The 569,612-nt window shown below is 52.7% G+C and overlaps 4 protein-coding genes and 2 long non-coding RNA genes across 12 annotated transcripts; 3 read left to right on the top strand and 3 right to left on the bottom strand.

Moving 5' to 3' along the window:
- Positions 1-59,161: 59,161 nt before the first annotated feature.
- LURAP1 (leucine rich adaptor protein 1) lies at positions 59,162-71,460 on the bottom strand. Its single transcript, XM_005303039.4, has 2 exons — positions 71,117-71,460; positions 59,162-60,040 (listed from the first exon to the last, which is right to left on the bottom strand). Exons 1-2 carry the CDS (start codon positions 71,309-71,311, stop codon positions 59,303-59,305), a joined length of 933 nt encoding a protein of 310 aa, XP_005303096.2. The 5' UTR covers positions 71,312-71,460; the 3' UTR covers positions 59,162-59,302.
- Positions 71,461-84,589: 13,129 nt separating this feature from the next.
- Positions 84,590-115,417, top strand: POMGNT1 (protein O-linked mannose N-acetylglucosaminyltransferase 1 (beta 1,2-)). 4 transcript variants are annotated; one of them, XM_008166743.4, is made up of 22 exons: positions 84,590-84,747; positions 85,865-86,103; positions 91,902-92,010; positions 94,412-94,527; positions 95,040-95,105; positions 96,571-96,684; positions 97,952-98,069; positions 98,495-98,593; positions 99,744-99,871; positions 100,754-100,824; positions 101,443-101,518; positions 105,563-105,646; positions 106,257-106,298; positions 106,972-107,030; positions 108,016-108,088; positions 109,184-109,312; positions 109,829-109,954; positions 110,202-110,266; positions 110,736-110,780; positions 111,119-111,254; positions 111,648-111,757; positions 112,184-115,417. In XM_008166743.4, exons 2-22 carry the CDS (start codon positions 85,984-85,986, stop codon positions 112,275-112,277), a joined length of 1,980 nt encoding a protein of 659 aa, XP_008164965.2. In that variant the 5' UTR covers positions 84,590-84,747; positions 85,865-85,983; the 3' UTR covers positions 112,278-115,417. The 4 variants fall into 4 exon arrangements, with proteins under 4 accessions (XP_008164965.2, XP_023959690.2, XP_023959691.2 ...); XM_024103922.3 differs by having other exon boundaries at positions 84,607-84,747; positions 85,892-86,103; XM_024103923.3 differs by having other exon boundaries at positions 84,608-84,747; positions 85,895-86,103.
- A 35,746-nt stretch (positions 115,418-151,163) lies between these two features.
- LOC135972961 (uncharacterized) lies at positions 151,164-169,811 on the top strand. Its single transcript, XR_010589580.1, has 3 exons — positions 151,164-152,251; positions 158,300-158,575; positions 169,140-169,811. It is a non-coding gene; the product is annotated as an uncharacterized LOC135972961 (long non-coding RNA).
- Positions 156,674-167,389, bottom strand: TSPAN1 (tetraspanin 1). The gene is made up of 8 exons (XM_005302994.5): positions 167,214-167,389; positions 166,701-166,765; positions 162,000-162,200; positions 161,579-161,653; positions 160,659-160,757; positions 159,744-159,887; positions 158,324-158,407; positions 156,674-157,768 (listed from the first exon to the last, which is right to left on the bottom strand). Exons 2-8 carry the CDS (start codon positions 166,755-166,757, stop codon positions 157,715-157,717), a joined length of 714 nt encoding a protein of 237 aa, XP_005303051.1. The 5' UTR covers positions 166,758-166,765; positions 167,214-167,389; the 3' UTR covers positions 156,674-157,714.
- A 66,612-nt stretch (positions 169,812-236,423) lies between the features above and the next one.
- On the top strand, positions 236,424-550,234 carry PIK3R3 (phosphoinositide-3-kinase regulatory subunit 3). Of its 4 annotated transcripts, none has more exons than XM_042845026.2 (16): positions 236,424-236,720; positions 237,344-238,119; positions 312,617-312,709; positions 313,678-313,755; positions 365,765-365,896; positions 393,547-393,748; positions 398,002-398,087; positions 528,701-528,812; positions 531,516-531,614; positions 533,033-533,213; positions 534,184-534,309; positions 535,289-535,431; positions 538,081-538,257; positions 539,150-539,224; positions 539,609-539,779; positions 540,946-550,234. In XM_042845026.2, exons 2-16 carry the CDS (start codon positions 237,810-237,812, stop codon positions 541,145-541,147), a joined length of 2,187 nt encoding a protein of 728 aa, XP_042700960.1. In that variant the 5' UTR covers positions 236,424-236,720; positions 237,344-237,809; the 3' UTR covers positions 541,148-550,234. The 4 variants fall into 4 exon arrangements, with proteins under 4 accessions (XP_042700960.1, XP_005303052.1, XP_065409829.1 ...); XM_005302995.5 differs by having other exon boundaries at positions 236,444-236,641; XM_065553757.1 differs by having other exon boundaries at positions 236,444-236,968.
- On the bottom strand, positions 504,177-508,499 carry LOC135972962 (uncharacterized). Its single transcript, XR_010589581.1, has 2 exons — positions 508,006-508,499; positions 504,177-505,039 (listed from the first exon to the last, which is right to left on the bottom strand). It is a non-coding gene; the product is annotated as an uncharacterized LOC135972962 (long non-coding RNA).
- Positions 550,235-569,612: the final 19,378 nt, after the last annotated feature.

The raw sequence follows: 569,612 nt of genomic DNA, 5'->3' as shown, positions 1-569,612 counted from the left end.
AAGGGGGTCAGGTGTCTGCTCTACGGGGCTGACAGCTCGGCTGGGGGAGCTGCAAGAGGCAGACTTGTCCCCCCAAGAGGGCCTGGCCCTGGAGCAGAGGGAGAGGTGCAGAGCAAAAACGCCTGCGTTGGCCAGGAAAACAGCTTTGTTTCGGGTCACTTTGCCAGGTGTGATTTACTCAACCCGGCCCCGAGGGAAGGGCCTGAACGAGATCTGGGGGTGGTGTTCGTCCTTCCCGGGCTGGGGAAACAGCCCGCCGGCCAACTTGCGGCTGGATTTCCGAAGGCTCGGCGCTCATGGCCAGGTGTCCGAGAGAGCTCATCGCATTTTGATACCTACATAAATAAAGGCCAGATTTTCCCCAGCACAGGGCCAGATCTTCAACAGAGCCCCACACCCAGCGCGCTGAGCTCCTTGCAAAAGCTGGCCCAGATTTTGATCCGTTTTCAATGGGTCGGCAATGGCCATTATCCGTGGGGGGGGGAGGGGGGGGCGACTTGCCTGCTTTGGAGCTACCCTTGGAAAGAATCCTGGCAAGAACTGACAGATTCTGCCGTGCGTTTTTGAGAAGATCTTTATTTACCGCGAAGTTCTGGACCCTCGCAGAGCTTCCTAGCCTCCTATTTATTCTTCTTCCCCCTGCCTCCCTCGAACCCGGCAGGCAGATAAATGGCTGGAAAGGTCGTTTCATTGCGTTGCCACTTCTGTAAGAACTTCTGGCTCCTCTGGAGTGCAGGGCCATTTTAGTAACTTCCCAAGGTGATGTCCTCAGTCAATTATCCCTGGTGCCCCCAGGGCCTTCTATGGCAAAAGAACAGAGGGGAAATATTCTTCCATTGTGTCCATTATTGGTATTGCAGTCCGGCCTCGGGACCCCAACCTAGATGCGGGTCCCATTGTACTAGGCACTGTGTGGACGCAGAATGAGAGAGGCTCTGTCCCAAAGAACGTATGATCAAGACAAAAGAAGGATTGTTATCCGGGTTTCACTAGGGAACGAAGCACAGAGAGGTGTTTAAACATCTGTGGGCTGTAGGGAGCGGGGTTGGTTGGGTGCGTGCACCCTACCGGCCCCCAATTTCTCATTCAGAAGGCCATGCTCTGCCGCTTCGCTCCGACTCTCCTTTGCTGTCCAACTTCGTTCCAAGAGAAGTAGCCGACTTCGGGGTGACATCGCCAGTCAGAACAACTTCCAGCAGAGGAGCCTGAATGGCTGCCAGGCGGCTACGGGGCTTGATGCATCTGGGCAGCTCCCTCTCGGTTTGTCAGGAGCCTGAACCCTGGTGGTTGAGGTCAATGAATCAGAAATCCTGCAGGGCTCGCCGCGTGGCCGTCAGTGGTTCAGATGCACATGTGCATCCTTCGGGGGATGTTCTCCCCTGTCATGTTCGGTGCTTCCACCTTTTAACGGCTACGGAGGGGACATCTAGCCGCACTTCACGTTTTGGAGCTGAGCTCAGAGGCTGCACTTTCTTTAGCGGGCAGACTGGCTTTCTCCAACACGTTCCTCTGATGCCGACTCCAGCATCCCGGTGTTATCTGTGAGCATCACGGGTCCAGGTACTAACACAATATGGACCAGCTGGTCACCTCTTGCATTGGGTTAAGTCATCTGTCTTCATGGCACCACGGAGTTGAGAGTTACCGGTGGTAAAGGCAGAAGGGGCACTTGGCTGGAGCGGGAGAACATGCCTAGAATATTGGGGAGTCAAGGGCAGATCGGGGGGGAAAGCTGGCAGCTGGCCCAGATGGAGAAGGAATGAGTCTGGGGCATTTACAGCTCTGGGGATGGAAACGGGAGGGAAAAATTGCCACATGTGGATAATTTGGGGCTGTGTGGTGACCTTTTGGGCTTATCTGAGTCTTTGAGGGCCTTGGCACGCATGGTGTTCCCGCCAGCTCCCGACTAAGGACAGAGAGTTCGAGACCGAGGCCTAGAACAGCAGGGCGGGTGCGAGATGCGATAGGTGAGCTTTCTGGAATAAGGGGAAGTATCCCGTGCAAGCTTTGCCTTCCCTCTGCCCACACAACTGACGCACTGCCAGCAGCACAAAATCCCCCCCTTCCCGCATTTAGACTGGAAAATAAATCACTGAGGGAGGTGTGATGGCCTATTGCCGGTCAGGGACAGGGCTGAGGCCCTGCCATGTTGCGGGGGAATCATCACCAGCCCTAATGTTTGTTTGCGCCATGACCGCGTTGCTGATGGCAACTTATTCCACTTCACGCTCGCATCCCTGAGAAACCGGGCTGGGGATCCAGGTGCGCCCTTGGCACGAGGGGGTGTGTGTGTGTCTACGTGCCTTAATGCCTATAACTGTGTGTTTGTTGGTCCGCAAACCTCTGTGAGTGTCCGTGTGACGGAGTGAAAGGCGGCGGTGTGTGTTTGTATGTCAGAACGTGTGAGTGACGCATCATTTAAAACCTATTACTGCAGCTAATGCCTGCCTCTCGGGAGCGGTTTCCAAATTTACTCCTTATCTGCAGGGCACAGATCCAGCTTAGCTCCCTGTGGCTCTCTCCTCAGCCGCATTTCGAACATCGGGGGCGGGGGGGCGATTCTCCTGGCTGGCTGCACCTGCTGCTTTCACTGGCTTTCCCTCTTCTCCCCACCTGTCTAGTGCCTGGGGCTCTCCCCTTCCAGGGCAGAGAAATTAGGTGGCTTGTCCGGCCCGTCGAGGGGAGTGGGATTTAGGAGTTCCTGGGCCGGGCCTGAGTCACTGCTCTCATGCTGGGAGCTGAGACATGCGACCCCTGACAAACAAGGGCTGGATTGTAACTCTGCCAGGGGAGGTATGCACCTGCACTGCCGCGGCAGCAGACCACCGATTCGGAGAACCAGCTCTGCCCCTGCTCCCGGCTGGCTCTGGAGGAGGCGTCAGGCCCAGATTCTCCAAGGAAAGGGAGTTAGGCGCCTAAGTGACTTTACCCCTTTCCACGCAGCCGCTCACTCCCCAAGAGCTCCGTCCTCTCCGGCTTACCGAGCGGCATCCTAGATCTCCCCAAAGCACAACGGTGATGAGAGCCATATGGTTTTACTGAGCATCAGAAAGAGCAGGGGCAGAGCCCTCCGGGAACGTGGGGAACAGCCCAGGGTGGGACCACACATGGCAGAATAAAGGAGGCTGAGCAAATTAGCTAAAAAAAAAAAACCCATGGAAGGAAACAGTCACCTTATTCTGAAATTTTGCCATTGAACCTAAGAGCGGCCATACTGGGTCAGACCAATGGTCCATCTAGCCCAGTGTCCTGACTTCCGACAGCGGCTGTTGCCACATGTCCCAGAGGGAATGAGCAGATCAGGGCAATTCCTCACTGATCCATCCCATGTCGTCCAGTCCTAGCTTCTCTCAGTCAGAGGCTTAGGGACACCCAGAGCATGGACTTGTATCCCTGACCAACTTGGCTAATAGCCATTGAGGGACCTATTCTCCATGACCTTATGTAGTTCTTTTTTGAACCCAGTTAGACTTTTGGCCTTCACCACATCCCCCCTCCTCCGGTTGACTGTGCATTGTGTGAAGAAATACTTCCTTTTGTTTGTTTTAAACCTGCTGCCTATTAATTTCAGTGGCTGACCCCTGGTTCTTGTGTTATGTGAAGGGATAAATAACACTTCCCTATTCACATTCTCCACACCAGTCATGACTTTATAGAGCTCTATCATATCCCTCCTTAGTCGTCTCTTTTCTAAGATGAACAGTCCCAGTCTTTTAATCTCTCCTCATTTGGAAGCTGTTCCATTCCCCTAATCATTTTTGTTGCCGTTCTCTGCACCTTTTCTAATTCTAATATACATTTTTTGAGCTGGGGCAACCAGAACCTCACACAGTATTCAAGGTGTGGGTGTACCATGGGCTTATATAGTGGCATTATGATATTTTCTCTCTTATTATTTATCCCTTCCATAATAGTTCCTAACATTGTTCGCTTTTTTGACCGCCATTGCACACTGAGCGGATGTTTTCAGAGAACTATCCACAATTACTCCAAAATCTCTTTCTTGAGTGGTAGCTGATTTAGGCCCCGTAATTTGGTATGTATAGTGGGGATTATGTTTTCTACTGTACATTACTTTGCATTTATCAACACTGAATTTCATCTGCCATTTTGTTGCCCAGTTTTGTGAGATCCATTTGTAACTCTTCGTGGTCAGCTCTGGACTGAACCATTTTAAATAATTTTGTATGATCTACAAATGTTGCCACCTCATCGTTCGCCCCTTTTCCAGATCATTTATGAACATGTTGAACAGCACTGGTCCCAGTACCAACCCTTGGGGGATCCCACTATTTACCCTGCTCCATTGTGAAAACTGACCATTTATTCCTACCCTTTGTTCCCTATTTTTTAACTAGTCACTGATCGAAAAGAGGACCTTCCCTCTTATCCCATGACTGCTTAATTTGCTTAAGAGCCTTTGGTGAGGGACCTTGTCAAAGGCTTTCTGAAAATTCAGGTACTCTATATCCCCTGGCTCACCCTTATCCACATGTTTGTTGTCCCCCCTCAAAGAATTCTAGTAGATTGGCGAGGCATGATTTCCCTTTACAAAAGCCGTGTTGACTCTTCCTCAACAAATCATGTACATCTACCTGTCTGATTATTCTATTCTTTCAACCAGTTTGCCTGGTACTGAAGTTAGGCTTACCAGCCTGTGATTGCCAGGATCACCTCTAGAGCCTTTTTAAAAAATCAGTGTTATAATAGCTATCTGCTGCAGAAGCTGATTTAAGTGATGTGTTACGCACTGCAGTTGTAGTTCTGCTGTTTCATATCTGAGTTCCTTCAGAACTCCTGGGTGAACACCATCTGGTCCTGGTGATGTATTACTGTTTAATTTATCAATTTGGCTAGATTTTTTTTTTAAAAAGAGCTGGATAACTTTATGGCCAATACTAACATTTGGAGCGATGACTATTAGGTACAGAATAATCACCACGCATGCTTCAAGTCACAAACTGGTTGCGAACAAGGGTCAGGAGGGAATATTGCCCTCACATATAACCTTGCAAAATTGGCCAGGTGCATTGTGGGTTGTTTTTCTCCCAGCTTCCTTGGAAGCATCATGTGCTGGTTACCTGCCGGGGGAGGGATAACAGAGTAGAGGGACCAGTAACCTAATAAAGGATGGCACGTCCCATGTACCTATCACCTTGCGGAAGCCAACACAGCCCAGGGCTGCCATCCTGCCTGAGACGCTACTCTGTCACCTTGCATAATTCATGGTAAACCCAGGCTATCGCTTTGCATATTTCATCGCTGCCCAGGTTGGCCAGCAGGCCTGGGGAAACGCTACCATGCACCGACGCTTGACCCACACTCGTCCTCTGCGGCTCTGACAAAGGAGGAAGGCTGGCAATATTAGTGCTTGGCTGGAGGGGGAAATAGCGGATGGATGGTTAGTCTGCTTTTCCCTGGGGACATTAATTCACATGGCGGCAGGGAGCTCTGGGCGCCGCGTTCACACGGCTTTTGTATGATTCCATAGGCTTTGGTCTGATTTAGTGAATCCAGCACTGCCCAATGAGGCCAGTCTCTCTGATCACCTGGAGAGAGGCCTAAAGGGCTCCTTCCATACAGATGGCATTGGTCCAGCCCTTAAAAATGGGGACGGGCCAAAAAAGGAACGGGGATCAAACTGATTACACGGGAAAAAAACAACACGGGCAGGGATGGAGCGGGGTCAAAGGTCAGACTGAAGCTGCTTGGCCCCGATTGCACTCATAGCCCCTAAGAATGCATTGAAATCCTTAGGGGCAGGACCCCGCCTAACCACCGCCGGTAAGGAGCACCCCGGAGTTGTTGGGCTCCGGGCAGGCGTTAGTGGGCGAGGTCCTGTGGCCTGAATTAAGCAGCAGGTCGGACGAGATGATCATAAGTCTTCTAATCTATGAACAGGTGCAAGAAAGGAAGATCCACCTTCCAGATCAAAATCAGGAGAGCAGCTCTTCAGAGTCAAACCAATTCACACCTCCCTGGGAATCCCATCCCCGTCCCAGGAACCCCGGAGAGCCACTGCAGTGCAGCAGAGGTTTTCCTCTAGACTAGCTCTGATCTTGGGGTACGTGGGCGCTGAAGGATTGCTCCCTGCGCACCTGGGAATGGTTCCTTAGGAGGCGGGAGGCTGTTTGCTGCCCTCTTAGATGGGATGCGCCAAAGGCGCATTGATGAGACACTGAGCTTCAGGGGTCCCAGGTTCAATCCCCTCCACTGATGACAGGGGTCTGTCGGTGTTACGCTAACAGGGTGTGAACTAGGCTGACCCCCCCCCCCCCCGCTCTTTTCAAACAGGACACTATGCAGCTAGTAAATGACTTCGGGTCACACTAGTGCGGGGCCAGCAACTTCAGAGGTTGAAAGCTCCACTGGTCCCTTGGGCCACCCCATCCTCACCTGCTTTTCTGATTGAAATAAAGCAGGGTGCTTTATGATGAGCTACATCCGACCACCATCGCGTGGTATTTCCAGAGCACACGCGTCTCTGCAGCGACATCTCACACCACCACATGAAATGGTAGTCACCTGCTCTTGAAGCACATTGCATGAGTTGTGCTGAAAACTGCCAATTGACTAGGATTCTTTCTGGCTTCTGATCAAGAACCATATTCCACACCTGGGCACTTTCACCCTGCGGAACCTGAAACGCTTCTCAAAGAGCTGCATATAAAGGAATCGGGCCTCGTGCCATTAAGCTGCAGCTGCCTCTGGCGTGGAGCACGGCAGCTGTTTAACGGCACTCAGCAACGACACACGAAGGGACACAACCGATAGTCAAAAAACGGTAATGGCTGACCTTTAGGATTCTTACTTCTAGGTGCCAGATTACGTCAACCCAGTCATCCATCTAGTTCAGTAGCCCGTCTGCAACAGTAACCAGTACTAGATGCTTCAGAGGAAAGACTCAAGGAACCCAGCATCCGGCATGAATGAGGGTTTTAGGATTAGGCCCTTTACTCCAGTTATATAGCTACAGAGTTATCACATGGCTATTGGCAACCTATAAAACGTAACACTGACTCTCTCAGCCCAGGCTATCAGGATGATACATGTTTGTTTATTTAGCAGAGGCACCATTTGAATCCTGCTTGGCATCATATCGTGCTTTGGATTTAAACACTCAAAAGGCCTTTTTAAGTGCTAGTAAAATATTGGCCGGTGCTCAGTAAAGGATATTCAGAGATGCACACTTTCTTCTGAGCTGCTTAATTTGCTTTATTTTTCCCTCCGGGATTAGCGGTGCAGTTTAATTTGCAGTTTGCAGTCCTTTGAACGTTTCAGAGTGGCTTTAACGTCCCTTGGCAAAGCTGGGAAGTTTCCGAGCGCTGACAGGCTGAATTGTAATCCCGAGCTGGCCAGGGGCACCAGAACGGGGGGACAAAGGGGGCACGGTCCCATCACTTATTACTGGCTGTAAGGGCATTGATAGGGGGAGGGAGGTGTAGAGGAGCAAGTGGGGGACAGGGGCTTGGGGAAAGGTTGGGGGCAGGGTCACGGTTTGGGCACCAGTGGCTCCCCATCACTTTTAAGGAGCTCCTGATCCCAGCTACCTGGAGATAATTCACAAGCTCCTGCTAAAGTCCTAGCTGGGGAGTGCGAAGCAGTCATCAGCTAGTCACGGGGTGGTAGGGAGGATGGGCACTGACGAGCTCATTTTCTCCAGGGTAGTAGCTGCCAGAGGCGCGGGGGCGGGGGGCAATCTAAGATTGTCACGCTGCTGTGTGGGGAGAAGGGGTCATTCTGGGGTGGGGGAATCATAGAACCAGAATCCCTCCAGCTCTTTATCGGGACTCGGCCTCCCATCCACTTCCCTCCCTGGTACTAGGCAATCAGGAGAGCTGGATTTCTAGTCCTGCCATTAACTAGCTGTGTGGCCTGAAGCTGGTAGCACTTGCGGGTTCATAAGCCCCTGCTGTGGACTAGCCCCCAGAGGGAGTCAAAAAGCCCCCTTTCCCCCCCCATGAGTTCCCGGAGCAATGGGATGGAACTATCCGTGTCTGGGCCCGGGGGTAGCCCACACGTCTGAGCACTTGGGCTGGATCTCGGCAAAGTTCCCCACGGAGTTGGCAGGTTCACTTTGGAGTACTGTTCCCCCGGAGAAGCATCATTCCTTGGGAGTTTAAATCTGGTCCGGACAAAGCGCTGGAAATATTCCGTAGGGAACCATCCCTGGCCTAGGCCAGCCATGTAGGCCTTTGTCCGCCGCGGCCCGTTCTAAGAATGCGTGTCTCACTCTTTTGTTCTTTCCGTTTGGTCCCCAGACTGGATATTAGGCCCCAGCCCGGACGACGACAGTAACAAGAGCGACGTCAACTGCATCAGCAGCGGCGGGAATGAAATGAGCGAGATCCACGTGCCGCACCCGAGAGAGCACCAGCCCCAGGACGTGGTCATCTCCATCAATGAGACTTGCCATCTCCCCCAGCAGACGTGATGAGCTGTCACCGCAAAGAATGCAAAGCATGCTGGGAGGCAGGCGGCGGCCAGGGGCCGGGGGTGGAGGGAAAGGGTCTCCTTTTTAATCTTTTGTTACAAGTCACCTTAATGCCCCTGCTGTGTGTCTCATCCTGGGATCCCTGAACTAACATTCAGTGAAGGCTAACAAGGAAGGAGCAGCTGGCTGAGAATGCATGGCATTAACTCATCGCTCCCTAAGGTCTTGTCTAAAGCCAGGGGAAGGCGGGTGGGCAGCAGGGTCTGCTTCAGTGGTTGCTTGGTTCCTGGAGAGAACAAGACCAGGAGCGGGGCCGAGACATGGAAGGCAGCATTCTAATCCCTCCTGCTCAGTCCTGAGTGTCATTCCAGCTGCCATGATACAAAGCCACAGGAAAAGACCGAAAAGAATTGCATGCAAGGGACTAGAAAAGAGCCAAGGACCCAGGGAGAAAACAATCCACACCTACGTGTTGCCAAATTTCTAATAAAATGTAACTTACGCTGCTAGAGTCCGAGGAGTGACTCTGTGCTCCAAGCTCCTCATTTCTGCTGGGCTGCCTTCCTCCAATTGGTTTACAACCTTTCATTCCTTCTACAGTGAATAGCAAAAACCAGATCAGGAGCTAGGTGAGAGGGGTGATCCTTTGCCTCTGTTTGACGAGATTGAATTGTGCGCATAGGGTGAAGACACTTAGAAAGCCTTCTCATTTGGAGCCTCTGTTTTTATTTCTGCTCCTCTCCGCTGTGCTTGGATGTCTGCGCTTTCTGAAACGTGAGCCGGAAAGCAAGAGGTGTCAGAAAGAAAGGGAGCTAGGGGGATCTGTCTTTGCAAGCCAGTTTCACTGGACTTACCTGCTCAGCCCTGCAGAAGGAGATGAGGCCCAGATCTTCTGTCTGAAAAAGGGCAGGGTTGGCCTGGTTTCTCTAGGATGACCTCCTCTCAACCTCCTGCAAGGAGATGATTGCCGTGCTGCTAACCTCCCTTGTTTCTCCTGCAGGTAGCTTGACATAACCTCTTAATGACTTGCCCATGTGTCTGCTGGGTTCGGTCAGCGCCACCACAGGCCATGCCAGGAAGGGTCCATGTGGGACCATGCATCACTTAGAACATCGGGAGGAAACATCTCCCATGGCTCTGTGATCCAGAACACACACTGGTTGCGTGAATTTGCTGAAAGGTTCTGGGTTCTCCCCTTCTACCCAACTGACCACCACCACCAAAAGGGAATTCATAAAATCTAAACAGTCCACAAAATAAACCCTACCCCAAAGAGGGAGCAGAGACAGACTCCAGGAAGTCCACTGAGAACTTGGCTATTGCTATTGATTTTGTGTAGAAAGAGCTCAGATACTGGGATGATGGATGGCAGGATAAAACAGGTAGAGGGTGTGTATGGGGATGGATGGAGAGCTGTGGATGGAGATGGAAAGGGGCATGGATGGATGGATAGATAGCCAGCTCTGGTGATCAAAGGGCCTCTCTCGATCCACAGAACTGGCACAGCACAGGCAGTCTCGGTGCATGCTTTCTCCAGGCAGGACTTCTTAACCCATGTGCCTCAGCTCTTGACCTCCAAGCATGAGAGGATTGTTCAGTTTCACTGGTGCAGTGTCTGGCCTTTCTGCTGAGTTGACCACCAAGCCTGCCAAGTGTGGTGGGGTACTTTGGGCTTGGGACACCTGTTCCCTAAAACTGAACCGAAACCCCCAACTTTTTTCCCCTAGTCCTATCGTGCAGCCATCAAATTTAAGGAAGTTTGGTCTCTATTCAGCTGGGTCAGGTTCTAACTATCACCCTAGCTATGAAATACTCCATATATCCCGTCACGCTGAGCAATCCAGTCCCTGCACTGTGGGTAGTCATAGAAATGTGGGTAGTCATAGGACTGGAAGATGCCTTGATAGGTCAATTAATCCAGTCCCCTGCACTAAGGCAGGACTAAGTATTATCTAGACCATCCCTGTCTAACCTGCTCTTAAAAACCCAGTGATGGAGATTCCACAACCTCCCTGGATAATTTGTCCTGGAGCTTAACTGCCCTGACAGTTAGGAAGTTTTTCTAATGTCTAATCTAACTCTCCCTTCCTGCAATTTAATCCCATTACTTTTTGTCCTGTCAGTGGAAAAGGAGAACAATTTGTCACCCTCTTCTTTATAACAACCTTTTATGTAGTTGAAGACTGTTATCTCTCCATTCCGTCTTCTCTTCTCCAGACTAGACAAACCCAGTTTTTTCAGTCTTTCCTTGTAGGTCATGTTTTCTAGACCTTTAATCATTTTGGTTGCTCTGCTCTGGACTTTCTCCAGTTTCTCCATGTCTTTTCTGAAATCTAGTGCCCAGAACTGGACACAATACTCCAGTTGAGGCCTAATCAGCACGGAGTAGAGCGGAAGAATTACTTCTTGCGTCCTGCTTACAACGCTCCCGCTAACACATCCCAAAATGATGTTTGCTTTTTTTTTTTTTTGCAACAGCGTTACACTGTTGACTCATATCTAGCTTGTGATCCACTATGACCCCCAGATCCCTTTCCGCAGTACTCCTTCCTAGGCAGTCATTTCCCATTCTGTATGTGTGCAACTGATTGTTCCTTCCTAAGTGGGGTACTTTGCATTTGTCCTTATTGAATGTCATCCTATTTACTTCGCACCGTTTCTCCAGTTTGTCAAGAAGATTTTGAATTCTAATCCTGTCCTCCAAAGCGCTTGCAACCCCTCCCAGCTTAGTATCGTCCACAATCTTTATAATGGACACATTCCAGCTGGTACGTTATCAGTTTCACGCCCTAGTTAAACAAATGCTTCTAAAATAGTCCCATTAGAAAACAGATTGTCGCTTCCGAGCCATTGAAAAATGAGGAGCTGGTGCAGTGGGGAGGGACCTGGCCTTACAGTGGTTCTGAAACCAGGTCTACTTTACAAACCTACCCACCACCTGGCATGATAGGCCGTCTCTGCTCAGGCCTGGAAGAGCAGGGACGGCTGCAGAGCGGATGGTGTACAGGGAGGGTGTGACAGTGTCCCAGGACTCTGTGCCTAGAAGATTGGGGCTGAGCGGAGCTGGTGGTTTGGAGGGGAAGCGTCCCAGGTCTGGGATGACAGGAGCGCTGCAGGTCAGAACCGAGGGACATTGGTGCCTCATCGGAAGGAAATGTACAGACCTCCTTTCGTGCCATAGACCAAGCCCTCCTTGCCAGCAGGACGCCGCTGCAGAGGCTGCCTGCACTCTGTCCCGGGGAGTACCGCGGGTGTCGGAATGACGGCAGACTATGCGACAGAGATACAGCATCAGCAAAGGGGGCGGGCAGCGTTTTGCCCCGGTCATGACTCAGGCCAGTGATATTCATCCCTCCTCCCTTTTCATGAGCATTAAATTCACACTCACGATTGCGCCAGCCATCCCAGCAGACAATGTGGGAGCGTTTGAGGACGATACGCGATGGCTTCAGCCTTTATCTCCCACGTTATCTGCCCTCGCAGGTCTTTCCCGGCGCGGATTTCAATGAGTCTGTGATTCAGCCGAGCTCCATGACAAAACGGATGTGCTTTTCCTCCTTGGTTAGCCAGACGTGGGCTTGTATCTGACGTAATGGGCCAAAGCCACCCATGCTGCAATGGGAGGAATTGTGCCCTGCTTGTTTGACTTTAGTTGTATGTTTCCCGATGAGACACAAGAGCCTTGGGGCTGCTCTAAATTGCACACAGCTGCAGTGGCCCCCTAGGGGCCATTCTGGCATCTGGGGATCAGCAGAGCACGGCAGCATGCTGGTCACGCCCCTTAAACCCAGAAGGGGTGTATGAAGAAAGCCAGCTATGCCAGCCCCAGCTATGCCAGCGAGTCCTCCCGGTTCGGGGAAATCCAGCTAAACTGGCTTTGCAGCGCAGGGGCAAGGATCTGACGATTTAGGCCTGTGGCAGGGGAGGGGCTCAGGCCCCCGCTGTGTTTCCAGAGAGAAAGCTCTTCCTCCGCGCTAAAGCTGGGGCAGGTGGCTGAGGAGAAGGAACGGCAAGCAGACTCTATCCCAGTGACCCGGCTATCTCCGTCCAGGGGGCCCTCCTGCCTGGGAGGGTCTGTGGGTGTGGGTTGCTTCCCATCCGATGCACACCGCCTGTGATCAGCCTGCCCTTGTGTTGCTGTAACTGACTTGCCTTGGAAGTACCTGTTTATTAAACAGAACCTGTAGAAATCATCTTAGAGAAGTGTTATTTCCGTAGAGCTCCCCTAGCACCTAGGCCAATTCCTTCCTCCTGTAAAGAGCAGATGCCCCCTACTTGGTGAGAATTCCCACAGGGCCAGAGAGCTGTTTGCCACGATGCTCGCTTGGCCCCATGCCCCTCTGGCTAGCCAGGTTCTGAGCGTTTAAGCAACGGCGCGTGAATGAGTAGCCCGGTTACTTTGGGCAATACACTGATAAATTAACTGGCCTTGCCAATCAGAACCCCTTGGAAAAGCAAGAGGCAGCAAGGAGCATATGCATATGATCTGAAATAGCCCCACACAAAGCCTGCTCTAGGTCTCCTCCCTCTACCGCCTGCGGCACATGGGCTGCAGGGGGCACGTGCAGCCAGCCCCATGTGTTGTCTCTGTGCCCCACTGAACTGTATTCCCGGCTCTTCCCGATGCCTGGCCAGAAGTCCCTGTTCGCTGCAGTCCATCACATATTCCACAGCTGTGAGCACAGGAGCTGGATCTACGGCTTCTCGGGGGGCGGCCGCACCCCCTGGCTGGAAGTGGTTTCCATCCTAGACAGGGTTTACAGTTTGGTTCAACGGCTCTCAGCGCCCCCACTATACAAAATTGTTCCAGCCCCCCGGTTGTGAGGTTACTGGGAATGCTGTTAATATGCTGTCCCTCTAGCTAATGATGATTTATGAAGGGCGAATGCAACCCACTGATCAGTGATGTCGTCCAGAGCATCTGAGTCTGTTACAGCCTTGCTCTTTAGCTCAAACGATAGCAGCTCGTGCGTTTGATTCTGGAAGTCCCCAGTCCAATCCCCAGTGTTAGCCAAGATTGGGTCATCTCACACACACAAACAGGTCCAGACCAGAGATGAAACCAAACCAGAACTTCACCCAAAACTTCCACCCCCATCCAAGCTTCTTTGAGGTTTGAAATGGCGTCATTATTATTTTTTTCTCTGCATGCAAACAGTCACGCACCACTGAATTCCCTGGTTCCACATGGAAATACAGCAGCACCAGCTAAACATGGGGCTGCATGGGGCCACATCGATGCTGGAACCGCAGTTTGAGACGCTCTCATTAGAGATTCTCTGTAGGACTCAATATCTTCGTGGAATTTGTGCTCATTTTCCATCGCTCCCGTAGCGCATGAGACAGTTTAATCAATCTCATATTATGTCTAGCCCAGCAAAACCCAAACAATAAAAATCATCCGGCCTTGGGAAGTTTCCAGCCCAGTCTTCAAACCGATGAGGCGTGGCCCAGGGGAACCCAGCTCGCACAGCTCACACAGTGAAAGCTGTGTTTAAGTCCACAGGAATTTGGAGAACTAGTGAAACAGTATCCATCAAAAAAAAAATGCCTCCAATTTAGGCCTGTATTTGGTTCATGAATCGCCCCCCCGGCCGTACGTGTTTGCTGCCAAGACAGCATGTTTCCTGCTTTGATGGTGAGGGTGATCAAGCATTGGAACAAACAACCCAGCGGAGTGGTGGGTTCTCTGTCTCTGGATGTCTTCAGATCAAGACTGGATGCCTTTCTGGAAGAGATGCTGGTACAGAACAGGCTGGTTCCCCCTAATGGATGGTCGCCAGCCTGTTGTAATTAGATCCAACCTTTAGATCCCACGTGTCTCCAAGCCAGTTGGGTCTGGCCAGCGTCCAGTCACTGTTTATAGCTCTGGGCCCTTGATGAGGCTCCCTTCTGGATGCAAACCCTTAGTCCGACCTCCTCCTTTCAGGTGTGGGACAGGGCCCAACTGCCCTAGGCCCTGAATCCAATGCTGAGACACCCCACCCCCCAAAAAAAAACCCTCCCCAGTCATGTATGCACACTCCCTCCAGCCCCACCTCTGTGGTTTTCAGTTTTACTCTTCGGGGACGTGAGGTAGGTAAAACCAAGCACACCAGCTTTGCACAGGGGTTTCTAAAGATCCTAGTCACTTTCACTCTCAAAACTCCCAGCAGAGTTACAGACCTTCGGCAGGACAACAAACGCAGGTACGCTCTCCCCCCAAGCCAATGCTTCGTGTCACCTGTCTCCCCTGAGAAACGAAACCAAGAGCAGATCTTGCCCTTAAATAAGGTTTCAGTCCCCTCTGTCATGTGACCCACTGAGCAGCTTCGGGGCCTCAGTCCGATGGTGAAAGTCCCAAACTGGGAGAACCCGTTCCCTTTAGCCTGGCCACTCTCATTAGCCAACCCATTGTTCTGACAAGCAACACGGATGACTTTGACAATAGCTGCTCCAAAGAGGCGTCTGCTGTTCCAATAGGCTGCCTTGGTCTGTCCTTGGCATCTCCAGGCAGTCACAGGTGCCTGCCCACTCCAAACGCAAATCCTGTTGTTACCCGCACACTCTAGGGCACCCACCGTTACCCTTCCATGGGCTCAAGGCGTAACCCGGTTAATATAGGCACCCACCCATACCCCGTTTCCAGAGCTCAGGGTGTAACCTTCTGTGGGTTTGCAGGACCTTTTACCAGTGAAAGAGCCTTACACAGTAATGCCCTTAACCTCTGTCTATTAACAGTTACCAACACAGAATGCACATGCTAAGCTCCCCATTCCCAATAAGGCAGACAAACTTTTCCTGGTGACCATTCGGGATCAGGTCATCCGGGGACTCCAGCATCTGCATGGTGTGGTTGGCAGGGTGTTGAGGTCTGGCAGCTCTGATCTTGGGGCTGTGTCCTGGAGTTGGTTCCAAAGAACTTCCTTTTGGACCCCAGGTTATATTGTGAAACTTGAGTCTGCTTAGCTACACCTTAACCGATCATTTTACTAAAGTATTACAAAATAATTCTTGGACGAATCCTGACATATTGTGAAATAATTCTTCACCCAGTCATATCCCACAATGTTAAGTTGCTTTAAAACTTGCAAAATGTGTTATGCAACAGACAGAAACAATCAAAGAACCAGGCAGAAACTATGCAGATAAACAATGGAGAAGTGGGGACCATAAAGACAAAACAATACAGAAGTGTTGATAAGTGATTCGGTGCCCGACAGAATTCTATCAAACGTTTTCTTTACACACCTTAAGACGTGTTTCTTTACCTGGTGGTGGTGGGGACTGTTAGGACAGGATCGGCTCCTTAACAGCCCGAGATGACGTTTTAATATCGTTTAGATCAATGGAATGGGAGGATGGGACTTTCTGCTTCTTGGCTCATGGCTGTTGCTCTCCTAATGTGACTGCAGAAAAAGGCCTCACACTGTTCTTAAAACCAGTGCTAATGATGGCCAGGGAACTTGTGATGGGGTGAAAACCCCCCGCTGGAGGGTCAGGAGCAACTCTGGGTCTGGGAAGCCCTGCCCCGGCAGACCGGCGGGGCATGTTCCAGGCGGAGGAAGGACTTAGTTTCTTCAGCACAGCCGGGCGGTGGGCAGAGAGAGGCAGACCTGCGTGCACTGCTGCAGAGGGACTATGCCAGGAAGGCATTCCAAGAAGGAGATTTGCTGCCCGGGGCCGGGACTCCCTACCCCTCTGAGACTCATGCACCAGGTCTCCGGGGTCAACCACCCGCCATGATACACCCCAAGGAGAGGGGCGGAGCAGTAGGAAAAAGCCGAGGGGAGAGCATTAGCCAAGCTGCGGGTAGCCGACTCCTGCGCTCAAGAAGGCCCCTCAGTCAGAACCTGGTGGGGTGGGAGCGCCTGGATTCCCCTATCTATAACTGGTAGATGGGGCTACCACCAGGCTGCTGGGGGGGGGGGGGGGGGGGGGGGAGGTAATATCACCCCTGCTCACAGAAGGTCACGATTTGATACAGATCATATATCAGTCCATCACAGATGCTTTAGTCAAACACAAGTTACTGGCCTTAACAGAGGGGTGGCTGGGTGAAAGTCTCTTATACAAGAGATCAGACTAGTAGTAGTAGTATGGTAGCATCAAAGAGCCCCTGTTATGGACCAGACCCCATGCTGCTAGTGAGCTAACGATCCTTTCTGGGCTTAAAATGTATAACGCTAATATAGTTGGAATTTGGACAACTGTCAGACTGGAGATGGCGGAAGAACTGTTCACACCCACTATCTTCTAATCAAGATTTCCGGCTCCCTGCGTGTGATTGGTCCTAGGTGCCTAATTATTTGTATCTCTAACTATTCTTAGTCATAAACATTTCTATGGCAGTAGCAGTTAAAGGCCCCAAAAAATTAAAGTCACTTCCAAGAGGCACAGGACCGAATTTCACCCATCATTCGCCCAATACCAGATGTGTTCCTCAGGGTCGCAGACATGAATTGTTGGTCAAACGTAGAAGAATCCAGGCTCACAGCAGCCAAAGAGTCTCCTTCCTCTCGGGAGTTGATATTATTATTGCATTGTGTCTAGGAAATCATCAGCTTGGCCCGTTTCCTCTTAGCATGGGCCATCTGGGATCAGACCACCCGAGCAATAGGCAGCAGATGGCAAGGGAGACTGGTGCTTTCCTTTGTGCTGACGGTCTCACGTGAAATAAACTCTGGTCCTCCCGCCAAACGGTGATGCCGCGACTTACGGAGCTGTGCTGACATGACTGCGCATGAGTTCAGCAAGAGGATCTGTCACGTTACCCTTGAAAAAAGAGAGACTTCAAAGAGACACGGTCAAAGAAACTGGTTGTTTTTTTAAATGCCGGGGTGGGAAGGGGTCATCAAACCTAATAAGAAGAGAAATGTTTTAATGATTTTTTTTTTAAAGCATCAATAAGAACAGGTGGCTTTTTAAACATTTTGACTTTCCCCGGCAGCACTCGGCCCGCGGCTGCTCGGTCATTGTTTCTCTGGGCTAAACACCTGTAAGCCAGAAAGTGACATCAACGAGGAGCAACGTGAAACTGACCCTTCCGGTTTTGCTACATGGAAAATGTACGTCAACTCTTTTGAAAATTATTTCGGCTTTATTAACTTAAAATGCTGTTTATTACTGTGTCTCTCTCTCTTTTCAGTGCCTAGTTACTGTGGTGATGGTGCCTGCGGACAGACATAGGGCATGTCTAGACTGCAGTCACTAGGTGGGATTGCCGCTTGAGCTTAATCTGGCTAGCTCGGGTCCAGGAGCAATGAAAGACGTGGCAGCGTAAACTCCACCGCTGCCTGGCCAAACCCACCCAGAACTGGCAGACCTAGCCGGTGCTGAAGCTCACGCTGCTGTATCGTCCCTGCTCCAGGCCCTGAGCTAGCCCAGGTATTAGAGAGACAAGGGGGGGTGAGATAATAGCTTTTATTGGGGAGAGAGACAAGCCCTTATCTCCCCCACCTTGTCACTTTAATATCCCAACCCGGCCAGGACCACGCTGCCTGCTAGCTCAGCTATGTTAGCTCACGCGGCAGTCACACCCGGTGATTGCTGTGTAGACACACCCATCGTCACACAGACATTTCGAATGCACCCAGCTCCGTAGCATGCCAGCTGTCAAACTCGGGGGTCTTTTCCGTGAACACAACAAGATAATATGTCGGCCAATCAGTGTTAGCAAATGCAGACCACACCCCCACCAAAATCCCAGATCCTCTGAACTCCCTCGCAGCCTTCCCCTTCTGAAAAAAAAAAGGGTGGGTCACAACAGGCCTTGCAATGTACTTGCAGGTGAGCAGGCTGGGGTCTTCTCAGAACAAGGATGGCGAGGGGAGGCTACGGCCTCTGTTCGGAAACTCTGCCCTCCCCCAACCGCCACATGCAAATCGAGGGCCTGCTCACTCAAGCAACTCAACTGGCAGAGGAATATTGAATATTAATATTTTAAATCCACGTTTTGTGTGTGCGTAGCTATTGTTCCCTTTAAATATATCCCTGTTGGCTTATAAGTGAAATACAGTCTGTCTACGGTACTTCTGTAGCCCCCCCCCCCCCCCCATTACTCTAGACCAGGGGTTTTCAACCTTTTTTCATTTGCCAACCCCTAAAACATTTCGAATGGAGGTGCGGACCCCTTTGGAAATCTTAAACACCGTCTGGGGACCCCCGTGAGGGCCACGGACCCCAGGTCGAAAACCAGTGTTCAGGTCGATTGGAGGTGCGGACCCCAGTGGACCCCTTAGGCATAGTCTGGGGACCCCCAGGGGTCTGGGGACCCCAGCCTGAAAACCACCGCTCCACCGTCCAAGCCTTGCAATTTTCATAAGGCAGAACAGTGCTATTATCCCCATTGTACAAGTGGGGAAATGAGGCCCCGAGCAGGTAAGAGCCAACTTTTTAAAGGTATTTAGGCACCTAACAATGCAGGTAGACACCCTGGCAGGTTTTCAAAGCACCTTGTAGCCCTCACTGCCAGGGCATGCCAAGGTTTTGAACACCGGCCTTCTAGTGTCACCAGACCCAGGGCCATAACCCTAGGCCACCAGGCCATTTGCCACAGGGCAAGAATGAGCAGGGACTTCTTCGACACTGCGTTCTTGCTTAGTATGCCGGCTCTTCAGGGCAAGCACCGTCTTTCCATGCTGTCTCTATACGGTACTTAGCGCAGCGGGCTTCAATCCCTGACTGACTAAGTGCTGTGTATAGAATCATAGAATGTCAGGGTTGGAAGGGACCTCAGGAGGTATCTAGTCCAACCCCCTGCTCAAAGCAGGACCAATCCCCAACTAAATCATCTTAAAAACCTCTAAGGATGGAGATTCCACCACCTTCCTAGGTAACCCATTCCAGTGCTTCACCACCCTCCTAGTGAAATAGTGTTTCCTAATATCCAACCTACACCTCCCCCACTGCAACTTAAGACCATTGCTCCTTGTTCTGTCATCTGCCACCACTGAGAACAGCCGAGCTCCATCCTCTTTGAAACCTCCCTTCAAGTAGTTGAAAGCAGCTATCAAATCCCCCCTCACTCTTCTCTTCTGCAGACTAAATAACCCCAGTTCCCTCAGACTCTCCTCGTAAGTCATGTGCCCCAGCCCCCTAATCATTTTCATTGACCTCCGCTGGACTCTCTCCAATTTGTCTACATCCCTTCTGTAATGGGGGGCCCAAAACTGGACACAATATATCAGAGGTGGCCTCACCAGTGCCGAATGGAGGGGAATAATCACTTCCCTTACACGAATGCAATATAACAATGATCAATGCCCCCCAACGAAGGAGGCGTGCTAAGACGCTAGCTGCAAGATTTCACCGCTCTCTGGTCCGCTGGGTTCTAATCTTATGGCAGGAGGCGCCGTGGATGGAAAGCTTTTTCTGAACACAGGTTAATGCAGTTACCCCGGATTTGTTTACACGCCAGCTACAAGACACCAAAAAAACAGCCACACGCTTATCATCGTCTCTTCCAGAAACAATCCGTTCTTCTGACAGGAGCCTGGTCACCTTTTTTCCATCCCTTGTGCAAAACGAGTCTCAGACCTGGGGATCAGCTCCTTGGTTTCCTTGGATCTGCATGGGGCAGCATCGCTTTCATCTGGGAAGAGACAAGACAGATCCTTCTGGGTTCCTAGCAGCAAGGAGGCGCCTGGTGCTTGTTATCCCTCATTAGCATGAAAATTAGATCTCCCATTCACTCCTCCTTGTCATTACTGCCTCCCTAATTGCAGGGGCCAGAGCACCCTCTTCCCCCTTTAAAAGCAGTTATGAAAAATGGAGGAGTCCTTAACCTGCGATATGAGTTTGATGGGGCTTAATGAGGCCCATTAGAAACGGGCACTTGCAGACCCCCACGCTCTGGTAGTGTAATTGCGACAAGCTCTGTTCACTGATTCCCACTGATAATTAGCAGTGGTTCCTCTAATAGGTTAACCCCACATGCAGCTTTTTCCTGGTGCTGGCTCATAGGAGCGCAGGCTGTCTAATCGCAATGTGCGGATAGCTGCGCTGCTTTCTCGAGGAGTTCAAAAGGGAATTCCCCACTGGGGAATAAAGAGGCAATTTGCTTTAATGCTCCTCTTCTGTTGGAGCAATTTTCCTAGGGACGGGTGGCTGCTCCATCGTTTGGAGTCTTTGAACCGGCACTGGACGTCTGTCTAAGAGAGATGCTGTTGCTCGCACACAAGTTATGGGCTGGACGAGGAAATCACAAGTCGGGGTTACACAGAATCCTCCCTTTGGGCTTTGAAATGCATGAAGCTGTGAAATCCTGCTCTATTTTGCCATTGAGTCCAGCAAGAGCAGGAGCTGGACCGCAGGATCCAGGTTCCCAAGAGCTCAACCTGAGGATCCCAGGGAGGGAAGAGCTCCCAGCCCCCTCCCGCCCCCCATCTTTGCGGGCTGCTGAGCAGGAGGTCCCCACGGAGCTGTGCACAGGGGATTCAGCCTCCCCAAATCCTTCCCCTTTGCTCAGGGGGATCCAACCAAGTTCCACTGCCAACACTGACCCACACAAACTCCGTCTCCTCCTAAATGCAACTAACCAAAGGGCTAAGAGTTAAGACAAATCAGACCCGAGGAACTGGGTTTCTCTTTCATTTAAGTAGGTTTTCTCCTGCAACTCTTCATGGGAAGCTGTGAGATTGATCATATGTATATCGGTCAGTTTCCAAAAGTGTCTCCCTGTTGTTATTTACAAATGCAGAGCTTTCATCTCTTTCAACAGATCCTATTCAAACCTACCCACCAAAGAAGGCAGCACAGGCCAGTGGATAGGGTAGTAGCCTGGGAATGAAGATCACTATTCTAGTCCCATCCCTTCCACTGGCTTGTGACCTAGGAGGCAACTCATTTCCGCTCTGGCTGTCCTGTCTCTTTAGACTGTGAGCAATTTAGGATAAGCATTGTCTCCAACTGTGTGTTTGTACAGGGCCTCGCTCACTGACGTTCAAGCTGATTGGGGTTTCTAGGCACTGCGGTGAGACTGATACATCTGCATTTCACCTGTTAGAAAAGGGGAACTGAAGTCAGGATCTGTGTTTGGTTCTGGCATGGAAGTCACTTAACCTCTCTCTGTTCTCCATAGCTCTACCAGCAGGGTGTAGCAGCAGCTGGCTCAAGAACAAGGAGACATCCAATGAAATTGAAAAGTAGCAAATTTGTCAAGGGAAAAAAATGTCACTCAATGCAAAAGCAGACTGTGGAACTCACTGCCACAGGATGTGGCCTAGGGTGAGAACTTAGAAAGATTTAAGGAGATATGGGATGTTTTATATGTATAATTGGCCAAGTTAATGAGGCCCTTACATTCAAACCTGATGCCATTTCTCTGTCTGTAATGTCAGTGCCACATCAGTTGGGCCCCCACATCAATTCTCCCCTCCCCAAACCCCTTCAACAATTCTATCCTCTCCAGCTCACCAGCACCACCATCCGTTCTAGATGGACCCGGCGTCTGATCCGGTCCGGTGATGCTTATGTTCTCATCATCGTGATGCCCAGGAATAAAGCACAAATATTCCGAGACCTACCCAGGGCCTGATTTGAAAGAAACCAAGTCAATTGTCTGAAAAATACAAGCTGATCCCAAAGAGTGTCATGTGGTCCTTTATTCTGGCAGAGGGAGCCGTACAGTTTCCCTGGGCTCATCCCCTCTTCACTGAATCAATCTGGCCCCTGAAAAAAACCAAAACCAACTTGACAGACGTACTTGGTAGGTAAAGCAGGCCTTGGGCACCCTCTTGTGGCCAGTTGCTACATGTTACTACTCTGCTGGCAGTCCTTCAATGAGCCCTGGGACTCAGTTTGCTGTGAAATTGAACACACACCCATTTAATTAATTCTCGCTCGGCTCATGTGGGGCACTGGGCTTTGCTTTGTGCGGGGGGGGGGGGTCTCGGGAAATGTATATGAGGCACTCTCTATTCCAAGCACATGGTTTGCTAATTTAATTCCCCCCAGGGCCGGAGGAACCTGGGAAGCGGTGAGTCATTTCATAATTGGGAGTCGGTGGCTGAAGGTTCCCATTTGAAATGCAAAGCCACAAGGGGAGAGAAATCCCAGGGATGAGTCACTGGAGGAGCTGGGGAGGGAAGAGACCCAGTGCGTTATCCAGTCCACCCGCTGCTTCTCTGTGGAAGGCTCCAGGCCGGGACAAAAGGTGGGTGAAGTTGAGATTTCCCCTTTGGAAGTCGATTCCATCCCCTTGTTGACATCACCATTACAACGGAGAGCTGGTGGGAAAGCTTTCGCCAGACTGGTTTTCCGGTGGGAAAATGCGGTTTCATCAACATCAAAACACTGGGCGGGACCGTGGCTGTTTCAACAGACTTTTGCATGGCAAAACGTCGACATGGTTCGGTTTGACCACGTTGAAACATTTCGACCCTTTTCGGTTTTGCTTTGAGATTATTTTTAATATCTCTGCAATCAGATTCCAGGGGTTTCACTCTGTCTGGAGACAGCTGCAAGGGCAGCTGAGAGCCTGGGTTTCACAGGCAGGGACTGTCCCCTTTTTAAGCTCTCAGACATTTTGACTTGATGAAGGACCCCCGTGAGCGCCAGGTGGTTAAACATCCCTGTTATCAACTGTGCTCTGCTGCGGCAAGGAGGACAGAGCCACAGACCTTTGGCTCCAAACCGCTACCACTTACGGTGAAGGAGGAGCTGTCAGCAGCAGTCAGGCATTTCTGTGCTGTAGGCCTCCTGCCACTAGAGGGGGAGATAATACTTACACAGGTTTTTCCCCAGCCGGCAGGGAGCAGAGGTATGCACTCATGCATTTGCACATACACGCCAATCAGCTTACCAAAGTATGGGGATGAGGAACCTATGTCAGTGCGTGGGATGAGTGCTGCTCCCTATCTTTTTTGCAGTACATTATCTAGCTACTAGGTGTGTCTGGGAGCTAAGTAGCATTCCAGGCAGGGTGTGAAGCCTGGTAAACAAGGGAGACAAAGCTGGGACTCAAGCCGCGTGGAGGCTTATTCATTGGTTCCTTCAATAAACACCTACAAGCCGAGTGGAGGCTTATTCATTGGTTCCTTCAATCAACACCTACATGGATCAGTGTCACCACCATAGAAGCAGCAGGAGGCCACAGCTGAGAAGGAACAAATGCCACTTTTTCTTGTGTGACCCCAATCCATTCGTTCCTAGCTGTATTCTTGCAAACCCTTCCTCTCACCACATTCCTTCACGTCTAGCAATCCCCAACATATTATCCCTCTCCAGGCAGCCGATATAATTCCCTTAATCTGCCCTTGAACACATCAGCGGAAGTCACAATGCTGAGCACTTAGAGCTTTGCAGCTTCAAAGGGCCTTGCAAAGCCATTAAGCCAGTTGGCCTAGAGACATTTGAAGTAATGCGGCTCTTTCTGCGAACTACAATAGCAGTATCCATATTCCCCGTATTACTGGCACTATAAGACACACGAAGCCTTCCACCCAGGTCTTCCTAGTCCTCCTTAAGGTTGTTCTTTAGCTTGTTTCAGGTGGAATAAGTTTGAACAATATATAAATAACTGAATCAATGTCTCTCTGGCCATCAGTGTCTGAACCTTACTGGCCGGTTCCATGACTCATCCTATCCACTACTTCCATCTAATTTGTAATGCTTCGTATTCATGCTGCACCTTCCATTTGAGGATCTCAAAGCTCTTTGGCAAGATCGCGAAGTGGTAGCATCCCTGTTTAGTTGGGGAAACTGAGGCACGGAGAAAGGCAGCGACCATTCTAAGGGCCATACTGGATACTGTTCCAGTTGCCTCATCCCAAAAAAGATATATTAGGATTGGAAAAGATTCAGAGAAGGGCAACAAAAATGATGTGGGGTACGGAACAGCTTCCATATAAGGGGAGATTAAAAAGACTGAGATGGCTCAATATAGAAAAGAGCTGACTAAGGTATGATAGAGGTCTGTAAATTCATGACTGGTGTGGAGAACGTGAATAGGGAAGTGTTATTTACCCCTTCACAGAACACAAGAACTAGGGGTCACCCAATGAAATTAATGGGCAGCCGATAAACATAAGGCAGTAGTTCTTCACACAACACATGGCCAACCTGTGGAACTCATCGCCAGGGAATGTCGTGAAGGCCAAAAATATAACTGGGTTCAAAAAAGAACTACGGTAGACAAGTTCCTGGAGGATACAGCCATCCATGGCTATTGGTCGAGATAGTCAGGGATACAATCCCATGCGCTGGGTGTCCCGAACCCTCTGACTGCCAGAGGCTGGGACTTGATGACAGGGGATGGATCACATGATGATTACCTGTTCTGGTCATTCCCTCTGGGGCAACTGGCACTAGCCACTGGCAGAAGACAGGATACTGGCTAGATGGACCTTGGTCTGACCTAGTATGGCCGTTCTTCTGTTCTTACATAGCTAGTCAGTGGCAGCGTCAGGAATAAGACCCAGGTGTCCTGGTTCCCAGTCCTCTGCTTTAACCACTAGTGGCTTCCATCGCTGTTGCATCCTTATGCAGCACCGACTTAGCAGGGAGCCTGTCTGACTGGGGGTGGGGCCTGCCTAGGGGAAGCCAAGTATATCATCCCCTTAACCCGGGGTCTGATCCTTCCTGGGATTTGGCTGCACTCTGGGGCCTGCGAAAAGCCAGAAGGTTCAGAAGCATCATTTGACACCAGGGACAACCCCCCACCCTCCCCAGCAGGGGTGGTATAAAGATACCTAGAGGAGCGGTTCCAGCCAAAGCCCTGTCACAGCAGTGCGGACCCTGCCGGGCAAAGCGCTCGCCTTCCTTGTATCTCAGGGCAGTGCCTGCAGCCTTCTGGGGTGAGGAGCTCAGAACTAGACCCAACACCAACTTGACCCTCCACTTGGTGCCACCTAAGAATCCTGCCTCTCCTCCTCCCTGCGGGTGTGGCTTTGTCAATGACCCCGAAGCAAGAATACATCAACCTCCACCTGAGTTTCACTGCCCCTAGACGGGTGTCTCAGCTGGATCTCCCGGTCCTAAGTCCCTACTTCCCTCTTCCTAAGGAGCCACTCCAGTCTCCCGTTAGATCCCTGGGGGAGTTAATAAGAAAGAAGAACATAAGAGCAGCCAGACTGGGTCAGACCAAAGGTCCATCTAGCCCAGTCTCCTGTCTTCTGACAGTGGCCAGAGCCAGGTGCCCCAGAGGGAATGAACAGAACAGAGAATCATCAAGTGATCCATCCCCTGTCGCTCATTCCCAGCTTCTAGCCTTCAAAGGCTAGGGACAGCCAGAGCATGGGGTTGCATCCCTGACCATCTTGGCTAATAGCCACTGATGGACCCAGCCTTCTGGAGTGTCTAGCAGCGGGTGAGCGGAAGGCCCTCCCTGGTACACCGGTGCTGTGTCTGTGGGACCAAGCTGAAGGAGAAGGAGGCCAAGACAAAAGGTGCTTCTCTAGGATGGAATAATCTTTGCCACTAGGGGGCAGGCCAGCACCGAGACGCCTTCCTCTGCCTCTGCTGCGGATTCACATCCCTCCCCGTGGTGCTGTCACTTCAGAGAGGGAGCCCCAGGTAGCCAGCCCAGTGCATGGTGTGAGCTGGCCTGTGGCAGGCTAGCGGTGCTCAGAAGGGTTGGTGGGTGCAATGTACCTGGATTTCCACCCCAGTTACTGCACCCTCCACAAATCACCCACGCCTTGTTCCTCCAGCAAGCCCCGAAACAAGCCCTCTGGCTGAGACTCCTTCCAGGAAGGGCTCCCGGCACTGACATGGGCTTGGTGCTGGCCGGGCTCTGGCTAGACAGCGCTGGAGGCAGAAGCGCTGTCACAGGGACAGTGCGGGCGGGGCCTGGGCCTCCTTTCACCACAATGCACCTCTCCACTGGAGGCACCGGCTGTCGGGGGGAGAGAGAAGAGGGATCTTTAACTTCGTCTACAGAGACAACCTTGTCTAGAGATTGAAGAGCCTCTCGGGGTAGGCTGGCCACCTCTGAGGTGCAAAACTCCGGGACATCCACCTGCCCCATACACCCCCAGATACCACCTGCCTCCCCCGGGTACTGTCTCCCCATTGCACCCCGGGAGAGGGCACCAGCCCCTGGGGATGCCCCAGGCACCGACCTCGCCAAGCATCACACAGCGTCAGCCGGATCCACCCCACTCCCCCCAGCAGTGACCCTCCTGCAGCTGGTACCTGTGTGGCAGTGACTGGGCACTGCCCCCCTGAGCTCCCCCTGCCCTGCTCACTGCTCCCGAGCTGCCCCATGGCGGCACTCCAGAGCCAGAGCTCCCTGTTTGCAGGCACACCGCTCTGCAGCCATTAGGAGCTGGGGGAGCCCGTGGGGGTGACTGGCAAAACCTGAGGCTTTTCATGTCCCAGGACATGGAGATTTCCCAGGGCAGCTCCCTCAATCAAGGGCCAAGCCTGGGAAAACCTGGGCAGGTGGCAACCTTATCTAGCAGCATCTCAACCTGTAAGAGCAGTGTGGTCTCATGGGAAGGATGCAGGGGTCTGGGTTCCAGTCCCCACTGGGTGACTTCAGGCATGTCACTTCCCCTTTCCATGCCTCAGTTTCCCCAGTACCACCCTTTGTCTGCCTTGGCTATTTGGAGTGTCAGTTCTTTGGGCAGGCACTGGCTCTTACTGTCTGTGCAGCACCTGGCACAAGGGGGTCATGATCTTGGGTGAGGCCTCTGGGGGCTACCATGATAATAATCATTGTATTGTAGCTACAACCAGGCTCTGTCGGAGATCAGTGCGCTCGTTAGAAGAAGGTACCCTGAGCAAATCGAGCAGCAAGGCTACTGACGTGCACTCAGGGCCTGGCCCGTCCTCTTCCCCCCGCCAAGGTGCCCAGATAATAAATAAAATGGAAATAAACCCTCTCCAGGCGACCTCGGCAGCATGGCTGAAGCTCAGCTGAGTCAGGGCTCGGCCAGATGGAGAGAAGAACTCTGGCTGGGAGTAACCAGTGGAGTTACGTGGCCTGTCTTTCACTGGGAGTCAGGTGCTTGGCTCCCACAAGGGCCCTTTGAAAAGACAGCAGGCAACGGACTGATGCTGGGGCTGCTGCAATCCCTGCAAGCCCTGTGCATCGCCCAGCAGTGGGTCCTGTCCCTGCCGCCGAGGCACCGCCCATGCCCTTCATGGTGGGTCCCTCCCAGCAGAACTCCATACACCGCTTACTAACCACGAGAGGAGATTTCTTTGTAAGTCCCCCTTTCCTCCCCTAAGCGCCTTAGAGGAGCCTCCGGGGAGAGACGCGGGGGCTTTTTTTAGCAACCTTAATCCAGATTGGCTGCTCTGTTTGCCATCTTCTTCCTGGAGGGCTCTCCACTAAGCCACACACTGCGGATAAACAGGCAGCCGTTTAGGGGGCTGGGCAGGGTGCCGGATTGGAGCTCCCTTCCCATATCCACGGCCTGCAGCCCCACGCTGAGGTGGACTCTAGCTGGGGGTTTATCTCCGGCACCAATGCGGAGCTTTTCAGAGGCCTCAGCTCTCACTCAGCTCCAGTGCTCACCAGCCTTGGTGTGGGCCCGGGAAGATAAATGGTCTCCACGCCATGGTGGTGCTGGGGTGTTACCAGGCTGTGTTCATTGAGAATGAAAGAAAGCCCCCTTCCTCAGTGGGAGATGGGTCCTGTCTTCCCACGCAGCTTGTTAAAGGAGGCTGATTGATGAGCGGAGAGAGCTGAAGGCGTTTGCCAATGCCACCCACACGTTCCGGTGGTGAGACTTATCCTGCTGACCCAGGAGGGCACAGAATCCCCCGGTCAGTCAGTGCATATCGCCGCAGTGAGGTGGTGTCGCAACTCTTTTGCCCCGCTGGGTCGGTGCCCATTCAGTGTGCCAGGCTGCCTTCATGGAAACGCCAGCTGCAGTCTCAGCAAATGCAGAGCCAGATCCAGACGGGCACTCAACACCTGCAAACTCCCTCCCACCCCCCGACATCACTGGCCGTTTGCAGCACCATTCAAGATCGAGCCCACAGAAAGTTCCAATCAACAAGGACAGGAAACTCTCACTGTTAGCGGGGATCGAAGCGAGATGAAGGGGAGCAGGGTGTCTAGTCCTTCATGTTCTATAGGGAACCTCCCCAAATTGTGGGAGCTGCCACTTTTGCCTCCCCCAAACTTCTGGCCACCGTTGTCTCACTTCAGAATGATAAGTGGAACTGCTTTTCCATACAGCACCTGTGGAACTCATTGCCACATGATATCATTGAGGTTCAGCGCTTAGCAGGATTAACACCAAGTTTGGATAGTTATAGGGATAGCCAGGGGAAAAAATAGAAGGATTAAAACCATCTTCAGAGTTCAGGCGGTGATATCAACCTTCATGCTTCAGGGCACCAACCAACCTTTAACCATTGGAGGTCAGGAAGAAACTTCTCCTGGGGGCACGTTAGCTCATCACTGCCTCTGCAGAGTTCTTACACCTTCCTCTGAAGCAGCTGCTGCAGGCTTCTGTTGGAGACTGGACCCTGCACAAGATAGACCACGGATCTGTCCCTGTCTAGCATTTCCTATGTTTCTAATCTGCCCATCACTGTAGTATCTGTGCATCAAACACTCCCAACAAGATTCAGAGCCCGTTCTCCACCCTCTGAAGCAAAGTGGTTCTTGAGTCACCGCTGCCACCACTCCCCCTCTCCCCTCCCCCCCAAGGCCCTATGGAGGGGAGCCGCTGCTCAAGATGCCAGGAGCCAGCTAACGAGCCAGTTAAAGCGCCCTCCCTTGGGGGGGGATGATCTGGGATTACTGCTACAGGCCTCTTTGGGCAACCCGCCAAGATGTGGTCTGGATCGAACCTCTGCCATGCTCCAGAGAGCTCGTGCCCCCCAGAGCAGGGTATAAGAGGCAGTGGACCCTATACAGTTCTGCCCTATGCCACCTCCACAGCAGCCCTGGGCACTGGGGGCATTCCAGGACAGAGATGGGGCAGGAGAGGGGGTGGCCAGGGCAGACCTGCACTCACAGGGGGTCAGTTTAGAGCAGCCCTCAGAGGGCCGGGCCGCCCCTGGACTGGAGAGACGCAGGGATGAATCGCTCCCAGTGTCTTGGCCGCATACCCCTGGGACAACAGCCTAAAATCCCCCCTGGCCCTCGCTTGTGGTCCTGCCCCACTGCCCTCCGTGGGCCGTGGCCAGGGTGCAGACGGGCCGCAGGCAAAAAGCGCCCTCCCAGCCATGCCCCCGTTTTGGGGCCCGTAAACCTGTCCCATCCTCAGAGCTGCAGCTGGTGACGGGGAGGGGGATGGCAGACAAGCCGATCAGAGGACCAAAATGCCTTCCCCATCAGACTGGGAGGCTGGTGGGAGGGTGAAGGGACGCGTCTCGGCCCTGCCCTGCCCTGCCCAGCCCCCTCCCAGCCTGTGTCTCTCCAACATCCCTCCCCGTTCCCCCAGCCCCTCCTCCGCCCAGTCAGCTCATGACTCCAAGCCAGTTGACCCATCCCCAGGTGGGCGTATCCCATTGCACAGGGCTCAGGCGGGTGGGTTCTAGGTGATGTGCCAGGCTAGTGCACGGGGGCCCTGACCCTTCCCCGCCTGGTACTTGGGGAGACATTGGCACCTGTTCCAAGTGCCACAGATCGGCTGTTTCCATGCCCACCCGGGGAGGCACTTCACTCCCACGTAGCACTGCAGTAAATGACACGGGCTGCCCCAGGCTTAGAAAAGGGGGAGCCAGATCCGAATTTTGCAGCTCTAACATTTAGTCAAGACTGAGATACAGCAGCAAAGTTGTGAAAGTGGCAGAAATGGGCGGGGGTGGGGGAGGCTGTGGGTCAGGATTGAGGGGTGTCGGCTGAGCTGGGTGGGGAGCCCAGGGCTGGGCTAGCAGGGGGCCGTGGGGCAGGACTGAGTGCTAATAATACGAACAAAAGCCCTGCACCCCCACTGCTTGGCTCCGTCCCGCACTCTCCGGAGCACTGCACACTCTCCTGAAGTCTTCTCCAAACCACAGGCGCCTCTCCTCTCGCCCTCCGAGTGGCAAGTGTTAACCCAATGGGTGGGCTCCCAGAGATCTCCTGTGAACACCAGGAGGAAAACCAATCCCCTTTGGCAGCTGAGGAAGGCTGGCTCCGCAACTTCTGCTGTGAATCTGGCCAGACGCCTGGAGAGGACTTGACCCCGCCAGTACAATTTACTGCCAGAAATGCTGGGAGGCCACGGCACAAGGCCCCGTGGAAATCTCATCATTCGATTCACGTTTGGAAATCCCCAGCCTTCCAGGGGACCAGCAACGCTCCCCTCCCCCATTTTTGTTTCTGGGTCAGATCCAGCCCAGGTTGATGGGGAAAGCCGGCAGAGCGAGAGGCTTTGGGAATCTCTCACACTGCCCTTTGGGTGCAGGGAGCTTTGCCTCTCGTCATAACTGGAGTTGGTGGCGGGCCCTTCGTCCTGGAATTAAAATCTCTGGCTTCAGTGTGGGTCCAAACCTGGACATGTGCTCTGGCTGAAGGGCAGCCTGCACTGTGTGTTAGGCAGAGAACCCCTGAAATCTGCCCTGGATACAACAAGGGAGAGATGCCCCACTGGTGTGAACTGGGGTAGCTGCATCGGTGTCAGTGGGCCAGATCCCCCACTGGTGTAGATTGGTGGAGCTCTATGGACTGTCACAGCAGCGGAGGAGCGGGCTTTTTTCACTCAAATCTCTCTCTCTCGTCTTCGCTGCTGCACCTTCCATCCTGTATCTTCACAGGGGTCAGTTCCTAGCTCAGCCATAGCTGGTGTGCCAGTCCCGTAGCCTCTGTGCCTCAGTTTCCCCAGCTGTGCAATGGGGAGAATCGTCCAGCCTGGCAGTGGGGCGGCGGGTGAATACAGTAAGACGTGTACTGCGGTAATGCGGGCGAGGTGGGGGGGGCAGATAAGTACCTAGATCGAGTGGAATTGGGGCCGTTTGCTTTCTGTGTTTTTAAACCTTAGGGAATAGGTGGGAGCCCCCCTCCCCTCCCCGCCGCCTCTGCCCCCGGACATCACGAACTCATAGAAAACCAGAGACTAGGGTGGAAACAGTCCCCTTCTCCTCTCCCGGCCCCCAGCAGTTCAATCAGTCCCAGCCCTGGGAGCCCACCTCAGGCAGGGTTTGCCTCTCAATGATCCCCCCATTTCAGCAAACACAATAACGGGTGCAAATTGCACACGGGGCCGGTGTCCCGCGACCTCAGACTGAGTGACTTGAGCACCCCGCCCCCGGGGGGGAAGGGCAACAAAACGGACCGGGCCGGCTCTGCCCCGCTCAGCACATTCTGCATGTCTATTGCTCCTCCTGGGCAAGGGTCTCAAAGCACTTCCCGAGCTCTCATTGACTGAGCCAGCGCATGGGGCGTAGGCAGCGTAACACATCTGTGGCCACCTAGAACTGCAGGGGTGTCGCTCTGCAGTGTAGAACGACAGCAGGGTTAGAGCTCATAGCCGCCAGCACCAAAAGCAACCCTTGAGTTAAAAAGAAGCTGTACAGGGCCTATGACACACAGCCAGGTTGTTCTGATACCGTCCAGTAGAGGGCAGGTCGGCACAGATAGACACAACCACCAGTTCATTGCACCATTGTTGTTATGCTGGGGGCTGGGTGAAACCTCGTTGAATCGAGTGGGTGTAACAGCTGGCCTTCATGGGGGATAAATGGAAGAAGCCGTTAAGCTCCGCTGTTGGAGTAAGATCGCAAAAACACAGGCCACATGCAGGGCCAGTCCAGAGCCGAGCTATGTGGGCGCAGAGGGTTTCACTGGTGGGGGGGCGGGAGGTGAATGCAAACGCAGAGGGCTGAGTATGGCTTTGATGGGGTTGTGCGTGGGTGAGCAGACACAGCACAGACAACATTGGAGCACACAGAGAGAGGGCGGCAGGAAGCCAAGGACAGTCATAGAAGCACTGGGAGTGAGACCCTGGGAGAGAGCACTTGTTGGGCAGAGTGCTGGCTGAAAGAGGCTTGGGGATGGGGGCACAGAAATGTCTTGCTGTGTTCAGGGAAATGGGACTTTTTTGTACATTCTTGGCAAATAAACAGGATTGCATCAAAGGAATACCTGCCTCCATCATCACTTTCTCCTCCTTCTAATGGAAACAAACCCACAAGACCCCAGATACTGGCTAACCACGTGGGCCAAAAGGGGGGAAATTATTATCTCCATTTTAACAATATGGAAACTTAGGCATAGAGGAAGCTGGGACTGATTCCCAGAGCCACACACAAGCCACCAGCCCACCCTTCTGTATGGACACCATAGTCCCCTCTGGGACTGGCACGGCAAAGCTGTCCCTCTCTGGAACGTTTCACAAGCAGAGGCGTATTTTAGAGCCCAGCGAGGGCGGACGTGCAGACAGCGGCTATCTCAGCCTGGGATCATAATCTCTGAGGCCTGCAGTTTGCGTCTGATAAATTGCCAGATGTTTCTTGGAGCAGCCGAAGAGGGAACGAATCGTGTCCAAATAGCCGTCGGGCGCTAATTGCCCCAATTAGATTTCATCGATGGCTAACGAACACGGCTACACGGCTATCCGTCTCCACCGGGGCGAGGAAAGCGCCGAGCAGAGCAAGGCAAAGACCCCTACTGTGTTTTCTGCACCTCCGACTATGTGCCGAGGCTAACAGAGGCTGGCATTGAATCTATACTATGAGCTCTCAGTGAGAAGCTGGTTCTGTGTCTATTGATTGGTGCCTAAACCCCCCGCCCCCAGGCCTCCTCACTCCAGTGGCGCAGAGGGGGAAAGCAAAATGGGGAGCTTAGATGAGGAGATTGCTTAATGAGCTATCCGCCCCCTCCTCCAGCTGCTCTTGGCCCACACCAGAAGTGGACATGCACCCATTTCGCATATGCAAATGAGACACTGCTCCCTAATTTGCACATGCAAATACAGGGGGGTGCTGGATTCCAAATGACCTGGTGTGCATTGGCCTGGACAGAAATGAGAGAGGGGGGAAGTGCCATACCCAGGGTACAATCCAGACTAGTGAGTAGCTGTGTCACCCCTCTAGTTGTGCCCTTACACCACTTCCTGCTGTCGCCTCCAGTCCGGGCTGCTCACAAACGGCCTCCGGCGTGCAGGTCACTCCCAGCTGCGTCTGCCTGTGAGCTGCAGCCTGACAGCTTTCACCAATGGAGCTTCCCAGACAGATCCATTCAAACGTGCGGGATTAGATCCATCAGTAAAACGAGTTTCTTAACTACAGACAGATCAACATAGCGCTGGCTACACCCAGAGGTAAAAGTCAGTATAAATACATCGCGCCGGGGGGTGGATTTTTCACACCCCTGAGTGACGTAGTTAGACCGATATAAGCCTGTAGTGTAGACGGGGCCATAGTCCTCTCCCCCTCTCTAGCTGGGAGCACAGCCACAGGCAGGCTGTGTGGACAGGAACCCCAGGCTGTTTCTTTGCTCAGATGTAGATGTTCTGCCCAGGCCTCTTTTCCTGCCAATGAACAGCCACTTAGCAGGGGATGGCCCATTTGACCTTGCTTATACCTGACTGAGGGGCCGCTTGCCCTTTGTCTCTGAACAGGGTGACGGATTCTTCCTAAAAGTGGGGAGGAGGGTCATGAGGCCCCGCCCCCTCCATGGCCCCGCCCCTCCTTTTCTCCCTGAGGCCCGCCCCCCGGCCAAGCTGGAAGCCTTAGGTGGGCCAGGGAGCCCAGGCCCCTTCATGTGCCCGGGATGGGGCGGCTTGAAAGCAGCCGCCCCGGCCCATGTCCCGCCCCCTGGATGCCCCGCCCAGGGCAGGTGAAACATCCACAGCTCCCCACAGCTGCCCAGGCTCCCCAGGCCTCTCTTACCCGGGCCAGGCTTCCAGCCTGGCCTGGGGGCGGGGGGGGAGCAGAGGACAGAAGAGGAGGCGCAGGGGGCAGGGCCCGTGGCGAAAAGAGGACAGGACAGGCCCTTCCACTTTCAAACAAACAATCTGTCAATTGCAACTTTTTGTAAAAAATAAAATCAAATCCCAAAATATTTCAATTTGGAAATACCACAACGGTGTCTCATGGGAGTTGTAGTTCCGATGCCTCATGTTCCCATTCTCCTCTGTAGGCTGGAGTCCCTGGTCAGACTACATCTCCCATGATGCACCCTTTTGGTGAGGGGAGGCAATGTCTTATGGGAGTGCCATGGCCATAGTGCATCATGGGAGATGAAGTCTGGCTGGGCAGCCAGGTTTATGGAGGAGAAGAGGGACACGAGGCACCCAAACTACACTTCCCATGAGGCACCGTGGTGGCATTTCCAAATTGAAATATTTTGGTTTTCCGACAGTTTAATTAACCGCCCCAATTAATCGGGGGTAGCGCCCTTGTGAAATCTCTTTGCTTAGATAGAGAACCCAGCCCAGATCAGGGCCCCATGGCGCTAGGTGCTGTACAAACACAGAGCCCGCACCCCAAAGAGTTTATATTCTAGTAGACAAAGGGCAAACAGGCACAGCGAGGGTAAATGACTTACCCAAGCTCCTGCAGCAGAGCTGGGGAAAGAACACAGGTCCCGTGACTTCCCGGTCCAGCAACCTACCCACTAGACCACACTCCCTCTCAACCAGCAGGTGCCTGTTTCTTGAAGAGGGCATTATGAGAGACACATGCTCTTCCCTGTTTCCCTCCCCTGCACGTTTTCTTCCACCGAATGCAGTGAAATCCCAGCTCTGGCATAGTCCCAGGGCGCCGGATATTGCAAATGAACGGGACCTCTTAGGCTAATTAGTTGGTTTTGAACGCTCCGCATTGCTCACCAGCTGTCCCTTTGCCAAGGGAACGACTCAGAGGCTTGGCTGGCGCTTCTAAGCTGGGCATTCACTTTGCCAACCACATCACAAAAAAGGACTATGCTGGACGAGGCCCAGAATTCCCCTCCCCCGTCCCCTTAATGAGCCCCAAATGTCCATTTCCCATATTGTCTTTACTGCCATCTTTGGTATTGCCTGTTTGTTGGCTTTGCCGAATGATCCCTATGTGGGTGTTAATAAATCTCTTGTTCGTGGGGAGCTCTGCAAGGAGGAAATGCGGGCACTGGATGGCAGGGGAGTGGGATTAGCTCCGCTAGTGCCTCTGGGCTGATCCAACTGATTCTCATTATTTATTTATTTTAGAGGTGGATCCTAGCCATTTCGGGCAACCGTACCTGTCAGCCAGGTGTTTGCTGCCGATCTCCATCCAAGGCAGCATGCAGTAAAGGCAAGCCCAACTGGGAGATCCCAAAATCGTGAGATTGGCTTAGAAATCATGAGATATTTGGAGGGGGTTATTTTTCTTTGCCTTCTGGTTCCTGAGCCTGGAGGGGCATACCTAGGTCACGTCGTCAACCTTTACCTCAGACCAACGAAGACTCGAAACTCCCTTCTCTTAAAGAAACGGAAGCTGAGATTCTCATGGAAGCACATGACTCCGGGAGCTGGGGCTTTAAGAAAAGTACCAAAGTGTCACTGAGAACTGGCAGCTCTGAGCAGGTGTGAGTGCAGGGCGGGGTTTTCTCTGGGAAACCCCATCAGCCGAGGGGCAGGTGATAAAGCAGGTGAAGTTTGCTTTGCTTTGCACCTTCTTTCTCTGCAGATGGGTTCTGCGCTATGATCCCCACCCTCCTGCTCCAACACTGCATGTGTGTGACACCCGCATACCAGCTGTGATCGCTTGGGATCTGGCTCCTGGTTTTCCAGCCGGTTCTCACTGATGCTCTTCACGGCCGCTTTTCACCGCCCTTCGGCCTATTTTTAACCAGCCCGCTGGAAGGATGGCTGAGAGTTCATTCAAACATTCCAATGCGTCCCAGGAATGCATGCTGCTAATGGTCCCCAGCTGTGACTCCCCCCCACACTCTCAGTCCTTCCTCAGCCAGAGATTCGCATCGCACTGGGCCACCAGAACTCAGCAAACGCTCATTCCCTGCTGGGCGTTCGTTGGCTGTTCCTATATACCCAGCCTGATCCTTCTGTCTGAACCCACCTGAATGTCTGCCGGGCAAACGTGATCTGAAGGGGCCATGGCAACACACAGATTTGAGTAAAGCAAATGCCGGAGATGTTAAATCAACGAGGGTAAAGAAAATCCCAGCTAGGAAAAGAGGAGCATTCTTTTGGCCAGCAACGCAGGGCTCAATTGCAGTATACACCGCAACCTCTCACCCCGGGTGCGGTAGCCCTCTGCTGAAATACCGTGACCCCTGCCTCTGTGCTGCCAATGGAAGTCATCTGTGATAAGCCTGTTGATGAGACACAGGGCAGAATTGATACCAGCTCGCTCTCCTATTGCTGTGGAGTCCTGTGGAGTCAACAGGAGTGAAACCTTTGTTTGTGTCACTAAAGGGAGCAGATAAGAAGAATCCTTTGCTAGCCAGCTCCCGTCTCACCAATGTTATGTTCATGGCATACACAGAAGTTAGATAAAATACATAAAATACTCTTGCTGGAATGTTTCACCATGATACAACTTTATTTCTGAGCAGCCAAAACAATAACACACAAGCACCCAAAAACAGAGAGAGAGAAAACAGGCTGCTCAATTACACAGTGAGGCACATCTCACCCCACTTTACTCTGGGCTGGCTGGCTGCAGACTGACTGCTGCTTGGCCCAGATTGCATGCTTTCCTACAGAACCCCCTAGCCTGCAAGCAAGATCAGGAAAACCCCTGAGAATTTAAAAACAGAGTTTACAATTTGAACAGCGTTTTCAATACACCACAGCCAAGATCACGAGGTAGGCCCCACCTCCAAACCATGAAATTGACTTTAAAATCTTGAAGATTTAAAAAAAATAGATACATTTGGGGATCTTTTTATTTCCTTTTGCATTTTGAGCCGTTAGGGTGGACTCAGGTCACATTTTCTCTGTGGCTATGTGGGCTGGTTGTCACAATGGAAGCTGAGAGTCTCACATAATCACATGCCTCCAGGAGCTGGATCTTTAAGTAAATCACCCAGTATTGTGAGTCTTTCAATCCCATGGTGAGAGTGGACAGCGCTGGAGGCCCCAGACTGGTGTCAATCTACAGACCTCCATTGAAGTCTATGGAACTAGCTCAGTTTACACAGTTGAGGATCTGGCCTGTGTGTCTCTGATTTCCAGCCTAGGTTCTCAAGTCCTCTCCCAGCTCCCCCTGGGAGGCAGGGAAGTTTTATAACTCTTTCTTACAGATGGGGAAACTGAGGCACGTGGCACGTGAATGACCTGCCCAACGTCACCCAAGAATTCTGCAGCAAGGTTTGGAATGGAGCCCTGTCCCAGTCCCATAACTCAAGTCGAACCCAGTCCTAGCTGCTCCCTCGGGGCCTGCTCTATCACCCCTTGAAGTTCAGGGGCTCTGCGTTTTGAATTCCTACAGCTATGGCGAGTAGGAGAATGCCCTTTTCATGGGGCACTTACCAGACCTGTAGTGGTCACATCTGAAGCTACTCTTTGTCAGTCGTTGTCATTTTCCTTTGACGGCTGGAAAAGCCCAGTTTCAGCTCAGGATGTGGTTCTGCACAGCGACAGTGAAAGGGATCAAACAGGAGCTTGTAGAGAGGGTGGGTGGGCTTGTGGTTAAGGCAGCAGTTTGAGATACAGGTGATCTCGGTGTGCCTCAGTTTTCCCATCTGCAAAATGGGGATAATATTATCGCCTTCACTACTTCACACTGGTGTTGTGGGGCTGAATTAATTGCGAATCAGGATGGAAGGTTCTATATAAGGATAATTCCATCCGGGAACAGTGTGGAGGAGACCCAAGCAACGCTAATTAAAACCCTGTGCAGTGAGTTAATGAGCTTTACTGCTTTCTTTAAGGTTCCTGTGCATTAAAAATAGCTGCAGACTTGTGAGCTTGGAAGGGTGCGGAACTGAGTCACCATTCATTACAGATCACCGGGGAACACTCGGCGGCGCTTAGCAATCAGTCAAATGCAGCCTCCTCCCTTTTAATTCAGTCGCTTCGTTCCTGGAACTGCCAGACCAGTGGACTTTAACTGATGGTCATGCCACTGGGGGCAGGCGGGCGGGGGGGAATTCATGCAAGGGATATTTCTGGCTACTCGGCCTTTGTCTTTCCAGGGGTAACAGACAGAAATAGATCAGGCTGACCTTGTTTGTTGCAATTAAATAACCAGTTTAATAACAGAAGATGCTCTCCACCAATAACCAGCTCTCTCCTCTTCCCGTCATCTAATGATGACCAATGGAATGGGCTACAAGAGCCAGATGAATTATGGGATAGAGCAGGAGGAATCCTGGGAGTTTGACCCTCAGTCCCATAGTTCCCCTTGCTCACGTCGACTGTTCCTGGCTTTCAGGAGCCGTCCCACAATGCCCCACACTGACAGTACAAGTGACACAAGCGCTCCTGGTGAGGACGCACAGTGCTGACACAAGGAGCAAAGTGTAGACGTGCACAAGCGAGGTAATTACTGGGTGCCAACCTAAGTTAGGTCGCCTTGATTTTGTAGCGTAGACACGTCCTTAACTCCTAGATCTTAAGAATGCTATTTTCAGTAGAGCTACAGAACTCCTTCACTATTATCCATCCTGACCATTTCACAAGAACTGACGACCAGTGGGCGACGGGCTCTTGGTAGGGAACTCACATGCCACCCGTTGGTGAATTATTGTGCAAATATCCAGCCCGGGGGATCCCTGGAAAACCCTGGGCACCCCCTGTGCCCACAGCCAGTTGGCACCTGGGTCACAGCTTGCCACCCACCTGGGCTGGATTTGAACTGGCGGCCTAGAAGTAACGTTAGCTTCCACCCAAGTCACTCAGCCCCTACCATGGCCTGTCTAACACGACAGCATGGGACTGGCCTCTTGCAAGTGCGCTACACCCGGGTCACGCGAGCCCTCTCGCTGGGAACGTGGCGTGGAGACAGGCGCAGCGGGAGGACGCTCAGACTATGACTATGATGCCCTGATTTCCCATAAAGGCCGTGCTGCTGCGTTCACTGGTTGTATGGTCTTTTGCAAGCGCCCAGGCGCTTTGCAGGACAACAAAACCAGCATTCAGCCGGGGGCTCTGGGACTCTGCGGTTGGAGGGTGTGGGCCAACCGTCGGACCCAGAGGAGCTGGGACCAGCTGTGCAGTATGCCATGCTCCGGGTTAGTCTTCCCTACTGCCACTCAGAATGGAAAGCGGCCTCCCTTGCTCTGCATCTACTTAGCTGTTAGCGTCAATCGGGGTTGGGTGTATTTAACACCCAGTGGCTCTTGTGTGACTAGGGTTGACAACTTTCTAATGGCTGGAAACTGGACCTCCAAGGCCCCGCCCCTGCTCCGCCTCTTTTCCAAAGGCCCCCCCCATTCTCTGCCTTGTACCCAAAGCCCCGCCCCTATTCTGCCTTTCCCCCAAGGCCCCGCTCCTGCTCCGCCTCTTTTCCCAAGGCCCCGCCCATTCTCTGCCTTGTCCCCAAAGCCCCGCCCCTACCCTGCCTTTCCCCCAAGGCCACGCCCCTGCTCCACCTCTTTCTCCCCTCCCCGATCAAAAAACCTGGACATCAGGGATTGTCTAATGGCGCCCCAACACACAAGCCGAAACCTGGACTGTCCAGGTGAAAACCAGATGGGTGGCGACCTTACCTGTGACATTTGCACAACTGCCTCCTTAGTGTTGCTTTAGTGTCACACCTACATGTCCCAAAGAGGGTTAAACTAGGCTCAGTGCAAATGCACAGCGAGAGCCAATCACTGCCCTGAAGAGCCCAAGTGGGCAAAGGAAGCATTCGTATTGCCATTTGACGGGGGGGAGGGGGAAACTGAGGCAGGGAGTGCTGGAATGACTCTCCTGCCTCTCGTTAGGGTCAGGAATTGAACCGACATTTCCTGAAGCCCCCTCCAGCTCCTTAGCAAGGCCACCTTCCCTTTCTTCAGTGGGTCTCTCACTCCAACCCCCAGAGCCCTCTCTGGGAGGAAACTGCGTAGCCCGTATCCTCCCACCTCCATTCTCTGGTTCCTGCACATCTCCGGGAGCGGCTGTCCACCCCAGGAGCCAGCAAGCAGGCTGGACAGATTGTATTTCACTTGCAGTTCAATGCCTGGATCCAACAGCAGCATCTTCATTAGCCGCACCTGCACATCCTGTGTCCCAGGCAGGGCTTTGTGCTGACCTGCCAGGAGTTGTTCTGCACCTGGTGAAGGAGTCGCTAAAGCCCGGCGTGGCATTTTGGAGCTAGAAGGGATGTCCGTGGACCAGCGGCTGCTCAAGCCCCTGGTGGGGAGGGGTGAAGGGGCCCAGGAAGGAAGTGAGCAGCCAGCCTCTCGCGAAGCAATGGGCACAGGGACCCAGCACATGCAGTGAGCAGGGATGAAAGCGCTGGGGCGAGATTGGGTGCTACCATCACACCTGCGGGTCCCAAACGGCGCTGCGCTAGGCGCTGTACAAACATATGGCGAGAGCCAGGCCATGCCCTCGCTCAGGATCGGCAGACTGGGATCAGTCTCTCTCTGGCTATTTTCGCCTGGCCGAGGCCCCAGCCAGTCGGCGCTTCTTGCCACTTTAGAATTAAAAAGGAAACAAAAGAGCAAAACCCCTTGGAGCTCAGCTGATGAAGGGCCAGATCCTGCCAGCTCGACTCGCTCGGCACAGCCCCTGACTTGCCTAAATGTCTGTGCAGCATGGAGCACACTGGGGCCAGGATCTCACTTGTGCCACAACATTAATAATAGTGGCAACGCCTGGGCATGCCGAGGGCCCGGACACTTGCCTTCTCTGCTGTCTATTGAGTGTGGACAAGGAGACCCACGAAGTTATGCTGACACAGCCCCCGAGGGACCACTGATCGGGCCAGGGAGGAGATGCAGCTCGTGTTCTTGTGGCTGGTGTCTTTGGGGCGGTCGAGGGAGAGGGGGTTCAGGCGAGTGGCTTGGGCCAGTCCCATGCAGGGGGGAGGAGGGGCTTGGATGAGAAGCTTGGGCCAGTCCCACGCCAGGAGGGGGCGTGCAGAGGGGAGGCTCAGGCTAGCCCCACATTGTGTCCTGTTTTCCCTATGGCCACCCTAGCCCTGTTGGGAATACGCCAGCGCTACCATCACGCAGTGTCGGCTCTGCATTGCTCTCCTTGCAAAGGCCAGGGCCTTCGGCACGCCCGATCTTCCGGATCATAGCACTGAGGAGGAGGAGGAGGATGGTACAGGCGCTTTTGTCCCCCTTACGAACACGCTACCAGGGAAGGATGCCCCGAGCTGGGGGCACGTGTGGGCAGGGGCAACACAATTCAAAGTCAAACTGGGCAGGTGCCGCCACTTTACGGGCCTCTCCTCTGATTGCTCCCCCCTTCCCTCCCCGCCAGTTGAGCAACACCCCAGGTGTTCTCCCTTTTCTTCCCCAGCTGGTGTTCGCCCTCGGAATGGCTCATCAGGGAGGTAGCTTCCAAGTGCCCGCTAGAGAGGTACCAGATCAGACTAGCTGGCAGCAATCTGGGCAGCAGAAACCAACAAGTACGAGTTAGCGCAGATGGGGCAGCAGTTTTAAGAGCAGGAAAACTGCTTGTTTGATTAATGCAAAGGAACTGGCGTCAGCAGATACGGGTTCTACTCTCATCTCTGCCAGAGAGAATTCCTGTAGGACTTCAGGCTAAGCATTGATTTCAAGGGGAACAAGGTGCCTCACTACCTTTGAGGAGCCAGGGGGTCTGTGACTCAGTTTTCGCATCTGGGAAATGGGGAAAATACCTATCAGAGGGGGCCTGAGGTGCGATTTATGAAAGTTTCAGGCACTTTGAGCTACTCAGGTGACAGCTTCTGTAGGAGGACTGTGTGTTCCGAGGATTTCCAAAGACGGATGGAAACGGGCACTTGAAAAAAGAGTGAAAAGATGTGAAATCTTTCACCCGTGTGTCAGGCCTGATCATGCACGCGCCTCAGCCCCACTGAATTTCAAGTGACTGGAAATCATTTGCAAGGAAGCACATGAGCAACTGAAAAGCCACAATGGGGATATTCCAACAGGAATGGGCTGGGGACATCTCCAAAAATGTCTACTGGCCTCTGCACAAGAACTGGGGCCAGTTGGTCCTGAGTTCTAATCCCACCCCTGGCGCTAACTGCTGTTAATAATACTTTTCACTTGAGCAACACTTGTCTAAAGCAGGTGACTAGAATTATTTTACAAATGGTGGGCTAAAGAGTTTAAGTGACTTGGCATAGGTCACACAGTAACTCGGTGTCAGAGAGAGGATTGGCGCTTACATCTCCTAAGCCTTTACAATAAGCGTCGTTTGCCAGGGGCCCAGTAGGGTCTCAGATCTACTGTCCACATGACTGTGGGAAACATTAATTATGTCTATTTCCATGGCCCTTGTTTTACACATGGAAAAACTAAGAGAGAGATGAAGGGACTTGACTGGGAAGCAGCGTGGTCTAGTGGATTGAGGGTCATACTTTACATTTATAAAGGGTTAACAGACATTACAAGCATGTTACAAACTGGAATAACATGTGGTACGGATTATTATAATCCCACCAGAAGAAAGACTGGAGATGCTTATAGACCATAGTTATAAATTACCTGTTGACCTGCTGGACTCTATAACCATTGATTAACCATTTCTTAAAACACCGGCTAATCATTTATAACTGGAACCTTGCTATCACATGTGACCATTTCAGGCATAACTGGGATTCCGAAGGGTTGGCAGGGTTTGGTTCTGCCACTGAGAAGCTCTGATACCGCTGAGATGGGCCCAGTGCAAGAACCTGGAGGGAACAGAAATATAACGCTTGTTACCTGCTATAGCAGACGCTACTTAGCCAAATCCCTGGCTTTTCATCAGTAGAGCTCAAAGGGCTTAACAAAAGGAAGATGGGGAAACTGAGGCACAGAGCAGGGAAGCAATTTGCCCAAGATCCTCCAGCAAGCCAGGGGCAGAGTTTGGAATAGACTCTGTCTCCCGAGTGCTAGTCCAATGCACGATCCACTAGGTTACACTGCTTCTATTAATACCAGAGAGCGTGGGACCAGCCCCAGAGGAGTTAACAGCCCGCGGTGCGATGGGCATGCCCTCTGGAGTCAGGGATCACCATCTCAGCTCTGTGGAGTTTGCAAAATAGAGTCGTGCAAAAGTGTGTGTGTGTGGGGGGGGGGAAATGTCAGACTGCACATGTGACTCACGGGGTCTTTCCAGCCCTCAGCCTAGCAGCTGGGATGAAGAGCCATGCAGATAAAAGGCATGAGAATAACAGCGTTATGGCCCCCAGACATCTGCTCCTCTCTTCTTGACACAGCCCAGGTCCCGACCGGACTCTCTCCCCGAGAGCAGAGAGAGCAATGGGATGATGCCGACAACTCTGGCTTGTTTTTCGTTTCCGCGGCGCACGTAGAAAGGTTTTGAACAGAGCCAGAGCCCAGCAATTATTGTCCAGAGCGAAGGTCTGGCCAGCAGCCAGCAAGGGCTTCCAGAGAATGTAATCACACAAAGGTGTTCCACTTGGCTGAGCCAGGCCACTGCAGGCTCTGTGCGTGGGGAAGCAAACAGGAACAAAAACAACTTCCACTCAGCCAGTAGAGCCAGGGGGGCAGCGCTGCTGCTTCAGGGACTACTAATGCACCCTGGTCCTGGAGGGGTCCCACAAAAATGCTTTCACTGGCACCCGGAGAAAAGGTGATAGCTGCAGCAGGGGGCTCCACTATCCAGAATCACCGTTCTTCTGAAATAAGAGGTGTTTATTACAAGAAACAGCTACAGCTACAAACAGAGAGGCTTGCCCCCAGCTTGAGTTCCAACTTTGTCTCCCTTGTTTACCAGCACCCACAGTCTGCCTGGAACTCTATACTGCACACAGGGACATCTAGTGGCTGAACACTATACGGCAAGTAAACACGGCCTTGTAGTGGCGTCCCCTTTCTCTGCAGGATGATGTGGGAAATTAGGGACTGAGCTTGTTTCATAGAGGGGGTGATTGAAAGAGGCACATTCCCATTGATGCTAATAGAAGTGAGCGCTCAGTGCCACTGAGAATCAAGCCTGCAGAGATAGTCAAGTGTCTGAGAGCCAGGTAAAAAGACCCCGAAGCAGGCCCCTTAATCAGGGGCACCGTGCCAGGTGTGGGAGGAAGAAATACCCAAGGCTGGGGTGGTTTTTCCACGAGCATGGACAGATCAGCCCAGAGTGGCAACACAGAGTTTATTCAAGGCAAGGAATACAGAGGGGCTCCCGGGGGAGAGGGAGCTGGCCGGGGAGATAGTGAGAAGGGAAGGAGATAAGTTAGAGACTGGAGGAGGGAGAAATTATAATTAATTATCCTTCTGAGCGCTTATTATTAAGTAATTGTTATTAGGCAGGTGAGGGGGCTGGAGACTTTGCTCACAACCAACAGCCCCTTTGTGCCATATGCCCTGTGCTGCCCCCTAATGGGCACCTTGACTCATTGCTGATAACCTGGGGGAGGCCCCCAGGAATGGGTGAGCATTTCCTATGCCAGGAGCCAGGCCAGCCCACAGTCACGCGCCCCCCCCCCCGCATCTGCTGCTGCTGGACGGGCAGCCGGGGAGCCGGGCACTTTGGCATGGGCCACCCGGGCATCGCATCGCCATATGCACAGTGCACACCGTTGGTGGGGGCACCCAGGGCTCAGGCTGCTAGAAGTGGGGCAAGGCCAGGCAGCCCCCCCAGGGGTGAGCCATGGGGCAGGAGCCGGCCCCACGCCAGCAGCAAGGCAGAGCAGCGCTGGCCACCCCACTGCCCACTCAGGTTTGACGGCCCCTCCTTCTCCACTTGTAACACCGTGTTACTCTCCACACCGGGAGTCTGCACAAACCACTCGGCTCAGAGCAGGAGAAGCAGCATCTCCGTTGGCAGTAAATAGCTGCCTCCTGGTAGCCCCATCAGACCCAGAGCCCCATTGCGCTAGGTGCTGGAAAAACTCCGCCCCCGGTGCTGCCCTTGCCGTGGAGAGCAAGTTGGTTCAGATCATTGTAGTGTATCCAAGCCTGGAGTCCTTCCACAAGACCCCGGCAGGTTTGCCGGAGTAATGGGGTTTGGTAAGAGATCTGGCGGAGAAGGTCTGAGACAGGGGTTGTGTAGCTTCTACCGTGTGGCTAATTCCCCTGCATTTATCCTGGTTTTCACCGTTTGGGGAGTTTTTCTGAAAGCCCCACTTCCCGGAGTCCTGGGATAATCTGTGACTCTCCGTTTACATTCCAAATAATACCACCACCATACACAGCTGTCTCTAGTGTCTCGCATCAATAGCGCTCAAAGTGCTTTACAAACGAGGTCAGTGGCATTATCCCCATTTTACAGGTGGGGAAACTGAGGCACAGGGCGGGGACGTGACATCCCAAGGTCACCCGGCAGCCCAGTGCTGAGCCGGGAATGGAACCCAGGTCTCCCCTATGAAAACAAATAGCACATCTCTAGCCTTAGTAGTTGTGGAAGAGAGCGTGACCCCTAAATGCCCGAAACCCAGAAAGCAACTCAGAGAACCTCACACCCGTTATTTTTTAAACTCTAATTATTTTGGGGGCCTGACTCCAGATTTTTTAGACCTGCGGTGCTGGCTGGACAGTGGATCCAGAGAGAGCCTCGCATTCCGGCGGTTGGTCTGGATTTGACATTCCACAGCACTACAGAAGCAGTTTCTCCTCCCTTGGTGTTCACACCTCAACTGCTGGCAGAGCACCTCACCCTCCCTGATTGAACTAACCTCCTTATCGCCAGACTGATTTATACCTGCCTCTGGAGATTTCCATTACTTGCATCTGAAGAAGTGAGGTTCTTACCCACGAAAGCTTATGCTCCCAATACTTCTGTTAGTCTCAAAGGTGCCACAGGACCCTCTGTTGCTTTTCACACAGGCAAGGCGCTTTCTACCATCACTGCACACCACTAAGCTATAAAAAGCTTTATATAAACAGAGAGCGGTGGGGAGGTCAGAGAGTACACGGAACGAGCAATTGCGAGCTCATTGAGAGGGAATCCAATCTGCTCTTTACAAATATCACACTGAGCAATGTCTCATGCACATGCTTCAGCTACCAGTGACAGATGTTGCACCGGCCTGCATGGATCTATCATAGGAATCATAGATGGAAAAGATCTTAGGGTATCAAGTCTGGGCTGGGCCTCTTTAAATCGGTCTCTTAGTAAAGGGGCAGTTTAGTTTTACAAGCATGGAGTCTGATGGAGTGAGTATCAGCTATGAAACTGACGCTGCATTGGCGCTTAGCCAAAGGGCGGCCCATCTGCTCTCACAGCAGCAGCAATCTGGAGAAACGCCACTGACTTCCCTGGAATTACTCCGATTTACCCTACGTTTCATGTACCGCCTGCTGGGTAATACCATGAGCGGACTCCATGCTTGTAAAACTAAACTGCCCCTTTACTAAGAGACCGATTTAAAGAGGCGCTGAGCTTGTAGCTGACATTCCAGCCATGTGCACACAGACCGACTGACTTCCTGGTGTCTCCGCCAGACTTTTCCCTCCTGCAACTTGTGGGATTCAATCCCCACTTGACGCTCTGTATGGGCTTTAGGTCTGGGCATGCTGGAGGAAGGGGAACTATATTCCCACTGGCTCCCCACCCCCAACCCGGATCAGGCCTGCAGGGAGGGAGGGGAGAGGAGAGTGAGCGGAGCCCAATATGCCAGCCAGCAGAGCCGATCCCATGCAGGTGTCAGCATGCCCTCATTTGCTTCTGGAGTACCCAGCCCAAGTCACTACGTCCTCGAGTAAGGGGGAGCAGGGAGGGAATTGGGGCTCCCTGGGTTGTCCTGTGGCAGTTGACTGATGTGCCGTTAGGCTGCTAAATTTGTAATGCAGAAACTAGACTTAAGGCGGAGCTCGGGCAGCTAGCGTCAGGTGATCCTGGGGGTGCTCCTAGGCAGTTGGCGCCAGAAGATTTCCCTAGGGTTGGTTTTGCTCTCACTGTTCTTGAGGATAAACACACATGCCCCCCTGCCCTACTGCGTGCACAGAGCTGTCGTCCGAGCTCACGGCTCCATACACCCATAGACACACCCCTACAGTCATAGGCACGGGGTGGGAAGGAAGATAGAATGGATGGGTCACTGGGCTGCAAGCGACGTTGGTTCCATTCCTCATGGAGCCACCGGCTTCCTGTGTGATTTTAGGCAAGGCCTTGGATTGATCCCGTGCCTCAGTTTCCCCATCTGTAAAATGAGCTAATGCTTCCAGGGCTAAAATCGACTCGCGATTTCAAGAGCCAATAGGGATGACGGCTGACTAAGCACCCATGTCTAGATCAGATGCCTTTGCAAAGATTCTCACTTGGCTTTCCTGTCTGTCTAACTCTTGGCATGCTGGCGTTTTCCACGCTGTCGGGCAGTAAGGCCCAGCACTCAAGGGCCCCTTACTACTTGTGAGGCTCTGTGAGTGCGGCTGCATAGGGGTGTGTGTGTGCCATCCCTAGCACCTGTCTGTCTTGGTGTGCAGACCCGGGAGCTCCCGGCCGCGTTCACCCTGAGCACCAAGGAGGGGCTAGGCCCCTGGTCAGGCCTAGTCAGCACCAGGGTGGGGGCACCAGGACGTTGTTCCCATTTGCACCCATGCCCCCCCCCCGGCACCACACCAGCTAGCACGGCTTCCTCTACCCCGACGCCCCGGCCTCTGTTGGCTGGGCGCATCTGGGTATGTGTGTTGGCGGGGTGGGCACGTGGAATGCAGAGCGCGGGGGGCTGGCCAGGCCCAGCCGGTCCGTGGTGGGAGGCCGGCCTGTGTGGACTTAGCATTCCAGCCTCTGCCTTTCTCCTGCTCACTGGCAATTCCTGTTCATCCAATTAGCCAGAGACAAGGCCGGGTCTGTGCCGCGGCTGGGCCCCGGCTAATGACCCCCATGCACCCCCCAGCCCATCTCTTCAGGGAGAGACCCGCTTGCAAATATGCCTCTCCGCTAAGAACCCCAGACAATAGCCCCTTGTACACACACACCCCCGGCAGCCACCGAGCCCCAGTGATTTGCCTAATCAACATATTTATGCAAATTAGTCCTCGTTAGGCCCCATGGGAAGGGAGAGGTTTTTAAGGGCGAAAAGGCCCGGCAAGCCGGGCATGGCACCTCTGCTCTGCCTGCATCCTGGGGTTGACAGCAAACCCATCTGCGGAGGCGGGTACCGGTTTTCAAGCGCCACCTTTTTCTGTTTCCATGGCGATGCCCAGCGTTCTCCTGGGAGGCTGGCACTGATGTCACTGCTGGGGGGGCACTGGGGATTTTGCAGATAAGTTACGTTAATGTGTGAATTCACGGCAAGATGGCAAAGTGCCCCTTGCAAGGGATAGTTTGGACTCCCGGAACCGGATTATGCTGGTTCTGAGCCCCCAGGCAGCTCTGCCAATGAATCTCAGTCCTGACCCACAGCTCCCCTTCTAGCCCAGCCCTGGGCTCCCCACACAGCTCAGCTGACACCCCTCAATCCTGACCCACAGCCCCCCTTCTATCCCAGCCCTGGGCTCCCCACACAGCTCAGCTGACACCCCTCAGTCCTGACCCACAGCCCCCCTTCTATCCCAGCCCTGGGCTCCCCACACAGCTCGGCTGACACCCCTCAATCCTGACCCACAGCCCCCCCCTTCTATCCCAGCCCTGGGCTCCCCACACAGCTCGGCTGACACCCCTCAATCCTGACCCACAGCCCCCCCTCCTCCTTCTATCCCAGCCCTGAGCTCCTCACACTCATCTCTGCCAATGCACCTTGGTCCTGACTTGCAGCATCTGTCACAAATCTAGATCTGCTCCCCCCGCCCCCCGCCTGTGCCCATCACAGCCCTGCCAATGACCCTCAGCCCTGACCTCCAGCAGCACCCGGCTAGCCCAGCCCTCCCCGCCCTCCTCCCCCAGCGCTGCCCATAGCCTGCCTTTGGCCAATGCCAGTGGCCCGCAGGCACCTGTTCAGTGCCAGGGGGCTGGTTCAGGCCCAGCTCTACAAGAGCTAACGGGAGACGTGCTGACCCGCGCGGTGGGAAAGCGCCCCCGGCTCACACCTCTCGGGGGGGGGGGGGAGTTCTACCACGTCCCGCAGCCTCCCAGCTCCTCCTGCCATCAGCTCCCGCCTGCGTTTCCCTTGGGGCCCCCATGCCGGGCACGCAGCGAGCGCTGCACGTTTGCCAGGGCCTCGCCGGGAGCGATTTCAACCACGCCAGGTATGTTGGGGGAGCCCCGCTGCGCCACATCCTTGGCGCAGCGGAACGTTTACACAACGCTCCAGCTGTGATTCGGGAGCCGGGGCCGGGGCCGACGGAAGGAGGGGGCTTCACCCCGTCATCTGCTGCGTCAGCAGCCCGCGTGGCACCCGTACACCCCCCCGGGGGATGTGCCCGCTCCCTCCCAGCGAGGTCATGAGAACGCTCTCCAGGCGAGGCGAGGGACTGCCGCAGCTGTTAGAGAGAGGGGCCGGATCCCTGTGCGGGGGCCGGTCTCCCCATCCAGGCTTTGGCCTGGTTCCTTGTTACTGGGCTGGGATTCTGTTTCACGCTGGCCCCCTCCCAGTGCCGCGTGGGCGGAAACAAGGCAAAGCGCTCCAAGCAAGTAGCCGATCCGCGAAGGAATTGCTTAAACGGCTGCGCGATAGAGGTGACACATCTTTTTACAAGGCTGGGAAGTGACATGCACAAGGGGAATATAAGGAGAGATTCCCCAGCGGGGTTTAGTGGCTCGTTAAATTGAAGGCTTTATCACTGTTTGATTAGCCTGGGATTATTACGATCATCACACCGTGGAGGAGAGCGATCGAGCTAAAGGCCAAATCCTGTCCGGATATTCACACTGAGTGGGATCTGGCTCTGTTTGGACAGACAGCACAGTGATGGACCAAGGAAGACAGGGACAAAGGGAAAACAGCTATTTTGAGAGTATTTAGAGCAGTGCTTACTTTGAGCCCCGGCACCTCTGGGCTTGGCAGTTCATAGCCCTGACACCTCTGGGCTTGGCAGTTCATAGCCCTGACACCTCTGGGCTTGGCAGTTCATAGCCCGGCATCTCTGGGCTTGGCAGTTCATAGCCCTGACACCTCTGGGCTTGGCAGTTCATAGCCCGGCATCTCTGGGCTTGGCAGTTCATAGCCCTGACACCTCTGGGCTTGGCAGTTCATAGCCCTGGCACCTTTAGACTTGCCATGTCAGTTATGACTGTAAAAAAAATTGCTTGAGCCCTGGCAACTAATTGCTTAAGCCCCGGCACGTCTTTCGTTACAAGTTATGCCCTGTTTTAGAGACACTATGTATAGTAAAAGTTGAAGCCAGTATCCATTATTCGCCTGATTTTGATCCCCCTGTAAATGCCCCCCAACGAACCTGCTCTGCTTGAAACGCCCCCAGGTTGCATCTCGGCCCGAATTAGCGTGTTCTTGGAAAGTTTGGGGTAGACTGAAGAATGAGTTGGGAGGAAAAGGAGTCCGGGTTTCCTCTTCCGAAATTCCTTGAGCTAAAGAGACCGTTGAGTGATTGTTCTGTTACAGGATTGAATTGGGGGGGGGGGTTAAACACCTATTTTGAATGACACTGCGGGGCAGATGAGATGGTTTCTCTGGTTAGTGGTCGGTGACACACACAAAGTGTCAAGTGCTCACCGGGGGCCTACCGTCCAAGCTAGGGAAGTTTCACCTGTTAGCTCCTTATCACCTGCTGAGAGGCTCTAGCAGGTAAAGGATCCCTGTCCCAGCAGCCTTCAGGGCATTTCAGTTAGCCACGGGTGAACCTGAGACAGTCAGAGATTCAGTGGAGACGTGCGTCCAGATGTTTCTCTCAACTAGCAGGCTTTGGGGGGGATCTGCAGATCTTATGCAGGAAGATAATTCTGGACCTTCCGGCTAGGACCAAAATAGCACGAGAAGAGCCTCTCTGGTGGGATTTCAGAGCATCTGCTCCAGCGGGAAGGGCTGAAATGTAGGAGACGAGATCAGTTATTGGGAGGGTGGGAAAGGAAATCGGAACTTTCCTGGCCTCGAGAAAAAAAAACGCTCCGGGGGAACGTCGGGTTTTATTTCATCCAAGTCGATTCCCCTCCAGGGCTGCTCTGGGCTCTGTGGGAAGGGCGCGCCCGGATTTTAAAAAAGAAAATGGACACAAATACTTAGATGAATCCAAGCGAGTAGCGCCGCCATTCTGCTTGGGTGGCACCGTGCTCCGGCAGGCGGGGCACGGGACAGCATCTAATCGGAATCCAGGCCCCAAGTGACCGCGTGGCTGTCGGCCTCCTCTAAACTAGGGAATGCTGGCAAATAAAAATGCCCTTGGGCTGCTGTTTATTTCAAATGCCTGCTGGGGGCTGCCCTTTTATTCCAAGATGAAGACAAGCTTCTAGTATTTCTCCCGTCAAATAATTTCCCACATAGCCCTGGTCTTTTCACGTTCGGCTTCCCCTGGAGGGGAATTCCTGGCCTGCAGGGTGAGCTCCCCTGAAAAACATTGAGTTCCTCTCATTCCAAAACCTCCCCTCTTTCCAGCAGCCAGGAAGCTTTTTAAAGGGGGCACCAAACAGCTGTTAGATCGTAACGACTGTCAGATCTACAACACCCTGGCAGAGGTCATAACAACGGTCTGTCGCATCATAAGTACTTCTCTGGCCCCCCACGACCACAGTCTCTGGGTGCTTTGCAATCCGGAGGCAGGGCAGTGGTGTCCACCCCATTTTACAGATGGAGAATTGAGGCAAGAGACACTAAGTGACTCACCCAAGGTCACCCAGGAAGATTGTGACACAGCAGTAAATTGAATCCATCTCTCTCACTGGCTAACGCCCTAACCACTGGACCATCCTGCCTCTCATCAGTCACCAGCCCCTTGGCCTGGTGTAGAATTAGTGAGTGTGATTAAAGGCTCCCTTGGCTGTTACCAATTTACAAACCTCCCCCCGCCCCCCCCCCCCATCCGCATTTAGTTTTTGGAGCATCTAAGGGTTTTTAATCCTGAAGGAAAATAGGAAATCCTACATAACTCCCCTAGCCTTGACTTCTGCATTGCCATCTGCAAACACTCGTATTTAAAAGCAGGGAGGCGCAATACAAGTCAAGACTGGAATGTATTCTTGGAGAATATGGTTTGCATTTTCCTTGGAACACATTGTGTTTTTATGAACAACTGCTCTTGTGACTGGAAAGAAACCCACCCCCGTCCTTTCGGACTCGAACAGAGAGTACAAGTCTGTCAGATAACCCCACAAAAAGGGGTTCTCTCGGTTAGCTATGTCCTCTGCTCTCTCCTTAGTCCAGAAATGCTCCTGGGCAGAGCAGAGGTTGGGGGGGGGGGGGGGGAATCACTGCTCTAGAGAGCCATGACCCCTGGCTCTGTTCTCAGAGCAATAAAGTTGCCGTAGGGAAACCACCAGCGTTCTGCTTTGTCCCATCTACCAAGGGCTCTACCAAGTCTTCTCCAATAGTTAGGACTCTCTTAACCAGATCCTCTTAGTATCTGAGCACTTCACAATCTTGTAATGCCTGTCAGGACACCCTTGTGGGGTAGAGGAGTGCTGTTATCCACATTTTACAGATGGGAAACTGAGGCACAGAGCGACTACGGCCCAGATCCTCAGGTCTCCCATGGAATAGTCTAGTGCTCTAACCACTGAACTGTCCTTCCCCTCTTTGCCCTTTCTCCCCACAGTCCAAAAAGCACCAGCCGTCACCACCAACTCCCCACATCGCAGGAGCAACCCAAAGGAACCCATTTTCTAAAAGCTCCCGAGGGTGCTGATTACCTAAGAGATAGCAAAATGCCAATCTGCTTGTGGGGCAAATAACACCGTTAACGTCCCTCTAGACTCTTCGATTTGCCCCCGGACAGAGGGCCAGAATTACATTCATTTTTCCAATCACCATTTCAGAGCTAGAAACAAGAGCTGCTTGGAAAAACTTTGGAGGAACGATCCTGTCGAAACAGAATCGCTTTGCGAAAGTGACACCATTTTGCTGAACGTTCAATTTGGGGGAGGAGGGGGGATTGGGGGCAAAGGTTTTGACAATGTTGAGACGTCCCGTTCTGACATTTCCGGAACAAAAATGTTTACATGTTTTCCTTTCAAAATGGCTTTTTGTTCCCAATTCTTTTATTTGGTGCTATATGTTCTACTGTAACACTTCCCAAAGTTGTAAATTGAAACAAAATGTTTTCATTGTGTCAAAAACAAAACCGTCTGACCTACCCCAAAATAGCTTTTTTCAGATGTTTCCTTTGCCAAGAATTTCCAAATGTTGGAGGTTGAACTGGAGCGAAGCCAGATTTGAAAATCTCAGCATCTTCTGCAAACTGGAATTTCCATTCACCGTTTCGACTAGAAACGGCCGGAATCCCTTCCAACTAGATCGACTCCAGTCAACGATCAGGTATGTTTCCTGGTTACTTGGGGGCAAATGGGAGTTCCCCCAAAACCAGAGGCTGCCCCGCTGTAAACTGATCCACACATTGCTACCAGTCTGGACCCAGCTAGACTTGCATGTCAGAATGCAGAGTGAAAGGAAAAGTTACGGCGAGTGGTTGCATCTGACTTGCATCTGAAGAAGTGAGGTTCTTACCCACGAAAGCTTATGCTCCCAATACTTCTGTTAGTCTCAAAGGTGCCACAGGACCCTCTGTTGCTTTTTACAGATTCAGACTAACACGGCTACCCCTCTGATACTTGGCGAGTGGTTGTTACTGTTCTACTCTGTCATTATGGTGACGAGCACGGTGCAAATACCTAGACAGTAGCATAGCTAAGGGAGGGTGCATATCGTGTCTGGATGCAGACGACAGAATGATGCAACCGCGGTCCGTCCCTGCTGCTATGCCATCTGTAACCGGGCTGCTGCGGGAGGGGACGAAGAAAAGCATGCCAGGTTTTGTGTCTGTTTTAGAAGGGTTATTGTTTATTAAGCAGGCTAGTCACATTGACAGTGGTTTTATTAACAGCATCGGCCAACCCTGCTCCAGGAGCGCATCCTGACCTGTGTTTCTTCCCTCCCCCGGGGTACCAGTTAGCTACCCAGCCTGCAGAGCAGAGTTGCCCGTGTGCTGACACGCAACATGACAAAGGAAGGGTTAGTTGGCACAACATCGATAAATAAAGCCGGGTGCCCCCTTCCCCGGTAACAGGCGGCCACTGCTTTCAGGTGCTTAGCTGGTTATACGGGACATGAAGGTAGCTGCGTGTACATGGGATGTTTGGGGACGGCAGTGAACCAGGAGAGGCTGGGAAGGGCAGAGATAGGCATCAACCTCTTGGGATGATTCATTATGGAGTCAGGCTTTTCTCTGCCACAGTGCTGGTCCCGCGCATGCGATACAGAAGGCTTCAGGACTGCCAGGTTTTCTCACTGTGGTTTCTCGAGACCAAGGCGGCCTTTTGGTCGCCCATCCCTCTCCCGTGAATTTCAGTTTTGTTCTGCTTTTGGCCAGACAACGTACGAGCTAGCCCTGGGGCTCCAGCCTTGCTGCTGTGGGGAAATAAGCGAGATGCGGATCAGCTGCATTTTTTTAACCACACACAAAAAAACCCCCAAACCACCACAACTGAAAGTCAGGGCTCGGTAGAGAATGAATGTTAAGAGCGATATCCAAGGCGCCGCCGCTAAATCCTGTAGAGCTCAATGGAAGAGGAGTGAGAATTCCCAGGCATCAGGTAGTACCATCCCGGGCTGAGCACCTTAGGAACCTGGCAGTCCGGGTGCAATACGGGCACTGCCCCTTTATCTGCTTCTGGGGCACGAGGACATCAGGCAACCATTGCTCTCACAGGTCCACGGGCTGAGCATGTGCAGGTCTCGAGTGCGTTCATCAATCCCACGGCCCTTACTCGGGCCCAGGAAGGGAAAATGCTACGTTGGAACCCGCTTCTGCTTTTGCTCCAGGTGCTGAAATGTACACTGCCGGGATTCCCCTGTCCCTTAGGCTTGCAGGGGGGGCTGGCACCATTTGTACAGTGCAGGTGCTGAGAGCCATTGAACCAAACCGTCAACCCCGTCTATCATGGACACCACTTCAAACCAGTTCCAGCACACTTGTGTTTACACTGACTCCCGTGGAAGCGCTCTGGATTTGCAGCAGCATCAGGGAAAGGGAATCAGGCCTGCGGGGTTCTTCTGGACTGCAATTCAGACCGTTGGGATGAACCTCCCCAGCCAAGCCACGCTCAGCACAGAAAGAGAAGGACAAAGAGCGGATACACCTGGGCAGAGGGTCTTTCTGCCTCGCCGATTGATTTGGTGTTCAGCGCCCGTCTGCACCAGAGGGGAGCCGCAACGGTTGGGCTGGGCTTGAAACAGTCACAAAGAGAGACCTACAGTGGCGTTAGACAAGCTCCTGTCTTCCCATTTGCCTCGCAGGTGATGGGCTGCCAGGTCCCCAACTCCTGGTTCTCCACCCCCGGGTTATGGTTGGGGCAGGTTTGCATCTCAAGATGGCATGGAAAGCTGTAGGCCAGCCAGTGTCCAGGCTCAACTTCTACCCAACACGGAGAGGCGTTTGGGAGCATAAAGAGAACGGGTTTTAAATGCAATTCCGATGGAAAGTGCCCACATAAAAAATGGTGCAAGGCAGCTCCTTGGATGGCTTCAGATTCGCCCTGATTGATTTAGGGGGTTGGACTAGATGAGGGGGTTGGACTAGATGACCTCTTGAGGTCCCTTCCAACCCTGATATTCTATGATTCTAATGACAACAAAGTTTTAATCACTTTTCTGCTTTCAGCCCTGGAATAAACCCACCCCGGCTCGGGAAGAACGAGCTGGATTCCATTCCGGCTCACACATAGATTCATAGATTCTAGGACTGGAAGGACCTCGAGAGGTCATCGAGTCCAGTCCCCTGCCCGCATGGCAGGACCAAATACTGTCTAGACCATCCCTGATAGACATTTATCTAACCTACTCTTAAATATCTCCAGAGATGGAGATTCCACAACCTCCCTAGGCAATTTATTTCAGTGTTTAACCACCCTGACAGTTAGGAACTTTTTCCTAATGTCCAACCTAGACCTCCCTTGCTGCAGTTTAAGCCCATTGCTTCTTGTTCTATCCTTAGAGGCTAAGGTGAACAAGTTTTCTCCCTCCTCCTTATGACACCCTTTTAAATACCTGAAAACTGCTATCATGTCCCCTCTCAGTCTTCTCTTTTCCAAACTAAACAAAGCCAATTCTTTCAGCCTTCCTTCATAGGTCATGTTCTCAAGACCTTTAATCATTCTTGTTGCTCTTCTCTGGACCCTTTCCAATTTCTCCACATCTTTTTTAAAATGCGGTGCCCAGAACTGGACACAATACTCCAGCTGAGGCCTAACCAGAGCAGAGTAGAGCGGAAGAATGACTTCTCGTGTCTTGCTCACAACACACCTGTTAATACATCCCAGAATCATGTTTGCTTTTTTTGCAACAGCATCACACTGTTGACTCATATTTAGCTTGTGGTCCACTATAACCCCTAGATCCCTTTCTGCCGTACTCCTTCCTCGACAGTCTCTTCCCATTCTGTATGTGTGAAACTGATTTTTTTTTCCTAAGTGGAGCACTTTGCATTGGTCTTTGTTAAACTTCATCCTGTTTAACTCAGACCATTTCTCCAATTTGTCTCACTAAGGTCCAGCTGCACAGTCTTTACCTCCAGGTGTACCAGGGCTAACACCTTAATTGCACCTGCTTACGTCTGAGCCAGCCAGACTGGAGGGGAGGGGAAGCTGGACGTACAGATCCCCGGGCAAGGCTCGGGGCTGGGCAGTTACAAATTTGATCTGACCCGATACGCACTGGGGGGAATTCTGTGCTCTGCCAAGAGGTGCTGCCCAGAACCTGCCGCTCAGAGGGGTGTTTTGGAGACTTTAGAGCAACCTTTGCACCCCTGACCATAGACTATCAGGGTTGGAAGAGGCCTTAGGAGGTCATCTAGTCCAACCCCCTGCTCAAAGCAGGACCAATCCCCAACTAAATCATCCCAGCTAGGGCTTTGTCAAGCCTGACCTTAAAAACCTCTAAGGAAGGAGATTCCACCACCTCCCTAGGGAACCCATTCCAGTGCTTCACCACCCTCCTAGTGAAATAGTGTTTCCTAATATCCAACCTAAACCTCCCCCACTGCAACTTGAGACCATTGCTCCTTGTTCTGTCATCTGGTACCACTGAGAACAGTCTAGATCCATCCTCTTTGGAACCCCCCTTCAGGTAGTTGAAGGCTGCTATCAAATCCCCCCTCACTCTTCTCTTCTGCAGACTAAATAATCCCAGTTCCCTCAGCCTCTCCTTATAAGTCATGTGCTCCAGCCCCCTAATCATTTTTGTTGCCCTTTGCTGGACTCTTTCCAATTTTTCCACATCCTTCTTGTAGTGTGGGGCCCAAAACTGGACACAGTACTCCAGATGAGGCCTCACCAATGTCAAATAGAGGGGAATGATCACGTCCCTCGATCTGCTGGCACTGCCCCTACTTATACAGCCCAAAATGCCGTTAGCCTTCTTGGCAACAAGGGCACACTGTTGACTCATATCCAGCTTCTCATCCACTGTAACCCCTAGGTCCTTTTCTGCAGAACTGCCGTTTAGCCGCTCGGTCCCTAGTCTGTAGCAGTGCATGGGATTCTTCCATCCTAAGTGCAGGACTCTGCCCTTGTCCTTGTTGAACCTCATCAGATTTCTTTTGTCCCAATCCTCCAATTTGTCTAGGTCCCTCTGTATCTTATCCCTACCCTCCAGCATATCTACCACTCCTCCCAGTTTAGTGTCATCTCCTCGTAAGTCACATGCCCCAGCCCCCCAATCATTTTCGTTGCCCTCCTCTGGACTTTCTCCAATTTGTCCACATCCCTTCTGTAGTGTGGGGACCAAAACTAGACACAATACTCCAGATGTGGCCTCACCAGTGCCGAATAGAGGGGAATAATCACGTCCCTCGATCTGCTGGCAATGCTCCTACTAATGCAGCCCCATGTGCCGGGCTGCATTAGTATCCTGGACTGGTCTAGGGCCCCTCTAACATAGGCCGCCCTGGGGGCCGGTCTAAGTTACAGCAGCCTCCCCAGGCTGTCCCATGGTCTGCAGCACTGCCTAGAATCCACCCCCAAACTCCACCCTGAGCCCCACACCCAGCCTGCCCCCTGCTCCAGGGCTCACAGCAGAGCCCTACGGTTGTTCTCCACAGCGCCTGCCCCCGGGGCAATCCCCACCTGACTGCAACTGGGGCTTTTAGGGGCCCTGGAGGCCACCCCAGCCCTCTCACCTGGTTTCGAGGGGTGGGAGTGGGGGGGTGAGGATAGGAGCGGGGTGGGGCAGCAGGCGTAGAAAAGGAAAGTGTAGAGGCTCTAGAAACAACCCGGGTGCGTTGGTGAAACAAGGGGCTGGCTCTCTACACCCACTCCGCTGTCCTGGCCCGATCCTCCAGCGACATCCCAGCCCAGCCGTGGCAAAGGCTGCGATGCCCCAAGTGCTAACACACCCCACTCCAACAGGCTCTGTTCAGTCGGGCCTCCATGCTCCCAGGGCCGGGTCTCTGTCTGCCTCCTGTGCGGCACCACTGGCACGTCAATAAGTGCCTGCTCCGGCCAGGTAGGTAGCGTATCGGCCCCATTTTGCAGAAGGGTAAACTGAGGCATGGCAAAGTTAAGGGGCTAAGCCAGGAATAGACTCATGCTCTAATCACTCCACCACCCTCCCCTCCTTGAACCCAGGGTGACGGCTGACTGCAGGATCGAACCAGCGGAGAAGTGCTCTCTATCCTGCGCTAGCATCTGCACTAATAAAAAGGGGGGTGAGCCCAAAGTGCCTTTATGGGAGGTGCAGCCTTGCTCCTCCTGTTACCTCCCTAGTGTGATCACCCCTCTCCGAGCCCTCGCTATTCAGGATAAGTCTAGCTTCCTGCTGTGCAGCGCCACTGGCCGGCATCGCGCAGGTCCCACGCCGACCCCGAGGGAAAAGTGACATTGCAAAGGGGACGGCGTGGAGCGCTCCGCAGACTGTTCCCACCGATGCTCATGGGGAATTTCAAGGAAGCCCAATGCAGCCAGTTTGGTCTCCCGCTCCGTACGCCGAGTGCTCATCGGGGCGAGGATCGGGCGGGCGATTCCATGCAGCCCCTCGCAAGCTAGGTTCCAGGAGCTACAAGAACGTCACGTCGTCCTGCGACTGCACCCAGCGCCAGTGGGCGTCGTACTCCAGGTGGAGTTTGCCGTTGAGCTTGCAGGGCTCAAAGTCGACTTGGCCGTTCCTCCAGGCCGGCCGGGCCGGGCTGCCCTTGCTCAGCCTCTCCCCCGGGGCCTCTTTACTGGCTTCCAAGGCAGGACCCTGTCTGCCCAAGAAGCCGTTGGCCACCTGGGGCTGCTGAGGGCCAGCGGGCTGCTTCGCTGCTCTGGCTGGGTCCCTGGTGCTCTGCTCCTGGGTAGGCCGGGCCGAGGAATGGTCCATCCGGAGCCACTCCTGGTCCGCTTTGCTTTTGTCCTGTGGGCTGCCTGGCTTCCTGGGCAGACCCCTGTCTGGGTCGCTCCTGGACCAGTCCTGCTCCAGCCCGGCCGGTGGGATGCCCGGTCTGCCCGGCGTGGAGGCCAGGATGGGCTCCATGGCACCATGGCAGTACTCGTCCATCTCGTCAGCCAGCGTGTCCAGGTAGCTGCCGACGGAGATGCTGTCCAGTTTCTCACTGGGGTCCTGCAGGCTGGTCCAGCTGCCCCGGCGCGAGGTCTCCTGGCTCTCCACCAAGCTGTACTGGCTGCTGGCCAAGCTGCTGCAATGGCTGGTCAGGGTCCCCTTCTCCTCCAGGAGCCACTTCACGGCCTCGATGCCCTCATTCACCACCACCAGCTGCTGCAGGATCTTGACGTCAATGGCTCGCAGGTAGGCCTGGGTGGGGAGACAAAGGGCACACAGGTCAGCCTATTCCCCGGCGTCTCCCCGAGGGCGCTCGCCGGGAGATCCACCCCCTCACTACGAAATTAGAGCAAAGCATGACAGGCCTCCGGATGCTAGGCGGGGAGGTGCCCCAGGCAGAGAACAGAAGAGACGGAGGTGCCCCCAAAGCCCCGCCCGTGGCAGGGAATGGACTGACAACGTGCCAGCCTCGTGGGGGCCCACAGACTCCCCACCTGGCCTTCTCTGCTACCGTCCACTGGGCCAGCTCCTCCTCTTGCTCACCCCGGTGTGAGCCGGGTGCCGCTTGACTGGGGCTACACGGCTGCCCAGACAGGGTGAGCACGAGGAGGGGCGGCCCTCGCATCGACCCCGTGTCCAGGGTATCCTCCGTGCCATGCAAGGCACAAGGAAAGACACTCCCTGCCCCTGAGAGCTTATCGACAGAGACGGCTCACCCAAAGCCACTTATTCCTGCTGTGCCTCAGTTTCCCATCTCTACAAAGGGGATAACAGCATGGCCCTACCTGACAGGGCTGTTGGGGGGGGTGGGGGAGGGGAACAAATCCATCACAGGCTGAGAGGCACTCAGATATGCCGGGGATGGGAGCCATAGATACACAGAGCAGCTAAACCTATCTCCACCCGCTCCTCTCGAATCCACAGGCAATTCAGCCGCTCCAGCCCTAGCAGAGCTGGCAGGACAGTGCGGAGACTGGCCCAACCTGTTGGAACTGGCAAGCCCCCAGGAGCCTTGCCAGACCCGGCAGGTTCCTACAAATCACCACCTCCTCTGGCCTCCCTGGCAGAGGTTACTGCGTGAGCCCCACCTGGACAAGTCTGCTTTGACACTGGAGGGGTCTCCCTGAAAGAGGGGGATGGGAGTGCTGTAGTGGTTCTTTTCACACCCCAGATCACAACTTAGAGCAGCTCAAAGGCTGCTCTAACCTACTCTGGCAGATCTGGGAACATTGGAAGCGCAAGGGGATCATAGAGCCACCCTTCCCCCGCCATTCCTACGCTTATGGTGGGGATGGGGGAACAGACAACCGGGCCTTTGGAGGTACTTTTGGATGGGGGCTCGGAGATCAACCAAGGTTTCTTAGCACTGACCTAGTGAGCTCAAGCCCTTTTTCCCCACAATCCCAAAGGGCAGCCGCACCCTGCCTCCTCCTGCTCATCGAATCGCCACCCCTAGCGCCAAATTCGGCTCTGTGACTCTGGTGTAACCGCACCAGGAGGAGTCACTCCAGATTTACCCTGGTGGGACTCAGGCGTATAATTCCGCTCAGACACGCTAGGCTCCTGCCTCCCCCGAACCACTCATTACATCCCACATCTCAACTGGGAGAGGGGCGTGGAGTTACGGGCCCGGGAAAGACGCAGCTTGGAGGCCCTGTGTAGCAGGGCGGGTGGGAGGGGAGTGTGGGCTCTCCCCAGCCCAGACGGTCACAGACCAGAAAATAAATGCACGGACGGTCAGCTTCCCTTTGGGCGCAGCTGGAGTTACAAGAGAGAAGCCAGGCGGCGAGGTGACCTTGCAGGTGCGGACAGATAAATAACTGTGTGCAGTGATGCTGGAGGTAGGGGGGGATTGTTTGCATCCCACCCCCACCCAGATCTGGATCAACCCCAGTGACCAGCTGGTAAGCTCTGCCATCTGGCAGGAAGGGATAGCTCAGTGGTTTGAGCATTGGCCTGCTAAACTCAGAGTTGTGAGTTCAATCCTTAAGGAGGCCAGTTAGGGATCTGGGGTAAAACTCTTTCTGGGCATTGGTTCTGCTTTGAGCAGGGGGTTGGACTAGATGACCTCCTGAAGTCCCTTCCACCCCTGATATTCTATGATTCTATCCCCGGAGCACTACGTGAAACCGCTGGCCCATCCCCCTTGTCTGACACTGCCCAGCGCCGGACTGGCTTTCCGGGAGATGCGCAGACTGGAGGGGGCGCTCAGAGACTGCAGAGATGGAGGCCGGCGTGGGAGCTAGATGGATAGAGTCAGATGGGTGGCAGACAATTGCACACAGGACCCGCTGCAGCTTTGAGACCCAGGGCTTGATTCCCCCGCTGCTCTGAGCGTGGAACACATCCAGCTGATTGAACTGGGAATGCTGGCCCAGCCCAAACCCCTCTTTGGCAGGGGGGAGGCATCTTCCACAGCGGGCCCCTTCCACTGTTTCTTTGGGCAGCACCCCCCTCCATGGGGCCAGCTAGCCGGGCACAGCATGTGGTGTGTGGACAGGAGGGGGTGGGGGCGACCCCTGGGTTAATCCTCTGGCCAAGACAAGCCCCGTCAAGTTCCCATCCGTGGGCGACCGGAGACCCCAGTCCCCTAGCAGAGGTTGGGGGGGGGGAGGGCGCTCATCACTGACGGGCGCTGGGATCACATGCACACCCCAGGCACCATCCCTCCAGGCCCAGGCCCTGGCACGATGGCATGGTGCTGCCTAGCCCCCGCCAGCTTATTAGCTTTATTTACCTCCTGTCCTCACCCGCCGCAGGAGGGTGCAACGCTTTGGTCACTTTCATGGTCTGGGCTGGGGCAACTGGGCTGTTATGTAACACCAGGAATAGCTTCCTCCAAGCAGCAGGTGGGGGGCATGGGCACGCGTGTCTGTCCCTACCGTCGCATGCTGGAGGGGACAGCCCTGCTGTGTGTGTGTGTTGGGGGGCACGTTTGTCTGTCTATCCGTCCCTACTGCTCCCTGCTAGAAAGGACAGCCTGGCTCTGTGGGGGTGGGGGGACACGTTGTCTGTCTATCCGTCCCTACTGCCCCCTGCTAGAAAGGACAGCCTAGCTCTGTGGGGAGAGGGGAGAAGAATGTCTGTCCATCCATACCAAGTCCCTTCCCCAACCCCGGAGGGGATAGCCCTGCTCTGTATGTGCATGGGGGGAATGAGGGGGGGCGGTGTCTGTCTATCTGTCCCTACTGCCCCCTGCTGGAGTGGACAGCTCTGGTCTGTAGGGGGAAAGGGGGGATGACATTTTAACTAGCTCCTTAAACTTCCAACAGCATCGGGAGGGAGGCTTGGGGAGGGGGGAGCAGAGGTACGACCCAGAGGACGTGACAAGGGCGAGGCGGGGGCTGGGGGAGCGCACGCCCTGCTATTTGAAACGGCGTGCTTTGAATCGCTGAGTCGGGCCAGGCCCGCTGCAGTATCAACCGTTGCTAAAACATCTGGTTCGCTAACAGAAATCCCGTCCTGCCAAGACATTCCTGTCCGTATGCGCCGCTCCCTGCCAAACGCGGCTCTGCTTCCCCAGCGTGGGCCGGAAACCCGCAGCCGGGCAAGGGGAGGGGAGGGGGTTAAAGCAACGCTAGGAGAGGTCTGGGGCGGGGGAGGGCTGATTTCGGAGGCCTGCTTCGAAGATCAAAGCATGCTGGGTGCGGCCGAGCACGGACCAAAGCTGGACCCGTCCCGGAGGGGCGTGAGTGCCACGGCAGGAGAGGAATTGTAGCGAAGGATGAAATCAGGCCTGGGCATATATCCTCCCACTGGGACCTAGCACCCCTAAAGCAGTGCTTCTCAACCTCTAGCACTGTGGGGTGCGTATGCAGCCCACGATATGTTACATGGGCTGCAGATTGAGAACCACAGCACCCCCCGCAAAGCCCCCCACAGTCCCCTATGCCCAGCACCCCCCGCAGAGCGGGGCCAGGAGCAGAGGCCTGGGCGTGGGGCCTGGCAGCCGGACCCCGCACCCCGGAGCCAGGCAGCCAGACCCCGAAGCCCACCACGCGGGGCCAGGCAGCCTAAAACCTGGGGGGTACTTTAGCACCCCCAAAAACCCCTGCTACCCGCTGCCCCCACCCCCTCACTGCCCAGAGCATCCCCCCTCCCCACAAACCTGCCCAGAAACCCACTGTCCCGCACTCTGCCCCCCGCTGCACTCACCCGCCCCCTGCTGGCAGGAGCGCTCCAGCAGGCCGCCAGACTCTGTCGCCCCCTCAGCCAGCCCCGCCCCCTTTCAGATCACAGTAGCAAATTTTGAATTTTTTTTTAGCTGGGCAACAGCTGTGTGCTAATTGGGCCGCCTGCGCCCCCAGGCTGAGAGCCACTGCCCTAAAGGCACGGGTGGAAACCCCACCACACAGACTAAAACTCCCCTCTCCCCTGCTGCCTACCACAAGCTAGACAACGGTGAGGCGAGCGGCGTGCTGGACTGCGGCTAGCCATCATTCCCCTGTCTCCGGATCCTTCCCACAGCTACCCGTATCCACCTGGTGGCTCTTGGCTTCTCCTTAGATTGTAAGGTCCTTGGGGCAGGGACTGGCTCCTTGGACAGCCCAGGCATAATAATGATCATCGGCGTGTTTGGAACCAGGCCGCACAGGGATTTGGTGAACTGTCTGGAAGGGACAATTCTGCGTTGGGACTGGGCCGATGAGCTAATGCAGGGCTTCCCAATGTCAGCCGTGCACTGGCACAAGATACTCTGTTCCCCTTCAAAGGGAGTGGGGCCTGGGGCCAGCTAACCCCGTTCCATGGTATGGCCCATTTAAGGACACAGGTGCTCAAGGGAGCAGCACACTAGCTGGGGAATGGGGCCAGGTGTTAATCTGGGAGTTACCTCCGGAGCAGGATAAAACCCAGCAGTTAGGGGCCTCCTAGGAGGCGAGAGAGCACACCTCGGGGTGGAGAACGACGGGCACGGGAGCACTGGGCTGGGGAAGCCTGTCTGCATCACTGCACAGCAGCACAAAGCCGGGCCGGGGAATCCCTTGGCCAAGAGGAAGGAGTTGTGAATCTGGAAACCTGTGGGAAAACCATTCCCGAGAGGCCAGGGGCTGCAGTGGGACTGCCAGGGACCCCTGGCTCCGGGAGAACGGAGAACCTACAGCCTTGGAATGAGGGGGAATTGGAGCTGAAGCTGCCTGGGGACCGGGGAAAGCACCGCCCCCTTCTAACCTAAACTCCCCACCTCTCAACCCCTCTCCTGAGCTCTCCCTGCCCCATTACACAACACACACACTCCCAGCGCCCTCTGCTCTCCAGCCAGACCCAGCCCTCATTAGATCAGGGAGAGAGGAAATGATTTTCCCCAAATCACAAAACTTTTGGGACTTCAAAAACTTTCCCGTTCTCCATCGGCACAAACCGGAGCCCCCCGCCCCGAACAGCCAGTCTCCAGGGCAGTTACTGGGCTGAGCGAGACCTGGATCGGGCTATTGGCGATTCCAGGGTAGGCCTTTCTCAATCTCGCCTGTCAAGGCCATTTCACTTGGTATGTATAAATATTCACTGTGCAGGGTCTTGAACCTGGCTCGCCCACATCCCAGCTGACTGCCACGGCTAGCAGGCTATGGTGGGGGGTTGACCAGAAACTCCACCCTGGCCCCCAGGAATCTCTCTCAATGCAAGGTTCGCGAAACTGGCACACTCCTGCAAAAAGTTTTGGTTTTGACAATTCCAAAAAAAGTGGGGTCAAAAAATTCCCAACTCGCCCTAAGCCTCACATCCTCCAACCCTCCCATCTTGCTTCTCTTCTCAGTTCCCCCAGATCCATCTCCACCAGCCCACTTCAAAACATACCGATCTAGGGGTATCCCTATGGAGGCCTAAAAGAAACAGGCACTAAAAGGAGATGTTTGCATGTTGCCCTTCAGCGATCCATTATTTCAGCAGGTGGGATGTGAGCCAATCAAGTTTGGGAACCGCTGACCTAATGCACCTTTTCCCCCCTCTCTGGGCACATCTACCCTGCAAAGAAAAATCCCATGGTGCCGCGTCTCAGACTTGGGCTCATGGAGCTGCAGGACTAAAAACAGCAGTGTAGACATGCCGGCTCAGGCTGGAGCCCGGGCTCCAAGACCCTTCCCAGGTTTCAGAGCCCAGGCCGGGATGTCTACACTGCTCCTTTTAGCCTGGTAGTTCATGTCCTGAAACTGACCTGGGCTCTGAGACTTGGCACTACAGTGGATTTTCTATCCAGTGTAGACGTACCCGCTGACTCCATGTTTACCATCCTCCTTCCTTGCTCATTCCTCACTGCCTCCCCACAAGAGCGGCCTAAGACTCAGGCCCACACCTGGGACCATAACCCCTGCCCACAAGCCAACTGTGGTCAGATCCTGGCGACAGAGTGACCCCCCTCGTCTCCTGCTGCTGAGTTTAGCCACATGGCTGCTACCCTACTCATGTCAACCTCAGCTCCAGTAAGAAGAGAATGGGGGCGAGGGGAATCCGGTAGGAAACATCCGGCTAGAGTTTCCTTTGAGCACTCAATACGACTGGCCTGGGGCTGCACGTTCCAAGCGGTGATGGAGGAGGGGGTGGAAGGACTTATCAGTGAGCTTGCGCTTGACCCACCCAGGGCCTGTCTTGACAGACCTCAGCAAGGGGAAGTAACAGATGGAGGAATCGGGGTAAGGAAACATTGTCCAGGAAGTGTTCACAGGCCTCAGGAAAACACAGAACAAATGGCCTCGCCACACGTCTCCAGCACATTGCACACGACGCCTGTTTTCTTTAAAAGACTCACAGCAGGTGTTCTTTAAAGAGCCGCTGTTGTCATATAGCAGTATTTCCAAAATGCGGGGGGCATGGAGGGCTAGCAGAGGTGGGAAGGGGCACAGCTGGACCCCTTTACTGATCCCCAGAGTCTCAGCTGGTACTTGAAACGCAAAGTCTCTAGCTGCGATGGTGGTGAAGACCACTCTTCCAGCGTGAGCCACGTGTAACCGCTGCAGTGAAGTTTGCAGATAGCCAGACACACCGGCTCCCAGAGATGTGAACTGCGCCCCGTGCTGGTCCTTTACAAAGATGCTGAAGATCTACACCAATCTTTCCCGAAGTGGAGGAGTGCAGTGGCAGGGTTAGGGACTAAATGAATCCCTGTCTTCGAACCTGCCTCTCCAGTTTTGGTTCCAGTTTGGACCAAGCACCAGATTCAATAGAGTTTGGATTAAGAGACAGCTGGGATTTTTAGCTTGAAAAGGTGCCAGGCGCTAGTTGATCTGCCAAGATGCCCAGCATTCCAGATCTATTTGCCATAGGTGCCGAACAAGAGCATGTTGATTCTTCGGCCCAGCCCCTGAATCCTCACCCTAATCCAACCCACCCCTCGGCCCAGCTTTGGTCTCTAACAACCAAGTGAAGCAAAACATCCCCCAGGGGGTTATTTCGAAGTGGGGCAGAATGCTTTTGAACATCAGCTGCCAGGTATCAATAGCTCCTTTGATGAATTCCCAAAGGGGAGGGGGATTAATCTATTGACGTTTCCATCTGTGATTTGGCTGTCACATGATCCATGCATCAAAGAAATCAAACTAAAGAGCTTGGGAAAACTGAGTATGCACAGAGCCCATGTACACAGTGGATCTCAGCAGATTTAAAAGAAGGGGAGTTGACCCTTATATGGATCTGGACAACAGCCACAGTTATATCAGGCAGAATAAAAAATTACAAGGGTCAAGACAGGGCTATAAACCAATTCCCTGCTCTACTCCAGATTCATTTCCTCTCCCTGGGTCTCAGTACTCTACCTGTAAAATGGGTATAACAATTGCCCTACCTCACAGGGGGGCTGTGAAGCGAGGTAAGATTCTAGCCCTAGATCCTGCAGCAATGGGGAGCTAGGGAAGTCCCAAAGGTAGCCAGAATCCCGCTCTGTTTATGCATGAGAAACAGGCAATGAAACTAACTGGAAATGAAACGTGAAACTGAACAGTTGGTAAACAGCAGCAATGGTGAAAAATAGATCTCCATTCTCATGCTCCAAGGCGCCATCAGCAACTCAGATGAGGAAATCGGTTTGTAAACATAGCAGGGCTTTTGTTGATGGTGCCTCTTTAAGAGGAACCAGTGGTTTGAAGCGAGCTTTCCCTGCGGTTGGAGGTACTTTGTCACTATCCCCAGCCATGCCCCCTCTGTCAGCGGCAGGGAAAGGACGCTAACCGGGCCTGCGTTTTGAGCAGACGGCTAAAAGCGGTTCCGGGCCGACGCAAGCAACCAGGACGCGAAGCCAGTCAAATAGAACAAAGGCGTGAAAGGTGAAAATATGCGGGTGTTCCCATAGCGCTTAAGGTCCCTAGTCTTGCACCAAGATCCTATCGTAGTAGGCACTGTGCAGAACCAGAGGTGTCCCTGCCCTGCCGGTGTACCTCGATCACCAGGGCGGTGGGATAGGTCAATCCATGCAGCACATTCAGTGCTGGGTCTCTCCACCAGCAAGGATGTTTAAATGACACCATAATTCCCATTACATCCTACCAAGGCAACGAGGGCTCTCCACTGCTAAGCACGTTGACACAACTGCCCCCCCCCATCCCCTCTATCTTCCTACCCCATTTCAAACTCCCCACTTTGGTTTGCAACTTTAACAAGAAGTGGAGAGCGGCGCTGATGTAGGGTGGCGGATTCTTCACAGCATCAAGGCAAGGCAAGATGTATTGACTCAGAGTTCCTGCTCTCTTCAAGCGACAGCACGTCTGTCCACCCAAACATGGCATGTGAAAGAGAATCAGTCAAGATCCAACAAACAGGCTCTAAGCAGCCCTTGGTACAGCAGGGATGAATTTGGCCCTCTACATAAAAATCCTCCCACGTTACTAATAATATCTTAGATTTTTAAAGCTGAAAGGAGATTGTAAAATTTCCCCTGGGGGTTTCCTTTTAGGTCTCGTGTGCTAGCACAGGACTGAGGAGTTTGGGTTGGAGGCCATTTGGGGGAATGTTTAATACTGATCATTAGCGCTTGGGCCATTTTAGATCCAAATCCCAAGTTTCCCCAGAGATCAATGAAGGGGAGAGGTTTCAAATTCAGGTTTCCAGTTCAAGCTCGCATCTGCTAATATACTAAACATACATCGCCTGTTATCGCAAGGCACTTCAGAAACCTGGGGCCAGAAAACTCCCCTCACATGCAGCTGCTTCTGGGGTGGAGAGCGGCAGCCAGACATCTTCCAACAGGAGTATTTCTCCCAGGCAGCACATTTTAATCCCAGGGTTAGTACTTTGGAAGGGAGACCGCTCTGGACGCTGCAGGAAGGGGCTGTGGTAGGGACTTTTTTTCCTTCTATGCGAGTGCAGAGCCGGTGCCCTTGCACGGCGGTGGGGGTCAGTGCGTTGTTGGAAATAGCGTCTAACCGATGAGATCCTAACCCCTTGTAATCATGAAAGAACTTCCACTCGAGTAAGGGGGTTGGAAATTGGCCGGTTCACGGCACCCAAAGTGGATCAGTCCCCCTCTCCCTCTCTAACCTCCCCCCACCGTGTCGACGGACTACAGTAACCACTCTCGGTCTCCGAAGTCATCCTGTAGCGATGCTGTTGCGTGCCAGCTGTTTCCTCCGCCTTTTGCAAGCCTTAGGAGTCCGTGCTCAGGACACAGCTGACGATGCGGGAGGTAGAACAGACGCCAGCTCCCCCTTCCCAGAGCTAAGTAGGGCGAGAACATCTATCGACAGCGAAAAGAAGCGACTCAGAAAAGCAGCCGATAGGTGGAAGGAGAAAGGTTATTTCCACTAGCCCCACTTCTCCGTCCCTCACGACATTTTAAAGATGATTCAGTCTTGACTGTTCTTTTGGGAAGAAAAACCTGCGCACCAAGTTTCGGCTGGATAATAATATTTTGCTCTTCTAGGCCCTCTTCTCTTCGAGGATCTCAAAGCACTTCACACTCATGAGCCATGAGGTAGGGGAATGGGACTACATCCCTATCATAGCAGGGGAAACTGAGTCACAGGCAAGGTGAGAGACTTGTGCCTGAACAATTGGCAAGTGGCGAAGCCGGCAACAGGACCCACAAATCCTCTGCTTTAACACGAGCCACGGGGTCGGAGTTGCAGGTGGGGAAACTGAGGCACGGAAAGCGATGAAGCGACTTGTCCAAGAAATTCAGTGGAAGAGCCAGGAAAAGAATCCCAGCCCTGTGGTTTATCCACAAGACTTTCCTCCTTCCCGGAGGATAGGGTTTTAAATGGCCATGGTGAGACAGACAGACAGGGAGAGCAGCATTCTCTATCTAGAGGCCCCTTTAAAATGTTTTGCTCTTGCGGCCACTCTCCCCAGCCCAATTAAAGTGTTCAGTTACCAACGTACCGATCAAATCAAACGCCATAGATTAAGCTACTGCTGTGTGCTGATCCCCTTACGAAAGGCAGCTCCTACCCGTGCTCACGTCAGTGGCTCAGCTAATCAGAGCAGTTGGTGTTTCCATCCAAACGCCAGAAGGCCCTAGTCTAGCCTGATCCTGAGAGGCGCTGAGCGCCAACAGAAATCGAGAGCGCTCCGCTCCGGTCAGGATCAGGCCCCGAGACACAACGGTCATGTGTGACCAGCACAGGCTGGGTAACAACACCCGGGAGCTGGGAACTCCGGCCTGGCTCTGGCGTCTCCTCTAACACCCCCAGGGTCCGAGCTTAGAACCAGGTTCTCCCCCACCCTAACAGACCTTCCCATTGAGCCTCTAGGGTCTAGAGAGGAGAAGGGCCCAGGCACCCCGGTGATGGGCACAGGAGAAGATCAGTGACACCCCCCCCCCCTCAGGGGGCAGACAGTGGAATGTTTGTCCCCAAACTCCCCGCAGGGCAGAAAAGAGGGGAGGGTATTGCTCTAGGGGGCTGAGAGGCAGAAGAGGAGTGGGGGTGGTTGTGGCCCCCGGGGCAGAATAAGGGGGAGGCTGTGGCCCCAGGGGCAGAGTAGGGGGAGAAGGTATCTGTGGCCCCAGGGGGAAGATGGGGGGCTGTGGCCCCAGGAGGAAGGCAGGGGGGAGAGAGATGGGAAGGGACATTTAGACCCTAGAGGGTGGGGGGAAGAGATGGGGGGACTGTAGCCCAAGGAGGCAGATGGGGGGGAATGGGGAAGGAGATTGGGGCCCCAGGGGTGGGGGGGAGATATGGGGGGGACTGTAGCCCTGGGGGCAGGAGGGGAAAATGGGAAGGAAGGTTGGCACCCCAGTGGATGGGGAGGGAGATGAGGGACAGGCAGGAGGGAGTTGGGGGCTGTGCCCCCCCCAAGGAGCAGGAGGAGGGAATGGGGAGAGAGATTGGGGCCCCAGGGAATGGGGGGGGATTTGGGGGCTGTGGCCCCCCAGCGGGCAGGCCAGGAAGGGCCAGTCACACTCACCAGTTCCAGCTTCAGTGCCTTGATCTTCCCGGCCAGCCCCCGGCGCTGCCCCCGGGCCGGGCTCTCCCGGAGCAGCGCGGCGGCCGGGTCCTCCCGGAGCCAGCGCACCAGCCCCTCGGGGGCCCGCCGCCCCACCTTGCTCTCCAGCTCCTTCAGGTCGGGGGGCAGCGGCTCGCCGCAGCCCGGCCCCTCCATCCCGTACGCGGCAGGGCCGAGCGAACCCCCAGCGGGGAGCCTCCCCGGACCCTCCCGGGCTCAGCAGGGGGGCAGCCCCCGGGCGCCCCTCATCGCACCCGGGGGGCGAGCCCAGGACCCCCGCCCTTGGGGGGCTCCACCCAGCTCCTGCCCCCCGACGGCTGGGGCGGCTTTAATGCAGCATCCGCCCCACACACACTGCGGGTGCAAAGGCAGGAGGGGGCCCTGCAGCCGGGCTCCCCGCTCCCGGGGCGCCCTCGCCCCCGGGCAGATCCAGCCCCGGCCTCGCCTCTTCCACCTGCCCGACTGCAACCAGCCCGGCCGCTGCGGAGGGCTCGCTACACGCCCGCGGCCGTAAGGCACCGTGTGCAGGCGCAGCTGCCGTATTTCTCCGAGTGGAGAGCAAGAGAAAAGAGGGGGCGGGGCGGAGCCCGCTGCTGACCAATCCTTGGCGCGGTGGGGGGAATGGGGGGAAAACTAAAGGATGGGGGCACCTCAGAGCCGGCATCTCTTCATCCCCGCTGCCGGGAAGGCTTCACAAAGATCAGGTCTGTTAGCCCCAGCGAGGGAGGGAAAAGTTTGCCGGCCTCTTGGGGTATTTGTGTGCCTTGGGACTGGAACTAGGGGGGCTGCTGCACCCCCTGGCTTGAAGTGGTTTCCATCATCTACAGGGTTTACGGTTTGGTTCAGTGGCTCTCGGCACCCCCACTATGCAAATTATCCCATTCCCCCTGTCTGCCAGCCAGAGGAAGGCTGGGCCGATGGGCAGGGCATTCGCCTAGCGCTTGGCAGACCTGGGGTCAAGTCCCTGTTCTATCACCAGCTTCCTGGGAGACCTACGCAAGCTCTGTAGGCGCAGGTCCTCGCAGGTATTGGGCTGGCAGCTGCCCGTCTCAAAAGGCAGTGGTGTGAGTGCCACTGCGCCTCCATTACCATGTCCTGTGGCAGCGTCTCCATCTTGAACAAGGCGACGGATGGTCACACCTGAACTTTCAGCACATACACCTAGGTGGGGAAAAAGAGAGACAGAGGCTCGCCTTAGGACATAAAGACCCCCCCTTGGCAGTACCAAGGGCCCCATTTGGAAGCCAGCCCAGCTGCAGGTGATGCCAGAGGGCAGAGCTTTCTCCGCAGCGGATTTGGGCCTGGGTTTTCTCCCCCGCCTTCGTTCAGCCAAGAACCAGCTGCACAGCATCAGTGCCAGCTGGAGTTACGCCTGTGTGGCTGTTGTTGTTCATTCCAGTGTCCCACACGTGGTGAGCGGTGGGGTTCCTGGTTTAGTCACGCCCCGCCTGACCCCTGGCAGATTGTGCTGGGTTACGTTTACCGGTAGCAGTCCTTACATGCCTGACCTGACCTATGGTCCAAGGTATGTAGGCTCCTAACTTCCACTGATTTGAAGAGCTGGGCCTTAGTCTCTTCTGGTTCCCCCTGTACAGTGGGGATAATCTCACTTCCCTTTGGCACAGGGGTGTTGTAAGGATAAATCCATGGTGATTTAAGTGCCTTGACCAAGGTCGCCCTGCAGACCAGTGTCAGAGCTGGGGTAGCGCTTAGAAGTCCCTGCCTTGGTGTTGGAACTCCAGGTTTGGAATGTCTCACCATAGGCGATCAGATGGTGTCCAGATCCCACATTTTGGACGAGGCTTTTCCCAGACAATGTTGTTGCCGCTCACAGGATTCCAGGAGGAGACAGAAAATAAAACCCCAAACAGAATAGAAAAGGAAAAAAAATGGCCTGGCGTGCATTGAACCCCCTGGGACATGCTTTGGTGCTTAGCAGTTGTGATAGATCCCTTCAAAAGGCAACATGGGGAAGAGATTTCTGAGAGGAGACACTCCCGCTATCTAGCAGAAAATGGCATAAGACAATCCAATGGCTGGAAACCGATGCCAGACAAAGAATTAGCAATAATTATTAACAGGGAGGGTAATTAACCATTGGAACAACTCACCTAGGGGTGTACTGGATGCTCCAGCCCTTCAGATCTTTAAATCAAGACCAGGTGTCTTGCTAAAATTCGTGCTCTAGCTCAAACAATTTGGGCTTGATGCTGCAAGTGCTGGATGAAGTTCTCGGGCCTGTCTTATACAGGAGGTCAGAGTAGATGGTCACAATGGTCCTTTCTCACCTTAAAGCCAATGAATGAATCTATGAAATAGCATAGATTGGACAGATAGGTGCTGTCTCTATCTGGCCGGTGATGCTTTTCCAAACAGTAAGGGGTGCTGTTCGCCTGTGCCAAACTTCCAGGCAGCTAATCCCATTCCAAACCCTGAAGGGTATTTCTAAGTCCCCCCTTCGCCATGCTACTTAAGCATCATATCGATTCTGCCAGGCTAATATTCCCCAATATTCACCTCTCCTGTCCTACACTGTGTTGCTCTGCGCTGATAAGCATCCTCCACAGAATAACACACTGAAATCCAGTGCCAAAGTGAACCCTGAGAAGAGATTCTCTATCTATTTGTAAAGGTGCTTTGGGATTCCGTAGTGAATATTCCAGCAGAGATTTGAAGCTGTAAAGCCCTAGGGAAGTCCCGAGCATGGTTATTTGGCCAAAAGGCCCCATACGGACGTAGGAAGGATGGTCTTGAGGTGACAGTACAGGCCTGGGTGGGAGGAGATTGTGAGCTTTAGTCCTAAATCTGTTCCAGATCTCCTGTGTGATGTTGGGCAAGCCACGCCCCTTTCTGTGACTCAGTGTCCCCATATGTTCCATGGCGAGAACAGGACTGACCTTCCTCACCGATGTCTCATGAGAACTACCTACCTGTTATTTGCAAAGCCTGCTGAGATCCTCTGACAGACGGTGCTAAATAAGTGCCAAAATCATCCATGTGGCTTTAGTGTATGGCAGCGGTCCCCAATGCGGTGCCCGCGGGCGCAATGGCGCCCGCCGAGGCGTCTAAGTGCGCCCGCTTACTGGCCGGCAGACGAGCATCCACCGAAATGCCGCCGACAAGCAGCGTCATCCAGAGGCATGTCGGATGACGCCTATTGACGTTGCCGCTTGTCGGCGGAATTTCGGCGGATGCTCGTCCACCGCCACAGTCCTCTGTTGTTCGTCGTCTGGCGCCCGCCAGACAAAAAAGGTTGGGGACCGCTGGTGTAAGGCAACCACAATCCTGGACCATTTACATCAATGGGAGTTTTGCCATAGAGTTCAGTTGGTGCAGGATTGGCCTTCAAGTTCATGGGATCAACCGATCCTTGGGCAAGGAGCCAGGAGGCCTTTGTGGCTGGCCCGTAGTCGATTGCTGTGACTTATAGCCTTCTCTTGGCCTAAGGGGTTTCATTTTGAACCTCGCCTGCAATTTGCGTCTTGATTTATATGCATTTAAAAAACCACTGGGCTGAGGCTGCCTTTGTAATATTGCCCCCGCCCTCCATGTCAGCCTGGGACACTACCAAGTCTAAAATTAGCCTCCAAGCACACCATGTGGGCTTCCGAACTTGAAACAGCTCCCTGAACCCAGAGGACGCGCACAGCAAGCGCTGCCGTGGAAGGAGACAACAGAGCAGGGGTCTGCCGCTCTGTAATCCCCAGAAAAATGATATTAAAATGAGTCTCTTTGGTAGGTAGGAATTGCCAGGCAGGAAGTGCACCAGACCCCTGGACCATCTGGTACAGCAGCCCTGCCTGTGGCAGCGTGGGCTTGAACTCAGGAGACCTGAGGACTGCTCCCCATTCACCCTCCAGACGCCTGTGTGACCTTGGGCACGTCTTTTCCCCGCTCTGTGCCTGTTTCTCCTCCCACCTTCGTCTGTCATGTCTGTTTGGAGCAGGGACTGCCTCTTGCTGTGTGTTTGTACAGCATCTAACCCCACATCTTTATCTTGGTTAGAGCCTCTAGGTGCTACCTTAATACAAGTGATAAATAATAATAAACAATGTTGGGTACTTCAGGGGTCGGGGCAAAACCGCTAAATGCAATTCAGATGATCATGTATTTGTATTTGCCTATGAGCCCCAGGCATGGACCTAGGCACTGTACAAAATATACAATATTCTAGATCTAGGGAATATTTCTTCTTGTTCCCAGATGGAGAACAGTTTATGGGACTGAAGTACATGGGAGTCTTGCTGTTGACCTTAATGGGAGTGATTGGATCAGACCTTCTATCACGAGGTTGGAGTATGGACAGCCCTTTTTATTTTGATAGTAGCTAGTGAACCTGCAGATTCTATTTCTCTCCTTAATTGCCTCTGTAATTTCATGTGGCGCTGAGTTCCACAGGTTAATTGTCCACTGTATAAAAAAAGCATTCTTTATTCTTAGCAGAATGAAAAGCAAATCGGTTTGAGGCAGGTGACAAGTGGTTAAAACTCTATACTACACCGGGCTGCAGTTGGAGTGAACTGTCAGGGCTTAGTGCTGGATATTTGGCAGGGGGCTGCTGGGAGGTCAGTGAGGCCCTGGCCTACAAGAGGAGGGAGTCTGAGTTGGCACTCTGACTGGCAGCATGAAGGGTGACATCTGCTCTTGGCACAGGCAGTGCGAGGGGTCTTGTGCTGCTGATCCCCAGGCTGGAGATACCAAATGGATCTTGGTCTCCAGGGTCTGTCACGAGTGCTGAAACAATTTGCTTCAAAACCTGACAGCCTGAATCACAATATTGAGTTTCCCAGGTGAAAAATCCCCGGCATTTCGCATCATCCCCGGCCTGGATGCAGTTACAAGATACTATCACGGCTGAAGGCGCCGGCTTAGCTGGCAGCCCTTCCCAGAACTAAGCCGGTCTACTAGCTGTGCTCCCTGGCTTCCCACTGAAGTGTTACGAGGCAGAGCCAGTGAGCAAGTTGGCTCACATCACCCACTGCAGCACCAGAACAGCGTAGCACTAAAGTCCCAGGGACGTGACGCTTCCTGAAGGAGTCAACTGCCGCCCAGTCCCAGGATTCTCTTTTGATGCGGAGGAAGTTCTGATCAGCTCATTTCTCTCTATTATTCTTCATTATTTTTTTTTTTTTATCGCTCAGCCTTAGCAGAGCAAGGAGGCCAGTCTGGCAGGTAACTGCTGATCTTGTGACTGTCTCCTTTCAAGAGGCAAAAATGTGTTCCCACATAGGAACTGGCAGGGTGGATCTGCCCACGGTTCAACTGGCCCAGTATCTTGTCTCTCTGACAGTGACCAGCACTGGATGCTTCAGAGAGAGGTTTAAGAACCCTACCATGGGCAGATATGAAAGAATTTCCCCCCCTCTCCCTTCCCACACACATTAATTATTGTCTTAATCCCTTACAGTTAACGATTGGATTAAACCCAGCCTGAAGCTTTATATCCCTTCCAAAATTTGAGAGCATTAACTGCTGTAATTCTGGATATTCTTGTTAGCCGTACAAATATCCAGTCTCTTTTCCAGTCTTCCTAAATGTTTGGCCTCAACAACATCTTGTGGCAATGAGTTCCACAGTCTAATTCCACTTTGAGTGAGAATAATAACAATATTTGCATCATAATAATTCACTAATAATTTGCATTTACACAGCACCTGGGGGGGTCTTAATGTCTAACCACTCTGGGCCTCCAGAGCATGAGCATCTACTGCTTGAGCTTAAGGAAACTCTGGTAGCAGTAGTAGACTCTTATTCTTGTTCATGGAACACTAGAGGGAGACAAATACCCACGCTCGCCAAGTGTGGGACACATAAAGACTTTACAAGCATTCATTTTAACAAAAGTCCCGGGTGGCAAAGTCAGGATCATTATCCCCATTTTATGATGGGGAAACTGAGGCACGGATGGGGAAACTGAGGCACGGATAGACTAAATGATTTAACCAAGACCACACTGCAGTTTAATGCCAAGACAAGGATTAGGACATAGGATTCCTGATTCCCAGTCCCTTGTTGTTAACATTTCCTTCCTCGACGGAGGCCTCCACGGGGAAGGGGTCGGTCTCACGGATCACTTGGTGTCATTGCTAATTCACGGGGAGTGCCATTGGGTCACGGAGGGCATGACCCTGAAGGACTGGAGTTCAACACCCACAGGAATGATGTGTGTTGTCGGCTGGCGGCCAGGCGCTAGAGAAGACTCCGATGTTTAATAGAACGCTGGCGGGTGGCTGCACACCCTGTGTGTGCACGTGTGTGGACATGTACGTGTGTTGTGTACCAAATACAGACCTCTTGTGTGGGCTCACAGGCGGCCGGCTCCCTTCCGCCCACTCACTGAGCCAGCAGGAGCCCTGCTAAGCCTGTCGCAGCTGGGAGTCCTTCTTCACTGACTCATCTCTGGGCCTCCGGCAGAACAGCTTTGCCTCTGAACCTGGCATCCCTTCCAGGCTGCTTAAATGACCCCAGGACGTTAAGTTGTCTCCAAGTTGCGAGGAATGCAGTTCTGATTATTCAGCTATCTTTCCCCTCTTGCTTAACACAGTTTCACTCCAGCCAGGGAGGAAGTTCTGGACAGCTACACAGCTTGCTTCCCATTAGCAGCTACCCCCCTTTTCTGGCTCCGTCAAACAAAAGCCAGCTCCGCTTTCCCCAGCCAACCTACGTAACCGCAACAGCTGATCTGTGTCAGCCAGGCCGACCTGCTGTCACTTATGCCCCCGTAAAGAGATTCTGATAATCATACTTTGAACTTCGGTGGCTTCTGACATGCGCAGCTCTCCGAGGGCTTTGCAACCTCATGTGAATGTAGCCTTCCAACAGGGAGGGGCAATTCAGCCAATCTTACAGATGGGGAAACTGAGGCATGGAGATTTGGAGGGAATGGGGGGGTGTTTGAGCCGGATCCTCCATGGGGCAGAGCCGCTTCACTGCTCTTTGCTTCAATGGAAGTTGAGGGCTGCACAGAATCAGCCCGTTTGGGAGCTGCCCAAGGTTGCACTGAAAGTCACTGGCAGAGCTGCGAAGCAGGGTTGTCTGCAAGCCCTGAGCTCTAACCACTATCCCCTCCTTCCTCACTCAGTGGGTAGGAGGAAATGCAGAGATCTGACAGTAACACCGCAGCCTGACAAATGGGCCGCCCACCGATGACTGAACAGCACCAGAGGATTTTCCTCCTGCGTGTGCTGTTGTATTATGATGCAATGTTCCACTCTGCTTTCCCCAATACAAGGGGCCGGGGGATCTGGACACCATCTGATCGCCTATGGTGAGACATTCCAAACCTGGAGTTCCAACACCAAGGCAGGGACTTCTACGAGGGGCCAGGCAGCCCACCACAGGGCATGGAGCAGACACGTTTGGGCTGGGGTCGGGAGGGAGGGAAGTTGTCCTTAGAGATGCCTCAGTTTCTCCCATTGACACCCACTCTCCAGCTCCTGGAGTGGGAGACAAGGTGCTGTAGGTGTCAGACTGGCCGAGTGTGCGTCCACTAGAGCAGGGCCAGCTCCAGGCACCAGCTTACCAGGCAGGTGCTTGGGGCGGCCACTTCGGAGAGGGGCGGCATGTCCAGCTGTTCGGCGGCAATTCGGCGGATGTTGCTCACTCCTGCTCGGAGCGAAGGACCTCCCGCCGAATTGCCGCCGCAGATCGCGATTGCGACTTTTGTTTGTTTGTTTGTTTTGTTTTGTTTTGTTTGGCTGCTTGGGGCGGCCCAAACCCTGGAGCCGGCCCTGACTAGAGGATAACAGCCTACCACCTACCACCAGCAGGGCTAATGGAGCTCTTCCTTTAGCTCAAGTGGCAGACGCCCGTGCTGCAGCTCCTGAGTGGAGACCCCGCAGGTGGCTCACATAGGGAGGTTGTTCTACAGGCAGCTGTAAAAACTCGCTGGCTGCAGCAGGAACCTTACGGACCTCTGCAGAAAAACCAAGGCAGACAGTGTCCCAGGCGCTCCTGACTTGCTATTTCCTTGTGCAGAATCCTAGACGTTCTCAATGGGAGAAGGCCCCTTAGCTCTGATCTAATTCAGGCCCGGCTGGTGCAGGATCCTCCCTGGCAGTGCAGTGGGCAGGGTGCTAGCATGGGACTGGGAGACTTTGATTCTGTTCCCTGCTCTGCCACAGACTTTCCTGGGTGACCCTGGGCACGACCCTCAGCCTCTCTGTGCCTCGGTTTCCCCTCTCTAACATGGGGCGAACAGCCCTACCCTCCCTCACTGGGGAGTTGTGTGAGAATAAATATCTTATGAGCGGCTCATATAAGCACATTGGGCGGGGGAGGGGGGGCTCCCTCAGGCAGACGGCTGGACCTGTACTGTTCACACAGGGCATAGAAGAGAAACTGGAGCCCACTGTGAACCCAAAGGTTACTCTGGACCCGTCCTGAGATCAGAGCATTGCTCTCCCAGCCTATGCTGTCCACAGTCCCCGTACAACCAAAAAGCATTAGCCCCCTGCAGCGCGAAGGGCCCAGTGTCTCCCACTGAAAGGGGAAATCCCGTCTCCTCGCCCCCACCCCAGCTCTGGGACAGACAGAGCAAGCACCAGCCTCCCCGGGGGACGGTCTGTGAACGAGGGAGGAGTGACTCCACCACAAATGGGTTAGAGGAGAGACTGTCAGGCTGGAAGCAATGAAAGTTTAACGCTGTCCCGTATTTAACGCCCCCCATGTCCCAGGGAGGGGGGGATTGGATACCCCAGGCTGTGCCACTGCGATCCAAACCCCAGGCAAGCGTGGGCCCCAAGTGTCCTGGCAAACCTTAGAAGCCTGTAACCTGTGCGAAAGCCTGCACTGGCCCCTAGCGGTGCGACGATGCAATCAGTCCTTCCGGCCAAGCAGCCCTCACTGCTGCTAGGGACGGGTCCCTGCTCTTCTTTCCCCGCAGGTCAGAGGTCTTGGCCATCTTGACGCAACGTGCAGCCTGGTGGAAGGGAGCTGGGTTGGAGGAGAAAGACATCCCCCCTCCAGCAGCCGCCTTAGGCTTTTCAGGGTCCCAAGCAAGGGAAACTGCTGGAAATGAGTGGCACCTCCCATCTGAGATCAGGCAGAGCCTGGATGGCTCGCAGGGTCCACTTCACATCAGCTCTGTTCCCCTCAGTGACGAGGAGAGAGCTATTGCTGCTGGACCATGCCCGGTGCCTGAGGGGTTTCCCTGCTCTGCTGATCTAGGAGTCAAGGCTGGTACGTAGCTGGATCTCTGGGTGCCGGCAGCTTCTGCCAAACAGCCTGGGGCCCTGCCACCCATCTGATAAGGTGGAGGCACATGGAAAGCATGCGAGCAGCAGGACACTGGCTGCGAATCAGCGACCATTTCGGATCCCACAGCGGAGGGGAGCAGATGTGCTGAGCAGCTCTCACGGAGAACAGTGGAGAATCCAGCGCCATCCTCTATTGAGAACAATGCCAGATTCCCCCCTCTACCTCCCATCCTTCCATCGAGAACAATGGAGGGGTCCCCCCGTCATCAGCCATCGTCCCTCTGAGCACCACTGGAGCTGAATGATTTTGCAACATCTGTGGGCCATAACTCTCCTGCTGCCAGATCTTCCCGCTGCGCCGCTGCCACGTCACAGCTCCAATGATACTGTCCATCCAGCTGTGCTCTGCCTGCTCCACTCAGCAGCCTGGCGGGTCAGCTCTATGGGGGAGGTGCAGGCTTACTCAGCACCCTGCCTGGGCCAGCTTGTTCAGGGGCCCTGGAGACATTTGATGGGGGACCATGAAGATCTGTGGTCTAGATATTAGCGCCAACGGGCCGGTCGTGGGTTCAAGTCTCAACCCAGGCACGGAGTGAATTGCATCGACAAACGGCTTAACATGCAGATTGTTGTCTAGATCTACCAGTCAGTGGCCCCTCCGAGAGACTATCTAGCCCTCTTCATCCATAGATTCCCAAGCACTTTGCAAACAAGGCCAGTAACGTTATCTCCATTTTACAGATGGGGAAACTGAGGCACAGAAAGAGGCGGCAACTTGCCCAAAGTCACACGGGCAGTCTGTGGTAGAACCCCACAGTCCCAGGGATTATCTACTAGGCCGCACTGCCTCCCTGGAACCACTGCCATCCTCTGTGATGTGATTGCAGGGGATTGGAAACCAGTGACCTCCTGCCTTCTAGGCCAGGGTGATGCCTCTCGGTCAATGCCATTTATACAGATCCCTTCCACAGGAAGGGTTTTCCTCACTCCCCCCATAGCACCACCTCTCCTTTCGAGGGGCGCTATGGAAGGCTGTCTGTGAGATCCACTGGCAGGGTTAGCAAGGACAAGATCATCCCTGCTCTGCACAGGGAATATTCAGGGAGGTTAAAAATAACCCCAGACTGGGTTAACTTTCTTGTGCAGCAGCCGCCTCCATGCTGGGGGCGGGGTGATCCCAGCCTGGGGGTGTCCCTTACAGAGAGCTACCTGGTCCAGTCTGTAGGAGGATATTGTGGAATGTCAAGTATCTGCTCCCTGGTGCGGAGCAGCCAGCCAAGGGGCTGATGAAAAGTTGCAGCAATGTTGCAGTCCTGATCAGGGCCCCGATCCTGCAAACTGCTCTCTGGGGGTCCACAGGGATCCCCCATTCAGGAGCAGGGCTCGGGATGGCTGGGAATACCAGCCCTCTCACAACGGCAGCAGGGGGTTCAGCCCCCAGCGCGCTTTCGATGCCAGCAGAGCGAGTTTTCACACACGTCTAATTTCATTTTCCTTCCTTCGTTCCCGTGCAAAGTTTGACCCTTCAGAGGAGAGCGAATTACCGGCGAGCAAAAAAAGTGAGCCTGCAAGTTGTCCTGGGCGAGACCCCCATGTATGCCCCCCAGTAGGAGGATCGGGGCCTGAGTCAGTCCCTTGAATGGAAAAGAACATGGATCCCCTAACCCTCCCCGGCCCCAGTCCCGGTTTCAAAATCTCCACCATGCCAGTGCTACCCTCCCATTAAAGGGCCGAGGGGTGGAGGAGAGGCAGTCTTTATGTTGTGACCTTCACCTTCCCAACATCTGGCTTCCCCCATGTGACTGGATACCCCGCCCCCCAGTCGCCCAAAATAAAGGTAGCAGTCGCCCTTCTAAACATAGCAGATCAGCACACCGCCCAATCTGGCATGGCTCATTAGTACAGACAGAGCACAGATCTGTACCAAAGGCTCCATGCATCTGTTATTTAAAGCACCCGCATCCAGTTGGCAGCCCTCTCTTATCACCAGGCATCTTATAATAACATCGCTAGGATCTATATCGAGCAGACACGGCCTCAGGGTATCTCTTAACCCCTGAGTAATCATCCTCTTCTCATGCAAGAACAGAGAAAGATCAGGCTGTACCGTTGCCAGTGGAAATATTCCTCCATAAACGGGCCTCTCTCTTAACCAGCCCTTTTACCGTAGCCACTTTGCTACAACAGTTTTGTTTGACCTCTAGTTGAATACTCTGCACTGTTAGGTGGCTAGTTCTTTTCCTGGTCTGTCAAGACTGGTTTAGCAAGGAAGGAGGGTTTGTGGTTAAGGCTTTGGTCTGGGGTTCAGAGGATCTAGGTACAGTTCCTAGCTCTGCAACAGACTCACTGTGTGACCTTCAGCAAATCACCGCATCTCTCTGCGCCTCAGTTTCCCCAGCTGTGCAATGGAGATAATAATTCTGTCTTGTCTGTTTAGACTGCAAGCTCTTTGGGGCAGAGACTGTCTCATAAGAGCAGCCACACTGGGTCAGGCCAGTGGTCCATCTAGCCCAGTGTCCTGTCTTCCGACAGCAGCCAGTGCCAGGTGCTTCAGAGGGAATGAACAGAACAGGGCAATTTTGGGTGAGCCATCCCATCATCCAGTCTCAGCTTTTGGCAGTTGGAGGTTTAGGGACACCCAGAGCCCGGGGGTGGGGCCCTGACCATCTTGGCTAATAGCCATTGATGGACTTATCTTCCGTGAACTTATCTAGTTAGACTTTTAGCCTTCACAACATCTCCTGGCGAGGAGTTCCACAGGTTGACTGTGCGTTGTGTGAAGAAGTGCTGCCTTTTGTTTGGTTTTTAAACATGCTGCCTCATAATTTCATCGGATAACCCCTGTTTCTTGTATTATGTGAAGGGGTAAATAACGCTTCCCTATTCACTTTCTCTGCACCACTCATGATTTTATAGACCTCTGTCATATCTCCCCCTTAGTCGTCTCTTTTCTAAAGGGAACAATCCCAGTCTTTTTAATCTCTCCTCGTATGGAAGCTGTTCCATCCTGCTAATCATTTTCATTGCCCTTCTCTGTAACTTTTCCAATATCTTTTTTGAGATGGGGTGACCAGAACTGCACAGAGTATTCAAGGCGTGGGCGTGGGCATGCCATGGATTTATATAGTGATGCTATGATATTTTCTGTTTTATTCTCTCGTGATACAAATAATTACTTGCGATCGGTTTCACTGTGCTTTGTTACCACATACATGGGCACTGTATAAAAATCTAAAATAGATTTGACTTTCCTGCTTGAGAGAGAAGAAGACAGAAGAGGACATGGGAATACTGCAAACCCCAATCATTCAAAAATCATGGGTTAGACCCTCCCCCCTCAAAAAAAATTCCTAATATTTGCTTAAAAATCATGATTTATTTAAAAGGGTGGGTACTTTTTTTTCTTGTGGTTTCCAGGCCCTTATAATGCCCTCGGTTCACATTTTCCAGCTTTATTCGGCAACCACGAGAGAGAAACTTTCTTTTCTTAAATGAAAACTGAGATTTTTCACAAACTTCCATGACTCCAGGAGCTGGGGCTTGAAGAACCCCTCCCCTCTCCCAATATCTCGAGATTCATGAAAAAAATATCACAAGAGTTAGCAACGCTGCTGGAGGCCTCCTCTGATTTGCTGGGTGAGCTTCAGCCAATTACTCACTACCTCTGCCCCTCAGTTTACCTCATCTGTTAATAAAACAATAAATAGGGTTATAAATTATATATATATAACTTATAATGCTACTTCCATATGGGCAGGGCCTTGGACGATAGCTGTGGCCAGAATGCAATGCATTCCCAAGCGACAGGAAAATCTCGGTGGGCAGTACAGGGCTCATGACACACAGCTAGATGAGGCCGAGTCCCCCCCGGGGAGCAGCCCCCAGCTCCGGCACTGTACTTTTCTTCCTGGCTCAGGGAGGTAATGCTTGCCTCTGGGCTTAGACACTGCACAGGGAGAGAGGCGAGCCACAATTGTCCTGGTCCCTCTCTGCATCTCCTGGGCAGCCTGGTTTGCCCAGGGGCCTGAGCCCCGGGGGGAGAGGGGGCTGCGATCTCCCATCAGCGCCCAGACACTCTGCCCCTGCCCAGGGGCTCTGCAAAGCCCTCCACAGTGGGGGGGACCTGGCCCCACGTGGGAAGCTGCCGCGGGCTCCGGAGTGGACCCCCCTAGGCTCCCCTGCCTGTTTCCCCTTTAAGAGCAGGCTGCGAGTGCATATCCCGCGCCGGAAGCAGACCGGCGCGTCGATTTCAGCCTTTCCCGAGCAGCTGCTGCTCCGCGAGCGGGGAAAGGGGGCGGCGGCTGCAGGAGGGGGGCAGCTCCGCGGTGCCCAGCGCCCGCCCCTGAGGAGGGGGCCCGGCCTGCAAGGTGCAGCCCCCCCCCTTCCCTACAGACCGTGAGTAGCTTCCCCGGGGCGCTGCAGAGCCGGGAGACCCCGCAACCCGCCGCGATCCCTGCAGGGGCCCCGGGGCAACAGTGTTGCAAATCCGTGTTCCGCTTCCGCTGGGACAGGTCGCTAAAGGAATGGGGGGACGGGGGGGTGATGCATGCAGGGGGAGACCCTCCCCAGTTGCTTTCCCCCACTCTCAAGCATGGGGGGCTCTGCTAGTCGATTTCCCCCAGAGCTGGTCCCACCCCCCACCCCAGTCTAACTCGCTTAGCATTTAAAACTCCCCTTCCCCCCATCTTCTCCAGCGGTCAGAGCAGCTGTTCAGAGCCCATGCCCCATAGAGATACTTCAGCCTGTCTGCCGGGCGCCCTGCCCTGGGGTGCCGTGTGGCAGCGGGGCCCCCCCTACTATGACACCGCGCGGGGGTGACCTTGCGGATGGAGCACTCCCGTTGGGCGTGCGGGGCGAGTTGTGGTAAGCGGGGCTGAGATTTGGGGGTTTCTGTGCCCCCTGATCCTGGCTGGTGTGCATGACCCCCTGGTGGGTTTAAAGACTCCCCTTGCTTGGCGTGGCTGCTTCCCTGACGTTCTCAGGGAGCCCCTGGAACAGCGCGGGACGGGCCAGCACAAGAGTATCCTCGCCCCCTAGCTAATGAGCCCGGACTAGGGTGTGGGGTGACAGCAGAGGGTTTCCTGCTGATCAGAGGGCCAGCTCCAGTGCTGCTGTCCGTGCTGCAGACACCTGTTCCATTAGGAACTGGACTGAAGCCACCCGCTCGCTCCACGCAGGTCAGTAAATGGCTCTTGGTCGCTACCAGCCTCTGCCAGACTGTAACTGGTGGCACAGGGACAAAGCTCCTTGCAACCCCTTGAGCCAAGCGTTGCTGCTTGTCGGCCGATCGCAGATGCCCTCTGCCCTGAAAGAAGGGGTGGGGACGCTTCCGCTGCTGGCAAATTATCACTCCTGATTCCGTGTGCTGGGGCCCGATTTTTGCATTGACGTGCCCTGCAGCCAAGTTCCTGCCCTAGGGCTAACTCTGATCCAGGGCGTCTGCACTTCCTCTTCTCTTCCTGACCTGCCCAGTGTGGGTGGAAGAGGTTATCCCTTCCTGCTTCAACCACAGGTCTTATTATCTGCGGTCCTGCCGCAGCAGGGACCCTCGAAGGAATGGGACCGGAGCCTACCCCATCCTGACAGCTGCCCCATGCTGCTCCCCTCACCCGTTCTCCTCGCCCCGTGATAATGGATGAGTGGAAACCCAACGCTCAAGCCAAACAGTTTGTCTTGCGGAAAAACCGGAGCTGGTACCTCGCCTGGAAGTACAAGCTGATGAATCAGAGAGCTGTCAGGCGGCTATGCCAGGTGAGTTCTCTGGAGGAATGTGAATCGTGCCTGGGGGAGGATTAGAGAAGATAAACTTGCAAAGCCCATGGATTATGGAGTCTGTTGGTGGAATCGGCTGCAGCCCCTGTGACCTAACATGGTGGAAGTGAACAAATTGTCCAATCAGAAGCCACCTGAGTTGCGTTTTACCCTTAAAATGCAGAATGGAAGGAGTCTAACCCTCCTTTAACTACCGCAAGTGCCAGCAGCCAGTTAAAGATTTTTCTTCTGCAGACAAAGGGGTTTTTATAGACTTCACCCGTGGTTAGATGTTGTTTATTACTGGGACAAGCACAGCTCAGCAGCTGTTAAATAACATTTCCAGAAGAGGAGGGTGGGCTTGCTTGGTGCCTACTTTTGAGCGCTAGCTCTGGGTTTGACTTCCAGGGGGGAAGGGAAATCCTTGCGAGGCTTCGACTAATATGGCTTCTCCGCTGTGATCTTGGCCGGGGGAACGAGAGCCTGTCAGTGTTTTGTTGTGCGATCCCTCTGCGCTATCAAGAGAGAGGCTCTCGTTCGCCGTGCGGCCGGGGGACGGGGTAGCTCTTTCGTAGCTCAGAGCGGAAAATGGTTTCGATTTATTTGTCTGTCGCTCTCAGGAGCTGCCCCGTCACCATAGTATCTGAGCATCTTGCAATTACTCTATGTATCCTCCCAACATCCTGGTAATGCACTCTGTGGCGGGGGAGGGGGATCCCAAGTGCACACCCAAAATGATGGGGTCTAAATTAGCTGTTACTGCTCAGGAAAGAGATCTTGGAGCCACTGGGGACGGTCTCGGAAAACATCCGCTCAACGTGCAGCGGCAGTCAAAAAAGGTAACCACGTTAGGAAAGGGATAGGTAATAAGGTAGTAAATATCATAATGCCACTATATAAATCCATGGTACGCCCACATCTTTAATACTGCGTGTCGTTCTAGATGCTCCCATGTCAGAAAGGAGATGTTCGAATTAGAAAAGGTACAGAGAGAGGCAACAAACATGAGTAGGGGATGGACCAGCTTCCATATGAGGGGAGATTAAAATGACTGGGACTTTTCAGCTTGGAAGAGAGATGACTCAGCAGGAGGTGGTCTGATAGAGGGCTATAAAATCATGACTGGTGTGGGGAATGTGAACAGTGAAGTGTTATGTGAGGGAGTAAATAACACAAGAACCAGAAGTCAGCCGATGAAATGAAGAGGCAGCAGGTTTAAGACAAACCAAAGGAAGTACGGCGCACATAACACAAAAGCAACCTGTGGGACTCGTTGCCCGGGATGCTGTGAAGGCCAAATGTCTAACGCGAATAATAGAATCTCAGGGGTTGGAAGGGACCTCCGGAGGTCATCTAGTCCAACCGCCTGCTCAAAGCAGGACCAACCCCAACTAGGTTTATAAAAGATAAGTTCCTGGAGCACAGATCCATCAATGGCTATTAGCCAAGATGGTCAGGGATGCAACCCCATGCTCTGGGTTGCCCTAGTCTCTGACTGCCTGATGCTGGGAATGGGCAACAGGAGATGGATCACTTGATGATTCCCTGCTCTGTTCGTTCCCTCTGAAGCACCTGGCATTGGCCGCTGTTGGAAGACAGGATACTGGGTTAGATGGACCCTTGCTCTGCACCAGTGTGGCTGCTCTTACTTTCTAAGAAAGTGCTGTGACTCCACAATGGGGATGTTGAGCGGCTAAGCCCAGGGCCACACAGGGAGTCTGTGGCAGAGCAGGGGATTGAACCCAGGGCTCCCAAGTCTTAGGCCAGGGCTGTAACCACTGGACCATCCTGCCTCTGCATGTGCAGAAGCAAATAGTTTAGAGGCCCTGTAATAAAGCACTGGCAAGCGCACGTGTGTGTGTGTGTGTGTGCGCACTCTAGAAAGCTGAAGGCCAGATTCTCAGCTGGTGTCAACTGGTGTTGCTCCATTGAAGCCAGTTTGACCCCCGCTTAGTGAATTCTGGTTGAGTCCCTTTGGAAGTGACCAGCGGATGGGGATGGGCATGCCTGAGGCATGGGGAGGCTGCTTCAGAAACAGCCGTCCAAAGCCGCACAGTTCTGCAGCGTGCTGGCCAGCCTGTGTGCGCGTCCGACCGAGACTCGGGACTTAGCCGTGGGAGAGTGATCAGCAAGGGGTGAAGGGAATGAGGCCGTGCCATGGTGGGAAAATTTAAAGGGGGTGTTAACCTATTAATAAAGAATTAATAGTCCCTTGACTTGCCTGTCAGCTTCCATGTGAAGATCTCAAAGCAAGGCTAACGCTGATGAACTAAAACTTGGTGAAGAGAAGAATTTGTTATGAGCTACGCTTTGTACATCAATGTGGCCTGTTCGGTGCTTGAATGCTGCTGTGATGGGCACCGCTGAAAACCCTACATAGAAAATTAAGCTTTGCCAGCCCCCAGTGCGGTTGGTGTGGGCCCATTTTTCAGATGGGAAAACTGAGGAACAGAGAAAAGAAGTGACTTGTCTGAGATCGCCCAGTGAGTCAGTGGTGGAGTGAGGGACAGAACCCAGATCTCCTGCGTCGATGCCTTAGCTACTCCCGCCACCACCAGCTAAGGATATTTATAGCTTATATTGATAGGCCATGGCTAATAAACAACCCAGGTACAGGGCCTGGGAGTCTAATAGTGGCTCCTCAGCATATGGCACCTGAGAAACTTTACAGCTGCTTCTGTTTGTAGATAAAGCAAATGGCCGGGTATGAACCAGTCAGATTCTAATTGTATTGGGCAAGGGTGGGACCTTTTTAAGAAGCACTTTTGTAGTGGGGTGGGTGGAAACTAGCTGGATCACTCCTCATTAATGATCTGGAGGATGGCGTGGGCTGCACCCTCAGCAAGTTTGCAGATGACACTAAACTGGGAGGAGTGGTAGATATGCTGGAGGGTAGGGATCGGGTACAGAGGGACCTAGACAAATTAGAGGATTGGGCCAAAAGAAACCTGATGAGGTTCAACAAGGACAAGTGCAGAGTCCTGCACTTAGGACGGAAGAATCCCATGCACTGATGCAGACTAGGGCCCAACTGGCTAAGTGGCAGTTTTTCAGAAAAGGACCTAGGGGTTACAGTGGACGAGAAGCTGGATATGAGTCGACAGTGTGCCCTTGTTGCCAAGAAGGCTAACAGCATTCTGGGCTGTATAAGTAGGGGCATTGCCAGCTGATCGAGGAACGTGATCATTCCCCTCTATTCGGCATTGGTGAGGCCTCATCTGCAGTATTGTGTCCAGTTTTGGGCCCCACACTACAAGAAGGATGTGGGAAAAATTCAGAGTCCAGCAGAGGGCAACAAAAATGATTAGGGGGCTGGAGCACATGACTTACGACGAGAGGCTGAGGGAACTGGGATTATTTAGTCTGCAGAAGAGAAGAATGAGGGGAGATTTGATAGCTGCTTTCAACTACCTGAAGGGGGGTTCCAAAGAGAATGGATCTAGACTGTTCTCAGTGGTGGCAGATGACAGAACAAGGAGCAATGGTCTTAAGTTGCAGTGGGGGAGGTTTAGGTTGGATATTAGGAAACACTATTTCACTAGGAGGGTGGTGAAGCACTGGAATGGGTTATCTAGGGAGGTGGTGGAATCTCCGTCCTTGGAGGTTTTTAAGGCCCGGCTTGACAAAGCCCTGGCTGGGATGATTTAGTTGGGGTTTGGCCCTGCTTTGAGCAGGGGGTTGGACTAGATGACCTCCTGAGGTCCCTTCCAACCCTGATATTCTATGTCAGAGACCCACAAAGCCTGTGCTGGCTGCTCGCTCTGCATCTCCTTCCCCATCCCATTACCTGTGCTCTGTTGACCCTAATTAGGTGGCGCAGCTCTTCTGTTAAACAAGCCCTTTACCCCTGTGTCGGGCAGTACAGATCTGCTCCTGCAGCACTGCGTTAGGCTGTCCTGATGGAGGTAATCAGCGGCCTGTAGCTGTTGAGGTCGATGTTCTAGCTCCATGGGCATTGCAACAGAAATCCAGTCATTCAGACCCTTGGATGTGCCTTCTGTCTTGCTGCATGGCCGCTAGTCTAGGTAGCCTTGCAGCCGCTCAGCAGGAGAGCGGCATCCTCCCAGCCCATGTGGCCTCCTCGGAGCGCTGTGTGTGTGTGTACGTACCTTCATGAGAAGGGAATGTCTTTCTGTCGGCGTTAATAACGAAATCTGGGCTGGTGCAGCGAGCTCCCTGGAACAAGCCTGCTCTTGTCAACTCTGGCTACCCCCAGTGAGAGGAAAAACTCTGTGCGCTTCAATGAAAAGTGGGAGCAGCAGGGGTAGCAGGGAGGGTGGCTTTCTCTTGCTGGATTGCTCCTCTCCAACAGGCTTAAGCAACTAATTGGCTCTTGGTTTTTAATCTGCTGTCTTTCCCCGTAGCCTGGCTCCTAGACACAGCTTCACTGATATAATGAGGCAGTTGCTAATAGAAGTCAAGCGGCCATAGACTAGGGGCGAGGCACTGTGGATAGGAGAGGAATGGCTGAGACAAGCTCCCCCGATCTGTAAATAGGGATCTAAAACCCAGCTATTGAAACAGAGCTTCTCCCCCCAAATATGGCAAAACTCCAGGCTGGACTGAGGCCGTGTGGACCTGCCCCCCATCTGCCGAGTGTGTGATAGACATCTTCGGTGCCCAGTGAGCAAATGGCGTTCTCCATCGGTCAGTTTCCAATCTCGCAGTCGTAAATAAGCTTGCGCCGGCTGCTTTGGTGGAAGGCTCTCTGAATATTAACTAGAGCTAACGCCGGCATGACGGGCACCAGAGTATGTAGCAGAGTGAAGGAGCCTTGTCTCTCTTGTTGCTATATTCCATTGCTGTGAGGATGAGTATATTGCTTCCACTGGGGATGTGAGCAGGAACTTTAGTGACTTCCAGCTTTGGTGACTCAAAGTATGTATATAGCCCCCATGGCATCTAAACCTGTCCCTACCCCCAATTGAGGGGTATCCTCCTCCTTTTACAGATGGGAGGGGCACTAACGTGGTGAGATTCATACTGCGACTTGTCCCAGGTCACGCAGGGAGTGTGGCAGCACCAGGATTTGAACTCAGAGCTCCAGTCTGCGTGGTTAGGGCACTGGCCCCCGTCTGTCTCAATTTCAGCCCTGAAAGGTCATTTCTATCTCTTGCTGTATCCTCAGCCCAAAGGTGACTGGGGAAGGATTGCAATTGACACAGAAAGCTCGCCCTTGAAGTTCCAATAGAGACCTCCGTCTCATAGGTCTGCCGTACGCCGGGCTCTTTCATTACAATAGCATCACAGGCAGCCGGGCCGTGTGACGTTCTCTGCAGCGTGCCATGCTCTGTAATGTCATGGAAGTAACTGCATTGCTCTCCTCAGGCAGGCTGAGGAAATAAAACCCTGCACTCCTCTCTTTCCCCCTAGAACTCTGACTGCGCTCATCTGGGTGTGTGAATCGTAAGAGATCGTAATGCAGGGGGAGTTAAGGTTCCGTCCGAGGTGTAACGCTGAATTTCCTGACATCCACATTCTTCTAATGTGGTTGTTTTTTCCCTCCTCACGCACCCCTGCGAGGCAGGGGTGTTATCCCTATTTTACAGGTGGGGAAACTGAGGCATGGCCAGGCTAAGTGACTAGTCCAAGTCACACAGGAAGTGTGTGGCAGAACTCGGAATTGAGCCTGGGTGTTTCAAGTCCTAGACAAACACCCTAGCCACTGGACCCCCCCTTTCCTCTGTGTGCTAGGGAAAACCATGGATATCTGAGATCCTCTGTGAGGATCATATTGTGGTTTATCCTAACACCTTGTCGCTCTGGGCCAGTTACATGCCACACTTTTTGCTTTGCAGATGGGTGCCGTCCTCTTTCTGCTTGTGACTGTGATTGTGAATATTAAGCTGATCTTGGACACTAGAAGAGCTGCTAGCGAAGAGGAGGAGGAGTCTGCCCAAGACTATGGTGAGTCTGAGGGGCCCGTCAAGGCGGCAGAAGTCAACACATTCCCATGCCACCCTGCCAGTGTGTGCAGCCATGCCGTACCAGAGCTGGTTAGAAAACAGGTTTTGTCAAAACTTTCCATGGGGGGGGGGAAAAATCAACTTTTTTGGCAAACAACATTTAAACCAAAAATATTTTTGGTTTAAATGTTGCCATGGTGCCTCATGGGAGTTGTATTTCAGGTGCCCTCTGCGCCCATTCTTCTAAGGGATAGGCTAGGCTCCTTGTTGGACTACATCTCCCATGGTGCACCATGGTCTCACCTCATGGTGAAGGGCAACGATTGCATCACCGGGAGTCCCCTGACCCTGGTACATCCTGGGAGATGTAGTTTCTTAGAATCATAGAATATCAGGGTTGGAAGAGGCCTTAGGAGGTCATCTAGTCCAACCCCCTACTCAAAGCAGGACCAATCCCCAACTAAATCATCCCAGCCAGGACTTTATCAAGCTGGGCCTTAAAAACCTCTAAGGATGGAGATTCCACCGCCTCCCTAGGGAACCCATTCCAGCGCTTCACCACCCTCCTAGTGAAATAGTGTTTCCTAATATCCAACCTAGACCTCCCCCACTGCAACTTGAGACCATTACTCCTTGTTCTGTCATCTGCCACCACTGAGAACAGCCGAGCTCCATCCTCTTTGGAACCCCCCTTCAGGTAGTTGAAGGCTGCTATCAAATCCCCCCTCATTCTTCTCTTCTGCAGACTAAATAACCCCAGCTCCCTCACCCTCTCCTTGTAAGTCATGTGCCCCAGCCCCCTAATCATTTTCGTTGTCCTCCGCTGGACTCTTTGAATTTTTCCACATCCTTTCTGTAGTGGGGGGGGGGCCCAAAACTGGACACAATACTCCAGGGGTGGCCTCACCAGTGCCAAATAGAGGGGAATAATCACTTCCCTTGATCTGCTGGCAGTGCTTCTACTAATGCAGCCCAATATGCCGTTAGCCTTCTTGGCAACAAGGGCACACCGCTGACTCATATCCAGCTTCTCGTCCACTGTAACCCCTAGGTCCTTTTCTGCAGAACTGCTGCTTAGCCAGTCGGTCCCCAGCCTGTAGCGGTGCATGGGATTCTTCCTTCCTAAGTGCAGGACTCTGCACTTGTCCTTGTTGAACCTCATCAGATTTCTTTTGGCCTAATCCTCCAATTTGTCCAGGTCACTCCAGACCCTATCCCTACCCTCCAGGGCATCTACCTCTCCCCCCAGCTTAGTGTCATCCGCAAACTTGCTGAGGGTGCAATCCATCCCATCATCCAGATCGTGAATGAAGATGTTGAACAAAACCGGCCCCAGGACTGACCCCTGAGGCACTCCACTTGATACCAGCTGCCAACTAGACATTGAGTTTGCTTAGGGAGCCCAGCCCATAGGAGAGAATGGGGATGTGAGGAAACAGGACTACAACTCCCATGAGGTACTAGGGCAGTATGTCAAAACTGAAATATTTCAGTTTTCAGGAATTTGGTGGTTTTGATGGAAACACTGAAATCATTTCCAGAAAGCAAGCCGGTTGTTTTTTGTTTTGTTTTTGTTTTTTTGGAGGGGGGGGCAGGGAATTGTGTAACTGAAACCCCCATTTTTCTGCTGGAAAGACAGTTTTTGATGGAAAACTTTTGGCCAACCCTAGCCATAATGTTGAATGAACCCTCTGCACACTGCTAGAGAGAGTATTTCATTCTGGGTCTGCTCCATCCTTCGGCAGCCATTCGTCCGGCTTTAGACCAGACAGCCCCCTCTTTTTGGCGGTTTGTCCCCCGTCCGGTATCGAGCCTAAACCAGACACAGGAGGGTGGAGTGGCGTGCTGTTCAAAATGGCATTCTCTGTGCAGTGTGACGTTGTACGCACCATGCGAGCAAGGTCACGCCGGCAGGGGTGGGCCCATGCTAGTCCCGGAAGTACTGGAATGTCTGGTGTTCTGGGAATGCGTGGATGGCCATCTTATCCATCCTTGACTTCTCTGTTCAGATGGCCAGCCAAGGTGATTCTGGAGACATGGACTTCTGTCCACCCAGAGCTGGACTGAGACACCAACTGAGGAAGGCCGGGTGGTGCTGGCACTGCCTGCCCCTTCTCCCTTGTCAGGTGGAATTAAAGAGCTGGAAGTCCTCAAGCTTTGCCACGGGGTCCCTCAAGCGCCAGGGGCGGTGTCAGCTGGGCTTGTCAGAAGGATGTTTTTGAACATCCCACCAGATCTGTAACGAGAGATGTTGTAGCCTGCTGGGAGTGGCAAGAGAGCACGTGTTGTGCTAATAGGTTGGGAATCTCTCCCATCCCCTGAGGGGAACCCGCTGGTGGTCCTGGCACTGAGCCCCAACTAAGCAGGTAGGGCTGAGGCTTTGGGCACCCCTCTCTCCTTAGATGAAGGTGTGCAGCATCTGGAGACCCTGCGTCGCCCCACCAGCAGCAGGAAGGTCTTGGACATCGAGGTGTACTCCAGCCGGTCGAAGGTCTACGTGGCTGTGGACGGGACGACGGTGAGTGGCTGGCACGGGAGGTTGCGGGTTACCCGTGTGAGCTGAGGGCGGGCGAACCAGCGTGGGTAGAACCAGAACAGACCTGATCTCCGTCAGCCAGACCTCGAACTGAAGCCCTTCCTGGAGTATAGAGCTCCTCTTGGGAGCAGAATGCACCCAAGGCCTTTGCCATACTCCACAATTGAATGGCTTGAGTATAAGCCTGCATCTGCTCCCATTGAAGTCAATGGCAAAGCTCCTATTGACTCACTGAGCTAGGACCAGACTAAGGCTTCGCGTCTAATTCCCCGCCCTCTCTTTCTTCTGAGGATGGCTTGTGCCGAGTACAATAGCAGCAGGGGTCCCACTGCCGCGAATTGGAGAAACCAGCGAAGGGGCTGGAATTTGAAACGTAGTGAGTTCTCCCTCGGTAGGAGCAGCTGTGTGACGAACCCACTGGGGTGGAGGAGTTCCTGGGAAAGAACTGGGGAGGCCTGGCTGATTTGCTACAATAACGTTTCCCCCTCCCGCAGGTCTTGGAAGATGAGGCTCGGGAGCAGGGAAGAGGGATCCACATCATTGTGTTAAATCAGGCTACGGTAAATTGCGCCGATGGTCCCTGTGTGTGTTCGTGCGGGGCTGTCTGGCGTTCCTGCCCGGTGACGCTGTCCCTCGTCGAGGGCTAGCGACGTGTGTGAAGCCAGTCTTGCGTTTCTCCGGGCCGAAGAGAAATCTCTGAACCCCTTCTCTTGCAATGGTCTAAAAGCACTGGCTAGCCTCTGCTAGCCCAGCTCACAGAACCGGAGCTGCCTGGGAATGTCCGGCAACAACAGGTGACCCCTTCTGTGAGCCGGATGCTTCAGCCTGGGAAAGTCACAGCCCCAAAGGAAATGCCTTGGGACAGCCCCGGTTGGAAGTAGCTGGAGGTGGGGCCATGGACTTCAGCGGGAGTCATTCCATTGACGACGTTGGGCTTTGGCTCATGTAGGGTAGACTTAACTCTAGTTTTGGCTTCCCAGAGTGCCAGGATGCCGGGGCAATGGAAGGTCCCTAAAAGTGGAGGGGGCCACCTGCACGGGAACCATAGCCCCGCCCCCCCATGCGGCCTCTTCCCCTAAGGCTCTGCCCCCCCACTCACTCCTCTTTTCCCCCCATCGCTCACTCTTATGGATGGTAAAAAGTTGGTGAATCGTAGAATCGCAGAATCATCGAACTAGAAGGGACCTCGAGAGGTCATCTAGTCCAGTCCCCTGCACTCCAGGGAGGATGACGTAATAACTAGCCCATCCCTGACAGGTGTTTGTCCAATCTGTTCCTACAAACCTCCAGTGACGGAGATTCCACAACCTCCCTGGGCAATTTCTTCCAGGGCTTAACTACCCTGACCGGAAGTTTTTCCGGGTGTCCAACCTAAACCTCCCTTGCTGCAATTTAAGCCCATTGCCTCTTTGTCCTATCCTCAGAGGTTAATGAGAACAATTTCCCTCCCTCCTCCTTGTAACAAACTTTTATTTACTTGAAAACTGTTATTTCCCCTCTCAGTCTTCTCTTCTCCAGACTAAACACACCCGATTTTTTTCAATCTTCCCTCATAGGTCATGTTTTCTAGACCTTTCATCATTTTTGTTGCTCTTCTCTGGACTTTCTCCAGTTTGTCCCCATCGTTCCTGAAATGTGGCGCCCAGAACTGGACACAATACTCCAGCCGCGGCCTAATCAGCGTGGAGTAGAGCGGAAGAATGACTTCTCGTGTCTTGCTTACAACACTCCTGCTAATACATCCCAGAATGATGTTTGCTCCTTTTTTGCAATAGTGTTACACTATTGACTCATATTTCGCTTGTGATCCATTATGACCCCCAGATCCCTTTCCATAGTACACTCCTTCCTAGGCAGTCATTTCCCATTCTGTATGTGTGCAACTGATAGTTCCTTCCGAAGTGGAGTACTTGGCATTTCTCCTTACTGAGTTTCCTCCAGTGAGAAGTTTCGGGTGGCGCTCATGCCTGGGGTTCTGGTGTACGTGCATCATGCAGGCTGTGCCGTGTGTTTGAACATCTGCAGGGTCACGTGATGGCCAAGAGGGTGTTCGACACCTACTCACCCCATGAAGACGAAGCCATGGTCCTCTTCCTCAACATGGTCGCTCGTGGTCGCATCCTGATCTTCTCCATTAAGGTAGGTGGGTCCAGCGCTGAGGGAGACTGCAGATCAAGTCACTGACGTGAGTCGAGCTCTAGCAAGGCGCAGGTTGGCTCTGCTTCCCTGCAGTTTTGTCTCATGAATGTTCTAACACATGTGCCAGACAGCGAGCCCCATTCTCCTCCTGCCCATTATTTCTATGATGGGAACGCCAAGGAATCCATACCTTATTTATTACAGTAACACCTAGTAGCCCCAGTGATGGGCCAGGACCCCACTGTACTGGGTGCTGTACAAACGCAGAACAAAAAAAAAAGTGCCTGCCCCCAAAGAGTTTACAATCTAAGTGTAAGACGAGAGGCATCAAACGAATACAGACAAATTGGGAAGCCCAAGGAAACAATGCGGCCGTATGTGGTCTCGGCACACCAGCAGCCGAACCGTTGTCAAGTTTTTTATAGGCATCCGGGCAAAGGGAAGTTTTGAAGGAGGATCGTGCGTGAGTTTTGCAGATGTTTATGGGGAGCCCCTCCCACATAGCCCTCTCCCTCCCCCACGTGGAGAAAGCACAGGGGTGCTTGTTGGTTTGAAAACACTTAAATGTAACCCCAGGGTACCTCTGAGCAGAATGGGGTTACTCCTGTCTCCCACCAGCGTGAGTGGGAAGAGCGTCTGGATGGGTGTCTTCCTCCTCCATTGTTTTCTGTCCCTCCAATGCCGTGTGCTGTTGTGGGTTTGTGCATTTTCTGTCTTGTAAAGCGTCCTTCAGCTGCAGCTTCTCTGAAACGCGCTCTGTCCAAAACTCCCTGGGGCCCTTATATTTAAACTGTTCCATTTCCTGATTTCTGACTGACACTTGTGTGCGGCGTCACCTGTCTCAGGTGGGAAATAGCTTGGAAGATACGTTCCCCAGAGGAATTCAGATTAACTTTTTTTTTTAATCCATCATGCAACTTATTATCCCTTGTGACCCAGGGGCAACGTCTGTCTTTCTGTCTGATCTTTGCAAGGGTCGGAAATGCGTGGCTGCTCTGACCCTCCCGGTGGGTCTGCTTAGCGCCCTCAATCTTCAGGGGGGTGAATCGCCCTGTAGCCGGTGCGCATCGGCGAGCTCTGCTGGGGAGTGAGTGGAAGAGGCCTTCCAACAACCAGCTCCGAAACGTGGTTCTCCTGGGCTGAGTCTCCAGTGGGATGTAGAGGGGGGCGATGGGAAGACCACCCTGCTGGCTGCAATGGGAGACAGACCCTGCTGGTTCGGAGCAGGGGAAGGTGCCGCCTCATGATGTGGTCTGTTCTGTTCCAGGACGAAGGCTCCTTCCACCTTAAAGACTCGGCAAAGAGCCTCCTGAAAAGCTTGGGAAGCCAGGTCGCCTCGTCCCTCAGCTGGAGGGACATGTGGAGCTTTGTGGGGAAGAAAGGAGGTGAGAGCCCTGCTCCGGCCGGGCCCAGGGGCCGGGCAGGAGTGGAGGCAGAAGGGATGGACTCTGGCTAAGTGGACGGAAATGGCGTCCCCTCAGCAAGTGGGGGCGGGGGGGTAATCCCACAAACACTGCAAGGTGAAGTCAACTCTGCTCAGACCTTGGCATCTCTTGGCCATGGGGGCCTGCTCCCGGGGTACAGGTTGAGTGTGGGGGGAGGGAGGCACGTCTCCTTCTCAACCGCCTGCCATTATTGGAGGGAAGGAGGTACCAGCTGGTCTCTCGGTGATGAGGTGGGTTCTGGCTGGCTCTGTACCGCGGCCAGGGGGATGGGCACCTGAGCGCCGTTCGGCAGCAGCCTGGCTCTGACTGCATGTTTTCCCCTCCCCCCCCCCCCCCCCCCCCCCCCCCCCGCACCCCCACCCCAGGCGAGGTGTACGGCGAGAAGCATTCCAAGTCCCCAGTGCTCTCCACGTGGGGGGACCCCGTCTTGCTGAAAACTGAAGTCCAGCTGACCTCCGTGGAAGGTAGGCCTCGGGGCGGGTCCTGCAGACCAGGGCAGAGAGCAGCTGGGCGGGCGGGCGCCCCTACCTATCGCAGCGCCTCGCCTGGATAAGAGGTGGGAGCTGGGGGAGAGAGACGGACGATGGGGAGAGACCCCTGATCTGCCTCGGCGTCTGCAGCTGGAGAAGCCCTCTCAAGAAGAAATCCCCCCCCTGTTCTCAGTTTGGGGGCGACAACAGGATTCTGCTGTAAACCTGGCCCCATGGAGATGAGAAATGATTTTTGGGGTGGGGGGTGCGCACGCAGTGCGGCCTAGTGGATAGGGCTCTTGGCTCAGACCTGGATTCTATTCCCGGCTCTGCCACGGATACTGTGCAAGTCCACTCACCTTTCTGTGCCCCCCACTTTGCAAGCTCTGTGGGGCAGGCGCTGTCTCTCATAGTGGCTGTACAGCGCCTAGCGCAACGGAGCTCTAAGCTCAGCTGTGTCAAGCCCCTCGGCGAGGAATTTGCACTGGAGGGTGATGGGGGCTGACTTCAGGCTGCATTGTTCTGACAGGGCCGTCTCTGGGGGCTAGGAAGCAGTGGGTTGGTTTGTTTGTTTGTTCGTTCTTGTCTTTTCTTCCCTTTGTAAAGCTGCTGACCTCATTAATACAGGACTTGGAGTTAAAATGGAGTTGGTGCTTCTATTGTAAATCCGGTGTTCACCCTCTTATTTTCTTAGCAACCCTACAATAACAAACCAGCACGCTTCTGCCAGGAGGAGGGGAGGATATAAAGGAGTGGGTTTCCTTTTCCTGCTTCCAAGGGATTGTTTATGAATGCCTAGGGGGGTCTTAAAATAGAAGTTGCAAGACCTCTCTCTGGACCATGCCGTTCAGAGCTCACATCCCTTCTGTGCTGATCCAGCTGCCAGGGCCTTCTGTGCCCATGTAGGGTTTGAGCCCGGGTGCCTACCAGTGAAGGCATCCGCTCGGCCCAGGTGGCCACTGAATTCCTGCCACTAGAGGCAATAAGCCATGGCACGACGGCTGAGGCTGCAGGTGGGGGCAGTGAAGTGGCAGGGCAGGAGGGCTGTGCTCTGGGATCCTTGCCCCGGCACAAAGGGGTGAGCTGCCTGCTTCCCTCCCCGGAGCAGTGGTCTCAACTCGGCTGGTCTCCCCTTCTCCCGCAGATGCCGAGTGCCGCTGGCCCGACACGGAGCTGAACCGCCGCCGGCGGAGGTTCTGCACCAAGGTGGAAGGTTACGGCAGCGTCTGCAGCTGCAAAGACCCCACGCCCATCGAGTTCAACCCTGATCCCGTGAGTGCGAGCGGAGGAAGGGGAGCGGGAAGCCCTTGCCTCCAGCTGAGCATGGAGCCGCGTGGGGCCCTCACCTGGCGTAACATCTGCAGGAGGCTTCAATATAGACGGCGCACGGAGGGTTCCAGCTAAAATCACGTCAGCCCGCTTCTGCGCGGCACGCCGCCTCCAGCAGGCTCCCAGAATGCACCTGGCTGCCATAATTCTAGCCCTGCCCGGGAAGGGAAGGATGCTGCAGTGTCTCGCTGCAGTGTCTCTCTGCAGCGGCCAGGGACAACTGCAGAGCAGCAGAGTGTAGCTAGGGCATGAGGGTTCGTACACACCAGTGTCTGTCTCATTGCATCCGTTCCCTGCCTGCTGGCATCTCCAGCCGCCTGGCATCCCTCTCGGGGCAGGCTGAGGCCTGGAACAGTCCCGAAGAGAGAACCTTGCCTAAATAATTACCATGTGATTGATTTTTATTTCCCTGCAGCCCCAGGATTTCTTTAGCTGTCCCCCAGCCAAGTACTGGCCGGGCCTAGCCCTGCCCGGATCCCAGCCTGCCATGGTGGGGCAGGAGGGCAACCGAAGGTGTCTAAGATAGACAGAATGAGGCCATCCTTCCACCGGGGTTCTCCTTGCAGGCAAAGGGTCTCTGCTCCGTTTCAAGGCTGGATGAGAACAGTGCTGTTCTCTCTCTTGAAATAAAGCCCTGCCCCTAAGGAGAAGAAAGCTGGATGGTGGAATGACTCCCAGGAGATCCCCTGGCTGCGGGCAGGGCCCCTAAACCTTGCAGACGTCACTGGCTCTTCTCAGGGCTGTCCCGGCCTCAGGGCCCAGGGGAGGGCGGGGTGGCCCCTAGTGGCTTCCCAAAGCCCTTATCTCAAACCTTTTCTCTTCCAGCTCAAGGACAATAAAGTCTTTAATGTGCCTGTGGCTGTCATTGCAGGGAACAGACCCAACTACCTGTACAGGTGAGTGCTGGGCGGGACGCTGCGTGGTCCGTGGAGGGATGTCCCGGGGAAAGCACTGGATCTCGGTTGCAGGGGCCTAGAAAGCCAAGCTGGGGAAGCCCCGTTAGATCACTCCACCCCCAGCTAGTGCAGATGGAGCACTGGGAACAGCTCTGCTTCTCAGTCCTGGCTCGGAATAACCCGGGCAATGGGGTGCGCCCGCTCTCCGATGTCATTAGCAGGAGGCGTCGCCTGCTAGTCTCCTTTGCTTTCCCAGAACGCTTCGAGGGCGTCTTCCCAGTGGCCAACTCAGGGGTAGCCCAACCACAAAACCCTGCGGGAGCAGGCAATGGTGGGGCTCGGAATGCCCCACGGGTGGGTGGCTTTGTCCTGGGGTCAGGTTCGTGTGGTGTGTAGTCTGGGTTTGCAAGGACCTAAACCCCAGCCCACCCCCAGCCCTGCCCCAAAGGGATCTAGGCCTCACTTGAGTGTTGAACCGTCTCCTGCTTCTGTTGCCCCCGTTCTATCACTGGCTCAGTGTGTCGCCTCTCCCCGTTACCGTGGCGTTCAGTCGTCTGTTAAAGAGACTCCAGACTTTCACACGAACTCATTCCCACTCTCTTCTCTCCTGGCCCCCAGGATGCTGCGGTCCCTGCTGTCGGCTCAAGGGGTCAACCCCCAGATGATCACAGTCTTTATTGACGGGTATTATGAGGTAAGATCTCCCCCTGCGGCGGGGAGGGGGGCTTCTCACGCTGTCTCTGAACGTGGAGGAGGGGAAGGAGTAGGCAGCTGCTGTCGTCCTTGTCCCCTTTCTCTTCCCCCCCCCCCCCCCCCCGGGCAGCTCCTGGGGCGGGCTCCTCGCTGGGTTCTGAAATCCCGCTCGGCTCGTTGGGACGGAGCAATTTCGCGGGTCTGTTTCCCGCTGGGCGTCTTCGTTTTGACGATGGTTAGGTTGCTGGTGTGCTGAGCCGGCTGCATGTCATGCTGGCCGTTGTCTCTTGTCTCAGGCGTAGATCGGAAGCTCTCTGGGGAAGGGGCCATGTACTTGTTCTGGGTTTTGTACAGCACCTAGCGCGGCAGGGTCCTAGTCCGTGATTGGGGCTCCTGATACGTTATTTTCTGCATCTTTAAAATGCCCGGAGGCTGTGGGGTTAGAACAGAGGGGGCAAGAGGTGTCAGGTGCCCTGTGGAGTCCACATTCTGATCGACCCCTGTCTGCAGCCCCCTCCCACTCTTGCTGAAATAAACTGAATGGTGCTGTCTGGCGTCAGGTGTCCAGGGCGGAGAAGGGCTGCTCAGGGGTGGACTGACGGGGCGCCCCCGATAGTGGCAGAGCTTGGGGCCGTGAAAGAGAACCCAGCGTGCCCTCTAACGGGAAGATCTTTCTCCCTGTTTCCAAGCTGTGAGAAGAGCCAGCGATTCCACTAGGGACTTCACCATGGCCAGTCTGTTTTACATGGAGAGCAGCCATGGGGCGGCTTGCACCTCTGTCCCTTTTCTGGTCCCTCTGCGAGCCACGCCCCAGGGGTTAGGCCTCGTGCCCTTTCCTGTCCTGGGGTTCTCCCACTCTTTGACCGAGACCAGGGTACGACACCCCACCTTACACGAGAGCGAAACTTTTTGGATGAATCCTTTATTCGCTGACGAACACAAGTGTCATTGGACGTGGAACTATTCCCAACTTTGGGTCGAATTTGACATGAACTCACTGAACAAGTTTCAGCCAAAACCTTGGCTCAGGTAGAGTCGCGAGGGCCTATCCATGGAGGAGAAGGAGGTGGCAGTGGGGCAGTCCTCCCCCTGTAACATTTAGCCCAGTGGGTGGGCACTCGCCTGAGAAGTGGAAGTGATCCTTGCTCTACTGTGGAGTTATTTATACGCAGCGGCAGGGTTTCATTAGAATTTAAGAGCCCTACCTCCGGGTAGCTGATCGCTTGGTGGTTTGACTGCTCACTTGGCAGAGGGGAGATCTGGGTTCAAATCCCTGTTCCGAAGGGGGAATTTGTACCTGGGTTATGTCCCCGTTAATCTAACCCTTTAAAAATGCCTGAAAACTCTTTTGTTTGATTCAAACTTATTGCCACCTCTTTTTGCTTCCCTGAAAACTCTGAAAAAGTTCAGACTCAAGTCGGCCCGAACGGACTTTTTGTTGGTTGGGTTTTGAATGGCCAGTGTCCCACAGGATCAGTTAGTCACCCAGCTCCACTTATTCCCAGGCCTGACTGTTCGTTCGTGCTCCTTCCCTCTGAAATCCGGCGCTAGGCGGTCACCAGCGGCCTTCTGAAATCAAGTGGGTTTATTTAGCAAATGGAGCGAAATGTTAGAGATACTGACTAAAACAACAGACCCGTCGGATCTTAGGGTTCACCACGAGCTCAGTTAGACAGGCTTTCTGCTGGTTAGAGGAACAGAACGAACCCAAGAGTTCTTAGGAGCCAGCCTGGTCTCCATTTGCCTTCCGGAGAGTGATTCCCTCCCCAGGGAAACCCCTTTCTCAAAATCCTCTCCTTGCATGAGCCAGACCCCACTTACCATCTGTCCAAGGTACTTCTGTGCTGCCCACTGAGCCTAGACTGACTCAGGTTTGAGCCCAAGCCCCACTTCTGTCCACACACAGGACCTGGGCCTAGAAACCTGCTGAGGGGGTGGGTCAGAGCCCCAGTCCCTCGCAGGCTTTGGTCCAAGCCCTGTCGTTTTGCAGTGTGATCGTAGCTCAAGCCACAGCCCCGCGTCAGAAGGTCGGTGTAGCGCAGTGTGGACACGTTAACGCGGCTGGGAGACCCGGGTGCAGTGATTGTAAATCCAGGGTTACAATGCAGTGAGGACACTCAAGCGTGGGCTTGGCCTCACAAGCCCAGGTCCCACAGACCCGGTTTACAATGCACAATAGACACCCCCTGAATGGCTTTCTTACAGGGCCAGGGGTGAAATCTTCCATTTATCTCCAACTATTTTCTCCCATTTGACCAGCCGGGCCAGGTAAGGCGAAGCCCCCACGATGGTTGTTTCATTGTCTGGAAATTAGAGCCATCCGGCCTTAATGGTTTTCAGTCTCGGGCCTTGTGTCTGGAGTGCTGAAACTGCTCCCCCGGATCTCGGGATTCCTATATATAGTCCATATTGTAGGGTGCAGCTCCTTGTTCCCCACCAAGCACCCCTATGTCCATCAGACCCCTTCCAATCCGGGCTTGACCTGATGCGCCACTAAGCCAAAATAAACAGCGTAACCACCCCGTGCCCTGCAAATCTGTCTCCAGACTGGAACCTGGGTTAGACTCTCACTTGCAACTGGATGTGACTTTTGAAGCCGTCACACTGCATGGTCCTGGCATTGGGGGAGAGGGGGCAGTGGTCGGACCCGCCACAGCCCCTTAAAACAACCTGCCTTCGGTTGGCCTTTCCCCGTAATCCTCATCTTCTCCCCCGGTCTGTAAGCTGAGGCCTTGCCATGGACAGAGCCGGATGCTGAATGCTCGTGGGGAACATCTCACCTCTTTAGGTCTCCAAGTGCTTTGCTGGTGACTCTGCTTTGCATTATGTCCCCGTGGTTCGGCTGGGCGGGGGGGCGCCCGAGTTCACACAATGACTGAGCCTGGAGCAGAACCCAGCTCTCCCAATTCCCAGGCTGGCACCTGGCTAGCAGTCTAAGGGGCTCAGGACATGCTGTGTCTAGTAGGCATTGATTGCAGACACCGTTATGGGGTCTGGCATGTACTGCGGGGTAGGGGTGGCTATTGTTCCCCCCACACACACCAGATCCAGTGTTTCCGTCTCTCCTGTTCATATGGTGCCTCTCGCTGTGCTATATAAAATGTCACTCCATTTCGTGCCAGGGGCTGATGGAGTGAGATGAACGGAGCTGTTTCTTTGCGAGGAAGAACATGAATTAAACCAGTAGATGGGGGGGGGGGGGTTGGGGGGGAAAGGGGGAGGAGAATCCTCTTTTAGACACTTGCCACAGTGACTAATGCTCTGTGAGAGCAGCTAATGATAGCTGCATCCCGTTGCCATGGCAGCGGAAGCAAGATCCCTGGCCTATGGGGGAGCAGCATAGACGCTGGGCCTGTTTTCGCAAGTGGCACAGGAGATGCTGAATGCGGTGCTGTCATTTTATTGGGGTGTCCGGGAGAGGATAAACCCTTGGTGCTTGATGTAATCCGAGTTCCCTTCCCTGGTTGCAATAGGGATCTGCAGGCGGGAGAAGTGGGGGGGCTGGACTCTGGATGCACAGAGCCTGGGATAACTAAGGGGCTCTCTAATGGGATTACTGCTTATCTAGGGAGGTGACCTTGTTTCATGCTGGATGATAAAGGAAGCTTCTCTCTGTTGTACATGTATAAAACACAGCTGTTGCATGTACCCATGGAATGCGCTCCCCCACCCCATTCTTTACAGTGCTGTATGCACATGAAGAAGGATTGGATGCCTGCATGAGTAAACATCTCTAATGTGCATCTTCAGTTAAACAAGCTCGGTTAACTGTTACAAGGGTTATCAATGCTCATGCTTCAGGGCACAAGCTGATTATCCACGGAGGTCAGGCAGCATGTTTCTGCAGATCACCATGGTGCAGCACTGCGCAGCTAGGCCCATTATGGGATGTTTCCCACTCTTGCCTGAAGCGTCAGATGCCGTCAGAGACTTTGCCCCATCTCCTGGCTTGCCAACCCTGTGCACTAGAGAAAGGGCTGAGCGTAGAGGTGTAGACAGACCTGGGGCCTATGCGGTGAGTAAGTCTCGTGTCTCTCTCTTCCAGGAGCCAATGGACGTGGTGGAGTTGTTTGGCCTGAAAGGGATCCAGCACACGCCCATCAGCATTAAAAATGCCCGAGTGTCTCAGGTGAGGGGTCCTTCCTACTTACCCCTCTGGCCCCACTTAGGGAAATTCTCCCCCCTCTTCCTGGTGCACCGGCTGCCCTGCACGGACCGGTGGTGGGGCTTGAATCCAGGACATGGGGGTGGGATGGGGGGGTGGCAAACTTACTGACCCTCTGAGCTGCATACAACAAACTTCAGAAGTTCGAGAGCCAGGGCGCACCTGCCGGGGCTCGGGGCTTCAGCCCTGCTCCTCTGAAGCCCCAAGACCCCCCCTCCCCACTGGGCAGAAGCCCCTACCCTACCACCCTGCTGCAAGGAAGGGGTCTCGAGCTCTTCCCCAAGTCTGGTAGGTGGAGAATGGGGCGGGTGGGGTTCTGTGAGCCGCACTTTAACGGTAACCACGGGCTCGTGAGCCACAATTTGGCCACCCCTGACCTAGAGCAATAAATGGAGGAGTTTCCACTGCTTGACTGAAAGGGTGGGTCACGGACCTGGCAGCAGTAGTAGACTCTTACGTGGACTGGATCCATGCTCCCCTAGTGGTGCCCTCCAATAGCGACCATTAATCGGTGTCTGGCGGGGATAGAAACCTCGGCGGCGGTGTTTGCTAATGCCCGTGTCTCTTCCCACAGCACTACAAGGCCAGTCTGACCGCAACCTTCAACCTGCACCCGGTGAGCAAGTCCCACCTCTCGACTGTCTCTGCTCTCAGCGCCGGCCGGTTCCGCTCCCCGTAACGAGCGCCTGGGGACCCGCTCTGGGAAGGGCTGGGCACTTGCGCATCAGGAGAGAGAAGCCCGCGGTGCCTGCTGACAGGAGCAGAAGTTCTTATCATGGTGCAGCACCCAGGAGGGTGGCGGGGGAGAAGGAGGGAAACACCCTCAGGGCAGCAGCGTGGGTGCCTTTCTGCTGGCTCTGGGAACGCCGAATTCCCTGGTGTCACTGAACCCGCTTCCCTTATGCCCGTCTCACGGGAGCGATTGCTGCGAAATGAAGCCCTCTGGGAAGCGAGATGGCTGCCTCTGAGGTAGCATCCGTGGCCAAGCACCAAGCTGGGTTTGAGTCAAGATGGGCCTGGTGCGAATAACGTTGGCGAGGCTTGTTGGGGCCGAGCGCTGAGGATCGCATAGACAAGGGGATGCCGTGAGATGTCTCTGGTCTGTCCTTAGTCATAGAATCTCAGGGTTGGAAGGGACCTCAGGAGATCCTGTAGTCCAACCCCCTGCTCAAAGCAGGACCAATCCCCAACTAAAGCATCCCAGCCAGGGCTTTGTCAAAACCAGGAGTTTCCACTGCTTGAATGAATAGTCCCCTTTGTCCTGCTGACATCTCTCGTTTCCCTCCCAGGATGCCAAGTTTGCTGTGGTGCTCGAAGAAGACTTGGACATCTCCGTCGACTTCTTCAGGTGAGGCTTGTAACGTGCTGACATCGGGCCTTGTCGCCTAGGAGACCCAGTCACTTCTGTCTGTCTTGCCAGACCAGAAACAAGAGGCTCTACACTCTACTGGTGTACCACCGTCTGCAGGACGGTCCCGGGAGACGTGGGAGCATCCCACTGACGCTGGGATGGGGGTGACCCCGTTATCCACAACCGAACTCTTGATTACAAAGAGGGCATATGTCAGAACCTCCATTCCTCCTTGGTTTTTAGCTGCTAGACAGCTTCCCGGATGCCGAGGGGTCAATGTCATTAGAACTCCTTGCTCTTCTGTTAACTTACTGGGAGTTGAGGTGGGGACATCACTGGAACTTGTCATGCCTCTGTTTTGCCCATCTGTAAAATGGGCTCGGTACTTGCAGTACTGCCTCAAAGCGGGGCCCGGCAGCTTAATACATGAGCATTTGAAGCTGGTTCTGGGAGCCGTGGAGGGCAGGTGCCGGCAGAGGAATTACTACAGGGACTAGCAATAACTTGGGCCAGATCCTCCACTGGTGTAAGCGGTGGTAGCTCCATTGGAGTCAGCAAGGCTACACTGATTTACGTCAGCGGAGGATCTGGCCCACTGTCGTTTGAGCTCCTTTGCTGAACCCTGATGGCTGGGTCAAAGTCTACTTTAAGTGACTTCCCACAGGTGGTAAAATGCTTTGAGCATCCTCTGGCCCCAGCTGATCCATATTTTGCCCTGCGCTGAGGCTGGTAACTGTCCCTCTCCTCCGTCCCCTGCCTTAATTTCTCCCCAGCATCCTCTCTGGCTGCGAGGGTGGGAGCTGCCTGCCTGGTGCCTCCAGCACGGATGGGCATTTCCTAGGCGTCACCGTTCTCTCCTCTGCCCAGCTGGAGGACGGAGGGGCTTATTTAGGATCGAGGTGTTGTGTCCCGTAGCAGTGGGTGGGAGAGCCGGGCACCCGGGGGCGCAGCCGGTCCTGTCTCTAATCTGCCTCGTTTCTAGCTTCCTGAGCCAGTCGATCTATTTACTGGAGGAGGACGACAGCCTGTACTGCATCTCGGCTTGGAACGATCAGGTAGGCTCGTGGAGCCTCGCTTCTCCCGTCTCTGTAACCCCACAGCAAGACCCGCTCCGATGCAGTCCAGCGTCCCCATGCTCCATCCCCTCTAGGCGCTGGTTCCTCCCGCCCGTCTGGTGGGGATTGCTGCCTCCGGCTCCATTCGCAGCACGCTCTTCCCTCTGCAAAGGCCGCTGTGGGGGCCCCAGAAATTCAAGTGGTACAGAGGCGTACCACGTGAGCTGGGGAGAGGCCGGGCGGCCCCGCTGCAGCCACTGGCCCCAGCACCGAGTCTGCGCCACGCTCAACCCCCGTTAGGTTGGAGCGCGAGACCATCCTGCGCCCGCCCCAGGCATTACGACCTGGCCCCTGGGGGTTTGGTCCATCCATCCATCCCTCCACACATTGAGACGGAGTTGCAGACGGGCCAAACCCGAGTGGGGCTGCGACCTACCCTCCCCTCCGCCCAGGTGCCAGGCCGCAATGCCGCTCGGTTTGGGGGCCCAGGGCCAATGTGCGTCTGGCTGCATGCACTGCTGGAGAAGACCCTCTCAGCCCACTCAGTCTGCCCCCCTCCCCTCCCCCCGATACTGAGATGCCTGGAATTGACCCTGCAGAGCTCAGTATGGAGCTGTTCTCTGCTCCAACGTTAGAACCCTTCTCCTCCCACCCCCAAAATCTGTGCTAACGTGGGAACCCACCCTGTGCACCGTTCGGTGGGGCTTGCTCCTCGCACGTTTACCATCCCGGCCCCTCTGAGTGAGGCCTTGGAGTAGCAGGAAGCGGTGCAGAACTGGGACTGGTGGGAAGGTTTCTGGGGGTGAACGGAGGAGGAGAAGGGGGGAAATAGAAAGGGAAGGAAAGGGCGGGGGAGGGGAAGCCAAATGTGATGGGCAGGAGTGGGGGAGGGGGAGTGAAGGGGTTCAGGGTGAGTGGGGCAGGCAGGTGTTGATCCCTTCCAGAGGCTGGTGAGGAAGCCCCCGCCCAAAGGAAAGGGGAAGCGCTGGCCCTTCTGCGCTGGGAATAGCACCTCCTCCTGGCGTACCTACGCTCCCGCGGCCCCCTTCGGCGTCCTGGCGAGGGCACACTGAACGCTGCCCTCTGGCTCCCCAGGGCTACGAGCACACGGCCGAGGACCCCTCGCTCCTGTACCGCGTCGAGACCATGCCCGGCCTGGGCTGGGTGCTGAGCAAAAGCCTCTACAAGGACGAACTGGAGCCGAAATGGCCAACCCCCGAGAAGGTGAGTGCCCTCTGCTCTCCCTGGTAGGAGCCCTGGCACACCTGTTGCTGCGGGTATGGGGGGAGGGGGGAGCTGTGAGGCTTGGTGGGCAGCCAGTGGAGGAACTGCCTTGAAGCATCCGGCCTGTGGGCGCCCGCAAGTGACGCATGTCCCTCTTCGCATTTTAGCTAGAGGGACGGCGTCCACATTCCGAGCCCCCGGATCTGAGGGGTTATCAACCCCGCTGGCCTCAGAGCCTGGGTAAAGCCAACGGTCTGTGCCAGCCATCTGGCTGGGGAGTGCCGCGTGGGCTCCGGCCATAACAAATGGCTGCCTGTGTGCAGCATCCCGTCTCCACGAGCAACCTGCAATAACCACCCTAACGTGCGTGCACACACTTGGAGGTCCAGGGAGGGAGGCTTTGTATTTCCATCTCCGGGGGCTAAGGGGCTCTTAAGGAACAGCGTGATCCGCGACAGGCGCCCAGTGCAGGAGCCAGATTTCCCCCTCTAAAGCAGCCTCCTCTCCCCTCTCCAGCTGTGGGACTGGGACATGTGGATGCGGATGCCGGAGCAGCGGAAAGGCCGGGAATGCATCATCCCTGACGTCTCGCGCTCGTACCACTTCGGCATCGTGGGGCTCAACATGAATGGCTACTTCCACGTGAGTGAGGCCGAGGGGGGTAGACAGGCTCCCCTCCCTGCTCCGAGGTGCAGAGGCTGCTTGCTGGGCATTGCCGTGGGCTGTTAGCTGACCTCCACGCGCACCCTGTGGCCTTGCTGGGTTTGCGAGGTGCATTGGCCGGGGAAGGGGCATGAGCCAGAGCGTTGCTGTGGCTCCAAAGGACGGACCCGGCATGCTAGATAAGCAGTGATTCTCTGACAAGTCATTTTCTGCACTTGGTTCCCAGGAAGCCTATTTCAAGAAGCACAAATTCAATACCGTCCCGAACGTGCAGCTCAAAAACGTGGAGAGGTGAGTGCCAGCCCGCTGCGAAGGAACCACTGGAGGTTGCCCAGAGCTCTGTGTCTTGTACCTCGTAATTCTAACCCACCCCTCTGCAGTTCCCCATTCCAGCTCCGAGCTCCCCCCTCCACTGCACGTTGCTGTGCCAGGGCCCCCCCCGTACTGAACGGACGTGCCCCACAGGTGTTCCAGTAGCTTTCCATCCTCCCGAGCAGAAAGCGTGATTGATTTGGGGGTGAGAGACACAAGGTGCATTGGATCAGACGCCCACTGGCATATATCACTTGCGGCTTGGGGCTGAACGCTTGGGGCGGGAACCACGCCACCGGCAGTCGCTGTTCTCCCCTGTTGTGACTTCGGGGACATTGGACCTGGCTGGGAGATGAAGTGTGTGGCCATCCGTACGTTGCGCGTGGCCCATCTCGCCGAACCTCCCTCCTCATTCGCTGGCCCTTGACGCTCTGTCTTTCCCATGCAGCCTAAAGAAGGACGCCTACGAGATTGAAATTCACCGGCTCCTGGGGTAAGTGTGTTCTGCATCCCATGGCCTGAAAGATGAGGGCTGTAACAGGGCCTGCCAGTGCTTTGGGATTCACAGGGGTATATCGAATGCCATCTTCTTGGAGAGACATTCCCTCTGAGGCACCTGGCATTGGCCACTGTCAGAAGACCGGATACTGGGCTAGATGGACCCTTAGTCTGACCCAGTAGGGCCTTTCTTATGAGGGATGGATGGTCATAAGGTGGTCCAAGCCTTTCCTCCGGCAGGCCGGCATCGGCTGGGACCCCATGTGTATCACATGCCAGGGGGTGGGTGGGCGCCCTTGGTTGCCCACTCACCAGCCCTGTGCCCCATTTCAGTGAGGCCACGGTTCTGGATCATGGCAAGAACCCGTGCGAGGACTCCTTCCTGCCCGACACCGAGGGCAAGACCTACGTGATGTACATCAGGATGGAGCAGGAAGCCGACTTCACCACCTGGACTCAACTCGCCAAGGTGACTCCCTGCCCGGTCCCCATGTGACTGCAGCCCCCTGCCCCCCCCAGATTCACTTGGGCCCGAGCCTCAAACTTGGCTCCAGCCTGCGCAGTGGGGGCCAACTGTGCACCAAAGATACCAGAGCATGTGTGGTCAGGTCCCCGGGAGGAGGCAGCTTTCTGGGCTGGCTCGTGCATTAGGAGCCGGGGTTACTTGCTGGCTGCCGAGGGGAAGGGGAGGGAGCATGCGGCTCTCCCCAAGCAGCCGTGGGAGGAGGAGTGGGATTTGCAGCGTGGTCAGCGTTTTTATCGCTCCGCCGAGCAGATCTGCAGCCCCAGAGCCGCTGGCGGAGCGTGGCAGGGTGGGCCGCGGTACGTGCCCTCAGCTCTCTGTCCGCCGCTCCCCTCCTAGTGCCTCCACGTCTGGGACCTGGACGTCCGCGGGAACCACAAAGGGTTGTGGCGTCTCTTCCGCAAGAAGAACCACGTCCTGGTGGTGGGCGTGCCCGCCTCCCCCTACTCGTGAGTATGCCCACGCCCCCTGGGGGCAGGGGAGGGGGCGCAAGATCCCTGCAGCACCCCATGAAAACGCCGGGCTAGCGGGCTCCCCTCCTGCACCCACAGCTGGGTCCTCTCGCAAAGAAAACCCTGGTGGGTCCCTGCCTGGGGAGAGGGGAAAACCCCCTCCAACCTCTTAGAGCCGAAGGCTCCATATTAACCCCATAAATACCACTCTTGAGCGGAGTCCCAACTTCTCCCTGTGGTTACAGGGATCTGCCCCTTTCCTCCCCCGGCGCGGCCCGGGCCTGTACAGCCCCCGGCGCGGCCCGGGCCTGTACAGCCCCCGGCGCGGCCCGGGCCTGTACAGCCCCCGGCGCAGGAGGGTCCCACTTAGAGCCCCTCCAGCGCTCCCGTGTCTGACCAGCTGCTCCTGGCTGGTCCCTGCAGGTCGAAGAAGCCCTCCGCGGTGACCCCGATCTACATGGAGCCCCCCGCCAAGGAGGAGGTGGCCGGGCAGGTGGCAGCGGCAGAGCAGACGTGAGCCGGAGAGGTCTCCACGGCACCACCGCACACAGAGAAGAGAGGGGGCAGCGCTTGGGAGAGGCTGGGTACTTCCAGTGCGGGTGGGGTAGGGACTCCGCTATGCCCCAGGATGGGCATGTGCTCCCCGGATGGAAAACGGGACACAGGATCCCGCCCCTGCCTGGGGACTGGCTGCCGTCGCTCTGGGACCCTGCAGCGCTGCCCTGTAGGATGTGACACCCGCCCACCCACACGGGCTCTTTTTAACACTGACTCTTTACTAACTTTGCCACTCTCCTTAGGAGGCGGCATTTTAAATGCACCGGCTCCTTTGAGGCCCTCTCTGCCCCACGGCGGGATGGCAGGGGAATTTTGTAGCCCAGGAAGTGCTGATGCCCTCGGCCTGGATTTTATTTATTAACTCTTGTGTGGCTGGCTCGGCCTGGGCTGGGCTCTTCCATCCGACGGCTCCGCCCTGGGCCGGCGGTGCCCTGGGAGCCTGAGCCAAGGTGGGTGAAACGCCTTGTCCTCTGCCTGGTTTGTGGGGCAGAGACGGGACGTGGTACGGCCCAGCTCTAGAGAGGTTTGGGGATGGCACTGGTGAAAGGCATCCGGAGGAACAAGGATCGAGGGAAATGTGGCCTGTCTCTTTAAATGGAATTCTCTCCCGCGAGGGGCCGCCCCCCCACGCATCAGTGGATGGCACCACGTGAGAGACCCGGCTTCAAGGCGTCCCCGCCCGGCCACCGATGTCGTGACTCTTCCCAGTGCAAGCTCATGCGTGGCAGCCAGTCAGCGACATGGATTAGTCTCCCGCCGGCCGTGGTGCCGGAGCAGAGAGACGGGAGCCAGCTGGGGTGGGGAGGTAGGGGGGAGAAAGAGCCTTGCAGAGCGGGCGCTGCCCTGGTGTGTGGAGAACAGCCCCTGCCCGTGCATGGGCCCATCGGTTGCTGCCCAAAGCTTAAAGGGAAGACGGCAGCAAGGGGGCTGGGAACCAGGCAACTCCACGGCAGAGAGCTGCTGCGGCAGGCTCCCGTGTGCCGGAGGGGGTCGCAGCCTGCTGTGATCGCTGCTGGTTCCCAGTGGTACTCGCCCACCCTGCCGGGCACCCTCAGGCCCCCTGTGCTGAGCGGGGTTGGGCTGGCTCTGAGGAGCGGTCACAGGACGCCGCTCGTAGGGAGGCCGGGATCTGTGCTCTCGGGGTGGGGGCGGCTGTCCCCTCCGGCCCTGAGCCCTCCCAGCCTGATTGAAGGTACGGAAAGGATGGACATTCAGGGACGAGGAGGGTTTGGGGTTCCCCTCCCCACTGCCTGTGCCTTAGCTGAGGTCCCACAGGGCGGGGTGGGATGAGTGACCCCAGCCTGTAGATTCCCCCTAGCTGTAGCCAGCGGGAGCTGGGAGCGGCCCAGCAAACAACGCCCCCTGGTGCCAGTTTGATCCGAGTCCTGTAGGTCCCCATCCTGGGGTCGGTGCCTATATAGAGATGATTTTTAATTCCCTTCCTGCCGATCAGAGTTGCAGGAGCTGGGTAACTTGTGAGCTCTGGCTCCGCTCCTCGGGAGCAGGGGAGCTGGGAAAGGCCCCACCCTGGGAACTCTGCTTTGAATTGGTTCGAGCTCTAGTTCCGTGTTGGGGACAGGCAGTGCCATGCTTGGATCAGGCACCCCCCAGCCCCTGCCTGCTATGGGATCATACCCTCAGCACTTCAGTTCCCCGGGCTGGGTTCCAGACCCATAGCTGACGCGACAGTGCACTTATTGAGGGCGGACGTGGAGGCAGATGGCTATGAGCATAGCGCCAATGCACTATAATTTGGGACGAGGGGAGCTGGGGACTCCGGAATGAGACCTGTAGGATATTGGTTTGTTGCAGCCCAGGCATGCAGGGAGAAGGGCCAAGACCAAGTGCTTAACTTCCATTGGTTTCAATGGGACATAGGCACCTCAATCTTGAGGTCTGGACCAGAGTCCTTGCCAGCTGTTTGGCCCATGCTATGCAAGTTGGCAACTAGCGGATCTGGCGTCCGCATTGCTCGCAACTGGCCGTCTTGGCTGCAAAGTCAAGGGTCAAATGGGGTAAGCCTGTGCGGCGTTCGTGCTGCCGCTGCCTGTGCTGTTTGTGGAAGATTCTGCTCTCTTCTCCAGCCTGCCGTTCGCCATGCATCTCCCTCGCCGCCACCGCGGTTTCCCAGGTCCGTTGGGACGGTCCCTGGCTGGGGCTGTCCACATTCTGTGGCACTGCTGAAGGGGGAGGAGCGTCAGAGGGGCCTGATTTTAAAGGCACGTGTGGTGAAAACGAGCAATCATTCGGAGCAGCTTGGCTGTACTGAGGATCGAAACCCACCCTGGATGAGCCGCCGATCCCCAGGCAGTCTCCTGCGCAGAACGCTACATTAACTTATTTATTTATTCGACTGGAGGGATGAGGTTTTGAAACAGGAAGGCGCCTGGGGTCCTCTTTTGGGATTGCTGTCCGAGAGGGGTTTCTCACGAAGCAGATGTTGGGGCGTTGCATTGTTCCATTCGGTTCTCCCTCGGCCAGTTGACTTTGGCAGGGTTAGGCTGGCTTGAGGTGCTTCTCTTTTCACCCTCAAGATATACAGCAGTACCTCACTGGGTTAAACGCGGAAGCCCAAGCACAGGTGATGGGGGATTTTTGCAAACTCTTAAGGAAATGCGCACACACAATTGACCCAGCGAATGTACCGGGAGTGCTGACTTTGCTGTGCCGTAGCGAATGCTCTGTAGCGTGCTTTGCCAAGACCGGAAAGGACCCCCTAGAAATGTGAGATGGCGCGACAGCGCTGTCTCTGCCGCTGGGTCTCCGAGAAGTGGTGGGGGCTACTGCGGCTCTCCTGTGCTGGTGGTATGCAGTGACCGTTCTGAACCCCGGAGTGATGCTTGAAGGCTGGGTGTGTTGTCCTCCTTTTCTTCTCTCTAAGAACCCCATGTCCCGCCCCCTCCTTCTTGCCTTTTGCAGGCAAACTTTTAAATAAAGACCCTCCCTTGTTTTACAATCGCTTGCGGGTTTTGGCGCTGAACTGCTGCTAATTCCACTCATGTTTTGTAATCGGTTTAAACCTGTGGAGCGGAGGAGCTGGGAGAAGGCAACGTAAGCTGGTTCTTTGTACACTGAAATAATGTGATTTGATTGCTGGTGTCTCCTGGTGTGTGTGGTGTTTTTTTTTTTCCTCTTGCTACCTGGTAGTGTCCGGGGGAATCCTCCTCCTAATCAATCTTTCTCTAGGCGGCTCCCCCTCTGCTCTAACCAATGGCGTTGCAATGCACAGAATGGGATGGAAGGGCCCCATTGAAGCCAATGTGCTGTGGCCTTCAGTTGTAACAAGATTTGACTCTGGAAAGGGGTCGCAATGTGTCTGGCTCTGCAGCGTCTCAATAGGGCAAACTTTTCTTCCTCTCCTTCCTTGAAAACTATCACATTTGTGCTGTCAGCCTCTTTTTTTTTTTTTTTTTTTACTCTCTCTCTCTCCCTCCCCTGACTGCCCCAGTCCATCCGGCTTGGTCTGAGGGGCTGGCCGGCCCTGGCTTGCCCAACTGCAGGGTCCTACGTGCACTGGGGTAGTGGGATGGGTTGTGTGAGGGATGGGCTGGCCGGCCCTGGCTTGCCCAGGTGCTGCGTGCACTGGGGTGGCAGGACAGGGGCTGAGTGAGGGATTGGCGCTTTCTGAATCCGATTTATCTTTTTTTCAAAATAAATACTGCAGTCCTGTTTACCCTTGTGTCTTTCGCCTCCATCTCCATGGGGGTGCTTGTCGGGTTCACTGCATGACACCGCCTGGTCTCAACCTATCGCTGATCTGGAGGCCACCAGGTGAGAGAAAAGGGGATGGGGACAGCTGCGTGCCCTTGCTGGTCAGGGTTTTCCTAGGCTCTGAGATGCTCCCTATGCAGCAGGGGGGAAGAGAAGTGGATACTGACTGACTGGTGAAGAAGATGGCTCTTTTGGATGAAACAGATGGATCAAGCCCACCAGGGTTGGCCCTGTGGGGGAGGGGTGAAAGAATATCCCAGCCAAACTTTTGTTGTTGTTTTTTGGGGGGGGGGGTATTGTTTTTTTAAGGTGATACCCTTACTCTTACTGGTCCAGGATGTGGGTACATTGAAAGAGGACAATGGGATGCTCTGGTGGGCCTGGGGCAAAGGCTAAGAGGATTCCTTATAGGAGGACACCCTCACACCCCTTTTAGGTAATCTCTTCTGTAATCACCCCACCCGCACACATGTGCAATGGGTTAGGGGGGTCCTTGTACTCTTCCATTAACTTCTCCCAGCTCCCCTGGGAAGGAGGGCAGCGTTGTCTCCGTTTTAGGGCTGGAGCGGAGATGCAGCGAGAGTCAGCAGCTTGCCGAAGGTTCACACGCAGCAGGGATCAAAGGCGGGTCGCCCAAGTCCCAGTTGAGGCACTGAACCCAAAGGCCACCCTTCCTCCTTCAGAAGCATCCTGCTTAGATCAGTAATTCCCCTGTGTGACAAAATGTATCCCGTGTATAGCTGAGTGCCCTAGGGGGAGATCCTGAATAGATCTCCAAGGTATGCCATGCTAATGTGAAGGGGTCGGCTTTCCTATATGAACAGTCTATATCCCTGCAGCTTCAGCAAACGGCATGTGATCCAGAGGAAGAAATGGGGCCTGGTCATGTTGCCCTGTATTTCCTTTGGTGGCTATTGCATGGGGGTGGGAGAAGGGGCGGGGAGGGGTACACCTGCTCTTCTACCCCAAGAGGGTGTCTTCATCTGAAGAGACCCTGCTACCGGTAGTGGTTAGCGTCTCGTGTTGGCTTGGCTCTTCTCTTTTGGCTCTCTGCAGGCCGGACACAGCCCGGCTCTGAGACTTTACAACGGTGGAATTGCTTAAGGAAGAACTTGGCAGGCCTTCCCCCAGGGAATTTCTGGGCAACTCTGAGGAACATCTTCTGCAGGGCTTCCCAGGAACCGCCATGCACAGCAGGGTCAGGATATCAGCTTCCCCAGGAGCACATGGGGGGGAGCTCAGTGGGGCAATGAGCTTCAATGGACTCTTGAGAGCCTCAGACCGCCTTCCTGGTTAATCCCCCTGAAATCTAGCACGGCAGGGACGGCGTGTAGATGGGGCCAACAATAGACTCTGCTCTTTTAAAGGCAGGAGAGTAACTCCGCTGTCAGGGTCGTTGCCTCAGTGTGGGGCTTGGCCACGGCTGGGGGCCTCTGGACTTAGGCTGTGAACCAAGAGATGCCCCATGCGTCTGACAAAGTGACTATTCACCCACGACAGCTCATGCTCCAAGACTTCTGTTAGTCTATAACAGGGGTCAGCAACCTTTCAGAAGTGGTGTGCCAAGTCTTCATTTATTCACTCTGATTTAAGGTTTCACGTGCCAGTAATACATTTTAATGTTTTTAGAAGATCTCTTCCTATAAGTCTATAATATAGAACTGAACTATTGTTGTATGTAAAGTAAAGGTTTTTAAAAAAGACTGAGAGGGGACATGATAGCAGTTTTCAGGTATTTAAAAGGGTGTCATAAGGAGGAGGGAGAAAACTTGTTCACCTTCGCCTCTAAGGATAGAACCAGAAGCAATGGGTTTAAACTGCAGCAAGTGCGGTCTAGGTTGGACATTAGGAAAAAGTTCCTAACTGTCAGGGTGGTTAAACACTGGAATAAACTGCCTAGGGAGGTTGTGGAATCTCCGTCTCTGGAGATATTTAAGAGTAGGTTAGATAAATGTCTATCAGGGATGGTCTAGACAGTATTTGGTCCTGCCATGCGGGCAGGGGACTGGACTCGATGACCTCTCGAGGTCCCTTCCAGTCCTTGAATCTATGAAAATGTTTAAGATGCTTCATTTAAAATTAAATTAAAATGCAGAGCACCCCGGCCCGGGGGCCAGGACCCAGGCACTGAGAGCGCTGCTGAAAATCAGCATGCGTGCCCCAGGTTGCCTACCCCTGGTCTATAAGGTGCCACAGGACTCTTCGTCGCTTTTTCCAGACATGTTTGTCTCTGTCCTAACCAGAGGAAGCCACCAGAGGTCCTCAGAGCCCTGTCGGGTCTGGGCGTGGCCCGCAGCCTGATTTCATGTGGGGGTGTTTTTTTCTTTTCCCACCCTACGTGGTTTGTTTTCCCTTATGGTGAAAGTGACCACTCAGCCGTACAGTCACAGGTTGGTCACAGGGCTACGGCGTGAGGTCATCTCTCCCGCCGCCCCCGGGTCCCCAGGAGCTGGAAACCACCAAGCACATGCAGGCGGCTGCCTCCGAGGCAGGGCCCGGCTCTGGCTGCAGGAGGGAGAAGCGGCAGTTGGTGCTGAACGCTGAGTTCCTCCATGGCGCAGGTCTCCGAGGGTATTGTCCTGAAGGCTGGGACGTCGCACACTGTGGTGATCAGGGTTGTGCTTGATGGGACGGAGACTCTCCGTTAGCTGCTAACAGCATCGGGTCTAGGGCTAGGGCACAGTCAAAACAGTCCTGAGCCCCTCCAGCAGGGGGCAGGTGTCCACCAACCAGCCCCCTGCCAGCACTAGGGAACCCACTGCAGTAAGAGACAGGTGCAGCCGTCTGATCCAACCCTCTCCCTTCACTTGTAACGGTGGGAGGAGTCCGCGTTGGGATTGTTTCAGGGTGAGGTTCTGCCTATAATTTGCTTTTATTTTCTTCCTTTCCGCACCTGTTTTGAGTTGAGGGGCATCCCTTCTCCCCCGCTCAAGGTTGCCCACTTTTGGGGCCAGCGCCTATGTCTTCTTCGAGGGGTTCATACAGCACCTAGCGTAACAAGGCCTTGAGCCCAGGGTGACAGGGTGCTGCACATTACCAGAGTCAGCGTGGCCAATGCCAGTGACTTTTATCACACGGCTTGTGATGGTTTGTGGTGATTGAGTTTTTCTTCCACCTGCAGCTCCTCCATGAGAATCCAAGTGCTCGTCTTTGTTGTTTGTTTCTTTTAAAAGTGTCTAGCCCTAGCCGGGGGGGAGCAAAGCTTGCAGATGAGCCAAGTCCCGCCTAAAGGGGCAGAAGCAAATAAAAAGAACCCCATTTAAGGGGGGGGGGGAAATCTCATGCCTTGGAGGTCCAGGCCCTGACTTTTGGTTTTGCTGACGGGTGCTCCTCTCTGCCCCCCCCCCCCCCCGTGTGAGCAGTGGGCAGGGCCTTGGGGGGAGGAGCCAATAGGGGCGGGGCCTCAGCAGACCAATGGCTTCGCTGCATGCTCCCTCGGGCACCCTGGCAGAGCCCCAGTCCGTGACGGCACCGGGGTACGCAGTTCTCGCAGCGGGAGAGGGAGGCCTTGTCTACACTGAAGCCTTAACCAAGTCGTGGGCAGGAGCCCAAGTTACAAGAGAATTGTCCCTGATATATTGCAATACAGCTACCCGGGGGCGGGGAGATGAGCCCAAACTGTGCCCCTGCAGCCAGGCCCTGATGGGGCTGGGCCAAAGCTTTCGCCTGGGTTTGTAAACAACCTAGATCCTGCCTCGTTGTCTACGCGTTCAATGCACAGTAACCAAGTCCCGGGGTGTGCTGGTTGCTGCCGAGCAGAGCAGACCTTAGCGTGTGAGCTCCACTGCGCCCCGTTGCGTGCGTCAGCAGCTGGGGGCCTGGTTGGCTGTGCAGTGGGTGTGTACACAGCAGGGTTAGCCGTTGGTTAGCCACCACAGTTACCCCAAAATCGAGCTGGTCAGGAGCTGCCCGTCCTGGTCCGCGGGAAGTTCCAACGTTACAGGAAACACTTAGTTCTGGAAGGGACTGAAAATAAAGGTCCCCCCTGGAATAGGAATGACCAAGTTTTGAAGGGGAACCTGGGCAGCAGGGAGCTGAGGCTTTCAAGTCCGCGGTGGCCCGCCCGGCAGGCCGCCCGGGAGCCACGCTGGTGTGAGGGCGCCAGGCAGGTTCCCATCATAAACCACCCGGGCCACCAGAGTTCCGTCGAAAACATGTCGGGTTTCCGTTGGCACGTTGTTGCAGTCGGCAGGCTCCCGCCCGAGGCTTTGATGGCAGGGACCCTCATTTTCCAACAAGAAAAACCGTTCCCGTGGGGACCTTCCAACCAACTCTGCTTATCCGGCTGCCAACTCTTAGTTTGCTGTCTGGACCGAACTCCCTGATGGAGCCCGGGTCGCTCCTAACCCCATTCCTTTGTGGTAGGCAGAGCCGTCCCGTCCATAAGATGAACCAGGGCAACCGCCCTCGCCCCTGCGCTTCAGGGGGATGTGGGGTCCAGGGCGGCCTGGGCTGGGGGGATAGTGGGGGGCCTGGTGACAATAGCAGCAAGTGCCCCTGCTCTAGCCTGCCCCAGTAAGCTCTGCCCCACCGGCTCCTGGCATCGCTCGGGGGAGGGGGCGGAAGCCGGAAAGAGGCGGGGTGGGGGTTTGGGGGGTGGGGTGGGGCAGGGGCTTGGGAGAAGGGGTAGGGCTGGAGTGGGGGCAGGGCCTGGGGCAGAGAGGGGGGTTGTCCCGGGCTTGCAACCCCCCAGGGACGGCCCTGGCAGTAGGACATCCCAGGGTGGGTTGCCCTCCGTACAACTGCTGTCCCTTGGCTGGTGTGGGCTGGGAGCGCTGTATCCTTCCGCAGACGTGCTGGGCGACAGCCGCTCTGGTTTTCCCACAGTGCACTACTGCAAATGCAGCTCGCCAATGGAGTCGGCGCGGTGACGCGTTTGCGTTGTGAAAAAGCTGCACCAGGAAGGCCCCAAGTCAGCTGTGTTTGGAACCAGAGACGTGAGCTGCTCTTTCGGTCTTGGGGGAGGAAGGGGGGAGGGACTGGCTGTCTCATTACTACAGAGCATTGTCCTCCACCCCCCACCTCTGTTCACATCCTGTTCGCTGTGTGTGCTGAGTTACCACAAAGCAAAGGTGTGAATCTCACGGGAAAATGAGTATCAGCTCCTGCTGAGGTGTGAACTCACTTTCCCATGCGACCCGGGGCTCCCCTCCAGGCCAGGGGTGAGCGCTCAGAGCCAAGCAGGGCCCCTGTTAAATGCTGACTTTAGGGAGAGACGGGACATTAAATGCAACCCCCCCCTCACCCCAAAATCTTTGTGACGCATACCACCGTGCAGACTGACGCTACACCTGGCAAAACCCAGTGGCATTTGCTCTTGACTTCAGTCGGAGCAAAAGAGGTTTGCATTGTCGAAGCGCCAATTAAACTGATTAGCAGCAGCCTTTAAACCCTTTACAACCCCATTAATTTCGCTTCGGCCCTCCTGGCCAGCAGGTGTGGTTCTATATAACAAATTGCTTCACCCAGGGCTGACATGCAACCAGCTCTGGGGAGGAGAGCGGTGGCTGCATAGCAGCTTCGTGCAGAATGATAAAGAAATGCACCAAGAGCTGAAGTGTAGATGCCTGGATCCCAGGAGCATTTCCCTCGGGCACGGAGGATTCCCGCATGTGTTTAAATGTTTCCAACACGCTCTCTCCCCCTGCTTTGAATTTTAAATCCCTCGGTCAGATCATGGGAGCCGGGGGCAGCCCTGAACCCCGTTCTCAGACTTTCAGCTGGGCCTGTCTTTCGGGACGAGCCAGGAAATACTGGCTCACTGCTCCCCTGACCTCACAGCCTTTCAAAAACCACCCACCAGCGGGGCCGCCTTCCTGTCTGGGGGACACGCTTTCGGCTCTCGGCCCCTCAGCTGCTGCTGGGCGCGCTGGCCCCAGCCCCTGGGAATGCATCAGCCCTGGCGTGGGGTACCATTCTCCCGCTAGCCTCCAGCCTGGGTCACGGCTGCTCTGACCTTGCGCTGATTCCGGCGTGCTGTTGTGCGAGTCAGCCGCTTAAGCAGGGCGGGGTGGCCCCGGCAATGAAAGGGTTAAAGGCACCAACCAGCCAGACGCGTAACCAGCGCTGGAGCCTGGTCTCTGCTGTGAGATTGTTACTGCTTTATCTGCAGGACAGTAGCAGCCAGGAACCCTAATCAAGGCTCCAGAGTGCAAGGCGCTGTACAGACAACTAACGGAGGGGGTGCTCCCTGCTCCCGAGAGCTCACCAGCTAGCTGATCGGAGAGAGGAGAATTCCCCCTCCTACCAGCGCCTGTGACGATTTGTAGCTACAAAAACAGTGCCCTTCCCTCTCCCTTCACGGATCACTGGCAATACACAACAGGGCTGGGAGCGGATCCTGGCAGATGGGAGTGGTTTCTGGCTGCCTTCGGGACCAATGTCCTTGTCCCTTTGGCTTCACCACTTGGAGTTACAAAATCCCCTCTGTTATGTACATAGGCCAAACTGGACAGTCCTTACGTAAAAGGATAAATGGACACAAGTCAGATATCAGGAATGGCAATATACAAAAACCTGTAGGAGAACACTTCAACCTCCCTGGCCACACAATAGCAGATTTAAAGGTAGCCATCTTAGAGCAAAAAAAAGCTTCAGGACCAGACTTCAAAGAGAAACTGCTGAGCTCCAGTTCATCTGCAAATCAGACACCATCAGCTCAGGATTAAACAAAGACGGTGAATGGCTAGCCAACTACAGAAGCAGTTTCTCCTCCCTAGGTGTTCACACCTCAACTGCTAGAAGAGGGCCTCATCCTTCCTGATTGAACTAACCTCGTTATCGCTAGACTGTTTCTTGCCTGCATATTTATACCTGCCTCTGGACATTTCCACCACATGCGTCTGACGAAGTGGGTATTCACCCACGAAAGCTCATGCTCCAATACGTCTGTTAGTCTATAAGGTGCCACAGGACTCTTTGCTGCTTTTAAAAATCCCCCTTGTTTTCCTTGCCCTCCACGGCAGCTCCTGGGTATGGCCAGGGATGGGATGGGGTGATCGGAGCTCTGGGACCCTGCCAGGTGCAAGGTGCTGGGTAGGGGCTTTCCCACCGTCCACCCTTCAACAAGGAAATAAAACTCCCTTGGCTGAATTTGCTCAATTGCTTTCGTGTGGGATTGAAGACGGTGAGGGCGAGCTGGTGTTTTTTCCCCCCCACGCTCAGTTATTTTCCCTTTGAAGGCAAGCGCTTATCGCGTCCGCATTAACCAGTAACTACTGCAAACAGCCATTAGGGAGAGGCGCAGTGAGGAGGGAGATAAGGGCAGAAATTCAAGGGCGGCGGTGCAGGAATCAGGGACTCCGCGCCATTTCCGAGCGAAGCTGCGATAAGATTGTGGACAGCGGGTGAAGGACGTGGCGGCTGCGTTGGGAAGCGTTCCGCACCGCGCAAATATTACCCTGCAGTTCCGGCCGCAGAGGGAACACTAGCCGTGGGCTGAGCCGCCGTTGGCGCCCACCGGGGGGCGGTGTAATGAGAATCCGTCCCCCCCCCCATGCAGACAGGCTCTCCCCAGCCCCTCCACTCCCTGCCTGTGCTAGTCTTAATGGGACGTCCACACCTGCTGCAGGCATCCCCCACTAGAGGACGAAAGTCACAAACCCGCGACGCTGACGTTCTATCCAGCAGGGGGCAGCGGTGCCCGTTCGTCATGGCATGGGGCACTGGAGGGATGCTTGTGAAGGAGCGTAGCCAAGACCGGGCGTATTTGAGAGCTGACCGCGATACTGTTGAAATGGCCGGACCCAGGCAGGTCCCTTGCATCCATTCGGTAATGGAGGAAAGCTGCTGAAAACGGGAACACTGCCCTCCTCCCCAAAACTGCCACTGTTCCTGGCTGCTACCGTCACAGCACAGGCATCCAGGGTTGGGTTGGCCATAGGGCCCTATTTATGGCCTCGCTAGAGAAGGACCAGGTTGCCCTGGAGGAGGAAGGATGCAGCCCACGTTATACTTGTTCTTGGAATAAATAGGGCTTGAGATCATAGAAACGTAGGGGCTGGAGGAGACCTTGAGAGGTCGTCAAGTCCAGCTCTCTGCACTGAGGCAGGAGCAAATAAACCTACACCAGGGGTGGCCAACCTGCGGCTCCGGAGCCACACGTGGCTCTTCAGAAGTTAACATGCGGCTCCTTGTCTAGGCACCGACTCCGGGCCTGGAGCTACAGGTACCAACTTTCCAATGTGCCGGGGGTGCTCACTGCTCAACTCCTGGCTCTGCCACAGGCCCTGCCCCCACTCCACCCCTTCCCGCCCCCTCCCCTCAGCCTGCCATGCCCTCGCTCCTCCCCCTCCATCCCAGAGCCTCCTGCACGCCACAAAACAGCTGATCGGGAGGGAGGGGGGCGCTGATCGGCCGGGTTGCCGGTGGGCAGGAGGTGCTGGGAGCTGGTGGGGGGCTGCTGATGTATTCCTGTGGCTCTTTGGCAATGTACATTGGTAAATTCTGGCTCCTTCTCAGGCTCAGGTTGGCCACCCCTGACCTAGACCATCCCTGGCAGGTGTTTGTCCAACCTGTTCCTCAATCCTCCAATGACAGGGATTCCCCGTGACCCAGTCCAGAGCTTAACTAGCCTGGAATCAGGAAGGTTTTTTCTACTATCTGACCTAAATCTCCCTTGCCACAAACTAAGCTGCCGCCTCCTTGTCCGACTCTTGGTGGACATGGCAAACAGTGGCTCACTATCCTCTTTATAACACTCGTCAGCCTGGCACTGCATTCCCTGGGAAAGAAAACGCTCGTGGCGAAGGCCCTGGAAAAGTTCCACTACCCAAAGGACGTTCGTTCTGATGGCTTGGAGCGAAAGGCACCAAGTCCTTGTGTTTTGCAGGACATGCTCTGTAACAAGGACACATGACCTGCCTCTGTGGCACCTTGTTAATCCCCTGGCATAATGTCAAGACTATGTGTCTAGATCATTGAGCGCGGGCTCCTTCAACCCAAAGCCAATGTATTTTTCTGTGACTCGTTTAACCGAAGCTTCCTGCAAGGCGGGCAGTGTTCCTGGCTCTCTTGGTTGCCGGGGTTTCCACAAAAGGGATGTGGTTTTCCATTGTATAGACTCTGCTCCTGCTAAACTACTGATCGTGCCAAACTTCTGTCTTTGGCCAAACTGGAATGCAGCAATTTCTTGCTCTTCCTATAAGGCTGTTTGTGGGAGCAATGTGATTTCTGTGGTGGCTTAAATCCCAATTAGGCTCTTGAAACCCAGATCCACAAAGGTATTTAGGCACCTAATTCCCACTGGTTTAAATGGAAATTAGGAGCCTAAGTACCTTAGGCCCGGTCAGACAGTTTTTGTACCAGTATAATTATGTTGTTAGGAGTGTGATTTTTTTTTTTTAAATGATATTGTACTGGTCATTTTGCTTTGCCGACCGGGGGGCCTTTTCAGAACATCCAGTGGCCAATTCGATGCCTTTCATTACGCACGTAGCAGGGGAGACGGCGAGCAGGCTGGGCTGTCTTCGAATAGCGACGCTGGCCCTGGTCCATTCCACAGCGGAATACTGTGCCCCAGTTGGAGCCACCGAAATTAACGCGTCATTAGCAGCACTCTCCCATCAATGTCACCTCTGTGGCTGTTGGTACCGGCTACCAGCGCACCAGGAAATATCCCGGCGAGGTGCTGCGACAGATAAAGATCCTGGAAAATACCACACTACCGTACCACAAAGGCCTCGTACGCCCTCCTCGTCACCGACTAAAATCAAGGAGCCTCATCTCATGGTAAGGGGTCCAGTGCCAGGGGGGTTGGATAAGGGGTGGGGGCAGTCAGGGGACAGGGTGGGTTGGATAGAGGGTGGTATCCCGGGGGGGGGGGTTAGGGGCGGGGGGTCTCTGGAGGGGACAGTCAGGGAGCAGGGGGGATTGGATGGGGCATGGGAGTCCCAGGGTCTCTCAGGGGGCGGGGGTTGGATAGGGGTCAGGGCAGTCAGGGGACAGGGAGAAAGGAGGGTCCTGGGGGGGCAGTTAGTGGGGGTGGTCTCTGGAGGGGGTGGTCAGGGGACAAGGAGCTGGGGGGGTTGGATGAGTCAGGAGTTCTGGGGGGCCTGTCAGGAGGCAGGGGTGTGGAGAGGGGTTGGGGGAGGCAGGGAGCAGGGGGGTTGTATGGGTTGGGAGTTCTGGGGGTCCTGTCAGGGGGTGGGGAGCAGTTGGATAGGCATGGGAGTCCCGGGGGTCTGTCTGGGGGCGGGGGTGTGGATAAGGGTCGGGGCAGTCAGGGGATAGGTAGGGGGTAGGGTCCTAGGGGGGCAGTCAGGGGACAAGGAACAGGGAGGCTTAGGTAGGGGGTGGAGTCCTGGGGGGGCAGTTAGGGGCAGGGGTCCCAGGAGGGGTAGTCAGGGGACAAGGAGCAGGGGGGGTTGGGAGTTCTGAGGGGGGAAGTCAGGGGGCGGGAAGTAGGAGGGAGTGGATAGGGGCGGGACTAGGGCAGGGGCGGGGCGGGGCTAGGGCGGGGTTCCCTGGGTGCACACCCTAATGAAATGGGTTGCACACCCTAATGAAATGGGTTGCACACGCCTATGGTCTGATGCCTGTATCTTGTGCGGCTAGGGATGGAGGCAGCATTGCTGTGTTACACCAGGCTGTTGGTTTGATGAGTTCATCATTTCCAGGAGTCCCTTATCCCCTTCTGTCTAGTCTGTTGGGTTTTCATTGTGTAATGTTACCAAGGAGCACCTGACTGGCCCAACTAGTTTTCGTGCCAAGTTCTTGGAGTTTGTTGATATCCAAACAAAGAGTGGGAGAGAAACTTTTGCTTAAAACTCTCTTCAACCTGACCATGACCTTTGCTGAGGAGAGGAAAATGTTTCACAGCCGTATTGGTTCTTTATTTGTTTGGAGGCTTCTTTTGTGGTGCCTGATTGTGGAGAAGAATGTCGATTCCTGAGGGAGAAGAGGGGCTCACTGATAAGGCACCGGGTCAGGACTCAGGAGATTTGGGTTTAATTCCTGTCTCTGCCACAAACACCTTGGGCAAGTCGCTCTATCTGCCTCGTCTGTTACGTGGGGGTCGCTGTCCTTCCTTTTTCTCTGTTGCCTATTTAGGGCTCTTTGTGGGAGGGACTGTCTTGTACGATATCTATGTACAGAGCCTAGCACAATGAGACCCCATCTCATCCGAGGACGCTAGATGCTACTGTGTTAAAAAAACTAAGGTGGGAAGGCCTCCATTGACGATCCAGTTCACCCTGCCTGTAGCCAGTTCAAGATTGTTCCCTACAACCCATTCTCTAGTGCAGTGGTTCTCAAACTGTGGGTCGGGACCCCAAAGTGGGTCGTGAGCCCATTTTAATGGGGTCGCCAGGGCTGGCTTAGATTTGCTGGGGTCCAGGGCCAAAGCCCAAGCCCGAGGGCTTCAGCCCTGGGCGGCGGGGCTCAGGTTTCAGGCCCCCTGCCTGGGGCTGCAGCCATCGGGCTTCAGCTTTGACCCCCCGGCCTGGGGCAGTGGGGCTTTGGCTCCCCCCCTCCAGAGCGGTGGGGCTTGGGCCGGCTCAGGCTTCAGTCCCCCCTCTTGGGGGCCTGTAGTAATTTTTGTTGTCAGAAGATGGTCATGGTGCACTGAAGTTTAAGAACCCCTGCTCTAGTGATTCATCCCAGGTCATTTCCAATATCCCAGATGGTACGATTTCTGCTGCTTCCTTTGGGGGGGACCATTGCATGGATTTATCCATCTCGCTGCCGAGAAGTTATAGCTGACTTTCTCGAGGACGTCTTCATTCCATCCCATTGCTCCTACCACAGGAACCGCCCTAAGTAATTCCTCTCTCCCTTAAGTGTCCACAGCTTGCAGTTTTTTGCACGACTTCCATCCTGCATAGCCCTTTTCATCCTTCTCCATCCGTCAGTGATGCTTGGCCTCCAGTCATTTTTGTTCTACGTCTCTGAGCTTGTGTAACCTCTACATACCTCCTGGGTGTGGTGCTGTGTCCCCTCTAGCAGCACCGAGGCCACTTGGAGATGAATGAGTCTGCTGCAGCCGTAGCTAAGGGCCGTGTGGCTTTTAGCTCATGCAGTAGAGGCTCATGCGTTTAGCTCCAGAGGTCCTAGGTTCGGTTCTGCCCGCCGACAACAGGGTCTGTTGGTGTTACGCTCACTCCAGTTTCTCTCTATCTTTCTGTTACAGCGGATGTGCCAGGACGCCATGGGAATGGCTGTTGTTGCCATGAAAAGTACCGGGAACCTCTCTACAAAAGTTGGCCGTCGCGGGTTTTCCAGCATGATTTTTAGCCTCAAGAGGTTCGTAGCAGATTTGCCGATTTTAAGGGACCTTTACGATCATCTCCTCTGACCTCCCTCGAACAGGTTGTACCACCTCACCCAATAACTCTCGCATCAATCCCATCACTTCTGAGTGTGCGAGAGCAGAGCTCTTCGCAAGGTATCCGATCTCAGAAACTGCACCTGATAGAGAATCTACCACCTCCCTCTGTACGTTCACACCTAGCAATGATCCTTCTTATACCCACTGTCACTACTTCGCTTTCTGAGTGCTGACCATGTGCTTGGCGCTGTACAGCAATGGAGAAGACCTGCTCCTTGATCCAAAGAGTACATCAGCTAAGAACTTTCTGTCTAAGGCTTTGCCTACATGGGAGAATTTGTTTTCAGTATATCCTAAAGTGTGAATTTAAACCACTATAGTTATATTGATAGGATCCCTGTGTGGACAGTCTTAATCCAGTATAAAGTTTTTTTTGGTTGGTTTCTGTCACTTGGGAAAAGAGTTTTAACCTAAACTGGAAAAAATCACTTTATACCAGAATAAAATTGAGGTGTGGGTGTTAACCCTCCAGGATTGGAGTCTCCAGGAAGTAAAGTTTATGTCATGTGATGAAACCTCCAGGAATACAGCCAACCAAAATTGGCAACCCTAGAGTAGGGTGTTACGCAGATCCAAATTCCAAAGCAAGAAGGATTTCTGGAGGCGTCACTTGTAAATTAACGTGGCTGTGACTGTCAACCTACAGAGAGGTCCAAGTTGAAGATCGCATGTAGATTATGGGCCTAAGCGACAGGCAGGGTGCTGGTGTTGTCTGCAGTGATCAAGAAGTGAGGTAGCGAGGAGCATTCGGGGGGACAATTAGGAGCTCTGTTTGAACCATATTTAGCTTGAGCTGCGGGCTAGGCAGCCGCAAGGAAATGTCAGAGAGACAGGCGGAGATTTTAGCTTGGGCAGAAGGAAGCAGGTCTGGAGCAGAGAGGTAGAACTGTGAGTTGTCAGCACAACGCTGGGAGTTAAACGTGTGGTTGTGGAGAGATTGCCCAGCAATCTGTCTTTTGCGAGTATTACACGAAGAAAGGACTAATTAAATGGCGTTGGGTCCATAGCTCTGCATACACAGCTTGCCTTGTTGTCATGGCATTTTGCTTTCCTGCCGCAGTAGAAGAAATGTATTTATTTGTACTCCCGTATGCAGCACGGAGCGGGCATGAATTAATGTACAATCTAGTTAGTCCAGATCTGTGGTGTTTATAGCTCTTGCACTTTGCGATTGTAATATACAACCTGGGTAGCTTTTATTAGTAACTTTCCCGGTTTAAATATAAACCTAGCATACTGAACACTACCTCATGCGGGAGGCATTTGGAACAAGAGTCGTGGGCAGGACATTACGTTATCACCACAGAAAATCACACCAGGCTTATGAAGCCCAACAGAAAGTTTTCGTGCAGTTATGTTTAATCCATTGTGGTGTAAGCTTTTCGGGGTACATGGACCTTGCAGAGCTCTGGGTTACCGATGACAGTCGTGAGTCTTAGCTAACGGGGAGCCAAGTGGAGCAATAGATGGGACGGTTAAATAACGTGTGTGATGGGCACTAGTGAAATACCTTGCGTGGATTAGATGGGCTTGGCTTTCACTTGGAGAGCTCTGAATTCATTGCTGACTTAGACCACAGGTAGAAGTGAGGCTGATCTCCACTCAGGCCCCCCGGGGGGGTTGATGGGCAGCCGGAGCAGAAGAAAGCCCTAGGGCGGAACAGCAAGAGATACTGCAGATCGGAACCGAAGTGCGTCGTGAGAACTATAGGGGGCGCTCTGTGGGAGCGGAGAGCTGAGCGGCATTGGCACAGATGTGAGGGGTCAAGAAATGGATGAAAGGGGGTGAAGCAGATCAGGATGGAGGCGCAACGTAGAAGGGTGTGGAGCTCAGGATGGGAGTAGCCCAGGGAGACGGATTGGCAGAGTTGAGAGGGGGCAGCGCCCACTGACGTCAACGGGAATCTTGCTGCTGATGTCAGTAGGCGCGGGTTGTTTACAACCTGTGATGCCAGCCCAGATCTTTCAGCAGCAGCCTCTTTCCCCCAGTCTCCCTTCCAGGAAACAAGGGCCGGGGGAAAGCACTGAGGCTTTCGCAAGCAGAACATGGGCCTTGTTGTCATTCAAGCTTAGAGCCCAGTTCTGTTTGGGTTTTCTCCCAAGCCCTGTCGTCACTTGGGCAAACCACTCATTGGAGGCAATGGGCATTTTGCCTGGGTGAAGCGAGACACCGACCAAAGGGAGCCAGATGTTTTCTTACACATACGCAGCGCACAAAACCTGAGAAATGCCCCTGGCTAATAACTGAACATTAAGGCTGGGAATTTAAGCCACCCACAGTCAGGAAGTCCCAATATATGGGTCTTACATTGAGCATCCCGTGAGTACTCATCTGTAGCATCCTGTACTTCCTGGCTAGATGGTGGTAGATGTTCGCAGCTGTAATGTAAGGGCGTAGTTAAAGGGACTGAGAGAGGAAGGATGGGGCAGGGGTTAGGGCAGTATTGCTCTGGTCCAGACTTTCTGGGGGACTTAGGTATGTCTACATGAAAAACTTAAGTCAACCTATTTTAGGCTCCCAGCCAGGAGCGGGGTCCAGCCGCCCAGCTCCCCAGAGGACTGCATGGCAGCTGGGCTCTAGCTGTCCAGCTTACTCGTCAATTTCGGAGCCATTAAATTGACCACCGAGCTAACAGCGGCTGTAAGACTGTGTCTACACAGTCACTGTGTCAGGCTAACCACACCGGCAGAAGCCTTCGGAGTTCTGTCGGTGTTGGAGGGCACTTACATCGGCGGGACAAGGCTGTAGTGTGTGCGCTGACATAATTAGGTTGATGAAAGATGCTTTACGTCGACTTGTGTAGTGTAGACCTAAGCTCCCTGGAAGGCGTGCACCTGCGCGGCCCACAGGAGGCCACCAAGGGCCGCGCACCTAAATCCCCCAGCCCCGGAGCTGCTGTGGCGGAGAGAGGCACCTCTCCCCCCGGCCCCGGCCCCGGCCCCAGCCCCAGAGCTGCTGTGGTGGAGAAAGGCGCCACTGGCCCTGGCACCAGCACCAGCCCCAGCCCCGCCACGCAGGGAGAGGCAACTCTCCCCCAGGCCAGGTGCTGCTGTGGGGAGAGAGGACTGGGAGGAGTCCTTTCTCCCCGCTGCAGCCCCAGGGCAGCCTGCATCCCAAGCCCCTCATCCCTGGCCCCACCTCAGAGCCCGCACCCCCAGCTGGAGCCCTCACCCCCCCACACACACACTCCAACCCTCTGCTACACTCTGACCCCCTCATCCCCAGCCCCACCCCAGAGTCTGCACCCCTAGCCGGAGCCCTCCCCCCCTCCGCACCCTGAACCCATCGGCCCCACCCCCGCCACACATCACCTCCATATTGGTGCACTTAACAAAATTCATTCCGCACATGGATGGGAAAAATGAGAGGGAACATTGGTGTTGACAAGGCCTTAGTCTCTCTGTGCCTGAGTTCCCCAGCTGTACAAGGGGGACAATAGCATTGCCCTCCTCCGAAGGGTGTTGTGAGGATAAATACATTAAAGACAGGGAGGTGCTCTGACACTGCATACGCGGAGGCCAGGTATGTCCCTAAGCGGGATGGATGGGAGTGGGGGAGCGAATCACACTTGGAGCTTCTTGACTTCGTTGTGGTTTTGAACTCTCTGCCGTAATGTCATTTCTTTGCATTTCATTGCCTGGCGTTATTTATACGGATGCCAACGAGATCGCTTAGCATTTATGGAGAGCTTTTCAGCTGTGGGTCTCAAGAGTGCTTTTCAAAGGGGGGGTCAAATGTTATTATCCCCAATCGCAGACGGGGCCCAAGATTTTAAAAAGTGACTAGTGAGTCTGTGTGCCTCCATTTGAGGGGTGCTTAAAACACCTTAAAGGGGCTGATTGGCAGAAAGGGCCGAGCGCCCATCCTCTGGAAGTCAGACCCTTTTAAAGGAGCTCACGTTGGGCACCCAAAATCAGTTTGGGGTTGGAAGCTCTTTGGGCAGAGGGGAGGTTTTCAAAAGCACTTGAGTCCCATTGAAAAGTGGAGGGGCTTGTGGTCTTAAACACCTGAGGTGCTTTTGAACATCTTCCCCTAAGTGTGCGTACAGCACCTGGCACAGTGGGGGCCCAGCTGGGTTGGCCTCTAAGGTGCTACTGAATTCTAAGTGTCCACTGCTCATTGAAAACCTTGGCCTGGGAAAATGAGCCGAAGCAAGACTATTAGCTTTGCAATGCACTATCCCTAGCGCGGCATCAAAGCACTCAGTAAAGGTAGGTCTCACGCCCATTTCAGAGGCCGTGAACCTGAGATCCGTAGGTGTTAAGTGACTTGTTCAAGGTCACACACCATGAGTCAGCGGAAGAGCTATAAATAGCATCTTGGTCTGCTGACGGTCCGTCCCATTGGACCCTGCTGCCGTCAATGTGAGTGTGAACTCACTACCGGAGCACCCCTGAAAACAGTCTAGAAATACCAGTGGTTTTGCCTGTTGTTGTTATGGACCCGTGTTTGTCGCAGAGCTATTAGACGGGGCTTTATCAGATTGCAAATATTTGCTAAGCCGTACCTTTCTTGGGCACGGCCCCACTCTCGCTGCTCACTTCCAGGGTAACGCTGATAAGCGCATGACCCCCGGGGCATAATAACCTCTTCAAAAGCCAGGCTTTTCTACAGAGAGTGACGCGCTGGGAGGCTAGGACTTGATCAAACAGGCCCCGTGGTCTGAAAGGGGCTGCAGAAGGGATTTAAGGTGAATGCGCCATACCCCCGAAATAGGGGTGGATAAAAGATGGGGACAAATTGGAGAGAGTCCAGAGGAGAGCCCCCAAAATGATCAAAGGGTTAGAAAACCTGAGCTAGGAGGAAAGGTTAAAAAACTGGACATGTTTAGGCTTGAGAACAGAAGACCGAGGGGGGACCTGCGAACAGTCTCCAAATACGTTCCAGGCTCTTATAAAGAGCCGGGGATGAGTTGTTCTCCAGCTCCACTGAATGTAGGACAAAGAGCAAAGGGCTTAATCTGGAGCAAGGGAGATTTAGGTTAGCTATCAGGGAAATCTTTCTAACTCTAAGGATAGTGAAGCTCTGGAACAGGCTACCAAGGGAGGTTGGAATCCCCGTCATTGGAGGTTTCTAAGAACAGGTTGGACAAACACCTGTCCGGGCTGGTCTAGATTTACTCGGTCCTGCCTTGGCACAGGGAGCTGGACGCGATGACTTCTTAAGGCCCCTTCCAGCCCTGTATTTCGTCAATTTGATTATGCTATTCCCATAGGACGGTGGTAGGATTTTCCATACTGGGACGCCCTTATTCACATCAAGGTTCTCTTCCCCAACTAGCCGGGACCTTACATAAAAATACAGGAAGGGCAGGTTGATCATGACCCCCAGGCCCTTGTTCTTAACCCCCTGTGGGTCATGACGCCCACGCTGAGAACCGCACCTTAGGTCATGTACATGGAGGATGTTGGCATGTGACTTATACTGTTTGGAAACACCAATGATATGATGTTTGTACTGGTTGGGTTGAAGGAAAAAAAGGAGCTCTAAGAATGTTAAATTTGTGAGGGCTGTTTTGACAATGAATGTTAATGGATTTGCCACCAACCCTGGGTCAGACTGGAAAGGTGCCAGTAAGAGAAAGCAGTTTGTGGGGATTTATTCTGGGGGTTGATTAATAATAATCTGAGCACTTCCGGTCCCTGCAGTGGGGTTGTGACTGCCCAGGACTTCAAGAATCAAACCCTTTTGCTAGTAAGACGTCTTCAGTGTCAAGGGGAAGTCCGTTTTCCCTCTGAGAATAGCAATTTTCATCCACAGATCTCCAAGCACCCAGCGAAGGCTGGTTGAAAAATGTGAATTCTTTTCCCTGGAAAACTTTGAAAGGTTTTCGCTTCATTGGGAATTGCCCCTTAAATCATCTGAATTTCCCTTCCCACCAAAATAATTCACAATGAAAAATTTCATTATGAACCCATTGGAAACCAAAAATGTTCCATTCCAGCTAGAGGGTGAAAGGCGGAGGGGTAACCACCCACCCCTTTGGGTCAAATCGAAATGAACATGCGGCATTTCAAATTCTTTCCCTGAACCCCGGAGAATTGTGAACAATGAAAACAGTGTTCACCAAACATTTTGTATAGCTTGAAAAGATGGGGGGGGGGGGGGTTGGTCAAACTTTTTTGAGACCAGTTTTATTATAAACACACTTCTCCCCATTTCACAGATGGATAAACTGCCTTCTTCTCCCTGCCTTCTAGTCATGAGGATGGTGTGAGGAATTCTCTCCCCTGAGGGTTTACCAAAGCATTTCCTTCCTGCATGCAGATCACAACTAGCTGCCGTATTACTCAAAGTCCACGCCGTCTTTGTTGCTAAATCGTGGAAAAGCCCCAGCGCAGCCTGGCCCCGTCTTCAAACAGCTGAGTGAAACCTGGGTTTGCCAACAGCTGCGGAAGCTCGGCTGCCTTGTTTGTACAGTAAGAGCACAAGACAGGCCTAAAGTGCAACCAGACCCTCTCGGTCGTTCTAAGGCTGTAAAGAGCATTGGAAGTGAAGCACCTGCATTGGTGTGATGGCAGGTCCAATAGAGTCATGTAGCTAATGTGAGGTGTTATGGGGGCATTGTTATAATGGGCATGTGGCAGTCAGGGCCCCGTTGTGGTAGGTGCTGTACAGACATGGTCTGAGCCAGACCCTGCCTCCAAGAATTCAGGGCTAGATCCACAAAGGGGACTTAGCCTCAGTATTGCTGTCTGGGAGTCCTGCCGCCCAGTGGAACCTGCAGCCACGAGGTAGACACCTCAGCTCCTGTATAATGCGTGGGGAGAGTCAGGGGGCCTATGAATGGGACCTACGAAAAGCCAGACCATTGAGTGGGGAGCCACCTAAGCTAGCCAGTTGAAAATGCAGAGAAGAGGGGTGTGGTCTAACCTTCCCCCTCAAAAGGGAGTTAGGCACCTGGCCTCAGAAAGGAGCTTGCAGGGGTGATTCCCAAATGGCAGGAGACGCCTCCCTCTGCCCCAGAGTCAGCTGCCAAAGGCAGGGCAGCCCTTTCTTGCCAAAAACCGGAGGCAGGGGCGGTTTTATCCCCTCTCGCCCAGTGGTTAGAGCACTCAGCTGCGACTGAGCGTGGGGTGCAGTTCCCCACGCTGCCTGATCTGCGGCAAGGACCTGAGACAGACCCACCCCAGAATACCCAGTGGCGTGGCTGCTCAGCTGGGAGAACGGGGGCTCAGGTCCCTGCTCTGAATCAGGCAAGGTGGGCATTTGAGCTGGGCTCCCGCACATCCCAGGTGAGGGCTCTACCGGAGGGGCTAGAGAGTATGAAGCCTGATATTACGTGTGAAGCCTGATCTGCTAGACAGCCGCTGAGCATGCCCACTGGCTTGGGCCCTGGAGTAGAGTGGAGCTGGGTGGGGGACCCCTGCCCTGGGCTCAGGGGACTGCGGTGGTTTTGAGCATGCCCACAGCAGCAGAAATGTAAATGCTTTGGCTGCTTCACTGCTGGAAGCTTGGGCATCAAGAGAATTTAGGTGGCAGCTGAGGAGGGAGGGTTGAGGATCTAAATTTTGAATTTAGGCACCTAATGGAGCAATTATATGGCCAAATCCCTCTGCAGATCTAGCCCTTGCAGTCTGAAGGCAGTAAAAGGTGAGAGAAGGGAAAGATTCTGAGCCCCATTTTACAGATGGGAAACTGAGGCACGGAGATTAAAATGACTTGCCCCAGTTTATGCAGGAATTTGAGAGTCTTGCATTTAAAAGGCACAGTAGGCTGTGTGTGTGTGTGTGTGTGTGTGTGTGTGTGTGTGTGTGTGTGTGTGTGTGTGTGAGAGAGAGAGAGATTTCATCTCTCTCCCTCTTCCCACTCCAACTCCATTGCTTGAATTTCTCACTAAGATGCTGGTGAAAAAAGCAAACAGGCTGAGTGGCAGAAAGAATCTGGGGACGACCAGCCCTAGCAAGTTGTTGTACCAATGCAGGGAATTTAATGAGCGCTGGGAGGACCTGCTCTGATTTCCACCTTGCTTGTGTGTGGTTTCTTCCTTGCTGTTGGAGGTAATTGGAGTTTAGAACGTTGCCTCTGATGCTTCCCTTTCTCATGAAAGGGCCAGTAACCCAATTCCTTAGCCTCACCCACCCACTGTGGTTATGAAATAAAGAGCCAGAGCATTATTGAGTTCTTTTTATGTACGTAACTCTAGCGAAGACTTGGTTAATCTCTTTCTTCTTTCAATCTCCAGGCAAGTTGATGTTTGAGTTGTATCGTGGGGGAGGGATAGCTCAGTGGTTTGAGCATTGGCCTGTTAAACCCAGCGTTGTGAGTTCAATCCTTGAGGGGGCCATTTAGGGATCGGGGGCAAAAATCTGTCTGGGGATTGGCCCTGCTTTAAGCAGGGGGTTGGACTAGATGACCTCCTGAGGTCCCTTCCAACCCTGAGATTCTATGTAACAGTAGTATTTCATTCTCACCTATTAAAGCAAAGGCAAAAGATTTATACAATTTGAAGAGAAACCAGAGTCACGCTTAATTAGGACTAAAGTAAAATATTTCTCCCCAGTCTGTTTACTCATAGAGTATGACTACACTTTGACCTTAATGCCAAGAAGCCAAGAAGCAATTAACATTAATGTTTTTGTTGGTGGTGGTATTGGCTTGGCAAGGATTTCTGTCTGCCCTTTTCAGCTTAGGGTGACTAGTTTGGTGAGTCACAAATTAGTTCAAAAATTTGATCTCTAACTGAGCTTCACTCCAGGTAATTCATTTACAAAATATTCTAATTTACAGTCATTGACGTAAACACTGGAGCAGCAATTGCTACCACAGGTATGTATCTTTTTCCTATTAAGAGGCAAAGCATCTTGTGTGTATTTGAATATACAAATATCCACAACTAGGTCAATTCTCCCATTTCACCTGTAGGTGGCACCTCTGATTTTTTTTCATTGGCTCTCTTAAGGATAAAACCTGTTGAGTGCAATGTTAGGGTTCAAATATTCCCTTACTTGGTGGGCTTATTTGCATATTAGCAACCAGCATGCTTCTGTATCATACAAATACTACAAACCAGTGCAGGTGTCCGATTTCTAGCATCCAACAGAAAAGCTTGAGAATGCAGGTCATTGTGTAGTGAGTTGTTTTGAATTTTGCAGTGTGAAGGGAAGTGTGTAAATTGGGCTAATAGTTTTAAGTTCCCTGACGGTGGGTGAAAAGTCCCTTAGACAACACTGTCAATTTAGGCAGGGTGGCATGAATATGAAATCAGGAGGGGGTTCAGCCGTTCCACCAGTCAAATCTAGATGGACTTCTGGGTTTATGTCTTCAGCCCCATTGCACGGTAAGGCAAATTTATGGTGTCTTATCAGGGTTTGCTTTGGTTGCTGCTTGGATGGGGAAATGATAGGAAGGGGTGAATATTGTGTGTCAGTGTTGAATCTACCCTTGGGGGGGGCTGTGGAGCTGGAGGAAGGAGAAGGGGTAAAACACAGGCCCTGAGCCCCAGATTGCAGTGTCCATGTGGCATTAAGTAGCCCTGTCCCATTCCCATGTTAACCTCTCTCGCCCCCGGGCAGGGAATTGCTGGACGCAGTATGATGAAACAACCAACCTTCCCCCACATCAACGGACCAGGAAATCTCTACACAAATAAGCCAGCGTTGGTTTCCTCTGCCTTTCACGCACGGCAATAAGGAAGAGATTCTGTTTGCTATCACATGCCCCAGGGCCCTTTCGCTCCCACCCCAGCGATGCACCCGTGACCCGCTCCACGTGGGCCAATACACTGCGCTTCTGAAAATAACCATCCAAGCTACTGCTGTCACTTCCTCTCACCACTTCTCCCAGTGGTGCAACCCGCAGATCTGGGGCTGCCCTCTGGCCCTGTGGCATGAGTCAGCAGCCGGCGGTTGCAGCCACATATTGGGGGGCGGGGGATGGGCTCGTGGCTCGTCAGGCCAATGAACTTGGGATTTAGCACCCCTCTTGCTGAGCTAATGGTCTCCTTTGCCAGTGCAGCCGCTGAGGAGTGTGATGGATGGCTAGGCGTAAAGAGATCACGGAGGTCATTGAAAAATTTTTGAAGAAGAAAGTAGTTAAGGACATTGAGGTCAATGGTAATTGGGACAAAATACAACATGGTTTTACAAAAGGTAGATCGTGCCAAACCAACCTGATCTCCTTCTTTGAGAAGGTAACAGATTTTTTAGACAAAGGAAACGCAGTGGATCTAATTTACCTCGATTTCAGTAAGGCATTTGATACGGTTCCACATGGGGAATTATTAGCTAAATTGGAAAAGATGGGGATCAATATGAAAATTGAAAGGTGGATAAGGAACTGGTTAAAGGGGAGACTACAACGGGTCATACTGAAAGGTGAACTGTCAGGCTGGAGGAAGATTACTAGTGGAGTTCCTCAGGGATCGGTTTTGGGACCAATCTTATTTAATCTTTTTATTACTGGCCTTGGCACAAAAAGTGGGAATGTGCTAATAAAGTTTGCAGATGACACAAAGCTGGGAGGTATTGCTAATACAGAGAAGGACCTGGATATCATCCAGGAAGATCTGGATGACCTTGTAAACTGGAGTAATAGTAATAGGATGAAATTTAATAGTGAAAAGTGTAAGATCATGCATTGAGGGATTAATAACAAAAATTTTGGTTATAAGCTGGGGACACATCAGTTGGAAGTAACAGAGGAGGAGAAGGACCTTGGAGTATTGGTTGATCAAAGGATGACTATGAGCCACCAATGTGACATGGCCGTGAAAAAAGTTAATGCGGTCTTGGGATGCATCAGGCGAGGTATTTCCAGTAGAGATAAGGAGGTGTTACTGTTATACAAGGCACTGGTGAGACTTCATCTGGAATATTGTGTGCAGTTCTGGTCTCCCATGTTTAAGAAGGATGAATTCAAACTGGAACAGGTACAGAGAAGGGCTACTAGGATGATCCGAGGAATGGAAAACCTGCCTTATGAAAGGAGACTCAAAGAGCTTGGCTTGTTTAGCCTAACCAAAAGAAGGCTGAGGAGAGAGATGATTGCTCTTTATAAATATATCAGAGGGATAAATGTCAAGGAGGGAGAGGAATTATTCAAGCTTAGTACCATGTGGACACAAGAACAAATGGATATAAACTGGACATTAGGAAGTTTAGACTTGAAATTAGATGAAGGTTTCTAACCATCAGAGGAGTGAAGTTCTGGAACAGCCTTCCAAGGGGAGTAGTGGGGGCAAAAGACATATTTGGCTTCAAGACTAAGCTTGACAAGTTTATGGAGGGGATGGTATGATGGGATAGCCTAATTTTGGCAATTACTTGGTCTTTGACTATATGCCCAATGGCCTGTGATGGGATGTTCGATGGGGTGGGATCTGAGTTACTACAGAGAATTCTTTCCCGGGTGCTGGCTGGTGAGTCTTGCCCACATGCTCAAGGTTTAGCTGATCGCCATATTTGGGGTCGGGAAGGAATTTTCCTCCAGGGCAGATTGGCAGAGGGCCTGGAGGTTTTTTGCCTTCCTCTGCAGCGTGGGGCACGGGTCACTTGCTGGAGGATTCTCCGCACCTTGAGGTCTTTAAACCATCATTTGAGGACTTCAATAGCTCAGACATAGGTTAGGGGTTTGATACAGGAGTGGGTGGGTGAGATTCTGTGGCCTGCGTTGTGCAGGAGGTCAGACTAGACGATCATAATGGTCCCTTCTGACCTTAAAGTCTATGAGTCTATGATCGGTTAGTCTGCGTCATGCAGCAGTGTGTGTGGAGGGGTGGGGGTTGAGTTGGATGCTGTGGGTCAGATGTCGGCCGCTCTGAGGTGAGGAGGGGCAGTGAGGAGGCCCTTTCTCGCCCTCCCCCCGCCATTTGCGGTCCCCGGAAAGCTGCAGCCAGCTCTGCAGGGGGGCGCTGCCCCCAAAAGCAGCACATTAAGGGGGGCTGGGGCAGGACTTGTGCGCACATGAGGGGCCAGGGCTGTTGGGAGTGGAAGCAGTGCTGTAATGTCGAGGAATCGGGTAGCATCTCTTTAAATAGCTTGTGAGCTCTCGAGTGACGCTCACCGTGTTCTGTAGTTTCGAGACCCGCCGGGTTCGCAGCGTGCCTGCAGCTAGGTCTGCACGTTGTGCGTAGTTAGCAAACAGTTATTTGCACCCTCTGTGCCCGTGTGGGTCCTTCCGCCTATTGCTGTTGTGTAACAGGCAAAAGACGCACCATGCCTTGGCTAAGGGCCGGCGGTGCCTTCTGCCCCCAGCCATTGGTACGCAGAATGCGCATCTCCCACCCACTCTGCTCATGGCACGTTGCCTTCTGTGTGTGAGCCGGCAGCCCGTTCAGTCACTTGGCGTGGGGCTAAGGTCTCTACCCCTCCACCTGGCCCACGAAGGGCCGAGCGGCTTTCCACCCGCCCTTCTGGGATGACCGTGAGCATTTTAAGGGTAGCGGCCCTGACAACAAACGTCCTTCTTTGTGCACGCTGTTGCAGCTGGCAGGGCACTGCTGGGCAAGCCGGGACGAGGGAAGGCAGGAGGGAGCAGCGTGGCACAAGGGACTCTGGCAGATTTGATCCTGAATTATAGGACGTGCTGGGGTCTCTCTCTCTGCTTCCGGTGACTGTCTGGCTGTGTAGGCTGGGATTCCTTTGTCAGTTACACCTGTGCAGCTCCAGTCCCGTCCGTGAGGGCTGACAAAAGGGGAATATGCCCCATGGAAAAGCTGGCAGGCAGAAACCCTTTCCTGGGTGGGGTTCGTGGCATCCCCACCTGGGCCGTGTCCTTCAGCAGAAGGCCAATAAAAAGCAAGAGGAGGGCTTTGCAGTCTGATCGTCTCTTGGATCCTTTATGTCACTCAGCCCCCCCTGTGTCTATCTGTTTGATCCTTCCCTGATGTGTTTCTCTCCTGCTTCTCACCGCTCCCACGTCACAGGGCCGGGCACGAAACCAGGTTTCTATTGTCTTTGTCTCGGTCTCCTTCGCTGATTATGACATCCGGCCCGAGACACTATGGGAACCACGATCCTCGTCGGCCTATTCCAAGAGACCTCGCTGGGGTGTGGCTGGGGCAGCCGCCCAAGGGTGGGGAGAGACTGCTAAAGCCAGCTGCACGCCCTGCTGAGCATTGTCTGGGGTACCTCGGCATTCACAGGGGCCACTCGCAGGTGTGTTTAACCAGCTGTGCGCCAGCCATTCCAAAGAAAAGTCACCAGGCTCTTCATATAGAGCCTGTCAGGGACTTGTTCCCACCTTTGATCTGATGCCGCTGGGGCGTGTCTGTGATGGTCATGCGGGGCGAAGAAGCAAAGCAAGGCTTCGTGTAGCGAGGAGGTGGAGACCTGGGCAGGTAGGCCCCCGCTTTAGCAAATGCACACGCAAAAGCATGCATGTGATATTGCACAGATCTGTGTTGCGTGCACAAAACACCCATGGGCACATGCAAGAGTGGGAGTTGCACAACCCCCACACACACCCCTCCTACTCCAAGGGGGGCTTATGCAAAAGTGCATATGTAATCTGGCAGGAGGGGGGCATAGATCTTCCACTATGCCTGATCTGCAGTGGATATGAGTCTCTTGCAGCCCTACCTTGCTTAAGCTGTAGCAGCTCACGCTTTTACCACTGGAGGTTCCTGGTTCAAGGTGTTGGCCACGGCAGTGGCTGTTTAGGCCTGGCATTGTTCATTTGACTTACTTACAAGCCCTTGGCACAGTAGTCAGCCGTCTCTCTTTGATGGGGTTAGGAGTGTGACGGGTTCGGTCAAAGACACCCCCTTGGGACTGTCACCTGACGGGCTGAATTCACCTCTGAGCCCGTTTTCCCTGCCAGCGTGGGACTCCAGAACCCTGCCTTGTTGAGCCAGACACGCTAGCCTGCTGCAACACAGACCCAGATCTGGACCACGCCCCCAAAGCTGCAGACCTTACCCAAAAACTGCTCAGCAAGTACCCCTTTATGGCTTCCACTTGATATGTTTACATCAGTGATACAAGTTTATATCTTATTCTCCTAACTCCAGACAGAGAAATAATACATGCAAACAAATGGGATGAACACACTCAGTAGATCATAAGCTTTGTAATGATACCTTACAAGAGACCTTTTGCATGAAGCATATTCCAGTTACATCATATTCCCACTCACAACCATATTTTTATAAAGCAGATGGAGTGCAACGTCACAAAGAGATGCTGCTTCTAGTCTTAGCTTCACCACTGACTTGCTGCCTGAGCAAGCAACTGTCCCTCCCGTGCCTCAGTTTCCCCAGCCACACAAAGGGGATAGTGATCTGACCCACCTCCCTGGGATGGTGAGGCTGTAGACATGGGGGCATCGCTAGTGACTCTCTAGTTAAAGTTTAGAGCATTTTCCCCTTTTTAAGCGAGATTTCAGTGTCTCGAAAAACTACGTTGTAAAAAGCTGCTCCTCAGAGCACGTACCGTTAGGGCAGCCTGGGTTCCTCCGGGTGGGTATCCCACAATGCCTGGCAGGAGATGATCACCGGTAGGGGAGCAGGAAAGAATTTCTTCTCTACTGCACCATTAGATTATTAACTGGGTGCTGACTCATTTATTGCCTTCCTTCCAATACTGGCCACTGGCAGAGTTGGGATATCACAACCAAACCGGGTGAACTCCTGGTCTGATCAGAGTGGCAAAGCCTATGTTTTATGTCAAGTGCTTCTGTCATCTCCCTATTAGCAGCCGGAGCCTCTTAGCTCCATGCACTTGCCCACCGCCCTTGGAAGGCTAGCTGTGTTATTCCTGTGCCGTCAGCAATCCGCTTTCCTATGGTCACCTTCGCCTCCTTTATAAGAAGCATACAATACAGGGATCCCTCAGAGCTCATGGGACTCACCTCGGTGGAAACGAATCCGCAAATAACATGTATTAGCTCCATGTTTTGTTCCAGTAGCTTAAGACTTCATGAATCTCGTGCCCCAGCCAGAACCCTCCCAAATTGTTGCAACTGAGATTCTAGCTCGCACCTGTGTCTAGTTAAATCTGAGCATAGCTGGAAGGGGGCTCATTTCTAAGCTGGTTACAGAGGCTGCCTTTCCTCTTGAAAACTCTGCTCCTTTCTATTTCGTGTTTTGTTTCTTTAATGGAAGGTGCATAAGAGAAGCAGTCAGTAAACCAAGTCTTCTCCAATGGTCAGAGCTGGAGTTCCCCTAACTGTAGCCACCAGCTGCACCAGAAATGTAATGCAGTTTGAAGCAACATAGGCTTCCAATCTGTTCGTTTTTGAAGTGGTACCAGCGGGTATAAGCAGAAATAATTTGACTAAATTAAACAAAATCAGTGAAGCAGTTTTGTTTCTGCAATGAAACCTTCCTCCGCGGTGCTGGTAACTCACACATCACAGCACTGGGCTGGCGTCTGTCAGTCAGAAAGAGAAGCTAATTACAAACCCACAACAGCCCTTGGAGAAGACTCCCCACAAAATGACAACTAAAGGAGACCTCTAGAAATTGCTCTGAAATGCTAGAGAATGTACTGGTGTGGAAGTGAAATGAATTATATTAAAGAAATAGAATGAATTAAAGGTTTCAGAGTAGCAGCCGTGTTAGTCTGTATCCGCAAAAAGAACAGGAGTACTTGTGGCACCTTAGAGACTAACAAATTTATTAGAGCATAAGCTTTCGTGGACTACAGCCCACTTCGGGTGCATATAGAAGAAGTGGGCTGTAGTCCATGAAAGCTTATGCTCTAATAAATTTGTTAGTCTCTAAGGTGCCACAAGTACTCCTGTTCTTTTTAATGAATTAAAGAATGCTGTATGTACCTTTAAGTAGAAATGAGAAATGCTGCAAGCCAGGGGGCAGGAAAGCAGACATTAACTGCTTAATAAATTGCCCCACTTAAGGGCAATGGGTGAAGCATTAGCCTTAAATCGATAAGAGTTAATAAGGAAGCAGGATATACATATTGTGCCCTATGCAAATTTTACAATTTTGCTCTCTCTGTCCCTTTGTTTAGTTTGCACCCTTTTATCTGTATAAATAAGACTGTTTGAATCTTGCAGGGGGGCTCACATTATCTGATTGTATTAGCAGAGCGCTGTGCTAATAAAACAGAGTGGTCTGACAAAGTATGAGTCCTGAGTCTAACTTTGACACTAGGTAATTATAGATCTTTTACAGCCTGGTTTAAAAAGTCACTAGACGGATGAAGAACAGGAGTACTTGTGGCACCTTAGAGACTAACAAATTTATTAGAGCATAAGCTTTCGTGGACTACAGCCACGAAGAAGATGCATCCGAAGAAGTGGGCTGTAGTCCACGAAAGCTTATGCTCTAATAAATTTGTTAGTCTCTAAGGTGCCACAAGTACTCCTGTTCTTTTTGCGGATACAGACTAACACGGCTGCTACTCTGAAACTAGACGGATGATCATTCTCTGGGAAATTCTATAAGACTTTTCTATGAAGGGAAATTAACCTGGCCAATTTCACTATCCCCAAGAGGAGTGAAGTGCAAACGGTCAGGTCAATTCTTGCCCCAAATTTAGGTTTTGTAAATAGAAGAGTTATTACAAACCCTAAGAACAACAGAAAGGTTCCCATGGTTATTTTTTTATTAACCCCAGGGGAAATACATATTTTACACAAATAAATATTCCCCAGCAATGTTTGCAACGCAAACACTGAGCTTTGGGCTGGGGCATGAGACCCAGGAAGTGAAATTGACCAGATAGAAACTTGCTGGTGTATATTCATTAACAGAGCAGAGGCTGCCTTGCCCCCACCACCCTCAGGGCACTCCAAGGAGTTACAGTCCCAGGAGCTGCTCATAAGTTGCACAAACAAGAACAACATAAACCCCAACTAAAGCTTCCATTGGCGAGAGAGATACTTCCCCCTTAGTTGCCAGCTTCCTGGGTCATGAGCCAACCCTCCCGAACAGCAGCGAAGAGGTGAATTTCGCCACCTGCCACTAACTTTGGGGAACTGTTCACCATCCCTGAGGAAGTCAAGCAGGAACTGGGTCTGGCTGCAGCCAATGGCAGGCTGAGAAAGCTCTTGGATCTTAAAATAAACCCACTGGATCGTTTATGGAGGGGATGGCATGATGGGACAGCCTAATTTTGGCAATTAATTGATCTTTGATTATTAGCAGGTAAATATGCCCAATGGTCTGTGATGGGATGTTAGATGGGGTGGGATCTGAGTTACTACAGATAATTCTTTCCCGGGTGCTGGCTGGTGAGTCTTGCCCACACGCTCAGGGTTTAGCTGATCGCCATATTTGGGGTCGGGAAGGAATTTTCCTCCAGGGCAGATTGGCAGAAGCCCTGGAGGTTTTTCGCCTTCCTCTGCAGCGCGGGGCACGGATCACTTCCTGGAGGATTCTCTGCACCTCAAGGTCTTTAAACCACAATTTGAAGACTTCAGTAACTCAGACATAGGTTAGGGGTTTGTTACAGGAGTGGGTGGGTGAGGTTCTGTGGCCTGCGTTGTGCAGGAGGTCAGACTAGATGATCGTAATGGTCCCTCCTGACCTTAAAGTATATGAGTCTCCTAGGACTCCGTGCAGCTGTCCCTGTGGACAGAACTCAGATCCTGCCGCTCCAAAAGGGTGTGGCTCCTATCACTTGACCTAATGGAGATTCTCTAGTTACGTTTGACAGTGGGGGGTCTATCACTCACAGTTGAGATGTTCTAAGCACATCCCGTAGAGGGCAGTGTTGCACAGACACCCAGGTCATTACACTCGTTATCAGCAGGTCAAAAGTGGAGGGGAAAGGGCAGTCCTGTGACATGACTAAGGTCCTGACGCAAAGACACAGGAAAGCCATGGCCTTGACATCAGAGCCTCGAGATAAGCAGGGCCCAGAAAGGAAATAAAAAATGCATTAGTGAGATCACAGTGATTTCTGTGAAACAGCAATCTACAAAGCACCAGGAAAGAACAAACTTGTTATCATGATACTGTTGGGCCTCTGGAACTGGTTTGGGTGTGGATAAGGGCACTGTATAAACAGTGTAATTGTAGCCGGATCAGCTAAGGCCTGGCCCTAGGACAGGAGCCGGTGATTGCTGCCATGTTTGTATTTCAGCTTTGTTCTCACTTCTCAGTCGCATGAACCACATTCTGCGGCATGGTGGGTTTTATTGGTGAATTGAGGGAGAAGAGGGGTGTAGTGTATTGCCACCCTTAGCGTTCAAAAATAGTGAACTGGGCCCCTAAAAATCCCGACATTGGCTTAAAAATAATGAGATTTTTTACAAGAATAGATTTTGTATTCCTTTTATTTGCCTTCCGAGCCTGTAAGGGGTGTTAGGGGCACATTTTCTCCCAAATCATGAGGGCTAGAAACTCAACTCCTTGTAAAGAGATTGAAGCTGAGAGTCCCATGTAATCTCTTGCCTCCTGAAGCTGGGGCTTTAAGAACAAAACACCGACTATCATGAGACTTGTGATAAAATCACGAGAGTTGGGCCCATCTGGGGGGGCTCCAGAAAGATCGTCCATGCTGAGCTCCCTCTTAGCAAATCTGTTTCATGCCGTCATAGATGGTAGGGTTAGGAAACCCCTGTTTGGATCCATTCTTAGATCTGTTTTTGTCTACAATCCATTTGCCAGGACCTCGGCTAGTCCCACTTTGAATGTACTGTGGTCCTTTAGGGAGGGAGAACTGAGGCAGAGCCCCAGAGCCTCAAAGCTATTTGAAATCACCGTGAGTTAGGTGCTTAAATACTAGGGTTACCATACGTCCGGTTTTTCCCGGACATGTCCGGCTTCTCGGCAATCAAACCCCCGTCCGGGGGGAATTGCCAAAAAGCCGAACATGTCCGGGAAAATGCCGGCCGGGCACTTCCCCTCCCGCGGCTGCTCTGCTCCTCCCCTGACTCTTCGGCTCTGTTTAAGAGCCGAGCTGCCCGAGCGCTATGGGCTTCAGGCAGCCCCCTTGCCTCCGGACCCCAGCCGCTGGCCGGGCACTTCCCCTCCCGGGCTCCGGCGGTGCAGGGTCCGGAGGTATGGGGGCTACCCGAAGCCGGTAGCGCTCGGGCAGCTCGGCTCTTAAACAGAGCCGAAGAGTCAGGGGAGGAGCACAGCCTCCGGCCGCGGCAGCTCTGCTCCTCCCCTGACTCTTCGGCTCTGTTTAAGAGCCGAGCGCTACCGGCTTCAGGCAGCCCCCATGCCTCCAGACCCTGCGCTGCCGAAGCCCGGGAGGGGAAGTGCCCGGCCGGGGGTGCAGGGTCCGGAGGCAAGGGGGCTGCCCGAAGCCCAAGCGCTACCGGCTTCACGGTTTGCCGGGCAGCCTCCAGACCCTGCGCCCCTGGCTGGTCGCTTCCCCTCCCGGGCTCCAGCTGTGCTGGGGAAGCGCCGGCCGGGGGCGCAGGGTCTGGGGGCTGCCCGGCAAACCGTGAAGCTGGTAGCACTCGGGCAGCCCTTTTCGCCTGGCTGGGAGTGGGAGGGAGGAGGGGGCGGAGTTAGGGTGGAGTTGGGGCGGGGACGGGGCGGAGTTGGGTGGGGCTGGGGTGGGAAATGGGTGGGGCCAGGGCCCCGTGGAGGGTCCTCTTTTTTTATTTCAGAGTAGCAGCCGTGTTAGTCTGTATCCGCAAAAAGAAGAACAGGAGTACTTGTGGCACCTTAGATATGCATCCGAAGAAGTGGGCTGTAGTCCACGAAAGCTTATGCTCTAATAAATTTGTTAGTCTCTAAGGTGCCACAAGTACTCCTGTTCTTCTTTTTTTATTTGTTCAATATGGTAACCCTATAAATACCTTTGACCACCTGGACCACAGTGAGGAAGTGGTGAGACTTGAACGCAGCTCAGCAGCTCCTTCTGAGTCAACAATGCGAAGCAGTTGTGAAAAAGGCTAATATCTCTCTGTGACGCAGTAGGGAGCGGGGCGGATTGACCTGGGAATGTCCTCTAGTTTTGCTGGGACTGTCTGCATGGGGGATGGGAGAGCAGGGGGTGACTTTATTTGAGGGACGATACCTGAGCCTGTAACCTGAGCTGGGAGGGGGGTGGACCCAGGTGACACCTTTGCCTGGGAAACTGGACAAAGGCAGGGGGAGGAGCCGGGGAGAGAAGGAGAGAGACGGCTGCAGTGGAGTTTCAGTCTTGGGCTGGCTGGGGAATCGTAGGGAACCCTGAGGTTGGGATCTAAGCTCCCTACTCCCCAGAAGGACCCGGCTGAGGGGTCCTGTTTATGCCCACGAGCTCTGGTTTGGACTGTGTTCCTGTCGGCTAATAAACCTTCGGTTCTACTGCCTGGCTGAGAGTCTCGGTGAATCGCAGGAAGCCGGGGGTGCAGGGCCTTGTCTCCCCCCCAACTCCGTGACACACTCTGTGGTGTGTTAACAGTTGTGTTGTGTGTAAAACACAGGGGGTAATTGTCCCACTCTACTCGGCACTGGCGAGGCCTTGGCCGGAGTTCTGTGTCTAATTCTGGGGGCCCCACACAGGAAAGATGCAGACAAATTGGACAGAGTCCACAGGAGAGCAACAAACATGATCAAAGGGTTAGAAAAGCTGACCTATGGGGAAAGGTTGAAAAGACTAGGCACGTGTAGTCTTGAGAAAAGAAGACGGGGGGAGGACAACCTGAAAACAGTCTTCAAATATGTTAAGGGCTGTTAGAAAGAGGACGGTGATCAATTGTTCTCCATGTCCACTGAAGATAGGACAAGAAGTAACAGGCTTCATCTACAGCAAGGGAGATTCAGGTTAGATATTAGGAAACTTTCTAACTCTAAGGGGGGTTAAGCTCTGGAACAGGCTACCAAGGGAGGTTGGACAAACACCTGTCAGGGATGGTCTAGGTTTCCTTGGTCCTGCTACAGCGCAGGGAGCTGGACTGGATGTTTTCTCAAGGTCCCTTCCAGTCCGACACTTCTATGATTCGCTCTTTTAAAATGGAGATGATGAGGCCTACATCAGAGGGGTGTTAGCGTTGGGTGCTTTGAGACCGTGGATAAAGGCGCTGGAGAACACAAGCCATTACTATTGTGTAGGCATAGCTTGAGCTCCATCCCCAGATCTGCATATTCCTGTAACATCTATAGGGTCAGATGTTCCGCCCTGAACTATCTGGCTATAAATGTCAACATCTGGCGAACGCTGCGAAAAACGGCCTGTCGCTGGTTTCCTCTTCTGCAGCTCACCAAGACCAGGAAGTGCAGAGACACAGGAGATAGGCGAAAGAACCAAAGTAATCATAAACTGGAGGTCTGGGTGGTGGATGGGGTTGGTTCTTCCTTGATTTGCCCTCAGTGGTGTGGACATTCTCAGTTAGGCATTGCACCTCTGGTGTGGAGTTTAGCTCACACCTCAAAGCAGATGTGATTTTTCTAGTTGGAAAAATGACCCTTTAACAGAGCTAACATTGCGCAAGTTGCTGCCCCACTCTGTGCCTCAGTTTCCCCTCCAACGCTTTGTCTTGGCCATGTAGCAGCTCAGCTCCTTGAAGTGGTGTGAACTAGCGGACAGCAAACTGGCTTGGGACTTGAGAGATCTAGGCTCTAGTCCCTGCTTGGGCATGTTGCTTTACTTCCCCGTGCCTCAGTTTCCCCATCTGTAATATGGGGATAATGATTCTGATCTCCTTTGTAAACTGCTTTGAGATCTGCTGATGAAAAGTGCTAGATAACAGCTAGGAATTACGATTTCAGCTGACATCAGCTGCAGGAGCAGGAATGTTCTGCCTTGCTTAAGAATCCCAGTAGCACCACTGGGATTCGGAGTGGCGACACGCTCAGCTGGTCACACGCCCGCGGCTGCTGTTTGCTGTGCTAAACAGTGCGCTCGGGGCTGTACATCAAAGGGGAAAATGCACTCCCTCCCCCACGGTTCTTCCTGCTGAACATAGCTAGAAATCATTACATCATCCACGCAAACTCTCACTGGCGGAACCCAGGGCAGGGCCCTGTCACCTGGCAACTTTCTGAGACTGGATTAACCCTTTCAGGAGTGTTGTGGGCTGTGTGTACTGCTCCAAGCGTAGGCTGGTCTCCCTGTTCTGGTTAGCAGCTCCCTGCACAGGAGGATTTATGGGCGGGCAGGTCAGTACTCGCTGTCCCACTGCAAGGATCAGTTCTCCACAGCACGGTGGACCCTGGTTTTTCCCTGGAGCTGTACGTACTGTACAGGGGCACGTTGCTAGAACAATGCAACAGGCAACGTCAGGACACACCTGGCTGCAGCCGAGCAGCAAAGGAACCCAAACCAAAGAGGTCTGAAAATAGGCTGCTAGCATTCCAACCACCCACTCTGCCACTAATGAGCAACTCGAGATCCCTGGCCTCACGCCACTCCTCGCCTTGGCCTGCCCAGCGCGCTGAGCTCGAGCTGGCTGAAATCTGGGCTTTCCGTCACGCAAGAAAAATCCTGCCATTTTAAACGCTGGTTTTGTCCCTAATCGGGATGAAAAGATGAAAGCTCAGAATTGTCAGATAAGGAAATAGTCCAGAAATGCTACAGCACTGGGCTGGGACTCAGGAGATGTGGGGTCTAGTCCCGACCTTGAGCAAGTCACCGCCCCGCCCCGTGCCTCAGTTTCCCCATCAGCAAAATGGGGGTAATGCTCCTTTGTAAAGCGCTCTGAGATCTACTGCTGAGTAGTGCCGTAGAGGAGCTAAGTACTGTAAAGTCGAAAGGCTTTCTTTCAACAGTGATATTCATTAATGATATTCCAGTACTAATATTATTGAATCAAAACGATAAAGGTGAAACAAGGCCTGTAGATCATTTCCAGCGAAAATGTTGACCAGGTTGATATGTTTTCATTTTGCCAAATCAGCATTTTTCCTTTGGGAAACTGCTTTTCTAGGACATCTTTGCCCCACTGTAGTGTAACACCGACAACCTTGTCGGCGGGCAGGATCGAACCTGGGGCCTCTGGAGTTTAGTGCGTGAGCCTCTCCTTTACCGCATGAGCAAAAAGCCGTATGGCTCTTAGTTAAGGCTGTAGAGCAGACTCATTAATCTCTCTCTCAGTGGTCTCGGCGCCACTAGATGGGACAGAACACCACCCCCACGAGGTGTGTGGGTCACATAGCGCTCGCCGGGAATTCACGGCCGACACTAGGTGCAGCAGCCCAACAGCTCCGTCGTTTCTTCGGTGGCCCGGAGGAAGCCGTTCTGATGCCCCATCCACTTCCTTTCCCAGCTCTCTGCCCTCTCTGGGCTGCGCCCGCTCTGCCCGGGGCCGTCGGTTGCAGTGAAGGAGGGTGTGACAGACTGGCAGCATCCTCGCCAAACCTTATGGAGTTCAGAGGCACTGTACTGAACTAAGTTAAACCGGATTGAATTCGGTTTAATACCTTTGGGGACCGTTGTATTCAAAATGCAGGGGTGTAGGCGTGACTGGGGAATTGTCTGTAACTCCTCTAGGAGGAGGGGGAGGCTAAATTCTCAGCCCTTTGAAGCCATCCCCTGGCAAGCTTTGCATATACCAGTTCAAATTGGAGTCTCCAGGGACCAACCGAAAGGCGAGGGTTTGGGCCAAAAAGGCTGGTTTGAAACAGGCTCAGGGCCGTCTTCCTGATCCCAGGAACAGCCAGGACCTCTGGTCCATGTGTATGGGGAGACTTTGGCAAACCAGTAAAGTGCCTGAAACCACTCTGGCTTATTGTTAAAGGCAGCCTTCCTGATAAGAATTGTGTTGAAGTTGCTGATACAGACATTTGAAAAGAGCAGGATGTGCCCCAGGAATGTCTATTGGGGTCTAAAGGCTGCAAACTCTGGAGAAACCCACACCTGGTTAATCAATAATCAGAAGGAGCCTCTTGCTTGCCCGTTGGAACTGCTTGCTTAACAAGGTTTCTTTAAGGGACATGTTATTCTATTACTAATGTATAAATAAGAGGAAAAAGCTTGAGATAGTTGGACTCGTTTGGGGACTCTTTTGGACTCTCCCTCTGGATACATCTTGCGGTCCCCACCGGCAGCCGGAAGATTTGGCCACCGGAAGCCTGCCACTGTGTCTCTCGAAAGCCACACTCAGCGTTGGTAATTATCAAGGGTTGGGGGTGTTTTATTAACCTGCTGCAGACGTGTGTAAGTGCTTGAGACTAAGGCCAGGTCTACACTACCCCCCTAATTCGAACTAAGGTACGCAACTTCAGCTACGTGAATAACGTAGCTGAAGTTCGAAGTACCTTAGTTCGAACTTACCTTGGTCCACACTCGGTAGGCAGGCTCCCCCGTCGACTCCGCGGTACTCCTCTCGCCGAGCTGGAGTACCGCAGTCGACGGCGAGCACTTCCGGGTTCGACTTATCGCGTCCAGACTAGACGCGATAAGTCGAACCCAGAAGTTCGATCGCTCGCCGCCGAACTACCGGGTAAGTGTAGCCAAGGCCTAAGTAAAGTTTAGCTTTAAGTGAAAGCACTCTTGTGTTGTCCTGTTTGTGCCAGCCATCTATCGGCCGGACGGACGTGTCTCCCCTGGTTTATTTCCTGACACCTCCTCGCACAGAGTAAAAGTTACCAAGAGCTTTGGGTTGAAAGAACCCCAGGTAACACATGGACAGGACCTCAGGGCTCCAGTCTCGGGCTGGGATATCACAGTATAGTCAGGGGACTGGACAGCCCGGAGAAGGGAGAGAGATTCTTGTGTGTCTCCACCCAAGAGGGTTAATGGCCGGGGCAGACAGAAGCCTGAGGGCAGGTGCTTGTGGTACCACCGAGGGAGATACGGGGGCACTTGACCTGAACTGAACCAGAGGGACTCAGTCATTCTCCAGTCAACAGAAAGGAAGAGACGGACAGCGGAAGGCGGAAGAAACCGATTGAGTCAGGAAATCGCAGCCACAACGCAGCGACTCTGCTGCCAGCCCAGCTAGTGTCGGTGTCACTACAGTCAGAGAGGGGCAGTTTTTTGCAGACGCATGTAGTGAATGGGCATTGTGGTCCCTCCGTAGTCTTCTCCTCCTCCAGCCTGGGAACAAATACCTGCCCAGTCCCCCTGGAATCTGCTCCCTTGTGTACTCTGAGCCATTACCTTATATGTCTTCATGAGGCACTTCTCTGAGTCCTCCCAAATGTTCAGCCGCCCTTGCCACACTCCAGGAGGTCAGTAGCCTTGTGCCCAGTTTTCAGATGGGAAAACTGAGGCACGGACTTTTCTTCCTGGCCGTATAACGGGTCAGTGGCAAAACCAGGACTAGAACCCTAGATGCTGTACTTCCCCTCCGTGGCTTTAACCAAGCTCTGCCCCTGTAGGAAAATGGGCCGGTAAGCCCGCAAGCCCCCATAATAAATCCCTCTCCCTCACGGTAAGTGTTAGGGGTGGATGTGTAGCAGATGGGCTAGCTGGTATGTGCACTGCCCCGGTCTAGTGGACCGAATCTCCCCCTTATGCCTCACCTTCTGAACAGAGGCTACGCACTACTACAGCTGGTACAGATTTTCCTTTTGCCCGGGTAGCCAATAGCTCGGTGCCCCCATCCCCACGCCCATGCCAGCTCGCAGCAATGAAATCGTGTGTTGCCACAGAAGCGTTATGTTGTGAAGGGAGGCAGATGCCCGTGCACTGCCAGGAGCTCCTGGAAGCACTGAATGCACCATCCCCATCACCTGGAAAGAGAAAGGGAACTCTCTTCTGTGAAGCATTTTGATCATTTGAAATTTGGTTTGACTCTGATTCGGAATGACCCCCCCTCCAACCCCCCAATATTTCAGACTGCTCCATGAAAGCCCTGGGGACCCTAGGGCAGTGCAGGGGGCTGGCTGCTTCAGGGATGCTGATCCTGGAAGCACCCTATGGTCCTTGGCTCCAGGCCAGTCCAGCTGGGCTGCAGACCCTGGAAGTCTGGGTCCTCCAGCAGCCTGTCAGGAAGCTGCCAAGGAGCTGGGCGGGCGAGGCAGGTTTTGAAAGCTGCCAGGCGGGCCGGGCTGCGTCAGAATCCTGCCTGGTTGCGGGAGGAACGTCATCAAAATCGAACCATCTCCTCGGGATGTTCCCGTTAGCCAAATCGGTGAATTCGGAGGAAAACCGGTTTTGTTGGGACTTTTCCAACCTGCTCCGGTTATTTGTATCCCACCTGAGATCAGGGCCCCGTTGTGCTAGGGGCTGTACACAATTCCTGCTGCCCCACCAGCAGCTGCCCCTCCCCATCCTCAGCATCACATTCTTTAGAATAAGAGCAATGAGTTTATCTGCATCGCATCGAGATAAAGGCAGTAGATGGCTTGTGTCATCTCTTTCCTGTCTATAAAGATAAAGAATAGGCCAGAATTTGCCTCTGTGTATATCAGCCATAGCTGGGTGAGTTTACTGGCGTGAGATAGAAGATTGCAGCCGGATAAGGGCAGTGCAAATGCTGGCGTTAGCTCACCCCCCTCCCTCTTCGCATGCATTGACCTTATTAACCCCCGGAATGCTGGCGTGGTCTGCTGACACGCTCGCTGGTGCCCAGACGGAGTGATTTACGTGTGGCCAAGCCTGGGAATCTCGTGCTCACAACAGACAGCAGAGCAGAGCGTTCACACCTGGGGGAGCGTAAGGTGGTGATAGCTAAACCGAAGAGGCTTGATTGTCCGGTGGTGCCGAATTCCCCGGGGTCTCATTGACCCTTCGAAGCCAGTGGAGGCTAAGAGCACTCGATAGCTCTAAAAAATCAAGTTAGTAATAACACCCAGCTCTTCGAATAGTGCTTTTCACCAGTAGATCTCAAAGCACTTTACAGAGGAGGGCAGTATCATGAGCCTCATTTTACCGATGGGAAACTGAGGCACGGGGTGGTGACGGGACTTGCCCAACTTCACGCAGCAGGCCAGTGGCCGAGCCAGGAATAGAACCCAGATCTCCTGGTTCCCAGTCCAGTGCTCCATCCCCTAAATAAACATGAATAGCTCTCGCTATCGCCATGGCATGGAGAGAGTTTACAGCAAAGTCCCTGCTAGCAGGAGCTAGGTGCTCTACACGCCAAGCAGTGCGCTTACATGCTGGGGTTTAGTAGGGGGTAGCCAGGCAAACCACCCCTCCTCCAGGACAGCTGCAGCCCCTGGACCCCAGCATCCATCTCTGGTCTATATCGGCTGCCTATTGTCTAGTAGTCATGTGCATCTAGTGGCATTTAAATCCCAGGCTGCATGAGACCCGGACTGGGCGCTTGGATGGTGACCAGTGGCACCTGAGCTCAGATCAGCTGACTGGCCATCCCCAAAGCCGCCAGGTGCTCTGGGGCAGGTGGGCAAAGCTGCCCTGTTTTCGGCCTGCATGCAGGGAAGGAGCTGGGGTGAATGGTGCGTTTGCAGGCTGATCCTTGGCGCCCCTAAAGTGCTTGGCTTCAACCCAGTATTTCAGTGGCTGGGCCAAGCATGTTCCAACCCCCAACTGTTTATATGACCCCCCTTCCCACCCCCGGTCTCCCAGCTGGCTGTAGGTGCCAGAAGGGAGGGGTGGATGGGCACTGGGGTTTCCACCGCTGCCTTAACCAAATCAGCCGGAGGGAGCACATTTGCAAGGCAAATGGGCCATTGCTTTATGGGGTAGCTGCACGCAGCCTCGCGCCCCTGCCCTGCGTCGAGCCTGGCGCAGGTGGCAGGGGCTATTGTGAAAGCAGGGTTTGTCTGCCACCCTCTTTGCTTTTAAACACGGGTGAGGCCAGGGCGGGCACCGCACGAGACTTGAACTGGTGGCCGGAGTGAAGGCGTTAAACCGCTTCTGGGAAGCCCGAGCTCTCGCCCTCCGTTGAAGGCCCTTTGCTGCTTCGCGCCCCTGGCAATCTGATCCGCCCCCTCTGATCCGACAACGCCCCCCGGCCTGCCTCTGCTTCCCCCAGCACCATCACGCTTTCACCCCTGCTGCCACCGACCCATGGCGCACCAGCCTGTCCTTCAGCTCCCACAGCAGCTGGGATCTTCCTGGGTTCCTGGGTTCTGTCTCTCTCTTCACTGGGGTGGGGGATGGTTGCCTCTACCACCCCCCTTTTCCCCATGCACCACCCCCTTCCCAAGGGCCCGCATTGGAGTGTATTGCTCTCACCATTGCACGGTGTCTGACCAGCTGGTCTACAGCCACCTGCCCCGTTTGTCCAGTATGTACCCCTTTGCATGGCTAAGTGAAAGACAGCCCCTGATTGGAGCTTAGGACGGGCTGGTACAGCGCCTAGCACAACAGGGCACCCGTAGGGGCTAATAGCAGCGGTTGTCAGGCCTGGCTTATTGGTTTGCCCCAGGCTCCTACAGACGCACAGGAAAGTGGACAGCTGGCATGCAAACAGGAAGGACGGCCAAGTCACTAGGACATTTGCCTAAGCCTTAGGAGACTGAGGTGGGAGCCCCTGCTCTGCCACAGATTTCCTCCATGAGCTTAGGCAACTCATTTAATGTCTCCGTGCCTCAGTTTCCCCAGCTGTACAAGGGGGATGGGGGCCAGCAAAGTACCGAGGCTGGCTAGTTGATGCAGCATGACAGCACCCCGTGGTTGAGTCCTTGGTTAAAGAGTTTATTGGAACATCTTGTGCGCAAACCTTCATTCCACATTCAGAAAATAATTTACACTTGAGATTATAAATTAATTGGGGGAGGGGGGTTCTTCACAGTGTAAAAATATACAGGACAGACTCAGTCTGGTGAGCTCCCAGCATTGCATTGTGCCTTCTAACCCAGCCCCACGCCGTCAAGTGGGAGGGTGCGGAAGCTGAAGAGAGGAGGGTGGCCTGGGAGAGAGTTGAAGGGAGAGAGACGGAAAGTCAAGGCCAGAGCAGCCCGAAACCTTTTCCCTTGGCCTACACGCTTCCCTCTGGCCTACACGCTTCCCTCTGGCCGACACGCATCCCTCTGGCCGACACGCATCCCTCTGGCCTACATGCTTAAAGCAAGAAGGAAGTGATGGCCCGTTTAGCTTGGCAGGATGTTCTCTCCCACCCCAGGAGGTCTAAGCCTTCTCCACTAATCTAGACTCTCATGGCAGTTGGTCCACTGTCAGTTAGCGGTAGCTTCAGCGTAGTCACTGGAAGACTCTTGGTTCACACCAGCCGATCACCAGGTTGAATCTAATCCTGCGCACTTAGACTGGGCCAGAGAATCTTGTGAACAAGGAGGGCTGGGAAAACAAGCACAAGCAGCCATCTGGGCTGGTCATCTCCTAGCAAGATCTCCCTATCTCCCCCCCCAGCTAGCTAGGATCACAGCCCACGGAGGGGACAGAGCGGCATCCGTAGCCCCATCAGTCTTTGGCACAGTAGCTCCGGCATGAAACGGAAGCTCTTTCCACTTCGGAAGTGATTGTATGTACACATTATCGATACGTCACACTAGGTAAAATATATATATATATACACACACACACACAAACACACACTCTACAGCTGTCAGCTCAGGAGATCATTTAAAAACTAATCACAGTGCATAGGATAGAGAGTGTGTTGGGCCCAAGAAATGTTTGATTCTCAAGATAGAGGCAAGAATGTATCGTTCGTCCTCTTCCGCCCAGGGGAACAGGACTCGCCGCCTTCTCCAGGCCTCACTTCTTATCCAGCTGGCAGTACAGGTACATGGATACCACCATGGCTGCGATCTAAAGAGAGGGCAGTCGGTTAAATATCTCCTGCTGCCCAGGGAGGCCTTTTCTTCTTTCTCCTCATTGGCCAGACGCAGCCTCTAGATCACGCAACTGCTACCCCATCTCCTCTTGTTTTGTGGCTCCCCCTCCGTGATCCCAACTCAAGCGCCGGGCTCCGGGGTGCCCGGGCTGGGGTTGGAGCCATTGGTGGTCACAGACGCTCTGACAGCTTGGCTGGGCGCCCCGGGAGCAGAGGAGACAAGCCTGAGCCTGCAGCCCAGGAGGAGGAGAGCTCAGAAGTGGAGTCAGTGACTCTAGACTCTCCCCTACTGGACGTGCCCCTTGTTTGGAGCAGTGGAGGGGAGACAGTGGGACGGCAGCCGAGCAGACCTACGTCCCCATCTAGGGTGACCAGATGTCCCGATTCTCTAGGGACTGTCCCGATTTTGGGGTCTTTTTCTTATATAGGCTCCTATTACCTCCCACCCCCTGTCCTGATTTTTCACATTTGCTGTCTGGTCACCCTACCCTGCCCACTTTCTACAGCCAGGAGCCAGCGTGGGGACTTACCTCTAGTGCACAGATCCCTGCCGCCACGCCCCCCACCACGCCCGCGTTCGTGCGAATGTCGCTCAGCAGCTGCTGGAAGCAACCCTAGGGGGAAATGGAAACCCGCTCGGTTAGAAAGAGCCGGAGCCAAGCAAGCGATGGAAGGTGGTTGGAGCAAGGCGGCTGATGCCCCGTCAGCGGAAGGCCGCAGTCCCCCTGCTGGGTTTGCCGGCACCGAGCGACTTGCTGAGTGCTTCTGAAGGGAGTGCCATGGTGAGCGCTGACTCTGCTGTTTGAGAAGGGCGGGAGTGCGCCCGGCGGTGCCCTGACGGTATAGACCAAGCAGGACACCCGTAGTATACGGGCACTTCAGGGATCAGTAAGGCTCAGGTCAGCTTCCCAACACCCAGGAGGACCCCAATATTAACAGGGTTCAGGAAGTCAGGCCAATTTGAGGGGTCTTGATTTGAGCACAGCCTCCCCTTCCCACCCTCCCACTCCCAAATGAAAAGCACCCAGTCTTGGTCACTTCCACTAGATGTCCAAAAATGCACCGGATGGTAATCGCCACAGGGGTTCTGTTCTGCAGCGGAGAATAACTCCAAGCAGGAACGTCAGTGCTCATGCAATGGGTTAAGCAGGATTTCTACATCCTACATGAATATAATGCATAGCGCTGGGTCAGGTACTTTTGTTACACGTGATCTATAGAGTCTAGTTACTAAGACAGTCACCAAGAGGGTCAAACAGCGATAGGTTTGAACGCCATATATTGTGTGCTTGTGATGGTTTGAAAGGGGACTCAGCTTCGGAGGAGATTTGGGCCTCGTTTCTGGACCAATGTGATAGGCACATTAAATACATTTGTACTCCCAGTGCATTCGTAATGGCCTGGACTGTTGCTTCTACACACAACTCCCTCCCACCCATCCCTGGGGAGGTCTTCCGTGACCCTATTATTTTTCGGCCAAGTGTCTAAAGAACCTTCGTATAAAGAGAATAACCTATTGGAATCTAGACAAAATCCCCTAGACCAGGCCAGAGTTATCTGCAGGGTCAGCCTTGCTCATGTGTACCACCTACAGGCCTCCAAGCCCTTCGCAAGCTGTGTCCTCATCCCCACACTTACAGGTAGGGAAGGGACGTAGAGAGGGCAAGTGACTTGGCCAAGGTTGTAGAGCAAGTCAGTTGCAGAGATGGGAACAGAAGATAAGCTCAGGCCCCCAGTGCAGTACAAACCTGCTCCTCCTCTGCCTTATGCCACACTTCTGTGATTCACAAACTAGTCCCACCTCCCTCTCCGATGGGAAGGGGACAACCCCAGACCCTTCAAGAGCAGATGTCAGAGAGGGACAGTGGCCCAGTTTCCACAGCAAACCCACGCCCTTCTAGCCGGGTGGGGTCCTGCAGCCATAAGGCAGAAGCTGCTGTCTCTCCATACCTGGACGTTGCTGTCGTGTGCAGCTGTCGCATTGCACTGGGTGCTGACGGGTTTGCAGCAGAACTCTGGGTACGTGTTGTTGTGTTTCTTGTAGTAGTAAGAGTCATTGAAGTCTGTGTAGTTCGTCAAGCCGCAGCATTTCACCTGGGAGGAGGAGGCAGAGGAGTGAGAGCAAGGAACAGAACGTGCCCAGCGCCATCACGTCCCAACCAGAGACCTCAAAAAGCTCCACGGACAGATTACAAAGCGGTTAATCTCGGGGCCTGTCTCTACCCTACGGGGGTGGATGAAGCCGTCTGGGGCGACGGTACAGCCAGTTAGAACAGGATGGGAAGCAATGAGGATAATGCATCCAGCCGAAATGGGGAGGAAGGCAGAATGTCGTTCCCCAAGCTGGAGCTGGGCCAGGATTCAGGGTCCAACCCCAACTCTCGAGAGAAGAGGGGCCTTTGACGACCACAACTTGTCAGAGGCAACTGCAGTCTTGTGCATTTTGTCCCAGTGGCCGCGACTACCTGATGGGCGGCGGTCTGTGTTGCCACAGAGGGGAGCGGGCTTGGTTCCAGACACTTGTACCCCGTGTGCATTTGAAGTTATGTTCCCCATCACCCATAGCCCAGGAGGGGACGTTCAGTGGATGGGCTCAGATGGGAACTCTTCCGTCCATCAGCAGCCAAAGAGCAGTAGACACAGGGTTTGGAGGGCGATCAGAATGAAGGGGGCTGGGGCCGGCGCGTTTGCTCCTAGCTCAGACTCGGGTGTCAACTGAGGCGTGTTGACTTTCAGCTTCTCGAACATGCAGTCGAGTGGCTCACTCGGGAGCTGTGCTCGCCGAGCGGGCAGAGAAGATCTGTCCCAGGCAGGCAACCCCGGGAGGAGCCAAATCCCAGCAGTCAGGCTCCAGGAAGCTCTTACCTTACTCATGGTGGTGTCCCAGAACTGCGTGACTTCAGGAACCTTCCCATACTGATCCTTCAGCGTCGGAGTCACTGTTGATTCCAGGATGGTCTCCGCCTAGAAGAGAGTTCAGATGCCATCACAGCGGGAATTAGCCCAACGGCCTTGCGCGCACGCGGGGAGAGGCCAAGGCTTCATGGGGTTCTTGGAGAATCCTACAGGCCAGCGTCCAGGTACACCGGCAACCTCTGCATGCGGGAGGAGGGCTGCTCCGGCTATACCAGGCAGGTGGGCACACCGGGGGAGTTTGCTGTGCTAGCCCCTTTCCCCAGGAACGGACTCACTGTGGGACAGGTCGAAGAGTTCCCCAGTTGCGTAAGACGCGTGAGGTCTGTAAGCAGGAAGTGAGAACAGGAACGACCGTCCCCGAGCGGGTCTGACACCACCCTGGCTTATGACACAGGACGTTCCCGGCAGCAGCTCAGGATTGCTGCCACACTGAGCGGGCCAGAGCTGTCATCTGCTCTGCCACCACCTGCGGCGTTCGCTTTTCCGCCTCTGTTTCGCTTCCCAGGGCTCACGCTGCAGAGTGCTGACACTGCGGGGGAATAGACTAAATCCACATCCCCTCACCCCCCATACAACACTGGGCAGCCTCGCCCCCCACCCAGACAGGGCTGCGTCGCACCAGGCCTGAGAGACTAATTGCCGAGAGAGACTAGCCCCAGGGGTAGGGCGTTCCCGCTTCCCTCCTGCCCCACTAACGCCGTGAGTGAGGCCAGACCCTCAGCACCCATCAGGGAGGACCGATCTCAGCTCCTCTGGCGTCCCCCTTAGCGCAAGGCCTAGAGTAAAGTCCTCCCAGGAACGGGCAAAGGAGACAGAGGTTGCATTAGCCGAGCCGAGCAATCTGTCCCTCCCACCCCCCTCTGACTTACGAGAGACGTGTAGACCAGCGCCACCACCGCAGCAGCGATCTCAGCAATGAAGATGATCAGCACGATCGAGAAGAACTAGAGGAGACACAACGCGGAGGTCAGAGACGGGACGGAGTCCAAGAACACTGGGGCTGGCCACAGCGCTGCCTGCTTCCTGTGGTGGTTAGCAGGGCTGGGTGCAGCCCCGGGGAGAAACCTGGGGGAGGCCAACCCGGCTTCAGCTAGTTCACAAGCGGGTGAGGAAGGGGGCGAGAGATTGTTCCCATGGGGATCTCCCATGGCTTGGGCGAGACAGACCCCACCTCCCTCCTGGAGGTACAAAGCCCACTTCTTCCACCATCCTACCCCACGTGCAGCTCGACAAGCGGGCTAGGCAGACCGAGCGAGCGCGGATTCACGCCGCCCGGAGCTGGAGATTTACCATGATCAGGAGGCATTTGCTCTCTTTCTGGGCCCCGCAGCATCCCAGGAAGCCAAGCACCACCAGGATGGCGCCGATGACGATGAGGAAGTAGCTCACGTTCACAAACAGCAAGGTGCTGGACGAGCCAAATATGTTGGAGAACGAGCTCCCGTCCACGGCGACCCAGATCCCGACACCCAGGAGCGTCCCTCCGCCAAGCTAGGAGGCAAGAGAGAGGCGCGCGTTATTTCAGAGGTGGCTTGGAAAGGACTAAGGGACGTGGTGTCTGGAGCCAGCACCTTATTGACGGGAGCTAGAAAGGCAAGACCATCTTCTCCTTTCACTTCTAGTTGTGAAGGTTCTGCTCTCACGCTAACTGCAACGTTCCTTCCCCTCTAGCTCACGGGCTAGTCTGCCCTCCCCAGCACGCACTGGTGACCCAGGGCTGGCCCTTTCGCGAAACAGAGGAAGGGCTCCTGGAGCAGATTAGAGGTCCCTTGATTTGGGGGATAATCTCGGGTGAGTTAGCAAGAGTGAAAAGCGGTGCGATCCAGCTCTCCTAGAGCAACCATAAGCTGCCCATGAAACATGGACAATCCGTAACAGGGCGCGGCCCTGACCACTGGTCTCTATAGAGACAGATCGTGTTGTCGATTCACCCAAGTGCACAGGGGAGGGGTTCACGGTAGGCAAGGGAGCCGGTGTGATTTGTTTTGGCTCAGAGGCGGGGCTAAGGGCACTGTGATTTGCACAAGAGAGATTCGGAGACCCCCTGATTAGGCTTGGAACAGCTGCTCAGTCACTGGCCGGGGCTGTTTCTGGAACGGGGAGACCCAGGAAAGCTCTGACATGGCACGTGGGTCTTGGGGAACTTCCTGATTTCTACCCCAGGGTCAGTCATTTCCTCTGATTAATGCCTGGCACTGGCTGAGGAGATTTTAACCTTCTGCTTTCCCGGACAGGTCTTTGTACTTGCATTCCAGCACGGGGTGGGGCAGATAAACCCTGATGCTGGTGAAGTGGGAAGGAGAGCCCGGCCACTGCACCAGCCTCACCCACTCCAGTCAGCTCTTTGCGTCGGCCAGGGTCATTACAGTCAACACATGGTGAAGGGCCCCTCACGCCGGAGGGACAGGGTCTGAAGTCAGTGCCTGACCCCGGAAGAGCGATCAGTACCCAAGTGTGCCACCGATGTTTGCCCCCCCCATACGCCCCATCACCATCTCGCCCCCTCCCCATCCACCTAGCTACCTCCCTCTCCTCATTTAAATTCCTTCCCGAGTCTCCAATGCCACCCTCGGGTGAGTCATTTGCCAGAAGCCCCTGCCAAGCCATTCCTCCCTCTCCTGGGCTAAGGGCAGAAGGGACCGTCACAATCATCTCATTTGATCTGCTGCACATCACAGACCACAGAACCTCACCCGCCCACTCCTGAAATAGACGCGGAACTTCTGGCTGAGTTACTGACTTCCTCAAATCATGGTTTAAAGACTAAGTTATAGGGAATCCACTATTGACAATAGTTTAAACCTGCCAGTGACCAGTGCCCCATGCTGCAGAGGAAGGCGAACCCCCCCCCCCCCAGGGATTCTGCCAATCTGACCCGGGGGAAATTCCTTCCCAACCCCAAATATGGTGATCAGTTAGACCCTGAGCATGTGGGCAAGACCCAGCAGCCAGACACCTGGGAAAGAATTCTCTGGAGTAACACAGAGCCCTCCCCATCGAGTGTCCCATCATCGGCCGCTGGAGATATTTGCTGCTAGCAGTCGCAGATTGGCTACATGCCATTGTAGGAAGTGTCATCATCCCATCCCCTCCATACACTTATCCAGCTCAGTCTTGAAGCCAGTTAGGTGTTCTACCCCCCCAGCTCCCTCTCGCCTTTCAGAACCGGGACCATCAGAGCAGAGACATCTCCACAAGAAGCACCACGCGGCAGGAGGAGCACAATGTCTCGGACCGGGAGGGCAGAATCCCTGTCCCCACATCGGTGTCCAAGTGGACGAGCGTTCTGGAGCCTCCTGTGTTTTGCAGCCATCTTAGGACCTGACTAGCCACAGGCTTCAGCAGAGGTCGGGCCCGTCTCGGCGTCAGCACAAGCCAGGAGGAGACCACCCGCATGTCCTCATTCGGAGGCGCTGCCCCTTGGGATCAGACAAGCTTCCCCCTGTGAGGGTCCGTGTAGGGAGACAAGGACCTCAGCCCGTCTCTGAGGGCCACAGCAAGAGCGGTTGGGAGAAGAAAGGAAGAATCATGCGGGCCAAAGAGCTTTCCCGGGCTGATCATTCCAGCTACACTGGGCTAGCGGGGACCCAGGCAGCCAGCCTCCCTATCCGTATCTCCTAGCCAAGCCCAGGGGGAGAAATACACTGAAGAGAACTATTTCCCTCTGGCTGGGAGAACTGCTTCTCCTGTGGGACGCCGCAGGAGCCGAGCAGTTCCGTCCTCGCCCCAGCGCCACAGAGACAGCTCTGCCTTTGAACACATGCCAGCTGAGCGAGAACAGGCGGCCTTGTCCACCGGGCGAATGAAGCCGTGTCCTTTGGGGCAGGGGAAAACAAAGTCACCGGAGAAGTCACTCGTCACCTCCATTATAACCCCCCACAGCTGAGCTTTTCTAATTGGATCCAGAGCAGAGGCGGATGGAGAAACCCTCCATCAGAGCCACCTGGGAGGAACCTGAGAGGAGCAGACGCGTCAGCCCGTCGGGGGGAAAGAGACAGAGCCATTATTATTGCATTTCCCTGCCAGTCTCAATGCTGCCTTGGTTTCGGAGCCGCTAGCCCCGCCCTCCAGGATTTCGACTTGACGCTATTCATGGTCAGGTGCCCCTGGGAACGTGGGGGGGAAACAATCAGTAATTGGAAAGACGGCAGCAGATCCCAGTAGATCCTCAGGGTCAGTGGGGGCAGAGAGCTACAAACCAGATCTGGCTGGGAAAAGAACAGGATTCCTTCCCACCCCACCCCTCTGCCGAAAATGTAGACAAAACAAAAGAGGGGGTTTTCTGATGGCTCTGCCCTGCCCCCCCAGGACAGCAGACGCTTCCCCTGGATTTTCAATTAAAGGAGAATTTTCCATTAAAAAAAAAGGTTTTGATGGAAGATTTCTGGCCGGCCCTATTACAACCCCCCACCTGGCAAAGTGAGAGAGACAGAGCATCTCTGTCTGGCCCGGGAGTCCGCCTGTTGACAAGGAGAGGCCGGAGGGGGAAAGAAGAGAGGGCAGGGCCTTCAGCCCCGCTTTCTCATCCTCCCCAAGTATAACTGAGTGCAGTTCTAATCCTGCCAGCCTCGGATGCCACCCTCGTGAATCGAGGCGATCGACGAGCCCCAAGTCGGAGGGGTCAGAACAGAGTGAAACTGCAGACAACTTTCTAGCCAGCACGGGCCTCACCAGCCCTGGTCCCTGAACAGCTGTGCTGCCCTGTATTCCTGTGGCTTTCCAGGGTACCCCACGCAGACGGCAGGGCCAGGAGCCGAGCACAGAGGCCCTGCGGGCTCGTACTGTACCGAGGGAGTGAAAGAGACAGAGAAAATAAAACACGCTTCTGCGGTGGTGGAGCTCCCGGGGACCAGATAGATTTCCATCAGCAGGGTGGCCTGGCTGGATACAGGTTGCAAAGGAGAAAAAGCTTTCGGATGGATCCTGGTGTCACTGCCCCCTCGCCCCGCTCTCCTTCCAATGCCACGGGTACGATTGTCGCCTACGGCGTGGGAGGAGAACAATCAGTGACCGTCGGAGACCGTCTCAGTCCGGAGCCATCATTGGAGTCCCCCGGCAATCCCGGCGGCCTGGCCTTATTCAGAGCGAATCCAGGTACCGGGAACAGGTGCACCATGGCGCGGGCTGCAGAATCCATCAACCGCCTGCGTTTCCTGGAACCGCTCCAGCAGGACGTCTTGTTCTGGCCAACTCTGGGGTGGGGCTCTTAGGGAAAGGGGGCTGGTTATAGCCCGCCCGCGCCCTGGAGAGGACCCTACTGGAGGAGTGGCTTACATTTCCTATGCGGCTAGCTGTCCAGTGTAGGTGATCGCCTGAGGGTCTGGTCTACTGGTTGCAGAGGGCAATACGCTCCAGCGTAGAAACAGAATGCTTACGGTCTGACACGATCTATCAGCATCACAGCCCTACAGCCACCACGAGAGCTTCGGAGCAAGCCAGTTTGCCAAGCAAGCCTAGACTGAAACGCGATCACCTTGGCTGGGACCCTTTAAAACTTAAACCCAGCGTTATACAGTATTGTCAACCCCCAGCGTTCAGAGACCACGAGCCAGGCCTACCGCCTGCACTCTAATTAACTCATTAAAACTAGCCGTGCCGATGCTACAGGGCGGGCTGCGTCCGCGCTGCGACATGCTCGCTGCTATTCTAGCCAGCTCGCTAGGGTGCGGCTGGCATGAGTGCGTCCACACGAGATGCCACTCACCGCCCTGCCCGCTGGGCAGACACACACAATTCATACATACTCCGAGAAAGGGACTCTGGAAAGCATTGCAAACCGCTGGTCCGGCAGAGTCCCAGCCCAGCCCTGCCATAGGTTTCATGAGAGGCAGTCACAGTGCTTATCCCGAAGTTCCCCGGGGCCAGCAGAGAACAAGGGCAGGTTCATTCTTTTTTTAAAATAATCAGAGCCAGGGTTTCTGGACATTTGCTGGCAGTGAAATCTAGCTCCCGCAACGAAGAGAAACAGCCTGAAACGCGGCCGGTACTTACAAATATGGCCAGGTTAAACAAGATCATCATAACCTTGAGGAAACTGAAGCAGCCCATCTTTGCTCCTGAAAAGAAAACGGAGAGATTAGCACAGCCCAAATAAATGGGTTCGTCTGTAAGGTGCCACAGGGACTCCTCGTTCCTTTTGCTGATACAGACTAACACAGCCGCCACTCTGAAACCTCGGAGCGAGAAGTTTTAGGGCAGACCAGTGCCTCACCCAGCAGGGAGCCCCAGTTACCTTCCAGGGGGGCTTTTCAACACTAGGGAAGACGCAAACGGCTCCCCTCTGCGGCAGAGAGAAAGAGGAAGCCGAGACAAATCAATTCCTCTTTGACTGTTGCTCAAAGAGTCCGAGGGAAGTTTCCCAGCCCGGCTGCAGCAGCTCTCAAAGCCCCCAGCCCCGCTCCCTTCTCAGGGCTTCCCCCTCCCTGGGGCCAAGAGCTGAACCTCGCTGTGAATGAAGTCCCCCACCTGCAGAAGGAGGGGTCACACCAGCAATGCAGGGCTCACCTTAGTGATCAAATCCAGAGGGGGGGAAATAAAATCCAAAGCAACCTCGAGACCCCAACCCAGGCGATGCTCCTGTCGCGCTGGGAGTCTGTCCTACCTGACCCAGACCCAACCCTGCTTTCCTTTCACCAGGTGCTGTGCCCAGCTTCTTAAGGGAGCCTAAGTGGCAGTTGTCTCCTCCAATCAGAAACTTCCCCCTTCCAGCCCAATCAAATCCCTTAGGGGATGGTCCACTTCTCACAAACTTTTTTTTTTAGTAGGTTACAGGGGTAGTTGAAGGATTCTCTTTAGTCCTTGCTGGCCCCTAGCGGCTGCAGGGAGGTATTGCTTCCTGCTCGTGGCACCTTAGAGACTAACAAAGTTATTTGGGCAGAAGCTTTCGTGGGCTACAACCCACTTCATCGGATGCATGGAGTGGAAGATACAGTAGGAAGAGATATATATACACAGAGAACATGAAAAAATGGGTGTTGCCATACCCACTGTAACGAGGGTAATTAATTAAGGTGAGCTATTAGGTGAGCTATTATCAGCAGGAGAAAAAAACTTTTGCAGTGATAATCAGGATGGCCCATTTCCAACCGTTGACAAGAAGGTGTGAGTAACAGCAAAGGGGGGAAATTAGCATGGGGAAAACAGTTTTACTTTGTGTAATGACCCATCCACTCCCAGTCTTTATTCAAGCCTAGTTTAATGGTGTCCAGTTTGCAAATTCATTCCAGTTCTGCAGTTTCTCGTTGGAGTTTGTTTTGAAGGTTTTTTTGTTGGGGTCTTGCGACGTTGCGATCTGTCATTGAGTGATCGGCGAGGTTGAAGTGTTTGGGCCCAGATCCTCCAGGGGGTTTTAGGTTTGATCCCTTTCAGCATCTGGGCCACAGAGCTGGGGTTAGAGGGCCTGGTTTTCTGCTGCCCACTGTAATTCCTGAAGCTTTGCTAGCGGTGGCAGGATGATGGGAGTTGTGTTGCGTTCAACCCAGGAGCCCCCAGCCGTCGTTTGATTGCAAATGTGTAAGCGTCGTTTTCAAATCGACAGTGGTTTGCAGGAGGCGTGTGTGATGCAGACTGCGTGTTGCCGTGTGCATGCCTGTGAGAGTGTGAGAGGGCATGTTTGCGCGATTGTCTGCAGGAGCTTGCATGGGTTCCCCAGGTACGCGTGTCGTGTGTGCAGGGTCATGCGTGTGCATGCGTATGTAACCCACATGCTTGCATTGCAGTGGTGTAAAGCAGCCGTTCTCAACCCCAGGACCTCCATTTTGATAAAAAAAAAAATTGCGGACCCCCCAGGTCTCCCCCCGCTCAGCCCCAGGCCCCGCCCACATTCCCCCTGCCCCTCCTTTTCCACACCTCTTTCCACCCCCTCCCCTGAGCACGCCCCCTCCCCGATCCTCCCCCTCCCTCCCAGCGCCTCCTGCACGCTGCTAAACAGCTGTTCCGCGGCGTGCAGGAGGTGCTGGGAGGGAGGGGGAGGAGTTGATCAGCGGGGCCCGTGGACCCCCTGGAGTACCCTCGCAGAGCCCACTTTGAGAAACGCTGGAGTAAAGTAAAGGAAGACCCTGTGGAGAGGACACACAAGTCATGTTTTGGGGAGTCTGGCTCAAATCCTCCAAGATATTGAGCTGCCTAAATACCGTTCACGTTCTGGGCGTGTGTCCCTTCAGGGTGGCTCTGCTGGATTCAGAGATCCTAGATTTCAAGACCAGAAGGGACCATTGTGATCAGCTAGTCTGACCCCCAGTAGAACGCAGGCCAGAGACCTGCCCCAAACAACTCCCAGAGCAGAGCTTTTAGAGAACCATCCAATTTTGATTGAAAAAATGGTCAGTGATGGAGAATCCACCACGGCCCTGGCTAAATTGTTCCAATGGCTAATTACTCTCTCCCCTGAGAATTTACACCATATTTCCATCTGAATTTGTCTCGCTTCAGCTTTCAGTCGCAGGATCGTGGATGGGCCAGTGTCATCCAGAAACTGGGGTCAGGGGGAGGCACTAGCTATACTAATTAGCTACTTGGGTGATTTCCATTGTGGGCAAGCAGGCTGGCAGGACGCACCCAGAGTCACTCCTGGAGAGTGGAGCCCATGGAAACCCAAGTTTATAAATAGGAATGGGAGCCAGACTGGATGATTCAGCCGTGGAGCAGCACAAGCCCCGGATGGCTCTGCTGTATGGGCCGTGTTCCTAGGACTTTGCCAGCTTGTTGGATCTAGCCTGCCGGCTCCCTCGGCCCACCAGAGAAGAGGCCTGGAATTGCTGCAGCCTGTGCACATTGCAGATTGTCATTGCCAGGGCAGTTTGCAGGAGACTGTGGGACTATTGCATGGATGTGCCCTGCAGAGAGGGCTGTTACCAGCTCTGCCCGTTACTTTGGGGTACGCTCATTTATTAGGGTTACTCTTCCGGGGGGAAGTCTGTACTTCTATCAATGTACTGCTTGTGTCACTTGTGTTCCCACACGGAGCTCTGCTTCTCCCTGCTGCAGGTTCCCTCCCAATGGAGCTGTCTGCAGGACCTAGGTGGGGGTGAGGATCGGGGCCAGGCACTGGGGACGAGTGTGAGGATCGGGGCCAGGCACTGGGGACGAGTGTGAGGATCAGGGCCAGGCACTGGGGGACGGGTGTGAGGATAGAGGCCAGGCACCGGGGTAGGGCAGGGGGATGAGGATCGGGGTCAGGCACCGGGGACGGCCGGGGGGATGAGGATCGGGGTCAGGCACTGGGGACGGGCGGTGGGGTGAGGATCGGGGTCAGGCACCAGGGACGGGCGTGGGGGTGAGGATCGGGGTCAGGCACCGGGGTCGGGCAGGGGGGTGAGGATCAGGGCCAGGCACCAGGGTCGGGCAGGGGGGTGAGGATCTGGGTCAGGCACCGGGGACGGGCGGGGGAGTGAGGATCGGGGTCAGGCACCGGGGTCGGGCAGGGGGGTGAGGATCAGGGCCAGGCACCAGGGTCGGGCAGGGGGGTGAGGATCGGGGTCAGGCACCAGGGTCGGGCAGGGGGGTGAGGATCGGGGTCAGGCACCAGGGTCGGGCAGGGGGGTGAGGATCTGGGTCAGGCACCGGGGACGGGCGGGGGGGTGAGGATCGGGGTCAGGCACCGGGGTCGGGCAGGGGGGTGAGGATCAGGGCCAGGCACCAGGGTCGGGCAGGGGGGTGAGGATCTGGGTCAGGCACCGGGGACGGGCGGGGGGGTGAGGATCAGGGTCAAGCACCGGGGTTGGGCAGGGGGTGAGGATCAGGGCCAGGCACCGGGGTCGGGCAGGGGGGTGAGGATCGGGGTCAGGCACCAGGGACGGGCGTGGGGGTGAGGATCGGGGTCAGGCACCAGGGACGGGCGCAGGGGTGAGGATCGGGGCCAGGCACCGGGATCGGGCAGGGGGGTGAGGATCGGGGTCAGGCACCGGGGACAGGGGTGGGGGTGAGGATCGGGGTCAGGCACCGGGGACGGGCGTGGGGGTGAGGATCAGGGTCAGGCACCGGGGTCGGGCAGGGGGTGAGGATCAGGGCCAGGCACCAGGGTCGGGCAGAGGGGTGAGGATCTGGGTCAGGCACCGGGGTCGGGCAGGGGGGTGAGGATCAGGGCCAGGCACCAGGGTCGGGCAGGGGGGTGAGGATCAGGGCCAGGCACCAGGGTCGGGCAGGGGGGTGAGGATCTGGGTCAGGCACCGGGGACGGGCGGGGGGGTGAGGATCGGGGCTGAGCAGCAAGCGTCTCTGGAAGAGTCAGGGATGGAGGTGGGGAGGGGAACGCAGCACTTTGCAGCGCTCAGCGCCGGTGATGTTGCAAGCTGACTTTGTGGCAGTCTCTGAGGGAGGCTGCTAAGGTGGATTTCCTTGGAGTTGAGTTCCCGCATCTCGTAAGCGCACGAGGCTGGGTTCCTCCAGCCCCAGAATCAGACGCACACACATTAACAGAGCGCGTCTGAGCGGACCGAGTCGAACAGCACTCCCAAGCTGACCCCTTATATGCCCCAGGTTCAGCACGTCCCTATCCCCACTGTCACGTTACAGTTGTTCTGGCAGTAACCCACTGGATGAGCGAACCCCACAGGATTTTTGGATCTTTAGCTTAGGTACGACGAGCGTTGTGCAGAGCAAATGGGGAAGCCAAAAACACAAAAGGGAGAGAGAGAGAGAGGGAGGGAAGCAACCAGCTTAACCATGAAAGTTATTTATTGCCCGGTAATAACAGTACAAGGGGAGCCAAACAAACAAAGCAGTGATAATATTCAATCTAACTTACATTTGATTATAAAAGTCAGGTTTAGAAAACTAGAACTGATCACACAAGTCAGGGTCAGAAGGCTACACTGAGAGAGAGAGATCTGGGTTCCCACCACTCCGTGAAGTGGGTCCTGGGTTCTGGGTCTGGTTCTGCTCAAGATCTTCAGCAATGATTTAGCTAATGGCACAGAGAGGACACTGATCAAGTTTGCGGACGATACCAAGCTGGGAGGGGTTGCAAGTGCTTTGGAGGATAGGATTAAAATTCAAAATGATCTGGACAAACTGGAGAAACGGTGCGAAGTAAATAGGATGAAATTCAATAAGGACAAATGGAAAGTACTCCACATAGGAAGGAATAATCAGATGCACACATACAAAATGGGAAATGACGGCCTAGGAAGGAGTACTGCGGAAAGGGATCTGGGGTCATAGTGGATCACAAGCTAAATATGAGTCAACGGTGTAACGCTGTTGCAAAAAAAGCAAATATCATTCTGGGATGTATTAGCAGGAGTGTTGTAAACAAGACACAAGAAGTAATTCTTCCGCTCTACTCCGCGCTGATTGGCTGCAGCTGGAGTATTGTGTCCAGTTCTGGGCGCCACATTTCAGGAAAGATGTGGACAAATTGGAGATAGTCCAGAGAAGAGCAACAAAAATGGATAAAAGGTCTAGAAAACATGACCTACGAGGGAAGATTGAAAAAACTGGGTTTGTTTAGTCTGGAGAAGAGAAGACTGAGAGGGGACATGATACCAGTTTTCAAGTACATAAAAGGTTGTTACAAGGAGGAGGGAGAAAAATTGTTCTTAGCCTCTGAGGCTAGGACAAGAAGCAATGGGCTTAAATTGCAGCAAGGGCAGTTTAGCTTGGCCATTAGGAAAAACTTCCTAACTGTCAGCGTGGTTAAGCACTGGAATAAATTGTCTAGGGCAGTTGTGGAATCTCCATCATTGGAGATTTTTAAAAGCAGGTTGGACAAACACCTGTCTGGGATGGTCTAGATAATACTTAGTCCTGCCTTGAGTGCAGGGAACTGGACTAGATGACCTCTCGAGGTCCCTTCCAGTTCTATGATTCTATGAAGCTTGAATCGATCGAGGGTCCCAGGTGGTGATGGTAGGTGAGGGTCCCAAGTGCTGGAGACAGGCAGAGCCCCCAGCACGATCAGTCAGGAGAAGATGAAGTCCCAGTGGAACTGATGCAGATTTTGGACCCAGGCATCAGAGCACTTACTTGAGCGTGGGTAGGGGTTTTTGTAGGGAAACAACAATGGTTCAAGGGAGAACACTAGATTTATTTATGGGTAAACTGATGGCTCAAGGGAGGATACCAAAGTTGTTTTGTTCAGGCTAGACAATGGGAGCTGCTCATTCCTGGCTATGGGCGGTGTTCCTTGGAGGGAGCTCACAATGCAATTAAGCAGCTTCAGGATTGTGGATACCAATAAAGGATTTATTACTAAAATTGGTCTGATAACTGCTGAGCTGGGTGTGTGCAGGTGTGAGTTCATTAACATCTGGAGCAGAGATCCCCCATCATGCAGTGCTTCCCTGCTTTTCTAGTCCCAGAGTTCCCTGCGGTTCTTGCCTTGGAATCTCTGTTCTCCATTCTGTATGCTAATGGGGATGCCTCCCTGTCCCATCCTTGATGCAAATGAGGCAAGGGGAGCTTCCTTAAACCTGTCCCCCTTGTCCAGAGGGGTCTAGGTGTCTCCCCCACGGCCTTTCCATTGTTTTTTGTAAGTCTTTCTTCTGATTGGCTTTGGTTCAAGCAGAGGCTGGGTGGGGGGAAGGTCTTTCATGAGTCAGACAAGTTGGATACTGTGGCCTGGTTCCCCAAGAACACAGAGCTGATGGGGAACCGGGTGGACGCCATTCCACAGATGGAGAAGGGGCAGTCGCCCCAGAGAGGAGCCCCAGGGGAGCGTACGTGCATGTGCAGAATTGATATGCCGCATTTGAACTTCTGGCAGGAACAAGAACTAAAACATGGGGGCACCCCTCCCCCCCGAAGCTGTTGGCTTTCCACAGCTGTTATTGACCATGTTCAGCTAAGCTCAGCCCCTGGGAGACAGTCCCAGGTCTCCCAAATCCTAGACTAGGGAGGATGGGGGAGGAGATTTGGGAGGACCCCAGCCGGTCGTTCCCTCGCCCACCAAAAGGACTTAAAATTCTTTCAGAGTAGCAGCCGTGTTAGTCTGTATCCGCAAAAAAAAGAACAGGAGTACTTGTGGCACCTTAGAGACCAACAAATTTATTAGAGCATAAGCTTTCGTGGACTACAGCCCACTTCTTCGGATGCATATGCTTTTATTATTATTGCATTATTATTAGAGCATTTATTATGCTCTAATAAATTTGTTAGTCTCTAAGGTGCCACAAGTCCTCCTGTTCTTTTTTTTTAAATTCTTTTGTACTTAAAAATTGCCTTCTGGTGGTAAAAGCGCTACCTGAATTGTACCACTAGGTGGTGCTCTGGTACCACATTCGAGGGCTTGGGGGGCCCCATAGGTCACAGCTAAGGAGACTGGGACAGCTGGTTACAGCCCAGAGGTCGCTGCAGTGGAACCATGGCAGGGCAAACAATCCAGGCCCCAGTGGTTGAGAGCCCTTCTCAGGCAGGGAGCTGCAGCCAGCCATGGGATTAACCCCACGTCTACCCAGGAAACTCGGAGCCGATGGAATGGGGGACGTCTGGGGGGAGAGTTGAGCATGCCAAGGAGCCAAACCCAAGGGCGGGCTGCAGCCTCGAGGCATCTTATCACGGCTGAAGCTGGCTTGTGGCTGCATGGCTCTAACACACGAGAACGAGATGCCTAGGGCACCGCTGGATGGAATCAGAACTGCTCGACTGTGTCTCATGGGCCCTGTACTTCGGATGGAGATTCTCCTTCAGCTCAAGTGGTGAGGTCCCATCCTTTTGGAAGAGTCAAAGAGCAGGGGGTTGGACTAGATGACCTCCTGAGGTCCCTTCCAACCCTGCTATTCTATGATTCAGGCAGGGTTCGGCAGGTCTAATTCTAGACCCCCTGGAAGGCAAGAGGAAAACCGATACGTTCAAACTGTCTGTCTGTCTGTAAGCCCTAGTGGTGGAGAATTTAGAGAGGTGGAACTCTGCTCCCTCTATAGGGGAGAAGGTGAAAAGCCAGCCCAGGCCAGCTTCATTTACATGAATTATAATGTTGCTTACCCATCATTTCACCTGCTGGATTTTGTTGCTTTAGCTGGAATTTGTTTTGATGCTATAAATAATAATCAATTATTCATATAACCCTGCCAGGGCGCGGGAATTGTGCTGGGCATGGCCGGGAGAGAGTGGTCACCCTGACTTCACAGGCAGGGGTACCAAGCACAAGAGCAATGGGGTGGAAGGGGTGTGTTCTTGAACGCTAGCAGTAGGAGGAGGGAGTCTTTCCAAGGGGTCTGTTTTGCTCTGAGCTTGTTGCTACAAGCCGTGTATCTGAGGGGTAGTGATACAGGTACCGAGCTGCCTTTGCAGGTGACCCTGGCTAGTTGTGATGTCACAATGACCTACAGGGTGGGGCAGAGCTGACCTCAGAGCACCCCGACCCATGAGGCAGGTGGAAGCAGAGCAGGTATCACTGAATGGGAGCCCCATGTGGGAGCAGGGCCAGGTGGGGCTGTCCTCTCCTGACCAGAGGAAACCCACCGAGGAGAACTAGGGACCGGACTCCATGGCTGGGGTTTGCCTGGGGACCTTCAGGCCTAGGAATCAACTCCCCATTCATCATTCTCAGCGAGCCATTCGCCGGGCCGGCTCCATGCACCAGCAAAGGAAGTAGGTGCTTGGGGCAGCCAATGGAAAGGGGCGGCAAGTCCGGGTCTTCTGCGGCAATTCGGCGGCGGGTCCCTCAGTCCCTCCGGGAGGGAAGGACCCGCCGCCGAAGACTGAAGCGGCGCGGTAGAGCTTTATCTTTTTCCCCCCCCACTTCGCCGCGTGGGGCGGCAAAAAAGCTGGAGCCGGCCCTGGCCATTCGTGAGGGGCCCATCCGGGATGGCTGGTTGGAGCTGCCCGGCCTGCCAGTTGAGCGTCGGTGTAACCACCCCCTGGCAGCATTGAATCCAGCGCTGAACCCTGGGAAGGTTGGGCACGTGGGTTTCGGCTGGATCCTTTCTTTGGGGGGATGTTTGTACCCATTTACAGACCATCTCCTTGGGGTCTCTGCGCAGTGCTCGCCCCAGATCCGGTCTCCGGGGACTGGCCCTTGCTCCGCTGGGCCTGTAGCCTCCCTTAACGGCCGGCTCTGCCCATGTTGGCCTGTAATGCCCAGCGCACAGAGCCAGCCGGTGCACGAGCCCTGGGCACTACAGCATGAGAGAGCATCTTGTGCTGGGCTTGTTTCCCCCACCTCCTGCTCACAGCTGGACCCAGTTCTTCCACAGCAGGACATCAGCACCTCCTACTGGTGTCCATGGGAATTGCTCAGTTCCTGCCAGGGGGAGAACAGGACTCCTGGATTTATCTTGAGTGTCCAATCTCTTCTTGCTCATTGGACTTAACCCCGTGGGGCATGTTGCTATCACCCCGGTGTGTTAGCAGCACAGACCCTTCAACATCTCCCAGGGACTGTCAGCGGGTTACTGCTTGGGGTGTCAATCCAGAGCCACTGCACGGACAGGCTTGAGCCAGGAGAAACAGGTGCCGTGAGACCTAGCTTATAAGGCCTAGAAAGGGACCACTGTGCAGTCCGTCCTCCTGTATAATGGGCCCGTGGGACTTCCCTGAACGAATTCCTGTTTGAACTAGACAAATGGGTTGGGTCTTAAAAGGTGATTTACGGTGCCTGTGCATTTGCGGCTGGCGTTGCAATCAGAGGCCGACCCTGAGGGCTCTCTAGAGGAAGGAGCAGGAGGTGGTGGCCTGGTGGAGCAGGCACTGATCTTGTTTGCAGATGGTGGCAGCGGTGGGTGTGTGGCAGACTCACAGAGGATAGTGGGAGAATAGACCTGGGGCAGGGAGACTCAAATAATCAAATCAAATTCATTGAATTAAAAATAATAATTGGATCGAATCTAATGGGGAAATGCCAAACGATCCATCAGGGGGCGGGGGAGACTGTACCATCTCGGAGTCGTCAGAACAACTGGGGCACTGCCCTGTTCATTTCTAGGGGAACTGTGCACTCAAATGCCCCAAATCACCCCACTGATCATGACCAGGCCTTCAGGTGCTACTGCTATAGTCATAGTGCGTTGCAATTATGACCACGAGCCCCAGTCTTGGACCGAGACCCTATGGTGCTAGGCGCTGTACAAACAAAAAGAGAGTCCCTGCCCCCAAGATCTCCCAATAAGTCATTCATGGGTGAGACGCGGAAGTGTCTTGCTCGTTTTAAGGCTTTTAGCCTTGCAAGAAAGCTCCCACCAGGGGCAGCATCACCATAAACTCGCCAGCGGGTCTGATTTCATCCAGCAGCCGGCAGGGGCTCCCAATCCCACGTGCCAGGTCCCTACTGTGCTTTTTATTCAGTAGCCAGCTGACGTGTCCGCACCGTGCCAACGTCCTGGGATCACACCATCCCGGGGGTGGCCAAGGAAGACCAGGCCCGGGAAAGGAAGGGTACATTTATTCAAGATGGAGGGAGGAGGGAGAAACCCCCCATCAGAGTAAAAATGTCCCCGTGGCTGCGTTTCATGCTCCTGCCACGTGTCTTTTCAGCCCCCCTTTAATGTGGCCGGCAGAGCTTCTGATGTGGTTTCCGGAGCTTTGACACAAACCCGACTCCACACGGGCTGGCCGCGCATGGATCTGCCGAGGGAAGCTGTGTCAGTCAGGAACGAACCCGCCGGCGCTCAGATAGGCCAAGACAACCCGAGCCCTTCTAGGTAGGACAATCAGCCAGTTAAAGAAAGGCATCTTTGGGGCTTTCGCTTGAGCCGTACGTCACTTAGGCTTGGGGGGGGGGGGGGGTTTCTGCATCGTTTGCTCTGGCTGCACAGCTGCGAGTGGGAACGGGATGGTTGTAGATCCGGTTTGGCAATCTCACAATGAATCCTGTTATAACGGCCTCCCATTCTCCCGCAGCACCGGGGCACAGAACGCAGGGCCTTCAGTGCTCTTTCCTGGGCCGCTGGTGGCAGGGGCACTGGAACGGGGGCTCAGGGGACCATGCCCCTCCCCCCCACTTTTTACCAGACGTAAAGGCGAGCGATGGGGGGAGGAGGGGTGGAGAGGAGCGAGTGGGGGGGAGGGTTTGGGGGGAAGAGGCGGCGTGGGATTGGGGCCTTGGGAGAAGATGCAGTGTGGGGATGGGGTCTTGGGGAGAAGATGCGGTGGGGGGAACTCGGGGTGTGTGTGTGATGCAGGGGGCGGGGCCAGGGTTCAGGTGCCTGTGGGCCCCCCCCACACTTTTAGGGTGCTTCTGCTGCTCCTGGCCAGTGGCACTGGTCTGCCAGCTGCGGCCATGCGATCGCATCACCGCTGTCATTAGAGAGGAAGGGTGGTCTGGTAGGTGGCACCGGATTGGGCCTTAAAAGATCTAGGTTGTGCTGCCATCTCGGGCTAGTTGCCTCTTCTGTCCAGGCTTCCCCGTACAATTGTAGTTTCTGATGGCTCCCAGACTCTGTCTCGTCTATTTACATGGTCAGTTCTTTGGGGCACAGTTTGTCTCTCACTGTCCAGTGTCTGGCCTTCAGCCCTCTAGCTCAGGGGTTTTCAGCCTTTTTTCATTTGCAGACCCCGAAAACATTTTGAATGGAGGTGCGGACCCCTTTGGAAATCTTAGCCGTAGTCTGCGAACCCCCAGGGGTCTGTGGACCACCGATTGAAAACCACCGCTCTAAGTGCTATTGTGCTAACGTTATCTGACTGTGTCCAGCAGAGGGCAGCAGTGCGCACTTACCCCAGCGGGTTCATTAACAGCCGTATAAACAACACCAGCAGCTCCCCCTTGTGGTTGATGCAGTGGAGATGTGTGAAAAAAACTCTCAGCTGCTGCCCGAAAGGCAGGAGATAACCACATGGGCCAGGCTGTAGAAAGGCACAGGGTCGGTGGGTAATTCTGGATTTTTGGTCCAACAGGGCCGATTTGCACTGGGGGAAGTGGTATAATGCAGATAATAAATCATATTAACGTGCAAACCCCTGAGCAGATCCCATTGTACAAGCCTCATGTGACAGGCCAGGCATGTGGTTTAAGGGGCTGAGTGTGTGGTAGGAATCTCTAGGCTGGTAGAAAGGGCAGGGTCTCCCTGCTGAGCAATGCAATCTCAGCTCTGGTACATGAACACCCGGTAGATTCAGACCCAGTTCTCCTTCTCCCAGAGACTCACTGACCCCGCGAGCTCCCAGGATGCCCTGCTGGTTGTAGCCAGGACCCTGATGCTCTGATGGGCGCCCACAGCTACCTGTGGTGCACAAGGACTGGTGCTCTGGCCCATGAACATCACCTCCCTCCATGTCCCTGCAGATCATTCGTGTGCTTTGATTCAGTCCTTGATCAGCCCCTGCACCTCCCCGTTTGAGGGAAGGTCTGTTGTCCAGGTGGGGAAACCGAGGCACTGAGCAGTGGCGTGAGCTGCCCATGGTCACATAGGGAGCCCAGCCTGTCTGCTCTAAAGAAGCTGGGTGTTGGCAGTGGTGATTCAGGTGCCGGGGCAGCTTGTGAAAGCTCGGTGCCCATCCACAAACGTGCCCCGAGCGTTTCACAAATGGCAGCTCTGAGCACGTCTCAGAAAGGCCTCTGTCCGCAGGGCTCCGTTTTAAAGGGGGGGGGCAGGTGTTGCAGCTGCCCTCCCAGTGCCGTCCTCACCAGGGCTGTCATAGGTACCGGTGTGGGAGCTGTACGGCCAGCTACAGAGCAGGGACAGGCCCTTTGCAACTGGGCTGACGTCTTAAAAACGCCCTTTAAAAACCCAATCTTTGCTGTTCTCTAAGCTGAGCGCCACCCCCAGCATTCCTGCTGCCTGCAAGCTGCGGAGTCCTGCCCACCCCACAAGCCCAAGGTAGGGTTGCCAGGTGTCTGGTTTTTGATTGGCACACCTGGTCGAAAAGGGACCCTCGCGGCTCCAGTCAGCACCAGACTAGGCCATTAAAAGTCCGGTTGGCGGGGGCTGGCAGGCTCTCCACCTGGCTCCACGCAGCTCCCCAGAAGTGGCATCATGTCCCTCAGCCAATGGGAGATGCGGGGGTGGTGCCTGCTGGCGGAGGCAGTGCGCAGAGCCGTCTGGCCGTGCCTCCGCCTTGGAGCTGAGGGACACGTTGCCGCTTCCAGCAAGCCGCCCAAGGTGAATGCCGCCCGGAGCCTACACCCTAAAACTCCTCCCGCACCCCAACCCCCTGCCTCAGCCCAGAGCCCCTTCCTGCACCCCAAACCCCTCATCGGCCCCACCCCAGAGCCCGCACCCCCAGCTGATGCCCTCACCCCATCCCGCACACCAATCCTCTGCCCCAGCTCGGTTGAAAATGAGTGAGTGAGGATGTAAGCAGGGTCTGAATGAATGCTTCCCCGACAGCAAGCTGGGAGGGGACAAGACTATAGGTGTGTTTATGTAAATACAGTTTGCTCCTGCTCTGCTTACATATTCATCATTTACAGCTGTGTCAAAGGATCAACTTTGGCTGGTGCTGGGTACAAATCACCTTAGTACTGAATGCCGGGGTAGTGAAATACGGTTACCCATGTTGTCATTATTGTAGGAATACAGGAAAGCAGGACGGTGCTTACCCTGTCCCAAATGATGGGGGCCACCCTCAGTTGAAAGAACATTGATGAGCAGAGGTTCGAATGTCAGAGCCCTGTGAGCTTCCTGGCTCTTTGAGCTGTGGTCCAAGTGTAGTGGGGTGGGGACAGTGTTTCAGTGTACTCAAGTGTAGGTAGTCTCTTGGTCTATCCAAGGCCGTGATCAAGTGTCTCGATGTTTTTGGTCTTTTGGCCTTGAGATGAAAACCTTGCCTTTGTTTCTGGGACCTTGAAGTGAAAAAATTCTCCAAGTTAGGTAGCTGCACAACCTCTTTTGGAGTCCTTTCTAGACTGGTTTAACCTGTTCTTCCCCAGTGTTTAAAGAAGAGAGTTAAATAGGGTCTGTAAGGAGTCTCTTTTGTTATTTTAACTGCTCAATCAGAGTTGAAACCAGTTGTGGTAGGACTGTGTTTTTAGCCTTCCTGCTGGGAGTTTAAAATCAGTGAGAGCTGAAATCACTTGAGGTGGGGCAGTGTTTCTGCCTAGCCTGCAAAAGAGCTGAAAATCACTGAGAGACGGATGTGTAGAGGTCACAGCAGAGAGGCAGAAGGTGACTGACCGCCAGCAGGGTGGTGGCGAAGAGGCTGTGGCGAGCGGCCAGCAGGGTGGCTGGTGAAGGGGCGCCGTGAACGGGGGAGCGAATAAGAAGCCTCTTTACCCGCCACCCAGGGTGGGAGGTGAACTCTGCAGCTGCTCCTCCGAACTCTAGGGCTGCACTGACCAAGGACAGCAACTGTGAGTGGGGTTCGGAGAAGGGTCGGGCATGTGAAAGGGACTTTTGGGTGGCTGGACTTAAGACCCCGAGGGGAAAAAGACACTGCCCAACCTACTTGGGGGTGGGGTCTTTTACTCAAGGGTTATGTTTATGAACCCTGTTTGTGGCGTTTTCCCAAATTAACGCTGAGTTACTTCCCTCCTTTTATTAAAAGTGTCTTTTCTCCACTCGAACTCTGTGCTTGCGAGTGGGGCAGTATCGCCTCTCAGAGGCGCCCAGGGGTGGTGTGTAATTTTTCCAGGTTCCTGGGTGGGGGCTCGAGCCGGTTCTGTGTTGGATCGACGGAAAGGAACCCCTAGATATTGAATCCGGCCCTGGTTGCTGCTGGCTCCATCTGGCAGAAGGGTTACAAGGGAGAGTGGGGGAGAGGAAGTGACAGAGGGAGGGGGAATGGCGTGAGTGGAGGGCGGAGCCTCAGGGAAGGGGCGGGGCCTCAGGGAAGGGGGCGGGGCAAGGATGTTTGGTTTTGTGCAATTTTAGAAGATTGGCAACCCTACCTAGGCTGATCCCCTCTCCGCTCCTAGCAATGGGACTAGGGAGGAGACACTGCTCCCAGCCGACTCCCTGCTCTTGCTGGGTTACAGGGCCACTGCAGTACCCCTGGTGCAAGGTCACACCTCTGCTCCGGCGGGATCCAGCTTCCCCGGCTGGGCACCGACAGGAGCAGAAGGCCGCTGCCATCTCTGTATGGCATTAATTCACAGATCGGAGGCTCCCAGCCCACAGCTCGTTGGCTCTATGCACTGCAGGCTCGGGGCGGGGGACACACGAGGACTGTGCCCTCTCCCTGCCGCTCGCCGCCTCCTCTAGCCCGCTGCTCCAGGCTCTGCCTGCCTTGCTCTGGCCCTACGGCAGGGGTATCCCTTTCCCGAGGGAGGTTCTGGGGCCACTCGCTGTGCCCCATGGTCCTGGCAGGCCGGGAATGTGTCACCAATTCAGGCCCCCAGCAGCTGGTCCCTGGGAGAAGTTGGCGTCGATTTCTGCTGCTAGGCCAGTGGATTTAGTTGGGCGTCAAAAGGAATGTCAGCACCTGACCCCCAGTGGGCGTTAGACACCCAAAGACCTTTCACAATCTCACCCACAGGCCTTGGCTTTAGGCTTCTAGCGCAGGCAGTCAGTCCCAGGTTGTGTCCTGGCTGACCCTCGTCCAAGGTGTATCACTCACCGACCAAGCCTGGGATTGGGAGGAAGTTTCCAGCAGCCAGGACGCCTTTCTCCTGCCCCTCCCTTCGACGTGTTTCCTCGCAGCGAGGACTCTAGCCCCGGATCTAACTGCTAAACCGGGCCCCCAGCGATCCTGGGGGGACAGAGGGGGACTGGATTCTGAACGCTGCCGCAGTATTGTCCCCTCCCCATACACACCTGGCGCATGCTGTGTTGGGCCAAGCCGACCCACGCTCAGCCCGTGTCACTCCTGGGCATGGGACGCCTGGCTGGTGAACCAGGCGCGCTCCTAGATTTGTGAGCGCGGCTTTTTAAAGGCAGCTGGTCACCCAGATCTGTAGGACCCCGGACTTCCAGCACGGCCTGGTGCTGCCGGACTGAGCCGTCGGGAAAGGAATTAGCTGCTCCCCTCCAGCCGCTGGCTCTCTCTCCAAGGAACTGGATTCCTTGGCCGGGAGGGAGAGGAGAAGACAAGACACTTCGCCCGGCCAAGCCTTCTGGAGAGGACACCGCGTCCCATGGTTAAAATACCGTATATATTCGCATATGAGACACAGCCAAAATTTCCCGATCGTTCTCTGAGAAGGGGAGGCACGTGCTTGGAGCCGCCTAGTGGGTCGATGACCGTAATTCACTCGCTGCTGCAAATGGTGGGAGAGACAAGGAGGCGCAGTAGGGCTGCGGGAGCTCAGAAAACCCATAGGATGCTGGAGGGGGCTGAGCTGAGGACAAGTTTGGGGCATGAGGACTTTAGGGGGGTGAGGGGCAGGTCCTATATTAGGTCACTATTCAACATCACTAAATGACCTGCTTGGCTATGGGGTACCCTAGCCGTAGGTCTCCTGGGACCCAAGAACTGGGAATTGCCAATCTCCTGGCAGTTGGGTTTCTCCGATAGTGAGGATGATGCGTGAGCCGGGAGAAACTTAAAAGAGCCAGGTGAGTCCGGCTGGGCAGTGGAGAAGGGGGAGTTTCCCGTCCTGTTTCTTCTGTGACGGGGGTTACCGAAGTAGGCAGCTTTGTAAAGGAGGCAGGCTCATTAAAGGCCAGCATGGACTGGCCCCGGCCCCGGCCCCGGCCTTTCTGACAGGCAGCCCCACACAGCTGGGATTCCTCCCTGTAGGGTTAGCTAAGCCAGCCGCAAGCAGATGTATTTCTGAAGTGCTTACTCTTCGGCCTACCTCTCGGAAAGATAAATTAATGCATGCAGCTAAAGAAGCATTTTCCTTATGTGGGGAGCTGGGCCAGTGGCCGCGCTAGCCGGAGCAACCAGAATGCCTCTGAATTCTCTGGGGGGGAAAATCCTGCCAGCTGGGTCTGTCGATCTGCTCCGCCCCATGTGCTAATTAGATTTACAGACGGCAACTACTAATGAGCTGAAACCGTCTGCTCGTAATCAGAGGCCGGGAAGATGTTAGGTAACACATTGTATTTATAGAGGCTGGATGGATTGATGTAGTCGAGACCTGTGGCGGAAGCTGCTCCTGTCGGGGAGCTGCCAGTCCGGCGTGGGCACAGACGGGGTTCCCCTTCCTGCTGGTAGGTTGGGCTTACGTCGCTTGTTCTGCTTTGGGGGATGATCAGTCGGATCGCCCGTTGCTTGACCACACTTCAGTTTGTTTTGAAATCTAGACAAGAGACCAAATAACCGGACTCAGTCAGGTTTATTACTCTGAGCCATTCACAATACAGGTTCAATGTTCCAATCTCCAGGAAGCCGTCTCGTGCGAGCGTTGTTACGTTCACCTTATGCACAAGGTGTGCTCCCAAAGGTACACCCCTACTGCTGTCTTTTCAGACCCGACTTGTTTGCAAGTGAAAGGTACCATGTACATCATCGGAAACGAGATTGAACCAATCCACTCTCAACCTTGTTTTTCTGGTACACGATGGTCCCGTTTCTCTCTTTGTTCTGGGCACATCCGTTCCAGGTGACAAAGGGCGTGAAGGCACCTCCGAGGTCTGTAGCAGGGTAGAACATTAATATATCTTGTCCTTTTCTTTGGGACATTCCAGCATTAGCCTGTGAGAATAACTCCCAGCTGTCGCTATGGTAAAACACTGATATCTCCTGATCCTGACAGTTTTCCTATTTGCTTAAGCCAAACTTATTTCAGCTAATGCCAGGGGTTATCATACTTGATGTGAGTGGACAGAATTGTGGGACGAGAATAATACATTCAGTGAACGTAACTTCCCAACGCTTGTATTAATACTATGCCTAACACATGTGTGTTGGCTAACAGTGGGATTCTTGATGCGCTGGGACTTTAAATGGAGGTGGTCTCCTGGTCCACTGTGCTCTCTCCCAGAGAAACCTTAGCTTTGTTGTTCCTGCCATACAATCTCCAGGCCATTCCCACTGAGAGTCAGTTGTGGCTCTCTGTGTAGGGGGGAAAACTTCACCCACAATCGAGTGATAGTCACAAGAATCTTGCCCTCCTGAACAAGGGATTCTTAGTGTCCTATAGTGCAAAGGGGCCATCGAGCTCGCATAGCTTGTACCAAGCTGCTACATCCGGCTATTATAATTATTATGGAAGCACCTAATCATGTCTCACACCGTGGCTTAGTGGCTAGAGCACTGGATTGGGACAATCTGAATTCACATCCTGGCTCTGCCACTGGCCTGCCTTGGGCAAGTCACTTCACCGCTCCAGGCCTCAGTTTCCCCATCTGTAAAATGGAGATAATGATACTGACATCCTCTGACAAGCGCTTTGAGGTCTACTGATGAAAAGGCTATAGAAGAATATATTGTGCTGGGTGCTGTGCAGACACATTACAAAGCCAGGCCCTGCCCCCCAAGAGTTTAGTCTACACTACAGGCTTCTCTACAGGGCAACAATCAGGAAAATCAATCCGAATGAACGAAGGGTGTGAATTTAAAGTGGAATTCTCTTTGGCAGTGAATTCAGCTACATCAAATTAAGGTCACTTGAATTCTGGCGTCCGCCCAGGGGTTGAATGCAGCTGCACTAATCCGCTTTAAACATTCATTTGGATTAATTTGCCCGTGAGTGACAATGGGCAAACAGAGCTCACGGGAACAGCCAGCCCATGCCAATGAGAGTAATAAGCAACACTCCAGCTGCTGAGACATTGTTAAATGGCAACTTCTTCTCTGAACTCTTTCTGTTTACACAGTAGCTATAGACCTGGGCTTAACAGAATCCCCCCGGGCTGTACGGGGATGAATTTAAATCAGCACATGGGGAAGAGACATACATTAGAGTCCCTGCTGGGGCTGGCAGTGAAATCTCATCATTCAAAGGGATGCTGGCAGTTGAGAATGATGAGGCTTCCAGGTAATGATGATAATCTAATACCAGCATCTTCCGTGGCAGTCTGACAAATGGGAAAGGAAGAAGCAGGAGGCGCTGTAGGGGTCATTGCTTCACGAGCTCCCTCTCCTCACTCGAACTTAAGCCAGCGGACTCGGTTGTTGCTGACCCAGTTCTAGCATGGCTTGTCTTAGCAGCATGATCGGGAGTCCCATGCTAGCTAGAACGTGCTATATCTGTACATACAGGGGTGTCTACAACAGACTCCTCCCCCCCCAAAATTCCCTCCTGCTCTATGGAATCACAGTTGTCTTAAACAGGAGGCATTTATTAAAGAAAACAGCGACAACTACAGACACAAATAGGCTTCTACACAGCTTGAGCTCCAGCTCTGTCTCCCTTGTTTACCAGTATCCATTTCCATCTGGAAGTCAAGACAGCACCCAGGACTGAACGTTATACTGCAAGTAAATATCATTACAGCTTCACTGGTGGGAGTGCTACTATAGACAAGCTGGGATAGGTTTCGAGAGAGAGGTTTTCCTACTACTAGATGTTTTCCAGTTACGTTTACCTGCCAATTTGTCCCCCTATTTCCCTTCTCTGAGGTCATTTCAAGCTCGAGGGATAAGACTTTCAAATCCTTCCCGCTTGTTTTGGATTTGGACCAGCGAGAGTTAGGAGAAGTGAGGGTCTATTGTTGACAGCCGCTATTTATTTTTCTGGGCTTTCCAGTGGGCTGATAAGTTGCCTGGGAACGGACCCTTTCTCCATGGCGCATAAAGGTGTGTAGCGTGGTTACCAGTTGAAGAAGAATGGAAAACATCTGAATTATTCACATACCCGAGATTATCTTTTGCCAGCCCTTTTTAAACATCCCAGCAGTCCTCCAGCCACGGCCGCATCAGCATCATGCTGTGCTAACTGTGACTGCCAGTCCCTGGAAAGAAACAAGCGATGTGAGTGAATGCTGTCGAGTGTCTCTCTTCCATCCTTCAGAGAGTCCCCGCTGATGGGCTATGCAATGGGCGAGCTCTCTTGGGAGCCAGAACTCTCACCAGCCTCTGTCCAAGATGGGTGGGGAGATGCAGTCCGGCTCTCTGCATGCAAACATCAGGGATGCGAGGGCAGGGCAATTGATGCCAGGGTCCTCCCGAGGGCCGGAGTGGATGGAATTGAGCTGTGAGCCAGGGCTCGGCCCAGTGCAGGGTCCGAGGGGGTTCTGGGCTTTGCCAGGGCCCGGTTGCATTAACTGGAGTCTGGCTCTCCACAGCCCTTACGGGCCATTCCAGAAACTGGGATTAGCTGGAGAGCAGGAAGGCCTCGCCATGCCCAGCTGGTGCTGCTTTGGGGAGTGGCCCAGAGCCAGCTGATTGCGCACTGAAAGCATCCATTCTCTGCCTTTAAGGGCTGAGCTTCCCAGACGGACAGTCAGGGCCGGCTCTATGTATTTGGCCGCCCCAAGCACGGCAGTCAGGCGGCTTTCGGTGGCGCGCCTGCGGGAGGTCCGCTGGTAACGCGGATTCAGCGGCACGCCTGCAGGAAGTCTGCCGGTCCCGCGGCTTCGGCAGCAATTTGGCGGTGGGTACGCCGAAGGCGCGGGACTGACAGACCTCCCGCAGGCGTGTCACCAAAGGTGGCCTGACTGCTGCCCTCACGGTGACTGGCAGGCCGCCCCCTACGGCTTGCCGCCCCAGGCGTGCACTTGGTGCGCTGGTGCCTGGAGCCGCCCCTGCGGAGAGTGAGGGCCAGACACTGTGAAGCACCTGAACCTTTCAGGGCAGAGCGCAGCTGCAACGGTGGGAAACTCTGGCAGGATTTGCCAGTTGCAGACAAGGCCGGAGTGGTAAATGCGTCTGGCCTAGTTATTCCCACTGCTTTGCTAATGAGCTGCTTTCTGATCAGCAAATGCTTCCATCAGGGGATCTGAGCGGGGCTGTTGATTATACACTAAACAGAGCATGTGAATAATCCGAATTGCCTCATTTCAGAGCCTGCGTGCTCGGTGAATTCATTAGCTCGGGCTCAGTCTGTTTTGCCTCCCGCGTTGAGGGTGTAGCTGCAGGGGCTGTGCATCCTCGTGTGTGGATGTGACAGCAGCACAACGAACGCTGTGTTGCCTCTCAGCGTTCGGAGGGAGAAGGAGAGACCCGAAAGCCCTCCGCAGGCGATGCCCCGGGTGATTTCAGTTCTGAGAGGGAGTGTTTGATGCAAACCATGTCTGGCACGGCTCAGAGAAGCAAATGCGAATGCGTCCTCAGTGCTAGCAGATGCTGCTCTCTGCCAGCCAAACACAGGCAAGGGGACTCAGCCCATCTCCTGGTTGAAACATGCTTTATAAAAGCCTCCGTGTATCGACTGTCCTGCATTGTTGGCTTGGTGCGGCTGGGGTATATAGGGCGTCCAGTGCTGTCTACCCCAAACATTCACACACCCTGAGTCAGGCCTCCCATTATCAGGAGACTGGCTGAAAAATCATTTTTTGAAACATAATCAGTGTTAGGTTCTTCCCCATCCCCTCGCCCCCTTCTGGTTTCAGAGCTGTTAGGTCACATTTTCAGGGGGTTTTTTTTGGCAACCATGAGGGCTAGAATCTACTTTAAAAACCCCACAAAATCACAGGACTCCAGGGTCTGGAGCTTTAGGAAAAACACCAAATATCACCAGATTCCTGCTAAAATCACCGAAGCAACACTGGGCCTCTGCTGTGTCCTGGGTTCCCGAGAGAGCCTTAAACCAAGGCATTGAGAGGCCAGATTTGTGACGGTGAGACTGCTTTAAAGAGGCCCTACAATTGGTGTAAGTGTAACCCACCGGTATGTGTGTTGTGTGTCATCCTCTGCGCCTGCTCTAGAGAGGAAATGAGTTTGCTACAACCACCTGTCACAGAGCCGTGGGTCTTTGTAGCAGCTCTTGCTTTTAACTCCCCAGTTCAAGCGGGGGTGCTTCAGCTAAGAGGGTGGTTGTCAAATCAGACAACTACCCCTGGTGTAGGGCAGGCAAAGCCACCACTGCCAAAGCGTCTGGGGTAGGGGTAGTAGGAGATGTGCCCAGGGTGTTATTGCATCCTGGTGATGCTACGTCCCTGCCCTGCAGGGATGTACGTTTAGGCAGCCAGACACAGACCACATGCGCCTACGTAACTGCTGGATAAGGGAGACGCATGCTCATAAGGCGCGCCAGGCATGGGCTGCAATGGGTTTGCATCCGTCGTGCACTGACTAACGCACGCGCTCACACGAACAGAAGGTTATTTGCAGAGAAGCGCTTAAATGCCGCCGGTAACTGGTGTGATGCAAACAGTCTGCCCCGCTCTGTGTGGGAGTATCCGCCGGCTAGCTGCAAACAAGACTCTCGTGGCTGGGTTCTGCCAGGGTGGTTTAGAGACGCTCACAGGCTGGTGTGATGATGCAGCATCATTAACTTCTCCTCCAGCAGGGGGCAGCCTGAGCGGCTCTGGCCCCGAAAGGGGTAGGGCTAGGCTGTTCAGGAGACGTGCTGAGTCGGGACGTCCCTTCCAGACCCCCAGCTCTCCTGTAGAGCCCCCGTCTGTAAACTAAAGCTGGTCCTTTCCCGCTGGAATCCTGAGGGTAGGGGTTGTAGCAACACCGCCTGCCCTCCCTGGGGTCAGCCTGTCTCCCTGGGATACAGGAGCCCAGGCTCGCTCATCGAGGTGTAACTTGCACACTCCTCTGCCACAGGGAATTTGCCGCAAAAGCAGGATCTGGTGCTAGCAGGGCCGCAGGCCCTGGTATTAGCCGAGAGGATCGATGCATGATCGGGCAAGGCAGTGACCCACGTGCAAGTGACTCAGCTTGCACATGCTCTTGTGCGACTTCTGGTGAGTTTTACCGTGCCTGGCTCCATTCACCGTGATTCACGCTGCCGGGGCCTAGCAGTGAAGCGCAGGGCAGCTCCCGGGCAGCTGCAATCCAGGCTAGACCGGCACCAGCCCACCCAGCGCCAGGGGGTCCTGGCTGGTGAATGTGGCGCCTGTGAAATTACTACTACATGGTGCATTCTGACTGACCCCTCCCCCACCAGTCAGACAGGCAGGAACCCCCCACTTCACCGCTTTCTCCCAGGACTCAGAACCCAACACGTAAGAATGGCCACACTGGGCCAGACCACGGGTTCATCTAGCCCAGTATCCTGTCTTCCGACAGTGGCCGATGCCAGGTGCCCCAGAGCGAATGAACAGAACAGGGAATCATCAAGTGATCCATCCCCTGTCGCCCATTCCCAGCCGCTGGCAAACAGAGGTTAGGGACACTTCAGAACATGGCTTTGCATCCCTGCCCGTCCTGGCTAATAGCCATTGATGGTCCTATCCTCCATGAACTTATCTAGCCATTTTTTTGAATCCTGTTATAATTAGGGTGACCAGACAAGAACTGTGAAAAAACGGGACAGGGGGTGGAGGGTAATAGGCGCCTATATAAGAAAAAGTCCCCCCAAACAGGACTGTCCCTTTAAAAACGGGACATCTGGTCACCCTAGTTCTAATCTTGGCCTTCACAACCTCTTCTGGCAAGGAGTTCCCGTGGCTATGCACCGAGGTGCCCTGTGCGATGCAGTGATGGCACGAGTGCCGCCGCTGATCTCCTCCACCTTCCGAGCAAATCTCCTTCCCAGCCGGGCAAGTGTAAAATGCGGCGTCTCTCTAGGGAGATGAAGCCAAGATGGTCCAGGTAGGGTCTGGGAGCCAAAGCATGACCTGGGTGCGACCGCTGCAAAACACGGTTGCCTGTATCCCGCAGTGGCTAATCCAGACAGATTACTACACCGTCTAGCCTGTCTGCGGTGGCTGCCAGCACTTGCTCCTGCTACACATGCTGACCTTTCATAGAATCATAGAATCATAGAATATCAGAGTTGGAAGGGACCTCAAGAGGTCATCTAGTCCAACCCCCTGCTCAAAGCAGGACCAATTCCCAGCTAAATCATCCCAGCCAGGGCTTTGTCAAGCCGGGCCTTAAAAACCTCCAAGGAAGGAGACTCCACCACCTCCCTAGGTAACGCATTCCAGTGTTTCACCACCCTCCTAGTGAAATAGTTTTTCCTGATATCCAACCTGGACCTCCCCCACCGCAACTTGAGACCATTGCTCCTTGTTCTGTTTGTGTTGCTAAGCTTAGCTGGGATAAGCTGCAACGGAGGTTGGCAACTCGGAGCTGGTTAACTCCTCCGGGCTCTCGCCCAAAGGCTGGGAAAGATGTATGTGCTTTGGATTTGTATTGAGTACCCTTCTTTCTGGGCGGGAGGGGAACCCGCTCGACACCGCTCTGAGCACTGACCACCTGGTGGCGCTAGAGAGAAATGCATGCTGTGCTTTCCTCCACCAGGGAGAGGCGCTAAAGTTGGCTCGCCACGAGAGCTGGTCAGAAATTGGGTGTCTTTTCCTTGCAGAAAATTTCAGTTTTTCACAAATATTTGAATACTGAAATATTTCAGTCCGAAACTCAAAAAAAAAATTGATTTGGAAAAGCTGCTGCGGTGCCTCATGGGAGTTGTAGTTTGGGTGCCATAAGCACTCATTCTCCTCCATAGGTTGGGCTCTCTGGTTGGACTACATTTCCCATGATGCATCATGTCTCCCTTCTTGAAGGGAGGAGGCAGCCCATCACAGGAGAACCTGGCCATGGTGCATCATGGGAGTTGTAGTCTGGCCCATAAAGACAAATGGGGACCTGAGGCAACTAAATGATGACTTGTGAGGCAATGTTACAGGGTGAGCTGAGCTTTAGATCCTGTTTTGTTCCCCCTTGAGTGCACCTCTCTAGGGACAGGGTTCGCTGCCATCACCCCTCTCTGGGTGCAACCACATGGCCCTACCCCTCTTAAGCTAGATCTCAATCTGCAGCCCCCCCCAGTTATCAACCACGATAACACAACAGGCCCAACGTAGGCCTGTGTGTGTCTGTGCACGCGGGAGTTTGTTGGGGCATCTTCTTTGCAGCAGCGCCTGCAAAGCCTGCATTCTCCCCTCTCTCTTCATTAAGACCCACATCCAGACCATCTGTAACTGCGCGAGCCTGGGGATTTAAGGCACTTGCATGGTACCACTAGAAGGGCAACTAGGGTTGCCCCTTCTCCAGGTTTTCCCAGATTCATTCCTTTTTTGAGTAGCTGTCCTGAGAAATCTGAAAGGTGCTCAGTCCACACTGCCAGCTGTTCAGTTTTAAGGGCTCAGGATCATCCCAGATATCCTGGACTTTTTGTACCCCAGAGATGGCAAGCCTAAAGGCAGCTATCAAACCCAATTAGGGCTAATGAAGGGGAAATCGCAGGAGGTCCATGTGGCATATTGAAAAATTGTGATCAGTCACTTTAAATTCTCTGGGGCTTTCCTGGTCCTGCTTGCAGGCTCGGCGGCTCTGTAAGGCAGCGTGCAATCTGGGCCTGTTCTGCAGCCAGCCCGCCCAGAGTAAAGTGGGATGAGTTGTGCCATCTGCCTTAGGGAGCAGCCCGCTTTGTCTCTCTCTTTTGGGGTTCTCACGTATTATCATGCTGAATGCTAAGAAATACAGTTGTGTTATGTTGCAACCTTCCACCAAGAGTACTGCTGTTATCTAACATCTCTGTGCGTATGCGGTGAGCATACCAGTTCTGAGGTCCAGTCTGGACACACACGTATGGTGGCTTATACAATCCTCTTAGCTACCGCCCTGAGGCTATGGTTGGAGCCATGCTGTGGGACCCCTGTGGGGTTGCCTGAGTGGATCCGACTGCAGGAGTGGAGCCAGTCAGAGCTGCCAGAGAGGCAGCGCAGTCAAGTGGATCGAGCGTGGATTTAGGGACTGGGCTATCTTGCGCTCTACCTCTGCTTCAGCCATTGCCTCTCCTTGTGTCACTTTGGGTTCTGTGTTCGAATCTGGGTGCCTAAAGTGAGTCATTTAATGCCATGATTAGGCACATCCAGAGCACAGAGCATCCGCCCGCTCCCAAAGGAGGCGCTGGGGTCACACCGAGGGGAGGAGGCCGTACGGCGAGGGGAGAATTGAATGTGTAACCCACACACCTCCTGAGTGTGGTGTTCTGTCCCCCTCCAGTGGCACCAAGACCACTTAGAGATTAATGAGCCTTAGCTAAGAGCCAGTTAGCTTTCAGTTTATGCAGTAGAGGCTCATGCACTAAGCTCCATTGGCCCCAGGTTCAATCCTGCCCACCGACCGTTACAAATGCACTATCCCTGTGGAATAGGCACAATAACCCAAAGGCGCCTACCTGGCATTGCTTCGAATGGGATTTAGATGCCTCAACACTTTCGGGCGTCAGACCGGTTATTAGGCACCTGTCTGTTCGTTATAGTCGGTAAGGTTTTGTGCCTCTCTCTGTACTGCGTGATAAACCTGCCCCTTGGGGTGTCTTCTCTTATTGGGCAGTGTGGAGTCCAGCACAGATTCCAAAGGAGACATACGCTAATTACCAGCAGGGCGCTGACCCTTGCACTGTCGGGGGGATGGACTCGCTAGATGATCTATTAAACTCCTGTATGTGGGAACTTTGATGGGACAGAATGGTGACCGGAATAAAATCCCAGTGCAACATTTGTGCCGTTTAAAGGGCCCTTCAAGTAGTTTTGAAGCCAAATTATATTTAATCAAAGAAAAAGAAGGCAGGAAGATTTAAATTCAACAGTGCTAGGCCATGGATATGCGAATCGGACTAGCTTCTCCTATAACGCTGCTATAACCCACTGATTTCAATGGAATTACTCCTGCGTTACACGAATATGAGCAACGTAGAATCAGGCCCAAGGCCAGCTAGTGTCCAAGATGTGAGAAGTACGGAGGAAATAAATCCATGGTGGGGAAAGTGGTTTTTCAAAATTCTTTGTTGTAATGATCTGAAATCTTATTATTAACAAACAGAGCTTGGGGAAATGAGCGTGGCACCTTTCCAGCCAGTGGAGATCGCCTGCTTCACACCAGCCGAGGATCTGCCCATTCATTAAAAAAAAATATTAATCTTGATGGTGCCCCGGGAAATGTTGTAATAGCAGCAGGTTCCGGGCCCAGCCAAAGCACTGAACCGGGCGTCTTTGCACCGATTCATTTCTTTTCCTTGCAAGCTCACGGCAAAGCGTGTCACTGTTAACTCAGCGGCTGGCCGGCCGCCAGCATCCCGGCCAGATGCGGTTACCTTGGACGCACATGGCTCATGTTGATGTAGCTGTTAAATAAAAGCAGCCGTCTGAGTCCCGCTGCTTCCTCGAGAATGCGACACCTGTTGAATTAATTAATGCAGGCCGAAGGGGGCAGCGAAGTGGCATCTGTCCTGGGGGAGCCTGGGGCTGTATCAGTCTGAATCACGCTGGGCGTATGGAAGATCTGCGCAGGGATGTGTCTCGAGTTCACAGCGGGACCGTTGTGTAAGTCGCATTGGCTGGTGGTGTTTTGGTGGGGGGTTGTTCTTCAAGCCGGGCCAGGGCTGTGAAAGGTGGCTCTTTCCAGACCCAGTCATCCATCTTGCTGGGGTCGGATCTGGTCTTGGCTCACAGGCTCAGCTAGGTCAGGCCTGGCCAGTGCTTGAAGAGTGAAAATCTGGGGTCTTTTGGGACTCAGCAGCGATTTATGAGGTGGCTGTCTCGTCTCCGAGTCAGTGCTGGGGGCGCTGTGCCGTGGGAGGCACCATCGTTCGAACGAGACGGGCAACACAGTGGCAGACCGACCACAAGTGTTCAGAGCCTCATGGCGTTTCCGCTGGAGTAGGGGGTTGGGTGGTTTTTTTAGCCCCACTCGTCCTGACTGTATCTCAGCGCAGGTAGTAATGACATTCTGCCTCGCCACGTTCTGCTCCAGCTGGGTACCGTGTTTCCAAGGCACAAATAGCAATCAGTCCCGGTGTCTTTACCAGTGGTGCCAACTCGTGGGATTTCATTGCGAGTCTCCTGATATTGGGGGCTTTTCTTAAAGCCCCAGCTCCTGGAGTCAAGTGATTGCGAAGGAGTCTCAGCTCTCATTTAAAGAAAAAGCACGTCTCAAAGTCTCATGGTTGCAGAGAAAAACTTGAAACCGTGAACCATAGAGTCGCCGACCCTGGAAGACAGACAAAGGGGACACAAAAGTTGATGTTTTAAAAAAATCTCATGTTTTTCGACCGACTCATGATTTTTGAACTCTCGGGGTTGGCAACATGGCTTCCAGTGGACTTCAGGTGTCTGCCCCTTCTGCTTTTGCCCGTCTTCCCCCATAGTATTCTGGAAGAAGCACATGGTCTAACACCATCTTCTGACCCCCCTGCAGGTATGTAACAGGAAGTAGGTTGCAGAGACATTGAGACAGAGAGTAAAATTCTGAATCTGGTTCCATCACGTTGATGTAATTGTTAAATAAAAGCAACCTACCGAGACTCTCTGCTTCACTTCTTCTCCGGAACGCTAGGGGAATGTTGCTGGATGATCTAACGTGCCCATGCTACATCCCAGAGCTAGCTGCATTTCAGCCATGGGCAAACAATTCCTCCCTATACGCTCTTTGGGATGAAGGTAATCTCACCGAGAGGCTGCCTTTAGGAATGACCAAATCTGGCTTGTACCCATGTAATGCTGATTTGGCCCCTAGAAAACCAGGGCCCTCTCAGTGACAAAGAGGAGTATATTCTGGAGCTGCCATGCTGGGGTGGAATGCATTTGATGAAGGTCTGGGAAGCATCTGTAGGATGAAGGGCATCAGAAAGTAGGAAGACCAGAGAGGTCTTTCTACCAAAGTCTCATCACAGGTAGATTTGCAGCATGAGAGAAGCAGCGAACTGGCGAGGCGTGTATTATACGGGGAGTTGAACACGAATGAAACTGACCGAGGCAGGTAACTATTGGGCCTTCCAGCAGGGTGGAGGGACGGAGCAGCTGGCTCCAGGCTGGTGTTCCAGACTGGGGATACCAGCTCAGACCTGTTCAGCAGGGCCGCAGAAGCTGCCTTCTGCCCATGTCACTCCTTGGTTTAGACCTATGCTCCGAAGGTCAGATCGGGGAGATGATCTATCGTCACCTGTATGTCTAGAAGCCCTAAACAAGATCAGGGCCCCATTGTGCTGGGTGCTGCCCAAACCCATAGTAGGAAGAGAGCCCCTGCCCTGAAGAGCTTCCAATCGAAGTAGACAAAGAGCGGGACAAAGGCAGTATTTCCCAGATGGAGAATGAAAGCTGTGTCTACACTAGAAACGCTACAGTGGCAGTGCTGCCGCTGTCGCGTAGGCACCAACTCCAGCGGTGGAAGGGCTTTGCCCATTACGGCAGTAAATCCCCCTCTCCGAGCGGAGGTAACTAGTCAATGGAAAAAATCTCCCCCGCGCTGTCTACACCAGGGTGGCTTCGCTACATCGGTCATAGGTGTGAATTTTTCACACACCTGACCTACCTTTCCAGTATAGACCAGCTCTGAGGTGTGCTGCAATTAAGTGAGTTGGGCAAGGTCACGCAGGGAGTCTGTAGCAGAACAGGGCCTTGCACCCAAATCGCCTGCATCTCAACCTAGCGCTGTCATAGCAAGATTTGCTCTGATTTTAAGCTTCCCTGTTACTGATTGCAGGAGCGGTAACCGTCATTTGAGTTGGGGGCTCTGCTGCCAAAGGACATAGTTTCCCTGGTGGGCCCCGCCCAACAAGGCAGTGTCTTACGTGTGTGGAGCACACGCCAGGAGTGAGCGGAAACCAGTGAAAAGAGTTAAAACTAAAAACAATCCCGGGCACTTCCGAGTGATCGAACCCTTTCTTCCCTCTCCGGGAAGCTCAGAAGCAGAAGGCCAGGGAATCAGCCACTAGACCTCTGATCTGCAGTTCCCCACTCAACTCAGAGCAGGGCGAGAACGTTGCTGATGCACCCAGCTGCCAGGGTGAGCAGACCTGTTCCTTCCATGCTCCTGAAGGAGACAAACAGGTGAGCTGGGGGCAGCTACGTTTATAAGCCTGGCTAGTTGCGGCCGGATCTGCAGGAGATGAAATGCAAGCAGCTGTGTCCAGAGGGCACTATGCCACGTATTGTCAAAACATGCCAGAGACTCTCTGCCCACGGGCGGGCGGCAGAGCGGTTTCAGGAAAGAATCCCAGCCATGTTTGCTAATGGCAGGGTGTGGTGTGGCTGGGCTCTGTAAGTCAGCGGCTGGGCTCCAGCCCAGAGGTGGCTGCATTTCAGTGGCGGGTTCGAGAGTGGGGCAGATGGGAGGCTGGGAATCATCCTACCCCTCCTGAAGCTAATCGCACAACTTTTCTTCACTTCAGTGGGAGCCTCAAGTCTGCACCGTGGGATCCTGCGGAACAGAAGGTGCTCTGCCACTGCAAGGAATTACAGTGACAACCGTGGGGCCAATGCTGGGACACACTGAGCAGCTACAAGTCAATGGGAGCTGCGGGTGCTCAGGCGGGGCCCCATCCTGCCAGGTGCTGAGTACCCTCAAGCGCTCAGCACGTCTTGGGACTTGACTCAGTAGCATCAGGCACAAAGGTGTGGGGTGCAGCTCCTCTATTTCTTGGGGCCGGTTCTACACCAGCATAGCTTAGAGCAGTCTAGAGGCTGCTCTAAAGTACACATGCTGGTAATGGCCTCAAGGGGCCACCCACCAGATAAGGATTGCTGGAGCACCGTAGAACTCCAGCCCTGCCAGATCTCCTACCCTGAGGCAATGGGGCCAGGGTGTGTCATAGGAACAGGGTACATCATCTCTGTGCCAGCCGGGGACTCCCTGCACCCTGGAGAGAACTGAGGGTTGGGAGTCCTGCTCTCCCTACATCCTCCAGGACGGCGCTGACTGCACTGCCACCCCACGAGCCCTCTGCTGCTAGGCTAGGGCTCCTCTCCAGTACAGAACTGACCCGTGATCCTCCAGATCTGCTGCTTCGAAACCCGGCTGTGACAGCAAGAGCGCTACGCGGCCATGCCACTTCCAGCTTGTCTCCCACAGCCCTCTGAGGAGCACTCAGCCGGGCAGGCTCTATTTCCCTCCCCTAATAGAAGCCTTGTTTCTCTAATGGCTGTGTGTAATTACAACGAGGCCTTGGCAATTACTAACCAGCAAGCCGGTCATTTGCTACACGGCTAATTTCATAGCGATTATGCCTGACATCCTTCCTCCGTGCGGTTAGGCCACGCTTGGCTACTCTGTGTTTGCTGGACAAGGCGGGATGTAAATACAAAGTCCCGTTCGTCTGGGGGTCTGGATTGCGAGAGGTGCCATTGGCTGGTGAAGGAGATGATCTTTGTGTCCCGGCAGGGCAGCGGGACGATTACTTCGTCTGGGCCAAGGGATGGGAGATCCTCTGATGAAAGGCATGTGCATCACGGTGTTATCGTCGGAGACACGCCTTGTGCAAGAACTGACTGGTTCAGCCTGAGGTCATACCCAGTTAGGCTCTTAACTCCTATTGATTTCAGTTGCTCGCCCGGGACTCAATTTTGATGGAACTCCAGAGCCTAAATACCTTCCAGGGTCTGGGCCCGGGTCTCTGTGACTCAGTTCACCATCCATAAAATGGGGATAACAACACTGTCCTGCCACACAGGCAAGTGTTTGGGTTAGGAAAACAACGAGGAAGTCCGGTGGCACCTTTAGCTTATGCCTAAATAAATCTGTTAGTCTTTAAGGTGCCAGCGGACTCCTCGTTGTTTTTGTGGATACAGACTAACACGGCTACCCCCTGATGTTTGGGTTAGGGTGACCTGACGTCCTGGTATGAGGGGCTTTGTCTTATACAGGCAACGGTACCCCCTTATCCCTGTAAAAAGTGTCCTGATTTTTCACCCTTGCTATCTGGTCACTCTAATCAGGACCCAACCCCAGTTTGGTCATCACATCTTCTGCAACGGACACATTTTGCTTACCTAACAATTAGGTCGCCCAATCAGGGAGCAGAAATAATACCATGTGACTTGCTGTAGGCAACCAACCTCCGTGGCTTAGCTATTGAGTCCTGAACATCTGCCACTAGCGGTAGGTGTGAATGAATTGCCTGGGTGTGTTTGGGCGTAGGCGGAGCCCACAGCGGGCAGGAGTGAGGAGAAACCATATATATGCTCCGAGATTGTGTGCTTGGAGGCAGACATGTGGGTTGGTGCCTGGGTCTGAGTGGACGTATGAGTTTGCTTGTGTCTTCTGTACACAGAGCAACCTTTTTGGGTTAACAGACCTGCTTGCAGAAATTTGCAATGATCCTGCACTGCTGACCAATACATCAGACATCTGGCATGGGGGCTGGTTCCTACCATGGGAGTAGCGCTCGTAGCGTACTAGTTGCGGAATAAACTTCTATTCAATAGCTTGTGATTATTTTCAAATAAAATATTCGGCAAGTGTTTTTAAATGGAGTCCCCTGGTGAGATGATCAGTGGTGGATCTCGCTGCAGGGGTGAGCACATCTGTGTTGCATTATTCGCAGCAATGGCTCAGCAGCTGTGCGATTGTGTTGTGCTCAGACTAATAGCTTGCGTAGGGTGGGTATTTTTTGTTTAACCAGGGGCCAAATCCTGCTCTCATTTACTCCAGTAAAACTCCAGACTAACTCTTCTGGAGTTATTGGACTTAGAGCAGGATTTATAGCAGGGTAACCAAGGGCCGAACCGGGGGACTTGTACCACCAGCGGCCAGATGCGCCGGCTGGTGCCATCTGTTGAACGCAGTAACTAAGGTTGAGCAAGAACTTGTCCCAGTATTTCATTCCAGACCCTCACGTCTCCTGCATTTTAGCAGTTGGAGCCCCAACAGAGAACCTGACTGTGTTAATTGTCTGTCAGACGTTGAGGTCCTTCACCCGTTTCAGTCTGCTTTCACCCTGGACACAGGCAGCTACAGACTTCCCCCTTCCCACTCCCACTCGGTTCCTTCCCCTGCTTGCTCTCTGTGGCCTTTGACACTCGAGACTACTCTACCCTCCTGGGCCTGCCTCTTCGGGTCACCTGTCACCTCTGCTCACCTGGGATGGTTCCTCTCCAGGTTGCTCTCCTTATTCTCTGGTAAAGGTGCCCCCTTTTACACAGACACTATCTGCTCTTCTCCCAATCCGATCCAAACCCAGCCCCCCATCTTCTGTCTGTCGCCCCTTTCTGGCTCCTCTTCAGCCAGATTCTGTCCTCAGGCTGGTGCACGCAAGAGCAGAATTTAGCCCGTTGTCTGTAACCTCAACATCCTCCGTGAGACCTTTGCACCCCTTCTCTCCCATCTCTGCCCCTTTTGCTACACCACGCATCTCTGTCATCAGCCTGACGTGTCTCCCCAGCCCTAAAGTCAGTTTTAACCCCGCCCCCACCAGTGGCTAAGTGTTCTGAGCCCCCCTGGAAATTTCAGGCTGCGTCAGTTCACCTGACATTGCGTCCCGGAGGCTGTTTTTCGCAGGAAAGAGAGAAAATAATGAGCACAGCCGCTTGCACTCGTGAGCAGCGCTGCAGGGGGGTCTGTACACAGCCGGCTCGCTTGCAAACCGCATTGTGGTTCACGATTCTTAGTAGCAACGGCACCCAGAGCCCCGTGGTGCTAGGTGCTGGATAGGCACCACGTTAGCTCCGGGACTGTCTCCGGACCAAGGCGAGGAGGGGACGTGGCTTCCCCAAGGTCACCCAGAAGGGCGGTAGCAAAGCCTAGCATAAGCCCCAATCCTGTATCCTATGCACCGGACCACTCTGACAGCATCTGCCGTGAAGACTCAGGGAGGGAGAAGGAATTTCGGGGTGGGAGAGTCGAGGGTGGCCAAAGGGGACGCCCGCAGGGGAATATACGGAGGGGATCATTCTCCCTTCACCCAGCTAGTTCCATTGCTGATAAGAATAAGAACCAACGCTTTTGGCGTGCTTCTGATAAGCGGATTTACTCTCCCACCCCCACTCCACAGCGTGCACGCAAAGGCCCAGGACTGGCTCTCGCTGCTGTCGGGACTCCCTACGTGGCCAGCATCCCACACACAAGGAGCGAACATCTGTTCCCTTTTCATCCTGTGCAACTGTCAGGCAAACCTCACCGCACAACAGAGGGAGGATGCGTCCGCTGGCGAGTGACTGCTTGCAGGCCATGCACAGCTCAGCAGGGAGAGGGAGGTACAACAAACGCAGCATAAATAACATCCGTCTGGCCAGTTTCAGCCAGAGATGGTCTCGGTTTCCCTGAGACTAAGAGCAGAATCTGGTGCCACATCATTTAAGGGAGTTTGGAAATACTGTGAGAGCTGTTGGCTTGGAAGGGGCCTGTCCAACATAAAATGCAGGTGGCAGGAGATGTGTCGCCTCCCTCAAGCATGATATCAAGGCACTGACCTTCAAAACGCCAAGCAGAGGTGGTTACTTGTGTTTTACAGATGGGGAAACTGAGGCACGGACACTAACACAGCATGATCGAGCAGAAGCAGGCCCTTTCCTAGTCCCCAGCCCTAACCACTAGATTGCAGTGTAGTATTCAAGCTATGGCTATCTTTTATAATCCACTGCTTGTAGTTATGCTCTAGGTAGGCTTTTGCATGAGAAGTTATATATTAGTCAGTCAGATGCACTTATTCAAGGGGACGTGGGCAGAGAACCAGCATCCAGAGATCAGGTGACTTCAGCCAAAGAAACACCACAAAGCATTCCCCTTTGTAAAGGCCTTTCCCATGCCACAAACACCCCCAAATAAAAACTGTAACAAGCAAAAAAAAAGGGGGGCTTTTTTTTAACCCCCCCAAAAGAAAAGTGCTAAAGAGCTCCTGAAATCCATTAGAGGCTTTACTATTGATTTGCTGTAGAACATGCCCAGATACTACAGCACAACGTGCTAAAATAAATACACCCCCAATACACGCTTAGGAGTCCCTTTCTTCAAGGGATCGAAGTTTCTAATAACCAGCCCATCTGGGGAGGCAACCTTTTATAGGAACTTTTTTTCCCAGCATGCCTTTCTGGGCGTTGCCCTTTAAATTGGGCAGAGCCAGGCAGCTGTGGCCTAAGAGGCCACTTTAGAACAGGCTGTATCTTCTTCTCTCCAGGCTGGGTAAGTCCTGTTGTGGTTTCCCTTTGTGGCTGAGGCTTGTTTCCACACAGAAGGCTGATGCCGGGATGGACGTGCTTGTTGTCACCCTGGGGTTTCAGGCTTTGAACTGGAGCAAGTGAAAGTTGTTGCTGATGGATGATGGCTTTTGCAGTTGTAACCCACGCACCTCCTGGGTGTGGTGTTCTGCCCCATCTAGTTTGACCACTTAGAGAGAGAGCGAGATTAATGAGTCTGCTCTAGGGGGGTTCCTCCCCCCCGCCAGGGAAAGAAAAAAGGAGGGGAATAAAAACCAAAGCTTTGAGCCAATGAAAATTCCAACTGTGACGCATTTCAGAAGAAATGAAAAGTTCTGGTTTCTTTTTAATTTTGTAAGGGAAAGTATGGACTGTCTTTCATCCAGTCCAGGGGTGACCAACCTGAGCCTGGGAAGGAGCCAGAATTTACCAATGTACATTGCCAAAGAGCCACAATAATACGTCAGTAGCCCCCCAGCAGCCCCTTCTCCCCCCCCCCCCCCCCCCCCCCCCCCGTTCTTAGGGCCTCCCGCCAACTGGCAGCCCGGCCGATCAACGTCTCCCCGCACCTCCCAATCAGCTGTTTGGTGGCGTGCAGGAGGCTCTGGGCGGGGGGGAGGAACGAGGGCACGGCAGGCTCAGGGGAGGGGGTGGGAAGGGGTGGAGTGGGGGCAGGGCCTGTGGCAGAGCCAGGGGTTGAGCAGTGAGCACCCCCCGGCACATTGGAAAGTTGGCGCCTGTAACTCCAGCCCGGAGTCGGTGCCTATACAAGGAGCCGCCTGTTAACTTCTGAAGAGCCACATGTGGCTCCGGAGCCGCAGGTTGGCCACCCCGATCCAGTCCTACTTACTCCATGTATGTTTTCAATCCCGGCATGGTAACTCCATTGTATTTCGGCTGTGTTGATTCTCTGCTGTATCTGGTTATAACTCCTGGGGAGCCCAGGGACTAGCCAGCACTCCCCACCGCCGGCCATGGCTCTGAGAGCAGAGCGACTGGGTTGCAGGAGGCTCACGCTCAGTGGCGCCCGTGCCCGGCTTTGGCTGCCCCCTCCGGTGCAAGGAAGGAGCCCAGGGGCTCATGTGATGGCAGCAGATGGCTCAGGTTCAGGGCTGCCAGGAGCTCCACGGGGCAGCTTGGGATCAGTGAGAGAGCCCAAGGAGCGGAAAGCCAGGCAGCAGAAGCTGTTGGCCGTAGACACCGTCTTGTGAGCTCCTGGGGCAGGCAATGGGAGAGATCTTCAGTGGATCCAGAGGGGAGCGGGGCAGAGACCCTTCATAACAGCCAGAGGGGCATGAAACCCGAGCAGATCTCTGGGGTGGAGTATGTGTGCCAGAGTCAACTGATAACTGGGGTGGCTGGTGATGAATCAGAGGGGAGAAGTGGGAGCGTCTGGGAGATAAGAACTCGGGGAGGCTGGATTTGGGGTGACAGGACTGGAGGATTCAGGACTTGATGTCACCCTACAAGGAGAGACTAGGCTGGCAGAAGCCAGGTGAGACCATGTGCTTGTGGGCACCCTGCTGATGTCAGGACTCTGGGCCGAAGCTCCGCAGCATAAAGGCACTCAGGGTTACAGGGCGGGCAGGGACAGAACCCCTTACTGGTCTGGGTGATTCCCCAAACGTCCTACTGAGCATGGCAGGGCCTCATTCAGGATGGGATCTGGGGCTGTCATCCCATGCTGTGTCCCGGAAGCAATTCTGCTTCTGCAGCCGGGTCACCAGCGAGCAGTTATCCCCTAGGAAAGAAACTGACCCAGAAAGGCAAAGAGGATTGTTCCTATCGCTGCAGTGCCCAGAGACCCCACTCAGGATCAGGGTCCAGTTGTTACAGGTGCTGGCAGTGGGGACTGTGCCCCAAATATCAGGGCTCTCCCTGTAAAATCAGGACATCTGGTCACCCTAGACGTAACCGCTGTGGTCTTGCTTGTTGAGCGCAGCTCTTTACGTTTTCAGGGTTCTGTTCCTAGGGGAAGACGCTGCGACTGGGGAAAGCAGGCTGGACGCAGCGTGTTTCAGAGTCGTCGCTCGCCCACGCCCTGCATGCGCACACGGAGAGTTGACGTTGGGTTTTTTTTTCTTGTTTTGTTGTTCCTGTTAGACGTGGTACAGGGCAGCTCTTTGTACGTGGGACAGTGAAGCAGTGATCTCCCCAGCACAAGAGCTGGTGTGGTCAGAGCTGCTCGGAAAGTTTGCAGTGAAAGTTGTGGGCGACGAAAAATATGCCTGGACCCATTCTGAAAAATGTCTGTTTCACTTAGGACATAGGCAGCGGGTGACTCTTTTGTTTGGGGGGACTTATGCGAGCACCAGGGGAGGGGGTGGAGAGGAGCAATAGGCGGGTTGGGGGGCTTAGGACTAGAGGGCAGAGATGAGGAGCGGAGCAGCAGATGGGCGGTCTCGGGGGAAGAGACGGAGTGGGGGATGGGAGGAAGGGCGGGGCCTAAGAGGGGAGGTGGAGCGAGGGTGGGGCATCGGGGAAGAGGCGGAGTGGGGCCGCAGAGGCGGCGCAAGGGCGGAGCCACAGTCCGGATGCCAGTTGTCAGTCCCACTTCTAGGGAGCTTCTGGTGGCGGCCCTCCAAAGAGAGGTGACCCGCGATGCAGCCACCATTCCTTGCCCCCTGCATGGCCGGCCTTTTCAAGCCTCTTACACGCACCCCACACGGTTTTGAACGTTTTCAGAGCGCAACGGTTCAATGATTTGGTTTGAAATGACTGTTCCAAAAAAACCAAAACAAATTCACTGTTTTGGCCTCAGCTTTTTATTTTAAAAAAAGTCAAACTCTGTGAAAAGTTTTGATTGTTTTCTAAACGAAACATTTTGATTGACCTCAAATGGTTTTGTTTTCCCCCGACATTTCGTTTGGTGGGAAATGTTGAGGTATGGGTCTAGTTTTGGAATGGGAAAAATTTCAAACTCATGGAAACGCCAGATCTCCCCTCTCCCCCGCTCTACTGATGGCCCACAAATACCGTAGGATCTCAACAGGAGTCGATGCGCCATTCAGAGAAACATCATTTGGGAGCGTTAGTCACATCTCTTGAGGCTCCGTAAATGGCTTAATCATGAATCCTTCTATCTATTGTATGTATCTGGCCCCTCCATTACTGGGCGTCTAAGTGCTTCACAGTCTTTGTTTTATTTATGACATGGCCCAACCCTTGTTTGGGAGCTAGCGAACAGGAGCATCGAACGGGAGTTTTGCCAAGGAGTTCTCCAGCGGAAGGGGAGTGACTACGTGACCTTTGGCATGAGTTTGTTGTCTGTAGTGTGCTTGCTGCCTGAATGAAGTATATATATAGACTAGATATAGATGAGTTCATGGAGGATAGGTCCATCAATGGCTATTAGCCAAGATGGTCAGGGATGCAACCCCATGCTCTGGGTTGCCCTAGCCTCTGACTGCCAAGAAGATGGGAATGGGCGACGGGATGGATCACTGGATGATTCCCTGTTCTGTTCATTCCCTCTGGGGCACCTGGCATTGGCCACTGTCGAAAGACAGGATACTGGGCTAGATGAACCCTTGGTCTGACCCAGGTTGCCCGTTCTTATGTTCCCCCTGTATTTTTCAGATCACTATATTTTGCACATTGCTGTGGATGGGCGGACGAGCGTTCAGGAATTTAATGTGTGGCAGGTAAAAGTGCGATGATCCCCAGAGGAGAAACTGAGTCGCTGAGTGATGAAGTGACTTGCCCAAGGTCCCCCATGGAGTGTGTGGCAGAGCAGGGAATTGACTCCCAATCTCTGGCTAGTGCCGTAAGCACTGGACCAGCCTTGCTTTTCGTTCCTGAGACCGACCCAGCCTGTCTCCCACCCTAAACTGCCCCCCCTCCTCTGTGCGCTGCATGGGGGTGTCTTGAGCCTGGCGAAGGGCCGTGCACACCTGACTTCACACCTGGCCCTGTCAAACCCAGGGCTGGCCCTGAGCAGCCGGCAGGGGTAATAAAACCAAATGCCCCACCATCACCTGACCCATCCTCCTCTTGCCCGCTTTCTCCCCCCGCTGCCTGTAGCTTCTCTCCCAGCAGCAAAGCACCCTGTCTCCTTTGCGAGCAATGGAGCAGCCACTGGCAGGGATCCCAGCAACATCAGCCCCGTTCAGTTCACTCGAGCTGTCATGTAAGTTGCCGCATCTTGATTCTGTGCTGTGTCGGGTTAAGGGGGGGGGGGGGATTTTCTGTCCCAGGACTTGGACGGTCTGACAACAGCCACGCAGAGGGGAAATCGAGGCCCATCCTAGTGCTTGTCAATATGTCATCATACAGATACCGCAGCCAGTTAAGCCATCAAAGCGGGGTTTGATTCACAGAGGGGTTCCAGGCAGCAGTCGCTGCAGGGGAAAGAAAGAAACACAAGTGTAGGGCTTTGCCTTTTTGTTTAAAGCATTTTAAGAAGAAAATGGCTTTAATACAATCTAAATCTAGCTGCTTCAGAACCCAAGCTCTACTGGGCAGGACAAAAGCAGGGTCTGTCTCCGGATCCTAGGGCAAGGATGAAATCAAAGCCACCCCAGATGTGAACCGGGAGGATAATTCCGCACCCAGTAGCTGCTATCAGCTGAGACGTGTCACCGGCAGTGCCTTAAAATCCGTCAAAGGCCCCATTGGTGTCAGTACGGAATGAAACGCAGGCAGCCTGTCAGATAAAGCTGCCATCTGCCCCACGCTGGCAAGTAATATCTGTTTTGTGCTGGGACGTCGAATGTCGGAATCCTTAGGAAAAAAATTCTACACTGATTTACATCCCCCGGCTGGGACGGGGTAAAGCCCGCGTCGAATTTGGCCCCTGCAGGCCATCAGATTCTGGGATGCTCACCTGCCCAGGCAGGTAGAGGGAGCAGTGTGCAAAATATACCAAGCTGGTCTCAGACACTCATAGCATTGAACTACAGCAAATGGGCCAAGTCTGCCCCGGTGTAAAGTGAAGAAGAAGAGAAGGCAGCAGCCATCAAGCCATTGGATGGCTGGTGAGTCACAGCGATTTTTAAGGCCGGATGGGATTGTTTTGTGAATCTAGTTTGACCAGCTGCATATGCAGGCCAGAGAACTTCCCCAGTGAGTCCCGCATCAAGCCCATAACTTGTGGTTGAGCAAGAGTGTTGCTTTTAGAAGGGAATCCGGTCCTGATTTAAAGCCTGCAAGGGACGGAGAACCTGCCACATCCCTAGGCCGTTCCACTGTTGATTTACTCTCCCTGTTGAAAACCGGTGCTTTATTTCTAGTCGGAAGCTTCGGTCTCCAGCCACGAGATCCCGTTCTGGCTCAGTCTGCTGGATGGAAGAGCCTTCGGTTAGCAGCAATCTCCCCTCTGAGTAGCTACCTATAGGACGTGATCACGTCACCTCGGGATCCAGTGGGATGCATACACGTGTGGGCAGATACAGAGGCAGATTAGACGGCTCGTGATCCACTGATGTGTTCTTGCACAGACAGGAGGATGCCCCAGCTTGCCTTTGAATGTTAAATGTAGTGAGTTCAAGTGATAGAGCAGCTACAGCTTGGGGACAACTGCTTCCTTTCCTTGCCTGGGAGCTGCTCAGCTGTTCCTGAAGCTTCAGGCTTACAGGGCAAGGAAACGGGCCCATCTGGCTGTCCCCTGAGTGTCAGGGTGAACTGCACCTCTGGCCCTTCCCTAGTCTCTGTGAAAGCTCTGTCTCCGGCACGCAGACTCCCCCACTGGTTCTGCCCTAGGGCAGCTGTGAACAGAGTGAGTAGACAGCCTCCTTAAACCAAAGTATCATTTAACCTTAACTGGAGGGACAAAGTATAGGAGAAAAAGGACTTTAAAACAGCAATCTATGCACATCTGTCTTAACCAGAACCCTACCGCCCCTGATTTGTGCCTAGGATGGCCTCCCTAGTTTGGATGCTTTGTCAGGCTGAACAGCTTCTCAGCCCCGCCTGCGTCCCCCAAGAGAGGCTTTTGATCTAGCCAGAGTCCTTTTTTCTCTCAGTTCACCAGCTTTTAGGCCCTGCTAGTCCAGAACCAGCGTGGTGGGCTCCACGGGAGGTCGGGCCAGTCTGTCCAGACCCACTGCTCTCCCGTTGTCTGGAAACAACCCCCAAGTGTTTGCTGAGGGCTGTCTAGTGTAACCGTTGTTTTACCTCCCTGTTTGTTACCCAACAGCCCAGTTGATTGACTGACCCCCATCAAACATCCCCATAACCCGATCGCATAGAGAGCAGCCACGTGTCCATCACACTGAATCTGGAGCAGGGGCAGCAGATGGAGCAAGCCACTGGTCCTCCCCCTGGATAGGAGACTACTCAGTTTCAGACCTCTGCTTCTGGTTAGAACCTCCCATGTCACCCCCCTCCTTGGTATTAACACCTTTCCCATAGGTGGTCCCTGTAGCCAAGCTATAACTGTGCCCCCAGCTATTCCCAGGCAACTCGTGGCACAACACACATGGGTATGACCCTCCCACACTGGGCCAGATTTCCCAGTGCCCGACACCCCACACGTGAGCGCTCTTAGAAATCTGGCTCTGAATGCCCGAATATTGGACTCTTGTGTTCGATGGGCATCCGGCCGTTGCATCTGACCCCATTTGACCCAGGCTGTTCAGTTCCCTGGTGCTCTCTGCACCAATCAACGGTGTCTATAATGAAGACCATGACTGCGCCGTGTCAAGCTTTGCGAAGCGCCCAGACACCACGGTGATGGGCACAACAGACGCGCTGCTTATAACACAGAAGAATCCCTCCAGCTTAGGGTGACCAGATGTCCCGATTTTATAGGGACGGTCCCAATTTTTGGGCCTTTTTCTTATAGAGGCTCCTATTACCCCCATCCCCCACCCCCTGTCCTGATTTTTCACGTTTGCCCCAGACTCCAGCTTCTTAATGGTGGCTCTTCTCTGAATCCAGTGACAGGCGTGAAAGTTGGGTCTTCTCTCTAGCGGGCGAACTCAGGCAGCTCGGTGACTGCAGCGTCTAATGCAACGGCTGTTCCCGGGGGAGGACGCTATGAGCCATAGCTTAGGGATTGATTACCAGAGTAATGATGAGTTAAAACGGTGACAGCCTGCCCGTGACAACAGGCGAACAGCTCAGTGGTGACTGCCGCACTAATCCCCTAGGGCAGATCGTGCGAAGAGCTGGTTTGTCAAGGTAGATTTCTTGCTGCTCTCATGTCTGGTTTATATGGCAAAGGTCAGCTCTCATTAGGGTGACCAGATGTCCTGATTTTATAGGGACAGTCCCAATATTTGGAGCTTTTTTTTTATATGGGCTCCTATTACCCCCCACCCGCATCCCGATTTTTCACACTTGCTGTCTGGTCATCCTAACTCCCGTGGGGGAAACGCTGGGCGTTCCCACCCGTGGCATTGCAGGGTATGGCCACGCAGCAGATAAACACCCGTGGCCAGCCTACGTCGGTTGACTCAGGCTTGCAGGGTTCGGGCTGCGGGGATGTTTAACTGTGGTGTAGTTTCTCGGGTTGGAGCCTGCGCTTTGGGACTCCACGAGGGGGAAGGGTTGACACAGCTGGAGTGATCAGGGCAGGTAGACCATTTCTCTGGTTTTAAGACGGACAGTCTTGGTTTTGTGGTGTTTGACCGCTGTCCGGTACTGATATAAAATCAAAGTTCTCCGCAAGCCTTATCTAGCCAATCACCCCTGGGAGGAGGGAGATATTATCCCTGGGGGCGGGGAACTGAGGCACAGAGTGGTGGAGTGACTCACTCAAGGTTAGAGAGGGGCCTTAGCACCAGAGAGCGAGAGACGCTGGGAGCACAGCGACCCCAGGGAGCAGGAGATGAGACAGGGGACAGCTGTACCTTCTCGCAGCTCTGCCGTCTACAACAGCAGCCGTGTAAAGGGGGCCCTGGTGTGAGGCCATGTTCTGTGGAACGGGAAGGATGCCGGCAGCGACTGTTGTCGTGTGAAGTCGCAGCTGCAGGGCCCAAGCCCATCCTCCATTTTGGGAGGCAGAGCGGAGAGGGGCAGGCTGGCGCGTGCAGCAGGTTTTGCCTCCTGTATCCGAACACAAAGATTGGGATTGTTCAATACCAACTGGCCTGGCCCTGAGGAGAAAAACCATCACACCATCGTGTTGAGAGGGGGACAGAATCTGCACCCACTGGCAAAACCAAGTCAGCACCTGCGTACTACGGAGATGAGCGTGGTATAAGACCCTGCGTAGAATGGAATTGGTCCAGCGTTTGTGTCTCTGTGCATGCGTGCTGGCTGCATTGTGTGGGCACAAGATGGAGATGGAGGTGCTTACTGAAGGGAATCTGAGCAGAAGAAACAAGTTTTGCATTTTGCTCTCCAGGCGAGGCCTGTGGCCGTTGTCATCTCTTGATCGGGTGAGCTCTAGAGTCTAGCTCCAGCTGCTCTGAGAAGCTCTGTCTCTGGCACTCAGGAGAATGCCCCACTGATGGAGGTCCAGAAGGATGTAGCTATCATGGGAGGTCCTGATGGCCAGGTCAGAGGTGCCTCTTGGGTAAGCAGGGCCAATCCCAGAGGGCCGTGAGTATTGGGACTGAAGCTATGAACTAGCCTCTGTATTCAATGGACAACTTGTACCAAGAGCAGGGCCTCTGGGTGAGGAGTTCATGGTGCTCAGTGTTCCTAAGTAGATGGGGCCGATGTGTTTTAGTACCAAAGCACAGATGTTAAGTGACTTGCTCAAGGCCATGCAGAGCTGTGGTTGAAAGAACCCAGGAGTCCTATCTCCCAGTCTCATCTCTATCCCACCAGATAATGGTAGGTCTTGAAACATTGGTTGAGGAGCCAGGGTCCCACTTCCTAATTAAATTAAAGAGCACGACTGGGCTGGAGCATTCTGGCCTTTGAGCTGACACTTCCTTCCCCTGGTCCTGTATGAATAACCCAGACCAGGTGACTGGGGCGAGGGTCTAGCATCTTCTTAGCCAGTGCTTCTCAAAGTCGGCCCGCCGCTTGTTCAGGGAAAGCCCCTGGCGGGCCGGGCTGGTTTATTTACCTGCCACGTTCGCAGGTTCGGCTGATAGCGGTTCCCACTGGCCGCGGTTCGCTGCTCCAGGCCAATGGGGGCTGCGGGAAGTGGCGCAGGCCGAGGGATGCGCTGCTTGCCCTTCTCGCAGCTCCCATTGGCCTGGAGCAGTGAACTGTGACCAGTGGGAGCTGCGATCGGCCGAACCTGCGAACGCAGCAGGTAAACAAACCAGCCCGGCCCGCCAGGGGCTTTCCCTGCACAAGCGGCGGCCCGACTTTGAGAAGCACTGTTCTTAGCAGTTCTCCTGTGTGTTTGCCCCTTTAGTAGAGGCCTCTTGTCTGCTCATTCAGAGTCTGGAGTTGAGTGCACAGGACACGTCTGACTTGGAAGATGATCAGCGGAAAGCTAAATGCTGGCGCGATCAATAGAGTCCTCTTAGCTGCCAAAGCAATGTGAGAGCGCATATTGATTTTTTGGACTGAGGACTGCAAACGGAGTCTTTCCAGAGAAAGTTGGGAGCTACTTCCAACTTGATCAGCTGTTTGCATGACTGTCAGAGGTAGTAGGGCTGTTCTGTGGGGAACAGAGTGTGCTGCATGTGAACGCAATCCACAAAGAACAGGAAATATTGCACAACTTTCAATGCAGATCCCAGAAACTGCCTGCTTTCCACTGACCTCTAGGTATCTTCTGCCTCCTGGAGTGGAGTGTATGTAGCTGTTAGAAGACTTGGGTTTTTTCCATACTGTACCTTAACATTTCTACATCTGCCCAGCGGTGGGGCAGCTGCCATTTTGTGAGGCCGGGTTGGTGCAGCATGTTAAAAGAGAACACGCACTGTGCTCTCTCCTGAAGAATGGGCTTTGTTGGTTCTTGGTCTTTTCCCTGAATCTGAAATGTCCTCTCCACTGATGTATATGGCTGCTCTTGCATCTGTCAAACATATCACAGCGGGTTCCCAAAGCAATTCCTAGCATCACACCTGCTGCCCCGAAAGAAGAGCGAGAGAAGAACAGCTCTCAGATGCTGGCGATCGGCTCAGTCTAATTCCCAGCATAGTTCTGATGACTAGAAGCTCTAATCCTGAATCCATCACCAACACCAACCCTTAGAGACCTTGTAATCTACGTTATGTCTTAACGTCTGTGTACTGCCGCTTCTCCCTTTTGTAAATGGGTTTGCGTCGCTCTCTCAGAAGATTGATCACCTTGTGATTGTTACTATGTATTTATGTGTTTATTATTTACCAGCACGCTCCCTGTGTGAGGTGCCATACAAGCACAGGACAAAAAAAGTGCCTCTCCCACAGAGATGAGGGGTAGGGTAGGGATTGACTGGGACAGGCCTTGAGCGTGCAGACAAGCAGCTCATATTTGCTGCGATAGAGAAGGGGAGCTAGTGGAGGGATTCAAAGAGAAGGGTTTACGTGGTCCAAGCAACAGGCTAGGGAAATGATCTTCGCAGCAGCATTGTGCATGGAAATGAGAGCGTTCTCCCGACCCCACACCAGGTCACATCCCTGGACCCACAACATCACTGGGACCCCCACATCAGTTCTGCTCCCCAAAGCACTCACATGTACATTCTCCCCTCGCCAAATATCCATTCTCCCCACACGCAAACATCTCCAACACCCTGGTGTGCCCCCCATATCAAATTCTGTCCCTTAGCCCCTCCCCAGCAATTCAGCCCACATCTCAATTCTGCCCGCTAGCCCCCCAGAACATCCGTCCTGTAGCCTCCCTCTGCAGTCCAGCAGGCCGTTCCCCAAGTCCCCGGAGACCTTTACCGGGCTCCGTGAATGAATTTCTGCCTCTGACTCGGGGAGAGGTCGCCTGTCCGCAACGAGAGCTGTCCACTCTGCAGCTCACCTCTGCTTGGGGACTGCCGGTCCTGACACATGCGGTTGCTATGATACAACGAATGTTCCTGTGGAGCTGCGAGAGTTGTGCAATTCCAGCTCATTGTGGCAAACTCGGCTCGGCGGCGAACAGGAATAAACATCTCTGCCGGCCAAACGTGGGCTGGTCTGCTCAGCGCCGAGCTTGGTGCCTTCCCTGGGCCCCGGAAAGCCTCGTGACAGAGCCATGCTGAGCTCAAAAGACCCTCTCGTCTCAAGGAGGCCCAACTACGGAACTGCAAGTCCAGCCCCATCCCGTGAGACATGGAGACGGGTCAGAAGATCCCAGCTCACCGGTTCCCCAGTGCAAGCAGTGACTCGAAGCGTGTTCCGGGCGCCACTACTGCTTCTCGGCAATGAAGCGATTTTTCTTTCCCCGACCCGCCGCTCTGTACTCCTTTCACGCTTTCTTTCACCTCCCGCAGAACCACATCTCTGGCCTTGGCTCCTTTTCCTAGTACCTGGACGTTAGCGACCCAGTCACTGGGGGAAACGCAGCCAGGGGAAGGCTGAATTCTGGGCTGCTTCCAAGCGTTAAGCTACAAAGGGCGGCGTAGTGGGTAGGAAAGTGGCCTGGGGCAGGAGCGGTGGAAGAGCCTTAAAAGTGGGAAGGCCACCTGACCCGTGGCCCCGCCCCTTCCCATGAGGCCCCGCCCCCATGCCGCCTCTTTCCCGCAAGACGCTGCCCTCCACTTGCTCCTCTCCACTCCCTCTCCCCCGTTGCTCGCCCTTACAGCCAGTAAAAAGTGATGGGGCCATGGGCCCCTACTTCCCCGGTTCTGATGCCCCTGGCCTGGGGCGCCTAGCAGTGGGACCCTGCTCTCCATTGTGGCTTCAAGGCACTAACTGTAACACAAGTAATACATACTTATTTTGTATAGAGACAAGGTGCGGGAGGTCATCTCTTTCATTGGACCAACTTCTGTTGGAGAGAGAGACACGCTTTCAATGTCTATTTCTATATATGTATTCTAGGCGCACTGTGCCACCCTTCTGGGCAGCTGCATCTGTATTTCCCCCTTGTGGCCCACCAGGGGCTCCCACTCTTAGGATCCTGCCTCCCCCAGCCATCCCCTCCCTTGGATGGACACACAAATCTTTCTCCCTTCTGACCGGGGTCTTTCCAGGCTGTGCAGTTTCCTGCCAACGCCGTGAGTTCCCCAGCAAAACAGACTGCCTCCACCAGCCTGCTTTGCTTTCTCCTCGGAGCCTGGAAATCGTGTAATTGCCCACCGTTGCGTTCCCACGCAGCCCTTTCTAAGGCCACATCTACACTACCATTCATGCCGGCAAAACGTATGTTGCTCAGGGGGGGTGGAAAACACACTCCCCCGAGCGACATACGTTTCGCCAGCACAACGCTGTGTCGGCAGGAGAAGCTCTGTAAGCCCACTAGTGTAGAGATGGCCTAAGCAAGCCCATTTATTCTTAAGGTAAAAGCGCTACAGAGAAAACACACTAAAACAATAAAAGAACCTTCACGCATGCTACTAAGCTTACCAGGGTTTGCCCCAGCTCCAGCAAGGGCTCCGGCTGGAGATCCATCCTTCCCACCCCACCGAGGGCGTTCTCTGTGCTCAGAAGTTCCTCACAGCTGTTCGCTCGGAACCAGCACACCCATGAATCTGTTCGTCGCTTCTTTATAAACCTTTTGATCCTGGGAACAGGTAATTCCTAGACCTAGGGTCCCTCCCCAGGGCAAAGCTTGAAAAGATCCGCTCTGGAGGTGGGTTCATTCTTGTCTTAGCCCGTCGGCTAAAAGAGCCCTTTGAAGCTCATAACACTTCTCTCCCAGACAAGTGACCTACAATTCCCCCCGTCACACACGGACGTTTTACATTTGAATACAATGAGCTCCCAAGGGACTTGAACTGAATTCAGTACGGTCTGTCCGGGGTCTCACATTGTACAGACACGTAGTATGCAGACAGTCAACACACTGGCCCTATGCATTAATAGCACAAGGAGCTGACTGTTTGAATTTGTGGGGTCGTGGTTCCTTTCTCCAACCTTTGATTGAGCTCTGCTGCTGAAATACGCCCGGCCTTTCGGCTATATATAGCCCTGGTGCTGGCACTAAACGGTCCTTTTCTGGTCACCCTCTACCGTGCAGTGCCACTGCTGTCGCGTTGGCCGGCCGGGACCCCCGCACAGCAGGAATTGCATCATCTTTGCCGTGCAGGAGAGCCCTCCTGGCTTGCCAGCTCGGTCCGATGCAGAGAGGTGAGGCTGTCGCCCTGTCTGCACGGGTCTAGCGCTTCTGCGTGAAACTAACCCAGCGGCGTGCACACCCAGTGCCTTTGTAGCACCGGTTTAAACCCACTGACCCCGCAGTGGTGTCGTGGGAGCAGAGCGCTGCTTGGAGGCCTGCTCGCCCCCTGCAGTTCGGGGGTAGCCTGCATTTCTGGTAGGGTTTTTCCGTGAGGGGAAGGGCATGCCCAGCCATTGCATCTTGCTGCCCCTGCGCCCCAGATCCTGCAATGAGCTCCCACCCGACTGTATCGGTTTCACTGGCGTCTTCCTCCCAATTCTGACTGACAGGCGTTCTGGAAGCACTATTAAACCTCCTGCCCCAGGGCTTCAGCTGCCCTGTAGCTATTAGGGGTCAGGATCAGACTGCTATGGGGGGTGGATTATCCCACACCTGCCTGCTGTGGGGTTCTCAAACCTTCTGAAGCCCATGGTATTGGCCTCTGTGAGATGGATACGAGGCTAATCCAGGTCTGGCCATTCCCATGTCCCACGCTGCGGGCAGGAGGAGCAGAGAAGCGATCTGTAGAGTAGATGGTGATGTGGAAGCAGCAGGATCTTACGCAAGACATGAATTAGGGGCAGGGCGGGGCGCAGCATCGTTCCCTGCTAGGGATGAGCCATAGCTGCCAGCCACCCGGCATGCATGCGGTCCTCGTGGACTTCTACGCACGTTTCCATCTGTCTTAACTCCAGAACTTGAGTCCAGCACTGTTCTCTGCCACCTGCACTGGTCCCCCAGCCACCTTCCTTGCTTATCCTACACCCTTTGGTAGGATGTGGCTATCCTAGAGCCCTGCTTCTGATGCCCAGTGCTTGGCACAGGCATTTACATAATGTGTCATGAATCAGAGTGTCCATTAAGCATCACTGTGCCCTGTTAGACTACCATGATGGCAGTGATAAGGGGGAGGGACAGAAGCCTTGTCTGCTCTGAGTTCTCTTAAATGTTTCTGTCGTGCCACTATTATGGTGCAGTTGTACTTGTGGTGGGAGCGGTGGGATTGCTGATGGGGCCAGCGCACTTTCCAAGATGCTCTCAGCAGGATTAGCGGGCGCAGTGATAAAAATGTTGGTGTCTCGGCCACTGTTAGAGCCCCCACTGTCGCTGCCACCAGTGGAGGTGCGCTGTTGGTAGTGCCACGGTGGGAAAGTGCCGGGTAGACACAGCCAAACTTGGGTGCCAAGATGGCTCCAGGTGTAGCCCAGGTCTGGTGAAACTTGCTATAGGTGAAGGGTTCAGATCCTTAGTGGATATTTGCCTACAGCACCAGCCCCCTGCTGTGTGACCGGCACAGAACTGGAGCAGGAGGAAGTGCCGTGGGTCAGGTGTGCAGGGCATTGGCCAAATTTCCTGGAGACGCCCAGGGAGGGAATAGCACAGGGGGCTCTGGACTGGGATTGATGGGCATCAGCAGAGTTGTGGGGGAGCCACGGCTGGTAAAGGGAGGGGGTGTGTGTGTGTATGAGAGAGAGAGAGAAAGAAAGAGATGGGCTGTGGGTTGGCACTGAGAGGCACCGGCAGAGCACTGCATGTGGTGGTGGAGCCCAGGGCTGGACTAGTGGGGTGGGGGAGCTGCGGGTTGGGATTGAGCGTCATTGGCAGAGCTGGGAAGGCAGGACTGGAATAGTAGGGGGCTGTGGGTTGGGAGTGAGGGGCATCAGACGGTGCTCTGTGTGAGGACCCAGGGTTGGGCTAGCAGGGGCTGTGGGTCAGGATTGATGGCAAACTCCGTGGCTCTCAGAGCTGCACCTTTGCCGCCTGCTCAGCTGGCGGAAGATCCCACGGCCTCTGAGAGCAGCCCCTGGTCTTGTGAGGATGCTGCCCCGCAAGCAGGTGGCTGGTTCCTGAGGCTCCCCCGCTGCTGGTCTGGCTCAAAGCTGTCCTGCTGCTCCACCCAAGTATGAGCATAAGAACGGCCAGACTGGGTCAGACCAAAGGTCCATCTAGCCCAGTATCCTGTCTTCCGACAGCGGCCAATGCCAGGTGCCCCAAAGGGAATGAACAGAACAGGGAATCATCAAGTGATCCATCCCCTGTCGCCCATTCCCAGCTTCTGACAAACAGGCTAGGGTCACCATCTCTGCCTATCCTGATGACAGGAGTGGGTGGGTGAGGTTTTGTGGCCTGCGTTGTGCAGGAGGTCAGACTAGATGATCACAATGGTCCCTTCTGGCCTTAAAGTCTGAGTCTAAGTGTAGACAAGCCCCTGGTCTGTTATAATTGGTGCATCTCCCTTCTCTGGGGCACTCAGAATGTCCTGTGGCGAGCAGGATTCTGGTGGCTTGTTCTAGACAACTTTCATTTTGTTAGCACTGAGTTTTTCACTCCCGGTAAAGGAGAATGAGCTCTGGCAGCAGCTGCTTTACCACCGGTGCTTCCTGCCTGGAGGGAGCTTATTCCACTGCCACCTTAGCCTGTGATCCTCCTCACTGTTGGTCCCACCCAGCAGGGTTGATTCTCCACAGGGGCTCCCCGATCGCCCCAGGAAAGGTTCACCCTGGCTGGGGTTTCCCTGGCTGGTAGACTGACCACATCCGAGTGACTCGCCCTTTGCAGCCTCCTGGGAAGCCATGCGGGGGGAGGGATGGCAAAAAGCTGAAGAGGGGGAAACGCAGCCTGGGAGAAATGAAAACCCCGAATCCTTTGAACCCGTTGCTCCGGCATGAATTTAAAACTGGCCACTGCAGGTACCTGAGCAGATCTGGGGATGGGAGCCCAGGAAGGCACCAGACGGTGCTGTAGTTGCTGATTGAACCAATACTGTGTCCCTATACATCAGCTTTCCCTTGTGGGGGACACTCAGGGCCTGATCCAGAGCCCATTGAAGTCAACGGGAGTCATTCTGTTGATATAAACAGGGATTGGATAAAGCCCTCAACTGCAGGGTGAACATGCCTCTGGATAGCGTCTGGCAGAGAATACACACGACTCCTACCCCCAGTTAATGGAGCTGGGTCTTCGGTGCAAGCGGTAGGGCTAGTGCTTTTGGTGCTGAATTTTCAGTGAGCCTTCTGGGCAGATTTTGTGACCTTGCCAGCACCATCTGATCAACTTCCTTGGTGACACCGACAGCAACGGTCTGTCTCGAGTCATGCCCAGCCCAACGGCCCAGAGGAAGATAGTCAGAGAAGCTCTCAATGCACATGGGACCATATCTCTGATGGCAGCATGCTCGGATTTCAGGAATTGAGGACCATCTTCCAATTTCTTACCAGAACCACGATCGATCGTCTCATTCAGTTCAGCACAATTTGCAAGCAACGCGAGCCGTGCGGCAATCCAGCACTAGATGTCTACACAATCGGTGGTATTGGTACTGTTCCAGTAGGTCGCGTGGAAACTAGTATCCTGAAGCCAGGCTTGATGGCAGCATTTGCCCTGTCAGCGTTACAACTGAAGTAAAATCAGTTGGGATGCATCATGAATAAGGGCCCTACCAAATTCACTGTCCATTCTGGTCAATTTCACAGCCCTAGGATTTGAAAATTAGTCAATTTCACGTTTTCAGAGGTTGACATCTGAAATTTCAGGGTGTTGTAACCATGGGGGTCCTGACACAAAAGGAATTGGGGGTGTGTGCATAGCTGTTGTAGGGGGGTTGTGGGAGTGCCACCCTCACTCCCTCACTTCTGTGCTGCCTTCAGACCCACCTCTGGCTACCTCCCACTACTGCAGGAAGTTCCTGATCATCTCCTCCCCAAGTAGCCGTGCAGGGGAAGAGCAAGTCTTGTCCCTCCCCAGCCTGGCTGGGACTAGCAGCTAGGAGCCCCCGGCTGGGGGTAGTAGAGTGTAGTAACTTATTCCATTCAGACAGCTGGTCCTCATGACTCCCACTCCGCAGCTTTGAAAACAAAACCAATTTCCCATGATGCGCCGAGAGATGGTGGAGGCATCTGGAAGAGGAGAGGGGGGCTGTGAGGCAGCAGGATTGAAGGAACCTGGCAGCAGGAGAGAGTGGGTGTGAGGATGTGAGTGGGTAGAAGTGAAATCAGGAGCTCATTCCAGATGTGGAGGCAGGCAGTGCTATGGAGCAGGTGTGTGGATGTTGGGGGTGGGGGGATCTCAGGGAGCTGCCGTGCAGGTCCGGAAGCTAAAATCTCACCCCTTGTAATGATGCTGCCTTTGGTAGGACACAACTGAGAGTATCAATACAGGACAAATTGCTTAGAGCAGGGCAGTTACAGCCCCAAACTGGGTGTCCTTTAAGATTAAGGCACCAAACCAGCCAGACAGAGAGGACTTTGGTTTTACCCCACTGGCTAACCACAAGTCACACAAGCAATTCCCTAGACACTCCAGTTTCCCAGTATCACCACCAGTGCCACTCGTTATGGGCCTGACTGGTTATGAAAACCGATACCCTAGTCAAAGAAAAAAGTTCTCCTGATCCCAAAGGACCAAGTCCCAGACTCAGGTCAAATGATGACTTAGATCTTACCCAGAATACACGCTTACAGCCAATTCTTATTAACTAAACTAAAATTTATTAAAAAAGAAGAGAGAGAGAGTTGCTTGAAAGATCAATATACATTCAGACTTGAGTTCAATTTCTTGAGATCTAGATACATAGCAGAGATGGTGAGTTTGTAGTTGCCAAAAGTTCTTTTAGATATAGTCCATAGGTTATAGTCCAATGTCCATATTCAGGGTGACTCTAATCAGTGACTGGGGATCTCAATTCTTATGGCTCAGGGTTTCCCCTTCTTAAAACCCAAAGCGGATCTGAGATGAAGCAGGATCGTGTCCCAGGGTTTTTATACATTTCCAGCAGCCTCTTGGCCTGAGAAAATTAACTTTCAGTCTCCCAAACATTATGGCAATTAGCATAGGGTAATTTATCCATTAAATAGTTCAGATACAGGTTACCACAAGCTTCAAAGAGACATAGAGACAATAATACTATTTCACTCAAGTGTCTTCCTAAATGTTAATATTCCTTTTTTGATCTTTGAATCAAAGCTATAGCAAGAGACAAGACTTGTTTGCTGACATCACAAGACCTGAGCAAACAGCTTCCCTTCTATTTCTAACAATGCCGGCTTGTATTTCTGAGCTCTGTTCATTTACAGATCTTCCTAACAAGTCTTTACAGTTTGGCCATGGGTCAGGCCAGTCTGGGAGTTAATTAACTCTTTCTGGCCCTGGGTCACCTTTCAATGAGAGATTATATTGCACTCGTAAGGTCACACCCCTCTAAAATGATCAGCTGAGAGACAGGAGCCTCCGCTGGGCACCTGATTTTCCGTTGTGCAGCCCCCCCCCCGTACGAACGCTGCCACATCCGAATGGAAGTGTTTCACACCCGCTTAGCGCAGGTGTGAACGGCTGCACAAGACGCAGGGCAAGGGAGGGAAAGGAGCTGTCTCTGTCTGCAGCCACGGTCTCACCGGAGAAGCTGCTCGTGTCTGTAATGCAAGCGAGACGACTGGTTCCTGCTGGAACACCTGAGCAGCTGCAGCTCCCTGAAATATTCCCCCCTGCATAGTTATTAGAAAGCTGCAGGCGGCAGGGATCTCTCGGGTGACAGACGCGTGAAGCTTATTTCTGCTAGACACGGGGGTGGGGGATACCCACCTCCAACCCTCCACCGTCACCCCCACCTGAAATCCAGAGATCTGAGCCGATTACGCTGTTAATTCATCCTAGCGGCTCCCTGACAAGTGAATCACCTCAGCAGCACCGTAGGACTATGAAATGCTGCCGTGCCTTTCATCCTCATTTCCAGAAGCAGAGCGGCGACGGCCCAGGCATTTCCATAAATTACAGTCAGAAGCAGAGAGACTTATTTGCTTGGCATTGCCATGGAAAGCGTGACAGCTCCCGAATTCATATAGGAACATCGAGGCTAGAAAATGGAGAAAAGTAGCCCCCTCCCCTGTGACTAACCACCAGCGTTAGTGGCTTTTGGAAGAGGCCTATGTGTGGGTATTATGGGTCCGGTGGTTCTTTTTGCAGGAGAGTCATGGGCTACCCACTGCTCTCCTGGCCAGATCCCAGCGTGGCTCCCGGTTTTATCCATTCCCCCTGCGCTGCCAGCTGTGCGTCGTTCAACATGGCTGGGCAGCTGCCGTGCTCCACCCCAGATAGGGCGGCATGTCGGTGGGTAGAGACAGCCTGGAAAGCCCTGCTCCAGGAGGAGAGGTGCTGTCCAAATGCCAGAGAGGGGTCCAGTCTTTGGGGGGTGCTGGGGAGGAAAACGAACGGGCCCCTGCCTCAGCTTTTGTTCACCCAGAGGGGCAGGGCTGGGCTCGCTGTTCTGCCCTGCCTGGGTCAGGGAGGTGGGGGTAGCAGCCCGGGGGGAGGGGGGGCTTGAGATTTCTCTGGGCTGCTTCTCCCTCCCACCTGCTCCTCCCCCTTTCCTTGCCAAGCTGAGGGGCTACTTCCCCGTCTGCTTCTTTAGATGGGGAGGTCTGGGGGTTCTCCCGCTTTGCTGGCCCTGGCTCCAGCAGGGTTGGGGGGCAACCATCAGCAGGACCGCATAGCCTCCGGCATCGGGGGGGGGGGCAGCCTTAGAGAGTGGAGGAGCTGAGAGGCCCCGGGGGGAGAGTGGGGCATGTTTTGGTGACTGGACCCCTCCCCGCCTCCCAACCGTTGGACTCTGCAGGTGGGCGTGACAGCGGCACGTGACACTAACGAGCTGTTTGCCTACTGCTCGCTACTGCCCGATCTGGCAGCCCCGTGGAATGGCAGGGCCCCGCCCCTCGGGCACACATACAGGAGCTGGGTATCACAGGGGCTTGGTCGCATGACCGATCTGTGCCTGTCACGAGCTTCACAAGGACAGTGGGGTTCACTCTTCCTGCCCCCAAAGCACTGGCCTCTCCCTCATGAGCTCAAGGAGAATCCCCTTTAGCTGTTAGCAGGATAGGATCTATGACACGCGGCCACTCCTCTCTCGTCCTGTCTGCCCGAAAGCAGCGGTGCCCACTATGCTGTGTGAAGCAGTTCGTTGGAAGGCCTGCTGGTGCGAGCTGTAACTCCTTAGCTTGGCAAAGGTCTCGGAGACCCTGGGGTGGAATTCACAAGAGGCATGTGTCTGGTCCTGTGTCTATTCAGCCTTTGGACGGGAACATCCCGGGGGGCGTTGCAAAAGTTACAGCCACGGGATGCTGGTGCGGCTTCTCTCCGGCTTGCAAGCCGGCAGGAGGCAGGGGAGATGCCTCTGAAGGGAGGTTGCTTGTTTCCCTGCCCCAGGTGCGTTTCATCTCTCCAAACACCTGCCTCTGTTGGCGTCTTCCAAGCATCTAGCTGCCAGCCTGTTTGCTTGGTATCCGTGTCAATTTGTGAGCCTGCCCTGTGCCCAGCCGTAGGGTCATGGCAGCCCAATGTGAACCAGCGGCGGGTTTGGTGCAGTAGCATCCGCCAGGCCAATGCCACCGTCTCAGCTGGGCTCCTCCTTCCTGACCCCGCGCACCTAGGGGGGGCAGCAAGAGATCTGGGCGGCTCTGCTCCCTCCTCCCCTCCTGTGAGCAATGGGGATGGCTCGTCTGCTTCCGTCCGCCTCCCTGCAACACCCGGCCTGGAGCCGGGACAGGAGACCCTGCTGCAGACCACCCCACCCCCAGGCCAGGGAAAGAGAGGGAAGAACCCCAGGGGCTGCAGGGGGAGCAGAGCTGACACTGGGGGGGACAGAATCGATTGGGGGACAGGATTGATTTGGGGATTGGGTGCAGACTTAAATGCTGGGCCGGGAGATGGGCAAATATTGGGGCGATCAACCCCCCCACCACTTATTTTGTGCCCCTTTAAGTGCTGGGTGTGGGGGGATGTCAGGGAGCCTGTGACCCTGACTGTGTCGGCAGGTTTATGTCGGCTTCAGCCACAGCCTGAGTTGGAGCAGCTATGGGGCTACTCTAAGTGACACCTGTGGATGATCAGCATTGTGGAGCAGTGTTCCCCCCCCCCTTGTGCTCTCCCCTGCCATCATCACCCACCAGGGGACTCTCGGCCGGCTAGTTGCAGCCAGAATCGGGCCCCTTTGGGCTGCTCAGGCAGTGCAGGGAAGTATGGCTCAGCACGGCTGCTTGGGATCTGTCGATTTGGCCCATTTCACCAGCCCCCGTGAAAGCAAAAAGGCTGCAGGGTCCTTCCCCCTCGGCCCTCCGAATACCAGTCGCAGGCAGTAGGGCTGAGGCAGGAATTAGTTTGGCCCAGTCTTTCCCTTCCCTCCCTCCGTGCATGGGGGCAGCATGTAAGTAATTTATTTGTCAGCAGGCAAACTCGCTTCTGCACAAGTAAACAGCTGTCCAGAACGCAGCCGCTTGTGTCTGGCTGGCTCAGGGCCGCTCGAAAGCAGCCAGATGGATTAGTGGCGCTGGCCTCGCTCCGTGCAGGGGCTAATTCATCAGCGACCCTGATGAGGAGGGCGCCTCTGTCCTGAATCACTCTGGAGTCAGTAGCCACCGCTGGGTCCCGGGGGGCTGCTCTTCTGGGCGCACTGCCTTGCTAATGCACCCTCGTGCCCCCCCATGCCGCCGATGCAGGGCGGCTGCTTAGCGAATAGATTTCTCTTCTCCTCTCCAGCTCTCCACACAATTACCGAGGCTCCCCACTGGCAGAGCCCTGGCTGAGAAGGGGTTAAAGCTCCTCCCCAGGAAACACTCCTGCTGCCCCCCCTCTGGATCGGGGTGGAAAGGGGATGAGAGGGGGCAGCTGGCTGAGAGTTCATCCGGGAGCGGGGAGTTTAGAGCAGGGGGCTCCGGGCACACAGCTCCCCGGGCTGCAGACCTGGCATCGGAAACTGACCTGAACACTGCCCGATCCGGCCTGCTTCTTAGTGGGTGCCCACGGGTACCCTCCTGAGGCGGGGCAGCTTTCCCCTCCCCCCACTGCCCGAGTTTTGGGGGCAGGGTCCTGCTATGATGCCCAGGGTTTAGCTGGGGGCTGGGTGGCGAGCCGTGGAATAGTGCCCCGCACGGGGGTATCTCATGCAGCGGGCAGGGGTTTTCCTATTAAACGGGAAGATGGGGGGGAAGTGTGTGATGTCACCAAGGGACACAGTACAGGCAGATCCCCCCTCCCCTTCATGGGGGCTCAAGTTTGCACCATCCCTGGAGATCAGTGGTCACCCCCTTCCCCCACTCTGTTGTGATGTGGCTGAACAAAGCAGCCTGCACTCCTGTGAGCAGACTTGCTTGTATTGCACGGAGCGGCCCCCGTGCAAAGCCCCTGCGGCGCTCAGAGCAGTACTGGCCAGGCTGTGGGCGGGAGGGCGACCCCCTGTGGCGGCCGGTATGGCCCTGATCCCTCTGCGCCCCTCACGTTGAGTAGCCCCAGGCAATGAGCTCAGCGTGACCCGCTCCTTAAAAGGCAGAGAGGGACCTTGTCCAAATCAGCGCAGGGTGACACCGGCGCTGGGCACGAAGAGACAGGGTTTCGCGCCATTGCCTCTGGGAGGTCCTTTAAGGGGAGCTGGGCTCAGCCTGGCCTAGGACCTAGCCATCAACCTGCAGCTGACCCTGAACTGGACTTTATTAGGATGAGCGATGCCAGCTCTTAGAAGGGGACAGAAGTGGGAAGAGGGGACCTGGCCGGAGGGTCGGCCTTGAGTATCCCGGATAGAAACAGGCCATTGCAGAGCCACAGGGGCAATCGCTGGGAGGCGCTGGAGACAAAGGTCCCTGCAGCACCATGCCCTGACAGCAGGGAGTGCTACAATGGTGGGTGGCACCACATACAGCCCCGCACCCCCCGAAATGAGCAGTGTAGCCCCCTCGCTTGTTAGCAGCCACGTGCCATCATGAACAGGGCTGAAAGAGGGAACTGGTTGCGGTGTGCGGAGCTCCTGTTTTCTGTGTACTGTGCCTTTAAAGGGAGAGGAGCCCCTGCCTGGGGGCCGGCCGCTGAGGCTGCTGCCATTTTGTGTCTCAGAGTTTGCAGAAGGTTGCGGTGAGCTACACACTGCGCTCTCTCTGGATCAGAGACTTACTCCTCAGTCTGGAAGGGGCCTCCCTCGCCATGGCAATGCCTGCTCTGCTCTTTGCGGGCAGGAGAAAGGAGCCCAGTGAATTGCCTGTGTCCAGATTGCAGTTTTCATTTCCAGCCCTTAAATTCCCAAAGGGGAGAGAGCAGGGTGGCAGCTCCGCGCGGTGGTCTGAGGCAGGCTCGGCAGCGTCCAGATGCAACGCGTGCTGGGTGCAAGCCAGCCGCTCCAGCTGTGCTCTCCCAGAAGCCCATCTGAAGCTCAGTGAGGCTGGAGAAGATCCCAGATGGTTTGCTTACCACAGGGACTGCCTGTCCCTTGGAGAGCTGCAGCTGTAAGTTTGTAGTGCTCCTCTGATCCTGCAGGCTGCCGGAGCAAAGGCAAACGATGCTGATTTGAGCCAGCCCAGCATGCTGTATGGAATTCTCTGCTGGGTGTGCAAAGAGCAGGCCGGTTTCCACTTTGCCCTGGAGAGTGAGACCAGGTCCAGTGTAAATCCCACAAAACTGGAGATGATCTAGCAACAAGGGTAGCAGAATCCCAGCTAGTCCATGGTCCCAAATGACTTGGGACCATGGAACCCTGCAACCAGCTGCATGAAATGAACATGCCTGAGGTTTCCCTGAATTATCACAAGTTCCCCCGTGATTGCTGTCTGGCCCCTGTTGGGTCCCAAGGTCAAGTCTTGAAGCCTGACGTCCCTTTTAACTGGAGTTACTCAGCAAAGGGACTCGGCTGGTTCTGTTCTATATTTAATCTCTGATTTTCCATCAAAGGGCCTCAGTTAAAAAGTCAAATTTTTTTTCCCCAGCGATCCCTACTGCAAACTCCCCTCCCCGGCTCTGCAATCCCAGCTGGGCTCGTCCCACCTCTTGCACGCTCCATAGCAATAAAGGATCTTGTCAGTGGAAGGTTTTGTGGCTGGGGTAGCAGCCCCCGGCTTGCTCTCCCAGCGCTGTATCGCTTCCGCAGGGCTAGCTCTGCGTCACTGCAGAGAAACGACTCAGGGCCCACGGGGAAGCGCACGCTGTCTAAGGTGATGCTGTAGATTTTATTCACATAGGGGTTTTTTGTCTTTTTTTAACTCTAACTACGCTTCAATGCATTTGTGCTAATGGCACCCCCCAGACGTCATAGAACAAGGCTGTACGTGGGCTCCTGGAAATAAACCAAGGCGCTTGGCGGAGGTGTGACGGCCGCACCTGTAGGCAGACGCGTGAGCCAGCAGTGATGTGACTAGCTCCAGTAACGATCGCGGCAGCACGGGCCGGCCACTCCAGAACACAGCCAGGGTCCTGGGGGGACTTGTCCAGCCCGGGCTGCTGCAGCTCGACGGCTCTTGGTACCCGCGCTCGTTAGATCAGTGCTAGCTCGGGGGTGTCCCGCTTGCATGGTAGATCTATGCCGACTTGCAGTTTAGGCCCTCGCACCTTAGCAATCAGTGTGGTGAAGCGGTGGGATTCGGTGGTTACGGCATGGGACTGGGAGTTGGGAGACCTGAGATCTGTTCCTGGCTCCGCCAGTGATCTGCTGGGCGACCTTGGGCAAGTCACTCCGCCCCCAACACCACGTGCCTCAGTTTCCCTTCCCTACCCTTTGTCTGTCTTGGCTACTTAGCCCCTAAGCTCTTCAGAGGCAGGAACTGCTTCTTGCTGTGTCTGGACAGAGGCTTCTGGGATGCAAATAATTATAACCTAGGCCCTGATCCTCCATCTGTCTATCTCAGGTACTGACCTAGCCAATCACCACAGTGTCTGAGCAACATACAACCTGTAGTGCCTTTATCCTCACCCCCCAGCTCCCTCCGGCAGGCAGGGCCGGGCTCTTATCCCATTGCAGAGATGGGGACCTGAGGCCTAGAGAGACAGAGGCTGGATCTATGCTGCACCCCAGCGCTGGCAGCATGCAGGGCACCCGTAGCTACGTGCCGGCGCACTGCCCTGAAACGCTTCATGTCAGTGTGGGGAGGCAGTGGGAGCTGTAGCCGGGGGAGGCGCTGCTCGGGCCGCATGGAGCGCATCCCCTAGGCGCTCGGGCATGGCTCTGTTCGCCTGCGTCTCACCCTCTACGCTGCTGTTTATACGCAGGTTTGGGGGGTGTGCAGCATCTGTACTCCACACGCCACGGTAAGGGGCAGACAGTGTAGACCAGAGGTCCCCAGACTGTGGGGTGAGCCCCCCTAGGGGTGTAGAGGAACATTCTGAGGGGCTGCGGCAGGGCTCGGGCCAGCCCCCACAGGGGGAGAGGGGAGGGAGCACCACCTGGCCCTGCTCCTGCTCCCAGCTATGCTCCGGCCCGGCCCCCCACCCATGGCCCCTGGCTGCAGCTCCATTCCCAGCCCCACTCGTGGCCCTAGACTTCTCCCCAGCTGTGGCCCCAGCCTAGGCCCGCTTACCGCCATCCACATCTCCCCCCCGCCTCCGAGCCGCAGCCCGGTCCCAGCTAACGGGGGGGGAGGGGGCACGGGGTGGGGAGGGCACGCGACCCTGAGAAGTTTGAGGACCACTGATGTAGCCCTACCCTAGGGTCATACTGGATGCCTGGGGTTGAGGAGAGAATTAAACCCGGGTCCGCCCTGTCCTGGGCTAGCGGGTCTAACCCCCGGGCCAGCCTTCCTCTCAACCAGCTTGGCACAGGGAGCCCGGCAGGGCTAGCACGTTTCCCCCCGGAGCTGGACCCAACCCCCGTGGCTGTTTCCTTGGGACTAGCATTAGTTCCATAACGTGCCGCCCTTGCTCCGGTGCACACGCTGCTCCAGGGACTCTCTCTAATGTGCCGTGGCAGCCTGGGATTCCGACGGGCACGTGACACATTTATGGCACGGGGCGCCGGGGCAGGCTTTGCACGCACAGATCACAGCATGGAGGTGGGGGGGATGGGGGCGCCTGGCAGGTGGCTGGCAGCCCGTCCTGCCGGGCCTTAACTCGGGGCAGGGGATGGGTCCCTGGCTCTGGGCTGTCCTCTCCCAGGAGACGAGTGCAGCGGGTTCAGGCTCACAGCGATTCCTTGCTGATGTCTGCGACTCATCTGGCTTGTGGGGAGCAGTAGATTAGGTCAGGGGGGCAGGGCTGGCCATAACTAGAAAGCGGGTACTTCTACAGTCTACCCCTTTCCTCCCTGGGCAGGGCAGGCTAGTGGATGGGGCACTGGGCTGGGATTCAGGAGACCTAGGGGCTAGCCCCAGCTCTGCCACAGACCTGCTGGGTGACCCGGGGCAAGTCACTTCCTGTCTCTGTGACGGTTTCCTCTCCCGCCCTGGGTCCATCCAGCAGGTGCTCTTGGGAGCGGCTCTGTCTCTTGGCATGCATTTGCACCAGGGGGCTGTGACACAGACAATAATTAGTGCTTGGACGCGGGGGCTGGAATTCCTACAGCTCGTTAGCTTTTCATCCCTCCCCTGTGGGTCTCCAGCACTGTTCCATTGATGAGGTTGCTTGGGTGAGAGGCCAGACAGGGGTCTTAAACACCCAGTTCTCCCTTTTCAACCTTTGTTTTGCCCTTTAATTCTGGCCCTTCCCTGGCGCTCAGCTGCTCTGTTTACACCGAGTTCTGCTGCTGTTTCCGAGGCCACATCAATACGTGCAGCGCTGCACAGCCAGACCGATCCAACTGTGCCGGTGAAGCCACTCTGTGCCGGCAGGAGAGAGCTCTCCCGTCAGCAGAAAGAAACCCACGTCTGCGAGCGGCAGAAGCTACGTCAGCGGGAGAAGCTCTCCCACCAACATAGCGCTGTGCACACCGGGTTCTTATGCCGGTGTAACTTATGTCGCTCGGGGGGTGGAATATTCACACCCACGAGTGACCTACGTTTTGCCAACATAGGCTGTAGTGTAGACATAGTCTGAGTTTCATAGTTTTTAAGGCTAGGCGGGACCATCGGATCCTCTGCTCTGACTTTACATATAAACCGAAGCCAGAGAATTGCACCCTGGCGCTCCTGCCTTGAGCCCAGTAACGTGTGTTTGGCTAACGCAGATCTTCCAGAAAGGCACCCGGTCTTGATTTGAAGATTTCAAGAGCTGGCGAATCCACCACTTCCCTTGGCAGTTCGTTCCAGTGCTTAATCATCCTCGCAGTTAAACATTCGCACATCACTTTGGCTGGCTCTTGTCCGCCTTTCTCTGCTGTAGGAAAGAGCCCTTTAGTACCTGATGTTTTCTCCCCATGAAGGTACTTAGACACCATAATCAAGCCACGTCTCAGGGTTTTTGATAAACTAAACAGATTAACCCTTTCTGTCTCTCGCTGTCAGGTATTTTCTCCAGCTCTTGGATAATTTTTCTGGCTCTTTTCTGCACCTGCTCCAGTTTTCAACGACCTTTAAAACATGCAGCCACCCGCATTGGACACAGAATTCCAGGCTCGGTCTCACCAGTGTTGTAGACGGAGGTGAAATCACCTCGTTTCTCTGACTCACTGCGCCCAGACGCACGAAACTGCCGGTCACTGAGTCCATAGATTAACTCGAATTCTTTCTGTAACTTCATGGACACGTTCCGATTCCTCCTTGGCCCTTTTAAACTCTCTGTTTCGGGTTTAAATCACGTTGTCAGTGCGCCACTGAAGGGATAGACGGCGCAGCAGGGGTTAAACAACCCTTGGGTTCATTTCTGTGCTCTGATGTTTAATAATCTTTCCATCTCTATTTGGAGTAAACAGAGACAGTCGAGCGGGCGGTACATAGAACTGTAGGCATGGAAACCCCCACTGCAGTCACAGGGCACTGCTCGTGAGCCCCAGAGCATCGTTTGGTTGAATGACTCTGGCTTCGCTTTACCATCTGCCTGTCGAGGGTATTTATCTGCCCGCCGGTTCCCGTAGGGGCCGAGCACTGGGTGATCTTGAGCGTGTTCCCTGTCGCACAATCCCAGGCGGTAGGGAAGGGCTGTTCGCCCCGTTGGCAGATGGGGATCCGAGGCCCAGAGAGGCTGAGGGCCAGATTTACAAAGGTATTCAGGAGCCTAGCAAATGCAGATAGGCGCCTCGTGGGGTTTGCGGAAGTGTCTAAGTAGGTTAGGTGCCTGAGTCCCATTGGAAGTCAGTGGCAGGTAGGCACCTAACCCACGTCAGTGCTTTTTGTGAAATCCCACTAGGAGCCTAAATACCTCTGAAAATCTGAGTTGCCAAGGTCCTGCAGGGAGCTGGACCCAGCTTGCCAGAGTCCAAGTTACCAGCTGGACCCCCCTGCCCCCCCATGACAAGCTAGTCCCGGGGTGGGAGCTAGGATCTCCGAGAGTCAGCCAATGGGTGGTTTGCTTTCCTGCCGACAGGCAGGCCACCTCTTCTTGAATCAGCCCCGTGTTTTCTTGTAGCAACTGGACAAACGTACAGACTTGAGAGAGTTCATCATTTATTACAGGGCCACCCCGCATCCTTCACACACGTCACCGGCACAAATCCAGCTTGCTCCGGCTTCCCACAGCCAAACATCCCCCAGCGCGATAAAGACGATGCGGCCCCACTCCGCCGTCCCCTTTGCAAAGGGGCACTGAAAGGATCCAGCCAATTATTAACCCCCCACCAGGCTTAACACAACAAGCTGGTGCTGCCGGTTGCATCTTCTGTTACCCTCAGGGCTGTGGTGCCCACCAGCGCAAGCTCCTGGAACATCTCAAGGGTGCTGAGGAACTGCCATGCTGGGTGACTTCCTAACCGATCCCCGAGGAGGGTGCAAAAGAGGAAGGGGAGAAGAGGCTGATGCAGTCACATCTGCACCTCTGCCGCAGGCCACGTGCTTGGGCTAGGATAGGCAGGCGTCAACTGTAAGATCTTGGGCCATGAGCCTTTGAGAGCATCAGCCTCATTGGGCTCTAAGAGGAAGGATGGCCCAGTGGTTAGAGCACTAGCCTCGCTCTCGGGAGATCTGGGTTCAGTTCTTCACTCTGGATTATCTTAGGCAAGTCACTCGGCGCTCTCTGCCTCAGTTTCCCTTCTGTAACATGGGGATAATCCGTACCCTTTGGGGACGGTGGGAGGTTAAACAATGACCAAAGATTGTGATGCATTCAGGCCCTATGGCAATGGGCGTCACGTAAGAATTGCAGTGCTTACAGGGAGCAGTAAGGACCTGTGACAGATTTCATCCTTTCCCCCATCACTGGCGTATCCTCCCCAGCTGCTGGAATTGGTGGCACAAGACTCTCAGCTTTCATTTGAAAGAAAACCGTTTTCTAGCCCACGTGGTTGCAGAGAAAGCCTTGAGAACGTGATTCCGGTGCGGCTCCAACACCGGAAGGCGAAGAGAAAGATCCCCTACGTTTATTGTGGTTTTAAATCTCAATCTCATGATTTTCTGGGGCCTGACTTGAGTTTTTTTACTTCTTTGGGGCTGGCAACACCCCAAAGCCCACCACCCATGTATCCAGAAGCATCTGAGGAAAAGGTGGTCCCAACAGACACGTACTCTGCCTGTATGGGCTAAAGGAAATGAGACTAGCCAGTGTCCCTGGAGAGAGCACAGTGTGGGAGACTCATGCTAACAGCGGCCATTTTGAATGGATTCATGGGACATGCCCATGCAGACAGGCTGCGGGGCCGGAGACAGCATTGGGTTTCCATAGCCAGGTACAGCACAAGAGTTGCCTGCTGGGTTCATGGCACTTGAGCTGTGGGCGAGGGGCTCTGGTTCATTGGGGTTCCCACACCCCCCTGAGTTCAGGCCCTGAGACGGCTGCTCTGATAGGCTGAGTGCTGCTGCTTTCCCGCAGCCCAGAGAAACTGTCTCCAAGTGGCTCTGCCGGAGTCCCATGCCCAGAGACCTAGCTCAGGAGTCGACATGAATCCCTGGGTGCTGTAGCTGGTTTCCTTCCATCTCTTGTGGGGATTTGCCCCAGTGTAGAGACTGGCTGTGGGGACGCCAGCAGTGACCGCTCGCTGCATTACACAGTCCAGGAGCTCTCACCCGTTAAGCCCCCCAAGGGGGCTGCGAGGGTGAATTCAGATTTGGGCGCAGTTCGGGACCCACGGAAGGAAGGCACTACAGAAATGCAAAGCCCACTCCTAGCTAGGTCTCCGCAGTTGTCCCTGTTGTGCCTGGGGACTTCACAGAGGGGGCAGCAAAATCCAGTCCCTCTCCCCCGCCGCTGAGCTACAGAAGAAACCCCATTCGAGTTAGCAGAATAGGGCCTATGGCCCAGAGCAGATAGACTCATCAGCTATACACACTATCAGGTCAGAGGCCAGGAAGGAGGAAGAATGCTCTGTAGATATTTCTGCAGGATGGAAATTGTAAGAGTTAATTAACTAAACAGAAGGCTAGGAATAAAAACCAGACAGACAAGCAGCAGCCCGCCAGCCTTTACAGGAGAGTCCTTTGTTGGCATAGAGCTTGACAAAGCCCTGGCTGGGATGATTTAGTTGGGGATTGGTCCTGCTTTGAGCAGGGGGTTGGACTAGATACCTCCTGAGGTCCCTTCCAACCCTGAGATTCTATGATTCATTGCAGCAGGTCCCATGCCATGCCCTCTTTGGGCAGATCACCGCTGGCACAACTTGGTACAGCCTTTTCCAGAAGCCGGCCACAAAGCAACCCCCGCCTTAAGGGAACACAAAGGGCACCTTTGTGTGTCTGCTCACGAGCCCTGGCTCAGGATCTGGCCCCAAGACTCCATGGGCCAGTTACTTCTCAGCCTCTAGGTTGAGGGTGACAATGTGGAGCCCAACTGTGGGGTTTGTTTTCATGGCATGGCCACTAGGAATGAGAATGAGACACCCCCCCCCCCAATTCATTCCACAAACAGCCCAAGCAGATGGCAGTGATTGTCAGCCACTGGGGCCTGCAAGGCGAAAGGCTCCGACCCACGGAGGCACCCAGTCCACGTGAGGTAGGCTCCCACGTCGACACACAGCACAACCTCTGATATAGCCATATAGGTAGTGCACCCAACGAATCGTTCACTGGCGACATCCCAGGACTCCCTCCCTCCTTGCCCTGGGATCGCGTCAGCCCTGGCGAATTGGAGCCCATTATAATAACGACGCCACTTAACGTGAGTCATTTCTCCTGGCAAACTCGGCGAGGAAGCTGGCTCCCCAGAGGGCTGCGTTGCGCTGCTGAAAATAAGCACCCGCAGGCACCCGGATGAAATGCGTCACCAGGCCCAGCTCTAAGCCGAGGGCGGGCCGGGAAAGCGCTCCGAGATGGGGCGCTCCCATGTCAATGTGAACTCTAGCCGTCTGGCAGCGTGGGTGCAGAAAGTCGTCTAAACTGCGGAAGGGAATGGGGAGAGGAGGGGCATGCAGATCTCAGATACACCCCCCTCTGCAACATCCACTCAAGTTCCTAGCCCAGCGCGTCCCATCCTTCGTTTAGGGCCATTAAAATAGCAAAGCTGAGCCGCTTAGGTGCAAAGCCTGAATTCACGGCCCATGCACGGTGTCTGGAGTGTGCAGCAAAGCAGGTCTACGCACTAGATGAGGCAAGCAAGACATGTCTCCTGGCAGCCGTGTGGATTTGTCCTTCCCTGATCAATGCGGCTGCTTGAGGGGGAAGGTCCGGCTCAGCACAAGGCGGAAGAGAGGGCAGACACTGCATGCGCCCGTAGCACAGGTATTAATAGCAGCCGAGACGGGAGGCGTTGCTTAGGTGAGTAGAGCCAGGCCAGAATGCTAGGGCATGTCCCCTACACAGCTCTGGGGATGCCCAAGCAATGCCGGCTGGGTCAGTGGCGCTATTTGCACGAGAACCTGTGACAAAGGGCTTTTGGGGGGCCTAGACGTAACTCTCAGAGGTGTTGGGAGAGACAACGCAGAGCCCAGCCTAGGGTCTGGGCCCAGGGATGGTAAGGTCGACGGATGGGTGATCGGTATGCTGTGCTCCTGCGTTGCTTTAAGTGGGCTGGTTTGGGTCACTGGATTCACTGCTGGTCACAGCCCCCGAAGGGAAGAATCGACATGTCCCAAGGCCAGCTGGACCTGCTGGGGAAGCGTGGTCGATCCATGGGGGGCAGTAGCACAGGATTGGGTCTAAGGGTGGAGAATTGCAGGGGGAAGTAAAGGCACAAGGCCAGAGACCCGGGGAGGTGGGGTAGAGGTGCTGCTAGCCCTGTAACCGGGACAATGTGCATTCGGGCCCTGTTACCCAGGGTGCCCGGAGCAATGGATAATTATACCTACCCCACTGCTCCTTCCCTCTCCCCTATGCAACCCCCTTTCCTGCCCCAAAGGGCTCAGGAAAGATACAACCCAGTGTAGAAGTGAAGGGGGTTTGGTCCAGTTCTGCCAACCTCAGGTGGTTGAAAATGGTGAGTCAGGCCCCTGAAATCATGGGATTGGCGTAAACAATCATGGGATTTTCGTTTTAAAGTAATAAATGTTTGAGTCTCTGGTGTTAGAGCCATTAGGAGTCACATGGTCCAGCTCTTGTGTCAGCTGGAGAGAAGGTTAGAAACTCTTTTTAAAACGAGAGCTGAGATTCTCGATCACCTGACTCCAGGAGCTGGGGCTTTAAGAAAACGTCCACTAGCACGAGACTCGGGATAAAATCACCGCAGTTGGCAGCACTTGTTCCTCTATCTTTTTATGGGTTACTTAGCAGAGGGGCATGGTCTTGGTGTATTTACATTATTTATGACTCCAGTATTGACCCTTCGCCTCTGATCAGCCTGTGCTAATCTCTCCACCTCTCTCCCCACCCTCGCTACTGGTTGGCAATGTTGAAACTGGCCCCGTCAGCATTCCTGCCTGTATTTGTAGGGTCTGATAGGCAGTGCGCTAGGGCATGAATTCGGCAAAGCCCTGAAGGACACGTTTCAGAACATGCCTAGATCCCATTGACTTTGATTGCACTTAAGCGTGTGCTTAAAGTTAAGCATGTTTAAGTACTTTGCTGATCAGGGCCTTGATATAAACACACGGCACAGGGGTACGACCCAGGTATCTGGTGAACGAGGGCTCAACGCTGCCTCGGTTTCCCCCGCCTGTTTCATATATGCTGTAAATTGGTTGCTTAGGAAGCCAAGTGAGTGATGGCTGAGGCTTGGGGTGTTTCCCACACTCCCCTCTTTTGCATCTGCGTAGGCTCATGTGCCCAGCCGAGATTTCTGCCTCCCATTTGGCCCTATTCCCTGAAGTGCTGATGAAGCAGGGCAGAGCAGTGGTGTGTCTCCTTGTCTAGCTGCTCCCTGCTCGCGGACTCAGCCCTTACTGATGGCAGGGGGAGAGCTTTCTGCTCAGTGATGCTGCAATTTTGGGTTTCCCGCCTCTCCCTCCCAACCCAGGCAGGCTGCGGGGCCCGCTGAGGTGAGTCAGGGGGTGGAGGTGGCGCTCTGTCCCCACGCCCCGTCGCCTGGGGCTGAAGCCCGGTCCTTGGCAGACCCCCTGAAACCTCCTCGCGGCCCCCCAGGAAGCCACAGAGCCCCGGTCAAGAACCAGTGCCTTAGTTAACCAATCATTAGCTTGAACCTAGCCAGCACGGGTCACAATAGTAATGAAGACGCACTGGTGGGCATCCCAAGTACATAGCTGGGTTTGTACCGGGACGGCAAGGCCATGCTCAGGCTCATGTCACCGCATCCCTACTACTCTTAGGTTACAGCTCCCGCAGCGATGTGCCCACCTGGGCTGGAGTCACTGCTTAAACCGTGGTGTAGATGCAGCCAGAGTGGAAGTGCCCAGTGGGGGCAGAGGGGTGATTTGGGGAGTGAGGGGCAATAAAATGACTGGCATTTGGCAGAAGTCCCAGCCCTACGCTTGCCTAGTTATAACACGTCTCAGAGCAAGGTCCAGCAGCCAGAGCACTGAATGGGACTCAGGACGCCTGGGTTCTATTCTGCATAGGTTCTCACGCCACCCTCGTTGCTGGGGTATCCGAGCACCTTCCAGTCGTACGCTGAGCCACCTGACTAGCATCTGTCATGTGGCTGTGCCGCTAAACCTCGCACGAGGCACGTCCTCGCCCCAAGCCTCAGTTTCCCCTGCCACCCTTGGTCGGTCTCGTCTGTTCACACTGTATGCTCTTAGGGGCGGGGACTGCCTCTGACAGTGTCTGTGGACAGTGCCTGGCACGACGGGGCCCTAATCTCGGGTTTGAAGGAGGGTTTCAGATCCCCCCTCCCCCAGAGCTTTCCCTGCATGGCGTACTATAGTTCAGGCCCGTGGGCTGCCCACACCTCTCCAATCACCGCGACTTCTCCCCTCACATGGTGACCACAAGAACCCACCAGCTATCCGCCCATGCGGGTGTGACCCGGTGGAACCTGGCTAAACTCGACCATCTTGCTGTGGGTTGGTTCCCCCGCCTCTGGCTCTGAGCCCGGTGGCCTTATGGGGTTGCTGCCACCAGGGGGTTGAGACAACCAGATCCTGCTTCTTTTCAGAACCTGGACCCGAAAGGGTCGAGTGTGTGTGTGTTTGTGGTGGGGAGAGGATTTCCAAAATAATAATAATAATTAATGGAGATATCCCATCTCCTAGAACTGGAAGGGACCTTGAAAGGTCATCGAGTCCAGCCCCCTGCCTTCACTAGCAGGACCAAGTACTGATTTTTGCCCCAGATCCCTAAGTGGCCCCCTCAAGGATTGAACTCACAATCCTGGGTTTAGCAGGCCAATGCTCAAACCACTGAGCTATCCCTCCCCCAAAAATAAAACTCCTGGGATAAGAGACAAGGAAATGCAGTGGCCATCCCCTGGGAGACCCCGCAGCTCAGCCCGGCCCAGCTGGGATTAGCTCCCAGAGCAGACCCAGGGAAGCAATTCATCTAAGGGGATTTGGGTAATCCCCAGCTAATCCCCTCCCCTATCTACCTGTGCCTGACCCTTCTCTCTGGGTCAGCTCCTTTCGCTTCAGCTCCCCTCCCACCCCGGGTCGTTTTTCTCTCCTCCTTTCCCCTCTCCCTTCCTCCCCTCGCTGTAGCTTTCCCTCCCCTCCCTCGGCCTTGTCTATTTTTACCCTCCAACTGGGTCTAAGGCTCCTCCTCAAACCCAGAGCCAGGCCGTGCCCGCCTGCTTGTCACACCCGCCTCACTTTTACACACTCTGTGCGTGCGGCTCCTTCCCTCTCCCTCCCCACGCCCGGCTCCCTTCTGCCGCAGCGAGGGGACCTATCTCGGAGCCAGCGAGGAGGTGTGTCTACTGACATCACCCTCCAAACGCGGTGCAGCCGTGTGAAGGGGGGCTGAGGCTGGGGGAGCGGGAGCACTGCACGAAGGACCTTGCCTGGGAATCTCTCCCCCCGGAAAGGGGCGGCTGGGGGCGCAGGCGGAGACTGGGCAGCTTCCCGGGCACATCTTTCCCTGCTCTCCCCGGCTGGCAGGGAGCCCCGGGCGGCTGCAGGCGGCAGACGGAGCCGGGACACGCCTGGCCCCGAGGGGTAAGAGGCATGCACTTTTGCAGGAGTTGCGGCCCCACGGCGAAGTTGTGGCAGCCGGACGCAGGCTGCGCCGGTGGAGGTATGCCCCTGGCATGGCTAGGCGAGAGGGGGTGTGTGTGTGTGTGTGTGTGTGTGTGTGTGTGTGTGTGTGTTGGGGGGGAAGCCGCCGTCTCTCCATGTGGCTCGCTCGTTTCTGCTCTTAAGAGCTGTGCACACTGGCGGTGGTGGGCAGCAGAGGAGAGGGGAGCCGAAGGACTGACTGGCTTTGCTCCGAAATGCCTGGCCTGGAGCCGGATGCTGCGTGGACTCGCTTCGCTTTGACTTGACGTGGGTTGAGTGGTCCCCGGGCAGTTGTGATTTTTGAAATGCCCCCCGCCCCCCTTCAAAAACCCCCCCATCTCTGCGTGTTTAACCCGATCCTGGCACGGCGCTTCGGCAGCCCTCTGGAGGGGTGTTGTGCGCAGGGAGAGGCGGATTAATGACTGGCCTATGGAGAGGGGGCACCGTGCCCAGTCTCTTCTCCTTTGCAGCCGCTTGGCCCCGCTTTTCTTGCCTGCGGTGCCCCATCCCTGCGGACGTGGGACCTGGCCGAGCCTCCCGCGGCCCCGGCGTGGTGTTTTGGGTAGGAAGCTGGGCTCCGCTGGTGCCTCGAGAGGATGATGATTTAAGCATTAATACTCTCTCTCTCTCTCTCTCCCGCAGGGACGGACCGGGCAGGCGGTCGCTGAGACGGTGGGATCCCAAGCAGCGTTGGCCGGGAAGACGGAGGGCGTCTGGGCTGGCAGGCGTATCGGGAAACGTTTGATTGCACCCGAGCTGGGGGAGAGACGGGCGACCGCAATCTGCTCCCCGCGCGCAGAGCTGGCAGCGGGTGGCACTGGGATTATTATGGATGGCTGGGCTGACGGCTGCATGCTCTTGACCCCTCGGGGCTGCCTCTGATCCCGCGCTCCCGGAGTGGGAGGCTGGCAGCCGGAGCCACGACTCTGGGGGTGCCCGGGGGGAGAGTTAGACATTCTAGGCACAGCTCTACCCACCTCCTCTCTTCGCCCCCCACAACCCACCTCTGATCCCAGCCCACCGCCCTCTCTCAGCCCTTCCCAATGCCCGCTGGGCCTGGCGGAGAGCACGTGGCGTGCGAGTGACCCCTTGCTGCCAGCTTCCCGCCATGGCCTCGTCGGACGGGCTGCAGTACCGCGCGCTCTACGAGTATAAGAAGGGCCGGGAGGAGGACCTGGCGCTGTGCCCCGGGGACCTGGTCACCGTCAGCAAGGCGGGACTGCTGGGCGCGGCCGACTACAAGGAGGGGGACGAGAGGAGCCCCAAGGGCTGGCTGAACGGCTTCAACGAGCGCACCAAGGAGCGGGGCGACTTCCCGGGCACCTACGTGGAGTACCTGGGCCCTGTGAGGATTGTGCCCGCCGGTCTCAAGGCTCGACCCAGGCCTGTGCCCCCCACCCCCACCAGCCAGCTGTGGGGTGAGTACCAGCTGGGGATGGGGGGGGCGGGCGTGTGTGTGATGAGTGTGCTCCCCTCCCCCCGGATAACGGCCTCTCAAAACTCCTTAGAGCCGGGGGTGGCTGTTGTGGGGAGCCACCCACGAGGCCCCGGGCTAAGGTGAGCCAGCCTGCCGTGAGAGCCCATCTCCCAGGGAACGCGAGGACCCCCTGCCCACACACCCCTTCCTCTTTGGGGGCAGGGCTATCTTCAGCCAGCTCCCATGGTCTCACGTGGGGGGAGGTAAGACAGCTGGGCCCCAAGCCCCGTGGGCTCTGTGGGGCAAAACGGGCCCCTGCCCCCAGAAAGCGGTTGCTAGGCAAGCCGTCAAGCACGCCTCCCGAGGCGGGAGAGGGGTGGGGTACGTGCCTCCAAGATGCCTCCTCCAAGCCCGGCTTTGCATGTAGAAAGCAGGGGCTGGACATGTGGCTCTGGGTGGTTGAGCCCAACTGGGCACGTGGCTCCTAACCGGCAGCGGAGGCTCAGGGGCGAGTCGGAGCGATGGGAGCCGGCTGGGAGCACGCTGTGCCGGGAGGGGGGGCATTTGCCTGGAGTCCCGCCTGGGGTCCCACAGTCAAGGTCTGTTAGAGGCCTCGATCCTGATCGCGCGCTGACTCTCTACGGGGTAGGGCTCTGCTGGCCTCAGTGGTGTCGCTCCTGACTTACACCGGCCTGCATGAGATCCAGTTCGGGCAGGGTTGGCTCATGGAGCAAGCTGGCATTGGGCCACTGGCTGGTGTCACGGGTGACTTTGACTAACCACCAAAGCTGGGGCAGGATGGCACTGCCAGCTCCGCTGTGGACACCCGGTTGTGTGGTATTTGCCAAGTAGTCCTGCCTCCCGATCCTCGGCAGAAGAGACTGGGGCTTTCTTGACACCGGGGGAATTAAGTCATCCAGGGCCCTCTGGATGTTTGGGCTGCAGTTTTCCTCTGGGAAGCGGGGTTACCTCTGTGGGGGGGATGAGGGATGGCAGACTCGAGAGCTCCCTCAGTGTCCCAGTGGAGACACACGCCAGCCCCGGAGGTCAGATCAGCTCAAAGTTTGGGGGGCTCGGATCTGGGACGGGGGACGCGGTCGGTTTTGTTCCGAGCGTGTTGCAACGTATGCACCGAGCCCGTCGCTCCTCTGAGCCAGGCTGGCCAGCGAATCGAAGGCTGAATGAATGGGATCATTTAGCATGCGTTCTACAGCTCAGTGGAGCGTGTCCGGGTTTGTACCGGTGACAAACAGAAACTGGCAGCACGGCGAGCGATCCCAGGAGCCGGGGCTAAGCGCCCCTCCACTTCTGCAGGCGATCGGGTGCAAGAGCTGGTAGGGAGGCAGGAGAGAAAAGGTCCCATAGCATGCTACCCTGGGGAGCCAATAGATAGACCGAATGCCCAGCTCTCAGCGAGGCAACTGGTGCAGTGGGTCGGACAGGGCATGCAGTGTAATGCTGTCAGCTTGGTAAAGCTCTTTGAGACCTATGGCTGGAAAGTGCGGGGTGAGAGCGAGGTATTGCAGCTGGGGGGGAGCACAGAAAGGAACATCAGGAGCTGTACGGTCTTAACCGATATGCCCCTATGAGAGGTGTGGCTATAGAGGTGTAGGATTTCCTTTCAAGGACCCACCGATGGCAGAGGGAAGACGGTGTGTTTCTCCCTAGCTTAGCGTTTTCACTGTCACTTGCTCTTTCCTCTCCCCCTCTTTTCAGCCTGCCAAAGTGATGGCCAAACTCGTTTCTGGTGTAATTAGTTGTGTAACTTATCTGTCCTGCCTTCATTTCCTGTGTCTTGCAACTTTAAGTCTGAATCAGCTCCATGCAGATTGTTACAGAGGTGCGGGTACACGCTGTGCTCTCACCGGAAGGCTTTATATTTGTTCTTTCTTGATCGGTTGCTAATCAGTTGCTAATCAAAACTCATTCTGACTTGGAAATACATGGCTGCTCTTGGTGTATCGAGCACCCATAAATCCTGAACGTAAGGTCAAAGGAAGCTGTAGCAAGACTCTTGTCTCTTTTCACGGAGTCCCTTAAAAACGGAAGTCGTTTCTAGCTAGGGTGCTTGCTGAGTCGCAAATGTGTAAATATTTGTAGGGACTGCAAACTGATTCTTCAGCAGTGAAGTCCGATGCCTCTGTTTGTTGCACAACACGGGTGGATTCTCAGGTGGAGTGTTCTTGGGTAAGGTTTCTGCATTAGCAGTGTCCTTCTCTGCGTTGTATTTGAATGAGGATGCCCAGAGTATATGGCCTGATTCTGCCCACGCTTGGGCCCGGATAAGTCAGGAGTCACTCTGGAGAAGTCAATGCAGTTCCCGTAGCCTGAGAGGAGAACTCAGTCTGTTGGGGAAGAAAATTAGATGTGTTGTTGTTACTGCAGCTTGATCATTGCTATGTGTGTGATTGTGTTCGAGACCCCATTTGGCTGCCCAGCGGAGAGGGGAAGGGATGGAGAGGAAGGCTGTGTAAACATAGCACCAGTGTTGCAGGGAGATCAGGGTGTCAGACCGGCTGGGATTTTTTTTCCCAAAAGCCAAGCAGTTTTATAAATCTGTTTAGGTTGCAGGGTCTCACTGCTGCAATGGTTCAAGGCATGAAATCTCTGGCTAACGTCGCATCGCTCTGACTTTCAGATTATGCAACTGTTTTTGTTGGAGGGAGGAGGGGTTAAGGCAGTGGCTTTCAACCTTTCCAGACGACTGTACCCCTGTCAGGAGTCTGATTTGTCTTGCGTACCCCCAAGTTTCACCTCACTTACGACTTGCTTACAAAATCAGACGTAAAAATACAAACACGTCACAGCAACACAGTTTCTGAACAATTGCTGACTTCCTCACTTGTACTATATAATTATAAAATAAATCAGTTGGAATATACGTATTGTACTTACATTTCAGTGTATCGTATATAGAGCAGTATAAACAAGTCAGTGTCTGTATGAAATTTTAGTTTGTACTGACCTCGCTAGTGCTTTTCATGTGGCCTGTTGTAAAACTAGGCAAATCTCTAGATGAGTTGTTGTACCCCCTGGAAGACCTATGCGGACCCCAGGGATGTGCAAACCACTGGGTTAAGGCACCAAGCTGGGACTCAGGACACCTGGGTTCAATTCCCTGCTCTGCCACAGACTCCCTTTGTGACCTTGGCCATGTCACTGAGCCTCTCTGTGCCTCAGTTTCCCATCTGCAAAATGGGGAATAACAATCCCCGCTTGATCTGCCTTGTCTATGACTATAAGCGTAACGCCAGCCGACCCCGGTCATCGGTGGGCGGGATCGAACCTGGGACCTCTGAAGTTTAGTATATGAGTCTCTACTGCATGAGCTAAAAGGCACCTAGATTATCTAAAGGGGGACGTCTTCAAACATAGGTGTCTAAACTGAGGCACTTAACTCGGGGGGCCACTTACCTCCACACCTGACTGAAGAGGCCCTGCCTGTCAGAGGGGCCCAGCACACGCAGCCCCCACTGACTTAATCTTTAAAAAACGCCGAGTACAGCTCGGATGTGGGTGAGCCAAAACCTCTGCTTGGTCGCAACACGTCGGCAGTTACATAATGCACTCGAGCAAAAAGGACCAGCCTGGTTCATTCTCCTGTCTGCCAGGACGTGATAAAGGAGAAATCTCTCTCCGGGCATAAGGTCGGTCCACTTCCTGGCTGGGATCTGTGCTGGGGTTTATTCCGATCGACACAGCGTGACCTACCCAAGGCTGAACTCTCCCAAGGACCGGCTTAGTATCTCCAATCCTCTGGCGTCTGTCTGCCTGGCTGGTGTCTCATGCGGGGATTTCGAACTAGGTTAACAAAAGGGCTTGTGTAGTTTTGAAGCGTGCTGGAGCATTAAGCAGTTTTGCTGATTGGAATGTCAGTTTCCTTCCTTCCTTGCCACCTCCCTGAGCTCGGTGAGCGAGCCCCGTGTTCAGAGGGCCGGGCACAGCATTGCAAAGTCGCGGGGGTGGCTGAGAGCAAGGGGTGGTAGCAATGCCCCATATGGCGTTGCAGGATCATGCCACACCTGAGATGCCCACAGAGAACATGATTGGTTTAAAGGAGGATTAGCCTCCGAGGAGTGACATGAAGGGGCGTCCTCATTGGCATTTTCTATTCCTGACTATTAATGCTGCAAACTCCACCTGGGACTGGCAAACCCACCTGGCTCGCCGCAGCTGCAGTGAAACTTCTGCGATAGGAATTGAGCCGGTCGTTCTGTTGGCGATGCACCGGGCGCAGCACGGAATCCAGCTCGCTCTCCCGGAGCAGGCTGGGCTGTGCAGGAGTGAAGGGCCAAATTCAGCCATGCCCTGCCTCCTCGCAGCCATTTACCCCGTGCAAAGCCAGTAAAGCCGCTACCGAACCAGCGTGGCAGCGTTTTGCACCTACTTTGCAGCCACGTAAGCAGCCACACCCGGGGCCGGGCAGTGGCGGATCGAGCCCAGTTTGCACGCTGACACAGGGAGCCGTGTTTGTAGAGCTGGCCGCTTGCTCTTTATTTTTTAAAGCGATCGCTGTTAACTAGGGTGACCAGACAGCAAGTGTGAAAAATCGGGACGGAGCTGGGGGGTAATAGGAGCCTATATAAGAAAAAGACCCCAAAATCGGGACTGTCCCTATAAAATCGGGATATCTGGTCACCCTACCGTTAACCCAAAGACTCAGCCGGACCCGGAAGTGGCTGCAGAGGGAATTGCCCTAAATTAACATTTGACAGGTCGCCATCATTCAGGACTACATTCCAGCCTGTTTTTGTGGGATTTCTACCCACTCCCCGAAGAAGACAGTTCTCCTAACCTCCAAAGGCAACTCCTGTAGGGTTCCCAAATACACATCTGGGTTGAGTTTCTATGGAAAATAGCTGGCGACGGTTACAAATACCGAGACTTCTTAAAAGATGACAGACAGCACGCTGGGTTGACAGGCTTGTCAGAGGATGAAAGTCCTCTCTCTCCATACATCACCGCAGCACCTGAGCATCTCGTGATCCTTACCATAGTCATCCTTGCAACACCCCTGTGAAGTGGGGAAGGGCTATGGCCCGTCTCCCTTCCTCAGATGCCTGATCTGAGGCATGCAGAGTGTCCTTCTGACGTTGCATCATCATAACGCGTGCATTGGGACATTGCATCAAGAGGCAGCCGATATGACATTGCAGCTCTCCGTCCTCGCCAAGTGGGCAGCGTCAGGACCTGCACCAGGATTTTCTGTGGCCAGCTCCATCCTGGTGTGGTATCTGCTCCCCTCCATCCTGGCTGTTCAGAGGGAAGGGTGTCTAGTGACTCTCCTGTTTCATCTCCCCTACCATACCTGGCATTTTTACCATGCTGCCATGCCAGTCGCCCTTGGCAGAGATCTAGGTAAAGCAAGCAGTGCGCCGAGCTAGCCTGCGTGCTCCAAGCGCTGCGCATGACTCTAGATCCATAGGAGGGGTGTTGCTGCCTTGTTCGATGTCATTCCATGTTGTACAGTGGGCTGCCTTTCATATGGAAAGGGCGGTATGGAATCACAAGGTGTGTCCTGGGTCAGCAAGTGCTGGGCCAGCACAGAGCTGTTACTGACAGAACAAGGAGCAATGGTCTCAAGTTGCAGTGGGGGAGGTCTAGGTTGGATATTAGGAAACACTATTTCACTAGGAGGGTGGTGAAGCACTGGAATGGGTTACCTAGGGAGGCGGTGGAATCTCCTTCCTTAGAGGTTTTTAAGGCCCGGCTTGACAAAGCCCTGGCTGGGATGATTTAGTTGGGGATTGGTCCTGCTTTGAGCAGGGGGTTGGACTAGATGACTTCCTGAGGTCCCTTCCACCCCTGATACTCTATGATTCTAAAGCTGTCTGTGCCACGCCTGCCTTCATTCTGCCCTGCTCTGCTCCGCGGTCTGTCATCTGAAGGATGGGTTTATTCAGTGAACGTGAGCAGATCATGGTTCTCTGAAATGCCTTGTTGAACTTCAGTCAACAGTCCTCGGCTTGAGGATCACAGGTGAAGAACACCTTGTGCCTCTGCCATCTTCGAGCTGGGCTGGGCGGTTTTCATCTTCTGGGGAAGGATCAATCCAAAGGGGCAGGGACAGGGCTGCCCGGTGGGGGAGGGGGGGGCAAGTGGGGCAATTTGCCCCAGGCCCCCAGCCCCGGAGGGGCCCCCACGAGACTATAGTATTCTTTAGTATTGCAACGGTTTTTTTATGGAAGGGGCCCCCGAAATTGCTTTGCCCCAGGCCCCCTGAATCCTCTGGGCGGCCCTGGGCAGGGATGCCGCTCACCACAAATATTCACAGTGAGAATGTTTGTGGCGTTTGACCGTCGCCAATTCTCCCTAGTGACTTGATCCACGTTTGAACCCAGGCCCCTAGACATGAAAGGCTCATCGTTAAGGCTACGTTCTAGTCACGGGTATTTTTAGTAAAAGTCATGGACAGGTCACGGGCTTTAAAGAAAAATTCACGGCCCCGTGACCTGTCCACGACTTTTACTATATATTCCCGTGTGACTGGGATCCCAGGCGGCGGGGCCGGCTCCAGGCACTAGCTTGTTAAGCAGGTGCTTGGGGCGGCCGCTCCGGAGAGGGGCGGCACGTCCAGGTATTCGGCGGACGGTCCCTCACTCCGCCTCGGAGCGAAGGACCTCCCGCCGAATTGCCGCCGCAGATCGCGATCGCGGCCTTTTTTTTTTTTTTTTGGCTGCTTGGGGCGGCCAAAACCCTGGAGCCAGCCCTGCCAGGGGGGGCCAACTGAGGTCACTCAATTAGGGTGAACTGCAAAGAATGGGGCAGACAATCCACAAAGCGGGTGGATATTCCAATACTTAGATTTACCAAGCCAGCATAAAACAGCTTCCTTGTTACCTCACTGGTTACTCAGCAGCCCAAACAACGCAGTTTCCTTAAAGCGATCCAGCCTCAGGCCTCCGTCCAGGTACCCACGTCAAATATGCTGAGGCTTACTGAAAATCTTATTCATCGTGTAAGAAAGTTCTACCAATCCCAAAGGATCGGACACGTTGCCACCCAGGTTAATGAATGTTGTCAGTGGGGCTTTGGCTTTCTGCCCTGGGCCCCAGCAAGTCTAATGCTGGCCCTGCTTGGCGGCCCCCCTTGGGGGCCCTGGACCCCTGGTTGAGAACCACTGCTTTAGACCAAGCAGCTGGGAAAATCCTCTTGGTGCGGTAGCTCCAGGGCTGTATCCCAGCTGTGAGGTTCTTACCAACGGCTCTGGGGCTCGTTCCCTCCGCCGAAGCTGCCTTTGTCCTTGCTGCTGGCAGTTGTCTGAGTTTCACTTCATTAGGTGTAATTGGGTTTTCTCACTCCTGGCTGGACAAACACGAGAACTTACTTCACTGCATGACAATTTATCAGAGGGTGCTTGGTAATGAGGGCTGCTGACCTTCAACTGGGGAAAGGGAGAGGAGAAAATGGGCTGCACGCGCAGAATTTTAAACAGCGTTTGTTTCCCTCATGCCCATCCTGAAAGTGAATTCACACAATCCCAGTACCTGCCGGGACGCGAGGGGCTTTGTTTTTCCTGCAGCAGCTGTTGGTGTGGCTGCTGACTGGGAAAATGCTTTGCTTTCAGTGCTTGAATTCCGGTCTGGGAAGGTAAGTCAAGGAGGGGGATTTTCTAAAACCCTTTGCTTGCCAACGTGTTAGTGACAGGCTGACGCACCGGGGATCGAACCAGGGATCTCCAGACTAAAAGCGGGAGCTAAAGATCTGTCGCTGGGGCTGTAACAGAATCCTGTTGTCTGCGGAGTGGGCACACAGAGGGGCCCTGTAACGCTGGCCAGTGGGGTACACGTCTGCAGTTAATTTTTTATGCTGCATGTACTTAGGGACCAGCTGGTTCCATAGAGCGGAATTGCCAGAGGAAGTATTTCATCAGTGTCACCAGCTTTGCGTTTGACTGCAGTTGGCAGCGGCTCAGAGCTGTTACCATCCACAACTGGCCACCTTGCTGAAAGGCGAAGGGCTGCTCCGGCCCATGAGACCAGACGCCTCTCAGCCGAGGTGGCCCTGCGGGGCTGAAGCCCTTCGGGTTGTGGTGGTGGCAAAGGGAGGAACCCGGGTTTGTCTCCTCGCACTGGACATTACCTGCCCCCCCAGCTCTACAGAAGAGTGAACTCATTGAAAAACTAAGGCCCAGCTTTTGATCTGCATGGGAGTCACTCTGGATTTATCGCAGGAGGAATGAGACCAGAAGCTAGCCCAGAACGTCTGCACGTACCTTCTGCTAACGACTTTCTGGTCCTCGAGATCTCGTATCCCAGTTTTTCAGGAAGCTCTTTCGTTTGCCATCGACGGTCGTGCAGTAGGAGTACAGTTTGCTTTGCCGAACACCCAGCCAATGGTCTGTCTTGCCCCTTGGCTCCCCCTCCCCCGGAAGGCGGGGGTAGGACCTGAAATAGGCTGGGTCAGAGGGGTCTTTATTTAACAAAGCTCATGTCTGACCGGAGACACACTAACGCTGTTGCAGTATCCACAGCGTTGTGCGTACTACCCTTACATGTTCGTACAGCGCTTCGGCGATGAAAGGTGGTTGTGTACATTAGTGCAGGGGGTCAGGTGGGGACCAGCTGTAATACCTCCCCACCCCTTCTTTCCTGAGCAAGTCCCCTCAAAGTGACCATTGCACATATAGTATGTGTGTATTTGCCCAGAGTGGACCATGCATATATGGACCTATTGTGTTGATGATTGCCCGGGGAAGTGTAAAACACACAGCCACGCTAAAAAAGTATCCAGGATGTCTTAGAAATAATGCCTAGATTTTATATGCCATGGTTAGCCTTTAATTGATGTGAACTTAGAGCTGACAGAACTTAGTTCTGCCCGAAAATGAAATCTTCCCAGCAGGTTTGCCACCATTTATTTTTTGTAGGTGGGTGTGTTACTCTGCGCCCTGTGCGACAAGCTTGAGTCCAGTCTAATGTGAGCGTTGGCCTGGGGAGAGGTTAATCGAAGACCATGGGAAGATCCTCCTTTGTCTGTTGTTGTTTATTTGTATTAGAGTAGGACCGACAGGGCCCCCCCCGTTGGGCTAGGTGCTGCGTAACCACATTGCAGGCTCTTTGGGGCATGGATTGCTATTACTGTCTACACGGACAGGGCAGAGAGGTGAAGAGACAGTCATCTGTTGAGTGTATGTTGGCCTGGAAAATCCTGAATCTAAGCTCAACTCCTCAACTGGTGTGAGTCCACCTAGTCTGCCGATCAGTGGAGTCCGGCTGAGGATCGGACCCTGATCCCCCTTTTGTGCGCATTAACTGGGAACAGTTGTCCGGTGGGTCTCTGCCTTTTCCGCACCAGGGGGATTCTTCTCCCATCTATCATGGACGTCCCTTCCTTTTTATAACGTGGGACGGGCTGGATTCCTGTGCTTGACCCTGAGGCTGGGAACCCGGGGCATACACCATCGCCACTAAGCTATGGCAAGAGGCGTTTGTGTGTAAGCCACCATTTGCTGTGGGTGGCTAGACCTTACGGATCTAAGCACAAATCGGGGCCAGGCACAGGGGTGAGGATCAGGGCCAGGTATGGGCACAGGGGTGAGGACCAGGGCTGGGCATGGGCGCAAGGGTGAGGATCGGGGCCAGGCACCGGGAACAGGCGCGGGGTGAGGATCGGGGCCAGGCACCGGGAACAGGCGCGGGGTGAGGATCGGGGCCAGGCACCGGGGATGGGCGCGGGGGTGAGGATCGGAGCCAGGCACCGGGGTCGGGCGTGGGGGTGAGGATAGGGGCCAGGCACAAGGCATGGGCATGAGGATCGGGGCCAGGCACTGGGGACAGGCGCGGGGTGAGGATCGGGGCCAGGCACTGGGGACGAGTGTGAGGATCAGGGCCAGGCACTGGGGGACGGGTGTGAGGATAGAGGCCAGGCACCGGGGTCGGGCAGGGGGGTGAGGATCGGGGTCAGGCACCGGAGAAGGGCGGGGGGGGTGAGGATCGGGGTCAGGCACCAGGGACGGGCGCAGGGGTGAGGATCGGGGCCAGGCACCAGGGTCGGGCAGGGGGGTGAGGATCGGGGCCAGGCACCAGGGTCGGGCAGGGGGGTGAGGATCTGGGTCGGGCACCGGGGACGGGCGGGGGGGGGGTGAGGATCGGGGTCAGGCACCGGAGAAGGGCGGGGGGGTGAGGATCGGGGTCAGGCACCAGGGACGGGCGCAGGGGTGAGGATCGGGGCCAGGCACCAGGGTCGGGCAGGGGGGTGAGGATCAGGGTCAGGCACCGGGGACGGGCGGGGGGGGGGGGTGAGGATCGGGGCTGAGCAGCAAGCGTCTCTGGAAGAGTCAGGGATGGAGGTGGGGAGGGGAACGCAGCACTTTGCAGCGCTCAGCGCCGGTGATGTTGCAAGCTGACTTTCTGGCAGTCTCTGAGGGAGGCTGCTAAGGTGGATTTCCTTGGAGTTGAGTTCCCACATCTCGTAAGCGCACGAGGCGTTGAAATGCCGGCTGGTCTGGGAGTGGACACGGCAATCCGAGATCTCCCCAAGCACTGCCCTGCATCTGTGCCCTGAGTTGGCCTGATCCCAGTACCATGGAGAGGTGCAGGCGGGTAAAAGATAAGGCAGTTAAATACTAAGCCACGTAGCCTCCTCTCACCTGGCTTTGCTCACCTTGCCTTCTGCCGCTGTGCAGACTCGGCTGTGAATTCTGGAGGCATCCCCCTTAAATGACCATGAGCCCTGGTGTATTCACTCTGCAGCCCACTAGCTTTTCTCCCGCCCACCCCTTCGGCCCTTCTGTTTGGATCTCACTTGTGATCGGCTTGAGGAGTGGAACTGGAGGAGCGGGGGCCAGGTTTCGGGGGGATCTAGAGCGGTCTGACACCAGGGGACTTGGGAATGCAAGGCTAGGTCAGGCAGGGGGCTTCTTGCCCATTAACCCTAGAGCCTCAGCAGAGAACGCTGGCCTCTCGGCTCGCTCAGCAAAGCTCTCTCTGCTACAACTCTGCCGGCCTCCCACAGCGCTCAATGGCAAATGAAAAAACTGGGTTCCCCTATGACCGACGGGCCGTCCATCCATCTGTTGGATACTGCCAGCATCCTTGCTCTCCTTCTGGGGTGGGCGAAGGGACCTATTACTCTGAGCATCTCATTTCACTGCCGCACCTGCAGCTCCTTCGCTCCATGCTCCAGCCTCTGCATCCTCCAGGCCTAGGGTTGCCAACTTTCTAGTCACACAAAACTGAACACCCTAGCCCCGCCCCTGCCCTGAGGCCCCGCCCCTGCCCTGAGGCCCCGCCCCTGCTCACCATATGCCCTCTCCCTTGGTGGCTCGCTCTCCGCCACCCTCACTCACTTTCACTGGGCTGGGGCAGGGGGTTGGGGTGTGGGAGGAGGTGATGGATCCAGCTGGGGGTGCGGGCTCTGGGGTGGGGCTGGGGATGAGGGATTTGGGGTCCAGGAGGGGGCTCCAGGCTAGGGTTGGAGAGTTTTGGAATGCGGGAGGGGGCTGCGGGTTGAGACAGGGGGTTGGGGTGCAGGAGGGGGTGAGGCCCCTGGGCTGGGGCTGGGGATGAAGGGTTCAGGGTTGTGGTGCAGGGGGGGTATGAGCTCTGGGCTGGGGGTGCGAGCTCTGGGGTGGGGCTGGGGATGAGGGATTTGGGGTCCAGGAGGGGGCTCCAGGCTGGGGTTGGAGATGAGAGTTTTGGAATGCAGGACGGGGCTGCGGGTTGAGACAGGGGGTTGGGGTGCAGGAGGGGGTGAGGCCCCTGGGCTGGGGCTGGGGATGAAGGATTCAAGGTTGCGGTGCAGGGGGGGGTATGAGCTCTGGGCTGGGGGTGCGGGCTCTGGGCTGGGGCCGGGGATGAGGGACTTGGGGTGCAGGAGGGTGCTCTGGGTTTGGGGGTGGCTCAGGGTTGGGGCAGGGGTTTGGGGCTCAGGGTTGGGGTGTGGACTTACCTTGGGTGGCTCCCGGTCAGCGGGGCGGGGCTAAGGCAGGTCCTGGCACCGCGCTGTGCACCGGAAGCGGCCAGGTCCTTGTCACAACCCCCACCGTGCGCGTCGAGGGCTGTCCTTCTAGTCACCGGTTTGTCTTCCTGTTTCTCAGCAGCCCTGTAGCCAGCCAGCAAACATCCCGATAACCCGGTCCCCTGCAGCGTTCATAGGTGGTCCTAGAGCAGCCCCAGATCTGTCCCAGGCCACACCTCTGCCTCCCAGTCCATTCACCAGCTTCTGCAGCCAGATCCCCACCAGTCCATCCTACTGCCCCCTGCCTATGTCCACCGACTATGGCTTCTGGTTTAAGCTCTGGCTGTGGGAAAGGCGGCTGTCTGGACTTCTTGTTGCTCACGCTGATGAAGGGAATTTGCAGCCAGGAGGTAGAGGAAGATGGGGAATGATTCCGCCCGGCACACAGTAGCAGTGAGTTTGTTGCTCTGCCTTGGTGTTTCTAGCCGACGTTGCATGCATTGTGCTCCTGCCGTTCGACTGGCTACGCTACGGTACGTGGTCTGGGATCGTCCTCATCTGCTAAGCAGGGACAGGGTAATAAGCGATCCACAAAACAGAGGACGAGCCCCAAAGAGCTTGCACTGTAGGAGGCTGGTAAATAAACAGGCCCCGGCGAGCGACCCCCAGCAAGCAAGACATGCAGAGCTGTTTTGAACTTAGATTTCTTTAAGGATTTCTGTAGCTCGCTAGTGTCCTTGCAGAATCCACCCCTGAATGAAATAGCTCCAGGCCAGGGTTGACTTCCAGCGGCAGAGAGGGCTCTGTGCTTAACACGTGCGTGTGCACACACACGTGTGCCATTGCATTTCAAACAATAACAGCAACAACCGGAGCACAGCGCTACCTCCTGGGCTGCAGTCAGGAAAACGTTGCTCCCGCTTCCCACTGCGTCCTTTTCCTCCCTCCCAGTCGGCCGGGCTGGTTCTCCAACGTGTGACGGTTTTTGGCTAATGATGCTCTTCCCTACTTATGCCAGTCTGTCTAAGGCTGTTTGTCTTATTAATATTGTTTGCTTTAGTGGCCAGGAGCAACATAGAGACAGGGGACCTACCCTTCGCTTCTCCTTTTTGCAGAGCGATACCGTTAATACCTTGGGAAGCGGCATGGCTTAGTTCAGCAGTTCCCAAACTTTAGCAACCTGGGGACCCCCATTTTGGTTTTAAAAAATGTCGCGGACCCTCCAGGCCCCCCTGCTCAGCGCCAGCCCCCGCCCCCACTCCACCTCTTTCCACGGCCTGCAGCCTTGCCCACAGCCAGAGCTTAAACCAGAAGCCTTAATCGGTGGACATAGGCCGGGGGGCAGTAGGCTGGACAGGTGGGGGATCTGGCTGCAAACAGCTGGTGAATGGCAGCTCCCTCCTCTCCACTTGCTGAGCTAAAAAAGTCACATGGAACCTTAACGACCCTATTTGCATGAGGTGGCAATAGGGGACAGTCAACATTTAAAAGGGGATCTGAAACAATCAAGGTAGCAAGAAAAAATCCCAGCTGGGGGAAAGGCTGCTGTTCGGACTTGTTGTTGGTCATTGACTGGGTCATTCTATTGGTCCCAGTGCAAACTACGGGCTGGGGGAGGCAGTGGATGGGAGGGAAGGGCCGACGGTGACCTATATAAACAGAAGAGAGGAAGCCTGGATAAGATCCCTGCCTTGCCTTCCAAACCGTTGCAGGTTCCCGAGCCCTTTTCCCCCTTGACCTGTCTTGGGCCGTCTTGCTTGGTGTTGTGGTGGTCTCGAGTGATGGGTGGATGGGAGCTTTGGTGGGGGAGATGCACCGCGGAGGCCAGCTGCAAGGGGCCTGGCTTGGAGCGCCCCAATAGCGGGGACTGGGTGGTGGTGGGAGCTTTGGGGAAGGTCCCAATGGAGATGAAGGGTTCTTGATCTCCAGTCCGTCTTGGAAAGAGAAGACGCTGCCTCCTGCGAGAACTGCGCAGAACGGCTTTGCTGCCTCAACTTCCCAGAGACTTTGCCATGGAAAATGCAGTTCAATCCTCATTGAGTTTCCTTCCTCCCATTTTAACCAGACATGGTGGGAACCTGGGACCTTAGGCACAAACCCTCTGTCACCTGAGGTGAGGGAGTAGCTCAGCTCAACTCCACTGAGGGAGTGGCAGTAGTAGGTTGTTATCCTCTCTGCTCGGGGATACGGCACACAATACATTTGGAGTATCCCACCCCCCTCTTTGCAATGCAGTAGCTAGGGTTTGCCTTTGGTAGTAGTTCATCACTGGACTCCTGGTGGACTCTCCAGGGCAGAGGCCACCTGTTCATTGCGTGCGTACAGCTCCTAGCACAATGGGGTCCTAATCCCAGACTGGAGCCTCTAAGTGCTACACTAATGCAAACAGTAATTCTCGTCTCTTCTCATGTATTTACTCCAGCTGCTGAAAGGTACTGTTCTCTGCAGGACCGGGGTAGAGAACAAGCTTAGGTTGACACAGCACCTTTCACCCCGGCATGCATTATGGACAGATTGTGCGTGTGTACGCGGCTTCCCCCCTGCTTAAGTGCAGCTGCTTCTGGGGTGAAGCACAGCAAGTTTCCTAGGACACCACAATGCTGCATACAAAGAACGCCTCCAATTGAAACAGTAGGTCAGGGGGGTGTAACCCCCCAAGTTGGACAAGACACCAGGGCTGGCTAAGGCAAATTACCATGGGACTCAGCAAAGGCTCATGCAGTCGGGCGTGTCTGTGTTATTCAAAATGCCAGCTCTTCCAACAGCGTCAATATCATCCGGAGGGAAGCACCCCCCTGAATCACTACTTTCTCTAGATGTTTCCCAGCCAGGTACTAACCCGGCAGACACCTGCTTAGCTTGAGAGAACGGTCCCATTGTTTGATGTGTGAGAGAGGCAGTGGGGCGAGCCAGCCTTGCTTTCATTCAATCAAATGAGTTCTGCTGCTGCGTCAGGTGGCCAGCGGAAACCTGCTGCTCTCTGTTCAGCTGCGGACATCTCCCCCAGCCGACCCCTCCCATCACCAGTGGGAAATGATGGTTGTTTCTTTCTAGCGGAGGGACTAGCAGGTGACGGTAGCGGTCTGGCTGGCTCCCCAGCTCTGCCCCTCAGCATACCGTAATGTCAGGAGATGGATTTTCTTCCAGGCAGTGTGCTGCAGTGGGTAGAGTGGGCGCCCAGGACTTACGAGACCTTGGTTTTATTCCCGGCCCTGCCACTGCCTTGCTGTGTGCCCCTGAGTAAATCACTTTGCCACTCTGTACCTCTGTTTCCCTTCCCATACTTTGCACGTCCTGCCTGTTTAGATGGTAATCTCTTTGGCACTGGGACTGTGCCTTGCTGTGGGTCTGTCCAGTGCCTGGCACGCTGGGCCTGGGATCCCAGCTGCGTCTCCCCGGCGCGACCCTGATTCCGCTACTGATATCTAGTGAAAGCGTTGAACAGAAGGAGAGCTGTGACGTGTGGATGAGACAGAAACCTCTGCTAAACAGCCCTGCAGGGGAGAGGTGGAGAGGCCGGCTGGGGAGATAGAGGAATGAAAAGAGAGCGGCTTGCTGGAAAGACTGGAGATCCCTGAGGCCGCCTTTTAATCATACCTTGAAACCTGACATTTGGAGCTGGGGAGTGGGAGCCCTTTTAAACATCAGCAGAGCGGAACAGCTGCCTCCGGGGACATTCAGTGATTCAAGAGGAACGCAGTTTAAAACTTCCTTCTAGTGCAGGCTCTCCTAGCACTGCTGAGGTTCCTGCCAGCCCAATGGGCCCCTTTGCTCTTTTTTCTGGCACTTCCTTCAAACTTTGCCTGTAGTGAAAGTCAAAACAATAAAAGATGATTATGACTCAGTATATTTAATGTCCTCTCTTTAATTATATATCCACTCAGCCCCAGGCCAGATGGTGGAGCCTGTCTGTACGCTAAGGCCAAACACCTCTTGATTTCAAGGAGAGTTTGGAGTGAGGGTTTGATCTCCTTCGCCGTTTGTTCGTTGAGAGTTGTACCTGCTTCTGCCTGTCCATAACTTCCCAGGACACAGAAATACTCGTCACTCTGTGGCCCATTTTATCTAGTTACCCATTTATAGGCAACTGGAGTTTGCGGTTGGACCCTTTTTATAATGGGAGGCTCATTCTCAGCTGGATGCATTCTTCTCCTGGCCTCTGCAAATATTGTGTGGTGTTACTGTGTGCTGCTGTCATGTTCCACCCCAGAGGTGGCTGCATTCCAGTGGCGGGCAAAGTGATTTCTGTGTGTTGAGTCTCGATTCTGACTTGCTGTGGTCACTCTTACACAGATTCAACTTCATTGACACCAGCGGAGCTACTCCTGATTCACTGGGGGGGGGGGGAAGGGGGTGTCAGGTGAAACTGGAAGGAGCCCTATGCTTTGGAAAGCACTTTGGAATCCAAGGTAGGCAAGAGTGGTTGCCTTTAGAATGTCAACATTTTGCCAACATCTAGCAGCATCTCAGATTCCACTGTGTTTGCTATGGCCCTATATTTAGCATAGGAGGTAAGAGCAGTACCTAAAATACCAGAGCATGGGAATTGTGGGTACATGTTGAATTTTTAATGGCAACCACTGTACAGTCATCAGCTTATCATGGCGGTCAGTGTTATCTCACTGCTGCCTTGTATTTCATCCCATCTGTTGTAGCCACCTTTTGCCCTTTGGCTTAAACTTGGATTGTCAGCTCTTTGGCACAGGGGCTCTCTTTCTGTTCTGTCTTTGTGCAGTACCTCTTGTCCTGGCCTCTACAGGCAGCCACAATACAAATAAATACAAATAATGTAGAAATAGAAAATATTTTTCTATGACAGAACATGTTTCCTGTTCCAAATCAACCCCTCCTTGGAAAAACTGTCTCCTGCCCAGATCTCTGGTATGTGGCCAGTGAAATCAAGATAACACATGGGATGTGCAGGCCACTACAGGGCGAGCTGAGGACAGAACCCCAGGCCTGTGTCTCTAAGGGGTGATCCCAGTGCTTAATTTGTAATGAAAGAGGTGCCGGGGCTCAAGCAATTTATTTTACATTCATAACTGATGCAGCAAGTCCAGAGGTGCCGGGACTCTGAACTGCCAAGTTCAGAGGTGCTGGGGCTATGAACTGCCAAGCCTAGAAATGCGGGGGTCAGCCCTGACAAGTCCTGGCCCAGATGAAGCACTGGGTGATCCTGCCCCACTGAGGGCACTGGGAGTTTTGCTGTTATCAGTGGGAGGCAGGGTCAGACCTTGGATGGGAGGAAGGCTGGGGACCTGTCTCTGCCGTGTTGGCTGAAATGTGTAATCGTTCTGCGGAGGGGGGTGTTGATTCTAAACTGAGCAGAGCCATGTGCTCACCAGATGGGCTGTTGCCTCCTTCCTTGCCTCAGAAAGAGGCTTTTTTCCCTTTGCTCCTATCCCATCCTGCTTCCGTGTCATCCTCATGCCGTGATCCCCCCATCCCGTGCCCGGATATCCTCGCTTCCGAGGCCTGTGCTCTGTGGGGGTCCTTCCACAGCCGGGTGCTCCCGCCCCCCCTTCCTTCCCTGCCCTTCGTTGCTGTTTGCATAACCTACCCGAGGCGGATGGCTCCAGCCTCCAGACAGCATCTGCTTCGTAGATCACTTTGCTCCAGGTAGTTTCTTTTGCCTTCCTGCCGCGGAGCGGGGCAGAGGACGGTTGTATCGCACCCTCCCCTTGACTGGTTTCCGTGGGAACGGTGCAGTTCTGACCAGGTACCTCTGGACCTCATCAAATTGGCAGAGGAGAAGGCAATGACTTATAGTTCTGTGCTGGAGAGTTCTACTTCCACCCGTCTGGCTACGGTCCAGCATGGTTTCACGTTGCAGCTGCTGGCAGGAGGTGTGCCAGGCGGGCATCTATCAAGAGGGCTGGAATTGGAATGGGTTCAAACTTAGACTGCGCCGTTCCTTGTGGATCTGTTGGACCGGGGGATAGGCTCGCAAGAGGAGTCCATGAAGCCCCGTTACTTAGGACATCTCTCCACAGACAAAGCTAGGATTCAGTCCCGGTCAAGCCAAGCCCCAGGTTCTTATCAACGATGTTCGAGGCCCGAAGACCTCCAGGAAGTTGCCTTGTTTTGCTGTCCTTAACAAGGTGTGTCATGGTTTGTGGCTGCCCACGGTGACATAGTGGACTGTCTCCACAACACCACCGAAATTCCGCCGCAACACAAATTCCGTGTCCGGTACGAAACCGGGTGAGAAGGCTCCATTGCCTTTGTGGTAAATCAAACCCGGGTTGATGTTGAGCGGGGTCCGAGACAAGATAATTATTTGTCACTTTCTCTGTGTCCTCTACCGTAAATCCCTCATTGGATTGAAACATATTCCGGAACTAATCGGCGTGGGTGAAGGAGGAATCCCTAGCTAGATGAAGTTTGGTCTAAGGTTTGGGGGTTAAATCAGGGGTTGGGTTTGGATTCAGTGGCACTGAAATCTCAGGAGTTGCTTTCATGAGAGTTTTTTGGGGGGAGGAGATATCCTGAGATCAGCTGCTCATGCCAGATTTCCACCATCTTGGATGTGGAAGCAAAGAAAAGAACTGACAGAAGGGACCATCCGCTTCATCCAGACTGGAACCAGAGAGCAAAGCCCAAAAGACAAGGGGCAATTTCGGGTGCACAGATCCAAATCCGTAACCTCTTACTGCTGGAGGGAGTTTTGAATACACAGTTCTGCTCTGGCCTGGTCTCTAACAGAAGTGTCTTTTCCATCTCTGATTGCAATGATTCTGTGAGGGACTGCAGGAGGTGCACAATCACCAGTGGGGCTGCCTATTGGTTAGGCAGGGATTTGGTTGGGCACCTCCCCTTTGAAAGCATAGTCCGGTCCTTCAGTGCCCCACCCCAAGGATTTCCAATCCTCCCCTTTAGCACAGAGACTTTGTTGGGGTTGGGTCCATGAACAGTCAAGGCCTTTTCCAGCAGATCTCTCCCCTAGATGAAGACTCCCAGGGTGTAATGTCCTCTCAGAGTGGGTAGGGGAGCCCGGGCCCACCCTCTTCACCAGGCTCCAGTCCAAAGGTGCGCAATTACACTCAACAATTGGTGTACTTAGCCACTGCCCTCCCCTGGACCACTTCCTACCCCAGTCCCCATTTGTTTCCTGGAGTAACTGGCTCTAATCAAGTCTCTGGCCTGCAGTCTCAGTCCCCTCCCTCTCCACCATGGGTTTGCACAGGCCTGTGTTGCCAGGTCCCAGGCCATGAGCTCCCGGGTAGGGTTTTCCCTTCAGAGCTCAGAGCAGCCCTCTGCTCCCTTCCCCCGCCTGCCTCTGAACCGCTCCCCTCCCCTTTTAAAGCCCTGCCTCCAGCTTGTGCAGGCTTTGCTGGGGCCGCCTGGGCCCAGAGCTGCTCCTTAACCCCTTGCTCTCCAGTGTGGGGTTTGGACACCCCATCACACAGACTCAACCCCAAGGGCTTCCCAGTTGCTCTGATCAAGGCTGCCAGGATCTGGGGAGCCATTGTTTCAGTCAAGTGGTCTTTCAAAGGCGCCCTGCAAGGCACTTTTTAAAAATAGAATAGGACCCCTGCCCTCTGTTTGACTCGTTTATGATGTGTAGATTTTCCTTAAATATACCAGGCAGATGAAATATATCCAGTCTCCCCAGGGTCTGGTGGAGGTCTCTGAGGATGTATGTCACGTACGCTTGCATCTTAACTGAAGAGGTTTCCAAACTTTAACAAAGATACCGATTCTCCAAAATGAGTGTTGGTTTTTAGGGTTAAATAGGTCTGAACAAAGGGGTTTTAAAGACTCTGACTAAAAGCCCTTAAAGCCCTTCTCATTTGCTCACCTCTCCTTCTCTTCTTGGCTTATGTGCCGTCAACCTTCCACTAATTCTCCAGTGATTATAGAACAGGGGTGGAAAAACTACAGTCCACGGGCTGCATCCGGCCCATCAGACCTTTCAGTCTGGCCCTCAAGCTCTCACTGGGGAGCGGGGTCGGAGGCTTTCGCACTCCATGCAGCTCCCAGAAGCGACGGTATGTCCCCACTCCGGCTCCTACATGTAGGAGCCATGGCCAATGGGAGCTGCAGAGGCGGTGCCTGCGGGTGGGGCAGCGTGCAGAGCTGCCTCGCCGCGCCTCCGCATAGGAGCTAGAGGGAGGACATGTCGCTGCTTCTGGGAGCTGCTTGAGATGAGCCCTGCACCCCTGAGCACCCCCCATGCCCCAACCCCCTGCCCCAGCCCTGATCCCCCTCTCATCCTCTGAACCCCTCGGTCCCAGCCTGGAGCACCCTCCTGCACCCCAAACTCCTCACCCCCAGTCCCACCCCAGAGCCCGCACCCCCAGCTGGAGCCCTCACCCCCTCCCACACCCCAACCCCAAATTTCATGTGCATTCATGGCCCACCAGACAATTTCCACACCCAGATGTGGCTCTCAGGCCAAAACGTTTGCCCACCCCCATTATAGAGGCTAGATAGGACTTGGATTCCTTATGTATGAAACCGAGCATTTAACAGTGACGACAGAAAAAGAGAAAGAAACCTTAAAAACCCCACAACTCTTTCAAACCTTCTCAATAGACCATGGGGAAGCGAAAAGGAAAAGCACAAGCACATTGTTTCCCCCTTTGCTTGTCACTTTTAAGCACATCCCTTCCCCGCCCCGAGGAAGGGAGGAGAAATCGTTGATCAGTTTCCCATTTAGTCCAAACCAGGAGATGCCGCCATCAATAGCGAGTTTCTCTGTGCTTTGAGCATGTTTTTGTACTCTTTTGACATATCAAAGAAATCCAAAGGCAGCGGGGAAAAAACCACCTGCATGCTGCAGCTTTTAATATAATTGGATCAGCACAAATGCTGCGTGGAGGGTTGCTTTTCATTATTTTTAAGAACCCGCTCCCCCCCCCCAACCCTTTAATAACTGGCAAATCATTGTCGGCCAAAAAAAAATCCGCATGTGCTCACCCTGAGGCAGCCACGCAATGACTTGATGTGAGCTTTGTTTCCAGTTGTATTTAGCTGGCGTTAGCAATGGTTAGTTCCCGGGTGCTGGAGGGCCTCTTTGCACCGCTGTGACGTGACAGAGCAGGTGAGTAGGGCTAAGACCCTGCCCTGGGAGATATCAGGAGACCTGGGTTTCTATTCCTGGCTCTACCACGGACCTGCTTTGTGATCTTGGGGGCGTCACTTCAGCTCTCTGTGCCTGTTTCCCCTCCCACCTTGTCTGCCTGTCTATCAGGTTTTATACCAGCACCCAGCCTGCAGTATCTGGGTGCCTCCCATGTAAAACTGATAGCAATAGTGAAATCCTGATGGATTTCATGGAGTCTCTGGTTCTTGCCATGCGAAAGACTCAGCGTGGGGTAGATTGGGGTGTTGCTGGGGGTTTTTCAGTGTTCTTAACTTTTTTTGGTTTGTCTTTGGCGAAGGTTGATTTGCTCCCGGGGGGCTGTGTGGGTTGCAGGGGGGGGGTTCTGGGTAGAAGGGGTATCAGTGTCATGTGTGGCGTTCATACAGCGGAAAGACCTTTTGGAAGAGGATGGTTTGGCAGCATCCCTTAAAACGAACCAAAGTTAAATTTGCCCCAACTCCTCTGTAAGTTTATTCTGTAGCCAGAGCCCCTGGACTGAGAATGCTTTGTCCATTCAGATCCTAAGCTGTTTGGGGCAAAGGCGGTGTCTGTGCAGCACCTGACACCAGTTGGAGTCTCTAACTGCTGTTGCAATAATGGATACAGAGGTCTTATTTAGCCCCAGACTGGTTACAACGTACACAGCCTCCGTCCAGATCAGTTGGAGCCTATCGAGTGTTTCATTCGCCAGAAACCATTTAGTGCCCGGTGCCCCAGAGCCCTTGAAACGCTCCCGTGGTGGGCACCTTAGACGTGTCTAAGGATAATAAATAGAGCTTCCGAAACTCGGGATTGCCAGCTCGTGAGAGATTTTGACATTTGGTTTTGTTCAAATTTGGAACAAGCCCCAATTTTTCAAACTTTCTCACTAACTGGAACCCGCCCGCCACCCCCCATTTTGTTTTGGAAACACGGACATGTGGTGATTCCCAAACCAAATCTGCTCCCCAGAGGCAGGGGCTGAATGAAATTGATATTTTTGTCAGTTTCACCATGAAAATGACCAGCACTTCAATGTCCCTTTCGCTCAGCAGCTGTGGGTGTCCCCCAGGTCTGCGGTTCGGGGCAGCTCCATCATGCAGACAGCCCTGGGGATGGAGACACCAGGGCTTCCAGATTCCTGGGACAGCTGCTTCCCTGGGCTGCCCCAACTCAAGCTGGGGTTCTCAGGACTTCCGGGCTCCCTGCTACAGAGCCCCCAGTCAGAGTTGGGGCTTCCAGATCTGCAGCAGGGAGCCTGAAAACCCTGGAAGTCCTGGCATGGTGGGGCTGCCCCAAAGCTACGCACTTTGGAAGCCAAGGGTTCTTGCCCCAGGCAGACTGTGTACTGGGGGTTCCCAGCAGCCCACCAGGCGAGCAGGGCTGGCAGGGATCCAGGCAGGGTTCTGCTGGAACCCTGTCTCTGATATGGTGAGAGTTCATCAAATCCAACTGGCTTTAGTGAGCTATTTTGTTAGATGAACCGGCATTTTCCCGGTGAAACTCTGTTTTCATCAGGAAAATTTCTGACCAGCTCTGCAAATAAAGCATATGATTTGCAGGTGATTGCGCTGGTGTCAGGGTTTCGACTTGCCCTTGAAACGCTTGCACTGCCCAGATGCTGTTGGCTCAGAGAGAAAAATTCTCCCCTGGGCTACTCCGGGAATGTGCTGGAGTTGCTGAATGTCCGGTGAAATATGGACTCCACCTGCCGGGCCACATTCCCAGGCCGAGCAGCATGTACATAACAGCCAGCATGAAACATCCCCTCTGCTATCAGATCTCTCTGCGGAGAAGGGCAGGCAGGGCCCGGTGACTCAGTCTCGGCCATGACCTCGCTCCCACAGTCCTTATGCTGCGTGCGAAAGCGGCTGGGCTCCAGGATGAGCGTGAGCCGTGTGTCCACGGGGATGTGTGTAAGATGTAGTCGTTAGTGCTGTAATAAGTCTTGAGCCTCGTGGGTCCACACAGTCCCTGGGCATGTCAGGGCAGGCGTGGGAATGAGGTGCTTAGCTTCAGGCTTCCTGTTTGGGGCTCTCTCCTGCGTTTACACCGGAGTAACCTGGAGCTACAGAGCAGCGACTCTATAATGCAGCCCCTGTTTCTTCTGCAGTGGCTCTGAGACCAGCACCGAGCTACCACAGTCCTTGGCTGTATAAAAAGGGGGCTCTCGAACAGGTGTAGGGAGGCGGTGTGATCTCTGGGTGGGGGCACTGGTGAGACGGCTGCTGAAATGGTGCGTGTGATCGCGGACTTAGAAATTCAAGAGGAGGTTAAGGGGCAGTTTGATCACCATCTGTAAACACCTGCATTGGCAGAAGAGATCTGATAGGAGAAAGCAACAGGGGGTCCTGTGGCACCTTTGAGACTAACAGAAGTACTGGGAGCATAAGCTTTCGTGGGTAAGAACCTCACTTCTTCAGATGTAAGAAGTGAGGTTCTTACCCACGAAAGCTTATGCTCCCAGTACTTCTGTTAGTCTCAAAGGTGCTACAGGACCCCCTGTTGCTTTTTACAGATTCAGACTAACACGGCTACCCCTCTGATACCTGATAGGAGAAGGCTCTTTAATCTAGCAGGCAAAGATGTATAGAGTCCTTTGGCTGGAAGCTGAAACTAATAAAATTCAGACTGAAAATAAGCTGTACATTTCTAACAATGAGGGTAAGGAATCCTGCAAACAGCTGAGCTGGGGCGGATTATCCTTCATTTGGAGTCTTTAAATCAAGACTCCAATGTCTTTCTAGAAGTTCTGCTGTAGCTCTACCGGAAGTTATGGGGTTGGCTGTGGGAAATGCTGGCGACGTTCTCAGGCAGGAGGTTGTACTAGATGGTCATAACCATCTCTTCTGCCTGGAAACCTCGGAGATCTATTCGAGTGGCTGTCATCTCGGAAAGGCGGAGGGTGAGCTTGGAAATGGAAAGGCGCATGGCATGTAGCCCATGTTTGCTGAGTGGAGTAATGAGGGCAAGAAACCTAATTGGTTTGAAGTTGTAGTTTGGTAAATTTATGAATGGGATGGCCTGTGACCACAGGGGCTGGACTTGATGACCCAGGAGGTACTTTCCAGTCCTCTATTCTTGTGTCGCTTTGCCCTCTAGTCAGGGCCGGCTCCAGGCACCAGCCCACCAAGCTTGTGCTTGGGGCGGCACCTGGAGGGGGGTGGCGCGGTGCTCCGACTGCCGGGGAGAGCAGAGCTGCAGCGGGCTCGTCGCCCTCCCCCCGGCGCTCTGGCCGCCAGGGAGAGCGGAGCCGTGGCGGGCTCGCCGCCCCCCCAGCCCCCCCCCCCGGCGCTCTGGCCGCTGGGGAGAGCGGAGCCGCGGCGGGTTCGCCGCCCTCCCCCTGGGGCTCTGGCCACTGGGGAGAGTGGAGCCCCGGCAGGGCTCGCCGCCCTCCTCCCGGGGCTCCGGCCGCCAGCAGAGCCGCGGCGGGCTCACCGCTCTCCCCCCAGCGCTCCGGCTGGTCGGGGAGAGTGGGCCCGCGACCGGGCTCGGCGCCCTCCCCTGCCGCGCTGTGGGGGGTGCGGGGTGCGGGCGGCGGGAGGCTTTTTTGCCTGGGGCGGCAGAAAAGCCAGAGCTGGCCCTGCCTCTAGTGGCTGCTCCATGTGAAGGGAGAGCAGCCTACTACCGCTAACGGAGTTATTCCTTTAGCGCACGTGGTAGCAGCTTGTGTCACGATGGCAAAGGCTCTGAGTTCAGACACTGCCAATGACCCATGCAAGGGGTCGTTACATAAGCAGAAGACTCTCTCTCCAGGCAATCAAGCTGTTGGACTCTGTGTGTAGGCCCACACATTGTACCCCACACATTGTACCCCACACATTGTAAGCTGGCCTGACGCAGAAGGTGTCAGCGGCCTCCAGGACAAAGCCCCCCCCTTCTCTGCCAGCCATGTCCAGGCTGGTGATGGGATCCAGACGCTGCATTCGGGGCTGGACCGTCCGAGTTCGGGGGTTTGTATCCAGGGGGTTGGGTCTGCCTCTGGGGAACTAGGCCCCTCTTCTGTTAACACCGTTGTCCTTCCTGGGTCCCGACACAGAGCGGGAGTGAGGGGAATAAGCAGCCTTTGGAAGGCTCTGCTATCTTTGCTACCTCTCTGCTCAGATTCCCTTGGCCTTGGTTTTTAATTGAAACCAGCCTGCCCTAAATCATGTTATTTCTATCAAGCCCTCGGCGTTCCTCTGGCAGCGATGCAGCTGTTCTCTGTCTCTCTCCCCTCTTCGGGACCTTCCTGTCATCCTTCGATAAATCCAGAGTCCTCCCCCACGCCGGCTTTCCCAGCGCTGCTGCCCTTTCTGAGCTAGCCTCCCGGTTCAGCTCCTCCCTGTCCAGCCATCTCCCCCGGAGCTGTGGGCAGTCCCACTCCTAAGCGGGCAAAGGGTCGCTTGCTGTCCCTGCAGTGTCCCGGCTCCTGGCTGTCCACGGCGCTTGCCTCCTAAGCATGGATTCTCCCGTGTGGTCATTTCACGGCAGTGAACTTTGTTAGGAACATTCGGGCTTTATTTAACTGGTGAGGGAACCTGGGGGCTCATAAAAGCGAGGTGCTTCCTTGAGCTGAGCGTAGTTCAAACAGCTGCTCCCCGACCTTCCCCGTCTTCACTCTGCCCATGCCCCTCAATCCTGCCCGGCACCACCCATTGCTTACCATCTTCATCAGACTGCCAGTGCACCCCAATTCTTACCGGCAGCATTTCCTCAGATTCCAGCCCTGGGCTCCCCAACCCAGCTCTGCTGTTCCCCTCAAGCTTGACCCCAAGCCCCCCTGGCTATTCCAGTCCTGAACAACCCCCTCCCAGAGACCTCTACTGAGGCACCTGCGTCCTGACCTGCGCCAGACTTTACCGTTCTGAACAGGCCTTGCCAAGCCACCGTCCTGGGCAAAACGTCCGTTCGGCATTAAAACGAGGCACATCCCCCCCCTTGTGACCTACCAAGGATTAGAACTTGGGGGGTGCATGAATGCACTGAGTTTCTCTGTCGTTTACCCTCCCTTGCAGCAGTGGGAATTGCCGTATTTATGTCTCCATTCCTGGAAGCGCTCTGGCTGATTGCTCGTGGGAATACTGATTAGCTAATTGATGTCCATCTGGGAAGCCCCGCCTTCGTAGGGCGGTACTTCCTCCTGTGACTTTATGGGACAGCCGGTTAGTTTTCCTGTGAACGGGCAGGTAGCTTCACGTTGGTGACGGGCGTCGCAATTGTGACCCTGTCCCACAGCCCTTCGTGCTACTGGGCAGATTCTCAATACGCGGAAATGCAGCTGTAATACACAGGCCTATGTGCGTGTGGTTGTGTCTCCCTCTAGTGGCTGGTCCCTGCTACAAAAGCCTGCTGCTTTCTCATAGGGGAGGTGCATTCTGTTGTGTGCCGTTACTGAGGAAACTTGGGAGCAGCGCTAGTGTGTGTACGTCTACCCGAGCTGGGACTCGCGCCTTCCTGCTGCTGTGTAGACATACCCTTAGTCTCCTTGTGCCTCAGTTCCCCATCTGTACAATGGGTTCATAGCACTTCCCTGCCTCACAGGGGTCTTGTGAGGCTAAATACTTTAAAGAACATGAGGTGCTCAGATACTATGGTGATGGGCCAGATAATGACCTTAGATCGATAGAAAAATTGGGGAAAGGCTTAGAAAATTGATTGGCCAGATTCTGCTGTAAATCCAGAGTCATTCCACTAACTACAACAGAGTTTCTTTGAATGGCTGAAGTGTAACAAATATCAAAGCCTGGCCCAGAACTAGTAGGAGTGATTTAATTCATTTGTTTTGATTTCTATGAAATTTAAAAAAAAATAAATTTAAAAAACCCCCAGCAGTACTGGGAAACCAAACTCCAGATGGGTACCGTTCGTGGGACCCCAGAAGTGAAACCGACAAGAAATGAAGGATGAAACTGATCAAGACTGCTGCTGAGTGAAATACAGAAAGTTAACAAACCATGTAGACCGTGCTTTAAAGATTCTTTATATCCGAAGTGTCCCTCAGGCCTTGTCTACAAACAAAAGTTGTGTAGACTTAAACTGTGGTGATGGATGAATGTACCTACAGCAAACTACAAACTCCATTTTGTGCCGTGTGCATCATTTTGAGGGTAGGACTATGCTGTGCCTACAATTTGTTCTTTACGCTCCACCTTGTGCTGACCTTACCTGGGCTGTGTCTGGGGAAATTCTTGCAGAAGGCGCGAGCAAGGCAGAGCAATCAAGGCTCGTTAACCCAGAATGTCTCCCATTCCAATGTAAGCGCCTTAAGACAATGAGCTCGAGGCCCCCCAGCCCAGTTCAATCAGCTGGGCTTGTAACCAAGCAACAGATCACCTGAGGAGGATTTGAAGTCACAGAGGAGAGTCTCCTGACCTGAGTGGGGAGGGAGCAGGGCAGACCCAGCTGGGCAGGAAGAGAACAGGAATCCTGGGCCCCCAGAAAAGACACTGACCAAATCCTCAACGGATTGGAGTGATGAGGAAATTGAGGCAGGGATTTGCAGGCAGGTCTAGTTGTTTTCCCCTAGATTGGTCTATCTTAGTGTTGTCTGAGTAAGTGTGTGCGTGTGCACGCGTGTGTGTGTGTGTCACTTGCTTACACTGTCACATAGTCCCTGAAGAGGGAAACCAGCGAGCCCACAGCTACTGGGGAGGTCGGGTGACCAGATGTCCTGATTTTATAGGGACAGTCCCGATATTCAGGGCTTTTTCTTATATAGGTGCCTATACCCCCGTCCCGATTTTTCACATTTGCTATCTGGTCACCCTATGGGGAGGCCTGGGAGAGCCGGCGCTAGTTTCAGGGCCTAGGTAATAGGACTGCGGCGTCCCCTCTGCCAAGAGGGGTGGCAGCGGCAGGGTCTGCACCTGATGTGCCTGCCTAGAGACTCAGCGCCGAAGTGACGGGCCTAGATCCATAAAAGGACGTAGGTGCCTAACTCCAAAATGTATGTATGAGAGTGTTAAAACCCCTGCCCAGCTGCCACCTAACTCCGGCGGGGCCTAACTTTTTGCAGTAAGAGTGCCCTAGGTACCTGCACTTCTGCCCCGGACATGGACCATCCTGCTTCAGGCAGGCTGGCGGGTGCCTGTCTCGCACCCAGTAGGAGTCCTCACAGCACAGATGTCTCCCTTGCAACCTTTAGCCCAGCGATTAAGGAGCTCATCTGGGATGGAGAAGACCTCGGTCCAAGTCCCCCCTCTGCCTGGTGAGGGGAGAGGATTTGACCAGAGGGTTCCCCCCTCTCAGGTGAGTACCCTAACCACTGCCCTATGGGCTATCTCTGGATCTCCTGTTGGAGCAGTGCCGCTGTGTATAAATACGTGTGCATTGGGCCAAAGGAGCTATGCGCCAGAGCCTACCTCGCCACGTGGTCCTGGATGGATGCGGTGTTCAAAAGTCTTCGCATTACAGACAGATAGTGCAATGCTGATGAGGAGAGCGTGAGGCCTTTGCTAGCTTGGCCAATAAGTGTCTTTATACTGGTATAACTGGGTCTGCACTAGGGGTTATACCCGTATAACTATATCGGTGAAACTGTCACACCCCAAGCTGAAATGCCACTAAAACTTCCAAGCGTAGGCCAGGCCTGATGCAGGTGAGGACTTTTGTTCAGTCCGTGTTTGATCTTCACTGTATCCCCTTTACTCTGACCCATTTAACCTCCACGCCGATGTTGCTTTTGTGGGGCCAAAAATGACTCCTCGTGGCTTCGGCGCATCATCACCGTCCCTCTCCAGTTGCAGCAGCAGCTGCTTGGCGGGCTGCTCTCCACTTCAAGAGGTCCCTTTCATTAAGCTGGAGAAGAGAAACGTTCTGGGGCTGTGTTTTAATTGGATGGCAATAAAGCTCATTAGGAAAATGTAGTCCGGAGAAAACGGGGGAGAAATTGCTCCTTGGAGACTCCCGCCGGCACGTGATCTTCTACGTGCGCACGGTAAGTTGCCGGGTTGATAAAGTCCCAGTTGGTGATCGCCTCCAAGTTCTTGCTCTGCTGTTGGCTAGTGGCCCAAGGTGTTGGGGAGGGCAGTCGGGGGGGCGGGGGGGGAGTTTGTCCGGCTGTGAATACAAAGTGCCAAATTAAATACAGGAAATGAGGAGAATGGCCTCTAATCTTGGCTGATGAGAGGTGACCTCATGACATTGGTGCCCAATTATCTGGGCTCATGCTGTCTCCAAAGGAGAGCATTTTGCTGTCTCCAGCGCCTTCAGCCTGCACCCCGTGCAGCTGGCCCTTCGACCCCTTCCTTGGTGATCTGAGCAAGACACCGGTTGATTGCTGGCCTGTTGGCAGAGCTCTGAGGGTGGAGCGGTTCCGAATGGTGTTTCTGTAGCTGGCTTTGCTGTTCGTGGCGCACTTGAAAAGCGAGCTGGGCAAAGCACTGTCTGTACCCACCCCCAACGGGGTCTCTCTGTAGCTAGCGTCTGTGATAGCGTCCTCCAGGAATGCGCTTGGGTGGTTAGCCCTGGTAAGACTCTCTTGGTCTCGTGGTGGTGGTGGAGGAGGCGCAGAAGAAGCTCAGTAGGACTCGTCTCCAGTAGGAAGACTGTAGCCTCCCACTCACCCTCCAAAATGCAGTCGGACCGAGATCTGGCTTGGAGCTTTGGACCTTTCTCCCACCCCTTCCAAAGGGAGAAAGGAACGGAGGGTGAGAAGGGGAGCTGGAGAACCGAGCGCAGTCGGGAAAAGCAGACCCGAGGGCGGGAGGTGCAGGGAACCGAAAGAGGAGGATTGGGGATAAAACCAGGCTGCTCAGTTAAAGGACGGGGGCAGCTGCAGACAACACGGTGAAGAAACTGCATACTCTGTGTTCCGTACAGTGCCTAGCGCCATGGGGCCGGGGGCCGTGAGGGGCTGCTGGCACGACAGTCACACAAGCAGTACATAACAATAATGTAGAACTGGGAACAAGAAGGGGAAATAAGGGTGATTAGTTGGGTTTTTTAACGTCTCGCTAGCTTGCTCTGTGCGGCATCTTGCCTGTGTGGCCGCTCGGCTGATTCTAGCAACCGTGCGCCCCCCACCACAGATCTACCCCGCTTTGGGTGCACTATGGACACCCATCGACCTCGTTTTCTTTTTCAGTAGCTGGCAGCTGGTGAGTGACGCTCACCTGCCCTGTATGTGACCCAGCCAGAGGCTAGCACCCGCGGTACTGTGTCCTCTTCTCCAGGAACGGCCCTGACAACAGTCTGCTCCTCCGAAAGCCAGGCAGGTGAGGCAGGTGGCCAGAGCAGGGCTAACGTCTGGATGGTTGGGGCCATGAGCCGTGGCTTCTATAGCATGTGGAAATAGGGAGGGGTGTTTGCGTGTGCATATACCTTCCCTCTGGCTTGTACCCTTTCCCTGCCTGCAGCGCACGACCCCCTCTGGGTAGCTGTGGCTCCACCACATCAGTGGAAGAGGTTGATCATGCTACAGAGCAGCTGTTCTTCCCTTCCCCCTGCCCAGCTGGCATGCCCTAACCAGACAGGGTCCTTCGTCTGGTCTTGAAGCTAGAGTGGTGTAGGTGCTGAGACAGCCAAGGGGGCAAAACTCCAGCTGAGAAGCCAGGAGCTGTGACAGTCCCTCCCTCTGCTCTAACCCCGGTGCAGCACTTCTGCTCATTCACAGAACCATCTAGCTCTTATCCGCCATAGGAAGTCAGCATCATTATTACAGATGGGGAAACTGAGGCAGAGAAAAGGGAAGTGACTTGCCCAAGGTCACCCAGCAGGCCGGTGGCAGAGCCAGGACTAGAACCCAGGTCTCCTGAGTTCCAGTCCAGTGCTCTATCCACTAGTCACTAGCGATGGGCATAAAACAGAACCGTCAATGCCGACGCCCCCGACTTTGGAACTGGAATCCGAACCCAGATCAAAATTTTGCAGGTGGGTCAAAGCAAACCACAGCCCCTGGCCTTGGGGTGATCGAAATCTGGATCCCAGCTTTGTGTCTCAGGTCAGTCTCAGTTGGGGCCTGATTCAATGCCCATGAAAAGCCAGTGGAGATACCCATTCACTTCACTAGGGATGGGAAGACAGATGTGACCAGCCGTCTATTAATCTGGTTCATTACGTGATGAGCCAGACGCAAACGTGACAATCGTGTGTCAGTTTTCTGGTGGGGATGTTACCCTGTGGGAACGCCCGGCTGCAGGGCGGTGGGGAACCCTCTCTGATTTCAAAGGACGGGATCTGGCGACCGAGAATTTGCAAAGGAACGTGAGGTGTGGCTGGGTTCTCGCACAGCTCTTCATTCGGATTCCATCTGAGCCTGGCGCGGAGGGGCTGGCAGCTCCGTGCCGTGATGGCTGCTTGCTATTCAGCTCACGCTGTGCGCGTTGCCGGGAACAAACTGCTGCTCAATGAAACGGCGAGGCAGACGCACGGGTTGTGTGCAGGGAGCAGCCGCCGCACAAGATCCGCGCTCGTCTGCCAGCGAGAAATTGAAATCTCAGAGGGCTCCATCGGAGAATTTACACTGGAATCGAGCGTTCGTCTCTCACCAATCGGAGCGGGTCCAATTAAAAATACTGCCTCGCCCACCTTCACCCGGTTTATGACGAGCGATTCTTCACAGAGCAAGTCTCAGCACCTGGTTTCTTGGCCTAAGGGGCCATGTCTTTCACTAACCGTGCTTGATCTTAATTACCCCCTGGAGGAAGGGCCTTAAATCCAGCGTGACACAATCCTGCCGTGCTGTAATGAGGAAGGGGAGTGGGTTTGCTGGCTGCTTGTAGATTTTGCTTTGATCTTGGGAGGTTTCAGCTCATCAGTGAGCCATAGCGGCCACTGAGGACGGAACAGGAGAGCAGCTCTCTCCACTGTGCAAACGGTTAGCAGCAGCAACCAGGATCGGGGCCATTGTGCTGCTAGCCGCTGTACAAACTTGAAGGACAGTCCCTTCCCCAAACAGCTTGTTTTTAAGAATGTAGCTCTGTAAAGATATTAGTCAGAGCCGAACGCTCCCACGTGCTCTAAACCTGGGTGCGTCTGTTTCTACGGGTATCATTTGCACCTTCCTCTGGGGTTGGATACTGCGTCAGATGGATGTCACGGAGTCCCCGGGCGATGCTCTGGAACTGCTCCCCACAAAGCCAGTCAGGACTTTGGGGAGCCTCCTGTCCCTTGGAGCAGACTGTCTTCAGAGCAAGACACTCACACGGCTTCACCTTCCTGGGTTTGACCTTGGAGCATTCAGCATATGCCCCTCCGTGGCTTCCCACAGCAAGTCTGCCCAGGCGGGGTCCTGGGGAAACCAGAGGGTCCTGCACCCCGACTTTGCAGTCAGACGTGACTCTCAGCCAGCCAGTAAGACAGAGGTTTATTAGATGACAGGAACACGGTCTAAAACAGAGCTTGTAGGTACAGCGAACGGGACCCCTCAGCCGGGTCCATTCTGGGGCCCAGTGAGCCAGACAACCCTGTCTGCACTCACTCCTTGTCCCCAGCCAGCCCCAAACTGAAACCCCATCCCGCCCCTCCTTTCTGGTCTTTGTCTCTTTCCCAGGCCAGGAGGTCACCTGATCTCTTTGTTCACCTTTAGCTATCCCCTTGCAAGGGGGGAAGGGCCCTGGCCATTTGTTGCTAGGAGACAGATTGTTCACCATTTATGCACACTGGAGACTTAAGAAATGCATAGGGGAAACTGAGGCACTCACACAGTATTCAGAGGAAACATTAAGAACAGTCCCACTTCGTCACAATGGAACCATAGGGTCTGATCCAGGCTGGCAGTTCCTATGAAACTAATTAGGGGAGGAAATCTTCTGCACCCAAACAGGTGACCCTTGCTGATGTGCCCCAGAAGGAGGGGAATGCATCACCGCGATGGAGAAATCACTGGGCGTTTGAGTTAACATCTGATCCCAATTATACCCCAGGATCCGGCTGGGAGGTGACACCCTGGCCCCAGTGAAGGTAACAGGAGTTTTGTCATCGACTTCAATGGAGCCTGGATGCCCCCTGGTATCTAGCTGGTTACATCCTCCCCTAACTCCTCAGAAGGTGGATTTGACTAGAGTCTCCTCAGATGATGAAACCCCGTGCGCAGTTCACCTCAGCTGATGGTGATCCTGCCCTCGCTTGGCGTGTATGCACTGGGCTACCCCTGGGTTGCTGCTTTGGCAAGACCCAGAGGATCCCGATCCCAGGAGGACGGTTGTATCCGCCAGCCGGCCACTGATCCTTAAGGGCCATAAGCAACATTTGGAGGTGGCAGGAATGCAACGGCTTCCTTCTGTGTCAAGGGATCCATCTGTCTGCCTCCGGAGCGGGAGCCCGTCTGGCTCAATAATGCCTTTAAGCCGTGTTTTAAACCCAGATGATCTCGCAGCGCTTTCCTCCCTCGCTCGCTCTGTTCTTCATTGCAGCTACAGGTGGCTGAAGACGAGAAGAGTTAACGATCGCATAAGGGAAGAAAGGAAGGAAGAGTTGTGGCACGTTGCCGAAAGCCTTTGGCAGCCTACGGATCAATCTTTTGGCTTTGGCTAATATTCCACCATCCGAGGAATTTCTTTCCCTGTTGGTGCACGCTAAGAAGCTGGAGGGGTTGTTTGCCGTTATGATTGAGCCGCCTCTAGCGTGCTTCCCCTATAGCAGTGACGAGCTCAGGACGGATGGACCACGTTGGAGTCCGTGGGAACTTTGCCACAGACTTCAGCGGGCTCAGAGCCGGTTAGAAAATGGCAGTGATTTTCTGCAGCGAAAACAACCAAAACTGAAATCCTCCAGCAAACAAAATAATTTGGAATTTTTCACTATTTTTTTTGTATAAATGAAATTTTTCAGTGTGAACCAAACCAAGAGGTTTTCAGGCTTCCTTGCTTTGGGGATTGTGCCCTCCACCCCACTGTTCTTACCCTTCCCCACTTTGTTTTACCTGCCTGGCATAGGGGGGAAAGGGACGCTCAAAATTAAAACCCACAAATTTTTCATTCTATCACATTGCAACAAAATGTTCCATTTGCTGGAAAATTTGTCCACCTCCACATACATTTTTCAAACTAATTGTCATCTAGTTTGCAAAGCTGTTTTAAAAACAGGTCCACCTGCTCCAACCAAGGGCTTGCTTGCGGAGGGCCTTTCTCCTTAGACTCTGACAGGGGCTGGGTGAAAATTTGAGGGTTTTTTTCGGAAAACTTGTGGCCAGAAATTCAAAACCCAGAATATTTCAACTTGGAAATGCTGTCACGGTCCTCATGGCAGTTGTCGTTCAGGTGCCCCCATTCTTTTCTATAGGCTGGGCTCCCAGCTTGGACTACATCTCCCATGAGGCCCTTGGAGAGGGAAGGTGGTGCATCATGGGAGTCCTGGGCCATAGTGCATTATGGGAGATGTAGTTCACCTCGGGAGCCCAACCCATAGAAGAAAGACATGAGGCCGCCAAACTATAATTCACACAAGGCACTGGATTAGCATCTCCAAATTGAAATAATTTGAATTTTCTACCATTTATTATTTTGACAAAAGATGGAAATTTTGTGCAGAAATTTTTCAAGCCTGGTTCTGGCTCCAGGCTCTGTGCTATGTTGTAAAACTACCTGCAACGTAAGAGCCTGACCACATAAAGAGGGACTATTCCTGGGTGAAATTCACCCACAAGCAGAGGGCCATACCAATGTTTATGCACCATATAAGCCGAAGGCGTGGACTGTACTACAATGTTAGATCAATGTAAGTTGCCTTGCGTCGACCTATACGTGCATGTGTCTACACTCAAATTGGTCTGCCAATGTAAGCATCCATTACGGCGATGCAGGAAAACCACTTCCCTGCTTAAGCCTGTAGCTCTCATGCTTAGCCCTGTAGCCTGATCCGTTATTACAATTATAAAATGATGTATCGGTGTGCAACAGGCACCTGCTACAAAGAACAGGTCCTTTTTCAGGCAGCTACTTAGAGTGAATTAAGAAGATGAAATGAGTGAAGCACATGCAGAAACCTCATGAGCTTAGTTAATACAGACAAATATTGAAATCACAGGAAAAATCAATACACGTATAAGAATTAGATCCGTATAGTAAAGTGGTTTCCGGCATTGTTCATACTTAGAATGGGCTGACTTATGGAGATCATTAGAAACAAAGAAGGAAGGAAAAATAAATGGAGATCACCCTAAAAGGACGATGCTGGGCCAGGCTTCCTGCCTGGTTGTCCCATATCATCCTGGTATCCCAAAACAGGTTGGATAAGCACATCTTCTCCTATTCTTACCCCTCCTCCTGCCTCCACGTCTCTCTCTGCACAGGATCTTGGCGATTTCTTCCAAGAGAACAATGCCAAAGTACATGACCTTCCCCTTCCCCTCGGCTCACTGTCCCTTCTCTTCCTATGGCTCTCCTCCTCCTCTGGAACCATGTTTGATAAGATTTCGGCCCCTGCCCACGTGTGGTATTCCAGCTACGTTAAACTTCTGATCATTAACACCTTACTTGCGTCAATTAATGTCCCAATAGTTTTGACATGTCAATGCAGTTCTTCATGGTTACCTCATTGCAGAAGTACCCTAAGATGCCACCATCTATTCATTTGTGGTCTACCTGTTTATCAGACGATGCATTGCTAAACTATCCCAAGATACATATTGCTAAATTTTATAACCTTAGATCAAGCACGTAAAACTCATGTTGGCGTATGCCAACTTCTACTGGGCTTCACTCCAAGCCCTGAATACTTAAAACCTATAGCCAAGCCTATTTTTAAGACACATATTTTGGTTCTTCTACTTGCTGTTACAGCTTCAGTAACGTCCATTATTTTTTCTATATGCACGCTTAGCAAATTGATTATACCCCAAACCTGGTACCCTGCAAAGTCAGGGGTCAGCAGTCACCAGCCTCCTCTGCATGGGGTTAACTTCATCCACTCTAGTCATCATGCAAATACAGGGACTATCTGTGTGAGTAGGGATGACCTGAGCGAGTAAAGCATGTGGGAGTGGGGCCCTACAGGCTTGGCTCTACTCCCAGGTGCCCTTTCCAGTTTGCTAATCTCCCAGCTCGCTTAGTCTGTAAAACGACCATCTGGTCCATAGATCCATACATAGCTGACTAATTTACAGTCACGGAGTCTTTTATTCTAAGCACCCTCTGTTTGGAGGGCGATGGAGCTGGGTGCCCTGGGAGCAGATAAACCCATCCAGCCTTGTGCCAATGGAAGATACAAATCACCCTATTTAGCAGGAAAAAAGAAAAAATGTTTAACAAGAATTTAGACAGTGGCCTGTTCCCATAGCAGCCTTCATTGCCTTGAATGGAACTTCATTGACCCACTCATTAAACCGTCTTCTCCCGATTGGATGGAGACCGGAGTTCCTTATGGCGCTCCAGTAGATTCTGGCTTTGAATGATCTCCACAGGCAGTGATTATAGCTATAGGGCTCAAATCTACAGCTGTTCCCTATTGGTGATTATGTGTGTAGCTGTCACTGAAGATCAGCTGGGTTTAGGATCAAGGGCCAGGCTCTCCTAGGGCATGCGGAGACTGGATCTATCAGAACTTGGGCTACCCATGCACAAAAATCTTTGGTCCACTGAGCAGTGAAGTCAGAGGCACACAGTTCCCAGCCGTTGCTGCCCTCCATTCCCTGGGTCGTATCAGCTTCTCTCCTGGTGTGATGTAACCGTGCCATGCTCAGATACGATGGAGATGGGTGCAGTACAGACAGCTCGGTCGATGCTGTGACCTCTCACTTGGGTGAGAACAAAATTCCTCCACCCCTTCTTTTAAAGAACATAGTTCTCTAAAAAACTAAATAAAGTTAGGGGGAAGATGCTACGCCTACGTATTCTGGCCACGCTCCCCCCTGCCATTAATTGGGTTTGAACCTCAGCACTAAAAGCAGCGGCCACTACCCGCTGAGCTAAAGGAGTAACTCTCCTGGCTGGGCGATGTAGTAGGCTATTATCCTCCACATGGATGGCATTCAAACAGGATTATCAGAAAGGGGGGCTCGCAGCGTTTGAATGAGGATTGTTGCTGTTCTGTATCTGTATTACAGTGCTAAGTTAAGAGCAGGGGCCCATTGGGCCAGGGGCTAGACACACCCAGAGGGAGAGACAGTCCCTGCCCCAGGGAGCTCACAGCCTAAGCAGACAAGACAGAGAGAGGATGAGAGGCAGAATTCTCCCCATTTTACAGATGGGGAGCTCAGGCCTGGAGAGATGAAGTGACTTGCCTGAGGTCACACAGGAAGTCTGTGGCAGAGGCGAGAACCGAAACTGCAGCTCCACCGTCACAGTTCAGTGCCCATTCACACCGTCCCTAGGATCAAAGCACAAGACCAATGTTTCCATCGCAATGCGTGAGCGCTGCAGGCTGTTCCAGCGTTCCTTTCATCCCAGCACAGAGCCGTGAATTAACGCCTTGTATGAATGCAGAGCGGGTGGCTTAAGGACTTGTAGTTCTGTAGGGAGGAGAGAAACGCTATTCATACAGCGCTTGCTAACGCGGCACCATGGGATGGCTGCGGTGCCACATCAAACGGCATTGCTGCAGCCTGGGAACATTCTTGGAGCCTAAAGGGGCCTTGTCAAACCAGTCTGATCCCACACTCCAACTGTGCTTTTACACATGTATATTATTATAAAAACTCTCTCACGATGTGACTAGTGTAAAAAAACTCTGGGGCTGTAGAGGGATTGGTGGCAACCATCACAACTCCCCAGAGACAACGGGCCCAGAACTTGAGTCTTTCTGCTCATAAGGTCCCGCCGCTTGAACTAGAGGAGACCCGCTGTTACTGTATTCAGTATAGCTTCTATGACACGCAGATGATCAGTTCTGATTCCATCAGGTAGGAGGCAGTCGTGCAGAGGTACACAAGGCAGCTCCTTATAGTACGGCATGTATCTCGAACAAACACACACATGGACTATTGGGTTTGGTTTTGAAAAATAGATCTTTTAAACTAGTTTTATCATTCAGTACGCAGGAGAAACACCAGTACAATCCTGTTCAAATTCTGCTGCCTAATGGTTAGAGAAGGAGCTCTAGACCCAGAGCTGCTGTGTGCTGCAGTATTCCCCACTTCAGCGGGCTGGATGAGGGTCCGCTCCAGCTCCCGTTAAAGTCAATGGGAGTTAGATCCGGCCCTGAGTCACGTAATGGCTCAGTGCCTCAGTTTCCCTATGTGTAAAGGGTTGAATGGGACATAAGCAGTGAAAAGGATTTGTGCTGCCCCTCCCATTGACCAACACAACACCGGTTAATTCTCATAAACACTTAATTAAATTCACTTCACTTCATGACTCCTTTTCCCATATACATGAGGTCGGAGGTGCCTACAATTCTTTGCCGCTCCTTTCAGTCCATGGTACGGATTTGTAGGTCTTGGAGTTCTGGTCCTTTTCTCTTCATACTTCTCGACAGGGTCTTTCCTTTGTATCGTTTGTCAAAGGAAGGGACCTTGAGAAGTCAAGTCCGTCCCTCTGTGGTGTGGCAGGATCAAATAAACCTGACAGGTATATGTCCAACCTGTTCTTAAAAGCCTCCAATGGCAGGATTCCATAGACTCCTTTGTAAGCCTGTTCGAGAGCGTAAATGTCTGTAGAGTTAAAGTTTTTCCTAATATCCGGCCTAAATCTCCCTTGCTGTAGATGAAGCCCCTTACTTCTTGTCCTACCTTGAATGGAGCTGGCGAGTGGGGAGGGATAGCTCAGTGGTTTGAGCATTAGCCTGCTAAACCCAGGGTTGTGAGCTCAATCCTTGAGGGGGCCACATAGGGAACGGGGTAGAAATCTGTCTGGGGATTGGTCCTGCTTTGAGCAGGGGGTTGGACTAGATGACCTCCTGAGGTCCCTTCCATCCCTGATATTCGATGATCACAGTCCCCTGCCATATTCCAGCTGTGGTATGTTCTCCTTACCCAGTTTTCTTCTGCAATTGCAATGGGCTGCTACGTTCTACAATTGCTGTCCTACTCCATTGTGTAGCGTTGCCGTTGGCTGTTTAACATCAGCCGGAAGGGACCATTAGATCATTGACTCTGATCTCCTGTATAACGCAGGCCAGGGAACTTCATGCTGTTACTCCTGTATTGACCCCACTAACATGTGCGTGCTTGGTATCTTCCAGAAAGGCATCGGGTTTTGATTTGAAGATCTCCAGAGATGGAGAATCCATCGCTTCCCTTGGTAGTTTGTTCCAATAGTTTATCACCCTCGCTGTTAAAAACTTGTGCTTTATTTCTATTTCAATTTGTCTCGCTATAAAATCCTGCCATTGGTTCTTTTTCTGTCTTTCTCTACTAGATCAAGCAGCTATTGAATACCCAATATTTTCTCCCTGTGAAGGTACTTATACACCGTAATCGTCATCTCTCTGGCTTCTTTTTGGGAAACTAAACAGACTGAGCTCTTCAAGTCTGTCACCATGTAAGGCACATTCTTCAGTCCTCAAATCATTTTGATGCATTTTTTCCTGCACCCTCTCCACCTCGGAGGTGGCTGCATGCTAGGGGTGGGCAAAGGATCCCGGATGCATTGCTCTGGGAGGTGCATTGGGATGAAAGGCATTATACAGAGAGGAAAAACGGCCCTCTGATCCTTTCACAGCTCCAACCTGGTCTGTTTGTCTCCCCTTGAATCCCTTTCTCGACCCATCTGCCCCACCCTTATGCCAGTCTTGATGCCCAATTAACCATCTCCTCCCACTTCTATCTCCATGCATGCTACCCCGTGGGCTAGGCATGAAATGCCCTCCCGCCTCCTTCCTCAAATCCCTCATTAAAAACAGAGCTATTTTTGGAAAAATGGCCATTATTTTTCCAGGGAAATTTTTAATTTTTCCCACCTCCTCCCAAAAATCGCTTGCCCAATTCTTTTGGTTCGTCAACGAAAAACTAAACCCCGAATTGAAAATGCTCAGTTGTTGGGGAAAAGAAATTAACCAAAAATCCGAGAGACAAAATCATTTCCATTGTTTTCCTCGAAACACTGGACATTTTTTTTTACCGAAATGAAAATTTTCCACCCAAAAATTCTTTTGCTTAAAAAACCCCCTTTCCAGTTAAAAAAAATTCCAACCACCTGTCTTAAAAATTCATTTCTCCTTGCCATGCCCACAAGCAGCAAGCTCACAGTTAAATCTAGATTGCCCACCAAATCCCCCCTACCCAGTGACCCCACCTGGTAGGGCTCTAGGCTGTGCCAGCTCTTAAGGGCATTGATTGTGGTATATGCCTTGCCTAGAGCAGTATGGCCTAGTGGATAGGGAGCTAGAAGTCTAGAGACCAGAATTCTAGTCTTCGCCCTGCGGGCAAAGGACTTCCCTTTTCTCTGCCTATTTCCCACTTCATTAAAGTGCAGAGATGGGGGAGGTGGGCGGGCAAGGGGGTTGGTTGCGATCCTCTGATATGCCTCTTCCCTGAGATGGACTGGAGCGCTCCTGCTATCTCCACGCCACTTGACTAGGCAGCGATTTGAAGTCTTTAAATCATGATTTGGGGACTTCAACAGCTGAGTCAAGGGAGAGAATTCTTCCAGGAGTGGGTGGGTCAGCTTTTGTGGCCCGCATCATGCGGGAGGTCAGACTAGATGATCATAATGGTCCCTTCTGACCTTTGAGTCTATGAGTCTATGAGCAGATGCCAATTTCTAAATGCACCTGTGGTTCTCCGCCTCCCGCCGATGTTTCTAACCTGAGCTGACCCAAGCTGCTGCAGCTGTCGCTTGAGCACACGAATCGCAGGGGGCTGTTTACTGCCAGGTCCCTCATGCCTCCTCCTAGCCCCTAAACTCCTTGCAAAAACAGTTGTAGCTGCCGCGTGGCCCATTCGCACAGGCCCCTTCCGCTCCCGATCCGGATGGATGGGGTTAGAAAGGCCGGCCTCGCTGCGGCCACCCCATGGGGGATTGCAACAGGCCCCGTCTGATATAGATTTGTCTGCCCTTCTTGTTTAAAAGTGCTGCTGCTCGAGGCAGATGGTGCTTGCCAGGAAGGGCTGAATCCCCCATTCAGCATGGATTGGCTCCTTGGACTGGGAGCACCAGCCGGCCGGGTGGCTAGCTGCTTGCATTCCTCTTCCCCTCTGAGCTGCCCCCTCTGTCTGTATTCCAGCATTACCAATCCCCTGCGACCACACGCACATCCGCTTGCTCAGAGGCCCGTGCTGACAATGTGTGCGTACGTGCTGACATCTGGGCCAGGGCGCTGCGATTGCTGTCGCCGCGGCTGGAGGAGATCTGCCCTTCGCTTCCCCTCCTCGATGCTACTGCTGGCTCAGAATGGCGGCTAGCCAGGCCTTCCCTGCTGCATTTCAGTGCTGGCTGATTTCTCTCCGGACAGGGCCACATTCAGAGGGGTTGAGTAAGGTGGTAACTTAGGCTGGGGCGTTCGTAGGAGCCCAAATCCCTTTGTCATTCAAACTTCCATAGGCTCCTTTTGAAAACTCCAGCCGGGGTCTCCCGGGGGCCACATCCTAGTCAGTGGCAAAACTCCCACTGGCTTTAGTGAGAGCAGGCTGTATGCTCAGATCCCCGTGCAGCCACGCCCCGACATGCCAGGGATCCGGCGTCGCTCCCACCCGTGCACCAAGGAGCAGCTGCACTTGTTCCAATCCTGTCCCCACTCTCCCCGACCATCGGCGTGGAAACTGCATCATCCCAGAGGGTCAGCTTCCCCGCTGTAGCTTATGTGCTGCAATGTGACTTACCACTAAAGACAGACTCACTCACCTCTCAAGATGAGGCCAGGACAGACCCAAGGAGCCGTGTAATCTTATTGACTCCCCTGGTCCTCTCTGCCCGCCATCCGCTCCTCTCTTATCTTCTGACTTGGGAGCTCTCCAGCCCCGGGAGCACATCTGTTATGTGCTGTCAGGTGCTCTAAGAGCTGCCTGTTTGCATTGCACAGCAAAGTCTTGCGGGTCCTGCAAGACGTCTGGAACGGACAGAGGAGGAGAAAGACCTGGGTGTATTGTCAATCGCAGGACGACCATGAGCCGCCAATGTGATGTGGCTGTGAAAAGGCTAATGCAGTCCTAGGTATTTCCAGTACCAACAGGGCAGTGTTATTACCATTATACAAGGCACTGGGGAGACCTCACCTGGCATACTGGGTGCAGATCTGATCTCCCACATGTAAGAAAGATGAATTCAAACTGGAACAGGTGCAGAGCAGGGCTACTAGGATGATCAGAGGAATGGAAAAACCTACCTTGAGAGAGGAGACTTCAGGAGCTTGGCTTGTTTAGCCTAACAAATGCAGGCTGAGGGGAGATCTGATCGCTCTCTATAAATACACCAGGGAGGGAGAGGAGTTATTTAATATAAGGACCTTTGTTGGCACTTGAACAAACGGATTTAAACTGGCCATCAACAAGTTTAGGCTTGAAATGAGACGAAGGTTTCTAACCGTCAGAGGAGTGAAGTTCTGGGACAGCCTTCCAAGGGGAGCAGTGGGGGCAAAAAACCTAACTGGCTTCAAGACTGAGCTGGATAAGTGTATGGAGGGGATGGTACGATGAGGTTGCCTATAATGACATATGCCCCATCCTCGACTGCTATTAGCATATATCTCTGATGGCCGGTGGTGGGACACTCGATGGGGAGGGTTCTGAGGTACTACAGAGAATTCTTTCCCAGGTGTCTGGCTGCTGGGTCTTGCCCATGTGCTCAGGGTCTAACTGATCACCATATTTGGGGTTGGGAAGGAATCTCCCCCCAGTCAAATTGGCAGAGACCCTGGGGGGGGGTTCGCCTTCCTCTGCAGCATGGGGCATGTGTCACTTGCTGGTTTAAACTAGTGTCAATGGTGAATTCTCTGTACCTTGAAGTCTTTAAATCATGATTTGAGGACGTCAGTAACTCAGCCAGAGCTTAGGGGTCTATTACAGGAGTGGGCAGGTGAGGTTCTGTGGCCTGCGATGTGGAGGAGGTCAGACTAGATGATCATGGTGGTCCCTTCTGGCCTTACAGTCTATGGCCTGGTCTACACTGCAGAGTTAGGTCGACGTAAGGCAGCTTATGCCGACCCAACACTGTAATAGCCTTTACCAAAATGTCGCTCCCACCGATGTAACTCACCCACTACACCGACTTGCTAACTCCACCTCCGCACGCGGCGTAGCGCTTAGGTTGATGCAGTCAGGTCGACGTAGTGTCAGCGGAGACTCTGTGCGGCTTATATCAACCATTGCTGACGTTCAGAAGCTGTCCCACGGTGCCCCACCCTGACAGTTACATCAGTGCAAGCGGTCCTGGTGAGGACACACACCGCCGACACAAGGAACAGAGTGTGAAAGTGTAAAACCGATCCAATTAGTGTGGTGGCCGGCTGTCGGCTCAACTTGGGTCGACTGAATTTTGTTGTGGCAGATTTGAGTCTAGCTCTGGTGTGTATTCTAGCACGCCGTCCCTGGGCACTGAGATAGAGAGCACTTCTGTAACACCCAGCATGCTCTGGAGGTCAGACCCAGGGGGCCAAACACAGAGTCGGGTGCGTGTTATCTGTTAGTGAGCCTAGGGGGAAGCTAAGGTTAGTGTAATGTACATAGTGCCAGGGTCAGTTACAAACAGACTTCGATCCTCATGCAGAGAAGTGGGTTTTCACGGGTTAATGGATTTTAAGGCCGAAAGTCACCGTTATGATCAATTAGTCCAGGGATCGGCAACCTTTGGCACACGGCTCGCCAGGGTAATCCCCCTGGCGGGCTGGGCCGGTTTGTTTACCTGCCGCGTCCATGGGTTCGGCCGATCGCGGCTCCAGGCCAATGGGGGCTGTGGGAAGCGGCGGCCAGCACATCCCTCGGCCCGCGCCGCTTCCCGCAGCCCCCATTGGCCTGGAGCGGCGAACCGCAGCCACTAGGAGCCGCGATCGGCCGAATCTGCGGACACGGCAGGTAAACAAACCAGCCCGGCCCACCAGGGCGCTTACCCTGGCGAGCCGTGTGCCAAAGGCTGCCGATCCCTGAATTAGTCTGACCTGCAGAGCGCAGGCTGGAGCATTTCACACAGGGATTCCTGCAGGGAGCCCAACAGTCAGATCCTTTAGCCCAGGGGTCGGCAACCTTTCAGAAGCGGTGCGCAGAGTCTTCATTGATACACTCTGATTTAAGGTTTCACGTACCAGTAATACATTTTAACGTTTTTAGAAGGTCTCTGTCTATAAGTCTATAATATATAACTAAACTATTGTTGTATGTAAAGTAAATAAGGTTTTTAAAATGTTTAAGAAGCTTCATTTAAAATTAAATTAAAATGCAGAGCCCCCCGGACCGGTGGCCAGGACCCGGGCAGTGTGAGTGCCACTGAAAATCAGCTCGCGTGCTGCCTTGGCACGCGTGCCGTAGGTTGCCTACCCCTGCTTTAGACAGCCACCCGGTCTTGATTTGCAGATTCCATGGATGGGGAATCCACCTCCTCCTTCGGGCAGCAGTCCCAGGGGTTCATTCAACATTTGTGTTTCCTCTCCCGGTTAAACTGTGCCAATTTCAACCTCCAGCCATTGGCTCCGGCTTTGCCTTTGTCTGCTAGATTAGAGAGCTCTCTATATCAGACAGCTTCTCCCCGTGCAGGCAGTTACCCACTGTGATTAAGTGGCATATTAACCTTCCCTTTGATAAGCGACAGAGACGGAGCTGTTTGCGTTTCTCACTCCAAGGCTAGGTCTGCACTAGACTCAGAAGGTGGTTTTGCGAGGAGATAGCTAACGCGGGCGAGCTCCCACGTTTAAAATCCCAGCGTAGACAGGGCAAGTTGTCGTTTTACCTCCATTCAGCTGGTCAGGGTGGACCCCGGAGGCAGGCAGAGCCCAGGGCGTGCTTCCCAGATCTCAAATCATTCTTGTGACTGTTTTGGATCCACTCCAGTTTTTCAACACCCTTGTTGTTAAAGTGTGCACACCAGAACTGGCTGCAATACACCAGCCGTGGCGGCAACACCAGCGCCATACCGACCCCTCGCTCCTGATCGCCACTGCCTGGTTAACACACACAGTGCTTGTGTTAATCCTTTCAGCCTCAGCATTGTATTGGGAGCTGCCGTTTGGTTGGCGAGGAGCGATGCTCCCAGATGGCCTACCAGCCTCATCTGTGTGGTCCCCAACCATCCTTCCGAGCCACAATTGGTGCATCCTGTGTGCCAGGACCTGAGCGTTACCACTTCCCCTCCCCACTCTGCTTGTTTCCAAGGGGATGGGGGTGGAGAACAGTTTAATAGAGTTTTTTGGAAAACAAGCATCCCAATGGATCTAGGTGGGCAACCTCCCAACAAACCCTTGGGAGGCAATTACAGGACAGTGGTTCTAGCTCAGAGTTGCTCAGCTGTTTTGCCAGGGCTGGGGGCTAACAGCTCAAAGGGCTGTTAACAATTACAAAGTGACTTAGGCTATGTCTACACTACAAACCTAAGTCGGCCTGTAATTCCTGCGGTGGGATATGTCCACACCGCCCTCTTTGGGTCAGCGATGCGCGTCCTCACCAGGACCTAGGGGATAGTGTGGGGAGCTGAGAGACTGGTCTCTCAGCTCTGCTACCAGCTCCCTGCCAGGAGCCTGGATGCCCGAAATGTTTTTGTCCTAAATAAATAATACTTTGCTCTAAGGCGGCTCTTTGGTCGCTGTATTAGCCCCGGCTCAGTGCTCCCAGAGGGGAGAGAACTGCAGAGACGTTGACCATAAAACAAGCCTGCTGACGTCATTGTGGTTGGTACACAGGGGATGAAGCCTGGAGCCTGGTCTGAGCGTGGGAGAATTGTGTGATTTTTTTTCCCCTCCCGAGTGAGGTGATGGCTTGAGGCCTGAGGCCCAATAGGGGGTGTGCTCGGAGCGACAGGCACGGTCCGAGGTGTGGTTAGCCCAGGAACTGATAGTACAAAATCTATGTGCCTAGCATGTCTATATGTGTATAGATCTCTCTATATATCTCTGTAAAGAGAGAGGGGTTCCTAGAATATCCCAGACATGCACCCGTCAGGGATGGTCTGGGTGTGCTTAGACCTGTCCCAGTGCAGGGGGATGGACGGGGTCCCTTCCAGCCTGACGTGTCTGTGATTCTGTGAAATCTGTCTTTTAAAAACAAAAAAAAAAACAACCTCCAGCAAATCCCTGGCTGCTCTTTAGCAACCACAGATGGTTTATTCGCTGGCTTGGCTCAGACAGACCCAGAAGGGCCTGTGATAATTCAGGGCTAATGGGGTGGTTCAAATGGTACTGAGACGAGAGCGCAGCCAGGAATTCTGGAAGCGCCGCTGAGAAGGATGAAAAGTCAACCAGGGACTATGTAACAGCTCAGCCCAGGTTTCACGTCACCCCCTCAGGCTCGTCACTGGCCTTCGGGGAGACGCTCTGCTTTCAGACTCTAGCCCTAAAACTTACCCCGAGCTAGCTGCAACACTCAGGGCTGTGAAAAATGTCTACAGCGTAGTTCAGCCAACCTAAGCCCCAGCGTAGACACCACTAGATCGATGGCAGAATTCTTCCCTTGACCTAGCTACCGCCTCTCGGAGATGTGGATTTCCTACGGCGGCAGAAAACCCCCTTCCGCCAGTGTAGGGTCTGCACTGCAGGCTCGCAGCAGCTCGGCCACTGTAGCGTTTGTAGGGTTAGCTGGACCCTCACTTGTAGAAAGAGCGTTGGAGGCAGGTTCCCAAAGGAGCTCGCTCTGCGGCATGCCCAACCCTGGCAGCTTCGTGCGTTTCTCTCCTTCCCATTTATGAGGTGGGGGATGCAGCGGGACGCTCGGGTTCTTTAACCCGGAGATGCCTGATTGGGAGAAAGACGCCTGCGGTGTCTGCTCTGTTCCCAGCTGAGCTAGAGGGAGGCTGTCAGACTGCCTCAACCGTCCGACCTCATCAGCGCTCTGAGCCCGTGTTGTGTGATTCGGGGGGAGCAAGCAAAGGTTCTCCTGGGATCCTCATGCGAGCAAACTCCCAAAGATGTAACCGCTCCCCTGGCTTGTTAGGCTCTTGAGTCCATCCCATGATCCCTCTTGCATTTGCAAGTCGCTTTTGCATCTGCTCACTCCTGCTCTGTTCAGTTGGCGTTAGCGGTGAGGAGACAAGCTGGGCTTGAGGCTACGGCCGTGGACTGGAGCTTGGCAGAGCTGGGTTTAAGTCCTGATTCCACCACAGATTCTCTGGCTGACCTGGGGCAAGTGGCTGTCTCTCACTGTGTCTCAGTTCCCCATCTGTGTAATCATATTTCTTCCCCATCTTCCGGGGCTGCTCGGTTACTATGGTGATGGAGAGGCCAGATGGAATGGGTGTCAAGAGCTCCTCCAGGCTGAGAGCGCCTTGGGAATCCGTCTTTGTGGGAGCCCGGGTCCTATTTTATTTGTTGAAATGATTTAAAATCCTCTCCCTTCCCTCATGGACTCTGGAAATCTCTCTTGCGTTAGAGGGTTGGACATTTTATTGCTTACGTAGGCGGAGCTGTACACCTAGCTATACCTGACCTCCTCCTCAAAGGAAACCTGCACAACCCTTTCAAAAGACGGGCCTGGGAGCTTAAGTCCGTAACTCTGTTAGACACTAAAAATCATGGACTGAACAGAGACGCTGGATTTATGGCTTATTCCAACAATCTGTAACCCACTAACAACTCCCCCACTCCCACCCCCCCACCACCAGCTGCCTTGTCCTCCCCCTTCTTTCCTCCCTATGACTGGGGAGGTGTTAACGGGTCACTTCACCTTGAAATGTGTTAACTACGTATGCTAAACAATCTGTTCCACCTTGTATTTAGCTGTGACGCTCTGAGTACCTTTCCCAGCCCTGAAGGCGAGCTCAGTGCCGCTGGAAAGCTTGTCTCTCTCACCAACAGAAGTTGGTCCTATAAAAGTGATTACCTCCCCCACCCCGTCTCTCTAATACCCTGGGCCTGACACGGCTCCAGCTACACTGCACAGAACAGTCCCTGACGTGTTAGAATTGATCAGATGCCGTCTTCGAAAGTTATTTTGTGGCAGACGGACAGAGAAATGCCATTGAGCCGAGTGCATCAAGCCTTGTTTCATTCGGCCAATAATTTAACCCCCTTTTCTTCATTGAATTCAATTTCTTAACACCCTCGGCATGTTTGGGGGCGGGGGGGCTGCGGCCTGGGAAGGAGAGCCAACAAGTTATTGGATTTAGATCATTCCAAACATTGCTTTCCTAGCCTTCTGCAAACCGGAATCATTTTGCCTCTGGAAGGGAGCCGCCTGGTGGGTGGAGGGCGGAGAGGACGGGAAATTGCAGCCAATGAAGCTAAGTCAGACCCTAACGCGTACGACAGCTGGGATCCGTACGGTTCCCATTAGAGCAGCTGCTACTCTCCACCCCACCAGGGGGCTCCATTCCAGAAGGGAAATACGGATTCTGTCTCTCGGTGACTCCAGATCACATCGGCTCAGTTTACAAATCAAATGCTGTTCATTCTCGCTGCCAGCCCATCTGGGCTCGTCCCGGCTCGTGCACCACAAAGCACAAAGATTCTGCGGTCGGAATTGGGGTAACAAATCTATAGGCGACGCCCGAGCGGGAGTAGAATCAGGCTCCCTCTGCCAGAGCGGCACGAGCATCTCAGAGCCGGTTAAAATAATAGGCAGCAAAACCTTTCATCAGTCGCTACATTTGGCTGCCTTGACTCTAAGTCACAGATCTGCTGAATCCAAAGGTGCTGTTTCTACAGGGTCGTTTGCCACAAGAGGAGGAAGGGCTGAGTTGACTTCTTTGGGATCTGAACTTGTGGTTCCAAGCATGATGGGTTCTTTCAAACCTATTACTTAGCTCTGACATTTCCCTGTTGCTTCCAACTGCTCAAACCAAGCCTCTTGTTTGATTGCACTATTCAGATATAACCTTTCACCATGCGGTGTGGGTGGCCAGTAGCTCCTGCTCACTCAGCATTGCTCTGCAGCCAGGGTTTTCACTTAAACCTCCCTCTGGAACACGATCCTGTTTTTATTTGGAGGTAGAGAATTCTGAGTGTCAGCTCAAAACCACTGCCACGGTCTTAGCCGGCGGCGGAGACGGGGCAGAATTGCTGGTGGCATTGCTTCATTTCTGATCGGAGGGTTGAAAGAAAAGATTCTGCTGTTCCGCTCCGGAGTATCCCATCTCTTAGATCTATATCGATGACCGTGCGCAAGTGTTCAGGGTGTGAAGGCCGAGTGGGAAGAGGACTTCCAAGGGGGTATAACTAGGAGTGAGGGATTGATATGAAGAGGAGAATTTAGTTGATTTCCTGATCAGACTGGGGAGGGCTAAGAGCTTGGGACATTACAACTAAGCTGGATAAAGCCCCGAATAACATTTATTGTTGGGAACAGTCCTGCATCGGTGAGATGGATACGCTGAGTCACTATGTTGGATCACCTCCGCCCGTGGAAATACCCATGTGGGGGCCGGGGCAGGAGCTGCCCCTCAAAAAGTTCCCGTGGTGGAGTTTTCCCCCACACACTAGTCAAAGGGAGGGGTATGTCCCCCTATGGGGTGGGCAGCAGCTCTGCCCCCAAGTCCTGTGGAATCTGTAGTAGGTCAAGCCCACCCAGGGCCATGCTGCAGGGGTCTCCCCTGGCTACATCCGCTCCTTGGGCCCATCTTTGGGGGAGGTTTCCCCAGCCACGGTACAAGAATTAGTGCAGCCCCAGGCCATATTAACTCGGGCTTTTCCATCTGGCTGCCAGGGGTAAGGTGGAGGGCGTGCCCGAGGGGGTCTCCCCGGGACCGTGGCAAGGAGAGACCGTGTCACAGAGGCGGCCCTTTCCACCCACGCTGGGCTTGATCCAAAGGCAATGGGCTTCGACTCCGGCCCTCCGTGCCTGGGAGATCTTTCCACCACGCTAATTCTTCCTGCCAATGAGTGTGTGCAGTCCATTTTGTGTGGTTTGTATCACAGTGACACTCCAAGACCGCACAGTGCTGGGCAGCCGCACAGTAATATAAACAATAATACCTAGATCACTTGTCATCGGTAGATCTCAAAGCGCTTTACAAAGGAGGACAATAGCAGCATCCCCATTTTAGAGATGGGGAAACCGAGGCACAGAAAGGGGAAAGTGACTCACCCAGTGGCTGAGCCAGTCTCCTGAGTCCCAGTCCAATGCTCTAGTCACTAGGCCACGCTGCTTGACAGGAACAACAGCCTACATGGGCGAGACAAAGGGGCAAGCAGGGAAATGACTTGTCTGAGGTCGCACAGTCAGTATGTGAGCGGTAGAGCTGGGAACAGAGCCCCAGACCAGCGCCCCACCCACTAGCCCACACTGCTCTGCACTCAGGGCCTGGGATTTGATCAGCCGCATTGAATGGGGAGACGTGATGCTGTTAAAACATTGCATTGCCAGCGCTTGTGAGAGGCAGCGTGAAACTCAGGGCCAGATTCACTCTCCTGTGGGCCTGGGGCTATTAGATTTTGTGGGGCCCCTGTATACAAGTCTTTTTCCTAATTTAAAACCAAAGGATCACAATTATGGCATCGAGGCTATTAATGCTATACTAAATTTGCCTTTTAATTAACATAAAGCCCTTCTGTGGTTACATTTCAGTTTTAAAACATGTAGAATAGAGTTAAGTTAATTCAAAATAGCCTACGTCTTACCTTAGAACAGCTGTTATATTAGTGTCTTTCTGGGAGGGAGTTTGGGTGCAGGAGGGGATTCTGACCTGGGGCAGGGGGTTGGGGGCAGGAGGGGTGCAGGGCTGGGAGGGAGTTTGGATGCAGGAGGGTGCTCCAGGCTGGGGCAGAGGGTTGGGGGCAGGAGGGGTGCAGGGTCTGGGAAGGAGTTTGGGTGCAGGAGGGGGCTCCAGGCTGGGGCAGGGGGTTGATGTGCAGGAGGGGTGCAGGGTCTGGGAGGGAGTTTAGTGCAGGAGAGGATTCTGACCTGGGGCAGGGGGTTGGGGTGCAGGAGGGGTGTGGGGTCTGGGAAGGAGTTTGGGTGCAGGAGGGGATTCTGACCTGAGGCAGGGGGTTGGAGTGAAGGGTCTGGGAAGGAGTTTGGGTGCAGGAGGGGATTCTGACCTGGGGCAGGGGGTTGGGGTGCAGGAGGGGATGCGGGGTTTGGGTGCAGGAGGGGATTCTGACCTGAGGCAGGGGGTTGGGATCCTTTCCTGGCCTCCCCACTTTTCTCAATACCTCCAGCTGCTTGTCCTACCTGGCACCGCCCCTTCCAGTTTATCTGCTCTTGTTCCTACTCCAGCCCTGTACTTTTCCAGTCTCCTCTGCCACTTCTCCTATACAGTATCTTCTGTGTGTGCATGCTGCTAGGAGCTGTTTCGTACCCTCACAGAGCTGGGGTCTGGAATCCTGGGTGTGCATGGGGCACCCCGAACTCTTCCCACCCCTTATCTCCAGACCCCCTCGCCCCCCATGCTCAATGGAACAGCACAGGTTCTGTTGCAAGAGAGAGAGATCAGATGTGCCCCTCTGTTCACATTGGCCCCATTCTCCCATTGGCGTTGATGGGAGTTTTGCCATTGTCTGGAATGGCAGCCGTGTGGAGCCCATCCATTGTTTTTGGAAGGACGAGGAAGGCACTGCAAGATTGTGTTGTGACCGGGGCTTCCCCAAGGGGTTGGGTTGTTGGTATCGCTCTGTCCTGTCCATGCCAAGATCTTTATCTCACCCACATCCTCCCCCCGACCAAAGCCTGCAGGCCAAGGTCGTCGTTAGCGAGAGTGGAGAACAATCACGTTCTTTGCACGTTGGGCTGCAAATCAAGTTCTGACAATTGTGCCTGTGGAATTCGGGGTGAATGGAAAATCCCCCAGTACGTGCAGTGCAGCACATGGGAAACAAGGAGGAAAAGGACATGAAACAGGATTTTAAAATGTCAGTGTGTTCTTAACTCTCATGCTTCAGGGATTACGCCAACCACTAACTGTCTGGGGTTGGGAAGAAACTCCCAATATTCTATAATTGGCTGTGAAGGAGGCTTTGCCACAGATGGTGTGACCGTGGATAGATCACTTGATCTCTCAGTGGATAGTACGACTCCCTGTCTCTCTTTAGATCATAAGTGCTCTGAGGCTGGGAGCGTGTCTCAGGATGTGAGAACAACAGAGTGCCGAACACACTTGGGGTCTGTAAGCATCCATGCAATAATACTACTACTAAGAGATCAGCTGTGGAGTGAGTGGGGATATCAGTCTGATCCAATATGGCAAACTCTGTGTGTGTAGACATAAGGTCTGTATAGACTTTTTACTCTGCTTTTCTCTCTTCTGGCTGGAGAAGAGATGATCCCATCGTCATCCAGTTCTAGATCGGAACTTCCTGGAAGCCCGCGTTGCTTCTGTCAATTGCGTCTGAATAAATTGTTGTTGCTACTACAAAAGAGAGCCCAATCGAGCTCAGAGCCCCATTGTGTCGGGTGCTGTACAGTGGGAGACAGCCCCTGCCTCAAAGAGTTCATGATCTGAATAGACCAGACAGACAAAAGAAGGATGATCATCCTCATTTTATAGAAAGGAAACCGAGGCACAGAACGATGACATGATTTGCTCAAGGAGACTGTGTCAAAGCCAAGAATTGAACCTGGCTCGTCAGAGTCTTAATCCAGCACCATAACCTGGGACATCTCTTCTCTTGGGTTAAACAATCAAGATCAACAAAATTCTCTGCCTTGGTCCTTACCGTTTTTAACCTCTGGTTATCCTTAAAACCCATGTGGGTGCAGTGGGAGAATGAAACATGAAACTACCATCGTGCCTTAAGTAACGTTACTTTAAAAACAGAAAACAAACATTGAATTTCTTACGCAATTATTTCCCCCTCCTGTCACGCAGGAAAAATGGAAGATACAATGAACGCAATGAGAATAGCTCATCCAGGCCGCAGCTTGGTTTGTTGTGTGAAATACATAGTCACACAGTGTCTGGGTTTTTTCATTTTTCCATCCAAACAGATCAGTCGGCCACATAAAACAGAAGGAAAGGCCTCTTAAACCTCACTCTTTCCAGATGTCGGCCGCTGTCTTGGCAGGTCACATTTTCTGGGCCGTGCCAAGATTGGCAGCCTCCCCTTGTTACATTAGGGCAGCAGTTTAAAGGGCTTAGTAAGGCACGAAATGGATCACGGACTTCTCCGAGGTTCTGTGCTGTAGAACCTCGGCGATTTGAAGGTTGTAGGCTCCCTGCCTCGGAAAGGGAAGGGTTTAGACTGAAGATGTGTGAGTGGGCCAAGGGGAGTGCTGAGTCATTGATTCCCTTTGACCCTCGGTTAAAATTGACACTAAAAATGACCAAATTACCCGTGGGGTTTTGCCATCACTAATGTTTATGATTCTCACTTGAAGCCAGCTGCAAAAAAAAGTAAATGAAGAAGGGTTTTAAATTCTCGATGGTTGCAGCTTCCCAGTTCTTAGTGCTCCTTTCTCTAAAAATGCTAGCATGTTTTGCCCACTGCCCTCATCTCTGAAGCACGGTCCCGGGTTCAGGTCTGGATCAAAGTTCGCATCCGTTTGGGGGGGATTCCTGGGGCGCGGAGCTGATTTTTCCATCACCTTTTGGTGACGACAGCAGGCTCCGTGGGTGAAGTATGACAACGCGACGTGGCGTGCGAGTGCCCTTGGGACTCAGTTTCCCAGGAGGTTGGGGCAAAGCACTGGGCCGAGCTTGTTCTTTGCTGGCAGGCTCCAGCCGCGTTTGTTTTTTCGAGGCGATTTTTCACGGCGGAGGTAGAGGTCCTGGGGAACATTTTGGTGCAGTGTCTCTCCCCGGCCTGGCATGCTCTGTCTCTGCCCACTCGCTCTCATGTGCACCACAGTGTACCTTTGGTGTGCTCCGATCTCTGGTGTCGTTCGTGCCGTGCGTGGCTGCAGAGGATGGGGTCAGCCAGGAATAAGAGAAAGCAAACGCCGATTCCAGTGCGATGGGGGTAATTATTAGTATTCCTGGTGCCGGCGGCGGAAGGGGCCGCGTGATCGGTAACGGTCAGCGTTGTGCTGTGGAGAGCATAGCCAGTAACCCAGGAGAGAGCGGCTTCAGAGCTCGCTGTGGATAGTTCCCGCTCCTGCGTCCATCTTCTCTCTGAACATCCATTGGGCACCCCAACTGCTTGCCGCCAGCGAACTCCATAAGCCATTGCTTTGATCACCCCGGGCGTGCTCTCTGCGTGGGCCTCGCCCGGGTCCCTTGACTGGGAGCTTCTGTCTAGAGCCAACTCAGCCCAGCCGCCCGCGGGCTGCAGCGCTGCCCCTTTCCCCTTGGTTCAGCAGCCCCACCACGTCAATCCAGGAAGCAGAGCCGGAGCACAACTCTCCCAAAGGGCAGGGGAGAGGGCCCTGACCTTTGCCACGGCACTGGAGACGGGTGGGGCCATGTGTTTCAGGGCTGGCCCTTTGCTCAGTGGTCCAGGTGCACGGAGCACAGGGCCGATGCCCTAGGAGAAGCCTACGGACCCTCCGCTAACACCATTGTGGAGCATGTCCGAGGAAGACCTGGCGCTGGAGGTGGGGCCTGGATAGGGAAGAGGCTGTGGGCATCTGCTATAGACTGGGCCCTCTGTTGGCTGCAGTGCCATCATGGCGTGGGTCTCGTCCCTTGCCCAGGACCATTAGCAGAGGGCAGAATGCGGCTGTATGGCACATCACCTGCAGCATTGGCATGAAGGTGGGTTGTGTGCCCAGGAAAACAAATGCTTGACACAGGGGGGCCATGGCTTCCCGGCACCACCCAGTGGGAAGCAGTGAGTGCTCCAGGGTGGAGGGCGAGGGCGGGCAGTGGAAACGGGCTGGAACTTCACAGACCCTGCTCAAACCACCCACTTCTCTTGCAATTCAGACTGGATGCGATTGTATTGCCTGGCCGACTTCTCCCCACGCCCACCCGGTGCACTTCCTGCCTGAAACCCTGCACCCTCTCCAGCTGCCGGTCTAACCTGGGGCCTCTCCTGTAGTAGCAGCGTGTATTGTACTGTCCACAGTATGTGATATGGCTGTATGAGCCTCTCATTGGGGCTTGAACCCAGGTCCGCACAGGGGTAAGAGCAGCGGTTGTTACTCGGCTAGGCCTGTAATCAGCGCCAAGAATTACACTGGAGCACGTCCCAAGTGTAAATTGGTGATGCACTGGCTAGTGTCTGTGTGCACCGCTGCTCTCCGTTGGCTGGAAGCAGAACTTCTCCGCTGTGTGTCATAGACCCTGTATTACTGACAGGATACAGCTAAGGAAGATTCTCCTTTAACTTGGAGGGGGCGTTTCTGCTTTTGGAGCAGGAGAATCTGGATTTGACTTCCATTGCCATTGTGAAGATCCAAGTGGTCATGGTGTGCAGTATGGGGACAAGCCTGGGGTCCTAAGCGGACGCAGATTTGCAAGGGTGCTTTGGGTACAACTGGTTATAAACCCTGGAGACGGCCCCATTTGTCAGGGCCGTGAGCTCCAGTGCGTGTGAATCGGTGCAGGCCTGCCGTGCGTCAGAGAACATGCTGTGGGAGCTGCAGAGGGCTGTCCCAGATGAAGTGAAGGCGCTAGGAGTGGGGGTAGTGTTGTGTCATGGTTAGAACCGGGAGCTGGGACTCCTGAATTCTGATCCCAGCACTTCTACTGGGCGAGCTCGAGCGCAGGCGCTAAAATGCCCATTGGAAGCTGATTCCCAGCGGGAAGTCCGTGAGAGAGCCTCTGTCGGGAGCACCTCTTCTCTGCCATTAACCTGCCACATAATTCTGGTGCTGGTTGACGGGGTGCTCCGGAGCGAGGTGTGTTTCTTAGGCACGCCGGTTGGGGAGAGGAGTGGGGCCGGGTGATTGTGTGTTCTGCCCTCGGCCACGGGGATGTTGTGTGTAAACCACCAGTCAGTGTGCATTGTGCAGCCGCCGTCTGGACCACGGAGGAGATGAGTCTATTACAGCGCCTGGGTGCAGTGCTGGCTCCTTAGCTCAAGCCGTAGTGACTCTCGCCTGTATCGCCGGAGTCCCCCGGTTCGATCCCTAGTGTCAGCTGGGCTGCAGTAGTAGACCGTCAAGCGGGAAAGGGCTGTTTAATGAAAGGCGGTGCTGCTGGAGGATTGTGAGTGAGCATTGGCTAAGAGTGTCCAGTGCGAGCGACTGCAATGCTGGGTCTGCAACAGGACGGGTGAGGGTGGGACGAAAGGTCACAGGGCAACTTCAGGGCTGGAGCATGCCTGGGGCCAGCAGGGTCAGCGTAATGCCCTCTCCAGGGGGCTGTGTCTTACGCCCAGCTGAAGAGTGCGGTGGAGAGTGCCGGAGGGAGCCCGTTCCTGCTGAGAACCCTGGTCTGTATGGGCTGCGGGTGGGTAAATAGCCAGTGGTGTTTATCCTATAAGGCCGCGAATGGTTTGGATCCTGTCTGCCTTAGAGACGTCCCCTCCTTGTCTCGCTGGCACCCATTGGCCCTAGAGAGGGCTGCAGATGGCAGGGCGTTCTCTTTGCCTCTGCCCTTTATTTACCCCGCTCCCCTTGGCGCCGCAGATCTGAAGCGAGGGGCGTGCGTTTTGTCAGGCTGCCCTTGGTGGGGAGCTGGGTGCTGGGGTTCCTCAGATCCTTTGGGGACCATTCGGCCACTCGGAGCCTGAGTTTTGCTTTCCCGTGTTAAGATTGCGTCCCTGGGCTTAGAGCGCATCGATCGATGCAAGCCCCCAGGAAAGCTAGGACTGTCCCCCTTCAGAGGGGACACTGAGGCAGAGTGGCTTGTTCATAGTCCCACCCTCGGTCACTAGCAGAGCTGAGATCAGAACCCCGGAGTCCTGAGACCCCGTCCCATAGGCCATGCTAACATGGGACGACACGAGGAGGTGATCCCACGTGATGTTTTGGCACTGGCTGGCCCAGCTAGTGTGTGTATATAATTGTGTGTGTGTGTAAATAAATAGTTCACAAGAGTTGTCATGGACACCGCTCCAGCCTGCCTCGTATCCATGGTGATGGGCATCTCAGGAGAGAAGACCAATATTCCTATCAGGTGTAATTCATCAAATAGCTCCTGCATTGCAACATCCCTGCAGCTGGGGCCAGGACGCTGTGCCACCCCGCTCCCCATGGCCCCCTCAGCCTGCTGCTGCGATGCCAGCCTTGCGAGAGCACCTGGACGGACGCTCAGCCACTGCAGCCCGGTCTCCGTCTCGGTGCAAAGCGCTGGGTGCTCTGTCAACCGAAATCTAACGGGGGGAGGCTGCGGCTTGCGCTTCCTCTGGAGAGGGAGTCCCTCGGTCGCTGGCCCCCTCCGGGAGAGATGCGGCATGTTTCCCAGTGGAGACCTCGGCCAGCCTTGCCCAGGGTTAACGCGGCGTTAAGGCCCGGATGCTGCACACGTGACCCCTGTGCTGTGCACGTGGAATCCAGAGAGAGGGTGGCAGCGTCTGGGGTGCAGATCGGGGCTTGGGTCCCCGCCTGCCCTTTATACAACACGGCTGGGAGGCGGGGTCGGGACTGTGGCTGTATGTGACTCCCCACCCCTTGCCCCATCTGCTCCCGCTGCTGTGGAATAACTGCGGAGCGGAGCTTCGTGTCATAGCGAAGGGATCAATATCCCATGCCTGGCTTCTCCACTGCCGCCTCCTTCCTGTCACCACGTTTAGGCCCTTTCTCGTCTGCCGAGAGCAGGGGGCAGGATGTGTCCTTTGAACAAGTCTCATATGGGTCCCCCTGTGGGTCTGACACGGGCTTTCTTGTCACCTACATGTACCAGCTGGCCCCCATGATACGTGTTTGCTTTTTGCAACTGCCTGATGGCAGGGCTATCCATTGTCTGTCCCCAGGAGTCGATCCCAACCCCATCTGCCTGGCTCCCTCTTCCAGAGGTCCCCGGAAGTGGTCATATTAACTAGCTCTTGGATACAGCCATTGGAACTTGCTTTCTCTTAAAGAAAAACAGCCCTCAAATACTAAAAAAACAAGGTTCACTTTCCTGATGCCTGCCAAATGCAAAGACACTGTCAGTTCAGTGACTCTGATTCCTTCCTCCTTTCGGGGGGCGGTCAGGAGAAAACCCAACTGTCTGAGCCGGAGACACAAATGCCCATTTTGTATTGTATGGATGGATTGAGGTTTGCAAAGTGATACAAACATTATAAAGCTGCCCTGCTGGATGGTCACAGTGTCCCAACGCGTCTATTTTGACTGTGCCGAGAAATTTGATCCATGCCACGCAATCTACTCCGACTGGCGAAGCCGCGGGCATGACTTTCCAGTGGAAAGAGCCTGGCATCGTGGCACAAGCTGGGGGAAGAGGAAAATCACTCTGAAATCTGGCAAAGTAACATCCTGCCTCCATTAAATTATTCAGCGGGGTGGGGGTAGGGTGGGGAGCAGCTAGGGTGACCAGATGTCCTGATTTTATAGGGACAGTCCTGATTTTTGGAGCTTTTTCTTACATAGGCAAATATTACCCCCCACTCCCTGTCCGGATTTTTCACACTTGCTGTCTGGTCACTCTAGGAGCAGCAAGCCAGCTGTAGAACAGAGCGCGGGCTCTGATATATCCTGAGGTGACTGAGTGCCAGGAAAGCTCACAACTGGACTCAGAGCCAAACTGGAGCAGGCTGGATCCAGGGGGTGGCTTCAGCCCAAGATAGGGATAGATGTGTGGCTGGCAGCAGAGTTGAGCTCTGAATTCATGCCCCTGAGGCTAAGCCTGTTGTGATTCAGTGATTCGGTTCTGGCCCATCTCTGCTCCAGATGCTTGCAGGCTCAGATGGGGGAAGAACCCACAAGTCTGGAAGCCTCTGCAAATTATCTCAGCGCCTTGAAGCTGCGGGATCGGGCTTGAACTTTCTGGGGTAGTTACGGGCCTGTCAGTCTGCCATCGATCCCGGGCAAGAGAATAGAGTGGCTGAGATTGGACTCAATTAGAAAAGTATTAACGGAGGGTAATATAATTAATGCCAGTCAGGAAGGGTTTGTGGGAAATAGATCCTGTCTAACTCACTTGCTATCTTTGTTGGCTGAGTTTACAAGTTTGGTTGATAAAGGGAATAGCGTTGATGTCATATACTTAGACTTCTGTAAGGCATTTGCCTTACTGTATAACATTTCGATTAAAAAACTCGAACGACATAAAATCAGCCCGGCACAGGTTAAACGGATTAAAAACTGCCTAGCTGATGGGCCTCAAAATGTAGCTGTAAATGGGGAATCATCATGGAGCGGGTGTGTTTCTAGTGGGGTCCCGCAGGGATGAATTCTCGGCCCTACGCTATTTAACATTTTTATCCATGACCTGGAAGAAAACACCAAAGTGTCACTGATCAAGTTTGCAGATGAGACACAAACTGGGGGAGTGGTAAATGATGAAGAGGTCGGGGGGGAGGGATAGCTCAGTGGCTTGAGCATTGGCCTGCTAAACCTAGGGTTGAGTTCAATCCTTGAGGGGGCCATTTAGGGAACTGGGGTAAAAATCTGTCTGGGGATTGGTCCTGCTTTGAGCAGGGGGTTGGACTAGATGATCTCCTGAGGTCCCTTCCAACCCTGATAGTCTATGAGGATAACCAGGTCACGGCTACGGAGTGATCTGGATCACTTGGTAAGCTGGGCATGAGCAAACAATCTGCATTTTAATACGGCTCAATGTATACCCTGAAAAAGATTTGGGGGTCACAGTGAATTCTCAGCTGAACATGAGCTCCCAGTGTGACTCTGTGACCAAAAAAGCTAACGCCATCCTTGTTTGCATAAACAAGGGAATCTGGAGTAGGAGCAGAGAGGTTATTTGACCTCTATATTTGGCATTAGTGCGACCGCAGCTGGGATCCTGTATCTAGTTCTGGTGTCCACAGTTTAATAAGGATGTTGATGAATTGGAGAGGGGTCAGAGAAGAGCCTGAGAATGATTAAAGGATTAGAAAACCTGCCTTCTCGTGATAGACTCAAGGAGCTTGATCTATTTAGCGTAACAAAGAGAAGATTGAAAGGTGATGTGATTACAGTCGGTCAGTACCTACCTGGGGACCAAATATTTGATAATGGGCTCTTCAGTCTTGCAGTGAAAGGTACAGCACGATCCAATGGCTGGAAGTTGAAGATAACACATTCAGACTGGAAATCAGGCGTACCGTGAGAGTAATTAACCACTGGAACAATTTCCCAAGGGTCGTGGCGGATTCACCATCACTGACAATTTTTCAATCAAAATTGGAGGTTTTTCTCAAGGCTCCGCTCTGGGAATTATGGTGGGGAAGTTCTGTGGCCTGTGCTATCCAGGGGGGCCAACCAGATGTTCACAAATGGTCCCTTTTGGCCTTGGGATCTACGGATGAGGAAAAGGGTTCGTGGGAGGATTGGGGGCATCCCAATCTCCTGCTCAGGTGGCTGAGGCCAGGAGGACATGGTTGTGGGCAGAGCTCCTTGTCCAGTTGTGGCCAGATCAAGAGCGGGGGCACATGGTTCTGCAGGAATGGACAGAGTTCTCCCCCTCCCCCAATGCTTTGAGGCTGGAGAGGAGTTTGGTGAGAAGCGTTGTGTGGTTTGGACGCTGGGCGGAGGGAAGTCCTTTCCTCTTGTCCGGCCTGCTGTGGAGCTCTGCATGGCCACAGGGTTTGCTATAGTCCTTACCGCAGGCCATGGATTTGTGGAGCCGTCCAACAGGGAACGATCCTGCTCTGATGGGGCGGAGCTGGGCTAGATGACTTTTCCTTCACTCCGATGTGACTCTCAAAGTGCCTGTTTGCCTGCATGTAAAGGGCCCCTGGCTGAGTCAACCACAGGGATTGAACTTGAGACCTGTGGGTCTAAAAGCTACTGCTTGAGCTAAAGGGCCACCCTGCTGCCAAGACAGGCAGGTACAGACCTGTAAACCTCTATATGGTCAGTAGAGGGGGACAAAGATACATGCCTTCATCTGTTTTGTGTGTGCAGTGACCTCACAGCCCACGCGTGACCACCTGGGGTCTGAAATGCCTGCGTTTGAAAATTTCCTCCATTGGGTCTTACCAGAACGGCCCAGAATTCCAACAAGTCCACGGTAAAGTTGCCCCTTTGCCCTGAAGTCCTCCCACAGGGAGCTGGGCAGGGCAGAGAGCCAATGGGGGCCTCTCTCGGCTACTCTTAGCTTATTCAAAGGACCAAGCCCCTTCTGTGCCAGCCCAGTGGTTCCTCTGTGGGAGAGGGTGACACAGCCCCCATTGGCTTCAGCAGAGCAGGCTCCAGGCTGCGCTCAGCTGCTGCACACAGAACCACTTCTCCTTGCCAGCTACTCCGCGGCATGATGCCGCCTTGGCATGATCGCTCTGACCTAGAAGCGACCTTCAGCCCAGGTGCCAGCTGCACAAAAGCCCGCCTGTGATGGAAGGCGCTGGATCAGCCACCGCAGAGCAGAGCCTTGGCAGAACCCGGGCAAAGGGGAGAGACGAAGGGGAGGGGCTGGGGCCTTCACGGAGCCCGGCGCTCCTTTCCAGTGCAGCCGCGGAGGAACGTGCTTTCTATCCCTGCTTGTGGGGAGTGGCTGCTGGCCGCCCTGCAAGACCTCTCCCTAGGACTCCTTCCCAGCCAGCCCTGTTCTCTCCCTGCTCTTCTTGATCTGCCATCCAGCAAGCTGAGAGCCTGCATGTCCCACCATCCCCTTGACAAATCCTGCTGGGCTGTTAACACGTCACCCTCTCCCACCACTGTCCCTGTCTTCCGTGCTGTCTCCGAGGAGGCCACTGGTTCGCTATGTGATTTGGGGCAGTCCGTGCCTCAGTTTCCCCATCTGTGACAGTAGCTCCCTCCCTCACAGGGGGGAGTTGTGAGGCTGAGTGGCTGGATTTAAAGCCCTTTAGGACCCTGGGATGAAAAGGGGCTTGAAAGGGCAGAGCGCTGAAATGGAAAACCATCCCAGGAGCAGCAGGAGCGGAAGGTACCCCGTCAGCCGGTGCGATTAGCTGATCATCTCCAGAAGCCCAATCGCTCCACCTAGCTGGGTCAGCCTTGTTCCGTTTCTCCAGGTCCCGCAGTGTCTGAGTGCTGTGTGTACGTTAATGGGTTAATTCTCTCAGCACCCCCGGCTCCCTGTTTGCTGAAGAGGCAGATTTTCAGAGGCGCTCAGCTCCCATTTACGACTTTGAGAAGAGCTCAGCGCGGTGTTGCAAATCTGACCCAAATGGGAGCAGAGCTATTGTGACAGAACGTTGAAATCAGATGGTCTCTCTCCCTTCCCCACCCCGCGGTACACAAAGCGCTACAGTCCCTGGGAGCGGAGGTGTGGAATCCACTTAGGTTGAGCGTGCCCAGCAGTGGAAAGCATTTCTGAGTCAGAGGGAAAAAATAAAATTAAATTAAATTAAAAAAAAAACCCTCAACCCCCTGACGGCCGCAGCCTCGCCCTGTGAAATCCAAGCTCTGCTTCGCCCAGTGCCACCGGGCGTCCCGGCCTCCCCAACAGACTGCCACGCTGCTGCCCTTCTCCGCCTGGCTCTGGTGGCTTGCTTTCCTTGGCAGCCTGCCGGGGCCGCTCCTGCCAGGAGGCTTCTGGAGGCATTTCTGCCCTGCTCCCGGACTTGGGACGTGCCAACGGAAGCGGAGAGGGAAGACAAAGCCGACCCAGTTTGGACGGGGTGCTTTCCCAGGCGGGGAGACGGAGTCGACGCCAGCCAGCTGCTGAATGAAATAGCTCTTTGGTCCGGTTAAATGTCGCTTTATCAACCGTGGGCAGCCCACTCCTCTCGCTCTGAACGTCGGCCATGCCATGAGAGGCTTATTCTGTGGGGCCGGGGGATGGACAGTATTGCAGCATCTAGGGCACGATGTGTGTGTGCAGCACTGCCCTCTGCTGGATGGCTTTGGAATTGCTCCCTTCTGTCACAGACCCCCCGCAGCGCACGGTAAATGGAGATTCTCCCTTTGCCCCAGGGCTTAGGGGAACAATATTTAATGCCCCCCACAGTTTGGGGGCTGTAAAGGGGTTCGAAAATGTACCCCCAGCACTTGGATAGTCAGGGGATGATCCCTGACTCAAAGCCAAGCTGCTCCTTCTAGTCTAATGGGCAGCCCTTTAAAAGCTGCCACGCTGGTTTCTATTAAAGGACAACAGGACACATTCATCTGGCTGAAATCTGGGCCGGTTCCAATCTGCTTTGCAGCTGTAGTGAGACCAGCCCTCCTCCCCTTTAAGAGCTCCCACGTCCTAACAGCAGTGAGACCTGCAGCTTCAACAGAGCGCTCTGGGATCTCAGGCAGAGCCCGGATCCATCCAGGGATGGAAATTCACAGGAAATGAAAGTGGGCGGGGGGCGGGAGGGAGCTGCTAGTTCTGCTACCCTGCCGTGATCCAGTGGATGGAGGTGGCAGACGTAGATTGTCCGGCTAGATTTCACAGACTAGCGGGAGATCTGCAGGTGACAGAGGAGACAGGCTGTAGCCAACAAGAGGTCCAGTGGGTAGAACATGGGATGGAGACTTGGACCCCTGGGTTTGAGTCTCAGCTGGTCAGTTTGCAAGGCCTGGCTGCCTTTTGGCAAGTCATGTGAGCTAACCAGTGCCTCAGTCGCCCACTTGTGGCTAGTGAGGAAGGCTAGGGCCCTCGCCGGCAGTATAGGAGGCTTGGCTGGGTTCCGTTGCCTTCTCTGCCACAAACTGCCTGTGTGAACTTGTGTAAATCCCTTGGTCTCACATGCTCTGCGCCTCAGTTTCCCCCTCCATACAGGGGGAATAACAGCCCTGCCCTGTCTCCCAGGGCTGTATGAGGATAAACACATACAGTTGCTGTGGTAATGGGGGCCAGATAAGCCCCTACTTAGCAAGCTAGCTGCTCCAGTGTGGGCTAGAGGATAGCTCACCGAACTGGGATGCAAAAGGCCTGGGTTCTATGGCTGGCTCTGCTGCTGGGTGACCACCAGCAGATTGCTTCAGCTCCGTGCCTCGGTTTCCCCAGCTGTGCAATGAAGGTAATGATATTGACCTCCTCTGTCAAGGGCTTTCAGATCTACTGCTAGGAAGAGCTAGGGGTCTGCACTAAATGCAGGGGATTGTTGAGGGAAAATAGCCGTTCAGTTCTCCCTTCCCCCTCTGCTGAAAAATAATCTCTCCTCTGGATGTACAGTTGGTTTTGTTGCACCGTACAGCGGCTCTCTCTGGCAGTATCGGCTGCGGGTTGTAATATCACAGTATGGAAGCAGACAAAGGCAGCCAGTACAATGTAACTCTTCTCCAGCGGGATCTTGGCCAGCACCCAAGCTGTATCCTTTTGTCTCTCCCCCTGCCCCATCCCCCTCTTCATGGTTCCCATCTTGTTTTTAATAAAAACAACCCCAGAAGGAACTTGGCAGGTTTCCTGCCCTGCTGTGGAGAGGCGATGTCAGGGGGTTCTGGCGGGTGGGGGTTCGGAGGAAGGCTGTCACGAGTTTCCTGACACACAGGCCGAGTTGGGAGCAGGGGAGAGGCTGGTCGGTGGGGAGAACATTCAGCATATGGTCTCGCTTGAAAAAATGAATCGGGGCCACATGTGTCTTGCTGAAGGGCGACGGAGCCAGCTCCGGGGCCCAGGATCGTGGCCAGGGTTTGTAGCAGAGCTCTGCCGGCCATGCGTGGGGCCGTCCCTCCGAAGAGAACGCTGAGCGGCGGGGCTGGGAAAGGGAAGGGCATTCCTGCTCAGCTGGGGGTAAAGGGAGGCGGGAGGGGCACCTCGTTCGAGGGGGCTAACGTGGGTGCCGTGGGGAGATTCACCGAGGCTGCGAATGCTGAATGCAGGGGAAGGTGCGTGTCTGGGGCCTTGTCCAAAGAAAGGACTCAAGCCGTAGTCCTGCTGCGCTGAAGCAGGGGCGGGGAAGGGGAATGGCCGGATCAAATCCTTGTGTTGTGTAACCGCCGCGGCAGCACAGCAGATGTGCCAGGCAAAGCAGAGCGCGGCGTTAACCCTTTCCTGGCGAGCAGGAATGAAGCGAGGCCGCTTTCCTCCTAGCAAACGGGAGCCACCCACGCTGCTGCGGGTCAAGGTGCTGTCAAGGGGACTTGGAGCCGTCCTTCACCTCCGTGCTGTCTCTAAGCGACCAACTGTGAACCAAAGGGATCCCAGGGCAATGTGGTCTGCCCCCGGGCTTGGTTTAAATGCCAGTGAACGGCTACACCGAGCCGCAGTTGGGAAAGGAGAAGAATAGGGGGCAAAAGGAGGGGTGTGTTCACCTGCAGGCTTCGGGTGTGGGGGGGTTGCGGGCCCCTTAGAAGGGAATGGATTTGGGGCTGGAAAGCAGCGAGCAGCGCCGGGGTGTATTGTAATTTAGCAGCGTCTCTCTGTGACTCTCCCCTGCAGGCCCCCCATTGCTGGCCTGCTGACGCGTCTATCTAGTGGTCTCTGTACGGCACCCCCTTGACCTTTGCCACGGACTGCTGGCTAGCGGATGCCTGAGTAGCAGGTGTCCCGGGCGGGAACGGTCCATTCCCCTGGGACATGCGCCACTGCTCCCTCCCCAGCCCACCCTCCCGCAGGAGGGGCTCGCCAGCGCTCAAGCGAGTAGGGTGACCAGAGTGCAAATGTGAAAAATCGGGATGGGGGTGGGGGGTAATAGGAGCCTATATAAGAAAAAGACCCCAAAATCGGGACTGTCCCTATAAAATCGGGACATCTGGTCACCCAACAAGTGAGGGAGATGCCCCGCCCCAGAGAACAGCGCCCCGAAGGCTGTGGGCTCTCCCCTCACCACGTCCCGCGTGCAGGACTGCTGGCTCAGTCGGAGTCCTCTTCAGCACCTCTCCGTGCAGCCGCGAAGGGCGTCGCTTCGGAAGGGCCCCCCAGGGGGCTGAGCGAGCTGCTGGCTCTGCCTGGTGGCTGCCTGGCGGTGCTGCCGCTAGACCAGCGAGCTGCTCGTGGGTTAATTTCTTTCCCCCATCGGTAACGCAGCCTGAGCAGCTGTTGCCGTTCTCCGCCGCTTGCAGGGGCTAAGGGGCAGACTGGTGCCAAGGAAGGATGCGTTCCGAGTGGGGAGGGTTGGTCCCAAGCCCCTAACACGGACCCCACTTTTGAACCCCCCAAAATTCACAGGTGCTGCTTGGAGCCGTAGTTTGGCCTTTGGCATATTGTGGTCCGGATCCAAAGGCCTTTGAAGCCGGTGGAAAGGATCCGATTGACCTCAATGTGCTTTGGGCCAGGCCCCAGAAACATGCTAGGACACATTCATTTGCCTGAAATCTGGGCCGGTTCCAATCTGCTTTGCAGCTGTAGTGAGACCAGCCCTCCTCCCAAACTCCCCTGTGGATCTAGGTTCATAGTTCAGTCCCGTCCCCACACGAAGTCCTGGGCAGTCCAGGGTCTGAGCCCATCTCTGATCACCAGGGACCATTGCCAGCAAGGGGTTAACTTGGCTAAATAGACTGTGATTAAAAAAAAATACCCTGCCGGTCTTGCCAACAGCCACACTCCTCTCTATTATTTACTCCCAGCGCTGAGCTGCGTGGCTCTGCACCCCCTCTGCCCTTTCTAGAAGAGAAGGGGAGAGATTAGGCCAGGTTCTTCAGGCCTGGCCGAGTTTCTGCAGCTGGGAACGGGCCAAGCTCCAGGGTAAGGTAGGGTTACCATACGTCCGGTTTTTCCCGGACATGTCCGGCTTTTTGGTAATCAAACCCCCATCCGGGGGGAATTGCCAAAAAGCCGAACATGTCCGGGAAAAATACCGCTGGCCGGGCACTTCCCCTCCCGGGCTCCAGGGGCGCAGGGTCCAGAGGCATGGGGGATGCCCAAAGCTGGTAGCGCTTGGGCAGCTCGGCGCTTACAGAGCCCAGGAGTTCAGGGAGCACAGCAGCCGCCGGAGCCCGAGAGAGGAAGTGCCCGGCCGGGGGCGCAGGGTCCGGAGGCAAGGGGGCTGCCCGAAGCCCGAGCGCTACCGGCTTCACGGCTTGCCGGGCAGCCTCCAGACCCTGCGCCCCCGGCTGGGCACTTCCCCTCCTGGGCTCCAGCTGCGCTGGGGAAGTGCCAGCCGGGGGCGCAGGGTCTGGGGGCTGCCCGGCAAACCGTGAAGCCAGTAGCGCTCGGGCAGCCCTTTTCACGTGGCTGGGAGGGAGGAGGGGAAATACGGGCGCTATGGGGAGGGGGCGGAGTTAGGGCGGGGACTTTGGGGAAGGGGCGGAGTTGGGGCGGGGCTGGGGGGTGGGAAAGGGGCAGGGCCAGGGCCCCGTGGAGTGTCGTCTTTTTTTTATTTTTTAAATATGGTAACCCTAGGTAAGGGATGACATGGGTGCGGGACAGAGAGAATTAGCAGCCGCTGTGGGCAAATGGGAGCTCAACCTCTGTCAGGGGACTTCCCAGTGGACAGGCTGGGCGCTGTGGGCCTGGGCTGCGACCCGGAGCCCGTCAAAGGCAGTAGCAATCTTCCTATTGACCCCGGGAGGCGAGGGGGGCTTTGCATCAGGCCCTGGCCGAGCAGCAGTTTCTCTTTTGGCTTCCACGCACCTGCACTGAGGTGCTAGGCAGGGCCGGGCCATGGGCCGCACACCTGGGAAGTTTGGGGTGTTCTGAACCGGGGTACGGATCTGAATTTCGCAGCCGGGGCCCGTCTCCGGCTCTAGTGTGTGGCGTGGGGATAGGAGAAGTTAAGTGCCGGGTGGGCAGCGGGATACCGCTGGCAGAACGTGAAGAACAATTAAGTGTTGTTACCTGCCCCGCCCTGCTTTGGAGGTTATGTCACATGGGACGTGGGAAACGTAATTTCCAGCTAATGAGTGATGTGGAGGCCAGTGCAGATTTCAATGGTGGTGGATGATGCTGACCTGGGAGGGATTATGAACAGCAGAGCGGCGAGGTTGCACCTGGCAGGTATCCTAGGAAGCTTAGATGGCGGGGCAGATCCCAGTGGGATTAGCAGCACATCCCTACGCTGGGAGGCAATAATAATGCCACCAGAGGATTGCAGCAGATACTGAATGTGAAGCATTTACGGAGGGGATCCTTTGCAAGACAATGGGCCAGATCCTCACCTGATGTAAAATGGTGTAACTCCATCGATGACACTGGAACTGGGCAGATTTACCCCAGCAGAGGGTCTGGCCCAGAGAGAACAATGAATGTTGCTCTTACCTGGCTGTAGTGGGGTGGCTACCCCGCTCCTGCCTGAAGGGTTTAAAACAGTCCTGGCAGAGGGCTGGGGCAAAGGGAAAAGCTACTGGGCTGATTGGGGAAGTAGCCACAGCTGGGCCATGCCCCAATCAGGCCCCAGCTGGCCTGTATAAGAAGGCTGGGAGCCAAGAGGTCAGCAGTCTCTCTCTGCCTTCAGAGAGAGAAGGGCCTGGCTGCAGGGAGCTAGACAGGGTACCTGTAGTGGAGCAGGGCTGGGGAAAGGCTGGGGAGCTCCAGCCTGGATAGCCCCAGGCTGCGGCCTGGTAGGAGGCCAAGGGGTACTGGGGGTTGCAGAGGGCAGCCCAGGGCTAGGCCAAGGCAGCAGGTCCAAACCCAACCTTACCTGTGATGAGTGGCCTATACTGCAGTCTGCCCCAGGGAGCGGGGGCTAGCTGGTGACTGGCAGTGGCCTTATTCTGAGGTGTGGTAGGGATAGTGGGTGGGGGTTCCCCTGGGAGGAGAGACCTAGCGTGTGGGTACTGCCAGGGGGCAGCACCCAGAGCAAGGGGCACCGGGGTCCTGGGAAGGACATGGGAGCCTGAGGAAGAGGACAGGCAGATCACTGGCCTGCAGAGGGCGCTCCAGAGGCTGGAGAGCTAATTCCCTGGATGACCAGCAGGAGGCGCTGCAGGGGTGAGTCCAGCCGTCTACACCGGCTTTAGTGAGATTTCCCCTTGACGCCACGTGGCCTGATTGCGCTGCGTTGGCCTGGTGTCAGTCAGGAGTCACTCCACGAGTTCCTGGAGTTAGAATGGTGCACAAATCAATGTGAGGTCACAGAGCCCCCCCAAGCAGTTTTCGGGCCATTGGTCATGGGAGGGATTAAGGGTAGAGGAAGTCAGGGAGGCAGAACTAGAATGCTGACGGGAACGGAAGGCGGGAGAGAGGAGCAGAGTCAGTAGCGTTTTACTTTGCCACATTTCACAATGAAATGCAAAGTAATGTCCTTTATGCAAAACCGTCTTTCTCCCCCTCTCAGAAGCGAGCCATTTGCAGAGTGAAATGGGCTAATTCGGGGTGGGAAAAGGGTAGAAGTATTACGTGAAAGAGGGCAAAATGAAGCCTATCTTGGAACACCAGTGGAGGCGGAAATCTGTGTGTGTGGTTGACACGAATACCCCGTTTTTCAAAACCTCCCAATGACGCAGTATTGTCCACGCGCAAAGTCATCCAGACTGGAACAGTGACGATCTTGTCAGGGCCCTGTCATTTGCCACATCACATCAGACTGATCTGACCCCTCTGCTACTCAGCCGCCTTCTCAGACAGAGCCGGGGAACACAGAGGAGGCTGCAGAACAGCGGATGAAGTCCTGCTTTTGACTGGATGGAGTTGTCAAGGCACAATGCATGTGGCCCCGTCTCCCTCTGGTGCCCAATCTCAGGAACTACGACAGCTGGCTTCTCACAGCTAAAGCAGCTCCTGTAGAGGAGGGACTTTTGTTTTTGGTGCTGAAGGTCATGGGTTCGATCCCACTGGATGACCACAGCACCCGTTCGGTTGTGGTCACAGTTCACTGTGGAAGGCCCTGGCATGGGATTGCAGAACATTCCTGCGTCTGGCCTGGGCTGCAGTGAACACCTGTGGGGTTGTGGCGTTGCAGGGTGTACAATGATCATTGCAGCGTCCTCGTGTAAACGCCCAAGCATCACAACGGAGCTCTGTGTAATGTAGCTCCCGCTCATCACCTCTCTCCAAAGCTTACACGCTTTTCTGTCCGGCTGCACCTTTGACACCATCCCTATGAGCCTGGTGAATCCAGCGACGATTCTTGCCTCTTCCCACAGTCCGGTTCTTTACCCGGCAAACTAGGGGGCGCATTTCCAATTCAGAGGAGCCTGCTCTCTCCAGGTCACCCAGGTCCGCACCGAAGAAGATGGCTGGTTCCTCCCATGGGAGGGGGATCGAGTTTTTGTGGGCACGACAGACAGCACTGAGAGAAACAGAAGAGACGGCCTCACTCCCCCGTCTGCTTAGAAAGTGGTGGGACCCAGCACGGATTTTGTTATTTCTGGCCTAGCTATTAACTGGCTGCGAAGGAAAATTTAAAGCGGTGTCAGAACTATCCACTTAGTGTTCACATCAATAAATAAACCACACGCACTGCAGCTGTCTATGGACTGAGCTCTGGGCTAGCAGGTTTCTGTTCAGTCTGCACCATCTTGCCATGGCATCTACTCTCAGCAGCCCGTAGCGGGATGGCCGTTACTCACCGAACCGTGTCCATGCTGGGCTGACCCTGGCCCAGCCTCAGGGATCTCTCTCTTCTTTTCCCCAATCTCACGTGTTCGTTGTGGCGGGGGGTTGGGATGTTGCGAGAGGCCAATCGGATTGGGAAAGGGGGGACGGAGCCTCTTCTGGGAACCACCGGCAACCCCACAACAACTGACACCTTTCGTTTGCACCGGAATTCTCAATGGCGCGGCCCCGACGGAGCACCTTGCCCGGCATCTCAACCCCATAAGAGCGGCTGTATTGGGTCAGACCAAAGGTCCATCTAGCCCAGTATCCTGTCTACCAGCAGTGGCCAATGCCAGGTGCCCCAGAGGGAATGAACAGAACAGACCATCATCCAGTGATGGTTAACTTGCTTGAACTTTGCTCCCAGGTTTGATTCCCCCCCGGACAAGTGGCACCGTCGAGGGCGCAGCCTGGGGCATTTCGCCCTGGGCGTTGGAGGCGGATGGTTCCCCCACCCCATCCCCCCAATATAAATGAGGGACGCGAATGACGAACCTGAATCTGTGGCTCTTAAATCGGACAGGGGCTTTGACACTGCTGCCCGATTCCCCGCCGTGTGACCGGAGGATTTCCGAGGGTTTGACTGCACAGCAAGGAGCCGGGCACCGGGCAGGTGACATGTGCCAGAGCAGGGCTGAGGGACTGGCCCCTCAGCACCCGATGAGTCAGAGGCACAGCTAGCAGTGTGACCCCCAGCCCCCTGCGCCGATCGGTGCACTGCCTGCCCGGCTCACCAACGCAGAGAATCCAATGCACGGAGGTGTAGTGTCATCACAGCCGCGACCTGCCATATCAGCTCTGCTCGCAACTAAGTAATCGTCGCTCTAAACTCAAGTTCTCCTGCAGCGCATCCCTGGGCCGCTTGAGCTAAAGGAGGATCACTGTGAGCGGTACAGGGCCAATGGCACACAGGTGAGCTGTGCTGATGTCATCCAGCAGAGGGCAGCGCAGCATACACCTACTGCCCAAGTAGATTATATCGCTCTCTGTATCACTGTTTGGAAGCTATTGGCTGTCCATCCCGTATGATCAGCACACGCTAATAAGTCTGGTGAGTGACAGCAATGGGAGGTGGGTGCTTAGAAAGCTGTCATGGTCCAGGAGGCTCCCACCCCCCTACCCACCCCACTCCAAAGCCAGTAGAGAACCGTCACTCAATCCTGCTGGGTCGCTGTTCAGACCCTGGCTGGCTGCTTGAGACAGCTCCCCTGGACACGCACCTGGACACGTAAAAGAAACAAATGAGCCGGAAGAGCTCTCAGCCTCATTACGCTGCTTCCCCTGAAGGATTAGCTGAAGAGACCGTGAAAAATCTCAGCTCATCCCCTCTGACAGCTCGGGTAGGTTCCCAGCCTGCTGCTTGTCACAATCAATCTGAAGGGAGGCAGTGGAACCCCAGGGCCTTCGAGCCTCTGCGGAAAGGCCCTGCCAGAGCAAAACTGCCAGCCCTGTGCTTTTTGGGTGGTGCTTTTCTATTCTTCCATGAAGGGAACTTTGGCCCCATCTGCCTTTGTCATGTGCACATCCCCTGTTGTTCTCTCCATCCACCCCCATGTACTCCATGCATCTATCGACCCAGCTGTCCGTCCATCCTCATGCCTACCTGTCTGTGTGCCTGTCCACATCTCTGGCTCTCATCACCAGAGTTCATCTGAGTGCCACAACTATCATAAGGCATGAGAAAAGAAATCCTCAACTGACTGGAAAAAAACGAAATAGCAGGGGCTGAGGCGTTCCCACGATGCAAGTTCCTGCCTTGTTCATGTTGGGCTTTCTTGCAGAATCTGAACAGAACATCTTTTACAATAAAGGATCCAGTCGAAATGAACAGGCGTGCGCCTATGGCCAGATTTTAAAAGAAAATTCAATTACAAAAAGTAAAATTCCGGCCTGCCTAACTGGAAGCTGAGCTCTGCGGGGTGTGTGTGTGTGTGTGTGTGTGTGTGTGTGTGTGTGTGTGTGTGTGTGTGTGTAAAAATCTCAGGGAACAATCCCCCCTCCCCCCTTCGGCCTATATGAAGCAGGGGGTCGGATTGGATGATCATAGTGCTCCCTACTGACTTTGAAATGTGTGACTCTCTGCGACCAATAGATCGGGGGGGTGAGGGGTGGATTGGCAGACCTTGTGATACTATAGGGCTGAATATGATGGGGCTTTGGGTGGAATGTAGTGGAGTTGGCTGGTCCATGTACAGCCTCTCCTGTCAGACTGGTGGGTGATACTGAACTGATTGCTAGTGCAATTGCTGTCATGGTGCCTAGAACTTTGGGGTTGTGCTTTGAAAATGGAAAAACAGTGTGAAATGGGAGGGGAAGAAGACTCTCCCCCGTAGCTAATTACATAGCCATGGCCTGGAGGCTCGTGGAGAGTCAGAACACAGGAACCCCGTTGGGCTGAAACCCCTGGCTCTCTGGAGACATGTCAAGGGGTCTCTAATGCGGAGAGTACTTAGAGAAGCTTAATTACACATCCTGCCTGGAAAGTGAAACATGTGACACTCCCAAAAACCCGGCTGGGGGATTCATTCAGGGAGAAGAACGCCACCAACCGAATCCTCAGAACTAACCCCTACAGCCCTGTCTTGCTCATTATTAACTGGTGCCTCGTTGCAAACCATAACCACGCACCGGCACAACAGGTGGTTTGATCACAAGGAATAAACGGCTCTCACCGAGTCGATGCAGCTTAGCTGAATCATTCCAGTTGAGGACGTGGCCCATAGTTCTTCTTTCCTGCATTGGGCGCGGGGGGTGCACTTGGCAGAACGTCTAGGAGAAGACACATTCCCTGTAAAAAGGAGCTCGCAAGCAAAGTAGAGCGACAAACCAGGGGCCTACGCAGTGCACCCAATGACCAGGTGCAGGCATCATGCAGATTTTAGGGCGAGAGGCTCCCCCCCATAACAAATATAAACAAACAGACCCCAAGGCAAAGCTAGAACCAGCCTGCAGGCCCGGTGGCGGTGAGGAACATTCGCAATACCACAGCTCCAGCACGGCTGCTGGGAAATTGGCATTGGTACCAAGGAGCAAGAAGCATGCGTGATGGGGGCAGGCCTTCCGTTCCCGTGAATGGAGGGGGAGGTGCCCTGCTGCTGGCCTATTCCCGTTTAATTCCAATTTTGAAGTTGCTGTGGGGGAGGGCAGAGGAAATAATACATTAATACTCAGGGCCCATCACGTGCTGTCAAAACAGCAGTCATCCTGGCTGCTCTAAGTACAGTTTGACCAAGTGGGAAAGAGTCCTTACCCGAATGGGAAACCAAAGTTATTGCCGGGTTTCAGAGTAGCAGCCGTGTTAGTCTGTATCCGCAAAAAGAACAGGAGTACTTGTGGCACCTTAGAGACTAACACATTTATTAGAGCATAAGCTTTCGTGGGCTACAGCCCACTTCATCGGATGCATATCAAAGCAAAGTTATTGCTAGCACTTGGGCGGTTGCTGGGGAAAATCGTCCATTAACATTGGTTAGAACATAAGAGCAGCCATACTGGATCAGACCAAAGGTCCACCTAGCCCAGTATCCTGCCTTCCGACAGTGGCCAATGCCAGATGCCCCAGAGGGAATGAACAGAACAGGGAATCATCAAGTGATCCATCCCGTCGCCCATTCCCAGCTTCTGGCTAACAGAGGCTAGGGAATTCAAAGGAATTTGTTTTGGTTGTGGCTTGGGCTGTCCTTAAAACAGATCCCAGCATGGCTGTGTCCATCAGGGGTGTGAAAAAACAGACACCCCAAGCGGTAGACACAGCTGCGCCAATAGAAGAGTTCTTCTGTTGGCAGAGCTAACGTTGTTCGGGGAGGTGGCGTTTCTCCTCCGTCAGGAAAACTCCTGTCGGCGTACGCTGTGGTTCCAGTGGAGCTATGCATAGCTATGCTGACGCGGTCTCTGTAGTGTAGACAGTGCCTGTGTTCGCTCGGCACATACTGTGACTGTGTCCCTGTCCTGTGGTTAGAATGGGACTCTTAGGAGATGCCTGGGAGCTGCTCTCAGAGAGCAAATTCAAATTCCCCAGAACCAGCAGTGCCGCTGGAAACCTGATCCCGTGAGTTAGGGCCATCCAATCATGAAACAGACCGAGACCACGTGATCCGCGTGCCCAACCACAACAGCTTGCATGTTTGAATAATGACCCTGGAATTAACTGGAGCCAGTCCCTGGAGAATGGCTTCAAATGATGAATCTGAGACAATCTGTTGTTTGTTTGCGCACAATTAGCAAAGTGGGAAAGAGGAGAAATCCAGCTAATAAATGATTCTTTGCAAATTATATGCTTGGCTCATTATCACCCCCTACTTTCCAGGCACTGGCCCATCAGAGAGATTGAATATGCTATTTAACTGCGCCACAGCTGCCGTCCAGCCAAATTGCCTTGTTGACAAGCACTGAGATCCACTCTGCTAAATCATCTTTATTTGTCTCTCTCACAGGACCCGCTGGGCAGGCCGAGGTTGCGGAGTTAAGGCTCCCCGAACAAGCACCTCTGATTGTAATGAGACTCATTGAAGCTTTGGAAAAACAAGGTACTTCAGGCGTGCGTTTCCTTGGCCACCTCCATACATTTCTTCCAGTTGGGACAAATACATGCATTGGGCGTGCGTATTCCATGTGTCATATGCACACTCCTTTCCTGCTGACGCGGCATGATGGACAGTCAGAAACATTGGTTGGTTTCACTTTAGATAATGCTACGCCATAGGTAATCCAGCCTCGAGATTCCATAGCATGGCTTGTGCTGGTTGCTGCAGATTCCAGAATGGTGCTCGGGACGGTTGCCGTCTGTGTCACTGTCAGGCTGTTGCCTCGTTTAAAAGTGGAGTTAAATCCTGCTCTCACTCTGGCATAGATCTGAAATAGCTCCACTGAAGTCAGTGGAGGCGCACTGGTGTAAATCTAGATTTTGGTCCCCGGTGTGGACGGGGCCTGTGGGTGCGTCTATACTTACCTCGGGTCCGGCGGTAAGCAATCGATCTTCTGGGTTCGATTTATCGTGTCTTGTCTAGACGCGATAAATCGATCCCGGAAGTGCTCGCCGTCGGTACTCCTGCTCGGCGAGAGGAGTACGCGGCATCAACAGGGGAGCCTGCCTGACGCGTCTGGACCCGCGGTAAGTTCGAACTAAGATACTTCGACTTCAGCTACATTATTCACGTAGCGGAAGTTGCGTATCTTAGTTCGAAGTGGGGGGTTAGTGTGGACCAGGCCCTAGTATTCACCCAACTCTGACACATGGTGGTGTAGTTCTGATTCCAACCAGTAGAGGGCACTGTTCACTCATACGCTCTCACACACAACACAACACACACCTAAGGTTGCAGGCTCTTGATAGCAGAACAGAGACCCCAAAACAAGATGACCCTGGCGCTCTAATGCTGACCCCATCTGTGCGTCGGGCCTTTTGAGCAGTTCTGAGTTAAAGCATGGTTTGTTTGCATGGTGCTTTGGAGGGAGAATTCTTGACTGATTTCTTTTTTTCCTTTCGGTTTCAAAGGCATCGACAATGAGGCTCTTTACCGAGCCCCTCCCGGCTCCTTCAGTAACCCTGAGCTCAAACAAGCTCTTCTGACAGGTAAGCCACCGTCACGCTGTTCCCTCCTTCATCCCGATGGGCAGAGATGCTTCGTACCGGGTGTGTGCGAAGCTGGGAGAACCAGGGTCGCTCATTGCAGGAGCGCTTCCTGCGCATGAGCAGTGTGTCCGTGAGCCACCTTTTCGTTTCCAGCACTGGGATCTAAGTTCTCACAATAGCATTAGGAGAGTCCTAGAATGCCGTAATGAACTGTCTGCTGGGTATATGCCATCACTGCCCGCTACTGGTTAGTATCACAACTGCTTAGCGGTGTGTGTGTCCTAGGCCCTATACGGCTGAGAGCTAATGGAGATTTCCCTGTAGCTCAAATGCTACGGGCTTTTGGAGCAGGAAGATCTGAGTTGTGTCCCAGCTGTGGCTGGGAAGGTCTGAATGGCCGCGCTGTGCAGCAGAGGGACTGCCGTGAAGTTCCTAAATGTCTACGGATTTTTGTTATAATGCCTTTCTATTTACATAGCATCTGTACAGTGCAATTGTGTGCCACCGCAACGGCCTTGTGGCGCTCCGTGTTTGTTCCCCAGTAACGTTCATATCAAATGGGCTCAGTTTCAAAGTAAAAAGCTGGTTTTCCTGACAGCCAGCTCTGCGTGTACGCTAGCCGAGGGGAAGCCATGGAACTGTAGATCCTGCTTGAAGAGGCTGTGTAGTGACGCTGTGGGATGGTCTGTCAGGACAGTGACGTGTTGTGATCTTGCTGATGGAAGCCATTGAAAAGGAAAGTGAAAATCAAAAGCGTGGGTATAGGCAGAAGAATGGCTGTGTTACCAGGGCACCTTCTGAGTCAGATCAGCAGAGCCAATGCTGGGGTGATCAGATGTCCCGATTTTATAGGGACAGTCCCGATTTTGGGGGCTTTTTCTTATATAGGTACCTATTACCCCCCACCCCCATCCCGATTTTTCACACTTGCTGTCTGGTCATCCTAGCCAATGCAGATCTGGGACAGGGAGCTGGATTCTCTTCTGACTCGTGTATCGTCTACAGAATGGTTAAGTGAGTTCCAGGTGTGGACTGCTTAATACCAGTGGTGACACACAAGTTGGGCAGGGCCTAGTTTGACTCTCAGATCCCAGGCTGAAATTGTGTGGGAAACCCCAGGGCATAGGGTCGGCTCTAGGCACCAGCCCAGCAAGCAAGTGCTTTGGGCAGCCAAGGGGAAGGGGCGGCACGTTGGGCTCTTCGGCGGCTCTTCGGCAGCGGGTCCGTCGGTCCCTCTCGGAGGGAAGGACCTGCCGCCGATCACGATCGTGGCTTTTTTTCTTTTTTTCCCCGCCACTTGGAGCAGCAAAAACCCTGGAGCCGGCCCTGCCAGGACACACTGGGGAAATCTGTAACATTCCCAGGTGTGTTGCATATTCCATGCATGTGTGGAATCATCATTAGTTTGAGTAACCCTCCAGGCATTGCACCACAGTGACAGTTTGGTAAAAGTCTTCAGCCCATGTGATATCTGAGGAGTCGGTCAGGGTCATTCTACCCATTCTGCAGCTGGGTAAGCTGAGGAGCAAAGAGGCCATGGCCTATATTTTCAAAAGTGGCCTCTCCTCTTGGATGCAGCTCCCAATTTTCAGCACCCTGAAAATTAGGCCCTAGGTGTTGCCGGATAGGTACCAGAAAGGAGAGGACACGTGGAAATTGTAGATGCAGATGGTGCAGTACTGAGGACTCAGGAAACCTGTGTTCAATTCCTTGCTCCGCCACAGCCTTCCTGTGTGGCCTTGGACAAGTCACTTAGTGTCGCTGTGCCTCAGTTCCGCCATCTGTACAATGGGGATAATACCCTGCCCTGCCTCCCAGGGGGTTGTGAGGATAAACCCATTAAAGGTTGAGAGGCTCTCAGATCCTGTTGCAGTGGTGCCCATAGAAGTTCCTGAGAGAGCTTGATGTGCCTCGGAGTCCATGACCCGGGCAGGTGTAGGATGACCCAGAATTCCCACTGCTGGAGCTAGAGGAGCAGAAGTGATGGAAAACTTTTATTTTTGACAAAAAATGGCCTTTTTACCCCCTTTAAGCAAAAATCATCACCAGAAAAAACAAAGTGTTAAAAAAAAATTATTTTCCTTAAACAAAACCAGAAAAACGATCCATTCCCCCCACAAAGACTATGGAATATTTTCTCAACAGCCCTAGTCAGAACCACTAGCCCGTGCGTCTCCCCCCCTCCTCCGATGCGTTTGATGCAGAGAGAGAAGGAAGTTTCTAATAAACCCTGCCAACCACTCTTCCTGTTCAGTCGGCAGAGTTGGGAGCCCAGCTGGATTTCCAGGGAGCAGCAGCGTGTGCCTCGCAGCCCAGTTTGGGAAGCAGAGGGGAGACGAGGCTGGGAGATGGTTACTTTTCTTCTTCTGTCTAGATTTAGGGCCAGCTCCTTAGCTGGTGTGAATCAGCAGCGCTCTCTTGAAGCCGGTGCAGGAACCAGCAAAGGAACTGGCTCTTCCATTTATTTCCCTTGTTCTCTGTTTTTATTGTTTTCAGTAGTTTCTTCGGAGGGTTTTTAAGGTTAATTTTTAATTGATTTTTCTCCATATTTTTCAGTCCCCCCCAGAGCCCCAATCTTCCCAGCTGCTCTCTGAAGGGGGAGCAATGTCTGTCCCACCTCCAGCTCCCCTTCTCCTCATCCCTTGGGAAGCTGCACTGGCCCCTCGGTTCATCCCACACATGAGGTCAAGAAAGCACTAGCCGATGGCCAGGCTGGGGGAGGTTTGACTCTGGTTTGCCTTATCTTGAGGCCATGCTTAGAAGATCAAAGGCAAGGCAGGCTAGGTCCTAAAAACCAGGCTCGGCATCAAAGCTTTGAAAGATTAGGAGACTCCATGCGGACAGCGGATTTCCCCCCCAGATTGGATTGGCTGGGAATTTCGGGGGAATGGTTGGGTCTAACCCAAGTTCTAGGGCCCAGCACAGGCGTGATCGGGCGAAATCTGACACCTGGGTTATGCAGGAGCTCAGTCCCTTCTGGCCTTAGACCCTATGAAATCTCTTAAGGAAATACCGTCACCCCTGTAGGCAGCATGGCATGTCCAGGTCCAGACACAGCCGGGGTCCCTGCCCCAAGCAGAATGCCCAGATGACGGAGGAGGCCAGCGCCATGGCAAAATCTGGGAAGGAGGGGGAGAGCTGTAGGTAGGGGGTGGGCCTTGGGGGGGCGGTGGGGCGCCAGCAGTCCTGGGGTGATGCACACCCCATGCAGAGAGCCAACAGAAGGCCCCCGCCAGCCCTCACTGGTGCCAAGATTCCCCAGTGACACCAAGCTTCAGTATTGCAGAAGAGCTTGCCTTGGGTCCTGGGCCCTGGGGGGGCAGGAGGGGGGATTTAATTCCATCCCTGGGGCCATTGAAGCCAGTGGGAGTTGACAATCCTTGCGTGGTGCCTTTAATTAAATTTGTTACTCTTTTTGGTGTCCCTAACCTTAAAATACTTCCCTCCCCCTCAACCCAGCCCTTCCTGGGCAGATTTCCCAGCTGGGTCCCAGGCATAGTCCTCTTTCTTTTCTAAAAGAAACCCTATATCCCCACTTGTCCATAGGGTGGCGCTGTGGTACCAGGCAGTGCCCGGCCGCTGGGTGATCAGCCCCACGGCTGAAGCCTGCATCTTGAAAGCTCCCTTCCCTGGGTCCGGCTCCTCGCTGACCCTGTGCCCGTGGGGCCTGGCTGGTGGCGAGGTGGCGCAGAGGCAGCGCCAGAGGTGGGGTGGGGTGGCCCCACTGCCCGGCTCCTGACATCCCAGGCCCGTGAGGCGCTGTCACGCCAGGCCGCGTTGCTATGGAGAAGGAGCTGATGGAAGAGCTATATAAAGCAACATGAGCTCATCGCTTTTTAGCACAACCAGGAAGCAAGTCCGTAAAGGGTGGGGAGGCGTTGAAAAGACCTCACCAGCTGCAATGCGGCCTAGCAGGGGCAGAGACGGGCACAGGCTTTGCCTGGAGGGGAGCAGCCTGGCTCCCGAACGGCGCTGGTGTGGCAGAGACGGGGGGACATAGAAAGTGCCCTGCCATGGGGAATTAAGATCCCTTACTGCGCCTGGGGGCCAGCTCCCTTGGACCGCGTGCACGAAGCTGCAGCTTAACCGGGATGCTGTCGGGTCTCCATAGAGGAGGCCTGTGGGGGTATCCGCTCCCACAGCCATATGAAGGAGGTGGGGTTGGGGCGGCAGGGCTGTCTTTCTACAGGCGCCCAGTCAATTCATTCTCCCACGTTCCCTGCTGTCTGCTGGAATCCAGGACGGAGGCTGTTCCTACCTGGCATAGACTTAGCTGCTGTGATAAGGGGGGCTCCCCTAGCCTGAACCCCAGGGGCTCATTCTGGTTCAGAGCAGAAGCTCTGAGCTGAACTTGGCCTGCTTGCCACGCAGATGGGCAAGCTCCGTGGGAAACCCAGGTGCTGCAGAGACTCTCTCTCGTTTGTACCGTTTGCCCCTCCAAGTCGTTATGCAAGTAGGGGGCGCTAGGCACTAGGGGGCGCTGTGCCGCTTAAAGACAATGACCCAAATGCCAAGTCCAGCAATAGCATCAACTATCAGACCCCACTTTAGACGGCAGGTTGGCCTTGGTGTTCAGACCAGATTCCAGCTTTGGTGAGTCCATTCTGCCCTCCTATAGCTTGGTTGGATGCAGCCTTTTTCCCTCCCCCAACCCAACCCCCAGACTGGTGTGTTGTATAGCTGGGTGTCTATTAAACTACCCAAAGGTGGCTGCATCTCAGTGCTGGGTTCAGTGATCCTTATCTAGACTCTTATGGGAACAGACGTTGTTACATAATAAACCACACCTCCCAGGTGCCCTCCCCCTCTTCCCGCCCCCCATAACTTCCTTGACTATCAACGAGGGTGGTGTTGCTGATATTCTAGAGCAGTGGTCCCCAACCTTTTCCAGGTGGTGGGCGCCGGACAACGAGCCACCGAGGACCATGGCCGGCGGACAAGCATCCGCCGAAATGCCGCCACGAAGCGGCAACGTCAAGCGGCATTTGGGCGGCGACGCCTCTTGATGACACCGCTTTTCGGCGGCATTTCGGCAGGTGCTTGTCCGCCGGCCAGTACGCGGGCGCATATAGATGGCACCGCGTTGGGGACCACCGTTCTAGAGTGTTGATTTTATGAAGCACGGATGGATCCCCGTGGCTAGGGGACAGGGTAGGGCGTGGGAAATGACCCAGTCCCTGCCACAGAGGTCGTGCCGTCTAAAAACCTGATCCCTGCAGAATAGGGATCAAGTGGGAAATAAATCCCGCATTCAGGAAAGCACTTTAGCTTGTGCCAAATATTAAGCGTGTACTTAAATCCTATTGATTTCAATGGGACTTGAGCGTGGGCTTAAGGTTAAGCCCGCACTTAAATGCTATCTTGAACAGGCCCCAATCCAGGAAAGTATCCCCAAGGGATGTGTAGGTCTCTTGCTGTCCCTCTGCGCAGATGTAAGGCTATTTGTTAATGACCCACAACACCTGTCTAGGGCTTGGTGCGCAGGGAGACAATACATTGTCATGGGAGGTGGAGACCCCTGCAGGAGTTCTGGGCTAATCTCACCAGCAAAGGAGATTAATTCTGCCAGCAGCTGGCCTCTGCTCCATGCGGCGTCCTCTTGGGATGAGCCTGGTAAACATGCTCAGAGTGACTGGGTAGATGGATGGGGGTGATAATACTGTGCCCCTTAAAGCCGTGCACAGAATCTCCTGCTCGTTCTTCCGAGGCCAGCCCTAGCTTTCCACACCGTTTCATGGTTGGTTGAATGGGATGAGGAACATGGGCATGATCAGAGCAGAGATCCATATAGCCCTGTATCCTAGCCATCACCAGCAACTTCAGAGGACAGTGTAAGAGATTGAATAGCACTTCCAAAATTTGTTAGCATTAACTGTAGTAATCTGGAATATTCTTGGAGCATAAGCTTTCGTGGGTGAATATCCACTTCGTCAGATGTCATGCATCTGATGAAGTGGGCATTCACCCACAAAAGCTTATGCTCCAATACATCTGTTAGTCTGCCACAGGACTCTTTGTTGCTTTTTACAGATCCAGACTAACACGGCTACCCCTCTGATACTTGGAATATTCTTGTTTGTCATATAAAGGTCCAATTCCTCCTTGAATCGTGCTAAATGTTTGGCCTCAACAGTATCCTGTGGCAGTGAGTTCCCACAGTCTAATCACACTTTGTGTGAAAAAGTGCTTCCTTGCATCTGCGTCTGGCAGTCAGGGGCTGGAGTCCAGGGGCCTAGGTTGGAGGGGGTCAGAACTGGGGTCGGAGTCATAGAGCTGTAGCCTGAGTTTGGGAGTGGGGTCAGGGTCTTTGTACTAATGCCAGGGAGCAGGGATGGAGGGAACAGTTCAAGGGCCCAAGCCTGGGTCCATTGCCAGAGTCAGAGTTCAAGTGCCAAATTCTTGGGTAAAAGCCAGAGGCCAAGAACCAAAACCAGGGATCGGGACTGGAGCTCCTGGGCAGAAGCCAAGGATCTGAGCTGGGGTTGGGAGGCTGAGTGAGCCAAGTTGCGGATCAGTCACTACTGCTGGCAGGGGGCCCACCTCATTGCAGGGACCCTTCCTGGAACTGCTCCTTAAATAGGGTGCCTGGACCAATCAGGGGCCACAAGGGACGCTGTCAGTCCAGCCTTCTGAGGCGGGACTTCCTGTGCTGTTTAGCTCCACAGGGTCTGGGGTAATGTATGCGGCCTTACCATGGCTGCCGGGGAGCAGCGTGGCAGTGTGGGCTCTCCTGCAGACATGGGTTCTAGTCCTGTCCCCGCGGAGCCTCACAGTCGATTTTGAATTTGACACCTTTTCATTTGATGGACTGATCCCAGATGCTCCCAGACTGGGAGCCCAGAAGTTCCCTATCCACCTTCTCTAGCAGGAGCATGTCACTCCTCCGCTGGCCAGCCGTGCGGTCCATACACAGCTAGCCTCTCCTCTCCGCTCCAAGCGTTAAGGACCGAGATAGACTTTCAAGAGAGACGGCGGCATTTGGCAGGGATGGGAGTGAGTTTGTGTGCGTGCGTCTCGGGGCTCAAATCTTATATATCCAACGATCTTGGGCTGCGACACCTTTGTCTCCAGTGAGATGTTTGCACCAAATCATTCCCTTCCCCTGCCCCGCATTAAGAGCCTTTCTCTCCCCATCCTCATTGTACCGCGTCACCGAACCGGCCGTCTCCACTTGGCTCTGGAAACAAAGCCACTGGTTTAGAAAGCCGGCCAGCGCAGGCTCTGCGTTCTCTGCCCACTCCTCGTAGCTTGCTGCTGATTGGAAATGGCTTTCTAAAGATAGCTCGCTCGGCAGCAAGGGGGGAAAATACATTGCAGGTTAGCCTGTTTTCTTTTCACACCCAGCCCTGTCGGTCGCCAGCACGCACCAGGTGCAGTAATTACGGCTCTGCATGACTCATGTGAACGCCTTCCACCTATGAGTTTGGCCGTTTGATTGGGAAGAGTTAGGGGTGCCTGATATAATTGTGGGTCTCTTTGGTTGGATTCTGCTCCCACTTGCTGGCCTAGCTGATCTCTGCCAAGCTCCTGCTTCCTGCAACTAGCTGTCCTTAATAAAGGGCTTTTTGTGTTGTTTTTTTAAATAACACAACTGTGCAGGGGTTTGAACAGTCATGGAAGCGTGTAGATTTCAGTGGCTGCTGGCTGAGCCGACACCAGGACTGTCAGAAAACTCTTCCCTACCCCAAACTTTGGATCAACGAAACTTGGATCCACACCAAACCCCTTCCCCCCCGCCCCTCTGGTTTGTGTCTCAGAGCTAAAGGACCACAGCCCTGGATTTCTGTAGTGCAACGATCTGATTGTGATTAGTGTATTCTGATAGCTAGTGCAGTGGATGTGTGTGTCCCTGCTTAGACCACGGAATTAAAAAAGCAGAAAAAATGGTGGTTTTTCTTGATTGTGTGTTTAGAAGAAAGCATGCTGATGAACCATGTTTTAGCTCTCTCTTGATTTGGAGAGAGAGGCTGGTCTTGTGGTTAAGGCCCTGGACTGGGAGTCAAGAAATCTGGATCCAATTTTCTGCTCTGCTACAGAATCCCTATGAGGCCTTACAGGGGTTACTTAGTGTCTACATTGCCCACCAAACCCAGGTTCTGACTCAGGTTTGAGCCCAACCCCCCTTCTGTCTGCACACAAATCAGCCTGACTCAGATCAACAAGCATCTAGGATCCTGCCAGGGCATGGGTCAGAGCCCAAGTCCTGCTGGGACCTGGGTCCAAACCATGTCATTTTGCCGTGTAGATGCAGCTGAAGATGCAAACCCGTGTCAGAAGGTCTGCATAGTGCAGTGTGGATGCGTTAGCCTGGCTGTGAGACCTGGATCCAGTGATTGTAAACCCAGGTTTACAGTGCAGTGTGGATGCTCAAGCATGGGCTTTGGAAACACCAAGTCCACAAGCCCGGGTCCTACCGACCCACTGTACAATGCAGTGTAGACTTTACACTGGGCTGCGGTTACCCACGTGTAAAATGGAGATCGCGATCTCTGCCTGTTTAGACTGTGAGGGCCTGTCTCTGACTGTGTGTTTGAACAGTACCTCGCTCAGTGGGGCCCTGTTCCTGATCGGGAACTCTAGGCTCGGCTGTAAAACGATTAATGTTAATAGCAAGAGTAAAGCCCTGCTCTGGCAGATAGTTACCATGTGCACTTGTCTCTTCACCCAGGCGGGAAAATAGCCCTTCTTATAATAACCCCTTGGTAGCCATAGATCCCAGAGCACTTTACTGCTGAGCATTGGGGTCCCTGTTGTACCCTCGGGAAACAGCAGTGCAGAATGCAGGCGAGTGAACTGCCTGAGTTGGGGGTCACTTCAGAGGGACTTCACTGGCATGACAAGCAATAAAACTGCTAGTCAAAGCCAGACGCGCCCCCAAGATCTGCTAGAGGTGGTGACAACTCACCCCAGACAGGGTGACACTATGTTTGGGATCGGGTCCCCTGGCCCATTGGTCAGCAGTGTCCGGACATTCCAGCTTGTTCTGTAGCATGACGCCGTCTCTCTCCAGTCTCCCAGGGGCAGGCAGAGATTTTCCTCTTTGCTTTTCAAGGAGAGGTCACTTGTGATCCCTGAGAGTTTGAGGAAACCCATGTCTTGCACTCAGGAGAGTGGAGTAGAATGCGCCCCTCTGCCTCCCCCTCTCCTCTGTCCCGCCGGCTGCCCAGCGGCCTCTCTCTGCGTGTAGCTCACGCAGCAAATCAGGGGCAGAGCTGGGAAGAGAAGCCACCGCTGAGCCTTGGCCCTGTGACCCATCCACTGAATAGTGCAGCTGGGCCCCGGCCCTGTGCTCCGGCCACGGGAGACCGCAGCTGCCCTCTGTGATAGTCCACAGCCCTGTTGCACAGCCGTGTTGGAATGCAGCACTTTTGGTAGCCCAGACAGGACTGCAGTGTGCGTCGAGTGAATCTCCTGGCGAGGCTGAAACCAGGCTCAAGAGGCTGGTGTCTGGACCTGGCGGAGGGAAGCCACGCTAGATTCACGCCCCGTTTGGGTGGACGTCGTCCTCGTTGCTACATTTGCCAGGAGGGGAAATGCCTCATTCCCCCAGTGAAAGGGACTTCAATCTGTCAGCTGATCCAGGGCCAGTCGTCATCGGCAAGTCCTGGAAACTCTGCTGCCCGAACACTGGGCTGGCTCTGATCCCGTGCCCATCGCGGTAGTTTCTGTTCTGGGCTGGCTCGCTTCTTGTGATTTACAGTCCCGATCACATTACAGATCCCTCTGACAAGAAGCCGGCTCCTCTCCTGCACAGTTATTTCTTTTGCAATCTTTGCGGCGAGGGTGACTCACGATTCCTCTTGTGTCAGTGGGAGGAGGTGGGGGTGTGAGTCGCCGGATGGGGCCACCGAGGTCTAGAAAGGCTTTGGAGCTATTCATGCCCTCGTGCTGGAGCAGGGGAACCAGCAGAAAATCACACTGAGACTGCTGGGAAAAGTGAAGCCTGTTCCGAGTGAGTCAGACTTTCCAGAGGAAGCTGAATATAGCCATAAAATCCGATTGGATCCTGCAGGTTGAAAGGTTGGCTGGCTCTGCCTTTCGGGAGCACAGCAGGGCCCCGCTCCGGCAGCATTCTGTCCAGTTCATTGTATGAAATACCACCTCCCACGAAACTCCCACTCCACGTGCCCATCTTTCCTCTGCAGGTTGCAATCAGCACATAGGCGAGTAAGTGCTGCAATGAGCCTGCGTAGCGAGCTGCATTTCCAGAGGCAGGATCTGGGTCCTTTCTAAGCCCACCCCCTCTTGATCCCAAAACTCTGCCATGTTTTATCCCTGGGGGGTGGGTTCCGTTAGGTAGGAAGCCCCCCCACCCCCGGAAGTGGTTTGCACTACCCGTTGCAAAGCCGATTTTCACAGCACCTGCAAACCAAGACGTAGCAGGATTTTAGTATCGGGGGTAGTCGTGTTAGTCTGTATCCTGTTTCTGTCATTTTCACTCCATGCATCTGGAGAAATGGGTTTTTTACTCTCGAAAGCTTCTGCCCAAATAAATCTGTTAGTCTTTAAGGTGCCACCGGACTCCTCGGGATTTTAGGGACCTCACGTTCAATCACTCTTACAGCCTATTCCTCTCCCTCCTGGGGAATAATGATTTTCTGCTTGGGACTTTGGGGTGGGAAAAGCAACGGGTGCCAACAGATTCTTAGCAAACACAGCTCCATTTGGCAGTGAGCTGGTGAGAGTGTTGCATCCTGGGAAGCGGGACGTGAGGATTGGTGTGTGTGTGGGGGGGGACGACTTTGTCCTTCCCTGGTGCCTTTGATTGTCTCCACCCACTTTTCCAATCAATAAATAATTTAGCTCAGCAATCCCTGTGCGCATCAAGTCAATGGTGTTTATCTTTGGCTCGCCAAGGTGGAAACTGAGGCACCGAGAGGCAGTGACTTCCTGGAGGTGGACCTAACAAGCCGGGAGTAGAACCCAGATCTCCAGATGGTCAGACAATGGGGGATTTTTTCACTGACAATTTCAACTTTTCATTGAAAACGGAAACGGTTTCAATATTTGACAAACGACACCCAAAAAATGTTGCCAAAAACCACTGCGGGGAAAAAAATTGGTTTTGGGGCTGAAAATTTCCTGGATTCAGTTTTGCATAACCGTGCTGTGAAATGGGCATAATTGTGCTGACTTCTGTTTGCAACTCCTGCTGCAAAGGGCTGGATAAATGCAAAGGATTATAACCAGTTCTAACATGGGGATTTTGCCTAAACTCCAAACTTACCTACCGGGCATTAGACTCTTAATGGGAGTGACCTTTTTTTCCTTTTTCGGGGGGTGTTAATTTGTACTTCAGTGGCACACGGCAGCTAAATGGATCTGTCGTCATGTCACTTTCCTCCCCTTGAAATATCCCTCCGAAAGGGGATAATCTTCTTGCAATTGGTTTTCATTTAAACGCCTTGCTTCGTGATTTCCCATTGTCTTTGATGTGAGTGGAGCCGCTCAACCAATCACGGAAGATTATGGGTCTTCAGCCGAGATGGCTGCTGAACGGGTTTGTAAAATAATTTGGCCTGTCACAACGGCAAGGCAAACTTTCTGATTGCTGTCATCAACCGCTTATGGCAATTACTCCCTACAATAGGCAGCTAATGCATCTCCACCATAGGCAGCAGGAGGGAAAGCAGAGAGCTTGGAGTTAATTCTCCAGTGAGGTAGGGGTTGGTTGTGTGAATGGTGGAGTCCAAAGCATTTTAGAAAGGATGTTGAATAGGACTATTTCTCGCATTGAGTTTAGAGGTAGGATGCATGTACCATGTCAGAGAGCTACCTCTGTCCCTCTGTCAGCCTTTCATAATTAACGAGAGACATTGGCATTTAAATTATAGATGTTCAAAATGGTTACACGGTTCCATCCTATAATGTAATGACCCTCTAGCCAGCCAGTACTTCGTGCTTCAAGATGAGCACTCAAAACTTCATGGAAGCCAGTAGGGACAGGACATGGGCCCTCCTCGTGCAAAATCACTGCTTGTGCTAAAGGAGACTCTTCTATGGTTAGTGGTACAGAGCCTATGAAACACAGTTGAGTTAATCTGGTCCCCTCCAGTAGGAGTCAGTGGAGCACATGCAAAGTTAGCAATACATCATGGTTGGAGTTGGTCAGCGTTTTTTGATGGACATATTTTCACATCAGCAACCCCGGTTTCGTCAAAAATCGACATTTTCCAGAAGAAATGGTTTCTGTTTGCCGACTGGGGAAGTGGAAATGAAAAATATCATTTGGAATCCTCAGTTCAAAATGAAATGAAAAATTTCATTTGGTTTTGACTTAAATTGTCATTTTTGTTTCAGTTATGGAAACTGAAATATTTTGGATTTTTCTTTTCGATTTTTGTATTCCCCACCCCGTTTTCTCACAGAAAAGAGGAGCGAGAAAAGGGTTTTTGTTTTTTGTTTAAAATTGAGGAAAAACCCACTTTCTCAGCCTTTTTTTTTATTTTATTTTATTTTTATTTTTTTTTAACTATTTTCCAACTGGAAAAAGTTGACGCCATTTGAAGTCAAAGTGAAGGCAAAGTTGCTATTCCCAAACTAAATGACAACGTTAATTCTGAAAGCTCCTTTTGGAAAGAAAGGAAAGGGAATTTTTTCATTGAAATTCCCTGGGGGAAACCAAAAGCTTTTTGACTGAAGATTGTAGAATGGGCATTTTCCTTGAACAAGAGCTCTGGGTAAGCTTGAAAGCTTGTCTCCCTTACCGACGGAGGTTGGTCCAATAAAAGATATTACCTCCCCCACCTTGTCTCTCTAGTATCCTGGGGCCGATATGGCTACAACTCTGCATACATTTTACAAGCAGCTGTAATGACAGTAATGGAAAGCTCCTTAGAGCAGGCAATGCTGGATTTAACTCAATAGTTCAACACTTTTTTTTTTGTTTACAAAGATTTATTAAATAAAAAGGGGAAGGGAAACTGAGAAGAGGGATGGTGCAGCAGTTAAGCCAGTAGCCTAGGTATTGGGACACACCCTGCTCCATCACAGACTCCCTGTGTCACCTTGATCAAGTCCTTTAGACTCTTTGTGCCTCAGTTTCCTCCTCTGTAAAATGGGACTAATAGCACTGCCCTGCCTCATAGCAGTGTTACGTTAGAGATTGTTCAGATACCGCGGCAATGCGGGCCACAGAGATACCTTAAAAAAAAGAGAGGGTCTCCTCTTTTACATCACTGTTCGTACAAGAATGGCCAAACACTTTACAAAGGTGATTGATCTCCATTATCCCCATTTTACAGATGGAGAAACGGAGGCACTTATCAAGGCGGTGACTTACTCAAGGTCACACAGCAAATCACGGGCAGTCAGGGACATAACCCAGCAATCCAAATTCTCACTTATGTGTGTTGTCACCATTAGACCAGAGGTTTTCAACCTTTTTTTTCATTTGCAGACCCCTAAAACCTCTTGAATGGAGGTGCGGACCCCTTTGGAAATCCTAGACCTAGTCTATGGACTCCCAGGGGTCTGCGGGCCACAGGATGAAAACCACTGTTCTATGGTAATGACATTTCATGGGCTCCGTAGACTACACTCCCTCCATGTTGGGTCATGCAATGGAACTTCCAACGCTCTGCTCCATCCTCGCTGTGAGGGGTCGGGAGCGTCTTTAGTCTTCTGCATTTGGATGGGAGCAGGGCTTGTGTTCCTATGGCTCCAAGATGATGTATGGACGAAACAAGCAGCGGAACGTTCATCGGTCGAATGGCTGAGCCAGAACAACAGAGGACCATATTTCCCATCCCTCGGAGAGTTTGTCAAACCTTACAGCAGATGTTGTTGGCTTTTCGGAAGATAGCACCATGCCGGAGAACGCTGGTGTTCCAGTACCTGTTTGCATGTGTGCGGAACGCTTCTAAAACCAGGTGTGTCCACACACAAGGGCCCCAGATGTCACACAGGGTGTTTCTACCTCTGGTGCAATTGCACCTGCTCTGAGCAGGTCTGGCAAAGGCCTTCTCCCGCTGTAGTCAGTGCCGACCTTATCAGTGCTAGTGCAGCTGCAGCAGTTCAACTGGTCCTTCCACGGCACTCCCACAATGCTTAGGAAGGATGGTCCTTCGTAGGCTAATCTAGCTCTCTGGATACCTGGGTTCAAACCCTTGCTCTGCTGCCGATTTTCTGCCCGACCGTAGGCAAGCTGCTTTCTGTACTTCAGTTCCCTATGCTGGGTGTGATCAATGCCTGGATAGGTGACGTCCAAGAATACCATTGGTGTAGCAGGTAGCAGCCTGGGTGTGGTTTGTCTGTTGCAGTACTCAACCCCATACGCCCAGTGCAGCTCGAGGTGGACCAGGGCTGTTCTGGTTTCTCGCCTGGTTGGCCTCCATCCTGTTTATGCAGCATCACTGACTTGCAGAGGCGCTTTGGGTTTGACTCTGAACGTTCATGTGCTGTGTCGTTCTTATTTATGGCACGGTCATGCCCACTAGCCGCTCCTGGAACCTAGAGGAACACGCAGCCTCCAATTCAAAGCACATACAAGTTTGTGGGTTTGGCGTTTTGGTAAAGATTTTATTTATTTCAGGATATCTCGGGTCATTTACAATAAGACAGTACAACTTGAGCCGTATAGATACATACCTTGATTCACAGTATTCATAGAATCATAGAATCTCGGGGTTGGAAGGGACCTCAGGAGGTCATCTAGTCCAACCCCCTGCTCAAAGCAGGACCAATCCCCAACTAAACCAATTTTAAGAACATATTGTATATTGAGCATATATTGTTATATCATTACCCTTTCCCTTCCTCCACAACATTATTTAAATGCCATCTTAACATGGTCTATCTCTTTATCTGACTTTTTTTTTTTTGAAAGAGGGGGGCAGCTGTATGGTTTTGGGCAGGGGAAAGTCTCAGGAGAATAGAAAGAAAGAAAAACTAGAGGAGAATGGGGATGGTATTCAATTACTGCCCTCCGTGTGTCTATCTCCTTCTTGACTTTTTTATCGGTTTACTGGGTCAATATCAAAGCCTCTCAATGATTCCCGTATTTCTCTTGTATTGTTTTCCTGCGCAAGGCAGACTAGTATCCATTTGTGTGTGTCTGGGTTTATCTGGCACCGTTCTCACAAACAAATGTTCACGATTGGATATTGTATAAATATTCCCCCGACTCCCCCGTGATCGACGGTCGGAATTGTTGCCTGAGTCTGCACATTTAAGATTGCTCGTTGCTGGGGTTTTGCTAGAAGGGATAAGAGGAGGAGGAACATCCATATTCCCGGCTTGAATCATTTAAGCTCATGCAACTTGCAAATGCGTCTCTTCTCCTTCTCCCAGGGGCAGAACCGCAGAGCTGCTTTTCCCACGTGTGTCGTGAGGATAGATCTATGGAGAAATGCTGTTAGGAAAGACCCTTGAGTTTCTTATTACTCCCGGGCCTGAGCCGAAGTCCACCTAGAGCGGCTTTCCATTGAACGTAACGGGCTTGGGATCAAGCCCCGAAGTCCTGGTATCACCAAAGGATGAATTAATAAGCGGAGGAACTTTGGCCTGAATCCACAGCCCCCGTTCTTTTCTCCCCCTCTTCAAAGCAGCCCAGTGGAGCCTGGGATAGTGATTTCCCATCAGTTCCTGCTGTCAGCTGCCCATCAGGGCCCTGACCTCAGTCCCATCTGTGGCTTTTTATACAGGCCTGGCCTTGTCCTGTCGTTTGGTTGGGGCGTGCTGATTGGCTGGAAGTGATGTCATTCTGCCCAGGGAGTCGATAAGCAATTAAAGCTATAGATTTTGCGCTAAGAGTAGGGAGCCGCACGCGGCTGCTTAAGGTGGTTTTTATTATGAGAATTTACTCGGCCGTTCCCTTACATGGACAGATGCATTTGTCAGGGGTCGAATGCACTTTCGCAGTCAAAACGGAGAGGGAAGCCTCTCCACCTTGCCTGGAGCAGCTGGGGCCGGAGCCGCCGCTGCGCAGTGCCTCAGGAAGAAAAGAGGCAAACGAAGTCTTAGGAACCCACCTCTTCTTCCTAGAGCTGAGCCCGAAGTTCCAAACGCCCCAAACCTTGGGGGGCGGCTTGCCATCCCGATGTCATTTTTGCAAATGGTTCCTGTCTTTGCAGTGACCCAAAGCAGAACGCTGGAGCCCACCCCTCTCCCCCGCAGAACCATGGGGTGACCAGAATCTTTATCTGAATGGCTAGAGCTCCATCTCTATTCCTTATTATTATTAAGATCCGGGGGCTGTTGCGCTGGGGGCTGTACATACACACAGCAAGAGCCAGTCCCTACCCCAAAGGGCTTGCAGTCCAGACAAGACAGACACGCAGGGTGGGAGAAAGGAAGGATTCATCGCCTCGGTTTTACAGACGGGAAACCGAGTCACAGACAGATGAAGAGACTAGCCCAAGGAGTCTGTGGTAGAGCTGGGGATTGAACCCTCATCTCCCATGTCCCAGCGCAGGGATCAGTTTTTCAAAGCCAGCTTGTTCTCTGGGCACTTCCCTTGTCCCTGTTTGCGCTGGTTTGCTGGGTGATATTGTTCTCAAAAGGCAGCCCAGGGGCTGGAGAGGGTCAGGCATGCTATGGAAAGCAACATTTCCCTGCATTATCCTTCCTGTCACCTCTAAGTAACAGAGACCCTGAATCCCACAGAATGGGGAGGGGAGGAGGAGCCCAGCAGGGCACGGGAGGGAACCAGCACCTCCATTGAGAGACGCTGCAGCCACCCCAGCGTTCCTCAGGTTCTGGAGGGCTCGGCAACATCCGATCTCTCCAGTGAGACCTGCTCGGCGCAGTAGCTCGCATGCATTGGTCTTGCAGGCAGCAGGTTCTGAGTGCGTGTAGCAGCCCAAAAGCTAGCGTGACCCTGATACTCACAGCGCCCTGTGAGCGCGGTTGGAGCCGAGTGGCCATGAGGTGTGGAGAGATGTCAGCCAGGAAGTTCCTGGGTGAAAATATGGGGAGGGGGAAGTCATCCAGAGTCCTGCATGCAGGTAATTTCACCCATGCATGACCGTGTACATGCATACACATGTACCCGCATGCGCATGCATGTATGTGCACAAACATTATATGCATGCACACACGTGTGTACATAATGCAGGTGCATGGGCAAATACGTCCCTGCACTCACATGCACAAACGTACATGCGAACATGTACAAACAGTATACGCACATGCATGCACAAAAATACAGGCGACCCTGGACAGATATGATATGTGTGAACACATGCACAACCACAAATATATGCATGCACAGACAGACACACACACACTACAAGAGCAGCTACTGATACCAGCCTGTGCTCCTCCCCTCATCATCCACCAACGAATTTGTTGCAGAAGCAGGCACACGTTGTGGCTAGGCAACAGATGATATTTTGGGATTAGCACTCAGATGTACCTAAGCAACCATGTAGAGCTGCAGCTGTGGAGAGTTACCCAAGCTGGGAGCGAAAGCGCACCCTTCAGTGGTCGTTAAAGCCTTCTGCCTGAGCCCTGAAAGCTGGTGAATGGAGCCGAGAGAATGTGGCCAGCTCTCGCCTTTTATTGTGAGTCTTGTGTTGGCTGGGCTTTTATTAAAGCCCCAGCTCCTGGAGTCACGTGAATCTGTCAGAAAGTTTCTCGGCCTCATGGTTGCGGGGATAAACTTGGAAACATGACAGTGCAATCTAGTGGCTCATCTAGTGAAAGATCCCAACATGTATTGGCTTAAAAATCATGAGATTTTTAACAATCTCATAATTTGGGAGGGCCTTAACTCCCGATTTTTTTGGACAGTTGGGGTGAGCGATACTGGAGTGCTGTTGATTTCGCTGGGGGAACCGGGAGCAGAATCTGGCCTTATAGTACTGTCCACTAGAAATGCTATTAATTAAACAGGGTGATTCGAAAGCAGATTACAGATGTCAGTTATTTCTCCCAGCGCCACAGCGGGTCGGTGTTTGTTATTCCCACTTTATACATGGGGAAACCGAGGCACAGCGAGGTCGTGGCTTGCTCAGGGTCAGTCAAACTTTCGCGGAAAATCAGAAATAGAACCCTAGAGTAGCACACCTTTCTAGCACTCAGCAATGTTGGGAACGAGGCTTAAGTCATTCTTTGTGGCCCTTCTCTGAGCTCCGGCAAAGACCGTGGTGAGTCAGACCAGGAGGATATAAGAATATACTTCCTCCCATGCTGCACTTGCTTTTGTTTTTGGAGGAGAGGGCAGAGTTTCCAGAACTTTTTAACTATAAATAATGAGGCGAGTCCAGAGGAGAGCACCCAAAATGACTAAAGGGTTAGAAACCCAGACCTGTGAGGAAAGGCTAATAAAACTGGGCATGTTTAGTCTTGAGAACAGAGACTGAGGTGGGACCTGATAACAGTCTCCATGTATGTTAAGGGCTGTTTAGGGTCGATATTAGGGAAAACGTTCTAACTCTAAGGATAGCGAAGCTCTGGAACAGGCTACCAACGGAGGTTGGAATCCCCGTCATTGGAGGTTTCGAAGACCAGGTTGGACAAACACCTGCCAGGGATGGTCTAGGGTTACTTGGTCCTGCTTCAGCACAGGGGGCTGGATTTGATGACTTCTCAAGGTTCCTTCCAGCCCTGCCTTGCTGTGATAAACTCTTGGCTTCTTGTGGCAGCAAATTCCACAGGCTGATCATGCGTTGTGCAAAAAAGTATTTTCCTTTACCAGTTTTACATTGGCTGCCTCTCATATTCACCGAAGGTCATTCACTGTGTTAGGAGTGGGAGTGAAGAGGACTCCCCATGTACCTTGCATTTTACAACAGGCCTAACCCAAACTCCCCGAAACTTGGGGGTGATCGGAATTTTGCGGCCTGAGCCCGTTTCCGATTGCGACAAAGTGACTCCGCATTGTTGTGTTGATATAGTGACATGTCCCCAGATCAGCGGCGTCCTGCATGGCACAGACACAACGGCAATTCTGGGACTAGAAAGGTCTAAGGAGAAGGGCAGCCCGCTCTGAGAGGCCGTATCCCCCTTGCGTTACTTCTGCGGCACCGTCTTCCTGAAGGACTGATCTGGGGCAGCCGCATGAGTGGGAATATTTCCAGCACGCTGGCAACCTGCCATCTTTAACTACGGGTGTCCCACCACACACATCCCACGAGAAACCCAGTGCCATCGGGTGGAGTCCAGAGACAGGATATCTGCTGAGGCAGCAGCCCTGACGACGCATGGGATTTCTCCGAATCTTTTGTAACCATCTCTCCCCCGCTTGTAGGAAGAGCGAAGTATGTGCCAAGGGCAAAGTGGCTTAGTTAGCTCTGATCCCCAAGGTCAGAGCTAGAATCGGGAGCAAGGAAAAGTCCCATGGTACTGTGGACTTTTAGCACTTAGCCACAGGATGGTTGGACGGCACAATTTTAAGATGGGGAAGAAAAATGCTAAATAAAGTCGAGAGGAGATGAAAAGTTTTTCTAAACCCGTTAGGAAAATGAAAGCTCCCGCCTGGCTCTCGCGAAATGATTTTCGCTTTAAACTGCTCTGTGAAAAGGGTTACTAAATTTACCATCTCTTTCTTGACCCTTGTGCAAATGCCGCCAAATGCTCGCGCGCAGGAGAGAGCAGATTGAAAGAATAATTGGCATTGTGAGTCGCGTGCCAACTCCAGAAGTGAATTAATTGTTTTAGCACATTCAGCATCTAATTTGGGGCTATTATCTATGGGGGGGGGGAGAAAAGGAGAGAAAGCAGGGCTGGGTGACATGCCGGCGAATGCAAGAATCAAAGTCAGATGCTGTTGTGGAAAAGGAAACTGAATAGAGAAGGAACTTAACAAAGAGGCCAGCCTAAAAAGGGAGGGGGGTGTAACACAAAGAAAAGGGTTTCAGGCAATCAGGGAGCCAGAAGTCTCTTATTAGAGGTTCTCTTTGGGCCAAGGGCACAAGGAGAAATAATTAGGGGAAAAAAGAACAAAAAGAAAGCAGATTTGTTTTTAATTTTTCCCCAGAGGAATGTGGCTGGCTTCTCCTCCCGTGTACTCTGGTCTAACTCACTGGCTCCAGTGGAATAATTCCCGATTGATGCTGGAGAAAGCAAGAAAATCAGCTCCCCTGGGTCTCTGTCTCAGAGGGGCTTCTGGGTGCTGTTTGTCTCTCTCGGTGACTCTGCGGGCACAGACGCCGACTTTCTGATTTCCCCGGGGGTGTTCGCCCCCTGCTCTGTCCCAGGCCTCACTCCCCTCCACCCCTTCCCCCAAGACCCTACCCCACCCCGCTTCTTCCCGCCCCTCCCCCGAGCGCGCCCCACCCTCGCTTCGCCTCTTCCTGCCCACGCTCCTCCCCAGTGCCTCCTGCCCGTCACTGAACAGCTGATCAGTGGCGAGTGGGAGGTGCTGTGGGGGAGGGAGAAGGAGCTGATCTGCCGGTGGGTGCTGAGCACCCACTTTTTTTTTTCCAGGGTGCTCTAGCCCCGGAGCGCCCCCGGAGTCGGCGCCTATGTCTGCGGGGTTTAAGTAATGATCTCAGCTGGCTCCGGCGGGCAGAACTCTGCCGACTCCCTTGTTAGCGCAGTCCCTGACTCCCTGGGTTAGGCCGAGTCCTGCGCTGGGGGCTGGGAGGACCTCGGGAAGACCCCTTGCAGAGCTCCTTGGGGTGCAGGAGGCGTATGGAGACTGCGACACTACTCTAATGACCCCATCAGCACCCCGCTCGGCCAGCCAGCTCCACGGATGGGTGTCCGTGGGGGCAGAGCCGCGGCTGAGTTCTTTGCTGTGCTCTAACCCTACGCGTGATGCTCCCTCATCAGGAGGGACTTGAGAAGCTCAGTGGATTTAGGATTGTCCAAGAGAAGGTGAAGAGGTGACTTGATCACTGCCTGCCAGAGGAGGACACTCCTGAGAGCAGAGACCTCCATCAACCAGCAGAGCAAGGCCCGGTGAGATCCACCGGCTGGGAGCTGGACCCACGCAGGCTGGAAACAGGGCACACTTTCTTAGCGGGTAATTAGCCGCTGGCCCAACTGACCTAAGGGTGGAGCAGATTCTCCGGCGCTTGGGGGCTTTCAAGCCAAAGTGGCCCGTCATGCTCCGGGTCAAACAGAAGGGAAAAGCTATGGAAATCACCGAGTGAGGCTCTCTGGTCTGTGGTCGGACTGGGAGGTCTAATTTTTGGCCTTAAAATCTGCAGTCTACGAAATAGTGTCAGACAATGGTCCAGATTCAGCCCCGCTGAGCCCCAGTAGAGTCAGTGGAGGGAGAGAGACGTTCTACCCGGGAATTCATTTATTATTATTCATTGTTTATATGTATTACCATAGGGACTAGGTACAAACACACCAAAACGCCAGCCTCCAATACACCACCCGTATCCCCTAGATAAGGGCCGCCCCGGGAATCGAAGACCAAGCCAGTATGAACTCTTAGGAGATGCTGGTTCCCAGTGCTTAGCCCAGCTGATCCCCCATCCTCTCTCAGCTTCCGGGTCTGCACCTCTTCATTTCTGTCTCTGCTGCTGTTTGTTCCTCTCTGTGAAGCACTGCGGGAGACAGTGTAGGTGGAGGATAACCATCACCATGGCCCTCAAAACACCCACTCAGTGCGGGATCGTGCTGGAACACAGGGAAACCAAAGGAGCTGATCGCAGACACGGCAGGAGCGTGTCCCTTTCAGCACGTGCAGCGCGAGAGCTGCATGCCACGGGCGGCTTCGCGTCGTGACGGTGGACCGTGTTTCGGCCTCAGGCAGGGGAAGAAATGTTCGGCCTTTCAGATGCGGCAATTCCTGAAGCCCCTTCAAGGCGGTGATATCCAGGGGCACGGCCCCTCTGAGCCGGGCAAACGGCTTAATGTTACAAAAGCTTGTTCGGATGCCAGGTGCCGTAAAGAACCGCCCACTGGTCTGGAATCCGTGGGCCTTTCTCCCCCACCGCACGGCTCTTCCCCAGACTCGGCTGCTTCAGGGAAGGCTTCCTAGGAAATGTAAATCCATGTGGGCGAGACCTTCTCCTCTGCCCACGCCTGCTGCTGAATTTACCCGCTGTATCGTATCCCATATCAAGTCAGGCACGTAGACAAGCCCCAGGGTGTCTCCAGCCCCTGGATTTGGCATGGCTCTCCCTGTGCCAGTGCTGGCCAGGTTCAGCCTACGAGCTCTCTCTGTATTTTTCATCCTCATTTAGATGATGCACCTGGTGCCAAAGAATTCATCACACCTTTTAATGGGGAGATTGGCTGAAAACTCAAGAGATTCACTGGGGATTCTCTTTATTTGCCTTTATCTGCCCTTTCGAGGTCACGGTTTCAGGCTTTTCCCTCAACCACAAGGACCGGAAACGAACTGTTGTTTGTTGAAATGGAAGCAGAGATCAGCATGGCATGATGTGACTCCAGGAGCTGGGGCTTTGAGAAAAACACCAAACATTGATTGCAAAAGTTGTCAGTGCTAAAGTTAGAGGGAAAGGAGGGTCCAGTGTTTACGGCGCTACCCAATTCCTTTCTCTGCCACAAACTGCCGGTGTGAATTTGGGCCAGTCACTGCGTCTCTCTTGGTTGTCACATCTGTACAATGGGCATAATAGCATTTCCCTGCCTCACAGGAGTGTTGTGAAGATAAACACATGAAAGTTTGGGAGGGCTCCAGATACTTTGGGGATGGGAGCCAGATCGGTGGCTAGGATAGGGGTGAGAGGTACCCCAAATGTATAACTGACATTTAGGTTGTTGTCATACAAGAAACTTAGCAGCGAAGTTAGTTTCTCTTTGCAGACAAGACTGAAATCTTGAGTCACCAAAAGGAGACCAAGTCAGTCCCATAGGGTATGTCTACACTGGGATCAAAGCCCTGCAGCACGGCTGTGGCTGGCCCGGGTCAGCTGTTTCAGGCTGCGGGGTTATGTGATTGCAAGGTAGACATTCGGGTTCAGGCTGGAGCCCAGGCTCTGAGACCCTTGAGCCCGAACGCCTACTCTGCAATTTTTAGCCCTGCAGCCTGAGCCAGCTGACTCAAGCTCCGAGACTCGGTGCCAGTGTAGACAGACGCACAGAGATCCCCCAGAGCCTCCCATCTGGACATTTAGAAACCAGTTTCGCTATTGGTGAACAGCCAATTAAATGTGCCCCGCAGGCAAAAACACTCCTCCCCCCCGCCCATGCACACACCGCACACGCAAACACCCCACCCGCACAAACATCTCCATAGGCTGCTCCCAACACACACACACCCCAGCCCTGCACACACCCGTCCCCCTCTAATTTTTACTTATTTCTTTACAACGGCACCGAGACACCCCCGTTACGGACCAGAGCCCCAGTGAGCTAGGTACTGGGCAGACACACAACAAAGAGACTCTCCCTGCCCACAGAGCTTCATGCTATCTCCCCTCCTCGGAGCAGCTAACAGGATAATACCTTGTGCGTCGTTAGCACCTTCCGTCCAAATATTAATAGAGCATCGCTAAGCCCCCTGCTCCCCCGAGGGAAGTATTGTTACCCCCTGTTCTGCAGAGAAGGAAACTGAGGCACAACGGTTGGCGCAGCGCCAGTCAGGGATGGTCTAGGTTCACTTGGTCCTGCCTCAGTGCAGGGGGCTGGCCTCAATAACCTCTTGAGGTCCCGTCCAGAGTTTGGCATCTAGGAGCAGGTGATACAGGGAAAACCACGTCTGCTTTGCAGTCGCTGGGCCTGCTGGTGCCTCTGTCAGGCCCGGTGAAGGCTGTGGGAGCTGCGCCGTGTCCGTGGGAGCAGGGCCATGCCCTGGGATTGCATGGGCGGCTGCCAGCTGGTGGTGTCGTCAGGCAGGTTGTCGCGTCCGAGCGTGGCGCATCCAGTCCCGTGCCTTGAGCTCATTCTACAGCCGATAACAATCTGCCTAGAGACAAGATCGTGGGCCCCAGAATTAGGTCACGGCTCTTTAGGGATTAGGGGTTCCATTGGCCTATTGTCTTGGTAGCCATGTCCCTCATGTAAGGGGATACTCCCCTGGCCTACATACAGCTGCTGCTAGGCAGAAGGGCCCCTGTGAGGGCACGGGGGAGGCTGGGCTGGGCCAGCTCCCGACCCCAGGCTGGTGCTGGCTGGGCTCATGGACTGTCAGGAAAATCAGATTCGTTCCATTCTCTTTATGACAAGCAAAGCGGTGTAGCTCACGCTGCCCGGGCATGGGCGGACGCAGCCCCTGTGAACGCTGCCAGCACAGAGCGATGGTAGCCCTGGGCCGTGACCTCCACGGGTGGCCACTAGACCGCTGCGTGCTGCATTTCCACATCCGCCATGGGCCGAGGGGCTCCCCAGGGGTGGGCACAATTATCTCTCTTCCCCACTCCTCGTTTGCTCCGGGCTTGGCTGTAAACCCACCCCGGTTACTTCATTACCGAGCACTGCTTTGTATTTATACCTGCGGTGCAAATAAACCCAGGGTATGTCAGAGGCCGGGAAGAGGGCTGAGCTCATCTGTTATATTTGGTGGTGATGAAAGAAGGGTAAATAAATGGGAAAGGCTTGGACTCATCCGCCAGACACAATGGGGCCAAACACCACTCGTGACTCACGGTGGCTTGCTCGCCCTGCCCCCGCTGCTGCGGGCAAATCTGAGCCAGCCCCACAGAGACGCGTGAGAGCGGCTGGCAGCTGCTGGGTCCCCATTTAAACCGCATGAAGTCAGCTTCAGTCCCCGGAGCTGCTGCGGCTGCCACACGGAAACTCGACCCGGGGCCGGCGGCGGCGCTCCTGCCCGGGATGGTGGGGGGGTTTGTTTGCTCTCCCTGAAGCTCGCTGTGCATTTCGGGCTGGTCGAGCAGAAGTGGGTCGGGACCGAGGGGTTTGGGCTCTGGGGAGCCTGCGTGAGGATAGACTGCTGCATTCGCTAGCGATGCGTAGCACTCAGCCGGGCTGCATTGCAGCTCAGTGTGGTTATCCCAATTTGAGGAAGAGGAAGGAACTGACCTGCCTCAAAGACACAGGGAAACTGAGGCAGGGATGGGCTTTCTTCAATCCAAGCCCCACACGCATCCCTTTAAAGGTTGCTTTGCTGCAGCACCATTAAGCCCAAAGCCCTTGGCAAGCCACACACAAGAGTCCTTTTATTATCCACCACTGGAATGCTGCCACCTCTGGGAGGGAGCACGGCAGCTGTTTAGCAGTGGGCAGCAACAACAAAAAGTGAAGAAGGACCCCTAATCCCAGGGAAGATTCAGGGCTGGAATTTGGACAAGACGCAAAGCTGAATGCTTCTGCCCTTGAGAAAAGCATCATGGGGTCGCCATGAGTAAAGGGGAGCAGGAGCCCGGTTCTACATTTCATTTGAAAGGTGGCACTACTGGTAGCACAGCAGCGGCCTTGCATTCCACTGCCCTGCTCGCTCTGTCTAGACTCAGAGGGAAAAGTGTTAGGTGGTACTTATGGGTAGATGGCAGAGTCCAGTGGTTGGGTCGCTAGGACTTACAAGACCCAGGTTTGCTCAACCATGGACTTTTCTTTGTGACCGTAGCCGCTCTGTGCCTCAGTTTCCCATCTGTACAATGGGCACAATAGCCCTGTCCTGCCTAAATGCACTATAGCTTGTGAGTTGCTTAGATCCTACATGGAGGTCAGATCAGTCTAGGACAACTAGACCCCGTGAACAGTACTCCCAGTCTGCCTGTCCCACCTACACGGCCCTTTCAACGCCTTGCTGCGGGGTGATCTTTGCATAGCTCAGCCATTTGGGTTGGAGCATTTTGGGGGAACCTTGTAAGTTGTCTTTGGCCCGTGTGGGTTCATCAGCTTCACGCTGCGTTTGGGATTTGAAAAAAACCTCGCAAAACTCGAAGGGAGACTTAGCCACCCTCCCCCACACGATGCCTGATTTGGGGCAAAATCAGCTGAAAACACCAGTTTCATTGCAAATTTGCAAACTAAAGCCGGGCAAAAACATTCCATCCAAAAGTTTCATTGACAAAAATGGCTTTTGGGCCAAAATGAAAATTTTTGTGGAAAATATCAATTGCATGGTTTTTTTTTTCATTCAAAATTTCAAAGTGGGTATTCACCCACGAAAGCTTATGCTCCAATACATCTGTTAGTCTATAAGGTGCCACAGGACCCTCTGTTGCTTTTTACAGATCCAGACTAACACGGCTACCCCTCTGATACTTAAAACAAAAATAATAATTTTTAATTTTTCCCCCCTTTGTTCACAGTGGTCATGATTTTGGGGGATTTTTCCCACTTGCTTTCATTTTTTTACACCCCTCCCCCTCCCCCCCCCCCCCCACACACACCATTTCTGGTGGAAAAAAGTTTGAAAAAGTGAAGTAGGAAAAAAGCCAAATCAAAAACCTTTTTAAAAACAAACAAAAGCAAAAATAGCCGAAAACAGTACCAGAAATTTTTCAGCTGGAAAGGAACATTTTTGTTTTGTCACGTTTCAAATTTTCCACCAAAAAAGTTCAAGGCAATTTTTGAAGAAAATGAAAAATATTCATTTCCTTTGCATTTTTGGAGGGCAAAAAATGAAATTCTGCATTTCGTGCACTCCTGTTGCCAGTGTTGCCCGCAAGCTGGAGTGCCGTGAACACATCAGCATTTATCTGAGACAAGCTTAGCTGCATAACTGGAGGGGGCCGGTCCGTAAAGGGTCCCAGCTCAAGAAGTGATTGCAGCAGGAATACGTAAACACACAGGGAGAGGCAGATTCTGACAGCTGCAGTTGGCAGATGTAAAAGTGCTGTGCACTCTCATGTCTCTGTGGTTTCGATGTATGTGTTTTGGGTCCATCGCCGGGTTATGCTGAGCGTATATTGCAACCAGTACCCGCCACTGGCACCAGTCAGACCCAGCCCTGCCTCTTCTGTTCCTGCTACTGATGGGGTAGGAGCCTGGATCTAGACAGAACCAGTGTGAAAAAATGCATCTTTGTTCTGCATCCTAAATCTCGCTGAATGCAAATCGTGGCACATCACAGCAAACTCCAAAGCCGAGGGACCCTACCAGGGCACTCGGTTTCTTGCCCCCATCCCGGAGAGAGAGACAGCAAGAGTTTGTTGATAGAGTGCAGCTGCAGTGATGGGGCATACAATCATTGAGGTTACGGCCAGAAGGGACCACTAATTAAGTTGTTTGCCCTCACAACGCCAGCTGGGCGGAGAGCTGGGCTTTGAGGCAGCTAAGGCCCAAATGATTCAGGAATTAGCACCATCTCATGCCCGGTGTTAGGGGTATTCAATGAAACTGCAAGGAGGCAAATTCAAAACTGGTACAAGGAAATCCTTTTTCCCGCCGTGCATCGTCAGACTGTGGAACTCATTCCACAGGATGTCGCGGAGGCCAAGAACTCAGCCAGATCCAAAGAGGGACTGGACACGTATGTGGATATCCACTGTGATAACAGTTCATGCACGAAAGGAGAATTGGGGAACTCGGTGTGCGAAGGCCCCGGCCCCCGTTCCTCACTGCATCACTGCTGGGCTTTGGACCAGGGCAGTCAGGGGCTGCTTCACCCCCAGTGCCGTTTATAACAGCCCTGACGTGTGCTCCCAGCTGCACCAGCCCCTGTGGAGCCTCCTGCCAATGCAGAAGAACTGCTGGCCACCCTCCCTTTTACCCCAGAACGCTCCGGGCTCCTTCCACTGGTTCTCTTGTCGGGGGAGAAGATTATAGAGCTGGGTGGCCGTGTACCTGCCTGGGCGGCTCCGTGGGGCATGGGTATTGCCGGGAGTGGGGGGTACCTTAAAGGGGCCACAATTCAATGTGAATCCCCCTCAAACTCTACCAGCACGGCAGAGATTGCCTGGGGGCTCCAGCCAAAGGAAAGCTGAACGTGAATTTGGCAAAGGGAATTCGGAAATAACTGGCCGTTGTCTATCTTTCTTTGAATCCCTTGCACGCAGCAGGAGGGCGGCCGAGCCCGACATGGGAGCAGTGTCGCACTGTCTCCCAGAGAGCCGGTTAGCCGAGTTATTTATGCTCCTCGCTCGCCCGGGGCCCCGCGTGCGCTGCCATCTCTTGACTAAACATCCTCCCGATTTACAGAAACGAACGTGGGGCTGGGCGGCCGCCCCCGATTGGGGTTACTCACCCCCTCCCCGGTGCAGCTCCAGTTAATGTCATTTCCTGCCTAGGCTGAGTCAGCTGGATTCCATCCTCCATTCATTCCAGGAGACAAGAGAAATAGCCGTCGAGCCGGCTGCTTCCCTCCCGTTTGTCAGGGAAAGGTCTAAATGCAGCCAACCAGCGCCGGGGCTCTAGGATTTCCCTTGGGAACGAGGGTCTTTCTGGGACCTCACTCTGTGCAGCTCAGACGTGAATGTGACACAGTGCCCGGGGGAAGTCGTCAGCAGTGGGAATTGAACCTGCGGCCTTTGGAGCGAAAGGCAGGATTTCTGCTGCCTGAGCTAAAAGCCTCTTGAAGTTCTATGTGTGGCCCAGTCACTGGGGGGGACAGGGTGCCATTCAGGGTGGTGGTGGGTTACATTAATAGCTGGATTGCGGCTCGCTCCTGTCCTTCCCCTGCCTCCTTTCCTCCACCTCCCTCGCTCTCGCGCCTCTTCTCCCTGCCTGCTTAACAAATCCCCGAGCCAGTTCCCGGCCTCCCCCTCTTCCCACTCGTACCGCGTAGCCGGTGACCCTGGGGTCTATGGGGACACATGCAGGGAGGTGTGGGGGGCTGATGGTGGACCCCCTTTCCCAGCTGCAGAGATGTGGGAGGGGGGATAGAGAGTGAAAGGAGATGGGTCGGGTCGCAATGATAGAGGCCCTTCCTAATGCTACCGCTCTGGGAGCGGGCCGCAAGGAGGCTAGGGGGCCAGGAACAGGATGGGAGCAGCAGGATTGGGTGGGGAGGAGGGGTTCATGGCAGTGGGAGGGTGCATGGTTTGCAGGATTGGGAGTGGGGGCCTGTCGGATTGGGAAGGGAGGGGGCTCGGGAGATCGGGGTGGGAAGCGGGAGGGGGTTCGTGTGGCTGGGAACAATGGGGGGGATGTTTACCAGGCCTTCTCTTTCTGGTGCCTTCTACGCTATGGGACACTAGCCGCTAGTGGGGCATACGCTGCCTTCAGAGGCTGAGCACGCGAGGGGTTAAATCCTGTACGAGTTAGCCCAGCCCATCGTGGGGCGTGGGGGAGGGAAATGCACAGACACCAACTTCTCTGTGCCCTCCAAGACCTTGCAATGCCTCTCTGGGCCGCACGCACAGCTGTCTGGCCGTCTCCTCTGGGACTGCCTTCAGCTGAGCCGAGGACAGCCCCTTCCCCAGCCAGCCCCTTCGGAGAATGCAGCATCCAAGTCAGAGCTTGCCTGGTGCATGGTTTGAATGGGCTCCTGCACGTCACGCCGGGCCAGGATCCCAGCTCTAAACAAAGCCACCTCCGGGCCCAAAACAAAGCAAGGAAGCAAACTCCTTGGAATCTGTATAATGGAGCTGGACGTGCCAGAGAATCAAATCAAATTCATCCGGGCTTAGCATTTCTCTCCTCCCTCCCCTGGCCCGTGGACCTAGCCAGGAAGCAGCGCGACCGCACTAGCTTGTCATCGGTTTGCTGTGTGCGTGTGTGTGTGTGAGTGGTGTTGTGTTGTGTTGATGTCATATCCCCAAAGTCCCCTGATGCAAGGAGCCGTTTCACATCCCGGCAGCTCTGGCTGGGTCAGACAGTTGTGGGGAGTTCAAAACGAGGCCAGGGGTCTTCTCTCCGAGAACTGGGCCTCGCAAAAATTCGCCGGTCCCCAGGTCCTTTGTGCTGGTGGCTGGGCAAGTGATTCTCGCGTGAGTTCAGCTGCACATGTGGGCTGCAGATGGTTGCTTGAAGCAGGCTGTCAGGGAGTTGTGGGGCTGGTTACTAGCTGTGCCTACACTGGGAGCTCCCAAGCGAAGGTTCAGGTGACCAGCCGCAGGCAGCCCTAAATGTGCTGGTCAGGGCTATGACTAACAGGCAGTATTGATGCCTGAAAGCGCAGTGAGTCAGTGAACTGTCAGGGACAACACGGTGTCTGGTGGCACCTTAAAGACTAACAGATTTATTTGGGAATAAGCTTTCGTGGGTAAAAACCTCACTTCTTCAGATGGCAGGGACAGTACTTGGTCCTGCTAGTGAAGGCAGGGGACTGGACTTGATGACTTTTCAAGGTCTCTTCCAGGTCCAGGGGGGAGGGTTAGCTCAGTGGTTTGAGCATTGGCCTGCTAAACCCAGGGTTGTGAGTTCAGTTCTTGAGGGGGCCATTTAGGGGTCTGGGGCAAAAAAAAAAAGGTGGGTTGTAGCTGCCTCCTGGGAATCACTGCTATACAGGTTTCCTTGCTGCCCCTGAGGGACACATGGCATCTGACCTTTAGGTTACATCAACCCATTGGTCTAGCTGTACTTTCTGGACACTGGTCCAGGATCAGATGGATCCAGTGTGACTCACAGGGGAAAGGCAACATTGCCATTTTGGAGAACGCTGCTACTTTAGCATCCGTCCGCTGCACTTAATGGGTCCGTGGGACTTTAGTGATGGGGACGGGACCAGGGCGACGTGTCCATCTCTTCGCCACGTCCGCCTCCTCTTTCCCCAGAGCCAGCGCCATGAAAACAAACGCACGCAGCTGCCTCTCTTCTCCCGTTGGAGCCAGCATCGGGCTGTGGCAGGTTGTGCGAGCCTCTGCCAGCTCGGGGTGGAGACGGCTCGCGGAGAGACTCCGTGGTTGTGGAGCGGATGGGCTGCCTGGGCTTATTTCCTAGACGCGTCAGCAGCCCAGAATCCGAGTTTGTTTGGCAAGGTCATTGTGCGTGAAGTTTTAGTTGTGGCTCGGAAAAGCCTGGAAAACACCCCGATTTGATCCCTCTGTCATTTTCTAGGGTTTGGGAAGGGATGGTGCTTCCTTAGTGGAAACCTTCAGTAATGTGCTGCCTTCAGCTGACATCTGGAGAGCGGTGACTCACCGCCAGAGCATAGACAGGGTTCTGCTCTCATCCTGATATCTGGAGAGCAGGCTTGCCGGGGTCGGGCCCGGTCAGTAATTGGTTGGGAGGCCGCCAACCTCAACTCCGTCGATGCTGCTGCTGTAACGGAGGCAGGGCGGCCCCCTCGCTGGGGCAGCACGGGGGCAGCGCTCCAGCTACAGGAACCGTCTTTCAGGGGGCACCTGTCCTCGAGGCCCTGCGTGCCGCTGGGAGGGAGTTTTCCATTGAAGCCGACCCTTGTTGCGGGAAAGGGTCAGTGCCAAGGAAAATGTCTCGGGTCCGGGATGGAACAGCCCAGTGGGGAGGGCACTCACCGTGGACGTGGGGCACCCAACCCCCACTCGTGGTTAGAGTCAGTGCCGGAAGCCTGGACTAGTGGTTAGAGTAAGGGACCCCGGACCCTCTCTCTGCAGCAGGTTCTGAACCAGGTCCCCCTGTGCACTGGATGGGCGGCATTCGCTACCTGCCCTGCAGCTACCACCCTCCCCGGGTCCCTTCCGACCACTCCGCCCCTTCCCGCAGTGTGTCCTGGCCCCTTGGAACCCGACACATGGGCTTCTGCGGGCTGGGAGTCCCTGCCCTGCGCGGCCATCCTCCTGCAGGAGATGCCCCTCCTGGTGTGACCCCCCTGTAGCAGTGAGCACGGGTCTGCCTCCCCCTGCTCGCCACCCGGCTGTGCTGAGACACCTCGCTGGTAGGCCCTGCCGTCCTCCAACGGGAGTGCGCCCAGGAGGTCTGCTGGGGGGGGGCTTCCCAGGCCCAGAGTTCTTCTTTCGCTAGTGTCCAGCCCATCCCAGCGAACCAGGTTCAGTCCCAGCTCTGCCTGGTTTGGAGCAGAGACTTGAAGCCAACCCTCTCTCGTCCCCCGCCAGTGCCCTCGGCGCCAGGCTGTTGGGTGTTACAGAGTGTCTCTCCCATCCCCCGGCCATGCCCTCAGCATTTCTCCTTATTGAATTTCATCCTATTTACTTCAGTCCGTAGTGTGGAGGGGTGCTGGACCGGTGGCAGGAGGAAATGGGGTGCGTTCCCCATTCCTGATTGCTGCGACAGCCTCTTGGGTGTGCAGACAGCTAGGCCTAGCCTAGATCTTGGGTAGGTCAGAGGCCAGCTCTGCCTCCCGGAATCGGGTGGGTTCCATCCAGCTTCACCCCCCCCCCCCCCCAGCTCTCCCAACTCAGCTCTGCATCCGGCTGAACTTCTCACGATGCAATTTCTCATGCAGCCCCCCCCCAAACCTCACTAGGGGTCCTAAGTCCGAGCATCTGCCTTGGGCATGGGAGAGTTAGCGGTGAACACGGCTGCCGCCCGTCTGCCCTGCAGAATTCCCAGCCGTGCGGTTTACCCTGCGCCCGGAGAGCGGAGACAGGAACTCAGACCGCTCTGGCTAGAGCTGCGCACCCAGAGGCCTGGCGGGTGCCCAGCTGGTGGCAAACCTTCTCCCCACAGGATGATCCGCCCTTGACCCCAAAGCGCCGCTCGCCCCGCTGGGAAAGTCACACGCTGTCTTCCCACAGCCTGACTCACCCTTCGGGAGAGGAAAGGGCAGGAGGGAGGTCAGGATGGTGCTTATAGTGTGGCGACAGGGCCGGACCCAGCCTCTGTTACTCATGGGAATCATCCCAAGTGTGCAGGAGCAGGAATATAGGGCCCGATCCAAAACCCGGTGAGCCTGATGCCAGTGGGTTTGGATCAGGCCTGTAGGATCTTGCTAACGGCCCGTGCTGCTAGCCCTGCCCAGCATCTGAGAGCCCAGCTCTGTCCCATCATCCCCAGCAATAACGCTTGAACTGGAGGCTTGTCGCGGATGATCCTGTGCACGGCAGAGCTTGCTGTCCCATAGCCGCTCTGATCACGGCCCGGGGCTGGGCAATAAAAGGAGACAGGTCCAAGACACGCGGAGGGAGAAAGTCCAGTGGCTGAGAAGGAGCCACCACTGGCCCTCTCAACAGCTACAGCCTACAAGGCAACGGGCAGAACAGCAGGGAAAGGAGCCTCGCTGCTCCCCACCATGGCACTGTCCCCTCATGAGTGAAGTGAGCCGCACGCCGGCCTCCCCGTGCAGCACACCCAGGGCAGTGAGGCCCCGAGCCAGCCAGGAGCTCTGGATGCTGCCTAAAAGCGGGGGAGCCACCGGCACCTGGACCGTGGCCCTGACTTCCCCACTCCACCCCTCCTTTCCGAGGACCAACTATGCTCCGCCCCCCCCATGGACCTGCCCCCACTCAGCCTCTTCCCTCAAGGCCCCGCCCTCATTCGGTCTTTAACCACCCGCACTCTGCCTCTTCCCCAGAGGCCGCACCTACCGTTCACTCCTCTCCGCCCCCTCTCCACCCCGTCGCTTGCCTTTAGGGCAGAAAAAAAGTGATGGGGTCATGGGCCCCTGGAACCCCTTGTTCAGGAGCCCCGGTACCAGTCTGGTGTCCGCACTGTAAAAGGGATGTTGCAACATTGGGGTCGACACAGAAAAGCAACACAAAAACCGTTCGAGGGCTGGAGAAAATGCCTGACAGTGGGAGACTTAATTTGATCTGTTTAGCTTCTCAAAAAGAAGGTGGAGGGGGAACGTGATGACAGGACATACGGATTTACACAGGGAGAAAACCCTGGGCACTAATCTAATCTAGCAGAGACAGGCCCAACAAGACCCAACGGCTGGGAGCTGAAGCCAGCCAAATTCCCATTAGAAAGAAGGCACCAGTGTTGAACAGAGCAGGTGACTAACCAGTGGGACAGCCCCCTGCCCCGGGGAAGTGGCAGATTCTCCATCTCTTGATGTCCTCAAATCCAGGCTCGGGGTCTGTTTACATTGCAAGCACTCCGCTGGGGCACTGTGGTGCAGGAAGGGGGTTTTCCGTCCCTGTAGTAAATCCACCCCCTTGTGAGAACTCTTCCATCAACCTAGCAGTGTCTGCACCAGGGCGTGGGTCTCTCGGGGGTGTGAGTAGTGACATCGGTAGGTCGACCTACGTTTTCAGTGTAGACCAGGGTTTGGATGCCTTTCCGGAAGACGTGCTGTTGGCAAACACAGCTCATTGGGTCAACACCGGGGTAACTGGGTGAAATTCTCCAGCCTGTGTTAGATAGGAGATCAGACCAGATCTTCTAACGGTTCCTTCTGGCCTTAATATCTGTGACACTGTGAACAAGCACATGCCTAATTTTAAGCTTGGAGATATTCCCAATGAGGAATTCAGTGGAAGCACTCGCCTCCTTCAAGTTAGTATGTATGAACATGAGTGGAAGCACTCGCCTCCTTCAAGTTAGACACTTGCTTCCTGTTGGACTGGAGCATAAATACCTATAGTCCTGTCCCACCCTGCCCTGACTTCCTGCCACGCCCAGCTCTGACTTCCTGCCACGCCCAGCTCCGACTTCCTGCCCCTGTCTCTCAGCCAGGCCCCTTGCGACTTGTAGTTATGGTTATTTTTAAAACCGCTTCCTCTTGTTGGAGGGGGTGAAATCCCATTAAGACAAACATTCAAAAAAAAAAAGAATCTTACTTTCAAATGAAATTTACGGGGGCGGGTGGGGGAATCCAAGAACCAGGCAAATCTTCCCTTTGAAATCCTTCCCCGAAGGCTGTATGCAAAAATATGCAAATGAGCCAATTAGATGAGGGAGGGTCCCTGGGGCTAATAGCCCCGGGCCAGAACCAATCAGTGTTGGATTTCCGAGTTCAGAAGCAAAGTGCTGCTGTTTTTCTCCATCTCTGTTAGTCTCATTAAAGCCAGGATGCGTTAGACACCCCAGCTAAAATCAGCGCCGGGAGGCTTGGGGTAAGGGGAAGGTTTAGAGCCAGCAGAATGTGCACCCCCCCTTCTCTGCCCTGCGTGCCTTCCCCCCTGGGTATTCCACAAGAGAGACTGAGTCTGCCCACATGCTCCTCGCAACCGTCCGAAATAGACAAGTGCTCTCAGCACATCATCTTCCCAATCTCTCCCCCTGCCTGTCCTGGAGCCGTCCACTTGCGGGCTGTTATCTGGGTCAGCGCTGCTGTCTGCAGGCATTCGCCGGTTTGGGATTCGCTGCATTTCCCCAGCTGAAGGGGAATCCCAGCAGCCTCGCAGCGTGCTAGACCCCAGAGCGGAGGGGCGGGCGTGATTTCTGTGCCTCTCATGAAGTCATCCCCCCTCTCTGGAGACTCCTTCATCCCTGCTGGAGAGGAATGATCCCTGGGCTCACGCCAAATGCCACCAAAGAGCAAATGACTTGCCTTTGGAATGAACCAGGGGTTGACACCAAGTTTCAAGGATTTATAAAGAAATTCCCCAGCGCCTTCTCCTGAGTTTTCTAGTTTTCTCAACCCACTTCCACATACCGTGTTCCACCCACGGGCTACATTACCAAGCAACTCAGCGGTCCAGATCGTCACAGCGTCAAGCGTGGGCGGCAGGTGACCGCACCACTGCGGGAGCTTAGCCCTCGGCCCCTCCCCTGCCCGAAGCCCCCTTCCGCCCCCCCCCTCCACTGGAGTCCAGAGCGCACACACACTGCGGCCGCTGGCCGGGGCGTGTCTCCAGCCCCAGCGCTGGGCAAGCAGATGGCAGGGCCGGAGCACCCCAGCCCTGGAGTGCCAGGTTGGTAGCATGCCCGGAGCGCCCGCAGCCCTGGGCCTTGTGCACACCAGCCCGAGCCTGCCTGCCCCATCCTCTCGACCCCAGAACAGCAGGAAGGGAACTGGAAGCAGGCGGGAGGAGGACTGGGGGGCGAAGCCTGGGCGGGGCTATGCCAGGCTGTTTGGGGAGGCACAGCCTTCCCCTGCCTATGCTACCTGCCGCCCCTGGCGTGCAGCATTGTCACACCAGTGAAGTCAAGGGCGTGGGGCCGGTTTCTACCAGCCGAGGGTTCATAGATTTGTAGATTGCAGGCCAGAAGTGACCATGGTGATCACCCAGGCCAGATCACTTCCCCGAAAGAATTCCAGCTTGAGTTAGAGCTGGCCTTTTAGAAAAACATCCCGTCTGGATTTCAAAATGGCCAGCGATGGAGAATTGACCCTTGGTCAGTTGTGCCAGTGACTAATTCCCCTCAATGGAGCTAACCCTGTGTATTCTGCCGGAGCGGAGTATGAACATTTCCAGCTAAGTGCAGCCGGTGGAAGGCTGTCTGCCTCGCGGTTCTGCCGCTCTCCCGGCTGCAGGTCATAGTAATACTCAGCACTCCCCGGCCAGCTTCTCAGTGGCCACGCTCCTTGGCCAGTCACACCAGGGTGTGAAACTGCTCTCAAACCACAAGGGTGGCATTTAGCCCTGGCCTGAACGGCTGCACAGGGTGCCGGAGAGCGATGAATCGAGCCCATAAGCCGTAGATCTCAAAGGAGGGACAGTGTCATCATTTCTCATTTTATGGATGGGGAAACTGAGGCACGGAGAGGTTAAAGTGAGGTGCCCAAGGTCACCCATCAGAGACAGAACAGAACCCAAGTGTCCAGCACAGGGCTTGAGCCACTGGGCCATTTGCGAGAAACGCTTGTGTCTCAGTGGGAAGACAAAGGACTCTCTTTCCCCAACCTCTCACCCTCCCTCTGCAGCATGTGACCTCCCCCTGTCCCCCACTACAGCATGGAGGCTGTGGCACTGAAATCCAGGGGAGTTTCACAACTCCCTTCAACAGGAGCTGGGCCAATCTTTTACTTTTCTCTGGTGCTTTTCCTTCCCCCAGGGACCTCTGTGTTCACCACCAAAAAGCAGCTGCCTGTGGAGTAGAACCTAGTTGCCTCTTTAATAACACAAAGCAGCAGGTTTAGGACAGGAAGTGGCAAAGAAAACAACAGTCTCCATGTGAAAGAGGAGGGGCAACTGAGGGAAGCCAAATGTCATTCCTCAGTTTGGGATTTGGCCAGGACATAGGGGTGACAGCAAAGATCCCTTCCATCTCCTCTGGGCCAGCAGTTACGGCTTTGGGCATGAGAGACGGTTGATCCATCCTTCGGGGGGACAGAACTTGCCTACGAGCTTCCCCCGACCTGGATACAATTGACTCAACGACGTCCTTTTAACGAGTGCTCCGCTGTGATGTGTGGCAGTTACTCGCCAATGCAGCCAGAGGAATCAGGCCAAGTCACGCTCCTAACATGCAAGGTATTTCAATGATCATTTCTGAGCAAAAGGCTCAGTGCTGACGGATAGTCACTGCCGTCACGTAAGTGAAAACACATGTCATTCTAGCTCCTTCTGCCCATCTGGCCACAAGCTCTCGCTGCTGCCGTAGAGCTCTTGTGTTTGAAAAATGTACTGGCACGATGGGGACGCCCCAAACTTTCACCCGGTCTCTGAACTGAGCCTTTTGAAACTCCAACAGCTTAATGGGACTAAATCGGGGGGCCTAGATAATCTTCATCCAAGAATATTAAAGGAACTGGCACAGGAAATTGCAAGCCCATTAGCAAGAATTTTTAATGAATCAGTAAACTCAGGGGTTGTACCGTACGACTGGAGAATTGCTAACATAGTTCCTATTTTTAAGAAAGGGGAAAAAAGTGATCCAAGTAACTATAGGCCTGTTAGTTTGACCTCTGTAGTATGCAAGGTCGTGGAAAAAATTTTGAAGGAGAAAGTAGTTAAGGACATTGAGGTCAATGGTAATTGGGACAAAGTACAACATGGTTTTACAAAAGGTAGATCGTGCCAAACCAACCTGATCTCCTTCTTTGAGAAGGTAACAGATTTTTTAGACAAAGGAAACGCAGTGGATAATAATTAATGGAGATATCCTATCTCCTAGAACTGGAAGGGACCTTGAAAGGTCATCGAGTCCAGCCCCCTGCCTTCACTAGCAGGATCAAGTACTGATTTTGCCCCAGATCCCTAAGTGGCCCCCTCAAGGATTGAACTCACCAACCCTGGGTTTAGCAGGCCAATGCTCAAACCACTGAGCTATCCCTCCCCTTACCTCGATTTCAGTAAGGCATTTGATATGGTTCCACATGGGGAATTATTAGCTAAATTGGAAAAGATGGGGATCGATATGAAAATTGAAAGGTGGATAAGGAACTGGTTAAAGGGGAGACTACAACGGGTCATACTGAAAGGTGAACTGTCAGGCTGGAGGGAGGTTACTAGTGGAGTTCCTCAGGGATCGGTTTTGGGACCAGTCTTATTTAATCTTTTTATTACTGACCTTGGCACAAAAAGTGGGAATGTGCTAATAAAGTTTGCAGATGACACAAAGCTGGGAGGTATTGCTAATACAGAGAACGACCTGGATATCATCCAGGAAGATCTGGATGACCTTGTAAACTGGAGTAATAGTAATAGGATGAAATTTAATAGTGAAAAGTGCAAGGTCATGCATTTAGGGATTAATAACAAGAATTTTGGTTATAAATTGGGGACACATCAGTTGGAAGTAACAGAGGAGGAGAAGGACCTCGGAGTATTGGATGATCACAGGATGACTACGAGCCGCCAATGTGATATGGCTGTTAAAAAAACTAATGCGGTCTTGGGATGTATCGGGGGAGGTATTTCCAGTAAAGATAAGGAGGTGTTAGTACCATTATACAAGGCACTGGTGAGACCCCATCTGGAATACTGTGTGCAGTTCTGGTGTCCCATGTTTAAGAAGGATGAATTCAAACTGGAACAGGTACAGAAAAGGGCTACTAGGATGATCCGAGGAATGGAAAACCTGTTATATGAAAGAAGACTCAAAGAGCTTGGCTTGTTTAGCCTAACCAAAAGAAGGCTGAGGGGGGATATGATCGCTCTCTATAAATATATCAGAGGGAGAAATACCAGGGAGGGAGAGGAATTATTTAAGCTCAGTACCAATGTGGACACAAGAACAAATGGATATAAACCGGCCATCAGGAAGTTTAGACTTGAAATTAGACGAAGGTTTCTAACCATCAGAGGAGTGAAGTTCTGGAACAGCCTTCCAAGGGGAGCAGTGGGGGCAAAAGACATATCTGGCTTCAAGACTAAGCTTGATAAGTTTATGGAGGGGATGGTATGATGGGATAGCCTAATTTTGGCAATTAATTGATCTTTGACTATTAGCGGTAAATATGCCCAATGGTCTGTGATGGGATTTTAGATGGGGTGAGATCTGAGTTACTACAGAGAATTCTTTCCTGGGTGCTGGCTGGTGAGTCTTGCCCACATGCTCAGGGTTTAGCTGATCGCCATATTTGGGGTCAGGAAGGAATTTTCCTCCAGGGCAGATTGGCAGAGGGCCTGGAGGTTTTTCGCCTTCCTCTGCAGCGTGGGGCACGGGTCACTTGCTGGAGGATTCTCCGCACCTTGAGGTCTTTAAACCACGATTTGAGGACTTCAGTAACTCAGACATAGGTTAGGGGTTTGTTACAGGAGTGGATGGGTGAGATTCTGTGGCCTGCGTTGTGCAGGAGGTCAGACTAGATGATCATAATGGTCCCTTCTGACCTTAAAGTCTATGAGTCTATGAGTATTATACTAGAACCTAAAGGTCCCAGCTGAGATGAGGGCCCCCATTGTGCTAGGGGCTATATGGACCCAGAGAAGGGAAAGTCACTGGCCCAAAGAGCTTACATTCTAAATAGGCAAGACAGACACAGGGCGGGAGGGGAAACTGAGGCACAGAGCCGTGACGTGACTTTCCCAAGGTCACACGCAGAGTGGCAGAGAGAGGAACTGGATTCGAGTCTCCATGAAGAATGCACAGTGTGCGCGCCTCCATGAACTCAGCAGGCAGAATTGTTACAAATTTCGAGGTGGGACCTACAGAAAAGGAACTGCCACCTTTTTGTCAATATCTATGTGAACAATTAAATTACGCTCTATAACGAGCGCAGAGAGATGATCTAGCCAGTCCCAACACGTCAGAGCATATAACTGTGAGAGACGGCCCAATCTGGCACTCCAGATTTAAAGCCCTCAGGGTGTTCCGAACTAGAGCTGTTTTCTGAGTTTCAGATCTAAGTGGCTCCAGATCCCTGGGAAAATCAAGGCTGGTGGAAAATTTTCCATCAGAGCTTTTATTTTCCGATGGACAATTGGGCTTTTAGCTAAACGAAAACGTTCAAGGAAGGCGTCTGCTTTCCTCAACCGTGTGATTTTTAGTTGGAAAAATAATAAATGCAGAATTTGGGGGAAGATGTTAAAAAAAAAAATTGTGTTTTCAACCAAAAGTCAAAATTTTCTACTGGCAATTTCGAGGAAAAAAATTTTTTTTTTAATTTGTTGAAATTTTCCATGCGGGGAAACCTCCCCATGCCCCACCTCCATTTCACAAGCAGCTCTAGGGAAAAGCCCATTTCTGCTTTGGTGGTGGTGGGGAATTGGAAGTTAGACCCCCCCCCCTCACCTGGGGATCTCCACTCCCCAGCACTGCCCTGTGGGAAAGGGATCCCCGAAGGATGTGAGCTCCTGGGATCTGCTTTTCCAGCAGATGTGGCTCCCAGCCAGGCAATGAGGGTACTTTTAGTGCCCCATGGTGAGCAGGGACAGGACCACACTGCCACTCACCCCAGAAGACCCCTGTTGGAACAGGACGGTGGCAGCCTGACCTCCCCTGAAGAGGGAGCTGATCTTGCCAGATTTCCCCTGGTTTGGTTCCAAGTCCCAGTGCGAATTGGGGTTCAGCTGAAAATCTGCCCCGCCCATTCCTACGCTGGTGGGATCCAGCCCTGGGCACGGCCGACTCAGCCCACCGCTGCCGGCTGAACGGTGCTGCGAGGGCTGCATGCCAGTGTGGTATAAATGCGGCTATTGTCCGGCTGCCCCTTTGTCCAGCGTTTGCAATGCCCTTCCAGCTGAAAGCGAGAGCTGGGAATTCGATCCCAGCCTGGCTGGAGGAGACTGTCCCTGCAGTCCGTCTGGCCGGCGATCCAGCTCTCCACACTGCAGTGTCCAGTCTCAGCAAGAGCTACTGAAACCCATCGCCCCCGATTTCCCTCGTGGGAACGGGCGGGCGTCGGCAGGTCCTAGGAGCGAATGAAAAGCCTGACTGTCTACCAGCGACTGGGTGGCCTGTGTGAATCGAGTGGGTGGTCTCACTCCATTTCAGCATGGACAGGTGGCCACACAGCGCAGCTCAACACGCCCCTCCGTGGTTGGGACAACGCAGCGGCATCCCAGGGCTGCTTTAGTTTGCACCAGTTTCAGGAAGAGACAGTTCCAGGTAGGGAAACTTACGCTGCCCTTGTTCCAGGGAGAGAAAGCTTCAACACTGCGTACTCCCCTTTCACTAGTGCTCAGCCCCCAATTCAGCAAAGCACATAAGCACCTGCTTATCATGACGCAGGTTCTGAAATCCCACTGAAGTTGTTTTAAGCATGTGCTTGACAAAGCAAGGGCTTAAATGCACGGCTGAATCGAGGCGTAAATCCATCTTCTGTATATTTTAGAAATAACGGAAGAAGATCCAACCGGGAATTTCTAATAAAAATAAAGGACTCCTTTTCCAAAAAGATGGGAGGGGGAGAGCGGAAAGTCAGGGCCGGTTATTCTCAGACTCGCTAGCATTTTATTAACGGTCCCGCTTCACATTCAGGTTCTGTTTATTAATGGCTCATAAAGAGTTAATCAAGGATGCCTGGTCGTTATCAGCATGTTTCAGATGGGAGTAGGATGTAAGCAGCTCCACGACAGCTGCTATCGATGCTTATAACGCATAACAATTGGCCTGCCGGACGCCTTAACAATCGACGAACCAGTTATGAAACCCCTTTGGTCGCTCTTTGTAAGCTATGGACCAGTGGGCCTTGATTACCAAACGTGACCTGTTTGCCTGGGAAAACGCCCCACTTCGGTGGGAGAATAAGCAGAGAGAGCTGGTGGATGGGTAATATCATCCCCCTGGAGCTGGTGGGCGGTGGGGACTAGTGCCTGACCCCACAGAGTTTTCCTCCTCAGATCCATGACAGATGTTGCACCGAATCAATCACACAGCTGCCCTCTCTCTAGGGGGAGAGAGACAGTCCCCTTGCTCACAGCTGTCAGGAAGGGCTTAGAGCTAAAGGACGGCGTAACAGAGAGGCCCTGCCCCTTTCCAGGGAGAAGAGGTTTTTGGCCAGTCAGCCCTGTTCAGTTAACCCCTGGACAGGCTATAAGACCTGAAGAAAGAGAGGAGAGCAGTAGGGGCAGCAGAGAGCAGGAAAGCTCTTGCAGGAGCTCCTAAGAGACCAGGGGAGACAGACCCCAGCCAGGAGCGCTGGCTAGAGAGGGGAGGGCCGACCGAGGACCAGGAGCTCAGCTGGGTCGAGGAATCATTTGGTTCTGCATTTTGTTTTGCTGAAGTACAGTTACATCTAAAGCGACAAAGAGTCCCGTGGCACCTTATAGACTAACAGAAGTATTGGAGCATAAACTTCCGTGGGTGAATACCCACTTCATCGAAAGGACTCTGTTACCCCGGGAAGGGTTAAACACTTTAAGGAGACTTGATGGGGGCGGGGGGGGTCAAGCTACCACTATGGCAGTAATAGGTCAAAGATGGCCAAAGGGGAAACTGAGGCAGAGCTGCTGCAATGCCCCATTATACCGTGAGTGTTGTACAGATCACAGCAGGCTGAGACACTAGACTGGGACTCCGGAAATCGTGCGGGGGAGGGGTCATTCCTGGTTCTGCTACAGAGTCCCCGGGTGACCTTGGGCAAGAACTTAGCCACTCTGTGCCTCGGTTTCCCCACTGTAGAATGGGGATAACAGCTCTTCCCTGCCTCATAGTGGGGCTGCGAAGACAGACGCGTTGAGACTGGGAGGTGTCTGAGGGCAGTGCGCTTGTAAGGAGCTAAAATGCTAACCATCAACTTCAGCTAAAGTGCGTACAGGTCGGAGAGCTGTCCTTTAAACCGCCTCCTCCCCCACACATGGCAGTGCAAGTCACGCGGGAAGCATGTGGGATCCAGCGGGAAGACACGTGAGCTGCACCAGCTCCACATGTGAAGCCTTGGTGGGAAAAGGCTCTGGGATACGCTCCGTGCACAGCTCGTGGGAGGCCTGGTGGAGGCTGGAGCTTCGGAGCCCGCAGAAGGGCGATGAACCGGTGGCTTTTATCCCCTTCGAATCCCAGCTGGGCTTTGAGAAGCGCCTCATGAGGGGGTTTCCGGACTGTGGGATTCCACCCTCAAAGGGCCGACCTTTGGGGTTTCAAAAACGTTGAAATGGTTCGTTTTGACATTTTCGGAGCGATTCGTTTCAAAATGAAATTGTGTTTCAAACTGGCCTTTTGTCTAGAAAATGGCATTTCAAATCAACCCAAGTGAATTTCTTGGGAGGGAGGGGAGGTTGTGTCAGCAAGAAAAAATGGGGACAAAAATCAGTTTTAGTTCGAAACAAAATTATTTTCGGATTTTTCCATTCAACCACCAAACCAAAGAATCAATTATTTGCTCAGCTCTAATCTTCTATTCCATAAACTCAGGGCTCTCCCACTTGAATTTAAGGGTAATCTCCTCTAGCTGGCAGCAATATTAAGACTTTTATCCTCCCTTCAAGCCTCCAGCAACCAGGAGGCGATGTTATCACAAGCACTGGAGCAGTGGCTCACACACATCTACCTGTACATTACCATTTCTGTCCAACAATGCTATGCGGGAGGGATCAAAGACAGATAGAGTAAAGGTATAACACTCTTTCCATTCTACTAGTATCTTTGGAGGATGTTAAACAGCAGTTAAAAAGTTAGACCCTTTTTAAATCAGCAGGTGCAGATAACTTGCATTCAAGAGTTTTAAAAGAGCTGGCTGAGGGGCTTGCTGGACCGTTGATGTTGATTTTCAATAAGTCTTGGAACACTGGGTTCTAGAAGACTGGGGGAAAGCTAATGGTGTGCCAATATTTAAAAGGGATAAACGGGGTGACCTGGATAATTCTATGTCTGTCAGTCTGACATTGACCATGAGCAAGATAATGGAGCAGCCGAAATGGGACTTGATCAATAAAGATGAAAGGAGGGTAATATCATTCATGCCAATTAACATGGGTTTGTGTAAAGTAAATCCTGTCAAGCTAACTTCATATTTCTTTGATGAGATAAGTTTGGCTGATAAAGGAGTTCATGTAATATACTTGGACTTCGATAAAGCACTTGACTTGGTACTGCACAACATTTTGATTAAAAAACTAGAACGATATAAAATTAACCCCCGCACACATTCAATGGATTCAAAACTGGCTAACTGATAGGTCTCCAACTGTAACTAAACTGGGAATCATCACAGAGCGGGTGTGTGTTTAGTGGGGTCCCGCAGGAATCTGGTCTTAGCCCGACTCTCTTTAACATTTTTCTCAGTGACCTAGAAGAAAACATAAAACCGTCACTGTTAAAGTTTGCAGAAAACACAAAAACTGGGGCAGTGGTAAATAATGAAGAGGATAGGTCACTGATAAAGTGATCTGGATCGCTTTGTTAGCTGGGCACGAGCAAACACTATGCGTTGTAACATGGCTAAATGTAAAAGGCTACATCCAGGAACAAAGAACGAAGGCCATACTTACAGACTGGGGGACTCTATCCTGGGAAGCAGTGACTCTGAAGAAGATTTGGGGGTCGTGGTGGATAATCAGCTGAACATGAGCTCCCAGTGTGACGCTGGGGCCAAAGGGGCTAATGCGATCCTTGGATGCATGAACAAGGGAATCGCAGCAGAGAGGTTATTTTACCTCTGTACTAGGCCTTGGTGCAATCGCTGCTGAAATCCTGTGTCCAGTTCTGGTGTCCACCATTCAGGAAAGATGTTGATAAATTGGAGAGGGGTCAGAGAAGGACCATGAGAATGGTTAAAGGATTGGAAAACCAACCTGCCTTACTGCGATAACTCAAGGAGCTCGGTGTAGTTAGCTCCACAAAGAGAACGCTAAGGAGTGACTTGATCACAATTTATAAATACCTGCATAGGGAACAAATATTTAATGACAGGCTCTTCACTCTAGCAGAAAAAGTTATAACTGGTTCCAATGGCTGGAAGTTCAAGCTACACAAAATCAGACTAGAAATAAGGCGTAAATTTTAAACAGTGTGGGGAATTAACCACTGGAACAATTTACCAAGGGTTGTGGGAGATTCTGCACCATTGACAATTTTTCAAGGAAGATTGGATGGTTCTCTAAAAGCTCTGCTGTAGGAATTATTTTGGGACGTGTTCTGGCCTGTGTTATACAGGGGTTTGGACGAGCTGATCACAATGGTCCCTGCTGATCCTTGGAATCTGTGACTCTATGCAACCACGAGCCCTCCTCTGTGTCGTAATTTGCCGCGGCTGGGATATTAAGGGACTGTTTTGGTTTGGCTAGTCAAATCACAGGTAAAATGAGACCCTAGCCACTCTTGCTTCAGACGAGGTAGAGAAATTACTGGGAGTGTGAGTTCAACTGAGAAAATTCGAGCTTGTGCACAAAATGACTACCCAGAGGAGGAGGATAAATAATTGCCACCCATTATTCCAGCATCAGGAGACCTGGTCAGAATAGCTGCTCAGAGCCAAGGGAGGCATAATTGCTACCTAGTCCCGGTCTCATGGAAAGACAAAGATCTATTCACTACAGGTGCCCTCCCCATCCCCCCACACGAGAGGGTTTAACTATACAGGGGATTTACAGGAATACAACAGGACTTGCTCGAGAGCGAGTGAGTGTAGAGAAACCAGGAGTCAGTGGCTCTGCAGAGAATGTTTTCATCTAAACGGGCACGAGAGGAGGTTGTGTGACCCAGCGGGCAGGGAGTTGGACTGGGAGTCAGGAGATCTGGCTTCTGTTCCTAGCTCTGCCACGGGCTGCTGGGCGTCCTTGAGCAAATCACTTTGCGAAAGTTCCGCTTCCCCTTTGGCTGTCCCTGGCAAGCCCTCTCACGAGATGTGTCTCTAAAACGCCGAGCACCGCAGGGTGCCGGCTCTCAGGTGGGCACCCCTGGGATATTAGTAACGAGACTGGTTTCCCCCCCAGCAGTGTCAGTTACACAGCAGCTGGAGCTGGGATCGACACACGCACAGTCGCTCCGACTGAGCTAGCGCGCTAAAAATAGAAGCGTCGGCGGGGCGAGTCAGGCAGCAGGACGGGCTAGCCCCCCCGAGTACGTACCTGGGGTCCTGGGTGGGGTGTACGTGGGGCGGGCAGCGCATCACGCCGCTTCTGTTTGTAGCATGCTAGCTCGATCCAAGCGACGTCTGTGTGAGATGGAAATCACACCTCTGGCTCGAGTAGAGGTGGACCCTTAGACTTTGAAGGGCTGGGAGTGGCCGGTGTGGCCATCAGCCGGATGGCTGGCACAGGTCTGTGTGGTTGCGTGCTGGATGACTCATGCCATGTCGTCTGGGCTACACTGCAGAGAGGTGCTTTACTATGGAAGAAGAACTCTGAGGACTTAGATCTCTCCCGGCCCCATCTGTAAGATGGGGATAATAATACCTTGTCTGCCAGGAACCTGGAAGGGCTTATTTGTACAGTGCTTGGAGATCCTCAGCTCAAAAGGGCCATACAAGTGCAGCATATTTTAAATTTTGATCTATAACTGCCCCCGGGAAGCGTTCATGCTGCAACACAAAACGATGCCACCATAGCATCTTAAAAAGGGCAGAGAGAAAAAAACCAGCAATTTCCTTGTCTCTCTTGCTTGCTCATTAGGTCTCTCTCCTCTGCCCTTTGTGGACGCACTAGGAGCTGAGAGTTAACAAGCTTTGCAATAAACTCTGGCCTCCTAGACAGCCTCTATTAAGATGGTCGAAAAATGGCTCCTTTGTTCAGAGCTCTCATCAGAGTCGAGTCTCTGTCTTTAAACACCTCTGCCGAGCTTGTCTCCCCTCATGAAAACGGACAATGACAAATGGCGTTAGACCGAAGCAGAGAAATATGCCCACAATGGCTCAGAAAAGCCATAGAGGTCCTCCTTGACTGCGTCTGCCAGGTCTGCTCCCACGTCGCTGGGTGAATGCAGAGCCCCACAGAACCGTTAACTGCATCTCCGCATGGTGTCGCTGTCCAGATTCAACTTCAGGGGGGCTCAGCGCCCGAGTTTTCATGATACAAATGGGGGATAGTTGGGAAACTGGGGTCAAGGCCCAGAGTCAAAGTTCCCCCAAGTTGTGATGTGCTCAGGGCTGGGGTTTTGGATGGGGTTTAGCGCCTGGGTCCCCACTTGTATGGAACATCCAGTCCCCTGATTTGCAGGCTTCTCATACTCCCAAACAGAGCAGCGCGGGAACCGGAATTTCCATTTCACAGGAAGTTCCAACATTTTGAAGTTTGTTTTTTGTCATGGAACAAAGTGTCAAATTTCAGAAGTTTTCCGTGAAGTGAATTTGGAGGGTGGGGGGAAGGGAAGTGAATTTGGGGGCAGGGAGAAGTGCCATTTCAGGTCATTCAAAACATTTGGTTTCAACTTTTTAAATTTTATATTATACTGTTGCTCCTTTTTGACCTGAGCAGCTAGACAGAGTTCAGGGCCCTGGGGATATCCGAGCTGGAAATAGAAACTGATGGCGGCTGGGATTTTCTTGGACACAGTCTTGTTTATTTACAAGGAAGGAACAAAACTCTACGTCTCTGAACATAAAAAGAACCCAAGAACACCCAAAACAATACTCAAAAAAGCTCCTGGATGGGTTCACCTATACCTTTTGTTTTAGATGGGGGCATATGCTTACAGTGACGTTAATTAAAGGGCGAATTCACACCTATCAATCTCAATGTGATTTTAATTCAACTCATAACAAGGTTGCTCACAGCTTGTAACAATATTGTAATTGATAATAAAAAAGAAAAATATATTGCCAAAGGAAAAATCATAGAATCATAGAAGATTAGGGTTGGAAGAGACCTCAGGAGGTCATCTAGTCCAACCCCTTGCTCAAAGCAGGACCAACATCAGCTAAATCATGCCAGCCAGGGCTTTGTCAAGCCGGGCCCTAAAAACCTCTAAGGAAGAAGATTCCAACCGCCTCCCTAGGTAACCCATTCCAGTGCTTCACCACCCTCCTAGTGAAATAGTGTTTCCTAATATCCAACCTAGACCTCCCCCACTGCAACTTGAGACCATTGCTCCTTGTTCTGTCATCTGCCCCCACTGAGAAAAGTCGAGCTCCATCCTCTTTGGAACCCCCCTTCAGGTAGTTGAAAGCAGCTATCAAATCCCCCCACATTCTGTCTAGAAGAACAGCAGAAAGAGCTGGGAAGGGTCAGAGAAGTGGGGTACAGATGTCCTGGGGAGAAACTGGGTTTTATACCCTGGCTCCAGCCCAAGTGCAAATACCCATCACATGACACCAGTGGTGCCCCAAACAGCTACCACCGTCCAGTGCATCCAATTAATAACACATGCAGAGTTTCTGCTTGCAGATCTGTGCTCTAAGATGGCAATAGAAGCACTGCTAAGGGTTATTACCATGGCATTTGTAGCTGGTACATTTCCATTTCTTCCAATCATCGTAATCCTAGGGAAAATCACCGTGATATGTCCCAGCCTTTTGCTCCTGGGAATGCAGCACAAACCCAGCATACGCCTTGCTCTGTGTCACACTTGGCCAAGGCAGGTTGCCAGGCTGACTTCGTTACGAGTCTGTTTTCTCATGGACCTAGCCACTGGGTTTGAACCTGCCGTTCCCCCGGGGGAGTCGCTCCGAGGTTCACGGTCAGGCTTGTGGTCAGCACTGACTATGAGGTAGTGTCTCCAATTGCTGGGTTAGAGGTTTCGCTTCTGGCATTGTTCAGCGTGGTTTTCTATCTGGTCACGAAGCCAAGCGTGAAGTGAAGGCCTCTTTTGTCTCCTGTAAATAAGGGACTGACCAGGGTTTTCTTTCAAGTGCCTCACAGTGGCCCTGTATAGAAGAAGCCAGGGGGGCGCTCACACCACTGACCAAAACATGACCTGGAGCCTAGACCAAAACTTTGTCGAGGCTCAGTGAAAGTGGGGGTCACCTCTCCCCATTATGTGAGGTGAAGATTGGAGGATTAGTGCCTCAGATGGCTGGGTCGGCTGCCTGCCATCCTGAGGGCCAGGAAAACACCAGCTACAGAGGACTAGTGTTTGCAATGGAACTGAAGTCCCAAGCCCAGCTGGCGAGCAGCCTGAAGGACTGGATCTCAGTTACCCCTCTTGGGGAATGAACAGCAGGCCAAGTTGTGGGTTCGACTCCCGCAGCGCGACAGGGTAAGAGAGGCCTCAGGTAGCTCCAGACTCTAGTTAGGGGCCAGGTTATGGATAATTCCACCTCAGGTTAGGCTGGGGTATCTTGGTCTTTGTAGTAACTCGTCTTTTGAGCTCCGCTCGTTTCTTTATTTTCCTGCTCATATCTGAATGTAGCCATCTCCCATCGCAACTGCCCTTAATCTTTGTGTCTGCCCCTGGAAAGCCTCTGAAGAGGGATCCAGAAAGATGACCCGCCAGGAGCAGCAGAAGGTCCCTAAAAGTGTGTATGGGGGTGGCCCCCTGATCTCCCCCCGCCCCGTTCCAGTACCTCTGTGATCTGTAGCCCCAGGTTTGACATCCCTTCAGCTCCACTGAGCTCAGCAGAGTCATTCCTGATTTGCATCAGGCTACGTGAACCAGAGTCAGGCCCTAATGCTTAAAATAAGGGTAATTTGATGTAAGGGGATAACCACAACTATTGAAAGAGCCATCCCCAGTTTGCATTGTGTCTGGCTCTCCGGGCGGGAGTTAAAGCTCTCCCCAGTGGATTTACTGCCCTATTTTCAGGCCAGGTTTTAGACAGACAAATTGACACCCAAGCAATGAGTCCTGTGGCATGTTAAGTTTCCTGCATGAACAATTTTTGTGTCATCCCCCCCGACCCCATTGCGGGTCGTTGTCGCACAATGGGGCCTTGGCAGGATCAGAGGGACAAGTGGCCCCTCTACGAGCCTGTACACGAGTCTGGTAGCTCCCAAGAGCTGCAGAGGCCAGTTAAGGCTGCGTCCGGGGAAAACTGGCATTCTTTACTTGTGTAACACCAACCCTGTGCTCAGCGCTACCCAATCGTTACAGTCCCTGCCAGGAACATCTTGTCATTATACCTTATACCATTTCCCCAAACAAAATAAGCTATACCCTCAAAAGCTCTTTGTCCAGTAGAACTGCACCTACACTAGAGATTTGGCCAGCAGGGCTGTCAGCTAGGATGGTGGGGGTTTTTCACTTCTAACCAACGTAGCTATGGCATAGACCAGCATCATGCCACATATCTGTGGATGGCTGTCCTGCGAATATACAGCAAAGGCCTTTGTCGAGGATGATGGGGGAAAGTCAAGGGCACTGCACCCACTGCATACCCCTAGGAGCACAGCACACCACAGCAGCTGGGACACCAGTGGAGTCACCAGCGTCAAAGGGTTTCAGCCGGAGCTGCCTTTACTCACGCCGCCATGCACGAAGTGAGAAACGTGCCGTGACTTTTATCCAGAATGGTCACGTGTTTCCAGTTGTCCTTATCTGCTATAACTCAGGGTAGGCGGATGGGACAAAGGGAGTGTGCTTAAGTGGTTAGAGCAGAGGACTTGGAGACAGGACTCCCCGTGTTTCCTTTCTTGGCCTGTGAACTTGGGTCAAGTCACTTTAACCGCTCTGGGCCTCCCCACCGGCAAAACCGAGGCTTTTGGCCGAAGAGCGCACAACGGAGATGAAATCAGCGTTTGGTGTAAGTGAGTTGTTGGCGCAAAGACTCACCGGGATGGGCCAAGTGCATCCTGTGTGTCAGTCTGCGGGGCTGAACGGAGTCACGCTAGCGGTAAATGTTCCCTGGTAACACGGCACATTCCAAAAATCTGCTGGGTGTTTTCCTTGAGAGGCCTCAAAACACGGAAATGCTCGTCCCAGTGCCTGGGATGCGGCGTCCGTGCTGACACTTAACCCAGCAAATTAGCAGAGGCCTCAGTCTGTGGTGCTAATAATTACCAGGAGTTATTAATACCACCCAGGCTCACAATCACCGCTGATCTTTCCCAGTCACCTTGGCCCGCACTCATGTAAACAGCTGTCACGATGCCCCGTCAGCCCGGCCTCTAGCACGCGGTGCATTGGAGAGGGGACCGAGCAACTGCGGGTTTCTAAGCAGCTGGATGACACGGTGACCCAGGTCTGAACACAAAAGCCAGCCCCAAGCCGTGGGGGACGGGGGGGGGGGGGCTTGGCAGCCATCCAGGGACCTGTGCAAAGGAGTTCCAGACTGCGAAGGGAGCGAAGGTCGGCAGGACGGGCTGCTCTCTTTTCGGAGTGGTTCTAGCACCTGTTGGGAGATGCAGCGGAGCGTTGCTGCAATTGCTCCTGCTAGGGTGCTAGAATGAAACGTGTCTGTCCCCAGCTGGATTGGACGGAGCCCTCCCCCAGCCGGCAGCCCCTGCGGCACGAGGCTCGCTTTGACGGGAGATTTCAGCACTGCCACCAGCATCCCAGACCAATTCCATTCACTTCCTTATAGTGTCACTTTGGGCATGATACACTGCCGTGCCCAACTCGAGAGGCAGCTGCATTTCAGTGATTCCCGTCTGTGTGATTTGGGAGGATGTCTCTGTTCCTAAAGCCCAATGCACAAATCAATCCAAAGTTCTGAGCCATTCAATTCAAAACTCAATTTCAGCGTGTAACACCCTGGTGGTAATTCAGCAGCTACTCGTCTTTTCAAAGGGGCACGTTTGAGGACACAGGGAAAATAATTGGATGCCCCATGGTTTGTGATGTGCTTGTCTCTTCTAATTGCCAGCGTTTACTTTTAGGCAGGTTACGGGCTTCTCTCTGAGGAGGAAGAACCAGCTCTCGTGGATGGTGTTTTGTTTTGCTTTGAATTGTTTTCCGTGAATTACAGTGTATTGAAAACTGACCTTCTCCTTCAGAGGATTGTTGGGGGTCCACGCTCCATTGTGCTAGGTGCTGTACAGATATACAGCATGAGAGCATCCCGGCCTCAGAGAGCTTTCAGTCTAAACAGACAAGCCATAAGGGGAGAAAGGCTGGGCTCACTGAAGCCAGTGGGAGTTTTACCAAGGATGACAGTGGGTCAGGATTTCCCCCAACAGGTGGATGAGACCAAGAAGGGCTTGGCAGGGACGGAGTAGGATGGGGTAGCAAAAAATAATAGGATGCTTTAGCCCAGGCCAGCCATGAGTACCATTGTTGTCTCCAGTGATTGCTGTGCGTATCTCAACCGTGAGGATTGGTCAGTTTCAGCCTCGGGGCAGGATCCCTCCAGACCATGAAGGGTTTTGCTCTGGGGCAGACATTTCCCCCCAGCTCGTCTGTATCTTTGGCCTATGGGAGTGACGTTCTTCCTCCTCTTCCCTTCCAGATGCAGCAGCTGTAGACACGGACCCGTTTGACGGGCAGACGTTGGCCGAGGCACTGAAGTGGTACCTCCACGAGCTCCCGTGCCCTGTGATCCACCCCGCAATCTACAGCGAATTAGTCTACACTGCTCAAGGTAATCACCCCGTTTGCTTTGCCTGGTTGCTTTATGGGCGGTGGGGTTCTTCAAGCTTCCTCATGGAAAGGCTTGGTAAAGGGGCCATCACTGCGTCTCGTGATCAGTTGCTGGTGCTACTGAATAGAACTCGGTCTGGAGTGACCGGTGGGGTCCACATCTGGATCCAGACTGGGCTTAGGTTGAAGGGCTGGAGTTCAGGCGCGTGGTTAAGCCAGGACTAGGGCTCCGGTTAGACGGCGTCAGACATCCTCTAATTTCTCTAGCGGCGTGTGGATTTCAGGCAAGCGTGGGGGAAATCTCATGAGATCACTTGTTCCCGTGAGATTTCCACTATCCTCCGCTGCATCTAATATCGGTCCCTCTGGTTTAGGATCTCCCCAATCCAGGAGTGCTAAGTACATAAGAATGACCCTACTGGGTCAGACCAAAGGTCCATCTAGCCCAGTATCCTGTCTTCTGACAGTGGCCAATGCCAGGTGCCCAAAAGGGAATGAACAGAACAGGGAATCATCAAGTGATCCATCCCCTGTCGCTCATTCCCAGCTTCTGACAAACAGAGGCTAGGGACACTAGCCCTGCCCATCCTGGCTAATAGACATTGATGGACCTATCCTCTATGAATGTATCTAGTTCTTTTTTGAACCCTGTTATGGTCTTATCCTTCACAACATCCTCTGGCAAAGAGTTCCACAGGTTGACTGTGCATTGTGTGAAGAAATACTTCCTTTTATTTGTTTTAAAGTTAGGGGTGGGCTTGGATCTGGAGGTTCCCTGAAATGTATAGCAGATTCCACCCATGTAGAAGGGGCAGCAATGCGTCTCCAGGTAATGCTTTTCAGGGGAAATTTCCTTCACCGGATTCCTTCTCTCTTTCTACACTTGAGAAAAACACAGTGATGTATTTTAATGACCCCAAGAGGTTGGGATAAAGGCTTCACGTCTCCTCCCAAACACAGCAGCACCCCCTCCCATCCACTGGGATAATGGATCAGGAAAGATGCCCCTCACTGAATCACCCTGGCTTCTACCTTGTGGGCATCTCACAGTTCGTTAGAGGTCTCCCTCTAAAGAGCCTAATAAACCCAGCTGATTGAAGTCAATCTTGCTTAGCGTGTGGTAGCTGACGAGGATCTGGGATGAAGTGTCGTGTAGGACAGGCTGCATTGCAAGATCGGGTCCCCCTTGGGCTAAGCATTCTACATACACAGAGGACATATCCCGAGAGCCCTGGTAGACCGTCCCTGCCCTGGAGAGGTTACAATCTAAAGAGACGAGACAGACGAATGGTGACCAAAAGGGAGTAGTAGTATCCCCGTTTCAAAGGAAGTTCAGGAAAACTAAGTGACTTGCCCAGGGTCACCCTGCAAAAGCAAGGAAGTGAACCCAGACCACCCGACTCCCCTTCGTTTTCCCGTTCCCAGTTACTGCTTTAGAGCTGTGGCTGTTCCAACTTCCTGTTAGCCGACACTCCGAAGAAGCTGAATCTCAAAATGAGCACAACACGTTGCTTCTCCCTTCCGAATAGGCATCATGAGGCTTTGTCCCTGTCTCCCAGTCCATAATAATCTCTTCAAGCGGCTATTCGTAACGATCGAAGTGCGGGGATGGATGGAGCACGTGGAAACCCCCACCCCAAGTGTTAGATCAAGGTCAAGAAATCGATCGCCATTAAAAGCGACGTCCCCGCCGCCCCTCCCTGCCTCATCCATCATTTGTCACACCGCTGGCGACCTCTCGACCTGCGGACGTGGAAGAGCCTTTAGGAAAAGCACTCACCTCCCCGGAGCCCGTTGTCCCTGCTGTGTCCATCACTGGGATGACATCGGGAGATGGACACAACGGGCAGGGGCCTGCTGGTAAAACATTAAATAGCCACGGAGATCCCTTCACCAGAAGAAGCATTGGTTTCTCTTTAGAGTCGTTCTGCAGTCCTGTGTGGATGCCCTTCCTTATTGCAGCCAGTCTGTGAAAGGGAATAGACTCGAAGCCCGGTACTTGCTATTGGCCTCGCTGCTTAGTTGCAGGTATCGTTGAGATTTAGAGACACTAACGGGCCAAATCCACCCCTGCTGTCCATGGAGTTACCCCAGGGATGACTGTGGCCCATCACTAGCCCTTCATCCCAAAGGAGCCCAGAGTGCTATCCCAACAGAGCTCGACAAATTACACCTGGGGATCACTTCGCACACGGCTGAAATGCAGCCCCCTCTGGGGCGGGCCAGCAGGCAGGCAGAATGCACTCCAGTTCAGGGCAGGGAGCAAACGCTGCGTCGCCATTTAGGAAAGGGCAGTGATGGAACAAGCACCAAATCCAAACCACTGCCGTGATTGTGTCTTGTTTCCCTTCCCCGTTGCATCATCTGTTGCCCAAGGGAGGCCCCCGTGCTGCCAACCCTCCCTCCCGGGACTAGTCCCATTCAAGTCAGGCGGACAGGCTGTTCGCATAAGAAAGGTGTTTTCAGAATCAGGGCCTCCGACTGTACAGTCTGCAAGGCAGCGACTGAGTGACCAATCTGCAGCTGGTGTCAGCTGGTGTAGCGCCGTTGAAGTCTAGCGACACCAGCACCAGACCGGTGCCTTTACCGCTGAAAAGCACCAAGAGATCGTCACAATAACAGAAACGACCGGTCGAAAACTAACCGGCACAAACCACGCCTGGCCTGCTCCATCTGAAAGCTTCTTGAGGAATCAGGCACATATGGTATCTCCCCTGCCCTTCATCCACCATCCCCGTCCCCAACACACAACTCCCTCCGAAACAGCCACGTGGACAGCCACGACTTTAGCATTACTAACAATTGCAGCCACTGTAGATGAGCCACGCGCTCTGTCCGGCAGCTTTTCACAGACATTCGGTAAATGCAAGGGGGCCAGTGGTACTGAGTAGACAGGTCAGTTGTTTGGCTGTATGGGGCTAGGTTGGCTGCGGTTTTTTTTGAGTCTCCTGGGTCAATCGAGCCGTCAAGCTGAGAACCCAGGAGATGCCCCCATCAGCTGCAGAGCAAAGAGGAAAGCTGGTGACGGGGGGAAATTGGGTCCTCCGCTGATGACCCCACCTGTAGCAGAGTGCCATGGGTCAGGCCGTGATGTTCAGCTCTGAATCTGAGCTCCCTCAGAGGCAGGGAGCTTTTCAGACCTGCAGAATCAGATAGTTCATTCCCCAGGAAGGCTTGGGCTCCTCAAACTTCAGGAAATCCCGTCCTTCCACAGGGCTAGCCACAAACTCCAGGGCAGAGAATCGCAGGCCCCGTGCCAGCTGCCGGAGTGTCTCAGGTAGGCACGGTGCTTTCCAGAGGGACAGGACATGCTCCCTCCTGGTTCTGGGGCTGCTGATGGAGAGGGGGGCATTGCCCTCTCTGGGATATCCAGCACCAGCAGGGGTGCTAGCTCGCTCACTCCTTGCGCTCGGGGGAGTGCGGGTATACCGGGCCTGCAACTGAGTCCTCAAACAGCCGCCATAGGGGAGGATGGGGATTGAACCCAGGGACTTCCACACTGGAAATCACAGGCTCGCCCACTCGCACTAAGGAAGAGCTTTCTCTGCAGTGGGGAAGTAGCAGGCTGCTATTGTCCGTCGGCCCAGACACAAAGAGGAGACATGAGCACACACCGCAGGCCAGTCGAGAACACCAAGGACTGAAATTGTGCAGCGGCACAATGGGCGGGGGAAGGCCCCTTGCTCCCTTACCCTGTTTTCCCCTCCTGCAGATCCTTGCAGAAACCAGCCCAGCCGAGCTATGCGCACAGAGGAATTCAGGAGTCTGGTGGTGCTTCTACGGCAGGCAGTGGTAGAATTCCTCAATAATCCTCTCCCATGCCATGAATCATAACAAACAAGCTCTCCGCATACCGGGACCGAGGCATTTCACAATCCCCCAGCATCCGAGTGCTGCTTCTTTGGATTGTGCACAACCGTCAACCAAGCCAAACACCACAAATTTCCACCCAGCAGCAAAGACTCTAAACGCTGCCCTGGGGCGGAGACGTGAAACCACAGCTGTTTGTGCCCATCTCCGGTGGTTATCGGGGCAGAAGCTAGGATCCCTCAGCAGTCCTTGAAAATACCCCTGGAATAACCCCAACACGCCCTCCCGAAGCCGGTCCTAATGTCTAAGGATGCAAGTGAGCTGGGCCTGCATCGCCGGTATCTAGCCCTTTGCCGAGACGCCTTGAGAGTTACACACACTGGAGAAACTAACTCTCTTCTACCCTAGAAGTAAAGAAGAGTCAGGAAGATACAGAGCAGAAGGCCTGGTTAGCATCTGAAGCTGGACTTTGTAGTCCATCCCATTGTAGGGGCAGGAGCAAACGTTCAGAAGTGTTCTGAACCAGGACTCTTGGCTAAGGACCTTGTCTGATAAGACCGATCCTCTGCTGGAGTGACACATGACATGACCCTCAGGACTTGGGTCCTGACTTCTATCCTGGTCCTGGTCCTGGCCAAATCCTGAAGTCCTCCCTCACTTTTTACTCTGTCAGGCAAAAATCCACACTGATTTCAGTGCGCCATTTCTCCTAAGCGAAGGCTGATGACTGCAGGATTTACTCCTTAGCAATCGCCCGCTGGCCTCTGGTGCAGGTACACGTGGGGCTCCTAAATGATGGCGCCCGGTGGCAAAACCAATGGCACGTCTGAGAAATTCACCCTGCGCTGAAGGCAGCAGCTAGGCTCTAGCCCGATCTGTCCTGGAAGGAAGCACAGATACAGATGGAAAATGCAGGAAGCCGTGTCCAAACACCACTGCCCAGCCCTCGTCCACAGATACCCGAATAGGTGGCGCTGTCTCAAACGCTGAAAGGCTCTCGGCGCAGAGCCGGTGTGCCCTGGCCATGGCAGAAGTCCAAGGAGCTGCCGGGTCCCTGTGCCTCGGGCCCAGGAAGAAAGCATTATTACAATATTTTGGCTTGGGTGCCTGGGAAGGTTTTACTGTAATCTAGTCAACTTTTGGCTTTATATGGGCATAGAAAAAGCTCTGCTTTTTCGCTCAGGATGTTGGACGCTCCTTTCGGTCTCTGGGAGTGTTTTTGGCCTGCATTAGATTGTTACAGGTTAGGTTTTATTGGAATTTTTCATTCAAGCAACCGGCCAAGTGCTTATAACTGGGAAGGTTCAGACAGGCGGAAATCTTCAGTTCATCCAGCAGCCAGGCTGGGCTCCGAAGACCTTCTAAGTGATTTCTAGCGGAGAGAAAGCAGGGACTACGCCAAAGAGCAGAATTTCTTCTTTCGCTGCCCCCACCAGCGTCTCTGAGCACCTTGCACACGGGAGTGAATTTATCCCCACCACACCAGGGTGAGGTAGGGAATTGTTATCCCCAGTTCACGGGTGGGGAACGGAGACACAACGGGACTTGTCCCACGTCACGCAGAGTCTGGGATAGAGATGAGAACTGAACGTTGGACTCCCAAATCTCAGTCCAGTCCTCCCCCTCTACTTTAAGGGGGCCTTTAGCATGGAAACCCTTGCCGGGAGCAGACAGAGCTAGCTAGCTGTCTGCGTGGCGAATATTATTTCTATCGTGGTTGCATCCAAAACGTACTGGCTGCTTTCCAAATGGATAGGAAGATCCGGGCCCTGCCCAGAAGAACTGATAATCCCTAGATGGTATTTCTAAGGGCCCTATCAGCTGGGTACCGACAGCGCTCTGGAATCCTTTACCTTGAGCAGCGTGGCTCTGGAAGCTGCCTGCAGGTGAGGCTGGAGAGCGCTTTAAGCCATCTCCAAGAAGCTGCTAGGGTGGCCTTGCCCAGCAGAGGAATTTCATGAGTTTATAACAAAAGATTCAGGCTTAATAATGGTGCTTCCAGCCCCCCTCTGAGCACCTTCCCCCTTGTTTGGGACTGTCTATGATCTTGTACAATCCAGCCAGCTTGAATTCGACCCGATCCTTTGCCCAAGGTGGAAAAACTAGACTCAGACAAAGCCCTACGGGGGCTACCGTGCGGGACTATCTCGTAGTGACCGGGGCTGGCCTGGGCGGGATGAGCTCGCAGTGCTTTCCCAGTTTCTGTCATCACGCCCTCAAGTGCTGTATTAGGATGAGCAAGTGGAGCTGCATACGAGGATTTAACAAGCAAAGCCTTAAAAATCAATGGGCAAACGTCGCGAGTCTTGGGGGGGGGGGGGGCAGTGTAGCCTAGTGGGTAGAGCACGGGGCCTCAGGAGACCTGGGGTCTTATTGCCAGCTCGGCCACTGACTCGCTGGGTGACCTTCTGCAGGTCACATCCCCGCCCTGTGCCTCAGTTTCCCCATGTGTAAATGGGGGTAACAATCCTGCCCTCCTCAGTAAAGTGCTGGAAGAGCGGCAGATGAACAGCGCTAGATGAGAGCCGGGGAGTATCCCTCTAGCTCCCCTTTTGCTCAGCCCTTGCTCCTCAGTGTGTGTTTTGCCGTGCCAAACGCTATGTCAGGATCTCAGCCCTGTTCCTAGAGCTCCTGAAGGCCAGATGTTCAGAGGAGGTCACCCCCCCAACCAGTCGGATCCGTCTAGTTCACAGGGCCGTCCATTGGCTCTTGCAGTGAGCTGAGCGGCCACGCATCCCTCAGCCCTGCCTGCTCTGCCCATGAGCACTGCCCCTGGCAGCAGCGTTCCTCTTGGAGTAGCCAGCGAGATGGCCCTTAGCTCAGGCTGCAGAAGTCCATGCTTCTAGCTCCGAAGGCCCACGTGTCGTTCCCCGCCGGCCGGCTCTCTAGAAAGGTCCTGGCAGCCAAAAAGAGCTTCCCTCTGCTCAGTGCAAAGCCCTGCGTTACGGCTGTGCTGTTCCTTTTGTCCGGTTTTCCGGGCAGCTGTTTCTTGGTGACCCTGGGGGTGTTTATTAACCTGTGGAAGTGGCTCCGGGAGCATCCCGTATCTCCTCTACTGGGGGAGTTCCTTAGAATGATTGCTCCTGGGGGAGGCGATAGAGCGGCCGCCGGGCCCAGATTCACAAAGCCATTTCAGTGCCTAACTCCCATTGAAATGAATGCAACGTAGGCACCTAAATACCTTTATACGTCCGGAAATACATACGCTGGAAAACACTGAGATCCTCCTTCAGCATCTAGGCAGGCAAAGCACGTGCTGTTTAATCTGTTAGGGGCTGGTAGCAGCCATTGACAGGTGGGGCTTGGGGCGTAGACAAGGCCAGTGCCAGTTGAGGTCGGTTACTACCAAGTTCTGGGATGGGGCCAGGTCTCCATGTGGGGCGAGTCAGCTCTCACCCCAACTCCTCCCAGTAGTAAATATCTCTATTGGCAGAGCGGCCTGGATCGCTCAGTCAGCTAGGCGCCAGCGAACAATGTGGTTTAATACGGCTATGTGGAAATGTCCCCATTTAGGAGCAAAGACTGTGGGCCATACTTACAGGATGGGGGACTGTATCCTGGGAAGCCGTGACAGACAACGATTTGGGGGTTGGGGTGGAGAATCAGCTGAACACGAGCTCCCAGTGCAACGCTGGGGCCAAAAGAGCTAATGCCATCCTGGGCTGCATAAACAGAGGGATCTCGTGTAGGAGCAGAGAGGTTATTTTACTGCTGCTGAAATCCTGGGTCCAGTTCTGGTGCCCACCATTCAAGAAGAATGTAGATGAACCGGAGAGGGTTGGGAGAAGAAAACCTGCCTTGGAGTGATAGACTCAAGGAGCTTAAGAAAGCAAAGGTCAAGGGGTGACTTGATTAGAGTCTGTAAGTACCCACCCTCTGAAACAAATATTTGATTACAGGCTCTTCAATCTAGCAGAGAAAGCTGGAAGTTGAAGCTAGACAAATTCAGATTGGATGTAAGGTATTCATTTCTAACAGGGAGAGTAATTAACCAATGGGAACAAGTTACCAAGGCTCATGGTGGATTCTTCATCACTGATGACTGTTTCAATCAAGACCGGATGTTTTTCTAAATAATCCCAGTGGTCCCTTCTGGCCTAGGAATCCATGAATTGATAGACACCCCGGCATATAGGCATATCCCCGCCGTGATGCTCTAACATCCGTGTCCAGAGCAGATGGCCTTGTGAAAGCTGAACCGGCGAAAGAAAGGAAGCCCGGGGCCATCAATGGAGTGCAGGGGTTCTCAACCTTTTTCTTTCAGAGGCCCCCCCCCAACATGCTATAAAAACTCCACAGCCCCCCTGTGCCACAGTAACTGGTTTTCTGCATATACAAGCCAGGGCCGGCGTTAGGGGGTAGCACGTAGGGCAGTTGCCTGGGGCCCCACGCCACAGGGGCCTCTGTGTAGCTACATTGCTCAGGCTTTGGCTTCAGTTAGCTAATATTCGGAGCCCTGCAGGTCTGTTTCGATTAGAACGAGACGAGATATTGGTGATATGAGTCAGATATATACTTGGGGTCGTCGTATTTATGTACGAAACGTTTATTCTGGGCCCAGAGATCTCCGTGTCTGCCCCTCCAGTGAGCTGTGCGCTCCAAGAGCTTCCTCTCTGGCTCACACTGACATCCTCTCTGGTTTGCCCTGCCTCTAACACACAGTCTGTAACTAGTATCCTCGCTCCTGTCTTTGCAACCCAGGAAACCCCTGTTCATCTGCCTGGGTTAGCCCTGGGCCGCCATGTGGCCGATTGTCGTGGGTGATCACCACCCTTTTCTGTAGCTGTTTTTACTGCATAAAGGGGCTTGACTGCACCTTCTGTTGAGCCCGAAAGAGGCTACTTGGCCCCCCATTGTGACTGTCTTTGGATGTGAGGCTAAGGGCTTGTCTACACTACCTACGCTGACAGAAGGTGTTCTCCCGTCGACAGTCGTGAGCACCTCACAGTCTTTACAGTACTTATCCTCACACACCCCTGGGAGGCAGGGCAAGGCTGTGAGCCACATGCTACAGAGGGGGAAACTGAGGCACGGAGATGCTAAGTGACTTGCCCAAGGACATGCAGGAAGGCTGCAGCAGAGCAGAGAATTGAACTCCACTCTTCAGCTCGCACACTAACCACTGCCCCATGCTGCCTCTCCGTGTGCCCTGGGCAGCCTGACTGGTCACTCGGCACCTTCCACCCACTCGGCCGTGTGTAACAGCCCCATCCTTCAGAGCCAGCTACTGCCACGCTGTAGTTCCCAACTGGCCAGAAGGGGTCACTGTTGAGCAAGATGAAGTATTCCCTTCCAGCAATTAACTCCACGTCTCCCACACCGCAGGGCAGATCGTAGCATCACCCAGAGACCACCAGGGCAGACCCATGAGGGCACCATTTCTCTTTGTGTCTGGGATCCTCAGGAGCTCACTCTCCTTCCCACTTCGAGCCCAGAATCCCAGTGTCTCCGCAAGGCAGGATCCCTGTCGCGCGGTCACCCAAATGGTTAACCATCCGCTTTGCTTAAAAACTTGGCTCCCTTTTCCTCCTTCGGAGCCCAAGTTTTGAAATAAGATTTCCCCCTCTGTTGTTGTTATAACTGCCCGAGACCTTCCTGTCTCAAGGAATAAAACATTTCCACCGTCCGTGGGATTAGCACCTCTTTAAATCATGCTTTTGGCTTGCCTGGGAAGGACCAGACCAGGAGATCTCTGTGGGGAATGCAACTGGCTAAACGAGACCGAATTGAATTAGCTCTGAATAAGCGACGACCCCGGCTTGCAGACAGCGCGAAACGCCTCGCTTGCCATGGCGCCTTTGGCTTTCCCCCCCTCTGCCGATTGCCTCTTCCTCCAGCCACTGCATCGGCTAAAGGGCTCACGGGGCAAACGGGTCGCATGCCTGCATGTTCCCGGCATCCCGCCATGCACACGATGGCACGTAGCCAACCAACCACATTTCTCCTGGGATTCCCCCCTCCCACTTCAAACCTCCATGACTCAGCTGTCAGCCCCCCCGGGACTCAGCGCTGGAAAGGGGCCATTTCCTGTAGCTATCTCTTCCCAGCCTTGACCCCCTCTGAGCATGGCGATGCCAACGTACCTCTTGTAAACCTTAGCCCGCTCTTGCACGCGGAGAGATTTGAACTCCGAGCGTCTGGAGCAAGAGCACTGGGCCTGGTAAGTACTCACGTACCAGCCTGGCCGAGCTAGGCCAGGGGGGAGTCTTTAGTGCCACGTTTAGCTCTGGCACATGCTTAGTCTTACGTATTTTATTCTGCCAGGGCAGGTAAACGTGCTGCCGTGGGCAGACCATTGCAAAGACAAGCCTGACTGGCCTTGGGGGGAAGAGGCAACGTGCGGGGCGGGGCCATGGTTTGACCAGTGGTCGCCCCCGCCCCCTCTTTAGGAAGCTTTCACCGCTTCCGTCATGGCTCGGACACGGATGCGTATTTTGTATCCGTGCAGGGCTCTAGGTTTCTTTGGTCCTGTCTCGGTGCGGGGGGCTTGGCTAGCTGACCTTCCAAGGTCCCTACATTTATACAGGCCTTGACCGCACCCACTGCAGTGGGGCCCATTCTCAGGTCAGCATCGAGGGGCTGCCGTAAAACCGTGGATGGCGGCTGCCTCCATATTTCATATCCCCCAGAGCGGTAACGCCCGAGTGAGGCAGTGGGGGTTAGGAGACAGTGGGTTACTGTAATATTCCACCACAGCAGCAATGTAACCCCCTTCGCTCCCCTGCTTGGCCAAAGGGGAGCTGGACCCTTCTTGGCCCAGTTTCAAGCAGCGCGTAGGGGCAGTGCGATCGTATGTGGATAATGAGCAGTGCCGAGGACCTCCGGCTCCCACTGGCTTTGACTGGAGACGCCCTCTCAAAATCTGGCTCCTCGGTCGGCGTCCCGGTTCTGCCACCGACTGCCCGTGCGATCGGGGGCGAGTCACATCACCTCGCTGTGACTCCGTTTCCCCGTCTGCCAAAGGACAAGGCACTCAGACTGCCGAGCGGCCGCTGTGCCATGCTTTGGGACCTGGAGATGAAGCACTGACCGTTATTTAGAGAGAGGACCCGGCGTGGAGCTAAAGCTTCCAGGGTGCTCAGAGGGTGGGTCTTCGCGGTAGTTCCATCTCCAGCACTAATAGCGTTCCTGGCTACTTGGATCCGTTTGGCCGATGGTCTGCGTATTACCACTGCCAGCGCTTACCATTGCTCCATTACCTCCCCCTAATCCCCTGCTGTGGCAGGACGTGCCGCAGGGACGGAAGCACAAGTGGGCTGACGGGAGGAGGCCGGGGCACCTTTGGCTCAGAACTCCCTCGGGTTGGAGGGTTTGTGTCTCAACTCACAGTTTAACGGGGTGGGGGTAGCAAACCTCTTTTACTGGGGCCCAGCCAGGCTGGAAGCACCTGGGAGCACATCCCCAGGAGCCGGTGGCTCAGAGAATGGCCCAGACCAGCAGATTGGATACTGGGGCCTTGTCTGCATCAGGCATTGCTGCCTGGCAAGCCAGGAGGTGAATTTCCAGCGCGTTCGCTTGCTGCGCAGGGACATCCTGTGTAGACAAAGTCCATCGTGATTATCTGGGGGAGCAGCTCCGATTTTTCACTGACGTCTTTGCTGTTGGCAAGCCCTGGCCTGCTGCCCCCATCCCCGTTCGGTGACTGCACAGGCCAGATCGAGCACAGACTGGCTCAGGGCAGCTTCCCCAGCCACCTCCGTGCTGTCTTCTCTCTCCTGCTCTCACCACAGCTGAGTCAGCCTGGGTAACGCAGGAACTGCCTCCAGGACAGGGATTTTCCTCTGGCTGGCTCCTCAGGCTCCCTGGATCATTCAGTGTTTGGCAGGAGACCGAGCAAAAGATGTAACTTGGCCCAGGAAGTTTGAACTTGGTTTTGGGAGAGTGAGCGGGGGGCCCCCTCCCATGCCCTGCCCGGGAGCAAAGCCTCCTGCAGCCGCCTGATCACCGCGGCTGTCTACACACCTGACACCTCTCCTGAGATCCCCCACCATGGAGCCAGCCGGGAGTTGCCAGCTCCAACCACGTGGGACCTTTCTCTCGACAGTCAGCCGAGGGCAGTAGGCCTTGGGTTCTCCCAAGCGCAGCACTAGTGAGCTGCGTTTGCATGGGGATGGGAAGCCTCCAAAGCCGGTCGAGGTGCTCCAGGCATGGGTGGCTCGGCAGTTTGTGGGGCTAGGGTGCACGGTGCTGTGGACCTACTCAGAAGCTTAAAGTGAGGCACGTGCGTACGTGAGAGCAGGATCGGCATCAAAGAGACCCTAACTTTCAGTTGTGCTGGGTTTTCTTTCGTTTTTAATGAGCCCTGGTGTTAAGTAGCAGGGTTTTTTTTTAATATCTCAATGGTGTTTCTTTCAATATTGTAATACGCTAGTGGCTGATGGGTCTGTGTGCTGCCACCATCTAGTCGCTAGGCTCGGAACTGTGTTTCATAAGCCCTATACGGCTAATAATCACTGAAGATTCTCCTTCAGGTTAAGTTGCGGGGAGGGCTGTGCTTTTGGAATAAGCAGGGCTGAGTTTTATTCCCCCTCTGCCACCGTCTATCCAGAAGGCATAGAAGCCGTGTGCGCTCCTCTGACACTCTTGGGAAGGCATTTCTCAGCACCGACTCTTCCAGCGTTTTAAAGGGGAGCCCTCCACGGAGGTCTCAGCACCACTTTGTCCTTCTCGATCGCTAGCTTCTTCCTTTGCCTCTTCAGGAGACCCGCTGGGCTGTACACTGATCACGTCCTCAGAAAACCCTACCTAAAAGACTAATACCCAGACAGTGCTGAATTAGGAGCAAATTAACCTCCGAAGAGAACCTATCAATTATAGCCAGCACAAATAACAATCAGGCCCTTTAATTTTAAACTTAATCCCCTTCGTCTTAGTGTGCCCCAGGCGTAACACGCAGCAGCAACCGAAATACACTGCAGCTGCCCTGGCGTCCTCCGTATGCAGCACTGGGGACAACGAGAAGAGAGGCTGGGAAAGCCAGGGGAAGAGGCCGGGTCATGGCAGGCCAGGGTGTCATCCCATGGGTGGGGACTGAGCCTGCCTGGGTCTCTATCCGGGGTCACACCAGCACCGAGCGTATCCCAGCAGAGCCATTGGCAGATCTGGGCCTTAGACTTTACGGGTCAAATCCTGGGCTGCTTTGCCCCTCACGCCGCCCTGCTGAAGTCAATCAGGCTGCACAGGGTGGAAGGGTGATAGGGACCGCACCTCCGTATCCGCTGGGATGGGTGGAGAGAGAGAAAGGGAAAGATGTATGGGGTGCATAGATATGTATGGGGTGGATAGACATATGGGGGTGGATGGATGGCTAGATAGATATGTATGGGGTGGACAGACATGTATGGGGTGGATAGACATATGGGGTGGATGGATGAGGACATATGTATGGGGTGGATAGAGGTATGGGGTGGATGGATGGCTAGATAGATATGTATGGGGTGGATGGGTGGGGAGATATGTATGGGGTAGATAGAAGTATGGGGGTGGATGGATAGCTAGATAGATATGTATGGAGTGGATGGATGGGGAGATATGTATGGGGTGGATAGACATATGGGGGTGGATGGATGGATAGATAGATATGTATGAGGGTGGATAGACACGTATGGGGATGGATAGATATGTATGGGGGTGGATAGACACGTATGGGGGTGGATGGATAGATAGATATGTATAGGGTGGCTGGATGGGGAGATATGTATAGGGTGGATAGAAGTATGGGGGTGGATGGATGGCTAGATAGATATGTATGGGGTGAACAGACATATGGGGGTGGATGGATATGTATTAGGTGGACAGACGTATGGGGATGGATGGATGGATGGCTAGATAGATATGTATAGGGAGATATGTATGGGGTGGCCAGACGTATGGGGTGGCCAGACGTATGGGGTGAATGGATACGTATGGGGGTGGGTGGATGGATGGATGGATAGATAAATATTTCTACCTCTAAGAAGTGTGTATCACCCTTTTTTTCTATCTAAACTTCATTCTCACCTCCGAGCCTCTCCACGGGCCACGTGTTTCAGAGGCTGGAGAGATTCCCCCCCTTTGGCTGTGTTCCGGGGACGAGGGGGCATCTGGGCCGGCCACGCAGCGCTGTGGAATCACGACGGCACGGCGCAGGGATCTACGAGGCCCTCTCCTGGTCTGGGGTCAGACTGGCACATTGGCGGGCTCATGGTTCCATGCAAGGGTTCATCGAGACTCACTGGAAGCCATTCTTCCCCGCTGGAGCTCAGCGTTGAACCGGTCCAACTCCTCCTCCCCCAACCCAGTTACCAGCTCCACGGGGATTCTCCCTCTGGCTGCACAACTAGCCTTCCTCCACTCCCTGCCCCTCATAACCCCCCCTACACACACACACACACCCAGCATGGGCAGAGACACCCTCCCTACCGAGAAGCCCCCATGAGAAATACACTAGGTCAGCTGGCTCCCAAAATGGCCCGCAGGGAGCACCGCATGGGGATGGAGTGTCCCGTCCTGCTTTCCTCCCTCTCACATTCTAGGGAGGTCATCAAAGGCTGCCTCCTTTCCAAGAATAAAAACTCAATTAGAAAGCAATTAGTTTGACCGGCTCGTTAAGCCACTTCAAAGGGGAGCCGTCGTCTCCTCCTCCCCCCCCACCCACCCCCCGCCGCCTGCGAGTTCCAGAAATTCCAGGGCAGAAATAATCTTTGTTTGTTTCATGACGCAAGGAGGAGGCCCAAGCCGGGAACAGAGGCGAAAGCAGCTGGTGCTTTCATGGGCTTTAAAGCTCTTTTTCTCAGGAGGGAGTTAAGTTTTACATTTGCCTTTAAAGCATCCCCCAGAATCAGACCAGGGTGCGATTCTCAGCATGCGCAGACATGCTCACACTAGCGATCATGCGTATGTGTATCTGCATGAGCTCAGAATCCCGCTCCAAGTGTGGATGAAGCCTAAAATTGACCGTCCAAAATCAAGACACGTTTCAGAATCTTGGCCTGGAGCTGGGAGATGAGGGACTGGAAGTTTCACCTTCCCTTAGACTTTCTATTAGGAAGAGATTTAGGGGATAAAGCAAATTCCATGGAAAATCCCATTGCTTGTGACTGATGGGCCCAAACACTGGTTAGCGTCCAGCGGGGATCAATGCTGCGCTGGCTGGGAGAGCAACTAGATGGTCTATCGTTTCCATCTCTGATTGCTGCGGTTCTTGGACATGCAAACCTATGCTCAGATTCAGTACAGTTGCTACTGCCAGACCTCTGTAGGGCAGTCTGTGGACTGGTGCAGGGTCCTGGCAAACTGGTATTCCCTACTGGAGAAGGTGAGGGGAGTTTCTGTCTGGGTGGGTGACCTGCCAGGAGATCCAAGAACATTATGCGAGGTGGCGTTGGTGATTCATGAAGCAGTGTTGGGACGCTGAAGAAATGCTTGAACATGGGGCTAGAGAGGGTCCCCTGTGCTACTGCAAAATGGTTCTCCAGATGTTTGGTTCTTCAAACAACTGGTGCTCCACAGACCATGTTTTGAGAGCCACTGGGAATAAGGGATCCTTCTGCGCAGGCTGGGGCTTTCTGAGCCTTTGGGGGTTTGCTCACGGGGGTTCACGCAAACCCTCCTTTCCCCCTGCGTTTCTGGTCTGTGTGACATTGTAAAACCCTCTGGTGGGCGCATGTTGCGCTGATCCACAGAAGATATGAGTTGTTCCAGTGCCTACCTACAAAGCTTTCTATCTCGAGCTACAGAGCCCTTGCTTTTGGGTGTGGAGGTCCCCAGTTCAATGCTTCATGTGTTGGCCAAGAAGGCGGCCATCACAGTTGCACCTCCTCCTCCTCCCTCAGTTTTGCTCTCAGTCCGAGATCCAACCCAACCCAAATCAAACTCATCCAAAGCCGCCGGGTTTAGCCTCTTTTCAAGGTGGGGCCTCTGCAAATGCATTGAGTTTCTCCCTGAACCCGTGAACGCACTTGCCCCTCTCAGAACTACAACCCAGGTTTGCCAAAAGATCTGTGAAGGTTGCCGGAGTCTAGAGCTTGTAACAAAACTCCAACCCAGGTGAGTTTTTTGCCTGGCTTTGGATTTTGGTCTGAAAGTTTGGAGATGTTCTACTTAGAACCCACCAGGCAGGATGTCAGGGATGAGATGTTTTTAAAGGAGTTGAGATCCTTAAATTCTACCTGGCCAGTGCCCAGAGATGGGCGGCAGGACCCTTGGTGTGATCTTTCAGCCAGAGATAGCATCTTTAAGAGTGAAATGTCCGTTAGTCCTTCTGCCTGGGTATGAACCCAAGTTCTGGAGTGTTTGACCCCACGACCTTGTGGTTACCATCTAGTCACATCGACATGCAATAGATCTTCCATGTTACTAGCAAACTCATTGAGCCAAATGTGTCTTTGGTTCAATTTCAGTGGCACTCCCCCCAGCCATGAATTTGCCCCATCCAGCCTGCATGCAAAAGAAAATCCCTTTACCAATCAGTCGAAAGAGCCGTCTTCAGCGCGGCCGTCTTTTTGCCCACAGTAATTGCTCATTACTAGTGCTCATGCAGCCATGTGATTGCACAAATTGGAAACAGGCAAGAGGAAAAGAAAGCCGGACCGTACCCCCGTGACATCGCAACATTCCTGCGGACGGTCGGGCCCGGCTCTGCAAACCGGGCGGGGGCGGAGGCTCCATTTTTTTTATTTTTTTATTTTTTTGCAACATCTTAAAACGCTGAAGATTTGGGGGGTTTTCATCCCTTGCGAAAGGGCTGCAGAAATTATGCGGGCTGGAAAAGAGAGGCCCCTGCCCTCCATGGAGCCAACTTCCCGGAGGCTTTGATTAAGAGGAAAGAAACCATCACTCGCAGGCAATGCGACTCTTCCGCTCCCTCCCCGGGGGAACCCGACCATGACATTTAGTGCTGGTCTGGGAGTCCTGGAGACCGAACTCCTCCATTCACCCACAGCATGAAGCCGTCCCAATGCACAGGTTGGGGAGATTCGATTACTAGCACCTCGGTATTTGCAGTAGGGTTGTGCTGGGATAGCCTGGTGCTAGGCGCTGTACATGCACAGAGCTTGCCTGGGAGAGCTTGCAATCAGAGAAGGAAATGAAGGTGCTGGAGAGGCAGAACAGAGGGCTCGGGTGGAGGAAGATGTGAAAGACAGGATATGGGACCGGACTGAGGGATGGAGTCAAAATTAACCTAGCTGTAAGCCCTGCCCCTGTGTGATTGACCATGCTCCAAGGTCCTTGGAGCTTCTCTTGAAGTCTCACACTCTGGGTCATCACTTAGGCCTAGATCCTTGAAGGTGGTTAGGCGCCTAACTCCCATTGATCTCGGTGTGGCCTGAAATCTCTGAGGATCTGAGCCTTAGCCCCTGCTACTGATCCCGGAGAGACAGCGTGGGCTAGGCAGCACGGGGGAAGAACAGGACTCTGGGTGCAGCCCCAGCTCTGCTACTGACTTGCTGTGTGGCCTTGGGCCCTTCACCTAAAAGCCCTGGTGAACGCTGGTATTATTCTCATGGTTCTGGCTTTTCACCAGCGAATCATTCCAGGGCCTCCGCTCACCTTCCCCCCAACCTGGGACGTGCTAGGGCCTCTCCTGCACCCAGAGCTCCCAGCTTGGCCCCTGTTGCTCTTAAGCTGCATACGTGAGCCAGCACCCATGGCCCAAGCCCATCACCCTGGCTCTAACCAGCTTTCACTGATGCTCATCCTGCCCGTACTGGGCGCTCGTGCTCCATGGGAGCCAACGCCGCCCTGTGACCACGTCCCTGGGACACAGCAGCAGCATCTCCAGCTTCAGGGCATCGAGCCGGCGTTCGGAGCCCGCCGCCCTTCCTTCAAACCCTCAGCCCAGGTGCACAAAGCCATGGGGTGCCGGCTGCCTCGCGCAGCACCGAACGCCCCAGTGCCTGAGTCTTGTTCTGGAAACTGGCTTGTAAACTAGAGGTCCTGCCCCAGGAGGGATTAAAGCTTAATCCAGGGGGAGGAGGGGAGGCGCCCTGGAGATCAGGAAGGTTTGGCAGCTCTGCTTCCCCGGTAGCGCAGTCACCAGCAAGTGGGGCTTTTGCTTCCTTCCTGCTGCTTCTCCGGGCGCTGCACGCCCTGACCTATGAAATCATAACTCACAAGGCAGGGGAGCTCCTGCCAAAACTGGGAAGGGGCAGAGAAGCGGGGAGGGGAAGCCAGTGAGAAACACCAGCAAGCCTGGAGGAAGAGCTGGCCCGACAGGAGGCAGTGTGGCCAGGGGGATAGAGTGCTAGACTGGCCTTCAGAAGAACTGGGTTCCTGGCTCTGCCACTGGCCTGCTGGGTCTCCTTGGCCAAGGCACTTCCCCCCTCTGTGCCTCAGTCTCTCTTTCTGTAAAATGGGTGCAATGATTCTGCCCTCCGTTGTAAAGCACACTGAGACCTACAGATGCTAGCTATTATTATTGCTTGTCGTTAAGGCACTGGAGTAGGGCTCGAAAGACGAGGGATCAATTTTTGGCTCTGCCATGGACTCTGTTCTAATCTAATGAATCGGGGTTCTTCTCCTGCACTCAGCTGTGACCGCGAGCAAGTCACTGCAGCGCTCTGCGTCTCAGTTCCCCATCTGTGAGAATGGGACTAAAATCCATCCGTGAAAACACGCAGCACTGAGTCAGTTCCGCAACCAGCCAGGGGTTGTCCTTGATTGGATTGCTCTTTAATAGTCTCATTGCTAATTGGCGCTACACCAGTTCGTAGCTACCTTGTTAGCAGAGACGGGACTCGGCTGCACATTTTGGGTCTGGCTTCGGATCACAAAGGGGTTTCGGTTTTACACTCCTGGCTTAGCCCGTCATAGATAAACTCTAACCGAGATGGGCCCAGATCCTCAGCTGATGGGAATTGGTGCATCTGAATTGACATCAGAGTAGCCACACTGCTTCACACCGAATCGGGGCTGACAGTCAGATGGGGGAGCGGTCGGGTTGCCAACTTTCTAACCACACAAAACCAAACACCCTAGTCCCGCCCCTTCCCTGAGGCCCCACCCCCTTCCCCATCTTTTCCGAGAGGCCCTGCCCCCACTCATTACATTCCCCCTCCCTCCGTCGCTCGCTCTCCCCCACCCTCACTCACGTTCACTGGGCTGGGGCAGGGGGTTGGGGTGCGGGAGGGGGTGAGGGCTCTAACTGGGAGTGCGGGCTCCAGGGTGGGGGCAGAAATGAGGGGGTCAGGGTGCAGGAGGACTCTCCAGGTTGAGATACAGGACAGGGTACGGGCTCTGGGCTGGGGGTGTGAACTCTGAGCTGGGGCCAGGGATGAGGGGTTTGGGGTGCAGGAGAGGGCTTCCAGACTTTTAACAGCCCAGTCGGCGATGCTGACCGGAGCCGCCAGGGTCCCTTTTCGACCGGGCGTTCCTGTCGAAAACCAGACACCTGGCAATCCTAGGGAGCGGGTCCACATTGGGAACCTAACCCTCTCCCCCACCCACGCTCCGGCGGTCAGCTGTGCTCAGCATTGGAGTTCTGCGAACCACGAGTCTGGCCGTGATGCTGACAGTCTGAGCCAGACTTTGAGACTCATCAAGGTTCAGACATGTCCTGGCCCCAGCTTGGCCCACCAGACACATGCACCCTCACTGAAATGTGGGCCCAGGTTTGAGTCTGGATTTCACAGCTCCCTAAAGGCCAGAGGCATCTGGGCTAATCACAAAGGCACAGAGACCGCAGCGCTGCCCCCTGCATCTGGCTGTTTTCCATGGGCTCAGAGGAGCCCAGACAGCACCAATAGCAGCAACGTGAAAACCTAGCAGAGCTTTGCAGGGGAGATGGATCTGGACTGAGCGAGGCCAAATGGTGCAGTAGCTCCTTGGGGGCGGGAGGAGCAACGGCCCATCTGGTGGAGGAATCCCCTCCGGAGACCCCCGGCGCCTTGCAGATGCTGTAGCTATTTAAAGGTGTTGGGAGGAAGGGCGGCTGGCTCGTTAGTCTGTCGTTATTAATGACCGTTTATTTTCGGCTCGTCGGATGTTTTCGTTCCTAGCCGGCGCTTGTGGCAGCAGGAGCGACGGGCAGGGGGGGAGCAGTAGGGGCTGTGTCCGCAGCCCGCCGTGCCTTGCCCTTCCATCAGGGCACAACCGTGTCCCCTCTCCCTCTCTGTGTTTCTTTAGTCCAACCCCATCTGCATCTCGGCCAGTGATTGCCCAGCCCACTGGGGCGTGTTCCAGGTCCTCCCCGTACCCCATCCGCAGAGGAAAGGGGGCTGTCACAGCTCCTGCTTTTCGCTCGGGTGGTCCCCGGCTCAGTCTGCTAATCTTCATTCGAGAGGAAGGGGACTGTGTTTAGCGAGGCTGCAGAATAGAGCTTCAGGGTTAGGGTGACCAGATGTCCCGATTTTGTAGGGACAGTCCTGATATTTGGGGCTTTGCCTTATATAGGTGCCAATTACCCCCCACCCCCTGTCCCGATTTTTCACCCTTGCTATCTGGTCACCCTATTCAGGGTTCTCCCACTGCTGTGCTCTTCGGCACTCACCACAGCGGCAAGCATGGCTTCTCCCCACTACCACTTGAGCTACGGGAGAATCTCCTTCCTTTCCAAGTGTTATGGGGCCTATGACACATGGGGGAGCAGTTTTGATTGCGTCCAGCAGAGGGCGAAGACGCACGTCCCCACCTGACAGCCAATTAATATCCGAGTGCTTTGTTTGCATGTCGGTGAGACTGATTTACGCTCTGCGGACAGAAGGCGTAGCAAAGACACAGGCAGGTTCTGGTATTTTTAACAATGCAGGTTCAATGTATTATCCCTGGCTCTCCCGGTCTCTGCGTAGCAGGATTTGAGCTGGCTGGGGTGAGCCGTTGGGTTTATAGAGTTGCATTTTAATATCATCTCTTTCAGGGCGGGGGTGGGGGTTCGCAGTTTGTGAAATACAGGTGGGAAAGACGTCTCTGCCAGTGCGCGGCCTCCCAGGGTTGATCTGGAATAGGGATCCTGGCAAGGACCTGGCTACGGAGATGTCTAAACCTGGCATGACACCCTTGGTCCCCTTTCCAAGAAACGCAGAGGTGATGACCCAGTTTTCCCTGCACTGCCTCTCCAGAGGAGCTACAGGCTCTTCCCTCTCCTCGTTTTTTGGTTTAATTGTCTCCTAACCCGCCCGCTTTGCCTGGTTTTAATTGTGATCCTCCCTCCTCCAGCGCTGGGCTCTCCCCCACCTTCTCCCAATCGTCTCATTAGCTGGAACCCTCAGTCAAAACTCCCCTCCCAACAGCCTCGTTAGCTATGCAGAGCCCTGCCCTCTCCGGGTCCCAGCAGCCTTGTTATCCTGCTGCCGCGTGGGCCTCCCAGAACCACTCGTTAATTATTATTATTAATGATTATTGTTACAAGTGGTTAAGAGGCGCCCGTCTCGCTGTCGTTCCTGGGTTCACTTTACAAGGATGAGCTGTAACAGCAGACGGTGTGTCCCGGAAAGGGAGCATATATATCCACCCAGCAGCCAGCTGGCTAAGTGGCAGTTCATCATCTATCTATCTATCCTCATACCCCTATCTATCTATCTATCTATCTATCTATCTATCTATCTATCTATCTATCTATCTATCTATCTACATACACCCACTCTATCTATCTATCTATCTATCTATCTATCTATCCCCATACCCCTATCTATCTATCTATCTATCTATCTATCTATCTATCTATCTATCTATCTATCCCTTTACACTCCCTTTATCTATCTATCTATCTATCTATCTATCTATCTATCTATCTATCTATCCCTATACACCCCCTCTATCTATCTATCTATCTATCTATCTATCTATCTATCTATCTACATACACCCACTCTATCTATCTATCTATCTATCTATCTATCTATCTATCCCCATACCCCTATCTATCTATCTATCTATCTATCTATCTATCTATCTATCTATCTATCCCTATACACCCCCTCTTTCTTTCCTTCTTTCTTTCTATCCCTATACACCCCATCATCTATCTATCTACGTATAGGCATATCTATCTACAAGAGGCTAGGACTCTTCAGCTTGGAAAAGAGGAGACTAAGGGGGGATATGATAGAGGTATATAAAATCATGAGTGATGTAGAGAAAGTGGATAAGGAAAAGTTATTTACTTATTCCCATAATACAAGAACTAGGGGTCATCAAATGAAATTAATAGGCAGCAGGTTTAAAACAAATAAAAGGAAGTTCTTCTTCACGCAGCGTACAGTCAACTTGTGGAACTCCTTGCCTGAGGAGGTTGTGAAGGCTACGACTATAACAGAGTTTAAAAGAGAACTGGATAAATTCATGGTGGTTAAGTCCATTAATGGCTATTAGCCAGGACGGGTAAGGGATGGTGTCCCTAGCCTCTGTCTGTCAGAGGATGGAGATGGATGGCAGGAGAGAGATCACTTGATCATTGCCTGTTAGGTTCACTCCCTCTGGGGCACCTGGCATTGGCCACTGTCGGTAGACAGGATACTGGGCTAGATGGACCTTTGGTCTGACCCGGTACGGCCTTTCTTATGTTCTTATCTATCTATCTATCTATCTATCTATCTATCTATCTATCTATCCTGTAGTTGGATTATCCCCCTTTTCAGATATCTGTGTCTTTAAGAATAAAACCACCATTCCCTTTGCTCGAAGGAATGTTTGTTTCGATAGACATCAGAGATGGAGAAGACCCATGAGATGTCACCTACTCCAACCGCAGGGACCAGGCCGGGCTGATCCCTGACGTATACTCTCCAGAGTTTTGTCTAGTCTAGTTTATGGTGTCCCGAGAGACGAGCCTTCCACTGCTTTGCTGACTACATGGCTGTTGCTGTATTTGCGGCAGGTCATCCTAGCTGAGAGGCTAACACCCCATCTACACTTAAAAGTTCTTAGACATAGCGATGGTGCTCAGGGGTGTGAAAAACTTCACACCCCAGAGCATCGTACTTAAACCACCCTACTCCCTGGTGTGGACGTGGCTAGCTGGAGGGAAAAGTGCTTCCGTCCACTTGCCTCCCGCTGCTTGGGAAGGTGGGTAACTCACCCTCTGTCGCTGTAGGAAACATCTACAGTGACGTAGCTGGGGCACTGTGATGCTGCAGCCCCCATAGTGCAGATGTAACGGCTGTGGTGAGATGGAGCCACCGAAGGAGCTGGTTTCTGAGCAAAGGGTTCCGATTCCCCCAGTCGGGTATGCAGCGTTCCCAGGGGGAGCCCACCCCCCGGCTGATTGTGGACTGGAGCGAGGCGAGAACTGACATTAGGTGGCCGGCCAGCTGACATCAGTCGACCCGCGACCTGTAACCTGCAAACAGTGCCAGGGTGCCTAGGTGTGGAGCTGGTGGGAAGGGGCTTGCCCAGCATCTCTGCTACGTATTGAACCAGCAAAGGAGGCTGCTGGGTAATTTCTTCCTGCCCAGCCCATCGAGGTGACCCCCGGCTTGCTGCCCTGAGTGGCAGCTCATTGTGCCATGTGTCTGCCATATCCCTACCCTGACCCGTCATCCTGGGGAGGGCACACAGATTAGGGGGTGACAGACACACTTGCATGAAGCAAATCTTTTCCCTGCGGTTATTGGATTTAGGGGATAGAGCATTGGACTGGGACTCCGGAGTCTACTCCTGGCTGGGCCACTGGCCTGCTGGGTGACCATAAGCAAGACGCAGCACTTCCCCGTGCCTCAGTTTCCCCACCTGTACAACAGGGACAATGGTACAGCCCTTCTTTGTAAAGCGCTTGGAGCTCGGCTGGTGGCAAGCGTTAGAGAAGAGCTGGGCATCACTAGTATTGTTTGGCCAGGCAGCCTGGGCGTCTCCTTAGTGCCCATGGAAGAGAAGAGACGCGGTGAGATGAGGCTGAAGGGAGGTGCCCAAGCTCGGGTTGTGGCCCAGGGTTTGAAGCCACCCCCCAAGCCCAGCATTTGGGGGTGTAAGAGACATATATACAGCACCCGGCTCTGCTCCGGACGGGGGCCTCCAGATGAAAATGTAGCAGCCACTCAGAGGCCAGGCACTGGGCTGTGAGATCACACGCCTGCTGTGCGGCTGTGCCATGCCTGCTATTCCTGGTTGCCCCCACCTGGCCTCTGCTTAATTAGAGCCCTCCAGTGTCCTTGACGCCACCCTTCCTCGGGTCAACAGTCGCTTTCCTTTCCAAATATAGAGGCTTCGGTTATTAATTTAGCTCCTGCCTTTTTAACTCCCACTCCAGTTTCAGACGAGCTGCAAAGCCACATGGGCACGGGCTGTCGAGCCAGCTGAGCTCACGTACCCGCCTGGCATCGCCCTGTGCTTCGCCCAGTTCTAATACCCACGGAGAGACGTGTTGGGCAGTGTTGCCTTGTGATTAGACAAGGGGACTGGAAGGCAGGACTCCTGGGTTCTCTCTCTCTTAGGTGCTTTTCCATCCCTATAGTGGATTTAGCCTCACCCCCCGAGTAATAGAGGGTTGTTAGTGCTGAGAGGAAACTGAGGCACAGAGAGGCTAAGGTTGTGTGATGGACCAGAGACTTGAGCCCAAGCCTTTTAAGTCCTACACCAGTGCCCTCACCTCTGGCGTGTCTAATCCTGACTTTTCCACTGAGCAGAGCGAGGTCAAATTTTTCAAAGTGGCCACTAATTTGGGGTTCCTTGATTTTTTGGGGTGCGTGATTTGAGACACCCCAAAGCAGTGACTATGTCTGAAAATGTGACCTCTCCGGGACTGGTCCCACCTTGCCCTGCGGGCTGCGCGGTCACTGACGCCGTTCTTTGCGCAGGGCGCAAATGTCGAGACAAGCTGCCAGGCAGTGGAGAACCAGGCTGATTTAACTGAGTTCCTGACTGAGCTGTTGTCTGTCATGGAATTCAAGTTACTGTCCAGATTTTCAAAGCTCCGACCTGTGTCCTCGGTCAGGGCCCCGTGTTCATTTGGACTTCATGGCTTCGTGCTATGCATACAGCAGCATCACAATTTGATGACATGTATCGGTGACCTGAAGTATGATCGCCTCTGAATCTTAACCTCCCTTAAAGGAGACCTACAAAGGAAAAAGAAAGAGCTTTGTGTCTTTTTTTTTTTTTACTTCTTTCTGATCTATACAGAAAGCCTGAAAGGGTTGTTTTTCTGCTGTTATTTTTTTAACCTAAGAAACAGCAGGAATATCAGATCTGTTCTCGCTTGGCTTTGCTGGAGAACTCCTTGGAGACTCAGGCGAGGAATAGAGCTTCTAATTGAAAAGGAAGAGGCATTTGGATTTTTGTCAAAGACGTCCTTTCTCCAAAGCGTTCGTTAAATATTGGAATTAAATAGGACTCTATTAGTTTGAAAAGTGGGATGACATTTTTGAGAAAACGTTCATGAAAAATTCATTTTTTTTCCCCGTTCAAATTGAATTTTCTCCTGCCAGCTACAGAGCTGGTAAAAATGTGCCAACATTTTTGTGATGTTTTTCTGTCCTTTTTAGGCCCAAACGTTGAAATTTTCCCACTGGCAGAAGTGTTGATAGAAACCATATAAAAACCCTCGAGTCTGAAACAATCACAGTAGCACAGCCTCCGAAGACATAATTCTCCTCCCAGCGCCAGTCATCCGGAGAGATTCAGCGTAGCCAAAAACAGGAGTTCTAATGCAAGCGGAAAACCAACATATTTTACCACCCCAGACCTTTCTAGCCCGCTTCACGTAGCACAAAGAAGCAAAAATAAAGGTCACTCACCCATTTCCCCCCCTTTGCAGGTTACCGTAAAAAAAAATCCTACACTCTGAAACTGCCCCGGTCCCCTTTGGCACAATGATTCCTCTTCGTCCCCTGACGTACCCTCTGAGTGACTTACTAGCACCCACACGCTTCCCTTATTCACCTGTCAGGTATAGATCATAGTCAGCCAGGAAACTCAAAACTAAATTGCCAGCACGCGTACCACATAAATCCTCCCCAAGCCCCACTGACAGAGGCAATTTCACTTCTATAAACTACAGCGCACAAATCCTTCTCCGTATAGGTGTAAGGGCCAATCCTGGGCAAAATCCACTGTGGGTTATTACAGCTTGCCTGCTTAAATTCCCCTGCAGCTTCAGTTGTATATGGAATTCTTCATTTCCTGTCCGAAACTGCTGAGTCACTGTTTGCTGTTAAACAGCTGCCATGTTCCACCCTAGAGGCGGCTGCATTTCAGAGGTTCCTCTGTACAGTCGGTAAAGTGCTTTGAAATCATGCCGATTGAAAGAGAATGTATTTGCAAGTGGCCAGAATCTGCTCTCTGTTACTCCAGGGGGAATTTAGACTCACTGTGCTGAGGTCAGTGGAGCGAGTCTGGAATGACTAGAAATCAGTGTTTGCCCTGTACCATTTCAGCCTGTTAATGACCCAGTATGATGCGGGGGAGATGTGCTTCCTATGTCCGAAGGCTGGGTCCATCTGCGCTCGAGCCCCAGGGTGGGACCAAGGAGGGGGACACACACACATGATTATTCATGCAGGGATCTTAAAATGGCGTAAGACTCACCCCTTTGGTTTAAAGAACTCTCTCGGCAACCCCTGCACGATGATTCTCTATTTCTGGCCTAAATAACCTTCGGCAATAAAAGGGAAGGGGAGAGATACCAAATTTGCAGGGAGCACACCTCACCTTGGCACTAAAACGAGGAACACGGGAGGCAAAGTTGGGGGTGAAGTTACGGTTATTGCAAGCACACTTTTATAAACACACCCTGCCTTGTGAAGCAGTCCTTTTGGAAGAGAAGAGCGGCAAGTTTAGACCTCTAGGGGTTACCTCAGGAAGCTCCCCGCCCCCAGGATCAGCCACTTGTGGAACCAGTGAGACTTGGTCCTCCAGTGGCCAGAAGGGCTGGGAGCAGGCAGGGTCCAATCAGGGCCCAGCAGGCCAGATTAAAAAGAACTGGTTGCTTCTTTCAAAGGCCAGTTCTGGGTGAAGCTGTGATAGGAAAGGACAAGTGTCCCTGTCTTAACACAAGACACCTGCCCTGGTCAGGAGCCTCACGCAGACCGTATTTTGGTTGGCTCAACAAAGGACTATTGGTTTATATTCCGATCTTTAGCACCCAGGTGGCCATTTTGAGTTGTGTCCATGTGGCACAGCCTGGCTCAGGTGAGCTCATGAAATATCCTTACGGGCACGGGGGTAAACCAGGGAACGGCCACTGGGGATGCCTGCAGCAGCGGTTCCCAGGGTGGCACATAAAGGGTGCGCTACAAAGAATTAGCAACATGCCAGGTAGGCTCAGTTCTGAGGGGCTGGGACATGAAGTTGCAGGGGCGTGGGGGGAGGGTAGAGGCGGAGCGGTGTGTGTTACAACTGCTGCGAAGGGGCTAGGGACTCTTGGGTAGATAAAACCCTGGGTGGGCACATCACCAGCGCCACGTGGACATTTGGCCAGGCAGCTGTAGAATGCAGCTGCTCTGACAGGGTGAAATTCACCGCTGGGCAAAGGGGCCATCACAACGTCCAGGGACCACTCGAGCCCTGAGGGCTGGCAGAGGGGCGACCCTCACCCGCAGTACGGTCAGCCGCTGTGACAATCAACCCAGCGGGCTCAGGCTACGCTGTGATTCTCTGACACGGGCGCAAGTTAAAAGGCACATCCTCTTCAAACAGGACCTCGTTAGTTCACGTTCACACTGTCTACGCGGGGCAGCGCAGCCCTTTGGTGCACGATGCCGTTCACTCCTCTATAGTCTGAACTGTAGGGCCATGTAGACAAGGCCTGAGTTTGCTAAACCCCTGATCTGTAGCGTGGAGAGAAATGAGGCTGGCCGATGGGAGGAGAAGGGAAATAAATCTCACCTGAGCGGCCTGGGTGACAAACTTTTCCGCAGCTCCCCGGGCTTGGTGCTGGGATGCTCTGCCCTGGGCTAAAAGCTTCCTTCCCTTTTGCTCTCCTCTCCCACAGAAACCCAGAGCCTGGAAGAGTGCGGCCAGCGGGTGAAGATGGTCCTGGAGTCGCCCACCCTCCCCCAGCAGCACGGCCTCCTCCTGCAGCACCTCACCAGCCATTTCTGCAAAGTGGGTCAGAACGGCAGCAAAAGCCACCTCACCCCCAGGGCCCTGGGGGAGCTCTTCGGCGACGTGCTCTTCCGCCCACCTGCGTCAAGGTGAGCTGGCTTTGAGACGCACCTGGCTTTTGTTATAACATATGGACAGTGCCTAGCACCGGGGATGGGGGCTGTAATCTCAGCTGGGCTGCGAGGTGCTGTTGTAACCCACTGACGAGTGGGTCTGACAGAGCCCTTTCTGCACCGGATCAGCACACGATATGAGTCTGTTACAGCAGGAGTTCTCAACCTTTTTCTTTCTGAGGCCTCCCCCCAGCATACTATAAAAACTCCAGGGCCCAGCAGGAGGGGGCCTTGGTGTTCCTGGCTTCAGTCACCGGGTTGGAAGAGGCAGGAGATTCAAGGCTTTAGCCCTGCAGGGCTTCAGCTGCAGAAGGGTGGGGGAGCTTGGGGCACTGGACCTCAGCCACCATGCAGGGGAGGGCTGGGGCTTCAGATGCGGGGTAGGGGGACTCGGGGGTCCGGGTTTCTGCCCTGCAGGGGCCTGAGGGCTCAGGGTTTTAGACCCACGGGGGAGCACCAGGGCCTCAGCCCCACAGCTCCGTTCCTGGCTTCAGTCCCGCGGGGGGCACCCAGGCTCAGGCTCCTCACGACTGTGCTCCGGTTTCAGCCCCATGGGGGTGCCGGGGCTCAGGGCCCCATGTCTTAGCCGCGGGGCCCCACGGCCCCCTGAAATCAGCTCGTGGGGCTGCCAGGGGGCAGCAGACCCCTGGTTGAGAACCGCTGTGTTACAGCCCAGCTAGGTAGCTGTAACTCAATGTGTAGCAGCCTGTGCTTTTACCTCCAGAGGTCCCACGTTCAATTCCCCGGTGTGTTGGCCACTCTACCCTAATACAAACCATGAGTGTTGACTATGGCTCCATCTCGATGGCCCTTTTCTTCTCATGCCTCTCTGCTGAGGCTGTCTCCAGCTGCGTCAACGATGCTGGTGCCACAGACAGCTGCTCATTAGGAACTGGCCTGAGGTCCCTGCTCATAGAACAAAACGGATGTCCCTTCTCTGACACCGTCCAGCTCCAAATGACTGCCTGGCTAACCCAAACTCGGCTGGTATCCAGCCTCCGCATGCCAGTCCTCAGCGACAAGTTTAAGGGAAAGCAGCTGGAGACTTCAGCTATTTGACAGCGTCCCTTTAACAACAGGCCATCTGGTCCTTCAAGAAAGTTTAGAAAGTGTCTGCTCACGGGGGAAAAACCAGCCCACCCGTTCTCCCATTTGCCATTGAGGAGGCTGTTAATTCCTTAAAATTAAATAGACCTGTGGTGTCGGAGCCTGGGAGCGCCGTGCAGGAGCGCAGCGGCCTGCTGGAGGGAAAGGACGTGCTCTTTAGGATGGAGTTTTGCTGTGGGTCATCTTCTGGAGGGTAGTTTTCCCCCCACTCTTGTTTATTTCTGAACCATTCCTCTGCTGCCTCTTGTTCCCCTGTGACAATATCGAAAGCAGGGTTTGTTTAGGGGTAGGAGCAGCAGTGGGACTGCTAGGACGCCTGGGTTCTATTCCTGCTTCTGTCGCCGGCTCGCTGTGAAACCTGGGGCACTTGGCCTCACTTTGCCTGTCTGTAAAATGGGTATAGTCCCAACGCTGCCCTGGCTCCCGGGTGAGTGAGGCTGAACCGCCTGCTGTTTTTCGAGCGCCTTGAGCTCTTTCGCTGAAATGAGCTGCGGCAAAGCAAACCAGCCCATCACAAGCCCCTGTGACATCACAGCCCTTTGCAGCGCCGCCAGCTGCGAGTCACGGCTCTGGGTTTGTGGCCCTAATTCTGCGCCAGTGCAAGCCAAAGTCGCATTGGCTGTAATGGGGTTTCATCAGCATGTGCTTCCGTGCTCTTCCCAAACAGAGATGCTTTTCTGAATCAGGACCTTAGTCATTTTGTTTAGAGAGCATATTCCTCCCCGGCCCTAGGATGTAGAGCTCTGCTTGTGCCTAAGACCCAAGCCCGACCCAGATCCAAGCCCCGCCTCGGAGGATTGAGTTGTTTTCTGCCCCGACTCCGCCAGATCTGAGCCAGCACAGATGCCTGCCACCCGTGCTGCCAGCCGGACGGACGCTGCCCCTGACTGCTGTGTGTGTGTTGTGGAGCGAGAGGCGCTGTAACTCCTCGGTTACGCACACCCACTCCACAGCATGCGTGCGCAGCACCGCAAGGTGGCGACAGCCGGCGGCAGCAGGCCACGCAGCTGCTGAGCCAACCCCACGGGCAGGAGAAGGTCATCAGACCCGACCCAGCCCTGGGAGGGTCGTGCTGTTTTCCACCCAAACCCGATCTATCAGATTGCTGGGCTCTCTCGGGATGTTCTGCAACGTACTCGGATAGAGACTGACAAGCTGCTGAGCCACAGACGCTGTTTAGATCCCACTCGTAACGGCATACGCTGGGTGTAGTAGATCAACGTGACCCACCAGCACAAACATACAGGCACTGACCATTTCTCCATCCTTTCCCCGAAGCATTAGTGCTTCATAATAACAATATTTTAAAAAATCCCCCCGTGTGTAGCAATTAATGGCCACCACAAGCTGTCAGCTGGGTTTCATTGCCAAATGCACAGGCCTCAACTACCTGAGCTAAGGGAGCAATTCCCTTAGCCTGTAGCAGTAGGCCAGCTGCTAGCTAATGGGTGTATCATCATACACATGTAGCCAGCAAGTTACACGAGAACATAGCGCTTATTAACCAGATTGCAAAGGGCTTTTCATCTATGGATCTCAAAGCAGGGATCATTATCCCCATTTTACAGATGGGACACTGAGGCACAGTGGCAGAGCTGGGACTAGAGCCCAGGTCTTCCGCATCCCCTTCCCGTGCCCCACCCACGGGCCACACTACCTGGCTGTGGAAGGAAATAGTGAAAGGCTTGTCTCATAAAAATGAATGAGGAGCTTTTCTGCTGTGAGCGTTGATATTTGAAATCTTGCCTGCTCTGCCCTGCACTCAGTGATGGTGGGATTGGTTAACAGACACGGGTGTCCCAGGGGAAAAGGAATCGAGTAGTTGATTTGTAACCTGGCGCCTTGCTCTGTGTGAACAACATAATGGACTTGCAGCCATCGCTCTGGCACTTTTTCGGGGTTCTCTAAGGCTTGTCTCTACTAGATTTTTCTACCTTGAGCAAATGGACAATCCACTCTCCATAGCCGACATGTTTGCAAAGCTTGGCATTGGCCCTTCATGAACGCTTGTTACACACCTTTGGTCGTTTTGTGGGCTACGGTCTCCCAATTTTTACCAGCCATAAGGTCAAGCGACAGGGAGGAGGGGGCAGAGAGGAGTGAGCGGGAGGCAGGGTCTCGGAGGAAGAGGTGGCACGGGGGCGGGGCCTCAGGGGAAGAGGTGGCACGGGGGCGGGGCCTCGGGGGAAGAGGTGGCACGGGGGCGGGGCCTCGGGGGAAGAGGCGGCACAGGGGCGGGGACTCGGAGGAAAAAGCGGCACAGGGCCTCGGGGGAAGAGGCGGTGTGGGAGGCGGAGCCTCAGGGGAAGAGGCGGCACAGGGGCTCAGGAAGAAAGGGCATTGCAAGGGCAGGGCCTCGGGGGAAGAGGCGGCACAGGGGTGGGGACTCAGGGGGAAGAGGCGGTGAGGGAGGTGGAGCCTCAAAGGAAGAGGTGGTGCGGGAGGCGGGGCCTCGGAGGAAGAGGCAGTGCGGGGGCGGGGCCTCAGGAAGAGGCGGGGCCTCGGGAGAAGAGGCGGCACAGGGGCTCAGGAAGAAGGGGCAGTGCGAGGGCAGGGCCTCGGGGAAAATGGGCAGTGCGAGGACAGGGGCTTGGGGAGAAGCAGGAGCAGGACCTCGGGGGACGGGGAAGAGGGCATGGGGGAGGGCACAGTTCAGGCTCCGGTGGCCCCCTCACTTGTAGGGAGCTTCCAGCACCCCTGAATATAACCGGTTTGGGAGCTGTAATTTCAAGCCCCTCGGGATTGCGGCAGGAATAGAAGAAAGTGAAAGGACAAATAGAAGGTTCCGCTGACCCCTGTGGGTCCAGACCCAGGGAAGCAGCGTGAGGCGATGGCAACACAAGCGTTGTGGCTGCTAACATCACAGCCCCCCAGGAACAAGGCATTGAGACGTGTGGTGCCTTCCGATGAACTCCTTAAAGGCCCCGCTCCTCCTCAGGAAGAGCGCTCACGGCCCATTCCCTTGTCTGGAGAACATTTGTATCTCCAGGTGGTGTCACTCTCCTGTCAGGTCTTCAGAGCCCCGTGCCTTGCCGGTCCCACAGGCCATATCCATAACCAGTAGGCTCTGACTGTCCCTTCTCAGAGCTCTCTCCTCACCGTCCACCCCTTTCTCTTCACAGCACGGAGGTGAACTCAGAACACCACGCGAAGATCATCGAGGCTCTCATCGTGGCCGGCGGCGTGGCCAAGATGCAAGCTGCACCTGGTAGGAAACTATGCGGAAACGCGGGGCGAGGTGGGGAATAGCAGGGCTTTGATTGCAGCGGGCACGTGGCGACTGAGCATGATGCTTGCGGAATCCATCGGGGAATGAAAGTAAAGGAGTCTCAGCCCGTACCCACCTCTCGGCCTGTGCTTCTCTAGCTCCTGGGACGGAGAAACAGGATTCTCTGGGCCTTGTGCAGATTAATTCTGGTCATTTACAGTTGCATACGTGGATGGAGACGGCTGTTTCATGCTCAGAGGTGACCTTCCTAGAACTTATTAAGGTGCCTCAAAAGCAGATGAGGCCGTGACTTAACCAACTTCAGCTTAAGGGAGTGTTGGTGATATTAGCAAAGGAGGGGCTTAGTCTCCAGAGAGTTCCTCACCAGACATCAGCTATTCCCTGCCTGCCTTGGTGATCAAGGTGCCCCTCTGGCAATTTGGAAGGCGGTCACCCTGCCCGGGGCGGAGACAGGAGATCCAAGGCTTCCTCTCCTCTCTGTCTTTGTGCATGGTAGGTCGGTCGTTAGCATCTGACTGGCAGCACGGCTGGGCCTGGCTCTGGCAGCTGGGGATTTTTTAATTGCTCTTCAGGGAATGGCAGAGCTGATGTTCCCAGAATGTTGTTGGGGAGGGTTGACTTTGAAAGGTGCCTAGCACATGAGGGAAGGGGAAGTTGTTTGCATGCTCTGCTATATTGTCCAGCAGTCTGGCTCACAGGAGGTTTATTTTCTGTGCTCTTGGTCTTGACGCGTCTGCTCTTGCTTGCACGTTTCATCTGACGTGCAGAGATAAGTGAGGTCACAATAAGGCAGGGGCCACAGGCTCTGGACTGAGGTTGTTTCTACAAGGGATCTCTCCAGACATGATCCAAAGGGCCTCCTGCCTTTACCGTTGAGCCATTTAGAGGAGAGGTTTTCTGTCACATGCATCCAACAAATCGGTTTTAGCTCTGAAGACAGAGTTGAGATTACAAAAGCCCGCTGGCTCTGGGCTAGAGGAATATAGTCGATTTTTCTAACGTTCATCCTGTTCTCGTGAGAATAATGGATTTCAAAGGGGCAGTTGGTGTCCACGACTTGTCTGTAATGTCTGTCCCTTTAGAAAGCTCGTCGTGAGTTTCCTACACTCCTTGATGTTGCCTGTGTTTCTAAATCGCATGGCAGGGTTCATTTCTGGGGCATTCAGGTACAGCCCGCTAGAAATTCTGTGGCAGCATCACTTAATTTTTTTTTAATGGAGGAATCAATGAAATGTATGGAATTAAAGTAGACATGCTCACAATGGAGTTTATTTTTCTATTCAATTCAGCTGAATTTAGGTCGCCATCAGATTTTCAGTGCCCAACCTACTGACGACGTTTGTATTGACATGACCGCGCATAATTGAGCAGATTGTGCCTTTTGGTGGGATGGAAAGACACTGTCCAATCTGACTCCTCTTGTCAGTTTTGTTGCTTAATGTATGGCTCATTCTTAAATCACCAGAAACATCTTCAGAGATTGTGATGAGTTTGTATGTTACAGATTTTAAAAAATTAATAACAGTAAAGTAAATGGGCACTTATATCTTGGGCTAGATTCATTGGAGAATCAAAACCATCCTCAAGAAAATTATGTGCCGTTGACGAGTAGGATATATGGAGAAAACAGTTACAAACTATAGATACAATCCGGCTTCCCCACAACTTGAGTTCTCACTCTGTTTCCTTTGTTTACCAGTCCCCAAACCCTGTTTGGGCTCTGTACACCACACAGAGCCATCTAGAGGCTGAATAATATACTGCAGGTAAACCTAATATTACGACCACTGAGAAGCTTAAGGCTGCACTCAATTTGGAAGACTCACAAGTGCAAGCAAAACACTTTGCCAGTTAGCTCCAAGTGTAGACCAAGGATGGAGTGAAAACATGGTTGTGAATAGAACTGGTTGATTGATAGTCAAGAGACTGGCGAATAGATACTCATGAATCACCTTGGAGAGTTTGGTTGGTTGGGTTTGTGTGAGTTGTGTTGCTAAATTTTCACTGGAATTTAGATCACCACTTGCTTATTCAAATATTCCTAGATCCCAAAACTTCTCCCTATTTTAACACAATTCATCTCTAATTTTTATCTACTGTAAAAATGTGGTGTTTGTGATCCATCATTCATTATCTTCTTGGTTTTGGGTTGTTGTTTTTTTAAGTTTGACAACCAATCAGGGAGCAGAATCTGTGCCTTGTGATTTCGGTGACCAATCACACCCCAAGAATAACGGCCAGGCTCAATGAACAACTCACAGGCTGTTATTTAGATTCGTAGGCCTTAAGGCCTGCAGGGACTCCGGGGCTGGAGCACCCACGGGGAAAAGCTCCCTGCCCCAGCTTACCTCCACCTCCGCTCCACCTCCTCCCCTGAGCGTGCCGCTTTTCCCCCCTAGCTCCCAGCGCTTCCCAGGTCTTTCTCCTCCTCTGTCACTTCCAACTATAGGTCCCCAGCTTATAGTAAAATTCTTGTTGTTAGTCCCTAAGTGCATGACTTGCACTTCGCACTATTCAATTTCATCCCATTTCTGTTACTCCAGTTTTCAAGGTCCCCCAGATCTTCTTGTATGATATTCCGGTCCTCCTCCCTATTGGTAATGGCAATTGGCCAGGCTTGTATCCATGCTGGTCTCAGAACGCTCCAACTCGAGTCCAGATGCTCTCTTGCAACACAGCGCACCTGCTGGGCTGGCCGTTGAAGGCTATCATTCATACATCAGCTTGCACCTATCCCAGGCATGCTGCTGGAAGCATGCCCCTATGCTACCGTGCACGCCAGCACCTCCACCTGCTCCAACAACCCCATGGTTTCATCTGGGATTTCCTTTGCAGGCTCAGCAGTGCTACGAAGCACCCCGTGAGCCAACGCACGGCCTGGCACCCCAGTTTCTCATTGCTCTGTCTGGGTGTACATGGAAGGGGACGGCTCACCGGAGCCAGCGAACCTTTGCGCTCACCTACCAGAAGTGCTCAATCACTGCAGAATGGCAAGCGACAGAGGGGAGGGAAGAGGAGGAATGTGGCTAGGAATTCTTGGGTGGCTGCATTTTTCCACTTGTATCTTAAGAGCCCTGTACTTCCCCCTCTCCCTTTTTTAATGGGATGCGTTGGCTGCTGGGCGCCAGGGTGGAGTTTTGCACCCGGCGCTGGCACCGGCAGCATTGGCCAGCGCGCTACAGGCATGCGCTTTCTCACAGCCTCAAATGCTGCCTCGGGGACCGTTGACCACAAAAGCGCTGTTGAGGAGAACGCCTGTGAGGGCAGGCAGGGAGCAGCAGGTTCGGTGGCGCTGCCTTTTCAGGCAGGAACAGAAAGCGAAGAGTGGAAGGGGAACGTGCTGCTCAGCGGGCTACGGAGTCCTACCTCGAGGCCACCAGTTGCGAGCCAGACCTGTGCTGTTAGTGTCCAGACGTTGTTGCCTTCTGGTGGCCCATGTGGAATTGATTGGCAATGTCCGTCTCTTCTCTTGGGCCAGGTGTGCGCATTTTAAGGGGGACAGAGGAGCACAGGGACTATCCCATCTCTAACTAGCGCCACAACGGGTCCCTTCCTTGTCAGCCTGGATGAGCCAAGGAGGCTGACTTCCCTCCTCCCACCTGGAAGAGGCCCAGGGTTGAGGCAGATGGGCGGGGTGTCAGGGATCTGTTTGCGCTCTCAGAGCTGGCGTAAGTGCTGGATGTTCACACACACAATCCAGTAGCTTTTCCTGCTTCAGGCAGAGCTGGAGTCCCCCCCGTAACTGGGGTGACCAGGAATTCCCAGGCTCTTTAAGCCACGGGAACAGATCATACCCCTGGAGAGCCGACCCTCCCTATCCGAACAGGATAGACTAAAAATGCTGGGCATTACAGACCTGCACCATCCTTGGCAGGTTGGACACCTCTAATTTACAGCCCTGCCCCCTGCCTTTAGGAACATCTGGGGAAACAAACTATTGCTTAGCCGGGGCTGATGCAAACCATCTTCTACATTGATGAGTCTGATGAGGCATCTCCGCCTCGGCAGAGGGGCTGCGGATTTCAGTGGCTACCACTTTGACTGTCCCTGGAAACGTCCCTCTCTAAGCCAGCTGGATTCCGGAGGAGATGATGGCTCGGGAATCTCATCCCTGTAGCTCGGGGGAGTCCCCATTAGTCCTCTGTCTTGGAAAGCGAGTTACCGAGATGCCGGACAGGCAGGGACCTGGGTGTCCTTCCCCCCTCAGCTGTTGCTTGGGAAAGCGCAGCCCTCGGTGGTGCTGCTGTCCTGGTGTTCATCTGCGTTACCCCTCCGACGTCGCCGAGGGCTCAGTGCCTGTGGCTCCGAGTGCGGGTCTGCAGTGCTTAATTGAATCACTCGTGCTGACGATTGATAGCCCCGCGGAGAAAATCCAATAGCAGCCGTTCATCAAAATGCTGTGACAAGGGTAACAAATGGGAGAGCCTGGATGAAGAGCTGAAAATTCATTCCAAATTGGATCAAGAACTCCATCCGCCGGGCAGAGAACCAGACGAGAGTCGCGTGCTAACCCAGAAGCATGTGTGTACACACACATATGCACACACACTCTCTCCTCCTGTCTTGGATGTTATCCACCACTGCACGACTACTCATGTTTACTGCCTATCCCCCGCTGAGCGGGGTGTGGTAAATTGCGCTCTGGTGTGACAGGTGGTGGCAGGGGAGAAGTACAGCTGGCTGGAGATGGCCCGTCGCAGCGCACACATTTCAGATGCTGACTTTGTGCCTGCACTTGGAGCCCAGCTCTTCACACAGTCAGTTGCTTGCTCCCAGCTGCAGGGGTTCCCCTTGTAGCTCGCACTTTCAGTGCGGAGGGTCCTGCGTGTGATCTCTGCTGAGGCCTCCCGGCACTGCCGTTACGTGGCTGGTTTGGTGACCCAAAGCTGCAGGGGTAGGAGCTGTCGGGCGAGCTTTCCCAGAGCGATCACAGTCTGGCATGCCTCAGGTCGCGCCGCGCTTCTGTTGACGCCGTCTCCTGGCCGTTCTGCACGCCCTAGATGCCAGAAGTCCCCTAAACCGCAGCGTTCTTGGAGTGCTGAAAGGCTCGGGTGGTGGTCCAGTGGGTAAGGCCCTAACTAGGACTAGGGAGACCTACAGTCAATTCTCAGCTCCACCACAGGCTTCTTGTGTGACCTTGGGCAAGTCACTTGGCCTCTCTGTGCCTCAGTTTCCCCATCTGTACAATGAGGACAATAGCACTGCCCTACCTCACAGGGGTGTAGCGATACATTAAGGATTTTGAGGTGCTTAGATATTGGGGTGATGGGGACCAGATAAGTACCAGAGCTAGAAGCAAATGCTGGCAGATATTTCAGGGATCACATGGGAAAGGCGCGTTCCAAGCTCATCAGGATTTTAGTGGGCAAAGGATTAACTAACATCTCCAACAGCTGCTGGCAAGAACCCTAGAACCATGGGGAGTTAGTGCTAAGAGAGACCTCTTTTGTCCTATGTTGTCCTGTCCGTCTTTGCACCCCAGCCAGTGCGGATCACTGCCCAAATTATAGCAGGCTAGGTGCGATGACCCCAACGCTGGAAAGGCCCTGCTGCTGGGAACCCAGTCCACGGTCTGTCCTGCTAAGCTGTATTTCAGCCTAAATTTTCCATTGCCCATTTTAATCCCATTTCTACCAGTGACACTTCCTTGCATCACCTTCTGCATTCCTCTCCCTCTCTGGAATACCTCTAGATACTGCTCATCTCCCCTCCTAGTAATGGGGTGCCAAGCGACACATGGCTATTTCCTTGAATAATGCTTCAGAAATCAGCCCCCCCGAGCCACTTCATCATATTTATTACTCTCCCTCGAATTCTCTCCAGTCAACTCGTCGACATCGGTATGCGTCTCTTCCGTTCACTTCACCACATGTTAGGAAATAACAGCTTGATCTCCTCACTAAGTCTGGCCTAGGATGAACTCAGTAACACACCGGAACAATTAACTCCTCCTTCCTAACTATGATCCTTCGGTTTGATTACCTCATAGGGGGGCAAAAGGGCCGAATGGTTAAGGCAGAGACCAAGGAGTCAGGACTCCTGGGTTCTGTTCCCACCTCTGGGAGGGCAGGGCCGGCTTTAGGCCGATTCCCCCAAATCGGGCCCCGCGCCCTAAAGAAGAGCGCTTAACTTTTTAATTTTTACTCACCCGGCGGCGGTCAAGGGCTTCGGGGGCACTTCAGCGGCGGGTCCGTCACTCGCTCCAGGTCTTCAGCGGCATTTCGGCGGCGGGACCTTCAATGCCACGGAAGTCCCGGAGCGAGTGAAGGACGTGCCGCCGAAGACCCGGACCGCCGCCGGGTATTCGATTCGGGCCCCGCAGTTCCCAAAGCCGGCCCTGTGGGAGAGCGTGTGGTCTAATGGGAGAGGACTCGGAGTCAGGACTCCTGGGTTCTGTTCCCAGCTCTGGTAGGGCATGTGGTCTAATGGGAGAGGACTTGGAGTCATGACTCCTGGGTTCTAAGCCCACATCTTCCACTGACTCACTACACAGCGTTGACCTTTAACCTCTCTGTTTATATCTAGAAAGCAGGAAGTTATTCTTCTTCTCTCCTCACATTAGGGGCTTGTGGGCCCTAATGAAAGGTTTGGAAAGCACTTGGAGCGCTGTGGATGAAAGGGGCTATATAAAGTACTGGGCATTATTATTGGATTCTAAGAGTCCGTAGCCACCGTGTACGTCTCCTCTCCCCTCTTCGCCCCGTGTGCACTTTTCTTTTCTTTGGGGGGGGAGTTGTAGCTTATAATTAGACATGCAACATCGCTATAAATACCCTGCAATAACATGGCGGGTGGGATGCAAATAGCACATGAATAGGAGTCACTAGTTGACACCGAGGAAACCATAAAGTGTGACTTCATTCTGACTCAAGCATAAATATACCTCCCGTGAGTTCCTGTGGTTTGGGGGATTGGAGAGGAGAGGTGCAGGTCACTGGCTGAGCAGGGAGCAGCAGCTTTTGCTGAGGGATTTTATCCAAGAAGGGGGACGTTTCGAGCCAGATTTCCCTGTTGTGAGTGTGAGCGTCTGCTGGCATTTGAGCCGCGCTTCTCTAGGCAAATGGCGCTAAGAGGAGAAGTGACATACGGGGAGGAACTGAAGGGCGCTGTGACTCCAGGAGGCAGATACTGCTGCTTAAATAATGACGCGGCAAAAATGGGACAACGGAAACATTTGGCTTTGGAAATGCCTCCACAGTGCCTCGTGGGCGGTGTCGTTTGCGCTACTTCACGCTCCTGTCCTTCTTCGGAGGCTGGGCCTCCTGGCCAGGCTACATCTCCCATATTTCAGGTTTGGGCTGGAACCTTTTGGTTTGGGGGCGTTCGGTTGTTCCTTGAGAAAGCGACGCTTTTCACCGAACGCAGACCCTTTGCCCAGAAAACCATAATTTCGGTCAACACCCAGCTTTGACGGAAAAGTTTCGACCTGTTTTGGTTTTTACCTTGAGGTAGCTAGTCAAAATCAGTCTCAGGTGGGGTCTATAGGGTTGAGCCTACATCGAGGTAAAGTCAAGGAAAGACTTCCCTGGGCCCAGTCAGCCATGTCAGACCTTCCCCATCGCTCACTGTTGCTACATGTGTATAATCGGGGAAGACACAAAGACAAAAACCCCTTTCAATATGATGAAGAGTTAAGAACAACCCCCGTCCCCTTGCATTGGATAGGCAGCTTGACTCCCACAGCTAATATGCCATAAAACCATACGATGCACTGCCATGACCACACAAATACTAATGAGCATCACAATTATGGAAGCCCCGCCCCAAAAGATATAGACCCCTCCCACCTCAGTTAAACTTATCTCGCTTCTTCAAGCACCTACGACAAAGGCTGCTACATCAGCAAAAAGTATCTGTTGTTATTTAATGGCTGGGGGAATCCGCAGGACTCCAACAGCGATGGCACATTTCTAATCCACTCGCTTGCAAATTCTAGCGCGTAGACATGACATAACATAAGAATGACCAGACTGGGTCAGATCAAAGGTCCATCTAGCCCAGTATCCTGTCTTCTGACAGTGGCCAATGCCAGGTGCCCCAGAGGGAATGAACAGAACAGGGAATCATCAAGTGATCCATCCCCTGTCGCCCATTCCCAGCTTCTAGCAAACAGAGGCTAGGGACACCATCCCTGCCCATCCTAATAAATAGCCATTGATGGACCTATCCTCCCTGAATGTATCTAGTTCTTTTTTCAACCCTGTTATAGTCTTGGCCTTCACAACATCCTCTGGCAAGGAGTTCCACAGGTTGACTATGCATCTTGTGAAGAAATACTTCCTTTTATTTGTTTTAAACCAGCTGCCTATTAATTTCATTGGGTGCAAAATGACCCAAAGGTTTGTTCCTATTTGTGCGTGGATCTAGGACTCCACAGACCTGCAGCCTAGGATTCATTAAACGTGACCTGAAGTAAATGTTTGCATGCGGGATGAGACTTGTGTCCTGCCCCAACTAGAATTCACAATGGTGTTAGTTAACACGTGTTAATGAACATGGCTAAAACGTCACGTGTAGACATACCGTAAGGAGAAAGGGAAGGGAAGGGAAAGGTCCGGTTGGTCGATAGAGCTGCTGAAGCGATGGGATTGCAGAGTTGTTGTAGCCAGAATATTAGAGAGACAAGGGGGGCGAGGTTTCTCTTTCACCATCAGAAGTTGGTCCAATAACAGCGATTACCTCACCCACCTTGTGGAATATCAGTTCGGAGCATGTGGGTCTAGCCGCCTTGCTCTCATGTTTAAAGCAGGCTCATGCTTAAAAAGGGGGAGGTCACCCCGAAATGGAGAGGCGATGGGAGCTTTCAGCTGGGCGCACCGCTCGGCAGCCAAAGCACGGGACTCTCCTTTGCCGTCGCACCTAATTGCAGACACGTGAGGCTTGGAGCCAGCCGTTCGTGTCGGTGTCCTAGCCTGAGATCACTCTGTTCTCCCAGGTTCGTATTGTTTGCTCGACGGCTGCTAATGTACATTTGAAAACCGTCCCTTGACGAAACCACGCTGGGCCAGGGGGTTGGCACCGGCCGTGGGGACCCGGAGGCTGCGGGTCAGCAGTTCACCTCCAGCCCAGGTTGTCAGCGACCTGATGGATTGCTGGTGGCCTCAATCCAGCGCTGAGTGGCTGGGTGCCCACATCGTGAAAACCATCCCCACAATCGGCCCCCTTCTTGGCAGTCTTAGCAGAGGCCGAGGCGTGAATGGGTCGTTAAGACCGAGCGCCCCCATGAGATGGTCTGAGCAGGGGGCTGCAGTGTCAGGCGGGTGAAATCACTGGCAGGGTTTGTTTGTTGTACTCACTCCTCAAAGCCAGTGGGGAATGAGGGACTTCTTCCGAGCAGCGTTGAGTTAATAAACATACTGTCCTGCTAAATTCCACCCCTCGCGAAGGCAGCTCGGCCGTCGGCTGCCAGCTGTCAGTTAACTCGCCGACAGCTCATAAAGGTAATTTTCTTTCCTCTTGGCGTGGGATCGCGGGTGCTGCTCAGCGATTCACCCGGCTTGCAACAGAGAGAGAGGGAGAGGCAGAGAAACCTGGCAAGGTTTTTTCCTTTGTCTTTCTCGCAGAAACGCTTTCAAACGCCAATTGCATTCTCACAACTCTTGGTTCTGTTTCTCCTGGAGAGAGAGAGAACCAGCGTACGGTGTATTCCCCTAATCCTCAGCTGCCGTAAATCGGCTTCGCGCCAGCACCAGTTTCACACCGGCAGAGGATCTTCCTCTTTCCCGTTGGGGATTGAGGGTGCTCAGCGCCTTGCAGGATTGGGGCCCGTTACTCCCTTCCCCGGCCTCGGACCGGTAAAAGGGTTGGCGGGACCAGACTTTCGAAAGCTGAGCCATCGGGAGTGTTGGGGGAGGGGTAGCTCAGTGGTTTGAGCATTGGCCTGTTAAACCCAGGGTTGTGAGTTCAATCCTTGAGGGGGCCACTTAGGGATCTGGGGCAAAATCAGTACTTGGTCCTGCTAGTGAAGGCAGGGGGCTGGACTCGATGACCTTTCAAGGTCCCTTCCAGCTTTAGGAGATGGGATATCGCCATTAATTTTAGTTCCCAAATGGCAGGACCTTGCTAGCATCGATCACGTGCACGAGGGCTGCTGGATGGACCCAGCCCGCTTTAAGAAAAGCAAACCCGCAGCCCCTCTGGATGGATTCATCCAGCTGATATTAATCTCTTTAGTGAGGTGGCTCCCATCAGGGTAGTAGCTTGATCCCCGCCTTGATGAGTAGCTCCCGCCCCCTTTCTGGGAATGAGGAGCCCCATTTTACAGGTGGGGGCGCTGCAGCACAGGGCAGCCCGAGGGTACACCCGCGGCAGTGAGTCGCCGAGCCCAGGTCAGCCGACTCGGGCTCAACACTGCAGCGCTCCGGGGGCCCCCATGGCAGGTGTGAGAGTCCGGAGGTCGCGCTGCGAGGTTTAGCCCTGGAGCGCCGGCCGAGTCAGTGGGCTGCAGCTCTGAGACGTGCTGCCACACGGCTTGTTTTGCAGGGTAGATGCACCCGGACAAAGGGAGCCTGGGAGAACTGAGCACTGACTACAGGTCGGCCGAGTGCCCGGCCTGGGCTTTAACCTAGAGACCATCCTTGCCAACTGCCGAGACAGGAGTCTTTTCCCCCAGCTGAACTCTAGCTTGTTCACGCCACTGCTGAGTGGGAGAGAGTCTGAATCTCTTGCCCTACAGGGCACGCTACAAACCCATCTGTTGTCTCAGGTTGGGGGATAACAGAGGGTGTCCCTTGGAGCAGGTGGGCAGATCCTGCACCCTCTCGGAGACCTCACTGGGGCTCTGTCTAAGGGTAGGCGTCCCCCCGGAATACACGCGTTGCAGGACTGGCACCTCCATTTGCCAGCCTTTTCCCAGGGGGGGGGACAGGGGGGGCTGGAGAGGACTTCCTGACCATTTCCCGGAGAACAATTTGCTTATGGAGCATGCCAGGGTGGGCTTGAAAGCCTCTAGCTAGGGTCACTTTAGCCAAGAGGGGAGGGATGGGCTGTGAAGGGAGCCCCGGGGGGTTGGCTGGGAGTCACCTTGTGCCCTGAGTTAGCATCTGGAAGCACGCGATCTCGTTAGTTACCCTTGTCCTCTGCCCCTACCCCCTCGCTCACTGCCACTCGTTTTTAACTCTCTTGTCAGGTCATCAGGGCACGGCCCTCGTCTGCCCACGGGTTTGTAGAGCGCCTGGTACCGTGGGGCCCCGATCCCCATCACTCCCACAAACATTGTGCGATGGTCCAGGGCCCTCCGGCCATGCCCGCGTGGGAGGTGAGAGCAGGGAGGGATGGGAATCTGTGCCCATCAGTCTATTTCCCAACCTCGGGCAGGAACAGGGGAGGAATTGATTTAAATGCCAGCTTATGTAAATGTGGATGACATCATCCCCTTTTCCTCTCCAGCGCTATTTATAGCCACTTTAATTTACTCCCCTTTGCTTTATTATCTTTCCACAAGCCCTTTATCCCCAGCATTTAGCATCTCAATTGACAAGCCAGCCGCATGATACAGCACGATGCTTTTTCATGATGCTGCAAAGAAGGGCTCAGACAGAGAGATGGGGGGGTGGGAGGAGGGAGGGGAGCTGAGGACGAGCGGGTTCCTGGCTGCAGCAGCACCCAGATCTACAGCCGTCTGGGAGAAAATAACCCACTGTATCACTGTCCTGCCGGTGTCCAGGGCGCAAGTTATTTATCTGTATTACCGGACAGCCTAGGAGTTCCGGCCGTGGGCCAGGAGTGAAGGATGGAGGCATTGTTCAAACGCAGAGCAGAAAGACCCAACGAGCTGACAATCTAAGTATAAGACAAGAGACAACAGATGGATCCAGCCAGATACCCGAGGGGCGAGAACAAGGAAACAGAGAGACAGACTTGCTCAGCATGGTCAGCCCACCGGCAGCCTGGGCCTTGTCCAGTTTTTTGTAGGCATCACGGCAAAAGGGAGTTTTAAGGAGGGCTCCAAAGGAGGATAATGAGTAGAGGTTAAATTCAGTCAAACCTCAGGGGGCCGCGAGCTGGTTTCAGGGGGTCCGTGAGGCCCCACGGCTGAAGCCCCAAGTCTTGGCATGCCTCCCACGGGGCAGAAGCCCCAGCCCCCCTGCCCCCAGCCTCCAGCTGAAGCCTCGAATGGGGAGAGGGGTGGTGTGGGGAGCTCCGGAAAATACTCCATGAGAATTTAAACCCGGATACAGTAATGAGTTACTTTTGTGGATGTTTATGGGATGCTCCTCCCAAGTGTGAGGGTCGGCATGGGAGAAAGTGCCAAGGTGCCCTTTTGACAGTTTTAACAAGTGGGCAGTAGAGGCTGGCGCCATGGGCCAGTTGGAGACAGAAGTCGACATCTCAATAGTGAATAAGAGACGATAGGGCAGGTGGGGATAGACCATGAAGAATCTTGAATGTGAAGACAAGTAGCTTGTGTTTGAAGCCAGGAGAGAGCAGCGTTTGAGTGGGAGGTAGATTCTTTAGCACCAAACAGCCGCAAAACACCCCAGAAAACTCCTTATGAATTAAGTATGGGATGTCAAATCCATCAATGTCAGCTCACTGCAGCTGCTGACCCAGCCTGAAAATGGTGTTGCCAACTCTCATGGTGTGTGCTTTCTTTTCCATCAAGTTCCAGCTCTTGGAGTCCTGTGAAAACCTCAGTATTCATTTAAAAAAGAAAGGAAGTTTCTAGTCCTCCTGGCTTCAGAGAAAAGCTTGAAAACATGACCTCAAAGGGCTCAAAAAGCAGATGGTGAATAAATAGAACCCCAAATGTATTTTTTTAAAGCATGCTTTTTTAGCCAATCTCCTAATTTTGGTGGTTCTGACTTGATTTTCGAATGCTTGGTAACCCTGTAAAAGTTACAGCTATTTCAAGGAGGATCTAGTCCAGGGTTTCACTCACCCGGCTGAGATCATCCTGCAATGTGAGTAGCAAGGGTGTCAGATGGGATGGGAGGCAGAGCGCCATCTTGTTTTGTTATATTTGGGTGTCGGATACTACTAATAACCCTACGTGATGTGGAGAGCCCTTGTCAACATAATGTATACTCAGTTTCACTTTCCACTTCCCGGGCACCATGAGAAGCTGTAAATGAAATAAAACTGCCTTGGAAGTGAACAACCTCCTGAAGACACGGGGATATAGATTTTGATTTTCTCTAGCCTCCATTCGGGGGCTAACTTGACATTGTCCCTTTAAATCAAGTGACCGCGATACGTTTATCTTTCATGTCATTGGTCGAGCATGTTATCACCTGATATTCCATTGGGGGCGGAGTTCCTCACATAGCCTAGAGATGATTCATCTTGATCCTATGGTCGAATTAACCTCCACTGATAAACGCAGTTATTGGTTTTTTAATTGACTACTGGACTAATTAAATGACCAACAAGATGTCCAAACCGTCCTGTTATAAGGAAACCGTAGCCCTTATTGGTTGAAACTCCTTGGAGCATAAGAAAGGGAGAAAGGGGAGCAGCCTAAACTGTGGGGTGCATTTGAAATCAATGGGTCTTTGAGATGGGGCCCAGATGCCAGCCCCAGATACCCCCAATCTTTGAAATGTGGACCTGGATCGGGATTAATTGGGCATGTCTGAGTCCATTTTGCTGGACGGATCCATCTTGCTAAGACGGCGACACCAGCGCCGTATGGGGCAGACCGGCTCCATTTGCAGCTTGCGTTATTTTTGCGACGATCCCTCCCATGGTCTTGAAGCCCAAAGCACTTTGCAGTTGCCTCCACCACGCACCAGGCCCGCTGCTCGACAGTGCATGGTAACTGTCCCGCGCGCTCAGAAATGGAGGAAGGAGACGGTGTCCAAATGAAATAGCGAGGGTGATTTAAGTGGGCAGAGACAAAAGGTGCCGTGGGATCTTCCTTGAGCCCACCGGGGTAGGACGGTTGGTTTATGCCTCATCGTTTTATGACAGATTTAGCAGCATAACGATCGCTCACACATGACCGCTCACCCCCTTAGAGCACCCGGGCTTTCCATCCAAGGACTGGCTACTTCGCTTGGGAGACCCACCAAGAGCCAAACCCAACTCAGCGTCGCTGCTGCTTGTTTAGTGTCGGGTGTATTTTGACTAGAAGCCTTGAAGTTCTTTGTCTGATTGTTAGGCAGGTTTGCTGCCTGCCACGAAGCTCTCACATGCTGTCCCTGGCTTGAACGTTGTCACCTCTTCGGCAGGCTGCTTGGCTCTGGGCCCGTTTTAATTATAGACTTGAGTTCCACATTCAGTTCAGGGAGTGTTTTAGCAAGAATAGCTCCTCGTCTTGTGACCCCCACCCATGTCTGAACTGAGCAATAACCCCACGCTTTCCCCTGAAGCAAGACAGACCCAGCTGACCCGCGCAGTGTCTTGCAGAAAGCAAGGAGTCTTGTCCAGCAATAGCAAACGGTAGGCCGGATTCAGGGCAGATGCAAACAGCTGTAATTCCATAGACTTCAGCTAAGTTTCCCTTTCCTCCAGCTGATCTGACTTTGGCGCCCGCTAGCTCTGATTCTGCCATTGCGGATCATAGATTTCGGGGGGGAAATCCTGACCCCGGGGGAGTCGATCGGGGTTTTGCCCGTGACGGCAATGGGGCCAGGAGTTCACCCTGGATTTTAAGGCCAGATGGGATCATTGGGGTCCTTTAGGCTGACATTCTGCCTGAGATGGGCAATAGACTTTCCCCCGGTGATCCTGCCGGGGCTGGGACGGGGGCGGGGTGTAGCTGTCGCTGCGCGCGCTCTGTGCTTCCAGAGTGCAGTTTGAACATCGCCTTTGTGTGGCTTGCTTCAGAAGACGTAGATTTCAATGACTCCTTTGTTACCTGTTGATGCTGGAGCTAGAGACCCCCACGGCTGCGAGCGGCGGAGCACGAAGCCATGGTCAGGCGAGCTGCAGAACAGCATTGGCTACAACAGAAGGAGACTAGACGCCAGGGACCAGATTCCTTGTCAGGGCTCGAACTCACTTCCAGGGTTGCCCTGAGCACCAGTGGGTGGCCGGGGCCAGCAGCTGGGTGGCCAATGCGGGCTGCCGGGGTGGGTCTGGCTGCAGGGGCAGACTCACACAGTTGAGGGGAAGGATGAGGTACTGCAGGGCTGGACTGCATCCGGGGCCGAACCACCTGATAGCAGGGCCTGGGGGCTTGGAGCAGCAGAAGGATGGCCTGTTTTTTTGTACCTGAGGGGTGGCAACCGTACTAACTTCCCTACATAATCCCCCTGCTCCTCTCACATTTCAAGGGAACAAGACGTGATGTAATGGAAACTTTGCCATCTGTCCTCCGTAATACCAATCCTCAGTTATTTTTTACATAACACCTTTTGCTCCAAAGCACCTTACAAACTATTGGAATGCAGCCACCTCTGGAGTGGAGCACCGCAGCTGTCTAACAGCCCACAGCAACATGACACAACTGGGCAGGTGAGGAAGTGAAGAAAGCTGTAACCCCGTGGAACTTCGTGCAGTGATTTAACCAGGCTAAATGCACCAGAGGTGCCCGGTCAGTAAGAAGCTGGGGAGAATGCTCACACCCTTGTGAAAAGTGCCAGAATGATCTTTATTACAGATGGTCAGCAGCACTCTCCTCTGATAGATAGCGCTTCCTGCACCATGGCATCCTCTAATATCACACTAATGCTAGGGCATTAGCTAAACGGCAGCCAAAAGAAAACCCCCATGGACCCCGTTGGATCAGAAACACCACAAACTGATTTTTCCCCTGGAAGTCTCCCGTCCAGATACGGACCAGACACAAAGCAGATCTAAGCAGCATCTTCTTCTCGTGTCGTTCCACCACAATCACAGGTTTTCCTACCGTCGGGCACGTGATACGGCCCAGTCTGTAGCCCGGGAGCGCTCTCCCGTCCCATGGCGCACCGTTCCTCCAGAAGCCAGCGGACCAACCGTATGGTTTGTATTTCACAGCGGTCGTGTGTCTGGGTCATTGGGATAGCCCCGCTTCTGCATATTGATTTTCCACCTGCTGGCTCTTGTTCAGAGGCAATCGAAACGTCTCAGGTCGACCCGTCCTTCTCCGCGCCCGCGGGAAGGCGTTCGGCACCGCCAGCCTGCGTGCTTATGTCTCGTGTGTGCCACGTTTCCCGTCGGGCGGCCATTGGGGATTTTGTAAGCAGTTCCGTTGCCTCCCAGAAGCTTTTCCGCGATATCGGGGGGGCAACGGTCGCGGTGCGACCATCAAGGGAGGTGTTCGTCCCGAAGATCTGCTCACATCACAACATGAGGTGGCACAGCTGTTGACTTGACCAACAAGGTTAAAACTCTCCTGGAGCACAGTGCGTCCATGGATATTGCTAATACTTGTGCAAAGCCTAGTTGTGAGCAATTCCCTGCTCTCAGCAGCTGCCTAAGGAGTGCTGGTCACTCATAATACGAACTCCTGTCGCTGTATGTTCTGAAAACCAACAAGCCTTAAAAGCAAAGAAAGTGTCCGCCTCTCTTTGCCAGGAAGAAGAGAGAGCCCAGGCCCCTCCTTGGGGTCCAATCCAGCTTTTACTCATCATGTGCCCTGGACGAGTTGGAGGGTTGGGCCTGAGAGAACAACTCTGGCTTGTGAAGCAAGTGTGCGGTTAACAGTGAAGTTGGCACTCATCTGAACGGTCCCTCTGTAAGGTCGTCACGGTAGAAATTGAGCAACTGTATTCCTAGGCAGTAAGTCTGTGTTGTGGGTGATCCGCCTGCAGGCAGCTGGCAGATGCCCCCATGCAGACCCCGTGGCCCGAGCTTACACACACACAACCCACCCCTTCCCAGAAGAGACCATGTGGCATAACGGGCGTCGCTTCCCATCAGCCTCAGACACGCAACAGCTGCTGTTTGTTGTGCGTCTGACTTCAATCCTCCTTGACCAAGAAGGAGAGGGTGCCGGTGGCTCTGTGGCTGGTGTTGCTCCCGGTCTGGTGGCACTTGGAACTGGCACAGAACTCCAGACCGTAAGCGGTTCCGATGGGAGCGCCCACCGCACCCTGCCTAGCAGACTCTGAGCTCAACATTTCTTCTCTTTCTCTTCCTGTACCCACCACAGCTGGGTTTCCCCTTTTAAATGGCTAACCCCATGGCTTCTTTGTTCATTGCTTTCTCTTGGTACGTGTGTATTCGGTCTCTCTCCCCTTTCATAACAGACAGTGGGACCTAGATCCGAACAGACTGTACATTTTCAGAGACAAGGTTGGGGAGGTAATGGCTTTTATTGGGCCAACTTCTAACGGCCCAATAAAATAAGTTGGTCCAGTCAAAGATATTGCCCCCACCACCTGGTCTCTCTGATATCTTGGGACCAACCCGGCTACACCACCATTCTCGATCACCAAAAAAAGCGTCAAGCTGAAAATGGTTGGTTTTAAATTTTAAAAAAAAAATGTGACCCAAAAAATTCAACTCTTCCTTTTCAGCAAAAATTTTTCACCAGAAAAAAATCACTTCCCTACCAGCTCAAGAGTTTCCTTAATTCGAAAATTGAATTAATAATAATTACTAACTCAACTGCCAGTAGCGGAAGGAGGTGCTCTGTGATTTAACCCAATAGGGGTGAGAGCCAGACCCGGGCAGGCTTCAGCCCTGGTCCCTGGCGTGGTGCCGAAAAGGTCAGCACACATCTGTTCTTCTCAAAGCATTTCTCTCCCGAGCTCTCTTTCCAAGCCGTGGCTATTTCAGGCCAGAAATCAGACGCTGTCCCGACAGCGACATCCCCTCGAATGTCACTGTCCACACTTATGGCCAGGAGTTTCCAGATGAAACGTTGGCAGCTGCGTATTTCTGTCAGGGCTGCAGATAAACTTCCTGGAGTGTGTATCAGTCTGGGGAGCCTGGGTTCCCAGCAGGCTGGAGCAAACTGGCAGTTTGTAGCGCCAGTGATATGCCCTCTGGACAATCAGCCCGGCTCAGACTGAAGCTCTCTGAAAGGTGTTTGGAGCATCCCCTTTTGATTACTCCAGACAAACCCAGTTTCAGGGCAGGACTGAAAAGCCCGCTAGGCTGGGGAGACGGGGCGCCTTGCCAGCGAGCGGGGGAGAAAAGGTTTGTCTGCTTACTCCCTGACACCACTTGGAAGCGATGCAAATCCAGACATATTCATGAGGTTAATTTATTTGCAAGAGTCAGGCGGCGGGTCAGGCTGCTGCGGTACCTCGGCGGAGCTCCCGTGGTGCCAACGGAGTGATGTGAATTCACACCACCTGAAGATCGGACAGGCTCTCTGGAATCTGCTCGGCCTGGGTGCTCTGAATGCTTCTCAGTCCCACACTCTGAATGCTTTAGATTCCAACACCCCAGGGGCATAGAAAAGGATCATCCGGTGGCGGTTCTGAGTGGCTGGCTCCGCCGGCCTTTTTCTCAGTTGGCAGTGTGGTCCTTTGACTCGCAAACTGGGAAGTGGGTGAGAATAGGGGAGTGTCCCTTGAAATAGTTTGTGAGCCTTCTAGCGGCTCTCACTGGGTTTTCTGTTTTAGGCGGCGTCTGCGCCGCAGGTTTGAGCCCCGTGAGCTAAGTCAGCTGACCGGGGCTCTGTGAGTCGGCACGGTGGGGTTTTTATCACAGTTGAAAGCTCCCTGGCCCCGGGGCTTTGCCGGAAGATCTGTGGCACAAGAGGGTGAGCTGATCTGATGGCACCTGCAGCAGAGGCACGATCCCCATCTCCTGCAAGTGAGGGGTTGCGGGGGGGTGTGTCTTTCATGCTGCTCTGTGCCCCCCTCCCCAGCCCATCAGAGTGCCCTGCGGGGTGTCTCATCCTAGCCACGGCACCAGAATAACCTGTCTTCTCCCCTGTATTGCTAGACATGTACAGCACCTAGCGCACTGGGGCCCTGATCTTGATTCATAGTAGGACTCTTAAAGCAGTGAAAACCCCTGTCAAAGTCCTGGGGTTGTTCTGCTGAGCAAAGCCGGGCGGGGAGACTGAGTCAGGGCTCCGGGTTTGGCCCGTGTGCTTGGAACAGTGAGAGGCAGCGCAGTCTGCCAGCAGGAATACCGTGTCTACGCAGAGCGCGGCGCTAATCCCCTCGCTGTCACTTGACTCAGTCTTAGATGAGTCTCTTGGGGCCAGATTTTCAGAAATGGGCGTTTGCTACTGGGTGGCTGTCATGGCGCCTCCTGCTGGTCATCCAGGGAATTAGCGTTTCCAGCCTCTGGAGCGCCCTCTACAGGCCGGTGTCCCGCTTGCCGCTGGGCCCGAGTCCCTCCTGGACCCCGGTCAGTGCCCCTTTCAGGCCGGGGTGCTGCCCCCTGGCAGTACCCCCACAGATCTGAGTCTCGTCTCCCCAGGGAACCCCCACCCTCTATCCCCACCTCGCCTCAGTCTATGGCTACTGCCAGTCATCATCTAGTCCCCGTTCACTGGGGCAGACTGCAGTGTAAGTGCCACTCATCACCAGCAAGGGGGGTTTGGACCTGCTGTCTCTGCCTAGCCTTGGGCTGCCCCTCTGCAACCCCAGTACCCTTTCCGGCCTTTAACAAGGCCTGCAGCCTGGGGGGTTTCCAGGCTGGAGCTCCCCAGCTTCTCTGGCCTTCCCCCAGCCCTGCTCCACTCTAGGTACCTTTGTCAGCTCCCAGGCAGCCAGGCCCTTCTCCCTCAAGAGCTAAAGGGAGAGTCCTACAGCCCCTGGCTTCCCGGGCCTTTATAGGGCCAGCTACGGTCTGATTGGGGCGTGGCTGTTTCCCCCCAGCAGCAGCCCCCTCGCAGCCTCACCCCTCTCCCAGGGCTGTTTTCAAGCCCTTCAGGGCAGGAGTAGGTGACCACCCCGCTACCGTGCCCCCGTTGCGACGCCCAGGGTCTGATTTTTCCCAGGTGCTGAGCGCCCGCCGCCTCCACGGCTTGCCCTTGGAATGGAGGAGCTCAGCGCCTCGAAAAAACTGGCCCCAGGTCAGGAGAGAATTAGCAACGAGGACAGCGCTGGCGAACGGCCCCCTGACTCATTTCACTGATACCCACGTCATTCTCTGAGCCCATGTGCCCAGCCCCCTCCCCACCTCTCCGCCAGGCTCCAGCCACCCCCTTTCAACCCCACACCAGGGGCCAGCAGGAGACCAACCAGAGAGAGTCCAAGACATCCAAGCTATTGGCGAGCAGGACTGGATTTTCCGGAGGCCCCCCGGTGATGGGCCAAACGTGCTGTGGACCGAGCCGTGCGGGCTGTTCGACAGCAGTGGGGTGGCCGCTCGGCTGCGCTGTGAGTCCTTGGGTTTATTTCACCTGAGAGGAGCTGGTTTTCCTCCCACTGAATTGCCAGGGCATCAACGCCAAGCACTCTGGGCTTCAAAGGGCAGCACGTGAGCGAGGTTGAAACAGCAGGTGGAGCTTTGGCCCCTTCCAGCTAAACCAGCTACCCCCGTCCTCACCTGGCCCCCAGCCCTCGTCTTGGCTCGCAGCGCCCCCTGCTGTTCCAGCAGTGCCCATCCAGTGCCGGCGCAGCGTTGGGGTCAAGCTGTTCGACTCCGTGGGGTCCAAGTGGGAACCCCTCGACCTGCTTCCTCTGAGGGAGGGGTGCAACCCGGCTCTCCCGCCAGGCCCCAGTTCAGCCGTCGCGCCCTTCCCCGCACCGAGCCTGAAGCCCGAGGATAATGGGCTCCTGTCCTTACGACAGAGCACACAACACCCCTGGGATACCCAGCGATGAATGGAGCTGATCGGGCTGGCTTCCTAAGTCACCAGGAAGTCGGGGCCACCTTGCCAGGAGCCCCGGCGCTCTGAAGTGCTTTGTTTCCAGCAGGAGATGAATGACTTCCTCTTCCTTGATAAGGAATGCAGTGAAGGGTTAGAGTCTGTTTTCTCTGCTTCCCCCAGCCTGCCCTCCTACCCTCTGCCACACGCCCGCTGGTTCCTTGCTAGGCAAGGCCGCATCCATCCAATGACGCTGCTGGGGGAGCCGCTTGCGCAGTCCTGGCTGGGCCTGCCGCTTGCTGGGCGTGGGAGGTTGGCTTCGCCTGCCGGAGGCTGAAACGAGACAGGATCTGGCTATCTTCCCCATGTGCTCGCCCCTGGGGAGTGAGGGGTGGGCCCCGCTGTCAGATCTGGGTTTGGGGATAACCCCAGCGTCTGGGGTGGTCTGTTTAGTGGCTGGTGAGATCGCTCCTCCCTGATGCCTTTCTGCATCAGGGGAGAACAGAGCAGAACTTAGGGGAGAACAGGCCAGGGGAGAACAGAGCAGAACTTAGATGACCAGGCCCTGCTGGCTCCCCGTGCGCCAGAGAGAAGTCGCACCAAGGCAGCCAGTCACGCCTGAGATCTGAGCCCCGCTCTGCCACTCACTCACTCGGCCTCGTGTTGTGCCTCAGTTTCCCCACTTGTACTAGAGGGGAGACTAGCCCACGCCTCCAGCACGTAGGTGTCATGAGTTAATCCCCAGGCAGCGCTCTGAAGATGGGAAGCGCTGGGCAGGGATGTGCCATGGCACGGTCTCCCAGACACCCCAAAAGTGGGAGAGAAACCGCACTCTGGGCATTGAAATCCATAAGACTTCGGATACTGCTTTGGGCTTTAACCGGGGACGGGAGGGGAAGGCAGATGGCCAGGAGGAAAATGAGCTGTGGCGGAGCTGGGTCTGGGCGGGAGAGACGTCATCCTTTGGACTTCCCTGCTAGCCCCAATGCGCCAGGTACTGTACGTAGATCTGGCGCTCTAGCCGTAGCCAATCAGTGTCACTTCCCAAGGTGCACCGCAGAGTGTACCTGTGTTGTGTGCGGGCACATGCTTGGCATCTCTGTGAGCATCCACGCTGCAGAGCCGCACACGACGCATCCCAGTGTGCCCGCAGCAATGCTTTGGCGCTAGGGTTTCGGGGGGCAGATCCCAGCACCTCGCCCACTGAAGCTGCTCTAGAATTGGTTTGTGGTATATGGCAGGAGAACTTACCTGTCTTTGTCGGGGACACCTTTGCAGCTCGGCCTCCCTGTTCCTCCTTCCCCCTTGGGGAGCAGTGTTGGCAGGGGAGGTTGTCCGTCTGTCTGAGATTGACGTTTGCATGCCTGGCTCCATGCACAGCTGCCTGGGGAACTCAATAATGAATCCCGGATTTGATTAATTTTGCCTCTCTTTCCGTTCGCCGATTGCCCGCGTGCGGATCAGATGGGGGTCGTTATTCACAGCTGGTTGCCAAACAACTCCTGCCAATGCTTCTCCGTCTGGAGCCGGTTCAGCCCCGTTCACTGCGAGTCAGAACTTAGTCACAATTACAACCTTTTCCGAGTGGGCGCCCAGGTCCCAGGGGAGGGGTGTGCTCCCAGATGGGAACTCATGGGATCCGGGGTCAGGCGAGCTCGGGGGCTGGGATATTTGTGGGAAGCGAGCGGGCTCGGGGCAGACGTCTGTCGCGGCGGCATGGGCTGTGCTCGGCAAAGCATCAGCTAGTGTGCGCCCAGCTCTGGCTCTGAGCGTGCCCCGTGCCTTCGAGTGTGGGGGGCAGAGTGGGGGGGGGTGTCTGTGGGTGGGGGGCACAAGTGTACATTTCGGTCTGGACAATGGATTACTCCAGCCCCGTCCCTGCTCACTGCCCAGGCAGGTCTCATCTGCAGCGTGGTTTGGAATCACCTTCCGACCATCATGCAGTCCGGCTTTACCAGCGTGGCTTGTGCGTGTGACCATTCGCTGCCCGGGTGCAGCGATGGGGCCCTGCCGAAGCCCCCCGATCGCTGCGCTTTGTTGAGTGGAGCGCGGGGGGAGGACGGGCGGCGGGAGCGTGTGCTATTGGATGCGGCTTCCCTCCCACACCTCAGCCGCTCCCCACTTGTTTGCAAACTCGGACGGACCGACGCCCCAGAACCTCTGGGGGTTCAAACCTGCACCCAAAACTGCAGCAGGGGCCCCCTCTGCTAGGAGCCTGTCTCCTGGCTTCCCCTCAGCCCACTCTCTCACTCGCACGTGTGCGCCCTGACCCACATACACTTACCCACGCACGCACATCCCCGCACACACTTACCTACACATGCACACCCCTGCACACACTTACCTATGCATGTGTACCCCCGCATACACTTACCCACGCACGCGCAGCCCCGCACACACTTACCTACACATGCACACCCCTGCACACACTTACCTATGCATGCGTACCCCCACATACACTTACCCACGCACGCGCAGCCCCGCACACACTTACCTACACATGCACACCCCTGCACACACTTACCTATGCATGTGTACCCCCGCATGCACTTACCCAAGCACGCGCATGTCCGTGTACACCTATGCACGCGCATCCCTGCATAGACTTACGGACGCGCATCCCTGCACACACTTACCTACACATGCGCACCCCCATGTACACTTACCTATGCACGTGCACCCCGCACACACTTACCTGCACACATGCACTCCCGCATACACTTACCTTTGCATGCGCACCCCTGTGTACACTCACCTATGCATGTGCGTGCATGCATACACTTACCTACACACATGCACCCCCGCATACCCCTATGCACGCCCACGCCCACATGCACTTACCTACGCACACCCATGTATACTTACTTACACATGCACACCCCCGTACACACTTACTTATGCACGTACACGCCTGCATACCCTTCCCTACACGTGCACCCCCGCATACACTTACCTGTGCACGCGCACACCCATGTATACTTACCTACATGTGCCCACGTATACTTACCTACGCACTCACCCGCCCACATATTACTTACCTGTGCACCCCGCATACACTTACCTACGCCTGTGCACACACATGTTGCTAGGCGCTCTGTAATCTAACCCCCCAGTGCGCAGCCTCCTGCAGACACAGCCCCCCAGTGTTTTCTGTACTACAGACCTGGCGCCTCGCTCCCTCCCGCCCTGCCAGCCTTTGCAGCCACACTCTGACCTCGGCTCAGCTCCGTGTGGGAACAGCAATCCCATCGCAGACTGGGGCTCTGTTTGCTGGGGCCGATCCATGTGCTCCTCGTGGACCACCTTCCTCCTCCTGCCGTAGCCTCGTATCCAGCACCTGTGGCCGCTCCGGGTGGGCTTGGCTGCTGAACTGCTGCCGTCCCGTTCCAGCAGCAGCCGCTGGCTTGCTCCAAAGGCCCCTTGTCTAGAGGCTTGTCTGGCGGTTGCTCCGGCTGATGTGGTTTGCAGGGCTGGCCAAGGGGGAGGGGTTCGCCTGTTTCTGGGCCGGCCAAGCCGGGGGTTCATCTCGCTGCAGCCAGGCAGGCTGTGATCTTGTCGCACTTTGCAAGCTGCGCAGGGTGGGGCCCCGTAGGGGCTTAGCTGGGAGATCCCTAAGGAAGGACACAAGTGCCTAGGAGGGGGTGGGGATGCATCGGGTGACACTCTACCTTCCGAGTTGCTGGGCTGGGCTGAGGGGATGCCAGGGGGTGCTGGGCTGGGCCGAGGCCTGAGCAACACGTGATCAGAAACAATCCGTTGTACTTCCCCCATGGAGTCGCTGCTGGTTTTCGCCAGTGTCCCGGCCAAACCCCAGTGCCAGTAATTCCAGGCTGCCTGCGGATATCCCCAGGGCGAGTCAAGTGCTCTTCACTTCCTGTCCTGAGCTACTGTGGCCTGGTAGAACACCTGCCCCGCGACAATCCAGAGGTGGCTGCATTGCAGTGGCAGACGGTACGATCTCTGTATAGCCGATACAACCCATACGGTACTTGGGATGGAGGAGATTGGTGCACAGGGCTGCCGCACACCCCTCCCCATGCAATAGAAAGAGAGAGCCTGTATCTGAAACAAAGGCATGAGCAAAGAGCCAGGCTTCTGGCTCCGGAGGAAGGGTAGAGGCTAGATACCGGCACCTCCCGATGGGGTTGGGCGTGGGTAGGTTGGTTAGTGGGGATTTTCACTAGCATAAGAATGATCTGACTGTGTCAGATCAAGGGTCCATCTAGCCCCATGTCCTGTCTTCCGACAGTGGCTGGTGCCAGATGCTTCAGAGGGAATGAACAGAACAGGGAATCATCAAGTGATCCATCCCCTGTCATCCACTTACAGCTTCTGGCAGTCACAGGCCACCCAGAGCGAGGGGTCGCATCCCTGACCATCTTCGCTAACAGCCATTGATACACTTATCCTCCATGAACTTATCTAGTTCTTTTTTAAACTCAGTTGTACTTTTGGTCTTCACAACATCCCCTGGCGAGGAGTTCCACAGGTTGACTGTGCGTTGTGTGAAGAAGTGCTGCCTTTTGTTTGTTTTAAACCTGCTGCTGATTAATTTCATTGGGTGACCCCTAGTTCTTGTGTTATGTGAAGGGGTAAATTACACTTCCCTATTCACGTTCTCCACACAAGTCATGATTTTATAGACCACTGTCCTATCTCCCCTTAGTCGTCTCTTTTCCAAGCTGAACAGTCCCAGTCTTTTAATCTCTCCTCATATGGAAGCTGTTCCATTCCCCTAATAATTTTTGTTGCCCTTCTCTGCACCTTTTCCAATTCTAATATATCTTTTTTGAGATGGGGCAGCCAGAACCGCATGCAGTATTCCATGTGTGGGTGTACCATGGCTTTATTTAGCGGCATTATGTCTTATTATCTATCCCTTTCCTATTGCTTCCTAACATTCTGTTTGCTTTTTGACTGCTGCTACACATCGAGTGGATGTTTTCAGAGAACTGTTCAGAATGACTCCAAGATCTTTCTTGAGTGGTAGCAGCTAATTTAGACCCCATCGTTGTATATGTATAGTTGGGATTATGTTTTCCAATGTGCATTACTTCCCATTTATCAACATTGAATTTCATCTGCCATTTTGTTGCCCAGTCACCCAGTTCTGTGAGATCACTTTGTAACACTTTGCAGTCTGCTTTGGACTTAACTATCTTGAGTAGTTTTGTATCATCTGCAAACTTTGCCACCTCACAGTTTACCCCTTTTTTCAGATCATTTATGAATATGTTGAACAGCACTAGTCCGAGTACAGAACCCCGGGGGGGGGGGGGCAGCACTAGTTACCTCTCTGTGTTCTGAAAACTGACCATTTATTTCTACCCTTTGTTTCCTATCTTTTAACCAGTTACTGGTCCATGAGAGGACCTTCCCTTTTATCCTATGACTGCTTACTTTGCTTCTGAGCCTTTGATGAAGGACCTTGTCTAAAGCTTTCTGAAAGTCCAAGTATACTATATCCCCTTGTCCCCTCGGGATCACCCTTGTCCACATGTTTGTTGACCCCCCTCAAAGAATTCTAGTAGATTGGTGAGGCATGATTTCCCTTTACAAAAACCGTGTTGACTCTTCCCCAATAAATTATGTTCATCTATGTGTCTGACAATTCTGTTCTTTACTATAGTTTCAACCAGTTTGCCTGGTACTGAAGTTAGGCTTACCGGCCACTGGTTGTTTGGCCGGCTTCCTGCTTCTGATGAACTTAAAAAAAAATTCTTGCTGTTAGTTTTTGTATCGTTAGCAAAGTGAAAGCAGCTAGGATTTCACTTTGCTTTCCGTCCTGGCAGCAGTGCAAGGATAAATAGTGCCAGGTTCAGTGCAAAGAACCAGCCCTGTTAAGGGCACTCTTGCAGGTTCCATGAATGGCCCTTGCACCCTGGATGGTCCTTGCGCTTTTGCTAACGGGAAGTTCCAACTTCTCTCCTCGTCCCAGTGTTCAGGAGCAGCCATTATTAGTGCATTGGTTTGTACTTCGCAACCGGGCGCTCCGGGACTGGGTCTCACAGTCACCAGTAGACGGAGGCTGATGGCACTTCAGTGGCATGGAATTGACTGGTAACCACAGTGTTAGAGACAGGATGAGTCCTGGCATCTGTAAATGCCCCATCCATCCCTATGTTGCTTCTTGCTTTGCCTGCCACACATTCTCCAGCGCATCTGACTCCCAATTATAGAGCACTGGACAATGGAGGAGGAGCATGGTTTTTCCCCATTTTACAGATAGGGAAACTGAGGCACAGAGCAGTGACGTGACTTGCCCAAGGTCACAGAGCCTGTGGCAGCGCTGGAAATAGAGCCCAGGTCTCCTGGCTCCCGGCCTCATGCACAATACACATTTGTCGTTTTTCACAAGCTTGTGAAAATGCTTCCCAAAACACGATCCCTAATGCCAATCCAGCTCACCCCTTCGAGGACAGCCCAGGAGTCCCCGGAGGTTTCTTTCAGGGATCGTGAGTAAACGTCACACTCTTGCATCGTCCAAAACCAAACTGAACTCTGTACAGACGTGTCTTTGACAACACGCCCCCACCACCTGCGACTGTCCCATCAAAGCAAATTAGAAGAAATATTTGGGTGGCTTTAAACGTTGTAATTAATTCCTTTTTCTATGAAAAAAACACTTTCTTCCCCTCTCCCACCCTCACTCCCATAAATAAAAAATTGCTGAGTGGATTCTTCGGAAAGTTTCCAAGTTCGCTCTTGGGCTGAGACCAAACATGTGGTGATGGTTCAACCTGAAAGGACAAACGCTGGGAAAGTTACAAGAAATTGACAGCTTGGAAATGCCTTGGCAATCTCAACTCTAGTGCTCTCAGGAATCGCTAGCGATCTCTGAGTCAGCTGGGCCAGGTAACCAGCGGGGAGCTCTGCTGGGCACCTGGGGGGGGCATGTCTTCTCCTAGGCATTTGAAACTGGAGAGCAAATGGTCGAAGGGAGCGTTGAGCTTTTAAATTGCTTGCTGCTGTTCCGTAATATTGAATAATCCTGTTGCCCTCGGTGTATTCTGCTCTGTGAAGCGGGAGCGGCGGACGCTTCCTAAAAGTGGGGGGGCCACCGGTGCCCAAACCATGGCTCGTAAGTCCCTGCCCCCATGCTGCCCCTTCTCCCGAGCCCCCGCACCGCCTCTTCCCCCCCAAGACCCCGCCCCCCCACTCACCCCTCTCTGCTCCCTCCACATCACTCACCCTTACGGCTGGTAAAAATGTGGTGGGGCCATGGCCCTTTGTTCCTCGCTGTCCCTGCTGCATGGTATACAGAGTCTGTTCTGATGCCCTTTCTTTTGGCGTTTGCAGATCGGTTTGTCTACTGTACTCGCGCTGCGTTGACCACGGGATGTTGACCAGGGCTCAAGGCCGTTCGGGGAAGTGGACTCACGGGGCGCTGGCGTCCGCGGGAGGCCAATCTGAGCGTAGACACGTGCACAGACAGGTCGATGCAAGGCGACTTATGGCCCCCCCGCTTTGTGGGGCAGCCCGGACTTTAGTTGGCAGCAGGCTGGGGTGTAAAGCTGTCTGCGCACGAAGTGTCCGTGCGGACCCTGCTACGCGCACTAACAGCTCGGTAGTGCGCTTTGATCTACCCCACTTTGAAACGGGAGAGCAACGCAAACTGAGGAACTTTTAGCGCGCCGCAGCAGAGTCCACACGGGCAGTTTGTGCGCAGCGGCGGGGGCAGGGTAGATTTACACCCCCGCTTGCCGTGAGCTAAGTGCTCACTTAGACAAGCCCTAACTCCCCGAGGGGTGTCTGGGACCCAGGAGGCGGGAGGAGCAAGATCTGACTTCATGCAAAGTGCGCTTCAGGGTTCGTGCAATGTGCGTGGTGCGACCGCGCGTGGCCAGTGGCTTTGAGGGACAACAGGGTGCAAAGTGGGCTTGTGTGGAAAATCCAGTCCTCCTCAAGCTCAGCAGGTTTAATCCAAGCGCCACAAGGACGTACGTTGCCTTCGTGCGCGTGACGGTAGCTGCTCGGTTCCGCTGATCACCGGGTGCCTGTACGCACGTGGCCGGGCCTCGGGACCGCATCGTGGCTCCTTGGCAGAGCTTGCAGTGCATTTGCAGCGCTGGGGTGGCAGAGGGAGGTCAGCCAGCTCGTGTAGCAGCTGAACCGTGAGCTATTGCTAAGGTTCGGGCCAGTTCCTCGCTTCTCTGAACAGGTTTGGCCATCCCTAGCGCATGAGCTTAGCCGGCCTTGATTAATAAGAGCTGTCTACACATGAGGTAATCCAGAATGTAGGGTGTGAATTTGAAGCAGATTAACTCCATTCTTATTCCAGAATAATAATAATAATAATAATATAATTAATGGAGATATCCCATCTCCTAGAACTGGAAGGGACCTTGAAAGGTCATTGAGTCCAGCCCCCTGCCTTCACTAGCAGAGCCAAGTACTGATTTTGCCCCAGATCCCCAAGTGGCCCCCTCAAGGACTGAACTCACAACCCTGGGTTTAGCAGGCCAATGCTCAAACCACTGAGCTATCCCTCCCTTAGAATAAAAATAAGAGAGCCTTATTCCAAAATAGCGTAATCCAGTTAATCAGTAGCAGCTATTCTGGAATAACTCTCCATGTAGACAAGCCCTAACACTTGGCCTTTCTGTAGCACCTGCCTGTAGCACCGAGGATTTCAAGGCATCTTAGGCGACGTCTGCCCTGCGATAAAAGACTCGCAGCGCGGCTGCAGCTGGCCCAGGCTAGCGGGGTTCAGGCGTTGGCGCTAAACATTGCCGTGCAGAGCCAAGTAAACGAGATGGGTGACGGATGCAATGTTCACCCCCTCAGCCCAAGCCCTGCTAGCCTCAGTCAATCGACCCAAGCGCTGAGACCGCCGCCGCGGGTTTTTCAGTGCAGGGTTCACGTACCCTGGCAAACATTCACAGCACCGCAGGCAAGAGGTGAGTATTGTTCTTAGCACACAGAGGGGAAACTGAGGCAGAGTGGGGCCGTGGCTTGCCCGCAGTCACACAGTGAGCCAGTGGCAGAGAGCCGAACCCAAGTCTCTGGACTCTCAGTCCCAGGATCTAACCATTAGACCCTCCTCTCTTCCCTTGACACATTCCAGGCCGTGCCTATGGACCGATGGCATCGAGCGCCCAGCATCTTCTGCTCTGGGTGGCCCCGTGAAGGCCCAGTGGGTGAGATGGGGCTGGGCCTGGGCCTGGGCATGGAGAAAAGCCCCCCTGCCTAGCTGGGGTAGAAACCAGCCGGGTGCGATTCAGAGGCAGCACAAGAAACAAGGCAGCTGGCGCCGTACAACAGAGCCCCTGCGGGAGCGTGACACAAAGGCACTTGACCCTCCCGAACAAGGGGGCTCTGTGAGCAGCCAGCCACGTGGTTAGCAGCAGGGCCAAGCCTTCCAGTGTCCAATCACAAGCCCCCCCGGGGCTCTGCCTCCCTTAAAGGGACCCTTGCAATGAGCCTCCAAGCTGCGGTCTGGAGGTTGGGGCCAGGTGGTGACGGGCCCTCGCACGGAGGCCGATGGCAACAGCAGACCCAGTTAGCGCATTGGCAGGGGAGGAGCAGAGCTGGCGTCCGGCCCCCTTGTGCACCAGCTTGTGTTTCCTCCCCCAAAGAAGGTGGGGAAAAGAACAGAGCTGCAGTGTCTTCCCGTTGACTTGGGATCAGGCCCTTAGCCGACGACGATGGAGGGAAAGGTTTCGTAAGTTTCCCATCAAGCCACGCTTGCGTGGTTACCGTGGCTCATGCCGGGCAGGGTGGATAGAGCCCGGGTACACGTGCCAGCTGCCAAGGGTGCTTGCCTGGCTCTTTGGGGGAGCCCCTGCCATGCAACACCCCGAGCAAAGCAAGAAACCCACAGCCGGGCCCCAGATGGGTTACAAAGCAAAGTGCCCGTCCCTGTTCCCTCTGGCTGCCCTGGGGGAGCGTCTCCTTGTCGTATGGGAAGCGGGGGCGCCAGTCCGCTACAGTTGGCTGCGTTGGCAAGTCCATTGCCCGAGGCCTTTTCCTCCCCCTCAGACTCCTGCTCCGTGCGCTGAGGCTTGCTGCTGTCCAGTTGTTTCCGAGCGGTGTCCTCAGGGAAATGTATCCTCGGCCTGGGTGCAGGAAGCATTACAGCCCAGCTGCTAATATCCAAGACAGTCCGAGAGAGGCAGCTCCGTTTCTGGCTGCTCCTCAGAGCTGCCAACCCTTTTAGCGGCTGGACCCTCCCCAGTTTCCTATTCAATCTGCCGGCCGACCATGGGCCTTTGGGGGAAACCAAAGCTCACGGGCTGTGTCAGAGGCGACACGGAACGGAGTCCGAGCCCCAGGCTCCATTCCCTGCTCTGCCACGGACACAGTGCATGAGCTTGGGCAAGTCACATTGTCTCTCGGTGCCTCGATTTCCCCAGCTGTACAACGGGGACACTAGCCCTGCCCTGCCTCCCAGGCCACGTGAGGATCAATCCATAAGCGCTAGAGAGGCCATCAGACACTCTGGCGATGGGGACCACCCAAGAGAGGGGCGTTCGCGGTGGCCTCATCCCTGCAAAAGGCAGGCTGCTGCCTGCTGGGTGTTTCCACCCAGTGCCGAGTTTCCTCCCTAGCTAGAGAGAATCGCAGTGATAAGTGAGTGGGCCAGTCTGGAGGATGCACAGCAGACAAGCCTCTGGGACAGTGTCCTGGATGGGCGGAATCCAGGAACGCACACCTGCCGACGGCCTGGCCGTGGGATTGGGCTGAGGGCAGCGGGGACGAGCCGGACTCGGAATCCAGGAACGCACACCTGCCGACGGCCTGGCCGTGGGATAGGGCTGAGGGCAGTGGGGACGAGCCGGACTCAGAATCCAGGAACGCACACCTGCCGACGGCCTGGCCGTGGGATCTGACTGAGGGCAGCGGGGACGAGCCGGACTCGGAATCCAGGAACGCACACCTGCCGACGGCCTGGCCGTGGGATCTGACTGAGGGCAGCGGGGACGAGCCGGACTCGGAATCCAGGAACGCACACCTGCCGACGGCCTGGCCGTGGGATAGGGCTGAGGGCAGCGGGGACGAGCCGGACTCGGAATCCAGGAACGCACACCTGCCGACGGCCTGGCCGTGGGATAGGGCTGAGGGCAGCGGGGACGAGCCGGACTCGGAATCCAGGAACGCACACCTGCCGACGGCCTGGCCGTGGGATAGGGCTGAGTGCAGCAGGGACGAGCCGGACTCGGAATCCAGGAACGCACACCTGCCGACGGCCTGGCCGCGGGATCTGACTGAGGGCAGCGGGGACGAGCCGGACTCGGAATCCAGGAACGCACACCTGCCGACGGCCTGGCCGTGGGATCTGACTGAGGGCAGCGGGGATGAGCCGGACTCAGAATCCAGGAACACACAGCTGCCGACGGCCTGGCCGTGGGATCTGACTGAGGGCAGCGGGGACGAGCCGGACTCGGAATCCAGGAACGCACACCTGCCGACGGCCTGGCCGCGGGATCTGACTGAGGGCAGCGGGGACGAGCCGGACTCGGAATCCAGGAACGCACACCTGCCGACGGCCTGGCCGCGGGATCTGACTGAGGGCAGCGGGGACGAGCCGGACTCGGAATCCAGGAACGCACACCTGCCGACGGCCTGGCCGTGGGATAGGGCTGAGGGCAGCGGGGACGAGCTGGACTCGGAATCCAGGAACGCACGCCTGCCGACAGCCTGGCCGTGGGATCTGACTGAGGGCAGCGGGGACGAGCCGGACTCGGAATCCAGGAATGCACACCTGCCGACGGCCTGGCCGTGGGATAGGGCTGAGGGCAGCGGGGACGAGCTGGACTCGGAATCCAGGAACGCACGCCTGCCGACAGCCTGGCCGTGGGATAGGGCTGAGGGCAGCGGGGACGAGCCGGACTCAGAATCCAGGAACGCACACCTGCCGATGGCCTGGCCACGGGATCTGACTGAGGGCAGCGGGGACGAGCCGGACTTGGAATCCAGGAACGCACACCTGCCGACAGCCTGGCCGTGGGATCTGACTGAGGGCAGCGGGGACGAGCTGGACTCGGAATCCAGGAACGCACACCTGCCGACGGCCTGTCCGCGGGATCGGGCTGAGGGCAGTGGGGACGAGCTGGACTCGGAATCCAGGAACGCACACCTGCCGACGGCCTGGCCGTGGGATAGGGCTGAGGGCAGCGGGGACGAGCCGGACTCAGAATCCAGGAACGCACACCTGCCGACGGCCTGGCCGTGGGATAGGGCTGAGGGCAGCGGGGACGAGCCGGACTCAGAATCCAGGAACGCACACCTGCCGACGGCCTGGCCACGGGATCTGACTGAGGGCAGCGGGGACGAGACGGACTCAGAATCCAGGAACGCACACCTGCCGACAGCCAGGCCACGGGATCTGACTGACGGCAGCGGGGACGAACCGGAGCAGACAAAGCTCTGGAAGGAGCTATGACAAAAATCAGGAGGGCTCGCCAAGGCTCACGGGCCTAGAAACGTACAGCTCCGGTCACGTTAGCTGCATGGGGGACGGCGGGGGATTGGCTGAGGTTGATGCAGGGCCTAAGGAAAGCAAAACACTTGGCGTGGGCGTGGAGCTGGAAGAGGGGAACAAACACGCTGTTTTCTTGCCCCATCGCCGAGGTCGGGAGAGGGCCCTCCGGAGGGCAAAGAGGTACCAGCATCGCCCCGCTGCAAAGGGAGGGGGGACACGAAGCAGTGTCTCCAGCCCTGGCCAGTGGCAGGGAGGGGCCCTAATGCTGGGTGTGGTTGTTGCTGCTGTGGAGGGAGGGAGTGTGTGTGTGGGGAAGAGTTTCTCGGCCGCTCAGAGGGGGTGGAATTCACCCCACTGCAGAGGCCTGCGCTCAGGTCCCACTGAAGCCCTGGGAGGTTTGCACTGCGGCCCCCTCCTGGATCCTGGTTTTCAAAACTCCTGAGCTGTCCTGGGGCTGGGACGTGGGGTAACAGTCCCCCTCCGCTGAGAGCCAGCACGAGGCCTAGACGCCGCTTCCGCCCTCCGATTCACTACTGCCGCAGGGTCCACCTCTCCAACCCGTGCCCAGTTCTGCGCCACCTCCACGGAGCTCCTGGCACCGGGGGCATCCCAGGGTGGGCAGGGGGAGGCGGAGGTGTGGCTGGGACAGGCAGGTGATTCTCCACAGCCACAAGCCCTGCTAGGGCTATGGCATCACGGGCAGCAAGCGGGGCCTGCTCTCGCCTGGTCCAGGAGCCAACTGGGCCATGGCAGCTCCTGCGGCACGAACTCCCCTCGCACCAGTACCAGGATCCGAGGCCTCGTGCCAGCCCCTCCACACAACCGGCGAGGGCCCCCCGGCATGAACAACGCTGCACCGGCCTCGCTCATTTCAGAGCAGAGCGAGGAGCCGGCGAGAGGGTTACAAATAGCTGCGCTCGCCGAGAGGCCAAAGAAATCCGGGGGTTGCATTCGGAGGCGGCGAGACGCGGCTGGGGAGAAGGAGCTCATACGCGGCAGCCTGGCTGCTTGTGCTCACTAATCCGAAAATAATACCCCGCAAACAAATTAACAGACACAAATTACAAGAGAGCGGCTAAAAATAGCCGATTCCCGAATGGTAAATGCAGGCTCCAGAAACGCGCTGCGAATCGACACTCAAATACCCCACAACACGGCCCGGGGCTTAGGCAGCTATGCCAGCCTTTAATGAAGGCAGCCCAATTGAATCGTGAGCAGGGGACGGCCGGATAAACATCCTGAGCGGTGCCTCGCTGGGTCAGTGGGGAGGACGCCTGGGGGTGCCGGGCTCGATCTTTGAGGCGAGATCAGGAGCTCTGAGGGGGCCTCGTGATGCACCCATGGCGAAGATGCCGTTGCTGCGGTCGACGCTGGTATTGAGAGTTTAAAAGCGCCTCTTGGGGGGCGGCCTTTGGGCTCAGCTGGTTCCCTCGGCACCGGTTGAATTTCTTTTTTCTAAGCGATCCTTTGTCACCGGGCAAAAGCCAAGAGTCAACGCCGGCCAGAGCGGCAACTTTCAATCCCTCTGGAGGGGGACAGAAAAGGGTGCCTGCAATTATCTCGTTCGCTCGGGCGGAAGGGAGTTATGGAGCCGGTGCTTGGGGCGGGAGCAGCGCGCAGAGCCCCTTGACCGCTTTGCCTAGGAGCCGGACATGCCATCCACTTCCGGGAGCTGCGCGGAGCCAGGGCAGGCCGGGAGCTTGCCTTAGCCCCGCTGTGCTGCCGACTGGACTTTTAGCAGCCTGGTGAAAACCGGACACCTGGCAACCTGAGTCCCGTCCCATCAAAGGGGGTCCCTGTTCCACCCTCCTCCCCACTGATCTTGTACCCTCCTGTGCCCCCACTGCTCACCCTCCAGCCTACCCACAGGCCCCCCATCCCTGCCTTCTCCCCAGGCTGCTTTCGTCTCCCACCTCTGCACCCTGCCTGCCCCTCCCATCTGTCATGTCCCCATCACCGTCCATCCTCCTCCTCCCCGGCGAGGATGCTCCGCTCCTCTGACCCCCCCTCCTCTCCCAGCCAGCTCACTGGGCCCCCCTGAGCTACCGCTCTGGCCTGCCATTCCCCCCACCCCTCTGCCTCTCCCGTCCCCGTTTGCGCTGGGTGTTGGTTTCAGGCATGCCAGGCTGGGCAAAGGCCTTTTCGGGGCAGGGCAGAGCCAGTACAGCCGGCGGAGGAACGCCAGGCCCGTCCAGGCGACTCTCCGGGAGAGTTTGCCGGAACCCGCCCCTCCCCGCCTTGCCAGACACAGGCGTCGTGGTGCGAAGGGCCATGAAAGGAGGCCGGGGGAGGCGGCAGCGAAGTGACCCACTTACAGGCTGCCTGATTGAGACGTAGGCAGAGACCCCAGAGGGGCAGCGTTCGTGGCTAATTTTATCCACCGTTCAATTAATCATGGGTCAGGAGGGGAAGACGAGGCCCCGCCGAGCCGCAGAGATTCCCGCTCGCCCCGGCCTGCCGCAGGAGGGCACCCGTTTCCGGAGCCACGACTCGCCTTCAAAACCGTGGACTCGGGGCGAGTGCCACGATTTCAGTGGAGGGGGGAGCTCTCCCAGCCCTGCGGGGGGCGCTGTGTGCCCCGTAGGGTTTACTCGGTCTCTGCTAGTGACAGTAGCACAGTGTCTTAAAACGAGGGCTGAAATTCGTCAGAGACGCGCATCCCCTGCTCTCCTCCATTGCCGTCTGTACGGGCACGTGTTTACAGTGGCAGGGGGTGACAGAGCGGAAGGATGGCATTGTGGGCTCCGGCACTCAGGAGAGCTGGGTTTAATCCCTGGCTCTGCCCTAGATTCAGGTCAGTCACGCCATCCTGCTGTGCCTCAGTTTCCCCACCTGTAGAGTGGAGAGAATGATGCGTCTCTTGTCTATTTGATTGCAAGCTCCATGGGGCAGAGACTCTCTCACTAGGGGGAAGGGCAGCACCCAGCTCAACCTGGCCCTGTAGATGTTGCTGTAGTACAAATAAAGAGACGGAAATCTGATGCCGCTTCCCAGCCCAACCCAACGGTAGTGGTGAGGTCCTGTTTTACTGCTCCCCGCTTGGTGGCTTCGCTTCACTTTGAACGGCGGCTTCCCAGGGGCATAAAGAGGCCGTGCAAAACTCAGCCACAAGACCCACCGAGTCAGAGCCCCAGCCCCAGATCCCCGTCTCCCCCCCTCGAAAGAAAACCCCACCTTGGTCTGTTCCAAATGCTGATCCGAGTTCTGCAAATAGTTCAGTCTCCCCAAAGCCCGGGTAAAGCTGGAGTCCGCTGAATTCTGGGGCTTGGGGCTTGCATGGCCCCTCGAGGGGAGAGGATGTCATTTGCTCTGGGTCTGCCAATCCCCCCCGCCCCCTTTTGTCAGCGCCAAATGCACTGGGAAAACGGCCCAGGTTAAAAATGCATCTACCGAAATCCCCCCCCCGGAGCGCTGCATGGCCATCCGCCTGCCCCGTGGCTGGGGAAACAGCTCACAGCGGAAAAGCAGCCGGGGTCGGCTCCAAGCCATTTTCCTCTCGCTGCCATGTGCTCACAGCAGATAACGAGCCGATAAGGACAAAAGCATTGTTTATGCCTAATAACAATAACTTATCAGGGGCCTTTCACGGGAGAGATTTGCACTGCTGGAGAGGAAGCTCTGCAAAGCATTGAGTCAGAATCTAGTGCGCATGGGGGGGGATGTTCAATTGGTGGTTTTGCCTGTGTCTTCGACACATTTTAGAATGGTTCCCCCACCCTCGGTCCCTGGGGGCCAAATTCTGCTCTGAGCTGCACCAGAGTCAATCTAGAGGGGCCCAGCTGCAGTGGATAACAATGAGTGGATTGACACTGGGGTAGCTGAGCTCAAAATCCGGCCCCATGTCTGATACCCTGGCTGGGCCCTGCTTATGGGTTCGGCTGGAGAGCTGGCATCAGGGTGCAGTGCTGGGTTTCCGTCCTCTGGCGTCAGGGGAGCGTAGATCTAAAGGACACCAGCCCAGAGCGCTCCAGGGAAAAGTCTGGCTCTCTGGGAGCGTGGGCGTGCGGGCGCAAAGATCCCGCTGTGCTGAGCACGGTGTAAGAATCTACCTCGAATAGACGAATACTGGGTCTGCGATCGGCTGTGGGTTGCGGAGGTTAACGTTGCTTGGGGGGCGGGAGCAGGCAGGGGAGCAGTTACGGTGCTGCAGAGACAAGAACTTGGCTGGGATGGCTATAAAGGGGATTCTGGACACAGACATACCCTGTGGTTCTCTCTAGCTCCCAGGCAGAGTGGCACAGCCTGTGCTATCTAATGGCCGCACAGGGACTGCCTGTCCCCCTGAGAAGCCCACCTATGCTGTGTGCAGTACAGGGCCCATGACACACACTTGAGCAGTTCTGATCCCATCCATTAGAGGGCAGGGGTTCACACGGAAACTCGTTATCTCATTGCAGCATTACGAAGCTATCAGGGACTGCCTGGAGCAATGCACGGCTCGGCTAAAAGGGTCCTCGGACATATATCCCTGCCACCGGGCTAGCCACAGTTGTGTGTAGCTCGCCCAGGTCTGCTGTCATGGTGTCGTCTGCATCACAGCCCTCATCTGAAATCAGAGCAATCCTTTCTGTGCCGTCGGAACTGCCCGAGCCCCCAAGCACTAGAACAGGAGTGGGCAAACTTTTTGGCCCGAGGGTCACATTTGGGTGTGGAAATTGTATGGCGGGTCATGAATGCTCACAGAATTGGAGGTTGGGGTGCAGGAGTCGGTGAGGGCTCTGGCTGGGGGTGTGGGCTCTGGGGTGGGGTAGGGGATGAGGGGTTGGAGTGTAGGAGGGTGCTCTGGGCTGGGACCGAGGGGTTTGGAGGGCAGGAGGGGGCTCCAGGCTGGGGCAGGGGGTTGGGGTGCAGGGCAAGAGTGAGGGCTCTGGCTGGGGGTGCGGGCTCTGGGGTGGGGTGGGGGATGAGGGGTTGGGGGTGTAGGAGGGTGCTCTGGGCTGGGACCGAGGGGTTTGGAGGGCAGGAGGGGGCTCCAGGCTGGGGGTGCGGGCTCTGGGATGGGGTGGGGGATGAGGGGTTGGGGGTGTAGGAGGGTGCTCTGGGCTGGGACCAAGGGGTTTGGAGGGCGGGAGGGAGATTAGGGCTGGGGCAGGGGGTTGGGATGCAGGAGGGGGTCAGGGGTGCAGGATCTGGGCCGCACTTACCTCAAGCAACTCCCGGAAGCAGCGGCATGTCCCCCCTCTGGCTCCTACGTGGAGGCACGGCCAGGTGGCTCTGTGTGCTGCCCCATCCGCAGGTGTCACTCCTGGGCCCCGGCCAATGGGAGCTGTGGGGCAGCGTGCGGAGCCCCCTGCCTGCCCCTACATGTAGGAGCCATACGGGGTCATGCTGCTGCTTCCGGGAGCCACGTGGAGCCACGCCCCCGACCCCGCTCCCCAGCGGGAGCTCGAGGGCCGGATTAAAATGTCTGATCGGCCGTAGTTTGCCCACCCCTGCTCTAGAACCACTCTATGACCCATCTCTGCGTCCCCCATGTGGGCTCATTTCCCCCACCTGACCTGTCTTCCAACCTCCTCATCTCAGCCTCAGTCCTCCCCTCTCTGAGCTTCATTCCTTCCCAGAAAACTCCTCTCCAGCGCCAGCAGTTAACATTGCTTTTTGATCCTATGTCACGCTCCAGCCCATTCACTCTGCCGCAGCCCCGCAGCTCTCTGCTTTCTCACCGCCTCCTCCAACGCCATCCCCAAGGTCCTGTCTATCGCTGAGCTCATGCCGAAAACCAGGGGGCCCCCCCCACACACGAGGCATGCTAGAAATCCAAGCCCAGCCCCTCGCTTATAACAGGCCATACCAGATCCCCAGATCCAACCTCCCTTGAACTGGGCAGGCTCAAACTCCAGATCAGATTCGGTAACTGAATTCTGAGTCTCTCTCTAATCATTCCCTTTTAATAATCCACCGGTTCTTCAAAAGTCTCTGAGCACCGATACCGCCCTGGAGATTGCATTCCCAGGGGCCACTTTGCTCCGCTCTGTGGTTTTAGTGCCCATAGGGGACACACTGAACCAAATTCTGTTCTCAGCCACACCCGTGTAAATCCAGCATCAGTCCACTGCAATCCCTGATCCTCCGTTTCCCGTCAATCTTCCTGCTCTCGCCTCTCGCTGCAAAACACCCACACACGGTTCTGGGTTTATGTAAGTGGACTTGGAACAGTTTGAAGCCACATGAATCATTTACTTCTACTGACTAAAGAGCCGTGACTCTGCTGGGGTCTTCTGAGTTAAAGATGTGTCTCATACCTGAATGAGGATGTAACGAATGCACGGGGGGGTGTTTGTGCACGGGAAGGGGGTGACCCTGCACAAGGGGCTGCGAGCGTGTGTGTGATCCCCTGTGTCCACTTGTCGGGAATCAGGAGATCAGCCCCCAAGCATTGTGGTGGATGGGTTGTACCTACCGCAGACAGATTCCTAAGGGATCTGTTTGTGCTTTACACTGTGACAACACTCATATAGGTCCAAAGCCTCATTGCTTTGAATTGCACAAACACGTGTAAGCGTGTGCGTGTGCCGTTCACTTTTCCTGCCCATCAACCCCCTGTGGGGTTAGCAAGTGCCTTGCTGGTGCAGTCCCTTCTGCTCAAATGATCCCGGATAAACACCATTGTCAGATTAAGAGACTACGATTAGGACGCTTACAATAAAAATGTGCCTGAAACAGTCAGGCTGCGGACCCAGCCGGAGCGGGTTTACAAACCAGGCGCGAGCACCTTTACTCTCAGGCGTCTCTGGATTTTCTCTCCCCATCAGCCATCCCTGGTGTAGGGGGATGTGGCTGCAGAACTGATTGATAGCCCGGATCTCACTGGGAGGGGCCCTCCTGCGCTGTGAGAGGGGGACCTAGGTCTGTCGTAGGGGCGCTCCCTGTTATGGGTAGAGAAGAGATTCTGTTGGTCGGAGGTAGCTGTAAAAATCGGTGGGTCGATCTGAACCCGGCCCCTCTCGATGGGACCCTGAAAAGCCGGATCTTTTTCTCAGAGCTACAATCCCTTGAACCCCCAACCTCGCCAGAGATCTCTCCTCTTGGGGGGCGGGGGGGAGCACCAGCTAAATATCTGTACATTGAACTAAAAAAGCCAAGGATGTTGCCTGAATTATGGCGAGACTCAACGGCCCCCGTATGATTAACCCAGACCCGTAACTTCAATGCGGCTTCCCCGGCCTCCTGCTCTCTTCACCCTGGGGGTGGTAGCAGAGTGGTGGGAGGGAAGCGACTCTGTAGCGGATGGCCTGGGGGTGGGGGGGGGCAAGGAAATGTGAACCGAGTGGAAACTGACTCCTGGGTGGGTGATGTGGGAATTCTGCATGGGGCATCGGGAACGACAGTGGTGGTCCCAGCTGCCCGGGAAGGAGGGAGTCTGTCACCAGAATGCTGTGGGCTGTTGAACAGGTAGAGCGATCAACTAGGCCCAAAGGTGGGATTTTGAATGACACTAGGAGAGACCGGGTTCTTTTTGTGGCCAAACCAAGGGGAAACTGAGGCAGGTGCACCGATTGTGCCACAGCTTTCTGCAGGAGGGTCTCCCCTCCTCCCAGGGCGGGGGTCACCTTATCACAGGTGGTGTAGGTCTGACTTCTCAAGCTCTCTTCTAGCCCTACAGCTCTCTGATCTGCGTTTGGCTGAGATAGAGGACAAGCTGTAACAGACAAGCTGTGTGGCTTGCTGGCTGGGATGGGTAAGAGGCTCTTATGAGGACCAGCCACTGCAGAGGGACAAAGCCCTTTACTCTCCTAATGGGGGCTACACACAGTGGGGGCAGAACTAAGTATCTTCTGCAGTGCAAGCTAGAATCATAGAATATCAGGGTTAGAAGGGACCTCAGGAGGTATCTAGTCCAACCCCCTGCTCAAAGTGGGACCAATCCCCAGACAGATTTTTGCCCCAGATCCCTAAATGGGCCCCTCAAGGATTGAACTCACAGCCCTGGGTTTAGCAGCTATCCCTCCCTCAGTAACGCTTGACTGGGCATAAGTAACCGGCTTTTATTCTCAACAAAGGCCAGTGACGGGACTGATCCCTGGTACAAAGTCGACGTATTTAATCTGGGACGGGATTTCAACCATTTTTCATTTGTGGACCCCAAAAAAGTTTCAAATGGACGTGCGGACCCCTTTGGAAATCTTAGACATAGTCTGGGACCCCCAGGGGTCCGGGAACCACAGGTTGAAAACCACTGGTCTAGGACATTGAATTGATAAGATTTTTTTTTCCAGAGAGAAATGATCAATGTAAAACTCATCTTTTGATTTAAAAAAATCTCCCTTGCTGAGTTAGTACAACCTGTAACTGGTCAGAATGAGAGAAGAAACAACCTTCTTTGCATTTCACGCTGCTTGAAGGATGAAACTGGACAGGTCAGTTTCACTTTGTTTCCTAATCAGTTTCACCCCCTGGTCTGGGGTGCTGCTGGAAGGGCATTCCCAACACCACAGGGGACAGGTTTCGTTTTGTTTAATACTATTTGAAGTGAAATTCAAAAACGACAAGGAAACCTTTCCGGTAACAATGTGGAGCCCGTGGCTGGGAGAGGAAGAAACCCCTTTTCTTCCCTGAAAATCTCTCCTGTTTTGGGCGTAAGCTACTCCATGCGCTCCCTTTAACTACTCTTTTGGGAGCTGTTCCAAACCAATTACTGCTCCAGTGGGAGAAGACAACTATTCACAGGCCCCAGCGGGAGGCTCCCAACCCAGCCAGCAGAAAGGGGCGATGTGAGATATTCTGTTTCTCTATTTATAGTGGTTTAGTGGATAAGCTACTAGAGTGAGACACAGAAAACCTGAGTTCTCTTCCTGGCTCTGCTAATGACCTTGGGCAAGTCAAGTCCCTGCTCTGGGCCTCAGTTTCCCCTCCCACCCTTTGTCTTGCCTATTCAGATTGTAAGCTGTTTGGGGCAGGAACTTCACATGTAGCACCAGTAGCCTGTTGAACTGAGTGCTGCTGTGATACAAATAAGTAAGGGTATCTGCCTAGCTAGGCATTTATTCAGTGCTGAGTGCTATTCTTCTGTGTCGTTAGGAACCGTGACTTTGTCTTGCCCAGCTAATCACTAGTCTTCCAGTCTGTAGCCTGGGGGACAAGTCCAGAGGCCTAGGCTATTGGCAGTACCATCAATCCCAGTTCACTGAGCCATCACCTTTCCAACAGAGATCAGGGAACGCTAGGCTCTGAGCGGTGATGCTTTCTTAAGCACGGATCAATGTCTCCTGCCCTCAATAGCACGGGCCGGCTCCAGTGCACGGCAGACTTCCGGAACGTTTATTCCCCTGGGGTTTGGTTGGAGCCGCCGGGGCACCAGGCTAGGCCATCTGTCAATTAGAGCAGCTCTCGGTAGCCTCCTGAGGGACCGACGGGGGTTAACGGGCAGCTGGCCTCGGCAGGAGTTTCCATAAAGATGCTGTTGTCGTCCCGGTGACGGCAGGGTGTAGGAGTCACGCCCTGGCTGTGTAGACAAGGCCCGTCCTAGGTCACCCTCCAGGAGCTGTTGGCAAGGACTGATGGGGTCAAAGGGCCCTCTGTAGTGGACACGGCCTCCTCTCTGGGGCTATATGGCCTGGAAAAGAGGAACAAACCTGCCCTGTTAGTATGGGGGGAGAGATAGAGGCATCCCATGGGAATTGCTGAGGTGGTGAGGGGTTCATAGGCCAGCTACCACCTTGGCCCCGGCACTAATGATTGAACTGGGAACCACTAGATCTGAAAGCATCGGTACAGCTCAAACTGAAGAGCCAGCAGCTCCGAGGAGAGCTGTGCATGCTTGCAGCCTCTGGGAATCAGGGCCGGAGGGGGATGCAGAACGTCCACTGACCCCCGGGTTATGTTCATGCACGTCAGTAACCTATGAAGAGAGAGGAGCAAGAAATTCGCTGACGTCCCCTAGGGACCTCTCCGTTGCCGATCCATTTAACACAAAGGGTGCTTAGATACTGTGGTGATGGGCAGCAGCACAAACCCCTGAGACAGATAGATATGCTTGTGTGCCTACTGGCGTGTGAGTGTGCGATGCACACGTGGTGTTCTGCACACGTGCTTGTTGGTGAACATAGAATTATAGACACGCAGGGCTGGAAAGGACCTCGAGAGGTCATCTCCTCCAGCCCCCTGCGGAGAGTCAGGACCAAGTATACCTAAGCCATCCCTGACGGGTATTTGTCCAGCCTGTTCTCAAAAACCTCCCGTGACGGGGATTCCAACCTCCCTGGGAACCTGTTCCAGAGCTTAACTGCCCTGAGAGTAGAAAGATTTTCCTACAACACTCCTGTTAATACACCCCAGAATGACATTAGCCTTTTTTCGCAACTGCGTCACAGTGCTGACTCATATTACATTTATGATCCCCCCCAGATCCTTTTCAGCAGCTCTGTCGCCTAGCAAGTTCTTCCTCGTGTGGTAGCTGTGCATGTGATTGTTTTCTTACGTGTAGCACTCTGCATTTATCTTTCTTGAATTTCATCTTGTTGATTTCAGATTGGGCCTATGGCCATGGGAACATCGGTGCGTTTGTACACGAGTGTACACCTGGGCCGGCGTCTCTTTGCACGCTGACGTGCCTACATGCTTGTTCCTGCGCTTGTGTCCACGTGTGCTGAGCAGGCCCGTGCGTGTAGAGGGCTGTCCCCAGCACTCTGATTTTCAAGCACTTGCTCCATTGTGATTGCAAATCCAGTTGGTTGAAATCACTGAGGTGAGGCAGCTCTAAGCACCTGGCTTTTCTAGTCCATGACGCTCCTCTGGCCAAAACCAGAGACGTTCATTTCGCCATTCGCAGGCGCTGGAGAGAGGGTTGTTATTCCCCACTTCAGTCTCAGAGGTTTCCTCTGCCCTACATCTGTTTCTGCCCCACCCCACCCGTACAGAGAGGTCCGTATTTCTGCCGCGTGTTTACTTAGTCAGTCGTACGTGTACGGCACGTCCGCTGTTTAGCGAGATCACCAAATAAAAGGCTTCCAGTCATTTTCAAGAGTCTGATTTGAACCTACAGGGCCCCGACACGTTTGACGCTGCAGCTGAAAAGCTCCAAGGCTCCCTGTGATGTTTCGTTGCTTTTTTCTCCTCATCCCCTTGCCCTGAGCATGCGCCCGAGCCCTGGGCTCCATTGCAGAGGTGATAACAGGGGAGTGCAATAGACCTGCTCCCGGTGTTCGCCATTCCCAACCAACTCCGGGTCCCGCTGAACTCCGTGGGTGGGGTGGGTTGATCCCATTGGGAAGGAGTTGGTCCTTCGTTCTCCCTTGTCCCGGCTTCCTCCTCTACATGCTGTGTCCTGACTCCCGAGCAGGGCACCCAGGTACCCCGTGGGAGTGGGCACGATGTCAACGGGGACGGTGGCGGGAGAGCTGTTTTTTTCCTGCTGCACGCGTCGGCCTCGGCCGTGTTCTGCAAGCGGATGGGGAGGGTGTTTTGCTGATGCCCGAGGCTGAGTGGGGGGCAGATTGCTCTTCCTGCAGCGTCTGCGGCTCAGCTCCGCAGGGTGTGCGCGAGCGAAAGGAGGGGGGCGGACGGGTAAAGCGCCAGGGCTGGGATTCGAGTGGGGAGAATCCTCCTTTGTCTTGTAGGACAAAGGCTCTTTGGGGTGGGGACTGGACAGCGCCTGGCACAGCGGCACCCTGCTCCTGGCCGTCTCGGGAGGCCCCCTGTGATGATGCGGGGAGGGGAAAGGCGTTGTGTGGTTTGTGAATGGCGAAGCAGCTCGGACATGCACAGCCCCTGGGAGCCGGGACGGGCACTAACTCACTGCCACCTTCGCCGAGTCCTGGTCCTAACCGGAAGCACATGGTTTCAAAAGCCGCTGAGATTCTTGCTGGCAGTATACGCTCCTGCAAATCCAGGCTGACTCGGGAACGCTGGGAGCCCTGTAACGGCAGCGGTGCCCGCGGGCACGACCCCGTTCCCAGACACAGAGTGTCTGTGAGGGCCGGGGAGGCTGAATGGCGCATCTGTGCGGCCCTGCAGGGGATGGGCAGGGAGGAAATGAGGGCAGCTTACCTCATCTGTTTACCTGGAAGTGGAAATATCAGAGAGTCCAGCTGCTACGGTCTGGCCGCCGCGGTGGGACGCCTCACAGAGCCAGAGCAAATGGAGCACGGAGCGGTACAGCTCCTTCCTCCACGGCCCCTGCTGGCTCCCCCTCACCTGGCACCAGACTAGCCCCTGCCGGCTCCCCCTCTCCTCACCTAGCACCTGCCAGCTCCTGCAGGCAACCCAGCTCCTCGCCTGGCACCAGCCCAGCCTCTGCCAGATCCCCCTCTCCTCACCTAGCACCTGCCAGCCCCTGCCGGCTCCCCCTCTCCTCACCTAGCACCTGCCAGCCTCTGCCGGCTCCCCCTCTCCTCGCCTGGCACCTGCCAGCCCCTGCCGGCTCCCCCTCTCCTCACCTAGCACCTGCCAGCCCCTGCCGGCTCCCCCTCTCCTCACCTAGCACCTGCCAGCCCCTACCGGCTCCCCCTCTCCTCACCTAGCACCTGCCAGCCTCTGCTGGCTCCCCCTCTCCTCGCCTGGCACCTGCCAGCCCCTGCCGGCTCCCCCTCTCCTCACCTAGCACCTGCCAGCTCCTGCAGCCAACCCAGCTCCTCGCCTGGCACCAGCCCAGCCCCTGCCGGCTCCCCCTCTCCTCGCCTGGCACCTGCCAGCCTCTGCCGGATCCCCCTCTCCTCGCCTGGCACCTGCCAGCCTCTGCCGGATCCCCCCCTCTCCTCGCCAGGCACCAGACCAGCCCCTGCCACCTACCCGGCTCCTCACCTGGCACCAGACCAGCCCCTGCCACCTACCCGGCTCCTCACCTGGCACCAGACCAGCCTCTACCAGCTCCCCGGCTCCTCACCTGGCACCAGACCAGCCCCTATTAGCTCCCCGGCTCCTCACCTGGCACCAGACCAGCCCCTACTAGCTCCCCGGCTCCTCACCTGGCACCAGACCAACCCCTAGCAGCTCCCCTTCTCCTTGCCGGGCACCTGCCAGCTCCCCCTCTCCTTGCCGGGCACCTGCCAGCTCCCCCTCTCAGAACCAGCCCTGAGGAACCCCTCCTCTGCATAGAGGCAAGAGCAGGAGTGCGCTGCAGGAGGACAATATACGGTGTCTCTCAATTCTGACGGGCTTGACCCAAAGCTCGTTGAAGTCAACAGGAAGGTTCCCATTGACTGCGCTGGGCTTTGGATCCAGCCCCATGACACTCTGCCAGGGCCAAAGGTGGCGGAGAGCCAGGTCTCCACTCAGCAGCGAGACCTGCAAATATCCGCTTTCCACCTCTGGCCCTGTGGAGCCGCAGCTGGAGTCTGGGGTGGGCTGCTGAGACACGGCCCCCCCCTCATCCCCCCAGCTCTTTGGTTTAAAATGACGGGAGACGTTGCTGATACATGGGTCAGAGTTCAGATTTCAGCCCCTTCTAAAGCCTGGGGGTGCTGGGCTCAACATCTCACGTGTGTACCTGCGCCCCGCCCCGCCCCGCCCCTGCCGGAGAACCCCTGCGAGAGGACGGAGATGGAGAGGCAGATAACGCTGTAGGCAGGAGGGGGCCACCGCAGCTGCCCGCCGAGCCAGGCTTTGCTCTGAGTCCACACACATCTGCGAGGAATTAGTCCAGGCCCCAAACCCAGGATCACTTAGCTCTGAGTGTTTGAATGTCTGGGCACTAGAGGGTTAACAGGGCCAGGCTTCTCCCTTCCCGAATACAAAGGATTCCTGTGGCAGGATTTTCCTTGTATCTATTTCTATTCGACTCCAGGCAATGCGGAGTTCGGGTTCTTTCCCCCGCCAGGATGATGACACGCCGCTAATCCCATGGGCTGCAAGACAGGACAGATGAGTTCTGCTGTAACCGACGCCCCTTCATCCCACTGCCTTTCCCAGGCTGCAGCACTGGGCGGGCAGGTGCTCGGGAGTGACGGGCCAGGCGGGTAGTGCCCCAGGCTAGCACACTGCCTGGTGGAAGCTTTGCCCGGATGGGCGCGCTCACTAACTAATCGCTCCTCAGAGGCCAGGCTGGGGAGGGCCACGGCTGCAATGAATTTGACGTTCTCAGGCTTGTCTGTGAAAGGACCCATGCTGCACACGGGCTGGCACGGCTCCGCCACCCAGGCAACACCTCTGCCAACCCTGGGGTTATAAAGGCCATTGATTATTGAGCTCCGATTTCGAGGGGAAGCAGCCCTAGGGGTGGGCCAGATCCTGCGGCCTCTACTGAAGAAAAAACTTCCAATGGGCTAAATCCATAGAACCACAGAATCATAGAATATCAGGGTTGGAAGGGACCTCAGGAGGTCATCTAGTCCAACCCCCTGCTCAAAGCAGGACCAATTCCCAACTAAATCATCCCAGCCAGGGCTTTGTCAAGCCTGGCCTTAAAAACCTCTAAGGAAGGAGATTCCACCAGCTCCCTAGGTAACCCATTCCAGTGCTTCACCACCCTCCTAGTGAAATAGTGTTTCCTAATATCCAACCTAGACCTCCCGCACTGCAACTTGAGACCATTGCTCCTTGTTCTGTCATCTGCCACCACTGCGAACAGCCGAGCTCCATCCTCTTTGGAACCCCCGTCAGGTAGTTGAAAGCAGCTATCAGATTCCCCCCTCATTCTTCTCTGGCAAATCCAGGGGTGGGCTGAGCAGCAGTGGGTCAATCCAGACTGACCCTGCTGGAACTGAGATCAGAAAGCAGGCTACAGAGGGCATATTATCATTATTGATTGTTCGTGTTACCATGGTCTCTAGGAGCCCTAGTTGTAGGCCACGACCTTGTTACGCTAGGTGCTGTACAAACACAGAACAAAAAGACACCGGATGGCTACAGCCAGCCGGGGGATCCCAGGAAACAGTGAGACCGTACTGGTCAGCATGGTGGGCGGTGGTCTCAGCAAACAACAGCCTCCGTTGTCGGCGTCCTGGTAAAGGAGAGTTTTCGGCAGGGATTGGAAGGTGGATAACGGTGGTGGGTGGAGCTTTGTGGGGAACTCTTGCCAGACAAGAGGGGCTGCACAGAAGAAAGCACAAAGGGGTTGGTTTGGAAACGTAACACTTGGGTGTCAGTGGCCGACCAGAGATGAGCTTCTACAGCCAATGAGGTGCTTGGGCGCCAGGGATTAAAGCGGCCCCCCGCAGAGCTGACGCCCAAACAGCTGGCACGTGAGCGCAAGGGCTAGCAGGCGCCAATGCTCTACGGCTCAGGCACCGAGGGGCTTTCACGAGATCTGTGTAAGGCCCCGGTCACTTCTTTGTGCCGCCCTGGAGAATTTTCCATCTCTAGTTCATGTCAACCAGATTTTTGGCTCGCTGGGTCGAGAGCCGGCGGAAGCTGCCGGGCGGTCAGCCCCGAAGCCTGGTGGTTCTCCTCTGCCAAGGCAGAACAACGTGGAAAGCCAGACTGCTGGCTCCTTCCAGTGCTTCTGCTGCTCGGGACGCTGTTCCCCACTGCACCGCGCGTCCGAGCAGCTCGAAGCTCGCTACAAACATTCAGGAAGCCTCGCGGTTCCCTGGCGAGGTTGTTAAAGATAGCGGAACTGAGACCCTGGAAGCCCCGGTCTCGCACAGAGGGTCATTGGCCGAGCTACAAGAAGAACCCACAAGTCCTGCTTCCATTTCCCTGCTTTAGCCACCTGTGACCATGGTGGACTCACAGGGAAGGTTGCTCAGAACCCAGCGGAATCGGGCCGTTTAGTAACAAAACTCTGTGTTAAAGACCAGGAGCGGGAGACGCTGCCCGGCTGTAGAGAGCCATTACTGCAGGGCGAGGGAAGACCCACCGGTGTTTTGTGTTTAATACACCCCCGGTTGGCACAGCAGGAGAGATCCCTGAAAAGGGATCCGGAGAGGGCTGTAAGGAGAGCGGGGACGGCAAATGCAGCTGGACTCTCCTTTCTAGGAGCCGCCCCGCACGGCAGCCTCCGAAGCCCACCCCTCGTTCTGCCTGCCCCTTCCCCTCCCACGCGCCCGTCCCCCAGCTCCACCGGCACAGCGCACATCTGCTGACCCTCCCACCAACCCATCAGCGGCGCTAATTGCAGCCGGCCATTTGGCCCGCTGCAATGCGTGTCTCCCGCCCCACGGTGACGGGCTGCATGGCTATTACAGAGAATGTTTTCTAATCGCCCATTTCAAACCCGGAGCCCGGACGATGTCACGGGAGCTCATTTGTTTTTTCAGCTGGGGCTGGGTTTTCTCTGCAAACTGGTGACTTAACTGCAATGTACTGCTCCAGGAAGGGCTGTTCTTTGCCATCGTGGTGAATAGCCTGGAGCTTAAAATCGCTCCGTTTCCTAGAGGAATATCTAGTGCCAGTGGCCAGAATCCCTGATCCCAGCACCTCCTCTCCCCAATATTGTGGCTCCAGATGGCCCTTGACTCTAAGTTGGGCCAAACCAAACCCCTGGATTGGAAACGTTTGGGTCGACGTTTGGCAGCTGTATTTTCTGCTGTACGCCGACTCTAGACATTTCAAAAACCAGGAGTCAGGCCCCCAAGATGAAGAGCTTGTCTTAAAAATCATGAGGTTTAAAAAAAAAAAAGAATAGAGTCTGGGGTTCTTTTTGTTGATATCCTGGGTTCTGATACATTGGTGGTTCATGTTTTCAAGCTTTTCTTCATGACCGCTTGGGCTTGACACTTACTGGTTTTAAAAATGGCGATTCCATCACATGACTCCAGGAGCAGGAGCTTTTGAGAAAGCACCAAATATGGTGAGACGTGCAATCAAGTTGAGCCTTGGCGTGCGTGTTATAGAAACGCCCTGGTACAAGTAACAACACACGTTTCATTGGCTTTAAGCATAGAACTTAGACCATGTTTCTGAGCATAGGGAATTGAACCTGTCTCCCACCCCAGCCTAGCACCCTACCCCTGTACGAACCCCTTGTTCTCTTGGCTTGTTGCTTCAATGCAGGCCTACAGCGTGACACAGCCTCTGCCTGTGTTTGCGGGATCTCCCTTTTGTACGTGCAATTTGATTTGGGCCTGCAAAAGTGGGTTCACACGTGTTATGCACGTGCAAATCGGGCTGTTGCTCAAGACACTCGCCCATGGCACAGCCCCGGAAATGACACACCTCCATTTTGCGAGGGTCAGCTGATGGGAAACCAGCGCACACAGTTTATTTTGCCTTTTCTGGGCACAGCTGATTGTTCTGCTCTACGGGCACCCCGCCCCGGAGCCCTCTGTGCAGGAGCCGGACCCCTCTGACTCCTCCAAATGCAGCTGCTGCTGGTGAGCAAGAAGCGACTGTTTCTCATTTCCCCGCTCCTGTGTCCTACAGGCCGCTGTGTAACTTCACTTACAAGTGCCACGTGCCTGAGCTCTTTGCTTGATTGGGAACTTGTACAGCGGCAACAGTAGACATTAATTCTGCACCGGCCTTGGGAAGACGGATTAACGAAGCCTGGAAAGTGTCGTCCATGGGGCAAGTCAGCAGTCTGCAGCCCGACCCCTCCGGCAATGACCGCACCTTGCAAGGCACAGAGAGCCTTGTGACTCACAACTCTGCTCCCAGGGGGGAAAGTAACTTAAAGGACTTACCGGTACTCCGGAGTCCTAAGCAGGGGGCGTGGCCTCAACTGGAAGAGGCGTGGCCTCAACTGGAAGAGGCGTGGCCTCAACCGGAAGAGGCGGGGCCTTTGCATTCCCCAGGGTCCTTTAAATCACCAGCCGGTCTGGTCCGGCACGGCGAACTGGCTCTTGCCGTACCCAGGGCCGGCTCCAGGCACCAGCCCACCAAGCTTGTGCTTGGGGCGGCACCTGGAGGGGGGCGGCGCGGCGCTCCGGCTCCGGCCGCTGGGGAGAGCGGACCCGCAGTGGGCTCGCCGCCCTCCCGCGGCACTGTGGCCGCCAGGAGAGCGGAGCCCCGGCCGGGCTCTCCGCCCTACTCCCGGGGCTCCAGCCGCCAGCGGAGCCGCGGCGGGCTCGCCGCCCTCCTCCCCCGGCGCTCCGGCTGGTTGGGGAGAGCGGCCCGCGGCCGGGCTCGGCGCCCTCCCCTGCCGCGCTCTGTGAAGGGGGAGGGGCGGCGGGAGGCTTTTTTGCCTTGGGCGGCAAAAAAGCCAGAGCCGGCCCTGGCCGTACCGTACCAGCTTACTTTCACCTCTGGCTGCAACCCTTACAGACACTTCCGTGGCTTGGGGAAGATTTTGGGCTCCGCCCAGGGCAAATCCATTGGCTTCGCTAGGGCGGAGGGGCTGAGTCGCTCTGTCAGACGTGTGGCTTTGCGATTGCATTTGCTCTTGTGATTAATGCACCGGGGACTGTGATCTCTGGGTTGCATTTCCAGCCCTTCCAGAGACTTTCTCTGTGATCTTCAGCAAGGCCCTTCTAGGCCCAGATTTTTAAAGGGATTTAGGTGTTGCTGCGCTCAGCCTTGCAATTGATTTAGGGGCCTAATTCTTATTTTCCAGAGTGATTTAGGCACTGAAGAGCCTAAATCTCATTGACTGTCAATGGGAGTTTGGCTCCTAAGTACGTCAATGGTCAATAAGAACTGAGGGTTCCCAACAGCTCACAAGATGAAGCACTTGGCTTTGCTCTGCCTCAGTTTCCCCAACTGTGAGGCTTAAATCAGTGGTTCTCAAACTTTAGCAACCCGAGGACCCCCATTTTGATTTAAAAAATTTTATGGACCCCCAAACTGGCTTCTAATTTTCTCCGGGGGTGCACAATCCCAGATCCCATTCCCCCTCCACCCCTTCACCCCACCTCTTCCCGCCCCCGCTCCACCCTTGCCCCTCCTCTTCCCCACCTCTTTACGCCCCCTCCCCCAGCACGCCCCCTGCACTTCTCCCCCTCGCCAGTGCCTCCTTCACACAGCTGTTCCGCGGCGTGCAGGAGGCACTGGCAGGGTGGGGGAGGAACTGATCAGTGGGGTCCGCCGACCCCCTGGAGTACCCTCGCAGACCCCCAGGGGTCCATGGACCCCAGTTTGAGAACCGCTGGCTTAAATCATTAAAGCTCCTCAGAGAAAAGGTTCTGCATGGTTCTTATCCAAAGCCCATTGAAGCCAATGTGGGTCAGGGCCAATGAACGGAAAGGGTTAATATTACTAACTGGGATCTAGCCGTATGTTTCTCAGCTGTAGCCCACTGTTCCTGCTCTGAGGGTTTCTTGGTCTTCCCTGAAGATTTTTTTTCAAGATAAAATATATAATTTTAATATAGTCTAACTAAAGACATTGTTGTACCCACACACACACACACACAGCATGACGTTTGTATATATTTAGAGCCGCCATCTCCATTTTTGTTGATGTTTCAGTAGCACATAGAGACCCCAAAATCATTGTACTTAGCGAGAGACAGTCTCTGCCCCAACGAGCTTCCAGTCGAATCCGAGGTTGGGTGGGGCCCGCTGGCCACGTGGCAAGAGCTGGGCCAATTGTGGATTTGAAAAGTCGAGGGGAGGGGGACAGTTTTGGGTCAAGCTGGAAATGAAAATTGTCCAAATGTTTGGCGCATGGAAAAGTAAAAAGAGAATCAGGTTGGGTCGAGGGAAACGTTTGTTTCATTTCGCTGTTGGCCATTTTTGAACGTTGTAAAAAAAAGGAAGGGAATTTTTGAAATGAAAAGTTGGTTCAAACCAAAACTGAATGTTCTGATTTTTGGGGAGGAAGGGGGGGCGGATTTCTTGGTGTTTTCAAAACGAACAATTTGCCAAAACCAACGCGAATTCATGACACGTTTCGGTGCCGCCCATTAAAAGGTTCATGAGAAAAACTGGCCAGTGTCAAACTAAAGGTTAGTGGGCAGGTTGAGATTAGCCCTCCAGTCTCCTAGACTGCTGCTCTTTCCACTGGACCGCGCTGCCTCTCTAAGACGGAGTCCGTGCCGTGAAATCCCACAACGCCAGGCTGGGAGCCCAGCTAGGCACCATGGTGCTTTCATCTTCTGCAGGGTGAAGCACCGCTGCTGTCCACACACAAATCAGTCTGACTTGGGTCAGCAAGTGCATAGGACCCTGCTAGGGCGTGGGTCAGAGCCTGAGTCCTGCCGTGACTTGGGTCCAAATCCTGACATTTTGCAGCGTGGATGCAACTCAAGCCGCCGACCCAAGTCAGAAGGTCTGTGTAGTGCAGTGTGGACGTGTTAGCCCGGCTGCGAGCGCCGGATCCAGCGACTGTAAGCCCAGTGCGGACGCTCAAGCACAGGTGTGGAAACACTGAGTCCCCAAGCCTGGTTCACAAAGCAGTGTTGACCTGCCCAGAGTGACTCCACTAGGAAGCGAATGACAGGGAATTTCGGAGTTAGGGAACGGAGGGGAAATACAGTTACATCTTCACCTCTTCTTTCCCCTGGCGAGAGCCAGAGAGGGAAAGGGGTGAGTTGTTCAGGATGGCCTTTCGCCTCCTCTGCAAATACAATAGCGCAGACGGGCTCATCTGTGGAGCTCCTCTGAGTCACCGTGGTCCTTGGACTCAGCATCCTCTGCTATCATTAGGTGCTACCTGGCTCCCTGCCTTTCATCTCCTCAAGAGCGTAGCCATTTGCTTCTAAAGCCATCACCTGCCCTGGCCTAGGAGACGGCACTTGGAAGCCAAATTCCCTCCCCACTCTCGGAGATCACACAAATCCCCTCAGTGATTGAAACACTGATGTAGAAAATAAGAGGGTGGAAGGATCTCCAGAGGCCAAATTGTCTTAATCCCTCTGACAACCGCGGTGAAGTGACCACGAAGGAGATCTCCATATGGTCATTATGAATGTGTCCCACTCACTGCCCTGGAACGAAGACATCTCGGCGAGATCTTTCCCCCAAAGGAGAACTCCTTCCCAGCCCTTCCTTGGTGAGGCTAGAGCTGGGGATCTTCAGCTAGGCAGGTCTTGCTCAGCCACTGAAGCAAAGACTGCAGCATGGAACGAGGGACCTGACAAGCACTTGGGGTCCACCAGCACATAATCACTGAGGATGGCAGAAAGCCAGCCCAAATCCAAAGCCAGGAGCATGTGTTCTCCTGGGTGCAGAAAAATATCAGGGTGTTTTGCAATGCCCTGCTGAGCAAGTTAATACAACTCCTTCCCAGGGAAGGGTTAGCAAAGCGCCTCCCAACAGCAGAGCCAGCGTCTGAAGTGCGTGAGAAGCCTTCAGCCTATGCTGGTCCTCTGCAGGAGGACGGAGAGGAGTTTAGCGTTGAAAGCCTGTGATGACCAGCATTTCCAATCTGGGTCAGCAGCGAGTTGCCATATTTGGAGCCTGCATCCTTGGTCCCCATTGGACGTAGCAGGAGGTGCGCGTTGTTTGGCAGGATGGACCCTCGGAGCACCTTGTTCATACAGCCCAAGCCTGCACTGTGTTTTGCAATGTCCAGCAGACCGACCTGAAATCAGAGCTACCATTGAGAGATCTGGCCTCGTGCATTAGTGACAGTAGCGGCTAGCTATCTGTCTGGGCAGCTCTCAAACCCCATTGACAATTACCAGGGAACCCCAAGTAACCAACTGTTTCAGGGACATGATGGGTTCGCCTTTCACTACCTCTGACCCTAGAGAGGATGTTTTTTTCAGGCTGACTTCAAGGCAGAGATGCAGCTTAGGGTGTGTCTACACTGCAGCCCGGAGGCCTGATTACACCGGGGATGAATTCTGGCCCCTTATCTGAGAGCATAAGCCTAAAGGCAAATGTTTGCTTTTTGTTAAGAGAAGCCGCTTCCTTGGATCCTCCTCGTTCCAACTCAGGACAAGACGTGGCTGCTGGGAGATCCACTGAGTCTTCCTCTGAACTGGCCACCCTCCCAGCAGTGCCGCTAGCCCAGGAGGGCTAGGAATCCAGCCACTGCCGTTTCCACAGCTAGAATGACTATGATGCTGTGCCCTGCCCTGATCTCCCCCCTCTGCATTGAGAGAGATCGTTAGAACGACCCCGAGCGAGGAGACTTCCCAGAGCCGCTTCCTGGTGAAGGCATGTTGCATGGGCGCTCGTGAAGGATCACCTCACCACGTTCTGCTCTTCCAATTGAGTTAGAGAAATATGGAGCATTCAACTGAAAGCCGCTGGAGGCCGGTGATTCGGAGCTGGGTGAAGGCTTGGATTCCATTGGTCACCCCATCCTAGGACGTGGCATCAGAGCCCCTCGGGAATACTCTCGTTATGGGGTAGGGAAGCCTGGCCATGGGTCCCCTCGCTCCTTCCTACCCACAGCAGCCAGCAACAGGCCAAGCTGCTCAATTTTGAGCCAGGTTTTGAACATCCCAAAGTTTAGGGCTGTTCAGACCAGGGGGCCAGATTCCCAACTAGTGTCAGTAACTATTGCCTGCCCCAATCCTCCGCCAGCGTGCGTTGGGGTAACTCCGGGGACGGCTCTCACACGAGGTCGCAAGGGAAGTTTGGAGCAGAGCTTGGACTGGAACGTGGACAGCCTGTGTCTGAGCCACAGTGCCCTGCTTCTGTGCGAACAGAGCGACCTCATGCACTCTGGGCATATGGAGAGTGTGTGTGAATTACTTAGTGTATGTGCATGCGTGTGTCTGTGTGTGTGTGAATTACCTAGTGTATACTCATGCGTGTGTGTGTGTGAATTACCTAGCGTACACTCGTGAGCGTGTGCGTGTGCGTATGTCTGAATTACCTAGTGTGTGTGTGTGTGTGTGTGTGTGTGTGTGTGTGTGTGTGTGTGTGTGAATTACCTAGTGTATACTCATGCGTGTGTGTGTGTGAATTACCTAGCGTACACTCGTGAGCGTATAGGGGGTCGATGGCCGCCGCCTGGAACACGGCTATTGCTTTTTCTGCAATCTCCTCCTAACAAAGGGAAGCTTAATCCGCCTGCTAATCCTCACGCTCCCTGGAGAAGGGAGAACTCGGTAAAATCCAGGAAACGGAGCTGCCGTTCAAGCAACAGCCGAGACTTTTTCGGGAGCATATTGGTATGTTAGAGCGGCCCGGCTGCCCTGTTGCCGGAGATTTCCTTTGCTGTTGAGAGGCTGGTGGATTGTTAACAGTGCTGCTCGTAGTGACTGGTTCAGCGAGGGAGTCGTTCGGGTGAGACAGGCAGGTCCGCACACTGAGGGCAGGGCGGGTTCTGCGGATGACACTCTCTATCTCCAGCTCTGTCCGCCCGCTCCTGCGTGAGCAAATCCCTCGGGCCAGGCCCGTCAGCCTCCAGTGCCGAAAGCTAGCCCCCGAGGTGGCCGTGATGGGATTACCTGCAGCAGTGGATGAGGCGCGCAGGATCCGGCCAGCTGTGAGGATCACTGTACAGCAGGGGCCATCACTCACCCACCCCCATCACTAGTGCTGGCTGACGGCTTCCCCATCAGGGCCAAAGAACAGCAGAGCCTCCGGCAGGCCTGCCTCCTGAAGCTCTGAGCCCAACCATGCTGACAGTCTCGGGGCTCGGCTGGGCCCCAACCTGGAGTTCCCCCGGCCTCACGCTCTTGCTCAGAAGGGCAAGACTTGCTCAAGGTCACGGAGCCAGTGTCAGGTTTGGCCAGGGATTGAAGCCAATTCTCCTGTGCTTTAATCGCCGGAGCATCCTCCCCCCGCCGGCGACACATGTAGGGTGGCCAGTTTTGGTTGGCCGTAGTCCTGGAGGTTTGGTCGCGTGACGTCATCTTTAATTAACTATTAGTCTTTCATTCCTGGTGACTCCAGGACAGTCCTGGAGGGCTGGCAACTCTCTAAGACATGTGCACCCAGTTCCTATTGACTTCAGTCTGAGAGCATCCTTCTCTGCAGAGAATACGCGCCCCGACACTGGGAGAGCCAAGCCCCTCCAGCTCATAAGCCCCTCAGCTCGGGCCCTAGGGCAACCATGATTTGGCCCTGTCATTTCACTCAACATCCCCTAACGTGAAAGGGATCTGCAGCCTCCAAAGGCAGAATCTTCCTTTCCAATCTCTGCCCTGGAGCAGCAGAACAATGACCTCTGTATCACCCAGGAAATGGACAAACACTGAGCTGAGAAACTTCTCGTCAGGTGCGATCCACTCCCGCCAAGGCCATCCTGCGGCTTGTCAACATTTGCACTGCTCTGGCTAGCAGGTCTATGTGCTTTGTTGGGTGGGGGGGAAAGCTATGTCCATACAAAGGTTGGGCCCAGGTAGGTGCATGTAAATATCAAGACAAGGGGGCGGTGGTCAAGAGGTTAATGGGGGGTGGCTGGATCCGTTTGCAGATTAAAGGAACAGGACTCTTTGAACCTGTCTCTGCTCTGGTGAGTGTCCTCAATACCCACCGTCTCCAGCTGTTTGGTTACGTAGCTCCGCTTGGGACGTTCACTACGTGACTAGCTCTGAGTCGATTAGTTTTTTCTAGCTGTGGCTTGGCGAGTTGAGTCCGGCTCATTGTAAATAAGGTAAATGCAAGTTTGCAGAGGGCGCTTAATCCCTGGGAGAGGTGGATCACATGCTGGCGCCGTGCCTAATGCCTCTGAGGAGTCAAAGTAGGACACAGGGGCCGAAGCAGCCTGGTGCGGGGGAAGCCGGGTGCTGCTGGTGATTTAAAGCGGCAGCGGCAGCCGCAGTGCAGCCCTTTGCGTGGGTTTCTGCTTGTGGTCAGAACGTGGGGGGGGGGGGGGGGGGCAGCCTGGAGACGATGGGACCGGTCTGGTTCGAATCCAGCCGAGGTCCAGGAGCAAGGCTCCGACTTCGCTCTCCCCAGCCTGTCTAGCTCTCGGAAGGGTGGAGAGGGATTCCACAGATTACTCTCAAGCCCGAGCTGCGGCCGCCCAAGAAGTGACGCTCCATGCACACTTGCACCCCCAGGACCCTCCGAGGTGCTATGGGCTCCTGGCAACGTGCCGGGCCCCCTCCATGATGTTCATGTCATTTGGGCTCAGGTCTTGAAAGATAGTTAGGCAGTGGCACTAACTCCCATCTGGGCCTCTTAGACCCATTGTGAAAGCTCGGAAGGTGCCGGATGGAGGGCTCAAAGTGAGAGAAACCAAGAAACTTGGGAAGACTGTTATTGTTTAGATTTAATCCAGCTCGTAGCGCCGGGCACCGTACAAACATGTCGGGGTTGTTCCCTGCCCTGAAGAGCGTGCGGTACAAGAATAAGAATTTGCTTTTCCATCTGGAAGGGACCACGTGACGCGGGGTGCTTTTCTGATTGGATTTCTAGCCCGCTGGGCCTGACCTCTCCCATCCCAAGAGCTTCCCACCGAGCTCCACTCACTCTTCGGAGCTGGGCTCGAAAGAAAGTCCGGATTTAAAAACCAAGTCTCGTTATGCCGCAAGCTCTCCGGGGCAGGGGATGACTTTGACCGGGTTGTCCTGCACCCACGCATTGGGGCTCCAGTCCTGATTAAATACCAAAAAGAACACCCGTCCCTGATTTGCAGGGAAAATACAACGGGGCGTCGTAAGTCTCCTTCTGCTTCTTAGTCCTTGCCTGCGCTGAGGCGGGCTTACCAGGGTAACTCTACCAGCCACCCTCCCAGCAGAGACAGTGCAGACCTGCAAGAGAGAGATGGCCTGGCTCCTACCAGTTCCCCAGACGGAATGAGCCCTTTGTTGCTGGTATAACGGCCTGGACCAGGACTTTTGCCAGTATAGAAGTGTCACGAAAAATCATAGCCCTCACCAACACGACTGTCCTAGTGCCGACCTGGCCGCAAGTTCTCTGCTGACTCCAGTATCCCAGACAAAGGGCATGTCCCTGCTGTGCGTACGTCACACCCAAAGTCCAGTCCTTCCATCCGGCTTCCAGAGCAAATGGATCTCGCTCTCCCGTCAAAGGCGGCTCTGAGTTCCGTACAGGAAAGACCCAGGGGGACGGGATGTGGATTTTATCTGGGTTCGAGACTCTCTAGCCTGAGAGGACAAAGAGACCCCGTGGCAGGAGGCTGAAGCGGGACAAAGTCCAGCTGGAAATAAGGCATTCAGAGGGAGAGCAGCCCACCACTGGGAAAAGTTGAGATAGGGCTGTGGTGGATTCCTCCACCGCTCCTCCATTCCTTCGTTGGGGGGAATGTTCTCCTCTCCACGGACAGGGAGTTCTTCCCACTGGAGTTCTTCCTTCTCGCACCCTGCCCCTCCAGGGGAAATCAGACCCCCCCTTCCAAAGTCAAAGCCCATTGCCCGGCCCTGTATCTAATTCATGTGCTCCTGGCTGGCCTGGCACAATATATTGATATCTTTCACCTGGACTGGGACAGGCGCCCCCAGTCTGAATGAGGCATCCAGCCCTCTTGGGCCTTTAGGAAGGGGACGTGGCAGGGGAGACGTATCTGAGAGCGCCCATCAGACCTTCATTACAGCCGGCGCGGGGGGGAGGTTAAAGAGACGGTGGTTTAATAGTCCAGTTGGGGCTGCCTGGTGATGGAAATGACCGCTTCCTTCCCCCATTCTCCCCCCGCCCCCGGGTTCCCGCTGCCAAACAGGGCTGGGAGTTAGACACAGGAGGGGACAGAAAGGATCAGCCTCGTTAACCCTGGCGTGGGAGAGTTCTGCCTGGCCCTCCCCGGGGTGCTGGCAGGCAGGGGCTGCAGGCTGTATGCTGGCACCGGCAGGTGGGGGGCTCCTTGTAGCAACAGATCTGCTAACCCCTCGCTGGGGGCGCTGGATGGGGAAGCCTAACGAGGCATCCCTGGGAGTCGTCAGTTCTGCTTGGAAGATCAAAACGCCCTCTGCGGCTCCCCGGGCTGGAGAGCCAGCCTGCCATAGATGGGCGCCTGTCAGGCAAGCGTGATCCAGAGGCCGACGGGCCGGCTGGGAGACCTGCCTGGAGAGCAGAGCTGTGGGCTCTACCCTGCAGCTGCCCGGGGTGGCTCACCCCACTCGCTCCTGGCCCTCTCTGGTAGATGCGCTGGCTGTGTGCGGCATGGCCCCTGCTGCCAGGCAAACCCAAGTCCCCCACATGTTGCCCTGCGCGCAGGACTCAGCCTGTGTTCCCCCTTGGGGTACAGCTATGCCAGGGAGAGCCTGGAGTAGAGCCCTAGGGCACTGTCCTGGATGCCCTTAGGGGAAGGCAGGGCTGGGGGTCAGGGCACGGCGCTTGAAGAGGGTCCAGCGTTCTCCCTCCTGTCTGCCCAGGGGGTTGGAGCAGGAGGACTGGGGTCTTGGCTCGACCCTGGGTCCTGCCCCCTTTCAGGCAGCTGGCACCCACCCAAGCAGGGCACAAGGGCTAGACTCCCCTCTGGGACCCTGTCAGAAGGGTCTCAAGAGGGGGGAGTTTCCAATTGCACAGCTAGCCACCCACAGGCCGGTCAGGGTCTGCCCCGCCGCTGGGCCGGCCCAGGGTGCTGGGGGGGCGGGCGTTGTGGCAAGGAAGGGGTGCGTATGGGGTCATGGCAATGGGGGAGTGGCATGCGCGGGACGGGGGAGTTGTGCAAAGAGGGGAACCGGTGGGTGCTGTGGGGGACAGTCGTGGCATTGGACACTTCAGGCACTGTCTTGTCCACTCCTGCTTGTTTCCCTCTAGCTTAAATCTGGGCTCCGGGGGTCCCCCGGCTCACGCCCCGGGGAGCCGGCAGGTTGGCATTAGCTGGAGGGCTCCGTTGCCAGATCGGATTTGAGATCAGGCAGGGAAGTGTAGCAGTTTTTCAAATCGTCGTCTCCCTCCTCCTCAGCCCTGCAGCGGGGACTGTGCGGATTTGGAAGAGTAGGTTTCCCCCCAGGAGGCTGGGAACTACCGGCTCTTAATCCCCGGGCCTGTTAATCGAGGGGCTGTGAGCACAGCGTTTGGCTTGGACACAGGAAAATCACAGCTCGGTGAAAGTTTCCATCGCTGAGAGAAAGCAAATCCTTCCAGTTCTCTAGGATAAAACTCCTCTCGCTGTCACGGTCACTGCTGTCTCCTGACAGAGCCCGTTTGCTGTAATTATTCTGCCTACAGTCTATGCGCCATCCTTCCCCCACCGTAAATTATAGATGGCCCTTGGTGCACACGAACACAAAAGCTCTTTTAAGGCCATCATTAGCTGTAATTAGCGGGATCCGTCACTCATCTTCGGCAGCTAGCGATGAGCCGAAAGCCACGGGAATCCAGCAGCAGATAAAATAAACACAGTTTCAAACGCTCTGGAAATAACAAATCCTAATTACACAGAGGGGCCCCAAAATAAGGGCTGTCCCGGGGGGCTGCTCTGAGAACGGAGCGCGAGGCGAGCCGCGAAATGCCCTCTGCTCCGGGAAGCCTTGGCGCTGGAAGGCCGCCGGGTTCGAGCCGATGCCGGGTTGGAATGGGAACCCCGCAGCCAAAGCTCTTCCCCCTTTTGGAGGTGGGCATGAGGTCAGGATCTATCCCTGATTCCAGACCTGAAAGGAACGAAATCTCCGGAGCCCCAGCTCTCGGCAGGTGCCAACTCTGCATGCAAATTTCCCAACTGACTCCTGCCATTGACAGGGCAATTTCCTGCTGTATCCAGGGGTGATCGGAGTATATCAGGTTTGTGTATCATTGTGGGCCATGTACTGTATGTCATTCCATGGGGGGAGGGTGACCAGGGCTCCCCCAGGGACTAAGAACAGTGTGGGAGTGATTAGGCAAATTCACTCAGGTGATAACGCCTCCGGAGACCCCAGTCCTTCCTGGGAAGGGTGGGAAGGACTTCGGCCTACTGAGGCCCCGTAAGACTGATGGGTGACCTCTGGTGAGCGGTTAGCATGCACGTAGGAGCTTTTGTATGTTTTCTCTGTAATGCTTTTACCTTAAGAATAAATGGGCTTGCTTAGAAAGAGCTGCGTGGGAACTCATAACTGCCGGCAGTTACGCTGTTCGTAAGGCTGCAAAGAGAAAGTACAGGGCAGACGCTGGCCTGCTGGGAGTATCCCAGTGTAGGCTGATAGCTGGAAGAACCCCGGTCAGGAGGAGAGAGACATGGGTCTCCGCCCACCAGAGGTGACGTCTGGGTGCCGGGAGCCTTGGAGGAGGGGCTTGGGTGGACCACACAGGGGAAATAGGGGTGCAGTTGCTCCGAACTGTGACCACTCCAGTCTCTGCAATGGGCCCGATCCAAACCTAAAGGCTCAAAGCAGAACCCAGTTGCGGCTTCCCAGCTGTGCAGCGCTTGGCTTTTGGAGAGGCCACGTGGGTTCGTGGCTAATGTGGCTGGGAGTCAGGAGATCTGGGTTCACTCCCTCAGCCGGGGCTGGCTCCTGGTGGCAGGTGGCGACTACATGTACTAAACCCAGTAGGTTCGTATGGCTTCACTTAGCGATGAGCCGAAGCCAAGGCCCCTGTCCTAGCACTCCTGAACCCGAGTGGGACTTGGGAGTCCATCCCAGATCCAAACTGCATGGCTGGTGCCCACCTAGCAAGGTCCCAGGGACCCCCGGGCTCAGGGCCTGAGCTGAGCTCTGCCGCTTGGGGCCTGGTGTTAGTATCAACCCGAAACGAGGCCAAAGGCTGTCGTTTCTGTGGCGTTTCACCAAGGGAGTTGGGGGGGTTCACTCAAACTGAACTTTGGGCATACGAAGCCGTGGAGCCAAAAGAAGGTTCTTGTGGCCTCTGGTAACCCAACTGCCGAGTCTGTGGGCCGGATCCTCATCTGGAGTCCAGTGACATAGCTCTGGGGAAGCCAACAGAACGATGTCATCTGTCATCCGGCTCTTCCTTTTGCCCCCTTGGCCATCGCAGCGGGGCTACGGACAGGGCTGGTCTTACCTGAGGCAAACTGAGGCGGCCACCTCAGGTGCCAGACAGTGGGGGCGGGGGAGCGCCACTAGGACCCAGAGCAGTGGTCCCCAACCTTTTTCGTCTGGTGGGCGCCAGACGGACGAGCCACGGAGGACCATGGCGGCGGACGAGCATCCACTGAAATGCCGCCAACAAGCGGCAACGTCAATAGGTGTCGCCGCCGAAATGCCACCGAAAATCAGCGGTATTTCAGCGGCGACGCCTCTGGATGACGCTGCTTCTCAGCGGCATTTCTGCGGATGCTCATCCGCCGGCCAGTACGTGGGCACACTTAGATGCCCCGGCGGGCGCCGTGGCACCCGCGGGCACCGCGTTGGGGACCCGTGACCCAGAGTGTAGAAAATTGTGTCTGCTGCTGGTGCATATGTATTCTCTCTGCTCTAGATGCACAGCGATGGTGGAGTGCTGAGGGAGGAAGGAGGGCACAAGAGACATAACAGGCAGGCAGGAGAAAAGGTGAGAGGGAATAACAGAAAGCAGCAGGAGCTGCATGGAGAGAGAGGAGGAGGAGCCTCTTATGTACCTCTCTGGACTGATTCACACCAGTTTCTCAGGAAGCTTCCTGTTTCCTGCTGCTTCCCTGAACCCACTTGAGGAGAACAGGCAGTCAACTGAAGTAGTAGGAGCCAGTTAGGCCCTTAAGACGCATACTTCTAACACTTCCTGTAACAGTTGCCAGTGGAGAACGCAGCTTCTCCAAGCTGAAGTTAATAAAAACTCATCTACGCTCCACAATGACACAGGAGAGGCTGGTCGGCCTTGCAACCATCTCAATAGAGCATGAGCTGGCCCAGGCTGTGGACCTTCAGGAAGCAGTTCAAATCTTTGCAACCAAGAAGGCACGGAAAGCACCACTTTGGTTATTCAAACAGATAAAAATGCCAGTGTTTACTATGCAGACAAGAAAAGTACATTTGCTGTTCAGGAGTTTGAAAGTTAAGCGTTACTTAAAGTTTTTGAACAAGGCATTTTAAGTTGTTAGTTCTCCTTTGTACCATGAGAGGAGTAGAACAGGAAGAAGGCAGAATTGAGACCTTTCAAAGTTTTGGCCCAAGCGAGGGGGTATAGGGGCATCATTTGAGCTCCCCGCCTCAGGTGCCAAAACGTTGTGGGCCAGCCCTGGCTGCGGAGGAGTGAAACCAAGGAAAGTGGGACTCCAGCCTCCTGGGTGCTCTTCCCACCGCTGCTGTCGAGGCTCGGTGAGACCTCAGACAATTCAACTCCGCTCTCTGTTTCCCCGTTGGCTCCATAACAACAACGCGCAGCCACCTTTCAGAAAGGGCTGGGACTGCAAAGCTCCAGGGAGCGGCTCTGTACTCTCCGAAATAATAGAAATAGTCCAGAGCCCAGGATAGACCAAGAAACAAATGGATTGACTCAAACCTGCCCAAAGTTAGGGTGAATCACTTCTATTACTGTAGCAACTGAGGCATCCATGGAGATCAGGTCCCATTGTGCCAGGTGCTGCACGCAGGTACGTATCAAGAGACAGCCCCTGACCTAGACAGTTTACAGTCTAACAAGAAGAGAATCAGACACAGAGAAATGACTCGTCTCGGGTCACCCAGCGTGGCAGTGGCGGAGGTGAAACCATAGAACCCGGCCCATAGGACTACAGCATCTCTTACGACCACGCAGCAGTATGCCTGTTTCTAAGACAGGAGGAAGGCAGAGAACGAAAGGATTCATGTCAGCGATGGGCTTGTGGGGCCTGGGATCAGCCCAGAGGGATGAGGTTGAGCCTGGGTCTATCAGGAGGGGTTGTGATTGTATCGCTATTTGTTATTTGTATTGTGGCACCGAGGAGCCCCCATCATGGGGCAGGACATGAGTGTGCTAGGAGCTGTACGAACACCTTAGCGGCATGCTGCCATGCTACAAAGGGGTCGGGGGAAGAAACAGTGCTGACCCCAGCTGGTTGTGCTGTATTGGACATGGGGGAAGGGCCCTGCTGGACTCCCCTGTGCGGGGAGGAGATGCAAGTCTGGCCCAGGGCCACGGTTGTGGATTTACGCTGTGAGCCAAATTCAAAGGGGGAGTAAACAGCACATCAGTGCAGCACAACAGTGAGTTGGTGCCAGTGGACTGGAGTGGGGTAATTTGGGCCTTGTCTACACACAAACCCGGCCCCATCTAGCGAAATGATGCAAACACATGTGGACGCTCTGATTGCGGATTATGTCTACATGGGGAAAAAATGCCGGCAATGCTATCAGGGTATAGTTACACTGCTGTAGCTGCACCGGTACAACTCCCTGTGTGGACCCTCTTGTTCCGGACGGAGCTAAGCTGAAAAAGGCCATTGTAATTCCAAATAAGAGTGTCCACATGGGAAGTTCTGTCAGTATAAGTATAACTGGGTCCTGGTTTACTAATGCTGGTTATTTCCCCTTGCAGACTAGCTCTAAGAAGGGCTAATTCTGGTTTACCTGAAACCTCTTCCTGATCAACTGAATGACGTGCGTCTGTGTGGCCTTCTGCACTGGTTTAACGACATCCGTTTTAAATGGTATCGTCAGTAAACCAGCGCAGCCCTGCGTGTAGATGGACCCTGTCCCAGCGCCGGGCACTTCTACTGCCTTCTGAGCTATGCTAGTATATCTGGCCCTGGCTCGCGCTTTCGGGCGCTCGCCGTTCTCCTGGGCTCCCTCTCCCAAGCTCACCCCTTCCCGAGGCCAGGTGTGCAAAAGCCAGCCCTCCCACATGGGGCTGTGTCTCCGTAGCAGGGTTGTACGCTCTGCATTTAAATGACCGTCCTTAACGAAGGCGCTCGGGGATCCCGCAGCGAGCACGCTGTGGGTGGAGCAGTGACCCCCCCCCATGTCCTGCCTCCAGCCATGCTGTAATGAACGCTCTGGGGAGCCGGGGGTGGGAGGCGCTCAGCCCTCAGAAAGCTCCAGCCACTTACGTAGCAAATTAATCCAATGTGTTGCATTTAAAGGGATGTACCTTCTGGGCGGATTATGGGGTCTGCAGGGCGATGGGAGGCTGCGGGGTTTCGTTCCCAGGGCAATGAATGCGCCCTTAGGAGCATAGGATTCACTGCGCTGCGTCCAGGTGCGAGCCCTTCAATTCCGGTCTCCCAGCCAGCAATGATCATTCACATGGGGGCAAATCTCTCCCCCTAGCCAATAGTACGACACCACTTGTGGAAGAATTGGTTGCTCCCAACCCTCTGTGCTGATTGCATACGTGCTGAACGGGAGAGCTGAGTCCCCTGAGCTTAAGAATAGAAGATCGGCCATAGGGGGTCAGACCAATGGTCCAGCGAGGCCTGTCTCCTGTCTTCCAACAGTGGCCAGGTGCCCCAGAGGGAATGAACAGAACAGGGAATCATCAAGTGATCCATCCCCGGTCGCCCATTCCCAACTTCTGGCAATCAGAGGCCAGGGACACCCGCAGCATAGGGTTGTATCCCTGAGCATCTTGGCTAATAGCCATCGATGGACCGTTGCTAATAGCCATTGCTCCATGAACTTCCCTAGTTCTTTTTTTAATCCAGTTATGCCTTTGGCCTTCTCACCATCCCCGGCAATGAGTTCCACAGGTTGGAGTATTTCCTTTTGTTTGTTTTAAACCTGCTGCCTATTAATTACATCGGTTGACCCCTGGTTCTTGCGTTATGTGAAGGGGTAAATAACACCTCCTTATTCACTTTCTCCACACCAGTCAAATTTAGCATGGGCAGCTGAAGTTACTGGCGATAACATTATCCAGCCCTTTAAAGCAAATTCAGCCACACCATTTGACTTGGAGACCGTCCTGCAGCCAGGAATTCCATAGGTTAACATTCATGTAGGCATGGATCCAGAGTACCCTTGCTAGATGGAGCCCGGGGAGGACTGCCACATGGAAAGAAGGATGATATTAGCCTTCTGGCTTATCAGAAGCACACGCTTTCTTATGCTCTGCTTCAACAACAAATCATTGGAATTATTATAGGAATCCCTGCGTGGAGTCCCTGGCTCGTGTTACGCATGAGGTCAAGCTCTTCTGGCCTTCCAGGCTATGAATCACTCGTGCAGCTCTTCTTCCGGAGGCAGCGGGTAGGCAGGAGTTCCTGGGATCTCATTGTTGTTTATTCATATCATTGAGGAAGGAAGTTGGAATGATTCAAGCCATCCAGCTATGCGCAGCGCTAGCCTGTACAGTGGTGGATTCCTAGCATCATATTCCCTGCCCCGTTCCCTCTGCCTCTTTGTTACGCCTCCTTGTGTATTGTCGTAGATAGAGTGTAAACTCGCTGAGACAGGGGCTGTCTTTGTGGGGCCCTGGTTCTTTGTGGGAGCGACTGTTATATATGTAGGTAATATCACAGAGCCTGATGGCTAGTGATCTAAAGGACAGTGCCACTTGGGTGTTGGCTGTATGGGAACCTACGTGTAATGGTGGGGGCCTGGGCTGGATCCTTTGGTAGCAGCCAGAGTCCTGTTGGCTCCCTCTCCAGATCTCTGCCCAGGATTTTGGAACAACCAAAGAAGAGGCTTCCTCTGGAGAACCCCTCCCAGATTTTGCACAGAGCCTAGGGAAAGCTGGGGCTTCTGGACTTGGGGATTTTCGGCAGTGCCCTGCGGCTGGGTGAAGTACAGCAATGTCGTGTCTCAGTGCGGTGGTTTAAGGAACTCTCAGTAACCCAGGACACAGCTCCACCCTGCAGAGCTCCCAGGGCGAGGCGTGTGCAGTGGAAGTATGTCATTCAATTAGGGGACCTGGAAAGCTCCCCATCATCGTCAGAGCAGGAGCCAGTTAATGGGGTTATACATTGCAGGGGCCTTTTTCCGGTGCTTGCAAGGGAGAGGATTAAAAAGCAAACTCCAGCGAACAGGTCCCTGGTGCATGCGTGTGGGTCCGGCTCCCCCCGGCACTTCCAACACCTCAGAGATGCCCATACTCAGACCCATTAACAGCTGGCTGAGGAAGGACAGGGCTAGCACCAGTTGGTGTGTAGGGCAGAGAGGGTGAAACCTTCCAGATGTTTGCACCTGTCTTCAGCTCCGCACTGTGGGGGAGGTTTGCAAAGGCTGAAGTTGCACAAGTGCTCCAGCGGCGAGTGCCAGCCCCCCGGGGACACGAGCTTTCCAGTGATTTAATTGGTGGCATTTGGGAGCTAGGCCAGCATTCATCTGTATGCGTGGATGGGAACCTCTGGCTTTGAATCTCTCCTCACCTAACTCCACTGATGCCAGTGGGAGCGGACAATGGGGCGCTCTCCGGCGGCTTTCCAACCAATCTATAGAGCTATGATCGGGAGTGTGGGGGTATTGTCCCAGTTACACAGAGGAACCTAGCTCAGGTGGAACCGGAGTCAGGAGAGCAAGGGTCTAGTTCGGGCTCTCTCAGTGACTTTGGGAAATCTGGGCCACCCTGTGCCTCAGTTTCCCCATTTGTAAGTGGGGAGGATGATCCTCCCCTCCCCCACTGGGGGTGTTGTGTTGCTACATTCACTTACATTGCTAAAGATCGTCAAATGGGAGGTGCTCTAACCGTATGGAGTGTAATATCTGAAAAAGATTTGGGGGTCATGGCAGATAATCTTAGAATCATAGAGTTCGAAGGGACCACAAGGGTCATTGAGTCTAACCCCCTGCCAAGATGCAGGATTTGTTGTGTCTAAGTCGTCCATCAACTGAACATGATCTGCCAGTGTGACACTGTGACTAGATGACTCCTGAGGTCCCTTCCAACCCTGAGATTCTATTCTATGAAAAGAGCTAATGAGATCCTGGGATGCATAAACAGAGGAATCTCCAGTAGGAACAGAGAAGTTATTTTACCTCTGTATTTGGCACTGGTGAGATCACTGCTGGAACACTGGGTCCAGTTCTGGTGCCCACCAGTCAAGAAGGATGTTGATAAACTGGAGAGGGGTTCAGAGAAGATCCCGGAGAATGATCAAAGGATTAGAAAACCTGCCTTCTAGTGATAAATTGAAGGAGCGCAATCTATTTAGCTTAACAAAGAGAAAGTTAACAAAGAGATTACAGTCTGCAAGTACTTACAGGGGGAACAAACATTTCATAATGTGCTCTTTAATCTAGCAGAGAAAGATCTGACACACTCCAATGGCTGGAATTTGAAGCTAGACAAATTCAGCCTGGAGATAAGGTGTACATTTTTAACTGTGAGAGTAATTAGCCATTGGAACAATTGACTAAGAGTCGTGGTGGATTCTCCATCACTGACCATTTTTAAATTAAGATTGGATGTTTCTCAGATAGATCTGCTCTAGGAGTTATTTGGGGGAAGGTCTCTGGTCTGTGTTATACGGGGGGGTCGGACCAGATGATCACAAGGGCCCATTATGGCCCATATGAAGCTATGAATATACAGTGCAAAGGCTTGTTGTGTGTTCTGCTTGATCCATGTCAGCATGCGTGTGTGGCTCTGTGGATATGTGCATGCCTGGTGGAATAACACACACACACACACACACACTTTGTAAAGTCTTGGCAGTTATTTTATTTCCTCAGCCTAAAATAAACTCCAGTTCAATCACAGGATGCAGTCAGGCCCGGCAGGTGGGTCATGGCTCCGCCTTCCACAGGTCAGCCCCTGCTCCGGTACAAGTTAGCTCTGCCTCCATGGGAGGACTCTGGGTTGTACTGAACCCACTGGCATTTCGGTTTCTAAATGAGATTGCAGAGATTTCTGGCACGCCCGGTCCTCAAAAAATAAAAAAAGAGACACATATCCGACAGCTAACAAATGACTGACTTTCTAGAGCAGCTTCCAGCCGCAGCTCTTGAAGCATATAAGGCCTGAGCCCTGCTGTGCCGGGACTCGGGGGCAGGTTGTCAGATGAGATTTGTCCTGCATTTTGGGGGCCCCCTGTCATTGGGGGCCCAGTGCCACTGCACGGTTTGTTTCCTGAGCATTAAGGGTTTAGTGCTAGAAGCTCCAGTCAGTGAAGGCTCCGGGCATTCCTGCTCCGCTGACCTTGTGAGGGGAACAGGAGATGTAAAATGAGCATGGGAGTGGCTGAGCTTCATTTATGTTTCACTTCCTGCTCACCGGCCCCATGATCTCCCTTCCCCCCAATCACCCGGCCAACAGGAGGAAGTGAGGAATCAGGAGGCGGGCAGGGAAATCAGATGCTTCTGCTGGACTCAAGGCAAGAGGGAAGCTGCCCCTTCTGCGCCTTTCACACACCAAAGGACGCAGCATTTCACAACTCATCAACCCACGACAGGTGCTGCCTTCCACAGTAGCTTCCAAGATGGGTCACTGCAAGAGGTAGAATACTGGATTAGATGGACCAATGACCTATGTATCTAAGGCCGCTCCTACGTCCCTTTTCGGTGGGAGAAGACATCACCGTGACGCAGCTAGCCCGGTTGGCTCAGGGAAAGTGTTTACTTTTCTTGCCAGTTTCCTGTAGGATTTGCCTGTTCCGCAGGCAACAATGTAGCTTCAAACTGCCCGTCTCTCCTGATTCTCGCAGTGGAGAACTGCAAAGTGCTAATGAAGCCGTCCCGGCTCCGCAGGGCCAGTAGCTGCCTCGGTGTGGGAGGATGAGAAGCAGCAAAAGCAAAGGCTGGCAACAAAACGAGACTCTCCGAGCCTAGAAAGTTGAGTGATCAATGAACAGGCTCCAAGCTAAACCTGCTTTGCTACAAAATATGTATCCGTGTCTCCTCGCCTGGGCTAGGATATAGGTGGAGAGCTACATGAGTATCTCCCAGCCATTCGGTCTGCCCTCCATGCGTATCGTTTGCCTTCCCTGACAGGGGTTGAATTTTCCTCTGCCGGACAGCCCTCAAACCGTATATTAAGACCCAGACCCTCAAAGGTATTTAGGCACCTACAGGACCGGCTCCAGGGTTTTTGCCGCCCCAAGCGGCAGGAAAAAAAAAAAAAGCCGCGATCGCGATGGGTGACAGCTCCACCGCGCCGATTTCTTCTTCAGTGGCAATTCGGCGGCAGGCCCTTCCCTCCGAGAGGGACCGAGGGACCTGCCGCCGAAGAGCCCGACATGCCGCCCCTTTCCCCTTGGCTGCCCCAAGCACCTGCTTGCTGGGCTGGTGCCTGGAGCTGGCCCTGGGCACCTAAGTCCCATTGAAATCAATGGAACTTAGGTGCCCTCGGCCTTCCTGGCGGTGCAGCGTGCCCCATAGTGCACTGACCCAAAGTGTGGATTGACTCTCTGGGTGAGCCCAGTCAGCTGTGTCTTTAAAGGGAAACTGTAAACTTGGAAGTCACGTTTCCATCTGAAAATTACACAGCCCTTTAGAGGATGGTGACTAACACGAGAACATGTATTTCTCTCTCTCTCTCTTTGTTTCCAGGGTGTTTGCTTGTGCCTTTGACAGCACTTTGTCTACAGTGAGGGCCACTGTTTTGTTTCTGTCTCATTGGCCTGTATTTGCCATCAGGAGGGTGGGAAACATTGGCTCAAATTGTCATCATTGTCCTCATTTCATGTCTTCATCGGATCAGGTTGTGGTCTTCACAGCATAGCAAAGCCATTGTCTCCGAAGAGATTGTCCAGGGGTAATCGAGTGCAGAATCCAGGCCTGCATTTGGAACTTAGTTAACAGTTCTGTTGATGATGCACGAGCCAGTGTCGAATCCAGCTCATTCTCCCAGAGCCCCCACCGGAGTGAAAAGTACACATAATAACATGTCTTTTGCCACTAACGTCAGCAGGTCTGACCCTGAATGCACACGAGGAGCAGATCTGAGCGAGGAGAAAGACAGATGTCGGTTTTACATACTCGCTTTTCAACGTAGAACAACACTTTAATAAATCACTCAGCAAGATTCTGGTCAGCAAACCGTCCGGATGTATTTTCAATTAGCAGCGTATTGCAGTCTTCACACCAGCATTACAAGCCACAGGCGACCGAAGCCTGGCTACGTTTGCCAAGTGCATCCCACCGAGATTATGATGCAATCATGCAATCTTCCTTTCTGAGCCAAGTGGAAGGGCTGTTGGAGCCCAGAGGAGCATTGCATGCAGGGAACTGCAGTCTCCACAGGTTTTACTTTGTTAGTGAAATAAAGGCAGCTGGTAGCACATAGGAAATCTCTCTGTGGGGCCAGCAGCCGGTTGGCAATATGGCGGCAAAGTCTGAGTACCGTATTATCAGCCCGGGAGAGTGTGACATGCTTCACAGATGACCCCTAGCTTCTTATTGCTGAATCAAAGCGTTTAGTTGCTTGAATGATTGACAAGTGCAATTACACTTCAAGTACCACTCCTGATGCCGCCAAGTGCCAATACCCAGGGTAGGCTCCAGGCGCCTGTATCTGGAGCATTCAGCAAAGCCGTTTCTGACTGACGGAGCACAAGTTCTTATGGTGCTAAGGAAAGAACTGTCTCCTCACATTTGAGTCGAGGGTAGACGAGTGTATTGTTTCAGGGCCCACGGAGGTGCAGAATCTCAGAGAAGCCCGCATGGCCTGTCCTTCTGAGACCTGATCAACTGGTCTTTGGATCAGGCCACTGGAGGGAAAAGAAAAGCGCTTGAGATGCCAGAGCATTCATCGAAATGTCGCCCTGGGTTGTTGGGGTTTTTTAATTACGATTTTAGTTAAACCTGGTTTGGGATCAGATTGAAACATTCCCTCCAGATGTGGGAGCATTTCCAGCTCGAGCGTGAGCAGGGAGACGCGACGCTGGCTAGACACAAAACGGAGAGGGCGTTTTCATTGCCAGCGCACAAGGGAAACCAACAGCAGAGATGGCGGGTTTTAAAATTGTTTTCAGCGGTAATAAACCCAGGAAACTATAGTAATGCAGGCATGGGCTTTAGCTATATCTCGGTTTCACAGGGCAGGGTGACCCTCTCCGGGAGCTGGGCTGAGCCTTCTCACCTGTGACTAATTAGCTGTCACTCAGGAGATGGACCTGAGGCCAGGGATCAGGTGATAACCTGCAAGTCACCTGCTCCTTCCATAAAGGGCCAATGAGGAGCTCATTTTAAGTTCAGGGGACAGAACCTGCTTCATCTATTTGATCTGCATTGAACTGTTTAGATGTGGAGCAATAACACGCCGCCCCGAAGAGGAGGGACTGAAATCGGGCCGTGGTTGGGAGTTTTTATGTCCTGCGCTGGCTTGGGAGTTGGCCCGCCGACTTCCATTGGTTCCCCCCCCCGCCCGTTTTATTTGCGTAGTCCCACGCCTGGCAGTGCCCGGGCAACATCGCTGGCATTTCCCAAGCGTTGCTCTTTCCCGCGAAGTGGCTGCTAGGTGTGTGCACTGTTGATGTGTATGTAAAGTGCCGGGTGCGTGCAAAGCACGTTGTGATGTGACCCTGTCCTTTAATACCGGTGGTAACATTCCCTGCAGGAAGAACTGAGTGCAAGAGGTGTGCTGAGGGAAGAACTGAGTGCAAGAGGAGTGCAAGAGGTGGGGGGAGGGATAGCTCAGTGGTTTGAGCATTGGCCTGCTAAACCCAGGGTTGGGAGTTCAATCCTTGAGGGGGCCACTTAGGGATCTGGGGCAAAAATCAGTACTTGGTCCTGCTAGTGAAGGCAGGGGGCTGGACTCGATGACCTTTCGAGGTCCCTTCCAGTTCTATGAGATAGGTATATCTCCATATATATTATGGAGGCCACATGCAAAGGCCCCGTTGTCCATGGTGGCCACAGGAGAGGAGGTGGGCCCTGTCCTCACGAGCTCACTCTAAGTTACAGCAGTCGTGTAACATTCTCACCCCAAGATACACGGTGGGGCTGCTACAGAGAGGTGCCGAGCACTCGTAATGGATCATTTCCAATGCTGCACGATATCAGGCTCTGCCTTGCTAGGATGATGCCTCTCAGGCAGCCTCTTGCCTATATGCTCCATTCATCTTTCACTTATTGAATCAAAGCGAGCAACCCCCTATGAACCGCATTGCGCTGATGACAGATGCGGGGCGGAGAGGGAACTAGCAGCAAGAAGCACCCCCTGAGGAGACGTGGGTATTTGATATGGCCGTGCTTGTCCCAGGCAGGGCAGCTGGAGGACCGTTGGTACAGACAGGGAGAGAGAAAGAGGCTGCAGTAGATAGTTGCCTGATATAGTGGTCAGGGAGACGGCAGTGACACCTGCGAATGATCCCGCCGCCTGCACAGAAGAGTTCTTGTTATAAGCTCAGTCAGACAAAACCATGGTGCCCTCTTAGGTTAATCTTGCATGCAGCGGAAAACCACTACTGTTGTGAAAATGTCTAGAACTCACCCAGATGTGTCATCGGCTGGTACCCAAGCAAGGCAGGTGTGCTTGGGAGAGACAGTTACCCAGGAGGGCATTATAAATCATTCCCTCCTCCCCCAGATAACGAGATTTCCATTCCCCAGCAAGCGGGCAAAGCCAGTCCTCATCCCCCATCGCTGCAACCTCACCCTGGTAACGATCCCAGACGGGTTCTAGGATGGGCCGTTCCATTCTCACCACACACACAGGGGTTTGCTAGCCTCCATGTAAACAAAGGGGAGGCTTCTGTGAATGGAGAGGTGGGCAAATCTCCAGATCCCAGGGGCCTGTACCCCGGTCTCTTCCACCCAAAGCCTGTCTGAAAGTGCTCCATGCGGCTCCACCTCTGCGGATCTTGAGGGGCCAGGGTCAGGATGAGTGTGGCTGGGGACAGAGGATCCTTCCCCGTAGCATTGTCCCCTCCACAAATCAGCAGACCAACCCACACAGGGTAGGCTCCAGATGCCTGTATCTGTAGACCCAGGAGCCAAGTACTGGTCCGAGGGGGAAGCCAAGTCAAAGGTCGGAGCCGGAGTCAGAATCAGGGCAAGGAGGCAAGGCCTGGAGCATCGACGAGAGCAGGGCAAGTGCAGAACGCATCGAGCAGCCACTGTGTTGCTGCAGCATCAGGGAGCAGGCTGTTGGCCGCCCGCCCCGCCCAGCCAAGAAGCGTCACCACTTGGAGAAGGCTCCTTGGGCCCAGCTGAGCTTACTGGATTGCCTATGGCCAGGCTGGGGCCAGCTGTGCACCTGACCCCTGGCACTGGGTTGGTGGAAAGACACTGACCCCCTTTGACTGTATGCTGGGCAGAGATGAATTTCACCCAGGATCCCAAGTGAGACGCAAGTGATGCACAGGCATGATTAGGGTGACCAGACAGCAAGTGTGAAAAATCGGGACAGTGAGTGGGGAGCAATAGGCAGCCATATAAGACAAAGCCCTGAATATCGGGCCTGTCCCTATAAAATGGGGAGATCTGGTCACCCTAGGCATGGTGCTGGCCCGTTGCACAGAGGTGCATTTCACCCTGGAGCTCAGACTCTTCTGAGCAGTTGTCTACCCCCATTTACACCAGCTAACCATATCACCTCTCTTCCCTTCCTGGTGCCGCCTTCCTTCCCTCCCCTGAGACGTGCACAGATCATTGGATGCTCCGTCTTTCCTGGGCAGGTGTTTTGGGGGCTGCAGGGGACAAGACTTTCAAACAATCCAGTGCGTGCGAGATGGTGAAACATTCTGTGATCGCGAGACACTAGAGAAGAAAGGGACCAGCCGGATCATCAGCTCCTCTCCCCTGCCAACGTAGGATACAGTCCCCCTTCGTAGGGCATCTGCTATTCAAATGATACTGGGCTTGATCTTGGACACAGTGCCAAGAAGAAGTGCTAAAAGGCTGGCAGATTCCGCTCCCAGCCGCGGTTCCCATTGAGTGACACTAAAATCATCTGGGACACAGGCAATTGATTCCCCACCTTTTATTCATTCAGTGGCAATTCGCAGAAGTGGGTTTCCCAGTAATGAAGCGAAATGCTTTCCCCAGAACGGCCACGTACTGTTGAAGTCCTCCACTTGGGAGTGAATGCTCTATTGAGGGGTTTGGTCACGCAGTGGAGAGGCACGTGCAGAATCGCTTCACGCCAATTAAAGCTCATGTGCTCAGCTCCGCTGTGCATCAGGATGAACATAATGTACCCTGAAGTGGTTAACAAAGCACCCTATTAACTTCCTGGTAATCGCGGTAGTGCAGGCGCAGGGAAAGCTATCGAGATTGGAATCCGAGGCCTGTAGCTACAGCTGTAACCAAATCATAAATCCCGAAAAGTCATTTACCGAGGGGGCAGTTGGAGCCCTAATGCCCGTAGCTTTGCATGACTAAAGAACAGCCCCTCTCAGCCGTATCAGCCGATGAAGTTTGGTAATTGACATGACTAGAGTCTGTGTAGCACTGCCCTCTACTAGATCGACTCACTGCTGCTTGACTGTGTGTCACAGAGCCCTGTACGGCTGCTGGGAACCAATGATTCTCCTCTAGCCTGTCCTTTCAGACCCGGAGGCTTCGGTTCTCAGGTTGTTGTCCCAGTGAAGCGCTGAGTGGGTTTGGAGGATGGTATAGTGACAACCATGAAGCCCGAGCTGGCCATCGATTTATCAGAGTCTTTTTAAATAATCTGCAATGATTTGCCCCCCTTCGTGCCGAGGTGACCTGGGATCGGGGGCGGGGAGATTGCATTCATAGTGAGCCCCTCAAGGTGGTTCTTTCCTTCACTCTTCTCAGATGCTTCTGCATTGCATTCAATGGTCTTTTTAGGCGGCTTGCATTAGAATCGAGGTCAGCGCAAGGGTGACCCCCCCGCCATGTTCAGTCTCTTGGTTCTAACCTCAGTTTAAACATGGTGCTGACGGAAACGGATTCAAATCAAGCGTGAAAGTGGTTCAGGTGACATCAGGAGAGTCCCCGCGGACTCCCAGGGGGCTGTGTTTTTCCTTCTGGGAGCAAAAGGCAATGGATTTAAAACAGCGTTTCTCATTAGAGACACAATTCAAGGGAAAAACCAAGGTAAAACCCCATGGCTGTTGTATTTGATCCATGTCCGCTCACAATCTGCACCCAGTATGAATGTAGCAGTGCTCTTCTAGAACTTTCTTGGGGAGAATTTAGCTGGACATCCTAGCCGCTTGACGGTTCACAGAGAAACCACAGGAAGAAAAATACTTCTCCCTCTCCCAAGGCATAGGCGCTGACCCCCACACTAACGGTAAATCATCTTTTGGTGTAAAGAGTATAGGGCCCATGACACACAGTTAAACAGCTCGGACCCCCCCAAGTTCAATATGCCATTCCCTTTCCAAACGCGTACTTCCTGGGAGGACTCGACTGAAACCACAGACACTGCGATCGTGGAGTTAAAATTAAAACCATTCGATGGGCAGATAGCCAGAGAACATCACTAGAGTCACTTTGAAATAATCAGCAAGATCTAGGGCCAGGGAACAGGAAGAACAGACTGACAACTCAGGAGCTCTTTCATTATAAAAGAATATTAATGCTAACGGCAAAAATAATGAACGTAGTGCCCTGCATTGATTACACCGAGCGGTAAGGACGGTGTGCTTAGCTCATCTCTGCTCTGGATTATGTCCTAAAGAGGCCACATCAATTTAGCTTGCATGATAATCGTTTATGCAAACTGAACAATGGCGAGGGTTTATTTCTGTCTCTTCCCAGACAGCCGGAGGTCTCCTCCCTCGCTTGTTCTCATGAGCTTTGCGGCTGTGTCGCTTATGGATTATAGAATGAGAGAGAGAGAACAAGTGTGTGTATTTAGAGAAAATAACATACAGTTCCTATTGCCCAGCTAGCTCGGATACCAACCAGCCCCTTTAAAAGCCTGATCCCGAAACCCTGGCTCACGCGAGTAATCCTTACTCGAGGGAGTAGCGTTTGCAGGATCGGGCCCTGTGCTTGCTAAGACTTTTCCCCTCAAAGCTACCAGCCCTTCTAGTTCGCTGGCTGTCAAATGGGGCCCCGTTGAGCACGGGAGCTGCAGAGGTGCTGCCGCCCGGGCAGGAAGCATCCGTCGGTCCGCAAGAAGCGACCCTCGCTGATAGCCATTGCTTGGCATTCGAGGGTTTCCAAAGCCTCTTGCCCAGATGAACTCCAGAAGCCACGTCCCCCTCTGCAGCCCCAGTCTTTGTGCCTCTCTTTGTCTGGCGTTGCCGTCAAATCCGCACACAACTGGAAATCAGAGGGGGCATTCAGGAAGGGAGCGCTGAGCTGCCCCGTGAGCCGGAGAGGGTAGGGCAGTGGGAGTGGTGGGCAGTGAGGGGGAAATCCGAGTAACATCCTACACGCAGGGAGAGCGAGTACGCCCAGCGACCAGGTGGGGCTCGGGGGACAGCTGTAGCCATGGCATCGAAGAGCATTTATTTTCATCTTGTCCCCCTCATCGGACTTCTGCTAATACAGAACGAGCAGCCGGCATGTGGCAGCTCAAAGCCCTTTAACAAAGTTGGGCTGATGGGGAAACTGGGGCACGGAAAGATCAACCGGTTTACTCACAATGGCAGAGCCAGGAGTAGCATCCGGCTGTCCTGACTTCTCCTTCCTCCCTGCAGCACCAGACTGTCCCCTAATATGGCAGCGGTGTTGGTTATGGAATAATGGGTCACTCGCCAGGTGTGAATCTGGGTATCTCACTGCCGGGGACACATAAGAGTTGGCTGTCTCATTTCGGTTGTTGGCTTTGGTGTGCGAGCGCTGGGTGGTGTTGGTGGCCTGTGATATATGATGTCAGACTAGATGATCTAGAGCAGTGCTTCTCAAACTAGGGCCGCTGCTTGTTCAGGGAAAGCCCCTGGTGGGCCGGGCTAGTTTGTTTACCTGCCACGCTCCAGTTCACTGGAGCATCCACACTGCACTGTAACCTGGGCTTACAATTACTGGATCTGGGTCTTCCAGCCGTGCTAACACGTCCACACTGCACTACACAGACCTTCGGCTTGAGTTGCATCCACGCTGCAAAATGACAGGGCCTGGACCCGAGTCTCAGCGGGACTCGGGCTCTGAGCAAACCCAGCAGGGTCCTAGGACCCGGTCCTGAGCGCTTGCTGACCTGAGTCAGGCTGATTTGTGTGTGGACAGAAGAAGGGCTTGGGCTCAAACCTGAGTCAGAGCCCGGACTTAGTGTGCAGTGTAGACATACCCTAAGACTCTATGTGTGGGATGGAAGCTAGCCACAGATACCGGCAGCATGTAAATATCAGTGTGCTCCTCTTGTTTGGAAACACTGCTGTAGCTTTTAAGGGGCTCAGTGCTGTATGCGTACCCCTATCTGCTACTCAAAGCCTAAAGAGATGGTATTCAGCGAGTGCAAGGGGAGATGCCAGTTTTATCTCATTCTTATAAGTTCAGGGCCCGCAATTTTTGCTTCATGCTGGAAGGGACTCAGAAGAACCTGAGGGGCTCAGGAGTGGAGTTGGGAGCAGGGGAAGGGGTATTAGGTAGGATTTGTGTTTCGTTAAGGACAAATTGTTCTGCTTGAATTTCCAGCCGTCTCCGTCTGGGAAGGCGAGAGGCAATTTGGGTCAGGATGCAGAGATAAAGAGAGATGTGTGCATGCAAAGATGTATTTGCACAGCTCGCACTTTGCTTTCCTGGCTGTCAATACTCAGATAGCCGGGAGCGAGGATGCCTCATTAAGGGAATTTTGTAGAGGGTGGGGGTCGCATTGCAGCTAGGGATGACATCATTGAGCTGCCAGCAGTCAGGGTAGCACTTTCCATCTCCAGCAATCAGGTTGAGGGAGATCGGCTGCTTATCCCTCCCCCCGCACCCCTCCGGGATATGGGAGCTAATGGAGCGGCTGCCTATTCGCTGTAACCTGCTCTTCTGAAAAGAATGAATGGTTCGATCCTCATCAGCAAAGCGAAGACGGCATTCTCGGAAACGAGGCTGGAGAAATAGTATAGCCGTGCCCTGGCGTCATCTTCCTTGAGAGGCAGGCAAGGAGCAGCAGCTGGGCGTGGGGGAGGGGAGGGGCAAGATGGGTGGGTTCTCAAGGTTGAAAATAAGTGAGGATTGGAGAAAGGACCCTCCAGAAGAGACGGGGCCTGGAGACACCAGCTAGGGGTAAGCCTAGGGGCACCTGATCAGGCACCCAGGAGCAGGGGGAGGTCCCACGCGAAAGAACGCCCACTCGGTCCTGCGTGAGTGCATCCAGAGCAGTAGGGCGCTCCATGCACGGAGTGGGTGCCGGATCGGCCTTGTGAGCACAATCAGAAATGCACCAGAACCCAACTCCAGACCAGAACAAGGCCCTCCTCCCCCACAACTGGCACTAGGCTTTGGAAGTCGGGCCCATCGCTAAGGAATAGAAAACATTGGGCTTGTCTTGCAAAGGCAGTGTTCGACCCCTCTCTCTTGGGGTCGAGCGGAGGAGGACGTCCTATAGGGAACGAGGGCAGAGACCGGAGGACCCAAGGCAGTAGGTCTCTGCCATCTCGGGCTTTTCTGATGAATCATGATGTCTGTGATTTACCCCTGGGGGCTTCTCGATTGGGATTGGTTGTTCCAGCAGTCTTCATATGTACCAAGTAAAACAGAGGCTGTTATACTTGGCAGGCTCTGCATGTGTGTATGTGAGAGACAGAGCCCGTGGTCAGGCAATAAAATAAATAAATAAATGTATGTAAGTCAGACACTGGAATCAGAACCCTTCCCTTTGTGACTCTCATGGCAGGCACTAAAAGCCCTGTGCAGTGTAACACGAAATCATTTAATTACACAGAGCCCTTTGGAGAGAGAGCTTGTAGTCCTTCAGCTAAACATCAACCAAATGGGCTGAATGCGGCTAATATGTAACTCAGCTGATCCGCTGCCGTCACAGGCCTCATTGTATTCACCTCCTAAAACAATGGCAGGAAATTCAGCTCAGTGCAAATGCTTCCAAGCAAACAATGCTTCTCAGTATCAACTGATGCACGCAGCTCCAGAGAGCTTGACTGGGGCTGTTGCCACGCAGTCTGAGATCCTAATTGCGTGCTGTCCTGAATTCAACTGTGGATGCAAAGAGATTAATGTGCCTTCTCTTTAACTAACCGGGTGGATTGGTACAGATTTTCCATTCGTCCCGCATAGTTGCAGTGCTTCACCCTTTAAAAACTTGTCAGGAGCCTTAGATAACGGGATAGCTTCACTCCAGCGCTTGTAATGCTCCCTTTAGCAAGCATAGGGAAGTCCAGGGAATAGTGCAGATACTGAGATAACCTCTCTGCTCCCCTAAGGAAAAATTACGATGTTATTATGGATGACTCCAGTTACTATGCCCTAAAATGACAGCCAATGGGATTTAGGCACCTAAATCAGTTAGGCATTGCAACTCATCTTAGCAGCGCCTAAATACCTTTAAAAATCTGGGCCTCGGTTTACTTCTCTCTAAGGGAGATGTAATAATGACTTGCTCGTGGCAGTGTTGTGAGGCTTAGTGCGTGGCTGAGAGCTCTTGCTATGCCGGATATCACCAGGTTGAATCATCACTGGGTTTCATGGTCAGTTACCATCCAATTTATAAGTTCTCAGCTGTTTTGACTTTACGAATGACACCCGTGCAGTGTCCAGCTACAGTAACGCAGGTTATGATCGTGCCAGGCCAAGAGTCTAGACCATTGTGACAGAACAAGGAGTAATGGTCTCAAGTTGCAGTGGGGGAGGTTTAGGTTGGATATTAGGAAACACTATTTCACTAGGAGGATGGTGAAGCACTGGAATGGGTTACCTAGGGAGGTGGTGGAATCTCCTTCCTTAGAGGTTTTTAAGGTCAGGCTTGACAAAGCCCTGGCTGGGATGATTTAGTTGAGGATTGGTCCTGCTTTGAGCAGGGGGTTGGACTAGATGACCTCCTGAGGTCCCTTCCAACCCTGATAGTCTATGATTCTATGATCAGAAATAACTCAACCAATCACCACCCTTATTCTACAGCTAAATTTGCATGCAGCAATTTCATTGGTTGTATGAGGGATGGCACAGATGGTAGATTACTTAGCCCAACTGCCACTGACACAAATCAACACTGCCACCCACAACAACACAACTAGCACACCCAATAACCCCATAGCCACTCACCGCCACATACCCCTCATTCGCCACCCGCACAAATCCACACAGCTCACTCAGCACAACACAACTCACACACGACACAACGAGCACGCACAGTCACCCCGAACGGCACGCTGAAGCCTAGAATGCCTGAAGTGATGGAAGCAGCTGCAGGCCTGGTTGAGAACTTTTTCTGTGTAGCAGATCACCAGGGCCAGTCAGTTTTTAAGTTCTCAGCCATTTTCAGCTTTTTTGCACATGACTTTACAAATTGTACCATGCAACAGCACGGGCTTCCAGCTACTAGGAACGGTAGAAGGTTTGTAAGGAAGTGGCTAGTGTGCATTTACACCACTGACCTCTTCTGGATGGAACTGGAGCTGCTGCACTGTGTGTCACAGGCCCTATACTGTCAGTAGCTGGGATTCTCCCTTCACACGAGTGGAGGTGGGCCTGTGTTTGTGGAGCAGTAGGATGCGTGATCTACCTCGGCAGTCTCTGTGAACTTCCAAGCAGCCACAAGCGTGTGGCAAAGCGACACCCGTGAAATCCTTGAAGTCTCTCGATAATATTTGTAGCCATATTGTTCCTTGAGAAAAAAGTGCAATGATTTAAAGAGACAAAAGCTTGTGGGTCATAAAGGTGTCTCATCCAGGTGTCCTCCGAAACTGTTTCCTTATCGGCTCAATAAAAGGCCTGACCTTCTTCACCACACCTTGCTAACCACTTATTTGTGAGTTTTAAATGCTAAAAATCCCACCCAGTGGTTGTTTCCTGTATCAGTAAGTCCCATTTGTGTGAACTCAGGCAGGTTCTCTCTGCCCGTCAAGAAACCCAGGTCATTCCCTTTGCATAGGCTAGCGCAGGGATAGGCAACCTATGGCACGCGTGCCAAAGGCAGCACACAAGCTGATTTTCAGTGGCACTCACACTGCCACCAGTCCCCGGGGGGGCTCTGCATTTTAATTTAATTTTAAATGAAGCTTCTTAAACATTTTAAAAACCTTATTTACTTGACATACAACAATAGTTTAGTTATATATTAAAGCCTTATAGACGGAGACCTTCTAAAAACGTTAAAATGTATGACTGGCACGCGAAACCTTAAATCAGAGTGAATCAATGAAGACTCGGCGCACCGCTTCTGAAGGTTGCCAACCCCTGGGCTAGCGGCATCTCGGGCTGCACGCTAGCCACTCCAACGCCAGCAATCCTGCACCCTAGTCTCTTCAAGAATTTCTCATAGAAACAGGGCAGGGATATATGCTGTCGTTAGATGGTGGGGGGAAATGGAAGAGAGGGGAGTTGGTACACTGTGTAACTAAACCATCCCTGTGTCTTCTCTTCTGGAACCTTTTTGACGGCTGGATCCAGAGTCAAGACATCCCTGTATTGTATCTATAGGACTTCTAGCCATTAAAACTGACCTGTTCAAGCCCCCCATCCCCTCCAAAACCAATGGAGAGATCTCCAATGAACTTTTGAAAAGGAGGTGGGGAACAAAATCCTTGAAGCCTTCCTGTCTAGTAGAAACCACCTGGGAACCCTTTCTTGCTCTGCTCTTGAATTTGGTGTCTGTTAGGGACATCTACAGCACTGTGATTCCGTTATGATGAGCTGCTTGTGTGAGTGTACAATCAATCCCTTATCTAAGACCTTGGCCTCTCCCATGATCTCTGGGAAGATGACTAATTGGGTCATCTAGCAGAGCAGGGGGTTCCCAAGGTTTACCAAACCATGTGGCAACTGGCCAGGCCCCCGGGGCTGGTCCTGTTTTGCACAGATCGGAGCAGAGCGGCTGCGTGCACTTTTAATAAAACAGAACTGCGGCCTGCAAGTCCAAGTCCCAGCGTGCAATGCCCTGTCTGGATCCAAGCGGCCAGTCTCGATGGTGGCAAGAAAGGGGGAGTCTTGCCTGAGCTAAGTAAAAACAGAGTCGGGACTTCATTGCTCAGCACACAGAGAAGGAAGAAAAATGCGTCTGCTGACGGGAGAGAGGCATAGAGGGTGAGAAGGAACAGAACTCAACATTCCTGAGGCATGTGAGATTTTGCGTGTTTAGAGCCAGTGAATGGACTGGAGATGGTGGAGAGGGAACCTTGCCTTTCTCTGCCCCCGTCCCCACATTGAGACCATTGACAGCTAAATTACTGCTGCTGCCGCTAAACATGCACCACTTCCAGCACCGAGGGGACCGGGGGGACTTGATCCTGACCTCTTAAGCATCTGTAGAGTTTAGGTCTTTTGGATGAAAGTCGCTGTGTATGGAGGCAGGTATGAAGGCCCTGGTTGGAGCTCCATAGTTAAGGTTGAATTGAGTTTTGCACTTAATGCATAAATGGAAGGATTTATTAACTGTTATTATGTACGTTGTATTATTAATTATCCCATCAGCGTCGATACTAATGCCTTTTGCTCTGGCCCAGTGCTGACCCTCAGCAAACATGGTCTGTCTTTGATTGATACGTGCTCCTCTTCTCACCGCTTGTGCTTCCCTTTGGCAGGCAGTCTGAAAAATCCCAGCCTTTGAAGGGTTACAACATTTATAAAACCAGCTCCCAACCTCCCAGTCCGTATCAACAGAGACCTTTGGGAGAGGGTGTTTTTCACCTTCCCCTGGAGCGCTGAGCTGTGATTTAGGTGATTACTTGGCTACGGTCAGTGCAGTTCCCCATGTCAGTTTCCTGCCATTTCAGTAGGGATGAGGATCAGCCCTTTCCGCCTTCCATTTCTGTGTTTCTGTTGCTTTGATCTTGGGCACTATGCAAAGCACGTGCTCTCTCCATGTGAAAGGCCCACACTGTGCCATCTCTTCACAGCAAATACTCTTCGGCAAGTTAGAAGGGTGTATCGATTTGATCAGTGCAAGTATCTTTCTCAGTGCATTAAAAGCGCTGATTCTAATTATCTGCCTTATTTCCCAGGAGCCTCCTTCCTTAATGCCCCTTACAGAGAAGATGTAGTTGATTGGAACTTCCTCATGAAAAAAAACAAAATATCGACAGCAACGTCCAATGTCTATTCTCTAAACTCACTCCGAAACAGGTTGCCGTGGTATGTGCAGGCTAGCAGGGAGGGGGAGGGGGAAATCCCCGGTCACTTAAGTGCTGCGTCTGGAGCGCCTTTCTCAGAGCAAGATACGTAAACACATTGTTTAATGCACTTTAGCGTTGTGTTTAATGCCTGCCATGCTCCCTGTAGCAAATACATCTCACTCTTCCCATAGTGCTTTGTCCTGCCCTCTCCCTCCCTCAATGGCCTGGGGAGGTCAGTCCTTTTTTAAGTTATGTTCCTCTCTGCAGAAATTCAATTACATTCATGCCTCATGCCAAATGCAACCATGGGGTGCGTAGGGGAGTTACCCAATGGGAGCCTTGCATGTGCAAATAAAGGTAGAATTTGGGCCTTTCATTGCAGGGGCCAGATCCAGGTGCCCTGCGCAGCTAGGTGTCATGCAGGGGGTGTCCATAGGGGTGGGAGGAATGGAATCCTCCTCACTCCAAACCCTAGGGACACCCAAACGCTGCAGCTACACGTTCCTTGCAGGCCATGAGCACCTGCGCAAGGTTGATTTGACCCTAAGCGTTCGGCATTTAAGGAGTGAGTCAGTGGTTGTGTGTGGTACTAAAAGGAGAAGGAGGTAGAAGAAACAGGTATTTTTAGAGGTCATCACAATCCCCACAGGCCTAAAAATGGGGCGATTTCCAGAACTCATGTAGGAAGGGGGTGACTCTTTGTGAGATGCAACTGAAGCTTCATCAGGGCTCCCTGCGTGCATCCCTGCCAGGTGGGTGGGATCGATGGGCTCCCTTCTGCATGGACCCACCTTTGCAGAGGCTGCTGGACCTGTGAGTGTGTGGTAGCGGGTGCAGAGTGGCGACGCTGCTTGCACAGCAGTGGGAATAACCCCCACCCCATCCTTGGGCCCCAGCACATCTGTGCAGCATGCAGCCCGGTTACTCGGAAGGTCAGCGATCAGCTCCTTTGTGTGGCACGCAGCCTGTTTCTGACATCTGTGGCTGCGGAGATCTGGAGCAGCTGGGGCTCTGCTGGAAATGAAATGCGAAGCGAACGGGTCTGCCGGAGCGTCTCCCAAACTGCCCCGGCGTAGGCTTATTCCAGTCAGCGCTCAGCACAGACCTGCTGCACCGACACCGACGAGCATAAAACAGCTGCAGGGCTATTTTTGTGGCAGGATTTATTTTATTTTTTCTCATTATGGTGCGCATTCCAAATGGAGCCTTCGTCTCTTTCACAATCTTTTCTTTTCACATTTGAAATGAGCCACTAACCCTGCACGCCCTGCCAGTGTTTATAAAAGAAGTCGCTTGCCAAATCTCAGCTAATTAAAATACTTTTTTGTTCTTTTACTGGGGCTTCAGAGATGGGTCAAGGAGGGTGAGGGAACCTGGTTGCCCCATTTCTTCATTCTCCCCCGTACAGGCTGGGAGCAGGGCCAGCATGACTCACTCGGCTCATTGTTAAGACAGGACAAGTATTTGTATGTTAGCCGCAAAACCATAGATGGCACAGCTGCCGTTTACAGTAAATCTGAGTAACTTGTTTTGGGCACAGCGTTTGAAGTACTGGATGCATAAAACTAGCTGTATCCTACTGGAACAATCAAATCCTTCCTGCGTCTGCCATGCCCCCTGTGCTCTCTCACGTTCCCTGCAGACTGGTGTTCTTTACCCTTTGCCCTCTGCCATACCAGAGTCCAGGCAGGCTTCTTTTACATTATATTCTATGGCTTTTATCTTCCCCATAACATCAGTGGGTTTGGGCTCAGGCCCTAGATTACTGATTGTGAGATCCTATAAATGTATCTGTCCCTGATCCCTTTCTCAGTGAAATATCAGTTGACTTTGAAAAATATTTGGGGTCAGATGCAGCAGTCGCCATTAAACTCGTTACAGTGGCCCCTGAAAATTATTCCCTTTAAGGTGAGATTGCTGCAGTTTGCCAGATGAAGCGAAATGAGAACTGCAAATACAGCTGTCAGGTCAATTAGACAAAAGCAACATTGTCAAGATCAGTGTTTCTCAAACTGGGGTCGCTGCTTGTGTAGGGAAAGCCCCTGGCGGGCCGGGCCGGTTTGTTTAGCTGCCCCGTCCGCAGGTCCGGCCGATCGCGGCTTCCACTGGCCACAGTTCACCGCTGCAGGCCAATGGGAGCTGCTGAAAGCAGCGGCCAGTATGTCCTTCGGCCCGCGCCGCTTCCAGCAGCTCCCATTGGCCCGGAGCAGTGAACCGCGGCCACTGGGAGCTGCGATCGGCCGGACCTGCGGACCGGGCAGGTAAACAAACCGGCCCAGCCCGCCCGGGGCTTTCCCTGCACAAGCGGCGACCCCAGTTTGAGAAACACTGGTCAAGATGTTAGCGGCAACCACTGTATGCAGTGTCGTCGCTGTGCAGTTGATGGTACGGCCCAGATCCGCTGCTGGAGTAAATCAGATTAGCTCCGGTCAATGCCAATTTACACCAGCTGATATGTGTTTTTAAAAGGAATCCATCACCATCATCGTTGACTTTAAAATATAGGGCCAGATCATAGCTGGGTGCATGCCTGTGCTGGACCCAATCCCAACCACGATCCTTGACCCAGCAATGCAAGTAGTTTCCAAAATGGGGCAGGGCCATGGCTGTCTTTCCCAGGAAGTGGAGCACAGCTGTAGTTAACCGCATGCTCCATCGAGGGGCATTTTCTTCGCCCCTTGATGAATGCACTTTACGATGAAATTCAGCGATCCAGCATCAAACCTATGTACCCCTCTTCAGAGTGCTGAAGTGATCCATAGGTTCTGTGCTTGCCCAGTAGATGGGGTGAGGTGAATTTCACCCTTAATACTAAAGAAGACAATATCGCTAACCCCAAATATTCAGAAATCACGAGATTTACTTAAAGATCGTGAGATTTTGAAAAAGAATCATTGATTGGTTCTTTTCGTTTGCCTTCCAGTATGGGGCCTTGGGGTGATCGTTTCAAGCTTTTCTCCACAACTACAAAAGCTAGAAACTTACTTCTTAAAAAAAATGTATGAAAGCTGAGATTTGTATATAATCCCATGACTCTGGGAGGTGGAGTTTAAAGAAAAATATCAAATAGCACGAGACTTGCCATGAAATCATAAGAGCTGGCAACAATGTGAAGGTTACATGGACTTGTTGAGTGGAGAATATGATGTGTTTGGAATAACTGTACTGAAGAGTCTGGAAACAAACTGGGAAGAACCAACAACTGCTTTTTACTGAGCGAGAACTTCAGCTATGCACTCAGGAGAGATTCAGCTCAGTCTGAATCCAGACTCCCCTAGCAGGATACTGAATGATAACACAGCCAACAGAATGAACTCAAGACAGACGCATTATTCTCCCATCAGAACAAACTCCTGAGGGCAAGATCGCCTAGCAGAGTCTGGGAGCTCATTAACCATTTTGGGAGGAGAGGGGGTTCACCACACACATACATATCAGCAAGAATGTGCAAAGTCCCATGGATATGGTGCACTTGTTCTGGGGACAGAACACCCCTTCACGTGAAGGAGAGTTGTGCACAGGAAGTGAGCAAGGGACACCCAAGAGAGGTGGCATTAGAAAAGGTTCAGAGAAGGGCAATTAAAATGATTAGGGGTTTGGAGAGGGTCCCATATGAGGAGAGATTAAAGAGGCTAGGACTTTTCAGCTTGGAAAAGAGGAGACTAAGGGGGGATATGATAGAGGTCTATAAAATCATGAGTGATGTAGAGAAAGTAAATAAGGAAAAGTTATTTACTTGTTCCCATAATACAAGAACTAGGGGCTGCCAAATGAAATTAATGGGCAGCAGGTTTAAAACAAATAAAAGGAAGTTCTTCTTCACACAATGCACAGTCAACTTGTGGAACTCCTTACCTGAGGAGGTTGTGAAGGCTACGACTATAACAACGTTTCAAAGAGAACTGGATAAATTCATGGTGGTTAAGTCCGTTAATGGATATTAGCCAGGATGGGTAAGGAAGGGTGTCCCTAGCCTCTGTTTGTCAGAGGGAGGAGATGGATGGCAGGAGAGAGATCACTTGATCATTGCCTATTGGCTTCACTCCCTCTGGGGCACCTGGCATTGGCCACTGTCAGTAGACAGGATACTGGGCTAGATGGACCTTTGGTCTGACCCAGTACAGTCATTCTTATGTTCTTAGAGACATAAGGTGAACCTAATGGTTTGTCTACATGGGAAAGTTAGTAAAGCACACTAGCGACTCCACACTAACTCCCCATGTGGATGCTCTTACCGCGCACTAAGGGTGGGTTAGGTCTACACCAGTGTTCCCTCTAATTTTTCCCACACATGTGCGGAATGAATTTTGTTATGTGCACCAATATGGAGGTAATGTGTGACATGACCCTGTGTGACACATCCCCTGTATATTGGTGCACATAACAAAATTCATTCTGCACATGAGTGGGGAAAATTAGAGGGAACACTGGTGGGGGTGGGGCCAAGGGATTCGGAGTGTGGCAGGGGGCTCAGGGCTGGGGCAAAGGGTTGGAGTGCAGGGGGTGAGGGCTCCGGCTGGGAGTGCAGGTTCCGGGGTGGGGCTGAGGATGAGGATTTGGGGTGCAGGAGGGTGCTCCAGGGCGCAGCACCTGGGCTGGGGGGGGAAAGAAGTGCCCCTCCCCCAACTGTGGCAGGTCCAGGCCGGAGCTGGGTTGGGGGCCGCAGGATAGGCGCCCCTCCCTTGGCCGTGGCAGGTCTGGGCTGGGCCTTGGTTGGGGTCGTGGCATAGGCGCCCCTCCCTTGGCCGTGGCAGGTCCGGGACAGGACTGGGTTTCGGCCGCCCCTCCTCCAGCCACCGCAGCAGGTCTGGCCAGGGCTCCGTTCGGGCCACCCCTCCCCGGCCACCGCGGCAGGTCCAGACGGGGCTGTAGGCTGCCCCTCCGCTGTTCGGGCAGCCGGGAGGGTTCCCTGAGCACCTGCGCAGCAGTAAATAGGCTGCTGCGCGGCCACATGGCTGCACAGCTTACAGGGATCTTAGGTCTACACTAGAAACTTGTATCGGTAAAGGTGCACCATGGTAGAGTTTCTGGTGAAGACGCTCTAAGCCGATGGGAGAGAGTTCTCCTGTCAGTTTAATAACTCCACCTCTGTGAGAGGCGGTAGCTATGCCGACAGGAGAAGCTCTCCAGCCGACACAGCGCTGTCTACACAAGGGGCTGTGGTCAGTAAAACTACGTCACTCAGAGGTTAAGATTAGTACACTTCCAGAGTGCATTAAGCCAGGTTCTCAGTGCACAGTAAGAGTGTCCGTGTTGGGAGTTTGTGTGGAGTACCTAGCGCACACCAGCTACTGCGGGCTTTTTCCCCATGTAGATAAGCCCTAAGGGCTGAAGTTTGCCTTAGTTTTGGTGGCTGCACTTTTCAGTATTTTTCAAAAACTAGCTGCAAACATTGTGTGAGTTGTATTCTGAAGGCTGTAGTCGTCGTAATCATTGTTCTGTCGGATCCCATGACTAGCGCTCAGGGAGCAGAGATTTGCCGTCAACAGGATTACAAAATACCGTTGCTTGGTCCCATACAAAATAATTTAATTTCACATTTTGCTGTGACTTTTACCCTGAGTAAAAGAGCTTCCGTTCTGAGGTTGTCGCGCGTGTATGTGTGTGTGTGTGTGTGTGTGTGTGTGTGTGTGTGTGTGTGTGTGTGATGAAGTTGAGGTCACAAATCTCTTTCAAATATGTCATCTTGTCATATCAGAACACACTGCTGACTAAACTCTGTTGGCCAAATTCATAACTGACTTAACCTTGTCAAAATCAGTGGAGTCACACGGGTGATTAATTTGGCCCGTTGGCATCAAGCTTTTCTCTTCCTAACGTAAGATGGAGATTCAAGCATGTATCTCAGCTCTTTTCCCCACCACTATTGATCTCTTAAGTTTAAACCTAAATGGCATGTCTATCCAGGCCTTTCAATCTAACGTTCAAAATTGTCTGACAGGCTCCTTTTTATTCATTTATTTATTTTTGTTTGAAACCGACAGCGCTACAGCTGCCCCTCTCGCTTCTAGAACACCTGGGCTGGAGAACAATTTGCCTTTCTGTTATTATACACAGAGCTGGTCAAAGTTTTTCACTGAAACATTTTTTGGACAAAAAAAAGGGGGGGTTTCATTCAAAAGGAAACTTTTCACACACAAATTTCATTTTGGCCAAATTTTCTGGTTTTCGGATGAAAACCAGAAACCGAAATTTTGCTGGTAAAAGTTGAGACACGGATTTAGTTAAACTAGTGCAAACCCTTTTGTGTGGACCCTTTTAAATTGGTTTCAGGATGTCTTATATTGATTTAGCGGAAGTCAATTCCTTCTTGATATAAGGCACTGATTTAAGTGTGTCCACACAATGCGGTTGCATTGATTTAACTAAATCGATCTAGTTAATTCAGTACAACTTTTGTGTCAGCAAGGCCTACATTGGTAGCAAAAAGGGCTTTGGCCCCAATTCAGAAAGATATTCAAGCACATGCCTAATTTTAATGAGTAGTGTCATTGAAGTCAATGGGGAAACTCGCTTGTTTAAAGTTGGACATGTGCTTAAGTGCCTTGCTAGACAGGGCCGGCTCTATGTATTTTGCCGCCCCAAGCATGGCAGTCAGGCGGCTTTTGGCGGCTTTTGGCGGCATGCCTGCGGGAGGTCCGCCGGTCCCACGCCTTCGGCGTACCCGCCGCCGAATTGCCGCCGAAACCGCGGGACCGGCGGACCTCCCGCAGGCATGTAGCCGATGGCAGTCTGACTGCCGCCCTCACGGCACCCAGCAGGCCACCCCCCGCGGCTTGCCGCCCCAGGCACGCGCTTGGTGCGCTGGTGCCTGGAGCCGCCCCTGTTGCTAGATTGGTGTCGGACACTGACTGATACGGAATCAGACAAACCAGAACATACTCCCCATGCATTAAAAGTTGGAAATTCCAACCTGGCCCTTCAACCCAGCCTGTTGTGCCCATGTATTGCAGTGTGTATGATTACAGTATACATGAAAGCAGCCACTGTATAATGGTGACATAATGGTTTCTGTTTTACCTGCTGTTTTCAGTCACTGTAACTCTCTAATGTTTTCTCCTTTGGAACTGAAATGATCCAGGCTTTTGTCCCTGAGCAAAAATGGTTCTGAAGTTTTTTGATTGAAGAGGAGAGTGGAAATTTCCTATTATAAAAAAAAAAAAAATCTTGCCTTTTATGAACAGCTCTGCAGCCCAAATGGCTCAGGATTGACAGTTGAGGCGAGGTGCCTTCAAATGTGCCATCGACGTTTGGTTTTGATCTGACCAAGTTATGACCCTCTGAAAATCACGTGCGTTACATTTAGCACAGCATTCACCAAGCTCTGAAAGTGTGACGCGAAGGGGGCTGCTTTGCGCCTGAATGCGTGTGCATAGTGTAAAATGCAATGAAAGGACCCGGGTTACGGAGGGATGCTCCATGCTTGTGAGGTTTGCAAGAGGGACTCCCACTCTGATGCATCTTTGGGGAGGGGAGTGGATGCTGCATTTCTCTCGGTGTACAGAAGAAGGCCTCTCTCCTCCAGGCCCGCTGTACTAAGTGCACAGTGCAGGACATTTCAGTGGTTTATCGCCGTATTATTCTAGATTGTGGGATTTACACACATCATTGCCAAAGTTTTACAAGCCAGGGAACTGGTGAGCAGCTAGAGAGTGAAACTACATCTTTCAATTATTTCCATTTTTTTTTTATGTACACAAAAGACATTGGGAAATTCCATTCAAAAACGGCACTCAGAGAATCTTAATTACACAGTCAGGAAATGCCCAAAATGGGATTGCACATGCAGATTTCACTCTGGCCCCTTGTGGGTAATATGCCAAAATACACTTTTCAAGGACATGACCACTACCTGTCTCAAAAAATTGTAATATACTATCCTATCCTCCCATTCAGTCTATACGTATAACAGTTGTACTACACCACACTGCTTTGTGGATGCCAGAGGAACCCAAGGAGAATCATTTAGCTGAAAAGTACACAGTAAACGGTATGTACACAGCATAGTGTGTATCAATTATTCAACACAGAATAACAGTAAAAATTGACTGTGATATATAGGCCACCTAAGTTTGCAGCTAAGTTACCTCTGGAGTTAACTGTCTTAGCCCCTGTTATGCACCTCACAAAGGCTGTGAATCTTGTTGAAAAGAAAAGCTAAAGTACTTGGGTGTTAACAACACATGAGATTTGGGCAACAGATACCCAACGCTGACACTGTTAGTCTCCTTTGACCGTTCCATACCTTAGAGAGAAGAGAATATATCATAAACAGTGCATCGGTCTGATTCTGTTCTCATTCTAACACTGGTGTAAATCCAGGCTAACTCCTCTGAAGCAGTGAGTTATATACCGCTGTCACTGAGATCAGAACCTGTCACTAAGACTCGACCAGTATGACCATTAAAGGGTTAGCAGAATAATGTATACAAGGATTTTTAAAATATTACAAGTATCTAAGGATGTAGATATGGTATTGAGCAATGGTAAGTGATCATTTGTGTCATTAAAGACTATAATGTAAGGCATGTGCAGAAGAGGGCAGAGTTAAGGTTGTGTATGCTATACAGCCTTACTTATTGCATTTCCTGACTTTTGATTGCTTAATCTTGCATCTTTAACTTTTTGTGTATGTAGTTTTTTGTACAGAATTATAAGTAAGGTTAACCACATACTGGTCTTAGGGCTCAGAAATCCCCAGGTAGAACACCATGAGACAGAGATAGATGTTTGACCATAATGAATATCATGCCTCTTTGAGTATTGGACTATATTCTTGATGTTTCATATCCTTTCTTTTGGGAACTTGATTTTTTTTTTGGCAGGGGAGGAAGGGAAGGGAAATACATTTAAAAAAAAAAAGAGAGAGCATCTATCTACTGAGGAAGCCTGGTGCAGTGGCTAGGAAGTAGTCTGGGGACCAAGACACATGGATTCCCATTGCTGTTCTGCTGCTGACCTGCTGTGTGACTTTGGGCAAGTCACTTACTTACATTTTCTGTGCCTCTGTTGTCCCATCTGCAAAATGGGAACTATTATATTTACCCACTTTTGTAAAGTGCTTTGATCTGTAGGGATAAAATGCAAGTGCTAATTAATAGTAATATTGTGAAAAGCATTGAATAGTTGTCCTGACATAACTTTCCTTTTAGTTATGATCTAGCACGTCAACATGCATTTAAACCAATTTATCCAAGTATATTATTTATCTGAGTGTAATGGCCCCTTTGCCATTATGGTCTATCTTGTAATTACATATTTCCTTTAAAAAGTGAGTACATACTATTTACCCATTAAGACATCCGTTTCACTAGGGAGCATGGATCTGGGTATCCTATCAGTCTGTACCTTGAAGCTAGTAGCGGTTTAATGCAGATGGATCTATTTGAAATAAGGTATTGTATTAGTTCTTGTAGGTGAGTAGAAATATCCCTGAGGATTCCCTTGTAAGCCCCATACCAGCCCGGAGGCTGACTGGATAGGTTACGGTTGCGGCAGCAGTGGATAATCTCCCTGACGCCTTCCCTCTAGAGCGAGATAGGGTGGGTCAGGCATTCTAATCCCAATTTCAGTCATTTATTTCTATCCCAGTGTGACGGGGTGCGCATACCCTGCACTAGCCAAGACGGGGTTAAACCCACATTATGGACAGCGGAAGTCCCGCCCCCTAGGCTGGACTGGGCATGCTCCAGATGCTGCAGCAGTATAAAGGGAGGAAGCCCAGATCATTTGAGGCTGGATGCCGGAGGGGAAGGACCTGTGTTGGGCGATCCCGCTGAGGACTGGCTACAGTCCCTGGTCTGCGGGGATGGGAGTCCCCAAGGGTCAGCTTGGACCCCTGCGACCAACGGAGCCCCAGGAAATGACTGATGCTGCGGAGCCTGGAGACCCCGAAACCTTATGGATTGCCGCACCAGAGACAAGAGTGGGTGGGAGGGAGGGTGACAGAGTGGTATCTCCCACCCAGGTAAGCTCAGCGTGTTTCAGTGGGATTCTCTGCTGAGCCAGTGACAGACTGCTCCACCACTGCCAGGGCCCTGGATTGGGGCCCGGTGGAGTCGGGTGGACCCGGACCCCCCTACCTGGGCTGCCAGCCACCCTGGTGGCCCGTTGGCTGCTGGCTACTAGGCCATGCTGCCCTGCACCAAAGGGTCATGCTATTGACTCTGGCCACTAGGCCACGCTGCCCCGTATAGAAGGGCAGCATTATTAACTCTACAGCTAGGCCACTCTGCCCTGGGCACCAGGGCTATTAACTTTATGCTGGTCCTTAGACCCCGGGGTGGTGAGGTCAGAGACAGACAAGCGGACTCAACAGCAGTGTCTGCGTACCCCCTGGCACCCATCTTGTCAGGCCAGGGTGTGCATACAATGCCACACCCAGGATCTACACTTTATAAGTATTGCCCTCAAAGCCAGGCAGTGCCATATTTGCGTTCACTTGTTTAAAGAAAAACGAAAGTGACTTTGCAAACAAATAGAAGGGGAGAAAGTGGGTCAAACTGGGGTTTTCCAGTCATGCTAGTTGTGATTATTATTTATTTGTATTATAATAGCACCTAGGAGCCCTAGTCATGGACCTGTACAAACCCAGAACAAAGAGATGGTCCATGCCCCCAGGAGCTTACCATGTAACTATAAGACTTGAGACAATAAATGGATACAGACAGATGGGAGAGTCCAAGGAACCAATGAGACAATATTGAACAACATGATAGGCAGTCTTTTTAGAGAGGGACTGGGCATTCCAGAGACAGCAGAAGACAAGAAGTGGGAATGGGAGGAGGGGAACAGCATGAGGTTAGGAATGGTGGCACAAGAAGATCTGAGGTGTAGCCTGGACTCCACCTACAAAGAACTAACTGTAAGTCTGCAGCCCCAGGATACCAAATTACTTTCTGAATTAAATATGCCACCACCCCTTTAAGGTAGGGACATAGTGGTATCCCCATTTTACTGGGGACACTGAGGCATAGAGGAATTAAGCGACTATCCCAAGGTCACATGGGAAAACCTGTAGAAGAGCCTGGAAGAGAAGCCAAATATCCTGACTACCAGTTCTGTGCTTTAACTTCACGGCCGTCCTTTTCCTTATGAGCACCAAAAGAATAACTTTGATCTGAGTTCCTCAAGAAAAATTAACTCTAGCATTAGAGCTGGTGATTAACACAATCATTAGCGGGATTAATGTTGGAGTTGCCAAAAATTAATCCAGTTAACGATTGCATATTTTCCTGTCACGCACATTTTATGGCTGAGCAGCATTAGAGCCACCATTATGAAGAAAATATGGCCTAGTGATTAGGGCCCCCAATTCAGCTAAGCAAACATGCTTGTAACTCTGAGCACATGAGGAATTCTGTCCCTATTCAGTAATGCACTTAAGCACATGCTTTGAAAACCGAGTGTTCTAGTCGACAGGACACGGGGCTCTGAGTCAGCCTGGGTTCTGTTCTTGGCTTGGCCTCTGACCAGGTCATAGACTCATAGACATTAAGGTCAGAAGGGACCGTCGTGATCATCTAGTCTGACCTCCTGCACTGCACCTCACCCACCCATTCCTGTCATAGACAAGGGTGAGTTAATGAAGTCCTCAAATCATGGTTTAAAGATTTCAAAATTACGGAGATTCCACCATTTACTCCAGTTTAAAGCAGCAGTGACTTGTGCCCCATGCTGCAGAGGAAGGTGAAAAAAACCCAGAGTCTCTGCCAATCTGACCCAGAGGAAAATTCCTTCCAGACCCCAAACATGGCGATCAGTTAGACCCTGAGCATGCGGACAAGACCCACCAGGCAGACACCTGGGAAAGAATTCTCTGTAGTAACTCAGAGCCCTCCCCATCTAATGTCCCGTCTTCAGCCGTTGGGGATTTTAGTTCCTGACAGTCACTGATGGGCTCCATGCCATCGTAGGCAGTCCCATTATACCATCTCCTCCATCAACATATCCAGCTCAGTCTTGAAGCCAGTTAGGTTTTTTGCCCCCACTGCTCCCCTTGGAAGACTGTTCTGGAACTTCACTCCTCTGACGGTTAGAAACCTTCGTCTAATTTCGAGCCTAAACTTGTTGATGGCCAGTTTATATCCATTTGTTCTTGTGTCCACATTGGCGCTTAACTTAAATAACACCTTTCTCCTCCAGCTGTGTGACCTTGGGCAAGTAATGTCACCTCTCTGTTTCCCCTCCAACCCTTCAGTCTTGTTCGCTTAGACCTTAAACTCTTTGGGGCAGGGACCATCTCTCACTTTGTCCCCAGCCTAATGGTCATGGACTTTATGGATTTGCTGTGACCTCTGGCGAGTTACTTAATAATTTGATGCCTTAATTTATCCATCTGTAAAATGAGTCAAATATTGGCTTGGTGGGGCAGGCGGAGAATTAACTCATGTTTGTAAGGCGCATGGAGCTCCTCAGATGAAAGGTGCTATGGAGGTGCGAGGTGATGGTGTTATAAAATGGAGTGCTGCCTCTCTAGCAATAGGCTCATAGATTATAAAGCCAGAAGGGACCATTGTAAGTTGAAAATAGCCTACGCAAGGACCCCCAACACTGCTCAGGTTGAGCCCAGATACCAAGCAAGACAACAATGGGTTTCAAGATGCATGCTCTGGCATCCCAAGGAAGCCAATGAAAGCCTCATTCTTACACAGCAAAAGGCAGACAATGACCTTCTCTAACAGGGCAGAAGTGAATCTTCTGTTAGTAGCATCCTTGATCCTGTAGCTGCATAACAGGAATGGCAGGACTTCCTCTTCTTTCTCACAGTGTAATTAATATAGAGTCTGACCCTGCAGCCCTTAGTCCCATCGATTTCAATGGCATCATTAACATGAGTAAGAGCTGCAAGATCAGCCCCATCATTGCAAAAGAATCCGCCCTTAGACCATGTCTTGTGGTTAATTCTGCAAAAATTCCAATGGCATAAAGAAAGCAGAACTTAGTGCTTAGTGTCTTTTTGCCTTCCAGTGACCTACAAACCGTTCCCAGCTCGACCATTTTACCTCTATCTCACGTTACACTGTAAGTTGGACACCCAATGCATATTTATTTTCACATCTCTTTTTGACTCGTCAGTGTGTAGACCGTTCGCAGGCTTCGGTTGCCCCTTCTGCTTTTCTAAATACTATCATGTGAGGAGAAGCGTTGTTAAGTCGGAGTGAAAACTGGCAATTACTGGACAGATTGTTGTTGTTTTTTTTGTGGTCAGGTGATTTCAAAAGATCAACCTAAAACGGTACCACTGTTACCAGCTAGCATCTGTCAACCACAAAAAATGTTTACAGTACCATGGGGTGGGGGCAAGCGAGATGGATTTGACAGGATAGACTGTGGGAAGGTGTCCTGAATCATAAAGAGAGAAGGAAAAAAACTTCTTGTCTGAACTTCTTTTCAGTGGTGTGTATAGCTTCTGGGTCTTAAGAAAACTCTGACGTCTGTGGATGCTCATTGCCGTTGTTCCACATTTTAGTGTTGTGTCAGAGGATCCTGCAGAAGCCCAATTCCATGAGTAGACCAATGTGAAAACTTTCTTTCTTCATTCTTCTTCTTCGGGGTGGGATTAATTACCTCTTGCAAATCAGAGGTTGCAGGGAAATATCGGCCCTGAAATCCCTTCCAGTGGCTTAGTAGCAAAGGCAACGGTGGCGTCGATTTCAGGGGTCCATGCCCAGTTGCTCATGGCCCTCGAGGCAGACTGCAAGGGGTTGCTTCTTGTTTTGCTGTCATGCTGTAGTCTTGTGAAAGACTGACAGGTCAGCATGACACTGCCATCTCGCTAGCCTCATACTAGGTTTTGTGCAGTAAACATTTGCTTTTCATTAACAGCAGGATCCATGTAAAAATTACTATCCTTTCTTATAAAACTCTCCATGGGCTTACTCCACCCTATTTCATGGACCTTGTCTCTGCTCCACACCAAAATACCACGCCCTTCGGTGTCCTGTCGAACAATCTTTCTCCTCTGCTTCTGCTAGCATCTAGAACGGTCTCCTGGTTCTCTCTCCACCTCACCATCAGCTAACTCATCACCATGTCCGGTCACAATCCCATTATTTCTCACTGAATGTTGTTGTTCATGCCGTGGCACTGGTGTGCGTGACACCAGAACAAATCAAGATGGAGTCTCTGGCCAGAGAAGCCTCAAGTCTGTTTAGACCAGATTGTGTCACCTTTGCTCAGGTTGATTTCAATAGGGTTAACTTGTGGATTGCAGAATCTTGTCCATCGTTAAGACAAGAATAAAAGAAAGAAACAATACAGGAAAGAGACTGAGAAAGAGCAGGACAAGGATGAAGACAACGAGCCAGATTCTGCCACCCTCACTTTACTCCTTCAGCAGCCCCATTGGAACCAGCATAGTTATATGGTGAGCTGAGAGACTAACACAGTGGTTCCAATTTTTTTGTTAATAATCATTGGTTTTATTTCCCTCGTCTGTACTTCTTAATTTCTCCCTCCCGCTATTATTTGATTTTTAACTCTTGAGAGCGTTTTGCAAGGCAGTTTGTCTAATAGATGCTACGCAAAACAAAGTTGCATTGTATACGTTTGCTTGGACCAAGATAAGAGTTTCAAAACGCCAGCCCAATAAAGATTGCTTCTTCAGATGTTGGCAGCTTTTACAGAGCGCTTAGTGTTTAGGAGCCGGGTAATGTGTTAACCAAGTCACTGTGATTTGCATAGATACAATACAGGTTTTCATTTTATGACAGGTTCTTGGCCTGGAAACTGTTGTATTAAACCTTACACCGGTATGTTGGCCCATTAATCAGTACCACGCTATTTACCTTGTCTCTCTTTCTCTCTCTCTCTTTTTTTTTTTTTTTTTTTTTTGAGACAATAAACATTTTATGCTTTGTCAGCATAATGTAGGGCGAACGCTAACCCTTCAATGTTTCACAATCCTTTCAAGAGGCTTGATACTAGAGATAATAAACGCACCGGTGGGTAGAGGCTGAGTGTCAGATAGATGGCTGGTCGATAGGCTAGGAATAGAGATACTATATGTGTACATGGGTGCAGTGCCATGAGGAAACTAAACAACTGGGGTGAGCAAGACTGCTTTGCATTGTGGGAGATGCCTGCTCCAGAAAGCTCTCTGCTCTGCTGTGCTACCCTGGCTCTTCTTAGAAGCAGGATGGATGGGGTCAGCAATTTCAGGGGGTGTTTCAGCTAAACAGAAAGGATGTTTTTAAAAAGCCACAATAGGGGTTAGGATTTGGTATGCTGGATTAGTCAACGGTCTGATGCATTTTCAAAATAATTTTCAGAAACCCTCCCCCAAAATGGCACCCACTTCATCCTGCTCCTTTGAAAATGCCATAGAGTCACAGCTGCAAGGGGCTGTGGGAAAAGACCGTCATCCAGGATTCTCTCTTCTCTTGCTGTGGTGCCGTAGGGCAAACCGGGGCAGGAAGTCACAGCCTCCCTCCTATATGAAGAATTGGTTGCCTTTCATGGGAGATAGTTTCTCTTCACAGCTACCCAGAGCAGCAGGGAGGGACAGTATCAGAAAGGACAATATAACTAAGGCCTGCTCTACACTTAAAACTTAGCAACAGCATAGCAATGGCGCCGAAGCTCTGCCGCTGTAGCACCCGTAGTGTAGACACGGCCTAAGACTGTATTTTGTGAGTTAATAAATTGTGAAAAGCAGGTCTTTCCCCTTCCAGCTGACTGTATGTGACTGCATGCTTCTAGATTCCACGGTAATGAGTACATTAGGAAAACAGGCAGACAGATATGACACAGAGTGAATTCTCAGTGCCTTCAATTTCCACCTGTCTTGCAGGAAATAGATACCTTTTTCACAAGAGCCTAGTGCTACTCAATAGAATTTACACTGTGGATTAGGAATTCCCCAATAGAAAAGGAGGAATTTTAATGCAAAAGACAAACTAACAACATAGGTCTTTAAGGATCTGATCTGCAGTTATTTCTTTCTCTAACCCTTTTCTTTCCAGTGCCTTAGCTTTGCAATGAAGGTATCACTTTGGTGTGTTTTCTTTTCAAAATAATAGTAAAATACAACTTTAGACGATAGTCTATTTTTGCTCAATAATCAGAGATTTGTTCTTCTCACACTTGCTTCTGTTAGCTGAGGAAAGTCAGGGAAAACAGAATCTCCAAAGTAAATATAAGCATATTTCCATCTGGGAAAACGTACGGGGAAAATGCATGTAGCTAAGCAACAATGCATTTTGATAAATGGGTCATTTTCAAAGGCATGAATTGCATGTGTGCAGAGAAAATAGTCCCATCCAACCCATCCTGTATTTGAATGTTTGGCCCAGCCTATTCTTAAGAAATGATATGACTTTCTCATACCCCTGAGAACTCCCCACCTTTCTCTGTGCCTTCCACCCCCACCCAAAGCCTCAGGTCACAGTCACCATTATTGCTGCTGAGAATTAGACTCTAGCTCTGTCAATGCAAAGTGCACTCCTCCATTCCCCCAACCCCGGGGATAAGAGAACTGCCTCAGCAGCATTCCTCGTTCAGGCAGAGAGAAGCCAGGACTCTGAGCCAAACCCAAGTCTCCCACATGGCAGTGTGAAGCCTGTTCATTTTGATTGTATAATAGGGTCAGATTCAATTCAGTCCTGGCATGAGCTAGTGCAGCTGCACTGAAGATATATCTCAAAGCACTTGGGTGGGTAAATTTTATAGCAGGGGTCAGTGAGGCACAGGCTATGCAAGCACTATACTAAAGGTGGGTTCTTTACTAATGCTGAAGCATAGCTAACACTGATCATTAACAGTGCCAGCTGTGCCACTGTAAAATCCTACTGGAGACAAGACACTGTAGCTTTTATCACAAGGTAAATAGGGCGAGGTCAATCACATGCAATGGTAACCTGACCTGGCCTAGCTACTGCCTAGTATAGTGCCTGGGCTCCACCAGGATTGTACTGTTGGATAGCTCATGTGCATTAGTTATTCCAGAGTAAAAACATGCCTTTTTGAACAATGAAGACAAAGCCGTAGAGAAGTTAAGGCCAACCTTTTCAGAAGTGGCCACTGATTTTGGCTTCCAAATATGCCTCAAGTTGGACACCCAAACATTTAGGCACTCACAAATTAGTGGGAATTTGGGAAATTTAGCCTTAACTGACTTGCCCAAGGCTGTACAGCGAGACCGTGTCAGAGCAGGGAACAGACCCAAGATTTCCTCTGCTGTATATCTCCTTCTACTGACATGCTCATAATTGTACTGATAGTGAATAAGCCATGTAGCAAGATGTTGGGAAAATAGTTATTACTGGAAGATATTAGGATTATTTCTTTCTTCAATGAATAAAATTATACAGCTACTTTTAAAGTCAGACCTGTGGCATTTACAGAGTGGTTATTGTGCCTTCCTTGGAAAAAATATGAGCTAGAAGTAGTTCCAATGCATTAAAGTAATGAATAGAGGAAGTGAGAAATATTTTAAATTCCTAGTGTTACATTTCAAAAATGTTCTGGTTTCAGGATGATGGGGGGGGGAAACCCCTCTCTTTTTCTCTTGCTGTCTAATTTTTCTGAGTTCGTTACAAGTGTCCCACACTCTCCGAGTAATGAAATAAAAGGAGGTTTTGAAAAATGACACTGGTGCAGAGCACAAGAGCGGAAGTGAGTGTGGGATGATAATTTTGTAACTGCAACTGTTTAAAACTCATTTTTTACCCAGTGTAAATGGGGATCAGATGAGGACCCAAACAATTGGTATGTCAGGGTTCTTCTTTGCTATATTGCTCTGTTTAACGGTGTGACTTTTAGCTGCTGTTTGTCATCGGTAAAGTATTAACAGTTATTAGTGTACTTGGAAGTTACCTGCTAAGTGGCACCTAGTAAGTCTTGCTCCATGTCCACAAAGGCCTTAAGATGCAGCAGGAACAGCAGAATCTAGTTTGTAGGGTCCTTTTTACTCACAATACATAGCTGGACTTATGGAGGGAGAGGCAGTAGGAGTAAATGGCACTAGGGTCCATGGATCAGAGTTGTTGGGGAAGAATACCTTTCCATACACACCTCAGTAGAGAACCCTAAAGCATAACCTGCCCATTTAGCTGCAGATTGGGCTCAGGATTTGGGCCAAGGTAACTGTCCCAACAAGGGACAAATATCTAACCTTCCAGTTAGGCTTGAAACCTTCTGTTTTGTATCAAGGTCATTTCATTTTCTTTAACTTCCATATCATATGTTATTTCTATTATAGGGGGAACTGGTAATGACCCCTAGATGTAGGTTGCCTAACACTTTCCATTATAAAATATTATCTCGTCCTTTTTTTGAGAAGTTCTGTCACGTCCATTGTTTGCAGCAGGCCTTTGAAATCTGGCAGGGACAAAGCCTGCGAGCTAGAGACGTAACTTTCACTTTCTGCATGAAATCCCATCCTGGTGTGGTTGTAGGGATGTCAACCCTCCAGGATGGTCCTGGAGTCTCCAGGAATTAAAAATTGATCTTTCATTAAAAGATTGTGTCATGTGACAAAACCGCCAGGAATATGGCCAATCAACCTATTTGGTTGGGTTGTAAAACTGCCATTTCCCTTCTGTCGCCTGTGTTCCTCGGGAAAATTTTGGCAATCTGTCAAAATAGTAACTGAACAGGAACACTCCAAAGAGCCAAGCCCACACCGCCATCCAAGCTGCAGCACTCGGCCATTAGTCCTGTTGCTTAGCGGATAGAAGGCTGTGCTGCAGAGCTGAAAGCGTTTTGCGTTCAAACTCTGACGATTATGGATGTATGGGTGGGTTATTACCTCTGTACGTAACAGAATTTTTTACCTTTAAAAAAAGACTCAGGAAATGACATCTAAAAAGCTGTTAGAAGAATATTGTGTAGGTTGCAAAGCTAAACACTGTGAAGTTAGGAAATGCTTTAGGTATGATTCTCTGTGCAACCTTCAGTCTTCTCCCTTGTACATATGCATTATGATATAGGCTTTCATTACATGATCACATACTATTTTTCTCCACGGGATCTCTGCCTCATTCAGTGCATAGTATGGACACACAAGGGGGCAGAATTAAGGTTGCACAGGCAACCATAAATAGATAAGGCATTTCCTAACTTTTTAGTGTTTGAGTTTGCAATCCAACAGTCTTTTACTATCGTTTTTTTTTTCTGTGTAATATACAGTCTTCGATACTACATAGGTACTCTCACCAGAATCTTTTCCTCACTGTGGCAACAGCTACACCGGCAGCTGTTTAGCAGTGCATAATAACATTAAACAATGGCTTAAAACAGAGAAGGTAGAAACCTAGTCCCATTGATCTTAATGGCAAACTTCCCATTGACTTCAATTGGGCCAGAATTTCACCCAGAACAAATAGTAATACCAGCTCCACTTAAAAGTGCGTGAGGAAATTAGGGAAGCAAAATAGTTAATACCCTTAGTCTTATGAAAAATGCCACGTGGTCTTCCACGACATGCTCAGGATTCAAGTTTTACATCTTATGTGGAAGATGGCACTTCCAGGGTCCCACTGCCCCTTTATACCCTGCTGTGGCATTGGTAAGTACTGACTAAGAGAATAGAAAGAAACCTACAAAATTACAAACGACACTTCCTGTAATACCTGCATTTTCCTTAGTGGCTTCTTATGCCAGTCCTGGCTAGGCATAGTCCCTGTTTAGCTCGTGACAGTCTGAGATGGTATTTCTGCAGATATATTATTATGGCATTACCCAGTAAGAAACCTTGTCCAAGTAAAAGCTCCTTTGGTAAATGGCCTTCCTCTCTGTCCTACCTTCTCTTTTAATCCTATTTAGATGGAAAACAGGCAATACCACACTTAATGTAAACTAAACCAAAGTGTTATTGACTGTTGTTTTACCTAATGCTGATCACTCCAAGAATTGGCTGAATGAGACCACATCTGGGAAACTGGCAATTAATTAGAACTGATAATTTTATAAATTAAAAGAATTGAAGGGCCCACTATGGTCATCTATTCAGACTCACTATGTAATGCAGAGCAAAGAATTTCAGCCAGCACTTAATGCAGTGGAAGGAATTATTTTTCCCTACTATGTAAGTGAACATTTTATCACCATCTTCTTCTAGAAATTCCCTTTGTCAGGACTCAGGCCCTGGGTTTTTGCTGATGATGAGCCCAATATTTGGATCACGGTAACATCAGAAAGCATATGAGCTGCCCAGATACCTCACCTCATTTTACTGTATTTCACCCGTAGTGCTTTGACCCCCATTTCCCATCCACCCCTCAAGTTATATAAGCATATTGTGGCCCACATTAGATTGTCAGATATCACATTATCATGTCTGTGCAAAGAGGAAACTGAGCAATTTGGCTCAAATGGCTTTTCTATGTTCAGCATGTTCCACTGCAAGATCATTTGACTTTTTCCAAAACACATGGAAGCACTCAAAACTTCAATATTTAATATTGCCTTGAAGTGCAAATTGTCAGATTCAAGGAAATGAGAAAGCGCTTATGGCAGTTGACACTGGAACCTAATGTGCATCACAGAAACAGCAGACACTGTGCTGATTTCTAGACTTTTATTATTATTTAGTAGCACAAATCAGACAGTGAGGACTGTGTCGTTATAAGAGCTGTCACTCTTTATTTTGCTTAGCAGAACAGGCTGCTTGGATCAAGACTGAGCATGCTATGCTGGGACCATGTCATTGCTCATTGGACAACCCCTCCATCTTAAAGAAGACAGCCATAGAACTTCACCTAGGCAAGGTTAGCCCCACTAGGAAATGGGGTTTTCTCAACCCAGTGGCCCCTTTACTTCAAGTATTGTATTTTCTTTATTTGTATCTTGATTTTCTGATCTGGGGTTATTTTAAGCACTAATGTGCATAGTAGGCTGCACATCTCTGAATTTAGAGCTCTCTATCTTTTGTATCTTTTTAGCTTATTGTATCCTTTACATGTGGAGAAAGTGAATAAGGAAAAGTTATTTACTTGTTCCCATAATATAAGAACTAGGGGCCACCAAATGAAATTAATGGGCAGCAGGTTTAAAACAAATAAAAGGAAGTTCTTCTTCACACAGCGCACAGTCAACTTGTGGAACTCCTTGCCTGAGGAGGTTGTGAAGGCTACGACTATAACAGGGTTTAAAGAGAACTGTATACATTCATGGAGGTTAAGTCCATTAATGGCTATTAGCCAGGATGGGTAAGGGATGGTGTCCCTAGCCTCTGTTTGTCAGAGGGTGGAGATGGATGGCAGGAGAGAGATCACTTGATCATTACCTGTTAGGTTCACTCCCTCTGGGGCACCTGGCATTGGCCACTGTCAGTAGACAGGATACTGGGCTGGATGGACCTTTGGTCTGACCCAGTACGGCCATTCTTATGTTACATCAAGTTTTATCAGTGTGTGTGTATATATAAAAGAGAGAGACTAATGGCGGGGGAAGCATGAGCAAGAAAATTTCTGTGCGAGAGATACTGAGGCATCGCATGTCCCTTCACAGACTTTTAACGTGAAAAGCCATCAGTGAAGGTCGGAAAGGGAGTGTCACATGGATGAGTGTGTTTGCAGCCAAGTAATTCTATACAACTTTTTAAGCACAGTTGTGACAAATTAATAAACTTTTTTTTCTTTCATGACTTATGTCAAGGAATGGTCCTATTGTTTACCATTACATAAATTCCTTAGCATTAAATTACATCTTTGATTAAAGCAGCAAGGATAAAAACAAACGTTAATAACTAAATTTATTCCACTAAAATGAAAATGCCTCTAAGGTGTAACCGTCAATGCCATCAAAATAGAGCATCCATCATGTAAACAATCAGAATGAAATCTACTTCGCCAGCATAAAGCCCAAATCACCCCCCTCCCCCACCCCAAGATCTGGTTAAGTCCAACCCAGGGCCACGGCCAGGGCCTCCTTCTCCCTGTAGCTGCAATAGTGATTGTAGCCTTTTCATGCCACTTGATGGGGTGTCAGGGTCTGCAAAATGATATATCCCATTGCCTTCACCACATCCACACCCTCCATGTTGACCCACGTGCAGCCAGCACACAGAATCCCTGTTCAGTTGCTTTGCAATTTCTACCCATGTATACCCACCACAAGGTTTAAGTGACAGCTTCGCACGATCCCTCTGCACCAAGTTAAATTTGCATCAGTATATTCGTTTTACAGTTTCAATACAGGGCAATCTTCTCTGAGCAAGCTGGAGCAGGAAGACTGTATTAGCCCAAGAAATTTAATTTAAAAATTAGAAACATGAATAATATCTGGTTATCATGGATTAATCAGTGAGTTTGTGGATGTGAATATAAAATTAATTTATCTACAGCGAGTTATTTGAATCAAAGTCTTATGCTTTTATGCAGCTGGCTATCCCTCCAGGAGTTCTGTTACTGGAACAGCGCTTTCTTTCAATTACTTGCCGTGGAAGTTATTTGAGATATATCAGCAAACTTCAGAATCTCTGTGAGTCTAGTCCTTCCCACATTCTCTTAAAGTGGGCGGAGGCTTTCAGTTATTCAACTCCTTAGATATTGCAGTCACATTCTGTTTCACCTAAGAATGGAGTATGTTTCCTCTACAAGATTATCAGCTTTCTATCTTGGCCTAAGACAGGAGAAATTATTAATGATTTATTCTTCATTTCAATAAACTATACTTTACGTGTGGCTAAAATAAGCAAATTAAACTATTCCTTGACCAGTGCTTGACAGTGCATAGATCTCTCTAGCAAATTGAAGTTGTACTTCCATGGTTCTTGATACTGGCTTGTAGTCTCTGGAAGGGGCTTTCTCTGTATTTGAACAGTTGTTTTGGTTTCTTCTTTAAAGCTGAGTTTCACTGAGTTGAACAGGCCAAGTTTCTGTCTCTCCTAGTGCAGTGATTCTCAACCAGGGGTACGTGGACCACTGGGGGTACACAGAGGTCTTCCATGGGGTACATCAACTCATCTAGACATTGCCTAGTTTTACAACAGGCTACATAAAAAGCACTAGCAAAGTCAGTACAAACTAACATGTCATACAATGGCCTGTTTATACTGCTAGACAATGCACTGAATTGTAAGTACAATATTTATATTCCAATTGATTTTATAATTATATGGTAAAAATGAGAAAGCAAGCAGTTTTCAGTAATAGTGTGCTGCAACACTTTTGTAGTTTTATGTCTGATTTTGTAAGCAAGTAGTTTTTAAGTGAGGTGAAACGGGGGGTACGCAAGACAGGGGTAGAGTAGAGTAGTCTGGAAAGGTTGAGAGCCACTGTCCTAGTTTGTAGTCAGTCCATCAGTATCTGAATATTATTCTCTCTTGGTGTTAGTCCATCAGTATCTGAATATATCACAAATTTTCTTTCATAAAGTATAAATGTTTGGTCTTTATCATTCAAAAGTTCTTTCGAAGTTAAAAACTGCCTTTCAGTGTTTGTGCTTTTCTAGAGTTTTTTGGTTTTTCCCACCTCACTACGTGAATAGGTTGGGGGGCTCAACATCTTAGAGGATCAGGCACTAAATCATTAATGTTTGTGAAGTGCTTTGAAACCCTTGGATGGAGTGTTGTAAAAGTATAAAGGATTATTACTGTAATATTACAACAGGCATTATCTTATTTTCAGACACCACAGGGATGAAGTCAGACATCGGCAGGTAGATCCTTTGTCTGTTTCATTTTATAACACTACCAAAATATAAATTGAGGTGTAAAATTCAAAGTGATTATTCAATAGTGTTACTATTCATTTTAAAGAGAACAATGTTTTCATGGTAACAATAGTCAGTTGAATAACCATATTCATATTGCAGATCACAATCCTAAAACATAAAATGTGTAACATTTTACATAGGTTAATACAGCATTATCTTTCATTCAGGAATATCAATTCAAACTCACAGTGGAACAAAGTATGTAAAAAGAGCCCAATCCTGCACCCATTGAAGTCAAAGGCAAACCTCTCAGTGACTTTAAGGGCTTGGTCCTGTTCACACTTGAGAAAATTATAAATCCATATAATTTTTAAAGGACAGTATATGAATCAAACAGTATATGAATTTTAAAGGACAGTTTACACTTGAATCTTTGAGGTAAAATTCTTACAACACTGAAATCGAACCACAAACTTTTCTTCTCTCTCTGAGTTTAAGTATATTCTGCTTAATGATTTCTTACATTAGGGACTGATCATGTAGGGCCGAGCACCTGTTTTGAGGAGCTGAGTTCTCTGAGTCCCCCTGGACTTCAGGGGGAATTGGGTACACTCACAACTCACTAAGTAAGGCCTTATATTATTGGAGCTTTTGAATATTTCAGAATGTCTCTGAGGCTGAAGAGATTGAAAAGGCAAGAAGGAAGGATTTTCGCTTTGAATACACGTACTTTTTGTTCCTGGGGTGGCGTGTGTTCAGCTCCATAGGCAAAGCTGTTGAATTCTGGGGAGCATGAAGAGGGGCTGATGGCTCAGACTGGTTCAGCAAAGGAAGGGTCCTAAGGGGAGCTCCTCTAGTGAAGATGGTTTATTTTCTAGCTTTTGAGGAAGTAACCAGAGCTGTGAGGTAAAGGTATCCAGATAATTGCCTTATAGGCATCAGACAATCTGGGCAGCTCCCCTTCCCTACTCATCAGTGACTTTTGGCCACTCACTACTCTCCTGCCCCAGCCAGAGGTGATGGTCCCCATTTGTCAGTCAGTGGGGAGAAGGGTGTACAGCCAGCCACCCCACTCCCTTCACTCAGCTGTGGGGCACCAGCACTCTCAGATGAGGGAACTGCCACCCCACGACACCCACCCTGCAGTCATTAACTTTAGGATACTTCCAGTCCCCGACAAGTCCATGTGGGCAGTTGGACAACCAGGGACACCATGACCCACCTTTGAGTCAGCCTGTGGTGGGCAGGTCAGAGACCCCTCCCTGCCCACCCCCAGCCAGTCCCTCAAGGCGATGAGGGTTGCCAAGGCAGCATTTCAAAAAGATGGGCCAAACCTCCCATGTCCCCTAGCTTCACTTGAGCCTCTGGGGGCCCGAGTCCCGTCTCCGCCTGGGCCAGCACTGAAAGACGGGATAACAGGACAGGCACGAGGATGCCCCTCTAACAGGGGACGTTGGCAGCCCTGGGAGGGGGGGGGAGGGAGAGGAGTCTACTAGCCCCCCTCAGGCACTGAGTCAGTTGGGGGGCACTGAGCCCCTTTGGCAGCCCTGTGGGGGGGACTCCACTAGCCCCCCTCAGGCACTGAGTCGGGGGGGGCACTGTGAGCCCCCTGACAGCCCTGTGGGGGCGAAGTCCACTAGCCCCCCTCAGGCACTGGGTCAGTTGGGGGGGCACTGGGAGCCCCCTGACAGCCCTGTGGGGGGGGGAAGTCCACTAGCCCCCCTCAGGCACTGAGTCAATGGCGGGGCGCTGTGAGCCGCGTCCCCCCCCCCCGACCAGCGGGGAGCAGCGCCCCTCCCCCACGGCAGCGAGGGGGTGCACATTAGCAGCCCCGTCCCTTCCCCCAGTGGGTGGAGCTTCCCCCACTCCTGGGAGAAAAGGGAGGGGCAGCTCGAGCCTTTCCGTCCCTCTTTATCCCCCCCACTTCTTACCCGCTTAGTAACTGGGGCCTGCAACCAATCCCCAGCTAGCCGGCCGGCTTCAGAGCCAGCTGATTGGCTAGTTGGTTGGCCGAGCGCCCTCCACCAATCCTGGAGCTCGCTTCTCTCCCAGACAAAGACTGCCGCTCTGGCAACTGGGTTAAACTAATCTGCCCCTCCCCCTCGGCTCGCGAGCTCCACGGCAGCAGCCCCTGGCGGGCCGGCCAGCTCCGGAGCGTACCAGCTCTCTCTACAGCGAGGGGGGTGGCCGCACGAGATTCAGACTCTGCCCCTGGCTCTTGGAAGACGTCACCCGCTGCCTCTGTCTCCCGCGGGCATCTCCCACGCGTCCGTCCCGCCGCAGGGTCCCTACGCCCGCTGTGGCGTCACACACTCCCCCTCCCCCGCTTCGATGGACGCTACCACCTCCCCAGTTCTCTTGCCTGAGCAAGCGGGAGCGCGCCAAGGGTTAAGGGGGAGGGTACCGCCCAGCTCCCTCCTCGCGGGGGGAGTGGTTTAGTCCTCAGCAAGAGGCGGTTGGCGACGGTTGGGATGGGCCCCTCAGAGCCTCTTAAAATGAAACCTAGCGGGGCTGGGAGCCGGGCACTGCGCGAGGGACTGGGAACCGCCTGCTCTGCCCTGCGCGCGGGGCGGCGAGCCGGCCACGGAGCGCGGCACCGGGGGCTGCCCTGAGCCGAGCGCGGGGCTGCTCCCAGAGGCACTGCCGGGCAGGAGCGCTGGCCGAGCCCGGGCTAGGGGCAGAGGCGTGCGGAGCCCGCCGCGGGGGCGGGGACCCTCGGTTTGTCCGTACCCCCCCCCCCCCCAGGCGGCTTGTGATCTGGGACCCCGGCTGCCTCAGGAAAAGCCCTCGCGAGCCGCAGCGGGGCGGTGACTCCTGTGGCGAGCGGTCCCGACAGCAGCGCTGTCGCGATAGTCTCTCGAGCCCGAGACTGGCCCCTGCCCGGGGGGGAGGGGGGCTTCTGCTTCCCCCCGCCCCCTCTTTATTTTTGTAATTAAAATATTCTCGGGGGGGTGATTGCCGGACTCGTACCCCCCCCCCCCCCGCCCCTGACTATCGCTCGCTCCCGTCGCGATGTACAACACGGTGTGGGAGATGGACGGCGAGGACCCGGACTGGCGGGAGGTGATGATGCCCTATTCCACTGAGCTGATCTTCTATATCGAGATGGACCCTCCAGGTAGGGGGAGCAGGCCGCCCTCCGCGCCGGCTAACGGGCTGATCCCTATCGCTTTCCCTCCCCCCGGGCTCCCGCGCCGGGCTGGGCAAGCCGGGGGGCGGCTCGGCCGGGCCGGGAAACTTCCCAGCGACTCTGCCCCATTGTCTGGGGGGCAGAGCGGGTTTAACGGCTTCTTTTCCGGGAAGCGTCCAGAGCGACATGCCCTTTAGCGGGTGGTAGAAAACCGCGGGGGGGGGGGGCAGAGGAGAGACCGTCCCCCCCTTTTCCTCTCCATGTTCATTGTTGGAGATGATGCATTTGCTGGTCAATTCCCCTGCAATGCTCCTTTTATTTTTTAAAAGTATCTTTACCTGCGTGTCCTGTGTGGAGCCTGTAATCCTTTAACATTCTTTTGTTTTTAAATATTTTTAATTAAATTTCAGTTTAATAGTTTCTAGGATCTGGCAGATTTTATTCTCTCTCATCCTAGACCTGCACTGCATTTTTTTTTTAAATGCAATCTCTGGGAGAAAACTCCTAGTTACTTTAGTTCGGTTTAATAAGGTTATTGTAGGGAAGGTTTAAATGTAACTTTTTCTAGGAATGGTGTCTCGAAAATGTATTGTCCCAAGTTTGCCTGGGGTAGAGGGCTTTTCTTTTGTGTCTGTTAGGGAGGAGTGAGTGGGAAGTGGGGGAGAGGGCTGATAAATCAGAGGAGAAGAAAGTTGGTTACATTTTTCATTAAACTTACTAGAATTCATAGTTTGATTATTAAACTGTCAGAGTTCTGTAATCTTAATGCTTTTTATAACTGTATGAGAGCAGCCTTAATAAGCAGGGAGACTTCATGCCTCTATTTTTGTTTAGCTCAGGATGTAAATTTCAAGGTCTATGGTATGCAGAATAAATGGGCAGAGGAGACTTCCTTTATTGTATAAAAGCATATGTGCACTCGCATATTGTTGGAGAGGTCTAAAAGAGAATTTTGGAAGAGTCTGTACTCAAAGTATATACTTGCATGTGACTTTATAATATAGTCTGTTACAGTAGAATGGACTGTTCTGTTTCTTTAGGTATGTGGCTAATTAGATTTAAAGTTTTTCTTAATATTTTTGGCCTTAGCCATCTTCTCATGTAATTTTGACACTTTATCCAAAATAGATTTGATAGATTTTTTTTTGAGTGCTGACCACCACTCATTTAAATTCTTGCATAGTTGACATATTCCTAAATGTCACTCTTGAAAGTTTAACAAAGTTCAATGAAATCTGCTTCAATTTGCCTTTCAGTTGTTCCTTCATTACTAAGTAGGAAATCATAATTTCAGTAAATATATCCTAATGTCTCATGTTAACAGCTAATACGTGCTCATCTGTAATAAAAAGGAACTTAGATGACCCCAAATCTTTTAGCGTTGGTATTACATTTTCAGATGGCCCTTGGAACAGCTCAGTGTGTGGAGGCTGCTAGCATATGAAAGGAAAATGTTAATTTCTGAAGTATGTAGGCCTATCTAGCTGAATTGGTCAGAAAATAGCTTTTTAATAGCCACTCCATAAATATTGCCATGCAACCAAGCTATGAAATCTGTGCAGAGTAGAATTTTTTTTTTCTTTTTTTAAAGCAGTGCTTCTGTAGTTAAGGTTGTCAGTATTTCTATTACGAAGCTTTATTTTCAGGGGTTCTAACTCTTTTTATATACATTTTTAATTCTGGGATGAAATTTAAGTATTAAGGGCTCAATACTGTAAGGCGCTGAGAACCTCTTGGAAGGTTACACTCAACATCTTAGAGGACCAGCTCTTATTGTCCAACTAAGAATGTGTAAGCTGGCTTATGTGGGTATGTATAAAATTTGTAGCTAAGAGTTCAGGGAGGGGGAAGATGATGATGTTGGTTCAAGAGGTTTTCTTTCTCCACAGTATGATACAGTTCATTTAAGGGGCTGGAATTTTTCATTTTCCAGGAGTAGTTGTTTAAATCCCCTTGTTAAATTATGTAATCTAGACATTTTGGGCCAAAGTGACTGGAATTGCCCTCATTTACACGAGAACTGAATTTGACCCATTGCCAGTAAAAAGTTGATAATGCTTTTTAGTGCAAAATTTGTGTCTGCCCAGCAATCCATATTTGTGAGTAGTTGAGCTATTGTCTGAATAGCCTACAGACTAACAAGATACATGGGAAATCATAAAGCCTCTAAAGGAGGTGGTAAGTCTATTGGCTCTCCTCACGCAGTTCTGGAAACAATGTTGGCCTTCACACCTTAGACTAGAATATTGACATTTATTGACAGTAGACCCCCAGTGACTTCAGTCTAGGAGCAGACTCTTGATTACAGTCTAGTGTCTCTAGTTCAGATACAAATAAAAGCAAGGAGAATCTAATGTGCAGTGTCACCTTTAACCTCAAACTCATGCAATTTTACATAGTTATTGCAGGGGCCTCATTAGGTTTGTATGTATGCAGTTGCCTGTATATAGATGTATATGGCACTTTAGGTAGACCTAAATTTCTCAGAGCAGAGAACTGGTTTTCTGTCTTCTAAATATGCTACAGTGTCAAGGCTCAAATAAAAGTTACAAAGAGAAAAGCTGATCCTGTTCCTGCTGAAAACCATGGAGCTTTATTTGTTGATTTTCAATGGAAGCAGCATCAGGATTATAAGCATATGCTAACTTGTTTAAATTTTTGTCCTTTATTACCTAAACACTGGAGTGGGATGGTCTGTTCTTACATAGATTATGGTAAATTCAGTCCATAGTTCTAATACATCCTCTTTAAAACATGTTTTAACATAATTCTATAGAGCTAGCATTGTAATTAAAGTTGTAGCAGGAAAGTGACTTCTTCTTTCTCAAAACACCTTTTCCCTCTCCTTGCTTTTTCTTGGCATGATTAATCCATTTTATTAAATATTCTGGCATAATGTGGCTGTAGTATTTGTATGTGGTTTGTGGCTCTGTGAATTGTATTAGCAGGTGGAAGACTAGAACATCTTCAGTGGTTGTGAAAACAAAACTAACCTTCAATTGCATGTAATAATGAAAACAAACAATCTGTAGTTCATGCACTACTATTTTTTTCTAATCAGGATTAACATAGACAGATGCTTGCATCACAATATTCTAATATTAGAATAAGTCTAATTAACAATGTTTGAATTAATCTGTCACTAAAATTCTGATAACCATAACTTGACCACAGTTCTGAGACTTGTCACCTGAAAAGACAGTGACTCTCACAAATGTTACTGCATTTAACATAGCTGTATTTAACCACATAGTTGTCCAGGTTTGCAACAATGACCTTCTGGCTGTAATGTAAGGGGTTTTTTTAACAGGGGATCTTGGCTTGCTTTCAGAGGTCATCTGAGTGCAACTTGGAACTGTAGAACATTAAATCTTGATTACCTGCTTAGGTGCCCCATCGCTTCTAGTTAGTAGGACTTAGAACTATTTCCTCACCCATCCACCCCTTTTGGTTTTTGTCCAGCATGTGTTGTCCTCTTTTATTTTACCACCAATTTATCTGATCTGTAAAGTTCTGAGAGGAGAATTTATTCTGTCACAGTGCAATGAAAATCAATAAAAATATAATATTTGGCTATGAAATATAGATGTTGGCAGAGATCCTTGGTTTATTTACAAATTAGAGAAGTCAGCTTCTTTTGTGTGCATTAGAAACAAAACTACAAAACCACAAGTTTAAAGAAGTTTTGCTGATGTGCAACTGGATCTATCTGCTGATCTAGCTTCTAATAGTAACTCATTCTCCTAATGCAATATTAAAGGGATGCTTAAAGGCTGGTAGGCCCAAATTTGACTGACTCTCCCCCCCTCCCCCACCCCCATTTTCTTTTTGCGTGTCTGTTTGCAAAGTCGGTAACACTACAAGCTTGTCTACACATACAGCATTGCAATGGCACAGCTGCACCAAAGGAGCTGTGCTGCTGTAGTGCTTAGTGAAGACGCTACCTACACCAACGGAAGAAGTCTGAGAGGTGGTAGCTTTGTCAGTGGAGAAGCCCTCCTGTCAACATAGCGCTGTCTACACCAGGAGTTTGGTTGGTATAACTGCATTCCTCGGGTTTGGAAAATCAACACCCCGAGTGACATAGTTAAGTCTGTGTAGATCAAGCCTACACTTTAAAAAATCAGTGGTTTAAAAAGGCTCAACAAACTGTACAATAATAAGCAGTATGTTCACATGATGAAGAGGACAGATAATCCAGAAGGGAACATATATTTGAGTTCTGACTAGTTTTCGGATGACAGTGCCCTTTTAAGTGGTGGTTGCGATTAATCTGAAAAATATTAGCTTCCTGACCGCTTAACATATGTACACTGAAAACTGTAGACCTGTTCCTTTTGAGGTTAAGGGCAAAATTCCCTCTGATTTGAATTAGTGCAGTGTCCGACTCTACATGTAGTAGATAAAATTTAGAATTACAATTGAAAGTGGCTCCTCAAACTTGGTGGTTGTTCATTGGCAGCCGGATGCTGGTGAATGACATGGCAGAAGAACCTAGATAGAATTTGTTTTTTGTGGTTACCAGGAATAGGACAGATACAGGTTGTTAATAAATTCTCAGTACTCTGCTATTCTTAATTTTCTTATATCTAAGTTGATTACAGACATTTTTATTATTACTGGACCGATTCTGCTCTTATACCCTTGCAAAAGTGAATTAAAACCATTGATTTCATTTCACTTCTATATGTGTGGAATAAATCCCCTGAAGAACAGATTTTTTGGATCAAAATTATTTGTGTACGTTTAAAATTGCAGAGAAAAGAAACTTAAAACAAACAAGACTTTGTTTTTCCTCCTCCGTAAAGAAAGTAGAGCTTGCACAAATCACTACTTTTACGTAGTACATAGAGTGAATAGGATTCAATAGATGACTTGTATATTTAACTTTTTATGAAATAAGAGATTTGGATTCAAGCTATTTATCTTTAAACTGTTTGGGGGGGGGGTTGTGAGATATCTGGGGGGCTTCGCTATACCTAGACTACTTCCACCAGTTTTGACTTAATGACTGCTATAATGAGTTCCTTGCCTTTTTTTAAATCATTGCATGACTGACTTTTGCATTCCACCTCTTCTTAGTTCTCATTTTTGGTGGCCCTAAATATTAGGGAATGTCACTCTTCATCTGTCAATGAAGTGCATTCATTCAGACTTATTTTGCAGGCTAGGAGAAGTTTCCTTATTGCTACAAAATTAGATTACATTTTGCTCTGGAGCACAGGGCTCGAAAAATGTGAGACTCCTGCAAGCCTGGGGTTGGTATAAAATGTGGAGAAATGCCCTAATGAGAGGCCTTGCCCCCCACCTGTCTGCTAGATATGGGGTTTGTTTTATTTGTTTTTGAATGCGATCCCTGGAACCCTCTGCAAGGCTTCATCTTGCATATCCGCCTCTGACTAGTAGGTGCCCAACTACCTTCTACCTTTTCTGCTTCAAAGGAGCCTTCTCTTGGAGTTTCTTTTGCTGCTGAACATCATTATCCCAAGCACTAGCTGCAGAGTCAGAGCCTTGTCAGTTTCGCTGTTGCCCAGAGGTCCTGAGTAGGAGTAGTGAAATTGGCCAGCTCTGTTAATTTAACTTTGTGCCCACCGCTTGTGGATGCTGAGCAACAACAGAGGCACTGGCTGCAGGCTCATGGAGAGAGCCTGCCAAATGCAAACCAGTATTGTGTCTTATCTTCGCCACCGTGAGACTCAGGGACTGTCTCAAAAATAAGCTTAAATTCTTCCGAAGTGGACTCTGTATAATGGACCACTCTTCACTTCTTGGGCGAGTGGGATTTTTTTAAGCTGACGTTTTAAGCCGGGGTAGTCCCTTTCTCCTCTCCCCCCCCAAGGTCCAAATTTCTTGGCCAAGGTATGGTCAAGGCCCAGACTCCAGAGAAACATTGTTCATACCGCAATAACAATTATGATAATAAGTAGGAAGTAAGATTTTTGCGGTCTGTTCAGAAGCATCTGGTGGTCTGGATTTGGCCTGCGGTCTGCCTATTGTCTGCCCCTGTTTTAAGCTATAAAGTTAAAATATAGGCTACGTGTAAGATAATTTATGTTGTACTTCCATACCTACTAGGTCTTGCTTAAGCTCTTGCTGACCAGCTGCTATTTGGTGTTTAAAGAATTTCAGTTTCATGAGCATTTCTCTCCGGATGATCTTGGATACCTGCTTTATTTTTTTGAGATTTATTAATGCTAGATGAAGTATTGAACTTCTGACAATGCACATAATGAATCTGCATGATGGAAAAACACCATTTTCCTGTTTTTAAAAACAATTGTTGTGCGACAAGATGTGGAATTCTTTTTCTCTTCCTTAACTAACTTCTATATATCTGAGGTGCGTTTCAGTTTTTAAATATCAGTGAACCCTTAAAACTGAAATATGATTCCCCTTTCTGTAAAATATTAGAAATTAAAAGGGTACTGAAATGTATACATTCCTCACCATGAAATCTTTCAGAGAGAAAAATAAAAGCATTAAAGAGTTGCAGAATTAAAACAAAACTTCAAAGTGAACTAGAATTGCAAGTAGGAAGAAATCTGATGTGATGGTGTAGCTGATAACTTAACTGACCAGAATTCCTATGCTCAAGTCACATTTTCTTTCTCCTAATGAGCAATATCCTGAGGCAAACTCTCATTGAAGACAACAGAAATCTTGTCTACATAAAGACTCGATCTTCAGCCTATAGTGATGCATGCGTCTGTGCAACACTTTCATTACTTTTTTATTTTATTGTTAAACAGACCAACAGATTCTGTGAAATAGTTGTTTGACGCTGCTCAGGTTGCAGCTGGTGAATGCAGTATTCTTGCTATTAATGTATATTGGTTGGAATAGTTAGGCATTCGTTTTAGAAATGTATATTGGCACCCATTACTAAAGCAGCAGGGTGCCTTACATTATCTCATGTTGATTGTTTCAGTGAGTCATTTCTCTTTTTCTTCCTTTAGCGTTGTTGGACAGTGGCATGAATAATAACTTCATTGGTGTTTCTCTCTATGCGTTACTGTTTGAGGTTTAGGTTTTTCTTGATATAAAAAGTGTATAAGACAAGAGCTGGATGTGTGTGCTATGTTGAAGCAGGTTGTTGTTAAAAGAGGCCAGAATTTAACCAAAAGGTGTATATCCATTTGATTATTTGAGAAGTCCCTGTTCATCAATTTTATAAATACTACTTATGTTTCTTCGAAGAGCAGATTTTATCATCTCTGTCTGAAAAGTCATTTATATAATATTTTCATAGGTGGCATTGAATCTTTTGGCTGCTTTTATCTTCTATCTAATGGGCTCATCATCAAAATATCGAGATGCCAAATTAAGATTTGCACCATTGCTATGTAACCAAGGACCATCTTATGATATGCTGCATTTTTAATGGCTCATTCTTGGGCTGGTTTGGGGGAGGGAATAAGGGGGTCATCTCTTCTAAAGCCTTAATCTTGATGTACTTTACTACCATGCCCAAAAAGCAATGGGGAAGTGTGTGATATTTTTGGGATGGGGGGTTCTAATCTTAAGAATAATGCATTGGAATATATTCATATCTACCAAAAGTGCAGTAGAAGAAGAAATAACTTTACTGTATCTGAGAAGTCAAAATGCCAACCGAAATTTTCAGCACATACAAAATGTGTCTAGTTCAAAGAAAGCAGAACACAGTTAGTATCTAGCAATCGAGGTTGCATTTCTTCTGACCAGCAGCTGTGGCCAATTAGTGTTCTTCAGACTCTTTTTGGCATCTCAACTTCTCTCTAGGATCAATTCTCCATCCCCAACTTCAACAGAGTGGAGCTCAAATCACTGAGATGAGCTCTTCAGGCCTTCTTATCCTCTGTTCAGTTGTTTATCATATAGTCTTACCAATAGACAAGCAATGGGGGAATGAGACATGAATGGAACCCCATATGGAATAAGCCGTTCGCTGCTGTTATAGGAGGAGATATAATAAAATCTGTTGCAGAGCAACACACGCTAGAGTGAGGAGAACATGCCTAAGAAGAGTCACAGTAGTACCAGGAGAATGGACTCAGACAATAGATGTTCAACTTGAGTCGCCAGATGGGGTTAGCTGAACTTGTTCCTTTTGGTCCTAAGAGAAAATACAGTGTCCCTTTGTATTGCAGTCGCTGTCAAAGGCAAGCACTCTAAAAATAGAAACCTTATCTCCTTCACATGGAACCCCATTCTTGTCCTGGGTGGTTCTCAGACTTCATGCTTCCCTTAAATTCCAGACTTGTTCACCCAGGGCTAGCTTTTCATCTTGGTCTAAAGTTAACAGACTAGTATCAGAAGTTTTGGATAGTGTTAGTGTCTCTTGACCTGTATTTTGTTCTATGTAAATTCAGAAGATGCCAAGAACATTTACTGCATTTGAGGGATATTTATCTAATTGTATGAAAATAGGGATGTTTGACTGTCTAGAGGCTTTTCAATCTGCCATTATTTCTTGCAGGAAAGTTGCAAAAAGCTTTGCTTCAGATACCCTCTGGATTTCAGGAGGTAGGATTCTGAGTCAACCAGTCGGTTCTCACCTGTGACAGTTTTCCGGTGGGTGACTTCCATGGTCAGTAGTCCCTCCTCGGAGTTCATGCCTGGTGTGTGCAGTTACTACACTTCTTGACCCTCTAGGGAAAATAGTCTTCTTTCCCCACCATCCTCCTTGTCCACTGAAAGTGACTTTCTTGGTGGGTGTCTACAGCTAGGAGAATGAACAAAATAGTTACCTTTCCCTACAGACTCACTGCTTTCCTTCTCAGAGAAATTTGAATTCCTAAAATTGCACTTAATCCTCTCTCTCTCTCTCTCTCTCTCACACACACACACACACACACACACACACACACACACACACACACACACACACACACACACACACACACACACACACTCACTCATCTGAGATTTTGTGACTTAAGAGGGATGAAAGAAGTGTTGTGGCATCTGCCTATTTAGCAAGATAGATCAGGAGTTGTATTTTGGAATCCTTATCCTTTTTGGTGACTAACTTGTAATCTTTTCTGCATTGTGTATCCACCATCCTGGAACAATCCTCCTGATCTGAAGTTGGTTAGTGCAGAGAAAGTTAATAATCGTTGTACTAACAGTTCGGGCTAATGAAGTGTACCTGTAGAAAATTAACTTTCCTTGGATGTTCTGCAAATCTATAGAAGAATACATTGTCATAAATTCGCTTGGCAGAATTAGATTATTATTATTTTTTTTTAATATATTGCATCTATATAAATCCATGGTATGCCCACATCTTGAATATTGCATGCCGATGTGATTGCCCCGTCTTAAAAAAGGTGAATTGGAAAAGGTACAGAAAAGGGCAATGAAAATGAGTAGGGGTATGGAACAGCTTCCATATGCAGAGAGATTAATAAGACTAGATGACAGAACGAGGAGTAATGGTCTCAAGTTGCAGTGGGGGAGGCTTAGGTTGGATATTAAGACAAACTTTTTCACTAGGAGGGTGGTGAAGCACTGGAATGGGTTACCTAGCGAGGTGGTGAAATCTCCTTCATTAGAGGTTTTAAGGTCAGGCTTGACAAAGCCCTGGCTGGGATGATTTAGTTGGATTGGCCCTGCTTTGAGCAGGGGGTTGGACCAGATGACCTCCTGAGGTCCCTTCCAATCCTGATATTCTGTGATTCTATGAAATTACCAAATTAAATTAATAGGCAGCAGGTTTAAAACAAATGAAAGTATTTCTTCACACAATGCACAGTCAACCTGTGGAACTCTTTGCCAGCAGATGTTGTGAAGGCTTTAACAAGGTTTAAATAAAGAACTAGATAAATTCATGGAGGATAGGTCCATCAGTGGCTATTAGCCGGGATGGGCAGAGATGTCCCTACACTCCATTTGCCAGAAGCTAGGAATAGGTGATGGGATGGATCACTTGAAAATTACCTGTTCTATTCATTCCCTTTGAAGCACCTGGCATTGGCCACTGTTGAAAGACAGGATACTATCCTAGGTCTGATCCAGTATGGCCATTCTTATGTTCCTGTATTCTTAACTTTGATAGATTTTTATTTTAGAACGTTTTTGTGTTTTTTATCAATTTAAATGTTCACAGTTGTGGGAAATTGGAGGGTGGGGGAGTCAGACTGTAATTACTGAATGGCAGATGTTGAGTTTCAAAAAGTTAGCCTTGTAATTATTAAAACATAAATTGTCAACATATACAAAGTAAATAGCCTTAAATTAAACTCTAAGTTCTCAAACAGCATTTTTCTTATTTGCCTGTCTGTAAATTTTGATTTATCTATGAAAATATTTTTTGTCAATTTGTGTATGTACAATGCAATTGACGTTTACCAATAATCCTAATCCTTCCAAGTCTGGTAATAAGGTAATGTAGTTTATATCTGCTGTTTTACTTGGTCTCAGCAGACATGAAACAGATTGTTGAAGTGCTAATAAGAATGTTTGTTGTTGGAAAAAAGTTGCACTATTCAATCTAATTAATTTAGCTTTATAACCTTCTAGATTCAAGCAATTATAAAATATCCAAGGAAAGTAATATGTTAAATAAACACGTTCATTCTTGGTAGCTTTGCTAGAGTTAGTGGAATTACTGCAGCGGTAAATTTGGTCTGTTGTAATGAACTGACTATTTTGTGTACAGTATGTGTATCCCTGATCTCTACAGGATGGAATCAGAATAGTTTATGTACACTGGCACTATATTGCGGATGAAGATTCTTTTAGTAAAATGGTATGCTATGGTCCTGTACTTTGGAAATGTATTTAAATCTTCCTGCTTCAAATGTGAAGATTCAAGTGGCTGTGATGTTCTATAGGGAGACAATCATGATGCCTTTGTGCCACCCAGGACAACTTTGCTCTGCACTATCCTCCCACCTGGCCTTCAGTGGAGGTAGAAAGAGGTGTGGCTGCAGCACTCCAGTCATATCCTTAGCTGAGATCCCTGAGGCTGCTCTAAACTCCTGCAGCAGGGATTAGCTGAGGGTCAAGGAGCTGCATATGAGTGAATTGGGGGGTAGCTGAAAATCTAGCCCTCCAGTTTCAGTTGGATTTATACCAGTGTAAATGAAAGAAGAATGAGGACTTGGTTTCTTTTGCATAGTAAACACCTTTAGTGCTTTGCCAAGGTACATATGAAAACAATTTTCACCATTTGCTCACCGGAGGGGTTTCAGTGGGGTGGAGGAAACTTTACCCTGGTTTAATGATGACAGTCATATTACAGTTGTTAACTTTGAAAGTTGAATGCTGTGGTGATGGACATAGCATAAGAATCTGAACATATCCAACAAAAAACTTTGTTGTGAAGCAGTTCGACTTGTTATACACAACATGCCTGACAAACCCATAAAAGCAAGAAAACAAAGTTGAGCCACCCTCCATAATTTTTGTTCCTCTGCCCACCATACATCTTAACTCTTGTCTGCCTTTTACCGTTCTGCATACACATCTTCACCATGTTGTTTTTTCTCCCAATAGTAATAGTTCTGAATGCTTGGCCTAGAAGTTGGCTGTGTTGGAAAAGAATAATTTTGTAAAAGGTTTCATGGAAGACTGGCATCTCTAGATGGGCAAAGTTAAGGTTGTCGTGCGTGGTCTGTGGTAAGGTGGATGGAGAAGTAGAGGGTATCTACTATTGAATGGCTTTCCTACTCGTTACCTTGCTTTTGTGGAGCTGTATTTTGGGGTGGGAGGTTAACATCCCTGCTTCACAATGAAGTCTTGTGTATACACTTCCTAATACTGAATTGGGGATGGGGACTTGGCAACGGATTGGATAGAATCTGTGTTGGATAGAATCACAGTGGCTGAGAGAATATTTTCTGTCAGTAGCTGTGCATGAACCCTTGTGTCAGCAGGTGCACAAGAACCCTTCTGTTACAGGTTACAAATTTCTAACAAAAGTTAGCTCCTGATGAACAAGGTTTCCTCCTTCCCTTCCCCCCCCCCCCAGTTTTTCTCGCTTGCATATCACAGCACGTAAGCTTTAAATTATGCCATGAATAACTGCTAAAAATAATGACAGCACAATAATGGCACTACCTTATACAACATTGCATTATGACTCCGAGAATATTAATCAATTGTCTCAAACCTAGAACTCAGCTAGGGAGCCATTGATCTGTTGTGATCCACTTGCCCTAAAATGTGTTTGGGTGGGGGGGTGGAGGGTGGGACATAGCAGCATTCGTATTTGGGGGTTACAAAAAAAAGAGGATCGTTTTAAAAACAAAAACCCTCAGATGACTTCACAAAAGTGCTGTGGCCCACAATTGACTCCAGCCTACTGATTGGGAGCCATGGTTCTGCAAGTTAGTCTTGCAGTTGAGTGCTTTTCTGTACTTCCCATTGTAAATCCTGTGTCCCTAGGAAAATACTAGAAGAAAGGTTCAGTAATGCAGACCTTCTTAGTCTAATTGGCATCTGTCTCAGAAGCTTAAATTAAAGTTTAATTAACTGCAGACTTTTCTCTAACATCAGAGAGGTAGCCGTGTTAGTCTGAATCTGTAAAAAAGCAACAGAGGGTCCTGTGGCACTTTTAAGACTAACAGAAGTATTGGAGCATAAGCTTTCGTGGGTGAATGCCCATTTCATCAGACGCAAGGCAAGTCTTGCGTCTGATGAAGTGGACATTCACCCACGAAAGCTTATGCTCCAATACTTCTGTTAGTCTTAAAAGTGCCACAGGACCCTCTGTTGCTTTTCTCTAACAGGCTAATACTGCAGCCAGAGAATCAATTGAGTATGTCATAGAACTAGATGCCACTTCATGATCTAGCATTACGAAAATCAACGCACTTGCTTTTTCTTGGAGGAAGCCACTTTTACCACAGACCATAACTCCTGAATTAGTTCTGGCTAAAAAAGTCCACATTTTGGTTCTCTAGATTTATAATTGTTTTGTGTTGTGTAGTTTTCTTTAATTAAAAAAACTACCCTTTTTTAACAGTTTTTCATGAAAAGGGACAATTGGACTAAATTGATACTGGCTGTAACTTCAGTGAAGTATGTATATCGCTAGTTACTTCAGGGATGAATACGGCCCATTGACTTGAAAGATTTAAATTCCCTTGTAAAGAGAGAGGAGGATTAGGAAATGTTTAAAACTCAATAATTTGCCAGCATGCTTAGTTCCTTGGGCTGGCTTTGAACAAGATTTGACTTAAAGGTTTCTATTTGTATTGCATTTTGAGTAACATCTAAAAAAATCCCTATGCATTCAAGAAAAAGCATCAGAACTAGAACTTTGCTGGAGTCTAATCTCTGTGCCTGCATTTCAGGAGAAGAAATTGTATTTCACTTCTGCAGAACAGCTCAGCCCAAACTACCTGCTGGAAATTGCACAGCTACATTCTGTGAGTTGACGTCATGCAACATACGATCCCAGTACTTTGCTGCCATTGGCTGAAGTGCTGTCTCCATTCAGAAATTAGATTTTCCAACGGACTCTGGTTTGGGATTGGGGTTGAGTTTAGAAAGCAGGTTGTGAAGGAGCTTAGGGTTGTTAACAAGCAAGCTTTAGCAAAACCATGCTAGTATTAAAAAATAGCTCTTGCCCATGCATGAGTAAGAGCCTGAAGAAAAGCTTTGTGCGGCTCGAAAGCTTCTCTCTCACCAACAGAAGCTGGTCCAATAAAAGATATTGCCTTTCCCACCCTACGATGCATGCCAGGCAGTCACTGAAGTCTGGATCTAATCTCAGTAACTCACTGATGCAGGGGAAGAAATGTCTTGTTCAGTTGCAGCATTGGATTTTGGAAATGAGGTGTTAGTTGAAGCTGTTCTGAAGAATTTGTGTGTGTTTTGTTTCCCTGGTGCTAAACATTTTCATGCTTTAATAAGAGAAATAGAAACAAAGCACTGTCATTTGAGAGCTGACTGCTTTCATGTCTCAGGAAAAAAATAGTTTGTGGCCCTGATTCTGATCTTACTGCAGCATAACTCAGTTGACGTAGTGGATTTACTCTTCTCTCTCACCAGTGTGAGATCAGATTTGTTCCCCGGGAATAGACTGTGGAAAGAGAGACTGCTCCATATTCAAGGAAGTTTTGTATTCTGAACACCCTACACTCCACAGTTTTCATTTCCTTTTTATCCTCACTTTATTGTAGGCTTTTAACTCAGTACTTTGTTTGTCAGGTATAGTTTTATGAAACTAGACTTTAAGGTCCTCCACAAATTGGTATTGAAGGCTAAAGCCTTATTTTTTATTTCTTTTCACACACAGATCTACCACAGAACTTCCTCTAGTTATACTGCTGTTAGTTTTCATCAGTATCCACACACCACTATTTTAAGATCACTTATGTAATTCTGTAATTTCACTGTACAAATGCTGTAAAAGCATCAGTGTGTGGTAGCTGCTTCACTACTCCAATACATTTGGAATAAAAGGCACTTGCTAAACCCGTAAATTAAAAGCATCTATCCCATTGCATAATGACAGAGTAGCAGCCATGTTAGTCTGTATCTGCAAAAAGAACAGGAGTACTATATACTGTGTGTGTGTGTGTGTGTATACACACACACACACACACAGCATGAACAGGTGGGAGTTGGTAAGAAGTGGGCTGTAGCCCACGAAAGCTTATGCTCTAATAAATTTGTTAGTCTCTAAGGTGCCACAAGTACTTCTATCCCATTGCTCATAGTTCTAGGTTGCAGAGCCTAAAATATTTTTACATTCAGCACTTGGTTCAGGTAGCTTCCAGTAGATTACAGTACTGTCAGGCTGAAAAAGTCAAGCAAGAAATATTAAAGGATTTTGGCATTTAACCATATTACATGTTCTGGGTAAACTGAGAGTGGGACTATTCACTTGAGTAGGGGTTGCAGGACCAGGCTCCAACTAACTTCAGTCAAATCCTTTGTGGGACTGAGTTACAGGGTTAGGTCCCAGATTCTCTCGAAACAATACGCCCAGTCCTGCAAACACTTCTACAATAGAACTACCTGCTTCACTTCAATGAGATGACACTCCTGAAAAAAGGCTACTCACATGAGTAAGGGTTTACAGGGTTATGCCCAAAGTCTGTTGCCTATCCGTTTTTTCCTATGTTACATATTTCACTCAAGTTTTGCTGACTGTAGAATAACATCACCAAGCAGGCAAGCTTGTGATGGGAAGAACGGGAAGCCCAAATCATAGCAGGGAGACTAGTGCAACATCTTTACAATTGTGCAGAGCTCTTTTGCTCCCCTGGAGTGCAGCTCTTTGTTAAAGATCCCAGTGCTCTGAAGCACTGGTTCTCAACTTTTCCAGACTACTGTACCCCAAGTTTCATCTCACTTAAAAACTACTTGCTTACAAAATCAGACATAAAAATACAGAAGTGTCACAGCACACTATTACTGAAAACTTGCTGACTTTCTCATTTTTATCATTCAATTATAAAATCAATTGGAATATAAATATTGTACTTGTATTTCAGTGTGATACTTGAGCCTGTTTTTTACTTGTGAGCCTTGTCTGAAGCTCGAGCCTCAGGTGGCAGGGCTGAAGCATGTAACTTAACTTCATGGGGCCCCAGGCAGTCGCCCTGCTTGCCACCCCCTAATGCTGGCCATGTATTTGCAATCCCCCTAAACCTGTCCTGTGACCCCACCCCCACCTGGGAGCTACAACCTTCAGATTGAGAAACACTGATCTGCCAGGGAGTGAGTACCCATCTAGACCTTTGTGTACCCCCAAAGTACACGTATCCCTCGCTGAGAACCATTGCTCTGGACAAAACAAAACTGCAAAATAGCTCCATAGTGCGCAAACAAGCAACATACCTAGCAGCCTGCAAAGATTAGGATCTGATCCTGCAAACCATCCATGTGCAGAGGATCATATTCTAAAGGGCTGTCTATATGAAGATTTAGTTTGTGACAAGCTGGGGTGTGAACCTACCCGACACTTGCTTGCCACACACTAAATGTCTATCCCGCTTTGAAACAGGACTAGATTAAAGCACACTAGCAAACTGTTAGTGCATGTCAGCAGGGTGCTTATGGACAAGTAGTGCATGGCAAGCTAGTGCGAGGTAGATCCTCACCCCAGCTTGCCACAAACTAAATCCTCTTTTAGAGGAACCCTAAGAAGAAGCCCTTTGTCATGCACAAACTTCCTCCCATGGCAGTTTTTTTCCCTTTGATGTAGCAGTACAGTATCTGTAACATCTGAAGTAATCAATGCTATGTAGAAAAACAATGCACTTTCATGAAATTTTAAGACACAGAAATGATACAGTGTCAATTGTATTTATTTCTGTTTATATAACTTCCCAATTTAAGCCTACTGATGTGTAGATCAGGGATCAGTAGATATGAAGAAACAAATTTGGGGCAAATTCTGTTCCCTTCCTGCTGAGTAGGAAGGACTCCTGCTCTGTCTGGACAGGTCTGGTTCATTCCCACAGGAAGTTCAGATACAGTGACTTAAAAAAAACCCACCTACACTGGTTTCTCTACACTACAGCTTCGAACGATGGAGCTGCACTAATGCAGTGGTGGAGAATCTTAAGCTAAAGCTAAGAATGGACATGATCTTCATGTGTGAAAATCAGCTCTGCCAGAATGGTAACCCCCAACATCCTATTTTGTCTGTGGTATAAGACAGACTGAGGAAAGATTACCACCAGCATTGCAATGTTCTTGCGAGGGCTTGTGAGGTCCCATGAAATCATACCTACCTGGCATGATTACAGGGTTCTTTTTACTTGTGTTTTTTAAACACTGCAGTGCAAAGAGCTAGAGCCTCCTGTGCTTGCTTAGTTGGTATAGGATTGTTAAAACTATATGGAAAGTTCTGGAACAGATCTAGAGTAGCAGTTTTTGAATCTTTTATTTTGACCTAGTATTGAAGGCCGATGTTAGTGACTGAATTCTAAGCATTGTCTACACTTCTTTGTAATTCATTTAGAGCATGCGTGGCAGAAATATCCAAATGTGAGTTTAGAAAGAAACTGTCACTGTACCTTTTTTTTGGTAATCCAGAAATATGACTGAACAGAGACTTTGTGGATAAAATAACAGCCAGTTCAACTTTAGTAGTCAGAAAACCAAGCAGAATCATAGGGTTTCAGTGATACTCTGGATTTACATTGCTGTAACTGAAATCAGAATTTAGCTCCTAGAGCAATGGACCCCAAACCTTTTATCTCACGCCCCTCCATACCCCTGTCCGCGCCCCCAAACTGGGGCCGGGAGCAGGGCCGCAGCTCTGGGGGAGAGGGGTGGGTCCAGACAGGGGTAAGGGAGCCAAGCCTGAGGCCACAGCTGGGACTGGGCCAGGAGCGGAGTCAGGGGCCTGGAGCTGGTAGCCAGGAGCAGAGCTGGGTGGCGCTCCCTCCCTGGCCCCTGTGGAGACTGGCCCGGGCCCCAGCCACGCTCCCCAAAATGTTCCTCAGCATCCCCCTGGAGGGGCATGCCCCACAGTTTGGGGACCTCTGTCCTAGAGGCTGCTTCAAGCAAGGAGGTAGACTAAGGCAAGAACTTAATTCATTCTCAGTAGTACCTGTATACCATCTTAAAGGGCCGCACAACCTTAACTACCATGGTTATCAATCAGGGGGCCACATTTAAATCTAGTAGAAGCAAATAACTTCAGTTATTCCAATGGAATTGCACCCTCCTTATACAGATATTGGTCCTCTAGACTCATGAACACCTGGACATTCCCAGCTGAACCACAAAAAGAACCTGTATGCTGCAGCTTTAACATTCAGTCCCACAGAATGAATGCTACTATCGGAATCAGGTGCTTGGTCAGTAACTCCAGAGTGTGAATGTCTGGGTCAAGGTTCAGGTTCGTTTAGATTGGCTTGGTTGAGTACTTGCTGGTTTGTCCAAGAACAGTGAAGCTACTGTGTGTTGGATCCTCAACATGAAATGGCATTTGAAACTGCAGTTAGAGTACAGTTGTTGTTTTTTCAATGTGGGAGGTGTGGTTCAGAGGGGAACAGATGCATTGCTTAGAGCCATTCATCTCTCTCAATGTCAAGTCACTCTGCACTTGAACTAGAGATGAAATTTTTTTTTATCTAGAGATCATAATTGCATTCCTGCCTGGCACCAGATTGCAATTCTTAATGCAACTGCATGCAGTCTTGCATTACTATATTCAGTACTTTGTGAAGCACACCTTCTGGAGGCTGTGTAATCTAGGCGTGGGAGCATGTGGTGTGTCTACACTGTAACAATAAACCCAGAGCAGTGAGTCTCAGAGCCTGGGTCAACTGACTTGGGCTTGCGCTAAGGGGCTAAAAATAGCAGTGTAGATCAGTGCTTCTCAAAGTCGGGCCGCCACTTGTTCAGGGAAAGCCTCTGGCGGTCTGGGCTGGTTTGTTTACCTGCCACGTCCGCAGGTTCGGCCGATTGCGGCTCCCACTGGCCATGGTTCGCCGCTCCAGGCCAATGCGGGCTGCGGAAACCTGTGGATGCGGCAGGTAAACAAACCAGCCCGGACCGCCAGGGGCTTTCCCTGAACAAGTGGCAGACCAGCTTTGAGAAGCACTGGTGTAGATGTTCCTGCTCAGGCTCTGAGATCCAGCCCCCTCACCAGGTTTCAGAGTTCAAACAGGAATGTCTAGCCTACTATTTTTAGCTCTGTACCAGGAGCCTGAGTCAGTTGACTAGGGGTCTGAGACTTGATGCCATGGGTGTGGTGTCCCTTTTGTGCTGCAATGTAGTTGTATCCATGGAGAGTTGTGCTCCCTTGTGACATGGCCTCTACTCCTTACAGTTCAAAGGGGAAGCTTGACAATTTAGGGCTAGACTGTGACTAGCCCAGCACCAGTTTACTCCCTTGCTCCTTTCCTCGCTCCTCATTCCCTATTGTATACCTAAGCATGGGGCAATGGTTGCAGTCCTTGTGTTGCTAATGCGGAGTGAAGTCTAGCTGAGGTTCAGACTAGTACCCTCCTCTTTTCACCAGTCAGCAAAGTTGATCTGTCCTAGGAGGAGGAGGGCACATTTACTCTTCAAAAGCGATGGCAATGGCCATAGGCCCTCTGAGAACTGTAGATGTTACACAGCTACACACAGTCACTCACTCACTTTCTAGGTTGTGACCTAAGCCACAGTCAAGCCCTCAGTATTTTGCTTGGAGCGGTGAACAGTTAAATTATCCTAGTTATTGTGATTGTTGTCTTAACTCCTCTTACCAAGAACTGCCACTTCCTGTGAATTTCCCACTTGTTCCATTTCGAGACTGGATAGTTATTTTGGAGCCCAGCTCCCTTCTTTTTGGCATATGCTGTACTAGTATAATGGGCTTTAATAACTTACGAATTCCATACATTTTGGAGAGAAAAACACATCCATACTCAAGCTGCCTGTTCTCTCCCATTAGTCACTGATGGGTTTCTATAACATTTCCTTTGCCTTGCCTTATGTATGTTTCACTTCTGGCTTTTGTTAACTAAAATATCTTGACTGTTAACTTCTTGAAGTTTTAGTGATAGAAGCCAGAAAATTAAATGGAAAAAAATCTGTGTTTTGTTTTTCAGCTCTTCCTCCAAAGCCCCCAAAACCGATGACTCCGGTCAACACAAATGGAATAAAAGACAATTCCAGTTTCTCCTTGCAGGATGCAGAGTGGTACTGGGGGGATATTTCAAGGTAAAGAATGTTTACTGCTGGACTAGAATGAGCCTTTTTAAGCTAGGAGTACTTGTGGCACCTTAGAGACTAACACATTTATTTGAGCATAAGCTTTTGTGGGCTACAGCCCACTTCTTGCTCAAATAAATGTGTTAGTCTCTAAGGTGCCACAAGTACCCCTGTTCTTTTTGCAGATACAGACCAACGCGGCTGCTACTCTGAAACCTTTTTAAGCTGTGCTCCCTTTGAGCCTGAATATGCTCAGACAACATCTCACTTCAAGTGCTCTGCAAAATCTGGGCCTGAATGCAGTTCCTGAAGTGTATGTTTAAGTATTCTGCTGAATTGGGAACTGAGTGTGTTTAATGTGTTCTGCTATGGTTATTGTTCTAGAACAGTAGTTCCCAATCTTGTGGCCACAATTGTTTTCTTGAATTAATGATTCTTTCTACAAAATCTTAAGATTTAAAAAAAAAAAAAAAAAACCCTTTCTAGCCTTTCTGGTTGTGAAACAAAGCAGTTCTGAATGTACTGGCTTCAGTTATTAGATGTATTAAACATAGCATTTGGGAATGAGCAATTCATGAAACTTTCAGTAAGTGTGTGTCTCTTATGAAAAGAATAAAACCAATAAATTAAATATGCTAGAGCTGAGAATAAAACAAGAATGTGAGGTGCTGTTTTGGATTGCTGTTTGCTTCGTGGCTGAATTGTCTAGCAAAAGATTTCATTAGCCCCACTAGCTTCTTAAAGCTTTAACAGAAGGAAAAAAGATCCGGATTGTGCCACCCTTACATTTTAGTACCTTACTCAAGTAACCCCATTTAGATCAGTGTGAGGGGATAGCACAATTCAAGCCCTTAATGAACAATGGCAAAACCTGATCACAAAACCCAGTGGGCTTGATTCTGTTATCTTAAATCACTTTTACAGTAGTATTACTGTGCTGACCTAAAGGCATTGCTCCTGATTTACCAGAATAAATGATCTCCGGATGAGACCACAGTTTTGCAGGAATAGCTTTATATGTACTTTATCAGTTCATTTCATTTTCTTTTACAAAATACAACCCACAAATATATTTCATCAGTTGTCAATCCAGCCACCATGGGCAACAGATGAGCTTTTCATTGCGCCCTAAAAGCCAGCAGACATTTACTCTATTGGACTGAGGACTGGAGAATAAGTTAGGGATCTTCCACAATGAACTCCAGCTCCCTGGGCATTACTAGCGAATGAAAGCTCAAGCATCCTAGCCATTCTCAACTGTTGGAGACATGGAGAGGCCATCTCTGAGATGTGTAAGGCCCAAGCCATAAAGGGTTCTGTGGCAACAATTTCCCCTTTTCTCAGATAACATTCATATCTGTAATGGAAATTGTTCTTTTGAAAGAGATTCTCCATCCAGGATAGTTAAATGCCAACTAAGAAAACTTGTAGAGAATGAAAATAAGATCTTACAGCAATATCTGAATTAAAACATCCATTATGATTCCTTTTAAAATGTAGGTATATTGCTTGCATCTCATGAGTGGTGGTGAGGGTACAGGAGAGTTGCTCTCAATCAAATAGATAAAGTGTATGTTTGTAACTTGCCTCTGAGATCCTTGTGTGACAGATGCTATAAAGGACAAGGTATTAGTTTTGTAAGTAAAGCGTGGTATGTAATTTTGGGTGGAATGCGTTTCCTGAAAGTTTAACGAACACTCTTAGCTCAAGCATTTCATTTGAAATGCTTATGGGTCTTACCCATTCCATAAAAGCTTCTTCCGTTTAATTAAAAGAATAAACCCTAAATTTCTTCTCTCGCAACAGTTGAAAATTAGGAGTAATTCCACTGGAATTAGTGGCATTACAGTAGTTCTAAAACTGCTGTAAAAGAAATACCTGAATCAAACACCTAATTGACCTTGAGACTAGAACTGTGCTATAGTGTGGATACTTTTCTGACACAACTTCTGTGAATGACCGTATTAGTGCCAGTTTCTTAAAGGACCAGAAGTGCCTTCACAAAAGTCACCTTTTTCCAGTTTGGATTTAAATGTGAGCAGATTCCAGTGAAAGGTTTTGAACTTCGTGATTTCTCTGAGACACAGCTGCTACTGTTGTTATACATAACCTTCTTCTTAAACAGCAGTTTAGTGCAGCTGCTGGCTTTTGCTAAAAGGTAAACCAGTTCAAACCGGTCTAAGAGCGTGTCTATACTTACGCGCTGGTTCGGCGGCAGACAATCAAACTTCTGGGTTCGATTTATTGCGTCTTGTCTGGACGCGATAAATTGAACCCAGAAGTGCTCCCCGTTGACTCAGGTAATCCTGCTCGGCGCGAGGAGTACGCAGAGTCGACTGGGGAGCCTGCCTGCCGCGTCTGGACCGCGGTAAGTTTGAACTAAGGTACGTCGACTTCAGCTACGTTATTCACGTAGCTGAAGTTGCGTACCTTAGTTCGAATTGGGGGGTTAGTGTAGACCAGGCCTTAGATAACCTTAAAGGCTAAACAGAAATATTATCCCTATGCGTATCCTAAATCTGAAATAAGAGAATTTGAAAAGCAAACATTCAATCCTTAGATTGCAGTTGATTTTGAAGGGAAAACAGAAAGGAAACCTAATTCCTTACACACCCTGACACTGATGGCCTCTCTTTGAATGTGTCTATTTTAAAGCAAATCGACTATCTAACACTTCTCGTTTATCCTTCTTCCAATCTTTCATTCCTCCAGGGAGGAGGTAAATGACAAATTACGAGACATGCCAGATGGAACATTTCTGGTGCGCGATGCATCAACCAAGATGCAGGGAGACTACACTCTGACATTGCGGTAAGTGTTGGGTATTTTCACTCTCTCGTCTTACCTTGCTTTTAGTAGTCTCACCAATGTCAGTAGATACCACATTAGTATTTACATGAAATGCCCTCAGTTGTAGTCTCCATTGTCTTGGGAACATTTCTCCAGAGATTGCTGATGAGGAGTTTGGAATAAGGAAACAAATGACCAGCTCCTAGCAATTCCATCCCACTTCTTATGCTGAGCCCGGTGCATACTGGGACAGTATTATTTGGATATCTCTGTGATGCAGACATAATCAGTAAAGGTCCTAGTTCTGTATCTCTCTGTGTCTCAGTACTTTGATTTAAGGAGGTTCCGCTAAGCTGGGACACCGCATTTAATGACACCGATTCTGCAGTGTAACTCAGTGCAGAATCTGGTCCAGTATGTTCACAAAATAGTAGGATCAGCTTTCTTCAGAGTTGCCATGTTGTCTTGGAGTTCAAAATCTGCTTCCTTTTGTGAGTTTAAAAATGTACTCTTGTGGCCAAATTCTGCTCTGACTTGCACATTGCACAACCACACTGAAGTTACTGAGGATAATTTTTCTATCCATTCAGGATTTTGCCTTAAAGTCTAATTAATGGTGGTCTGAATTTTTAACCATATAGACATGTATCTGCAGGAGCCATAAATTAAGAAAGCAGATAAAGGACATAGCACTGTTTAAATTTTTTGGTAGTAGGGGGAAAAATAAGCAAGCACTTCTAGAAATTGCCAGCAAACACAAACCTGGATAATGTAAAGTCCTGGATTAATTACCCTGTTATAAATCCTTCCAAGGATTTATTTAAGTTTGAGTATCCAGTGTTAGCATCCAACACTTGAGATTGTTTGATAATCGGTTTGCAAGTACATTTTCATTTGTATAATACTTTGATCTTTCCTGCCTGTATGTCCCTCATTATTCCCTCTTTCTCTAAGAGGGATCTAGGCATCTCCTGACCTTATGTGTTCTTTGTTTTTTTTATTATAATTTTTTGGGTTAGTACTGAGTTTCATATGCCTAGTTGCTCACCTCGGGGTTTTTTGCGTGGCTGCCTTAAAGAATCCTGAGCATTCCCTTGGAGAATTTCTGGTTAAACTCAGGTCTTAAATACAATAAACTAGTCCCAGAGTGAACACAGGAAGAGATTTACTTTGGGCTTTTCTGCTGCTCAAATAAAACTTGAGGAAACCTTTTCTATTTATTTACTTTTATCCTTTTACATATTAATAAATATTAGATAATTTAGTTACAAAGGTACATATTAGATTGTCTGACTAGCTACAATTATTCTTGTGTGTTGCCTTATGAAAAACTTAGCATGGCTATTCATACTGTATATGTGGCGGCTTGTGTGTGTGTCTGCGCACGCGCGCTACCCATGCACACAACAAAACCTCTAAGCTAGTGTATTGCCTTACAGGAAGGGTGGCAACAATAAACTGATAAAGATTTATCATCGGGATGGAAAATACGGTTTTTCTGATCCATTGACATTTAATTCTGTTGTGGAGCTGATTAACCACTACCGCCATGAATCTCTTGCCCAGTACAATCCTAAGCTTGACGTGAAGCTGATGTATCCAGTATCCAGGTATCAACAGGTGAGGTTTCCAGAGAGCCCACTAACTGTTAGCAGATGTGTTTTGTAGTTTTTTTCCTTGCCATAAAACTTAGGCTTTTCTATCTAGAGTCTGGATTTTTCACATGAATCATGTGAAAACTCAAAGCCCTTTTATGCTTGAAAATTCAACTTCACATTTTCAAGGACGAAGTAGTGGTTCCAAGAGTGCATGTGGTCTAAAACAATAACCACAAAGTTGGGAGAAGGAGGTCCTGACCTCTACTTTGAGTACTCACACTGACAGTCTTTATAATTCTCCAGCTACGTAAACATTAAATTCTGCTTCACTGCATCCTTATGATGTAGGTAATTGTCATTGCCTGTATTTTACAAGTGGAGAAGCTGAGGCTGAGAGATTTAGTGAATTACATGCAGGGCTCTGTGGTCTAGGATGCAAAGCAACTGTTTATGTACAAAATATGTTAAAATCAGTCACTGGCAAAAATGAGAGTGGCACCTGGCTCCTTGCCCTGTGCTCAGTTCTCTAAATCCTGGGGTTTTAGGCTGACACCTACTCCTTCTCCTCCATGCTATGCAACAGTCTTTTAATGCTGAGCAAAATGTCTCCCAAAGTTGCTGCAGTTTTCCACAAGTTCTGTGAACTCTTGTTTTTAAAACAAACATTTGATCTTTCCTGCCTGCATTATTCCCTCTTTCTCTAAGGGGGAATCTAGGCATCTACTGACCTTATGTTGCCTTTGTTGGGGTTTTATTACAATTTTTGGTTTAGTTCTGAGTTCCGTATTCCTAGTTGCTTTCTTTATAGACTGTGAAACTTATTTTTTGCTTTGTCCGACTAGATCTCTCTTCTGTACTTGTAGAAGCCTGATGTAAAAATTGCTGCATAATTGATCACAGAAATATGCACACTTACTAGGTTGACAAGGAACAGTGCTTGGAGAAACTACTTTGCCTAAAGAATTACCTTCTTTCTTTCCTGATATACACAGGATCAGTTGGTGAAAGAAGATAACATAGATGCCGTAGGTAAAAAGCTTCAGGAATACCACTCTCAGTATCAGGACAAGAGTAAAGAGTATGACAGACTATATGAAGAATACACCAGAACATCACAGGTCAGTTTTCAAAATAATCTTTTGTTGATCATTACAGCAGCTGTCTGAAAAGCTGAACTTCTATCCCTAGTAAGACAGTGAAACAAATTAAAAAAAAATTTTTTTTTTTTTTTTTTTTTTTTTTTTTTTAACAAAACGTAAGCAATAGGTAGCATATTTCTTTTCCTTGATTTCAGTTTGGGGCTTTTTTGGTGTGGGGATGACAATTACAAAGTTAATAAAGGAAATGTGATTGAATGTAGTTTTTCGGTATGAGATACGGCACTGCACTCCTGGAGGAACGGCACAGCCCAGATGAGGGTTTTAAGCTATCACAGACACCATAGCAGCTCCCAGCATAAAGCAGAGCAGTCAGAAGTGATGCTGTTCTATACAGTGCCTGCACCACGGATCTCTTCACTCAGCTGACGAAGAGAGATTTCCAGGAACTGCATGCCACTGTGTCATCATACAGGGGCCATAAAGTAGGATAGAATCCTAGAAGAAGAGGTATCTGGAAGGGCACTACCCTGGTTCTGTGATGTTATATAATAACTTGATCAAAATTAGACCTTGTGCTTTGCAGTATTGATACTGCATTGTTCGGGCTGGTTGCTGTAAAATAAAAGGTCTCATCATAACTTTAATATTAATGCTTCTGGCAAAACAACACAAACAGCTAGAACCAAAAATTTTAATTTAAAGATCTGTGATGGGATTCTCTTTCAAAGAAGCCTAATTACAAGTACTTTTTAACTTGGTAAACCTTGTGGAGGAAGAAGTGGTCCGTTTTCTATGAGGCTTTGGCTAAAGTGGGCTGGGTTTTTTTCCTCTTCAGCTTTTTTTTTTTTAATTAATTAATTGTTGCAATGTCTGATTTTTACTGAAGGTTTCTTTCTGACGATCAATTTAGGAAGCATAACTGAGTCTTGTGCTTGGCTTGTAATTTATTTCAGGATGCAAATGACTAATGCTTTTTGGTTTTGGTTTCTTTGTATAGGAAATTCAGATGAAGAGAACTGCAATTGAAGCATTTAATGAAACCATTAAAATATTTGAGGAACAGTGCCACACACAAGAGCGATACAGCAAAGAATACATTGAACGATTCCGCAGAGAGGGGAATGAGAAGGAAATCGAACGGTAGGATTTCAAACCATACTTGTGTGTGTGCTCCTTACGTAGACACACACTAGTAAAGCTAACAGAAAATTCTGTTAAGCCTTCTTTTATACGATTAAAAGTTCAGTATGTTTACTAAAGATTTGTATTCCTTTGTTCAAATATCCCAAACAGTTGTGCACTGTAGAGGACAATCCTGCATTGGTTGGGAGGCAGACTGGATGATCTCTGGTCTCTAACTTCTATGAATCTAGATTTTTATAGTGAAGAGCTCTCTTCCGGAAAATGTGAGGTTTAGATGTGTATGTTCTTAAAGCTCAAGCAATACTGTCTGGAGAGGGGGAGAAATTAATTTACAGCTAAAACGAGAGCTAAAGAAAAGTTAGCTGATTTCTAACACTCACGTGTAGAGTGAATCTCGGAAATGAGTAGCTTGAAAGCACTTGTCACATAATGTGCTCTTGGATGCCCATTTAGAAACTCCCATTGACATTGCTAAGAGTTGCATGTGCATCGGAGATCAGGATTTGGCCCCAATTCAGTGCCTAGAAAGGTTCTTTAAACATTTTGAAATTAAGAACAAACTAATATTTCTAAAGCAGAAAACTTCCATAATTTTTTACTACCTCTTTGTTTGTTTGACTTTGATTACTGTTGTTGTCAATGAGGGTTTTTTGAGTCGTGGAGACCTGTAGGGAAGGTAGTAGGCACTCTCTAAAGTGTGATTTCTGCCCTGAAAAATGGCCACTTCTGACTCGGCAGACCTTTTCCTTGTATATTTTCATAGTTTTATGTACTTAATCTTACAAAAGCAAACGTTTTGTTTTAAATCATAGTAACGCGCAAGAGAGCTGAATTCTGTTCCTCCACAAGCATTAACAAAATTATTTAAAGTTTCGGATACATGGGTTAATCAGTTTTCACTGGAACATGTGTCGCATAGGGCTTAATTGGGTTGCACAAATGAGGGCATGATTTGTGCTGCAGAATCTCTAACACTGATGTGTGAGAAGGAAATAACCTAGCTTGACTGTCAGATCCCCAGCTGAATTTGCATGGGATGCAGTTAAGAGAGAGAGCGAACATCTCTTCACTTGTAAACTGAACATATTTGAAATGGAGACTTGGTAAATCTGGAACCCCACCATCCCAGTATTAGTGTCGCTTTTCAGTGAAAGACCACACTGATTTTCCCCCTACCTGTCAATGGCTATTGGTATCCTAATGCAGTTTGATTGAGGAGCTGGATATGATCATAGTGTAAGTCAATGTGAACTGCATCAAAATTCTCTTCTGTTAGAACCTGATCTTAATGTATGTTAAACCCCAGCCATATTTTTGTAATGCAGATTGAATTTCTATCTGGCCGAAGTCCACACGAAAGTTAATGGTTGAGGCGCAAACCTCTATTGCCTGCTAATAGCAAGGTGCAGTTCTTATTGTCAAGCTTTGCCAATACCTAAGCACAACAAAGTAATGTGACCCCTTCTTAAAACTCTTGATATTTATCAGTTCTTACGTAAAAAACTATCATAGTTTAGGCAATTAAAGTTACTGTGACTTGAGCAACTACCTACTATAAACCAAAAATTCCCCTACTCTTTGTTAAAAATGTTTATAGTGTGCTATAAATGTATGCTGCGCTTAACACATCACAAAGTAAGATGCTATCCCTTTACTAAATAGTCCAGATCTAGAAAGCTTAACAGCAGAGCAGCTTTGCCTATTTTATAGAGTTACACAGTAATAAAATGTCTCCAAACATTTGTGCAGAGTAGATATTAAACTTCCTCCTCTTAATATAAGCAGTTGCATTTATGTGCAAGGAATACAGTCTCATTCCAGGGTCCTAAATGTTCTTAAGATTTTTGCAAATAAACACAGCTGTAGGTTGCCCTATGGTAAAAGGGCAAGTCCAATGGCTAACCTGACCCTGACATGGCATCGTCTGAATTGCAATAATACCTTTAGTGTGATTCTACTCTGAAAAGGGACTTTGTAAAAGTGACATTGTGGGACACCCATGCTTCACCCTGACACCAGAACAGTTGTGTCAGTGTGTTTATAAGTAAAGTAAATGAATGTGAGGGAGAAGGGGAGATTGTTCTTAACTGCCAGGCCTGCACACCAATTTGAGATCTGAAATTGAGTCAAGCAGGGTTCTTTCCAACTTGCTCATCATTGCCAGTAATAAGTGTCTGCTGCAGGCCAAATCCTGTTGACAGTGACACCTGTGCTAGGCTTGTATTCCTGGTTAGAACTTGAGTAAGCAAATCTGAGCATAGAGGAAGAATCCGATCTAGCTCACTCCCAGAGCTATGTTGGCTTTGTCAAGAGTTTAAAAAAAAAAAAAATTGTCTTACATTTAGAAACAGATCTTAAAATTTATGACAGGAGCAGATCCAAGGAGTAAGTAGGAAGCGTCCTTTTAGTGACTTTTCAGGGTAGAACTGCACTCCGAACAAAATGAAAGCGCTTTACAATAGTAGCCACTACTAAACTGATGGTAACACAAGAGGAATGTGGTATAAAGAAATGTGGCTCTTTGTCTTCCAGTACTGTGTATTAGAGGTAAGCCATTCAATAATAACATTCTTAAGGCTAGAGCAGTCTGGACTGATTTTTGTTGTATATTTCTCTCCCTCTTAAACATTACAAATTTATTTACAGAATTATGATGAATTACGAGAAATTAAAATCACGCCTGGGAGAGATCCATGATAGTAAAATGCGTCTGGAGCAGGATTTGAAGAAACAAGCTCTGGACAATAGGGAAATTGATAAGAAAATGAATAGCATCAAACCCGATCTTATCCAGCTACGCAAAATCAGAGATCAGTATCTTGTGTAAGTAGGCAAGCCCTGTGCACCTCAAAACAATGTCTGTGATTAACTTGGTTAAAGACAGTTGCTATCATTCTGTATATTCATTGTACTAATGGGAGTCTGGTCTCCTCTTTATAATCACAGTTGTGTGTGCACTAACAGGAGACTAGACCTGTGGTATGAAATGATTGAGTAGCTGGTTAGCCTTTCACTGCTTCTGTAATAATAACTTCATGGCTTATTACTGTAACTGTCAGACTTCAAAGCATGTCTGGTACACCAGTATACATTCTACAAGATAGGTAGCTTTCATGTGAATTAGAACATCATGGATGATACCCTCTGACTGACCATGTGTCTTCCTCCACTAACGCTAGCAGAAGATGCAGAACTAGGTTGAGAAGAGCAGAGGGCAAAGTGGTGGCTCCTTAGAATGGTGTAATCTCTCAGAAGCCTTTACTACCCAAATCCATAGGATTGAAACTTCACAGGTTGGGAGGGTCAAAGCACGTTTCCCTCTGAGCCTTGCTGGTATCAGAGAGAAGGTGAGAATGTTACATGGACAGAAGCACCAGTGACAATGCATGCTGTTCTGGGGGAGGGAGGCAGCCGCAGCCATCATCAGAAGACCCAGCATAGCTGCAATAGTACATTCCTTTCCCCATTGACCTGCAGGGTCTAGAGGTCATGCCTCTTCTGCTGCTCCCTCCCCATTGAAGAGATCATTGTAAGGAGACTATAGAAGGGTGTACTGGGGTCTGTGTCTTTTTCTCATGGGCTTTAGTGCACGTGGGTAAGCTCAGTCTCTAGATTCTTTCTCCTTATGGGATCGAAGTCTAAGCTTCTCTTCTGTTTGGTCAGTAGCAAACAACTAGGGAACATATTAATGCTCTCTCTTTTCTCATCCCGACAGATGGCTCAATCACAAAGGAGTGAGGCAGAAGCGAATAAACGACTGGCTGGGAATCAAAAATGAAAATATTGATGAGTAAGTGCCCTTGTACGTTTAATCTCACTGATAAGTGGCAGAGCTCCGGTCTTCCCACTGAGGAGCTCAGTAATATGAGATGCCAGTTTCTGTATAAAGGATTGGAGTTTTTTCCTAAGGGAAAGTTTTGTGTCCAGTGAGCCAGCATCTGTTTTCAGCTAATGTGCATGTGGCTACCTTTTGAATAAGGATTCTTGGTTGACATTAAGTGAATATATTAGCAGGCTGGTCTTCAAGCTTGAGCTGCCTCTTCCCAGACGTATTTTTTTTTCTTCATTTTATTTTCCTTTAGAATGCTTTCTGCGGAATAAATCCTCCTCTTTATAACTATTCCTTTTGCGACTGGGTTATTGAGCTAACAAATTCCATCTCCTCTTTCTCTAGTACTTACTTTGTCAATGAAGAAGATGAAAACCTGCCACATTATGATGAGAAAACTTGGTTTGTTGGGGATCTCAACCGTATCCAAGCAGAAGATTTGCTCCGTGGGAAACCTGATGGAGCATTTTTAATTCGAGAGAGTAGCAAGAAAGGATGTTACGCTTGTTCTGTGGTGTAAGTCTGTTCTCTTTATGGTTTAACTTACTCAGAAACCTCTAGATTGTCAATCTCAAGTATCTTTGCCATTTGAATTATTTTAGAGAATTCAAGTCACCTTAAAATTCACACATTCAAATGAGCACAATATGCAGCAGATGCATCTAGGTTACAATGGCACAACTTTGTTGCAGAAAGCTGTTGGTTTGGAGGTACAGGTCTTGTGGTCCTTATGATCTTCAGTCATGTAATCACTAGGCTATAGTTCTGCAGCATTCCAGTAAGAAACTCCCATAATAATCTATGGCCAGATATTCACGTCGCTCTCTGGTGAGGAACATTAGTAAAGTTTGGATTCGGAAATGTTCCAAGTGACACACGTTGAGATTTGGTCTGATTTGCAGACATGCCAACTCCAGATCCATATGGCTGCTATGTTTAAGCTAATGATAGTACTTCAGAAAAGGCATATTCTTTCTGTTGATTGGTATTATGCCACAAGATAGCACTCAAATGGCATAATGTAACCTGCTTTTACTTGTGATTTGGATTATGAAAGTTCCATCATGGGGATTATCTAATATCTGATCTTTCTGGCAAATAGTTCCCAGGCTTGTGGAATAATTGTGGTGCTTCAGTAAATGCCAAGTTAGGGACTTGATTACTATAACTTCAGATAACGAACTGACTTGGGAACCCATGCTGTGTTTGCCGACTACCAAACGTAGCCCAACATTCTGGGCTAACTACAAGCTACTGGTGAAATGCCATTTTGAGAATCAGTCCACTTACCTCTGTCAAAAATCCATGGAAAGAAACTAGACAAAGCAAGTCTAAAGTAGAATTGGACTGGAGCTAAGTTAGCGGTTAGCAAAGTCTCTGGGCTGCAGTGCCCTTTCTTAGTGGTCCTCGGAATGAAAGTTTGAGAAGTAAGCAGTGGGGGTTGGAGTACTGAGATAAGAGCTGCCCCATGTGAAAGCCTCTTCGAAAGATCTCTTCGTAAGAATGTCTAACCACTCTTCCCAGAAGCAGATCTTCTGCCCAGAATCTCCATTATAACATCCCCTTCATCTTCTAGCTAGAGTTTTGTCATTATTTTATTGATGCAAAATCAGCCTTGCTATACTAGTTGCCTGTTGACATTTAGACTGTCATGTTAAACTGTCCTGTTTCTTTCCTTGCAGAGCTGATGGTGAAGTTAAACACTGTGTGATCTACAGCACTCCAAGGGGTTATGGGTTTGCAGAACCATATAACCTGTACAGCACACTTAAGGAATTAGTCCTTCATTACCAGCAGACATCCCTCATTCAACACAACGATTCCCTAAATGTCAGGCTCGCCTATCCTGTCTACGCACAGATGCCCCCCTCCCTTTGCAGATAAATTTTGGGGAGGGGGAAAGTGTTGGCTATCTTGGATTCTTTTCTACAGTTTTTATTAGAACTCTGAGGGCATTCTTTCTCCTTAGACTGCTTGTTTTGCACAAGAAGTGATTCTGTGAATGTGAATCAAAGAGGCCTAGCAGCAACAAGACGACAACTTGGGTGTAGGTGTCCTGGTGCTACCTAAAGCTCAGCTATGCTTTTACACTGATACTTTTGTGTTTCCTTCTGGGGGGAATGAACTCAACATAAACACATCCAAAAAAACTGGAAGCAAAACATTTTGTGGAGATAATTTTTGGCCAGGCACCTTCAGCAGAACTTCTAATTGGGATTTTTTTTCTTGTTCTTGTGGAGACAATTTTGAAGCCTCTATTGAGGCATCAGTAACGTCTTTCAGTCTTAAACTCCAAGAAACTAGGGGGGGAAACTCTATACAGCAATGCGCTCTCTGTTAATTTTAGCAGCTTCACTGCAATTCAGCCGAACTTCCAAATGAGGGCTTATCTTGAGGAGGCGTGGAATTTGGTGAGAGAAGACCAAAGGAATTACGGGAAAGCTTCAGGTTGTTATTTAAAAGGAAAAAAATCCTTATAAAGAAAAGTTGCTTTATTTTTTACCAACAGTAACAAAGTTTTGGTTTCAACCGCACTACAGGTCTTCGCTTAAAGGAAATGTTGTTTATAACCAAATTGAACCCACCAAAACTTTGTTCGTTGCTGGATTGAGCACTTATGGGGGAAGGTTGCATTAGCATCTACATATACTTTCTACACCAAAACTTGAAACAAATAAAAGGAAAAGCTAAAACTTCTTGTGTGGTTTTGAAAACTCTAATCTGTCTGATTTGATGTATTTGCTCCTCCTCCCTCTCCCCTCTTCCATGGTTTTTTTTGTTTGTTTGTTGTTTTGGGACACTTCTTTCCAAATCTTTTAGATACTATGCTTTGGAATGTAAACCAGAATGAAGCTGGCCACTCATGTTTTGTGAGTTCTGTTGCTGAATGATTAACTATTCTTTTGAAACCCTTGTAACTTTTTTGTAATGTAAGTATAAAGAAAAGGTGCAATGCAGTGCTTCTGGATGGCTTCTTATACCAAATAATTACATGAAGACTAGTCCTCAGATTTTTTCTATTATAAATAGTATGCTCATTCGTACAAATGCCCTTTGACTTGTTCACCAAGGACCAGATTCTGATTTCCGTTACTCCACTGAAGTCAGGTACTCAAGATTTTATGCTAGTAGAATCTAGTTCCGCTATGGATGGCCATGTTTAGTGTTGAGCAATAATAAAAAATTAACCTGCATTATTTGTAAACACAGCAGTCAGATAAGTAGTAGCCAAATGAGGAAGTGGATCTTCTGCTATGAGACAGGCATAGACTATTCTAAAAACTACACGTTCTCTTGTGCCATCTGCTGAAGCATCTGATACTGTCAGATGCTGGGTAGGCAGACCCTGGGTGTGACTTGGTGCAGCAATCCTGTGTTCCTAAAATGCTTAAGCCCAGGAATAATTGCACTTGAAGAGAGATGTAGGTTGTCCCTATTATATGCTTGACTCAGTATTTTGATTTGCTCCTACTGAGTCTCTACAATGGAAAACTGAATGAGCTAAGAGTAGCTTTGTTTGGCAACAAAGCACAAATGGCAAAGTAATTATTCCGGGTGTGGCCTTAGAATTAAATTTTTGCTGTTTTTAGTGGTAGCATTTTGTTTCATACCCACTGTATGTAAATTGCACAGGCAAGGAAACAGTCTAGTGTTAAGACACAGGACTGCAAGTCAGGAGCCCTTGGGTCTGTTCCTGACCCTGCCACTGACTTCTTGTTTGAACTTGAACCATCTATAATCCCTACGGAATAATGGCAAGGTTGTTGAGGCTTAATTAATGTTTACACTGAGAAATCAAACAAAGGCACTATAAAATACTGTTAAGCAGAGCATTATTTATTCATGAGTAGGGCTGTGACAGATCTTGAACACTGATAAATAATAGTGGAAAGGGCAATTTAGCTTGCTTGGCATGTCCAAGCAACACTTTATTTTGCACTAATGTGCCGCTGGTTAAACCCAGCTGCTGGTTAACCAGCTAGAATGTGATCTTCAAATGAAGAATTGTCAAGGCTTGAAAAGCCCCACAAACTGAAGCTGGTAGATGTTTCATGTGTTAGTCTCATTCTCCTCTCACAAGGCCCCATGCCAAATGACCCAGTTTCCCTTGTTTGGCTACTATGTTGCTGGTAAAATGTCTGTCCTATTCAGCAAAAACCTAGATTCGCTGTTCCAGTTGTAGGTCAGAAATGGACTTTTTTTTTTTTTTTTTAAATAAAAGCAACTTGCCACATCTCTTAAATTACGGGTAATCCAGTGCCAGCAAAGCATCCTTCTCATGCTTTATTTCTTGCCCCTCCAGCATTCTCCCTGCTGTTGGTTTCAATCTAGACTACACACAGACTGGGTAGATTTTTCAAAGGCCCAGAAAATCTACTGCATTACATCATGAGCCTTCTCTTACTTCCACTGGAAACTCTAGTGGAATCAATGGAGTTGTTCCTCATTCTCTACTCACTCTGGTGAGAATCTGCAAACTGTGAAGTGTCTTGCAATCTGAACTGTGACATAGGTTTTCATATTAACCAAGCAAAGGTCAATTATTAGACTAAATCCTGGCTCAGTTTCTCAGCACCGCTGGCTGTGGTGCAGGAAGTGGAACTACTTCTGAAGGTTTCTTGTAGTTGAATCTCACTGAGCTTGTGATGTGTTAGGCCAGATTTCACTCTTGGTTATGCCTGTCTAAATTCCGAGTAATTCCATTGGCTTCTGTGAAGTGACTTTGGCTTTACAGTGGGCTGTGAATGAACTCAGAATCTGCCCCCCCCCCCCCCCATTTCAAATTTCTTCACCCTTCACAGGTGCTGCATTTTTATGAGCAATACATCCATCCAGAAAGCTAAAAGCCATCTAGAAGCATTTTAATTCTTTTCCCCCCTACATTTCAGATTAGGACTATATTCAAATTAAAACCTAAAAGTTCCTCACTTTCTCCATCCCTATCTCCCTGATGACTCCTGATTTGTCCATGTGCCTTTTTGCACTTGATTTAGGCACACGAGTTACAGCTTGCTAGTGTTTTACCCATTTTATGGTCACACATGCCATTGCACACCTCCTTTTGCATCAGTTTTTGCACTTGTGGCAAGTGAAAAATGGGTATAAAACCAAGTGAAATACATAGCAGGTATAATCCACTAGGGGGCCTGCTCCTGCTCCCAGTCACTCCAGTTGGCCTGATCCTACTCACTCACTGGTATAAAACCAGTGTAACCCTGTTACGCCGCACAGAGCCACTCCTTTCATGACTGAAAGAGAAATTGGAATTAGGCTCAATATGCAGGATTGGGCCCTAGTATTAGCTGTTAACAAGCTTAAAACAAATGCATAAGAGAGAACATAAGGGCAAAAGAAAGGGAGTAAAATAATTTTTTTTTTCCAAAAACCAGAAGACAATATGCTCATGTGTGACTAGAGTGCAGAAACGTTCTGGTTTCAAGGGTCAAAAGATAGGGAACTTATGCTCAGTTTATTGGAGCAGCCATTTCTTACCTGACTGCAGCTAGAGTAGTACTGATCTCACTGACCCATATTGTATTAAGTATATATATATATAGATTTAAATAAAACTTTTTTTTGCACAGTGTTAAATGGGGGAAATGATATTGAGACTTTCTAATATGCAGTTTCTTCTATCTGTTTGAAGTATATTTGCAGGGAACAGGGGTGATTCAGTATTTTGCTTTTTCGCAAATGGGGAAACCAGATCTACTTCCACAGTTGCCATTGTGCCCACTGTACACAGCACATCAGCCAAGAACGTTGTGTTGCTGAAGTTCCTAAACTTCCAACTCTCCTCCCATTAGTTCCTTTACCAGTCACGTCTTACTGTGAACAAGTGAGGAGTGGGGGTGTTGAGATGAGTTGGTAAGATGCAGTTTGAAGCTGCTGCAAAGTTTTCCCAACGAGCACAGGTGCAGCCTAAAAACAAGGGTGTCTCATTGAGTATTTGAACCACCGTGTAATAGAATATGAACATATATGGTGGTGCGTTTTCCAGTTAAAGGGGGAGAGAAGTTGTCTAAACTGTTCCTGGAAGTGATGGCGCGATGCCTGCCATGTACCACATGTCCCTAGGTCTGTACTGGGTTCTGAGGCAGTACAACTCTCTGCACCAAGATCAAACATGGTTTCTCCATGTGCGTGCACACTTCCAGAGGTAGAAAAGAAATCCTCAATCAAACTAATGACCCTATTCTTTTCTCACTTACACTGGTGTAAGCAAGCGATTCCATTGAAGAAAAGCTGTGTAGGTGAAAGGAGAATCAAGCCCATCTACTTTACATGATACCCAAATCTCAGGCTACACTCATGTCACAGAAGGACAGAAATCAAAGCAAATCTTGGCCTCTTTAAAGCCAAGCAGCCATAATGGAGACTGTGGAAATGAATGGTGACGCTTTCAGTGCAGTTGTAAGGGCTGGGGAGAATCTCGGTTGCCCTAACATTGCTGTGTGTGCAACTTGGATGGCAACACGTCCAGTAACTCAATACTATGGCTGTTTAAAACAGCAGAATTGCTAAAGGTGTGTCACTTGGAAAAGCCCCTTATATTTGGTACTTGAACAATCTCTTTTCTGTTGTTTGAATGTTTGTTTTTTCTGTAACGGGGAATGAAAATCTGAAATGTTAGTGAGGCTTGTAAGTGCTGCATTTTGCAGACATCAAACAGGTACTTTTTTGTGGGTGGGGGGAGGGTAAGAGAGGTTCAAAATGCAGTTTTAACAGCACTATGGTGAAGTGGCGTTTTGTTTTCAACCATATTCTAGAATCCTACATTCTTTTGTTTTTCTTCCGACCTTAATGTCAGCTTTGTTTACAGCAGAGTCAAAATATATTCCTGAAAGAACAAAGACTCATGCCAGTTTTTGCTTCAAATGGCAAATTTAAGTCAGATGCACAGAGGCTTTAGTAAGTGAGAGAATGGGTTGAAAATCTGGGCTCAGCTTCTTGAACTTCTGATTGTAGTTTGAGCAGGAACGGACAATGCACTTGAACAGGACTCCTGTCTTTAGTCACAAAAGATTAGATGCCAAAATGATTCTAGTCTCAACGTTTGCATAGAAAGCCTTGGAATAATTGGTTATACATTTTAAAAAGTGTGTGTTTTAAAAAGCAGTTGGGATAGTGATGAAAGTCTTAAAGGACTTACTCAACTATTTTTACAAAGATCTCCTGTTGGTATTTGAAGGAACTTGCATTGCGGTCCCACTAGTTTCCTTTTGGCACAATCTGGGCAGGCAAGAGGAGAGAACAAAGTCTCACACACACACACACACTCACTCTCACTCTCACTCTCACTCTCACTCTCTTTCCCCTCCCTCCCTCCCTCCCTCCAAATAATAACAGGACATGTTGGTAAAGCAATACAGCTAATTATTCTATATGGCAGGAGTATGTTTTGACAGTGCTTTAGAAAAATTTGTCCAAACTTTTGCAAAGCTTACATTCTGTGGCCAGAAATATTTTCTGCGGGAGGGGAGGGAAGAATTTTGAAAGCCTTTTAGAGGCCTTACCATTTGTTCCACAGGACTGAGATTGAGGATTATCCGTGTGTTTTGTGAGCTGTTCTAAAAGATGATGGTGCTTAAAACACTGGTCTTTGGGGCTGGCTCCATATGTTTAATGCAGCTCTCCTATTCTTCACTTTTGGCAGTAGACCCACCCCCATTCTGTGGCTAATGCAAACGTAGCATTGGTTTAGAATTTGACTTAAAATACTTGGCATGCAGGCTTCTGCAGCAAATGAAGTACAGGCGTCTGTTCTATTTGGTCAATAGAAATAATGGCTCTCTCTGATCAATCAGTATGAGACAACGTTTTCAATTAGGCGTTGATTTTTAATTTCCTCTGATTTTACCATTTGATGTTGCTGGAATAGTGGCTTTAACAAGTGAGAGTGTATATTTTTTTTCTGTAAATTCACCACCACTCCATTAAATGTGCTTGCTGGGTGGTGGTGTGATCATAGAATGGGCTTGACTTCATTTGGAAAAACAATTGTGTTTAAAAATGACATAGCCATGGCCAGGAACCAAATTAACCCCCTGGTATAAATCTATTCACCTCAGTGGGGTTACCGCCCCATTTATGCCAGCAGGGAAATTAGCCCTGCGGATCGTCATTGAAGTATAATGTGTGTAGATTGTTTTGTTGGGTGGGTTTTTTTGTTTTTGTTTTGTTTTTGTGAGTGACTTTTACATCGTATAAGAATACAGTTGACTAAACCTGTTAATTTTGTATGTTTGGCAGTTTACAGCACCATGGGATTGTAACAGTCTGCATCATATCTGTGTGTGTGTATATGTACTGTATGTATATAGCTCTATGTAAAATATATTCACATACACATTTATATGCATTAGCCATAAGTGGCACTGCCCCTTAAACCTGAAACAAAATTCACTATTTGCACGTTTTTACACACATTTAGACAAAGTTGGGTTTGTTTTCTTCAAATGAAAAGGGTTTATCAGGAACATCTTGACAATGTGCTTTTGAGAGTCTAGACTATGATTTCTTTTTTTAATTGGATTGTTTAGAAGTTTTTTTAATTATTTACTCTGGGACAAGAGCATTAAAATGTGTTCAAAGCAAAGGTTACTTTAAAAAAAAAAACTCTTGTTTTCCTTCAAGATGCAGTAATGTTTGCATGTTTTAAATCAATCTAACCAAACTCCTGTCTAGAACTAATGTGCAAAGGAGGATAATGGTATGTATCACTTTGAATGCACTGGTTAGATGAAGGCAGGTCTCAGTTCAAACCATGACTGTATGTTTGGTTTTTGTAGTCCGGACTGAAATGATAGCACACACTCCTTTGTATAACCTTTGTGTTAATGTTGCATTTTTTAATCTGATTTTTTTTCTTCTTCTAAGAGATACTGCCTCTGTTTAGAACCGGCTTCTCATGAAGCTGTTGGAGGGCGGGGGGGTGTTTTTGTTTTTGTTTTTTCCTCCATATGAATTCCAGCATGTAACTTTTTGGTACTCTTGTTGTTATTTGTGTAAAACCTGTTCTGTCGTTTATGCTGTAGTTTAAAAAAAAAAAAAAGGAATTTGTGTAGTTTAACTTTTAAAAAGAAACAAACTGCTTCATATGGAAACTAATTGTATGTTAGTGTTTTTGGACAAGTCATACTGTAGTTTCTAGATCAGTAATTCAACATTGTACTTGTCACCAGATGTGTTACGATTTTGCTGTATTTTTTTTAATAGATGGTCGGGCTTTTAAATCCCAGACACTAAACATCCTGGGCCTACTTGCTCTAGATTTAAAAAAAAAAAATGCAATAAAAAATTGCAATAAAGCACATTTACATGTAATGTTTTAGAAGGATGTACTGACAGCTGTTTCTAATAAATTCAGAAATGCAGCCTAGTTGGCATGTTGTGGTGTTACCTGTGTTTGTTTCTCCTGGTTGAGGCAGTGAAAATGGATTTTGTTTAAGGCTCAGTTCAAGACTAGAGTGAGTTTGTGTTTTTGGTTGTTGCCAAAATAGTGCTAGGTCTCCAAAATCATGAGCAATTTCAACTCCAGTTAACAAACAAATACACACTTCAGCACTGCTTCATTTGTGTGCCTGGAACAAAACCGCTGGCCTGACTTGGCCAGCAACAGGGCATTCACTGAAAACTGAGTAAAAGCAATTGCGAGCTAGGGGATACAATCCCACAACGATTCTACATTCCTTGATCAATTTCACATGGATCCTGAGACTATGGTACTGAGCAATTTGCTTCAATTTAAAATCTCTTCAGAGATGAGATGACACACACAGCAATAGCACTAGTGTAAATGAAATCAGACTCACCGCATGTTTATTCTTTACTATTTCCTTTCTTCAGTTCAGTTATGGTTCCTTCCTTTCCATAGGTCATGGAGACCTAAGACATGTTCATGGGTGCCTGATCATTTCCGAAACCTATCAGTCTAGTGATTCAGCTCTATGGGGCTTGAGCATCTTAAACCTGATACCCAAACTGCCCACTGAAGAAACAGTAGTTTGTGAGGGCCTTATTCTCCAGTCACACCAATTCCATTCACTTTAATATAGAGTGTAAGAGTTGAAATCCTAATTGGGCTCTCTGGTTACTCAGTAAGGGCCAGATCCTGCTGCCACTGCGATCAATGAGAGCAGAATTGGGTCTTTACATTCATTACACCTAACACAGTCACTTTGCCTGGAATTGGCAAAGTGAAATCTGGGAGCTGTGATTACATCCTAACCCATCGCGGCCACTGCACAGGTGTGTACACTTAATAATTACACAGTGAGCTCCAAGACAGACGCTCACGCTTTGCTGCGTGTGTTCACGTTTGGCGATGCTGCCATATCCACCTTGGGGTAAATGGCTTTTATAACTCCCATCTTTTTGTTACTGGAGGTTTTATTATAGATGAGAAAAATAACTGGCAACTTGCTCATGGGGGAAGGGGAATCTAAGTCTGCATCGAACACTAAGGGAGAGAGACAAGGCGGGTGAGGGAATATCTTTTATTGGACCAGCTAAATGACAGAATTAAAATTACCTGGGGAGGTGGGAAGAACGTTAGTGATCTTGATTTTTTTCTCTCTCTCTCTAAATAGTATATAAGTGGGATTTACCAAAGCCAAGGGAAACCTTATGCTGGATGCTACTGGCATAAATCTGGAGTGATTCCAAATACCTGTGTGTAACTGCAATCAGCACCGAGCCCTGTAGCACTGACAGGGAGAGAGTTTAAATCGAATACAGCTGTTGACAAGTATGCCTGGTATTTCTCTTCACAGTTCTCTCTCAATATCTGCTTTTGGCTTGTTGGTATCATGCTGCCGTATTGTTACAAGGTACAGTTGCATCCAGTCTTTCAATAGCTTGTATTGGCTGTGTTTGACCTCCGGCCCGTGGAGGCAGATCCATGTACTACATTGCCATGACTCCATAATACTTGTCTGTCTTGCAGAATTAAAAACATATTTTCTTGAGGCCATGCTGTGTGGTATTTTTACTAAACACTGCCCTAAAACACGCACTCTGTGCTTTTTCAAAAATAATGGCGGCTGGTAGGAGGTTGAGCTGCTGTTCACACTCTTCAAGTAGTGAGCAGCGCACTTAGCGTTCGGCGGGGTACAGTGGTGTGAAGTGAAGTCAGGGCTCCATTGTACACACATGGCATGAGACAGTCCCTGCCCCCATCCACCTAGACAAAGACAGACCCAAGGGGAGAGAGAGGAGGTGCTATGATCACCATTTTATAGAGATACCTGAGGTATTGAGAACCCAGGGCCCAGCTCCTTAAAGGTATTTTAGATAGATACAGAGGGCTTTAGACACCACTGGCCATTTCAAAGTTGCTGTTCGGATGCCCCCTACCTGCACCGGAGCAGCTGGTCAACATTGGCAAAGCTACCGAGGGGCTTGGAGCCCTCATTCGAGCCAAAGCTGTGCAGGCCTTGAAAAGGGGATTCATGTGCTAAGCAGGGGAAGGTGTATCTCTTCAGTGGGCCCAATCCCTTAGGTTTGCTCAGAGCACACCTAATGTCCTAGGACCTGCCAGCCCCCACATGGAGGACCAGAGTGTGGTCACCAATAGGCTTGGGGGGGAGGCAGGTGGGGACACAGAACCATAGGGTGAGTGTGAGGGATGGAGCGGGAACAGGAGACAGACCAAGCCCTAGCAGCAAACACCATTTATCTAAGGAGCGGGAGAGGCCCCTCAGACCAGCTGCTGAGGCACCTAACCCCCTCTCTTCTACCTGCCATTTCAGTCTGGGGGGGCGGGAGGGGGGTTAGGCGGCCCCTGCTCACCTGCCTGGCTGCTGAGGATCCCTCCTTAGGCACCCACATCTCCCTGTGCATTGCATAGGCCACCTGCGTGGCCAGGGTGGGGCTGAGAATTTCACGGGATGGTAGCCCACCTACACATGCTGAGAGGGTCAAGGCCTCCGTATCCTCAAGGATCTGAGACCACATGTCTTGCCCAGGACAACACAGGGAGCCGGGGCTGGCCGTGGAGAAGTTGGGGATATGAAAACTCTCCTGATGGCTAGGCCAGTGCCATGCACAACAGCCCAAAGATGTCTTCTCCTGTGCTTTGATGCCAACTGGCCTCAAAAATCATTCAGCGGGCGAGGCCCCTTTGGGGAGAGCTCTGAGGCATGTCCAGCCCAGCATACAGCTCCAAAAAAAACCCCTCATCAGCGCGGAGTGAAGGTCATGTTCAGCACAGCCAAGCCTTGGGAATGCCAGGCAAAAGCCAGTTAAAGAATGTGCCCTGACACCCTTAACTCTGCCCTCCCACCGCTGGAGCCGAGTGGGAAACAGGTGAGCCAGAAACAGTCGAGTCAGCCACAAACCAACCAGCCCACCCCAGAAAATAGAGTAAAAATTAAAACAGATTAAATAAAATTAAGCCCCTCCTCTACCTCCCCCTCCCTCCCCTCCCCCCCCCCCCCCCCCCCCACGTCAGCACCAACCACCTCAAGGGCAGTCTGCCAGCAGACAGCATGGGAGCGACCAGCAGGGACCAAGCTAAGGGACTAGCAACCTCCCCTGCTTAACCACACGGCTCCTCCACTGGGACAGAACCATTGGAGGCCGGCAGCCAGACAAAGCAGCCCTGGGCGCCGGCGCATTAGAGGCCCTATAAGCCCTAGGCACGTGCTGCACCTGCACCAGGGTGCGCTGCGTGGAACCGTGCTGCAGCATTGCAAACATAGAGCTGTGCAGGTCACCCAGGGCACCAGGTGCGTGCCACGGAATAGCCCGCTTCCAGCTTTGCTGTAGCCACCGGGCTACGCTTCCCCCTGCCGTGGCGGCCCTGTGCTGTAGCCTGTGGCATGCCCAATAAGTGGTGTAGGCAATACATATGGGTGGCCACAGTGTTTTGAGCCCTGCCACTTACAGAGGCGCATACTGCTGCCCTGTCCAAGCCTGGCTGCGCTGAACAGAGGGCACAAAAAGGGCGTTTGAGCAGCCGCTGTGTTTTCAGAGCCCACTGGGTGCTTCAAAGATGACAACACCAATGTGATTCCCTGCCCCCAAAGAGCTTGGAGCCATCCTGTGCGCTAGCGCCCCATGCGAGCAGGGCTTGGGATGTGCCCAACCTTGGTGCTAGCTGCCCCACACTCTCCGGTCAACCAGGTGCCCCCAAACTCCTGCCAAGGCCGCCTGAGGAGGGTTCACAGGCACAGCCCGAGACAGCCCAGCTTTTTCCTCTACGTGTTCCAAGGCCTTTGCATCTCTTTGGGGCCATTGTGTAATGTGCCAAGGAGCAGCTGGCCACAGCCTCTGTGTGAGCCAACCCTTTGCACGGTGTCATCAGCAGCTGCGTCCTGTCTGACTGGGGTTGTTGGTAAACTGGCAGGGGAATGCTGGGCACGGCCCTGCAGTAACCAGGTTATCGGCGCAACTGACAAGGCCCTTGCATGGTAAGCCCGTTTTCAGATGCTTGTGCAGGTATTTCTGCAACAACGTGAGTCTGGCATGCTTTGGCTTTGGGGGGGAGGGGCAGGGAAGATGGCACATCAGCCCTGCCCATGACATCAGGCTCATACCATACCCCTCAGAAACCTTCCTGCTTTGTGCTAAAGTAAGCAGCAGCAGCGCAGTAAACAATCCTGCACTCTGTGTTGTCATCATTAGGCTTCAGGGTTAACACCCTGCTCCTGTTGAAAGGGACAAGCGCCCCGGCCAATCGTGTGCACGGTTACCGCTCTGGCTGCAATGCACGCACTGCCCTGCTGAAGGGTGGGCTTGAAGCATAAGCAATACAGTGCCCTTAAAAAGCTTCAAGGCGGCAGACCCTGATGAGGCCAACTGGGGGGGGAAAAAAGCTATTTTGGCACCACACGGCGTGCTGGTTTAATGCGCTCACTGGCGTTTGGGTTGCAATTTCACTTCGTTCTCAGTCCAAAGGTGAAGTTGGAGCGGGGGAGGGGTAGTTGGTAAAATTCCACTGGGTTAGTTTTGCATTTACAGCCTGACCGTTGAAGGGGTTGGGTTTTTTTCCCCTACCCTTGGTGCACTTTTTTTTCCAGCCACTTGTTTCTGAAGGCTCAGGACCAGGTAGTGCAACGTCAGCTTATTTTTAGCATGCCCAGCCTGCCATGGATGTAAGCCTCAGTGAGGACAAGTGCGTGTGACGTTGCTGCACTTCAGTTTGTGCGAACAAGCAGGGCTTCAGCGCGATCCCACTGCGCAGAGCGCCTGCTGGGTGACCATCAGGCTGAGGTGCAGCATGTCTGAGCCACAGGGCCTTGAAATAATGGCAGGGGCTACGGCCGCTCCCGTCTGTGAACACCTGCTGGCCACACAGTCCCTTTTATTTTAAATGCCAAGAGCCCACTTTACTGTCACACGCCGGCTGAACTTTCTAAACGCAAAAGTCACAGCGTGCTAATGGAGCCACGGAGCACGCTGCGCTGGCCCCTTGCTCGCACGGTGAGCTGCAATGCAACCTTGGCCCTGCATGGCGTAGTCAGCCTCCATTGGCTAGCGGCACTTTGCAAGTGACAATATAATTCACACTGTGGTGATGGGCTTCAGGATAGACACACACCCCCCACACACACACCCCCAACAAAAGGCAAATGGCTTCACGGACGAGGCAGGCAGCAAATAGTTCTGGTCCCTCCTCTTGCTTGGCGTGCCGACTCCATCTGTGTCGCCTTGTGAGCCGAACCAGGTGTGATGTCACAAGAGCGACGCATTCAGCGGGACCTTTGAAGCCGTACTTAGAGTCAAGCCTCTGGGGAATTTCTCAGGCTTCCAACGTGTGAGTTACTGTAACACTGCACAGGTGCACTGGCCGCAGGCTCTGACGGTGACGCTGATTAGGAACGACAGCCCGACGGGCCCCCACGGCTGCACAGCTCCACTGAAATCTGGGGACAGATGATTTTTCCCAGTTAAGAAAATTGTTTGATGCCGATTTCATTGCCCCCATGAAGGGGGAGTCAGCGATGAAGGAAAGCGCCGGTTTGCCAATTTTTCCCCTGGGAGGTTGGGTGGCAGGAATCACCAAGAGGATTTGCACAGAGGGGGCTTGGGAAGCATTGTGTAACGGTTATTTAAAGCTTCAGTCTGCTGCCCGCCTGCCAAGCCCTGGCTAGTCAGTGGGGACGCCGTCTCCAGCAATCTGGCCTTCGCTCGCTTTTCAGAGACGATGCAGAACCCAGCCATGCCTGACACCTGTCAGTCTGAGCTGGTCTAGGGTGACCAGACAGCAAGTGTGAAAAATCGGGACGGGGGTGGGGGGTAATAGGAGCCTATATAGGAAAAAGACCCAAAAATCGGGACTGTCCCTATAAAATCGGGACATCTGGTCACCCTAAGCTGATCACCGTCCCCACATTATTCCAGGGCCTGACTACACCACTAGCTCCTCCCAGGCTGCAGGGATGTAAGAAGCAAGGCTGGGTTGCACCGATACAATTTATCCTGCTTTGAAACCAGGCTACTCCCCACTGGCGCAAGACCCATTTTCTTGCCGTATACAAGGACTGGACGCTCGTTGGGGCCAGGGCCGGCTTTTCGTTCCAGCTGGAGAGCACCGAGCACCACGGGGCTCCGACAGCTACAAATAAATACAAGTAAATGGCGCCACACTGAGGTCCACCAGCCGAGGCGCTGGCCCACAATGTGGCTCCATCCCGGCGGTCTCGCTGCACGTCAGTTACAATACGGCGCTTCTCCGCGGTAAGTCATTCTGGCAGCAATCAGCACCGGCCGGTCTGTGGGCTACACCAGCCGCTGCGTTCAGACAGACAAAGGCACAAAAAATGCATCTGAAATGAGAGAAACGTCTCCCTTCTCCACCGGACACACAAAACCCGGCTTTTATGGTGTTTCTTCAGAAATTCGCAGCACGGAGAATTCAGACCGGATTTATAACCCCCCTTACCTGAGGTGCCACTAAACCGTCTTCACATTATAGCAACCGCAGGAGCCACTGTTCCGTTAGCTGGGCCCAGCCAGCGGCAGACTCTGAATTAGCATTTCCTAAACATGATGGGCAGAGACAACAGAGCTTTGGTTAACGCTAATAAACATATGCAAATGATGGTTCCTAGTGGCGGCTCCATTCCATTAGAGTGTACAGATGAAAGCACAAGTAATTAAGACCTTGCTCCAGCGCTACAGTGTCGAAATCAGCTTAATGAGAGAGCGTCAAACTTGAAATCCGTTGGGTAAACAGTGAGTGCTAGCAGCCCACGCACGGCTGCCGTTCCAGCACACCTGAAACAAGGGTGCTGACCTCGGGCCCCTGAGCAAACCGGCTTCTGTCAGAGGCTAAAGGTTTGAACATCTACCGCCCCCAGGACTGGAGTGGCCTGCCACAAGAATTCCTCGCTAAGGTAGAGGCACATGGACTTGACTGGCTCTTGTGGAGATGACTGGCTCTGGGTACTAAAAGGAGCAGGAGCTCCTGTGTGCCAGCTCAACTGGGCACCTTCTCTTGCAATCAGAGGTGCAGGACTTCTGCCCATCATTGGGGGCAGGCGGGCGTCTCTGCCTTCACTCATGTTAGCCACGGAGCACGCCCACTGGGACGCGAACCACTGCTCAGCCTTGGCTCTCTCTCAGGCTGGTCTCTACCCCTGCAAGGTGCCAGTGCACCCTAGAAACAGAGCAGTGGTGGCGGAGGACCAGCAGCAAGAAATGGGCCCATCTCATCAGCAACTTCTGTAAAGGGCTTTTTGGCCCAGATCCTTAGGGAGTGAGGCACGTTTGAGTGTAAAACCCCACAGCCCCGCAGGGGAGGGCGAGGTAGCCTGGGGTGCTTTAGCCACTGGTTTGAGATTCAGGAGACCCGGGGTTCCAGTCCCTGCTCTGCCAAAGATTCCCAGGATGACCTTGGGCCAGCCCTCGTGTCTCTCTGTGCCGCAGTTCCCCCACTGTGATGGGAGGATAATAACTCACGTCTTCCTCCCACTCCGTCTGTGTCGTCTGGTGAGACTCTCTGGGGCAGGGACTCTCGCACACTGTGTTTGTACAGCACCTAGCACAATCGGGCCCAGCGTTTGGATGTGGCCACTTAAACATGCCTGTACTATAAATAACGGCCAGTGAAACGTCCCCACCTGCCCTCTGGCTGCAAGCCCAGCACCGAGCAGCCGTTAGCTTGTTAGATTCCACCACTTCAGTGTCGTGTGACTCTACCTCCCTCTCTGGGTATGCAGCGCACAGGGTCCGAGCCATCACTGCGGCGGGACTCCAGCCCCACACCTGAAACCTCGCACCCCTTATTCACCAGCCCCTCGGTGAAACAATACCACCGCCTAGAGCCCCCGAAACGCCCAGCCCCCTAGCTCCGCTCTGGCTGATCCAGTGTGATGCTGTAACAGCCCCTGCATGTGCCGGTTTATTGGCTGGGCTTGTCGGCCCCTCTAGGCAGAGGAACAGAAAGCTACAGTGGCTCGCGTCGCGAAGGCGAATGACACAGTGTCAAAGACCTCACCGAGCCATCGCACCCGCATTTACAAAACACCTCCCTGTTAGGCACAACGTGGAGCAAGTACCTAGGTCCTGCTATGTCCTGCCAGACCAAACCCAGGTGCTGCCCTTCTCCGCCCCAGCTCCTCAGAGTACAAATCTCCCCAGCCAGCCAGCAGCACTTCCAGCGCAGCTGCAGAGCCAGGCCGGAAGCATCAGAAGCTCCCTAAAAGTGGGGGGGCCACCGGTGCCCGGACCACGCTCCACCCCCGCCCCGTCTTCCCCGCCGAAGCCCCGCCTACACTCCACCCAGAGGCTCCGCCCTGCTTGGCCTCTCCCCCCGAGGCCCCACCCACCACTCCGCTCCCTCCTTCCCCCATCACTCACCCTTAAGGCGGGAAGAAAGTGATGGGGCCATTGGTCTCACCTACACCCCGTAGAGGTCCTAGTACTGTCTGCAGGAGTTTGTGGGTTCGCTCAGCTATCTGCATTCACCCCTCTTCTGACCCTGGAGCCAGGGGTCTGGGGGCGGTGTTCGTTCACACCTTCTTCCGCATTCTCTCCACTCAGACACGCTCACTCAATGGGGACTGAATCTGTCAGGTAGCCGGCTCCTCTCCGGCCTCCATGAGCTAACCGGGCTTGCACAGATAGTGGCTAGCCTGGCCTCGCAGTGCCCCGTTGATTGTCCCATCCCTGCAGTGTTTCCGACCTGCCAGTGAAGTCGAGCTCATCCGGCAAGGCCAGACGAGCGAGCACATCCATTCCCGGTGGCCATTTGAATCGTTTCTGTGCCCCAGGCCTCCCACCTCCCCAGCCCCGCACGGGACTTGGATCAGAGCCTAAAGACCAGAGAGAGGAAACATGGGCTTGCTGCTACCGGGAGAACTAGGATTTCGTGTTCTCTCTCTCTCAAAAAAAAAATTCAACTAAGTTCTTGGAAAGCTGGTATTGCCAGCCATCCGGGTACTGTCTGGGGCAGACACACAGCAGGGAGGGAGCTTACCGCACACCCGGCCGGGACGCTGGGGTCAGCAGGAGTTAGAGGGAAAAGCACTGCAGACTGAGCTACCCACCCCAATCCCTACAGCCCCCCCCACACACACACACGGCACGGGGGTCAGCACTGACCAAGCGAAGAGTGCTCCCGGTTGAATCAACTGCTACTTCTTGAGTTTTCCTTGGAGCTTCCCCATCCAACCACCAACCAGCCCCTACTCTGTTTACCTTCTAACCGCTGACAAGAGCACAGCCAGATCCCGAGGCCGGCTGCCAGACGTCTGAAGCTCATTGTGCATTTCACTTGCTAAGGCTGTTTTTCCCCTTTCTCAACATTCAGATTCGCTCATGAAACGGTGCCAGCAAAATATGTAAATTACTGCTTGGAATCAGCCATTTATTGACATGCAGGAAGAATACACTTTATATGTCAATCTCTTTAGTTGGCATCACAGTCCAGCCCCATATTGTACCTTATTAAACAGGGAAAATTGAGCTCGGAAACTATTAAAATCGGTTTCTTGATGGAACTCATAAGAATTTGTTAAAAAAGCTCCACGAGCCAAAACAGTTTATAAAAGAAAATCCTTTCTCTACTTCAGCTGAGCATTCGTATGCGGTTTTTCCTGGAAGAAAATATTATTTACCAGGATTTCAACAAGCGTCTTGAAGCTGATTTAATAAGACTACTTAGTGCTTTCTAGCTTCAAAGCACTAATCAATAAGTCATGATGGACGGAACTGGTACCGGTCGGGCTTCTTCCAACGATTTTCTGTTCTTCTGAGGCTCTTTGGTTCATCCGTGCTTTGGTCGTCAACATTTGTACCTCGCTTTTAGCTAGCAGTGAGTGGATCAGAACAAGTAGCACATAGTCAAATAGATGCTAATATTTTGATGGCTTTCAAAACGGGCTTTTCCAGGAAATCTGCTGCCCCTGTTTCAGCTCTGGACAGATCTCTCGCGCTAAATCAAATAAAACCTCACCGACAGAGGCATAAGAAGATGAAATGGCTGGAAGTTGAATCTTGACACGTTCAAACTGGAAACAAGGGGTAAATTTGTAAGGTTGAGGTTAAAGAACTCAATTTACCAAGGGCTGTGGAGAACTACCATCACTTGCGTCTTCAGACCAAGCTTGGGAGTAAAGCGGTGCTCTAGTTTAACCCACCGCGCTGGGCTTACTGCAGGGATCCCTGCGTGAAATTCTATAGCCTGTGTAATAAGATCAGACTCGATGATCAGAATGGTGCCTTCAAATCTATAGGTGAAAGCTAAGTGTTACTGAAATCTAGGGCAAACCCCCCACCACCACCACGTCAATGGGGCCAGGGTTTCACCCTATGAACCTACACATGCTGCATGCTAACTGAATGCGCCAGGCTCTCTCTGTTCATTGGTGTCATAAACCCAGGTTGCCATCAAACCATGGAAACGGCAAGTGAACCTGGAGTGAAGGGCTACTTCATACTATCTCCCAATTCCCCACTTCAGCAGCTCTTCTGACGCTTCATTTCCCTGCGTTTATTTGCCCTACTCCCCCTGCAGCCATCTGGATCCTAAGTAGTGGCTCCATGATTTCTCTGACTTGGTGGTTCTCTTCATTCATGTCTGCCTTCAGCTTTGGTGTAGCCAAGTTAGGATACGCCTGCACAAAAGCCACTATGAGGGTTTTTCTGTCAGTGTAGATAATCCACCTCTGCATGAGGCGGTAGCTAGGTTGAGGGAAGAATCTGTCCGTTGACCTAGCTGCAGCTACACTGGAGCTTAGGTTGACCTCCTGATGGTGCTCAGGGTGCAAAGTTTTTCACAGCTCTGAGCTGCGGAGCTAGGCCGCCCTAGGTGTAGCCAGGCCTCCGTTTCTAAACCTAGGGCTGCCTCCTGCTCCCTCCGGACTCTCTGGGAGTGGTCCATGGGCCTAAAGGAGCCGGATAAGGTCCACTGAGTCTTCCAGAGGCTTCACTGAGCCGCATCAGTGCCACCGGGTTTCCATAGATTGCTGCCTCATGCCTAGCTAGGCCACTAAAGAGGCGGATGCTGCAGTTCTGAGGGCATTGCCCAGCATGCATGCCAGCCATCACCGACTTCCAGGCGGGAGGCTTGATCCTTTAAAGCAGCCGTGCAGAAGTTAGGCTGAAACTAGCATGTTTCTAACTCTAAGAAGAAGGAGGGTCTAGAAAGGCCTTGCAGTAGAAAGGGGGCGGGGGAGGGCAAACAACCGATCCAGTTTGATGATGGAGCTTGATAAGTTTATGAACACGTTTCCCCAACAGGGTTGCCTGCAACGGCAGGGGATGGTACTCAGTGCCCCAGGAGGTCCCGGCCAGGCCGATGTGTGTGTAGATGAGGCCCAGCAGCGCGTGGGTTGATGCACGTCTTCTCAACTGTCTCTTGCGTAACAGACTTGCAGGCTAAATGCTCTGGGCGGGGTGAAAAGCTTCCGATGAAAGCTGGCCCTTCCCCACATCAGGCTTCAGCTCGGAATTCCTAGCTCCACGGGGAGTCCATCACCCAACCTCCAGGCGTCACCGGGGGTCACAAAGCAGAGATGGGCCCAGATGCCAGCTCAGGTCCAGATCCACGGGTCAGGAGGGTCTGCATCCGGGGACTAGGTCTGGCCCAGCAGGGACATACTGGCCACCCACGGATATGGAGCTGAATGCGAACTACAAACCCCAAGCCTGAGATCTGAGCCTGCCCCTGCCAGTAAACAGCAGACATGCTAAGCCAGCACCAGGTACTTATCCTCCAGCGTCCCCTTGATTCAAACTGGAGCTGCCCCCGCCTGTTCCCCAGCAAGGGTCTGTCTGACTCCCCACTCTCCCCCATCTCTGCTTGGGTTCCCTGCCACAGCCCCCTGCACCAATCTCACCCCGCTCCTTTTGTCTCCTTCTCCCACTCCGCTTTTCATGCCCCGCCCCACGCCACCTCCCAATCCCTCCTTAATACCCACTTCTGCTGCTAAGACATGGGCCCTAGGTCCCTCTTGCAAACATAACCAACTCGGCCCGGGGGCCTGTCTCTTTAAGAAGGGCCTGTTTAAAGCACAGGTGTGGATTAAAATTGAAGTAAGCAGTCATCACCCTCCAGGAGTCCCAGGGCATCTGCATGGCCATCCTGTGTCCGAGCTGTGAACTCTGCCCGCGCTGGACTCACTGCCCACAGAATGGCTTGAAAGCTTCCGCATGGCCCAGTTCTATTTGACTAAACCAAAACATGGGGGAAAAGTCAGTTTTCAGTTTCCTTCTCTCCTCCCTCTTCTCTCCTCTTTTAATCCCCATTTTCAGTGGGGAAAGGGGGCAAAGAAACCCCCAAATGAACCATGTCAAAACCAGTTTGTCGCAATGTCTGAATGCACTCCATTTGGCGCCGTTCTGGGCAGAACAAAAATGACGTTTCAGTGCCTCCCCCCTCCCCCCGCCCCACTTTGCACCCAGGTCTGGTGTGGAGCTGAAGAATGCGTCTGAGCGGGGATGGGGATTTCGCCCGGCCCGGGGCACCCAGCAGCCCGGTGTGAGAACTCCTTTGGGATTGTTTAGCCCAGCCCTGCAGCTCCGTTGCCCCAGTTCTGTCAGAAACAACAGGTGAGATTCCCCAGCCAGGGGAATTCTCTGGCTCCCAGCCCAAGAATCCCAGCTCCAGACAGCGGCTAAACGAGACCCAGCCGGCACAAAGCGAGCAGGCGAGGGAAGAGGCGAGAAATTGCTGACACAGCCCAAATTGTGCTGCTTCATCGTGGCCCTGGAAAATGCTTAGCAACCTCTCCTGCAGGGCTCTTGGCCCGCGGGCCCCAGTCAGCGAATGCTCAGGAATCCCTTCGGCCTCTAGCCGGCAGCTCCTAGCAACTAGCTTGCCTTTGGATTGGCCGGGGACGTTGCAAACCCACTCTGGCAAGCCCGCTGAGAAGAAACCTCTGGGCCCCTCTAATCTCCGTTCTTGGAAAACTGCTTTCTAAGCGCAGCTCTGGAACAGTTGGGTGTGAAAGTGGGCCGTGCACCCCGCCCCCGACCCCAACCCCACGCTCCTCAGTCCGTCTACATGCCAGAGAGAGAGTGAAGCAACACAGGGCTTGGCCGCCAGAACCGACCCGCCGCCACATGGAACGGCATGGCTGTGTCTGTGCCCTATGCCACGCCGAACGCTATGGCGCTAACGAGGCTCAAACCCAGAGCAAACAAGCACCGAGGACAATTGGTCCAGGCACTTTGGACACCTCCTCGAGTTGAGAAGGCCACGATGCAGAAACAAGGAGCTGCTCGCTTGTATGCATTAAACACCCTGGTACATTTTTCACTAAAGCTAAATGCCGGCTTGGGGCACGAAATGCCAACTCTCCCAGCTCAGGCCAGGGCTACGCTATAAACGTACATTGGTATAACTACGTCGCTCAGGGGTGTGAAAAAAGCCACACCCGGAGCGACACAATTATACAGACCTGCCCCCCCACGTAGACAGCGTTATGTTACCGAGAAGGCCGCTGTAGCTATCACCGCTTGCGGAGGTGGATTGACTACGCCGACAGAAGCATCTTCACTGAAGCGCTACAGCGGCGTTTCCAGTGTAGCGCTGCGCTCAGGGTGACTGTGCACTCTCGTGCAGCTGTACAGTGACCAGATGTCCCGATTTTATAGGGACAGTCCCAATTTTGGGGTCTTTTTCTTATATAGGTTCCTATTACCCTCCACCCCTGTCCTGATTTTTCACACTTGCTGTCTGGTCACCCTATGCAGCTGCCACGCTCCACCCCAGAGGTGGCTGCATTTTTTCAGAGTAGCGGGCGGGGAGAGGGGGGAAAGGATTTCGGTGCACAGTCTGGAACCCAACCTTGAGCTCATCGCAGATGCAAGACACTCCCCAGAGCTAAGCCCGTGAGCACAGCAGAGCCAGACACAGAGCACACATGGGGTTCCCCAAAACAAGCGAGGGCTGAGCAGGTCTCCTATTAACTAGACAGATTTCTAAGGTGTCCAACATTGTAGTGCCCGGGCAGTAATACAGAACAACAGGGCCACATGTTCCCAGAGTGAGGGAGGGGCTTCTAGTCTCCCAGCTCCCGAGTCAGGCAAGGCTCCCACGCCTCTCCCAGCTACTGCGCCCGCACTCGGGAATCCAGCCGGGGCCCAGCCCAGAGACTACAGCACCTGCCCTTCGCAGAAGGCCGGAACAAAGAGGCATTGTGCGTGGCTCAGCTCCCTTTCCCGTGGGAGCAAGTGCCAGAAGTAAAGGACCCGCCCTGGGCGTGCCCTGGCCCCAGCACCTCCCTCGTCACTGACAGCCCGGGCGTTCCTGAGCTCTCAGAGGCAGCCAGGCCGGAGGCCGTTCAGGGCTCGGTAATCCGTGCCACGGCTCTCACCCCCGCCAGTGCGGGGGGATTCACTCCCACCAACCAGCCTTACTCCACAGCTGCACTCGCTGGAGCGCCATTGGGGGGAAGCATTCCAGCCCTGGCTCACAAGGGCCTGGGCCATGTTGGAGAGGGCCCAGTCCCTGGGTGGACGTAGGGCCTGACGAGGTGCCCAGGAATCCAGGTGGTGGCCAAGTGCAGGAGTCAGCGAGATCCCTGATATCATGAACCCCGTACACCCGGGGGAAGCTGGTAAACCCACATCCGGTACGGCCAGCGAGGGTCACTGTTGTCCCACCCAGACCGTGCCCACCTCCCTCCCGCTGCCAGGCCTGGAGGTCAGCAGCGACACAGGCCCCAGTGCAGCCCAATGAGCAGAGGATGGCGCACCCCACCCCACCACGCCCAGTGGTGCCATCCTGTGGGGTTCTGGCTGAGCTGGTCCAGGGAGGAGGGGGAAGTTTCCAGCAGGCAAGAGAGAAGGTGACCAAATAGGCCATGACCAGCACCACTGGGGCCACGCTCCTGCAGTAGCTGTGGGTTCACTGTTAAGCTTAGTGACTGCGTGGGTCGTATGCTGTTTACTGAACCACGCCGGTCCTGGGCCAACAGCAGCGTTGGTGGGAGGTGTGGCTGGAGCTGGCCTGCGCGGCCCCAGTTGAGGCCCCAGCCCCGGGTGCTTGCAGTGTGCAGAAGAAGGGGAGGAGGGCAGGACCATATTGCAGCTGTGAATGTCCAGGCGCTCGCTAGCGCAGGGGATTCTAGCAGGGCGGTAATACCCCCCCCCTCCCGCCCCTGCACACTAAAGAGCTTGCTAAGAAATTGATGAGGGATGCGCTGCCTGGCTAAGAGCATTGTCTTGTTCTCAGCTCCGCTGTCGGAACAGCTCAGCCTCGCTCGGCGGCTCTCCCGGCCCGAGCGCTGGGGCGCTGACGTGTTCCTCGCCGCAGGAGCCCCCACTGAGCCCCAGGAGTGTGTTCTGGGCAGGGCGGGTGCGTGACGGGACGTGGGGAGACAGGCGCTCCTGGGGGACCGTTCCGCCGCCCTTCTTCCTGCACATCGGGGTAACGCTTGGCTGAGGCACAGGCCAGAGATCTGCACTGTTCCGAAAGCATTACCCGCAGTTAAACCGCAGGGCTCGTGTATGTAAAACCCTGACAGGAAGGTGTTTGTAGCTCCCTGGCAGAGAGACCCAGACAGGTGCTGAGGCCTGGGGCTTTTCTACACGTCAAATGATGCTGCAGCACAACTTCTGTAGTGCCTCACCAGAACATCTGAGCAGCCCCGTGTCAGAGCAATGGTCCATCTACCCCAGTCTCCTGTCTTCCGACAGTGGCCAGTGCCAGGTGCTTGAGGGGATGACCGGAACAAGGCAATCATCCAGTGATCCAGCCCGTCACCCAGTCCCAGCATCTGGCAGTCAGAGGCTAGGGCCACCCAGAGCATGGGGTTGCAGCCTTGACCATCCTGGCTACTAGCCACTGCTGGACCCGTCCTCCATGAATGTCTCTAATTCTTTTTTGAATCTATTTATAGTTTTGGCCTTCCCAAGATCCCCTGGCAATGAGTTCCACAGGTTGACTGTGTGTTATGTGAAGTGCTGCCTTTTGTTTGTTTTAAACCTATTGCCTATTAATTTCATTGGGTGAACCCTGGTTCTTACGTTATGTGAAGGGGTAAATAACACTTCCTTATTTACTTTTACACACCAGTCATGATTTTATAGACCTCTGTCATATCCCCACTTAGCCGTATCTTTTCCAAGATGAATTGTCCCAGTCTTTTTAATCTCTCCGCATGTGGAAGCTGTTCCATACCCTTACTCATTTTTGTTGCCCTTCTCTGTACCTTTTCCAATTCTAATATATTTTTTTTTTGAGATGGGTCAACCAGAACTACATGCAGTATTCAAGGTGTGGATGTACCAGGGATTTATATAAAGGTATTATGATATTTTCTGTCTATCTGTCCCTTTCCCGGCCTCTCTAGCTTGTCTTAGTCTCAGCTCACCTTGTCCTGTTCTCTGGGGCAGGGCCCGGCCTTTCTGTTCTGTACAATGGGGTCCTGGTCACGGCAATAAAAACTACCCCCCAGCTGCATGTCTGAAGTGCTGCTCACGGCAGGGTCGGCCTCTCCAGCCAAGCTGCTGTCATGCTATCGGCACAGCTAGACAACACCAAAACCCCATGAACAGCCGGGCCTGAAGCAAGACATGAGCCTAACTTCCAGGCCGGCTACCGTAAAAACAACGGCGGCGCAAACAGGCCCTTTCTTGACCCGGCGCCAATGGTTAGATTTCAGTGGCTTTGCTTGACGCGCTCGGCTTGAAGGCGTGATTCTGCTAGCTGACAGTTTGTGGGGCCGGCTTTCCCAAGGTGTGTGGGCGCCTAGGGAGGTTCTCCAAAGCGCCAACACCTTTAAAAAGCCGGCCCTGAGGCCTTCGTGCGGGTGGCGCGCTCCCTGCCACTGACCGATTTCAGCCCTCCTTCGCAGCCGTCACGGTTTGTATTTCAAGCTCTTTTAGCTTTAGCTGTTCCAGTAAAACCTAGACCAGCTGCACAGGCGGGCGATTAAATACGGGCTCCGCATGTAGAAGCTACTGAGAGCGATACCGTGGTGCCAGTGGGAAGGTAGCGAAGCCATTAAAACTAGCCTGACGCGCCGGTGCTGCTTGGGAACCGCTGCAGCTGGGTTCTGCCACCCAGCCACCCCGGGGAGGGGTGCGGTGGCAATACTACATAGACGGACAGACAGGTCGTGTGGCCTATAGCAAAGCTGGCTTGGCTCACCGTGTCCTGCCCCCGTTCCTGGCTGCAACAACAAAGGCGTGCCATCAGTAGCGACCCCGGCCCCCCGCCCAAGCTCAGCGCTCCAGTGTGCTGGGTGCTGCATAGACACAAAGGGGTTTCGGGGTCTAAAGACCATTGAGGTGCTGGGCCTTACAATCTAACCAGACAAGGGGTAGGAAGGGCCACAGAGGCAGACAGTGACTTGCTCAAGGTCACCCGTCGGGACAAGCAGCCAGGACTCCGGTGCACTACCACACTGCCGCCCAAGCGACCTAGTGCTTGTTTCTGATCTCCTCTGCGTTACACCCTGCGTAAGCCCGAACGGCTCCTTCCTTCTCCGGGACTTCAGCCTGCGATGCCGGCTATCGTTTTCCTGCTGCGGCACCAATCCGGGAGGCACCGTTGCAGCCTCTCCAAGGTCCAGCATCCAGGCACGGGCGAGTCAGACCCGGCCGCCAAGGGGTGCTTCCCATTGTGGCTTTGATTTATAGCAGCTCTTCCCCCCATCCCCCGGAGCACCCCAGCTCCCTGATCAGTGTCTGTCTCTTCATGCGTCTTGGTGCAAAGGGGGGGTAGTTTTGTTTATTAGGTACCAGGGCGGAGGGTGTTAATAAGCGACAGCATCTGCAGATGGGTGGGAAGCTGGTGTCGGCTCCAGATGCGTTTTTTGGGAGGGAGGGACACGTCAAGCATCATCGCGCTGGGCGCTCCCCAGGCGGACAGATGGAGGGTGTTTCCCTCCCTCGGGCTGGTGACCTCATTCCTTCCAAAGTGGCAGGAAAAACCGACAGCCAAAAGCCACCACCCTCTCCTGGGTCACATCGGAAAGACGCGACGGGGACTGGGCCAGCAGCTGGAACCTGACGCCCAGGCCGAAGCGACAAGGGCCAGACAAGCACAGCTCCCTCCCCACACCTAGGGGGAGCTGTGGTTCCTGGGGGAAGGAACGCGGGTCTAGCGAAGCAACGCACCCAAACACGAGGAAACTCACTAGAACTTCATCCTCGCCCGGCACGGAAATGCAGCCACCTCTGGGGCAGGATGTGGTTGGTATTGAACAACGACCCAGCACATCAGTTTTGGCTGTGCAGTGAAGAACACCGCAGCCAAAGAAAGCTCCATGGGGAAGTTTGGGACGGGAATGGAATCGGTGTGTGACCCCCGACGTCAGCGCTGACCCCATCCTCCCTGGGCAAGATAGCCGTGGGATCTCTGATGGCACACGGTCAGGTCCTCCATCCTACAGAAGATGTGCTTCTCGCTCCACAACACCAGGATCCACTGTATCGCCGACTGAACCCCCCCACGCCCACGCCACTTCCTGGAGCACCCTGGCTTTTCCTTGGAGGTCTCCCAGCTGGCCCTGCTTAGCTGGGGAGCTCAGTCTACAGCCCGGAGTTGGAGAGGGGCAAATATATGGTCTGAGCCCGCCTGGGTGGCTCTTTCCCTGGGTCGGTTTCGCTCTCCACAGCTGCCCCATACTGGGTGCTGACCGTGTGAAATGAGACAGGTTGCAGCCCGCCAGGAATTCCCTGCATTCTCTTTGGCCTCTTTCCCCGGGCCCATCCCCATGGTATCCGAGCTGTCCACATCCCCTTCCCCCCTCCATTACTGACCAGTTGGCTCAGCAGAAGAGCTTGGGCTGAAGGTGGAAGGGGGGATGGGGGAGGAGCCGGGGGCGGAGCGGAGCTGGGGCCAGACCTGGGATGCAGGCAGAGCAGAGCTGTGGCTGGGGCCGGAGCTGGGTGAGGTGGGGAGAAAGCGGACTGGGTGGTGCTCCCTCCCCACCCTCCATGGGGGCTGGCCTGGGCCCCACCACGTACCCCCCTCCCCCAGGGGTTGCACCCCACAGTTTGGGGTAACCTCCACCTGAGGGTCTCTCGCTACTGCAATCAAAGGCATGTTGCACCCTGACCCACCTGGGCCAAGAGCATCACTGCACTCCTGGTCCCTCTTGCTATCACTTGGAATGAAGCACGACTTCCCCACCCCCGCTGAGACTTTCGACAGATCTGCCATCGGCCCCGCTGAGCAGGTTGGAGCCGACCCATCCCGCCCAGGGCTGTCTGCTGGGAAGCAACCGGTTTGTTAGCCGCTCCGCAGCAGGACAAACAGCAGCTTGTCACTCACTTTGCACTAGACATTAGTTCATTGCCCGGCCGCTCTCCCTGGGCCTGGGCTGCTCAAAGCTCTCTTTGTCTCTGGGACTCATCACGGGCTGCGTGCCCATTCATCACAGCACCCCCGTGCCCCGTAAGGCCCGCCTGTTGCACGCATTGTTTTATCTGTAATGTGTCTCCACAAAGGGAGCGGTTCTTCTAGGGCAGACGATGAATGAAGGAGAAGCACCAGAACAAATGTGAAAACCGTCTCTTGCCCCTGTGTCATAGCAAGGAAAAAGTGATCTAAGCCGCTCCCTCGAGGCAGGGACTAGTCTGATTGCTCAGGGAAGGGTGCGGACATCTAAGACCCAAGCTCAGATTTGCAAAGGGACATCTCAAAGAGTTTGGGAGGCAGCGCGGCCTAGTGTGAGAGCACCGGCCTGGCATTCAGGCAACATAGGCTCAATGCCCAGCTCCTGCTGGACCACCTCGGGCAAGCCACTTCAGCGCTCTGTGCCTCAGTCTCCCCATCTGTAAAATGGGGCATAATGATACTGGCCTTCCTTTGTACAGTGCTTTGAGATCTACGACAGGAGCTAGGAATTATTATACAGTGCAGGACCCAGGCAGAGTGCTTCGGAGCAACCCTGAGTAGAAATGCTACTCAGGACTCAAAGCACTTGCTGTGGAGATCTCAGCCCCTACAGGCACAAGCTGGTGAAGTACAGCGAGCGGGGCGAGGCCATTGGCAATGTGGGGCCATATTGGAGAGGCCCCAAATTTGCCCCAGTGGCATAAATGAAACTATTTGTGTGAGTAAAGTTACTCATATGACTAAGTGCTGGCAGGGCTGGAGCCTTCGGTTTTGTTTATAAAAGTTTTTACAGGACCTAACATGAATGGAAATGTTTTCATGTGGCTTCCTCCTACTCCCACCTGTGAAAATATCTTTTTAAATGTCAGCATCCCAGTGTTGCATTGAAAGCCCCACAGGATCAGCCGGTAGAGGAGAACCAAGAAGTGAAACTGACCCATCTAAGTTCACTTAGCGGAACCATGCGACACCGAAAAAGCAAACGAACTGCATAAATCAATGGGGGAAAGTAAATTAGATTTGTACAAGGATGTCCCTTATAATCATCTAAGGTATTATAATATGTTATAGCACCTGCATAAGTAGATCTAGGCTTGGAAGGATTAGATTTGAATTGGTACATATAGATTTCACTGTACACACACAAAGTGAAGAAGAAATATTTCCATCAATAATAATCAAAATGTACAGATTGGTGGAGTAAGAAAAATGCTGCTTGAGAACTTATCCAAATTTGATTGAAGGATATTTACTTTGTATATGATGTTGACAATTTGGGTTTTTATGGTTATAAAGCTTTAACTTTGTGAATCTTACCATTAAATATTTATTGTTTGATTCCCCCCTAATGTCTGACCCCTCTATAATCTCCCAAACTGTGAAAATTTAAATCAATAAACATCTAAGAAAAACGCTTAAAACGCGTAATTTTGCGCAACTCTGAAAATGTAAATAAATAAAAATAAAAGAATGCTTCAGAATAAACCAACATTATCTGTTGAAAGTATATAAACCAAAATACAAATCAAAGTCTGCCATGCCTCATTTGATGCCTGTACAACACACACACACACACACAGAGTTTTATACAGCTGAATTGAG

Source organism: Chrysemys picta, chromosome 8 (genome assembly GCF_011386835.1).
Source record: "Chrysemys picta bellii isolate R12L10 chromosome 8, ASM1138683v2, whole genome shotgun sequence".
NCBI classification, from domain to species: Eukaryota; Metazoa; Chordata; order Testudines; family Emydidae; genus Chrysemys; species Chrysemys picta.
Note: the sequence above shows the minus strand (reverse complement) of the source record. Positions and strands in the feature narration are given on the sequence as shown.

What these genes read in the sequence shown, in the direction of transcription:
- LURAP1 (XM_005303039.4), bottom strand. Translation starts at nt 71,311, where the DNA reads ATGGAGGGGCCGGGCTGCGGCGAGCCGCTGCCCCCCGACCTGAAGGAG. An exon ending in AGGCACTGAAGCTGGAACTG is followed by an intron (nt 60,041 to 71,116) that starts GTGAGTGTGACT and finishes CTCCCCACCCAG; the next exon opens with GCCTACCTGCGAGCCATTGA.
- POMGNT1 (XM_008166743.4), top strand. Translation starts at nt 85,984, where the DNA reads ATGGATGAGTGGAAACCCAACGCTCAAGCCAAACAGTTTGTCTTGCGG. An exon ending in TCCTGATCTTCTCCATTAAG is followed by an intron (nt 96,685 to 97,951) that starts GTAGGTGGGTCC and finishes GTTCTGTTCCAG; the next exon opens with GACGAAGGCTCCTTCCACCT. An exon ending in CCTGGACTCAACTCGCCAAG is followed by an intron (nt 111,255 to 111,647) that starts GTGACTCCCTGC and finishes CTCCCCTCCTAG; the next exon opens with TGCCTCCACGTCTGGGACCT.
- TSPAN1 (XM_005302994.5), bottom strand. Translation starts at nt 166,757, where the DNA reads ATGGGCTGCTTCAGTTTCCTCAAGGTTATGATGATCTTGTTTAACCTG. An exon ending in TGTTTAACCTGGCCATATTT is followed by an intron (nt 162,201 to 166,700) that starts GTAAGTACCGGC and finishes CTTGCCTCCTAG; the next exon opens with CTTGGCGGAGGGACGCTCCT. An exon ending in CGCTGGTCTACACGTCTCTC is followed by an intron (nt 160,758 to 161,578) that starts GTAAGTCAGAGG and finishes ACTCTCTTCTAG; the next exon opens with GCGGAGACCATCCTGGAATC.
- PIK3R3 (XM_042845026.2), top strand. Translation starts at nt 237,810, where the DNA reads ATGGCCTCGTCGGACGGGCTGCAGTACCGCGCGCTCTACGAGTATAAG. An exon ending in ATTAGTCTACACTGCTCAAG is followed by an intron (nt 365,897 to 393,546) that starts GTAATCACCCCG and finishes CCTCTCCCACAG; the next exon opens with AAACCCAGAGCCTGGAAGAG. An exon ending in AATGAGAAGGAAATCGAACG is followed by an intron (nt 535,432 to 538,080) that starts GTAGGATTTCAA and finishes ATTTATTTACAG; the next exon opens with AATTATGATGAATTACGAGA.